The sequence below is a fragment of the Chiloscyllium punctatum genome, chromosome 1 (assembly GCF_047496795.1).
Source record: "Chiloscyllium punctatum isolate Juve2018m chromosome 1, sChiPun1.3, whole genome shotgun sequence".
Classification (NCBI taxonomy): Eukaryota; Metazoa; Chordata; class Chondrichthyes; order Orectolobiformes; family Hemiscylliidae; genus Chiloscyllium; species Chiloscyllium punctatum.
This window is the reverse complement of record NC_092739.1, coordinates 50,930,992-51,507,707: the sequence shown is the minus strand read 5'-3', so window position 1 is coordinate 51,507,707 and position 576,716 is coordinate 50,930,992. Positions and strand designations below refer to the sequence as shown.

The 576,716-nt window shown below is 41.0% G+C and overlaps 4 protein-coding genes across 37 annotated transcripts; 2 read left to right on the top strand and 2 right to left on the bottom strand.

Annotated features, from left to right (window-relative positions):
- The first annotated feature begins 47,391 nt into the window (after positions 1 to 47,391).
- On the top strand, positions 47,392 to 167,773 carry lcorl (ligand dependent nuclear receptor corepressor-like). 18 transcript variants are annotated; one of them, XM_072561587.1, is made up of 9 exons: positions 47,392 to 47,512; positions 69,669 to 69,734; positions 83,511 to 83,590; positions 90,622 to 90,754; positions 95,958 to 96,209; positions 108,718 to 108,811; positions 112,466 to 112,541; positions 118,876 to 118,929; positions 121,618 to 121,722. In XM_072561587.1, exons 1-8 carry the CDS (start codon positions 47,416 to 47,418, stop codon positions 118,897 to 118,899), a joined length of 822 nt encoding a protein of 273 aa, XP_072417688.1. In that variant the 5' UTR covers positions 47,392 to 47,415; the 3' UTR covers positions 118,900 to 118,929; positions 121,618 to 121,722. The 18 variants fall into 18 exon arrangements, with proteins under 18 accessions (XP_072417688.1, XP_072417595.1, XP_072417112.1 ...); XM_072561494.1 differs by having other exon boundaries at positions 108,715 to 108,811; XM_072561011.1 differs by lacking the exons at positions 112,466 to 112,541; positions 118,876 to 118,929; positions 121,618 to 121,722 and adding exons at positions 145,434 to 150,811; positions 161,545 to 167,773 and having other exon boundaries at positions 47,392 to 47,508; positions 108,715 to 108,811.
- A 39,682-nt stretch (positions 167,774 to 207,455) lies between these two features.
- Positions 207,456 to 271,276, bottom strand: ncapg (non-SMC condensin I complex, subunit G). Of its 2 annotated transcripts, XM_072560699.1 has the most exons (22): positions 271,102 to 271,276; positions 269,910 to 270,037; positions 254,632 to 254,835; positions 253,460 to 253,688; positions 252,114 to 252,259; positions 250,207 to 250,291; positions 247,386 to 247,578; positions 243,758 to 243,907; positions 242,416 to 242,556; positions 240,426 to 240,549; positions 237,060 to 237,149; positions 230,261 to 230,440; positions 228,838 to 228,948; positions 227,436 to 227,555; positions 224,336 to 224,575; positions 223,025 to 223,206; positions 221,510 to 221,684; positions 214,000 to 214,167; positions 213,088 to 213,214; positions 211,694 to 211,801; positions 211,469 to 211,550; positions 207,456 to 208,714 (listed from the first exon to the last, which is right to left on the bottom strand). In XM_072560699.1, the coding sequence occupies exons 2-22, from the start codon at positions 270,021 to 270,023 to the stop codon at positions 208,588 to 208,590; spliced, it is 3,096 nt and encodes a 1,031-aa protein (XP_072416800.1). In that variant the 5' UTR covers positions 270,024 to 270,037; positions 271,102 to 271,276; the 3' UTR covers positions 207,456 to 208,587. The 2 variants fall into 2 exon arrangements, with proteins under 2 accessions (XP_072416800.1, XP_072416894.1); XM_072560793.1 differs by lacking the exon at positions 254,632 to 254,835.
- A 31,155-nt stretch (positions 271,277 to 302,431) lies between these two features.
- LOC140464516 (protein FAM184B-like) lies at positions 302,432 to 501,761 on the top strand. Of its 12 annotated transcripts, none has more exons than XM_072560079.1 (17): positions 302,620 to 302,761; positions 343,013 to 343,099; positions 423,454 to 424,296; positions 426,289 to 426,424; positions 430,974 to 431,128; positions 435,340 to 435,546; positions 436,394 to 436,504; positions 436,589 to 436,729; positions 449,392 to 449,513; positions 458,345 to 458,495; positions 463,165 to 463,377; positions 469,538 to 469,722; positions 472,879 to 473,025; positions 473,683 to 473,800; positions 487,361 to 487,453; positions 490,260 to 490,465; positions 497,675 to 501,761. In XM_072560079.1, exons 3-17 carry the CDS (start codon positions 423,586 to 423,588, stop codon positions 497,760 to 497,762), a joined length of 2,784 nt encoding a protein of 927 aa, XP_072416180.1. In that variant the 5' UTR covers positions 302,620 to 302,761; positions 343,013 to 343,099; positions 423,454 to 423,585; the 3' UTR covers positions 497,763 to 501,761. The 12 variants fall into 12 exon arrangements, 10 of the variants coding, with proteins under 10 accessions (XP_072415823.1, XP_072416669.1, XP_072415916.1 ...); XM_072560169.1 differs by lacking the exon at positions 302,620 to 302,761 and adding an exon at positions 331,119 to 331,477; XM_072559722.1 differs by lacking the exon at positions 343,013 to 343,099 and having other exon boundaries at positions 302,432 to 302,761.
- A 25-nt stretch (positions 501,762 to 501,786) lies between these two features.
- On the bottom strand, positions 501,787 to 569,469 carry haspin (histone H3 associated protein kinase). Of its 5 annotated transcripts, none has more exons than XM_072559243.1 (15): positions 569,189 to 569,469; positions 558,600 to 558,824; positions 549,453 to 549,579; positions 540,954 to 542,372; positions 535,031 to 535,142; positions 533,588 to 533,766; positions 530,562 to 530,756; positions 521,296 to 521,381; positions 515,177 to 515,239; positions 512,107 to 512,198; positions 509,979 to 510,058; positions 509,811 to 509,899; positions 507,195 to 507,337; positions 505,817 to 505,919; positions 501,787 to 503,984 (listed from the first exon to the last, which is right to left on the bottom strand). In XM_072559243.1, the coding sequence occupies exons 1-15, from the start codon at positions 569,386 to 569,388 to the stop codon at positions 503,777 to 503,779; spliced, it is 3,321 nt and encodes a 1,106-aa protein (XP_072415344.1). In that variant the 5' UTR covers positions 569,389 to 569,469; the 3' UTR covers positions 501,787 to 503,776. The 5 variants fall into 5 exon arrangements, with proteins under 5 accessions (XP_072415344.1, XP_072415511.1, XP_072415690.1 ...); XM_072559410.1 differs by lacking the exon at positions 569,189 to 569,469 and adding an exon at positions 568,932 to 569,108; XM_072559589.1 differs by lacking the exon at positions 569,189 to 569,469 and adding an exon at positions 568,887 to 569,031.
- Between the last annotated feature and the right edge of the window lie 7,247 nt (positions 569,470 to 576,716).

Here is a 576,716-nt window from a genome sequence, read left to right as displayed (position 1 = left end):
TGGATGAACTTCGGATCAATCAGAAGGAGGAGGAGGGGCTATTGAGAGGAATTACAGGAAGGTAGTTACTCTACAGTCACATGAAGGAGGTAGATGGGTTACCGTTAGAGGGAACCGGCAGGCAGTGCAGGGATCTCCTATGGTGGTTCCCCTCAACAATTTTGGATACTTTTGGAGGTGGGGGGGGGGGAGGGGAAGAGGCGGAAAGAGACTTACCAGGGGTAAGCAATGGGGCACAGGTCTCTGGTGCAGAGTCTGTTCCTGCTGTTCAGAAAGGAAGGGGGAATAGGAGCAGAGCATTAGTCATTGGGGACTCCATTGTTAGGGAGACAGATAGGAGGTACTGTGGGAAGGAGAGAGACTCACGGCTGGTGTTTTGCGACCCAAGTGCCAGGGTTCATGATGTCTCTGATCATGCTTTTGGGATCCTTGAGGGGGAGGGGGAGGGGGAGCAGCCCCAAGTCGTGGTCCACATAGGTACCAATGACATAGGTAGGAAGGAAGGTGGGGATCTAAGGCAGAAATTCAAGGTGATAGGGTGGAAGCTTAGAGCTCGAATAAACAGAGTTGTTATCTCTGGTTTGTTGCCTATGCCACGTGCTAGTGAAGCGAGGAACAGGGAGAGAGTGGAGCTGAACACGTGGCTGCAGGGATGGTGCAGGAGGGATGGTTTTGGATTCTTGGATAATTAGAGCTCTTTCAGGGGAAGGTGAGATCTATACAAACAGGATGGTCTTCACCTGAACCAGAGGGGTACCAATATCCTGTGGGCGGGGGGGGGGGGGGATTTGCTAAGGCTCTTTGGGGGGTTTAAACTAATGCAGCAGAGGGGGGGTGGGAACCTGAATTGTAGTTCCAGTGTACAGGAGGTTGAGGGTAGTGAGGTCAGGGAGACGTTTACAAGGTTGTGAGAGCGCACTGGCAATCAGGATGTTGGTTTGAAATGTGTGTACTTCAATGCCAGGAAAAAGTAGGTGAACTTGCAACATGGGTTGGTACCTGGGATTTCAATGTTGTGGCCATTTCAGAGACATGGCTAGAGGAGGGACAGGAATGGTTGTTGCAGATTCCAGGGTTGAGATATTTCAGCAAGAACAGAGAAGATGTTAAAAGAGGAGGGCATGTGGCATTGTTAATCAAGGGTAGTACTACAGCACTGAGATTATGTTTGAGGACTAATCTACTGAGGTAGTTTGGGCTGAGGTTAGAAACAGGAAAGGAGAGGTCACCCTGTTGGGAGTTTTCTATAGGCCTCCAAATTGTTCCAGGGACATAGATGAAAGGATAGCAAAGATGAATCTTGATAGGAGCGAGAGTAACAGGGTAGTTGTTATGGGGGAACTTTAACTTCCCCATAATGACTGGGAATACTATAGTTCAAGTAATTTAGATGGATCAGATTTTGTCCAATATGTGCAGGAGGGTTTTCTGACACAGTATGTAGACAGGCCAACAAGGGCCGACACCATATTAGATATGGTACTGGGGAATGAACCCAGCCAGGTGTTAGATTTGGAGGTAGGTGAGCACTTTGGCGATAGTGACCACAATTCGGTTATGCTTACAATAGCAATGGGCAGGGATAGGTATATAGCACAGGGAAAGAGGTATAACTGAGGGAAAGGCAATTATTATGCGATTAGGCAAGATTTAGGATGCATAGGATGGGGAAGGAAACTGCAAGGGATTTCCACATTCCACTTGAAATGTGGAGCTTATTTACGGAACAGCTACTGCGGGTCCTTAATAAGTATGTACCTGTCATGCAGCGAGGTAGTTGTCGAGAGAGGGAGCCATGGTTTACTCAGGTATTTGAAACTCTTGTCAAGGGGAAGAAGAAGGCTTATGTGAGGATGAGGCATGAAGGCTCATATAGGGGGCTTGAGAGTTATATGTTAGCCAGAAAAGATCTAAAGAGAGGACTAAGAAGAACCAGAAGGGGACATGAGAAGTTTTTGGCAGATAGGATCAAGGAATACCCTAAGGCCTTCTATAGGTATATCAGGAATAAAAGAATGACTAGAGTAAGAGTAGGGCCAATTAAAGATAGTAGTAGAAAGTTGTGTGTGGAATCTGAGGATATGGGAGAGCACTTAATGAATACTTTTTGTCAGTATTCACATTGGAAAAGGACATTGTTAGTGAGAATACAGAGATAGAGGCAACTAGATTAGATGGGATTGCGGTTGACAACAAGGAGGTTTTAGCAATTTTGGAAAATCTGAAAATAGATCAGACCCCTGGGCCAGATGGGATTTCTCACAGATTCTCTGGAAAGCCAGGGAGGAGATTGCAGAACCTTTGGCTTCGATCTTTATGTCATCATTGTTGACAGGAATAGTGCCAGAAGAATGGAGAATTGCAAATGTTGTTCCCTTGTTTAAGAAGGGGAGTTGAGACAACCCTGGTAACTATAGGCCTGTGAGCCTTACTTCAGTTGTGGGTAAGGTATTGGAAAAGGTTATAAGAGATGGGATTTATCAACATCTGGAAAGAAATAATTTGATTCGGGACAGTCAACACGGTTTTTTGAAGGATAGGTCATGCCTAACTAACCTTTTCGAGTTTTTTTGAGAAGGTGACAAAACAGGGGGATGAAGGTAAAGTGGTTGATGTGGTGTATATGGACCTTAGCATGGCATAAGGTTTCACACGATAGGCTATTGCACAAAATACAGAGTTTCGGGATTGAAGATGATTTAACAGTTTGGATCAAAAAGTGACTAGCTGAAAGAAGAGGGTGGTAGTTGATGGGAAATGTTCATTCTAGAGCTCACTTACCAATGGTGTGCTGGAAAAATCTGTTTTGGGGCTACTGTTGTTTGTCATTTTTATAAATAATCTGGATGTGGACATAGAAGGATGGGTTAGTAAATTTGTGGATGACACTAAGGTAAGGCAGAGTTGTAGATAGTGCCAAAGAATGTTATGGGTTCCAGAGGGACAGATATAAGATGCAGAGCTGGATGGAAAAGTGGCAAATGGAGGTTAATGTGGAAAAATGTGAGGTAGTTCACTTCAGAATAAATAACAGGAATGCAGAGTACTGGGTTAATGGTAAAATTCTTGGCAATGCAGATGAACAGAGAGATCTTGGTATCCAGGTGCATAACTCCCTGAAAGTTGCCACCCAGGTTGATGGGGTTGTTAAGAAGGTGTGTTGGTGATTATTGGTAGGGGAATTGAGTTTCGGAGCCACGAGGTCATGCTTTAGCTGTACAAGACACTGATCAGGCCACACCTGGAATATTGCATACAGTTCTGTTTATTGCATTATAGGAAGGATATGGAAGCTTTGGAAAGGGTTCAGAGGAGATTTACTAGAATATTGCCTGGTATGGAAGGAAGGTCTTACAAGGAAAGGCTGAGGGAACTGAGGCTGTTTGCGTTGGAAAGAAGAAGGTTGAGAGGTGACTTAATTGAGATATGTAAGATAATCAGAGGGTTAGATAAGGTGGACAGTGAGAGCCTCTTTCCTTGGATGGTGAAGGCTAACGCGAGGGGACATTGATTTAGGACAGTATCAGGGGTAGTTTATTTTCACGGAGAGCAGTTGGGGTAGTAGACTTGCCAACATTAAGGGCATTTAAATGGGCATTGGACATACATACGGATAATATTGGAATGGTGTAGGTTAAATGGTCCTCAGATTAATTTCACAGGTTGGCGCAACATCAAGGGTCGAAGGGCCTGTACTGCGCTGTAAAGTTCTATGTTCTATGTTCTGTGAGGTGAGGAAGTTGCTGGCAATGAATACCTCTCTTCAGGTGTGTGTACTGATGGATTATTTCACTTTTCGATGGAATTTGAGGTAAAAAGTCATCTAGAGAGCTGTTCAAGTGAGGTATTGTAGGATTACCATGGGGTTTGTGGCCAAACCACCCTGCAGGCAGCAGATGACCACAATAAGAGACACCTTGGCTGGCTGTGCTGGAGGGCACCATTGACTGGTCAATAACAACAGGAGCACATCATTAAGGTGCCATTGATTTATTCAATGCAGATTTGTGCTATGAGAAGGCTCTATCGTTAAAGTCTCCCTGTATCTGTGTCTGTACCACATGGGTATCAGGAACCATCTCTCACCCTGACGTTGCCCTAAAGAGATGCTGCTGCTGCTGTTACTGTTGCTGCTGCTGTAAAGGATAGACTCACCACAACAACTGCCTGGGAACCAGGCTCAGACCTGCAGAATGTGATTCCTGAGGTAACAGACCAGCTGGATATTCAATATGTGGAAATCTTTTCTGTTCGTGAATTTGAATAGCTAGTCCATTTGTCTGAGCAATCAATGATTCCCTCGGCCTGAGGGAAACCATGAATGATGACCAACAGCAATGCCCACTTTGCCTACTGTGGCCCGACTGTCTCAAAATGTATGTTGCCTTCCATATTCCAGTTTATGGCATCCATGAGTGTCTGAATGTCTGGTGACCACTCAACTGCAAAATGCCACCCAAGTCCACAGTGGAACACTGGAATGGTCATATACAGAGAAATTCAAGCCAACCTTGATGAGAACTGTCATGTGAGCCAAGAGACCTTTTGACAATAAGGACCATAACTTGTTCACTAAGGTCCCTTAGGGAAAAATCTGCTTTCCTTACCTGGTCGGGCTTACATGTGACCCCATACCCATCACAATGTGGTTGACTCTTAATTACCCTCAGAGATAGTCTAGCAAGCCTCACAGTTGAGGGCAATTAGGAATGGGTAATCACTGCTGGCCCAATTACAAGTAAAAGACAACACAAACAGCTGTCAGACACCAGCTACCTGGAGATGTACAATCTTCTATGGCACCGACTATGTGTCATCTGCAGTTAGCTGATTTGAAGGCAGTCCCCAATATGTCTTAGATAATGCCTTTCTCCTCACACAGCCACTCACCGTGCTTTTCTGGTCAGGAGGATGTACCTTTTGAAGTGGCTCTTCATGATGTAGTCCATTCTCAGAATAGCCTGCTCCCATTCCAATTCCCTCAGCTGCCAACATCCATTCACAAGGATCGGTCTTCTGCCCAAGTGCACCACATTCCTCTCATGAGTCCAATTGCTCAATAATCACAAACATGAGTGTCTCATAGCCTGACATGTCACTAACACTGTTTATTCTCCATGCTTCCCAATTGAAAACTTAAAGTAGCTCCTCTGAGGCCTGTTAATGAGTTCATCAATGAGCTTAACAAGCAGTTAATTGGAGACTTGTGGGTTCCTGATTCCCATCCTCCCACTGAAAGTTATATTACAAACTGGAAGCTTCAGGATCAATGCCACCTTTGGAAAAGCAATTTTACAATTAACACCCAAAACTTGCACTCAACACCACAGGCATTTGAAAATCCAGCTGCAAGTGATTAACATTGATCCTACAGAAGAAACATTTAACATCTAATTACATGCATTAAGATTGTATTATCCTGGATATTATTCAACATTTTAGAAACAATTAAGTGCAAAGCAATGCATAGGATAGTGTTGCTGCAGTGATTGAAATGAGGTCAGCCAGGTGGACTTCAGAAAATATGAGTTCCCTGACTGGGGTTGTTAATCTGGTCCAATCAGGGAGCCCTGAGCTTCAGGGATTCGGCTCACTCTGACAGCTGGCTCTGTGGGAACTAGATCAGTGTCAAGGACTCTCCACGTGTAATTATAGGGTGTCTCGGTAACGGGATACCTGCCTCTGTGGAATAATTTAAGCTGCCTGCCTCCCAGTGCTGTATCACAAGCCATGGAGGGCTTTATGGTATTTTCTTGTTTTTACAACTGGGAAAAGTTAACAGTTCTGAACACGAAGGGTTGTATAAAGGAGCAATGTTTGTGACAGTCTTGGAGGGGTTTTAATTTTCAATTTTTTAAATTTTCATCATTATTCAACTTTAAGAACGCAATTTTCACTCAGTAAGTGAATATCTTTTAGTCAGTTAAAATCTCGCCAAACTATGTTTGTCATTCCTGATGAAGCGCTAACACTTGAAACGTCGACTCTCCTGCTCCTCGGATGCTGCTTGACCTGCTGTGTTTTTCTAGCACCACACTCTTCCACTCTGATCTCCAGCATCTGCAGTCCTCACTAATTACGTTTATTCCAAGATTAGAGAAAGACAAAAATGAGTCATCATTATAACTGAATTAATGATGCCATCACAGACCAACATTTTATCTCTTTAAAAAAAACTCTTTATCAAGCATTAAGCAAATGAAGCGTAAAATAAAATAATTACTTGTAATAAAATATTTAGTACTAAGTAAATATCTTAATTGTGTAAGGAATGAGGGATCTTCCTTGGATATTTCATTAAATGTTAACTTACATTATTTGGGAAAATAATTCCTCCTCTGCTCCTGATGTCGGTCGGAATACTCAGCGCATTTTTCAGCATGTATAGTTCAAGATGCACCAAAAAATTGACCAAGTGTCTGTGTGACTGATTTTTGTGGCAGTCTCAAAGTATCAGATTGCAATGAAACATTTGCGCCATTTCAAGAAACCAGGGGTCCGGAAACAAAATATAGAAAAGTGTCATTTTGCATCAGGGAAAAATATTGTAAACATAATCTTGTTTTTTTTTTCAAATTCAGTTATAAATTCAAAGCAATCTTCCTCATAATTATGATTGCTAGAAACATGGAGAGTGTAGGAATTCACCTCCATAGTTTTATCATAACTGTAATCTGGATTTAAATGAAAATTCAAAACACCATTTTTCTAAATGAATACCCATATCAGTTTGCATGTGATAGTTACAAAAAAAAATTATACCTTGCATAATAAAACCAGTAATGCATTGTTTTCTATTCAGTTGAAAAAAGAATATTGTATGTGTCATGTAAAATAATATATTTAAATAACTAACAATTAATGTGTCAAAAATATTTGAAGCTTGTACTTCAATGTCATTTTTTCTTCTACTGAGAGTTTGATGCATATTAAGACTGACATGCGTGAAGTTATATTGCCTCCATAAAGGTTACATCAATTTACTTCTGCCTGAATCTGAGTTACCTTTGAAAAATAAATTGTATAATATCTATCATTAATATTGCCAAGGAGCTGAAAAGGCTGGCAGTTAAATAATTCTAACTCACAATACAATAGGAGTAGATAATGGTCCACTACCTTTGATCATTGATCCAATACTCACATTTCTGATTGCTTGCAATGTCTGTGCACTGACAAAAAAAATGCAAGTTAAAGGATTTAAAAGGGATCGATCAGTGGTATTATGTTTAACTGAAGAAAGCGTGTAAAACTGGTAGAGCGGTGGTTTGAGATTGATTGAAGCTGACAAGTTTCCTTAGAGCTTCGACACAGCATGAAAAATCAAAAGAAAAGAAGACAAAGATGGTCAAACATGAATATGGATTATTACAATGTTTACAAGTGGATTTTCAAAATTTGAATATCAAAATACGTTGTTCATGTCATTTCCTGGTGCAAGACATTACAGTAAAAGTAAAACAGGAAATGCATTCTTCATTACATGTCATGAGTCTCATTCTAAAAATCAATTAATCCTCAAAAGACTAGTCTATCAGCTCAAACCCACAAGATGGCAAGTAAAGCACTTTTTAACATGATTTTGACTTGGAAGTGAGGCACTGAAAATCAATAAGATCCAAAAATGGATCCAGGGATAACAATTCTCTTGTGTCTATTGCTTCAAAAGCAGGCAGTAAGTAAACTTCCTGCTGCCTGCTTATTTGAATGATTGCAGCATTCAGCTCAGTGCAAATTATGTTGTTGTGTGACTGCATCCCTCAGCAAGGAGAGAAAAATAAAGTTTGGCATCGCTTAAAGGTAGCGTGCACTATTTGAAGTCAGATCACCTCTCTTATAGGGCAAGTGTATTCTGGTTGCAGCAGATTCTAAAACTAGCTGTTAGGGCAAGAACAAGAGGACCACTGAATTACAACACAACATGGGAGTCATAGAGATGTATAGCATGGAAACAGACCCTTCAGTCCAACTCATCCATGCTGACAAGATACCCTACATCAATCTAGTCCCTTTGCCAACATGTGGCCCATATCCTTCGAAACCCTTCCTATTCATGTATCCATCCAGATGCCTTTTAATTGCTGTAATTGTACCAGCCTCCACCATTTCCTCTGGCAGCTCATTCCATACACACATCACCCTCTACTTGAAAAAATTGCCCCTTAGATCCCTTTTATATCTTTCCCCTTTTACGCTAAATCTATGCCCTCTAGTTCAGGTATCCCTCACCCAGGGAAAATACCTTGTCTATTCATCTATCCAAGCCCCTCATTATTTTATAAACCTCTACAAGGTCACCCCTCAGCCTCTGACACTCCAGGGAGAACAGCCCCGGCCTAGTCAGCCTCTCCCTTAGCTCAATTCTCCAACCCTGGCAACATCCTTGTAAATCACTTCTGAACCCTTTCAAGTTTCACAACATGCTTTCAACAGGACGGAGACCAGAACTGCATGCAATATTCCAAAAGTGGACTAACCAATGTCTTGTACAGTCACAACATGACCTCCCAACTCTTATACTGAATACTCTGACCAATAAAGAAAAGCATACCTAGTGCCTTCTTCACTATCCTATCTACCTCCAACTCTACTTTCAAGGAGCTATGAACCCGCACTCCAAGGTTTCTTTGTTCAGCAACACTCCCCAGGACCTTACCATTAAGTGTATACGTTCTGCTCTGATTTGCTTTTCCAAAATGCAGCACCTCGCATTTGTCTAATATAAACTCCATCTGCCACTCCTCAGCCCATTGGCCCATCTGATCAAGATTCCATTGAAAGGAGATAACCTTCTTCGCTGTCCACAATACTTCCAATTTTGGTGTCATCAGCAAACTTATGAACTGTACCTCCTACATTCACATCCAAATGGAGTGGAAAGTCCAAGATATGCTGATGCTACACATGGTGACCTTGGTCAAAAGGTACAGGGACATCTATTTGCAAAAGGCCAGGAGGCTTTCCCAGACAAAATCTCAGAAGGCAGTGGCATCAGATAAGAGTGACAGCCAATTTACACCTCAAAGACTTGGATATAATTCTGCAAGAAGTTCAATGATCGCACGAGAGTGATCAAAGTCAGTGAATGCTACCTCAAAGGCCGTGCCCCATCAGCAGCACCATTACCCTCACAACCCATCACATGCTGACCAACAAGCTACTGATCATTCTTCACGTTCATATGTATCACTTCACCTCCACACCATTAACACTGCTGACAACCTTACCCTAACATGTCCCAGCTTTCACGCACTGCCAGATTGCACCACACACCACTCTCTTGCAGGTCAAGATGGCACAAACCTGGAGGCAACAAGAGCTAGCAAGCAATGGACAACTATGCCAACATGTCCTTACCTCATTGGATCAGCCATTATTGAGAGCATTTTTAAAATCTGTTTTTGCATAGCATATGAATGTTACTGGCTCGGCTAATATTTGTGGCCCATCCCTAAATGCTCTTAAGTAGGTGGTATTAAGCCAGCTTCTTGAACCTCTATTTGAGGTATAGGTACACCCACAGTATTGTTAGTAAGGGAATTTCAGGATCAGGTGATCGTGAAAGAATGGAGATACACTTTCAACTCAAGATGATCTGTGGCTTGGAGGGGAACTTGAACATGGCAGTGTTCCCAGACATTTGCTACCCTTGTCCTAAGTTATATAGCTCAAGGATTTGGAAGATGCTGTTAGAAGGAGTTTTGGCGAGTTACTGCAGTGCATCCTGTCGACAGTATGCACTGCTGACCTCACATATTGGTGATGCAAGGAATGAAGCTGAATGTGTTGAATACATGCAAATCAAGTGAGTTGTTCCGTACTGAATGCTATTGAATAGTTTGAGGATTGTTGGAGCTGAAGTCAACCAGACAAATGCAGCGTATTCCATCACACTCCTGATCACTGTGTTGCAGTTGGTGGACAAGCATTTGCAGTCACAGCATTTGCATGACTGATCCGGTTGAGTTTCAGGTCAATGTTACCCCAAGGATGTTGACAGTCAGGGATTCAATGATGGTAATGCCATTGAATGTCAAGGGAAGATGACTAGATTATTCTTTGTTGGGGATGGACATCTCCACTTTTGACCTTATGATGGGGAAAAGGTCATTGATGAAGCAGTTGATCATGGTTGGACTGAGGACACAACCTGAGTAAATCCTGCAGAGATGTCCAGGAGCTCCAATAAGCACAACCATCTTCCTTTGTGCTAAGTTTAACTTCAACCAATGGAGGGTTTTCCCTGTGATTCCCATTGATTTTGTTTTCTCTAGGTCTGTGTGATATCATGTTTGGTTGAAAGCTGGGCAGACATTCTCGTTTCCCTCAGGGTTCAGTTCTTTTGTAGATGTTTGGATCAAGGCTATGATGGGTTCAGGAGTTGTGTGTTTATGTTGAAGCACAAAGTGAACATCAGTGAACAGGTTATTTCTGAGTAAATGTGGCTCAATAGCACTGTCGATGATACTAGCACTTTGTTAATGATTGTGAGCTGAGTTTCTCCAGCATTCTCTGCATTTTGGTAGCAATTTCCAGAAGTCATTACCAGAACATCAGGCTTGCAGATTCTTGCTTGCAGTAATATGGATGCTCAAAATCTGAAACAAAAACAGCAAGAACTGGAGAAACTGAAAAGATGCGGCAGCATCTGTGGAGTGAGAAACAGAGTTAACATTTTGAGTCCCGCATGACTCTTCTTTAGAACTCCTTGAGTGCATTAGCATTCCTGCCAGATAGCTGTTCTTCAGATTTGATTTTATCTAAGGTGCAATGTTATACTGCAACAAGGCAACCAATTGTTCCTGAAGGTCTGTATTTCAAATTGGTGTAACATCCATTTGCTGGTGTATAGTCGATGTCCATAGTGTGGTAAGTTGGACTGATCACCATGCCACCCATGAGAGAATCTGCTGACCAAGAGAAAGTTGAGATCCACCCTTGCCAGGTAACTAATTAGTGACTATCCTTACAGAAGGTATAGGAGGAAGTCACTGTAGAATTAAATTAAATAGCATGTCAATATTCTGTAGCAAGCATAAATACCTGAGCCAGACAGACCCAGAGATTTATTTGTTGATAATTTGTACACTGGACATAGGCTTCAATGACAAAGGCAGAGTTTATTTCCTATATCTAATTGTCTGAGAGAGGATGGTGGTAAACTGCCTTCTTGGGCTGCTACATGTTCTGGTAAGCTTTGATCTGGAATAAAAAAAAGAAAATGCTGAAAGTACTCAGCTAGTCAAACAGCATCTGCGGAGAGAAACAGGAGTAACATTTTATGTCAATGAGCTTTCATTTCATCAGAACTTTACGCAATTAGTCTTGTTATACTTTGATTATGGGACTTGGTTAGTCAGTTGGCTAGGTGATTAGAGTGTGTTGTATTATCAAGCTAATAGCACAGGTTCAATCCTTGACCTTGCTGTGATTATGCATGGATACCAGCCTCCCTTACCTCACCCAAAGCTGGTGGAGTGATTATTCTCTCTGTGTGTATTGCCAATTATCTCTCCCTAATGAATAGAAAGGCCTGTGATCCTTTGTGGACCAAAGCTCTGTACTATGACATTAGTTCCGGGAATGCTTGGTTTTATGGCATATTGCTTCAGCTACCTAGCACTCACCAAGTTCTGCATTGTAACTTTACGCAGTTGCCACGTTCTTTTAGTTATATTCAGCATGCTATTTCAATTTCTTTACTGAGCCAGAATCTTATGCTGATTAGATGGCAACAGAGTAGCAGCATTGTGTTCGAGCTGCTGAACTTGGTCACTTCAATCTGCTTTTCCCTCTTTTATTCTCTTTTCACTTTTGCTTTTTCTTCGTGCTTTTCCTTTTGTTCGAAGTATTTTGCTTCGGTGAAGCATTGGTGACAGCCCTGTTTGAGCATGTTCCAGGATCTGGCAAGGATCTGGTGATTGAAGGCTGCAAGCAGGCCCTGTCCAAACATGTTCCAGGATCCAGCTGTGGCACTGGTCATGATAGAATCAGAGGTGACTTTGGCAGCAGGAGGAGGAGATCAGAGGCTGGAGCATCATCGACAGGAAGCACTCAGCTCCTCCCAAACTCCAGGCCATGGCTTGGCCCAGTGCTTGCATAGAGATAAGACTTTTTAAAAAAACTTCAATATCTGGGCATTTCTCATTCTTTTTGGCTTTGTTGCCTTTATTTCTTTTGTGTTTTTTTGTTCTAATTTTACAACAAAAATGGCACCGGTTATGTCAGTGAAGGTGAGATGGTGCCAAAAAATGGCAACTTTCATTCCAGTGGCAGTAGCACAGAGGCGGGGACTCATACCTGATCAATAGGACCATGGCCCATGACAGAGCACTTAAAAAGAAGGACTATAAAGTTGGACACTTTCTTTATTTCTTCATTTTTCTGCCTTTATATTCTATGTTTAGAGTCAAAGAGGGTGGTGCTGGAAAAGCACAGCCAGTCAGGCAGCATCTGAGGAGCAGGAGAATCAACGTTTTAAGCATGAGGTCTTCATCAGAAATGGGGAGTGGCCCAAGGGGGTTGAGAGATAAATGGGAGGGGAGGTGAGGCTGGAGGGAAGGTAACTGGGAATGCGATAGGTAGATGAAGGTGAGGGGTGATAGTGATAGGTCAGACTGGAGGGTGGAGCAGGCAGGTGAAAAGGAAGATGGACAGGTCGGATAGTTCAATAGAGCGATGCGGATTTGGAAGTTTGGATCCAGGATAAGGTGGGGGAGGGGAAATGAGGAAGCTGGTGAAATCGACATTGATTCCATATGGCTGAAGGGTCCCAAGGCGGAAGATGAGTCATTCTTCCTCCAGGTGTAGAGTGGGTAGCATTCTCAGCTACCTTCCCCCCAGCCACACTTCCCTCCCATTTATCTCTCAGCCCCCTTGGCCTCCAACCCGCCATTCCTGATTAAGAGCTTATACCCGAAACATCTATTCTCCTGCTCCTCATATGCTGCCTGGCCAGCTGTGTTTTTCCAGCACCACACTTTTCGACTCTGATCTCCAGCATCTGCAGTCCTCATTTTCTCCTATTCTATGTTTTGATTAATTTTGCTGTGTTTGAAGATGGTGTCAATGAGCGGTGATGCTAAACAGAACTTTTCACTGCATTTTTCATGTGACAATAAATAGATCAAATCAAATTTTAAACAGATAGTAATATTAGAGTGGGGAGAGTACCAGACCACAAGGTTACAGAAGTTGGTGGAGTGCAATTTTGCTGCTGTTGATGGCTCAGAGCTTGTTACATCTGTTCAATTGAAATGATGGTGGCTACTCTTTGTAACAATGTCATGGACAAATGTATCTGCATTGGTAGATTGATGACGACAAGGTTAAGTTGATTTCTTTCCCTCGTGGCAATCTAGTGGTTACATCACCACCACATCCACTGCTTTCTTATTTCAGCCAACTGATTTCCTCAATTGGCATGCTAGGGTTAGAACTCACAGCCCCTTTAGTAACATAACCATTTTGCAACCATACCAGAATACTGATAAACTAACTTTGTTCAGTGGCAGGATCTCACTCTGGAGGCAGCTGACTTCCCAGTCAGCTCAAAATAATCTTGCACACCTATTCCCTAAAAGGTAGTGGATTATCTGGACAAGCTGGGTGAAGAATTCCAGTATCTTGTGCTGGTCAGTTAAAACTTAGCAAATGTCTGATGTGTTGCCTCAAATGTCATAGAGTCATCATCATACAAGAGGGAACTAGACCTCTCGGCCCAACCAGTCCACACCAACCACGTTCCCAAGCTAAACTAGTACCCCTCCAAATCTTTCCTATTCATGTACTTATCCAAATGTTTTTTAAAATCTTGAAACTCTACCTATATCCACCACTTTCTCAGTCAGTTCATTCCACACACGAACCACTCTCTGTTTAAAAAATGTTGCCTTTCATGTTCTTTCTAAATCTTTCTCCTCTCACCTTAAAATTATGCCCCCTTGTTTGAACTACCCCACCCTCGGGAAAAGATTCTTGTCATTCACATTTTCTTGCCCTTCATGATTTTATAAACCTTAATAAAGTCACCTCTCAACCTCTTGCACTCCACTGAAAAAGTCCCAGCCTATTTTTATATCTCAAACCCTCCAATATCCTGGTAAATCTTTTCTGAAACCTCTCCTATTTAATAATATCCTTCCTATAATCGAGCGACCAGAACTGCAGACAGTACTCAAGAAGAGGCCTCACCGACGTCTCATACAATCTCTACATGATGTACCAACTCCAATACTGAAAGGTCTGGGCAAAGAAGGCAAGCATGCTAAATTCCTTCTTAACCACCCTGTGATGCAAATTTCAAAGAACAAATATGGTTATTGCATGTTTATGCCTAGGCTCCTAATGATAAATAAATTGTCTCCAACCTTAAAGAACAACAGTCCCCAGTACTTACTATTTAAATAGAAATACTACCTATGTTAGCTTTCTGGCCATTCAGTTTAGATGCCCTGAAGCAAGGTGATTGCACCTCAGATACTGAGTTGATCAAATGTTAGACTTCAAATCAGAAGTTAATTGCAATATTCAAAATTACAGCTTCAAACAGGGAGTAAAATTGTCTATATGTTAAATATTCACACTGTGTCTTCCAGCCAAAGAAACACTTTTGAAAGGTAATCATCCTTGTAACCTAGGAAACCCAATATCCCATGTGGGCACAGCAAGCTTCCACAAACAAATTTACTTAGCATTGCAGTGGCATATAAGTATAGATAAAATGCTCAGATTTTTAAAGTGCAAACTTTTGACAAGGAGGCCAATGTTGGTCAAGAATGACACAAATAAGAGGATACATCTCAGAATGTCAGATATCTGAGGTTCACAGAATACATCCACCATATTACTCTTTAACAGACGTGAATGGTGTAAGAATTATGACCTTGTTTTTAAAATTGTGGACTGCAATAAGAAAGAACAGTTTTTAAACCAGTGTTTAAAGTATTATGGTATTATTTAAAGATCAACATAGCAAGCATTGTGGTAACAATTGTTTGAATAAACAGTAAATAATGTTAAATAAGAGCCAAGGGGTCTATATTCAGATGAAGCTCTGGCTGGCAACAAAAAGTTAATTGGTCTATGGACTGGTGACTAATTACTGATGACAGTGCTCTTTTGTTTGCCAGCAACTGTTTAATTGGTTGTCAAGTAGCTGAACAACTTGAGGCTAGGAACAAGATACAGAGAAGAAACTTGATCTGCCCTAGCTCATGAACTTTGTTCTTTGTAGTCAAAACTCACTTCAACCTGAAGAAAATAAGCCAATCTTTCCTTCAGCAATTGCTGTAAGCTGTGACCTTTTAATTGATAAAGATATTTTACAAGTGAACTAGCCACCATTGCACCTTACAAACTAGTGCATGCATTCAGGAAAAGGGAAGTCAAGAAAACACTTTCATATCAGTAAGGACTAACTCAATAGAATTGATGGACAAAGATTCCTGAACTGTCTTTCCAGTTCTAAAGTGTGGTGCTAGAAAAACACAGCTGGTCAGGCAGCATCCGAGGAGCAGGACAGTTGATGTTTCGCGCACAGGCTCTTCATCGGGAATGAGGAGGTGGCCCAAGGAAGCTGAGAGATAAGTGGGAGGGGGTGGGGCTGGGGGATGGTGAAGGTAGCTGGGAATTCGATTGGTAGATAAAGGTTGGGGTGAAAGTCATAGGTCGGAGAGGAGGGTGGAGCGGAGAGGTGGGAAGGACAATACACAGATAGGAGAGTTCAAGAGGGCTGTGCCAAGGAGAAAGGTTGGGTCTGGGATAAAGGTGGGGGAGGAGAAATGGGGAAAATGTCTTTCCAATTCTGCCCCCCAGTCTATGCTTTATTTTTCGCCTGTTTCTGTGTGTGTGTGTGTGTGTGTGTGTGTGTGTGTGTGTAAGGGGGGATTTTATAAACAGATTAGAGTTCTAATTATCCATATTGTATGTCAGTGGTTTATAAATGGTTCCTGCAGCTTGAGTCTAATTACTTTTCATAAACAGCAGTTCTTCTGAAACACAGAAATCTGGTCCGTACTTTCCATTAGCTTGTGTCTGAAATTAAATTATGGAATTTCGTATCATTATTTTCAAATCTTTAACATTTATGATTAATCTGGGAATGGTGGAACTTGATTCCCAATATGCTACCCCAGTGAGTTGTGACAATAAAGCAAAACCATTCTCTGTATATGCATTCACAGGTTATTAAAATATGTGCACAGATCAAATTATCTCATTCCACCAATACGTTTAAAAGTATTGCTAATTATGGTTGAAGTAATGAACATGCAACAGAAGCATTAAAAGTTTTTAAACTACATAAAAACCTCTATTTCTAAATTTCTTCGTTGAATTTGAGTTACATAAATATACTTTCACATCTGCCTTCAACACCTTTTCAGTGCATTTCAATACTAAAAAAATTGTAGAACTATATATTTAAAGCTCACAGGTAGGCTGTTTTCTTCCAGCAATACTGCATCCAGGCTTTGGTAAAATACCTTTAGTGACAAGAGATTACTGTTTATCAAAAGTTTGAGTGGAGTGGAACCAATATTACAAATTAATCAAACTGAAGACATGTTGGCTATACTTCTACCATCATCTCAGTGCCTGCTGGAGGAGAGAGTACTTACAAAAGGTTTTATAACACTTACATCACTGAACAATCTGTAAACATTGGGCATGGTTCCTATGCATAATAGTTTGGGCAGAATAGACTAGATTAGCTATTTTGGTCAATAATTCACCAGTCTGGTGCAAATCTAGCAGCCTCCTTCATTTTTCTTCAAAATCTACTCAGATCTTTCATTAACCATTTGAATGCTTGTAGCTTTCTTGGCTAATATCTAGACCTCTGGTTATCTGAAGATTATCTGGCACAAAGTTCCACTTCTTTTCGGATCCTTTCAGTTTTATTTTCACCTCCATTTCAATAGCCAGGGCAACGTATATCTGTATCAAGAATACAATAGCATATTTAAGCATATAATTCATGTTAAAATATTAAAGAAGTTACTGCAATAGTCTCACTTCATTCTTTTAAAGTGCCATATGTTTATGAAATTAAAAGAATTATTGCGACATTTCACCCACAATCTTTTAATTCTTCACAATGTGTTATGTACTTCTTTATAGTTGAGCAGCTTAGATTGTAAAGAACATACCTACTAATATATGTATATTGTCTTACGGTCTCAAATATTATTTAGCTGTAATATTTTCCAATTTGTAACTGTCTATTTTTGTCTTTTTCCTATTTCTTTTATTATCTATTCATATCTAGATTGTATTCAGCATTTTGTCTAATCACCTTCTCTGTCATAAATAAGTGAAATTAAGTTCATGATAGGTTTCATTGTACAGTTTATAAATGTTTTAGTTTTTTTAAAAATTAGATTCCCTACAGTATGGAAACAGGCCCTTCAGCCCAACAAGTCCACACCAACCCTCCAAACCCACCCAGACCCATTCCCCAACTCTAATTTTACCCCTGACTAACGTACCTAACAGTATGGGCAATTTAGCATGCCCGATTCACCTGACCTGCGTGTCTTTGGATTGTGGGAGGACACCAGAGCACCCGGAGGAAACCCACGCAGACACGGGGAGAATGTGCAAACTCCACACAAACAGGTGCCCGAGCTGGGACTCAAACCCGGGTCCCTGGCACTGTGAGCCACTGTGCCACCCAAAAGTAAGCTTGATAGGCTAAAAATCATTCCCTGATTTTTAAAATGCTTTTATTATGTTATTAGAGTAGAAATATGAGGCATATTTTGACCTTTCCAAGTAATTATACATGAACATGCATGCTAATATCAGCAATATTATATGAGCCTAAAGTGTGGTATGAAGGAGGTTTCATTTACATAGTGAGATAGATACTAATACATGCAAAATTCATTAGTTCTGGTGCATGATGTATCCTCATCAATATTACACGAACAGTTACTCAAACCATCACAATTCAGATTAATTTTAAACTATTTATTTTTTTGATGTAGATTTAACATTTGGTCCATGTGTTTGGTCACAGCACACAATGTCACAATTTACCAGAGCCACCTTTTTCCAAAATGAACAGTAAAATAAACTGATTTCTGTAGCCTATTTGTGTAAAGAATTTGGGGTTAGATTTTCTTTCAGTTACTTCCCATTGTTGGCTAGTTTGGGGCCATGACCACTTCAGTTCCATTAATAAAGCAGCAATCAAATCAATCCTGCTCTTAAAAAAAAATGTTTTCTAAATTAACAGACAAAACCCAGACAGAGTATAGAATTACTATTGTTATTATTTGTTCTGTGCCATTCCCAAGGTGAATTGCCTTCGGTAATTGATTGAATTTCTTTCTGTTATTTCACTGGAGATAGAGCAGTCACTGTCATTTCATGCTGGTGAGTATTAACTTTTAAATAACATGAGATTAAGGACAGACAAAGCTGGGTGACTGCAGAACACCTCTGTACTGTCCACAAAAATCACCTTTTCTTTCAGTCACTTACATTTTGATAAACCATGTTCTTATCAATCTATCATTATTGGTCAAACTGCGGGAACAATATCTAATTTTCTGTTTAGGCTTTCAAGAATCAACATTTGATTTAACAACTTCAGAACATGAACACTATCCTCATTATGGATACCCCACCCATATTTGCATGTCTTTCCTCTCAGTAGAACTGATTCATTTCCTGCTATTAAAATCTACCATTAACACATTCTTGTCATTTATATCTCTTCTCTATTATCATTAGCATTGGCTTTTCTGTGGGGCACTTTTACCATCTATTCCACTTGCTTCTTCTCCTACTTTTTCTACAGAGTAAACCCATCATTTTTCCTGGTCCTTCAGTTCTGAAGACATCTTATTGAACATGAAACATTATCTCTGTTTGTCTATTGATGCTCCTGAGTTTCTCCAGCACTTTTTATAATTGTTATTATATATGAGTTTACAAGTCTAATTCTCCAGAAGAAATATTTTCAATCTAAAATCTGACTCTTTTCCTATAACAAAAAACTACATTAAAAATAATTGTCACTTCAAAAGTAAATATTCACTGCACTGTTATCAGAAGTGTCTGAATATATTAGATCAACATCCAGTATGATTATAGATGCAGATTCCTTCCACGACAATGGACTGAAGATAGATCCAGAGTATGCAACAGTTCAGATTTTCAAGTACAGACTCCACAACTTTCTTTCAGAAAAGAGATAGACATGTTACCCTCCTCAAAATGCACCAGTATAAAGCCAAAACAACAGGAATTGAAGTCTAGGTTGCAAAACATAAAGGTGTCTGTTTAATATGGGTATCCAGATTAGTTGTGGTGCAGTTAGTACACTACAGGTTATGATAAAGGTAAATGTATTTAAGTCATCTTATTACTATTTTCCATTTTCATCCAGACTAACATTCAGATTCTGATGCTGTCAAGCAGGAAGGAAGTTGGGAGTAGGGGTGGTAGAATCTAGAAGTCAGGAAACTCTTAATCTACGAGTTTCCTGAAGGGCCTGTTGAATTTCATTGCAGTACCTGATTTATTTTTTTCTCTCACTGTGGATACAAACAGCTAAATTCAGAAGCTAACCAGGCAGCAGGCCTCAGAAGGGCACAAACACTGGGAAGAAAGAGAGGAGGTCATTCAAAGAGGATTACAGTGAGTGAAGGGAGTGGACATAGAGGGGGACTGTTAACAGGATAAGAGCAAGCACTGATGGAAGAACGAAGATCAGAAATGAATAAAACACGAAGAGGGGAGTGGACATGAGAGACTGACTCTGTTTCAAGTACATGGATACCAGGGATGGTCTACACAGGCCCAATGTTAGATTTAAATTAGCTAAGTGACGCATATGGTTACATTGAAATGTTCTTTTCCGGACCTGCCTGTTGTGTTCATCACACCATGCACATTATTAAAAACAGAAGTGGGTGGGTTAGACTCAGGTTTCTAATTTTGTTACTTTTAAGGAAGGAGGCAAGGAATTCCAGATTGCACTAATCATATTCTGTACTGACCCACTGCCCCTCACACATCCTAATCTGCAGGCACAAGTTCACAGGATTCAATTTAGCAGCTGACTAATACCATTGGAGTTTCCTCTTCCTAGACAAATCTAAAGAATGTCCAAACAATCCTTAGTGTTGGATGCTTTTGCAAAAACACTTCTGTTACAATGTGCCATATTTGCAATGGCAATGTATGAACAGAGGTATGTTAGGGTAATAAAAAGGCAGTGAGAAGTAATCAACTGCACTTGCCAAGATGTTGTCAACTATTTGTATAGGTCCTGGGAAAAACACTGTGATGTCTTGGATATGGTTTTCAGAAATCTGAAATAATCACATTTTTGGCAGAGCATCAAGTTTATGTTTTTGGACTTCTGTGTGTGAAGCAACAATATAATACCTGTAGTAGTTCACTACACGCTGCAGTGGGATAGTGAGTGATATGGCATTTCTGGATATACGTATATTTATGATGGCAGTGTGTGATCTTCAGGCTCTGCTAAGTGCTTGAAGGTTTGGGAAAGTAGGTTATTTGGGGATTTGTAGTCTCCCTCCAATACCTTGACTTCATGTCAGCACATTCCTAATTAATACTGTCATTGTGTTCACATGCATCAGGAGCAGGAGTAGGCCATTCAGCCCCTTGAGCCTGTTCTGCCATTCAATAAAAATCACGGTTGATCTAATCACTCCGCATTCGCATCCCCCTCTAGTAAACTTACTGTGCCGGTTTAGAAGAATCAATTTAGATCTGTCTTAAAAATATTCATGAATTCTGTTTCCATTTTGAGAGAATAAAACCATTTATACAGATTTTAAAAGTTAAGGCTCCAGTACAGATCCCTTTGTCACACCACCCGTTACATCCTGCCAACCAGAAAAATATCTATCGTTTGCTTCGTGTTAGCTAGATAATTTTCTTTCCATGGCAATATCTTACCTCATATACCAGAAGATTTTCTACTCCATGATAGCCTTTGACGTGTCATGTTATCAAACACAAACTGGAAATCTAAGTACAGTTGATCCACCAACTCCCAACAGCCCATGTTTCAGCTTCAAAGAATGCCAATAAATTGGTTATGCATAATTCACTTTTCACGAAAATATGCTGTCTCTGCCTGAATACTTTGAACTTTTGAAAGTATCCTAATCAGAAGTTGCCTAATCAGGGAAAATAGGTGGAAAGGTAAATTGCAAGAAGGATACAATACATACAGAGAGATTTTAATAGATTAAGTTAGTGTCAAAAAGTTGGCAAATGGAGTATAATGTGGAAAAATTCAATGTTGTTCATTTTGGAAAGAACAAAATATTATTTAAATTGAGAAAACTGCAGAAAGTTGCAACACAAGGGGAATTGGCGATATTTGTGCATGAAACACAGAAAGCTAGAATACGGGTACAGAAGGTAATCATGAAGGCTAATAGAATATTGGCCTTTATTTCAAGGGAGTTAGAGTATAAGCATAGGGAAGTCTTACTTCAACTGTACAAAGTGCTGGTGGATCCACATCTGGAGTACTGTTTTTCCCCTTTTTTTAAGGAAAAGGTGTCATCTCATTGGAGGCAATTCAGAGAAGGTTCACTACCTTGATCCCCACTAGAGAGGAATTTTGTTATGAACAAAGGCTAAATGCATTGGGACTCTTCTCACAGGAGTAGAGAAGAATGTGAGGTGATCTCATTGAAATATACAGGATTCTTAATGAGCTTGACAGAGCAAATGCAGACAGAATGTTCCCCTTATAAGAGGGTCTAGGACCAGATGGCAGAATATCAAAATAAAGGAGCATCAATTTAAGACTAAGATGAGGAAGAATCTCTTCTCTCAGAGGGATAGAGTATTTGAAACTTCTTGCTCCAGAGAGCTGTGGGGGGAATGTCCTTTTTCACATAGTCACACACTTACACAGTCCAGTGTATATTTAAAGCTGAGGTAGATAGATTCGTGACCTTTGGAGAAATGAATGGTGATGGGGAAATGACAGGAAAATGGCCATGATGAACGTTGGATTAGCCATGATCCTATGGAATGGTGGAGCAGGCTTGAACAGCCTACTTCATATTTCTGTTTCTTATGGTCTTATGTTTTGCTGTGGGAGCTGATTCAATAAGGATCTTAGTTTTTTTATGTGATAAGTGAAAGGTCCAAGTTCTTATCTGTTTCCAAGAAGAAGTTGACAAAGAACTGGAGCTAAATGTCTGAGTGGCCCTGCACATGAGCATCATCTGTATACTGAAGCTGTCTGGATTGTGGATTAAACTGGCTCCTGTCTGTTCTGCAGATTATTTCTGTACTTTGAGTCTTGTTTTGAAAGTGAGGTGCAATGTTTTTGTGGTGACAATAGGGAAGAGAGTTGGTGCAATGACATAGCTACAGTTATTAGTTAGTTTTCACTGAGGCCAAGTTTGTGATAACCCTGTTGGTAACGTCTTCTTTAGGATGGCTGCTGTACAGGTAGCTCCTTATGAAGCTTCTTGTGATGCCTGTCTATTCAAGGCCATCTATTGTCATTTGTTTCTGCCTCTCCCCTCTAATTTTCCCCTCTGAATTTTCTCTTAAATCTAGATTTAAACCCCTTGACTTCACTTCTTTACCAAGGAAGTAGATGCTACCTGCCCATAATTATCCCACTTCTGTCAACAAAAGAGTTCAAAATTGATAAGGAAGGAACATTGACTAGGTTATTGATACCTAAGATTGACAAGCCACTGGGCCCAAATGAGACACATTTATGGATATTGAGGGAAGTAAGAGAAAAATTTGCAATAGTGCTGACAATAAACTTTCAGTCTTCACTAGAGTCGGGGTAGATGCCGCAGGACCAAAGAACTTTTTTTAGATTAGATTAGATTACTTACAGTGTGGAAACAGGCCCTTCGGCCCAACAAGTCCACACCGCCCCGCCGTAGCACAACCCACCCATAACCCTACATTTACCCCTTACCTAACACTATGGGCAATTTAGCATGGCCAATTCACCTGACCGGCACATCTTTGGACTGTGGGAGGAAACCAGAGCACCCGGAGGAAACCCACGCAGACACGGGGAGAACGTGCAAACTCCACACAGACAGTCACCTGAGGTGGGAATTGAACCCCGGTCTCTGGCGCTGTGAGGCAGAAGTGCTAACCACTGTGCCACCGTGCCGCCCTAAACTGTTGACAATTAGCTCTTGTTTCAAATGGTTTGTTAGGATAAGCTCAGACCAGTCAGTGGTGAGGAAGCTTGCAGAAGCAATTGTTTGGGATAGAGTCAGAAGTCACATGGAGATAGATGTGTTGATCAGAAAGAGTCAGCACAATTTCTAAAGGGGAAATCATGTTTAACTAATTTGGAGTTTTTTGAAGTGGTAACAGAAAGGCTCAATGACGGTAATGCTGTTGATGTTGTCTACATGCATTTTCAAAAGACATTTGATACAGTTTCACACAACAGATTTGTGAAAAAAAACATTGGAGCTCATTGAATAAAAGGGATTGTAGTGATATGGATACAAAATTGGCTGAGTAACAGGAAACACAGTGGTGATTAATAGATATGGAGGAATGTTTGTTGTAGACTTCGCCGGGGTTGGTACTGGTGTCCTACTTTCCTGATATATGTAAATATATATATAAATGATCTAGATTTTGTGTACAGGATATAATTTTGATGTTTATGGATGATACAAAGCACTGTAAACTGGAGGATATAGACAATTGGTGGAGTGGGTAGATAGGTGGCAAATGAAGATCAACGTGGAAAAATGTGCAATGATGAATTTTGATAGGAAGAACATGGAGAGACAATATAGAATAGAGAATGCAATACTTAAGGGGGTGCAGGAGCAAAGGGGCCTTTACTGCATAGATCATGAAGTTGGCAGACAGTTGGAGAGCAATTAATAAGGCATGCAGTATCCTGGGCTTATTTGTATTGGCACAGAGCACAAGAACAAGGAAGTAATGTTGAACTTGGACAAGACACTTGTCAGATTTCATGTAGAGTATTGTGTACAGTGCTATGTACCACAGCAATATCTTGGGCTTATTAATATGGGCATCGAATACAAGAGCAAAGGGATTATGTTGAGTTTATAGAAGACAGATGTTAAACTTCAGCTGAAATATTGTGTCCAATTCTATGCATGACAGGAAAGATGTGAATGCACTGGAGAGAGTCGAAGAGAATTACAAAAATGCTTCCAAGGATCAGAAACTACTTATGAGGATAGATTGGAGAGATAGGGACTGATCTCCTTGGAGCAAAGAAGGCTGGGAGGAGATCTGAATAAGTTTTCAATATGTTGTGAGGTCTGGATAGAGTAGATAGCAATATTGTAAGAATGTTAGGAATTGTAAGAAACTGTTTCCACTCATAACTATTCCAGCTCGCAAAAGGATCAAGAATGAGAAGATACAGGTTTGTGATGTGATTTGTGAAACAACGATTTGATTGTAGTCTATTATTATAAAATACCATTTTTGTTTCCAAATGGAAATGTCTACTCCAAAATAGACTGGATGATATTTTACCTGTTATCACTTACTCCTAGGAAAGGACTGTGGCATTTTGATCTCCAATTTACTTCAAGTGCAATGCTAAGTTAATTTCTTTGACAATATTATTCAGCGGTGACACATAAATACATAGATAGAGATGACATGGTATCAATTATTCTTTTCAAATTTCAATGAGCAGTCAAGAAAGAAGGAAATTAATAGATTATTTAGTTTCAGGCCAACAAATATCACTTTATAGAAGTGAAAGTGTTCTAACTACCTCATCCTGTGCCAACTAACTGACTAAAGGAATAATGTATGCATATTATATAATGACCATTTTGAAAAATAAAGAACTTGAGAGCCTGCAGGAGTAAGTGGGTTGTACAATTTGACCAATGGAACACACTCATCTGACCCAGAAGATATCATATCAAACAACAAAAATAAAATTAAAGTTAACAATAATCCGGGGAAATCTCTACTGGCTGGAGGTGTAGACAGTGCAGTAAAAGATGGTTTTGGGTGTTTGAAGCCAATTATCTTATCCTCAGAACTCTGCTTGAAAGAGTTTCTCAGGGCACTTCCTAGTCTCAACCATTTTCAGCTGCTTCAGCATTGACCTTTCCTCCATCATTTGGTCAGATGTGGGGATCCACACTCATGTTATCACAGTGTTCAGTTCCCCTCATAATTCCTCAGATTCTGAAGCAGTCCAAGACAATGTATTCATTTGTGTTGATAAGTGATAAGTACCATTCGTGTAAAGCAATAATTATTTCCAACAAAAGAGCATTTTACCAATCAATTTGAATCCTGTACTTAAATATCATAGTTTCAAAGATGCTCTTGGAAGTTGTAAGATCCAACTTTTCATTGCCACTGTGAGTGTTTGGTGTTTGATCCAGAGACTAAAAACTAGTTGATATGGCATTTGCCTTTGAAGGCCCCAAAATTCTTTTATGAAATCTAAAGCAAATATAATTTGATCATTGCAGCAGTATGAGCTGGATAAATTATACATATCACTAGTTACAGCATATATACTCAATATTTGCCCACGAGGGAATTATGGATGCATATTTCCTCAATTTAACTAATAGATACTGTGGACCTTGCTAGAACCTCAGTGCATTATCATTTGACAAATCTAATTATTTCCCAGCAAGTCTTTTTTCTGAAAGTCTTTTTCTGCATTTTGTATGTGCTTCACTTAAATTCAAGTGGGAGGGTTACCATAAAGTGTAGAATTGGAGAATGGTGCTAGCTGGCTTGTTGTAGTCATATAACATCTGCCTTTGTTATAAAAGCTATGATCCTTGCTTGTCGAAGCTGTTTAAAAACATGACTTGAAAAATGATATTCCAAGTGCCCAGCTGAAATTGAGTGAATCTTCATAGCTGTAAGAAAGCCAGCTGTTCTAAGAAATCAGTGGATGCGCCACCTTCCATTTAATTATTGATGTCACATTCAGCTTTGATGTTCAGAGCAGTAACTCTCAACTCACCTCTTGGGATCAGCTCTTCTCTCCATGTTTGGACCAAGGCTGTAATGAAGCCAGGAGCCTTGTGGCCCTCGTGGAACATGAACCCAACATCAGTGAGCAGGTTATTATTAAGCAAGTGCCACTTGATAGCACTATCAGTCTCATAATTGACCATTGTGTGACCTTACAATACTTTGCTGGTGTTGGTGAACAGACTGATGCAGTGATAATTGGCTGGATTGGAACTGTCATTTTTGTGGACAAGACATAATAAGCAAATTTCCACATTGGTGGGCACTTGCCGGTCTTGCAGCTGGAGTGGAAAAACTTGGCTGGGGCATGGTAAGTTCTGGAGTAGAAATATTCAGTCCTACTGTCAGATGTTGCAAGACCTCATAACTGTCACTGTCAAATGCTTTCAGTAATTTCTTAATATGATGTAAGGTGAATTGATTTCACTGAAAACTGGCATCTGTGTTACGGGAGACCTTACGCTGAGATGTCCCTTCCATTTGGTACTCCAGCTAAAGATGATTTTTAAAATTCGTTCATGAGATCTGAGTTTTACTGGGCCAGCATTTAATTCCCATTTCTAATTGACCTTGAAAATAGCAGTGAGCTGCTTTCTTGAACTGTTGCAGTCCCTTTGTTATAGGGACACCCACAATGTTGTTAGAAAGGGAATTTCAGGATTTTGACCCAACAACACTGAAAGAATGACAAGATAGTTCCAAGTCTGGTTGGTGTTTAGTGTGGAATATCACACTCCTGACTTATACCTTGTAGATAGTGGACAAGCTTTAGAGGAGTTAATGAGCTGCTATAATTGCTCGTCTCTGACCTGTTCTTTGTAGCCACAATATTTACACAGCTAGTCCAGTTAAATCTCTGGTCAATGCTAATCACCAGGGACGCTGATGGAGACTCAATCTTGTTAATGACATTGATCATCAGTAAGCAAAGGTTAGATTCTCTGTTGTTGAGGATGATCATTGCCAGGCACTTAGGCGATGACAATGTTATTTCCCACTTCTCAGCCCATGTTTGGATGTTGTCCAACTCTTGCTGCATATAAACATGAACTGCTTCAGTATCTGAGGAATCACGAATGGTGATGAACATTGTGCAATCATCAATGAACATCCCCACTTCTGACCTTATGATGGACAGAGCTAATGATGAAGCACTTGAAAATAGTTTGAGCCCCATTGATTCCAGAAAAACAGTGCATGTGGATACCCTTCTTGCTGGGCTGAGAGCCTGCAAACCATTTTTGAAGACTTGATCTGCAGCCATGCTGGCAGCAATTTCAGCGTGCATGACAGAAAGAATGAACTTCATGACTGCAGCACTGAGACTTCTCCATCTGTGCTGCAGTGAAACTAAAACAGCATCCCTCCACCTGCTTCCCATTTCGAAAAGTATAAGCTCCTGGCTGTGCATGGTGCCTCATCTGAACCAGACTCCTATGTGCATTTTGACAGTGCTAACAGGTTGTCTGGCAGGAATACCAATACACTCCAGTGTGCAAGCCACTCCATTAAAGCTTCCACATGAGTACCCTGAAACAAAAATTTGTCCATGACCTTGCTTCCGGGAATATGGGAACCAAATTATTGTATCCACCTGGCCTACCTGCAGCATTCGTGTACCAGATAATTCAACAGGAGGATCTCCCAACTTTATGTACGCTTTGGCTTACATGATGCACTACTATTTAAGCTAGTGGCTACACGTTTTAGTTCAAATGGGAGATCAATAGAACTCTCACAAATTTCAGCTACTCACTAATCATTGTTAAAATGGTTAAAAAAGTAATGCCACTTTTGTTTGCTAATGTTTACATCAGTCAGTTGCAAGGAAAATTATAAAATAAAAGGTAAAGGAGAAAGTAGATTGCAGGTTAGTGATGGGGGTGATTGTAACCAGAAAATAAAACGGAGGGATAAATATATGAATATTATATTTTACAAAGGTATTATAAAAGTGTAAGGATATTTAATAATAGAACAAACCTGCAGGCTTTGAATTTTAGTACATGAAGTATTCAGATTAAGGCAAGTGAATTGACAGTGCAAATTGAGGCAACTGAATATGATTTGGTAGCCATTATGGAAACTTGGGTATGAGGAGACCAAAACTGGGAATTTAACATTCTGGGATATCTGACTTTGCAGAGAGAGAAGAGGGATGGAACAGGTTGTGGTATAACACAGTTAATAAAATATGAAATGAGGAAATTTGTGAGAAATGATCTAGTCTCAGATAAGGTAAAGTCCATTTGATTGAAGATAAAATACAGCAAAGGAAAGAAGACATTGACAGGAGTCATTTGCAGACTCCCAAACAGTAGCTAATCCATTGGAATGATAATAAATTACTAAATAATAGAAGTATATACAAACAATATGGTTGCACTTTGGCTCAATGGTTAGCACAGCTGCCTCACAGTACCAAGGAACCTGGGTTCTATTGCACACTTGGATGACTGTCTGTGTTCCCCATGTCTGTGTAGGTTTCCTCTGGGTGCTCCAGTGTCCTCCCACAGTCCAAAAATGTGGATTGGCCATGCTAAATTACCAATAGTGTCCAGGATGTGCAGGCTGGGTGGAGTAGCCATAGGAAATGCAGGGTTACAGAGGTGGGTGGGTCTGGGTGGGATGCTCTTCAGAGGATTGATGGGCCAAAGGGCCTGCTTCCACTCTTTAGGGATTCTCTGAGTAGAGCAATAATTATGGGTGACATTTATCATCATCTTGATTAGGTTAATCAAATTGGAAAAGGTGGCTATGGCAATGAATTCATTAGGATAGTTTCATATAGTATTTTGTCATGGAGCCAGTCAGGGAACAGGCTATCTTGAATCCAGTAATGGACAACGAGGTAGGTTTAATACATGATCTCCAAGTAAAAGACCCCCTAAAAAGTAGTGATCATAACAAGATAGAATTTAATATTCAGTTCGACGGAGTGAAACTTGGGTTGGAAACAATTGTGTTTAACTTAAATTAAGGGAATTACAATGAAATCATTATAGAATTAACTAAATTGAACTGGACAGAAAGCAGAAAAGATTGTAAGTAAGCAGTGGCAGACTTTTAAGGAGGTAATCTGAGACTCTCAGCAAAAATACATCCCAATAACAAGAAAGGATTCTAAGAGAAGGACAAACCAATAATGGCCATCTAAGGAAGTTAAGGAAAGTATTAAGTTGAAACAAAAATTATAAAGTCAGTGATAACCCCAAAGACTGTGATAAATTCAGAGTCCAGCAAAGGTAGATTAAAAAAGATAATAAAGACAGAGTAAATAGACTATGAGGACAAACTAGCAAGGATTATAAAAACTTACAATATGATCTTATTAAAATGTATAAAAAGGAAGAGAGATGTCAAAGTGATCATGGGCTGATTAGGAAATAAATCTGGGAATACAGTTTTGGGGAACAAGGAAATGATAGAGTAGTTAAATAGATATTTTGCATCAGTCCATAGGGTGAAAGATACTTCCAACATTCCATTAATATTAAAGAATACAGAGGAGGAATTAAGTACCATTAATGTCATTGAAGAATTAGCATTTGACAAACTAATGGGGCTAAAGGCAGATAACTCTGCTGGCTCTGATGGCTCGCATCCTAGGATCCTAAAAGTGGTAGCTACAGAGACAGTGGATGCATAGTTGTAATTTTCCAAAATTTACTGCATTTTAGAGATGTACCAGAGGATTATAATTGCTAATGTGACATTCAAAAAGGGAGAGAGCCAAAAAGTGGCAGATATTCCAAACATCTATTGTTGGAAAAATATTGGAATTAATTATTAAGGAAATAATAGCAGAACATTTGGAAAATCATAATCTAATCAAGCAGAGTCAACATAACCTCATGAAAGGAAAATTATGTCTGACTAATTAGCATTTTTCAAGGAAGTCACAACCAGAGTGGAACCAGTAGAGGTATTGTATTTGGACTTCCAGAAGGCATTTGACAAGGCAGCTCACAAAAGCTTAAGTCACAAGTTAAGAGGGTGGTGGTGGACGGCTGTTTTTCGGACTGGAGACCTGTGACCAGCAGTGTTCCTGGTGTGGAGATATTGTCATATGAGCAAAGGCTAAACAGGTTGGAACTCTATTCACTGGAGTTTAGAAGAATGAGATGTGATCTAATTGAAACATGTAGGATTCTTAAGGATCTTGACAGGGCAATCACAGACAGGATGTTTCCCCTCATGGGAGAATCTGGGACCAGAGGGCATGGTCTCTTAACAAGGGGGGGGGGGCTAATTTAAGACTGAGATGATGAGAAATTTCTTCTCAGCGGGTTGTGAGTCTTTAGAACTCCTTGTCACAGAGAGCTGAGGGGGCAGAACCTTTATGCATTTTTAAAGTTGAGATAAGTAGTTTCTTGATCAGTCAGGGAAACAACTGTTATAGAAGATGTACAAAAGTGGATGTGAGGAATGTCAGATCAGCCAATACCCTATTTAATGGTGCAGCAGGCTGGAGGGGCTGGATAGCCTACTACTGTTCCTATTTTGTATGGCCTAATTCTCAGAAGCACTTAAAGGGCTGAACTGTTATTTACCAAAATTACTAAGATTTCCTGTTTTAACATGTTTCAATACTGAAATGAATTAATATATAAATGTTTGATGGATGAATGTGTGCATTTATGTGTATACACATGTGTATATAGGCGAAAGTGAGGCTTGCAGATGCTGGAGATTAGAGTCGAGAGAGTGGTGCTGGAAAAGCACAACAGGTCAGGCAGCATCCAAGGAGCAGCTGAATCGACATTTAGGGCAAAGCACTTCATCAGGAATGTGGGTATATGTGTATTTATCTGTGTTTGTATGTCCGTGTGTATATGTGTGTGTGTATGAATGAGTGTGTTTATACCTGAGTGTGTGTATGTATGTGTGCATGTATGTGTGGACATTTATGTGCATATATGTCTGTTTATATGAGTATGTTTGTATTTTTGTATGTGTGTATTTGTACGCATATATGCATATCTATGTGTGTTTGTAAGTGTGGGTGCACGAATGGATGCATGTTTGCATGTGTATGTGTGTGTTTATATGTATGTTTGTGTGTTCTATGAGTGCTTCTATGTGTTTGTGTTTGTATGTGTTTGTGTGTGTAATTGTGTTTCATGTATGCATGCACATGTGTACATGTGTATGTATGTGTGTGATTGTATGAGTGCATGTGTGCGTGTTTATATGTGTGCACATGTTTCTGCAGGTGCCTGCATGTCTGTGTCTACGTATCAATCTGTGTGTGTGCATGCCTGTGTAGGGGTGTGTGTGTGTGTGTGTGTGCGCGTGCGCGCATTTGTCTGTACAGATGGTGACAATGGTGTTGCTCTGCTGCAACAGCCTTCTGGCTACCGACTGCCCCCGGCTGGCCCTCACACTGTCTCTGCTCAATTGACCCCAACCTCTTCCAAAGTTTCTGGCTGTATGTTGCACTGCTCCCCTTACTGCTCGGCTCATCACTTTATTCATAGGTTGGACCAGCGAGTAAGGCCACAGATGAGGGCTCTTTCTGAATGCAACTGAGGATCAGTGATTTGCAAACTCATTTCAAAGGGGGTCAAGGCTGCTTATGAAATAAAATATGAAACCATTATGTAAGTCCTGTGTCACTGTTTGCAGTGATGTCAAAGGGCCTTGTGGCTGTGAGGGCGCCCCCTGCAGTTGCTGTGGCAACTAATGTAGCTACTGATTCATGAACTTATTACTTACCACCTAACCTTTAATTCTACTATTAACATGCTGTTCAGAGAAAATGCATTTGAAGGAGAACAGAGGCTATCATCAACTTAATCTTTCTGTATAATTTATTATTTTAAAAATAAATTCTTCACCTAACACAAAATAGTTTGCTGTTATAAGCAATTTTCTTTGAAATGACAGAATTATCTCTTTCAATTAAGGTAAAAGATACATGATTCTTTGAAATTATGTAGGCAGCTAGAATGGCAACATGAGTCAGTGGATGCCTTGCTGTCTCACAGTACTAGGGATCTGGGTTCAATTCCACCCTCGGTGACTGTGTGGAGTTTGCACATTCTCTTTGTCACTGCGTGGGTTTCCACCGGGTGCTCTAATTTCCTCCCACAGCCCAAAGATGTGGAGGTTACATGAATTGGCCATGATAAACTGCCTATGGTGTCCAGAGGAATGCAGGCTGGTTGGACTAGCCATAGAAAATGCAAGGTTACCGGGATGGGGTGGCTTTGGATGTGATGCTCTTTGGAGGGTTGGTTTGGGTATAATGGCTTGCTTTCACACTGTAGGAATTCTAGGAGATGGAGTATTTTACGAGATACATTGTTCTCAAACTTATTTTAAAATCTATGGAATAATTGTAAACATTAAGGAGATTAAAGAATTGCAATGCTTACCAATATGTTATAAAGATTTTGGTTGATCCTCACATGATGTATTGTATTTGCACCACATTTAAAAATATATAACATTAAAATAAAAATTAAGATATCACAAATGTGCGCAAGGAAAAATATCTCCATAGTTACCAATGCATTTGATAAAACAGTAAATGTAGTCATAGTGCAATTGGTTCTTGAAAATGCACTGTTGACCTCTTTGCTCAGCTATTAAAAGAAACAAATCACGAAATTCACTGTTAAGCATACAATCATGGATAACTATCATCTTTAATGAGGCCATATCTGAACCTGCCCCCCCCCCCCCCACAGGAAACGTTTTAAGGCAAGGAAATAGGAAGAAACTAAACGCAAGTATAAGCTTATGAGAACTGTTTGTAGCTTTGAATGAAAAGAAACATGCACACCCTGTTCAATTTATTAAGCTATTTTTCTAACACAATACAACCTATATTAGATTAAAAATCATACACCACCAGGTTATAGTCCAACAGGTTTAATTGGAAGCACTCTAGCTTTCGGAGCAATGCTCCTTCATCAGGAAGGAGCGTCGCTCCGAAAGCTAGTGTGCTTCCAATTAAACCTGTTGGACTATAACCTGGTGTTGTGTTATTTTTAACTTTGTACACCCCAGTCCAACACCGGCATCACCAAATCATATATATAGATTAGATTACCTACAGTGTGGAAACAGGCCCTTCGGCCCAACAAGTCCATACCGACCCTCCGAAGACGAAACTCACCCAGACCCATTTCCCTCTGACTAAAGCACCTAACACTACGGGAAATTTAGCATGGCCAATTCACCTGACCTGCACATCTTGTACGGTGGGAGGAAACCGGAGCACCCGGAGGAAACCCACGCAGACACGGGGAGAACATGCAAACTCCACACAGTCAGTCGCCCATGTTTGGAATCAAACCTGGGACCCTAGTGCTGTGAGGCAGCAGTGTTAACCACTGAGCCACTGTGCCGCCCCCTTTTTCACAAATTTCAAAAAGTATTTAAGATTTCGACTTCAAAGCTGACCTTATATCGTCACCCTGATATAATGTTAATAAAACGACCTTTAACAAAAAATATTTACTGTAGAAACGCAAACATTCTTTTCATAAGTAGTTAAAGTTTGCAATCCAAACCTGTATAATCATTAGTAAGCCTGCAATTGGAATATTAAGTGTTATCCTCAAACGGACATTAATGCTTTGGAGAAAGTTCAAAGCAAAATGCAGCATAAATGCTTCAGAGACTGATAGTACCAAGTAATGAGGAAAGGCTTACAGAATTGAACAAACGTTAGGTGGAAAAAGTAATTCTATTGAGAACATTTTTGGAATATTAGCGAGATTTTTAAAAGGCTCAGAGATATGGAAAATGATGTCAATGTAAGTGTATCAATTAAATATAATCACAAAACTCCAGCACAAATATAAAAATATCAAACTTCAAACAACTGAGAAGAAATTCCATCTCCAACAATAAAGTTGTAGGGCCAATGTATCTCAGTTAGTACTTTCACTTCTGAGCTGGAAGGTTAAGGGTTCAAATCTCGCTTTAAGACTGCGCACAAAAATCAAGCTGACACTATAATGCAGAAGTGAAGGATATCTGAGATGTTTACCAAGGTTCTATTTGCTCTGTCAATGAGTGTAAAAGATTCCATGGCATTACTTTGAGGAAGAGCAGGGGAGTTTTCAATGGCTAATGCTTATCCTTCAACCAACATCACAGAATCTGATTATCTATTCATTATCATTGTTATGGGGCCTTTCTGTCTGCAAATTGGCTGCCATATTTCCTTCAGGTGACAACACTTCATTGACTGAAGAGCCTTGGAACGCCTGGTGTTCATGAGATGCTCTATGCAAATAAATGAGTTTTGTTTTCTTTCTTTCATCAAAAGTGGTTAATTCAACATCCAACACATTTAAAAAGGAACACAGATTGTAATTTAAAATTAACTGTAGGTATAGATGGCTAAATAATCAGGGGTACGACAGTTCTAGGAGATTGAAACTATGGAGCATCATCTGCTGAACACACAAGACAATGTTTAAATAATATCATAAGCTAAAATATTGAACCAATTCTTGATGGTCAGGAAGAAATTTCAGAAATGTTACTTTCCTCCTTCAAGTTTTTATCTGCTCTTGCGTACCTCCCTGAGGAGCTAATAAATGTTGCCTTGAGCTTTCACCAGTGTGAGATTTTTTTCAAGGAGAGTGACTGTTCAAACAAGTGATCTTTTTATGTTTCATGCTTTCACTATAATTCAACTCTGTTTCTTAAACTGATGTAACAAATGTTAGCAAATATATAAGAGGGAAGAGCTTGGTGACATTGTAAGTAATTGAAAGAAACCACATAATTATTTTGTGGAAGTATTTAAGAAAATATGTTTTGCAAAAATCATCCAGTAGAAGAAAGAGCATATTTATAATTAATTAACAATTATCACAATCAGTTGAGGTCAACTGAAATTTGTAAACTGAAACTGGACTGATGAGTGCCGGAAGAATATCAGAACTGGCAATTGCATTTTCCTATCACGTGGAATTAGGTAGCCTCTTGGTGACCTTGCAAACCTCATCAGGGTCAATACTAGAACCACTGGCAGCCTCAACCCTGACATAAACACTACATTGGATTTTTAACTTCACACAACAATAGAAAATATTTTTCTTTCAGTATATTTTTCTCAACTCTCATCATAATTTCAACTATTCCATCCACAAATAGCAGATGATAAAGCAAACTGTACCTGCATTTAATGTGTGGTTCATGCATATGTAGGATAAGAAATGTACACAAAATTGGTGCATCCATTGCTTCCTGGAGTTTAGCAACTCAAGTGCACCCTTGATATTGCTTTAGGAGCAGCTGGTGTAACAGCCATACCAACTGGTATTTAGTAACATGATATTCTACAGAGAATTTGAAAAAAGCCAAAGTCTTGTTTATCCGCTTACTGATAATGAATGTTTATATCTTTGGTTTAAATAAGCATAAGGTTGTACTGACATTTTGTAAAGCATTTCTCACTGTGTTGAACTGGCCTTGTTCTGTTGGTGGCATTCTTAATCTCACATAGTTGCAATAGGAAACAGCAACTACAGTTTAAATGCAGTTGCTGTTAAGTTCTAATTATCTCACTTGGGGAGATTTCCTTTCTGTGAATGGATGATTTTAACCAAGAAGTAGACATCCACAAGTAACTAGCTTGGTTTGTCAGGTTGTATCTCTATTGCTCATAATTTTCATTTTCATTGTTCTCCACAATGAGACATAATGGAGTATATGCAAAAGTAGATTTCAACTATGTCAAATCTTTAGTTCCTACAGTGCATGGCATGTGGTTCCTGTTAGTGTTATATGTGGAGCAGAAAGTCCCTGCCATACCTTAATTTCAATGTTATGTTGAAGACAAGACATCCCAAAAATCTCCTGGAAGTAACCAATCACTAAATCATTATCAACAAATGCTTTTGTAAAACATGATTATAATTAAAGGCAAACTGTTGGAACTAGACGCTATGTTGACAGGGGCAGAGAAAGATAAACAATATCTTTGAAGGATGCTTTGTAAATACATTCTATTGTAAGTAATAGTCTGGTGATCATACCTTTTTTGCCCACTTAACTTTGTCACACCAGTTCTGACACTGCAATGTTTAGATCTTAGAACTTTGAACAATATTTTTCTTATATTATTTGGATGAAAATGAAAAGGAATAATAGTGCGAAGTTTGGCAAGTGAAATTATAATGACATGATGATGGTAATATTTAGCCAACTTTATCCTCTGATCTTTAGCTTGGATAGAAATGCAATTACCTGAATGTATTCAAGAATTCCTTTTTGTGTTGCTGTCAATTCACAGGATGGAATGAAAGACTTCTATCACATACTATTTTCTCATCTGTTGTGAAATATATGGTGCTGCCAGTGTCTTTATGGATTTGCCCTTTTAAGCTGAAGACAGAATGCTTCATTAGTATCTTTTGCAGTGGTTAGAATATCAAACAGGACAAAATTATTAATATTTACTTCATATATTATAGCATCCACTTCACAGCCAAGAAGCAATCCCTTGATACTAGGACTCCAATTTATGCTTCCATACAGAACTTCCTTTCACTTTTATAGAGGCAAAGTACTATGGATGCTGAAGATCTGAAATAAGGATGAAAGTGCTGGAAAAACCCAGTAGGACTGACAGCATCATGGAGAGGGAAACAAAGTTAATGTTTTGAGTCTGATATGACTTCTTCTGAACTGAGGGGGTGTTGGAAAATTATAGATTTTATGTCATTGGCAAAGAGGGTGGAGTAGTGAGAGGAATAGATGGCAAAGGTTCCCTGAGCAAAAGCTAAAGGGAGCCCTAACAATAGAAGAGATATTTTGTTTAACATTCTGTTTCCCCCACAGTCTCAGCAAAGACTGCCTATATTTGAAATACATGTTATACCCTTTCAAAAGCTCCGTGAATTTAATCTTCCTGAGCAGCCACATAGCTTGGAGCCTTTAAATTTCATTTAACTTGATTATCCAGCCCATATTCCCTCGTGTTAGACTAGTTTTCTATACAATGCAAAAGCTGCACAGGGAATTATGCAATTATTTACACCAACTGACCAAACCATTTCAACTTCCCATCACTGCATTTCTGGCCATTCTCTCAGTTGAATGTTGCCATCACTGGAATATTTATATGACTAAGATTTGCTCCCATCTTAAAGTAAGTTAATGAAAATTAGCAAATTAATTTTCAGTAAAAGTCAGAGTTTTGTTTCATAACTCAAAGAAAACGGAGGTAAAATTGCACAAACTTAGAAGACCTCCCATAGCTAGAGAAACAGGGCACACAATGCAAAGCTTGCATATATTTTCCACAGCTTGTTTTCCCTGGAATATGTCACTGGCCTGAAACCAAAAGCTCTGGATTGAGGGTGGCATTCTGCATCAAATATGGCTGGTTGGTCTCTCTCCAACTCTACCATTCACCAGAGGCATGTTGGAAAGATTTGCATGATCAATTTGTTTGGCCTTGTTATGAACTCCCTTTCCATTGCCTTCAAGTCTTGAATTTGAACCTGGAGCTGGTGGTTCAAAGGGTAAAGACTTAGTCCGCTCTGCCACAAGACCTCCAATTGCACATGCAGCAATATAAATGTAAATTAAGTTCTTAGCCTGAAGCTTTTGAAATCCATTCTGAAAAGTGGAGTGCAGCATGGCAGGTTTTCATCATGCTGGTTTTGTCAACTAGGAACGATGTCCTAAATCAGGGGTGGGGAATCTGCAGCCTTAAGGCTACATGTGGCCTTCTAGGCCATTGTGTGTGGCCTTTTGAATAAATCCAAATTTTGCAGAACAAATCTTTTATTTTTTATTAATGTTTTTTCGTCCTTTATTATTTTTATTTTTATTTTAAAATGAATGTATTTAAAATACCAGAGAGTAAAAGAAAATTCAACAAAATAATCCTCACAGACTGACAATCACAATTTAAAAATTGATAAGTCATAAGGGCTAAAACTGCAGACCTCCATGCTGCAACCAAATATTCAAACGTTTTCATACAAAAAGCAGTCACAACAAAGTCATTAAAAGGTTAGTTAACTTTAGAATTTTTTTTAGTTAGTACATAGTAGTTAGATTTTTCCAAAATAATGTGAATTTTGAAGAATATATAATTGAAGTTTCTTGGATGCGGCCTTATTAGATTACAACTAACATAATGCGGCCTTCCAACATGAAAAGGTTCCCCACCTCTGTCCTAAATTCTTTGGTATGGTCAGTCAAATATTTGTAGCTGACATCCTGCACCAATAAGGGAGCAACAAAGACTTTCAAGTGGCTGAGTGACAGGACATGGAGTAACTTTAGTGAACTGAGTATTAAAGGCTGTGATAACTTTACTTTATCAGGGACCATATCAGTAGCAGTCCTAATATGATTGTTCCCTTTAGATTTGGTTACCTTTATATTGGAAACTTCAGCTAGCCTCTTGGGGGTAAATTAGGTGGATTTCCCGAGCTAATTTGATCTTTGGGAAAAGTCTCAAAATGGTTTACCATGTTAGGACTGGGCCTAAGAAGCACCTACCATTCCTGCATCAGAACTTGCGCAGACTCCCACCCTTCACGTCCCCCTATTCAGCCGCCTTAATTAATGTACAATTCTGCCTCTTCCACAAATCAGATAGGAGTCAATGCAAGTTAATCACATCAATGTCAGAACTGTACAATAAAGCACTCAAGCTGAAGCATTGGTACAGCTGTTATAGGTTATGGTTGCATCCACTGGTGTTATCTGATATGTCTTGGGTATATTCACTGCCATCAATCCTTCTTATTGTCATTAGTTTAAGTTACAGATACCAAGTGGGAAAGGATGACTCTCTGGCAGAAGAGAGGCTTGGTTTTCATAAACGGAATATGTTTGTTGTATAACGATTAACAGCTAGTCACATGACATTTGATCTGCATGATACACTGTTATGAGGACACAGGCTAAGGAGTAAATACGTTACCTTTTAGATACATGGAACTTAACTGAGAAGTTGATACACACACACATTCATATTGATGTACACATGCATACACGGTAGAGTCATTAAGACATAGAGCTGTACAGCATAGAAGCAGACCCTTCGGTCCAACTTGTCCATGCTGACCGGATATCCGAAGTTAATCTAGTCCCATTGCCAGCATTTGGCCCATATCTCTGTAATCCCTTCCTATTCATATACCCATCCAGATGCCTTTTAATGCTGTAATTGTACCAGCCTCCACGACTTCCTCTGGCAGCACATTCCATACATGCACCATCCTCTGCGTGAAAAAGTTGCCCCTTAGTTCCCTTTCAAATCTTTCCCATCTCACCTTAAACCTATGCCCTCTATGTTTGGACTCCCCAACCCAAACTTAAATATACAGTATTCTGCGATACAAACTTAAGAAAGGTCAGCCCTCAGCCTCCAAGTTCCAGGGAAAATAGCTCCTGCCTATTCAGCATCTCCCTATAGCTCAAACTCTCCAACTCTGGCAACAGCCTTGTAAATCTTTTCTGAACCCTTTCAAATTTCACAACATCCTTCCCATAGCAGGGAGACCAGAACTGAATGCCATATTCCAAAGGTGGCCTAACCAACGTCCTGTACAACCGCAACATGACCTCACAACTCCTATACTCAATGCACTCACCAATAAAGGCATGCATACCAAACATCTACTTCACTGTCCAGTCTACCTGCGACTCTACGCTCAAGGAACTGTGAACCTGTACTCCAAGGTTGTATTGTTCAGTAACATTCGCCGGGACCTTACCATTAAGTGTATAAGTCCTTCACTGATTTGCCTTTCCAAAATGCCGCACCTCACATTTATCTAAATTAACCTCTATCTGCCGCTCCTCGGCCCCTTGGCCCATCTGATCAAGATCCCATTGTTCACTTAGGTAACCTTCTTCGCTGTCCATTACAACTCCAATTTTGGTGTCATCTGCAAATTTACTAATTATACCTCCTATGTTCACATCCAAATTATTTATATAAATGATGAAAAGCACTGGACCCAGCACTGATCTTTGTGGCACTCCACTGGTCACAGGTCTCCAATCTGAAAAGCAACCGTCTACCACCTGTCTCCTGCCTTCGAGCCAGTTCTGTATCCAAATGGCTAGTTCTCTCTGTATTCCACGTGATCTAACCTCTAACCTGTTAGGTCCTCCTTGGAACTGTCTTTAATGTTCTGATGGGAGGAACTTATCTCCTGAAGTCAGTTAACCCTTTCAGATATTAACTGTCTTATCCAACAGCAGCAGCCATTACTGATGTTCTGTTTTCATTACAGGGCCAGGAAGAAGACCTACAAGACGGTAGATCTAGGAAATATACAACCTTTGACTAATTTTAAAGCTGACATACCAGAGGAAATGCAGTGCAACGAAGAAGAAGATGTGTTGCTGAGGCACATTGATGCAATATCAGTAGGGACAAATATCTTTTTTAAAAGGCTGAAGTTTGAATTTGCTACATTCTCACCTACTCTGGAGAACTGATTAACTTGGAGTAACAAGTGATGTACCATCAGAGGCCGGAAGAAGTGGGAGGGGATGTTGGATGTCATTTCCCACCAGACTTGTTTCTGATATAACAATAAATAAGGATAGATCAAATGTCAGCTCCAGTTTGAACAGAATTTTAAAATCACAGAGGAAGAACCTGTAACCAATTGTAATTTGATCCTGACCCCAAGTTCTTTCCTGTTTAGATCACCAAGTATAGGAGCAGAATTACATCTCATTTAAAATTATCCAATGTCAAAAGTGAACTTTCAATTACCTCTTTTAAATAAACCATTTCAGGTATTTCCACAAATTTAAAACAAATCCATTTGCCACCACGCTCACGTTCTCCAAGTGATATTAAATATAAAGTATCTTTGTATCAAAAGTAAGTGACTCTTTGCCAGTCATTCTCATTAAATAAAATGAAGTATATGAAGCATAATGTTATTTTCATCCACCTTTTTGATTAAAAGGAAATAAAAACTGCAAAAAATACATTTTGCACTCTATAAAGATAATCCTATTTTTTATAATTGGTGAAAAATCTGTTGAACAAGACTTCCAGTTATCTAATGCTGCAAGTGTATCAATAATTCTATATCGTTAACTTTTAACTCAACAACATTCACATTGTACAAGTTGAAATCTTTCTATTGTTATCCACCATTAAATGTTGAACTGTTAATTGAGCTGTAATACTGTTAAAAACGTTTGCATTTTCTTCTCTAAATGTAAAATATTCCTATTTATTAAGTTATCTGCATTTACTTAGTTATCTGGACTTCCTTTGACTGAAGTATACTACTTCTCAGAAAATTGTGGAAAAGTGGAACACATTGCAAGCTGATTTATTAATAACTGATTTGAAGTATACTTATGAAAACCAATTCAGTTTTGACCTAATAGGTTCTTAGTAAGTGATGGATGCGAAAGAGTAAAGGAATTTTTTTTTGGAGCACCTACAGTGTGTAATTAGGCCATTCGTTCCAACAAGTCCACACCAACCCTCCAAAGCGTAACCCACCCGGACCCTTACCCTATTATTCCACATTTACCCCTGACTAATGCACCTACTCTACACACCCCTGAACACTATGGACAATTGAGCATTGCCAATTCAGCTAACCTGCACATCTTTGGACTGTGGGAGGAAACCAGTGCACCCGGACAAAACTCACACAGACACAAAGAACGTGCAATCTCCACACAGACAGATGCCTGAGGTTGGAATCAAACCCAGGTGCCTGGCACTGTGAGGCAGCAGTGTTAACCACTGAGCCACTGTGCCACCCGCGATCTGTTATACGACGAAACAGGAGAGATTAGTGCTTTCCCTCATTTCTTTCTTTGCATGTTGCATTTTTTCTATTTATGCATTCAAATAGCTCACACCTAATCTAGGCACATTTTTGTTTCTTTGGGTGGAGTCTGTTGGTGGAACCTTGCTTGATCTTTGAAGATGTGCCTGGAGTCTTGCACTGCCAGTTTTCCGGAAGGTCTGATGAACTATAAGCCAATTAGGCAGCAGTGAGGCCATTGGCAGGCTTCCCTAGGAATCAAGATCCTGAGGGCAAAAGATATTCCAAATGAGAGCTGTTAGCCAATCAGAAGCCGATAGCTCTTGGGCTCAACAACACAATCAAGGAAGGCTGGTGGTTACTGCTGGAGCTACAGGCACCAGTGTCCCAGAATTAGGGAGTGACACAGCTGGGTTGTGTCGAGGGTCCCCTTGTTTCTCTCATTCTGCTCCCTTCAGGATGAGAGAAACAAGGTGACCCTCAACCCAACCCAGCTGGGTCACTCCCCAATTCTGGGACACCAGTGCCTGTAGCACCAGCAGCAGCCACCAGCCTTCCTTGATGGTGTTGTTGAGCCCAAGAGCTATCGGCTTCTGATTGGCTAACAGCTCTCATTTGGAATATCTTTTGCCCTCAGGATCTTGATTCCTAGGGAAGCCTGCCAATGGCCTCACTGCTGCCTAATTGGCTTATGGTTCATCAGGCCTTCTGGGCAAGACTTTCATTGTATCACAGATCATGGGCAGCACAGTGGTCTAGTGGTTAGTACTGCTGCCTCACAGCATCAGGATGAGGCTGATAGTAGGTGGTTAGTAATTGTTCACTTAAAGGCCTCAAATGGCAGTGAGGTGGGAAAAGGGCCTTTCTTCCCAGAAATTAATTTTGTTGCAGGCAGAAGGCGTGGTTCAGGTATCCCACCATCCCACCTAACTATATGCTCCTACCACCTTCAAGCTCAGCACCGAGAGTAAAACAGTCCACCATTTCTTTACTTGTCCCATCTCCATTCCCTTTGGCCTTGTAAGACTAACTTTTTCATCATTTAGTCTCTATCTTCTACTCTTATCACAGACCACACGGCGCCCTTCTCGTCTGACACCTTGCTCAAAACTTATTACAGATCTAATTGTTCTCAGATCTGATAAAAGACCTGAAACAGTTAGTGCTTCTTCATCCACACTTGCTGCCTGACCTACTGAGTATTTCATAGGAACATACAAGCAGGAAACCTAATTTAAAGTTAGCAGTGATTTTTGCAACATCATGACTGGAGTATCAACACAGATTTGTATAAGGTTTATGAAGTATTTGAAGAAGTAACAAAGAGGATTGATGAGGGCAGAGCGTTAGATGTGATCTATATGGACTTCAGTAAGGCTTTTGACAAGGTTCCCCATGGGAGACTGGTGAGCAAGGTTAGATGTCATGCAATACAGGGAGAACTCGCCATTTGGATACAGAACTGGCTTAAAGGTAGAAGACAGAGGGTGGTGGTGAAGGGTTGTTTTTCAGACTGGAGGCCTGTGACTATTGGAGTGCCACAAGGATCGGTGCTGGGTCCACTACTTTTCATGATTTATATAAATGATTTGGATGTGAGCATAAAAGGTATAGTTAGTAAGTTTGCTGATGACACCAAAATTGGAGGTGTAGTGGACAGCAAAGAAGGTTACCTCAGATTATAATGGGATCTTGATCAGATGGGCCAATGGGCTACGAAGTGGCAGATGGAGTTTAACTTAGATAAATGTGAGATCCTGTATTTTGGGAAAGCAAATCTTAGCAGGACTTACACATTTAATAGTAAGGTTCTAGGGAGTGTTGCTGAACAAAGACAACTTGGAGTGCAGGTTCATTGTTCCTTGAAAGTGGAATCGCAGGTAGATAGGATAGTGAAGAAGGCATTTGGTATGCTTTTCTTTATTGGGCAGAGTATTGAGTACAGGAGTTGGGAGGTCATGTTGTGGCTGTACAGGATATCGGTTAGGCCACTGTTGGAATATTGCACGCAATTCTGGTCTCCTTCCCATTGGAAGGATGTTGTGAAACTTGAAAGGATTCGGAAAAGATTTACAAGGATGTAGCCAGGCTTGGAGGATTTGAGCTAAAGGAGAGGTTGAATAGGCTGGGGCTGTTTTCTCTGGAGTATAAGAGGCTGAGGGATGACCTTATAGAGGTTTATAAAATCATGAGGGACATGGATAGGATAAATAGACCAGGTCTTTTCCCTGGGATGGAAGAGTCCAGAACTAGAGGCCATAGGTTTGGGATGGGAGGGGAAAGATATAAAAAAGACCTAAGGGGCAACTTTTTCATGCAGAGGGTGGTACGTGTATGGAATGAGCTGCCAGAGGAAGTGGTGGAGGCTAGTACAATTACAACATTTAAAAGGCATCTGTTTGGGTACATAAATAGGAAGGGTTTGGAGGGATATGGACAGGTGCTGGCAGGTGGGATTAGATTGAGCTGAGATATCTGATCAACATGGACGAGTTGGACTGAAGGGTCTGTTTCCATGCTGTACATCTCAATGACTCTATGATTCTATATGATTGACCTCTACAGAGTGAAATCGTAGGAACACACAAAATATAATATATGTTTGCACATTTTGTTCAGTGTCACAATAATATGCACTAAACCAAAAAAAAGTTTCAAAGACAAATAAATATAATTTATTTCTGGAAAATTATGTTTTATTCTAAAACTTAAAGCATTATTCAACATAAGCAAAGGATAAATGCTGACTCTTCTTTCATAATTCAGAATTATGACAGTCTCGGGGACAAAGGACATTGGCTAAACCTACTAAAGTGGAGAAAAATATGACATACAGTATACAGCAAAGATATTCTTGAACGCAAGAAGGACTACCCACATATATTGCACAGCTCTAAAATAAACACACTGGAAATTAGACCCATCACATCAGGCATGCCTGCTGTGCCCTATTTAATAGGAAGGTGAAGAATAAAGATTAAGAGTAACTAGAAGCAGTTATAAACTGCAAATAGTTTTTCCAATATGTATAAACACTAATTATGTTCCTCGAAATTGTTAGTGAGCAATGTATATGTCAATATTTCTATAACTGCCTGTGTCATCTTCTTTTGCATTTTATTTATCATTCTTTCTCTCTCGTTCTCAGTTTCTATATTGTTTGACATGTTTTAATTGTCCTTTCATGTAAACCCATATTGAATGCAAGTCCGAAAATTTTCAATGCTCTGATTTCCTTAGTACAAAATCCTCTTCTTTGGTAACACTGAATGTAGATGTGAAATACTAACCTATTGACCCAGGACCACAAACATGACTGAATACATTGTTAAATGCATTCAGTTAACATCAATTCAACACCTGTAGCGGAAAAAGCTCAAGCCTGAAAACTGCAGTCAGTAATCTTGGGTAAAATCAATTTAAGAAATGGAATAGTTTGATGCAGGCAGAAGGGGTAGTTCAGGTATCCCACCATCCCACCTAACTGCGTGTTCCTACATCTTCAAACTCAACACCAACGAAAGCAAAAGAATCCACCATTTCTTTTCTTGTCCCATCTCCATTCCCTTTTGTTTTTTGCAGGAAGAAATACCATATTTTGTGCTATTCGTAGGTAATAGTTAAAATTGCTTTCTCACATTCAATTGTTTTCCAACAAATCATAATTGTGTTTGATTCCTAAGACCTTAGAAAAAGACATAGAAGAACATATTCAAAAATAAAGATGGGTTATCAAGTCAGAATTTAAATTTCAAGGTTGTAAATGCTTGTTATTTATTTTCCTTTCTCTTTCAACTGTTTTTTTTTCATGATAAGATATCATCTTTGAGTTTGCATCTGTGACAAACTCAGCAATAAGGCAAACATCTTGCTGTATTTTCTGGTAATGTTTTTCATCAAGATCATAACTAAAAACAAGAGCACTCTGTTTGATTTATTTTCAAAGATATTATTGTCCAACTGTTTCTTACTAGAGACATGAAAATGTTCCTTTGAAAACAAATCTTTTGATATACACAAATGTAAAACAAAACTAAGGGTGAGCATTTTCTTTCTGATGCTATGTTATTTTTTATCTACTTGATGGGGCACAAAAATTCAAGAAGAGGAATTGAAATGTTTGTGGCAAAGGTTTGATACTCATACAAACAGAAATGTAAACTGAAATGTATATGTAGTTTTAATATTTTTATGTATTTATATATTTTTAAAGTATATGCATTTTCTGGGACCATCATTTTACACAGGTGCAGTCAATTGTTTGCGTATGTGTCTTTGTTTGATGGTGGTCAAAATGGTCACCATTAAAGTATTAATCAAACCCACAATTAGATTCTTAAAAGTTCAATGAAGTCAATAAAACTGAAAGTTCAGTTGCTGGTGTTGCACTCTCCTGCTGTATTTACATATGTTTGTAAACAAAAAGTGAAAAATTGTAAACACTATAAATCGAAAACAAAAACAGAATGCATTGATAATAAACAATAGGTCAGTCAGCACCTGAGGAGAAAATACACTTCTTGAGGTTTTGGGTGAACATTATTCAGTCGACTGTGATCAATTTATCGCTAATGTAAATGCACTTTGCAGGCAGACACGCTGGTGTGAGGTGAAAAACGAAAGTGGGCAGTCATATTGTTTCAGGCGAATCTGCCTCTATTGTCGGGATTTGATATTCGAAATAGTCTTTTGTTACAAGTGTGGCCATTGACAACTGACAGTGTTTTCATAGCTGCTACGTCATTGTGAGATCTGAAAAGCGCCTGCTTTGTATTTTTCCCGTCCTTAATTATGTCATTTTGTTTTGTTGTCTCATAATGTTTAATTACGTTGAAGAAATATAGCGTTTTTTTTGCCTCCAGTAAAACACGATATTAGATTTCCAATCATGAGACTGATTACAACTTTATTAGCCTGGAATAATCCTGTGCCTCTCGTTCACGGCAATAAAATTATTTAATGCTGCTCAGATTATGATCTCGTAGAATTTATTTCATATCTGTAATAATGACACATTGCTTGACAACAAGACTAAGATAAATTTCTACGGCAATAGCGCGATGATGCTGTTTCAACAATTACTCGTTTATTTATGGTACAAAGTGCCCCATGCAACATTTACAAGGAAAGCTGTATTCGAACTTGGTGGATGGGTGGAACGGGCCAGTCTCTCTTTGCATCTTGTACCAGATTTAAAAGTAGAGATTAAGTCACCTAATCCATTTGTTCGACTTGTTAAACACTCTTCAAATGTAAAGGAGCGGAACTGAAATTGAGGTGAAAGGTTGGTGCTCATATTTCAGACAAGCGACCAAACTTCACGTAATGAGGGATTTAAAAAATAGTCTACGACGAACCACTTTGCCTTTTGCAAAAAAAAGTACATTAACGCGGCGATTAAATGCTTTGAAATGAGTACGAATGCAAAAGGATTGCAAAGTAGAGAGTGCAAGGCAGCTCCTTTGTCCGTGCCCCACAACCCCAACCTCCCCCTTTCTCCACTCCCCGGTGAGAGTGAGCGGACGCAGCAACAGCCCAGTGTGCAGCCTCGCGCCGCCCCAGGCAGTGACAGCCGTCAATCACGGCGCACGCACGACGTGCGATGTAAATAGGGCGCGGTGACGTCAGACGCACACACCCGGGCTAGGGCAGAATGGCGAGTCAGTGCGGTAGCCCTAGATGTACGGCGGAGAGAAGAGGTTTTCGGCGGGAACTGGATTCGTGGCGGTACAAACTCATACACTGTGTAGGTAAGGACGGCCTCTCCGCCCCCAGGAGCGGCCCGTAGCGCTCGTGCCGTGGCTCGGTGCCACTTGGGCGAGTCGGCGACTGCCAGCACCGTCCCCGCGAATTGGCCCTGAAGTTGCTCCTCCGGAGGTCCCTGGCTCCATTTTCTTTTGTCTTGACTCCGAGAACCTTCTCTCGCCGTTCCGGCGGCTGTCCCGCAGCACCCTCCCGTACGCCCCTCCGCTCCGCGGGACGGCGGCTGCTCAGCTTTCTTCAGTTAGGTCCGTCTCTCAAACGTTACGTGTCGTCTTATTTGTGTAATATAAACGCGCACACGAGGTGAAAAAGCGACTGGATTTTGATTTTGTTTGTTTGTTGTTGTTGTGGTGCAGTTTGGGCGCGAGCGGAGCGACTCGGTTTTTTTTTAAATCCGCTGGGGGGGGGGGGGGGGGGGGAAGAGGGAGGAAATTTGTGAAAAGTGACGGTTGGTGGCGTGGCGGTTACATGAGGAAGTTTGGGTTGTGAGTTGGCTGCCATGGTGATCCCGGTGGAGGGGCTTGGAGCCTCTGTCCATCTCCATCTCTGTGTGTGTGTGTGTGTGTGGGAGTGGCGGCGGCGGCGGCGGAGATTAACGGCCGCGGAGGAACAAACAAAAAGGCTCACGTGATTCTCTCCCCCCCCCCCCCCCCCCCCCCGCGCACGAGAGTGACCCAGCTCCGACTTCCGCTTCACAGCCCGCTGCCCCTGGGGTTCACTCCACAACATTGACAGGACCGTCCCCCTTGTCACCTCTTCTGCCCCCCACCCACAACGGGGGTGGGGAGGTTCTGCAGCATTGCCGCGTCTTCCCGGCCAACTAATTAAACTTTGTTTTTCCTTGGCAAACTTTTTCTTCTTCTCTTTTCCCCCCCCCCCCCCCCCCCCCCCAACTCCCTTTCTTACTGTTGTCCCTGTGTTTTACGCGAGTTTCCTCATTCGTGCAGACAGCTGTGTGTTTTTTTTCGATCTGAGGTGTGAGAGAGGTGTATCTCTCTCTGCACTCTGTGCCTGACGGTGTTTTCTCCACGAAGCAGCGACGGCCCTCAGCTCCCTGGAACGTAGAGAGGCCGCTGCATCTGCACAGCCATTTCGCTACGCACCTTTTTGGCTCTTGATTTTTATCACATCGAGTCGCGTCAGTAGGCTTCGCGGTGAGGGTTCTTTCTATTGAAACCTTTGTCACTTGAATCACTCTGGCATCCAGTGTCATCTCTTTGATTTCTATTAACTGCTTTTGTCCAAGGAAAGCTTGGCGCTTGATTGTGTATGCCAGATCCGTTATCACATTTTGTAACGTTTATTTCGGGATGATAATCCAAAATCCGCCCCTGTAATTGAATGCAAAATCTACACGTACCTAATGCTTGATGTCTAATTTTAAATGCCTCAGTTGAGTAACATCCCTCAAATTTAGCTTTTAGAATTGTACCCATGTGAGTAGGAATACTGTTGGAGGTAATCCAGCGAAAATGCACACCATCAGAGCCAGTCTGTTGGGCAGCTGGGATCATTACATTACTCATTTCTGATCTTTGACCAGCGGATTACTTTGAACTGGGTTGGAAGAATCTTAGCTCCACTGCAAAACCTATCAATTAATAAGATTTGCTGTTGAATGTAACCAGTACTGCAGATTTGTTCTGGCTCAGAATTGGATTTCTAAACCTGGTGTGGGAGTGGTGGATGGAGAGTAGGGAAGTAGATCATTTCCAGTGAAGGGATCTTAGTTTGTTTATCAGTAGTATTTTAGTTGCCTCTGTATCTTCCTGAAATTTTTTTTTCTCATTTTTAGAATACCTTATAGATGCTGGGAACTCCTAACATATGACACAACCAAGTGATATACTGTTAATGAGATGTGCCTTGATACCATTCTGCTAACCTTGGCATTGGCACAAATTTTGTGGATCTGGTTGACTTTTAACTTCCTCAGGGAAGCATGCTGGGCTTTAAGTGCACGTGCCTAGAGGACACATTCTGCAGCAGTCTGTTTATTTGTGATAACTTGCAGCCACTGTTAGCTCTACCTAATTGTCCTGAGTAACTCTTTGCTTCCTTTGACTTTGTGTGTTTAAGCTGTGTTAAGTGCTTATTGTTGTTTGCGTTCAGTCATCACTACTCGCCTGGGATGAATTTTTAAATTATCCACACCATCATTCCCCTGTTTTCTTGAATTTTTAGTAGTACCATAATTTACAATCCCATGTATATCATCTGTAATTATTCATTTTGTGCATGCTTCCCCTCATCTGTGATTGCTTCCCTTCTTAGTACCCTCCAGAAATGAAGCAACTTAAGTTGGCAAATCAACCTTTTTTTGAGGTTATCCCACCTGACACTACCTAAATTGCAATTCCTCCAGATCCTAACGTGATTTTGTCACCTATTTACTGTTAAAACACATTGTTCGGTCAATTTTTAAGTATTTTGTTGTAGCTTACTCATGACAGTACCTTACGGTTGAAGACTGTCAGATTATAAGCATTTGCCAAAGATAAGCTTTTACGCAGTGACTATCAATTCATTTATGGGGTGTCGGTATTGCTGGTTGGTCTGGTAGTTACTGCATAACCCTAAGGAGCTTAAGGGTCGTAAACCAGTCATATTGAATAAATGAAAATTTATTTTCACGTTAGAGTTGAACATCACCAGGGTTGGGGATCTTGCAGATGGTGGTGTTCTCTTATCTGCTGACTTGTACTTGATTTGGAGATGCCGGTGTTGGACTCCAACCACATAATGAAGGAGGAGTGCTCGAAAAGGTAGTGCTTCCAAATAAACCTGTTGGACTGTAACCTGGTGTTGTGCGATTTTAGACTTGTACTTGATTTTGGTAGTGGTCATGCATTTGGAAGGTGCTATCTTGAGAGCATAGATGAAGTTTTGCAGTGTGCCTTGTAGGTGGTTCACGTTGCTACTACTGAACATAATGTGGAGAAAGTGAATGATTGTGGACATTGTGCAGTTAAGCAGGTTGTTTTCCCTATTTGATTTCAAGCAACTTGTAGTGTTCTCCATTCAGCCATGGGGATTAGTTCTTCATACTGCTGACGTGTGTTGTAGATGGCTGATAGGCTTTAGGATTCAGAAGATGAGTTACCTGCTGCAAGATTTCTCGGGTCTGATCTGTTCTTGTAGCCTCAGGATTTATATGACTAGTTCAGTTTCTGATCAATGGCAATGTCTAGGATGTTGATAGTGGAGGATTTGGTGATGGTAATGCAGTTGAATGTTATGGGATGATTTAATTTGTTTAACACTTTTCTGGGAGAATAATACTTGTCAGTCCAGGTATTGCTGCAGTTTGACAAGTTCTTTTTCAGTTTTGAGATGTTTGCAAATGGTGCTGAACATTGTACAATTGTCAGTGACATCCAAATTTTAACCTTATGAAGTATGGAATGTCATTGAAGCACGTGAAGATGGTTGGGCCAAGGACAGTAATCTGGGGAACCCCTGCAAGGATGTCCTGGAACTGAGTTGTCCTCAAACAACCTCAGTTATTTTCCTTTGTCTCCGGCCAGCAAAGAATTTTCCCTGAATCTTTATTGGCTTGAATTTTGCTAGAGCATCATCCGAAGTCAAACACAGTTAATCCCAGCTCTGAAAATCGGAATTTTTTAGTACATGTTTGAGCAAGGCTGTAATGAGGACAGGAGCTGAAGGGGTCACCTGGAATGCAAAGTAACATCAGTGAGCAAGCTGTTACAAAGCAACTGTTGCATGATGATATTGGTGGTATCTTTCCTGTTGATTGGCAGTAGATATGATGGTTGGTAATTTGCTGGTTTAAATTTGTCATGCTTAATTGTGTACAGGAAGTAGCTGTCAATTTTCCATATTGTCAAGTAGATGCTGGTTTATAGCTGTATGCACGTAGTTTGGCTGGGGCACGTCTTCAGCACTATTGCAGGTTTCTTGTCAGGACCCATAGCCTTTGCAGTATTCAGTGCCCTATCCATTTCTTGAAATATGGTTGAGTGAATTGAAATTTTTGGGAGGCTGACATTTATAATCCTGGAATTAACAGTGTTACCTTTTGAATGTCATAGGAGGATAATTAAACTTTTTTTTGGGAGTGGTTATTGTTTGCCTGCATGATGTGCACTTGCCATCTATAAAGTCAAGTGAGAAATTGCAAATGGGAATGAGCACTTGTTAGGGCCCATAGCCTTCAGTATATTAATACTTTTCAATAATTTCTTGGTATTCAGTGAAAATAATCACATAGGCTGAAGACTTGTGGATGCAAGGACTTCAGGAAGGGACTGAGGTGTATCAGACTTGGCTGTTCTGGCTGAGGATTGCTGTGAATGTTTTTAGCCTTGTCTTGTACTCGCATGATGGCCTCTGCCATCACTCTGAGAATGGGGATGCCTTCTGTTTAATCACCCTCAACCTTTTCATGATTGCATGTAGTATGAATGCAAAACTTTGGTCTGTTAGTAGTAGGATTACCTAGCACAGGGGTGGGGAACCTGCGGCCTTCTAGGTCATTGTGTGTGGCCTTTGAATGAATCCAAATTTTATGGAACAAATCTTTTATTTTGATTTTTTTCATCCTTTTATTATTTTTATTTTAATCTTAAAATGTATATAAAATACCAGAGTTAGCTTTAGAACTAACATTTTTTTTGTTTTTAGTTAGTACATAGTAGTTAGATTTTTACAAAGTAATGGGAATTTTGAAGAATATATAATTGAAGTTTCTTGGATGTGGCCTTATTAGATTACAACTAACATAATGCGGCCTTCCAACATGAAAAGGTTCCCCACCTCTGACCTAGCATATGCTATAATGTGCTGTTTCCACTGTTTAGCTTCCATGAAGTTCTGTGCTATAACTTAATCAGATTTGGCACTTTAAACTATATCGGTGTTAATTCTGGTATGCTCTTCTGCATTGAAGCAGGACTAGTTGCCTGACGTTGGTGCTTAAGCAGGAATCTGCCAAACCATGAGGCTAGATCAGGGCTACCTACAAACCATAGGCCAGATATCACAATGGAGCTGTGACTGACTGCTGGTGACTGTTTTTCTTTTAAAAAGGAGCCTGTGAAAATGTATGTATTATGCCTTGTTTAAAAGAATGTTGCACTTTAAACAAATGTCACCATTCTGAACCCATGCCTCTTTTACGCAGGAGACGTTCCCTGCCCCCCTCACCACTGAAGCTACCTATTTGGGTTACACCAAATTTGAGGAATTCAGTGCATCACACCAGTAGAAGTTTAGAAAATGTTCGTTGTGGTAGAATGCAATCATGCCAGTGATGGTCCGTATCATCTCTCAATTGCCTGACTAAGTTAAAATTATATATATATTACAACTTGGTGATAACAACAGGCAAAAGTGAGGACTGCAGATGCTGGAGGCTAGAGTTGAAAAGTGTGGTGCTGGAAAAGCACAGCAAGTCAGCAGCATCCAAGGAGCAGGAGAATCATTCCTGATGAAGGGCTTATGCCTGAAATATCAATTCTCCTGCTCGGATGCTGTCTGACCAGCTGTGCTTTTGCAGCACCATACTTCTTGATGATTGTGATAACAACACAAATTACTGGACAGTATCCTCTATTTCAAAATGGGAATTTGTCCCCAAAAAGACTGTGGTTAATCTTTAACTTTCCATGGCTAATTGGTAGTCACGGAATCCTCAATCCTCCGGAATGTCTGTGGCGTTTGAGTTCTGGTTTCTTGATTCCTGATTTTTAATCTTTGGCCATTGGCAACCTTACATTCAACTGTCTCAGCCTGTACACTGGAATTCTCTCCTTAATCCCTACTCGTCTACATTTGACGGTTCTACTTCCTACGAAGGCTGTAGCTAAAGTGGTTGGTTGTGTGTTTATGTTTGCTTTATGGCATTGTTGTTAATTGGGAATGGTAATGGAATTTAGGATGTAGGTAACACTGTTAAGAGACTAATCCGGAAGCGTTCTCCCAACTATGTTATGTGTTGTTCTCAGCTGTTGGTCTGGAGGCTATTGAAGGATTGACTAAACTGGTTATGCCTTTCTTTTCTGAGGCTAGTGCATAGGTACAAACTAGGTGACTGGTTCGATATCAAACCATTACAAAGAATAAGAATAAATTCTCCAACTTGCTGGACTGTTTGGGAGTAGTTTAGAGTTACCAGAATGTTGGCCTGAAGCTACATATAGACCTCCTCAAAAGGATGTTTGCAACCAACTTGGGTTTTCACAGCAATCTGAGATTTTTAATTGTTGCTTACTGTGGCTATTCATAATAACAAACTCATGTAGTTTAGGTTAGCCTTTATACCCCCCAGATTACTAGTTCACCACATAACCCCTGTACTATCATACCGACTGTGAAGTGCAGCAATTGGGTAAAACCTGTAATGGTAGCTTTTTTGATAAACAAAGGTCTCGAGGACTATTCAACCAGTACATGTAAATTAAGATACCAATTAGCCAAGATTTAGTCTTTAATGATAGAACCACCTGAATAGGCTACTGTTGTTCTTCTATTGCTATAGATACAACATCCCTTGTTTTTGTAGCATCTTTTTAAAAAAACTATTATAATTTTGTGATTTGGAGGTGCCGGTGTTGGGCTGGGTTGTACAAAGTTAAAAATCTATCCACACCAGATTATAGTCCATCAGATGCTTCCAAATAAACCTGTTGGACTATGACCTGGTGTGATTGTTTTTTTAACGTTATAATTTTAAATTCTGAGCCATGTCTCCTGCATGAGACTGGAACAGGAGCTCATACCACTGACTTCCATCAACATGCACCTTTAATAGGAAGTTGGCCTGCATTTCGATATTAGGCATTTATAAAGTGCCACAGAGTTTGTTTTTATTGGAATGACCAGGGAGGTTGCAAATGGGGTGGCCAAGTGTTGGGAGTGGAGCATAGTGAAAATTGTGACCCCGAATTGATTCAGAATTATTGGTTCATTTAAAATGAGCCCTTTTAGTTTAATTGTTTAATGCAAGCAGTTACCTGCGGTGTCACTAGCACTAATGTTATAGACATTGCAATTCCAAGGTGAGTGCACCCTCTGCAGTTGCAGTTGCAGTGGCAAAGGTGACCATTACAAGATAGCTGATTTCAAGACCTTCCCACTTCGTTTACCCTGCCAAACCCTTGAAAAATTTGTATGTTTCAGTAGCATATCATTTTATTTAAATTTCCAGAGAATGTATTCCCAATTTATTTATCTCGTGTTATAGGGCATCTTTCACCTTATACCAGGTGAAAATTTTATATGTATCTCAAAGTCTATATTCATAATGTAGAAATCTATAGCTAAATCTTCAACACACTCAGCAGCAGAGCGTCCACAAGCCTTTGGGGCGGAGAAGTCCAAAGATTCACAACCCTGTTAAGTGAAGAAATTCTTTCTCATCTCAGTTTTAAAAGACCTGCCCCTTATTCTGAAACTCTGTTCCCTGGTTGAGGGCCCTGTAGCCAGGGGAAACATATTTTCTGCATCTATTGTGCTAAACCCTATGAATCGGATCACCTTTCGTTCTTCTGAATTCTAAAGAATATGAACATGGTCTATTGAATCCTTACTTGTATTTTCCTTGTTTTCTGTATTTCAAGAATTTGGTGAATTTTCAGTGCACACTTTGATAGTGATACCTTTTGATGGGTAGGGGAACTGCACACTTCTCTAGTTGTGGTTTCAACAAGGCTCTTCACAATTGTAATAAAACCTCTTTACTTCTATACTCAAATGCTTTTGTTTAAAAAAAAAGTCAGGAATGTATTTTAAGAATGCATCTAAGGTAACCCAAATCTGTATGTATCTAGTTTGACAAAAGGAAGGAAAAAAGCATTGCTTTTCTTTGCTAATTAAGAGGCAGATAACTGATTAACATGAAAATAATAGAAAAATGGGTGTATAAGATGCCAATCAAAGATTGATCAAAGAAAATGGCTGACTGCAAAGAGACCGCCTTCAGCATGAAAAGTTGAAATCCTGCTCAATTTAACTAGGCAAGGAAGTTGACTTATGCTTCACTTCAAACATGAAGTCCATTAAATAGAAATTTCTTAAATCGGTACATTAGTGCACCATTCTGTGGCTGTAGGTTAAAATTTAGAGTAAAAAGGAAGTGTGCAGTATCACAGAGTGGGATTTACCATGACGGCTGATATGGGAGTGATATAACATTCATAACTTCCCTACAGTGTGGAAGCAGGTGACTCAGCCCAAATAGTCCACATTGAGTCTCTGACCCAGCCTCACCCGACCTCTGTAATCCCACACCTACCATGGTGAATCCACCATTTTTAAGAAGAAAAATCATGGAGCAGAATCGTTCAGTTAGTATTACTCAATGGCCAAAAACAAAGAACGGTGGATGCTGCAAATCTAAAACAAAAACAAATTTCAGGAAACCTTAGCAAGTCTGGCAGCATCTGTGGAGAGAAAGCAGAATCAACATTTAGAGTCCACTAACCCTCAGATTTTCACATGACAACTCCCGACTAATGGCAATATGCCCTGTCTGTTTCCCGTGGTGTTTTAAGTAAAAATCCCCACTTAAACTTCCAGCAAGTGCAACTGGATTTTGTATGGCCTCTCCAGCCTTGACCCTTGGAGTTCAAGTATTGTTCTGTCAAACCACATTCTCCAAGGGCAGTTTACCCTTGTAAGGTGTGTGATCCAGAATTGTCCATAGTACATCAACAATAATTTGTTGTATGCTCTGTAGTTGAAACAACTTTTACTCTCAAGTATAAAGTGAAAAGTCATATGGCACCAGGTCATAATCCAGTAGATTTACTTGAAATCACAAGCTTTCAGGCGTTGTTCTTTCATCTGATGAAGTGAAGAGTGGCATGCAGGTACAGCATTTATAGAATCCCTAGAGTGCAAAAGCACGCAATTCAGCCCAACAAGTCCACACCGACCCTACGAAGGGTATCCCACCCAGACCCATTCCCTACCCAATTACTCTACATTTACCCTGACTAGTGCTCCTAATCTGTACATCCCTGAACACTATGGGCAATTTAGAATGGCCAATTCACCTGCACATCCTTGGATTGTGGGTGGAAACTGGAGTACCGAGAGGAAACCCAAGCAGACACAGGGAGAATGTGCAAACTCCACACAGTCACCCAAGGCTGGAATCAAACCTGGATCCCTGGCGCTGAGGCAGCACTGCTAACCACAGAGCCACCGTGCTGCCCTTTATAGGCAGAGAGATTAAAAAATCATGCAGTGGTGCGAGTGGAGTGTCAGTGGCCTAAATAAGAAGTCTCTACCGGTGATCAAGTGTCTGACTTCCAAGCATGTGTGGACACTGTGCAACAATTCACAAGACAGGAATATTTCCTCAGTCGGGAAGCACTTCAGCAGTCGATGACATTCAGCTTACGATCTTCAGGTAAGCGTCCTCAAGGCAGCCTTCAAGATACACAGCAACGCAGAATCACATCCACCGTTCTTCGTTTTTGGCCGATAAGTAATACTAACTGAAAGTCAAGTTCTGTACCCTTGAACACAGCATGCTACGTGTAACCCCACTATATTTTCTGTATCTGTAAAATCTTCCTGACTCCTGTTTTTAAAACCATTACCTTGATAACTTATGATCTTTCTACCTTAATTAGTTTGTACCGTTTTGGATTGCTTATTACTTTGGTTCGACCTTTGCCATGCAACTCTTACGTATTGTTGTTCTAGTCATTCTAGCACTACCTTATTTTTAATTTTTGTAATTGTCTCTCTACCTCAATTAATCAGATTATAGGTCATCCTTTCACTTACTACTCAACTGTTAACTCGACTCTCACCGTCTGACAATTTTGTTCACCTGCAGAGCCTTATTATTCAGCCTGTCCACACATTTTCTCTCTCCATTTATGCAATCTTTTGATCTCTCTGTCTGTAAATTGTGTGCCCATGTGCTTCTCTTCGCTTCACCTGACAAATGAGCTGTGCTTCAAAAAGCATCAGTTCAAATAAACCTATTGGACTACAACCTGGTGTCATGTGACCTTGTTCACCCCAGTCCAACACTGGCACTATCACATGTAACTTTAAAGGCCAACATTGAACAGATCGTTTCAAATGTAGCTGCCCATTGTATTAAAGAACTGTGATCTTATCCTCCATTTTTCATCATTTAGGGAACAGATTCAATTTTTTCTGGAGTAGATAACTTCACATTTTTGCGCTCTCTAATTCATTTGGTGTAGAATTGGCCTTTCCATTGTGGGAGGTGATGGCTCCATGGTATTATTGTTTCGCTATTAAAACCGACTCCAGTAATGTAAATGGGTCCAACGTGTGAATTGGGAAATTGTTTGTGGCATGCTTACTGATCAAATAGTTTTATCCCTTTGGCTATTCCCTTCAAAAATAGGTATACTTTGGCTATTCAGGGGCTAGCAGCAGCAATTTAGTCAGTTGCCCTGACGGGCTTTTACACTCAGGGAAAAGCCTAAAATACTGTCTATTGTGATGTGGGCATACAGGAGATTTTGTGGCTGCAGAAGAGACACCAGGATTCATGTATTTCCTCTTGGGTGCCAGGGTTGAGGATGTCTGAGTAGTTGCTGAACATTCTGAAGCAGAAGGATGAACAGCTGTAGATCACTTTGCACACCGATACAGATGACATAGGTATACAGAAGAATGGAGTAGTGTGAAATGGGTTTATGGCATTAGGTAAGAAGTTAAAAAGTAGGATCTCGAGGGTGATGAGCTCTGGATTACTCCCATTGTCACGTGTCCGTGAGAGTAGAATAGAAATAGATAGGACAATGAATGCATGGCTGAGGAGCTGGTGTAGGGGACAGGGTTTTCAGTTCTTGGATCAAAAGAAGATATGTTCTTCAAGGGTAGAGATGACTTGAACCACAGGGGGACCAATATCCTTGCAGGGAGATTTACTAGTGTTACCTGGAGGGTTTAAACTAGTTTGACAGGAGGGTGGGACTCTGAATAAGAGAGGGGCCATTGAGAAGTAAGGGGAAACTACACTGGCCTTCGAAAGCAAATTCACTATTCAGGATAGCCAGGGGGATGGTAAAGGAAGGAAAAAGACTTCTAGTTTGAAGTGCAAGTCATGAAGGTTAGGTCGCATGGGATCTGGGAGAGCTAGCTAATTGGATTCAAAATTGGTTCAATGGTGGAAAGCAGACGGTGATGGATGAAAGTTGTTTCTCAGATTGGAAGCCTGTGACTCCACAAGTCAGTGCTGGGCCCTTTGTGATTTATTTGCATAAACGATCTGGATGTGAATGTACAAGGCATGATTAGTAAATTTGTGGATGATTCAAAATTAGGAGATATTGTTGATTGCGAGGGAGGTTATCAAAAATTACAAAAGGATCTTGATCAGGTGGGGAAATAGGCTGAGGATTGGCAAATTCAATTCAATCCAGATATGTGAGGTGTTGCACTTTGGAAAGTCAAACCAGGGTAGGACTTAGACAGACAGTAAATGGCAAGGTCCTGAGGAGTATTGTAGAACAGAGGGACCTAAGCGTACAACTAAGTAGTTATTTGAAAGCAATGTTACAAGTAGACAGTGGTGAAGAAGACATTTAGCATGCTGACTCTCATCGGTAAAGGCATTGAGTATTGGCATTGGGATGTTATGTTGCAGTTATGTAAGTCTTTGGTGAGGCCATACTTGGAGTATTGTGTACATTTTTGGTCACCCTGTTATGGGAAAGACATAATTAAACTGGAAAACATGCAAAGGTGATTTATGAGAATGTTGTTAGGACTAGGAGGCCTGAGTTATAGATAGAGGTTGGGTAGGACTTTATTCCTTGGCATGTAGGAGAATGAGGGGTGACCTTATTGAGGTGTGTAAAATCATGAGGGACATAGATAGGAATGAATTCATTTTGTCTCTTTTCCATGGATGAGAAATTGAAACTAGAAGACATAGGTTTATGATGAGAGGGGAAAGATTTAAAATGGACCTAAGACACTCCATGCAGAGAATAGTGCATATATGGAATGGGCTCCCGGAGAAAGTAGTTGTTGCAGTTACAAATAGCAACATTTTATAAACATTTGGATAGGTACATGAATGGAATGGATAGAGGTGTATGGACCAAATGCAGGCAATTAGAATTAGCTGAATGCGCACCATGATCAAAATGGACCAGTTTGGGCTAAAGGGCCTATTTCTATTCTGTATTACTTTGACTCTATGAAGTCCTCAGATGAATGGCTACTTTGGTATTGTACTAAGTTTGTATCCACACATGTGCCTGCAAATAGGTACTTTGTGTGAGGAGCTAAAATAGCCAAGGTACTTAATGTGATCTATGTTGCTCAATAGCAGTCAGACAGCTCTATATAAGTGCAATGATTGAGCATTCCGAGCCAAAAAACAATCATGACTTGCTGCTAAAGTTCAAAGTTTGGCTGAGTCTTAAAATGTGTCGTAATCATTTAGTCAACTGACATATGGTACATGTAAACTACTTCATGTTGATGTGCACTGATGAGAATGAATTACTGGTGTTTGGAAGGTAAGAAAAAGACTCCAAGAACTGGAAGTGTCAGGATTTCTTTGGTAAATGCTCCAGAAGCATCTAATAAAGTTGATGTCTCCATTCCCTTCGCAGGATGTAAAACGGAATGTGTGTCATGGCATAGTTGGTACCTATAATAGATAACTGCTGAGTAAGCAATGTGAAAACAAATATTTGATTCTTATATAGCAAATAGCATTATTTTAGTATTAACAGCTAGACCTGTACATTTCAGGGCACCTTTACAGTTGGTCTTTTTCTGATCTAGCCTTCCTTCCACTTGCAGAGCTTGTGTCTTGCTATCTCATCAAACCCCTCACAGCTGTACTTGATCTGTAATTGTCTCCTGAACATATGTTCTGATGCTCCCTTTGAGTCAGTGGGCACTGTTGGATGTAGCCAGTCCCTGATGTCCATTGTTATCCCACTCCTAACCATCTTTGTTAACATGGATTGTGTAGAATTTTTTTTTTAATCCCCTGCTAGGCAGACCACAGCTCAAGTCTGTGCCAAAGAAACAGTTACCCAGCCTAAATTAATTTCCAACTCCTGGTCTCAAGTCTGTGCCAAAGAAACAGTTACCCAGCCTAAATTAATTTCCAACTCCTGGTCTGTAACACTAAGTTATAGCAGTTATGCATTTCCATTTCTTGACTGTTGATCAAAATAAAAATGCCCTGCCTGTTAGCACTGGGATATCCCTTTGTAGTATGTTGGCTCCACACCACTGAAAACATGAAAAGAATTTTATTTGAACAGTGTAAATGCCTGAACATATTGACCCATACTTTTGCAATTAAAATTGTTTCCTCTCCTTTTAATACTGTCCTCCTCTTTAAAATTTTTATCAATATTCTTTTAAAAATGTGCACCATCCGACCCTTCTTTAATAATCTGTGAACCTTCTCTGCATTCCCTTTCAACTCCACCTTCCCATAAGTCCTTGTTTGTCTGCAGTAAGCTTTTCCTGTTACTTAGTGAATGGCCTTAATCACATTTCATTAATACATTTATCAGTGTTCTTGCCTCCCTCTAGCTCCACAAGCCCTCTTTTTAGCTTCTGCTGCAGCAGAGTATGGCATTCCAACCTGACCTTTTCCTGTAAGCATCTTACTGCTTTACAGTTTTCTTAACTGGGGTATTTCTAGTAATGACTTCTCTTTCTGAGCCTTTGTTGCATCAAAAGTTTGTTTAGCTTCCTCATCTTCCTACACACTACCAATTCACAATATCATATAGAGACACAGGGCCAGCATTCTAATGTAGAGCTGATGCCCCCATGCTTTACCACTCCATTCTTTCATGACCTCTGCTTTTTGAGCATTTAATGACAAGTCGGTTTGGACAAGATATAGTTTCCTCCAGTTGTACGTTGGCATGAAAAAAGCACAGGTACTTCTGTCTCACATTCCGATCTACCTCTGTTCTATTCCATTCTAAGCTTCTCGCCTCATTTGATTTTTTTCACATGGTGGATGTTAATACGTTGAATAATGTTCTGAAAAGAACCAGGATTGATGTATATAAAGGAAACAAATAATTTGAAGTACTGATTTCATTTATTTTCCAGTAAGACCTATTTTGAGACTTGAAAATTAATTCCACTCCAGATGCTTACGAAAGCAGCTTGATTCATTGGTATGCAATTACTAATGTTTGTGATACAGTTTCTCACATAATACATCATAAAAGTGAGCACTTGTATCTCTGACATACTTTGTAAATTGTATTTTTGTTTATTTACCACTGCATTATTTCATCTGAGCAGCTCAAGCTTTTGGACCTTATGAGTAAAAGAGCCAAAATACAGATTGAGGGTCTTTGGATAGCTGATGTTGGAGCTGAGGAGCAGAGTTGGCCCAGGCAGGCTGTAGTTCAGGAGTGTATTTTTTTGAACAGACATCAGATATAACATTTGACAGCTACTGGTCACTGAGTTTTTAGTCAACCTTCTCTTATTCCCCAGTGACAAAAGGCTGCGAAGCAACCTTGAAAGAGACACTGAAGCATAAGCCTTCCATGGCCAGGTTTGGTGACTGACTGGGCCTCACTACTGGGCTCAGAACAGGGAGTTCCACCCTATTTAGCGTTTCTTCCCAAAAGTGGTGTGGAAAGTGGTTTTGGTGTTCGGCAGTTCTTTTCCCACAGAATTGAAGATTTCTTGATGCACTGGTTGACACTGATTGATTGCTGGTTTATTTGCTGTGGAACCTGAGAGCTGAAAAATTCCTAGCTCTGTGTGTACCTGTTCTATAAATAGTCTGTTCCAAATGATATGTGCCATCAGTATAACCCACGAACTAGATTTGTGCTTTTCCAGAGGGATTGGGGAGGACATGCCTGGATTTATCTTGCCCTGGTTATTTGCAGGCAGCTTGCTAACCAGAGGAGACTGATCTAAGATAATGAGCAAAAAAGAATTGGTAATATGCTAAGATTTAAAATGTATTATTTTAAAATATGTTAAAGCAGATTCCATATTAACTTTAAAAATAGCTGAACATTTACTTGAAAAGGAAACATGTACAGGTCTGTGGCAGAGGAGGTGTGTGACAAGTTGGCAGTCTTCCAAAAAATAATGATGGCCCAAAAATCCTCATGTTCCGAGATACTATAAGTTGGCCTTTTTGGTCATTCAAGTAGTTTTTTGCTTCCATGGGTGATTACTCAAGAATCCCTTTGTCCTGAGTATTAAACATGGGATTGTGAGAATTTACATATGTTGGTGCAACTTGGCTACTTCAACACTACCTACTTGTCATTCAAGCATCATCTGCCTCAGTGAAACTGTCCTTTATCACCTCCAGTTACATGGGTGATTTATTTTCTGTAATATTAACTGGCTTTCATATTGATCCAAATTATATCACTTTGAAATGGAGTATAGGCATCCCTCGATATCTGAAAGTAGAACATTTCCAGGGAACCTTTCATAAGCCAAAAATAGCGTAAAGCGAAGGTATATGATTTATATGGGAAAAAGTATTGTCATTTTTCGTAAAAGCGAACTTCCTCTTCAGATTCGCAAAAACAGGTACTAATGTAGGTACCCCTATACAATATTCTGATCAGAAGATCGCTACAAGTGGAAAATAAATAATTTTGTACCTTGTATGAGATAAACATCATAGCAGTTTATTCAAAATTTATAAAATTTGCTTTTAATAAAATTGTGCTGTTCTTTTTGTCATGTATGTTGTGGTCTAATGTTGGAAATACATTTTTAGCATTGAATTGGTGCACTTGATTTTAAAGCCAAGCTATTCAGTACAAGCAAAATGTAGTTTGTGATTAGTAGAAGGCTAATATTTGTGTAGAAAATAATTTTGCATTCATGGGATATTTGGAATGTTTTTAGCTAGCTAGTTTTAAGTTATCCTGAGAAATATGTACACAAGGTACTCCAAACTGCAACAAAAGAATGATAATTTTGTCTCGTTTTGATAGCTGAAGTAGCCAATAAATTAGTGGAAGCAGTCTGAACATGCAGATAACCAAACAAGTTTCTTAATTTTGGTGATGTCGGAATTTAAGCAACTTTGAATTGAGGATGATCTGTGGTCCAAGGGCTTTTTTATTTTTTGGATCCAACCTGCTTTCCTGCACTGTCCTACGTTTATTTGCTTACTTTGTCATAGTCAAGCTGCAAATAACTTTTTGAAAAACCAAAGAAAGTCATGGGAAGTCGTCCTTTTGTTTCCTGAAATAGGATAACACTTCAGATCTTCAATATCTTCAGATGTTATGAGACACTTATAGAACAGGTAGGAATTGAGACCTAGCCTTCTAAACTCAGTGGTAGGGACACTATCACTGTGTCACAAGAACCCTCCCTGAATTAAAATAGATATTTTTAATCAACCTATTTAGAGATATTATTGCACACCTGAGAAGTGGTTGGGACTTGATACTGGGCCTCCTCTCTCAGGTGGGGATACCACCTTTGTGCCATAAGAACCTTTTGAGTTCAGGCATTCTAAATGTGATTTATGATGAACACGTGTTTTGAGGCCGGACCTCGTTATGTTCCATTAGTATCCATAAAATAAAGTCACTGGTGAGTTATTAAAAGCAAGGCCTATTGCAATGTTCTCAGCAAGTGGGACTCCACAGTGAATGCGAGTGATAGCTGCATTTCCAAGAATGAATTAGAACACTGATAGGAGTCGACCATCTACTCCTTCAAGCCTACTGTGCCATTCATTGAGACCATAGTTAATCTTTTACATGAGTGCAGAAAAAAAATTGTACTGTCTCTAAATTCCTTAATGTTTTTATTATTGAGAAATCACATTAGTCTAAGTTTGAATGTACTCAATGACTTAACCTCTGGGCAGAATATCCCAAAGCTTCTGCAACCTCTAAAGAAATTTCTCATCTCTTTCCTAAATGATCTGCCCATTATGAGACTGTATACCCTGGTTCTAGATATCCTTGGCCCACCCAGGGGAGTAACTCTCCCTGCCTATATCTTGTCAAGCTACCTAAGAGCTTTATAAGGTTAAATAGATCACTACCCATTCTTTTTAACACCAAATAACATTCTATTTTCTCTGTCTTACCTTTTTCCTGCAAAGGAATACCAAGATAAAGTTAAAATCTTATCAATCCTCAAGCTTACTATTTTTCTTTTTTGGCTTCACACGTTATTTAGACAAGCAAAACTGAGAAATGCTTGTATTTATTATTTGAAAAACAATGAGGCACATTTGTGAAAGCAAACAGTGTTTGTTTGCTTATAAACTAGCTACACTTTGAGGTTGCATACCCATGTTTAGTGTGGAAGAAACTTCCAATCAAGAATCTTGGTTATCAATGTAATCAAAAATTAGTTTTTAGAAAGATCACCTTTTTAAATCCCCTCATTTGTCAAACTTGTGACTTCACAGTACAGAAAGTGGTTCTCTGTCAAAAACATTTCTGCAATTTACCCTTAAAAGCGCATCTGGTCTGCATTTTGTACACTTACGTTCAACATATTTTTCTTAAACATCAACCCTTTTGGTGACCATTTCAAATGGTAGACGTCTTATCCCAGTTTATCTAAAGTAAACATTCTTTTCATTGTCTCTTTGAAAAACCTATCTTGATTTTCTTTCTTTCAATGAAAATAATCCCATTATGGCATAGCTTTTCTCTTAGTTTCTAATTCCCGGCTTTGTTTTTCAATCTGTGCTAAAACATTGTATGGCTTTGCCCTTTGGAAACTGAATTGGAAATCCCTTGAACACTGACATAAACATTAGAACAGTACAGGTCCTTCATTCCTAGATGTTGTACACACCTTTTTATCTTACTGAGATCAAACTAACCAGTTTTGTGCCATAAGAACCCTGTGTACCTCTGAACCCTATGAACTTCCATGTACCTATCCAAGAGTCGCTTAAATGTCCCTAATCTGACTCTGCTACCACCACTGGCAGTGCATTCCACAATGCACCACTCTGTGTAAAGAACCAACCTCTGATATCTCCCCTTAACCTTCTTCGAGAAACCTTTAAAATTATGCCCCCTCATGATAGCCATTTCCATCATGGGAAAAAGTCTCTGACTATCCACTCTATCTATGCCTCTCATCATCTTATATACTTCTATCAAGTCACCTCTCGTCCTTCTTTGCTCCAATGCGAAAAGTCCTAACTTCCTCAACCTGTCTTCATAAGATATGCCCTAAACAGCAGGCAACATCCAGCTAAATCTCCTCTGCACCCTCTCTAAAGCTTCCACATTCTTCCTATAAGAGGCTACCAGAACTGAACGCAATACTCCAAGTGTCATCCAAACAGGCCTCTAAAGAGCTGCAGAATAACTTCCTGGCTCTTAAATTCAATCCCCTAATAATGAAAGCCTACATACTATATGTCGCCTTAACAACTGTCAACTTGGGTGGCAACCTCGAGGGGCCTATGGACATGGATCCCAAATCCCTCTGCTCCTCCACACTGCCAAGAATCTTGCCTTTAACCCTGTATTCTGCATTCAAATTCAACCTTCCAAAATTAATCACTTCACACTTCTAAGTTGAGCTCCATCTGCCACTTACCGGCCCAGTTCTGCACCCTGTCAATGTCCCATTGCAACCTACAACAGCCCTCCACACTATCCACCACTCCACCAACCCTCATGTTACAGGCAAACCTACTAACCAACGCTTCCACTTAATTTTCCTCATCATTTATAAGAATCATAAAGAGGAGAGGTCCCAGAACTGATGCCTGTGGAACATTACTGGTAACCAAGCTCCAGGCTGAATACTTTCCATCTACTACCACCACCTGTCTTCCGTGGGCCAGCCAGTTCTGTATGCAGGCAGCCAGATTTCCCTGTATCCCTTGCTTTCTGAATGAGTCTACCATGGGAAACCTTATCAACCCCTTGTTAAAATCCTATCCACTGCTCTACCTTCATTAATGAGTTTTGTCGCACCCTCTGAATTCAGTCAGGTTTGTGAGGCATGACCTGCCCCCTCAAAGCCATGCTATCTTTAATCAAATTATAGTTTTCCAAGTAGTCATATATCCTGTCTCAAATCCTCTTCAGCAATTTGCCCATTACAGGCATGCATGCTAACTTTGTGCCATCTGTTCATTGTAATGATTGCTGTGTGCAGCTAGCACTCACCGTGATGGTCTTTACCTACAAGCACCGGGCCACAAAATCATTGCAATTAGCTATTGCAAGTAAAATTTATTTTTGATCATTAGGAATTTTGCCTGGACGGAGGCTGTCCAAATAGTTCAGAATGGGTGTTATTCAGGGTGGAGTGTAAGGTGCTTTGTTCCATACATATTTTGATTCGTCCACCGCTAAGCTTTAATCAACACACTTTATTCTTACAACACAGTTAAAATACAACAAAAAGAAGAATTGACATAACTTTATTGAAATATGTAACAAGATAATGTATTATTTAACCACTAATCAACTGTTCTAGTATAGATAGCATCCCATAAACATGGTTTTCAGTCTCGCATGCTATCTCTCCTGTCTAGTAGAAAGAAAACCAAAAGAAACAATCTACCCTTCAGATTTTTTTAAGAAGAAGCCTGTGTGTCTAAAACTTCAGTTGAGCAGCAACGAAAACCATCGACTAGCTTTTAAAATTCCTTTGGGTTTGTGAGCCTGACCCCGACCTACTCATGATTCTCTTGTCTTGCTTTAAAAAGAAACATCCACAGATAACTCAGCTATTTACCAACTGCCTGTCTGAAGGAGATATGTTGCCACCACTGTGACAACACCCCCTTGCAAGAAAAACAGGACAGAATACATCTCTTAAAGGAAAAATATCCTCTCACATCCTACCAAGTAAAAATATGGCTCACAGTTGGTCTGTCTGTTCCCTGTTTTGTTTTCTTGCCAGTGAGGCTCAGCACTTCCCAGTCTGAATAATAGTTCATATTTAAGTGCTGCTCATTTCCATTCATTGTGAACAGGATGACTGTCACTTTCTTCACTCTTTTGATTTTCTAGTGGTCCAGTGTGCTCCAGTGCCTTTCTACTGTTGATCAGCTGGGTGCGACTGCGCACTTTGGCACTTATTTAATTGAAGTCAGAGCATAGCTTGGCTTCTCTTTCTGTTCCTATACAATTATTTCTAGTATCCTTAAAAATCTGTCCTTCACTCCATCCTACTTTGCATCTACATGTGGCTCTTTGGTGGATTCACCTGTAAACTTTCTTTTTCTGTCCCCTACCTGGTAAACTGTGGAAATTTCTGCTCATCCAATATTAGATATCAGACAAGCTGTTCTGATAATTTAGCATATGGAGGATTCAAAAAACTGGTAGAAGGTAGAACTGGACCTTGCAGGCACAATGTTGTCCAGGTTTTTGGAAGGTGTAATGCTACAGTCTATGAATTTATTTTCAGTTAGTTAACTGTATATTCAAATTTAATGTTTGATCATGCTCATGGCATAATTGACAATAACCAGATATGCATTGCTATCTTCTTGTGTAAATGTGAATAGTTGAGCTCAGTCCTAATCATAACACATCCAAATGCAACTTTGAATATAACTCTTTAGATAGCTGTGACTCTCTTCTAAAGTACAGTGTGTTGAAATCATTGGTAGCTTTTCCAATACTCTAGTTGTAATGGGCAGGATTGAAGAATTAAATCTTCTAAAGCTTTTTAAGAAAAATCTTGTTCAGTTAATGAGTGCAGTGTCAGTTTCTACCTTTGTTTAACTATACGTTAGTTTTAATATCTGTTGAAATAGACATTTTCCAAAAGAAATGTTGCTTTAGTGTTAGGTACTTCCCTATGCGAATACCCAAATTTGCAATAGAACAATTTGTTGTTAAACCATCATTATAAAAATCAAAACTTTTTTTTTGTCCTTTTTGGCTGCCTTCAAGTAACTCGGTCAATTAAATTGTAGATTAGTAAAAATGAGTCTACATGTGTTGAGTGACCACTAAAGTCAAGCAAGTCCCGTCACTACTTCCTTACCAATGGCAATCCCAACTATCTCATATTCCACTTCCACTTTGAACTCTGCTATCAATCATCTGTCTTTATCTCTCTCCAAAATATTGTCCTATGAAAGAAGCACTTCAGATTTCTGAAAACAGGCTATGAATGACAACATCTTCCCATGTAGCTATCTTTACCCTATTGTGGAGGTTTTATTACCCTGGTTTCTTCCACACTTCCAGTGCCCCATAGCACTTCCACCTATATGAATCTCAACCTCTTACATTGGCTTTGATTCCACAGGACTGGGAAGGTACTCTAGAGAGCACTGTTCGGTTTAGTGCTGGTTGCCAGCTTCAGATTCCCTTACAGAACCAACAGTTATTTTTGTGAAATGATCCTGTCTTCTGAAAGCTTCCAGCATGTATGTGTACAGTCAACTTTTTGGACTGAAGTGATTAAATTGTTTGACTTTGAAGAGCATATATACACAATTTTATTTACATTATCCTGAGCTTTATGTAACTCAAAGACCTCTCTTTAATGTGGTAAAATTGCATTTTAGCTGCAGCAGCTGTTATGGTTCAACTGTGGATATTAAGCTGGTGAATTACAAGTTTTAGAATTTTAGAACTTACCTCAGGAAGAGTTATTTGTAAAGACCTCCAAGCATTCCAGATCACTTCCTTGAACTGTAGTCACTTTTTTATAATTGGTAAATGTAGAGGCCACTTTATCTGCATCAAGGTATAGGCAAATGAGATTGCTTGAATGTTTCTCCTTTGGTCATCTTGAATAAAGGATAAATTTTGATAAATGTGAATATTGCCAATCAAATTTTGACATCCACCCTATAAGTCTCTTTCAAACACAGCAGATCTGACAATGCAGCTCTCTTCAGTGCTGGCCTTTATTATGTCGTCTAGAACCTTGAGTCTTTCGACTCTGTGCAAGCACAAATCAGCTGCTTGCACTACCCACACTGCATGAGTGCTTGAAGTTCGCTCCTGCACCTCACCTGTCAGTTGCTGGTACCACAAACGGCACTGTAAGAACAATACAGTTTTAGTTGAAGCACAAACTATACTTGCAGAAAAATGTTAAATTGTGTTTAGACATTATGTTGAGAGTATTGATAGAGTCTTGGTCATGATAAAGTTCATTTAATACTTTGTGTCAATGTATTCTATTGCTTTGTGAGCTAACATATTAACATTTTGATTACAGGTTTCGAAAGCATCTTGGAAGGGCTTTATGGACCAAGGTTACTCAGAGACCTCAGTTTATTTGATGGTAAAATGTTTTTTGAATATGACCATCGGAACAAATTTAGTTATTAAATGTAAATTTTAAATTGTGATTTATGCTGTAATTGAATTTTAGTTGTTTTCATGGGTTTGAGTGAAAACATAGTTGCAGGTTTCAGTTAATTTTGAAGAATTTAAAAATTTCAAGCTTCTTTCTCCTCACATCCCGACAACCCCGCCCTTGCTAATTTGGTTGTTTTAAGTGCCATCTGTAACTTTAGAGGGTTGAGCTTCAATTAACTAACTTACTCATTTTAATAGAACTATACCTTTTTGGAAAATGTGCAAACATCTAATTCTAGTTTGCATGCATCCAACTGATAGCATGTTTTACTTTCTCCATGTACTATTTCTTAACTATCCATAAAAAGGATAATATGCTAAGTCTATTTACTGTAATACCTCCTTTTTCAATGTACTGGCAGTTATAATATACAATTGAATATTAAGCATACAGTTGAATTAGTCTTTCTAAAACTAGATTCACATTTTGTGTAATTATTTCCATCTTGTTGCTATCAGTTTTGTTTTATTCACTCCTGGGATTTGAGCATCACTGGCTGGGCCAGCGTTTGTTGGCCATTGCTAGTGGCCTTTGGGGAGGTGGTGAACAGCTGCCACTTTGAGCCTCTGCTGTAAGTAAATCCACAAGACACTTAGGGAGACAATTCCAGGAGTTTGACCCAGTGACATTGAAGGAATGATGACACTGTATGCTTGCCTTTGTCGGTCGGAGCATTGAGTATAAAAGTTAACAAATCATGTAGCTACATAAAACTTGGTTAAGTCACATTTGGAGTATTGTCCGTAGAAGGATGTGTAGGCCTTGGAGAAGGTTCAAAGGGTTACCAGGATTGCCTGGATTGGACTTTATTAGTTATAAGAAGACATTAGACAAACTTTAGTTGTCTTCGCTAGAGTGTTAGAGGCCGAGGTGCAACCTGATATAAGTATGTAAAATTGAGGGGCATGGATAGGATGGCTAGTCAGTTTTTTTTTCAGGATAGAAATGTTAAATACTGTGTGGGCATGGATTTTAAAGTGAGAGGGGAAATGTTAAATAAAAATGTGTCTTGCACATCTTTTAAAGAGGGTGGTAGGTACCTGGAATGTGTTGTCATGAGAGGTGGTGGAAACATTTGATAGCAATGTTTAAGAGGCACTTAGACATATGAAAAAGAAGGGGTGAGATGGATATGGGCCATGTGCAGGCAGATAGTACTGATTTTAGAATGGAATAGTCAGTGCAGGTATAATGGGCTGAAGGCCTGTATTGTCCTACGTTCTGTGAGACTAGCTTGGAGGGAGCTTGCACCTACTAGTATATGTGCTATGTTGATCATTCCAGGTGGTAGTGGTCATGAGTTTTGGTGAATTTCTATAGAAACACACTGCTGCTCTTTGTGGAGAGAATGGATCCTTTAGTGCCAGTCAAGCCGTTTGCTTTGTCCTGAATGGTGACCAGCATTTTGGAGCTGCATCATACAAAAAAGTGGGGAGTATTCCATCACACTCCTGACTTGTACCTTGTCGGTGGTGGACAGGATCTGGGGAGTTGGGGGGCGGAAATTACTCACTGCAATGTTCTTAGCCTCTGACCTGATCTTGTTTCTATATTTATTTAGCTAGTTCAAGTTCAGTTTCTGATCAATATCGTCCTACTCTCTCCACACCCCACCCTTTTTAACACGAGTTTGTGATGGTATTGCTATTGAATGTCAAAGGTCAATTATGAGAGTGCCTCTTATTGATAGTGGTCATTGCGTAGCATTTGTGTGGCATAAATATTGCTACTTTTCAGCCTAGATGTGGATAATGTCCAAGTTTTGCTGCATTTGATAAGGACTGATTGCTTCAGTATTTAAACTTCCCATCTCCTTTTCTATGAAATTTAACTGATGCAATTGAATTTCTTGACACAAAACAATTTATATAATGGTGCATATTCCCACAAGTTCCCCAAAATGTGTACATTTGGGGTGTGTGTAATAATTTTCTGCTGTATATAGGAATTTTACATAACTCACCATAATTCTGCATCATTCGTTTAGAATTTTTTATTAAATTTTAAAAACAGTTAACCTTAGCATTTGGTATACTTAAATAAAAGTGCAATGTTGAGTGGTACTGAATTATAGCAGTCTGATCAATTAAGTCAGTTGACAACTGCTGAGATAGCAATGAGCTGCATTTGTATAGTTATTACTTAATGAAAGGAAGAAATAAAACTTGCAAATGCTAAGATTTCATGAGTAAGCCTCTGTAACCAATGACTATCCACTATTGCTACCAGTTTGGGGAGACTTCAGCAGTGAACACATATAACTCCAGAATATTTTGATTCTAGTGAATTGATAAGGTAATCCTACCCCATGACACTGGAGTGTTGCAGCAGTGAGTTGATTTGCTCCTGCATTACAAGATCCTTGGGGGGGAGAAAGAAATCTGGCTCTGGTTTGTAAACCCTTGTAGCAATTTAGAAATGAAGCTCCAGCTTCCCGCATTCATCCATGTAAATAGTGGCAAGCACCAGGACTGCACTGATGCAATATAATTTGAGAGATTTATGTTGATATTTGAGATATACCAGTTAGGCAAATTACTTCATATGCCTGAAAGCTTTTGTGTGGGTAGTTCTTGAGAGTTAGCCCTTCTTAACAGATGATAAATCATTTTGTTTTTGGAATGCGTTCTCATTCAGTTGCAAAAGCTGCCAGAAATCTCCTCCATCTTTTGAAGAAGGCATTTGGCATGCTTGCCTTCATTGGTCAGTGCATTGAGTATAAGAGTTGGGATGTCACGTTGTTTTTCAGGATATTAATGAGTCCACTTTTGGAATACTGTGTACAATTCGGGTTGCCCTTCTGTAGGGGTTTTTGTTAAACTTGAAACAGTGCAAAAAAGATTTACAAGGATGTTACTGGAACGGAGGCTTTGAACAGTAGGGAGAAGCTGAATCAGCTGGGTCTTATTTCCTTGCAGCCTGAGTAGTGACTTTCAAAGTTTATAAAATCATGGGATGGATAGGGTGAATATCCAAGGTCTTTTTCCTAGGGTGGGGGAATCTGAAACTAGAGGGCATAGGTTGAAGGTGAGAGGGGAAAAATTTAAAAGGACCTGAGGTGTAATGTTTTCTTGCAGAGAATGGTGTGTGTGTGTGGAACGAGCTGCCAGAGGAAGTGGTGGAAGTGGATTCCATTACAGTATTTAAAAGGCACCTGGATGGGTACATGAATTGAAAGTGTTCAGAGGGATATGGGCCAAATGCTGGCAAATGGGACTTAGTCAGATTGGAATGTCTGGTTGGCGTGGATGAGTTGGACGGAAGGATCTGTTTCTGTGCAGTGTGACTCTGACTTTTCACGACTCTGAGAGACTTAATAGGATTTGAAAGGTGGAGAGGTTTGTAAAACCTAGCTGACTACTTCATTAGAATAATAGAAGGCTGGGGGTGGGAAGGGAAAAGCCACAGAGTTGGAGTTGACATAACAGGGCATCTAGAGGAGACTCCATAGATAGGATGATGCAAGCTCACGGAAGGATTAAAGATTGGACTTTGGCTGTATCATATATTTGGAGTTGGAAGACATAGGTAATTAATGCCACCAAGTTCCAAAGATTTCTGTACATTTGTTGGTTCCTTAAGTGATTGCAAGAAAATTCTCTGAGGAAAAAGAAGTCTGTTCAGAGCAGTTAAGGGAATATGTTCCCTTAGTGGACAGGCTTCATAGAGACATGTAGCACAAAAACAGACCCTCTGATCCAACCAGTCTGCAGCAAACATAATTCCAAACTTAACTAACCCCACCTACTTGCTCCTGGTCAAGTTGTGATTTCTTCCAGACCAGCAGTGTTTGGCTAGAGATTGACGCAAGGTATGCAAAGCTGAGAGAGTCCAAAATCTGAATACAACTGATTGCCAGTTGAAGAAATGAAACGTTTTCTAAAACTCAGAAACCTACAACCTCAATACTTCATCTTCTTGTGGACACTTTGTGGTATTGTCCTACAGCAATTCTTCACTTCATCAAAAGTTTAAAATTACCATTGTCAGGCCATATCAGCAACTCCACTGCCCTTGGACTGTTTATTAAACCAGACGATATGGAATACATATGTGTAACATAGGGGTTCTGTTGGCCCTGTACTGAGTTTTAAAGTCTCATATATTCTGTCCTACCACCAAAACACCAGCTATTTTATTTTCTGTAGTGCCCAGGCTCTTCAATATATTTTTAAATACAGGAAAAGTTGAAAGTTCCTGAATTTTGGACTCTGCCTCTTATAAGCCTTGTATTTATTTCAGCAGTTTTCCCCTACTTGTCTTTTAACTTTGTGTGACAGCAGCTTTCCAGTTTGTTAAAAGGTTTCCAGATTTTCAAATGCTTCCAGATAAACTGACTGCGAGTCGGAGACTCATGACTAGGTTATGAAACAAAATAATTGCATCAATCTATTTTGGAATTGTCAAATCATTTCTACTTGTGTTGTGATCCCAGCTGACGTTACCACTGGAAAAGTCAGATTCCAGAATGACATCTGGCTTCATAGATTTTTTTTTTAAATGTAGCAGTCTTTTACTGACACATAAGCAACCAAGAACAAGGCTGCAAGTTTGGTTTCAACAATAAGGCAAGTTTATTCCGCAAAAGAAAGAAATTAAGCCATGTTCTGTGTATATAACAGTTTTTAACTGACTTTAATTACCTGGTAAACAAAATCCCATCTACTCACCAATACCACCAGTTCATAGTTAATAACGAGAAATTTTCCTTACCCATCGCATTTGTAGGTTAATTTGACTGCTTTTCACTTTCAATTCTGTGTGCTGCAAAGTGTTTTCTTTGACTCTTGCAACTGAGACTTTGGATTTTTCACCTTTCTATACCCAATGCAGATTTCTAGCTAAACACTTCAGGATGTTTTGCAAACTGGATGTTTTACGTTGAAGTAGCTCCTTCTGACTCTCCAGTGCGAGAACAAATGTTCAGCCAGGTGACATTAAACTTGGCCAGAAATGTAAGTTTTTAGTATCATAAAAATAAGGACAGGAGAAGGAGGTTTAATAAGGGAATTCCACAGCGCATGGCCTAGACAGCTGCAAAGTGACTGGGGATGTGCCAGAGGCCACAGTCTGAGGTCAGAGGGAGTTGAACTGGAGGAAGTTGGGAATGGCCCAAGTTAGACTTTTATAATTGAAGCATTGTTGGACTAGAAGCCTCTCCACATCAGAAAGTAAGAGGTCCTAGATATCTAGTTTAGAGACTGAATGGATTAAAAATCAGTTTTTATAATTTTGTTCATTACTCACATCTAGAAAAATATGGATTTAATAGCAATAGTCAATATGGCTTTGTGCTGGGGAGGTTGTGTTTTTCAAAAATTGATTTGAGGTTTTTTAAGAAGTAACGTGATGGTTGAAGGCAGGGTCATTGATGTCTACATGGACTTTAGCAAGACCTTTTGACATGGCAAGTTGACACAGAAGGTGAAGTCATATGTGATCAGTGGTGAACTAGTGAGGCGGATACCGGACTGGCGTGGCCATAGACTGTAGCAGTAGGAAGGGTGTTTTTCTGATAGGAGATCAGTGACCAGTGGTGTTCCATGAGAATTAGTACTGGGACCTCTGTTGTTTGTAATACATACAAATGACGTGGAGGCAAATATAGGTTTGATTAGTAAGTTTACGGATTATGCAAAAATTGGAGGGACTGTGGAGAGTGAGGAGGATTGTCAGGTGATGCAGCAGGAAGTAGGCCAGAGACTTGGGCAGAAAAATGGCAGATGGAGTTTAATCTGTACAGATAAGGTGATGCATTATGGAAGATTTAATGCAGGAGGGAAGCATACAGTAAATGGCAGAACCCTTAGGAGAGATCTAAGCATACAGGCCTACTGTTTCCTGACCGTGACCACCTTACCCACTCACTTAACCAAGGAGGACTATGGCATGTTTGCCTTTGTTGGTCAGGGCATGCAGTATAAAATTGGCAAGTCATGTTGAAGCTATGCAAACTTTAGTTTGGCCAAGTTTTGAATATTGCTCACCATTCTGGTCGCCACACTACCGAAAGGATTTGGAGACTTTGGAAAGGGTACAGAAAGGGTTTACCAGAATGCTGTCTGGTTTCGAGGGTATTAGCTATGAGGAAAGATGGGACATATTTGATTAGTTTTCAATAAAATGTCGGAGGCTAAGGGCCTGCCTGATTGAATGTTGTAAAACTTCTGAGGCATGGATCGATGGTGTCGTTTTTTTTTCCCAGGGTAGAAATGTCAAATACTAGGGAATATAGGCTTAAGGTAAAAGAGAGTTTAAAGGAGACAAGAGGCCAGCTTTCTTTAATACAGAAGTTAAGTGCCTGGAATGTCATGCCAGAGGAGTTGGAAACAGATAACCGTAGTAATATTGAAGAGGCAATATTTGACAGATGCATGAACAGACAGTGAATAGAGGAATATAGAATGCATAAAGGCAAAAGGTGTTTTAATTTAGAAAAGTGTCATGTGCTGGTGCGGACATAGTGGCTGTTCCTGTGCTGCACTGTTAATTCGTGGGGTGTGGTTGTTGCTGGCCAGACCAGTATATATCATCCATCCTTAATTGCCTGGGGGCAGTTAGAAGTATTACTGTTTATGTCAGTATGTCAGACAAAGTAAGGATGACAAATTTCCTTCCCTAAAAAAAATTAGTGAATCAGATAGGTCTTTTGAAGATTAAATGAATATGTTGTCATCATTAGGCTAGTTCCTTTATTACAGTTTTCTACTGAGTTCAGTATATACCATCTGCCATTGTGGGATTCAAGTCCATGTCCATTCTGGATTACTCACCCAATGGCATGAGCACTATGCCTTAAAAACTACGTTTTTAAAAGCAGGTTCCCTCAGGAGGAGGCTGAAGTGGACCACCAAATTTAGTAGTTTCTGACAGATAATTGCAAATGCTTTTTTTGTGTTGACATGCAGAGTCGTCGTCTTGTTGGCTAATTGCTGCCATCATTCATAACTGTAGAGTTTTGATCTTGTGGTTGTTGGATTGTTTTGCTTTGTCCATTGCATGTTCCTTTCATTACTAAGCATGCATATAGTCCTTTACTATAGCTTTGCTGGACTGATATAGTTAATTTCTAGGTAGAGTTGATGCTGTGGTCATATTGTCCTCATTGAAATTGATTTGGTAATTTGACTTGATGGTAATGGCAGAGTGAGGGATATGCTGGACCATGAAATTGCAGGTTGCGGTTTATGGTTGAATACAGTTTTTTGTTGCTGATATTGATGGCCAGAATGTATCATAGATGCTAGGTTTTACTTTGAGTCTAACACCATGTTGCAGACATGCATCAATCAAATTCAATGATTTTGTCTCCACAAAGGTAATCGCTTCCACTAGTCAGCTATCATGGGCAGGTGCATCTGTGACATTGTCAGGGTTTGGTTTGGTATGTTTTATATGTTTTCCTACCTGTTGTAGATCCTTAGGATTTGCCAATTTGATAAGTACAGGTGTGAAAGCACTGCTTATGGGTATCGTGAACTTTCTTATTTAGGTTAAATATTGTTTCAACAGGAAGGAACACTGATTCTTTAGCTGAGGGAGAGCCCCCTACCCCAAGTTTGCACTGAAGTCTTGTGTGATTTGGAGTCACTGAAGACTGTAAAGGACCATTCCCAGCACTGTGCTGCCACCTCTGGTCTGACCTGTTGATGGGATAGAACATACTGAAGATTGGTGTTTGAAGGTCTAGAACATGGGCTGCGATGCATAATTTATGTCAGTCTTCTGCTGGATAGTCTGGGACTGCTGTTCCAATTCTGACACCCCTCATGGTTTGAGAAGATATTTGAAGATTCAACTGGGCAGTATAGTCTTTTTTCCTTTCTGTATTCCAGATAGATGTGAGTGGCCTTTCTAGTCTCATATCTATTTTGATTCTTTTGGAGTTGTTTGATACAAATGAGTAGATTCATAGTCTACTTCAGACGATGATTTAAAATTCACCATATCGCTGTACGTCTGGAATCAGATATAAGAAGAATGACACATTTCTTTTCACAAGAGGCATGAATGAGCCACATGGGTTTTTATGATGTTTTGGTTGCTTATGGTGACCATTTACTGAGGCTCACTTTTTATTCCAGACATGTTAACTAATTGAGTTAAAATCCGAGCCTTTTGATTTCTTGGTACGGTGTACCACAATACTACTGTTACCTTTTGTATGTAACCTTCATAATCCCACGAGTCGTTCTAGTCAGTTGAAGATATTTCCTTCCTAAGACTAGTGCATCATTCCTGAGATGAATCACTCTGCACAATATTGCAAATACAGTTTAATTGAAGCTTTAAACACGTGTAGCATAACTTCCTCCAAATTCAGTTGGACTTCTTTTGTACCAGCAATGACGATCATCTTCTCCACTTGAAGCTTTTAATAGTGCATTGTCCATGAAATACATACTTGCTTTACCTATACTGTTTCCAGGCAGAAGTTTCACTTGCCAACCTAGTCTTCTCTTTTACTCAAATAGGACCTCTTTTATCCCATAATGGGTCAATATGTTCATCTTTGGTGCTTGTTGAAACTTTAGGTACGTTTGCACACACATGTCAATGGGTTGCTCATAAACAAAGATAATAATCGATAGTTCCAGCAGGTATGCATCCCGCTTTAGTTGGAGCTGATGCATGGTGTAACTTGTTTTTGAGGTCATCCATTGCTGCAGTATAGGTTTAATTGAATGTATTTTTAAAGTATGGATTAACATTTAGGGTGAAAAATTGTTTTGTTAAGACTAAATTTTCTTCTTGTACTTCCTATTGACTTTGGTTAGACAGTCTACTGTTTTGTATTTTTTTAAGACCAGTTCAATATTTGGAATACTGAAGGGGACAAATTCAGAACTAATATAGGGAAACACAGGCCCAACTCTTGTGATGGCAAGATAGCTGCAGACTGGACTCTCACATTGGGTTAATATGCAAGTCCAGACTTGACTTTCTCCTGGGCATTGCCCTGGGAATTCAAGTTTGAGGGCAATTACACAGCATCTGGGACCCCAAGTGCCTCCAACTGAGACTTAAAGTTGGTGTATTCTGAATGAGCTTAATAGTTACCCAGGAAACATTAGAGGCAAACTGGGCAATGGTTAAACTGAGCCCTGAGTGTCATTGACTCCCCACCTCTGGCTTGGTTTGAACACCACACAGATGTCTGAGCACCCTCCTGTTAGACCTGATCCGATTCCCAGACTCCTGATGCTTGTCAGCTGAACTCTGCCTGAACCCTTCTGACTCCCCATGGATTCACCCTCAAACCCCTTCCCCAGCTCGCCCCAACAAGTGGAATGTTTGGAAAAAACCTTTTTTTACAGAGGGTAGTGCATATATGGAATGAAGTGCCCAAGGAAGTGGTAGCGGCAACTACAATTAGAACACGTAAAAGACATTTGGGTAGGTATAGGATAGAGTTCAAAAGTGCAGTGCTGGAAAAGCACAGTCGGTCAGGCAGCATAAGAGAAGCAGGAGACTTGACGTTTTGAGCATAAGCTCTTATGCTCAAAACATCGACCCTCCTACTCCTCAGATGCTGCCTGACTAGCTGTGCTTTTCCAGCACCAGACGTTTTGACTCTGATCTCTAGCATCTGGAATCCTCACTTTCTCCCACATACATGGATAGGAAAGGTTTAGAGGGACATGAGTTAAATGCAGGTAAATGGAAGCAATTTAGTTTGGCAAACCTGGTTGGCATGGATGAATTGGATCAAAGGATCTGTTTCTGTGCTGTATGATGCTAAGACATTTAGTTTGGTCTGGGTTACCCACTCTGTCCCTGTGCCTGACAATCGCCTGAGACCTGATCAGCATTTTATAACCTTAAATTTCACACCTTATCTAAGTTTCTATTAATTTTAATATTTGGCATCATTCAGATTTCCTGTATCCATATCCATAGTGTTGCCTTACTTGACCCCTGACACTGCTTATCACAGAGACCTTCATCCATGCTTTTGTTACCATAACTTGATAATCCTTACAGAAGCACTCTTTGTCAAATAGCCTACATTCTACTCCTAATTTAAGATCACCAAAACCATGTCCATGTGTTTACTCGCACTAGACCTCATTCACCCATCATCCTGTGTTTCTGCATTCACTGTGTTAAACCATGCCTTGATTTTAAAATTCTCCTTGAAATCCCTCCCAATAGCTTACTACGTCCTATCTGCGCACATCTGATTATAGGTACTGGAGCTTTTGATTTTAATGCTGTACCGTTATTACTTTCATTTCGTAGCTATGGTTCGAAACGCTGTAATTCCTTCCTTAAATCTGGCTGCATCTCTACCTTTCCTTCCTCTTTTTGGGCGCACTTTAACCTATGTCTTTGGCCAAACACCCAGATATTTCATGGAGACATGATGTCAAATGTTTGTTTTTAATTCTCCTGTCCAACTGCCTTAGGAGTATTTATTACATTAAAGGTATTCTATAAACAAATCTTATACTCTTATTGACTAATCTTAAAAGCACCGACCAAGGTTGCCATTTAAAACCTTTTTTTGTGATATTAGAGTCATAGATGTACAGCATGGAAACAGACCCTTTGGTCCAACCTGTCCGTGCCGACCAGATATCCCAACCCAATCTAGTCCCACCTGCCAGCACCTGGCACATATCCCTCCAAACCCTTCCTATTCATATACCCATCTAAATGCCTCTTAAATGTTGCAGTTGTACCAGCCGCCTCCACTTCCTCTGGCAGCTCATTCCATACACGTACCACCCTCTGAAAAAGTTGCCCCTTAGATCTCTTTTTATATCTTTCCCCCCTCACCCTAAACCTATGCCCTCTAGTTCTGGGCTCCCCGACCCCAGGGAAAAGACTTTGTCTATTTATCCTATCCATGCCCCTCATAATATTGTAAACATCTGTAAGATCACCCCTCAGCCTTTGGCACTCCAGGGAAAACAGCCACAGCCTGTTCAGCCTCTCCCCTGTAGCTCAAATCCTCCAACCCTGGCAACATCCTTTAAATCTTTTCTGAACCCTTTCAAGTTTCACAACACCTTTCCGATAGGAAGGAGACCGGAATTGCACGCAATATTCCAACAGTGGCCTAACCAATGTCCTGTACAGCCGCAACATGACCTCCCAACTCCCGTACTCAGTACTCTGACCAATAAAGGAAAGCATACCAAACGTCGTCTTCACTATCCTATCTACCTGCGACTCCACTTTCAAGGAGCTATGAACCTGCACTCCAAGGTTTCTTTGTTCAGCACACTCCCTAGGGCCTTACCATTAAGTGTGTAAGTCCTGCTAAGATTTGCTTTCCCAAAATGCAGCACCTCTTGTTTATATCTGCCATTTCTCAGCCCATTGGCCCATCTGGTCCAGATCCTGTTGTAATCTGAGGTAACCCTCTTCACTGTCCACTGCACCTCCAATTTTGGTGTCATCTGCAAACTTACTAACTGTACCTCTTATGCTTGCATCCAAATCATTTATGTAAATGACACAAAGTGGAAGGTCCAGCACTGATCCTTGTGGCACTCCACTGATCACAGGCCTCCAGTCTGAAAAACAACCCTCCACCACCACCCTCTGTCGTCTTCCTTTGAGCCAATTCTGTATCCAAATGTATTCCAGTTCTGCTGAAATTGCCCGTATTTTCCATTTAGGCGCATATGAACATTTTAATGTGGCCTTTGGTTTATTGAATTGTCCACCAACAATTAGCCCCAGAGATCTATTCTTGGAAGGTGTTTTGTAAACAAATATATGGCAAGTGTTACTTCTGGAAATCAGTGATAATTTTTACATAATGCTTATGGAAAAGTGAATTTATTGGACATTTTTTAAAAAATCGTTAATTGTACACCTTGCCACTAGAAAACTGGCATTCTTAATCTAATTGTCATAGTCACTTAAAATCTAGCATGCCTAACAGCACTCCCAATGGCTTTGCTGACTAGAAGGTTATACCAAATATGTGGTGCAAAAGCCAAGAAAGCTTTATTCGGAAATATCATCTGCTTGTTCCTTTGTAGTCTGAGGATTACTTTGTCAAAGAAGTTGTTTGCAATCTCAATTTTTCAAAAGTTGAGTTCTATATGCCATTTTCTTTTAATATTCAGGATTTGCTCTGTCTATATTTAGACTTCAGTGCACATACAACTTGTACTGCCTGCTTGATGCATTGTACCTAGTTACAAGGAACCCAGTATTTAAAATGATATGTCCAATTGAGTTTGCCATTTAATGAGTGAATAACATGTTTTGGCTGAAAGGCAATTGATGAGTTTCACTCTTTGTATATGCAGTGACTTTTTACATGGGAAATCGTGTCTCACTAACTAGAATGAATTTTTTAAAGTGGTGACAAAGATTAAAAGCAGAGTAGTAGATGTCTATGTGGACTTCAGTAAGTGTTCAACACTCTGCTTAGTAGACTGGTTAGTAACGTTAGATCATGTTAGGGGAGCTAACCGATTGCGCGCACAGTTGGCTTGAAGGTAGGAGATAGGGTGGTGATAGAGAGGTGCTTTTCGGACTGGAGGCCTGTGTCTGGTGGTGTGCCACAAGGATTGGTTCTAGGTCCATTGTTTTTTGTCATTTTTATGTAAAAGATTTGGATATGAATATAGGAAACATGGTTAGTAAGAATGTATTTGACACCAAATAGGTGATGTAGCAGACAGTGAAAAGGAATATCTGAGTACGGTGGGACCATGAACAGATAGGCCAAAGACACTCAGATGAAGTTTAATTTAGTTAAATGTGAGGTGTTGCATTTTGGTAAGGCAAACCAGGGCAGGACTTTAATAGTAGGGCCCTGGGGAATCTTACCAAACAAAGACATAGGGTTTCAAGTGTATAGTTCCTTGAAAGTGAAGTTGCAAGTGAGCAGAGTGGTGAAAGTGTTTGACAAGTTTTCTCATTGGGCACATTATTGAGTGTACGAGTTAGGACGTCATGTGGCGGCTGTACAGGACATCGGTGAGGGCACGTTTAGAGTACTGTGCAATTCTGGTCCCCTTTAGAAAGGTTAAACTTGAGATGGTGTAGGAAATATTTACAAGAATGTTGGTAGGACTGGAGTGTTTTGAGTTATAGGGAGGCACTGTGAATAGGCGAGGGCTTTCTTCCCTTGGAGTGGCAGAGGATGAGTTTTATAAAATCCATGAGGGGCATTGATAGGGTGAATAGCCAAGGTCTTTTTCCAGATTGGGAGATTCTGAAAGTAGAAGATGTAGGTTTAAAGTGAGGGGAAAGATTAAAAAGGACCTGAGGGATAACCTTTTCATGCAGAGGTTAGTGCATTTACAGAACAAATTGCCAGAGGGAAGTGGTGGGGGCAAGTATGATTACAGTATTTTAAAAGGCATATGAATGGGTATATGAATAGGAATTATTTGGAGGGATATAGGTCAAATGCTGGCAAATGGGACTAGTTCAGATTGGGATGTCCGGTTGGCATGGATGAATTGGACCAAAGTGTCTGTCTCCATGCTGACTGACTGAGACTGTATATGACTCTGAGAGACCTAATAGGTTTTCAGAAACCTCTCCACCTTTCACATCCTAACAGATATTTAAGTGACATGCTTGAGTCCAGAATAATAATGCTGCAGGACTATTTTGTTTTTCTTGACTAAATGATTGTTTGTTAGTTTTTTGGTAATTACAGAAAATATATTTGCTTTCTGGTGAGTCAGTAAAATATTTTTGTACTTATTTTGTTTGAAGACTGTGAACCCGAAGAAGTGACTGACTGGTCTATGAATGAAAACTGTTCATTTTGCCACATAAGGAGAGAAAAAGTAAAGGTAAGTGCAACAGCTATGGCACAGAGTATCTACACAACTTGGTGGATAAACAAATGGACAAAAAACTCAAATTGGAAAATGTGAACCTGTCCATTTCAGCACAAAAATGAAAACATTAGATGATCTAAATAGATTGTAGAATTCACTAGTACAGAAAAAATTGGGTGTCTTGCTACGTGAATCACTGAAACTTTAGTAGGCAGATATAATGATAAGAGACAAATAGTCTGTTTATTTCAAGAGAAATTTAATATTAACGCAAGGATTGTTTTCTATAGATGTACAGGATTATGGTGTGACCAGGTCTAGTGTGCTTGAAAATAAAGGATATTATTGTACGACAAGTAGTTAAACTTCAGCATGAAGAAATTGTTAGGAAAAAGTTGAGCATGTTCTATGTAGGCTCTCTGATGTTCAGAAGAAACAATACATTGAAATATGATATTGAGGGTTATTGATAAGATGGATGCAGAGTGGTTGTTTCCTCTTGGAAAGAATAGAGCTAGAGGATACAGTTTAAGAGTAAGAGGTCTTTCCTCTCAGCTTGCTGAAGATTGTTGGTCTTTTGGAATTCTCTTCCTCCGATCATGTGAATAAACAACAGTAGGTCATTTCAGCTTCTCGAACCTATTCCACCATTTAATAAGGTCATAGCCAATCTGGTTATAACCACAAATCCACATTCCTGCCAACCCCTGGTAACCTTTCACCCTTTAGCTTTAAAGAATCTATCCACACCTCCCTTCAAAGAGTTGCATTGCCTCATGTCCCTGTGAGGAAACATTTCACCTCGTCACTTCGTTAAATGGCTGACCTTTTTTTAAAGTAGCAACCACTACTACTAGATCCTTGTAAGAGGTGGCGTCCTCTTTTAAGATCTAAATTTTTGATTGTCAGCTATGATTCTCCTAGCCTCGTGGGTATAAACCCCTTTCCGTCTTCCACTTCCTCATAAGACAGCCCATCCATTTCAATTATTAGTCTGGTAAGCCTTCTCTGAATTATTTCCATCATTTTACATCCTCTTAATCAAGATGACCAATTTTAAGTAATGTATTCCAGATGTGGTCTCACCAGTGTCTTGTATAACCAAAGCATAGCCTCCCTACTTCTGTATTCAAATTCCTTTGCAATAAGTGATAACATTCTGTTTCCTTTTCCTAATTATTTGTTGTACCTGCATGCTAGGCTTTTGTGATTCATGCACCAAGCAAACTGGATCCTCCTTAAATTAGAACTCTGTGATCTCCCACCATTTGAATAATGTGCTTTTTTTTTGTTCTTGGAATGAGTAATTGCACATTTTTCCACATTGTGCTCTGTACTGTTTGCTATACCACTTGCTTAACCTAATCTTTTATAGTCTCTTTAGATCCTCCCCTTTGGAGGTTGAGTTATTGTATTCACTTATGACCATGTTGAGTGGGTTTTTCGGGCAAGAGAGTTTAGGGCTATGTGATGGGCAGACAGGAAAGCAGAGTTGAGACCACAAACTGACATTGTCAAATGGTGGAGCAGGCCCGAAGGGGTGAATAACTCAATCCTAAATTATTCTGGGCTTTTATTTGGTGATCATTCCAAAACTGGTCCAGTTGATGGCATGCTGTATAAACATAGGCTAATATTCTTGAATTGTGAACCTCCAGAATTTGAAAATACTCCTAATTTTTGACTACTGCAATACTTTTAATACACACATAATGCTTTACCTTTTCTGACTTCTACTTGCTGATCTTAATAGTAACAGCATCCATCATTTCTTTGTTGATTACTACAAGCATCAGAACTCCATTTTGAATACTAAAAATTAATATGTTGCCTTAACCATAACCTGAATGGGATCTGGTGAAAATGTGTAATGTTAAAGGTTGTTGACAGCGGATTCTAATTTTAGATACAGATACTCATGAGCGAACTGGTTTCAACAATTGTGACTGTTATTTTTCAGTATTTGAGTTTAACTTGATCTCACTTCTTTTTGCCTTAAAGTTGCCTTCAGTCTTGCAGAAAGGTAAACTTGAAGTAACGTTTACACCCTTTTTTCCTGACATTTTGTGTAGGAGCATCATCAATCTAGCTGTATAATTGTGAATTTGAAACTTATTTCATAATGCACCTTAAAATTGAAGGAAGGGCAAGGAATGTTTGGGGAAGTTTACATTGTTTTGTGCATGGGAAATTGTGTTTCACGAACTTGCTTGAGTTTTTTGAAAAAGTGACAAAGGATTGATGGAGTTGTTGGACAAGTGTTCAACAGGGTTCCACGTGGTAGACTGGTTAACAAGGTTAGATCACATGCAGTTCAGGGAGAAGTAAGTATTTGGATACAAAATGAGCTAAAAGGTAGGAGATGGAGGTGCAGCGGAGGGTTGCTTTTCAGACTAGAGGCCTGTGACCAGTGGTGTCTCGCAGGGATGAGTGCTGAGTCTGATGCTTTTTGTCACTTATGTAAATGATTTGGATGTGAATATAAGAAGTATGGTTAGTAAATTTGCAGATGACATCAAAATTGGTGTTGTAGTGCACATTGAAGGGGGTTACCTCAGAATAAATCAGGACCTTGATCGAATGAGCCGATTGGCCAAGGAATGGCAAATGGAGAATAATCTAGATAAATGTGAGGTGCTACGTTTTGCTAGGGTGGGACATTTTGGGGCCCTGGGGAGTTTTGCAGAACAAAGCGAGCTTAGAGGGCAGGTTAAAAGTTCCTTTGAAAGTGGAGTTGCAGGTAGACAAGATAGTAAAAGTGGTGTTTAATATGCATGATTAATGTATTGAGTATAGGAGTTGGGAAGTCATGTTGTGGTTGTACAGTGCATTAGTGAGGTCACTTTTGCAATACTGTGTTCAATTCTGGCCTCCCTGCTATAGGAAGAATGTTGTGAAACTTGAAAGGGTTCAGAAGAGATTTATGAGCAAGTTGCCAGGGCTGGAGGGTTTGAGCTACAGGAGAGGCTAAATAGATAAGAGCTATTTTCTCTACAGTGTCAGAGGCTGTGGTATGGCCTTTTATAGAGGTTTATAAAATGAGGGGCATGGATAGGGTGAATAGCCAAGGTCTTTTCCCCAAGGTGGAGGAGACCAAAACTAGAGGCATAGGTTTAAAGTGAGAAGGGAAAGATTTAAAAGCAACCTTAAGGGGCAACTTTCTCATGCAGAGAGTGGTAGGTGTATGGAATGAACTGCCAGAGGTGGTGATGGAGGATGGTACAATTACAACATTTAAAAAGTTGAAAAATATATTGCTGGAAATGCGCAGCAGGTCAGGCAGCTGAAGGATTCCTGAAGAAGGGCTTATGCCCGAAACGTCAATTCTCCTGCTCCTCGGATGCTGCCTGACCTCCTGCGCTTTTCCAGCAATACATTTTTCAGCTCTGATCTCCAGCATCTGCAGTCCTCACTTTTTCCAACATTTAAAAAGTACCTGGATGGTTATGAATTATAAGGGTTTAGAAGGAAATGGGCCAAGTGCTGGCAAATGGGACTAGATTAATTTAGGATATCTGGTCGGCATGGGCAAGTTGGTCCAAAGGGTCTATTTCTGCGCTGTACAGTTCTATGACTCTATTTACGTAATGTGTGGTAAAGAAAGGGAAGAATTTGCATACTTATACAGCAAGTGCACTATTAGTCCACTCAAATAAGGAATGCTGAGGTAAAAACAATAACTGCAGATGCTGGAAACCAAATACTGGATTAGTGGTGCTGGAAGAGCCACAGCAGTTCAGGCAGCATCCAACGAGCAGCGAAATCGACGTTTCGGGCAAAAGCTGTTCGTAAGGAATGCTGAGCCTAGTCTGGGAAATGTAAGGACTGTGGGAAACATTTAAAATAATGACCACAAAATAACTATATCCAACTTAAAAGTTGAAAATGAGAGAACCCAGTTAATGACAGGTCATTTGACTGAAAAGCCCAATTGCAATGAGAAAGGAACTATCCTAAATGAAGCATAACTAAAATTAACAGAATGGGAAACTTTCAACAAGAACATAAATGTGTCGGCCATTCAGCCCCACAAGTTTGTTTGCTGTTCAACAAGATCACTGTTGATCTGCTCCAGCCTCAACTCTTCTTTCATGTCAGATTAACATAGCTGTCAGCTCATTGACATTTCAAACAAATCTATCTACCTCTTTAAGTACTTTGTGAACTAGCCTGGCTTGGAGAATTACAGACATTCAATAACTTTAAACACTCAGTTTTAAATGAGCTCCCCCATATTCTCTCCCCTAGTTTGATATTCCTCGGCTAATGGAAAGATCGTCGCAACATCTACCTTGCCAAACTGGCTCAATCTTGAATATCTCAATAAGATCACCCTTCATTCCCCTAAACTCTACTAAATAAAGGCCTAACCTGTGTTGTTATTCTTGATGATTCAAACCGGTCATCCTGGGAATCAGCCTAGTGAATCTATTTTGGATAACCTCCAATGCCAGTGTACCCTTTCTTAAATAAGGATGCGACAGTCAAGAAGGCACATCTTCCACAGCTGACTTAGAAAATTTGGCATGTCCGCAAGGACCCTCACCAACTTCTCCAGATGCACAATTGAAAACAAATTGCCCTGATGCATAATGACCTGGTATGGCAGCTGCTCTGCCCAGGTTCGTAGGAAACTATAGAGGATGGTGTGTACAGCTCAAGCATCATAGGAGCCAACCTTCCATCCTTGGATCCATTTACAAGACTTGCTGCTGCAAATTGGCTGCCATCATAGACCCTTCACACCTTGGTAATCTCCAGTCTCTTCGGTCAGGCAGAAGATACAGAAGCCTGAACATGCACTAATAGGTTCAGGGGCAGTTTCTTCCTGACCGTTATTAGTCAGCTCAGTGGGCACTCTAACCTCAATGTTGACCTTGCTAACGTCAATATCTTTCATACACCTTGTGCAATGTTACATATATGCCACTGTCTAAATCTTTTGTACACCCTTGTTTACTATAATCTGCCTGTACTGCTCGTAAGCAAAGCTTTTCAGTGTACTTCGGTACATGTGACAACAAATGAAATCAAATATGGGGGCCAAAACATTACACTGCACTCCAAGTCCAACCTCCCCACACCCTGTAAAGATTTAATAAGACTGCCCTATTGTTAAACTGCAAATTTCTGGCAAAGAAGGCTAAAATTTCATTTGCCACCTTAATTACTTGCTTGCACCTATATGTTAACATTTTTCCATGAGTATAAACACCCAGGCCCTTCTACACTGCACTTTTTTGGGACCTCTTTCCATATAAACGGTAGTCTGCCTTTTGAGTTTCTTTTCTACAAACGTGCACAACCTCACATTAAAATCCATTTGCCAGATTTTTGCCTGCATACTCCACTATATCCCCTTGAAGGTTCCCCATGTTCTCATCACAACATGAGCTCCCACCTATTTTTGTCTCAACAGCAAATTTGGATATGTTATGCTGTGCTGCCTCCTCCAAGTCATTAGTATAGATAATGAATAATTGAGATGCTAGGATTGATCCTGGTGGTATTGCACTGGTTGATTTCCAACGTTAAAGATGCAAATGTGAGTTAGAATAGATAGACCTTTTCATTAGCAAAGGTGCTTCAATAAAGATAATAGTGCTTTGGATAAGTAAAGAACTTTTAGCAAAAGATTTTTAAAAAGCTAAATATAAAAATTAGAAAATAAAGCCAGCTTTTAAATGAGGTATGATCAAACACCAAGTCCATATGAGGAACAAGAAAAACTTTTGTAGAATTATTTGGATGTGTGGAACCAGGAATATTGGTGATGTTAAGCATGCATCGACTATGGTCATGGGAATGTAGGCTGAAAAAGGGTAGGTGTGGAGCATTAAAATAGTTTTAGGTAAAGAAGTAGAATTGAAAGATTGAAGCTCAAAAGTAGAAAAAGCAAAACGCCATGATAGTGTGCATCGTAGAATGCACACCAAGTCAAAGAGGAAATACTGTGAGCTTTTGTTCGCAATCTTTCAAATATTCTTGCACTTCTAACGGCAAATCTTCAAAGGACTGGATGGTCATCAATCTAGTAACAAATATATGAACTAGAAAACTGACAGACCAATCAGTCTAGAATGAGAGGGGTGCCATAACATAAGGTGAAAAATATTTTTAGGTATGAATTTATAATTGTAAATTTGTCCTATTCTGAGAATTGGAGATCTTTTAAGTTTTGTAAGTAGTACTATAAAATGGCAAAAATTACATCAATTGCAGCAAAGTTTACTGTATTATTCAGGCCTATTATTATTTTTAATCTGCTTACCTCATTGTAAATATACATGCTAAATTGAATGGCCACGTGAAATATCAAGTTAATTCAATTTTGAGTTAATCTCTAATCAAATACTGGGATCTGCTATGATGCCAGAGTAGTCAGTTGAGGGTGCGAGTGAGAACATGCTCTGCTGGTAAGTTTTGTTTTATTTAAGGAAAAGTTGCATTATTTAAGTGATTTATGCTATAAATAAAACAGTAATGTGTATTCTCTCTCTCTCCCGCCCCCCCATATTCTGTATCTTTAACCTATTGTGTTTTTACATTGATTTTGTGGACCTCTTGATTAGTTGGAATCTTGGATCAACCAGCTTAGTCCTGGTGCCATAGGTGCCATTTAATAAAATGTTGATCATTAGCACCTGTTTTCAGTACAGCTAATGTCTCAAATCTAGTTGTGTAAATGTCAGGCATTTCTTAAAAAAATTTTCCACGTATCAATTTTAATTAAATGATACTTAAAAGTTAGTTGGGCAATTTGAACAGGCTGTGCACTTATGCAGTGTTTTTTTTCTGATTACCTGCTTTGGTGCTTTGTGTGCCATCATTTGGCACACGTAAAAGGTCATTTGAACTCGCCTGACTTGACTGAAATGCCCACCAATTTGCCAGCATAACATCTGGCATAGCTTTGGGGTCCTCATTTTGCTGGATTTGAGATATTGTACCTGTATTGTGAGCTCAATATTTTAAATATAAATTTTTTTGCTACTTTGGATTTTCTTCAAATATTTCTCTGTACAATTCATAACTATTTTTAGGACCATATCTCATCTGTGAGTGTGCCTACAACACTGATATCTACTGAGGAATCTTTATCTCAGGGGCAGTCCCACACTGAACAACTTGAATGCCAAGCAGACAAGTTTCTTAATGCTATCTTTCACAAAAAAGGTATAATGCTTTTCCTGATCTTTATATTAAGGCTTAATGAAGGTTCAGTTTTAATTTGAAATACTATGTTAAGCTAACTATGTGTCATGTATTTCAATCAATAATGAAATGTGTAAAGTTAATATGGGCTGAGTTATAATGATGGATGAAACAGAATTCCTAATTCACACAATGTTTTTTGCCCAAGAGATTATGCATCATAGTTTTGGACCCCCAGTTTATATATTCTATGATGTATCTTTGTTGTCTGATTTAAAAATTGTTAAATCTTTACATAAAGATGATCAGCTCCATCTAGTGGCTATATAAATTGTCATTTTAATGGCTTTGTAGGCCTGGAATTCTCTGGATTGGCATAAATGGCAATTTCAGCCAAAATTTATGCCAGTCTTTACACTGTTCACAATGCAGCAACTTGCAGTGCAATTTCCAGTGAATCTTATTGGCGCATGCGGCATATGAAGCAACAAACTTAGAGGCGTAAATAGCTGTGGGCCCTGGGAAGCATGGGCGGCACCATATCAGGATCTCTTCCGATCAAGACCAAAGGTGAGTCTTGGGAATTGTGGTAAGTGGAACAGGATTCCCTCTTTGTCTATTTCAGTTAAAAATTACTTGAAATGTTATTTCCCATGTCTTAACTATGTCTCTCTTTGCAGTGAAATCCACTAAGAAGAGGGCTAGCCGTTTACTTGCAAGAGATCTGCTAGGTGCCTTTGGAATAAATTAAGCTGGGGAGGGGCTGGCTGCCTTAGGCAGTCAAGTTGCTTCTCCCTGTAAATTTAGTCCAGGTGCCTGGATGAAGACCTTCTGAATTTCTGTGATCTACACATCTCACTGTCAGATTCCTGAATAATGTTAAACAATTCATCTGTGGTGATCAGGACTGGAGAGGTAAGACACTTATTATCTCCCTTTCAAAGATCAGACATGGGCATTGGTTTTCAAATGTTGATTGATAAGTAATCAAATGTTGTCTTTTCAGTATTGCCAGATGACCGATTTTTAAAATACAGATTCCAAACAATATCTGTAATGCTATCTGTCCATTCACTCTGGGGCAACGCCTGGAGTTGACCTGCCTCTTTAACTGAAATGTCTATTTTGAAGTACTGTACTGTTTTTTTTGTTGTTGCCTATCAAATAACAACCTGCAAAGGGAGGACTTGGTTATACATACGTGTTGAATTCCCCATTTACCTTGCAGCTGAGACAATACCTAAAATTTCTATCTCTTTTCTCTCGGCAAGTCAAAAGTGTACTGCTCATGTATATTCTTGTTGTCTTTGCAGGGTGATTTGGCACACTGCTTAGGAGGGAAAAAAAATCACTGGATAGGGAACTTTGTATCTGAGAACTATGCTATCCCATGTGGAAAGGGCCCTTCATCTCGTGAGTCGTCATCTGAGTTTCAAGCTATGACTGTTGACATGAAGCTATAATGAGGTGGGTTCAAACTTCAGGACTTGTCTTGTGGCTTCACTTTGTTTTAAACCAAAAATACAGTTTCATATATTTGGAATAGAGAAATATATTCCTTTAGGAGGGAGGTGCTTAATTATTCTAACTTTATTCTTTTTGTTTTCACAGGTCAGAAAAGCCAATCCAGGAAGAGGGAGTTGTATGAGGAAATGAAACAGAAGAAAGGGGAAGATGGGGTGGAGGAAAAAGAGCAGCTCTAGGGGGGAGTGGTGAAAAGGCTGTGCATCTTTATGTAGGTTTTGATTAGATCTTAGTGTGAGTGAGCATATACCTTCCTAACATTTAAATGCTGCTACTTTGCCATCCCTTACCCAAAACCATAACCTCAGCACCCCACTCTCCTGGTCCAGACAGCAGTACAGATTCAGGCACTTAAATAATCAACTAAGACCCAGCATCGTAAGCTATCTGACTGCCTCTTGACAATTTGGGAGACTAAGGAGTACTAGGTTTGGGGTGATGTATCCACTTTGGTGTGGAGTCATAGTTGCTAAGGAGTAAAGTGTCATGGAAACAAGGTTTAATAGGTTTGTCCCTTAACATAGATATTTTTGGATCACCACAAGTATGTGTGCTGTTTGTGCTCTGTTGCCAATCGTTTTCAGTAGTTCACACAATGACAGGACAAGATATTCGTATCCTTCTTGGCTATATTATGGTGGCTCCACTGGTATTTCTGACAACAGCGCTCCTTAAATTTAGACTGCAGCCATGGAACTTGTCAGTTCAATAATGTTTGCAGCTTTAAGTATATAGTGGAGGTGGGATGCCGGGCACTCAATTGCAACATGCCACCTCTACTTCAGACTCGTCCAACCTGGCATGAGGCAAATGAGAATGAGCTTCTAGGAAACTCCCTCCAAAGATGCAGCCAGCTGTGGCTCCACCCCAGGAGCAAGCTACTGTGTCAAGAGTTTGTTCAGCCCCCTGCCCCTTCACCCAGCATTAAGCAGTCAATCTCCCTATGGCAATGATCTCATCAGAATTTTCAAAAACAGTTTTTAAGGATGAAGAAATGCTAAAGCAGTGTATACAGGCATTTGTTTATGAGATTGGAATACTTACTTCAGTTTGATATTTAATTGCTTTTCTATTATAGCTACGTCTTTGAGATTCTCTTGCTAACATTCCATTGAGGGTACTTGATTATATGTTGGCCTAAATGCCAAAACTTTGAAGGGTCAATTGTTTTCATTGTTCAGCACTATAGATGATTCTGAAATATCACTTCTGTTGGAAGATTCGCATGTTTGAGCTTCAAGTTGCAATTTGTGTGACAATGGTAAATAAAGTTTCGTTTTTTTTTCATGGCTGGTCTTGACTCTTTGTGACCACTTTGCCAGTAGGGCCAGTCCACACTTTGAAGAGTTGCTGATGCCACTGGTGGGGATTCTCAAAGTGGGGAAATCAGTTGCTGAGCAACTCTCCTGAGAACTGTCATCTGATTTTCTTCACTTGTTTGGCTCTGAAGCATGGAGTTAATATCCTCTAAATTAAAGGACTCCTTTTCTGGCATATTCAGACTGAGCCCTTCTATTATCTCCAAAATGTGCTCTTCATAGACACTGCAGCCCACAATAATCCTTGCCTCTCTTGCAGACATGTAGCACAGCACATTTTCTTTATTTTTGGACCTTAAATTGCGCTGACTACCACCTGTTTTCTGCATATGCCCAGTTACCTTAATCCTGTGATGTGCAAGTTGGTTGCAGGTGATGTATGCTTGTCAGCATCGATGTATTTATTTGAATCATCAAGTTGGGGTGAAATTGGAAATGTTAATGACCATATCTTTTCATTTGTGACTTTAAACTCTGAACTGTAATGAGGAAAAATAATTTCACAAGCAAGTATTGAGATATTATTGTATGATGTACTCCTAGCATAGTTACCAGAGAAACCAACAAAATTATGAAAATTGCTGTGGAGATGATGTCATACTAGATGAAATTGGCTGCCAAATTGCAGACACTTGGAGTTCCTCTGATTTTTGCTAAGAGTGGAATGATCGGAGCAATCCAGAACCATGGTATTCTGCATACCCATTGATGACATAATGGGAAACCTCATTTGAGGCTTTTTGCAGAATTTCATACGTGACCAGACACGCTTCTCCAACAGGTCCTCCTATGACCTTCAGCATGGTACACTCTCTGGGAGATGATAACATGTGACTTCAGTTACCTATTATGATGCCTCACTGTACTATCTCCACATTCTTTTCATCCTCCATTTTCAAAAGCTGAACTGGTGAATGGTTAAGGAGGCATGCCATTGGAAATTGTTCTGCTTGACATGCAAAGAGGTAAATTTTCTTGTGATCTAAGAATGAGGTTTCAGGCTTGGAGAAATAAGATTGAAAAAATATTGCCTCAGAGCTAGAGGTTAGATGGCCTGTTTAAAAAAAAAAACAGGTTGTCATAAAGAATATTAGTAACCAATGTTCTCATTTCTCTGCAGCCATCAGAAAACTAATCAGAATCCAAGAAATAACCCACAAAAACTAACCTTTACATGAAAAAATGTTAGCTCAGTGACCATTAGAAGGTTAAGAGATGTGGTTTAGATGATAGCATTTAGTGTAACATAAGATCAACACACCTCTCCAAATGGGCTTTGACAAGTGCTTCATAGCAGGCTGGCAAATAAGATAAGGGCCCATGATGTTCGGGTGAAGCTGCAGAAGGATTTGGATAGGTTTAGGAGAGTGGGCAAAAAAGTGGCAGATGGAACGCAATATGGGTAAGTGTAAGGTTGTACACTTTAGGAGGAAGAATCGAAGTGTAGATTACTATAAATGAGGAAAAGTTTCAGAAGTCTAGAACACAGAAGGACTTGGGACTCCTAGTTCAGGATTCTGTTAACATGGAGATTCATTAGGCAGTTAGGAAGGCAACTGCAATGTTAGCATTCGTTTGGAGAGGACTAGAATACAAGAGCAGAGATGTGCTGGTGAGGCTGTATAAGGCTCTGGTCAGACCACATTTAGGATATTGTGAGCAGTTTTGTGACCCTTATCTAAGGAAAGATGTGCTGGTGTTGAAGGGGGTCCAGAGGAGGTTTACAAGAATGATCTTGGAGGTGAAGGACTTGTCTTATAAAGAGCAATTGAGGACTTTGGGTCTGTACTCTGCGGAATTTAGAAAGATGAGGAGAATGGTCAAAACTTACAGGATATGGAGAGGCCCAGATAGAGTGGATGTGGAGAAGATGTTTCTACCAGTAGGAGAGATTAGGATCTGAAAACACAGCCTCACAGTGAAGGGATGAGCCTTTAGAACTGAAATGAGGGATTTCTTTTCCTAGAGGCTGGTGAACCTGTGGAACTTGTTATCACAGGAGGCTTATGGAGGCAAAGTCATGGAGCGTATTTAGGGTGAGGTAGGTTCTAGGTTAGTAAGGGATCGAAGGTTCCTGGGCAAAGGCAGGAGAATGGAGTTGAGAAACGTCATCAGCTATGACTGAATTATGGAGCAGACCCAATGGGCCAAATGGCCTAAATCTATGTCCTTACAAATCAATTGTGCTTAAAATACCTTCATCTTTGTTGGAAATCTGTATTTGTGCCATTATTTTCAGCCAGTGTTTAGTAGAAATTTATTCGAGTTCAGCTAATGTATGGATCAAGGAAAATTTAATTCTGCATTATATGCCTCTATAATATACCAAAATGTTAATTTTCAATTATATTTCCATTAATATGTAAATGTAATTCTTTTAGATCTTCCTCAGAACTGTGATCGCAACATTCCTCTAGTTGCTCAGGAAATAATGAAAAGAATGATTCGTCAATTTGCAATTGAATATATATCCAGAAGTAATCACGCTCATGAAGCTCAGACTGGATCAACTGATGAATCTATTTCAGTCTCAAATGATCCACCTGCCAAGCAAACCCAGAGCTTTCACCAGGAGCAGGAAGGACCCCTCGACCTCACTGTGAATAAAAGTCATCAGAAAAGTTTTCAACAAGGTAATCGCATTCCTTTCCTGTTGAGAGTTCAGAATTCATTGTGTGTACATTTATGAAAGAAATCCTTGAGCTAAATGTTATTTGGGGGCAAAGGATAATTTAGCAGGTTACCCTAAATGTGTTCACCATTTTTTTTATGTAAGCCACCACCAAATCCTTAGTGTTCATTTTATGGCTAGATCTGAATTCATTGCATCTCAGAGTGATACTGTGTCACTGACTTGCATTGTATCAATTCTAAGTGCATGCCCACAATTTAGGTAGTCAAGGAACACTGAGAATTTAAACAATTTCCCTTCTCTGTACCCCCTCTGCCACCCTTTCCAAATACCAATTAACTGTCGCAATCTATAATCAATCAAACTATGAAAATAAACAAATGTTTTTTTTATATCCAATTTTCCTCACCATTGTGTTCGGACCAAGGTAGCTCAATTGGATGACTGTTCTTAATCCTAGGCATATTATTTCTGTTGAAATATTTTAGCACATTTTCATCATTCACTGAATCATAAGCATATTGTATAGAGGAACCATTGATAAATGGTGAAGTGGACACAGGAACTTGTCATTGGTTAAGGACTGCATGGGCTCTCAGTTGGTACCTTTTTTAAAACTTCTAATCCGTGGCCATAGATGTAACGGAATAGCTACAGAGATGAAATAATCAAGGGAGATGTCTAATGGAATTCTCTCTCAAAGAAATATTTTCACCTGAAGTATAAATAACCAATGTCTTTGTTTAACATTTCTCCCTGAAATTTGACCCTGTTCTAGTTCTTTTATTCCTTTGCAAGGAGGAGTACTGCACGAAGAGAACTATTTGTACATCCACATTAACGTCAACAGGATGTTCACTATAACCATCTCAGACCTGGAGCTTTGAGTGATAGGGAATTTGGTTTTGTTTACTGGAGGGAAGTTTTCCTTTTGGAATAATTGTTATAAATGTGTTATGAGATGCTTTTAAAACTCTATCTTCCAAAGTAACAGAGGCCTGTATTGACTATTACCTGTTTTTGTGCAGTGATAATTTATTTTATTCCCTAATATATAAATTGTATAAGTTTTCTAAATTTAGTTTGCTGCATCTGGCTCATCTATGAATGATGCACTGAAAGTCTAAAAGACTACTATAGACAGACAGACACATCATTTAAAATCCTTTCTCAAAAGCTCCATTGTGAATGCCAAAAGCTGAAGAGATTATGGAACTGAGACTTGAAATTATGTGAGATTGAATAGGAAATGTAACCTGTACTACAGGTTACGGCACAAGTGATAGCCATCTCGGAACATAAAATGCAGTTAGTTCTTATACGTCAAATTTGTATCATAGTATTACTGAAGAGCCAGCCTATTTTAGACCACAACTGAAGATGCAGATTCTAGTTTTAATTCTATACTATACAGATCAGCTGAACATTGATCCAACTTGAGTGTTAAAAAATGTTGAATTTTGTGTAGCCTTGATCTCTGTGAAATACCTCTGTGTAGGTTGTTTCGTATTAAGTTTTCTTATTGGCTGAATGATCCATTTTAGTGCATTACAACCAAAGACCTACAGAGAAAGTGACTTGAAAAGAACATGGCAACTAACATTTTCAGTTTTAATCTTATCCACTTGAACATTACTTTTTCAGTTGTTTAGGATTTGTTTGCCTGGGTTGTTAAGTGCAATACAGTTGTGGTGTTTTATAGACCTCAAAGATGTTCTGTATATCTCCTACAGCAGGGCAGTTTGTCACATGTGGTCAGAATTACTGAATAGTAAGCTGTTGTTAATTTCTGGTAAGCCATCACATGGAAAAAGGAATGGGGAAACCACAATCTCAGAATTAAGTGCAAAAGAGCATATGGCCCATCGTGACCATACTTGTTCTCCAAATGAGCATTGTGACTTATTGCCTTTTCTTGAGCCCTGCATGTTATTCGATTTTAGATAAACATCTGATGCCATCTTTAATGCTTGATTGAAACTGGCTCCATTATAGTTCCAGCCAAAGCATTGCAGAACCAAACCACTTGTGTGAATATGTTTCCCCTCTCATTTACTTTGTAAATCAATTCAAATCAGTGCCCTCTTTAGCAATTTGTGCAAATGGCAAAAGTTTATCCCTGCCTGCTGTCTCCAGATCAATCATGACATTGAAACTTCAATGAAGTTTGCCCTAAGCATTCTAGTCTCTGTGGAAATCCGTCCCAATTTCTCCCATTTGTATGGAGCTTTTCATGTAAACCTCTTCTGTGCTTGCTTGAATGCATTTGAGTCCTTTCTAAAGCGTAGGGTCCAAACACTACACAGTACTGCTGCTAATTAGTGTCTTATACAGATTCTGCCAAATCCACCTGGTGTTATATTCTCAGCCACTGTTTAATCCCTGGGATACTGAATGCTTTAACTACATTTTCCACTTGTCCTGCCACCTTGACTTATACACCAGACCCCCAGGTCTTTCCGCTACTGTATACCCTTTAGCGTAGCACCCTTTTTTAATACTGTTGAAATGTTCTTTGTGCCAGAATGTACGTCTCATTTCTCTGCATTGAACTTCATTTGCTACCTAATCACCCACTCCAGAAACTTGTCAGCCTACTTTTGAAGTTCTGCACTTCGCTCCTCAGTTTACGAAGCTATCAAGTTTGAATCATCCGATTTTTGAAATGGTTTCCTGCAGTCCAGGGTTGAGAACATTAATATAAATCAGGAAAAGCAAGGTTCCCAAGGCTAACCCTTGGGGGATGCCACTGTAAACATTGTTCCAGCCTGAAAAATATCCATTAACAATTATCTTTTCCTATCACTCAGCCAATTTTATACTGTGTTGCTTTATTCTCACAAGGCTGTTTTGTGGTATTGTATTGAATATCTTTCGGAAGTCCATCTACACTATATCAACAATGTAATGTTCGTCACCCAGTCTTGCTACATCCAAAGGAGTCCAACAAATCGATTCATCATGATTTCCCTTTCCGAAATCAATGCTGACTCTCTCTCATTAAGCCATGTTTGTCCACAGATTTTAAAGCACTAAGTTGGAAGTTATTTGAGAAGGTGTTTTCCTAATTTGGGGTCCAGTCATTGAATTCTCTATCTTGGCACATGTCCTTTTTTTTGAGACTTTTTTTTACCAGAATTGAGATGCAGTTGTTTGTTTGAAATGAGAAATAATGAGCCAGTGAGTGAGTGCACTGGAGTAGTTTCAATGTAGGTAATTAAGCCATTTTTGGCTTTGATAGTTTAACCCCTTTGCCCAGAAGAGCAGGAAGTGAGGGTAACTAGACCTGGCTCAAAGGTCGAAGACAGGGTGGGTTGCTTTTCAGACTGGATGTGTGATCAGTGGTGTGCCACAGGGGTCGGTACTGAGTGAGCTTTTTTTTTTGTCATTTATGTAAATGATTTGGATGTGAGCGTAAGAGAGATAGTTAGTACGTTTGCAGATGACACCAAAATTGGAGGTATAAAAGGCTACCTCAGATTACAACGGGATCTTGATCAGATTGGCTATTGGACTGAGAAGTGGCAGATGAAGTTTAATTTCAATAAATGCGGGGTGCTGCATTTTGGAAAAGCAAATCTTAGCAGGATTTATACACTTAATGGTAAGGTCCTAGGGAGTGTTGTTGAACGAAGAGACCTTGGAGCGCAGGTTCGTAGCTCCTTGAAAGTGGAGTCGCAGGTAGATAGGATAGTGAAGAAGGCGTTTGGTATGCTTTCCTATATTGGCCAGAGTGTTGAGTACAGGAGTTTGGAGGCCGTGATGCGGCTGTACAGGACGTTGGTTAGGCCACTGTTGGAATATTTTGTGCAGTTCTGGTCTCCTTTCTATCAGTAGGACGTTGTAAAACTTGAAAGAGTTTAGAAAATATTTACATAGATGTTGCCAGGGTTGCAGGTTTTGAGCTGTAAAGAGAGGCTGAATAGGCTGTGGCTGTTTTCTCTGGAGTATCAGTGGCTAGAGCTTTATAAAATTGAGGGCCTTGGATAGGGTAAATAGACAAGATCTTTTCCCTGAAGTGGGGGAGTCCAGAACTAGAGGGCATAGGTTTAGGGTGAGAGGGGAGAGACTTAAAAGGGACCTTAAGGGGTTAAGTTTTCACGCAAAGGGTGGTGCATGTGTGGAATGAGCTGTCAGGGGAAGTGGCCGAGGCTGGCGCAATTACAACATTTAAAAGGCAACTGGATGATTACATGAATCGGAAGGGTTTAGAGAGATTTGGGCCAACTGCTGCAAATGGGACTAGATTAGATTAGGATATGTGGTGGGCATGGAGGAGTTGGACCAAAGTTTCTGTGCTGTACATCTGACTTTTTTTTTCATTGAGAGTTTATATTAAGTTCTGGTAGCAGCACAAGTAAAGAAATTATGATTGTTTTCTCAAAGTGCTGTAAATGAAAATTGTAAACCTCAATCTGTGCCTTCCCTTCATTGTGCCTCTGGCAATGGATGGCATATATTGTACTACTGGGGTTTCATGGCCATACTTTTGGGGAACTGTCGAAGTCTTGTTGGGGATGAGGATTTAAAAACACAATTTTTAAATAGTTGCTGTTTATTTTGATGCTTCGTGCTAAGCCTTGAATGTTTACCAGAATAAACCACAGTGACTGTGACTGAACAGTTCTGTAGGTAAGTCTTACAAAGCTTAGGACATCTTCCGTGAATGTTTCTTTCTAAACTAAGATTATTGATTCCCCTGCATATTTCTTCATCCAGCTGCCTGTTCAATTGCATGTAAGCATGTTTGGTAATAGCAAAACCAAACTTGATGGGTAACAAATCTGCTATTGCCATTGTATTAAAGAAAGATTTATAGGGATGTTATCCCGTTCTTGCAAATGGGATATATGGCTCAAGGATAATTCAATCCAGCCAATCCATGACTGCATGTTGGCTGCATTTGAGAGTCTTTTCCTTTTCACCGTATGCTTCCTTATTTGTTTTCACCACTCCCCCTGTGGTAGAATTTCACATTCTTGCCTTTTGGATTTTCTTTTCTGAAGTCTCGATTGGATTTGTTGGTGAACCTCTTGTACTGATGGCCTTGAATTATACTCTTCCCAAGAGAATACATTCTCTGTATTTACTTTGTAATAAAACCTGTTAATTTTCTTGAATGATGAAACAAACAATATCATATCTACCTGTTTTAATTTTCCTGGCAAATACTAATGCAAAACAATTGTTTAATATCTCTGGATTCTCTATTTTTACTATGATATTGTTCTGTCCTTTAAGTCTTCCTATTCTTATCTTTTTAAACTAATATTTTGCCATTTCTTTTTGTTCCTTGACAATTTTAATTTCATAGTTCCTGTTTGCTGCTAATCTCTATTCTGTTTTATTACCCACCCCTTTGTTAACTCTGTACTCAATGTATGCTTTTTTTCTTCACTTTCATTTATTCAATTAAATCTTTATCTGTGGATTCTCATTTATTTAGTTCTTTAATGGAATATATTTTTCTTACACAATGAAGGCTATTTTAAATGCTCCCTGTTTGCTGATGCTGCTGTCAGTTTTTTCCCCTGTGTTCTATTCTCATAACCTTTCTCCAGGATTAATTGAATAGTTTTCTCATACTTGTTCTTTTCTATCATTATCTTAAAGCATTTTAGATTAGTCACTTTTGCCTGATGTTCCCAATGTTTACTTTTCGCATCTTCGTTCCCCATTACTAAGTCCTATCTTTAGTTTTCTTATAAATTGTCTTAGAAAATACTTGCGTAAATATTGTAGGAACCCCCATTTCCTTATTCCTTCTGTCCAATTTATAATAGTAGTTGAATGATTTGTTTTATTAATCCATTCTCTAATTCTTTTTATATGTTGCTTTTACATTGCCTTTTCAACTTTGGTGTATAAATCAATTAATATAATTCATCCTTCGGGATCATGTTTTTATCTTTCTGAAAGTTACTCTACTACCATTGTTACCAAAAGAAATATTTCAACAGCTGCCTCTTATTTTTGGTCCTTTTTTAATAAAAACATTATCCCCTGCCATGCTCAAGTCCAAACCTGGTTGAGGAGAGATTGATCCAAAGAAAATAATCTAAAGACCCATAGGGAGATGTAAATTTTTAACTGATTAGTGTTGAGGACGTAATGCTGGTAAATAGGCTTACAGCTAAGGAGTCAAACTCTGCTTAAACTAGTTAAGTGTGTAACCTACAAGAATGCAGATCAAATCCTGGGATTAGGCTGGTGGAGTCAGGTGATTGAATGGCCTTCTGGATCATGAATTTTCTATGATTTGCTCCTGTTTGGAATCATAAGACCATAATATATAGGAGTGCAGTGCAGAGTTGAGCCAATCAGCCAATCGTGGCTGGTAATGCTACTCAACTCCACCCTCTGTGCCAAAACCTCCGATCCCATAACCAGTCAAGAATCTATCTATCGCTGTCTTAAAAACGCTGAATAGTTGGGCCGCCACAACCATCTGCTGCAGTGAGTTCCACAGATTAGCCATCTCCTGGTGGAGTAATTCTTCCTCATCTGAGTTCTAAAGGGTTGTTCTTTCACTCCAGCTGTGTCCTTGGGTCCTACTGTTTCCTACTTGTCGCAACATCTTGTGTACATCCACCATATCCAGACCTTTTAGTATTCTCCAAGCTTCAATTAGATTTCCACCCTTCTCCTTCTGAATTCCAAGTACAGACCCAGAATCCTCAACCACTCAGGTGACAAGCTCTTCATCCCCAGAATCATTCTTGTAAGCTTTTTCTGGAAACACATGCCAGCACATCCATCCTAGATAAGAGAACCAAAACTGCTCTCAAAGTTCGAAAAGTGGCATTATACAGCCTCAAAAGTACACCTCAGTTCTTGTATTCTAACCTATTTGAAATGAATGCTAACATTGCATTTGACTTCGTAACTTCCTAATTTGAAGAACTTGCATGTTAAACTTGAGACACTCCTGAACTAAGAATCTAATGTCTTTTTGTGTTTTCATGAATAGTTGTGGTCCTGACATGGACTTTTATGGAACCCCTTCAGTCATTAGTTACCATCTTGATTAAGATTTTTTTACCCCTACTCACTGCTTTGTCAGTCACCTGATTTTCTGTCCATACTAGTACCTTGCCCCTAACACCATGGGCTCTTACTTATTTAGCAGTATCCAGTGTGCCACCTTGTCGCAAGACTCCTGGAAATGCAAATATCCAAAGCATCTACTGGCACTCCTCTTTCTAACTTGCCTCCTACCTCAAAGAATTTTAACAGATTTGTCAGGCATGACCTCCCCTTGATGAAGCCATGCTAACTCAGGTCTGTTTTACCATGCACTTCGAAATACTTTGCAATTTCATTGTTAACAATGGCCTCAAACTTTACAAGCCTAAGGTCAGGCTAAATGACCTAAAGCTTCCTGTCTTCTGCCTCCCTCCCTTGTTATGTTAGCCATTTTCGAGTCATCTGGGACACTCTCTGACTCAAGTGATTTGTCAAAGATCGCCACCAATGCCTCCACAATCTGCTTCAGAACTCTGGGGATCGTCCATGTGTTCCAAGTGGGTTTATCCACCTTAAGACTTTTCAGCTTCCCTAGTTCCTTCTCCTTAATGATGACCACTGTATTCATCTCTACTCCCTGACTCACTCAAAGTTCTGATATGCTGCTGGTGTCTTCACTGTGAAAACTGATGCAAAGTACCTATTCACTTCCTCCATCATTTCTTTGTTCTCCATTACAACTTGTCTGGTGGTGTTCTGCATTTTCTAGTTGTCCATTCTCCACTCCTGCCTTTCTCTTATCTTTGATATAAATATACATAAAATACTCTTAAAATCACCTTTTATGTTACAACCTACCTTACTTTCATATTTCATCTTTTTTCACCCCCCCCCCCCACAAATTTCTTTTGTATTTAGTTATCTGTTGGCTTTCCACTAATCATCTTCCCATTATATGCTTTCTCCTTTGCTTTTATGTTGTCCCTGACTTCCCTAGTCAGCCATGATTGGCTCATCCTCCCCTTGATATGCGTTGTCACGTTTGGCATGAACCTCTGCAATACCTCCGAATTACCCCAGAAACATCTACCATTGCGGCTCACTGTCTTCCCAGCTAGGCTCACCTTCAAATCAACACTGGCCAGCTCTTTCCTCATGTCTTTATAGTTGCCTTTACTCAATTATAATATTGTTACACCTGATTCTAGCTTCTTCCCCTCAAACTATAGGGTAAATTCCATATTATTGTCACTGCTTCTTAGGGATTCCTTCATCTTAAGATCCCCAAGTCTGCCACATTTCACATCACCAAATCCAGTATTATCTGTCCCTTAGTGGGTTCTACCACAAGCTGGTCCAAAACTCTCTCCCATGAATTCCTTTTCTTGAGATCTGCTACCAATCTGATTTTCTCAGTCTGCCTACAAATTGAAATTCCCCATGATTACTGTAATGGTGCCTTTCTTAAGTGCCTTTTCCATTTCCTGATTTATTTTCTTCTCCAAATCCTGGCAACTGCTAGGAAACCTGTCTACAATTCCCGTCAAGGTCTTTTAACCTTTTGCAGTTGCTCAACTGTACCCACACAGATTCTACCCTTTGACTTTATATCACTTATTGATTTAATTGCTTCCTAATCAGGCAATCCCAGCCCCCGTCAATATCTTTGGATATTTAGTTCCAAGCCCTGATCCCCTTACAACCATGTGTCTCTACCCACAGCATTGTATCTGCCAATTTCAATCTGTAAAATTGCAGTTTATCTGTATCTTTTTCGTGTTGGGCCTCTGATCCTGGGCTTCATTTTATTCTGTTTAATAAAACAATTATAAGTTACAAGCCGAAGAAAGCAAAAAACATCTCTTCCCCTCTGCGCCAACTTCCTATATTGCCTCCAAATTCCCAGGACTGTATACTCCGTCGGACTCTTGATGAAATCACTCCTTCCTGACTGCGCAAAGTTTACTGGTGTTTTCAACAGGCCTATCCATAAATAGGGAAGCCTGTGCCCCTCTTGGATCACTAGATTATTAATCTAGACACTCAGTTAATGTTCTGGTGATCCGGTTAGTATCCCACCAAGGTGGGAAGGTGAAATTTGAATTAAACTTTTAAAAATATCATGAATTAAGAAACTATTGATAACCATGAAACCATTGTCAATTGTTAGAAAAATCCATCTGGTTCACTAATGTCTTTAAGGAAAAGAAATCTACTATCTTCACCTGGTCTGGCCTACATGTGACACCAGACCCACAGCAATGTGATTGATTTATACCTGCCCTCTGAAATACCCCAGCGGTTTTATCAGTTGCTATGGAGCCTCAACAAAGAAATGAAACCTGATATTGACCTAGACACCAGAAAAGTCAGTGGCAGAAACATCCCTGTCCACCCTGCAAAGTCCTCCTTATGATTATCTGGGAATTAGTGCCAAAATTGAAAGTTGTCTCTCATGAGTCAAGCAACAGCCTGGCATAATTGTACCGACGTGTTCCAGACACCACCATCACCATCCATGGATATGTCATGTCCCATGACAAGGCAGGCTCGGCAGAGGTGGCAATACAGTGTGATACCTTCAGAAGGGAGTTGCTCTAGGGAGCCGTCAACGTTGATTCTAGAACCCATGAAGTCTCATGGCTTCAGGTTAAATAGGCAAACAAACCTGATTACCACATAGCATCCTCCCTTGCTGATGAGTCCCTATGCCTCCATGTTGAATACCTCTTAAAGAAAGTACTGAGGGTGGCAAAGATGCAAAATATACCCTGGGTTGGGGGATTTCAATGTCCACCAAGAATGGCTTGGCAGCAACGCTACAGATGGAGCTGGTCAGATCCTAAAGGACATTGCTGCTGGATTGGGTCTGCAGCAGGTGATAAGGGAACCAACAACAGGGAAAAACATGCTTGACCTCATTCTTACTGACCTGCCAGTTGCAAATGCATCTGTCCATGACAGTATCAGCAAGAGTGACCACCACGCAGTCCTTGTGGAGCTAAAGTCCCACCTTCACATTGACAATGCCCTCCATTGTGTTGGACAGACTTCGAACAGATATAGCAATTCAAAACTGGGCATTCATGAGGCATAGTGGACCATCAACAAAAGCAGAATTGTACTCCCAGACAATCTGGGACCTCATGGCCCAGCCTACCTCCCACACAACCATTACCATCAAGCCAGGAGATCAACTCCCTGGTTGAATGGAGAGTGCAGGAGGGTATGCCAGTGGTAATACCAGGCAAACCTAAGAATGTGTCAACCTGGTGGAGCTACCAAACACACAACTAGCATACCAAACAACCAGTGGATCCAGATCTAAGCTCTGCAGTGCTGCCACGTTCAGTTGTGACAATTAACCAACTCGCTGGGGGAGGAGGCTGACCATCCTCAATGATGGAAGAGCTCAACGATCAATGTAAAAGATCAGCCTGAAGAAATTGCAGCAGTCCTTGGCCAGAAGTATGAAGTTGATTATCCATCTCTGCTTCCTCCAGTGGTCACCAGTATCCAGGCAATTTGATTCATTCCATTTCATGTCCAGCAACAGTGGGAGACACTGGAGGCTGCAAAGGCTACGGGCCCTGAAGACATTCCATCAATAGTACTGAAGATTGTGCTTCAGGACTTGCTGCACTCCTAGCCAAGCAATAACACTATACTGGCATCTACTCAACAATGTGGAAAATTGCTCTAGGGTGCCCTGTGCGCGCACAGCGGAAGGAACGCAGCCAAATACCGTCCCAATTGTCTACTCCCAATTCTCAGTAAAATGGTCAAAGGTGTCATTGACAGAGCTGCTCAGCAGTGACCTTAGAACCAAAACTGGGTGTCACTGCTACTATGCCACCCCTGACCTTATTACTACCTTGGTTCAAACATGAGCAAAAGAGTTGAATACAAGAATGAGCCCGAGCAAAACTGGAAGCAAAAGGTATCAGGGCAAATTTTCTGCTGGTTAGTCACCTGGTACGTTGGAAGAAGGTTGTGGTTGTTTGACGTCGTCATGTGTTTGATATTTCAGCAGGAGTTCCTCCCAGGGTAGCTTCCTAGGCACAGCCATTTTCAGCTGCTTCATCAATGACTGTCACTCCATCACAAGGTCAAAAGTGGGGGCCCCCCCATAAATTTTCATGCAATGTTCAACGCCATTCACAACTCCTTAGATACTGAAGCATGTTCAAATGCAACATGTTCCTGATGAAGGGCTTTTGCCCGAAACATCGATTTTTCCTGCTCCTCAGATGCTGCCTGACCTGCTGTGCTTTTCCAGCACCACTCTGATCTAAACTCTGGTTTACAGCATCTGCAGTCCTCACTTCTGCCTCAAATGCAACAAGACCTAGATAAATATAGGTTTGGGCTGACAAGTGGTGAGTAATATTCACACCTCATACATGCCAGCCAATGATCATCTCTATAAGAGTCAATCTGACCACAACCCCTGGCATTCAATGGTGTTACCATCACTGAATTCCCCACTATCAACACCTTGGTGTTATCATTGATCAGAAATTCAACTGGATTCGCCAAAGCTAGTTCACAGTCTACAAGATGCAAGTGCAGAATATGATGGAATAATCCTCACTTGCCTGGATGGGGGCAGTTTCAACAACCTCTGGAAGCTTGACACTATCCAGGCAAAGCAGCCTGCCTAATTGGCATCCATAAGCATAAGAGTCCCTCTATCATCGCTGCTTAGTAGCAGTGGTGCGTGCCATCTACTAGATGCACTGGGAAATTCATCCAAAGGTCCTCAGACAGTACCTTCTCAACCTTATGACCATTTCATCTAGTAGGACGAGGGCAGCAGGTACATGGGAATACCACCACCTGCAAAAAACCCCTCCAAGCCACTCCCCATCCTGACATAAAAGTATATTGCTATTCCTTCAATATTACTGGGTTAAAATGCTGGAATTCCTGCCAAGCGTACTGCAGGTTGGCGTACAATATATGGACTGCAGTGGTTCAAGAAGGCAGCTCCCCACCACCTCAAAGGATAGTCGGTGATGCCCATTTCCCATAAATGATTTTTAAAAAAAGAGCTCTTGAGTAGAATCAAGAACAATTGTGTTGGTCTATTCTGTATTTGTTTAGACAGTTCCTTTTGACAGAAGGATTTGTTCACTTGTACTGGCAATATCCTCCCTTTCTGCATATTAGGATTTCTATGAACCTGTTGGATGTTTTGGCTGTAACAATTTAAGTGATTTCCTTACCTTTGTTTTAGTGAGCAGTCACTGGTATGGGATTAAAACTTGCCAGGTAAAAATTTAAAGCCAAGTGTCCAGCTCATTTTCATCTATGCTGGACAAAATAAAATGTGAGGTCCTTAGATTAGTTCTTGATATAAATATTGAAAAGTCAAGTTTAGAAATTTGAAATAAAAATGCCCAGTTCTTAATATCTCTGGACCAGAATTTCATGACTTTTGGCTTATTTAATGGAAAGCAAAATGTTACTTATTATTCAAGGTCAGTTGTCTGAAAAGGATTTTTTTTGAGGGAAACTTGAATGAAATTTTCTGTTAGTAGATGGAGTGCTCGATCTATCAACGAAGAAGAACAGCATAAATTCCACCATATCAACTGGATCTAGTCCTGCATCAACCACTATCAAATTATCAGGGTAAGTATTAGAGAAGAATTGCAATCCCAAAGGGTTTATGTTTGTCATAATAAAATTGTTGTTTTTAAATATTAAATGTAAACCTTTCTTGCCATAGCTGCACTATATGATTCTGCTTAGGATACTGTTGTCTGATTTTTATTTACAGTTCTAGTTTTTGAAAGGTAGTTCACTAATTTTTAAGTACCTTAAGCTTGTTAAAAGTTTTCAAATTTTAGATTGGTAAGCAACCCACAATAATCAATTTATTGACATGACTCATCAGTTGTGGGTTCTATTTATACTTGTCATTTGCACTTGAAATAAGATTGTGTTGGAAATGAAAATGCTGCAAATGTATGGAAACATTTCTGTCTGGTCAATGTGTGTTAGATAATCTACCTAAAATCTCTCCAATACAGAAGTAGGAAAAATATTCTTCTAATTGGGCAGTTGTAATTTTTTGCATGATCAGTTCTTGTCTGGTTACATTTAACCTTACCGTATCTGATTATTGGGGTTTAGGAAGATTTTCTGCATTGATCATTTCAATAAACGTGCAAAAATGCTATTGCACTACTGAAAACTTTCATTTTTTTGGAATGCCTCTTACTTGTCAAGTAGAAATTCAATGGAAGCTGAAAGTTTATCCAATCAGATTGATAGGTATGGGATTGTCGATTTTAGTCAAATCTTAGTTTGCACATCTAATATTTTGATTAAATATGGATTTGAATAGATTAAACACAGGCTTAATATCTACACCAGTTCTATTGAGCACACTTTTCTTGAATCTGCAAATATTTAATTTGCACTGCTAAAAGTTAGTTGAAGTTTTAACATTTGAGACATTCGATATCTCAAAAAATTAAAAGCTACCTGCAAGTATAAAGTGAGAAGTATGATCGCATGTTGCGCATTAATATGCTTCCTAACCTTGCTACCAAAGAAATAATTATTGAAAATAGTTCAAGTGATAGGTTTGACATTTTAACTTAAAAATTCTCAATGTTGTTTTAAAAAATTGTATTTCTAACAAATGTAAATGCTATTAAATCTTTTTTGTTTTGTATGTCCAAAGAAATGCAAAGTATAGTGTCAGTATATACAAGTGCCATGACTATTAAAAACTCATTGCTTTCTGTAGTAATCATATATTGCCCGGATTATCTATCATGGGTCAATGATTATACGGGTGCCTTTAACCAATCATTCTATAACTGGTAGTCTACTGCAGAGATTTTTCTTACTGAGAAAGAAATACACACTAAAAGCCATTTATGGGTCTTTCACACTAATGGAAGAATTGTAGCGATACATAACTGCGTAATCCTACAGCGTTCTTTTACAGTGCCAGAAGTGTCAAGCATTAAAGCTGAGTTATTTTTTATTACTTTGGAACAGTATGTACATATTTCTATCTTCTTAACTTCCATTACAATTAGATGGTTACCCTAAGAGTTATAATGCAACATAGGTAGATTTTCTATTAGTTTGTAATAGTTTTCTTTCCCTTGGTTTTTCTCTCCATTTATATATTGAGTTTTGTTTTTAAATTTTTTGCTATTTATTTTAAGTTGCTTGTTCCTTGAATTATCTGTCCTGACCACTGTATTTTTATAAACTATTATTAAACCTGACCACTGTCTTGCACTTAATCTATGAAGGTATGAAGGCTATCTTCAGTTTCCCGATGGCTGAATTTGCACGTGCTTTGTGCCAGTATAATTGTATTCATACCTATTGTATATCACAATGACCCGAATGGGCAGTATAAGAGGCAGAATTTCAAGACTTATAAATGCAACTGCATCAGACAAAGTTTTGACAGATTCATAGCGATATTTCCAGATTGCAGAAGGGAGAGCATTGGTGACAAAGTTGCTTCCAAGAGGGTGAAATAAAAGGAAACATTCAGGTCTAATAGGATCTGTGGACAGAGAATTAACTTATCAGATTGATTACCTTGCATCAGAGTTTAAATGGATGTTAGCAAACATGGGTACCAAGCAAAAGAGTTGTCAATTGATGAAACTGCTTCAGCATTCTTAAATAATAAGAAATGGGTGCAAATATTCATTAACAAAATTACATGCAACTAGAGCCATTGGAAAAGGCTTATCCTTCCTCTTGGATGGTTCCTCAAGGCAAAGATTTTGAGCATTTTACAAGGAAGTCTGCAATGTCATAAGTAGGAACTATGAGAAAGGTGTCTCCTGAGCAAAGTTATTATGGTGTGTACAAAAACATCAGAATACTCTGGTATTTTCTGAATTTCCAGGGTTGGTAATTACTGTATAAAAGACTTGCAATCATTTGCAAGCCCTCCTTTTGTTCAATATCTAAATCCCTGTAGCTGCTGCTCCCACATTCCTGACACGTCAATTGATTGTACAACAAGGGGCGGACGTGGATGTTTACACAAAATATAATTGTACCCAACTAAATTTCAAACTGAAATATCACATTGAGTTCAAATGACTAGTGTTCCTATAGCTATCTCTTGTAGTTTCTTTCTTTTAAGTTTGCTGTTGGAATGTGGTGGTTACTAGCTGGGTCAGTATTTATTGCGTGTCTCTAATTGTCTTAGAAACCATGAGCTTCATTCTGAAACTGCTGCAGCCCATGTGGTGCAGATCACTGTTATGAAGAGAGTTCCAGGATTTTCAAGGAATGGTGATTCAAGTTCCAATTCAGGAGGGGAATGTTCAGTTGTTGATGCTCCCAAGCACCTGCTCTTGTCCTTGTAGGTGATAGTGGTTATTGGTTTGCAAGGTGTTGTTAAAGGATTTGCTTCTGAACCATGTACAGGTAGATGGCATGCATTATTGTCTGTCTCTATGCTTTGGTGGTAGAAGCACCTGTGAATGTGATGGTTACGTTGATCATTAAAATGTCATGAACAGGTATAGAAAATAATCAAAATAACTAAGTATTGTGGCTTTTCAAACTAGAGAATTGGAATACAAGGGAGCAGAATCTTGCTTCAGCTATATGAACCTCTGGTTAAACTACAAATGGATACTTTAGGTAGTTCTAGGCCTTGCACAGATTATATTGAGGATACAGCTAGATTTACCAGAATGGTATCTGAATTCCTAATATTAAATTTGAGAGATTGCAAATGGAGGCTTGTAGACCCTGGAATTTATTAAGTTAAGGATTATTTGGGAGTTTTCATGATATTAAGCAAAACAGGTGGAATAGATGGAGGGAGAGAATTTCCTATGGTTGCAGGGGAAGCTTTCAGGAATCCAGAGTATAGTCTAAAACTTAGTGCCAGGTTTTCAGGAGTGGCATTAGAAAATACTGTGTACAAAAGGCAGTAAAGGTTTGGCTCACTTCTGTAAACAGTTGATGTCAGTGGGTTGATTGCTAATTTTAAATTTTAAGTTTGGCGTTATCTGTAATGAATAGAAATCTTAAGCAATCCAAGACAAAAGTGAGAATTTGGTGTTAGATTGTAGAATAAACAGTATTGCATTGAGTGACAAAATAGGCTTGACTCAATGTCCTGCTCCTGTTTCTATACCTTCATTTTAAAATGTTAAGCACATTTGGACTATTTACATACAAATGCAGTTTGATTTGCTCTTCAGAGCCATTATTCGTATCTGAACACACAAGCCTATTTACCCAAAGCTTAAATAATTCTTGAAGTTATCAATTTGTTAGATTGACTGTCTTCTACAAATCTCAAAGAACTGTGCTGCACGTCCTCAACTATAGACATCACTACCATACCTTATTGGTAAGTGTTTTTGTTGTATACTGTCTTTTCTTTGTTTAGAATAGGGACTAGCTGGCAATGGCCTAGCTTTTCAAAAAAGTGCTTTCACTGAGCCAGAGGGCTTCCTGTGTTCACAGGATTTTAAATTTAGGCCATTGGTCAAATGTAAAAAAAAGGTTAAAAACCATCGAGGAATCCCTTCATAGTTCTTTAATATGCCTTCTGAATAGGCTGGGTTTACCTATTTTGGACCCAGAATTCATTCTGGGTATAATAACTAGTGCTGAGATTTTGTTTTGTTTTGTTCAAGGTGTGAGAATCAGCTTTTGCCCATCCCAGTTGCCCTTGTTAATATGATGGTGAGCCGCCACTTTGACTATGCAGACATACATAGTGCATGTAGATCCATATTGTTGAGAAAGCAGTTCCAGGATTTTGACCTAGTCAGTGAAAGGAATGGTGATATATTTCAAAGTTGAATGGCTTTGACTGGAACTTGGTATTCCCATTAGTCCTTCTGGATGGTTGTGGTTGTGGATCGGAAGATGATCTTGAAGGAACATTGGTGAATTTCTGCAGTTTTAGTCTGTTTGTGTTTATCTTTGTACTTTGTTCATCTCTTTCCCTTTTTGATTTGAGAATTAGCTGATCATGGCATCCTTTCATTGCATTAGACTATGGTCAGCTGCAGCCTATATAATTTTGTTATCCTGTTCACTCTTCAAAGCAGTGAATTTAAATGTTTCAAATAAACCATAAACACTGTATACAACAGTCACAAGATGATGTGTGATCAGAATACTTCTGTACTTTGAGGTCTCAAACTATGATCCCTCGTACTGGAGAAAAATATACATAGAATAAGCTTGACTGTGATCCATGCAATTATGCCTATTTTGGTTTTGCATATTTAAAAATATTAAATGTGCTTTGGTACATTTAAAATAGAGGCTGGCATTGAATTATCACACTGTTCATTCCTCTGTGACTTCAAATCCAGCTGAGATGACTTGAAAAAATGTATTCCTGGGATGTGAGCATTTCTCACCTATCCCAAATAGCCCAGCATTTCTTACCTATCCCAAATTGTCTTTTTGAGCAGGTGATACTAAGCAGATGTCTGAACTGCCAGTCCATAGATTGATTCAGCTCTTTCTCTCTCTTGCCCCTTCTCCCCACTTGTCCTTCCCTTCCCTTCCCCAACCCCCTCCCCTCTTGCTTCCCTGCCCTGCCTCCACCTCCTTCCCATCTCATTTACAGAATTCAGTCTGTCTCAACCTAGTTCCCATGTAGTGCATGTCTGTTGTTTTTCTTTCACCTGGCTGAACTCAAATGGGGCACAGGTTGAAGAAAATCGTTCTATCTCAACTGTATTCCTTTCCACAGGAGCTCTCTTAGGAGCCAAATTCTTAATTCTCTCCTTTTTGTTTTCTGTCTTCCTCCACCAAACCCTTCAAAAGTTATGTCAACCTGCTTGTGCTGAATAACACTTAATTTGTGAAACGGAATTGTATAGAGACTAAAAGGACGGTATTTCTGAAGAAATAAGTTTATTAAACACTTGTGTTTCACAAAATCAAACATTCAGGTTGTGCAGCACGTGGCAAGAACATTTCATCAGCACTAGAAACTGTTTTAGATTGGCAATATTTATGCTAGTCCACAGCCAGAGAAAAGTGGGAGGGGGGAACAATGAGAAATAATAAAAAGATAGTCTTAAGACAGATTTGGCCCAACTGGACTATGCAGAAAAGCTGACCAGTAGGACAGTTGATGAATAGTGCACATGTCGTATAGCGATACTTAATTCTTCCCCTAAAACATAATCAAGATGATGAAAGCTTGTAAGAGGATGTAAAAAGCATCTAAGCAACAAAGTTAACGATGACACAATGGCAAAAAATTGCCATTTTGCAAAGATCATTGGCAGGCTGGAGACTTGAGAAATTTCAAAGATCAACAAAGAGTTTCTAATAAAGCAATAGAGCAAAGGTTAATTATGAAATAAACTAGTGCAAAATATAAAAACATAATAAAGACTTGTGTAAATATATAAAAGAATATAGCTGAAGTGAATGTTGTTCCCCTAAAGAATGAGATTAGAGAGTTAACAGAGCACAAATAGCAGAGACAGTAAATCAATAATTTTATTATAATCCATAATTCTGAATTCTTGCAAGGTTCCAGCCGATTAGAAAAATATAAGCGAAACATCCTTATTGAAAAATGCAGAGAGGCAGAATGTAGAAACTAGTATGTAGACCAGTTAGTTTAACACATATATTATTGGGAAATTATTGGAATCCATTATTACGAAAGTAGTAGTGGGATACTTGGGAAGTCATAATGCAGTCCATCAGAGTCGTCAGTGGTTTGAGGAAGGGTGAATCATGTTTGACTAATTTGCTAGAATTCTTTGATGTAACAAAGTCATGTATAGTTAGTAAGTTTGCAGATGTCACTAAAATTGGAGATGTAGTGGATAGCGAAGAAGATACCTCCGATTACTGGGATCTTGATCAGATGGGCCAGTGAACTGAGGAGTGGCAGATGAAGTTTAATTTAGATAAATGCGAGGTGCTGCATTTTGGGAAAGGACTTACACACTCAATGGTAAGTTCCTAGGGAGTGTTGCTGAACAAAGAGACCTGGAGTGCAGGTTCATAGCTCCTTGAGAGTGGAGTCGCAGGTAGATAGGATAGTGAAGGAGGTGTTTGGCATGCTTTCCTTTATTGGTCAGAGTATTGAGTACAGGAGTTGAAAGGGCATGTTACAGCTGTTCAGGACATTGGTTAGGCCACTTTTGGAATATTGCCTGCAATTCTGGTCTCCTTCCTATCAGAAAGATGTTGTGAAATTTGGAAGGGTTCAGAAAAGAATTAGGATGTTGCCAGGGTTGGAGGATTTGAGCTGTAAGGAGAGTTGAATAGGCTGGGCTGTTTTCCCTGGAGTGTCGGAAGCTGAGGGGTGACCTTTATAGAGGTTTATAAAATCATGAGGAGCATGGATAGGATAAGTAGACAAAGGCTTTTCCCTGGGGTGAGGGAGTCCAGAACTAGAAGGCATAGGTTTAGGGTGAGAGGTGAAAGATACAAAAGAGACCTAAGGGGCAACCTTTTCACCCAGAGAGTGGTACGTGTATGGAATAAGCTGCCAGAGGAAGTGGTGGAGTCTAGTTCAATTATAACACTTTTAAAGGCATCTGGATGGATATATGAATTGAAAAGGTTTGAAGGAATGTGGGCCAACTGCTGGCAAGTGGCACTAAATTAGGTTAGAATATGTGGTCGGCATGGATGAGTTGGACTAAGGGTCTGTGTCCGTGCTGTGCATCTCTGGCTCTATATGGATAATTTGGATTTTTGAGCCAGAGTTTGGCAGAGTCTTAACATGGTTAGATGTGTGGTTATCCATTTTGTGAGAATTACCTAAATGGAAAGAAAATTCAAATGGTTTGGTGCAGAGGGATCTGGGTGTCCTTGAGTGAGTATTGCAGAAAATGAATATCTGGGTACAACAGGTAATAAATGCAGCGAATAGAATTTTGGCATTTATTGCTATATTAGTGGAGTATAAAAGTAAGGAAGTGAGACCACGTCTGGATTACTGCATATGGTTTTGATTCCTGTCCTTGGATGAAATTTCATTGGCTTGAGTTCAGAAAAGATTTATTAGATTTATTCCAGAGATCAAAGGCTTGGTTTATGAGAAGAGATTAAGCAGATTATGCCTGTATTGTCTGTCTGGATTTTAGAAGGATGAAATAGAATTGAGGTAAATTATATGCTAAAGAGGATTGACAAACATAGATATTTCTCCTTGTGGGGAAATAGAGAGTGAGCGATTATATTTTTAGACTAAGGGATTGCAGGTTTAAAGAACAGATGAAGATAAATTACTTAAAGGGTAATGAATCTGTATAACTCACTACCCAACAATGCAGTGGGCATCTGAATAAATGAGAGTTTTTTTTAAATTAACAGGCAAGAAAGTGCTGAGGCAAAGGTGAGTTCAGTCAATGTTGTATTAAATGGCAGAACGCACATGAAATTCATCAGGATTCGCCAGAGGAGCAATTCAGCTACGAAGAGAAACTATATAGGTTGATGTTCTCTATTTGGAGCAGGCATGGCTGAGGAGGATCTGCTTGAATTAGAGTTTTATGGGAATTAGTCAAGAAGTTAATAACTAGATGACATAGTTTTAAGGGAAGGAGCAGGAGGTTTAAAAGGAATGTAAGAGTTTTTATTTTCACCCAGTTGAAACTGGGTATCTGGAACTCTGTGTAAATGGTAGTAGAAACAGGAGCTCTTTCAACATTTAAGAACTCTTTTGAACACGTGAAATGCCGTAAGACTATGGGCAAAGTGCTGGAAAATGGGATTAGAACAGATGGATGGTTGATGCCCAGTGTGGACATGATGAGCTGAAATGCTTTGTTCCATGCTACTAAAACTCTCTGGTCAAAAGCAGGAGTCATTAAATGAGACAAATTAGCTGCTAGTGCAAAGTAATATTTGTCTCGTGGGCACAATGTAGAAATATTTAAGGCATGATATCAATGGGAAAGGTCTTGCAAAATAAATAATGTTGGTATAGGCAGCAAATATGGAAGAAGCAAGCCAGATAACCTATTGGTCCAAACAGCCCTACCTATTGTGTTTAAGTGGGATCATCAGCACTACCTAATCTGAGTTTGGTGCAATCCTCATTTATAATTAAAACATTTTTGACAAGAACTTTAAGGTTGAGTTAAGGTTGGATCCTGTAAAGCAGCTAATTGAAAGAGGAGTTGCTGTTCATCAAGCTTGTGTTCACTTTCATTGGAAATGCATGCAAATGCAAGGACAGATGAGAGAGGGTGATGTGTAGAGAATTAAAAATACCAAGTGATCAGATTAACAGTGAATATAGTGTGCCAAGTTGGATGAAACATAAATAAAGAAATCATCTCTGTGAAAGGTAAGTTTAATGCCCTGGATGTTGACCAGAGAAAGAAAAAGATTTTTAATAGCATATTTCATGATCGCAGGGCAGTACAGTACAGCCAATGAAGTATTTTTAAAATGTAGTCACAGTTATAATGTTGGAATCTTTGACAACCAGTTTGTGCACAGCAAAGACCCACAAAAAGCAATATGATAAGGATTTGACTGTTTCCACTCCACAGGTGCTATCAGACCTTCTGAGTTTCTCCAGCAGTGTCAGTTTTCATTAGTTTCAGATCTCCAAGTCTGCAGTCCTTTGTTTTAATCTACTTTTGTAAAGTTAGTTGAGGAATAATGTTGGTCACTGCTTGGAGATAACTCCCCTAATCTTTCAAAATAGTGATTCTGAAAAGGAGGTATAGAATCATAGAAGTCTACAACCAGAATAGACATGGACAATAATCTTACCAACAGCAAAGGAGCATGCTCAGTTGAGAAGGATAGATATTTCAGAAGCACTGGAACAGAGGGGTCATTGGCTAAACAGATGCAATAGAGAAATTGGGTGAATGGAATTCACCCCTTGCAGGGAGTATATTCCTTAACCAACATCCTAAGAGTACAAATCAACTGGTGATATATTTCATTGCTGTTTGTAGAACTTTGATGTGGAGGTGCCGGTGTTGGACTAGGGTGGACCAAGTTTAAAAATCTTGCAACACCAGGTTATAATCCAACAGGTTTATTTGGAAGCACTAGCTTTTAGAACATTGCTCCTTCATTTGGTTGCTTGATCAGGGAGCAGTGCTTTGAAAGCTAATACTTCCAAGTAAACCTGTTGGACTATAACCTGATGTTTTAAGATTTTTAACTTTGTAGAACTTTGGTTCGTGCTGTATTTCTGATGTTACATCAGTGACAGTGTTTCAAAAAGTGCTTCATTAACTTAAAAACAAATTGTGATGCTGTAAGACTTTGCGAAGCATTTCAAGATGGCAAGTTAGTTTTGTTGCTTTTTGTCCAAGTTCCTTGACGTTGTGTATATTTTTCTTTCATTTATGATGCTTGAAGTCACTTGAATTATTTACAGTAATTCGTTCAATTGACAAATTTAAGGGCTCATGGAAGGAAGATTCTATAAATTTAGTTTTGTGTAATTTTTTTTGTCTCCCAGTGGCTTTTTCAGTTCTGATTGGTTTTCTAGTGACCACTTGTGTACTTCTCTCTGTATGTGAGCCAAAACAAATAGAATTGTAGGCTTTGAAAGCTAAAGTAACCCAACATGTTTCTATTTCGATCAGTGGTCCTTGGGAGCACTTACAGCAAAAGTGAGAACCCAGTATATTCCCTTCTAAACAACTGTCAGACCTGCACTTAATTCTCTGTCTAATTGCAAATTGTGTATCTGCCCTTCCTACACTGTACAGCTGTCTTTCAGTACATACACCTGACAAAGCCATGAGGAAATCTCCAGGTACCAGGTAATTATGGCTCATTGTCTTATGAGAATTTAATACTGATTTACACTAGTTGCAGCCCAGCAAATCCAGCTTAATTGGTGGTCCCTAAAATATATTATCCCATTTAAAATGATTAGATTAGATTACTTACAGTGTGGAAACAGGCCCTTCGGCCCAACAAGTCCACACCGCCCCGCCGAAGCGCAACCCACCCATACCCCTACATCTACCCCTTACCTAACACTAGAGGCAATTTAGCATGGCCAATTCACCTGACCTGCACATCTTTGGACTGTGGGAGGAAACCGGAGCACCCGGAGGAAACCCACGCAGACACGGGGAGAATGTGCAAACTCCACACAGTCAATCGCCCGAGGCTGGAATTGAACACTGGTTTCTGGCGCTGTGAGGCAGCAGTGCTAACCACTGTGCCACCGTGCCGCCCTAAAAAGTCCACACTGACCCACCTAGTCCCAACCCATGACCCAGCATTTCCCATGGCTATTGCACCTAAACAGCCCTGAACGCTACGGGCAATTTAGCATGGCCTATCCACTTAACCTGCACAAAAGCGGTCAAAGAAACAAAATTGGTAGTTTCTGTTTAAATTATTTTCCTTCCCTGAAGAAAAGAGGGAAAACCAAACTGTAGGTTTGTAACATTTTTGATCCACTAAATTGACACCTTCCAGGGACAGTTCATACAACTGACAATCCTGGAACAGTTCAAGAAGGGTCCTTTCTTGTGTAGCAATTTTTTGGTATTGAGGATGATACTTTTCAGGTCAGTGTGAGGAAGCAAGTTTAAATTCTATCACCTTCAAAATTGAATTAACATACAAGGTAACCATTTTGATTAGCCAGTATTTTACACATGCAAAAACAGAAATTGCTAGAAAAACTCTGCAGGTCTGGCAGTATCTGTGAAGAGACAAAGTGTAAATTCTGATTTCTCTGCACAGATGTTACCAGTCCTACTGAGCTTTTCCAGCATTCTGTTTTTGTTTTTAATTTACATCTGTAGTTCTTTCTGTTTTCATTTAGTATGGAAAATATTTTCCATTGTCCCTCATGAAATAGTTAGAAGGTGGGGTTGGATTAAAGCTCCCAAGTTTGATCTTTAAAAGAAATATGTATAATTTGTTATTAAAACTAGATTTAGATGCTAGCACTTGAAGGACAAATGGAATGTTTAGGAATATGAACAGAGTATGGAAACGCATCTTGGTATGTGTTAATTGCTTGTAAATATTATTGTGTAACTTAAAACTTTGAAAATTTAAGCTTTTTCTCTTCAGAATGCATTCTAAAAGGGTAAGGCTGTTGGGTTTGCAATAAACTAAATGTTAATTCACAAAAGTCACCTACATTTTACCAGATAACAGACATGTTAGAAATAGTCATTTGGTAGCAAATACTTTTGAGGATTGCTGAAAAAACACATTTCTTAGTTTTTGCTTGGAACAAAATAGAAAGTTTAAAAAATGTTTTGACTTGCTGATTTAAAATATAATCAGCTTCGCAGTTTTGTCAATCCTCTTAAGTGGTGCATTCCCTGTGGCAATGTCTGTATCAAATTTTGAGTCTATTTGTAAACCGATCAGATTACACTTTTCTCATACATTACAAATGTTTTTTCCCTTTTCCATTGGTATTTCCTGTGAGTTGTCTAGCACTCAGGACAAAATTTCAACAAAATTTATTTTCAGCAATGCTCAAACATAAAGTGATGAATATTAGTCTAATGTGCATGTAATCAATTCAGAATATTTCCGATTACACCATAAATAAAATTGGGTTTACATAGATGTGAATAGTATAGAATCTTGTCAAATTTTCTTGAATTGAGTAGTATTTATACGCAAGTAATTTTTAACTGAAATTGACACTTCTGGCACTTCAAGTCACTTTCAAAGAAACTATGAAAATTGTATTTCGAGGTCATTTGTGTTAAGGCAGGGACAGTTGTAAAGAGTTTTGTATACATTATTAAAATTGTAAAATGAATCATGCTCTTTATTCAGTGCCTGCTTTTTATTTAATTTATTTAAGTTGATTAATAAATAGTTCAAAAACAAATTTTGCACCTTTATCTGTTTAGCTTAGATGTGTTTAAAATTAATATTAGCACTAATATGTCACATTTGGATTGTCACTGTGAATTGTTACTGTGCGGTATTAATGTGGCCTGTGCTTTATGTTTTGTGCAATGTTTTGGAAAATGTTCTTAGCTTGTTGTGATTGCAGTACCCTGCCTGGAAAAAAAAGAGGGTTGACTCTTTTATTACTTGTTTAGCGGTAACGTCACGTTTCTACTAACACAAGCTTGAGGACTTAATGCCATTTTAATACCGTAAATTGGAAAGGAAAATAATTGAAGCTCAAACTGTGAAAGTTGTTCCTTTTTGTTTTGCAAGCAACTATCACGGGATAACAACTGCAAGAAACATTTAACACAAATATTGAACTGTAACATAAAGCTCTTGCCATGGCCGCTTTAAAAGTGCAATAAAACATTTACCCTGCCCTACCAGAACTGTAACCTTTTGCAACTTTAAGCAATAACAGCCAGCACTCAAAGACTTAAACAATGAGAAAAGCAGTGATGTTACCCAAGCAAGCCTGTAATAAAGGAGTGGACCCTTCCCTTCCATAGCTGTGTGCCAGTCTCTTGCGTCAGCTTACCATCGTTTCATTCCATCCATCCTAGGAGACTACAGATAAACACTGAGGAGCATGTGAAACGAAGTGCTGAATTTGCAGATGGTTTGCTTTCAAAGGCCTTGAAAGACATTCAGTCAGGGGCATTGGACATGAACAAAGCAGCCATACTTTATGGAATACCTCACCAGACTTTACTTCTCCATTTGGAAGCCTTATCAGGAGGAGCAGCTCCACTGAAAAGTAAAACCAGAGATACCAGAGAAAGCTGTGTCTCGAAGACCTTTGGGGAACCTAATGCTCTTCTACAGAAAGTTGCATTATGGGCTAGAGCTCAGGCAGAACGTAGTCCTGATCAATGCAGTGAGCACCGAAAACTTACTCATGTTGAATCCTCAGAGTTGAAATTCCCCACTGCTTCCAGTTACCTCCATCAATTAACCCTGCAAAGAATGGTTACACAGCTAAAAGAAAAAGATGGCAGTCTTCATAATGAAAGTGTCAGTAGTTCTTTTGTTCAGTTAAAAATCCCTCAGGTACGAGCAAGCTCTGTGCCCAAGTCCCAGCCTGACGGCTGCGGTCTCTTTGATGTTATGTACCAGGTATCAAAAACCTCCTCACTGCTGGAAGTATCAGCTCTTCAAAAACTCAAAACTATCCTGCCCAAGCAGAGTAAAATTGAATGTTCCTTACCATTGACTCATTCTAGTGTTGATTCCTACCTACTGCATGGAGATCTTCCTCCATTATGTCTTAATGTAAAGAATGGCACAGTTGATGTGACATCTGAAAATGATAGTCAGGATCATATTAGTCTGAAAGACAGTAAACAGCCAAGGAAGAAACGGGGTCGTTATCGGCAGTATGATCATGACATTTTGGAAGAAGCTATTACGATGGTAATGAGTGGGAAAATGAGTGTCTCTAAAGCACAAGGAATTTATGGAGTACCTCACAGCACTTTAGAATACAAAGTAAAAGAAAGATCTGGGACACTGAAGACACCTCCGAAGAAGAAGCTCAGATTAACAGACACTGGGTTGTTCAATATGACAAATTCAGGGACAAGCAGCTCCAAAAGTAGCAACAAATCTACATAAATCCTCTTAAAAAGGGATGCAACTCAGATGGATTTCACTATACAGTAAATGTTAATTCAAATAGTATTGTAAAACCACCCTTTGGCCTTCAGGCAAAGCATAGTTTCAAGCAGGGATTGGACTGTACGTAAAAAGGAATATGCTTAGTACAGTCGCATGTGCTAGTTCTCATCTTAATGCTCTTGTAGAATAAAACTAATTGTGATTAGATAAGTTGATGTCTAGTAAGGAAAATGCCACATAGGTGTTTTCAGTTATTCAGTTGTAAGACAAATAATAGTCACATGCAGCATTATTTTATAGGATTGGCTCCCTGAGCCTACGTCAGGAATTCAAATAAACTGACCAGTCTTACTACCTAAAGTAGGTGACAAAATTCAATTCTAAAGTATGAAATCAGCCTACTGATTTATTTAAAAGTACAGTGCAGAATGTGCTATGTTTAAGTCCTGGCTATTTTGTATGCGTTACACAATTCAGATGTACATGTCAAATTATTGAGTAATGCAGGCATTCATTTCACAAATTTAAAATGCAAATTTTAGAGGGTGTCAACAGGAGTTGACTGGTTAAAGCATATTGTGTTTTCAGAGCTGTGAAATTCTGTACTTAATCTGTCCTGGCAAAATATTTATTTATTTATTTATTTGCGTCTATTATTTTCCCAACCCAGTAATCTCCCCAATCCACTTGTAATATGATAATTAAGCAAATAGTGTCTACTGTTGAATCTCCTGCTTTCCACCGAGTGACTTCACAAATTACTATGAAGTCATTGGTTTCCCTCCTTCCTGTTCATTCTGCAGGAAATTCTGCCCTCACACACAGCAGATCCACATGCACGAGCACCCCCATTATTGATGCAAAAAACAGACAAAATCCCTAAAATGGGAGATGAAATGTAATCTCTCTGCACATGAAAAGTTTGAGCCGTTCCACGCCCCCCCGCAATAATTTTATTCTATAGATTTAATTCCCTGCCAATTTTTGGATACCTATAATTTGTGGACGGAAAAACTAAACTTTCATGCATCTCAAGCATGGGGGGGTTGGGAATGTAGCAAATTCCTAAACATTGCTCCAGTTTTGTGATATCTGAAAATTAAAAGTGCACACATTAATAATTGAGAAATAGACTAGTGCGAAAGGAATGACTAACAAATTGATAGAGCACTGTATAGAGCATGATGCATAAGATGCACTGAAGAAGCCTGAGAATAGTATGTTTTGTTGCTTTTAGTCTGTATTTAATAAAATAAATCATATAGTACATTGTCACAAATTTGCAATTTCTCACACTCCCAAGACCGAAATTTACTCACTGTAAACTTACCTGCTGCTAAGTGTTCATCAAAGGCTTGGTAATTCAAGTTTCACAAAGATATTCCAACCATTTCAGTTTTTCTATCCATATAGATTGAGTACCAAATTCAGCAGTTGCTTTTCTTCTACTTTATAAAGGTAATCCAATCATTTCAGTTTGTGTGTGCATATACATTTTCATTCTGAGCATGAAGTTCAGTTAATTTTCAAGTTTTACAAAGGTAATCCATCCATTTCAATGTTTGTATGCGTTATCATTTTGTAAGTACCAAATTCAGCAGTTGTATTATGAGGTGGGTTTAATAGAAAGTAGCTTTTGAATTCAGGATCTCAACATAATTTGGTAAGAAAGAAAAGCTTTGAACAGTTTTAGGATTTTCTTGTGTTACTGATCCAGTTTTCTAATTTTGTGACTTGAATAGGGCAGTTATTTTTAAACTTTGTGTGAATCTGTGTTGAAGGTCTTGCCTTTGTAGTTCATACTGAAGTTTTTAGAAACAAAGTTGAAAAATTTTGTTCAGAATTCTAAGGATCAGATGAAGTTACCTTTTCTCTTTAAAGTGTCATATAATATGAAAAAAATGATTGGGCTTGCTCTGCTGGCTACTAAATTTGCAGTATAAATGAATCAGCATTTTGCTAATCTGCCATAAAAAGAAAGTGGTGTAATTCAATTCAGTAATTTTTAGTATTTGCCCACAGTATGAGCTAAAGAAGTTAAAATGCTGAGCAAGCCCTGACATAGTACTAAGGGTGTCACGATATTATGATAGTCATGTAAAATATGGTCATCATTTCTGTTCATCTCTTGCTACTTTTACATTAGGACCAATAGTAAACTTGAAGTGTGCAACAGAAAAATAAATCTTTTTCTCTTAAGTCAAACATTGCAGTGGTTTTGCAGAACAAAAGATGACAAATTTAGAAAATATGTAGTGAGTAAATCAGTTTTGGGTTAATTAGATAGAATGTACCAACCAAAAATATGAAAAACAGGTTTTAGAGGATCACTAACTTAAATTGAAATAAGCTTCTAATTAGGAGAAAAATTTGCTTTGTGTTTTTAATTTTGTAGGAACTGAGTCTTTTGTAAATAACACAAGTTTTGCCTTTTTTAATGATAAGGCTGATTTGAGACATTATTGAACTGTCGTTCCACTATCCATTTTTAATTGGAATTTTTCTTCATATTTAATATCGTGACAACCAACTTTAGTACTTGAGAATGTTTCTGGAAAAATTTTGTATTACAAAACAGTGCCTCTGTTTTTAGAATTACTGCTCAGTAATGTTTAAACCATTTTCTGGTAAATAATGGGGAAATTTTATATTGTATATTATGTTTAGTAAAAATGATTTTTAGTTTACAGTAAGTACAGATTATCACTTCTGTTTTCAAATTGCAGTACAGTATTTCCATTATCACAGTAATCTAGCTAAACTCTGTGGCTGCCTTGATTTTAAAAATTGGTTAATGTAAAACTGATTTTAGATGATTAGTTATATTTATGCATAAATCAATTGCACTATATTCATGAATTATTTATTACAATATTTTCTAATGAAAGCAAATGTTATCCGGACAATGTGTCTTGTGGTGTTAAACATTTACTGTGATTCTGTTTTCTTATGATGTGTTGTTTAATCCTCAATCTGTACAGATTTCAGCTGTTTTAATTATTGTGTTTATAGGTTGTAATTTGTAGTAAAGCACTTTGATGCTTTTGCACATAAAATTGAAAACTAAAATATGAAGAAGTTGTCTTTTTTTTTGTGCATAGCAGATGGTAAAGTTAAATGGACTGGTACTCATTATTCTAAATCTTAGTAAATAGGTAGGAAGAAAGAAACAAGTAGTCGGAGCTAGTTTCCAATGATTAGAGCTTTACTAATAAAATACCCCTATATCAATATCTTTTCTGTGCTATGAATATGTTGCCAATGTGTGTGCACATGTTTTTATTAGTAATCTGTACATTTTTATTCCCCTTAGCATAGAAGCCTGTTAATTATTATTTTTGCAAAGGTTGTTTCTATTTCCTTTAGAGATAAGGGTTATAATTTCCAGAGATCCTCTTGTTATGCTACAGAAAATTTGGTGGAATTCCAGGAAAGAAGACTTGGGTAGTTTACAAGGATTTGTAGAAAAGTTATCAGATTGCAAAAAAAATTTCTGCAGAAAGTTTACTCTAAGTGAAAAGTAGACAAGCCATTTGAATCTGTGCGTCCTCTTTAAGACATTAGGAATTTCCACAATATAAATTCAGAGCTTTTCATTACACAGTAGCAGATAAGATGGAGGAGTCATTTTGGGTACGTCAGTACAAGGCAATTTTTTTTGGTTTTTGACAAAATTGCACACTCACCTATTGAGAAAATCTGTGCAGATATTCAACTTTAACTAGTCTTTCTCCTCTTGTCAACTCTAATATAATTAAATAATAGTTAAACATACCTCATGTAGATTTTGGTATATTTGTCTAAAAATAAGATATGTCATGGTAGCGGTCGGCTGGAGGGTAAGTTGAATTGTTAAACTTGTTTAAAAAGTATTCATGGAAATGGGTCAGATTTTCTGTGACTGTCCATAGTTTTTCTTCTCTATTCCATAATATTCCACTTTTTTTTTTTGCAAACGCCTACTCTTGTTTTACAGCCATTGATAGTATAGTATGTCAGCTGTGGCTACATTTGGTTGCACTGTCACCTTGGTCCAAGGTTATGTTCAAATCCCACTCCCTCAGGCTTGAGTAGAAAAATTAAGACTGCCACTCCAGTCAAGTAGTGTGGGAGTGAGGAACCATTCGAAGTGAAGCCTTTTGGATAAGATGTGAAATTGGGGTCTGCTCTTCACAATTCATGTAAAAGGTCCCAAAATAGTACTTTGGAAAATAATAGGAGAATATTTCCCCATTGTCCTGGCAATTACCTTTTGTTATTTTGGATGTAATGTTTGCAACATAATTTGTGAGAAGAGCATGTCTCAGTCAAGTACAGGTGCTAATTCAAACTCTGGATTAGTGTGATGTTGCTGAACCGTAACTAGTGGGATGCCACAGGGATCAGTGCTAGAGCCTCAACTATTTATGATATTTATTAATACCTCACTTGAAGAGATGGGCTGGCTCACCGTATTGTGTCTAAATGTGTTGGCAACACAACAATAGGTAGGAAAGCAATTTGAACAGGATGCCATATATCTGCCAGTGAGTATTTGATTTTGATTGGTGACTGAGTCTACAGATGAGGGGAGTAGGCAAGAAAGTGGAATTAATGATTAGCCATGTTTTTGTCTCAGAAAATGAGATTTAGAAGCAGTTGATTAGACCATGCCCACCAACTTTTTTTTTTAACAAGTCCAATCATTTAAAGCAGCCTTTCAGCCATCAGAAATCAATCCAAGCTTCACAGCTGTCATTTCTGCCTTGGAACTTACTGACCACAATTTAGGAAGCCCTTTACTCTTTTGTACTTTTAGAATATAAGACAGGAGTGAAAGTAAGGCCATTCAGCCCATCAAGTCCACTCCGCCATTTAATCATGACTGGGCATTTCAACTCCACTTACCTGCACTCTTCCCATAACTCTTAATTCCTTGTGAGATCAAGAATTTACCAATCTCTGCCTTGAAGACATTTTAACATCCCAGCCTCCACTGTGCTCTATGGCAATGAATTTCACAGGTCCACCACTCTCTGGCTGAAGAAATGTCTCCTCATTTACATTCTAAATTGACCCCCTCTAATTCTAAAGCTGTGCCCATGGTTCCCTGCTAACAGAAACAAATTCCCAACGTCCACCTTTTCAAAGCCATGCATTATCTTGTAAGTCTCTGAGATCTCCCCTCAACCGTCTAACCTCTATTGAATACAATCCCAAGATCCTCAGCTGTTCATCGTATGTTAGGCCTACCATTCCAGGGAATCATCCGTGTCAATGTCCGCTGGACACACTCCAGTGCCAGTATGTCTTTCCTGAGGTGCAGGGCCCAAAATTGGACACAGTATTCTAAATGGGACCTAACTAGAGCTTTATAAAGACTCAGAAGCACAATGCTTTTTCATTCCAACCCTCTTGAGATAAATAACAGCATTACATTTGTTTTCTTAATCACAGACTCAACCTGCAAGTCAACCTTTAGAGAATTCTGGACTAGCACTCCCAGATCCCTTTGTACTTTTGGCTTTATGAATTTTCTGACGTTTAGAAAATAGTCCATGCCTGTATTCTTTTTTTCCAAAGTGCAAGGCCTCCCATTTGCTCATGTTGAATTTCATCAGCCATTTCCTGACCACTCTCCTAAACTGTCTAAATCTTTCTGCAGCCTCCCCACCTCCACTATCTGCCTGTCCGGCTAACTTCGTATCATCGGCAAACTTGCCAGAATGCCCTCAGTCCCTTAATCCAGATCATTAATATATAAAGTGAACAGCTGCGGCCCCAATATAAAGCTATATTGGTGGCTTTGCAGAATGTGGTATCAAATAAGTGCATAGGCCTTTGAGGAAAATTGAAAAAGGCAGATGAGAAACAGTTTGCTGAATTAAGATCTTCCAGATGTTGACACAACCAAGACTTTAAGAAACAGTGGCCTGTCAAAGTAGTGGTGCATCTACTTGGAAGTTTGGTGCTGTCTTGCTAGATGTATTGAACAAGTGAACTGGGTAAACTAAATTATTTGTAAGGTTTTAATCCTGATCTGTGCAAAATTGATGAATGTCAGGGAAGTAGCAAGGACACAGCTGTATTTGACTGTCTACATCCCTCTACTACACTATTCTGTAGATTTAAATTATGACTTATGAGAAGGCGGGGAAGGTCTAGCATTTGTTCAATCAAATCAGTTTTTCAGAGAAGCAGAATAGGAAAGGCATTGAAGTTTAAAAATAATCTACAAGGCTTTCTCTAGTCTGCAGAGGGATACAGGTCAAGCAAGAGGACAGAAGTTTGTCAGCTGTAATATGTGGAACAATGTTAGATAGCCAATCCTCAATCCATCCCAGCAGCTCACCTCGAACACCATGGGCCCTCACCTTGCTCAGCAGTCTCCCGTGTGGCACCTTATCAAAGGCCTTTTGAAAGTCCAGATAGACCACATCCACTGGGTTCCCCTGGTCTAACCTACTTGTTACCTCTTCAAAAAATTCCAACAGGTTTGTCAGGCATGACCTCCCTTTACTAAATCCATGTTGACTTGTTCTAATCAGACTCTGCTCTTCCAAGAATTTAGAAACCTCATCCTTAATGATGGATTCTAGAATTTTACCAACAACCGAGGTTAAGCTGATTGGCCTATAATTTTGGCCTAACAGAAGGCAGAGAGTTGGGATAAAAGGTTCTTTTTCAGAATGGCAGCCGGTGACGAGCGGTGTCCCGCAGGGTTCGGTGCTGGGGCCACAGCTGTTCGCATTATATATTAATGATTTGGATGAGGGAACCGGGGGCATTCTAGCGAAGTTTGCCGATGATACAAAGTTAGGTAGACAGGCAGGTAGTACTGAGGAAGTGGGGAGGCTACAGAAGGATCTAGACAGGTTGGGAGAGTGGTCCAGGAAATGGCTGATGGAATTTAACGTGAGCAAGTGCGAGGTCTTGCACTTTGGCAAAAAGAATATAGGAATGGACTACTTTCTAAATGGTGAGAAACTTAATAAAGCCAAAGCACAAAGGGATCTGGGAGTGCTAGTCGAGGATTCTCTAAAGGTAAACATGCAGGTTGAGTCTGTGATTAAGAAAGCGAATGCAATGTTGTCTCTTATCTCAAGAGGGTTGGAATATAAAAGCAGAGATGTACTACTAAGACTTTATAAAGCTCTGGTTAGGCCCCATTTGGAGTACTGTGTCCAGTTTTGGTCCCCACACCTCAGGAAGGACATACTGGCACTGGAACGTGTCCAGCGGAGATTCACACGGATGATCCCTGGAATGACAGGTCTAGCATATGAGGAACGGCTGAGGATACTGGGGTTGTATTCGTTGGAGTTTAGAAGATTAAGGGGAGATCTAATAGAGACGTACAAAATAATACATGGCTTTGAAAAGGTGGATGCTAGAAAATTGTTTCTGTTAGGCGAGGAGACTAGGACCCGTGGACACAGCCTTAGAATTAGAGGGGGTCATTTCAGAACGGAAATGCGGAGACATTTCTTCAGCCAGAGAGTGGTGGGCCTGTGGAATTCATTGCCACGGAGTGCAGTGGAAGCCGGGACGCTAAATGTCTTCAAGGCCGAGATTGATAGGTTCTTGTTGTCTAGAGGAATTAAGGGCTACGGGGAGAACGCTGGCAAGTGGAGCTGAAATGCGCATCAGCCATGATTGAATGGCGGAGTGGACTCGATGGGCCGAATGGCCTTACTTCCACTCCTATGTCTTATGGTCTTATGGTCTAATGTGAGGTTAAGCACTTTGGCAGGATAAATAGAGGAGCAGTAAGTGGAGAAAGACTGCAGAAAGCTAAGGAGCAGAGGCATTTTGGAGTTTATGTTCCTGAATCTCAAAAAGCTGGCAATCAAGTTCAGCTGATAATAGGGAAGGCAAATGGAATGTTAGTCTTTATTGCAAAGGGAATGGGTGTATAAACGAGGGAGATCTTGCTAAAACTACTCACCACTAGTTGGATCATAGCTGGGATACTGTGTACAGTTTGAGCCCCTTCTCTAAGAAAAGATTATACTGACATTGGAGGCAGTCCAGAGAAGGTTCATTGAGTGGAATAAATATATGGGACCTACCTTTGAGATGTTGTGTAGGTTGGGCCTGTACTCATTGGAATTTAGAAGAATGAGAAGTAACTTTATTGAAGCATTTCTTGGGGTCTTAAGGGTAGGTATGTAAGGATTATTCCTTTTTGTGGAGAATCTCGGACAGAAAGTGTAATTACAGAATAATGGGTTGTATAGACTGAAATGGCAGGGGCAGGATTTCTTCTGAGGTAGCAAATCTGTGAAATTCATTTCTGCTTAGGGCTATTAAGGCTACATTGCTAAGTATATTGAAAACACAGATTTTTAATCTCTAAGAGAATAGAGAGTTACGTGGAAAGCCAATAAAGTGGAGTTGAGGTTCAGTCACGATGGATTGCACATCATCCTCCTTTTTTACGATTTACGGTTTTATAAATATCTGATCCCAGTCAAGTTGTGTTGTTCAAAACATTGATGCATTTTTTGAGATGTCATTTGGGGATTTTTTGATAAATATCAGCTGGTTAAAATCATTAGAAAGCCAAACTGAATACAAGCAGCACTGGGCAATGCCCCTTTTAACAAAAGATGTATTTGTGAGAATTGATTAGTAGATAACTTCAGATCTTTATTTTCCCTTTTAAATGTAAATAGCATAATGGTAAAATTAATTGTTGCAAGTATCCTGTACTTTGCATCTATCTTCTCTAAAGAGCAGGATGTTGTAAATATACCAGAAGAGGCGATGGCCTAGTGGTATTATCACTAGACTATTAATTTAGAAAGGTGAAAGTGAGGACTGCAGATGCTGGAGAGCAGAGTCGAGTGTGTGTTGCTGGAAAAGCGCAGCAGGCCAGGCAGCATCAGAGGAGCAGGAGAATTGGCGTTTCGGGCAAAGGCCCTTCATCAGGAACATCAATTCTCCTTCTCGATGCTGCCTGACCTGCTGTGCTTTTCCAGCACCACACTCTAGACTATTAATTCAGAGACCCAGGTAATTTTCTGGGGACCTGCGTTTGAATCCTGGCCATGGCAGATGGTGGAATTTGAATTCAATAACATTAAGAATCTAATGATGACCGTGAAATTGTTGATTGTAGAAAAATCCATCTGATCCACTTACGTGAACCAGAAACTCTGCTATCTGTACCCGATCTGGCCTACTTGTGACTCCGGACTCATAATGACATGGTTGAAATAAATACTGGCCTGGCCATTGTTGTCTACATCCCACGAATTAATTATTTTTTTTAATTAGCTAATTGGTCTGTTGGCTGGGTAGTTGATGTTGCCATGAAGGCTGTGCATTCTTCCCCCTTGCCCATGGCATAGTGACCCTCGAATAAAACCCACACCGTCATCTCTTGTCTAATGATAGAGGACTGCAGTGGTACTGTGTGGCTGTGGCAACTTGGATAATCAAATAGTGCAGGCTAATGCTCAATGGGTATAACCTCAAATCCCACATTGTAACTAGTGGAATATGATTTAAATCAAATAACTCTAATCACTGTGGCTACAAGTGGAATTTTTATGTTGATTTAATGAATAAATTTGATTTTTTAAAAACTGAAAGCAAGCCATCATTGGTTGTTGTAAAAAATCCATCTGGGTTACTAATGTTCTCCTAGAAGGAAAATTTGCTATAGGCTTATAGCCTAGTTCAGACTCCAGACCTATCATAATTTGGTTGACTCCTAAGTACCCTCTGAAATGTCCTACTTGTAATAGTTGGGAAAGGACAACAGATGTCTCAACAATACCCTAGTCCTATGCAAGAATTCTCAGAAAGGCAAATTTTATTTGACTAAGCTGATTAAGTTATTTGAGTTGACCTTTTATGTGGAGCTTCAAATATTATCTCATAAAGTTCTGCATAGTAGACCCATTTAAAGCCCTTGGGATTAAAGTGGCAGGAATTGCATGATTACAGAAATGGTGAGGGGCAGAAAGTGAAAGTTTGATGAATAGATGGCAGGTAAACTAGAAGAAATTGTGCTGTGATGTTAGTATTTGGACCAGTGCTTTTTGCCAGTATACTTCTAGGATTTTCTTCGAGGGTTTTCTTTTGCATCTGTAAACTTTGAAGCCGTGAAGATGAAAACTGAATCAGGTAGACATAAATGTATGGGGAATGTGAAGTGACCCATCTCGGTTGGAGGAATGCAGAAGTGCCATATAAACTAAATGGTACAATTATAAAGCAATGTTGAGAGTCTAGAAGTGTATGTACAAACATCCTTGAAGGTGCCAAGATAAGTTGAGAAAGCACAGGAAATGTGTATGTGATTCTTAACATTACAATTGAGGCATAGAAGTTACAAAACCACTAGTTATGTTTTTTTAAAAATGTAGTTAGATAGCTGGAGTATTGTGCTGGGGGCAATATCTCCATTATTGTCATCGGGAGATGATGCTTCTAAAAAATCTCTTACGGTTATACCAGGCATAAGGGGCTTAAATTACGTGGAGAGACTGGGAATTAAGGATCTCTGAGCAGAGAGGATCAATGGAAAATTGGAAAGTGATGTTCAGAGTCATGAAAGATTTTGACAACTAATGAGAAACTGATCTTTATGGCTGAAAGTTGGCAACCAGAGGACTCTGAAGATAATTAGCTAAAGAGTGAGAAGCAGCATGATTATAAAACAAATAGATAGCTACTTAAAATTTATATTCTTTTACACCTGAAAAGATGATAAACAGATTCAATGATCTTTAAAAGATTTAGAACTAGCCAGTGAATCTATATTTTTGTAATTTCCTTCCTTTGCAGATAATTTTCAAAGGGCCAACAGCTATATTGCTCCTGATCTGCCTTTCTAAGGTCTCATTGCAAACATTGATTTTATAAATGTATTTAAATCCGATCTGATGCCTTTAACTTGTGCTGATTTTATTTTATTTTAATTGATCAGTCATTTTTTGAGGACTTTAGTTTTTTTTCCCTTTTTTTTGTTTAAGCATAACCAAATTGCATAATTTCAGCATTAACTAAGGACTTCTCCTTACAGAGCATTGTGATTGGTTTCTGAAGTATTTATGCAAGTAGCTGACAGTTTAGAGACACAGCTTCTGATCAAGAGACCATCACTTAGCATGAGGTTGAGTAGTAAAACAAAGAACTTTTCGCATTCACCTCTGTTCCTGACATTCTTCTCTTCTCCCCGTTCTCTTTCTTACTCTTTCCTCGACATTTTCCCCCCCCCCCTTCCCCAAACCCTGCACTATTTCATTGCTTTCAGCAGCGTGGTGGCAAGGGAATTGCTGAGAAGATGCATCCCTGATTAGGAGGCAGCCACTATGCGGTAAGATTTAAAGATAGATTTGCTTTTGGATGCAATTTTATATTGATTTGGACAGGAGAATTTTTGCATGCATATGCAAGCTTTAATTCATTCTACAATGTTATTCTAATCAAGTAGTCATTGTGCACTTTATACATACCTGAAATAATACAGCATTCAATTTAATATTTTCTCTGTTTCATTCTTGTAATTTTTGTGCTGATAACATTTGTCATTGCAGAACTGAGTTCTTGATTTAAATATGTATGAAAAATTAAATGTTGGGAATATAGAGTAAGGAAGAATAATGGTGGGGTTGGGGGTGTGGAAGATACTGATTCAAACAGGAGTTAGTGTTTAAAAACTGGAAAGTAATGATAACTGGTTGATTTGCAGCGGTTATTTCAGTGAGATAGTAAAAAAGATATTAGACCAAAAGGCACTGGGAAGTCACTGTTTTTAGAGTTGATTTCTGCGAGAAAGGCTGCAAGAGAAAAATATGAAACTGGCTGAAACCTCAGTTTAGCCAGAACACTCTAGTAATCCAAAGGCACGGAAAAAGGAGTTGAATGAGGAATTGGGGTAGCACTCCAGATTTAATCTGCAGACTAAACAGTCACCAAATCTGCATTTGTTTTCCTTACTGCAAATGAGCTGTAAATGGAGGTACTAGGTTGGAGAAGCTACGTGAATTGGCTCATATAGAAGAAGGATTTGCTGTCGAGCATGACATTTGATATGGTGAATGGCAGTTAATGCTACATGGGGAAAGTGTCAGAGGCAGAACACGGTGGAAGATTGAAAATTATCCAAATGTGAATGACCTACAGTAAGTGGAGGAGGGAAGGAAGCAGTCTGTAGGGGGTCCAGGTAATGTAGTTTATTGAAAAATGATCTCATCAGTAGAGACGAGTAGGATGAAAGATAACCTCAAAGGTGACCAGAAAAGGGGAATATAAAGGCTATTAAAACTGCTAAGATTACTAAGTATTCTAACACTGACCAATAACATAAACAGGTGAGAACGAAGACCTGACTTGAACTTGTTATAACAGTGTTGGGAGCCTAATTAAAATTGTATCTGGCTTTAGTGGCAATTGATAAGTTTCTCCAGGTAGAACAATTTTTATAAAGCAAAATACTACAGAAACTGGAAGTCTGAAATGAGCACGTAGTTGGGTAAATTCAGCTGGCAGCATTTGTGTAGAGAGAAGTTCACATTTCAAGTGTGAATTAATGACTCTTCAAAAAAGAAAAGGGTTGGAAAATGCAGGTACCATGGTTGACAGAGGCAAAGGAACAGATGTAGGTGAAGACCTAGTGTAAAAGGTATGTAGTTAATTGGGGTGAAAGAAGTACAAATCTAAAATGTGTGTAAATTTAAATGTGCAAGTTTAAAAAGAGATTATTTGAAAAAGCTCAAAATTGTTGAACATAAAGTATCAGCTATATAGATGTAGTTGTTGGATGTGCCTTAAAGTGAAAAGTAGAGAAGTTGTATAGGAGAAATTGGTCAGTTGTTTTTGTAACTTAGGTAGTTGACTCTGTAGTTGGGATATATAAAACCAGGGAGGAAATTTCTTGATAATAGGAGTTTGTTGCAGAGGTGTCAGGTTTAGTATTTGGAACCATGATCTGAGAAAGAGAATTTGATGTAATTGTATAGTTGGTGGGAGGTCTTCTAGCTGCAAATGATGTAACCTTTGTTAGCAAATTGATACTAGAATTAAGTGAGCTATAAATCCATCGGATATTGGGAAAGAAGCCAAAATAGCTAATATTATAGAAATGGATTTCAGTTGAACGGTTGAGGTCCCTGAGAGTTGAGATTTGAAATCAGAAAACATCCTGATCAAAGTGAAAACAGTCAGACAAAGTTTTTTTTTCAAAAAATTGTTCACTAGTTTGAGCTTGGGATTTACTGATGTAGATATTATGAGCATTTGCTGACAAAAAAAAATTGCACATTTCCAGACAGGCTGAGATTAGGAGGGGGAAGTTTGCTTCATATTGGTGTTGCTTGAGGATCTTGAGGATTTTTTTAATTGGAGGATGGACAATATGGATCATTGAGCTGATGCTGCACAAGCAACTTGTTAAGAACTTGCCTGCAGTGCCATGTAGTAGATAGCATGAAATGGAATTATTGATTAGCGTGAAAATCCTAAGTAAAACTCGAGGGGATGAAACTCGATACAATGATTTGCAGTCAAAGACTAAAGCTAGTTTGACTAAAAAGGAATTCTTGGTAAATACAACTAGTATTTACTTTGCTTATTTGAGCAAAAATGTGAAGTCTGTATGCAAATATCCTGCATGTCTGAAAACTAATAAATGGGAAAACCCTGTGTATATGTGTAAAATGCATCTTCCTGCAACTTGCCTAATTCTGTGTTTTACATAACCATTTCAATGAATATCTGTCCACAAAACTAGCTTTATTCCCAACTTTTAAAAATGCTTTATATTCCATTTGGTGTGTCTCAATTTTGTAACTAAACTTTAGGCCCAGGTATGAAGATTGGACAATATTTTTAAAAAAGTCAAAATATTACTAGTGAGGAGAGAAAAGATAATACAAACTCGCTGGAAATATTAACAGATGGCAGGAGTTTCTATAGATTTTAAACTCATCAAAGAGTTGGTTCGACAAAAAGTGAAAAATAAAGTGATTATCATCAAGCTTCCAACCAACTTATCAGACTACTTTTAAAGAAGTGAATCGTGAATAATTGGGAACTGTAGATACATTGCCTTTAGATTTCCTGAACCTTATGATAAGGTGCCCCAGCAAAAATTATTGTGGAAAATAAAATCTCACGTTGTATGGTTATAATGCAATGGCATGGATAAAGGATTGGCTGCTACCAGTAAGCATTAGTCATTTTCTGGGTGGTAAGATATAATGTGTAACAAACCACCAGAATCTGTGCTGTAGCCTCAATGTTTTGTAATTTCATATGTGACTTGGTTTAGGGAACTGAGAATATGATTGATAACTAAGGAGTTGAGGGCATAAAGAGGCTGCAAAAGGTTTTTTATAGGTTTTTTGTGGGCAAAGATCTGGAAAATAGAGTATAGTGAAATTGTCCATTTTGTCAGGCTGAATAATATATTTAAAAAGTGAGTTTGCAGAACTCTGAAATGCAGTTGGATGAATTGCAAAAGGCTGCCATTCAGGTACCACAAATTATTAGCAAAGGTAATTGTATTATTGTTTCTTCAAGGGAATTGAATAAAAAAGTAAGGAGTTTATGCGTTATTTATATAAGGCACCAGTGAGACACGTTTGAGGTATCGTATATAATGTTGGTCTCTTAGTTTAAGGAAAGCTATACATGCATTCGAAGCAGGTCAGATGAGGTTTACCGGACTAATACATGGAATGTGTGGGTTGTCTGCTGAGGAAGGGTTGTTCAGAGTAGGCATGTATCTGCTGGCATTTTGAAGAGTACAAGATAGATAAATTGAGACATACAAGAGGATGCGGAAATGATTCCTCTTATGGAAAAATGAAGGGCTGGGATTAAATGTTTAAAAGTAAGTGCTTGGCCTTTTAAGACCTAATAACAGTTTATTTTGAGCATTGTGTGTTTGGAATTCTTTCTCCCAGAAGTTGGGGGAATAATCACTAGCTTTAAATATTTTTAAGTCAGAAGTGGATAGATTTTTGATATGCAAGTGGTTAAAAGGTCATTAGTGATGGGCAAGACTGTGAAGCCCTCAGATCAGTCATGAACAGGCTTAAGGTAATAAGATATTGGTGCAGCAGGAGCCATTCGGCTCCACAGCTTGTGCTGCCACTCGACAATATCATACTTACCTGCCCCAGGCCTCAACTCAAATATTTCCAAAAGTCTATCTTTTTTAAATGCTATAATATATCCTCCACAGCGCTCTCCAAAAGAGAATTCTAGGCATTCATTATCCTCTGGGAGAAATTCCTTTGCATCTCAGTAACCAAATAAGGAGACATTCACTTAATACTATGTCCTGGAGTTCAAAACTCTCCCACTCGTGAAAGCATCTTCTCAACGGCCATAATGAATAAAAGCCTAAGCTGTTGAGTTGTTCTTGTAAAGTCAACCCCTTCATCTCAGGGATCAGCTTAGTCAACCTGTTTTGAACAGCTTTATATTTCTTTAAATACAGGGACTAAAACTCCTGGTGTGACATCCCCAACACCCTCTGCATTTTAACAGATCTGCCTGTTATTAAAATCGAACCCCTGAGCAGTGAAGGGCAAAATTCCAATTTAGTTACTTGCTGTAGCCAAACACCAACTTGTGTTTCACGCATAAAACACTCATCCCTCTGCGCTGCACTTTCTAAAGCAATGCTTGCTATTTAAATAAGTCTGCCTTTTGATTCTTCCTATCAAAGTGTATGACTTCTCACATTTCTACATTAAACTCCGTCTGCTAAGTTTATGCACACACTCAACTTATCTAGATCCCCTTGCAGATTTCTGATGTTCTCGCTACATGTTCTCCTACCAATTTTTTTTTGTATCAAGTTTGGATAGCTCGCCATCTGGCTGTCCTCCAATTCATTAATATGGATATTAAATAATTGAGGCAGTAGGACTGATCCTTGTGGTATTCCACTAGTTACAGCTTTCCAACCTGAAAAAGATCCATTAATCCCAATTCTATCATCTTTGTGTTAATCAATCCTTAATCCATGGTAATAGATTCTATTCTTCCCCACCCCCAATACTATGAGCTCATATCTTCTGAAATACACTTTTCATGTGGCACTTTATTGAATGCCTTCTGGCAATCCAAATGCACTACATGTACCAGTTCCCTATTCTCAAAACCCATGTTGGCTCTGTTTTGATTGTGTTAAGCTTGTCTAAGTACCCTGCTGTTCCATTCTTAATAATGGGCACTGGCATTTTCTCTAGGACCTTACCTGTGAGTTCATATATAGAAAGCAGTTCAAGGCAAAGTTACCAGATGAAGAGGGCCACCACTTCAAATGTGATTTGCATTGTAGAGTAGTGGTAACAAATCAGTACAAATGAAATGAAGAATGTATGAACAGTGGAAGTACTATGTTTTTATTCCTAGTGGGAAGGAATGGTCTAATGCCTGAACTAGCCGCCTTTTCAGATTCAATGTAATTACTCATTTGTTTCTATTGCACCTTCTTAGGCTGGCTGTGGAACAAAAACGGTGTGAAAAAGTACAGTTGCAATATGCTAAGCCATCCTTGTTGAAAACACTGCTGTTAATTTACTTCAAGATGTTAACCAATCATAATCATTGCATCACACAAGGCAGCCAATGGGCCCAACTATGCTGACTGTGCATAGAATTTTCCATTCTATCATATTCCTCCATTCTATACCTCTAGCCCTGCAAGCTTATTTCCTTCAAGTACTCATGCAGTTTCCTTCTGAAATCATTCTCTGCCTTCACCACCCTGGTGTTGAGAAAGTTTTGTGATTTTTCTTTCATTATGCAAAGAGTTCTATCTCTTGCCCGGAACCTTAAATTTGTGACTCTGTCCTTGTGCCATGAGCTAGTGGGAACAGTCTTTTGCTTAACTATCTTGCCCACAAAAGTCGTCAGCTTGTACCTCCCTCCTTAATGTGTTGTATGTATTTGACCTTGAAGAATTCCCCTGACATGCTACATCTACAGCCCTTTCTTATTGTTTCATATTTTCCATCAACATTATGATCAAAGCCTGGCTTCACTAATCAGTAAATTAGTCCTTGAGATGAGGGAGCTGTCTAGTGATGCAAGGTTGAGTGAACTTGTTCTCTTCTCACGTTTGAAAAATGAGTGGCTTTCACAAGGCTGGGGTAGACACTTTTGCCTCATGGAATCAAAGGGTATGAATTATGGGCAGGAAAATGGAGTTGAAGCCCAAGATTATGTAAAATGGTGGAACAAGCTAAACTGGATATGTTGTCTACACCATTCCTATTTCCTGTGTTTTGCTTTCCTTACCTTTTTTTGTCCTTGTTCAAAAGTACCTAAATTATATTTGGGTTATCTGAATGCTCCAATATCACCACACTATACTCATGGTGTATCTTTACTTGCCATGCAGAATTATTCCTCTCTTTCTCTTGCTATAAGATGAACAGAATCCTTTTTATTTCTTAACTTTATGCAAATGGAATCTTCCTTGCCCCTCTAGGATATTCCCTCTTGTCAACACTTCAATATGTTCCCTAATCAGTATTGCCACCCCACACCTTTTCCTTCCTTATCTTTACTGAGCACTATATAGTCTAGTGTCCACTTCTCACCATATTTAAATCCCAGTTTTGTTGTTTTCATAATGGCTATTTTTGTTCATAGTTTATCAACCTTATCACATTTTGTGCACTTCGATGCATGCATTGTATTTCTGCCTTTGTATTCCTTGCAGTGTTTCTTAAACCACTTTCATTCTATACTAGTTTAGTTTAATCCCTCCATAAGTGCATTATTGAACCTTATTACAAAGACATTGATACCACCCCTTTTAAATTTGAACCCAATAAAAATCTGGAATTAAAAGTCTAATGGTGAGGATGAAACCATTGTCAATTGTCATTTTTTTAAAAATCCATCTGGTTCACTAGTGTCCTTTTGAGGAAGGAAATCCCCATTCTTACATAGTCTAGCTTATGTGCAACTCCTGACATACAGCAATATGATTATCTCTTAACTGCCCTCAAATGTCCTAACAAACCATTCAGTTGTATCAATATTAAGAAAGAAAAAAGGAATGAAACCAGACAGACCACCTGGCATCAAGTAAGACACCATTACCAACATTGACAAATACAGCCTTATTGGAGCTTCACGTTCTTCCTCCGTAACATCTGAGGGCTAGTGCCAAAATTGAGAGAACTGTCTCACAGACTGGGACAAGCAACAGCCTGATGTAATCATACTCATAATATCATACTTTATACATAATGTTCCAGACAACATTGTTGCTGTTTCTGGGTGTATTCTGACCTACTGTAATTATTAGACCCAGTAGAAATGGCAGCACAGTCAGGAGGGATGTCTGATGTCGAGCATGGGCAAGGGAATATGTAGAATATCATATACTGCCTCCCTTGACGATACATCAGTACTCCTCCATATTGAGCACCGTTTGGAGGAAGCACTGAGGATTGCACAGCACAGAATGTAGTTGAGGTGGCGCACTTCAGTATCTGTCATGAATGGCTTAGCTGAACCACTACAAGTTGAGTTAGCACCTTAAAGGGCAGAGCTGGATCTGTGGCAGATTATGAGGGAACAAGCAAAGGATACTTGTTGTCTTCCTCACTAATCTACAGCACCTACTTGTGATAGTATCAGCGAGTGTGACCACTGTATAGCCCTTGTGGAGAGGAAGTTCTCTCTTCGCACTGTGAGAACACTCATTGGTGTGTTGTGTGGCACTGTCGCCCTGCTAAATGGGATAAACTTCAAACACATGTAGCAACTCAAGATTGAGTGCCCAAGAAGCATGTGGGTCATTAGCAGTGATCAAATTGCATTCCTAACATGATCTGTAACCTCATGGCCCAGCATATCCCCATTCTGCCATTGCCATCAACCCAGGGTATTAACCTTGGACCAGTGAAAATTACAGGTGGGCATGTCAGGAACAACACTAGGCATACCTAAAAATGGGATGTCAATGTGGTGAAGCTGCAAATGAGGGCTACATCATGTCAAAAAGCATAAACAGTGATAGACATAGCTAAGCAGTTTCACAAACTACAGATCAGTCCTGCCATGTCCAGTTGTGAATAGTAGTGGACAATTGAACAACACGCTAGATGATTTCAGTCAAAAGACAAGGGCAAAGTATTTGTATCAATCTTCGGTCAAAAGTGGTCCTCTTCAGAGGTCTTCTATCACAGATGCCAGTCTCTAGCCAATATGATTTACTCCATGCAATATCAGGGCACAGGATACTGCAGAGTATAGGCCCTGACAACATTCTGGAAATAGTCCTCAAGACTTGTGCTCCATATCTTGCTGTGACCCTAGACAAGCTGTTCAAGTACAATTATGACTGTAACATATACTCAACAGTATGGAACATTGTTACATGGAGTACACGCAAAATAAGACCAATCCAAACCTGGCCGCTTGCCATCCCATCTATTTTTTATCACCAGTAAAATGGAGTGTGTCATCAACAGTACTTGCTGATAATATTTGATGTTCAGTTTGGGTTCCACCAGGGTCACTCGGTTCTTGACCTTTTTACAGCCTTGATTCAATCATGGACAAAAGAGCTGAACCTGAGGTGAGTGTGCGAGGCTGGCCTGAACATCGATGCCACACTTGACTGTGTGTGAGCCCTAGCAAGTGAAGAGAAATGGTTGTGGTTGTTGAAGCTCTGTCATTTCATTGTTTCAATTACCTTCTCTCCATCATAACAGCAGAAGTGTGGATGTTGATTGCTAAATATTGCACATTCACTAATTAGAAACTGAAACCGTCCATATCCAAATGCAGCAAGACCTGGACAGTATCCACCGTTGGGCTGACAAATGGCAAATGTCACAAAGGTACCAGGCAATGATCATCTCCAACAAGAGTCATTATCCAATGACATTCAATTGCTGTTACTATCACTGTACCCCCATGATTAATGTATTGGGGGCTACCACTGGGTAGAAATTGAACTGGACTATGCCTATAAGTAGTATGGCTACAAAAATAAGTCAAAGAATTCTGCAGCAAGTAACTCCTCTCCTGACTCTTTGTCATGTTACCATTTGTAAGGCCAGTGATGGAATGTTTCTCCCCTTCTCTTTTTCCCCCCCCCCCTTTTTTTTTACTTGGACAAGGACAGTTCCAATAACATTCTAGAAGTTTGACATTATTCAGGACAAACCAGCCTGCTTGATTATTTGTTTGTTTGTTGACAGAGTAGTAGCAATACGTACCATCTTCGAGATGCACTACCATCTAGAAGGACAAGGGCAGCAGATACATAGGAACAGCAACACCAATTGTGATTCTAACTTTTGAAATATATTTAATTTTGAGTAGCTTAATGGGAAGTATTTGTATAATGAGTTTTGTAAATCTGTGAAGTTGGTATGTTTCAGTGACGAGGGTGGCTTTTATATTGCTTTATTAATGTCTTAGCAATAAGTTTGAAAATTCCAAGTAGCATCAATGACTATATTTTGAATGGTTAATCACAGTAAGTTATTGAGCAGTGAATTAAACCAAATTTTTAAATCATTAAAACTTTGCTTCTCAAAATCAAAAAGTAATTTGGCGTAGCCCTCTGACTGCAGTTGGAATCTTCAAAGCCAAGTGGAAAAATAAGATGGTTAGATAATATATATCAAATTGAAAGATAAGATTCCATTTGCATTGCAACTTTTCCAACCAGAATTCTTAGGAGAAAGTCTGCATTTCAGAAGTATTCAGTTACGTTACAAACATTATAAACAGTAATAATTGTTTTACTGAGCAAATGTATCTTCTAATTTTCTTCTACTGTGAAATAATTATGAAAGTTGCTTGAAGCTATTGAATAAATGTCCACACAACTAGTGGTTCAGAACAATGAGAAGTTGTGTTTCTGATTAAACTTTCTTTGGGGTTTCCAATCATGTATTACAAACTCAAATAAAGTATGATTTTTATTCAGTACAACTTGCCAAAAGGTATCACTCTAGACCATTTTCCCCCATAATTTTGACCGGATTCTTGGAAGGGTATATTAATGTATTATAGTAATTGTTTTTAACAGGCAATGGTTCTGATTTATTGCCAATTAACTAACAATAATGATTTATCTCAGTGCACATGTTTCTATTTGCATGCAGGTAGATTAAACCATTCATAGAGATGCATTGTTGCTTAATGTCAGTGTGTTTGTGTAAAGTATTAAAGATATATTATGGAATTAGGTCACATTAGAATTGTGTAATACATAGCTTTGTCTTTCAAAATAGCACAAGACTTGAGGTACTTCTGTTGATCTCCTTCTGTCAAACTGCAAGGCTGCGAATTGAAAGTTTAACAGTTTTATTTAAAATGAACGAATTTTATAATTTTTGATACTTTTTTTAAACTCACTCATGAGAAGTGGGTCTCACTGGTAAGCCAGCATTTATTGCCCATCTCTAGTTGTCCTTGAGAAGGTGGTGGTGAGCTGCTGCCTTGAACTGCTACTGTCCGTCTGCTCATAGCTTGGATCTAAATTAGGAATGCAAGTTAAATGTGAAGAAATGGGATTGAGAACAGAAATGTCATATTTAATGGCCGGGTCAGAAGGCGACATGAATTTTTCTGAGGTTGATTAAGGTGTACTGGAAATTAAAGTTATAAGTTTATCCAGGTCATTGTTTCAGCTGCATTGATGTTAACTAGGAATTTCTTTTTTAAAATCTATTTCTCAGCATACGTTGAGTTAATTGTAGTTTAATACTACAGTTTTCAGAAGAATTATTATGTTGAACATCCTAGAAGACAGTTGTTTGAAAAGAAATTTTCTATTGCCTCGTGGTAACTCCATCAGCAATCAACAGTGAGATGAATTGGCTAATATAAACTGGTTACCAGTCAGATCATAGAAACAGAAGTTTGTTGGTTTCTCTGAGATATAAAACTTTTGTTTTTACTAATCTCAGGTACAGTTCAGTAAATTCTAACAGATTAAGTCCAAGAAAATTTTCACCAAAGATGCCGGTCACCTATGTTCATCATTGCTCTCAAGTATCTGTTTTATAAAGGCTAAATATTATTTTAAATAATGCTTTGTTTCAAGAAAGGATGTGATCTAATTTTGCCTGAAAATTGAGTACTACTTTAATCTACGTTGGTATTTGTCAGGCATTTTTCGAGTTTCATCTTTTTTTAATCTTTACTATGCTGCAGAATAACTTGGTTAACAATTTGCACGGATCACATCTTTGTACAAACATACGCAAAAATGGAAGCAGGTCTGGCAAATTATTATAACCTTGAAAATTAATGTAATATTGTAAGTTTGTTTAGAATGATCTAGTAACTTAATTTCATGTCCAGTAGTCATGCGTAATGCATGTCAGGTATCATATTGAGAAACGCTTACTCAATAATTCAGTAGTGTATTTTTGTTCGTTGAATAACTCAACCAATGAACTTATTCTGCAAATTTGTCCAGTTTGACCTTGTTCTTAAATCTAATTATGCATGACAACTTCATATAACTGGCAATAATGTCCCCTTTGTGCACAAATAACTAATATCTGTGAACAATGTTATAGTTGTGATATTTGTCTTTTTTGCAGGATGTGTATATCTGTATATATAAAAATTTTGGCATAGTATCATGTCAAATACGAACTCTCTTTTTACGAGTGAGCATGTCTACTTCAAGGAGCTGATTTTGAACATGAGGTTCCAGTGTAATGTTTTTAGTGATGTATTTAAACAGCTTAGTCATCATTATTAATTGTAACCTTTCTAGAAGAAATATTGTAATCATGTGTTTTATTTATTTTTGCAGTTTTAAGAAGGAAACTGATGCAGGAGTGGTGTCCAACTCTACTGAGAAAACTGGTTGCATAAGTCATGGAACATTAAATGAAATTTTATCTACTTTATGCCCTAATCATCGGAAACTTCTTACTACAATGCTTAAGTGTCTAATCCAAGAGAAAGACGCTTCCAATGTGCAATACAGAGATCAAAGAATTGCAGAGTTTAAAAATTCCTCATCTGAGTTCAATGAAAATAAAAGTAGTGAGGGATTATGTAATTGTAACAGATTCAGATGGTGTGAAAATTGCACCTTGAGAACTGTACAGCAAGTTCCTTTTCCATGGGTTTCTTGCTGCTTGAAAAACCTACATTGTTTATCATGCAAAAAAGATACTCATGGCTATCTCACAATAATAAGTAATGGAGTTTGCAAACAGTGTAACAGAAGCAATATCTACCAGATTTGTACTGGGTCTTATAAACAATTGTCTGGATGCACTTATGCTGAAGGAACTACCATTCAAGCTTGCAGTGAACCTCTAGATGGAGAGACTTGCAACATAGAAACAATAGAATCTTCAACCCTCCAAAGTAATGTCACGGATTATAGTAAACCACGAAGCCCATCCCCTCCACCTTTATCACCAGTAAGAACTGATGAGTTTGAAATTGATGAAATGAGCAAAACTGCTTCAGCTTTGGATGCTAACAATATTGAACTTACTATTACTCACCCTCCCTCTCTTTCTCCAGAAGAGGAAAATGATTGTGACTCAGCAGTCTCAAGGCAAACTCCAGTGAAGCTAAAATTTGCAGAAACAATCGAGGAAAGAAAGGATGACTTTGTGGCAGTTAGTGAAATTAGTAGATCACCAGACTCTGAGAATGATCTGGAAAAAGGTGGAAGTTCTGCTTCGTTTCAGGAGGTAATGGAACGAATAAATGAAAAATTGAAAATGATAGAAACAACCGATGATGGCCAGATTTTGGCCAATCTCTTCAACAATGACTCTTATCAAGGCAGTAATGGTAGTTTTAAGTTGCGAGAAATTGCCACCACTTTACTACACAAAGCAAAGGTCAGTGATTATAGCCTAATGGAGTTACTTAGACAGCATGAGGAAAACAGAATAATTCAAACCCGTTTTCGTAAACGTCAAGAAACATTAATTGCTCTGCATAACTCTCCAGATTCTGCATTATCTCGACGTCAAACAGTGCAAATAAAGAGAGACCTTGCAAATTTTGACCAACTTTTTTCAAGTAAGAAATCACCTGAAAAATTTGGAAAGCGGCTAGCAAGGAGCAGCATTAGAGATGCAAATTCACTAGCCAGAGAATATTCATCCATTAGTGAAGATTCCCAAAATGCGAACAACATAAATAAACATCCTAGTAGTTTGTCTGATCAGTACAAAACTGAAGTTAAGAACTTATCTGAAAATAGTGTTTTGGGTGAATCGAGAGAAGTGGTAGAATGCTTAAATTCATCAGAGAGTTCAGACTTAGATGTGTTTAACATTCTTGAGGTAACTGAAATGGATGTCGAGACTCCCAGGGATAGCACTGACAACTCAATGGTTGGACCTGGTTGTACAGATGTGCCTCTGGTCTCGCAAAATTCTGAGAAGATAGATTGTAGGTCAGATATTGGCAGGGCCAAACGAAATATTCTGCCTCCAGAAAGGTTTTCTATATACATTACTGAACCTAGAAAAATGTTTTATGCTGCTTGTTTTTCAGAAAATCCCCAGCGTAAACCTATTAAGACAAAAAAACCTGATCTGGACTGTGCGAGTAATCCTTGTAAAATGTCTAATGCTGACAGCCCCATGACGCAAGAGCTACTTAATGGGCAGGGCAATATAATTGTGTATGAAGTGACTGAAAGTTTAGAAGTATCAACTTCTAGTCAACCTGAACTTCTGAAAGGCATAAATAGCATAAGCAATGAAAATCATGGAAATGAACCTAATTTACCTGAGGTAGTACATCATGCATCACAACAACCAAATAAACTTGTGGATCAATGCAATAATGAAAAGCAAAAGACAACTACTGAGTTGAATGCTGACCCAGTGGAAGCAATTTGTGCAGGGCCATTACATTCCGTGGAACAATCTGATATTTGTATTAACTGTTGCACTAAGGATAATTCCAAGCATGGAATTTTGGAGAATGCAGTTAACAATTTACTGTCCAGTTCACCTGAATCTGGAGCCACAAATATACTAGAGTCTAAATCACTTGGCAGTGACTACCTGAGTGTAATTTCTCCATTGCAGCAAAAAGACTCTGCAGAGGAATTTGGCAAGCCTGATAATCTACAGCATGCAACATGTGAATGCTCAGTTCTTGAGAATACTGGTTCTGTGAACAAAACTGGCCATATTTGTCCAAGTAGCTACAGCAGCCCCATTAAACTAATGTTTCTCTCTAAGATAAGCAGTGAAAAAGGAATTAAATATACACTGACATCTGTAGACTCTTCTAAGCTTGATACAACCAGCTGTATTTCAAACCTTGATCTTGAGAATGTTTTCCTTAAGACACCAGAGGAAAGTAATTTGTCAGCTGCTGAAAGTAGTAATATGGCAGAATATTTTCAGAATCCTTGTCCGAGAAATGATAATACAGTGGAATGTTTCCCAAATTCAGCAGCTGAAAGTGGTAATGCAGCAGAATGTTTGCAGAGTTGTTCAGAAAGTTCTTCAGCCTGTGAGGAAGTAAATTGCAATCTTGAAATGGATACCTGTAGTTGTAATAGTTCTGCTTTTTATTCAAACAGTTATACAAGAAATGCTGAAGTTGAAATTACTGATCAAGTAATAGAAATGTCAGTGACTTCAAAGGAAATGGATGAATCTATTCTAAAACGTAAACCTGGTCGTCCCAAGAAACTAGGGCCACCTGTGGAAAAACAGATAAAAAGGCCAAAGGGCAGACCACCTAAACCTAAAGTAGAACTGTCGGAACCTATCGAATGTACAGCTGAAGCTCCAGATAGTGAAAAAGACAGTACAGTACATTTATCTTCCACAGACGATAACCGCAATATTAGAATTACCGTTGTCTATGGAAGATCAAGACGGTTCAAAAGATTTGTGTCCGAGAATGATAAAATTGTAGTTAATGCTACTGAAAGTGATTTAAAACAAACTTATGAGAAACAAATAGAAGAAATGGTGCAGGACCCTGCAGAGGGATTTGACGATAAACCTCATGGTTCTGCATCATCTTTGATCCAAGGTGAAAATCAGTTTGATTTAGTGAGACCCATTAAAGATAAAACTGTTTCGCTTCATACCAGTGGCAATGCTATTTGTCCAAGCAGTAAGCTGACTACTGTTAAAACTTTTAATAGTGGACAGCGAAAGCCTGGGCGCCCTGCAAAAGTGAAAATTTCAGGTATATCAGTAACTGTTGATGCAGTATCACCTCAGGAAAGAAAAGTTAGTATTAATAGTGTGTTACCTCCATTGGTCCAAGAGTCTTCACCTTCAAATAAATTATTTGTAGATGCATCAACCAAAGATGGTGAATCATCTGCAAGAATCCAAAATGATTGTGAAATGAGTTCAAAGGAAAGCCTTGGTGACAAGAAAGCAAAATCCATCCTACCCTTGAGGCAATCTGTGAGACTCCGAAAACCATCTCTACACTTCCTGCATTCCTTTGCGAGCTCCAGTTCGTTTTCTCAAAGTAGTGCTTTGGTACACAAATCTCGGAGACTGCTTTTAAATAAAGCAGGGAATGAACTTGCTAAAATCAGAAATTTAGATGTTACTATGGTATCTGAAAACACCACCTCAAATGTTACATTAGGGAATAATAAAGAGGAAACGACACATGAAGTAGCTGAATTTGGCTGTAGTTCAGAACTATCAGCAGATCCAATTTTTATACCGAACACTTCACTGAAATGGTGGCACACCTCCACTTCAAAACAAACTTTGCAGGAGGAACTTGACATGCAATTTGAACAGGTAAACCGTGGTTGGCTTCCTGTTGATCCTGCAGAATTGAATGCTTCTGACAAAAGAAAATATCCAATTCAGTTAGAAAGAACAACCAAATCTGTGGTGATTGTGGGTGATAATAAGCATGTTCAAGTTTCTCCAATCCAAATGTTGTTTCAAGAAAATTGTAATATGGATAAAATTTGTACATGGTTTATGCAAACAACAGAAACTCATTCCTTATCTATTGTAAGAAAAGAAAATGCACGTGATCCTATTGAAGTTCTGAATGCTCAAGGAATTTTAACAGCAGGAAGTCAAGTTGATACTTGTCCAAGTCCTCAGGCAGAGCATTTAAAAAAGCACCTTAAAAAATTTGCACTAGAGTCTCCTGTAAGACTAAGAACGCACTTCACTCCGTCAAGCAGAATGTCCAATTTAAAAGTCTGTAAAGCCAGAAGGAAGCTTTTACGACTTTGTAAACCACAACATTCAAGTCACAAAGAATTGTCACACCATCATAGAGTTCAGTATGAACAATGGAAATGTGTAAATGGAAATCCACAATACCAAAATCTAAAACCAAACTCTACAAAAACAGTCAGCAACAATAGCAAAAAAACTGAGCTTGAAATCAATAGCTTTCCACCTGAAGGAGAGCCAGTATTACTGTCTAGTGGAAAGGAAAACGAAAGCAAAGATAAACTTAAACCTAGAAATAGCATCGATGTTGGTTTATCTGACTCTGCCATCATACAGAACATAAATTCAACAAACTATTCCAAATGCAAACGAACTGAAAAATTTGAATCCATAGCAAAACATTCAGAACAAGAAGAATCTTTTCTGGAAGGGAAACAAAAAAACACTTGCCAAAATGTGAACTGGAAACTGGGGAATTTTAAAGAGTGTAGAGTGTTTCTAAGGAAGATAAACTCTCTGGAACACAGCCATTTAAGAAATTACAATGTCTGGCAGCAGTCCAAAAATAGATCATCTGATACTAAAGGCGCAAGTAACCTTCAGAGGTACACTGAAGAAAAAAATGACTCATTAAATGTTCATGAAGTTAATACATTTGAAACACAAAGCTTAAACTCTACAGGTCCTAATTTATGTGGACTGAAAGGAAAGAGAAAGTACAAAGAAAGGACATGTAATGAGAATGGATTAGACAGTTTGCCATCTAAAAAATTTCAGCACTTTTCTAGCAAGTGGTCAAAGCCCTGTCAAGTTGACAGCGATCACTTCCCTTCATTGAGTAGCAACAGTAATCTAGTCAATGAAAGTAATTCACAAAAGGAAAATGCAGACATCATGAAGAGTAATGCTGGAAAAAGGAAAAGATGCCAAGGTGTGAACACAACTGCCGCGACAGTGAAGAGGTTGAGACGGTCGTCTGTTAAACAAAGACTACCATATAATCAATTACCATTTCAAATAGGTAAGGTTAATCCATTTTTTTCAATAATTCAGTGTTGCAGAAAGATTAAAACCTCGGCCATTCTCCCTCTGCATTTTTGTTATTTATTGAAGTCTGAAGTTATGACTCTTCAGTGGAGTAAAATGAAAAGCTAGTTCAATAAAACTACTGTATCTAAAGATGTAATTTTTTATCCACTGGCACTTTGCCATTATTCTGTGCGCATGCGTTTTTCTGTATGGCCAGTGAGGCCAATGAAGCCATGTCTATTTATATTAAATAATCTCAGCAAACATTATTCACTTGTTTGAAATTCAGAGTAGATGGCTGAAGTTGTAAGTTTCTGTATAGTATGGGCTGGAGTGGGTTAGATATGACTTGACTTCTGGATTTTAAAATCCTGTTCAGGATGTGATGAAAATCTTCTGACTTCTAATTCAATAGCAACGAACAGTCTTAAGACAGTTGTTAGTGGACATAGAGCCAAAACTGGCAGTACTTTGTGATATCTATAAGACCATAGGTTGGCTGTCGTGGGAAACACAGAAACAAAAAAAATCGCCCTGGTCCTATGTAGATATTGCGCACACCTTTCTTGAACAAGCAAAGTCAAATTTACTCTGCATTTGGCTGTATTAAATTGTAACCTGCCCCTGCTATATCTCAGCACTTATTAAATCTGACCTGGAGATCGCAACAAGTACAGCACCACATCTTAGAAATATATTGATATGGGAATTGAATGTTACGGAATAATACCTGGATGCTAGGCATCATGCTGCAAAGTGAGATTCAACAAACTAAGGTTTTATTCAATTAATTAAAAATGTAAGGGTTGATTTGATCAAATTTTTCAAGCTATTATGAGCGACTAGTAGGGTAGATTGAAAGGAACTATTTCTTCCAAGTAGGAGAATCTAGACAGAGGAGTTGAGTTCTGAAAATTAAAGCAAGGCCTTGCAGGAGTGAAATTAGGACATAATACTTCATTCAGTATTAAATTTGTACTTTCCATGAATGGCAGTTATTGCTTAATTTTATAACTGAAATTGAGTACAGAAATCTGTCAAAGCTATTAGCAGATGTAGCTTTAAAAATCCCAAATGATATTGATTGGTGACCTTCTAGTGCTAAATGGCCTTTTATTGTTTTCTTCTTGTCCCAAGATGAACATCCCTTGATCAAAATTTATTAAAAGAAATGAAATAATAATGAACTTGTTGGAAAACCAATGGGGGTGGGGGTGCTAGAATTTACAGTCAATATTCCTCTACAGCATGATAATGTATTTGTGTAACTTCATTGGAGTCTCAAATGGTTACACTTAGTTAATTGGTGTGGTTTCCATCTACAGAAAATTATACTGAGACAAGATCATAAAATATAATTTGCAGTTCATGCAGCTTTTTTGAGTTGCAGCCAGTGACGAGAGGTTACTGCAGAGATAAATGCTTGGCTCCCAGCTACTCAATCATTGAGACACTTTTTTTTATGTAAAAGAGAGGTTTTGAATCAACTCTCAATTTCATGGAAAAGGTGTCTTGAAATGCATATTTGATGCAATTGACACTTCAAAATTAAGGGATTTTTTTTTGCCAACAATCAAACCAATCCAGTCCTCCTCTGTAAGTCAGTCCTGCCATCTCAGGAATTAGTCCCTCTGTAGCTAGAGCATCCCTACCCAGGGAAGGAGACCAAAACTGCACTCTGTGTGGGCACACCAAGGCCTATGAAATTCTGTAGCAAGTCAATCCTCCTGTACTGAAATCCTCTTTGCTACAAAGGCCAATATACCATGTGCCTTCTCTGCCTGCTGCATCTGTGTGCTTACTTTCAGCAACTAATGTACAAGGACACCCGGGTCTCATTGCACATTTCCCTCTCAGTTTATGGCTAATTGGATAATCTGTTGTCTTGTTTTTATTACCATGTGGATAAATATTTGTTCACGTTATACTTCACCTCCAATGCACTTACTCACCCAACTGGTCCCAATCACACGAAAGCATGTCTACATCCTTCTCACAGTTTACCCTTTCACTTAGTTTTGTCATCTGCAAACCTGGAGGTTTTACATTTAATTCCCTCATCTAAATCGTTAACCTACATCGTGAGTAGCTGGGGGCCAAGCACTGTTCTCTGCAGTATCCTCTACTCACTGACTACAACTCAGAAAATAACCCATTTATTCTTATTACCTGTCTGCCAACCAATTCTGTATCCATGTCAGTACACGATCACGATTCCCATATGCTAATCTCTTGTATGGGACCTCATCAAAGACTTCTGAAAGTCCAAGCAAACCATATTCACTCGCTCCCCTTTATCAACTTGACATCCTTGAAAATTTGCTGTAGATTGGTCAAGCATGATTTCCCTTTCCATAAATTAATGTCCTGTTCAATCCTGTTACTGTTTTCCATGTGCCCTGCTCATAAATATTTTATAATGGATTCTAGCACTACCCTGCTACCATTGTCAGGCTAATCAGTCTAAGAATTCTAGAATAGTGTTTTTAAACTTCTGAAATAGTGGGCTTACCTGCCAATCCATAGGAACTGTTAGAAAGTCTATAGCATCTTGAAGGATGACTACCATGTATCCACTATTTTGGAGTCCACTTCCTTAAGCTTTCTGGAATATAGATTATTGGGCCCTAGGGATTTAATTCATTCAATTTACCCAACATTTTTCCTACTGATACTGATCCAAATTGATTCCTCCCTGTCACTAGATCCTGCATTCACCAACATGTTTTTGTCTTGGAATCATAGAATCTCTAAAGTGCAGAAGCAGGCTGTTCAGCCCATCGAAGAGCATCCTACCCAAACCCCCCTCTGCTAACCCTATTCCCTAATCCTGCATTTCTCCTGGCTAATGCACCTAACTTCACATCCCTTGACACATCGGCAAAGTAGCATGACCGATCCACCTAACCTGCACATGTTTGGACTGTGGGAAGAAACTGGAGCACTGAGGAAACCCACACAGACACTGGGAAATTGTGCAAGCTCCACACAGACAGTTTCTCGAGGGTAGAATCAAACCCAAGTCCCTGGCAATATGACCAGTGTTAACCACTGAGCCACTGTGATGCTCTGCTTTGTGAAGACCGTACCAATATATGTATTCAATTCATCTGCATCTTTGTTTCCCCATTATATTCCTCTGCCTCTAAGGGACCTACATCCATCTTAACTAATATTTTTCTCTTCACATACTTACAAAATGATTGTAAAATCTTCTATATGTTCCCCAGAAGCTTATTCTTTACTCTATTTTCCCCATTTTAATCAATCCCTTTGAAATGTGAACTGCTCCCAATCCTCAGATCTCCTATTTTCTTTGGTCTAATCCTGTCTCTAATATCCCTTGTTAGCTGTAGTTGGGCCACCTTTCCCTTCTATTTTATGCCAAATAGGAATGAACAATTGTTGCAGTTCCTCCATGCACTGTTCAAATGTTTGCCATTGCCTAGCCACTGGTCCCCCCTTTCAGTGACGTTCCTAACTTATCATAGCTAGCTTGCACCTCAAACCATTGTAGTTTCCTTTTATTTAGATTCAGAAACCTAGTATCAGAATCCATCTTAATGAAGAATTCTTTCCTATTATAGTCATTGTTCCCCCAAGGGTCCCCTCTCCGATTCCCAACTATTCCTTTCACGCTACCCAATCCAAGATAACCATTGTCTAGTAAGTTCCTCAACATATCGATCCAGAAAGTCATCCTATATGTACTATAGGAATTCCTCCTGTGAGGCATTGTTACTGATTTTATTTGCTCAGTATAAATGCAGATTAAAGTCGTCCATTAGAGCTGTTAATTTCTTGCTTATATTTCAAAGTTCCTGTTTCATGCCTACCCCAACTGTGGGGTCTATAATGCATCTCTCACTATCATTTTCTGCCCCTTGCTGCTTCTAATTTCTCTCCATGTAAGTTCCACTTCACCAGTGCTAACATGCTTCCTCATTATTGCCTTAATGACATTCTTCACCAGCAATGCTGCCCTAGCACCACAACCTCTCTGTTGTCTTTCCTAAAAAAAAGTATTAACATCCTTGATTATTCTGTTTCCATCCCTGGTCTCCCTCAGCTATATCATACCTGTTTTTATTCATTTGTGCAACTTATTAATCCACTTTATTGCAAATGCACCAAAGTTAATCTTTTTAACATTCTGAGCCACATTATTTTGAACCATGGCCCTGTTTGATTGTTGTCCTTGAATTCTCTGCCCCTCACTACTTATTTCCCATTCTCATTGTCTTTTTTGCCTTTGATTCCCTCTCTTCTGTCTACCTGCTTAGTTTTCCAACCCCCTGTTATTTTCGGTTTTTTTTAAATGAAGGTAGTAGAGAATATGGAAAGCAAAATTACTGGGACAAATAGGGGCAGACCACTTGCGATCGTTCAAAAATCACCCAAAAACTGGACAGACTTTGGAGTATCAGGAGTTGTTACTCGCCACAGTACCTCTAGCCTCTGACCGGATCTTGTAGCCACTGTGTTTGTGGTGAGTCCAGTTGAGTTTCTGGTCAATAGCAACCCCAAGGATGTTGACAGTGGGGGTTTAATGGTGGTAATACTGTTGAATATCAAGGGGTGGTGATTAGAGTATCTCTTACTGGTGATGGTCATTATCTGGCATTTGTGGCACAAATGTTACTTGCCAGTTGTCAGCCCAAGCCTGGCCATTGTTCAGATCTTGTTGCATTTGAGCATGGACTGCTTCAGTATCTGAGGAGTCACGAATGATGCTGAACACTGCAGTCATCAGTGAACCTCCCCACTTCTAACCTTGTGACAAAGGGAAGGTCCTTGATGAAGCACCTGAAGATTGTTGGGCCTAGGACACTACCCCAAGGGACTCCTGTGGAGTGGTCCTGGAGCGGAGATGACTGACCTTCCACAACCATCTTCCTTTATGCTGAGATGGATTATCCACTCAGCATTTCTGACTGAAGATTGTTGCAAATGTATCAGTCTTATCTTTTGCACTGATGTGCTGGGCTCCTCCATCTTTGAGGATGGGGATATTTGTGGAGCTGTCTCCTCCCATGAGCTGTTTAATTGTCCTCTACCATTCACTACTGGATGTGGAAAGACCACCAAACTTGGATCTGATCGGTTGGTTGTGCTATCGCTTAGCTCTGTTTATCACTTGCTGTTTATGCCATTTGGCACACAAGTCATCATCCTGTTTGGTAGCTTCACTAGGTTGACATCTCATTTTTAGGTATGCCTGATGCTGCTCGTGGCTTGCCCTCCTGCACACTCCATTGAACCAAGGTTGATCCCCTGGCTTGATGGTAATGGTTGAATGGGGGATATGCCAGTCCATGAGGTTACAGATTGTGCTGGAGTACACTTCTGCTTTTGATGGCCCACAGCTCCTCATGGATGTCTTGAGCTGCTTCATTGGTTCGAGATCTGTCCATTTAGCACCGTGAAGGTGCCATACAACACAATGGAGGTTAGTCTAAATGTGATGGTGGGACTTCGTCTCCATAAGGACAGATGCTTCTGCAGCCAGCAGATCAGTAAGGATGAGGTAAAGTATGTTTTTTCCTCTTGGTTCCTTCACCACCTGCCGCAGACCCAGTTTAGCAGTTGGGACCTGACCAGCTTGATAGTAATGCTGCTCCCAAGCCACTCTTGGTGGTGGACATTGAAATCCCCCACACAGAGTACATTTTGCACCCTTGCCACATTCAGTGATTCCTCCAAGTGTTGCTCAACATGGAGGAGTACTGATTCATCAGCCGAAGGAGCACGGTACATGGTAACCATTAAGAGGTTTTCTTGCCCATGTTTAACCTGAAGCTGAGAGACTTTATGGGGACCAGAGTAGATATCAAAGACTTCTAGGGCAACTCCCTCCTGACTATATCACTGTCGCCACCTCTGCTGGGTCTGTCCTGCCAGTGGTTCAGGATATATCCAGGCATATTTGATGGTATCTGGGGCATTATCTGTAAGGTATGATTCTGTAAGAATGACTGTCAGGCTGTTGCTTGACTAGTCTGTGAGACAACTCTCCCAATTTTGGCACTAACGCCCAGATTTTGGTAAAGCGGACTTTGCATGGTTGACAGGGTTGTTTGTGCCATTGTCTTTTCCTGTTCCAAAGTCGATGCCAGGTATCCTGTCTGGTTTCATTTCTTTGTGACTTTTTAGTGATTTGATACAGCTGAGTGGCTTGCTAGGCCATTTCAGAGGGCTGTTGAGAGTCAACTATATTGCTGTAGCTCTGGAGTCGCATGTAGGCTAGACCAGGTAAGGATGCAGATTTCTTTCCCTGAAGGCCAGAAGTGAACCAGATGGGTTTTTCCAACAATGACAATGGTTTCATGGTCATCAGTTGACCTTTAATTCCAGGTTTTTTTTATTGAATTCAAATTTCAACATCTGCCGTGGCAGGGTTTGAACTCAGGCCCCCAGAACATTATTCTGGGTTTCTGGATTAATAGTTGTGATAATACTACTAGGCCATTGCCTCCCCTATGTTCATAGGATGCCAAATGATCATTTATTGAATGAACTGCTACCCTGCAGTGTTCTGCTTTTATAATCATTATCCTCTAAGAGCTGCAACTGCCTCTCAATTTCCCTCCGGATAGAAGACAAAAGAGAAGTGGAAAGCTCTTGTGGTGCTGCATCCTGGATTTCATCTTTTTCATCTCCAGTTTCCACTCCACCCCTGTCAGCAACAGTCTTCACAGTGGTACTCGAGCAGCTCTCCAATATCCTCCCTTTCCACTTCAAAGCCAACTTGCTTTGAAAGGGCAGTGCTTTGCTCTTTGATTTTTGGGAGCTCCTCTGACCGTTCACATCCTTTAAAATCTTGAAAAAAAATCCAGGAGAAGCTGCCTCCAAACTGCATGCTGGCGGTCCTTACTGGCTTCACTCCAAGCCTCCACAATAATGTCAGTTCTATCCTTAATGTTAAAGCTCGTCCAAAATTGAAGAACACTGACCATTTTATCACCATCAGCTGCAATCAGCCTCTTGAATGTGCGCCTTAAATAATAAACTTTAAAAGCTGATATTGCACCCTGGTCCAGTGTTTGGAGATAGAAATAGCACTTTGATGTTTTCAGAAAGCTCACCAGTAGTGGCAGGATGGCTTGGCACATTATCTAGGATGAGGAGAGCCTTGAAATCCAATTTTTTTTTTTGCCTGCAATACTGTCTAAAACCATCTTTGAAAACATCAACAGTATGGTCAGAAAAAATTTGCCTCCTCATCCAACTCTTTTTTTACTTGACCTGAAGTAGATGCCTAGAGTAGACTTAAGGTATCCCTTCGAGACTCACAGATTGGTACGCCACCACAGGCTTAACCTTCAATTTCTCGACTGACATTGGCACCCAGCAGCACAGTCATACGATCCTTTGCCACCTTGAAGCCTGGTGGATGTGCTTCATTGTTAGAAATGTAGGTTCTTGCTGGCATTTGCTTCCAGTATCAACCTGCCTCATCCAAATTGAAGATTGGGTCTAAGGTGTAGCCACCTTCAACAGTTTTGTTTTAACTATGAGAGGAAATGCCAGCGCATGCACCTTGTCTGCACAGGCAGGTTGACCAATTAATTTTACATATGGGATGCATCACAGTTCTTAAAACCAGCAAACCACCCACTGCTAGCACTAAAGGCAGGCGTATCTGCGTGATTTTGAGTGTTTTTCTTTAGATCTTCATAAAAGGGTAAGGCTTTCTCTTTTATGATAAGAAAGGTTGTCCCGGATCGCTTTTTTGTTTGATTTTCTATCCAGGTACTTAAAAACCTCTCCATCTCTAAGTTCCTTTGGTCGTGATCTCTCAAATTTGCTGGCACTCAGATTTGTTCCAGCAATGCAGCTTGTTTTAATCTTTTCAGCGTTGCCTCAAATGGTGCATAAGGAAGACTCCCTCATTCCTGTTAAGCAGCTATATCACATGTTCTCCTTATGCTCAAAACACGCTTATAACACTTAGCTTCTCTTTCAGTATTATAGCCTTTCTTTTGCATTCATCACCCACAATTTTATCACCAGGACACTTGCTAACATTCTTGTCACTGTGCCCCTCCATTTTTGCAAAACAAAGATAATCAAGGAATAGATTGTGAGATATAAAGGTTCAAGAACAAATTTGAGGCAAATGGTATGTATAAGTGTAATGTAGTCAGCCAGGGCTTATGAAAAAATATTCTTGTGTCGGGGGAGAGCAGTGAACATTCATTTAGCTTGCTTTTTGAGATGAAGCTGCTCAATGTATAGTACTGTACCCCTCTCGTGCGCTAATGGCAGCTGACATCGGCATGTGCAGAACGAAGCATACGAAACGATCAACGTTGGAAGCTCTCTATTGCAAATAGAGGCATTCTCGAATACCGTTCCCTAATTCTTCAACAACATTATAACCAAATCGCACTGCTGAAACATACTTTATATGAGAACTGTGTATACTAGTTGTATCAAAGTGAGCACAAAATCAAATAAGAGTTTAAATTAACCTTTTTTACCTCAGGAGTTTTAATGTGAACCCATCGTAGGGAGTGATTGTGAATAAGGAGCAACTAGCATTGTGACTCTGCCCCACAGCCTGTTTTCCTTACTATCTTTACATTGTTAGCAAACTTTGGCTGCAATATACTTGGTTGCTTTATTCAAGATATAAATTTAGATTGTATATAGTTGAAGTTCCAGGACTAATCCCTGTTGCACACCATTGTTTATGGTTTGTGAGCCTGAAAATTCCACAAACTAGTAGACTACCTGGAGAGAGCTTCTTATCTCTGACTTTAAAAGTAAGACTTCATTTCTTAAACTGTGTCCTAGTTTTAGTGTCCCTCACATGAGCAAACATTGTGCAGACATCCAAACGTCCCCTCAAGATTTTGTGCTTCAATAAGGTCATCTCTCATTCTTCTACACTCCAATGAATAAAGGCTCAACTAGGAATGAGTCCAGTGAATCTGAATATTTTTCTGTGTATTAGCCAATCCTCAGTTTATGCTCACATTATCCCCCCCAATGCCATGGGTTCTATCCTTGAGCAGTAAGCTTTTAAGTGGCACCTTATCAAATGCCTTTTGGAAATCCAAAGACATAACCTACTAATTTTCCTTTATTCACCCTGCTTGTTGCATCCTAAAAATGAAATTTGTCAAATCTGATTTCCTTTTGATATAACTAGGCAGAGTCCTTATGGTTTGATGTATTTCTCAGTGTTCTGCTACTAGTTCCTTAAATATTGGATTCCACCATTTTCCCAGTGTTAGATGTTAAACTAACTGGCCTATAGTTCCATGTTTTCTGTCCCAGCTTTCTGTGATAGTTTAGATTAAATTAGATTCCCTACAGTGTGGAAACAGGCTCTTCGGCCCAACAAGTCCACATCGACCCTCCAAAGAGTAACTCCCCCCCCCCCCCCCCCCCCCCCCCCCCCCTGACTAATGCTCCTAAACAACTATGGACAATTTAGCGTGACCAATTCACCTGACCTACACATCTTTGGAAGTGGTGTTACATTTTCAGTTTGCCAGTCCGTTGTAACCTTTCCAGATTTTAGGGAATTCTGGAAGATTGCAAAAGATGTAGCAACTTATATTAAGACCACAGGAAGCAGACCATCAAGTCCAGGTGCCTTTTCAGCCTTTATTCCTATTAGCTTTTCCTTATACTGGGGCCCAGAAATTAATGTTTAAATAGTACAAGTATTTTAATTGGTATAAAAACAGAGTTGGATACTACATACACAAGTCCTTAAAGGCAGCAGGCAGAACAATTTGTGAAGACTCTTTGCAAACAGATACGTGATTCTCAACTTTATAAATAGGTACCTATCAGGTCCTTATGCTTAGACCAGCTTAACAATGATAGTGTTTAATGGCTGATATCCATTTAGGTGACAAACATACACCCTGTCTGGAGTTTAATTGGAAACTAATTGAGAGTGTATAACAAAAGAAATCAATTGTCAGGTTCATTGAACAATATCACTAAGCGAGTTAACAAATCAAGCATTTGAAAACTTTTTTTAAAGAAAGTAATTTGTTGTCAGAGAAAATCTAATTCTTTGCATTTTGTCACATCTTTTTGGTTTTCTAGTCAAATTAAGCAAATGGATAATTATTTGTACTGAGTTGCTGAGTATGGTGAAATCTTGGTACAATTTATTATTTAAAAATCCTTATTTCCCATCTGAGGTTCTTGATTAACCATGTTAATGTCAACCCTGTTTAAAGAATAAAATTCCCTTTGTTAGGCTTGAAATGTTAAATAGCATAGGAAGGTTTATGTGCAGATATATTGAAAGTCAATTTTTTTCAATTTTTTCATATAGGAAACTCAAGTTGATGCAGGATTAGACCGTAACAATGGATGACTGAAATAAAACAATGCATCAGTTTCTACCAAGACTTGGCACATCTTATAAATTGAGAATTTTAAGAAGGCTTTCTTATCTCACTCAGCATCACATTAGTGCCTTAATATTCAGCCTATTGATTCAGGTTGAATGTATGTAGCAATAACATTTGTATTTGCTGCTTTGTAGCCAAAACCTGAAGCTGTGTGAACAATGTTGTAGATATCAGAGGTTGCACTAATACATTTTTAGAGAGAAAATTTCTTACTCTTATTTTGTTTTTATAAGAATCTGTTAAATCTACAATTTAACATTCCTCTTAGGTTGCTACTAGATCTCGATGTACTTTACAACAAAAGCATTAATTGTCTAAGTATTCATCTTTTTCTTAAGAGCTTCTCTGTTTGAAGTTTATTTGCACCAAGCACAGCACATTTGAAGGTCACAACGCAGTAAGGGTTTATATGACAGTTTTGGAAGAGAAATGGAGCATGATGTATTTTCACTGTCCATGCGTTTGAAAACCAAGGCACTTCAGTTATTGTACTCACTTTATACTTTATTCACTTTTGATGTATATTACGTTGTAATTTTTTTGTATCCTTAGTATGATTTGGTGAACTTTCAAACTTTTAAACCGTTTAAATTGTGCTTTAGTGGAAACAGCTATTGAAACAGGAGTAAAAACTACCTCAAACATTTAAGTGATGGTCAAGTCTAAACCTTTTTGGGAATGGAGGTGTCCATTCATAAAATAAGTGTAGACTTTGGTACCTGAACCATTCTGTTGCAAGTTGTCAGTAATTATTTGGTCATGGACCTGAGAAACTGGCAATTATAGTATCGTGATCCAAATACACCTTACAGCATATTTTTCCAAGCACTCTTCCTCAGTGACATTTAACTCAGGGAAAATAAAACGTGTGTTTTTGCTTCCAGATTACTAAGTCTGGATAGAAGTGCCCTGTGCTAATGTGTTACTATTTTGAATGTGATTACTTGGAGTGCAGCATGTCTAGTAGAATTTCTATTTTTACAGTCATGTGCATCTTGCTTATTTGCTGCCCTGTCAACTGTAATTATGTTTTGAAATCCTAAATTGTTGTACAGCATTATCTTAACTATAATGCATTTTTTGGGTTGTAAAATGAAAAAAAACTTGTTGCATTATCTTTTTCTGTTCACAACTTTCTATAATCCTGTATCTTTGTGAAATTAAATTATAGGTTTCTTGGTCTAATTTCTGATAAGATAAAGGAGCAGAATCAGCCTATTGTATCTGCCGTTTAATATGATCATAGCTGACTATCTCAATGCGATTCTGCCATCTCCCCATACCCCTCCTTGTGTCAAATATCTAGGAATCTACCTACTTCTTTCTTAAATATATTCGGTGACTTAGCCTCAATAGCTTGATGTGATGGAGAATGCCACAGGTTCAGCAGTTTCTGGGTAAACACATTTCTCCTCTTCTCAGTTTTAAATGGTCTATCCCATATCCTGAGGTAGTGACCCCTTGTTTTATATCCCACCATCAAAAAAAAACAAGGCAAACATTACTGTATTCAGCTTGTGCAGCCCTGACAGAATTTTATACATTTCAATGGGTCCCATCATATTCTTCTGAACCCTATCGAATATGGACCGAGTTAACTCAATCTCTCCTCAATCAACTAACCTGCCACCCAGGAATCAGTCTGAACCTTTGCACTCCCTCTTTGGCAAGTATATTTACTGTGATATATTTATGCACTCATATATTCTATATGCTTCATTTTTGTGAGCTACTGTACATTTTTATGACAGAGAATAAATCCTTTTTTAAAAAGGGCCAGCTGTATTGTACACCAAACAAAACTATCCAGAGTACAGTTGTTTAGGTCTATCCCGATGACCCAAGTAGCTTGCCTCCTTCCACAATGTGAAGCCAATTCTGCACTTTTAGTTAAGACTTTAGGTATTTCTTTTTGTAATTCTTAAATGTGTATATAAAATTTCCTTTCTCTCTGACTGCCCTCCTGTAGAGTTCCAGCTTCCATGTGTGATATCTTCCTGTTCGTGATTTATTTGATATAATTTTGGGAGGTTAAATCCTCCATTCCTACAATTGCACTTAGTTTCCTCTACACTTGCCTAAACATGCCACGTCCGTCCCAGATAAAAACAAATGGGGTTCATAAATGTTCTTATTTATTTAGACTTGGAGCTATCTTCTTTGTGGTTTCAGATCCTGAAAGCTACTCACAACGCACACACTATTGCATTTGTGCTTTATATAGAAGCCATAATAAATTTGTCTATCCAACGCAACAAATGATCTGACACCTAATCTGAAAAATGTCAGTGTTTAATATATCCAAATATTTTGGTCAAATATCAAAAATCTGCTAGTCACCCGCTTTGGTTTAACTGCAGTTTGTCATGCATTTGTTTAATTACTTGCTTTTGTAAAATTCTGAATGCTTTTCTGAATTGTCATTTTCTACAGGTCATTTTGATTTCTTATTCAGTTTAATGTTCCCAGAAAACTGGATATTCCACTTGCACACTCTTTTATTGATTATGAACATTCAGAATGCAAGAGTGTTTGATGACAAGCTTAACTGGTTAAGCTTCCCAAGTTCAACTCCCATTAATATTTAATCAATCTTTTTCTCCTACAAATTTCACTAGCATGAGCATCCTTAATGCCATCAATATTTTTCTTTTAAGAGGTCTTCTGAGCGATCTTATCCTCATTCCTCTTGATCATCTCTCCTCTTGAGGATATTGAAATCCCTGTAAGGATACAGTTCACGTTCTCTCAAGTGCCTTGTCTGTGTAAGTTTTGATTGAATGCTAAAGCATGATCGCGATCAAGATGTGGGTTGTGCAAAGCAATATGAATCTATTCCTTCACACCAAAGTCACTGAAGATAATCAGTTGATACTTACCCCTTCTCCCCAATCCCAGGATGATTTAAGTCAGTTGTAATAGTATTTAAACACACATGAAAATTGGGTTATTCTGACCTGTGTTACTATTATTGAGTTTAATGGCATACTCATGACTGTAGGTCCTTTGTATTTGTGACCAACCAACCAACCATCCTATTGGTCTGTAAATCCAAAATGAATGGTATCTTACAGATCAATTAATTAATGATGAACCTGCTTGTGTCAATAGGGACACTTGTTTAAGTGGTTTCTGAAAATATGGGATATATGAAATCACTTTATTACTTCCTAACAAGTTGTTGAAATCCTCAGTACTTTTATATATGGAGATAAGAGCAGGAAAGCCATTTGGTCCTTCAAGTTAGCACTGCAACTTAATATAATCATGACTGATCTTTTTGTCACTGTTCCTTGTTCCTGCTTTCTCCCCTTACCCTTTGATCCCTTTGGACTCAAGAACCACTTCTAACCCTTTGAAAACATTCAACATGTTGGCCTCAGCCGCTTTGTGTCTGATAAATCTATAGGCTTACCATTCTAGATAAAGAAACTTCTCATCTCAGTCTGAAATGGTCCCAAGATTATGACCTTTGGTTTTGGACTCTCTGATCATTGGGAAGATCCTTGTTGTGTTTATCCTGTCCAGACCTGTTAGCATTTCATTGGTTTTCATGAGATGGTCCCTCATTCTTCTAAATGCCAATAGATCTAGTCCTAATTGATTCAGTCTCTCTCCATACATCAATCCTGCCATCCCGGGAATCGAGCCTAATAAGGCCGAAAAACGTAGGAGCAGATATAGACCATTAAGCTCACCGGGTCTGCTGTGCTATTTGGTCATGGTTGATACGTTTTTCAGCCCATTCTTTTGCCTCCTCCCTGTATCCCTGATACTCCTTACTAATGAAGAATCCATCCATCTCTGCCTTAAAGGCACTCTGTTTTGGTCACTACAGCCTTCTATGGTAATGATTCCACAGATTCACCACCCTCATGAAATTCATCCTCATCTCAGTTTCCTTTTAAAAGCTATTTCCCATAATTACTTGTAGGACCAAGTTTCACTTTCTAACTATTGAATAAAGAAATGTCATCTTATTACTCTATATAACAGTTAGTTTTGTAATTGTGCCTTAGCTTTGGATTCTCCCACAGATAGAAATATTCCCTCCAGTCTACCTTGTCTAATCCAGTCAAAATTTTAAAGATGTCTGCCAGATCACCTCCGTATTTTCTAAAGCCGTAACCTGTTCAATTTTTCTCTAGGGCTGCCATTGCATTCTGGTGCCAACCTTATCATTTGTTTTTGCACTTTCTCTGGCACTCTAGTCATGGAGATCAGAATTCTGCATAGTACTTCAAGAAGGGCCTTACTTGGGTTCTATACATGTTTTAGCATATCTAAATTTAAAATTCAAAACAGCTGAAGCCAGTAGTGCTAGAGAAATCTTTTCCTCTTACTTTACCCATCTTGCTTTTAAGAATTCATTCATCAACACCCCTAGATTCCTTCATTGTTCAACCTTGTTCAAGGTGTGGTTGTTAATTCTACTTTTACCAGTGTGCATCTTGTATCTATCATTGTTAATGTTCATTTGCCACTTAACTGCCCATTCATAAATCTTCTGATGTCTTGGATTATATATGGAGAAAGAAAGTAATACCTGTTTGATACAATCTGTTAGTTTTGATATTTTAATGCCAATGTATTAATGTAAAATGTGAATTACAGTGGCTGCAGCACTGGCCTTTGGAATACTGCTTTCTACATCGGTCCAATGTAATTATTTTATAACCCTGCCCATTTTTTTTCTTAGCCATTTTTCTAGCTAAATTTCTATCAATTCAGCAATTTGTCACATGTAGGTGAGCTCAGATTTTTGCGTGCATTTTTTAAATCCATCCACAGGATGAGGGCATTGCTAGGCCAGCATCCATTGCTTGTCCCTAATTGCCCGAGGGCAGTTAAGAGTCAACCATGTTGCAGTAGGTTTGGAGTCACATGTAGACCAGACCAGGTAAGGCTGGCAGTTTCCTTTCCTAAATGACATAAGTGAACCAGATGCTTTTTCCCAACATTTGACAATGGACTCATGGTCACCATTAGACTCCATTCCAGATTCTCTTTCTTTAATTGAGTTCAGTGACTGGATTCAAACCCAGGTCCCCAGAACATTAAATTAACAGTCCAGTGATAATATCACTACGCCATTGCCACTCAGATACATGTACTTTGTAAATCATAAAGGTGAGGGAGATAAAGTTTTAAGGTGGCTAATAAAGCAAATTGATTATTTGGATTTATGGCTACAAGAATAAAATATGAAAGTCAAGGGAAAAGATTTATAAATCGCTGATGCATTCTTATTTGGAATACTGTGGACAATTCTGGGCATCAGGATTCAGGAAACATTTATAGGCCAAAGACAAAGAACTTCAGTTATGATGAGAAAATGGACAAGTTAGGATTGTTCTCCTCAGAACATAAAAGTTTTAAGATGACGTAATAACAGTTCTTGAGTGTGCATTTTGGTAAAATTGATAGAGAAAGAATTACTCCTTCTGAGAGTTTTTAAATTGTCGGGTGACAGAAATGAGTTTTTTTCTAGAGTTGTTCGGATCAAGAATTTCTTCCTGAAAAAGATTGCGTGCAAAGACAGCAGATTTTGAGAATTGGAATGGTGAGGCCATCAAGATAATGTGAATAAACCCATTATGGGTGTGATTTGTTACCTTTATTCTGATTAGATGGTGGTTACAAAATTTTAAAGTTAGAATTTCCCCACTAGTAAATGCCACGTTAACTGTCTTATCTCCCCAATGTCAAACATTGGATGTTTTAGTAACAATACTCAGTATTTCAACCCATATAGAATCATAATTTTAGCTTATTATTGTAATTTGTTAAAATTGCATCATATAGATGATTGTAGCATATATGATGTAAGATTATGTACCATAACCAGGAAAGCAAAATACTTTGGGTGCTGGAAATCCAAAATAAAAATAACATTGAAAATACACAAGTGGTTTGGCAGCATCTGTGGAGTGAGGTGGTGTGAACATTTAAAATCAATGACTTTATTTTTGGCTTTTACCAAGCATAGGTTATTATGTGAAAACTAATAATGGCAAATTTAAATTCTAAAGAGCTTCATCTGTATTTTAACAGACATTATTACCTTAATTTCATCAACTATCATTATTGGAACAGAGTTTCAGGAAAATATAAATTTACTCAAATGATGAAAATAGACTCAGTGAAGAAAGGTTGACTTTATCTTTCTTGTATCATTGTTTAATTTTCTTGTGCTTATGAAAGGAGTGTTAATTTTTCTAGGGCAAGAAAATAACAATCATTTTACTTGACATGGAATTTGTGCTGTGCTTTTTATGAACTGATTTTCTCTTTTTGGGCCACTTGGGTACATCTTTAAACTGTGAAAGCTTCTGAAGAAAATCTGCTATCTTGTTTTATCTTGGTGCTACTTTCAGTGTACTTAATACTTTTACCAAAAGAAATTCCTAAAGTGAAAGATTTGATGAATATGTGTGTGCACTGCAAAATATTTTTATATATTTTAGCAAGTATCTTATTTTAACTGTCATTTTCTAAGATGTTTGATTCTGTAAATAATATCTGATGAAATAAAACAAGCCTGAAACCTTTTTTTTTAATTGACTGCCTGATGTTTGAGGTGGAGCATTTTGTATAAACCACCTTCACTGTGGATAGTTTCACATTAGTTCTGACAGTTGGAATGATGTTTTTGTGGCTTACATTACTACCATTTAACATCCATCCACCCCTCAATGCCAAATTAGATTAGATTCCCTACATTCTGGAAACAGGCCCTTCAGCCCAACAAGTCCACACCAACCCTCCAAAGCATAAACCACCCAGACCTATTCTCTTACCCTCTATTTACCCCGACTTAATGCATCTAATACTATCGGTAATTTAGCATGGCTGATTCACCAGACCTGCACATCTTGGAAGGAAACCGGAGCACCTGGAGGAAACCCACAAAGACACAAGGAGAATGTGCAAGCACCACACAGATAGTCATCCAAGGTGGGAATCAAACGCAGGTCCCTGGTATGAGCAGCAGGGTTGCCCACTGTGCCGCACAAGTTTTGATCAGAACAATCCCACATGAAGTCAAATAAGTTACAGCTCTGTGATCTTAATTTTAGCTGCTTTTAATGATGGTTCATTTATTTGTCCTTTCCTAAGCTACTCCAGGGTAACTTTTGGTGCAGTTGTCAATCAGCAATTTTGCATGCACTTTTTCTTAATTTTTGCTAACCAAATAGTGCCAGTGCATCAGATTTTATTTATATGCTTATCTACAACTAATTTCTCTTTGTGAAATTAAACATACACAATACCACAAAATTAGGTTTGCACTTCCCTGATTTCCTGAAATATTAGGTCCTATTCATTCCTGGATTTTGGGGGGTAACCAGACTTTTATATAAAACTTCATGGATCCCTGCTTGAGAGTCCATGGATTAACACATTTTATTTCACTTTGATCCATTAAAATTCTGATGACCAGTTTTAGTTTGCTACACTCCCTTTTTGCTATTTCAAGTGCAATTAAGGCACAAGAGTATGAGCTTTTGAGACGGATGCCAGCATCTGTGATAGATGTGCAAAAACATTTTATTTTCAAGGTACTTTGCAAATGAAAGGTATTGAATAATCAAATGAACCAAATATGTGTATTTGAGACATTGGTTTCAATCTGCCTAAAACCAGAAGATCTATTTTATTGTCATTTGTGTTAAAGTACAGATATCAGTTTCTGTAGCATTCTCCAATCTCTCACTGTAACTTAAGCAAAACCCTCAAATAAACAAATAAACTTCCATTCTTTTCCCCCTCTTCCATCCCTCAGTTAATAGTTCACAGGTCATGTCAGTGGGCTAGTAATCCAAAGGCCCAGCTAATCACTGGTAATGTGGGTTCAACTTTCACCATGTCAGTGTTGGAATGAAAATCAATTAATAAATCTGGAATTAAAAACTAGTCTCAGTTATGGTCACCATGGGCACTATCGCCAAATGCTGTAAGAACCTACCCCTGGTTCATTAGCACCAGTTAGGGAAGCAAATTTCCTGTCCTTCCCTGGTCTTGCTAGTGTATAAACCAGAAACACAGCATTGTGGTTGACTCTTAACTGCTGTCTGAAATGGTCTAGTAAGCCACTCAATTGAAGAGCAGCTAGTGATTGATGATAAATGCTAGACTTAATAGTGAAGGGCATGGCCTGTGAAAGAATAAACAGAAGAAAAACAGCTGCTAAACCCGGACAAAAGCAGAGGAATATTCTGCATGAGATTTTAGTCCGTTTTTGCAAAACATCACACACAATTTAGTAACTAAACATCAACCTGGTTTTCTACCAACATGACATTAGTGCCAAATATAAGTGCTCAAATGTCTATTTACATAAAACATAAATGATGCAAACTGCAGCAAAAACTATGCCTGTATGAATACAGCTAATTTTCTTTAAAACTGCCATTCCATTCAGCCTTAGTTTATGAACGACTATTCCATAAATATGCTTCATTGAGTTTTGAAAGTCTTCAACAACTAATTAATATTTTTTTATTCATCAAGCTATATTCTAGCATAGCAAACCGTCTTTGAAAAACTTTGGTAAATGCAAGCACGCAACCTATGGTTTATATAGTCCCTTCAATGTAGTAAGACATTCCACAGTAATACTGAGCCAAAGGATCAGCTTACAGGATGTTAGGCAAGAGATGAGTTTCTGATGAGAAGAAATGAGAGTTGAGAATATGGAGCCTTGCTTTGGCTGATGTAATGGTGGATAAAATAGAAGGACTTGAGCAGGTCGGTGGTGAGGGAAGGTTCTTCAACTTTATAGATATTAACATTTTTTGCAACTATTGGGACTGTGGTGAAGCCATTTCTGCAAGCCAATTTAGATACAGGGAGCAAATTCCTAAATGGTATTTACAGAATCACAAAGTGCAAAAGAAGGTCATGTCTGTGTTGGCTGTTTAAGAGAACAATTCACCTCGTGCCATTCTGTTTTTCTCTGTTGCCCTGAATTTTCTTCCTTTTCAGATAATCCAATTTCCTCTCAAATGCCTCCTCCACACTTCCATTCATGATCTTAATCACTTGCTGCTAGGGAGTTTTCCTTGTCACATTGCTGCTTTTGCAATTAATTTAAATCTCTGTCTCTCTCTCGTTCACAATCCTATAAGCACTACAAACCTTTCTCTAGTCCAAAAAAAATTAACCATTATCCACAACTATCTTTGCTTTCTCCTGAACTTTGTCTATAAGCCTGTTGTGTAGCACTTCAACTGCCCATGTACATCACATTAACACTTGCTGTGTTGAATTTCTGCAAACAAAAAAAATCTCCAAGCAACTTAGTTCAACCCATTCTGCTCATAAGGAAAGTCTGCATGAATTTGTTATTTACCCAGGTACAGTACTATTGATTATGTGCTGAATGATCATTTTCAGAACTTCCCCCACTACCAAGGTTAAACTGACAGGACCACAGCTGGGCTTAGCTTTAAAGCCTTTTTTAAACAAGTGTGTAAATTTCCCAATCCTCTATCCCATGATTCCCTTTCATACATCTTGGTGTACTTTCTGTCTTGCCTGCATTGTATAATTGCTGGTTGATAAGGAATACCCAATCTTGATCACTTGGCCTTCAAGCTCATGTGACAAGCTTGATGGAACTACATGGAGTTTTCCTGATACGTCTTCATTTTTACTGATTTATGTTTCCTAGCACCTAGCATAACACAGTACACCTACTCTTGCTTCCAGAGCTAGAATGAATATTTGTACTGTGGGAGCCCTTTTTATCATTAGCAACTCTTGTTTTCCTGTTCAGTTGAGTTTTTCTGATTATTCCATTTGGACTGGGTTTCCTTCCACTATCTTTGCAGATAGTGATTTTTTTTTTGCTAAACTTTTAAACTTCAGGGAAGTCCTAAAGCAAAATGAAGGAAAGTGTCGATGCATGTTTTTTAAAGACTTTTGCATCTGGATCTTTAGATTATATTAGATTACTTAGGTGGATCGGTGTGGACTTGTTGGGCCGAAGGGCCTGTTTCCACACTAAGTGCACCCACCCAGACCCATTCCCCTACGTTTACCCCTGCACCTAACACTATGGGCAATTTAGCATGGCCAATTCATCTAACCTGCACATTTTTGGACTGTGGGAGGAAACCGGAGCACCCGGAGGAAACCCACGCGGACACGGGGAGAATGTGCAAACTCCACACAGTCGCCTGAGGTGGGAATTGAGCCCGTGTCTCTGGCACTATGAGGCAGCAGTGCTAACCACTGTGCCACCCAAAAGCTATTGACAGATGGGCAAGAGGATGTAATTACACAAAGGTAAACTTGCTCCATTGTGTATAATGCATCCTCATTAGAATATTCTAGAGCTGTCTGTTCATGCAACAAGCAAGACCAAAATACGTGCATATTAAGTTTGAGCAAAACTGTGAATGATAGACTGAACAGTCGATAGTAAAAACTGACCCAGGCAGCAACCCCCATGCCCCATGAATTGATGTTTAAAAATATAAATACTCAAATTACATTGCAAAGGTGTGTTCTACTTATTCATCAGCATTTTATTCCAGACAAGATTTTAAAAAGCAGAACAGTGGATGCTGGAGATCTGAAACAAACAAGAAATTGCTGCAGCCCAGCAGCTGCGGAGAGAAACAGAGTTAACGATTTGAGTTTAGTGACCCTTCAGAACGGATTCAAAAATGATAAAGCTGGTAAAAATTTATATGTATGATGGTGGGGTGGGGGAGTGAGTGAACAGGTGGAGTCAGAGCCCAGAGAAAGAGAAAAAGGTATACAGACAAAGAGATTGTTTATACTAAACCAGGGAAGAGGAGAATCTAGATGCTGATATTGGGGATAATGAGTAGGTGAAAATAGGGTTGTTGTCCTAATGGGCTTTCCAAGTAAATTAATTGAATCTCTACAGTGTGGAAATAGGCCATTCAGCCCAACGAGAGCACACCAACCCTCTGAAGTGTAACCCATCCAGACCCATTCCTCTATCCTTTTACTATACATTTACCTCTGACTAATGCACCTAAGCTACACATTCCCAAACACTATGGACAATTTAGCGTGGCCAGTTCACCTAACCTGCACAGCTTTGGACTTTAATCAGTTGTAAAACACAGGTGATTTACTGGTGGTGATTAGTAGATGAAAAAGAATATCTTGGCTGATTTGGTGATGAACACAAAATGTTCAGTTGTGTATAAGAGCATTTCTGGATATAAAAAACTGAGAGTTTACTGTGCTGAAAGCAACCCATGTCACGGCAGGACCAGGGAGTGAAAGTTGGTGATTGACACGAAAGGAGGTAGTCATGCTCTAAAATCCTTAAAAGTCCACGTTGACTCCTGAAGGCTGTAGTGTTTTGGAAGGTGAGATGTGGTTCTTTCAGTTTGTTGTGAATCTCACTGGAGCAAGCCTGAGACAAATGTTGGCCAGGAAACTGAAAGCTTGGAGCCATTTTTATAAATGTTGTTCCTCCAACACCTCATCTTCCACATGGATTCTGACAGCCTTCAGGTCCTGTTATCAAATTTAACAAATTCAGAGTCTGGAAATGTGCATTTACATGCCTCAGGACCTATCCTGAAATGGGTAGCTTTCAGTACAGCCAATCTATTTTCAGCTATTTGCAATTCCCATTCTCACCAATCTAGCTTCTCTGCATCAACAACAAAAACAAGTAGAAATTCAGCAAGTCTGGCAGTAACTGTGGAGAGAAAATATTTAACGTTTTAGATCCAGTGGCCTTTTGAAGGGTCACTGGACTGTAAGACATTGTTTTCTCTCTTCACAGATGCTCCCAGATATGATGTTTCTCAAGCAATTTCTGTTGCGAAAGACCTCACTGAATGAATCCAGAGGGAAAACTTTGGAATAAAATTCCCTTACTTGGCTTCTGATGTCATTGACAAGAGGCACAGCAAGCTGCTGATGGACCCCATATTCGCAAATCAAAGTGGGAGTCACAGCTCATGTACTGAAGGCACAGGAACTTGTGTGTGCACCTGGAGACCCCACAATATTCAGGTCTACGGCACACTTTGCAGAGCAAAGTCCTGATTGGGTCAACTGCTGCATGAATTCGCTGTGAGAGCACCTCCTCCTACAAATCCTTGATGTTGGATTCCCATCTCTTTGTCAATCCCTTTGCATACCGTTGATGGATCATGTGGATATGAGTCTTTCCCATGTCCCACCATGACTTCATCGAGAGGAAGTCTACGTCCTTCTCCACTTGGCTCAGAAGTAACAGAACAAGTCCAAGAACTGCTTGTTCTTCAACAGCAGGTTGTTCAAGGGCCAATAAGCTGGTCCCACCCAAGCACAGAACACAACAAGCTCCATCCACACATACCTTTGACCGGCTTCGTCAGGCTCCTGCTTCATGGAGGTTGTCAATATGAAGGGGATATGCCTTTGAAATGTCAATGTGGCCACCCTGGACACTCCCAACTCCAGGCCCCACAAAGCTAAAGTTGATGGAGTCAGGATAGGGACTCAATCTTGAAAATCAGGCCTCAGTTGTGAAGCCTCCTGGAGCTCCTCAATGGAAAGCAATATCATTACACATCAGGCTTATACCCACAGTGGTCATGACTGACGTGCTTCTCCTGCAGATCACTGCCTGCAGCCTTTGAGCCCTTCCCAAATGTTGAGTGTGGTAGTTGGTCTGGAAACACCTCACTCTTGATTCCACCCCAGGATTCACAATAGGGAGGTCTTCAGTGATCTCCAATGGCCTGATTTAATCACTTAGTGGCAGAAGCTTGGGACATAACACTACTCCCAGCACCGGACAGGGTAGAGTGTCTGGAATCGAGGTCTGATGAAGGGGAGGTGCCCAGCTCGAGTCCTGGTGGGAGCGAGAGGAGCTCCCCCGTGTGTCGCCACCTAGTGATATTGCCACCACAGTACCCTATAGAGGGGCCAGGTACTACCTCAGTAGACAAGCAGGAGGCCGGAAGAACCTAGCAAGCCAGGCAGCATCAGGAGTTGGAAAGGTTGGACATTTCAGGTATAACCCTTCTTCAGGACTGGGGGTGGATGTAGGGGGAGTTGCAGATTAAGGGGGGGAGCGTTATGGGTGGGGAGAGGAGCAGAGTGGTGAGGTAGTGATAGGTGAGTACAGGTTGTGGGTTGATAGGAGGAATGAATCCAGTTGGTAGCTGGAAGGAAGGGTTGGTTGGAGGGATGGAAGGGAAGGGAAGGGGAGGGGATGGGAAGGGAGGTTATTTTAAATTGGAGAACTCAGTCCTCCGGGCTGTAGGCTGCCCAGGTGAAGATGAGATGTTGCTCCTCCAATTTGTAGTCTGATTCACCATGGCAATGGAGGAAGAAAGGGATGGTCATGTCGGAGAGGGAGTGGGAAGGGGAATTGAAATGCATGGTGACAGAGGTCAGTCAACTAGGTTGGAGGAGAGTTAGGTGAACCTCTGTCTCACCTGGAAGGACTGGCTGAAGTGTTTGAGGAAAACATGCAAAACCTGCCGTACTCCACCCCCTCACCTCCACGTCGGACCCCAAACAGTCCTTCCAGGTGAGACAGAGGTTCATCTGCCTCGCTTCCATCCTAGCTTACTATATCTGGTGCTCCCGATGTGACCTTCTCTACATTAGTAAGACCAAATTTAAGCTAAGGGAACGTTCTGCTGAGCATCTCAGACAGGCATGTAACGGCAAGTCTGACTTCCCAGTCACCGCCTATTTCAATTCCCCTTCCCACTCCTTTTCTGACATGATCACCCTCGGCCTCCTCCATTGCCATAGTGAATCAGACCGCATATTGGAGGAACAGCACAGAAGCAGACCCTTCGATCCAACTCATCCATGCGTTCAGATATTTCAACTTAATCTAGTCCCATTTGCCAGTACTAGGTCCATATCCCTCCAAACCCTTCCTATTCATATAATCATCAGATGCCTTTTAAATGTTGTAATTGTACCAACCTCCACCACTTCTTCTGGCAGTTCATTCTATACACATACCATCCTCTATGTGAAAACGTTGCCCCTTAGGTCCCTTTTATTTCTTTACCTCTCACCCTAAACCTATGCCCTCTAGTTCTGGACTCCCTCCTCCCCCACGCCCCAGAGAAAAGACTTTGTCTATTTATCCTATCCATGCCCCTCATGATTTTAATAAACCTCTATGAGGTCACCCCTCAGCCTTCGACGCTCCTGGGAAAACAACCCCAGCCTGTTCAACCTCTCCCTTTAGCTCAAATCCTCCAACCCTGGCAACATCCTTGTAAATCTTTTCTGAACCCTTTCAAGTTTCACAACATCTTTCCAATAGGAAGGGGACCAGAATTGCACACCACATTCCAACACTGGCCTAACCAACGACCTGTACAGCCGCAACATGACCTTCCAATACCTGTACTCAATACTCTGACCAATAAAGAAAAGCATACTAAATGCCTTCTCCACTATGCTATCTACCTGCAACTATACTTTCAAGGAACTATGAACCTGCAGTCCAAGGTCTCTCTGTTCAGCAACACTCCTTTGGACCTTACCATTAAGTGTATCTTTCACCCAGGCAGCCAACAGCCCAGAGGACTCAACATTGAGTTCTCCATTTCCAAATAATCTCCCTTCCCAGCCCCTCCCCCTCCATTTCCATTCCTCTTCCAGCTACCAACTGGAGTCATTGCTCCCATCAACCAACCAGGTCGTACCCTCCACCTGTGTTGACCTACCACCACCCTTCCCACCCTAACCCCCTACTCCCCATCCCTATTGCTCCCCGCCCCCTCCACCCGCCTACATCTTTCTCACCCAAAACCCCCTCTCCACCACCATCACCTGATGCTAACTGGCTTGCTGTGCCCTTCCAGTCTACCACTTGCCTACTTTGGGAGGGCGGGGGGCTAGGGGCTTCCAGCATCTGCATTTTTTTTGTCTCTGCTACTACCTCTGGGCTCGCCAGTCGTTATGCAAGGACAACAACTTCAAGAGCTGCAGCCATCTGGCCTCCAACATACCCGACCCACTTGTGGGCAATGCTGACAGTGGGTTTGGGTGAAGGGTTTACAGGAGGTGCCGCTGCCATTTCCACTTGTGAAGACCAGCACCTGATGGACGAGGAGGAGGCAAGACTTCCATTTCTGAGAAAACCTCTCCCACACCCTGCTCTCTTTCCTGACGGGAGCATGACAAGGTCACAAAGGGTATGCCTGGCCCTGTTTAATGTGGGGTCGGGATAGGCTTGGGGCATTTGCCCAGGGTCGCAGATTACAGCATGGTGAGGTTGGGCTTCTGTTCGGTTGGCAGGCTCTCTCTCCCTTGCCCGACCTCACTGGCAATCAGTGCTGATGCTATAGAGCTCCCTGATAGGGCCTGAAGTGGTTTAATGCAGGAAGCTGCAGTGATGCCAGCTCTAGCCTGTGGCATTGGAGTTGGCTCAGCTCTTTATGGAAGCTCCACCCCCTTGTAGTCATGGCAACACAGGCTGACTACTGCCTGAAGGATGCAACAGGCAGCTCCATGGTGTCACACAGAAAGCCCCGTTGAACCCCTCCTTCCCAGGCCAGGTAGCTGTAGACTTCTGAACATCTGTCCTCTGGTTAGTGAAGGTAAGGGAGGAGAGTCTCAGCTGGAATGAAGGGTGGGATGTTCGACAATAGGGAATATCCTCTCCATAGTGAAGGCCTTTTCCAGGAGAAGGGGCACTGCCCACCTGACTGTCATCTTCAGCTGTTGCAAGTGGTCCCTTCAAGCAAAACTTTATTGCTTGCATCATCAAGGTAAGGAATGCTGGCTCCTTTTGACCTCAAAAATGGCTGATACATATTTTCAATCAAGTCATTTCAGTCAGCACTGGAAACATATGACAAAGGCCAACACTTCTTTGATTCAGAGTAAGAGAACTTATCAGTATTCCCTTAGTACACCCACTTTCAACCTTATCAGTGCAGTCAGGAATTGGTTCACAGTCTGCCCTGGTTGCAGTATTAACATGGACAAGCTCAGAACCATCAGCCATCTTAGCTGCTGAAACCTTTTTTGGTTCCCTCAATGGGTTCTTATTGATGCAGGGAGAAGATATTTAAATTCCTCCAACATTACTTCCAAGGTTTTCATTTTTGGCACCTACTTTAAGGTGCTCATATTCACCTCTCAAAGATTGGTTGTTTTAATTATTTTTAATTAACTATCATACACCTGCAGGGGGTAGGTGGACTTGAACCTGATTCTCTGGGTGGTGAAAGGGAGGCTAACTACAATTGCCTTACTAGAGCCCACAGATCAGCTATTTTACTCTCTCAAACTCCTTGCAGGTTTGTCCAAGTTGCTGCAAGCAATTTCAGAATTTCTGCCTGCAAGCCTCAGGGATCGGCTCAGAACTGTGTGATGTTTGTCTATCTCAATCTGCTGAGGCTTCCTTACAAAGCATGGTGTAAACTTCATGAACTTAACCAAGCAGTCTGCTTTAACGTCAGCAACAGCTACCTTTCAAAGGCCAACTGTTTTGACTTTTTTCAAACAAAATTAAAAATGCCTTTGTGTCCCTTCCTCCAAACCTTGCATGATTCTAAACAGCTCCAAACATCCTGCGTTGGAAAACAGATTGCTCCCCATCAGTGTTTCCACTGAATTCAATGTAATCTTATAGGAGAAAGTGAGGACTGCAGATACTGGAGATCAGAGCTGAAAATGTGTTGCAGGAAAAGCGCAGCAGGTCAGTCAGCATCCAAGGAGCAGGAGAATCGACGTTTCGGGCATAAGATATCTTAGCCTGCTTGGCAACCTTCCTCATTCCTGAAGAAGGGCTCATGCCCGAAACGTCGATTCTCCTACTCCTTGGATGCTGACTGACCTGCTGCACTTTTCCAGCGGGTTTGGGGGAAGGAACACGAAGGCATTTTTAAACCACCTCAATCCCTATCAGGGAGCTCTATAGCATCAGCACTGATTGCCAGTGAGGTCGGGCAAGGGAGAGAGAGCCTGCCAACTGAAAGGAAGCCCACCCTCACCATGCTGTAATCTGCGACCCTGGGCAAATGCCCCAAGCCTATCCTGACCCCACATCAAACAGGGCCAGGCATACCCTATGTGACCTTGTCATGCTCCCGTTTAACTCTGAGCTCATGTGACCCCCAAGCCCTTCATGACCCTGGCTGCCAGACATTGAGACAACATTCCACCATCCTGCATGGAAGGAAAGAGAGCAGGGTGTGGGAGAGGTTTTCTCAGAAATGGAAGTCTTGCCTCCTCCTCGTCCATCAGGTGCTGGTCTTCACAAGTGGAAATGGCAGCGGCACCTCCTGTAAACCCCTTCACCCAAACCCACTGTCAGCATTGCCCACAAGTGGGTCGGGTATGTTGGAGGCCAGATGGCTGCAGCTCTTGAAGTTGTTGTCCTTGCATAACGACTGGCGAGCCCAGAGGTAGTAGCAGAGACAAAAAAAATGCAGATGCTGGAAGCCCCTACCCCCCACCCTCCCAAAGTAGGCAAGTGGTAGACTGGAAGGGCACAGCAAGTCAGTTAGCATCAGGTGATGGTGGTGGAGAGGGGGTTTTGGGTGAGAAAGATGTAGGCGGTGGAGGGGGCGGGGAGCAATAGGGATGGGGAGTAGGGGGTTAGGGTGGGAAGGGTGGTGGTAGGTCAACACAGGTGGTGGGTACGACCTGGTTGGTTGATGGGAGCAATGACTCCAGTTGGTAGTTAGAAGAGGAATGGAAGTGGAGGGGGAGGGGCTGGGAAGGGAGATTATTTGGAAATGGAGAACTCAATGTTGAGTCCTCTGGGCTGTTGGCTGCCCGGGTGAAAGATACACTTAATGGTAAGGTCCAAAGGAGTGTTGCTGAACAGAGAGACCTTGGACTGCAGGTTCATAGTTCCTTGAAAGTATCCTCAATGTAATCTTACCCTCATAGTTCTAATCTTTTAAATATTATTTCCCGTCCTTCCCTCCTGTTTCATTTTTCCTTTTAAATGTCCTGCCTCACACCCATTCTCAAACGGTTTCCACTCTTTTTCTCTCTGAATGGCTTTCTCCTTTCTTCTGAATCTATGTCAGTGCCATCTTTTCTACTTTCAGCTCTATATTGCTTTTCCTCTCAACTATAATCCCATACCAAGATTGTTCGCCGCTTTATAGCATAATAAAAATGTACAGCAGACTAAAAACTGTCATTTTTATTTCAGAATTTGTATATTCCCCAGCAGTTTGCTTTGTGATGAGGTGTGTTATACTTTGTTTAAAAAAACCCTAGTATTACTTAAGTTTAAACATAAAGAATATTCATTACCCAACCCCAGCTTCCTTCCAGGCTATGCAAAAGTGAGGACTGCAGATGCTGGAAACCAGAGTTTAGATCAGAGTGGTGCTGGAAAAGTACAGCAGGTCAGGCAGCATCCGAGGAGCAGGACAATCGACGTTTCAGGCATCAGGAATGGAGGCCAGGCTGCCTGGTCATTCGATCTGGTTTTTGACCTCAGCCTATACTGTCATGGACCAGGAGCGAAATCGACATTTTGGGCTGCCTGAACTGCTGTGCTCTTCCAGCACCACTACTCCAGTATTTGGTTTTCAGCATCTGCAGTCATTGTTTTTACCCTGTCATGGACCAGGCCAGACCCCTTCAAAACATTTCAGGAAAGTAGCCCAGACCCTAACTTTTCTAATTGCTTTAAGCAGGTATAACACAGATATTCTGAGGAGGGATACAACTGGGCCAACCACTTAGTTTTAAACAAAACAATTTATTTACAAGATTACTGAATGAAACACAAACAAAAGAGTTCAAAATATAGAATAACTTACCCTATCCTAAAACCCAACCAACGGGCTATTAGGCTAGAAAGGATTAAGGTAAGTAAGGAGGAGGTGATAGCAATTCTAGAAAGTGTGAAAGTTGATAAGTCCCCTGAGCCCAGATGGGATTTATCCGAGGATTCTCTGGGAAGTGTGGAAGGAGATGGCGGAGCCTTTGGCCTTGATCTTTGAATCGTCATTGTCTACAGGTTTAGTACCAGAGGACTGGAGGATTGTAAATGTAGCCTTGTTCAAGAAGGACAGTAGAGATGACCCAGGTAATTATAGACCAGTGAGCCATACATCTGTTGTAGGAAAAGTTTTGGAAAGAATTATAAGAGATAGGATTTATAATCATCTAGCAAGCAACAAGTTGATTGGAGATAGTCAACATGGTTTCGTCAAGGGCAGGTCGTGTCTCATGAAACTCATTGAGGTTTTTGAGAAGGTGACTAAGCATGTGGATGAGGGTAGGGCAGTTGATGTGGTGTACATGGACTTCAGTAAAGCCTTTGGTAAGGTTCCACATGGTAGGCTTTTGGAGAAAATGCAGAGGCATGGGATTGAGGGTGATTTAGCAGTGCGGATGAGAAACAGGTTTAATTGGAAGCACTAACTTTCGGAGCATCACTCCTTCGACAGGTGGTTGTCCAAATCATGATTTCTGTAAGAAGGCAGCGAGTGGTGGTTGATGGAAAATATTCAGCCTGGAGTCCAGATACCAGTGGTGTGCCACACAGATCTATTTTGGGCCCACTACTGTTTGTCATTTTTTATAAATGACTTGGACGAAGGCACAGGTGGATGAGTTAGTTTGCAGATGATACTAAAGTCGGTAGAGTGGTGAACAATGTGGACGAATGTTGCATGTTGGAGGGGGACTTGGATAAACTGCAGAATTGGGCTGAGAGGTGGCAAATGGAGTTTGATGCAGATAAATGTGAGGTGATTCACTTTGGGAAGAATAACAGGAAGGCAGAGTACTGGATCAATGGAAAGATTCTTGGCAGTGTGAATGTGCAGAGAGATCTTAGTGTCCATGTATGTAGATCCCTGAAAATTGCCACCCAGGTTGATAGTGCTGTTCAGAAGGTATATGGTGTGTTAGCTTTTATTGGTAGACGGATTGAGTTCTGGAGCCGTGATGTTATACTGCAACTGTACAAAACGCCACTATGGTCTCATTTGGAATATTGTGTACAGTTTTGGTCACCCCATTACAGGAAGGATGTGGAAGCATTGAAAAAGGTGTAGAGGAGATTTACAAAGATGTTGCCTGGTCTGGAGGGAAGGTCTTATGAGGATAGTCTGATGGACTTAGGTCTGTTTTCATTGGAGAGAAGAAAGATAAGAGGGGATTTAATACAAGATGATCAGAGGATTAAGGTGGACAGTGAGAATCTTTTTTCCCAGGATGATGATGTCGGCTTGTATGTGGGGGTATAGCAGCAAATTGAGGAGTGATAGATTTAAGACAGATTTCAGAGGCAGGTTCTTCACTCAGAGAGTGATAAGGGCATGGAATGCCCTGCCTGTCAATGTAGTTAACTCAGCCACATTAGGGGCATTGAAACAGTACTTGGATAAGCACATGGATGATGATGGGATAGTGTAGGGGGATGGGCTTAGATTAGTTCACAGGCCAGTGCAACATCAAGAACCGAAGGGCTTGTTCTGTGCTATATTGTTCTATGTTCTATCCCAACTTAATGATGCTGTTCCAAATACTTGCAACAATTCTCATAAACATCCTTGGCAAAAAAAAGGTAAAATCACACACAGGGTCTTACAGGAGAGATATCAGAGAGTGAGATGGCAGAGAGATTCAGTATGGAACACCTTCTTCCATGTAGCTGTTTCTTTGACCAGCACCCTTAAGACCTGACTGATTGCTTTCTTTTGTTACAACACGGGGTAAACCTTCCTGCTTAATGTAAACCAGCAACACAGAAAAGATTTATCCCATGCAGTCATCTGTGAAAATTCCAGAGGCCAAGAGCTATTTAAAGAAAACATTAATAACTTTATTTCTTAAGGTCCAACAGAGAATAATTAACTAACAACTATTTACAACTCCTTCCTCTAAGCTATCTTTACTTTCCCCTCTACAATACTCATCCAATAAACCCCCTGATTAAGATTTACCAAAAATTCAAGTTTTCAAAAACTAGCCAGATAGTGAATCTTCTTCGGGATTTCTGTTTTGCAGGTCACTGATCGATAAAGGTACCTTTAAAAGAGCTATTCTCCAGGCAGTCTGCAGATCCTGATGGCTTGGCAGTTCTCTTCCCAACTGTTCAATGTTCCCTGGTCTTATACCCACAAAGCATTGGAGTGTGTCATTGGCTTTTAAGATTGTCAGTATATTAAATTCAAACTTGATTGGAGTTTGGTTTTTTTGGGGTATCATTTAAACTGCTTGGCCCAATTTGAATCAGTTTTGTCGTTTCCAGGCAACCAGCTACCCGAGCTTTCAACCAAGTGTTACATTGTTACCTTATTCAGAACACTTGGTGCTGTGTCAGGTAATTCTGCTAGCTTTTAACTCTCTTAAAGGTACAGTACACCCACATCTTCATTACACTTTGAGTAGCCAAACTGCTAAAACCAAACCAAACCAAACCAGAGTAAGCTGAGCTGGGAGAACTGGCCACTCCCCTTCCATTGTACAGTGTTTTTTTTAACTTGAAAGCCTTTTTCCCGAGGTAGTATCTGTTAGCTAGAATCAAGTTGACCCTAAAGCCCATAAAAACCAGACTTCCTGGAGTCTCTGCATTTACAACCCCTCTGAAAAAAAACAAGGACAATATAACCTTGTTAAAGGAGCAGCATCTGCACAGTATGCAACCAGTTTAACAGCCCCAATCAGGGAACTCAGATTCTATGAGGTCCACCTGGATGACTTCATTACAATCACTGCATCCCTCAAAGTCCAGAGACGTAGGCCAGTTCTTTTCTTTTCAGCCACTGCTGAGCCACTTTCACACTGGCTCCAATTGCTCTAACTCAGCCTTAGGTATAGATAGATGGCATTTACCAGACCATCGTCCGCTCCTTGTGCCTGTGATCTCTCGGAAGAAACTCATCCTCATCCTCAGGCGGTAAAAGCATTGAAGCTGTGCCATCCGTCGTTTCCATCTCAGACTCAGAGGTTTCCTAGATGTTAGATGGGAGCAGAGATCCCATGTGTTTCAACAATCTTTCTGAGGGGCTGGGAACACTTTGCTCTTGCCCCATTCAGAAGTTTGTGGCTTTATTGTGGTCCATGTGCTTGTGCAGGATCACCTCACTCATTCAAACTTTGCATGTCATGGGACTTGACTTCAAGCCCACCATGCCTGTTACCTATGCAGGGCTATTCCTATGGTTTCAGCATCATATATTGGTGCAAACCCTTGTGGGTATTAATTGTAGCATACTTCTGGGAATCCTCATCTGACCGCAATCGCAAGTACACAGCCTCCACATGCCCCTCCTACCTACACCACCACCAGTTTTCCATATAAACCCAGCTGTAAGAAGCAGTTTACCATTTATTTCCACACAAAAGGGAACCGACGTCAGGTTTCACAATCGGTACAACTGGTGCTGCCCATTCCACAACCTGTACCAGTTTGATGATTCCTTCACTTTCCCAGCCTCTTCATTTCTGCCTCCACTTTTGCCCATAAGGCAAATGGCACTGGGCAGGCCTTGCAGAATCATGGCATTGTTTCTGGTCAACATGCAAGGTGGTCTCGGCTCCTTAGAAAGTCCTTAGACCTTGCTGAAAAATTACCAGGTATTTAATTAGGACTAAAATCGAGCAGTCAGTTTCTAATCAAGAAACATTGAGCCAATCAAGGTGAATCATTCTCAACCAATTTCTTCCCAGCAAGTTTGGGTCTGAGCCCTTTACTATAAGCAATGGGAACTGAACCAGCTGCTTCTCATAAGAGATCTCACCTTAATCTGGAAAGATCCCTCAGTATAGATTCGCAGTCTAGCCGAGGTCTTACGTAAACTTCAGGTTTGGAGTCCAGAGTGAATTTTGTTCAAGACTGGTTCTGTAATCAATGATACGGCTGTGCTGCTATCAAACTCCATTAGAACCAGGTGCCCATTTAACCAAGCATTTGATTGGATTGGTTCTGATTTGGATATAGCTAAGCAATTTAATTGTTCCAAACCAGATGTTGGTGGGCTTTCCAAGGTGTGCAATCTCCTGGATACCAGCATATTCTCTTACTCGATTCAGACCCGGTAGGACTCTTTTGCTATTTCAAGGCTGCATTCCAGCAACAACTACGCTGACTTGCCATCCCTGTTCCTGAAGAAAATGTTAACAGTTTGGCCAAGGCTTAGATTTGTTTTGGGGTTTTGCTGTGGGCTGACTTAGAGTCCTTCTGATCAGAATATGTCCTGAGTGAGGCTATGTAATTGTCCTCACTCAAGTGATGTCACAGTCAGCCTGACAAGGGTATCCATTTCCATTGGAATACCCTGTAACTCCCATGCTCCACTTGCTGCGTTTTTCAGTGGTAAAGTCAGTTGTAGTGTCTGTTTGAAATCTACTTGGGCTTCAGCTAGTTGGTACTTTTTACACATAGATTAGATTAGATTACTTACAGTGTGGAAACAGGCCCTTCGGCCCAACAAGTCCACACCGCCCTGCCGAAGCGCAACCCACCCATACCCCTACATCTACCCCTTATCTAACACTACAGGCAATTTAGCATGGCCAATTCACCTGACCTGCACATCTTTGGACTGTGGGAGGAAACCGGAGCACCCGGAGGAAACCCACGCAGACATGGGGAGAATGTGCAAACTCCACACAGTCAGTCGCCTGAGGCGGGAATTGAACCCGGGTCTCTGGCGCTGTGAGGCAGCAGTGCTAACCACTGTGCCACCGTGCCACCATGCCGCCCATTACGAAACAGTCTCTCAGCATCTCATTACAGGTTAAACTAAAGTCACATGCCTCTGCCAGTCGTCTTAATCTAATCAAAGATTCTGCCAGATTCTGGGTTAGCCAAGATGGAGGATGGGAAAAATATTGTGGTTGTAGGAGCTGCTCCTTTTTTTGAAGTATTTTAGGTGTTGGAGGTGGTTTCCTCAAATTCCAGGAGCAGTAATTACTGTTTTATACGCTGTTGCGTTGTTTTGAAACTCTGGGGGGAGGGGGGGAAAGATGAAAAAAACAGCACTTTAAAAAAGAGAAAGAGTGACAAAAGCAGTTATCATATGGTCAGAGAAAGAAGCCTACACTGCTGTCTGACACAGCAGTGAATCTGCATTGCTACCACCTTTCCTGTTTGAGGTCAATTATCTCTGAACATCGGAATGCTTCATAGAAAAGTTAACAAACAGTAAAATTCACGGCAGACCTTGGGGGAACCTGTGTGGGAGAGCTCACAGCACAGGAACAGATAAGGACATAGTTTTTAAGTGTAACCTTGCTGTAATGGTGAGTAGAGTGGGAATTTTTTTGATTATATATTTTATTGAGATCTTTCTCTTGATTAAATTTTAAAAATACAAAAGTTAACCTGGCGCAGTGTTGTTTTAGAGCAGTAAGACTGTGCTATTTTCTGAGTCTGTAGATTGTTAAGGTGTAATGATGGGTTTTAGTAGAGTGATGTGCTCTTCCTGGTGGACTTAAGGAGAGTTTCCATGTTATTGATTATTATGTCTGTTGGAAGAATCTTTGGTTGCAAATCCTATCAGATCGCATGGATCAGTTAGAGCGGCAGTTAGAGGCAATAAGGAATTTACAGGAGCGAGGGTGATGAATGGCATTTATAGTAAGGGAGAAAAATCACAAATACAGTCAGATAGCTGGGTTAACTCCAGGAAAGGCTGGAGAGGGAGGTACGTAGGTCTCCTGTAGCTATTCCCATCTCAAACTAGAGTTATTGGAAAATGTAGGGGGTGAATGGACTCTCAGGGAAATGTAGCATAAACAGCCAAATCTCTTATACCAAGACAGGCTGTAATATAATGCAGGGTACACCTGGTTCTAAGTGATCGATTGTGATAGGGGACTCTCTAGTTAGAGGCACAGGCAGCTGTTTCTGCGGCCAGCAGTGAAAAATCAGAATGGTGTGTTGTCTCCCTGATGCCAGGATCAAGGATGGCTCAGAGAGGGTGCAGAATGTTCTCAAAGGGGAGAGGGGCCAGCAGGAGGTTATTGTATAAATTGGAACTAATGACATAGGAAGAGAAAAGGATGAGATTCTGAAGGGAGAATATAGAGAGTTAGACAGGAATTTAAAAAGGAGGTCCTCGAGAGTAGTAAAATCTGGATTACTCCCAGTGCAATGAGCTAGTGAGGCAAGCAATAGGATTGAGCAGATGAATACATTACTGAGGAGCTGGTGTATGGGAGAAGAGTTCACATTTTTGGATCATTGGAATCTCTTCTGGGGTAGAAGTGACATATACAAGAAGGACGGACTGCACCTGAATTAGAAGGGGACTAATATACTAGCAGGGAGATTTGCTAGAGCTGCTCGGGAGGATTTAAACTAGTAAGATGGAGTGCTGGGACCCTGGCAGATAGTGAGGAAAGAGATCACTTTGAGACTGTACAGTTGGGAAAAGGAGCGAGTCAAACAGTCAGGCCAGGCAGGAACACAGCAGAGAACAAGGTAGGACTGATAAATTAAACTGCATTTATTTCAATGCAAGAGGCCAAATAGGGAAGGCAGATAAACTCAGGATGTGGTTAGCAACATGAGACTGGGATACCATAGCAATTACAGAGACATGGCTCAGGGATGGGCAGGACTAGCAGCTTAATGTTCCAGGATACAAATGCTCTAGGAAGTATAGAAAGAGAGGCAAGAGAGGAGGCAGAGCAGCGTTTTGGTAAGGGATAACATTACAGCTGTACTGAGGGAGGATATTCCAGGGAATATGTCCAGGGAAGTTATTTCAATGGAACTGAGAAATACAAAAGAGATAATCACCTTATTGGGATTGTACTATAGACTCAACAGTCAGTGGGAAATTGAGAAGCAAATTTGTAAGGAGATAGTAGTGGTACTATCTAGTGGATTTTAACTTTCCAAACATAGACTGGGACAACTAGGGTGTTAAGGTTTTAGATGGAAAAGAATTTGTTAAGTGTATACAAGAAAATTTTCTGATTCAGTATGTGGATGTACCTACCAGAGAAGGTGCAAAACATTACCTACTCTTGGGAAATAAGGCAAGACAGGTGTCAATGCACTTTAGGGTCAGCGAACATAATTCTATTAGTTTTTAAAAAGTGATGGAAAGGATAGACCAGATCTAAAAGTTGAAGTTCTAAATTGGAGGAAGGTTAATTTTGACGGTACCAGGCAAGAACTTTCAAAAGCTGATTGGAGGCAGATGTTCGCAAGTAAAGGGACGGCTGGAAAATGGGAAGCCTTCAGAAATGAAACAGTTAGTGCCCAGAGACTGTATATTCCTGTTAGGGTGAAAGGCAAAGCTGATACGTGAAGGGATAGCTGGATGATTGAGAAATTGAGGTTTTGGTCAAGAAAAAGGAGGAAGCATATGCCAGGTATAGACAGCAGAGATTGACTGAATCCTTAGAAGAGTATGAAGGCAGTAGAAGTTTACTTAGAGGCAAATCAGGAGGGCAAAAAGGGGACGTGAGATAGGTTTGGCAAATACGGTTGAAGAGAATCCAAAGGGATTTTATAAATACATTAAGAACAAAAGGGTAACTAGGGAGCGAATTGGGCTCCTCAAAGATCAGCAAGGTAGCCTATGTATGGAACCGGAGAAAATGGGGAGACACTAAACAAGTATATTGCTTCAGTGTTTACTGTGGAGAAGGACAGGAAGATACTGGATGTGGGAAATAGATGGTGATGTCTTGAAAAATGTCCATATTACAGAAAAGGACGTGCTGGATGTCTTAAAACATAGATAAATACTCAGGACTAATCAGGTGTACCCTCGAACACTGGGAAGCTAGAGAAGTGATTGCTGGGCCCCTGGCTGAGATATTTGTATCATCAATAGTCACAGGTGAGGTGCATAAGACTGGAGGTTGGCTAACACGGTGCCACTCTTTAAGAAGGGTAGTAAAAGCCAGGGAACTATAGAGCAGTGAGCTTGACATTGGCAAGTTTGTTGGAAGGAATCCTGAGGGACAGGATGTACATGTATTTGGAAAGGCAAGGACGGAATCGGGATAATCAACAAGGCTTTGTGCTTGGGAGATCATGTCTCACAAACTTGATGGAGTTTTTTGAAAAAGTAACAAAAGAGGATTGATGAGGGCAGAGAGCAGAGGGCAGAGATGTGATCGATATGGACTTCATTAAGGCGTTCGGCAAGGTTCCTGTTGGTGGACTGCTTAGCAAGGTTAAATAACATGGAATACAGGATGAACTAGCCATTTGGATACAGAACTGGCTCAATGGTAGAAGACAGAAGGTGGTGATGGAGGGTTGTTTTTCAGACTAGAGGCCTGTAACCAGTGGTGTGCCACAAGAATCGTTGCTGGGTCCACTGCTTTTTGTCATTTATATAAATGATTTGGATATAGACTTAGTAGGTATGGTAAGTAAATTTGCAGATGACACCAAAATTGGAGGTGTAGTGGACAGTGAAGAAGGTTACCTTAGAGTACAACTGGATCTTGATCAGATGGGCCAATGGACTGCGGAGTGGCAGATGGAGTTTAATTTAGATAAATGTGAGGTGCTGCATTTTGGAAAGGCAAATCAGAGCAGAACTTATACAATTCGTGGTAAGGTCCTGGGGATTGTTGCTGAAGAGACCTTGGAGTGCAGGTTCAGTTCATTGAAAGTGGAGTCACAGGTAGATAGGATAGTGAAGGCATTTGGTATGCTTTCCTCTATTGGTCATTGCATTGAGTATAGGAGTTGGGAGGCTATGTTGCAGCTAGACAGGATATTGCCTAGGCCAGTTTTGGAATATAGCGTGCAATTCTGGATGTTGTGAAACTTGAAAGGGTTCAGAGACGATTTACAAGGATGTTGCCAGGGTTGGAGGATTTGAGCTTTTGGGACAGTCTGAACAGGCTGGGGCTGTTTTCCCTGGAGTGTCGGAGGCTGAGCGGTGACCTTATAGAGGTTTATAAAATCGTGAGGGGCATGGATAGGGTAAATAGACAAGTCTTTTCCCTGGGGTGAGGGAGTCCAGAACGAGAGGGCATAGCTTTAGGGTGAGGGGGGAAATATTTAAAAAGAACCTAAGGGGCAATACTTTCACACAGAGGGTGGTGTGTGTATGGAATGAGCTGCCAGATGAAGTGGTGGAGGCTGGTACAATTACATTTAAAAACATCTGGATATGGGCCAACTGCTGGCAAATGGGACTAGTGGGTGGCACGGTGGCACAGTGGTTAGCACTGCTGTCTCACAGCGCCAGAGACCCAGGTTCAATTCCCGCGTCAGGCGACTGACTGTGTGGAGTTTGCACATTTTCCCCGTGTCTGCGTGGGTGTGCTCTGATTTCCTCCCACAGTCCAAAGATGTGCAGGTCAGGTGAATTGGCCATGCTCAATTGCCTGTAGTGTTAGGTAAGGGGTAGATGTAGGGGTTTGGGTGGGTTGCTTCAGCGGGGCGGTGTGGACTTGTTGGGCCGAAGGGCCTGTTTCCACACTGTAAGTAACCTAATCTAGATTAGTTTGGAATTTCTGGTTAGCATGGACGAGTCAGACCAAAGGTTCTGTTTCCATGCTCTACATCTCTGATACAGATCCCCTGGTTTTCCAACTGCCTAGTAAAACCAACAGCATCTCAGAATTAGAAGAGGCTTGGGATCTTCATATTCCTTAACTAAAGTCCATCAACTCCTGAAAGGTTTTAGTGCCTCAGGAAGTGTTAGGCTCCTAATACCCAAAAAAGTTGCAGGTCCACAAGCTGTCCAGAGAATCACTTGTTGCTTTTCTTGGTCCAGCGTCATTCGCTGAGAAAAAGTAGCATATTCTTTCCACCTACTGGGACCAAACTTCCCAAATAATGACATAATGCCAGAAATCCTTATCCTAACTCAAAGGTGACCATTGCAGAAAACTTTCTTTGAGTCCAGAGGGCAGTAACTCCTGTCACCAAGTCACCCTTTATTTACATGTGGAAAGACTTCGACACTAACCCAGCTCCCTTAGAGTGAACAGAACCTTGGACAACACGGTTTATTTTTAAAAATTTTTTTTTAAACCCCCACACTCCCGCCTAACTGCGGTAGTGCTTATTTTTCCCCAGCACCCATGGTGTGTGTGTGCAGGTGTGAGACACAGTGAAAGACACAAAGTGCACGAATCTTTATTCAATTTCCACCACCAGGAAGATATGAAAAACGCCCGAGTGGCCAGTGACAAGCAGTGCCCTTCAAACCACAGGGCAATGCTGTGTGAGCAAAATAGTGAAGGGGAGGGTAGGGACTAAATCAAAATAGAGTTGGAAGGGGAAATAATACACTCCACTCCCTGCGGCGCCCACCTCTCCCTGAACAACTCCAGGGTGTTGGTGGACACCGCGTGCTCCTTCTCCAAGGACACCCGGGCTCTAACGTAACCCCGGAAGAGGGGCAGGCAGTCGGCCCTAACGACCCCCTCCACGGCCCGCTGCCCGCACCTGTTGATGGGCAGTTTGGCCAGGCCCAGGAGCAGACCCACGAGGAGGTCTTCAGACCTGCCCTCCCTCCTCCGTACTAGGTGCCCAAAGATCAGGAGCGTGGGACTGAAGTGCAACCAAAAGCAGAGGAGAAGGTTTTTGAGAAAATCAAAAAGGGAGTGCAAACGCCCACACCCAATATACACGTGGTCCACGGACTCCACAGCGCCACAGAACAAGCAGTTGGGCTGGGAGTCCGTGAACCACCGCAACCTGCGGTTGCAGGGGACTGCTGCGTGCAGCACCCTCCACCCCAGATCCCCGAGAGAAAGGGGGAGGACTCCCGCGTAGAGAGCCCTCCACTGGGGATCCCCACCGCCCGATGGCAAATGGGCACGCCAAGGCGTGTCCGGACGGTGGATGAGGGAGAAGAGGTGGACGGTGTGCAGCAGCAGTCGATACAGGGCCCTCCTTTTTATGTCCCTAAAAGCAACAAAATTAAAATTCCGGAGGCGGCTTAGGTTGTGGGGCACAGGGTCCCGTGGGAAGTATGGGACCTTGGGGCCAATGTGAAATTCCGTCCGGGCCGGGGTGAGCGCGGACGGGATCCCACCGCACACCTGAGCGTCCTCCAACCGGTGCACTACGTCGGGTCCGAGCACCGCCGTTTTAAGGCGTCGGATGGCGGTGGCCACGTACCGGACGTCTACCGCTGCCCTGCTCGCTATGTCCTGCGGCAGCGTCCAGCCCAGGCCCCTGGCACCCAGCATGTCCCCGACCCTGGTCGCCCTCGCCGCCACGGCCCTCCCCTCCGACAGCCACTCGAACCCGCGAGTACGGAGGTGCGGATTCCTGAGCAACGGCTCCCTGACGACAGCCGCTACTCCAGCCGGAGAGTAGGCACGACGCGATTCGACCGTGTTCCAGACAGTGATCAGGTCCTGGTAAAAGACAGGCAGCACCTTGAGGGCGATCTCCAAACCGTCACGGTCAACGAACAAGAGCTGCATGTCGTAGTTGAGGTTACGCACCTGGCAGAAAAAATACGTCACCAGGGCGCACCACCTAGGAGGAGGCTCGACGTAAAGGTATCGCCGCAAGGTCTGAAGGCGGAACGTCGCGACCTGGGTGCGGACGCACACCAGCGACTGACCGCCCTCCTCAATAGGGAGACTCAGGACCTGCGCGGCGACCCAGTGCATCTTTTTGTCCCAGAAGAAGTCGACCAACGTTCTCTGGATGTCAGCGACAAAGCCAGGAGGAGGGACCAAAGTGACCAGCCGGTACCACAACATGGCGGCCACCAGCTGGTTTATGACCAGCACTCGACTCCTGTAAGATAGCACTCGGAGCAGTCCTGTCCAGCGGCCTAGGCGAGCCGAGACTTTGGCCTCCAGCTCCTGCCAGTTGGCCGGCCAGGATTCCTCAGCCGGGCTGAGGTAGACCCCCAGGTAGAGGAGATGGGTGGTACTCCAGCTGAACCCCTGTAACTCCTCCGGCAGAGAGTCCACCCGCCACGGACCGACCAGTAGTCCGGAACATTTGGCCCAGTTGATCCTGGCGGAAGACGCCGCAGAGTACACGGCCTGGCACTCGCGCATCCTCCCCAGGTCAGCCGGGTCGGTGAAAGTGAGGAGCATGTCGTCGGCGTAGGCCGAGAGGACCACCCCCCTGCCCGCGCCACGCAGAACCAGCCCCGACAACCTCCTCTGCAAGAGGCGCAGGAAAGGCTCCACGCACAGGGAATACAGCTGGCCGGACAGGGGGCAGCCTTGACACACTCCTCTCCAAACCGAAGGGGCGCCGTCAGGGACCCGTTAACATTAACCAGACACTCTGCGGCGGCGTACAAGTCGGATCCGGGCGACGAACCTCGTCCCGAACCCGAATGCCTGCAGAGTCCCGAGCAGGTACTCGTGATCGACCCTGTCGAACGCCTTCTCCTGGTCGAGAGACAGGAAGGCGTTCGGCAGACCAGCCCGTCGACAGAAATGGATCAGGTCCCGGACCAGGTGGACGTTGTCGTGTATCCTCCGGCCTGGGACCGTGTCGGACTGGTCCGGGTGAATCATGTGGGCCAGCACGGAAGCCAGGCGAGAAGACAACACCCTGGCGAAGATTTTGTAGTCTGTGCTGAGGAGGGAGACCGGACGCCAGTTCTTCAAAGAACGAAGGTCCCCCTTCTTCGGCAGCAGGACAATGACCGCCCTGCGCCAAGAAAGGGGCAGCTGTCCGGCATTTAGACACTCCCCCAGGACCTGTGCGTAGTCGTTCCCCAGGACGTCCCAGAACGCCCTGAAGAACTCCACAGTCAGCCCGTCCAGCCCTGGGGTTTTGCCCCTCGAGAGCTGGTCGAGGGCGCCGGTCAGCTCCTCTAAAGTGACGGGAGCGTCGAGCCTTCCGGCGTCCTCAGGGCTGAGCTGCGGCAGGTCCTCCCACAGAACTCTGCGAGCATCCTCGCTGGACGGATCCGGAGAGAACAGAGCCGTGTAATAGTTTCGGACGTGGGCCCTGATGCCCTCCGGATCCGAGACGAGGGACCCGTCGTCGGCCAGCAGCACAAGGAGCTGCTGACGGGTGCCACGCCTTTTTTCCAGCGAGTAGAAGAAGGGGGAGCCGCGGTCCAGGTCCTGGAGGAGCTGGATCCGCGCCCTCACGTACGTGCCCCGAGCCCCGACGAGCTGCAGGTCGCGGAGCACGGCCTTCTTCTCTTTGTACACCCCGCGCAGGGCCGGGTCCGCGTCAGGCTGACCGAGGCGTGACTCCAGGTCGAGCATCTCCCTCTCCAACTCTCCGATCCTGGATTTCCGCCTCTTTGTCGACCCCCTCGCGTACTCCTGACAGAAGACGCGGATGTGAGCCTTGCCCACGTCCCACCATAGCCTCAGGGAGGGGAAGCATCCCCGCTTCCTTCTCCAGCCGGCCCAGAAACGACGAAACGAGTCCCGGAACCGCTCGTCCTCCAGCAGCAGGTTGTTAAAGTGCCAGTACGCGGAGCCGAGCCTGGCGCCGAACGGAAGGAGTTCCGCCCACACCAGGTGATGGTCCGTGCACGACACCTGCCGCGTGGAGGCCTTCGAAAAACAGGAGGCGTACGCCCGCGAAACGTACAGGCGGTCGATTCTGGACGCTCCGACCCCAGGCCTCACGAAGGTGAAGGCGATGGAGTCGGGATGGAGAGTCCGCCAGACGTCCACCAGGTCGAAGGACTTGACTAAGTCCCCCAACCTCTTCCCCGACGCGCAGCCAGTGCGGGTACCGCCGTGGTCCCTGCCCTCGAGGACACAGTTAAAATCTCCCCCGAGGACGACGCACTGGTTCTCGTCGATGGAAGCCAGATGAGCGGACAGTTCTTGAAAGAAGCTCGCTTGCCTCGGCCCGGCCAGGGGAGCGTATACGTTCACCAAGTGAAGCACCGCGCCCCCCAGCCGAACCGTCAGGTGAAGCAAACGGCCTGGCACCGGCTCCCTGACCCCCAAGATCTCCGGCTGAAAATGCGGGGCCAACAGGATAGCCACCCCGCCAGATCTGCGGGTGAGGTGACTCATGTAGACCCCCCCTCGCCACTCCAGGAGCCAGGTGGCTTCGTCTCCCGGGGTAGTGTGGGTTTCTTGCAGGAAGCACACCGCATACCTCCCGTCCCGAAGGACCGAGAGGGTCTGGAATCTGCGCTGTGACTCCCTGCTGCCGTTGATGTTGAGGCTGGCTATAGTAGTCTCCATGTCGGAAGCGTTGTGCTACCACCACCAGTACAGTTTAAAAAACAAATACAATTACTGGGAGGACGAGGGAGGGGCACAGGAGTCCCTCGCCCTCACCAGGAGTGCCCCCAGGTAGTCCCTGACTCGCTTTCGCTCGTTGACGTCGAGCCCAGGCGCCTGGCGAGCAGCGTGGGCCGACCAATAAACTTTTTCAAAAGAGCTCCAGCGGTCGAGCGCCAGTTGGGCTCTATCCCGGCGACCTCGAGTTTCCTCGACAAATTCCCGGAGTTCCTCGAGGGGGATGAGGGGGAGATCGGCAGGGGGCACCTGGGACTCAAAAACGTCACTGCAGACGGAGTCCGCGTCGTCCCCGGTGTCTGCCACCGATCCCGAACCCTCCTCCGGGAGGTCGCCCTCGGTCGCCGACCCCTCCCCCACCGAGAGGATGGGGGCTGGTCCGGCGCCGCCAACCGGCCTCGAACCCCCGGCGACCCCACCCCCAGGGTCACCGGCGGTACCTTCCTCGGCGCACCCCGTCCCAGAACGCCCCGAGTTCGGGTCGTCGGGCGGCGGAGGCTCGGGGCCCCGCTCTCCTCCCGACACCGGGACGCCTGGCTCCTCGGGGAAAAGGTCATCCCCCAGGGCCAAGGCCCCCGGAAAAACAGTCTGGGAGGGAGGAGCGGGGATAACACCTACCTCCCCTCCGCCGCTCGGCGACCCAGTAAAGGGTCCCTTGTCGACGCCCGCACCGCGGCCCTCGTTGTTGTTGTTGTTGTTGTTGTTGTTATTGGGCAGGTCAGGCCGCGGTGCGGGATCGTTGGGGGGTCCCGTGGGCCCTTCCCCTGGAGAGGGGCAGCGCCGCCGGCGCGCTGCAGGACTGTCTCTCCCCTCCAAGGGCCAGCCCCTCTTCCCCAGAGAGACAGGGGGGGATTTATGGGCCTTTCCCTCCCTGCCCGCCTTGGTGGTCATGGGGCCTGAGGCCCCTCCCCCCAGCCTTTCCCGGAATACGATTGGCTGGGGGAAGGCAGGGGGCGTGGCCAGGGTGGGGAGGGTCAGCCCTGTCACTTCCTGCCCCGCCCCTGGTTTATCAGGTGACGGCGGGCGGGGCAGGGGCCCAGTTCCCTCTCCGGGGCCCGGAGACACAGTGGCTGCGGGAGATTGGGCAGCAGTGGTCCCCCCCAGGTTAGTGCCAGGGTGTGGCTGGGCAGGGCTCGGGCTCGGGCTCGGGCTCGGGGTCCCCGGGGCCAGGTGTTGCAGGGCCTGGTGTAGGCGTCGCAGCCCCAGAGGTTTCTCCGTCGGGGTGGGGGTTGGATGTGGGGTCAGTGGGGTCAGGGTCGGGTACGGGTTCGGGGGTTTGGGGGTCAGGGTTCCCGCGCCGGGGCGACGATGGCACGGCCGCAAGGGCATTGTCGTGCCGGGGCGGGGCAGGTCGTGGGCTGGGTGTCGGGGATGGGGATAGGGTGGTCTCCCCGTGGGCGGGCCTGACGCGTCGCGCCTTCCTGAGCGCCTTCCGGCCGGCTGGACGCTCACCCCCCTCCCTGCCGGAGGCTGGAGGATCGGCAGCCTCTGGCTCAGGCTCCGGTGTCGGGGCCTGCGGTGTCGACTGTGGGGGAGGGGGAGTGGGTGCGGCGGCACCACTGTCAGCCGTTGGCGAGGGCTGGGCGGCCTTCTGGGTGGGGCAGTTTTTTCTGATGTGCCCCACCTCGCGGCACAGGTGGCACCGCACGCCGTCCGCCGTCCAGAAGGCACGGTAGGCCGCGCCCTCGTGGAGGAGGGTAAACGAGCCCCCCGTGACCTCCTCCCGGGCCAGGCAAATAAACACCTGGCGTCGGAAGGAGTAGATGTGCCGGAGGGCGGGGTCCTTCAGACCGAGCAGGAGCGGCTGGATCCCTGACCGGATCTCCCCCAAGGTGGTGAGGTGGGGGAGAAGGAGCTCGCTGGCAATAAAGGGCGGGACGTTGGAGATCACGACCCTCTGGGCCGTGACCTCCAGAGGGTCGACGGGCAAATGTGTCCCGCCCACAGCGAGCCCCCTCTCCACGGCCAGGTGGACCGCCTGCTCGGTCCTCAGGAAAAATACGGCCTTCCCGTACATCCGGGCCGCAGCGACGATGGCCAGTGGGCCGACCACACTAGCCATGGCCTTGCTGCAGGCCTCGATGCTCATATTCGGGTGGGGATAGGCCTTGACCCCCAGGCGTTTTGTGAGGTGCCTGAAGGGGGTGTGGTTTGCAGCCGGGGCTGGGCCAGCCGAGCCTAAGGCAGCGGCTACCCCGGCGTAGGTGCGGCTGGGCCCCGCGACCTTCGGGCTCGCCATCCTCTGCTGCCGGGTGTTCTGGGGACTTGCCCAAGGCCAGTCACCCGAGGCGAGTCCCAGGCAGTGACGGTGGAGACCTGCCCCAGGTGACAATGGTGGTGGAGGCAGGCAGGCCTCAGGCAAGTCCCAGGTAGGCCCTCAGTCGCTGTGGTGTGGGGCAGACCTGTTGGGGAGGGTCCCCAAGGCAAGTCCCAGGCAGCCCCAAAATTGAGTCCCAGGCAGCAGATTCAGAGGCAGGCCTCAGGCAACAGCAGTGGTGGAAAGTAGGCCTCCGGCAAGTCCTGGGCAGGCCCTCGGTCGCAGCAGTTGTGGGGGGCAGGCCTGTTGGGGAGGGTCCCCAAGGCAAGTCCCCGGCAGCGGTGGCGGAAGGCAGGCCTCTGGCAAGTCCCGGGCAGTTCCTCCAGTCACAGCAGTGGTGGGGGGGGCCGGCCTGTTGGGGAGGATCCCCAAGGAAAGTCCCAGACAGCCCCAAAATCGAGCCCAAGGCAGCATCACTGGTGGAGGTAGGCCTCAGGCAACAGCAACAGTGGTGGTGGAGGTCCTGGGGAGGGGCCCCAAGGCGAGTCCCAGGCAGCGCTGGTGGAGGCAGGCCTCGGGCAGCAGCAGCAGTGGAGGCAGGCCTCTTCTCAGGCCACAGCAGCAGCAGTGGTGGATGCCCTGGGGAGGGGCCCCAAGCAGCAACAGGGAGAGTCCCCTTCAAGGAGGAGGAGAGTCCTTGCACGTGTACACACAGATCCAACTTCCCAAGATAGGCAAAACACCCGAGTGGCCAGTGACAAGCACTGCCCTTCAAACCACAGGGCAATGCTGTGTGAGCAAAACAGTGAAGGGGAGGGTAGGGACTAAATCAAAATAGAGTTGGAGGGGGAACGGTTTATTTTTATTTTTTTTTCTTTTTTAAACCCCCACACTACCACCTAAGTGCGGTAGTGCTTATTTTTATCCCCTGCACACATGGTGTGTGTGCGCAGGTGTGAGACACAGTGAAAGGACACAAAGTGCACAAATCTTTATTCAATTTCCACCACCAGGAAGATATGAAAAACACCCGAGTGGCCAGTGACAAGCACTGCCCTTCAAACCACAGGGCAATGCTGTGTGAGCAAAATAGTGAAGGGGAGGGTAGGGACTAAATCAAAATAGAGTTGGAGGGAGAAATGATGCACTCCACTCCCTGCGGCGCCCACCTCTCCCTGAACGACTCCAGGGTGTCGGTGGACACCGCGTGCTCCTTCTCCAAGGACACCCGGGCTCTAACGTAACCCCGGAAGAGGGGCAGGCAGTCGGCCCTAACGACCCCCTCCACGGCCCGCTGCCTGGACCTGTTGATGGCCAGTTTGGCCAGGCCCAGGAGCAGACCCACGAGGAGGTCCTCGGACCTGCCCTCCCTCCTCTGTACCGGGTGCCCGAAGATCAGGAGCGTGGGACTGAAGTGCAGCCAGAAACAGAGGAGAAGGTTCTTAAGAAAATCAAAAAGGGAGTGCAAACGCCCACACCCAATGTATACATGGTCCACGGACTCCACAGCACCACAGAACAAGCAGTTGGGCTGGGAGTCCGTGAACCACCGCAATCTGCGGTTGCAGGGGACTGCTGCGTGCAGCACCCTCCACCCCAGATCCCCGAGAGAAAGGGGGAGGACTCCCGCGTAGAGAGCCCTCCACTGGGGATCTCCACCGCCCGGTGGCAAATGGGCACGCCAAGGCGTGTCCGGACGGTGGATGAGGGAGAAGAGGTGGACGGTGTGCAGCAGCAGTCGATACAGGGCCCTCCTTTTTATGTCCCTAAAAGCAACAAAATTAAAATTCCGGAGGCGGCTCAGGTTGTGGGGCACAGGCTCCCGCGGGAAGTACGGGACCTTGGGGCCAATGTGAAATTCCGTCCGGGCCGGGGTGAGCGCGGACGGGATCCCACCGCACACCTGAGCGTCCTCCAACCGGTGCACTACGTCGGGTCCGAGCACCGCCGTTTTAAGGCGTCGGATGGCGGTGGCCACGTACCGGACGTCTACCGCTGCCCTGCTAGCTATGTCCTGCGGCAGCGTCCAGCCCAGGCCCCCGGCACCCAGCACGTCCCCGACCCTGGTCGCCCTCGCCGCCACGGCCCTCCCCTCCGACAGCCACTCGAACCCGCGAGTACGGAGGTGCGGATTCCTGAGCAACGGCTCCCTGACGACAGCCGCTACTCCAGCCGGAGGGTAGGCGCGACGCGATTCGACCATGTTCCAGACAGTGATCAGGTCCTGGTAAAAGACAGGCAGCACCTTGAGGGCGATCTCCAAACCGTCACGGTCGACGAACAGGAGCTGCGTGTCGTAGTTGAGGTTACGCACCTGGCGGAAAAAATACGTCGCCAGGACGCACCACCTAGGAGGAGGCTCGACGTAAAGGTATCGCCGCAAGGTCTGAAGGCGGAACGTCGCGACCTGGGTGCGGACGCACACCAGCGACTGACCGCCCTCCTCGATAGGGAGACTCAGAACCTGCGCGGCGACCCAGTGCATCTTTTTGTCCCAGAAGAAGTCGACCAACGTTCTCTGGATGTCAGCGACAAAGCCAGGAGGAGGGACCAAAGTGACCAGCCGGTACCACAGCATGGCGGCCACCAGCTGGTTTATGACCAGCACTCGACTCCTGTAAGATAGCACTCGGAGCAGTCCTGTCCAGCGGCCTAGGCGAGCCGAGACTTTGGCCTCCAGCTCCTGCCAGTTGGCCGGCCAGGATTCCTCAGCCGGGCTGAGGTAGACCCCCAGGTAGAGGAGATGGGTGGTACTCCAGCTGAACCCCCGTAACTCCTCCGGCAGAGAGTCCACCCGCCACGGACCGACCAGTAGTCCGGAACACTTGGCCCAGTTGATCCTGGCGGAAGACGCCGCCGAGTACACGGCCTGGCACTCGCGCATCCTCCCCAGGTCAGCCGGGTCGGTGAAAGTGAGGAGCACGTCGTCGGCGTAGGCCGAGAGGACCACCCCCGTGCCCGTGCCGCGCAGAACCAGCCCCGACAACCTCCTCCGCAAGAGGCGCAGGAAAGGCTCCACGCACAGGGAATACAGCTGGCCGGACAGGGGGCAGCCTTGACGCACTCCTCTCCCGAAGCGAAGGGGCGCCGTCAGGGACCCGTTAACTTTAACCAGACACTCTGCGGCGGCGTACAAAAGTCGGATCCGGGCGACGAACCGCGTCCCGAACCCGAACGCCCGCAGAGTCCCGAGCAGGTACTCGTGATCGACCCTGTCGAACGCCTTCTCCTGGTCGAGAGACAGGAAGGCGTTCGGCAGACCAGCCCGTCGACAGAAATGGATCAGGTCCCGGACCAGGTGGACGTTGTCGTGTATCCTCCGGCCCGGGACCGTGTAGGACTGGTCCGGGTGAATCATGTGGGCCAGCACGGAAGCCAAACGAGAAGACAACACCCTGGCGAAGATTTTGTAGTCCGTGCTGAGGAGGGAGACCGGACGCCAGTTCTTCAAAGAACGAAGGTCCCCCTTCGGCAGCAGGACGATGACCGCCCTGCGCCAAGAAAGGGGCAGCTGTCCGGCATTTAGACACTCCCCCAGGACCTGTGCGTAGTCGTTCCCCAGGACGTCCCAGAACGCCCTGAAGAACTCCACAGTCAGCCCGTCCAGCCCCGGGGTTTTGCCCCTCGAGAGCCGGTCGAGGGCGCCGGTCAGCTCCTCTAAAGTGACGGGAGCGTCGAGCCTTCCGGCGTCCTCCGGGCCGAGCTGCGGCAGGTCCTCCCACAGAACTCTGCGAGCGTCCTCGCTGGACGGATCCGGAGAGAACAGAGCCGTGTAATAGTTTCGGACGTGGGCCCTGACGCCCTCCGGATCCGAGACGAGGGACCCGTCGTCGGCCAGCAGCACAAGGAGCTGCTGACGGGTTCCGCGCCTTTTTTCCAGCGAGTAGAAGAAGGGGGAGCCGCGGTCCAGGTCCTGGAGGAGCTGGATCCGCGACCTCACGTACGCGCCCCGAGCCCCGACGAGCTGCAGGTCCCGGAGCGCGGCCTTCTTCTCTTCGTACACCCCGCGCAGGGACGGGTCCGCGTCGGGCTGACCGAGGCGTGACTCCAGGTCGAGCATCTCCCTCTCCAACTCCACGATCCTGGATTTCCGCCTCTTGGTCGACCCCCTCGCGTACTCCTGACAGAAGACGCGGACGTGAGCCTTGCCCACGTCCCACCATAGCCTCAGGGAGGGGAAGCTTCCCCGCTTCCTTCTCCAGCCGGCCCACAAACGACGAAACGAGTCCCGGAACCGCTCGTCCTCCAGCAGCAGGTTGTTAAAGTGCCAGTACGCGGAGCCGAGCCTGGCGCCGAACGGAAGGAGTTCCGCCCACACCAGGTGATGGTCCGTGCACGACACCTGCCGCGTGGAGGCCTTCGGAAAACAGGAGGCGTACGCCCGCGAAACGTACAGGCGGTCGATTCTGGACGCTCCGACCCCAGGCCTCACGAAGGTGAAGGCGATGGAGTCGGGATGGAGAGTCCGCCAGACGTCCACCAGGTCGAAGGACTTGACCAAGTCCCCCAACCTCTTCCCCGACGCGCAGCCAGTGCGGGTACCGCCGTGGTCCCTGCCCTCGAGGACGCAGTTAAAATCTCCCCCGAGGACGACGCACTGGTTCTCGTCGATGGAAGCCAGATGAGCGGACAGTTCTTGAAAGAAGCTCGCTTGCCTCGGCCCGGCCAGGGGAGCGTATACGTTCACCAAGTGAAGCACCGCGCCCCCCCAGCCGAACCGTCAGGTGAAGCAAACGGCCTGGCACCGGCTCCCTGACCCCCAAGATCTCCGGCTGAAAATGCGGGGCCAACAGGATAGCCACCCCGCCAGATCTGCGGGTGAGGTGACTCATGTAGACCCCCCCTCGCCACTCCAGGAGCCAGGTGGCTTCGTCTCCCGGGGTAGTGTGGGTTTCTTGCAGGAAGCACACCGCATACCTCCCGTCCCGAAGGACCGAGAGGGTCTGGAATCTGCGCTGTGACTCCCTGCTGCCGTTGATGTTGAGGCTGGCTATAGTAGTCTCCATGTCGGAAGCGTTGTGCTACCACCACCAGTACAGTTTAAAAAACAAATACAATTACTGGGAGGACGAGGGAGGGGCACAGGAGTCCCTCGCCCTCACCAGGAGTGCCCCCAGGAAGTTCCTGACTCGCTTTCGCTCGTTGACGTCGAGCCCAGGCGCCTGGCGAGCAGCGTGGGCCGACCAATAAACTTTTTCAAAAGAGCTCCAGCGGTCGAGCGCCAGTTGGGCTCTATCCCGGCGACCTCGAGTTTCCTCGACAAATTCCCGGAGTTCCTCGAGGGGGATGAGGGGGAGATCGGCAGGGGGCACCTGGGACTCAAAAACGTCACTGCAGACGGAGTCCGCGTCGTCCCCGGTGTCCGCCACCGATCCCGAACCCTCCTCCGGGAGGTCGCCCTCGGTCGCCGACCCCTCCCCCACCGAGAGGATGGGGGCTGGTCCGGCGCCGCCAACCGGCCTCGAACCCCCGGCGACCCCACCCCCAGGGTCACCGGCGGTACCTTCCTCGGCGCACCCCGTCCCGGAACGCCCCGAGTTCGGGTCGTCGGGCGGCGGAGGCTCGGGGCCCCGCTCTCCTCCCGACACCGGGACGCCTGGCTCCTCGGGGAAAAGGTCATCCCCCAGGAAAAGGTCATCCCCCAGGGCCAAGGCCCCCGGAAAAACAGTCTGGGAGGGAGGAGCGGGGATAACACCTACCTCCCCTCCGCCGCTTGGCGACCCAGTAAAGGGTCCCTTGTCGACGCCCGCACCGCGGCCCTCGTTGTTGTTGTTGTTGTTGTTGTTATTCGGCAGGTCAGGCCGCGGTGCGGGATCGTTGGAGGGTCCCGTGGGCCCGTCCCCTGGAGAGGGGCAGCGCCGCCGGTGCGCTGCAGGACTGTCTCTCCCCTCCAAGGGCCAGCCCCTCTTCCCCAGAGAGACAGGGGGGGGATTTATGGGCCTTTCCCTCCCCGCCCGCCTTGGTGGTCATGGGGCCTGAGGCCCCTCCCCCCAGCCTTTCCCGGAATACGATTGGCTGGGGGAAGGCAGGGGGCGTGGCCAGGGTGGGGAGGGTCAGCCGTGTCAGTTCCTGCCCCGCCCCTGGTTTATCAGGTGACGGCGGGCGGGGCAGGGGCCCAGTTCCCTCTCCGGGGCCCGGAGACACGGTCGCTGCGGGAGATCGGGCAGCGATGGTCCCCCCGAGGTTAGTGCCAGGGTGTGGCTGGGCGGGGCAGGGCTCGGGCTCGGGCTCAGGGTCCCCCGGGCCAGGTGTTGCAGTGCCCGGGGCGGGCGTCGCAGCCCCAGGGGTTTCTCCATCGGGGCGGGGGGTAGATGTGGGGTCGGGGTCGGGTACGGGTTCGGGGGTTTGGGGGTCAGGGTTCCCGCGCCGGGGCGACGCTGGCACGGCCGCAAGGGCATCGTCGTGCCGGGGCGGGGCAGGTCGCGGGCTGGGTGTCGGGGATGGGGATAGGGTGGTCTCCCCGTGGGCGGGCCTGACGCGTCGCGCCTTCCTGAGCGCCTTCCGGCCGGCTGGACGCTCACCCCCCTCCCTGCCGGAGGCTGGAGGATCGGATGCCTCCGGCTCAGGCTCCGTTGCCGGGGCCTGTGGTGTCGACTCTGGGGGAGGGGGAGTGGGTGCGGCGGCACCACCGTCAGCCGTTGGTGAGGGCTGGGCGGCCTTTTGGGTGGGGCAGTTTCTCCTGATGTGTCCCACCTCGCGGCACAGGTGGCACCGCACGCCGTCTGCCGTCCAGAAGGCGCGGTAGGCCACGCCCTCGTGGAGGAGGGTAAACGAGCCCTCCGTGACCTCCTCCCGGGCCAGGCAAATGAACACCTGGCGTCGGAAGGAGTAGATGTGCCGGAGGGCGGGGTCCTTGAGACCGAGCAGGAGCGGTTGGATCCCTGACCGGATCTCCCCCAAGGTGGTGAGGTGGGGGAGAAGGAGCTCGCTGGCAATAAAGGGCGGGACGTTGGAGATTACGACCCTCTGGGCCGTAACCTCCAGAGGTTCGACGGGCAAATGTGTCCCGCCCACAGTGAGCCCCCTCTCCACGGCCAGGTGGACCGCCTGCTCGGTCCCAAGGAAAAATACGGCCTTCCCGTACATCCAGGCCGCAGCGACTATGGCCAGTGGGCCGACCACACTAGCCATGGCCTTGCTGCAGGCCTCGATGCTCATATTGGGGTGGGGATAGGCCTTGACCCCCAGGCGTTTTGTGAGGTGCCTGAAGGGGGTGTGGTTTGCAGCCGGGGCTGGGCCAGCCGAGCCTAAGGCAGCGGCTACCCCGGCGTAGGTGCGGCTGGGCCCCGCGACCTTCGGGCTCGCCATTCTCTGCCGCTGGTGGTGGTGTCGGGCCTCTGGCAGCAGCAGTGGTGGAAGTTGCTGGGAGAGTCCCAAGCAGCGAAGGTGGAGACCTGCCTCAGGTGACAACAGCGGTGGAGGCAGGCCTCAGGCGAGTCCCAGGTAGGCCCTCGGTCGCTGTGGTGTGGGGCAGACCTGTTGGGGAGGGTCCCCTAGGCAAGTCCCAGGCAGCCCCAAAATCGAGTCCCAGGCAGTGGATGTGGAAGGCAGGCCTCAGGCAGCAGTGGAGGCAGGCCTCTAGCAGTTCCTGGGCAGTCCCTCGGTCATAGTGGTGGGGGGCAGGCCTGTTGGGGAAGGCCCCCAAGGCAAGTCCCAGGCAGCCCCCAAAATCGAGTCCCAGGCAGCGGTGGTGGAAGGCAGGCCTCAGACAACAGCAGCAGCAGAGGTGGAGGTCTTGGGGAGGGGCCCCAAGGCGAGTCCCAGGCAGCGCTGGTGGAGGCAGGCCTCGGGCAGCAGCAGCAGTGGAGGCAGGCCTCTCCTCAGGTAACAGCAGTAACAGTAGTGGTGGAAGTCCTGGGGAGGGGCCCCAAGGCAAGTCCCAGGCACCAGCAGGGAGGCAGGCCCCAAGCAGCAACAGGAACAGTCCTTGCACGTGTGCACACACAGAGAGTCACAGCCCCACACTGATCCAATTCTCCACACAATGGGGGAGAAAAACACCCGAGTGACCAGTGACAAGCACTGCCCTGCAAACCACAGGGCAATGCTGTGTGAGCAAAACAGTGAAGGGGAGGGTAGGGACTAAATCAAAATAGAGTTGGAGGGGGAACGGTTTATTTTTTTTTTCTCTTTTTTTTTTCCTTTTCTTTTTTTATTTTTGCACTCCACTCCCTGCGGCGCCCACCTCTCCCTGAACAACTCCAGGGTGTTGGTGAACACCGTGTGCTCCTTCTCCAGAGACACCCGGGCTCTAACGTAAAATCCCCTGTTTATTGATATTTCACCACAAAATCCCGTTTATATATTTTTTTTTCTTTACACCCCAACTCTACCGCCTAAGTGCGGTAGTGCTTATTTTTATTCCCCAGCACCCATAGTGTGTGTGTGTGCAGGTGTGAGACACAGTGAAAAGACACAAAGTGCACGAATCTTTATTCAATTTCCACCACCAGGAAGATAGGAAAAACACCCGAGTGGCCAGTGACAAGCACTGCCCTTCAAACCACAGGGCAATGCTGTGTGAGCAAAACAGTGAAGGGGAGGGTAGGGACTAAATCAAAATAGAGTTGGAGGGGGAACGGTTTATTTTTTTTCTTTTTTTTTATTTAACCCCCACACTACCGCCTAAGTGCGGTAGTGCTTATTATTTCCCCAGCACCCATGGTGTGTGTGCGCAGGTGTGAGACACAGTGAAAGGACACAAAGTGTGCAAATCTTTATTCAATTTCCACCACCAGGAAGATATGAAAAACACCCGAGTGGCCAGTGACAAGCACTGCCCTTCAAACCACAGGGCAATGCTGTGTGAGCAAAACAGTGAAGGGGAGGGTAGGGACTAAATCAAAATAGAGTTGGAGGGGGAACGGTTTATTATTATTATATTATTTTTTTTTTCCTTTTTAACCCCCACACTACCGCCTAAGTGCGGTAGTGCTTATTTTTTCCCCAGCACCCATGGTGTGTGTGTGCAGGTGTGAGACACAGTGAAAGACACAAAGTGTACGAATCTTTATTCAATTTCCACCACCAGGAAGATAGGAAAAACACCCGAGTGGCCAGTGACAAGCACTGCCCTTCAAACCACAGGGCAATGCTGTGTGAGCAAAACAGTGAAGGGGAGGGTAGGGACTAAATCAAAATAGAGTTGGAGGGGGAACGGTTTATTATTATTATATTATTTTTTTTTTCCTTTTTAACCCCCACACTACCGCCTAAGTGCGGTAGTGCTTATTTTTTCCCCAGCACCCATGGTGTGTGTGTGCAGGTGTGAGACACAGTGAAAGACACAAAGTGTACGAATCTTTATTCAATTTCCACCACCAGGAAGATAGGAAAAACACCCGAGTGGCCAGTGACAAGCACTGCCCTTCAAACCACAGGGCAATGCTGTGTGAGCAAAACAGTGAAGGGGAGGGTAGGGACTAAATCAAAATAGAGTTGGAGGGGGAACGGTTTAATCTGTCAGCCAAGGCTCCCTGATTGGACCAGATTAATACCCCTAATCAGCGAGCTCATATTTTATGAGGTCCACATGGCTGACCGCATTATAATTGCTATAGATTTCTGGTAGTTCAATTTCTGGGTTTGTTCTCAAGTAAATTTGACAGTAGAACAGATTGGGGCAAAGACCTCTCTCTGGGGATCCCCTCAACCCCCTTACAAGGTGTTCTTGGTATTTACCTTGACTGTTTACTTTCAGCTAGTGTGTTTTCTGGTGAAATTTTCTGCAGTTTTCTAACCAATGTTGGAAGAAGTCAACATAGTTCTCTTATCAATGTACCATTTATAAGTTCAAAGTTTTATGAAGTAAAGGGGGTACTGCTAATGTTTATGCCAGCATTATGTGTTGTTAATCACTTGAAGCTTGAGACAAATAGTGTCTTTGTTCTTGAATAACTAATTCAATTTGACAATACTCCTTTGGACTAGTTTCGGGAAAGGGCAGCCTGGAACATTCTTGTGTGTTGGCCTAACTTTAAAGAATTCTCTGTATAGCTGCAATTTCCATGATAGTACCACATCCCAAGTTAATATCAGTCGATAACTCAAATTCCAAAGGTCAAATAATTTGCAGCAGTTATTTTATTAGCTTGTGTCCAATTTTCAACTTTTGAGTGAAAGTTAATAATTATACCATGTATGGCATTTCTTTCCCTAAAATCAATTTCAAATCCAGTGACTCCTAAAACACAAATTTATGTGAAACAATAACTGTGCTTTCTCTCCACAGGTGATGTCAGACCTGCTGAGTTTTTATAGCAATTTCCAGTGTCCATACTTCTTTGGGGTTTTTTTGTTGTTTAAAGAATTACATATGCTGGAGATCTGAAACAAAACCACAAGTGCTGAGAAACTCAGCATATCTAGCAAATTGCATTTTCTCAGTTACAAATTAAACTTTGTCATTGTTGTAACAGAGGAAAGTTCCAGGTAGAGATAATATCAAGTCCCAGTCAGTCGCTCACTTTCTTTGCTCTTCTGTAGGTTTGTGATAAAGAATTGATTTTAAATTATGTTTTTCACTTCGTGATATTTTAGTAATCTTATGCTTGAATAGCAAATGCTGCAAGCGAAGAGAAATATCTATGATAAATGGATGAATTTGTGGGTGTCTGAGGTGTGTTTTGTGTAGCCTTACTGGAGCTTTCTGATGTGTGATGTCATACAGCAAAATGATTGTTATGACCTCTCGAGTTCATTACGCTAATTACAATTTAACTACCACAACCTCCTAATAAAGGGACAGCAAAAACTGTTTCGGTACAGGAGTAAAGGCTGCACTAGGACGATCTGAAGGACAGTGCAATACACCAACTGATTAGCATGAGGCTGAGATGATTAGGATAAAATGAAATTCAGTTACTATAACCCTCCAAATAAAAGCAGTGCAAAAACTATTTTGTTGTAGATGTACAAGGCTTTAGTGGTGATTTCCAGGGGGCAGCGAGGTACACCATGATTACCATGCACTCCTACATTGGAAAGGCACAATTTAGACAAAAATACACAAGTGTAGTCTGACTGACTAAAATGCGAATATCTTGCATTATTTTTGAGAGGCATCTTGCCAGGGAGAACCGAAAGACAACACTTCATGCAGAGGTAAGAGACCAAATATCATATCGAAAGGGCATTGACGCATTTCCTGCACAAATACGTAGCCAGCAGGGACATGCACCAGAGGATGAACCTGGCCCAAGCATCTCTAGTCTTGGTGATAGGCAAGCTAATGCTCCAGCAGTACATCAGGCAGCTATGCTACAAAACCTACAATAAGCGATATCAAACACGCATGCACCGTGGTGTGCTTTTATAGTAGGTCATCACTGGATACTGATCCCCAGTCAATGTCAATCCCACAAAGCGAACACTGGTATCCATCTAATCAAAGGTTCAAAAGCTCTCATTCAAAATAAAAATTCAGACCACAACTTTGGTCAAATGGACTAATGGGCCAACTAATTAGCATTAAAAGACAAGCCCTGACTGGCTTAATATCAGAGTATGATCTCAAAGGACAGTACACCTGTAGCATTCCCACAGTATTAAGAATTTTTAATTATGTTACAAATAAAACTCAGATTAATAATAGACATTTATTGTCTAAACAAGTGTCCTATGGAAATAAAAATACACATTAGAAAGCACTAATATCCACAAACTAAACATTAACAGTCATATCCAAAATCATTCTTAGCTTTTTGTTGCAAGATCAGTTAAAGCACACACTTTGCAAGTACAACATTGCTACCGGATATACTGCACTCAGTATTTTAAACACCACTAAAGGTCACATCTTCAGGATACACATTTGCATCAGTATATAAAACAACTTTCCAAGAATTACTGGCAGATTAAATAAAGAAGCTAAAGAAGATTTCTAAGCAATGGAGCATCTCACTTTAACACTCTCCAAAAACAATAATCTCTCAGGATCAGTACTGTATGTGATTTACGGGACATGAAATTAAAGCACAAAATATTGCCTCTTGGAAACAATGTCAGGGCATGTGAAATAAGATTTTTGGATTAATCTTCTCCTTTGTTCAATAATCGAGAGAGATTCATCTTTGTTTTCGCCAGTGCTGCTGTCTTTGCCCGCCTTGAAGGTCTTGTCGGTACTGAAGGTGCTGAGCTTGCAAAGTCTTGGCTGTCACTAACATAAAATCATGCCATTAATTAAATAAAATTTAACAGGCAAAAAACTTCGAATTTCAGCACACATGTATCTTACATTCTCATTTGACAAAAGGAGGTAATGCCCAAAACTCAGGATTTTCAGTTTTTTTTCAAAGATTTGTACAACTCTCGATTAACTTTGCAAAATCCTAATGAATCGCCCACATTGCTGATAAATACTTACTGAAAGATAACCGAATACACAAATGGATTAATGGGTTTAGTCTCAGCCTCAATTAAACTAAAGTTGTTTACTGGGAAGAAGGGGAAAGGGTGGGTACAGAAGTGCAGGGAATGGAGAAATCTGTTAAGCACAGTGGAGTCCCTTAGTTGAGGAATAATTAAGGCATTTTGACAGAACAGATACAACAGACAGAAACCAAACAAATGAAATAAGGCCCTCACAGGTCTTTGTATGAGAAATATAATCAAGACTGCAGTGGGAGTCAGTGAGCTCAGAATGGATATGAGTCAATATCTTTTTCCAGAAATGGAGAGAGAAAACTCGAGGAAGGAAGTAGTTAGTGATAGATAATTCAAGAACTTGGAAAGTAGACTCAAATGATATTTGAGTTAAGGGGCTTAGCTTATGATAAAAAGTTAGACAGACTGGGTTTTTATCTGTTGGGAGTTTAGAAAATAAAGATTGATCTTATCAATACATACAAGATCCTGAAAGGACCTGACAAGGTGGGTGCTAAGTATGTTTCTCCTGTGGGAGAGATGTGAACTAGGGGAGAGTTTAAAAGACAGTGTCCATTTAAAACGGAGACAAAGAGATATTTCTCCACGAGCATTTGGAACTCTGTTCACTAGAGAGCAGATTAATTAAATATTTTTAAGGCTGAGACCAAAAAGGGGCACAGGTTTTCATAGCTGGATATGATACGGAATTGAGTTTACAATCAGATTGACCGAGTTAGGAGGATCAAATGGCTACTCCTGCTGCTAATCTGTAGGTTTATAAGATTTTGTGAAGGCAAGAGAAGGTGGACATTTCTTCCAATCCTCAATTTCTACCCCACAAATCTGCACATGTGAATAGATAATTTACAATTAGTTCAGCCACCACCAACATTGAGCCACAAGCATCACATTTTCCCCTCTCACCATTTCAAAAGGACGATTTTCTCCATAACCACTCCCCAATGTCCATTCCCCATTCCAGGCAACATATTTTCCCCCTCTCACCATTTCAAAGGGACTGTTCCCTCCATAACTACCCCCAATGTCCATTTCCCACTCCAGTCAAACACAGAAATGACACTTGCTTTTTCACCTCCTCCCTCCTCACTGTCCAATGCCCCAGACAGGTCAAACAGCAATTTGATTCAATTTAATGAAATGTACTCCTTGTGAACAATGGGGCACGTCAACAAATTGTTTCCTGTATTGAGATCAAACAGAGATTGGGTAAGTGATTTCTGCAAAGCATAACGCAATCGATTAGTGAGAGCCTAAGCTTCCAGCCAACCTGCTGTTGTACGTCACTTTCCCATCTGACCTCTCCTTGCATGGCATCAACAAGGTTTCTGTGAAGCTCAACATGAGCTCAAGGAGTGTCACCTCATCCTTCATTGAGGTACTTTACATCCAGATTGAAGTCCAAATTCAACATAATTTCCAATCATAACCTCTACTCCCTACTTTGTTCAGGACACAGACATAGGAACAATAATAGGTCATTTAATCCCAAACCTCTTTCAATTCAATGTAAGCACGCTGAGGTGAGGTCCAACTCTTATACCCTCATTTTCTCCATATTTCTTGAACATCTTTGGACAACAGAGGTCTACCAATCACAGATTTAAAATTTATCACGGATTCACAATTGTCATTTGCAGAACAATGCTCCAAACTTCCACTTTTCGGTGTACAGAAATGCAGTGTATAATTTATAGCTCATCCAGATCCAATACTTGTCCCACTGCAATCTTATTTTGCTTTGTGCCATCACCACTTATCACTGAATCTCTTCTGCTTCTATCCTATCAGAACATAAACTGCTCTTACCCTGCTTAAAACTTCCTTGCTCGAAACTTGTTACTTTTCCCAATTCTGATGAAAGGTCATAAGGCCGAAACGTTAACTTTATTTCCCGATTCACAGATGCTGCCCAGCCTGAATATTTCCAGCACATTGTACTTTTATTTTAGTTTTCCAGCATTTGCAATATTTTCTTTTGCATTAGAATTCTCCCTATATCTTGGCCAATTTTACTGGTCAGTTACAGTCTAGTTCAGAATGTTGGATGTTTTTAACCATTCATGCTAATCACAAAGACAGTGCAATTTCCTTCACACTTCATCTCTGATAGATGAAGTCATCAAAGTTTGAGATTTTCAGATGAGTTTTTTAAAGAAAAAATTGCAAGTCAATGCTAATATTTGAAGTTTTTTTTCCCTATTGCCTGACAATGCACAAAAAAATTTGAAAAACACAAGTGGTAAAAAACAACTTGCCAATGCTTTCTGGGTTGCCCTTACAAAGTAGCTTCAGTCTACATTTGAAAGAATGATTGTTCATTATTTCAGTTTGCTGCCTAATAAATCGTACATGTAATACTTACAGGACTGAGTTTCCTTAGCTAGTGGGATAAGAGCTTGAAACACCAACTGAGAAACAGATGTCATTTCCATTTCTGGTTGCAATATTTTAATAACATTCAGTATGATTATGAATGATAAGTAAAACCACTTCTGATGACAGAATCCACTGATACTTTACTTGCCTTTCATCTGAAGATTGCACTGCTCTCCTAGTCCTTCTGCTTCTAGTTACAGACTTCGCCGTTGACAAACATTTCCCTTGTTCTAAAAAGCACAGTATACATTAGTCTCACTTAAGATGTTTAAAAGGTAACACCGGGTCAAATAAAATCCATTCCAACATAAAAGTCCAATGCAAAATTCCAATAATATAGAATTCCCATTGAACATTACAGAAAAAAAGTTACCCTTTTTGTTGGACTTGGTCATTTCTTTTCCTCCTTTACCATTTATTGTTTCATTATTTGGTTGTTTAGAAATTTCGACACTTCCAGTGATTTGGGATAGATCTTCATCTGAAAAAAAAAGGATAAAGGCACAATGTTTGCAGAACTATGTTGATTCAATGCTGTAAACCATTCTTGTTTTCCAGTTAAAAGTTTGTGAGCTAGTTCTTAAATTTTATTGTAGTTCCTAACAGGATTTGGAATTTTGCAAGATATCAAAGTGGTGACATATTAACATTTTCCAATTTGCAACAAATTGAATTTTCTTTTTAAACTGATAAATATTGATGATACTTCCCGTGTGAATATTCATCTCGGCTCATCTATCTTTCCAGTCTATGTCTTTTAGCACTGTCAACACCAAATTCCAGTCAACCTAATCAATTTTGTTTTTGGAAATCCACAAACATACAGTTTCTATCCAAACTCTGAACTGTATTCACTTATTAACATTTAATGTCCATTGCTTCTCTTGTCCCGTTTCCTCCCAGGAATCCAAATTAGTAATTTTGAATGTATTCTGAACCACCTCCCTCTTCTCAATTTTCTCAACTGCTTATCAGGAGAATAACCAGAGGACTTTATGTAGACGGCAATGATCACCATTAAATACCCTTGCAAAACATTCTCATTTTTAAGATCAAATCTGCAAGTATTAAATCTATTCTGGCCGCTTTTCTAGATTTTTTTCTCATTAAGTGCTGTTTTTCAGTCATTCTCTTGTATTTCTGGTTCAATGAAGTTGTTAACGTTACTCTCTTCTCCTAACCCATTTCAAACTTATTACTGTGTGTGATTCTTCAATAAGCTTCTTACATTCTTTCTTACTTCACCAGAGTTTCTTATTAAAACACCTTTCTTATTCTTCCTGCTGTTTTCATTCCCTTATGCTGTGTGTTACAATCCTTTGTTTTGGCAAAATCTAACTTGTGTAGCATATGACACTATTCTTTTAAATCATTATTCTGCTTCTCTTTCTGTTTTACATCATGAATCAAATTTCTGTATTTTGGTTTGCTTTCTTCTAAATTTACTTTCTTCAATTTTCTCCACTTATCTTTATTTTATAACATGATGGGTTTCTTGATCTTTTTCCCTCTTAAAACCGCCATGCTATTTGCCCCTCCTTCCTTGACAGATTCTTCAATTTGTTTCAGCTACCCATTAGTATTGATGATAATCTTAACCCAAGTGACTTGGAAACAATATTTGTTGTCTTAATGTAATTCATAATTTTAAAATGCCCAATAGTATTATGATATCTGAGAGGTGCAAATGAAGCAAAGGTGGAGGCTAGAAATGACATATTTACCGAGTAATAAGTTAAAGAGAGTTTATTTGTAAAGTGGACATACCTTTATCATTTTTATTTGTGATCTCTGTTGTGGTGTTGTTTTTATTCTTCTCATTGTCTCCTGATCCTCCATGTAAGTGAAGCATAATTTTTTCAATGATTCGCTGATTTACTTTGTTTTTCAATTCCTATGAAGATCAATTAAATCATCATATAAATATTCAAGATACAAATTCAGAATTTCAAATGTAATTGCCATCCTTTCATATTCTTCCAAGATCCTAATTATGTATAATTCTAGCACATCAAAAAAAATGCTTATTGATCAAATGTCAGCACATCCACACCGCATGAAGGCTAACAGTTTTATTTTTAAAATTAAATATTTCAATTTAGATGCAGCGTTTTGGGATAGATACCACTACTTAATTTTTTTTTAATTAATTAAGAAAAAATGTTTTTCTTCCCCTAAAACTACCTGGGTGGCAATAGCAGTGAAAGAGAAAAGGGCCAAGTCATCTTTTTCACAAATGAAATTATCTTTCTAGTTGAGACATTTCCAACAGAAGCAGGTAATAAAACAGCCTCAGGGTACATCTGATCTCATTCCTTTCGAGGACTGTAACAAACAAATGCTATGTGTTCCAAAAGAGGAGAGAAACAAGGTAAGTTTCTAAAAATGAGGTTATGAACATCAGTAGAGCTTGTTACCAAATGTTAAGTGTGAAACTCAAAGGTGCAACGCCCTCAAATGATTTCTTCTAATTGGATAAAGAAAATTTCTGTTTGATCTGAATAATTATTTGACTAAGAATGAAACACTTGTGGACTAATTCTTAAACCAAGAGAATTTGCAATTTTCCATACTTCACTCATTTAGAGTCACATTCCTCAGACTCTAAAACAATGCCAATTCTGATAAAGACAATATTATGCAGTTGTCTGGTTATATGGAAAAGGTCACAAACATAACCTTAATGTTTTCGAGGAGAACACACAACTGCTCTGTGCAAGGCGACACTCCAGTAGACAGGTCAAGCAATCCCAGAGTTTTTACCAAAATACGAATATCTGGGGAATCTGGATCCTTCAATATTTCATTGCAGATCTTCACAGCCAGATTTTCATGCACTGAAAACACCTATGGAAATAAGGTGACACTTTGGGTACAAGAGAAAAACAGAGTATAAATGTTTTTACTCGTATATGGAACATTGGCATCATTGGCAAGGCAGTATTTACTGTCTAACCCTGATTTCCCTCAGTAAGAAGAGTGCAAATTTAGGCTCCAATATTGAACACAATTGACTAACCCCAGGTTAAGAGATAATTTTCTGTATTAGAATTAATTGCCGATAGAACATACACAATACAAAATGGTTCAACTTTCTTCCATTTTACTTGTGCAATGAACAGTATTTCTACTTTTATTCCATCCATCATTAGCCCATCTCGATTTAACCTATCACCATCCTGCTTCCAGAATATGTATTCGCTCGTACATGTGGCATTATCTCTCAGTCTGCAGACCGCAGTGCTTTTGAGCATACCATCCTCTTCCGTCTATTATCCAGCTCATTGGGATTTTCATCCTAAAATCCATTCTAATCTCTCCAATTATAATTAGCAATGGCCCTTCTTTCCTAAGCTCTCAGCATTACTTTCAGTATCCTCGCCTCTACACTATCTCCAAGCTGCCTATTTAGTAGCACCAAGCATCTCAGGAAGTAGAAGCAGCTGTCTCACACCACCACCAAAGAAATGTGGCAGCCACTTTCAGGCTTACTGGAGACAGTGGGATTTCAAGATCACCTCCAAGCTCTCAACTTTTAAAACTGGGCCATCCAGGCCACAGCAGCATTTGAAAAGTCAGTCCCCAAAGAAAGCCTGGTGAAAGGCAATGCCCACTATTAATGAACTGCAGGATCCAAAGGGGCCTTGCAGCTGTTAACATTTCATCAGGAGCTCCACAGCAGCTACTGTTGCATCGAAGCTCAGGACCATAAAACCCAAACTGCCTATCCCACTGGGGATCACCGCACACATTTGGGAAGCCTTGATGTAGATACTACACACCCCATTCTAATTCATCTCATAGAAACAGCTTCACAGCCAATTCAAGATTCAATCCCAATTCAGTAGCCAAGAAAGTCTTCAAATATCACATTTAAAAGAATGAAATATTTTCAAATGCTTTAGTGAAAGAAAACAAAAGGCAAGGAAGGAGCAAAAAAATGTGGAAGTGGAACTTGTGGTGTCTCTGCATATACAGCAATAGCTTTTGAGGTTTTTGAAAAGAAGCTCAAGGTGTACAGGAGAGGCTCAATAGGTTTGAGAGACATCAACAACTTCCCATAAATGGCATAGTGACTCACTCCATCCAGATGCTCACTAATATCTTTCCTAGCTCAGGTGTTGGGATCATTGGCCTGCCATGCCCAGCATGACCTTCAAATTTAGCTTAGAATTTAGTGTTCCCTTTGTTGTTCCTACACCTAGGGCAATAGTCTTGTTTCCAAGGAACATCTAAAAGTGTCCATGAAAAGGAACTGTTTCAATAAATGGACGAAAGAAAGGTTACAGAATTTTGACAGCTGCGTATGGTTCTTCACTCCCTGAAATAACTGTGTAACTTGATAAATAACATTTTCTCTATATCTTCATACAGCTTAAACAAGTTCATCTATCGCTTGTTCTTTGCCAAGAAGTTTAAAGAATCAATCCTCTGTCACTTTGACTTCGAACAGAACATGCTCAATTATTTAATTTAAATAAGCACATTGCCACATACATATTGTCAAATCTTGAAACAATGCAGCAAACAGAACAAGGGTCACTGGATTCAAAATATTAACTGTTTTCTATCCAGAGATGCTGCCAAGCCTGCTGAGTTTCTCCAGCACTTCTGTCGTTGTGCCATTTTTAAGGGTTGGGTTTATGGAGCTGGGAAGCCTCCTACCTCTGTACACTTGACCATAAACAAAAATCAACCAGAGGATTGCAAAAGACATAGCATAAGCACCTCAAACATTAACTACTATTAAAGGAGGAAAGGAAACAAAATCCCCATTAAAAATAGATTATTAATAATAAATGTTACTTTCCAAAATCTACAATCATAAAGCCAAAACACTGAAATATAGAAAGTGAGGGAAAATTAAAACAAAGACTCAGACCATCATTGAATTACATCTTGTGGCCAAAGGCATGATCCAAGTCAAATCTTGACAGTAAACCAAATTACTGAAACTATCACAAACTGCAGTCTACACATTACTGAGGAGAGATCACCGCTTAAGCTTGCAAAAGCAAAATTCCAATTGAAAAATAATAATCTCGTCACTCAACAGAATAAATGAATTGTAATTGGCCTCAAAGATAGTAAAATGTTTGGAGCAGATGAAAAAGTAGCAAGCTATTTCGGATCGAGTTGGAAGCAGTGTGATCTCCAACTAGGACATTTGGCAATCTCATAATTGTTTGTTTTATAAAATGGGCTGTCTAAACTTTTAATACCAATAAGAACAATGTCTTTATGGCTGTTGTAACTCAGTTGAAATTCCATCATTGGAAGCTTTGCATCAATGACTTCAATAAGTCAATAAGTGTGTATAAAACTGCTAGATTCTCATTAAAAGCCCCAATGTTTCACTAACTTCATTCATGTCTATAAATGTGTCATTCCAAAATGCAACCAGCACATTGATTCCTCTTAACTGGCTTCTTAAAATGTAAGCCATACGGCTCCATAAACAATTGCTTTGGCCAATAAGATAAGGCAATTAACACAATCTTCTCTGTACTGCCCACACCCTAAGAACAAAAATTACAGGCTAAAATATTGAGAAGAATTCATAACAAGTCAGTTTTGCACAAATCCAAAATTTTCAAACTTAAATATCTGTTTTTAATTTCCAATTTACAGGAATTACTGATTCCTCAACACACAAACTTGCTAATAGCATTAAAGAGTCATTTTGACCCGATGTACAAAACAAATGCATGCAACAAGGTAAACAAGTTACCACCCACTGCTGTTATATAAATCAGGCATTAAATTATCTTTGTGAAAGACAAAACATTCCACTTGCAAACCTGGAACTTAATTCTCAAATTCAAGACACACTAAATTATAAAGACACAAATAAATCAGATAGAACAGCAACATTCAAATTAAGTACTTTGTTCTGATACTTTAAGCTATTTTGAGACCAAAATAATAAAACAATTCATAATTCTTGCCCTATTACTGTTTCACTTTTTACCACTCCACAGTGCTTTAATTGAGATTTAGATTAATATAACAGAGTTTGGTTGACATGTTAATGGGTAAGAGGCAGGGTAGCACCTATACTAATCAAGAGACTGAGTCTACTTAAAAAGAGTCACTACAAATGAGAACACAATCCTGATAAAAACCAGACAATTCCCCGACAAAAATGGGCAAAATGTAGATGTTACATAATGTAAATCAGCACAAAAATCAGTGCAACCTCCAGGCATGACTGACAGGAATATTGTCAAATTACTTCCAATCTAGCCACAAATTGTCATAGTATTGTATGCAACCTTAATCAGGAGCGTCAAGTTCCTGGGAGTGATGATAACCAATAATCTGTCCGGTGTCTCCCAAGTAGATGCGAAGATCATGAATGCACAAAACCCCTTCTTCCTCAGGATGCTTAGGAAATTTGACACATCCATAAGGGCCCTCACCAATTTTTACAGGCGCACCATAGAAAACATTCTATCTGGGTGCATGATGGCTTGGTATGGCAAGTGCTCTGCTCAGGACCGGAAGGAACAACAGAAAGTTGTGTATACAGCCCAGACCTTCACGAAAGCCAACCTCTCGTCCATGGACTCCATCTACACTTCTTGTTGCCACGGAAAGGCTGCCATCATCATCAAGACCTCTCCCACTCTAGTAATACTCTGTCAGGCAGAAGATTCAGAAGCTTGAACACACGTACCAACAGATTCATGAACAGTCTCTTCACTGCTGTTATGACTGCTCACATTTCAAATCTAACATTGAACTTGCTTTTATGCATCTCCTGTGCAGCCGTAACCCAGTATGCCTCGCTCTGTCTAAACACCCTATGCCCCTTGTATGTTATGATTTTCCAGTACAGCTCATAAAACAAAACTTTTCACTGTGCTCAGGTACAAGTGACAACAGTAAATCAAGAAACACTGAATAAATACTCTTATCAGGATCACTAAGTCCTATCAAATTCTGTCATAATGACATGGTTGGTTGATTCATGTGACTAGAACAAACAGCTTCAGATCTTAACAACAAAAGTTGCCTTTCATAGAATTAATGCAAATTGAGATAAACCCCTTAATTCCTGACAGAATTGCCAGAGCAGCTAATATCATTGTAACAAAAACTGTTCAGTTAATTCATCAAGCCATGAAAGAGACAAAGTTAACAACAATTGAAAAGAAAACCCTCTCTCAGATTTACCAACAAATTTTGTAAGCTCACAGAAAAGTTTAACAGAATCAGTGGTTCATAGCTTTCATTTAAAAATACACAGCACTTTGGACTTAAACGTTTATATGAATAGGAAATCATAAATAATAACAAAACCCCACTGACCATAAATACAGAAATGTTTCTAATAAATTCATGTTAAATTTGAGCTGATGTGGCAAAACAAATACTATGGTGTTTGGAGTTTAAACGCAAAAAAATGCATTACCACTCAAACTCTGGTTGGACAAACATTTGCCTACAACATAAATACCCAGACTGAGTGCAGCTGCAAATTGTTCAGGAGTGCTGCAGCAAGATTGCATCCAATACCTTATTTTACCTAATGTAACATCAGAAACTGGGAATGAATATTGTAGTATTGAAGAATCCAACAGACATTATTACAGCGAGTTATGTGCATACATTACATTCACAGGCACATCAGGGCCCATCTGGGCTAATATGAAATTACTGTATGATAGCATGCTTCTTTTAGCATGATGTGCTTCAAGTGATCCCAGTTATTAGAGAACGAGACCTTGATACCCTCAAGTCACAAGCTATGAAGCAGTGATGGTACCGTAAGCATGTCCCTTTAAGATATACAGGTAGTCCCCAACTTACAAATAGGTTACATTCCTGGGAACGTCCAGAGGTCGAACTGTATGTAAGTCGGAACACACATGCCAAACTGACGTATTTGTACTTTTGTAGATACATATGCAAAATATAATGTACAGTGGTACCTAAAGTCAGAATACAGGCACAGATAAGAAAACAGCTTTATTTACACTCACTTTAAATATTTAGGGTGACTCGCACGCTGGAAGGGTCATTGCTAAGAGTTAGGGGCTTGTTCAGCAAAGGATGGTGGAGGAGGATGCTAATGGATATATTGCTGAAGTTGATAGGACCAATTCTGGCTACCTTTTAACCTTCTTGAAAATAGTTCAAGGGAAGATTGAACTGAGGCACTTTTCTTTTCACACATCTCCTTATAGCACTGCAGACACTCACGACAGCTCTACAAACCTTGATTCCAAAACGCCTTTGCTGCTTGGTAGTTACTTAAAAATGTGTTGCTGGAAAAGCGCAGCAGGTCAGGCAGCATCAAAGGAGAAGGAGAATCGACGTTTCGGGCATAAGCCCTTCTTCAGGAATGAGGAGGGTGTGCCAAGCAGGCCAAGATAAAAGGTAGGGAGGAGGGACTTGGGGGAGGGGTGTTGGGAATGCGATAGGTGGAAGGAGGTAAAGGTGAGGGTGATAGGCCGGGGAGGGGGTGGGGGCGGAGAGGTCGGGAAGAAGATTTCAGGTCAAGAAGGCGGTGCTGAGTCTGAGGGCTGGGACTGAGAAAAGTTAGGGGGAGAGGAAGTGAGGAAGCGGGAGAAATCCACATTCATCCCCTGTGGCTGGAGGGTTCCTAGGCGGAAGATGAGTCGCTCTTCCTCCAGGTGTCATGTTGCCATGGTCTGGTGATGGAGGAGGCCAAGGACCTGCATGTCCTTGGTGGAGTGGGAGGGGGAGTTAAAGTGTTCAGCCATGGGGCAGAACGTTTCAGAGAACACCTCTGGGACACCCGCACCAACCAACCCAACCGCCCCATGGCTGCTTGGTAGTTATTATAGGATTTCAAAAATTCCTTTAAGATTTTTACCTCCTTTTCCATTTGTTGTCTTACGAACCTGAAAAAAATGTCCTATGGCTGTAATAGGCTTTAAAGAAAACAATCACAACCTGATCCATATGTTGAAGCTCAGAGGTTGTGTTGGATGGCAGACACTCAACCTTAATGTTGGGATGAATATCAACCCAAGTATGCAGGTCATCCAAGAGCATTAGCAAGGATTAATAAAATCGAGAAGGTCAGATCTTTGGGGGTACAGCATCTCTCCAATTCAGTCACAAAATGATGCCCGAACAAGTCCTCAAAAAGTCTCAATGTCACCAAAGCCTTTTTACTGGATTTCCATATGACTGGACGTGATGCCGTCCAGATTGCCTTGGAAGCCCTAGGGTTTTCAGCATGATATACAAGCATAGGCTTACGTTTGCAATAATCTGCAGCATTACCACCAAGCCACAATGTCAACTTATTTTTAGCAGATTTAGGTCCTAGTGCAGACTTCTCCTTAGCAACGTACATTAGTTGGGGTATGTTCTTTCAAAACTGTCCTGTTTCGATATTGAACACCTGCTCAGCACCATACCCCTCCCAGACAACAAATCAGGAACTCATTCGTTGCATCAACATTAGCAGCTTCACCTTGTACTTTAATGTGCAAGTTTCCCTTTCCTTTAAGTTAATTAAATCAATCTCAACAAGCAACAAAATCTTCATCATCACTTTCACCACCACAGTTAAACTTTACATCTGGCTACGGACTTACAGCTTTTCCTTGAATAAGCTTTAGACTAACTGGCGTATAATGCAGATCTTCAAGTCAAACAATTTACAGTTTGTTCCATTTCTATAATTAATCCACTCGTTTGCTTTGTAATTACTGCAGCCTTCATCAGTGCTGAGCCCTTGACACATCCCAGAATATACAGTTTGTCTTTTAAAATAGTTCTAACTATGGATCAACTAAGGCATAATACTTTTTCAATGTTTGCTTTTTTCAGATCACTTGTCAACTTTCACCTCTGTTGTGACGGCTTTGTGTTTCTTTGGTGTACTATTGGCACTGATATCAGATGTGCGTTTCGGTAGCATGGTAACTAGTGCATGTAATAAAAATGATGCTGTATGGGTTGCTGGTATTGTCCATCTCTAGAGTTGCATCGCTTCTCTATTCTTAAGTATGAATGGACATTTGCCCATCAGATCCTGCATCTTATGGGATCCCATACGTAAATCAAGGACAGCCTGTATTGACGTACTGACCAAGAAACATAATACAGCAAATAAAGTACAGTTTATTGACTTAACTTAAACCAGATATTATTTTGTTTGGAAGCATTGCCAAACCGACATTATATAAAATTAGTTGTGGTGTACCTGATAATCCTGTATCTGCTTGTTTTGGACATTTACTGCATTGGCTCTTGTCAAATCCACAAAGAGTTCTGCTACATTATGTTGATTAACTTCTGCTAAAGGAGAAGAAGCTGGTGCATAGAACAGGGTCTTCAAAGTAGGTAGGAAAGCTTCCTGAAAACATTCTTGATTTTTCCTAAGAAACACAAATTTTCCACAATATTAAGCATCAGTTCTATTTCATTTTGGTGAGCAGCATTGGCCTTCTAAATCTTTATACCCACTAAATAAAAAAGTAATTGAAAGTTATAAGAGCAGGGAAGCAGCTGGGACACAAAGAAGGGAAAGAGCAAAGGAATTTGTGATCAGCAAAAGAAAGAAATGAATAGCACCTGCTTAAAAAATTGGAGTCATGAATATCACCTTGTAATTAGTGAACGAATGTCGAGTCCAGAAAACTGCAAGTGCCTAATGGAAAGATGAGCTTCAGTGCAACAATGTAGAAGGGGTGGAATAGAGCGGGAGTGGACAGAAAATTACACAAGCAGCCAGAATCTCAGGATGACAAGTCAGATGGAAAAAACAGATGTCCAACAAAATGATCATCCAATCTGCATTTGGCCTGCCCTCATCATGAACAGTGAATATAGTTCATTACATGTAAAGAATGTACAGTCATTCTTCAGTGTGCGCAAGGATTCCATTCCAGAGAATCCCCGCGAATGATGAAATTTGCAAGTGTGGAGCATGTTAAAATTCCAGGTTTAAAATAGGTTGAAAATCATGTATATGAAATTTTGCCCACAAATGATGGAATTCTTTTGAAGACAGGCAAATTCGCAAGTCGTATATCTTGCAAATACAGAGGATTCATTGGACTTGCAAATTGATGTTTTTACCTGGAAAGATTATTTGGAACCTTAGTTAGTGGAAAGGAAGGTAGGGAATAAGCAGGTTTTTTTGTGCTTGTATGAGCAACTACGGTAAGCAGGTATTAGTGATGACCAGTTTAGGCTGGGGTGTCACAAAGAAAATGGTGCCTTCAGAGTACAGACAGGAGAGAAGAGGGTTGGGTAGTGCTCGGGGTGGTAGTTATGTAACAAGATGGAATGTTGAAAATAGAGGTACTGGTGTAAAGGAAAGACATTGGGAAATTCTGCAAATTAAGTCATGGGGTGAGAACAGATGTGCATGAAGTAGATGGGCACTTGCAATCATATCAAAATAAAAAGCCCTGGTAAGCTTTCAGAAAGGAGGCAATGTTGCAGAATAAGAGTCAAATTTCAAAAACTTCTGCATTTTTAAATATCTAATTCAAAAGCACAATGACTTTTGTCTATAATTCATTTAAGATCCTCAAATCAATGCTGTGATTCAATTCAGTAATTTGATACTGTTCATTATGTGACTAACCCACACCTCTGATGTTATCTCTCCATCAATGTTTTACATTTTACCTCCCCTTTAACAGAATCTCAGCTTTCAGTTTTATTGCGCTACTAAAAATTTATTTAAAAAAAAAGATAAAGTACAAACCTGTTCATGAATGCATAGAGTGGAAAGAAAACCCCTAAGCAATGACGAAGGAAGGTGTCCTCTTCAGTCACAGGATTGTACCATAACAAAATAAGTCGAGAAAGAATTTTAGGACTAGAAAGTCTTCCAGAGAAAAACAGTTTGGCAAGGCCTTCAGCAGCCACAGTCCTAAGGTCTATTACCTAGAAATAAAAGCAAGTTTTATATGCACTTACAAAATTAAATGCACTGGGAAGAGGGGATGAGGAGCAAACAAGAAAAAAAATGGTCAAAGAGGGCACTGAAGGGGAGGGAAAGAGAGGTGCAAAGAGTCAAGAGAACAGGAAAAGGGAAAGAAAAGGGCAGGATGAGATGCAAAGATGAGTTGGGAAGGTAAAATAGGGGAAATGGATACGAGTTGGGAAAGGGAGAGAACACAAATGCTTGAGGAGCTGGATGCAAACAGCAGAGAATGACATTTATTTGTAATCCACATGGAAAATGCAGCCAGTGCTATCTCCTTATCCATACAGAGCACAACAGCCCACTTGAAAGCAAAGAAAATAATAAAGAATGCTGAGTTTCCATTTCCACAACTTCCTCTTCACATACCTGTCCAATTCAATTTACACAAATGTGTCTCTATCCTTAACTCAGTTCATCTGCATCTGAAACACTCACCAAAATTGATGACCAGTATCACTTCTACATTCAAAGAGAAACAACATCCTGCATATAAAGGGGATTTATCCAATTCTAACTCTGGATGGCTTTAAAAAAAGCTTTGCAAGTTATGATCGACATATTGTTGGATTTCTTGGGCTTTCTCTTTCCTCTGCACATGCTTTATCTCCCAGATGTGTATATGGAAATAAGTTTTAAGCTGATAAAATGCTGCCCTCTTGAGCTGTGAACTTGATTTGTTGCATCAGGCAAAGCAAACTGCCAATTTTCATTCCAGGTGGTCACATATTTGAGAATATTTTCTATAAAATCTATCTTGGTGATGACTCTGCTCAAACCTAATGGCTTGGGCACAGATATCTTGTACAGCTGACTTTATCCCCCTGCTCTGAAACTCAGTTCAATGTGTGAAAGCACACATATCTCTTCAACCCTACCCAGTCAACCAAATAAAACAATACCTTGAAAGTGGGAAGTTCCAAGAAGAAAAACCTTGACCCCTCGAAACTGAGATCACCCAAGAACCAAGCTCTTGGAAATGTGACTCTAAGAAATAAGACAGCTTACTAAAAATCCTTTACCTTACCAGCTATTCACTTTAACTTTAAAGCATCAATCTAATTTAAGAATGCACTTCAAAAAGCATACCTCATTGTCCAAGTATCCCAAAAGGAGGGTAAGGATACTATTGACAGTGTCAGTTTCCACCATAGACTCATCGCATTCTTCAGGTTTTGATTTTTCAATTTCACTCCCAATTTCTTCATTTTGCAGTTCATGGGATTTAGGAGGATTAGATTTGAAAGCCTCAATCCCAAATACCTGCAGAATGTCAAATACTGCTCGCAGTGCACTGATTTTCACATTAATCATGTCGAGTTGAGCAATCTAGAATTTAAAAAAAATGTGATTTCTTTCGAGTGTGAGCTTAGATTTTTGCTTCCTGACATGATACCCCCACAATGAGCAGGCAGAAGAGTAATGAGCAGGCAGTAATGGATTCTGGGATTCTTACATCCATTCCCATCACTGTCAACTTTTAGCAGTGTAGGAAACAAGATGGCCTGTGAGCCTCACGTGCACCACTTCAATCTTACTGGTTCCATAGCAGAGATGGGGATTTTATACTCCCAGCATCTTTGATGGAGTTAGCCAAATTCAAAAGGTGACAATGGCTCATACAACCTCAGAACAGTTCTGATTCACAGGAGAGCCCTAGTTTGAAGCCAGGAACCTTTTAAAATTTGAGTTCACAAGACGTTGACAACTTCATGTTATAATGTAATGCTGTACAATAGGTTAAATGTGTTTTAAATGGAGTGATTATGATTATGAACCTAACAATATAAATTGCCTCATGGTTTAACCCTTTTATGTCAAATGACAGTTCAGACATAGTTCCCTTGTTCTGAAGTTTGAACAATGGTTGAGCTATTTGATCTGCAACGGTTTCCTTGCAATAAAGCTGGATCAGAAAGCTAAGCTTTTTCAATAGTTTCAAAGTGTTTAAACATTCAGTTGTAGAGGTTTGTTTTATACAGCTATGCAATATAATGCCATTATGAATGCCTGGCTAAGCTCCAAACCCCATTAATAATTTCAGCCCAGGTGTTGTTAACACATGTTTCAAAGGTACTCCGGGTTTATTCATCTTGAAAATTTCAGACCACGTAAAGGTTAATGCTTTTAAAAATGGTTATTGAATGGATATTTGTTTGCTTATCTTGATAATTTTATGGGGCATCTCAAAGCTTTCCCAATGTTACTGGAGGCTCAAGAGTTCTGTACAAAGTGGATAGTGGGTGAATAGACACAGTGGAGGGCAGGTAGGAAGGACAGACATCGAGGCAGAATAGAGGGGTAAGAGTTAGGAGTGCTCACTGCAGAACAGAGTCCCAGCAAACACAGGTGGACCTTCTAATCGGTCCACTTCATCCGCAAGCATCCATTTCAGGTCAGCCTTGCCTGAGGAAGCAATAGTCCTGACTTCAGCCTGCATCAGACTTTGAGGGATGAAAACATGATGGGCAGTTTCAGCCATTCAGAAGGCTGGACTGCAATTTCAGGAAATGGCCAAACTCCCAAACTCACCTCAAAAATCACCATCATCTTGATTGGCTAGGTGAGAATTTTTACTTTGGATACAGCAATTGCAGTAATTTTGAAAGTTGCTCTATTCAATCAGTTTGTGCTGAAACATTGAAAACCCCCCAGCACGGGTCCCTAATCTCCAGTGGCGTGCCATCAGGACCAATATTTTCTTTCCTCTCAGTATAGGCAAACACAGAGGACTGCATTTTCAGGCTTTAAGGGCAGAAATCTAGCCAGAAGGAGTCTGCAAATACAGGCACTGGCTGGCATTCTGGGTTGCCAATGTTTGCCTTTTTAGGAGAGGTGGGATCGGGCTCACATGGTTATCTATTCCAGGCAATGTCTATCTGATTAGGTTAATCAAGGCTAAAATGTTAAGTGCAATTAAATGAAACCGACGGAAGGAACTATTTTCTATTGAAGTTTTAGTAGAGTTGGTGAGAAGGTGCTTGCATGTTCAAACACCCTCTCCATTATTTGCTTGTCATCACAGCCTGCCGCTGCTCTCCAAATAGAAGACATCTGATTAACCTTGCAATTTTGATAGACCATCAGCCAGATATCAACTCTGTCTCAATGCCAATTAACAGGGCACCTCACAAAAACTCCAATTAATGACACTTCCCTGAGCAGATTCAAAACATTAAAATCAGTACTGACTTTGTTTCCTGTCTCCACTGAAAAAAAAAATGTAATCCCAAGAATCCACCAGAGAGGTAAACTTCATATTCATCTCAGTTCTACCAATATGTGCTTCCAAATCCAAACAAGCACTATTAAAATATTATACAGCATGATAAATTCAAGACTGTTATGGAAAAGGACAAGAATGGGCCCAGAAGCAAAGTTTTAAACTGCATAAAAAGTTTGTTATGGTCACAGCTAGAGTTTTGTATGCAGTTTTGAAACCCATAATATAGGATGGATGCGATTGCACTGGAGAGGGGGTAGAGGAAATTTATCAGGATGTTGCCTGGGCAGGAGAGTTTTAGTTATTAAGAGAACTTGGATAGACTGGAGTTGTTTTCCTTAGAGTAGAGAAGAGGGAAGGGGAACATGATTAAGATGTACAAAATTTTGAGGACAAGGAAGCATCTTTTCTCCTTGGTGGAGGAATCGATCATCAGGGGCATAGATTATAGTTAAGGGGCAGGAGGTTCAGAGGAGATGTGAGATAAGATCTTTGTCATTCAAACATGTTTGGAATCTGGAACTCACTGCCTGTAAGGGTGGTAGAGGCAGAAACCCTCATAACATTTCAGAAGCAATTAGAAGTGCACTTGCTGGAAAATGGGATTAGAATAGTTGGGTGGCTGTTTTTACCAGGAGGGTTGAAGGGCCTTTTTCAGTTGTGTAGACATTTTTGATTCTATGACTCTAACAACAAATGGCAAAAGTCACTGAACCAAAAACTTCCACGATACATCTTCCATAACCCACCAACTCCCAGAGCCTCTTTTCCCTACCTAGTCTCCTGAAAAACCATTCAAACAAAATAACGTGTTTTTGGTAATTGCATTGCTGTACATTTTAGTTCTGAAGGAAATGCACCTGATCCCCATAGCAATGTTAAATGAACAGTCCTGGAATTCTATTTACAAATGCCGTGCACCTGTAAGAATTGTAGTGAAGGACTTTCAATTGGCCTACTAATTACCTGTAATAGCAGTGGCAGGTGCTGAATTGCAAAATCTTTGTTGTGCAATGCAGATGAGCCCAGACACAAGACCGCCATGTTTCTTACCGCAGGATTGACATTTGCAATGCTTGGCAGTATCTAAAATTACAGAAATAGAGTACATACATTGGAAAGAGAAAAATGTTTACTGTGAGGTGCAATGTTACATAATAACTTACATAATGTAAAGTATTTACAATTACTTCATAAAGAAATATACTCCTGGGACTCAGTTACATTGCAACATTAGATATTAATAAAATTTGCATCACCATGTACCTAAAACAAAAAAACTTTAATATACTTCTTCCTACCAAGCAGAATCTTACACCTCTCATTGTACCTAGCTCTTCTAGTTATTCAATTGTGCCTTCTACTCAGATAGTAGTGACTCGAACTCAACTCAGAACAAATTCCCAAGCACACGGTTATGTGAGCAAATTTGGTGCAGTGAGGGAAGTGATGCTAATCTGACCTGTTACATATGGGAGCCAGAGACAAGCAGTGGGATAACAGCACTGTAGCATTACAGTAAGTGAATAGTTGCTCAGCTTAAAGTTTTCTCCTCTCTCTAAACAAGCAATAATGCAGAGATAAAAATTCTATTAAATTTACAGCTTAAGCAATTAAACTATAAAACTAACTAATAATCCCTGTGGACCTTGCTTTTGTGCACCTCCTGCAGGTGTATATCTCGGTCTGTCTAAGCACCCTATGATCTGTAAGTCCTTGTATCTTGTGATCTGCCTGTACTGCATGAAAAACAAAACTCTTCACTGTACTTAAGAACATGTGATAATAATAAATCAAATAAATCAGTCTTAAAATTTCTTTATACTCTTACTGTAAAAGAACAAATACCACTGATGGAGGTTCACAAAAAAAGGAATGAAATAAGGGCCTCTGAGGAGGAGAGACAGATAAAGCTAAAACACTTCTCAAAGACGTCACCTTGCTGGCAATGTCACCTTTGATTCCAGGCAGCGAAGTAATAGTGATTGAGATTTTCTGTTTAAACTTTCAGATTTGGAAACTACTGTATTTAGCACTGCTGAATAAATTTCAAATCAGAATGAAAATTGCTGGTGAGAAAGAATTTTGAAGATATATAAATGAATGGAAGATGGATGTAAAGTTGTGTGTTAGGCTCCCCGCTTCCATCTCTAACGTAGCCCCCAACTTCATTCCCAATGACCACTCCAGTTCCCCATGTAGTACACAATGTGGCTGACCAGGGTATAAAAGGTTGGCTATCCTAACAGGAGGATCAAAATGTGCTTCCTGTAATAAAAAATTAAATTGTAGCTATTTCATTTACATAGACATAGGTTTATAAACTAATTACAATAAATAAACCAAATAATAAATGTGTCAGCCATACCAAAGCCTCTGTTATTCCATTCAGAGTTGGACCTATTCCTTTTGTGACAGCCATCTGTTTGAGAAGCTCATAGCACATGATCAGACATTTTAACATAGTTTCAGGATCATCCTGTTACATTGAAAGAAAAGTTAAAATATATCAGTCAAAAGTCAAAAGATAAAACACCCTTTTAAATTTGGCATGGAAAGGTCATCATACTGCAAACATTAACAAACTTTTTGCCACTACTTTGACTAAGTCAAGAAAAGATCATAATATAATAGTAACATCACTGCACTAGCAATTCAGACGCTCAGGCTAAAGCTTGGAAGATAGGTTGAATTTAAAATCCAATTGGTAATGCAATCTGAAATTGGAAAATAGTCCCAGTGATGATGGCCATGATGCTGTAATCAATGGTTGTAAAAACCCAGCCAGTTTACTAAAGTCCTTCAGGGGATATCTACTGGTCCATAACTGGGCTGTCTGCAACTACAAGAGACTCCAGACCAACATCAATATGGTTGATTTCTGAATGATCTCTGAAATGGCCTGATAATAACCTGACTTGTCCCAAACCACCAAAGAAAATTCATACCAGATGGATTGCAGCAGTTCAAAGCATCTCATAATCACCTTCAAGAAAGGGATGGTCGACTAATGCTGGCCTTGCCAGCAATACCGACATCCCAGAACAGAACAGTCAAAATTATCATGTGAATGGCTTAGCTGGTTAAACACGGTTTTGGTTTATAAGCTATTTATTATTCTACAAAACTGTTTTCAGATTTTATTTGGATAAATAATGTCTTTTTCTTTGAAAATAACATAGCAAAACTTTACCAAAGTTGATAATGTAATGAATCACAAGAGGTTCACCATGAAATTCAGCTTTGAAATTAGCTCAGTGAGGGAATAAAATCTCTTAAGGTTCACAAGCGTGAAAAATATTTAGGTTTGATGCTACAAAACAAGAATTGCACAGTGCTCCATTAGTTAGCAGCTCCTTTTATAACAGCTAATAAAAATATCTGATGTAGAAACTACAAAATTCATGTTATTGCAGTGAGGGCAGGGAATATTAATAAAGGGTGGTTTCAAAAGACAAAGCCTCCACCTGACCTGGAAAGTTTTAATAGTCTAAAAATTAACATGATCACAGAGTTGAGTGATTTTCTTAACATTGATAAACTCTCAAACATTTGGGGAAGTTATAACAATTCATTCTTAACTAAAAGGACATCTGTACTTGTAGGGTAGGACAGGGAGATGCACTGTGAAAGGAGAGAAATATGGTATAATTCACTAATATAATTAAACAGTAATTTATGAGATTATAATGCCAACAACTACACTGCATACAGATATTTACACCTACTTTACAAGCTACATGATGACTATAGTTTATTATTAAAACTTACTTCATCTTACAAAGAATTACCTTTTCAATGTAAACCTCTTTGCATTCAGGTTGTTCGATTGCTTTTATCATCTCAATTTTGCAATTTTCTAATTCTTCAATTTTCTGCTTCAGCACCGAAGCATGAATGAAGTCCTGCCGAGTTATACTATCCTCCAGTGCTTGCTTGGCTTCTACAAGCTGAACTTTGATATTAGCAAGCTACAAAATAGTAGAAAAAGGAAAATAATTGTATGTGACTTAACATTGCCCCAGCATTCACATTAATGTAGTGATAGCTATTAAGTATTTGCAAAACAAAGTTATTTCAATTAAACTGCCTTGTAAGTACATAGAACATAGAACAATACAGCACAGAACAGGCCCTTCGGCCCACGATGTTGTGCCGAACTTCTATCCTAGATTAAGCACCCATCCATGTACCTATCCAAATGCCGCTTAAAGGTCGCCAATGAATCTGACTCTACCACTCCCACAGGCAGCGCATTCCATGCCCCCACCACTCTCTGGGTAAAGAACCCACCCCTGACATCTCCCCTATACCTTCCACCCTTCACCTTAAATTTATGTCCCCTTGTAACACTCTGTTGTACCCGGGGAAAAAGTTTCTGACTGTCTACTCTATCTATTCCTCTGATCATCTTATAAACCTCTATCAAGTCACCCCTCATCCTTCGCCGTTCCAACGAGAAAAGGCCGAGAACTCTCAACCTATCCTCGTACGACCTACTCTCCATTCCAGGCAACATCCTGGTAAATCTTCTCTGCACCCTCTCCAAAGCTTCCACATCTTTCCTAAAGTGAGGCGACCAGAACTGCACACAGTACTCCAACTGTGGCCTAACCAAAGTCCTGTACAGCTGCAACATCACTTCACGACTCTTGAATTCAATCCCTCTGCTAATGAACGATAATACTCCATAGGCCTTCTTACAAACTCTATCCACCTGAGTGGCAACCTTCAAAGATCTATGTACATAGACCCCAAGATCCCTCTGTTCCTCCACCTGACCAAGAACCCTACCATTAACCCTGTATTCCGCATTCTTATTTGTTCTTCCAAAATGGACAACCTCACACTTGGCAGGGTTGAACTCCATCTGCCACTCCTCAGCCCAGCTCTGCATCATATCTAAGTCCCTCTGCAGCCGACAACAGCCCTCCTCACTGTCCACGACTCCACCTATCTTCGTATCATCTGCAAATTTACTGACCCACCCTTCCACTCCCTCATCTAAGTCATTAATAAAAATTACAAACAGCAGAGGACCCAGAACTGATCCCTGCGGAACTCCACTTGTAACTGGGCTCCAAGCTGAATATTTACCATCTACCACCACTCTCTGACTTCGACCGGTTAGCCAGTTTTCTATCCAATTGGCCAAATTTCCCTCTATCCCATGCCTCCTGACTTTCCGCATAAGCCTACCATGGGGAACCTTATCAAATGCCTTACTAAAATCCATGTACACTACATCCACTGCTCTACCCTCATCCACATGCTTGGTCACCTCCTCGAAGAATTCAATAAGACTTGTAAGGCAAGACCTACCCTTCACAAATCCGTGCTGGCTGTCCCTAATCAAGCAGTGTCTTTCCAGATACTCGTAAATCCTATCCCTCAGTACCCTTTCCATTACTTTGCCTACCACAGAAGTAAGACTAACTGGCCTGTAATTCCCGGGGTTATCCCTATTCCCTTTTTTGAACAGGGGCACAACATTTGCTACTCTCCAGTCCCCTGGTACCACCCCAGTTGCCAGTGAAGACGAGAAGATCATTGCCAACGGTACTGCAATTTCCTCTCTTGCTTCCCACATAATCCTAGGATATATCCCGTCAGGCCCGGGGGACTTGTCTATCCTCAAGTTGTTCAAAATGTCCAACACATCTGCCTTCCTAACAGGTATCTCTTCTAGCTTATCAGTCCGTTTCACACTCTCCTCTTCAACAATACGGTCCCTCTCGTTCGTAAATACTGAAGAGAAGTACTTGTTCAAGACCTCTCCTATCTCTTCCGACTCAATACACAGTCTCCCACCACTGTCCTTGATCGGACCTACCCTCGTTCTCGTCATTCTCAGGTTTCTCACATACGCATAGAATGCCTTGGGGTTATCCTTGATCCTATCCGCCAGGGATTTTTCATGCCCTCTCTTAGCTCTCCTAATCCCTTTCTTCAGGTCCCTTCTGGCTATCCTGTATCCCTCCACTGCTCTGTCTGAACCTTGTTTCCTCAACCTTATGTAAGCCTCCTTCTTCCTCTTTACTAGACATTCAACCTCCCTCGTCAACCAAGGCTCCCTCACACGACCATTTCTTTCCTGCCTGATCGGTACATACATATCAAGGACACGTCGTATCTGCTCCTTGAAAAAGTTCCACATTTCCACCACATCCTTCCCTGACAGCCTATGCTCCCAACGTATGCTCCTCAAATCCTGTCTTACAGCATCGTAATTTCCCTTCCCCCAATTGTAAAAACTTCCTTGTTGTGCGCACCTATCTCTCTCCATAACCAAGGTGAAAGTCACAGAATTGTGGTCACCATCACCAAAATGTTCACCCACTAACAAGCCCACCACTTGTCCCGGTTCATTACCGAGTACCAAATCCAATATGGCCTCCCCTCTGGTTGGACACTCTACATACTGCGTTAGAAAAGCTTCCTGGACACACTGCACAAACACCGCCCCATCCAATCTACTTGATCTAAAGAGCTTCCAATCAATATTTGGGAAGTTGAAGTCGCCCATGACTACGACCCTGTGGCTTCTGCACCTTTCCAAAATCTGTTTCCCAATCTGTTTCTCCACATCTCTGCTGCTATTGGGGGGCCTATAATAAACACCCAACAAGGTGACTGCACCTTTCCTATTTCTGACTTCAGCCCATACTACCTCCGGAGGCAGATCCCCCTCAAACTTCCTTTCTGCAGCCGTTATACCATTTCTAATTAGCAATGCCACCCCCCCCTCCTTTTTTACCACCCTCCCTAATCTTACTGAAACATCTGTAACCAGGAACCTCCAACAGCCATTCCTGTCCCTCATCTATCCATGTTTCCGTGATGGCCACAACATCGTAGTCCCAGGTACCGATCCACGCCTTAAGTTCACCCACCTTATTTCTGATACTCCTTGCATTGAAGTATACGCACTTGAGCCCATCTCTGTGTCCGCAAGTAGTCCCTGTCAGTGCTACCTTCTCCACAGCCTCCCTACAGTCTTGGACATCCTGACACACAGCTAGCTTACTTGCTGGACTACAAGTCCGGATCCCATCCCCCTGCCAAATTAGTTTAAACCCCCCCGAAGAGTGCTAGCAAACATACCCCCCAGGATATTGGTGCCCTTCTGGTTCAGGTGCAACCCGTCCTGTTTATACAGGTCCCACCTTCCCCAGAATGCAGTCCAATTGTCCAAATATCTGAAGCCCTCCCTCCTACACCATCCTTGCAGCCACGTGTTCAACTGCACTCTCTCCCTATTCTTTGCCTCTCTGTCACGTGGCACCGGCAACAACCCCGAGATGACGACTCTGTCTGTCCTAGCTTTTAGCTTCCAGCCTAACTCCTTGAGCTCTTGAATGACCTCCCCACCCCTCTTCCTACCTATGTCGTTGGTGCCAATGTGTACCACGACTTCTGGCTGCACACCCTCCCCCTTAAGGATTCTGAAGACACGGTCCGAGACGTCTCGGACCCTAGCACCCGGGAGGCAACAAACCATCCGAGAGTCTCGCCGATGTCCACAGAACCGCCTGTCCGTCCCTCTAACTAGAGAGTCCCCTATAACTAGCGCTCTCCTCTTCTCCCCCTTTCCCTTCTGAATCTCAGAGCCACAGACCCCTTCACTGCAGCTTACACCTGCAAGGCTGTCCCCCCCAACAGTTTCCAAAGCTGCATACTTATTTTTTAGGGGAACGACCACAGGGGAACCCTGCACTGCCTGCTTCTTCCCCTTCCCACCTCTAACTGTTACCCAGCTACCTCTGTTCTCCGGCGTAACTATGTCCCTGTAGCTTCTATCGATCACCCTCTCAGCCTCTCGAATAATCCTCAGCTCATCTCAGTACTTCTGTATTCCTTAATTGCAATATGTTGAAGTTGCAATGGTGTTCAGAAAGGCCCCAATAATGACTACATTGTCTTCAAGTGCTTTTTACATTACAAACTTAAAGTTAAAATATTTCATGAGACACAAGAGAAATACATTTATAAGCAAATTTGATTACACAGAATTTAATCAGGATAAACGGGACAGCTACTGTATACAAGATACACCACAATAACATGCAACCTTACAACCAATGACTTCTACCATCCAAAAGTAGAAGGGCAGCTGATGAATGGGAACAATACAATTAGATGACTCCCTCCAAAGGGCACACCACCATAACATGGACTCACTTGCCATTACTGAATGAAGATGTTGAATGTTCCTTTCTAACAGCACAATGTGTTTTTCTGCACAAGCTGGACTGCAGCAGTTCAAGGCAGCTGCTCACCATCATCTTCCCTGGTTTTTCTTTTTTTCCTACTCCAAACTGAGCAACCTTCTCATCCCCAAAATTACTGTGACTTCTTTGCTTTTTTTTTGAATTAATAACCACCATCAGTAAAAACACGGTGCAGCCAATTGAATGTTTACAAGCACAGCCCAATATGGGTAATGCAAGGGGCGTCCATGGTGCCCACTTCTCACTAAAGGCATCACCAGTATTGACAGACACCGCATGCTCTCTCTCCAATGTCTCCTGGGCACAAACATAACCACAGAAGATAGTCAGCAGATATAATTCCCCCCACAACCCACTGCCTGGACCTGTTTACAGCCAGCCTGGCCAGGCCTCAGAGCAGACCCACAATGAGGTCCTCCAAGATGCCTTACATCACCTTCTCACATGCAATTAGGGAAAAGACTTGCCAGCAATATCCACATACCATGAAAGAAGAAAGAAAACATGTAACTCCTCATATTGGTCATGGCTCCTTGCTGGAACCAACCAAAAGTAACTTGACTGTTATACGGTCTACTCCAAGTTGTATTTTCTCAGCTTCATATCCTAATTTTCCTCCCTTAAAAGACATAATACTCACTGCCTCAATTCCTTCTTGGAGCTAGGTGTCTAATTTTGTGGAAACCCAAATAAAAACATTTCTCCCAATCCCTTCACAAGAATTTTAAATTGATGACACTATTTTACTCTTATTATGATCCCAGCTGATGTTAATACTAGATCCCAAAATGAAACCTGGCCTAAATAAAAACCAAAAGAATTGTGGATGCTGTAAATCAGAAACAAACGCAGAAGTTGCTGGAAAAGATCAGCAGGTCTGGCAGCATCTGTGAAGAGAAATCAGAGATAACATTTTGGGTCCGGTGACCCTTCCTCAGAACAGGTTCCTCTGAAACCTGGCTTTATTGTTCTTATGTTTAATTTTAGAAGTTGGTTACCATGGTGGTTAATCAGTGAGACACATTCATGAGGCTGTAGATATTTCTTAAGAACATAACCACGACACAAACAAAAAGAGAAAAAAAACCTCAAAAAGCCTAAGACAGTTAGAAACATCTTAACAGAAACAACAAAACAAAGTTTCACCTGTTCATTACACTATCCTTTTGCTGATACCCAATACCAGAGAAGTTTCATTTCTATCATGATTCGAAGTTTTTAACTTAACTGATTCATCCCAGTTTATTTTCTTTGAATGGCAGGAACAGTGTGTGATTCCTTTGCGTTTGCTCGCATTAAATGCTTGCATTTCTATTGACCTAAATTTATTCATTTTTGAACAACTTGAATATTTCTTACCAAGCTCTCCAGACTTAGAAGCTCCACACAACTAAAAGCTGGATGCTGCTGGGAGAAACAGTTCTCCCTTCTGATCAGAGACCTTGAATGGTTGTTCTAAAGTCAAAACTAAACCAACAGCTTTCGAGTCTGTTGTAAAATGTAGTCGTCTAAATGGTCCATCCATTAACACTACACTTCTGTCAGGTACTTGACTACAGTCACATGCTTTCTTCAAATTGAGGCACTTGAGTCACTGTTCCAAATTATTTTGACCTGGTTAAAAAAAATTATCTTCACAGAACTGACCCACATCCACCTGCCTGTATTTTAAATTCCAAATCCTAAAATTACATAAATTAAGTATACCTTTCATCACATACTACAAACAAGTAAAAACTTTTTCCTAATTATCATACCAAAATCATTATGATTTTACAAATTTATCTTCATTGTCTGTTCTGCTAATTTGAAATAATCCACCATCTCAAGTATTTTCACAAATAATTTCAACAAGCTTGTAAAGTTCATCCACAGGATGTGTGGGTTGTTGTGACTAAGGTGACAATGATTAATAACATTCTCAGATGGCTAGTGCCACACAGAATAGTGTCTGAAGGAACTGCAATTAGTTCCAGGAAAATTGAAGACTCTACCAAATAGATAGCACTTAGCAGGAATGGAATTACACCAGTCTCCTTTCAAACAGGCTATATAATCCAGCGATTAAGTTAAATTAGCAATACTCTGATAGGAATATGGCTAGGTTTATGACAGGTGAGAAAAAGCCATAATTTTCAAAGCCATAATTAAATCAATTCTACAAAAGCTGTGGCCAGTAAATAAATTAAACAATTTCTAAATATTGCACATCATTGTTTAACTTATAATTCAGATGTGTCATAAAACAAAACCTTCAAGGATCTTTAAAAAGGCCAAAATGTCTCATTGGTTTTTAAATAGTACTTTGTATTTACAAACCATGCATAGCCATAACAATTGCTATCCTAAACATTGATACCTCAACTTGTCTTTTCCTTTGTTCATCAGCATTCTCCAATGCTTCAGTATGAACAATTGGTTCCCGAACATCTGATATTATCTCTGCAACCTGTGGTAACAAATCAAATAATTAAAACTGAACAGTTGTTCAACAGTCAAATTCAATTTTGAATATATATGCTTTCTACATTTCTGTAATTGACAAGGCAGTCCTTTATCAGTGACAATTGCTAAAACGATGACTTGCAAGTTCACAAATAAAGCTTGGCATCACGCTCTCCGAATGTCTATCTTTCCCAAAATGCTAATTTATTTCATGCAAGGTATTATTCATGTATTTCCTGTTAAATTATTATTTTCATCTTGTCTGTTTATTAAAGTCTACATTAGTGAGCCATTAAATTCTCAATTCCACTCCCAAGAGGTGATTTGGTCTTCTACTTATCTGCTCTATTGGAAAATGTTCAGTTTCTGTTGTAACTTTGCCTGGCATCCTATACAAGATGTTTTCTAATGTATTCCTATAATGATGTCATCACAATTGATAGCAGGAAGCTGGAGCTGAGACGTTCATGCAAGCATTGAGCATCCACTATCATTTAGATGCCTGGGATACGAACCTCAGAAGCTATTTTACAAAGGAGCAATGGAATGTAAACTGCTGTTATGTCACAGACATAAGAAAAGACAGCATTCCACTGCGCATAAGCTACCACTTTTTGTCTCACTTTAAAACCTGCCAAAATCATTGCAACATTTATTGGCAAATAAAGCAACTCTTACGAATAAACCTATTCTAAATGTATTTTTCACTGATTAAATCTGGTTCTACTTTCCAGTGATTACAAAATAAATTTTTGATTGTTTTTTAAAAAATTGTACAATCCTTAAATTGTTTCCTTGGTGTAGTTGCTATACTGCAATCTCACAATATCTGCAAATAAATACAGTGATAATGATGATGTTTTAGTAGGTTACAGCAATAATAGATCAGTTTGGAGATCTGAAGGGGCCCTAAAACCACTGTTCTTTTTTTCCCCCCCTGAGATTCAGGCATACATTACACATTAAATTATCAAAAAGCAGTTGTCCTACAAAAGGGTGGACACCAACTTTTTTGACATCATAGCTGCATTGTCACTGGTCAATGCACCTTCTAGTGGTCAAAAAGAGGTTAATTGAGCTTAGATGTATAAGGCATTCCTTGTCCACACAATATTGATGGCTTAGATAATTAGCTAAGCTTATAACTCCTCCAATGGCCTCCAGCATCCTTGACAAATGAAGGGTTGGGCAATATCAGAAAATATGCAACAATGTATCCTTGGTCATGGTTGTGCCAATATTGACCTGCTATGATTGGGTAAAATGTTCTAATTTTTTTGTATACAACATCCTATACATTGTAGAATTCTGAACTGAACATCAGGTGAAATCAGTGAACCAAGGTTTTAACTTAAAGTATAAGATCAGGAACCACATATATGGAGATAGACAGTATGCAGCAGAGGTATTGGCAATGGGATACATCTAACATGGCTGCCTTCAATTGATCCCTCCAGGTTGAGAGACGTATAAAGAGGCAACATGACTATAACTGATGCAGGCACTGACTGAGATCTGAAATTTGTTGCTTAATGCCACAATCCACAATCCTGTGATGTCCCTATCAAATGGTAGATTAGAACAAATCTAGACTGACTCTTGTGAGCATATTTCTTGCAGTACTCATCAACTAAGTCGAATGATCTTCAAGTAAACTAATGCCATGATGTGAAGATGGCAGAAAGACTTTTTGCAATCTAAACATACAAATTAGGAGCAGGTAGAGGCTACTTGAGCGAGCTCCATCATTTAATAAGATCATGCCTGATCTGATTGAAACCTCAACTCCACATTCTTGACTACATCAAATAAGCTTTCACTTTCTTGTTTATCAAGAACCGATCTATCTCTGCCTTAAAAATTCATACTCTGTTCCTCAAAAAGCAGAGTGTCAAAAGACTCATTAGGTTCAAGAAAAATATTTTGTTATCTTTAAAACAGTGGCCCCAGGTCTAGAATTTCCAACAAAAGGAAACATCCTTTCCACATTTACCCTGGAAAGACAGCCAAGGATCTTGTACGCTTCAAACAAGTTGACTCTTATTCTTCTAAACTCCAGCAGGCCCAAGCCTAGCCTGTCCAACCTTTTGGTATCAAACACACCCATTCCAGATATTAGTCTGATAAACCCCTGAGCTGCTTCCAAAATATTTATGTCCTCCCTTAAATAAGGAAATCAATACTGCACACAGTACTCCAGATGATGTTTCAACAATGCAGAAGGGAAACAATCACCATCCCTTTTTTAATTTCCCTTGCAAAAAATAATAACATTCTATTAACTTTCCTAATTAACCTTTTGCGCCTGAATACTAATATTTGGGTTTCATAACAAGGTCACCCAGATGCCTCATTTCAACATCAAATCTCTCACCATTTACAAAATACACTTTTATTTTTCCATTCTATCTGCCAACTGTACAATTTCACACTTTCCCACATTACACCCCATTTACCAGATCTTTCTGACTCAGTTAAGTATTATATCCTTTTGACCCTCCTTATTACAACTAAACAAATTTCTTCCCTACTTTTATTTCACCAGCGGACATTGCAACCATGTCTTCGATTCTTTCACCAGAGTCATTTAAAGAAATCGTAAAATGCTGAGGCTGCAGTTCTGATTCCCATGGTACACCTTTAGTTACAGCTTGCCAACCAGAAAGTAATCCATTTAAGCTTACTCACTGTTTCCTGTTGGCTAGCCACTCTTCGATCCATGTCAATATGTTATTGCCTACAACATGACCTTTGATTTTCCAAATAACCATTCACATGGCAATTTGTCAAATGCCTTCTGAAAATCTAAGTATAGCTCATCTATTGGACCCCCTTCATCCAAAGCACATGTTCTTTGTTCAAAGAGCTCCAAAAAACTGGTTAAACATGACTTTCCTTTCACAAACCACGTTGACTGTCTAATTAATTTGAACTTTTCTAAGTACGTTTCAATAACTGATGTTAAATTACTGTCACCATCCTTTTTGGTGAAAGGAGTTAAATTTGCACCTTCTGGTGCTACCCACATTTTCTTGACAAAATAAATGTCATCTGAGACATCTGATTTTAGTCTTCATCCATGTTTGAAATTACATGATGATGTTAAATGGTCTCACAACAAGCAAAATATCCAAGGCAAAGCAAACTGAATTGTCTAGGTTCAAAAGTATAGGAGAATTTTGTTTTAAATTAACTGATGCAAATATATTATAAACCTTGCTGTGTTAAAGGAGGCAGTCATTTTGACACATTTAAAAACACAGAAGAAGCACAGTCCTACCAGTCGAATCCTCCGGTCATCATCCTTCTGGACAGACAGCAATTGTTCCATTAGCAACGCAATAAGGGAACTTGGTGTGTTGGGCAAGATCAGAATTTCTTGCAACACTGACAGCAGACATTTCCTAATAAATTAGACAATAGAATTAGAATAGGAAAGTTTTGAGATGGAGACCACCTCCCCAATATTGGTTTTCATCTCCATTTTTTTCCCCACCATTGAGTCCTGAGCAATAAAAGAAAGATTCCCAAAACAGCTCAACAGGTAAAAACTTCAGACTGTTTATGGTTGATGAAGTATCACTTAGCTGACATGTTAGCAAAATTGAAGATTGTGGGATTAAAGGGGCAGTATCTATATGGATTTGACATTGGCCAAGAGTCAGAAAACTTTGATGAATAAGGGATTATCACATTAGAGGAAAATTATTTTGCTGCCAACCAGGCAAGTATCTGAACCATTGCTCTCATTTATAGGCGTATATTAATGATCTGGACACTGGTGTACTGGGTATAATTTCAAAGATTGTAAATGATAGCAAGTTCTGAAATGTTGCAAACAATGAAAAGAATAGTAAGATTTCTGAAGAATATGTATAGACAGACTGGTGAAATATATACGTGAACATAACAGGTTAAATTTAATTGAGAACATGGAGCAATACATCTTGGTTCAAAGGATAGGCAAAATGAGCTAAATGGCTCAATTTTAAAGAAGATGCAGGAACAGAGACAGGGATGTATGAATGCTAACCTTTGATGGAGGCAGATAAAGTTCAGAAGATTATTGGAAATGCAAAAGGGAAATCTTATGTATAGAGGAATAGAATAGAAAAGCAAGGAGGCTATGCCAAACCTATATAAAGCACTATTTGGTTCACAATTGGAACAATGTGGTTAATTCTAGGCACAAGACTTTAGGAAACCTCTGCTTAGTTTGGTGGGGGGGGCTAGAAAAAAAACTAGTATTCTTCAAGCACACAAGGATAATGAGAGAGAGATGTAATTAGAAGATACAGAAATACATTAAGATAAAAGAATCAGAAACAACTTGACACTTGTGATCTACAAAACACTGCGTGAAAAGGATAGTCAAAGACAGATGAGATTAGATTAGATTCCCTACAGTGTGGAAACAGGTCCTTCAGTCCAACAAGTCCACACTGACCCTCCAAACGGTAACCCACCCAGACCCATTTCCCTCTTGACTAATACACCCAACACTGTGGGCAATTTAGCATGGCCAATTTACCTGACTTGCACATCTTTGGATTCAACAATAACTTTCAAAAGGGATGGGATAAGCATTTAAAAGAAAAAATAGTCACATGACTCTGGGGAAAGAGCAAAGTAGTGGGACTAATTGAATAGCTCTACCAAACACTGGCATAGACATGATGGGCAAATAACCTTCGTCCATGCTGTGACTAGTTAATCCATAGCTCGCAGCTTTATACCCCACCCCATACAGAAAATTGTTTCATGTCTTGACACTAAGTTTAATTATTAGCATTTGATGTTACCATTAGATAATTTTACAATGTGTGTGCTGTTAAGAATACTTAAACACATATGCTTTTAGTTCTTGCTCCATTCTATTTCCAATGCTGAAGCAGAATTAATAAAACACAAACTGTTATACAGTACATAAAAATGGTTCAGAGACTCACATCCAGCTTCGATTAACTCAACAGTAGTTACGGGAGTTATATGAATTTATTTCTGAGGCTAATGCATCTTTAACGTAGCAAGATTTTCAACTTAAATACAAAGGAACCTTGATTATATGAAGGCATGGGCAGGGAGTATTTAGTTCGGTTGACCGAATTCCAGACAATTGAATGCCAGATAACATAGTTTAGCCAAGCATCAGGACCTTGAGACCTTGCTGGATAATCCGATATTCGGACAATTGAATGCTGGATCATTGAGATTCCTCTGTAATACCTGATATGTGCAGCTAAATTAGAAGAAATGACAACAAAAATTACCTGCCACCTTCTTCTGATGTATCCAGGCAACCAACAAGAATGATCAGCTGCTGGCTAATGAATTCTTTCTTCATTACTTCTTCAATTTTCACGAAGTCAGCTCTTTGTGATTCATTCAGTATTGGAAGGTTTTTCAGGTAGCTAATTGCAAAACGAAGAACATTGCAAATGTAACTGCAAAGTTTAGATGGATGTTCCCTAAAGATTGTATGCAGATATGAATTGTTAGACAAAGAGGATGAAGGTTAATGTAAATCACCATCATTCCTGGAAGTCACATGACATAACAATAGTGTCACTGCCTAATCAAGATGGTCAATCTCCATCAATTACTCCACAACAGAGCCAAACATGAGGAAAGCTGCATTTCCCAGTGCTGGAAAGCTTAGCGAACTACATATTTCAGTCGTCTGCTCCTCAGGAGATTGCTACACCATTAATTTTTCAAATTACTTGTTCGCACTGTATGCCAAAATATTATTAGTTTCAACAAAAGTATAACTTGCATCTGACAAATCAGCTCTATCTTGTCCCATTGTCTGCTGCAGTGAGCTACTCAGATTAACCACTCACTGAAATAACTAGTTTTTAATTTATCCCCTTTTAAATCCAGGTTGTGGCTTCAGGTTCTGCTGTACTGAACAGCTGAAATAACTATTAGTCTACCTTATTTGGCCCTTTTGGAATCATAGGCAGCCATGACTTTTTAATCTCTATTACAATAAGCTTATTTATACTTTTCTCATTATCCAATTCCTTCATCCTCTCATTATTGCTTTTCATCAGTTACCCTTTCAATAGCTGCAATGACCACGAGACATAACAGAAATTAGGCCATTCAGGCTATAGAGTCTGCTCTGCCATTCAATCATGGCCAATAGGTTTTTCAACCCCACTTTTCCCCATAACCTTTGATCCCCTTATCCTTTCATAATGTGGCAACCGTACAGTACTCATGTTCCATCAGACAAAAATTAATTATAAACCAGCACTATTGCTTCTTTATTTCAAGATCAATTCAAACTTTCAATTCATCAGCAACAGACTTACTTTAATTGTTGCCACCAACTATTGTTGCAATAATTTCAATTTATGATCAAGCACATGCAAATCTCTTTTATATTCCACATACATTATTTTCTATATGCACCAAGCAAAATACTTCAATGTCAACAACTGTAATTATACAAGAGCTATATAGTGAGGAAACTGGCAGTGTAAAACAGATCAGACGTGGGAAATGGCTGAAAATTAAATGAGAAACATTTTCATAAGCCAAAATAGGTTTGGAAAGACTGACAACATCATATTTTAAATTCATAAGAAATTTCAAGAGGTGTACCTCAAGAGATATGCAGCATAAATGGCTGCTTCAGGTAAAAGTTTCTCTAAGGCTTCCTCCCTTTCATCTCCCATTGACTTTATGTATTTGCAGAGGCATCTCCAATATAGAGCATTCTCACAAGTAAGACTTTCTGCTGATATCACCTTTCTGAAAGATAAGACAACATTTTCACAAGGCAGGTTGAAATATCATCAAAGAAGTTACAAATCATTGCTTTATGCTGAAGAAGTAATCATAATTTCTAAAACATCCAGAGAGTTAGGACATCACATGTAAATGCAATTTACAACTTATTCTTTTGGGAACATAGTCACTGTTTTAAGAAAATTTAGCAACTAATGTATTATAATTTTTAAAAATCTATTCTAGGGATGTGGGTCTCAATGACAGGTTGGCATTTATTGCCCATTGAACTGTTCAAAACTGTGTCACAATGCTGATCTTTTTATAAGGTTACTATTCCTTTGAGGTTTTTTTTCCCCAGAGAGGGGATTATTTGCCAGGCTCCAACTAGGCTAGGTTTGAAAAGCTTTTTGGGGCCCTTTTTGTTTACCCCTAACAGAGAATGCCTCCGGCCTTAGGCTTTCATGTCTTATATGTAGCTAGCCTTTGTTTAGATTAGAGTTTTTAATTCAGTACAGTAACTGTGTCTCTATCTTCCAAGCCTGTAAACCCTGGTTTGCTTCATTTTTACTCTTTGTATTAAGGGATGCATCTATTAGGACTGCATCATTACGTCAGGATCGTCTGTTGGGTTTGTGGATCGGATAAGCTTTCCAGTATTCTACTTTGTGCTTTGCGTTTCATTTCATAATTTTGTAAATAAATTTGGTTTGTTTAAAACCTGGCAGTTGAATCAGCTAATTCACTCTGGGAATATCCACTATTCACTTACCTAAAACAAATAGCAAAGTTATGGTCTGGGCTACTAGCTTAAAAATGGTTTGAGGGGTAACAGGTGACAAGCTATTTCTTGAATCACCTCAGTCCATTTAGTGTAGGAAAGCCCACAGTGCTACCATTGAGTCCTAGGATTTTGATCAAATAACTGTGAAGCAACAATAATATACTTCCAAATCAGGATGATGAGCAATGTGGAGGGAAACTTGCAGGTGACAGAGTTTCCATATATCTGTTGCCCTTGTTCTTCTAGATGACAGGGATGTGGGTTGGGAAAATGCTATGGAGAGGTCTTGGTAAATTACCAAGAAATGAATTTATAAATTTGGTTGTGGTGTTGGTTGAGGGCACAATGTGGCCAAGATACTGAGAAATTTGGATTGTATAATGTGATCTTTCGCATTCACTTGAACATTGGATAGGCAATTTAAACTGAATCCTTATCTAAAAGACATTAACAATGCCTCTCATCAACTCTGCACTTAAGTGTCAGTTTTAATCGTGTGCTGAAAGCGAGGACTGGAATTTGAACTCAAGAGATGAAATCGCTATCAACCCTTCATCAGATAATCTTACTTTGTCTTGCTGCCTAAATTATATGGAGGATGCATAGCGAACATTTTGGATGAATAGATATAAGCATGGCAGTTGACGTAGAGAACCCAAAAACATCAACAGTCGGACAAATGCTCTGTGCTATTGTTTTTCCAGGGGTAACAGCTCTAACTAACCATCCACATGATACAACTCATGTTACTGAATATAATTAATCACTTGGCTTTATTTATGAATTTACAATAATAAGTAATAAAGTATCTTAACTGTCAACGTAGGCAAACAAGAGTCATTTTGCATACCATGCATCATAATATTTAATTCAGTTCTAGCTGTGGCAGGGGTACAGCACAGATTCACAAAATTATATGGGGGTTTAACAGATTAAATTGAGAGGATTGGTTGCACAAATGTAAATTTGGAAATGCAAGCTACATCGTTGAAGGATGATCTGGTAACATTTAGCTTGATACAATAGCTGCAGAATATCGAGCTTCTCTTTTGGGGAATCAAAGCACAAATTTAAAATGAGCAAAATTAGGGTGAAATCAGGAAATACTTTTTCACGTAAGGAGGAATGGAAAGGTGGAATTATTTCCCAAAAAGAAAATGAGGATACAGATCAATTTGAAATTTCGACACAAAATTTAACATGTGAGGCTACTGAGAGATGTGGATCAAAGGCAAGCCAAGTAAGGGTGAGCCACATATCCTCCATGATCTAACCACAAGGTAGAACAGTCCACGGATTTAATGGCCTGCTTGGCTTCCCAAATACACCAAGGTTTCAGAGTAGAGAGAAAGATTATCTCAAAATATTTTTGATGGAGGTTGGTTAAAGAGCAGTCTATCACTACTTTAGTTTCGAGATATTTAACATTTAAACAACTGGGCCAACAGGACCTCAGATTAATCTCTCTTTCAAAGGCCAGCTCCATCAGCAACAAAGGACCTCTTAAGTGTTAGCGTGAAAAAGTGGCAGCAGGTAATGCATGCTGACATTTTCTATCATCATTCTAAAATCATTAATAAAGTTCTTTGATAAGAGAAGTATGAAAACATTTTTACACTGCTATTGGCTTCACATATTAATTACATCTAGTTTTAAAAATGTTGGGGTCAGTTAGTTCAGTTAATTGGACAGCTAATTTGTGATGCAGATTGACAACAACTGTGCACATTCAATTCCCACACTGGCTGACATCACCACAAAGACTCCACGTTCCCAATCTCACCTGAGAAACATTGACCCTCAGGTTAAGCTCATTGCCAGTTGCCTCTCTCTAATGAGAACAGTCTATGGTCCTCTGCAACTATGACAATATTCATTTTCATTTCACATTTACAAATTAACTCATTATGCAAGACAGAACTTAGATCTTGTTTAAGAAACAAATGCCCTGTTCAAGTAAAATTGCAATGTGTGTGAAGAATTGCTTAATGTGGTAACAAGGTAGCACTAAAGGACAGATAGGAAATGCCATAGATTTTCAAGAAATCTTGAAACAAGTACAGCAGTCCTGGACAAATTATACTTGTTTCTACATAGAGTATACCGAACAGATTCAAGTCACGCAGCTTAACTCATCTATTCATACAAGTATACATCTATTCTTTCTTATAAATGAATGCCCTATTCCCTCATCCCCCGTATGGTGATCTTATTTCCCCTCAATATATCTATGGAATAAACATCAACTAGATCTTGTTTTAACGAAATCCACATTTTCCCCACATTTTGTTCTCTGGACAAAGTAGCTTCTACTAAATTCACGATGTTTTCCAGTTGTGCTTTTCTCCTATTAACAGTCTTTAATTTTGTTCCACTCTGCACCAAACTTTATCACTATTTCAAAAATCTGTAGATTTGAATCTTCTCAAGGGCCTCCACAGCCTTTTGTTTTAGAAACTAAATGTGGCAACCACAACAGAGGACATTAACCATGGACCAGTCAAGGTTCAATACAAACTTAAGAAAATTTCTAAATTCTATTCTCGAAGAAATAAAACCTACTGGTTGATTGCTGCTGTTATTGACATGATTTCAATACTTTGTAGTCTGTGAATTTGTATTTCCAAATCAAATTGTTCCTCAACAGACATCAGGCAACTAACATTAAATAAGCATGTACAAAATAATTCTTTTTTCCATACAAAAAGGCTGCCCCACCCATGATTTAGACTCTGACACTTTTCAACCAAATCTTCAAGAGGGGTTTGGGCAAACAAGGCATTAAGTGCAGATTCAGCCACAGTAACACAATTTTCCACATCCAGACGGTGGAGCAAGTCTAAAATGTTGCCCTCCATTGTGCGAAGCCAAGCTGGCAACAACTTTTTCTGTACCACTTCTTTCACAGCATCTGTAATATTAAAAATATAAAGAATAAACAATCACATTACTTGAACAGATAAATATACATTCAGGAACATAGAATACCTACAGTGTGGAAGTAGGCCATTCAGCCTATTGAGTCCAAACTAACTCTCCTTCCTAGCATCCCACCCAGACCCCCCTACCCTAACTCAGATTTCCCATGGCGAAACCATCTAGCCTGCACACCCCTGGACACTATGGGCAATTTAGGATGGCCAATCCACCTAACCTACACATCTTCGCACGAGGGGAGGAAAGCGGAGCACCCAGAGAAACACACACAGACACTGGGAGAGTTAGTTGCCCAGGCTGGAATTGAACTCTGGTCCCTGGCACTGAGGCACATCGGTGCTAACCACTGAGCCATCGTGAAGCTTTTATACAGCACTCTGCTCAAGAAGTGCAAAAGCCAACCTGCTACCAAAAATCAACCTTATCAACAATGGCTAAAAAAATGCTTCTTTCCAAAGATACAAAATAACAGACCTGCATTTATATCGAACTTCTATAAGCATAAAATATCCAAAGGCACTTCAAGACTGTTGAATGCGATACCAAGCTACACAAAGGGATATTAGGACCAGAAAAGAAAATTTTAAGAAAAGTCTTAATCCAGAGATTAGAACTCAGTTGACTGGAAATGGTGGAACAATTGAAAATTAGCGGGATAAAAACAGCAGATTGAACAATCACAATCACAGATTTCAGAGGATTGTAAGGATAGAGCCAACAAAGGAATTGACAAAACAACAACGGGATTGTAAAACACTTATGATAATTTCAAACTGGAAATCCCAAATCTTCTGGTTAGTGGCATTACATCGTAACAATACCCATTTTCAGACACATATTCTGATCCCAGCAAAAGCAGAAATGGACCAAACAGGCAGTTTAGGATAAATGCAGGAAATCTACCAAAGTTGGCTCAAGGAAAGGAGGAAACATGATACCACTTGTCATATTCAGTTACTTTTTACAAGGGCAAGTCTTTAATTGAGTAGGCGAGATAGAGGGTGTATAGGCAATGGGCAATTGAGTAGTTGAGTCAAACAGTTTTAGACAATGTTAGACTTTTTTTGGCTAAGCATCCAGACAGGTCAATCATATCTGGCCTAGCTCTTCACTAAGGTTCAGAGCTGGGGACAATCATGAAGTGTTCTAAGCATCACTGAATCAGCCAATTGGAGGCTTAAATTCTAAAGCAATTTTCACTTATATCTGTTCATCAAGACTTCTGGTTGCCCCAGGATCCTTCCATGTACATTCCAACTCCATCAACACAGAGACAAGCCATTTTAACATAACGTATTGCCGGAGAGGGAGCTAACATAGGTCAGCAAGGACAGGTGAATGAATGGACCTACACAAGTTATGATGGAGGCAGCCCAGTCTCAAATTCAAGCTTTGCAAGGATAGGAGGCTGGCCACAAAGAATAGTGGAAGTGCCCAATCCAAAAATTAACAATAGTACCATCTAAAAGGCTTGATTCCACAAACCAAAAACAAACTTACACAGAATGGTAAGATAACTTCAAATTTGAATTGGTCAACATTTCCTGATCTATACTGAATCCTGGTCCCCTACAACCTCCAATTCAAAATGTTCCTTATTGTATTGAAATACTTTTAGGGCTTTATGCCACCCTTTCTTTGTAACTCCCTCCTAGCCTCGAACCCTCTCAAATTTCCCTTTACAAACTCTGGCTACTTGTCCCCTTTAACTCATCGCTAGCATCCACACCCTCGTCTTGAGTTTTTTCCCCCAAATAGCTCTAGCACTGAATGCTCCTCAGTGAAATATATTTCTTTATACTCCAAGTAGTGGAACACCTTTGTGAATGACATTTTATAAAAGGTAACCTGCTTATAAAAATATACAAGAGTCCTATTTTCATCTACAGGTTGAAAGATGATGTCAATTTTCTGCTGTTCTGGGAAAGGTCCATTTCTTTAAATGCTTCAGAGAAGGAGCCAGCAACGAGTTGGAGATCCTTTAGAATGAGTTTATTAGCTGTATTCTATTCCTCAATGACTGAGGTTGGAGTGGGTTAGGTTTTGTATTGAAGTTGGCATAGGTTTAACAGTTTCCGACCTGTTCTCTGAACTGTTGCCACGTCAAATTTGCTGGAAGTGATGTGCAGCAGTGTAGCAAATAAAAATGGAGTAGAGCATATAGTGCATTGACCATACTTGCGTTTCACCCATTTCACAAGATGGTGTTACCAATTCTATTGATAAGGATTATTGATTGCATCTTATCCAGAACTGCATGCTGGTTAAGGAAAACAATTTTTCTTCTCACTACAAAATATTTGCTGAAATATATGAAGGTTCACCAACTTGAACTGCACCATTTTCCTGATGTAGGATATTAGATACTATAAACTAAAAAAAAATGGGGCTGAAGAAAAAATAGATTGCCAGCTTAATGTGAATATTTTCAAACTGGAGACACTTCTATTGGGATACTATAAACTTTGGCTTACAATTTTTGTTTAGAAAATCTTAAAATACAATGAATGTTGATTCAAAGTCTGCACAGCTACACAATTCAAAATTTGGGAGGCTTTGAAATTAACTCTGTTATTAGCTATGTTACATGTATATAACTTACCTGAACGATCAGTCAAGCCTTGTGTAAGAAGTTTTACCCTCTGTGCAATGGAAAATGCTTTTATATGGATCTTTTCTGCTAAAACCTAAATGGACAGATAATTGATAAATTTGCTGAACCACATGCCAAGTTTGTGCCACATGCCAACATATTTGTGATAGAAATTGTATCATGTAAATTTTAAAAATATAAACATCATTGCTAAAAGAGATAAAAATCTATTTTCTATTCATTTTAATTAACAACCAAAATTGCCCTTTAAACAGTCCAAAACTTTCAGATATAAATTTTTAAAAATCAACAATGAGTTAAAAGGACTTATCAGGAAGACTAGTCAAACAAATTATTTTCAAGAAAGGTCTTAAACGGTGAGAGAGAGATGAAAGGGCAGAGACATTTAGAATTAGAACTTCAGAGTTTGTGGCCTAGGCATCTTAAATTGCAGCTGTCAATAGTGGGGTAAGAGAAGATGCAATGCACATTTAAAATATTATATTTTAATGCAAAAAAATTGCAGCTTTTCATCCTTCGGCATTATTTACAAATCAATAGGAATACTGTATCATTCAAATAAGTGAAGATTAATTTGATAACAAACTGGATGTGCAGAAATGTCTGTGTTATGTCCAACTTGAAGGTAACCACTCCACAAGCAGGGGGGGTAAGGTAGGAAGGCTTCCACAATTTACCATGTTTCTGATTTTTGTGTATCGATCTCGCCATATAAGCTAACCAACATTCAGTTACTGAGAGCTAAATTAGAGAACAACATTGCCTCTCGGTTATCATACACTTATTTGTGGAATGTGGGTATCGTTGCAAGGTTAGAAGTTATTGCCGATCCTCCAGTTGTCTGAGAGAACAAACCTCTTTCAACAGTACCTTCAAGCCTGTGACCTCTATCGCTTCGGAGAACAAAGGTAACAGAAATATGGGGACACTACCACCACCAATAGACTTCCCATCAAGCTTCAGGTTATCCTGACTAGGAATTATATCACCACTCCTTCACTGACTGTGTTAAAGTTCTGGAATTCCCCTCCTAATAGCATTGCGGGTACACATCTACCACATGGACTGCAGCAGTGAAAGCAACCAGCTTAACACTACCTTCTTGAAAGCAATTAGGGATGCTCGCCAGCAATGAACACATTCCATGAAATAATTTTTATTGAGAAAGATGGTGGTGAAATGCCCTGTTGAGCTTCCATAATCCGTATGTTTAAGATTCAAGTATGCTGCTTTCAGGAGAAAGTTACAATATTTTGAAGTGAAAGTGCAGCAATATACTTTCAAACTGAGATAGTGAGAGACTTGGACAATAACTTTCAGGTGATCATGTCCTCCATGCCTGGCATCTTTGTTTTTCTAAATGTTAAAATTTGCCTTTCTTTTGAAGTAACTAAGTACTTTGAAGGGAAGTTGAAGCTGCTTATATTGAAGGTTTCTCTTAAAACCGTATCAAGTTAATCTGTTTGTTAAAAAACACCAGTGAAACTTTGTGCATATTAAAATAGAAAGAACATGCAAGGTTAAGGCCTAACGATCAACTAATAATTTATAAAGGCTGTAGTTAAAAAAAAGGAATGGCTCGAGAATGAAATTACAAAAATAAACAAACAAAAAAGCAAAAAGGTGCCATGTTTTAATTTTCCTCACAAGTCTAATATCTGTATCATTTAAGCTGTCATAAAGTGTATCAAACCCATACTTTTAAAGGTCGCTACCTATTGGAGTTTATAATGGAACCCGCGACAATTAATGTAATGATCAAATGTTTTCTGCAGATTTATAAAAAGTATGAACTTTCATTATTAAATTTGCTTGGAGAGTGAAAAGGAACTGAGTAGAATTCAACACAAGGGCCAGGCAGCACAAATATTCTCACACACACTTTTAACACCCACCTCATAGGCTAATTTTCTGACATTCTCTTTAATATCCATTGTACGTCCAATTATCTTGGTTAGAGTTTTTGCTGATGGCCCTATACAGGATAATACTGCCCGTCTCACCTCTGGATTGGTGTCGCATTCAATTAAGTGCAAGTATGCTAAAATAAATGGTTTACTATTAGTGCACTTTAACTATTTAATATCACCAGGCACTATTAATATAGCAAGTTCTTTACTACATAAGATAAAAAAGATAAATTGAATATTTGCACTTTGTCACCAGCGATGGCCAAATTTTGCTGTGGGAATTACATCAAAATGTCAGTTTTCGGAAATCTCACCACTCCACTAAAATGACAGCAACTTGGTGAGTTTGGACATGTGTATAATAACATAGTAACCCAGAAACAATTGCCAGTAAATCTACAATTTTTCATAGGATGCACTGTAGAAATTTCCAGAGACTGCTTTCACACTTGAGATCTGAGTTGACAAGAAGGTCCTTACCAAAAAACTGAGGAAATTATCCCTTGGTAAATTAGATGAAAATGGGCTTTGCCAACATTATAGTTCCTACCAAATACCCTAAGTAGTGCTAAGAAGCTAATGTTATATCCATGGTGTGTCAAATTTCGCCATAATAGTCAAAAATTAATATTTTTAAAACAACTTATTTTTAATGTCTGCTCAGCTTTGTTGTTACTTTCCATCTCATTACACTCATACACAATGTGTTGAGCAAAATTTTAAATTAAAAGTTAAGTGGTTAGCTACTTTTAACTTCCCTACGTCACTAATGCTAAATCTCAGGACACCAAATTATAAACTGCTGCTGGGAAATTGGAAATGTCAGCCAGAGATTATTACTCCTTTGTGAACAAGTTTCTTAGAGATCAGCAGTAAGTGCCCGTACTTTGCCAATGACCGCAAAATTCAAGCCAATATATTTTATAAAAGTTGCACATTTTGCAGAAGAAACGTTTTGTAACTGCACCTCCACACAGATAAAGATAACAATTTTAAGTGATTGCTAAGCTGTACAAACTTCCCACTTCCACCCAAAACTGCAGAAACGATCTCCCAATTATGACTATATCCCTTTATTATGCCAAACCAACTGTGGGACCTTGTTCTCACTATCTCCATGTAGTCTAGGTTAAGAGCCAAACCACGCAAAAAAAAAACAAGACTTGCATCATGGGTATTTTAAAAACTCTTTAAAACATTGTTTAACTTCATTTCACAAATAAAAAAACTGAATATTCAACTGATATGATGGCATAGAAATTTAAAAATTTCAAATGTCAGCATTCACAGTAAACAAATAGACTGAATACACTGTATATACCAATACTTACCATCAATTACTGGACAATTTTCATCAGTGGGGTCTTGAAGTCTGGACACAGCAAATACAGCCTGTATTCTCACATTTGGAAATTTGTCCTTTAATCTCACTAGCATGGCTTCATAGATACTGTCATACAGCTCATCATCAATCTGTGCATTTTCTGACATACTACCAAGAAGTTTGTTGATAAGTTGGCAGGCACGGAATCGAACAGCGTGGCTACATGCACTGTGAGACTATCAGCAGAAGGTTAAAAACAAAAATCAATGGTCCCAACCAAAATAGTTACATTCAAATTGAACACATTACATTTCTTTCATTAAGTTTCAAGATTAGTTATGTCAATTTATCAAGCATTCAAAAGTTTGGATTAAAGTTATCTGTATACTTTAAGAATTAGTTTTGTCACAATTGCACAAGTTTACTCAGCATCTGTGAGAACTTCACCCAACACAAATTTAGACATTAATCTTGCACTGGATAAATCCTTGAAGAAAAAGCTCAAAACGTGACTTATTTTTTTAAAAAATTCCATTATGGTGGGTGAAAAGTTTAAAATAAACACACCATTGCTTGTATCAGAGTATCTAAAAGCACATCATTTTGAACAGCAGTTACATCTATGCAGGTAAATGCAGCAATTAATTTAGAAAAGAAATGCCCAGAAACAGCAAACATTCATATTTTAATGGCAATTGAGTGCAATCATATAATAAAGATAAAATTGAACAGAGTTAAAATAATTCAACAGGAATAATTGCGTGTGTGTGTGTGTGTGTGTGTGTGTGTGTGTGTGTGTGTGCGCGTGTTGTGGGGGAGGGGCCAGGGGAGGACAATACAAGAATAACCCTATCTTAAAGGCAGCACTTTTTCAAAGAAAAACAGAATAAATTTGCAAAACACCATGAAAAGCTGGTCGCTTCAAGGTTAGTTTTTAGCATCGTAGTGTTGAAAAAAAACTTTCCTGGACAACAAATCAAAGTTCATATCAAAAATACAAAAAGGGCCAATGCTGATATTGCACTAGATATTTTCTTACAATTTAAAAGCATTTTCATATTGAAAAATGACATAGGGAGGAAAGCCATTATCAATCAGATTTTAGTAAGTAAAATGAAATAGCAGTAAAATCCATGCTGTCTGTTTTCGTATGCAAGAACTTCAGAAATAACACTGCACCTTGAGCAAAAAATGAAATAGGAATGACATGAAAGAATTTTCTTCATCAATTTCTTCATCTCCAGGCTCTTCAAATGCAGTAACAAACCTTGCAACAAATTCAATTATTCGTTCTACTGCTGGCTCTCGCTTGTAAATGGTCATGGGATACTTCAACAAATTGATAAATTCTTCATGAAATGTATTTTTATCTTTATCCTGCAACTGAAGTAAAATTTGCCATATTAATGTAGAGTTTAGCACCATAGAAGTGATACAACACAGAAGGGGGCCATTTGGCCCATCTTAAACATGCTAAAAGATACCAAGAGACCCTTTGTAACCCAATCTTCCTGCACATAGTCCATAGCCATGCAGCTTACAGCACTTAAGGGATAGATCCAGGTACTTTTAACAAGAGTTTAGGGTCTCTGCTTCCACCACCAACTCAAGCAGCAAACTACAGACACCCACCACCCTCTTGTAAAAAAAACGGTTTTCCTCTTGCTCCCTCTAATCCATTCATCTTGAATCTATGACCCCTGGTTTTCTAACTTTCTGCCAAGGGATACAGGGTCCCCTTGTCTACTCTCTCGAACACTCAAAATTTTGCAGGCCTCAATAATGTCACTTCACAGACTACTATTCCACGAAACACAAACCCAACCTCTCCTCGTAGCTACAACTCTCCAGCCCTGACAACTGTCTAGTAGATCTTCTCTGCACTCTCTCCAGAGCAATTGCATCCTTCCTGTAATGTGGGGACCAGAACTGCACACAATACACCAGTTGTGGTCTCACCTGTGTCTTTTATTGTTTCATATACCCCTTCTTTTGTATTCTATATATCTGCCAATGAAGAAAAACATTTCATATGAACATAAAAACATAAGAAATAGGAGCAAGGGTAGGCACCTGCTCCACCATTCAAAAAGATCATGGCCGAACTCTTCGTGGACTCAGCTCCACTTATCTGCCCAATCACCATAATCCTTAATTCCTTTACTGTTCAAAAATCCATCTTTGCCTGAAAAACGTTCAACAAGGTAGCCTCAACTGCTTCACTGGGCAGGAAATTCCACAGAGTCACAATGCTCTGGGTGAAGACATTCTTCCTCAACACAAGTCATTTTGAGGCCATGTTCCCTTGTTCTAGTTTCACCCAGCAGTGGAAACAACCTCCCTACTTCTATCTTATGTATTCCCCTCGTAACTTAATATGTTTCTCGAAGATTCCTCCCCCCTCCTAAATACAAATGAGTATAGTTCCAGTCTACTCAATATTTCCTCATAAACCAATCCTCTCATTCTCGCAATCAACCTAGAGAACCTCCTTTGCACCCCCACCCATGCCAGTACATCCCTTCAAGTAAAGAGACCAAAACTATACACAGTACTTCAGGTATGACATCACCAGTACCCTATACAGCTGCAGCACAACTCAGTTTTTAAACTCCATTCCTCTAGCAATGAAGGACAAGATTCCATTCACCTTTTTAATTACCTGCTGTACCTGCAAACCAACTTTTTGTGATGCATGCACAAGGACACTCAGGTCCCTCTGTACAGCAGCATGCTGCAAATCTTTTCCCCCATTTAAATAATAGTTAATTTTTCTGTTATTCCTACCAAAATGGATAACCTCACATTTACCAACATTGTACTCCATCTGCTAGATCCTTGCTCACTCACTTAACCTATCTATATCCCTCTGCAAACTTTGCTTTATCATTCATTTCAGTGTCATCTACAAACTTTGATACACTACACTCAGTCCCCAACTCTAAAAATCTATGCAAATTGTAAACAATTGTGGTCCCAACACAGATCTCTGAGGCAAACCACTTGCCACTGATCGCCAACTAGAAAAACACTCATTTCTCCCAACTCTTTGCTTTCTGTTAATTAACCAATCTTCTATCCATGCTAATACATTGCCTGTAACACTGGTGCACCATTATCTTATGCAGCAGCCTTTTGCACGTGATGATGTCAAATGCCTTTTGGAAATCCAGATACACCACATCCACCGGTCCACCGTCCTCAAAGAATTCCAGTAAATAAATTAAATATTACCTGTCTTTCATGAATCCATGCTGCATCTGCCCAGTGTGACAATTTCTATCCGGATGTCTCGCTATTTCTTCCTTGATGATAGATTTGAATATTTTCCCCACGACAGAAGTTAAGCTAAACAGGCCTGTAGTTACTCGTCTTTTGTCTACCTCCTTTTTTAAACAGTGGCATCATATTTCCAGTTTTCCAATCTGTCGGAACCACCCCAGAACCCACCAAATTTTGGTAAATTACCACAACCACAATTGCAATTGCCCCTGCCATCTCTTTTAGTACCCTGGGTTGCATTCAATCAGGCCAGGAGTCTAGTTTACCTTTAACCCCATTAGCTTGCCCAACGCTACCTCTTCAGTGATAATGATCATTTCTTGATCCTCACCTGCCATAGCTTCCTTGTCATTAATTATTGGCATGTTGTTTGTGTCTTCCACTATGAAGGTGAACACAAAATACCTGTTCAATACCTTGGCTATTTCCTCATTTCCCATTATTTAGTCCCCCTCCTCATCCTCAAAAGGCCCAAAGTTTACCTTAGCTATTCTTCTTTCTTTTATATATTTGTAGAAACTTTTGCTTTCTGTTTTTATATTCTGAGCTAGTTTACTCTCACAATTCTTCTTACTTTTCTTTATAGCTTTTTTCATGGATTCCTGTTGGCCTTTAAAGATTTCCCAATCCCCATGCTTCTCACTAATCTTTGCCACTTTGTATGCATTTGTATACACTATACTTTGAGACACTACACCTGGTCCTCAACTCAAAATCATCTATGTAAATTGTAAACAATTGTGGTCCCAACACTGATCCCTGAGGCACACTACTTGCCATTGATCGTCAACTAGAAAAACCACTCATTCATTCCAACTCTTCCCTTTGTTAGGTAACCAATCTTCTAAGCATGCTAATACATTGCCTGTAACGCTGTGCACTGTTATCTTATGCAGCAGCCTTTTGCCCAGCATGTATGCATTTGATACCCTCCTTTATCCTATGCCTTCTTTATCTACCTTTACTGGTTTATTGAGGAACCTGTGCACTTGCATGCCAAGATATCTCATTTCATCTACCCCTCTCAGTAAATTCCTGTTTATTCCCATTTCACTTTTTGACCTTCCTAAATGCATTACCTCACACTTAGAGTTGAACTCCATTTGCCACGCCCCTACCCACTCCACCAAACCATCTTTTCATTTCGGAGCTTCAAGCTATCCTCTACATGACCAATTTTTTTGTCCTGTCTACAAATTTCCCAATTGTGCTCCCCTACTCTGGCATGTTCAGATCGAAGTCATTAGTGTATAAAACAAGCAGCAGGGATTCCAATGTCACAGTCTGTGGAACACCACTTAAACAACATTCCATTCACAAGGGCAACCATGAACTTTACCTTTGGTTTCTTGTTACGAGGCCAACCTTCAATCCAATTTGACACATTACCCTGTAACCCATGCACTCTTACTTTTTAACCAGGTAAAAACAATGACTGCAGATGCTGGAAACCAGATTCTGGATTAGTGGTGCTGGAAGAGCACAGCAGTTCAGGCAGCATCCAAGGAGCTTCCTATTACTATTCCTATTACTTTTTAACCAGTCTGCCATGTGGGACCTTATTAAATGCCTTACTAAAATCCACATCGACAACATCCACTGCACTACCATCATCAATCATCCTTGTCGTTTTTTCAAAGAGGGTGTTAGAAATATGGAAGGTGGTACCCGAGTGAGTGGTGGAGGCAAGTATTCTTGCAACATTAAGGAAGCATCTGGAAGAGCACTTAAAATTTTGGCGTAGTAAACTATGGACCGATTGCAGGTAAATGGGATTAGTGCAGTTTGGTGTTACTTGGTCAGCATAGACACAGTGAATGAGGGGCTGTTTCTGTGGATTAACACCATTTTGCTGCAATTTCATCACAATCTTGCATATTTTCCACTTTTCAAGTTTTTATTCAAATCTTTGTTGTATGTTACAATTGAATGTGTTTCTACAACCCTTCCAGGCAGCAAACCGCCACCATCACAACACATCATTGCATAAAATAAAAAGGTTCCCTCATGATCTTTGGTCCTTTTACCAATCACAAAAACCTGCACCCCTGGTTTACAAACCTTTTGCCATTGTGAACTACAGTAGCACCTCGACATATGAACGACCCCGTTCAAGAACAAATTGGTTTACGAACAGGATTGTATGTAAATTTTGCTTCAACGTACGTACGAAATTCAAGGTACAAACTAAAGTAAGAACGTAAAAAGACCGTATGCGACCACGCGGTTTCATTGTTCTGCTTAGCTACACGTTTGTTGAACGCAAAAGCTCTTGGGCCCCGCATGATCTCATTCATTGTCTTTGGCGCGTGCGCTGTGAACAGCCATCCAAGCATTCTTACGCTATCCGAACAATGGGAAATATTGACTCAGTTCGCGAACTTTTCGGTTCACGAACCAGGTCCCAGAACGGATTAAGTTCGTAAGTCGAGGCGCTACTGTATTTCTCATTCAATCCACCAAAATCTTTCAAAATGGTGCATTACTTTTTAAAATCTGCTCACCTTTTGTGTTTTGAAGACAATGACCTCAACCACTCTACATAACTGCAGCATATTATAGCAAAATCTCTTCTGAACATGACCAAACCCTTGACATTCTCCCTACAAGAGTGACACACAGCACTGAACACAAAACACTTACTGCAGCTGAACCAGTGTTTTAAAATTAAAACAGACAGATATTGCTAACAAAACTTTGCAGGTCTGGCCGCATCTGTGGGAAAACAGCAGATGAGCATTTTGACTCCATTGACTCTTAATCAGAATATTCTTTGTTTTGTGTTATTTTGTTTCGTTATTTAAAAAGGTTCAGTCTAACTTCATCGTTCTTACACTAAGTAAAACCAAGGATTCATTCTTTTGCTTTTTACTTTTTAAAAAAGATCTATTCAACTTGTCCTACTGCCTTCAAACGTTTATGTATACAGTCCCACCTACCATTGCCTCATCCCTTTGTTCCTGCATGCCCTTTAAAACTGTTCTGGGGTTTGTATTTCCTCCCCGATTCCTTATACCAGAAAAGGTATCAGAACATCCTTCCGTGTCGCATCTATCCATTTCACCATTCCTCTTGAAGTGCTGTTATCCCGTTTCCTAAACCTCTCAGTCTAACCCTCTTTCCACCTTTAAGATGCTCCTTTAATGTGGCACAGAACCAAATAATTTTATAATTCCCTGTTAATTATTTTAAGATGTTTTATGTTAAAAATAACTTATTAAATACAAATTGCAGCACATTTACATGCTTCATATCACCTGCAAACTTTGAAATTATATCCTGTATTTCTAAGTTCGGGGCACTAATATCAAAAGCATATACCCATAGCAAAGAATTGTATTCTCTGTCCTCCAGCATGAAACAATTGCTTGCCACTACTTCTTAGTCTTTCTGCTTCTTTAAGCCAACAAGTTTTAATTTTGTTAATACAGCTATGCTGATGTACTCTGTTAAATGTCTTTTAAAAAGGTCATTTAGAAAACATCAACACTTTCTTCTGGTTAGGCATTTATATTTTTGCTAGTACCTTGTCCCTTTCCATAACATTTTAAACTGGTGATAATGTCACTGCTGTTCTCCATATGCTTTCCCACTGAAAACTAAACTCCGATTGGCCTACGTCATTCTACATAATAAGAGCAAGCACCATTTCCTTCAGTTTCCTTCATTCAGTAAGATCATAGCTGATCGGATTTTAACCTCAACTGTACGTTCTTTCACATCTCAGGTAATCTTTCATCACATTGGTAACCAAGAATTTATCTACTACTGCCTTTAAAATATTTTAAAATTCTTATCCACTGCCTTTTGAGGAAGGGAATTCCAAACAAAACGCGCAGAGAAAGAAATATTTCCCCATCTGTCTTAAATGGGCGACCCCTTATTTTTAATCTAAGACCCCTAGTTCTAGATTCTCCCCCAAGAGGAAACATCCTTTCAACATGCACCCAGTCTAGCCTCCTCACGATCTTAATGTTTCAACTAAGTCACTCCAGACTCTTCTAAACTCCAGAAGGCACAGGCCTAGCTGGTGTAGCCTTTCCTCATAAAACAATTTGCTCATTCCAGGTATTCGTCCAGTAAACCTTCTCTCAACTGTTTCCAATATACTAATATACTTCTGTAAGCACAATGATCAGTACTGTACACAGTACTCCACATGCAGTCTCACCAATGCCCTCTATAACAGAAGCATAACTGCATCAATTTCCCTCGCAATAAACCATAATATCCCATAAGCTTCCCTGATTACTTGCTGTACCGGCATACTAACGTTCTTCATGCACTCAGCTAAACAGATCTTTGGGCATCTCAGAGAACAGCAAACTTTCATTTAAAAATTTTATTATTTCTGCCAAAATAAATTATTTCACATTTTCCCATATTGTACTCCATTTTCCAGATCTTTGCCCACTCATTTAACCTATCTATCTCCTTTTGTCCTTTTCACAACTCACTTTTCTATCAACCTTTGTGTCATCAGCAAATTTAGCTACTATACCTTTGGTCTCTTCACCTGATCAAATATATAAGTTAGATTCATACAGTATGGAAATAGACCCTTCAATTTGTGAATGTTTCGCAACCTAAATTAGTCCCACATGCCTGCACTTGGCCCACACCCCTCCAAACCTTTCCTATTCCTGTACCTGTCCAAATGTCTTTTAAATGTTATAACTGTAACTGAACCTGCATCTACCACTTCCTCTGGCAGTTCATTCCACACGCAAATCACCCTGGGTGCGAAAAACTTGCTCCTCAGGTCCCTTTTAAATCTTTCTCCTCAACTTAAAAATATCCTCGCTAGTTTTGAACTCCCCCACCCTAGGGAAAAGACCTTTGTTACTCACCTTATCTATGCACTTCCTCCTTTTATAAAACATCTAAAAGGTCACCCCTCAACTTCTTACGCTCCAGTGAGAAATGTCCCAGCCTACTCAGCCTCTCCCTCTAACTCAAACCCTCCAGTCCCAGAAAATCCTGATAAATGTTTTCTGAACCCTCTCCAATTTAAAAGTATCTTTCCTACAGCAGAGTGATCAGAACTACACAGTACTCCACAGGCTGCATCAACATCCTGTACAGCCGCAACAATGTCCCAATTCCTAACTTCAGTGGCCGTGTAATGAAGGCAAGCTTGTTATATTTCTTCTTAACCACCCTGTTGACTTGTGATGCAACTTCCGAAGAACTACATACCTGAACCCTTACGTGTTTCTGTCCAACAACACTACCCAGGGCCCGGAGTCCTGTTCTTGTTCGCTAAAATGCAAAACCTTGTGTTTATCCAAAATTAACTCCATCTGCCACTCCTCAGTCCATTGGCCCAGTTGATCTCGATTGCTTTGTAATGTTAGATAACCTTCTTCACTGTCAACTGGATCCCAAATTCTGGTGTCAACTGCAAACTTTTTAACCATGCCTCCTAAATTCTCATTCAAATTGTTTATATAAATGACAAACAATAGTTGAATCCTCAGCACACACCCCTATAACACAACACTTGGAAAATATTATCAAGCTGTAAAAGGTCCATTTATTCTTACTCTCTGCTTCCCGTCAGCCAGCCAATCTTCTACTCATGCCAATAGATTGCACCCCTATACTTTATTTTCTGCAATAACCTTTAATGTGGCTCCTTATCAAATGCCTTCTGGAAATCCATGTACAATATATCCACTCTTACCTAAAACACAGTTTATGCTACTTCTTCAAAGTTAAAGATGATTTCCCTCTGACAAAACCAAGCTGGCTCTACCTTCTTTCCTCAAATTTAGCGAAGAGCCCTTGATAATACTGCCTCCCTCCTTCTTTGCATCAATTTGTTCCATTATCCATTTTCCAACCTAAAGGAATATTCCCCAAACTCAATGAGTTTTGGAAAATTAAAATCGGCACATAAATTATCTGACTAGCTTCTTCCTTTAAGATTAGTGTGCATTAGGTCTTTCACTGAATTTTTTGACTTTTTTAAAAATTAATTTTAGAACAATTTGACTCAGGGAGAGCATTATGTCTGACCAGATAGCTGATATCTGGCCATTAATAAGCTCAGTACCTGGGAATTACAGCCAGCAAGTCTGGGAAAGAACATGATGGTCAAAGAAAGGGAGGGTCTGGAGAGTTTGAACCTTTTTTTGGACCGCATTTCTGAGGAGGAGAAGCTTGGCTGTTGATGCTACAGCATGACGTTGTGAAAATTCTCTGCCTAAACTCCCATTAACAGTTTAATATATGACCCCTAGAAAAGGGACATTTCAGATATTAAACTGCTAAGAACAGAACCTAAACATGTCTTGAACCGAAAGGCACGTGTTCTCAAGCATACCCCCCCGAAATGTTTCTCACTGCATCTCAACTGACTTATTCCTTAACCTAAATTGCAAATTTACTTTCATTTGTTCTGCTTTATTGCCCTCATAATTGCCCTTGTTTAACTTCACAGTAGTCTTTGCACACTTCACGTTAAAAGCATGTAAAATTGAATCATGTTATCGTATGCCTTCACTTTGAGGTCATTAATCAATTCTATCTCATTCGTCAAAACTGGGTCTAGTATAGCCTGCTTTCTGGTTGGTGCCATAGCATAGTGCAAAAAGGAAATCCCAAAAACATTCAACATTATATTTTTCATCTGATTTTCCCCATCTATAATAGGTTAAAATTTTCCCCATGATAATTGCTGAACCCTTTTGACAAGCTCCCATTATTTTTTTCTTGATACCCTATACTACCAAGTGGTTACTGTTAGGGGGCCTGTACATTACTTTCATAAGGGACCTTTATCAATCCTCATCTTTACCCTCACTGTTTCAATATGCTGTTAATTAAGGTCCCCCCTTTCTATTATGCTAATAGCCACTTGATCATACTTATTTATCTCAATCTGTGCTACTTGTTCATCTGTTTCGTTGGTGTCTCTAATCATTCTAATAATAATACATCATTCCTTAAACAAGGAGATCAGAAGAACACACAGTATCCTCTGTATAACTGAAGCATAACATTGTTACTTCTACATTCAATTCCTTTCATATGAAAGAATAGCATCCCATTAGCCTCTCTGATTACATGCAGTACCTGCATACTAACATATCGTGACTCACTCCCTGGAACATCCAAATCCCTCTGTACCTCTGATTTTCACAGTAGTTCTCCATTTAAGTTATACTCTGCTTTTTCACCCATCCTGCCAAAAGTGACCAAACTTCACATTTTCCCACATTATATTCCATCTGCAGGATTTTTGCTTACCAACAAGCTGTATCTACACATCCTTGTACCAATTCACAAAACATACATTCCTACCTATCTTCAAAACATACATTCCTACCTATCTTCAAGCCGCCTGTGAATTTAGCTGTTATCCCTTCACTCCCCTCATTTGACCTACTGATGCAAATTGACAAACAAACATTGAGTCCCAAGGACAGATTCCTGCAGGATCTCACGCCTCATATCCTGACAATCAAAGATCCATTTATGCAAACCCTGTACTCTCTGCCAGCCAGCAGCTCAATTTTTTTATCCACGTTAATGTATTAAAACACAAGATTTTATTTTCCACTACATGTATAGCCTTTTGTGGTACGTTATCAAATACCTTCTGATAATCCAAGTAGAGGATGTTTACCAGCTTGCCTTTATCCATAACACATTATTCCTTCAAAAGAACTCTAATAAATTGGTGAAACGGGATTTCCCCTTCACAAAACCATGCTTCCTCTTCCCAATTACCTTGAGTTTTACCTAAGTTCGCAGCTATCACTCGCTTAATGATCAACTCTAATACTTACACCATGACAGACGTCAAGCTAATTTGCCTATTAGCTTTCCACTTTCTATTTACCTCCCTTCTTGAATAAAGTGGTTATACTTATTACTTTCCAATTTAATGGAGCCTTTCTTAAACTTAGGGGAATTTTGAAAAATTCACACAAACACATTTACTATCTCATTTGTCACTTGTAGGATGAAATCCAACTTAACTGATCTGCAGCTCCATTGATTTGCCCAGTACCACTTTCTTGCTGATTGCAATGTTGCCAAATTCCTCTCCCCTTTCTACCTCCTGACTGACAGTAATTACTAAAATGGGTCTCATATTGTCTAAAGTGAAGACTGAGGCAAAACATTTTTTTTCATTTCACCTGCCATTTCCTTGTCATTTACAATTACCTGTAATTTAATTCCTTTTACAATAAATGACTACATTCTAGGAGCTTTCCTCATTACTCACTGTATCTGCATACTAGCCTTTTGCAATTAATGCACAGGAATACCCAAATCCTCCTGCATCTCAGAGCTCTGCAATCTCACCATTTAGAGAAGAACATTTTTATTCTGTCTGATAAAATGGACAGTTTCACAGTTTACATCATTGCTCACTTGATTATATCTTCTTGCAGTCTCTTTATGTCCTTTTCACAGCTTATTTTCCTTCCCATCTTGGTGTCATCAGCAGATTTTTTCAATCATACCTTTGATCTCTTCATCCATGTCATTTATATAAATTGTAAACAGTTGCAGTCCCAGCAACAGTCCAGGAGACACCTCACTCATTACATCTGCCTAACTGACAAAGAACCATTTGTTCCTACTTCCTGCTTTCTGTTAGCCAGTCAATTTTCTCTCCATATCAGCATGCTAGCCTTTACACCATGAGAATTTACTTTCCCCAATAACCTGAGATGAGACACTTTATCAACTGCCATCCAAAAATCCATGTACAGTACACCCAATGATTCCCCCTTATTCATAGCATGTGCCCCCCAAATAACAGATTGTTTAAGTACAATTTCCCTTTTAGAAATTCCCTCCCTTAATGGCCTTCTGGATCTATACACTGCAGGAGAACTGCAACAAGACAACTCACCACTATCTTCTGAAGAGCAACGAGTAACGGGCAACAAATGCTGGAGAGTCAGCAACACCCACGTCCCACACATGAATACATTTTTAAAAAATACATGTTGACCTCATCCTAATTATTCTGAATTTACCAAGGTGCCATACTGCAACGTTTTTCTTTATGAAAGATATTAAGCTAACTGGCTTGTAGTTTCCTGTTTCCCTTGTTTTTGAATGAGAGTTAAATTTTCTATTTTCCAATGAATACATAGCTACTTTACCAGCCACTTCTTCTAAGAGCCTAGAATGAAGTCCATCAGGATCCAGACAAAAGATCTCCTCCTGCTTGTAGAGCAAACTTTCTTCAATCACTGCCTTCTCCAACGCTTAGAAGTCTCCTTCATCAACATTGCAACTCTTCTATCTTCCACAGCTACACTGGCACCACCCCCCACCTTTTCCTCCGTTACATCGATGACTGTATTGGCGCTACCTCATGCTCCCATGAGGAGGTTGAACAGTTCATCCACTTTACTCACACCTTCCACCCCGACCTCAAATTTACCTGGACCATCTCAGACTCCTCCCAGCCCTTCCTAGATCTCTCCATTTCTATCTTGGGCGACCGACTCCCACAGCTACCTAGATTACACCTCCTCCCATTCTGCCCCCTGTAAAAACGCCATCCCATATTCCCAATTCCTTAGCCTCCGCCAGATCTGCTCCCAGGAGGACCAATTCCAATACCGAACAACCCAGATGGCCTCCTTCTTCAAAGACCGCAATTTCCCCTCAGACGTGGTTGACGATGCTCTCCACCGCATCTCCTCCACTTCCCGCTCCTCTGCCCTTGAACCCCACCCCTCCAATCGCCACCAGGACAGAACCCCACTGGTCCTCACCTACCATCCCACCAACCTTCAGATACATAGTATCATCCTTCGTCATTTCTGCCACCTCCAAACAGACCCCACCACCAAGGATATATTTCCCTCCCCTCCCCTATCAGCATTCCGGAAAGACCAATCCCACCACGACTCCCTCGTCACGTCCATACCCCCCACCAACCCAACCTCCATTCCCGGCACCTTCCCCTGCAACCGCAAGAAATGCAAAACTTGCGCCCACACCTCCCCCCTCACTTCTCTCCAAGGCCCCAAGGGATCCTTCCATATCCATCACAAATTCACCAGCACCTCCACACACATCATTTACTGCATCCGCTGCACCCGATGTGGCCTCCTCTACATTGGGGAAGACAGGCCGCTTACTTGCCGAACGTTTCAGAGAATACCTCTGGGACACCTGCACCAACCAACCCAACCGCCCTGTGGCTGAACACTTTAACTCCCCCTCCCAATCCGCCAAGGACATGCAGGTCCTTGGCCTCCTCCATCACCAGACCATGCCAACACGACGCCTGGAGGAAAAGCGCCTCATCTTCCTCCTAGGAACCCTCCAATCACAAGGGATGAATGCAGATTTCTCCAGCTTCCTGATTTTCCCTCCCGCCACCATATCTCAATCCCAACGCTCGGACTCAGTACCACCTTCTTGACATGCAATCTTTTTCCCGACCTCTCCACCCCCACCCCCTCTCCGGCCTATCACCCTCACCTTAACTTCCTTCCACCTATCGCATTCCCAACGCCCCTCCCCCCTACCTTTTATCTTAGCCTACTTGGCACACCTTCCTCATTCCTGAAGAAGGGCTTATGCCCAAAACATCAATTCTCCTGCTCCTTGGATGCTGCCTGACCTGCTGCGCTTTTCCAGCAACACATTGTTCAATTCTATCTTTCCAGACTATGTTGTAGTAATGTATTAAATTGCCAATTCTCCCTTCTTTAACCTAGATCTCCCATTACCGTTACTATATCAAACTTTCATGAGGCAACTTAAACTTAATGTTCCCAAATGAGTTTACCTTGCTTCATACTTTACAAATATTTACTCCAAACTCATCTCAAGACTTCACATTTGTCCTCCTGCTGATTCCTCCTATATCTGATTCCTCCTATTATTTATTCTTTTCGATTTGTCTTTCCCAGTCCTTTCAGGATCTTGCTTCTCCTCTAATATTTCATCCTAGTGCCCATGCTTCACCAAATATGTTTACGCCTCCCCGCTTGATGAACAACAGTCTCAGCTCTGTTGAGGTGCAATTCATTCACCTTGAATTGCCCCCAGAGCCCTAGGAATTCAAAAACGTCTATTCTGACAATTTCTCAAGCAAATGTGAACCTGTGTTTTCTAACAACTCTTATATACACCAGCATATGGCACTGAGTGTATTTCAAAGATTATCTTTGCAGTCTTGTCTTTTAAAGTTCCTCTCTCACTCATGAACCTGATGCAGGAACTCAACCTTTTCAATAACCACATCAATGACTCCACGCGAGGCATAAATTCTGGCAGTTTTCCTTCTCCCAAAACATTCTGCACCCTCTCTGTGAGGTCATTCACCCTGGTACCAGGGAGGCAAAACACTATGCAAAAGTTAGAAGTCACTGTGTGCACAGGAATCCAAGTAACAGTTCTCAGTTGTCCAATTATTCTATTTAAGAAGCCTCAGAGCTTATGGTACTTATTCTAAACATTGAGAGATGTGGTGAATGGTGGTTGATGATTATTATAAGCAAGTCCAGAACTAATGCAAGATTTCCACTAAACAAAGTAATTTCAGGAACTATTTTCAAAAGGCAGCAGCAAAACTGGCCACTAGATAAAATGACATTCAAAAACATTCAACAATATTCACAATTATCAACTTTCAATTAAATTGCATCTTATTGTATCCTTGGAGTGTCACAACAGACACAAACAAGAACTCATTTCTGTAACATGACTGGCATTCACAACCTTCTGACTTGGACCATAATGCTGCCTATTAAGGCAAGTTGAAACTGTGGCAAGAACGTTGAATCACAGTCAATTTGAATTCCAAAACAGAAAAGTCTGACAATTCAGTATGACCTTTCTTTTAAAGTGATCATGGTAAGTATTGTGCGAAAGATCTCCTAATTAAACTCCAAATAAAAGGCTACTACTTCAACACAAAGTGTTAGCAATTGGAGGCAAAATCAGAGAATGGCTTCACATTAAATACAGCTAAGGTGTCAGAATAAAGGAAAACATTGAGTTCAGTTTAGAATCATAGATATGTACAGCACAGAAAGAGACCCTTCGGTCCAACTAATCCACGCCGACCAGATATCGCAACTTAATTGAGTACCATTTGTCAGCACTTGGCCCATATCCCTTTAAACCCTTCCTATTCATATACCCATCAAGATGCCTTTTAAGTGCTGCAATCGTACCAGCCTCCACCACTTCATCTGGGCTCATTCCATCTATGCACCACCCTCTGCATGAAAACGTTGTCCCTTCGGTCCCTTTTATATCTTTGCCCTCACCTGAAACCTACACCCTCTAGTTCTGGACTCTCCTACCTCAAATAAAATATTTTGTCTATTTACTCTATCCAAGCCCCTCATGATTTTATAAACCTCTATGAGGTCACCCCTCAGCCTCCGAAGCTCCAGGCAAAACAGCCCCAGCTTATTCGACCTCTCCCTATAGCTCAAATCCTCCAACCCTGGCAACATCCTTGTAAATCTTTTCTGAACCCTTTCAAGTTTCATAACTTTCTTCCGATAGGAAGGAAGAGTTGAAAAATGTGGTGCTGGAAAAACACAGGCCAGGCAGCATCCGAGGAGCAGGAGAATCGACGTTTCAGGCATAAGCCCTTCTTCAGGAATGCTTAGGAAGGAGACCAGAACTGCAATATTCCAAAACTGGCCTAACCAACGTACTGTACAGCCGCAACATGACCTTCCAACTCTTATACTCTATGTTCTGACCAATAAAGCAAAGCATACAAAACACCTTCTCCACTATCCTATCTACCTGCTCTGATTTGCCTTTCCAAAATGCAGCACCTCGCATTTATCTAAATTAAACTCCGTCTGCCACTCCTCAGCCCATTGGCCCACCTGATCAAGATCGTGTTGTAATCTGAGGTAACTTTCTTCGTTGTCCACTACACCTCCAATTTTAGTGTCATCTGCAAACTTACTAACTATACCTCATATGTTCATATCAAAATCATTTATATAAATGATGAAACGCAGTGGACCCAGCACCGATCCTTGTGACACACCGTTTCCTAGATATTGTTTCTGATTTACACTAGCATTCCAATGCAAATTGTTTAAATTCACTTTGAAGTGATCAATCCAGACTTAATATACAACAAATACAATTTCTGGTACACAGATTTGATATACTGCAACATTGTCTAGATACTATGCAATTCATTGTACCTGGTTGTACGTATGTTTAAGACCTGCCACCAACTTTGCAAGATTTTGATGTCCTTTCTGGGCCTTCTCAAAGGCTTGTCGAATTTGGAGAAAATTATCTTTTTGCATCCCCATTTATACGAAAAAATCTGAAATAGACAATATAGTTTACAAATCATAACTTATTACTGTTCAACAGAATTTTTCAAAGCAGTAATAATTCCACTTGCTTAAAAGGCTTTGTTCAACTTTGAAAATGATGAATCATAGATTACTGTCAGTATGAGAGGTGGTTATTTGGCCCATCAAGTCCACATTGACCCTGTGAACAGCACCCCACCCAGACGCAGCCCTGTAACCCTGCACTTCATATGGTTCATCCAGTTAACCTACAAATACCCCTGGACACTAAAGGCAATTTAGCGTGACCATCTAACCTGCACATCTTTGGACTGTGGGAGGAAACCAAAGGAAACCCACACAATCACAGGGAAAATATGCAAACTCCACACAAAATCTGGGGCCCTGGAGCTGTGAGGCAGCAGTGCTAATCACTGAGCAACCATGCTGTCCCACATGACAAATGACCCCACCAGCCTCATTAGTGACAACCAATCTAAGGATTCATGCAATCAAGAAAAAGTTTGAGCTAGGAAAAACATTGAATGAAACTGCAGACCTTCCATCTGAAAGTGAGGTGATGATGTATGGGAACAGATTAGTAAGGACGCCTCAACCAGTTAATGGTCCAACAATTGGAGATGTCCTGGGCAGTATATGGATACTCAGAAGGTAGGTTTGCTCCAAATTTTCAAACCCTCACTGTGACAAGTCACTAGGTTAAAAATCACACCATACCAGGTTATGGTCCAATAGGTTTATTTGGAAGTACAAGCTTTCGGAGAGCTGCTCTTCCAAATAAACCTGATGGACTATAACCTGGTGTTAGGAGAAAGTGAGGGCTGCAGATGCTGGAGATCAGAGTGCAGAGTGTGGTGCTGGAAAAGCACAGCAGGTCAGGCAGCATCCGAGGAGCGGGAGAATCGACGTTTCGGACATGAGCTAATCAACCAGGATGTACCTGACCTGCTGTGCTTTTCCAGTGCCATTCACAACGATAATCTGGTGTTGTGTGATTGTTAACTTTGTCGCTCTTCCCACCCATCGCACTGTCGCCCTCCGTTCCCCTTCTCCCCCCTCCGCTTGGTCTCACCTCTCCAACCGTCTATGACCTTTCTCCGCCAAAAGAAAACCGCCCTTTTGTTTTGGTATGAAATTCACTCGATCTCGGCGCCAGCTTCGAACAACAACCGCCCGAAATTTCAAACTGCCTCTCGCGAGACGATGATGTTGATGACGCACGTCCCCGACACCGTGGTGGGGGCGGGGCCTCCTCGCGGAGGGAAGGGCTCTGGGAGGCGCCCCAGAGAGGCGGGGCTCTGAGTGGGCGGGGCTGTGTGTGCACGGCTCGTGGTGACGTTCGTCCTTCCACCTTGATCCATTATTCAGTAAGGTGGTGGCCCTATCAATGACCTAATTCCATATTATCATAGAATTATACTGTATAGCATTCCTACAATGTGGAAACACTCCATTTCGCCCAACAAGTCCATACCAACCCTCCGGAGTAATCTACACAGACCCATTCCCCTCCTCTATTACTCTATGTTTCTGACTAATGCACTCAGCCTGCACAACCTTGAACACTATGGACAATTTAGCTTGGCCAATTCATCGAACCTGCACATCTTTGGACTGTGAGAGGAAACTGAAGCACGCAGAGGAAACCCCAGATACACAGGGAGAATGTGCAAACTCAACACAGATAGTTGTCTGAGGCTGGAAACAAATCTGGGTCCTTGGCGCTGTCAGGCAGCAGTGCTAACCACTGAGCCACCATGCCAACACACATCCTAGGACAGGTGAAAGAAGGACACGCACAAGAATTCTTAGAGGCATGGCATTCTAACCAGATCTCCATCAATAAACACATTAACTTAGATCCCATCTACCTTCCCTTGGAAAAAAGAACCAGAAATGACATCATGCACCTTAAAAAACCAAGACCTATAAATAGAGAGGTGGGACATACCACCAGCGCTTCACCAGAGACTCTCACTGATAATGTTACCTCGTCATGGTGATGAAACATCTGAAAATAAACCTTCCAGCTCAGCTAGCTAACTTCCATACTTATCATCAACCTGAACTACAAATCTTCTCAAAAGTTGCTCGCCCATTATCTGTTGTCTTATATTTGGAGACACTTGCAAATGAAGACAGCTCCTAGCCAGTTCACACACAGCAGAACCTCGATTATCCGGACAAGATAGGCAGGCACTATTTCGTTTGGATAATCGATTATTTGGTTAACCGATTAAATGCCTTTATTCTAGGGCTCGGAGCTTTTTTAAGTCTGCTCCCCGTTCAGAAGACACTCCCAACCAACACCGCCACCCCCCGCCCCTCCTCAGCCCCATCCAACACCACCTCCGCCTCGTCCAACACTGCCCCCCTCCGTGCACTCCCCTCCCCCTATCCGCTCCCGTCCCCTCTCCGGGGCAGCCGGACTGGACATCAACAGCAAGACTGCTGCTACTGCTACTTTTTGGGGTGGGGGGAGGGGGAGGGGGAGGGGCGAGTCTCCAAATAGTACACACACAAACACACACAACTTTTTGACAGGTTCCATCTTTGCCCTCTACAGGACAATGTTGGACAGATTATTTGGGGAAGGGGGGGTTTTAGGGCACATCCCTGTGTAGAACTCCAGGGAATGTGTGGGGAGAGAGGGAGAGGGCAGTCAGTTGGAGCCTGTTTAATCACTGTAAACAAAAGACAGGACCAGTGTTGGAAACATTCCTTTGATGTAATGTTTCTACTGGGACCTGAAGATCTCCTTCAGATAATCCAATTTTATGATCATTAATATTTGAATAATCGAGTTTCCTCTGTATTTGGATCACAATGAAGACACTGCTGCCCTGAATTAGAAAATATTAAAACCATTTTGTTTGATGAAATTTTGAACTAAGTTTAACAAAATTCATAATTTACCTGAGGCAAGTTCCTCATTGATAAGGAACAAATGGAGCTCAACACTATTTATTCATCACTGACTCTGGGTGGTTTTTAATGTGAACGAAGAAACGTTACTTTTTATTTTTACAAGTGCTGACACAAATTCTTTTAAATGGATGTATCAGCCATGTATATGAAAAAAAGGAATTTTTAGTGGATTATCGTTGCTTACCATTTGCTTACCATTGAATCAATACCCAGACCACATTAAAATCACATCTCCTACTGTGGATTTCATACTGATCATACCTGTATGTTCCCATTACTTAAAAATGTGTTGATGGAAAAGCGCAGCACGTCAGGCAGCATTAAAGGAGAAGGAGAATCGACGTTTCAGGCATAAGCCCTTCGTCAGGAATTCCTGAAGAAGAGCTTATGCCCGAAACGTCGATTCTCCTTCTCCTTTGATGCAGCCTGATCTGCTGCACTTTTCCAGCAACACATTTTTAAGCTCTGATCCCCAGCATCTGTAGTCCTCACTTTCTCCTAGTTGATTTGTTCCCATTACTGTCTTCATTTGTTTTTATGTGTCAGCCATGGATCAGCTGGTACCACTCTAACCACAGGGTTCTGTCTTCAAGTTCCACTCCAGAACCTAGCATAAAAATTAAGGTTCACACTCCAATGCAGCACTGAAGAAGCATTGCACTGTTGGACGTGTCATCTTTCAGATAAAATCTTAAGTCAAGGTTCTATCTTCCTGCACATTCAGTAAAAGTTCCCATAGCACGATTTCAAAGAAAAGCATGAGAGTTATCCATGGTGTTCTGGACCACATTTAATTCTCAATCAACATTATAAAGAGAGGTTCTGCGCAAGCTGGAGGAACAGCATCTAATTTTCCACTCAGGGACACTGCAGCCTTCTGCACTCAATAGCGAATTCAATAATTTTAGGTCCTGATCACCTACTCCCATGTTCTTCTTCCAACCCCCACACACCAGGCGTTGTCATCACATGGACTGTTACCACAATCAACTTATTGTCAGCTTCTAATGGTCCCCATTAGCAGCTATTGATTCTCCCAGGCTGGTTGTTTACCTATTCCTTTGTCTGCCCAATTGCTGTTCCCTCTTTCTCTGGGCTCCATCTCTCCCTGTCATTTATCCCTACCTTCACCCCATCTTCCACATATATGCCAAACTTTCCCTAGCTACAATTTGTTCTGAAGCAAGGTTCCTGGACCCAAAACATTAATTCTGCTTTCTCCCCACAGATGTTGCCAGGTCTGCTGAGTTTCTCCAGCAATTTCATTTTTTTTCACAAAAGGATTAGCTGGTTTGTTATCACATTACTGTTAGTGAGAGTTCATATTTCATATTTCATACATTACAATAGAGACGATAATTCAAAATAATTCAAATTTTGACATGTCAGTGGTTATGAAAGTGCTCTATAAATGCAAGTTTTTTTTATGAAACGCAGCCAATCTTTCCATATCCCTTGCAAGCACTTATGTGCTCTTCACTGCTTATCTCTCAGCTAAATGCTGTTGCATTGTTTTGGAACTTTGGAGGAAACAATGTCAAAACAACAGCAGCTTAAAAAGGGAGAAGAACAGACAAGGAAGCACATGGTGAGATCAGTGCAGGAGAAAGAGAGAGAAAGAGAGAGAGAGAGAAAGAAACCCACATTGCTAACTGACAGAATTACTGCCTCTGCTGTTGAATTAGTGTATCGCTGGACTCCGGAGTGCATTTAGGAAAATTTAAAAAACAGTGAAATTCACAACTAATCTTGGAGGAACCTGTTGGGAGAGGTCACAGAACAGAAACAGACAAGTAGATGTTTTAAGCATAGCCTTAAAGTAAATCTGCAGTAGTGAGTAGAGTGGGTTCTTTATTGATTATATGTTTTATTGAGCTATGTCTCTTGATTAAACTTAAAATATAAGTCATAAGTATTAATTTAACCTGGAACAGTGTTTTGTAGAGGAATAAGACAGTGCTACTTTCTGGGTCTGTAGATTGAAAGAAGCAAAAATGGCCTTTAGTAGAGTGATATGGTCTTCTTGTCGGATGTAGGAATTTAGGGAGAGTTTATGGGTTACTGAGGATTATATCTGCAATAAATGCCTTTGGTTGCGAATCCTATCAGATCGAATGGATCAGTTGGAGAGGCAGTTAGAGGCAATGAGGAATTTACAATGGCAAGGGGATGTGATGGATGGCAGTTATAAGAAGGGGGGAAAGTCTCAGATACAGTCACATAGATGGGTTAACTCCAGGAAAGGTAAGAGAAGTCGGCAGTTAGTGCAGGAGTCTTTAGCTACTTGTTTGAAATCCCCATTTCAAACAAGTAGGCTGTTTTGGAAAATGTCGGGGGTGATGGATTCTCAGGGGAATGTAGCACAAACAGCCAAGTTTCTGGTACTGAGACTGGCTCTAAAGTAATGAGAGTTACGTCAGGTTCAAAATGATCGGTTGTCTTAGGGGATTCTCTAGTCCAAGGTACAAACAAACATTTCTGTTGCCAGCAGCGAAAAATCAGAATGGTGTGTTACTTCCCTCGTGCCAGGATGAAGGATGTCTCTGAGAAGTTGCAGAATGCTCTCAAGGAGGAGAGGGGCCAGCAGGAGGCCATTGTACACATTGGAACCAAAGACATAGGAAGGGAAATGATTGAGATTCTGAAGGGAGAATATAGAGAGTCAGGCAGGAATTTAGAAAAGAGGTCCTCGAGAGTGGTAATATCTGGATTACACTCGGTGCTATGAGCTAATGAGGGCAGGAATAGGAGGATAGAGCAGATGTATGCATGGCTGAGGAGCTGGTGTATGGGAGAAGGATTCACATTTTCAGACCATTGGAACCTCTTTTGGGGTAGAGGTGACCCGTACAAGAAGGACAACTTGCACCTAAATTGGAAGGGGACTAATGTACTGGCAGGGAGATTTACTGGAGCTGCTCAGGTGGATTTAAACTAGTGAGGAGGGGTGGGGCGGGGTGGGGTAGGACCCAGGGAGGTAGTGAGGAAAGAGATCATTCTGAAACTGGTACAGCTGAGAACAAAGGCGAGTCAAACAGTCAGGGCAGGCAGGGACAAAGCAGAGAACAAGGTAGGACTAATAAATTAAACTGCATTTATTTCAATGCAAGAGGCCTAACAGGGAAGGCAGATGACCTCAGGGCATGGTTAAGAACATGGGACTGGGATATCATAGCAATTACAGAAACATGGCTCAGGGATAGACAGGACTGGCAATTTAATGTTCCAGGATACAAATGCTACAGGGAGGATAGAAAGGGAGGCAAGAGAGGAGGGGGAGTGGCATTTTATATAAGGGATAGCATTACAGCTGTACTGAGGGAGGATATTCCTGGGAATACATCCAGCGAAGTTATTCGGGTAGAACTGAGAAATAAGAAAGGAATGATCACCTTATTGGAATTGTGTTATAGACCTCTAATAGTCAGAGGGAAATTGAGAAACAAATTTGTAAGGAGATCCCAGTTATCTGTAAGAATAGCAGGGTGGTTATGATTGGGGATTTTAACTTTCCAAACATAGACTGGGACTGCCATAGTGTTAAGGGTTTGGATGGAAAGGAATTTTTAAAGTGTGTACAAGAAAAGTTTCTGATTCAGTATGCGAATGTACCTACTAGAGAAGGTGCAAATAAGGCAGGGTGACTAAAGTGTCAATGGGGGAGCACTCTGGGGCCAGCAACCATAATTCTATTAGTTTTAAAATAGTGATGGAAACGGTTAGACCAGATCTAAAAGTTGAAGTTCTAAATTGGAGGAAGGTTAATTTTGACAGCATTAGGCAAGAACTTTCTAAAGCTGACTGGGGACAGATGTTCGCAGTTAAAGGGACGGCTGGAAAATGGGAAGCCTTCAGAAATGAGATAGTGAGAGTCCAGAGAAAGTATATTCCTGCTAGGGTGAAAGGGAAGGCTGGTAGGTAAAGGGAATGCTAGATGACTAAAGAAATTGAGGGTTTGGTTAAGAAAAGGAAGGAAGCATATATCAGATATGGACAGGATCGATCAAGTGAATCCTTAGAAGAGTATAAAGGCAGTAGGAGTATACTTAAGAGAGAAATCAGGAGGGCAAAAAGGGGACATGAGATAACTTTGGCAAATAGAGTTAAGGAGAATCCAAAGGGTTTTTACAAATACATTAAGAACAGAAGGGGAACTAGGGAGAGAATAGGGCCCCTCAAAGATCAGCAAGATGGCCTTTGTGTGGAGCTGCAGGAAATGGGCGAGATACTAAACGAACATTTTGCATCGGTATTTACTGTGGAGAAGGACATGGAAGATACAGAAAGAAGGGAAATAGATGGTGACATCTTGAAAAATGTCCATATTACAGAGGAGGAAGTGCTGGATGTCTTGAAACATGTGAAGGAGGATAAATCCCCAGGACCTGATCAGGTGTACCCTAGAACTCTGTGGGAAGCTAGGGAAGTGATTGCTGGGCCTCTTGCTGAGATATTTGTATCATCGATAGTCACAGGTGAGGTGCCGGAAGAGTGGAGTTTGGCTAACATGGTGCCACTGTTTAAGAAGGGTGGTAAGGACAAGCCAGGGAACTATAGACCAGTGAGCCTGACATCGGTGGTGGGTAAATTGTTGGAGGTAATCCTGAGGTTCAGGATGTACATATATTTGGAAAGGCAAGGACTGATTAGGGATAGTCAACATGGCTTTGTGTGTGCGGAATCATATCTCACAAACTTGATTGAATTTAGAAGAAGGAACAAAGAGGATTGATGAGGGCAGAATGGTGGACGTGATCTATATGGAGGAAAAAACATTCGACAAGGTTCCCCATGGAAGACTGGTTAGCAAGATTAGATCTCATGGAATACAGGGAGAACTAGCCATTTGGATACAGAACTGGCTTAAAGGTAGAAGACAGAGGATGGGTGAAGGGTTGCTTTTTAGACTGGAGGCCTGTGACCAGTGGAGTGCCACAAGGATCATTACTGGGTCCACTACTTTTCATCATTTATATAAATGATTTGGATGTGAGCAGAAGAGGAATAGTTCGTAAGTTTGCAAATAACACCAAAATTGGAGGAGTCGTGGACAGCGAAGAAGGTTATCTCAGATTACAATGGGATCTTGATCAGATGGGCCAATGGGCTGATGGAGTTTAATTTAGATAAATGTGAGGTGCTACATTTTGGGAAAGCAAATCTTAACAGGATTTATACACTTAACATAAGGTCCTAGGGAGTGTTGCTGAACAAAGAGACTTTGGATTGCAGGTTCATGACTCCATGAAAGTGGAGTCACACATAGATAGGATAGTGAAGAAGGCGTTTGGTATGCTTTCCTTTATTGGTCAGAATGTTGAATACAGGAATTGGGAGGTCATGTTGCGACTGTACAGGACATTGGTTAGGCCACTGTTGGAATATTCCATGTAATTCTGGTCTCCTTCATATTGGAAGGACGTTGTGAAACTTGAAAGGGTTCAAAAAAGATTTACCAGGATGTTGCCAGGGTTGGATGATTTATGCTATAGGGAGTAGTTGAATAGGCTGGGGCTGTTTTCTCTGGATCGCGGAGGCTGAGGGGTGACCTTATAAAAAATTTACAAAATCATGAGGGGCATGGATAGGATAAATAGGCAAAGTCTTTTCTCTGGGGTGAGGGAGTCCAGAACTAGAATGCATAGGTTTAGGCTGAGGGGAGAAAGATATAAAAGAGACCTAAGGGGTAACATTTTCACACAGAGGGTGGAACGTGTATGGAATGAGCTGCCAGAGGAAGTGGTGGAGGCTGGTAGAATTGCAACGTTTCATAGGCATCTGGATGGGTATATGAATAGGAAGGGTTTGGAGGGATATGGGCCAGGTGCTGGCAGGTGGGACCAGATTGGGTTGGGATATCTGGTGGGCATGGATGGGTTGGACTGAAGGGTCTGTTTCCGTGCTGTACATCTCTATGACTCTAAGTTATATAGATTGTAAACAGCTAAGGTCCAAGTCAAGATCCTTGTACTTCACTGCTGATTATAGTCTGTCAGCTCAAAAATATCCTGTTTGCTCCTAATATCTGCTTTGAGTTCATTAGCCAATCCTCAATTCTGTAAGTCCTAATTTTGTTTAATACACTCTTGTGTGATATCTTATTGTAGTGATTGAAATAATGTCAGCCAGGTCAATCTTATAGAGTATGAGTTCCTTTCATTGGGGCTTTTAAACTGGACCAATCAGGGAGCATTGGCTGACAGATAAAAAAACAGGGGTCTGCCCTTCCCTTCACTGTTTTGATCACGCAGCATTGCCCTTTGATGTGAAGGGCAGTGCTTGTCACCGGCCACTCGGGTGTTTTCCTATCTCCCTGGTGGTGGAAATTGAATAAAGATTCGTGCACCTTGTGTCTTTCACTGTGTTGCACATCTACACACACACACACACACCATGGGTGCTGGGGAAAAAATAAGCACTACCGCAGTTAGGCGATAGTGTGGGGGTTTAAAAAAAAGAAAAAGAAAAGAGAAAAAAAAATTAACAGAGGAGCTTCACATAGCATTGCCCTTTGGTTTGAAGGGCAGTGCTTGTCACTGGTCACTCAGGTGTTTTCCCCCCTTCTGGAGAAATTGGATCAGTGTGTGACTGTGACTCTGTGTGTGCACACATGCAAGGACTCTCCCTGTTGCTGCTTGGGGCCTGCCTCACTGCTGCTGCCTGGGACTTGCCTTGGGGACCCTCCCCAGGACCTCCACCACCACTGCTCTAAAAAAAAGAAAAAAAAAACAGGGGTCTGCCCTTCCCTTCACTGTTTTGATCACGCAGCATTGCTCTATGATGTGAAGGGCACTGCTTGTCACTGGCCACTCGGGTGTTTTCCTATCTCCCTGGTGGTGGAAATTGAATAAAGATTCGTGCACCTTGTGTTTTTCACTGTGTCTCACACCTACACACACACACCATAGGTGCTGGGGAAAAAATAAGCACTACCGCAGTTAGGCGGTAGTGTGGGGGTTAAATTTAAAAAAAGAAAAAGATAAAAAAAATTTTAAAAATAAACAGGAGATACAAAAAAAAGAAAAGAGAAAAAAGAAAAAAATAAAACAGGGGTGTCATGGGTTCTGCTCACTCTGAGAGCTGGCACTGTGCTAGCTGGGTCAATGTCATGTGTAAATAAAAGGTGACTTGGTGATGGGATTCAGCCTTTGTAGAGTTCTTGCATGCTTTTCACTTATCCATCCTAATAGTTGCATCCGATAACAAAAACAGATTTGTCAAACACAACTTCTCTTCCTTAAATCTGTGTGGATTTTCTTTAATTCTATTACGATTTTCTAAATGTCTTGCTACAATATTCCTAGAAATATTTCCCAATGTTTTTACTATGAGTAATGTTTAGGTAACTGGTCTGTAACACCATGTCATTTTTTCTTCCTCCCTATGACGGAGCTATGTTGGATTTTGGATTTCAGATGAGCCGCTTTGGGCAATGAGGGGGTTTTGAGCCAATCTGGACTGGTTGGGGTCAAGGATTGCTTGGAGAACAGGAATAGTTTGTGGCACAAGCAAGACAGAATGGAAGTTTGGCACCATTGGCCAAGTAAGTTAATTTTAATTGAGAATTTTCTTTGTATAAGTGTATGGTGTATTCTGAAATTATCCAGTTTTTAGACAATTCCAAGTTTGAGAAAGCATATTTTTGTTTCCAATTGTTTTGTGTATTGTCCCATGAATCAGTATAAAGCATTTATTTATCTTCCATTTCTATTCCTTATTATTCACTTGTCTTTACTGCTAAAGGACTTTTGCTAAACTCTTTTCAATGTTTTCAATTTGTTTTGAGGCCTCTTTCTAGTTTAGTCTCAAGTTCACGGTCTTCCTGTGGGCCACAAAGCCTTTTTCTGTGCTGTCATATTTTTGTGATTCTAAAATCCTGCAAATCCTTGGGTTTGGCCTCTTTTTATCAACTTTATCTTCCTTTTATCTAATCGTGTCAATTACTTAGGGCAGCATGGTGGCTGTGGTTAGCACTACTACCTCACAATACCAGGGACCCAGGTTCAATTCCAGTCCTAGGTGGCTGTTTGTACATTCTCCCTGTGTCAACATCAGTTTCCTCCTACAGTTCAAAGATATGCAGGTTAGGTGAATTGGTCATGCTAATAATTGCCCATTGTGTTCATGGATGTGTAGGTTAAGTGCATTATTCAGGGGAATGGGATATACTTTGGAGAGTCTGTTCCCACACTCTAGGGATTCAATTTTAAAAATTCTATCCTTGACACCTCTTGTTTGTCATGAGCAAATCTTTGTGCCTTTTAAATGAATGTATATTTCTTGCAAACTATTTATTTTGATGTAGCCTTGGTTTGTCTACATTCATATCTTATATCATTTCAAATCTGCTTTAAACAATATAGCCCTCATACCTGTGTAAGTTATTCCACTTAGATGCAAGACTTTACATTTGGGCTCAATTAAACCATTTTAAACGCACTACAAAATTCTGCAATATCACAATTATAAACTTTCTCCAAGGCCGCTTTATTACAAGACCATAAATCAACTTTTTCTTATAGCACTCCACTAGGGGTCTCTGTTTCCCATGGGCAGCAGAATGGAACGACATTACATATCCATACCCAATAAGGGAAACAAAGTGGACGGAACACAAGAGCAGCTCACACATGTAGAAGTGCATGGAGACGACTTCAGAGAGATGATTGACATTAGAAGCATAGAAACTAGGAGCAGGACTAAGCCATTTGACAATTTGAGCTTGCTCTGCCATTCAATATTATTGTGGTTGATCCTATATTTCAATGTCACGTTCCTAGTTTCCCTCAATTCCCTTTGATGCATTTAATAACTAAAAACGTATCAAAGTAATTTGAATTCACCAGACTGGGAGGAGTGTACACAAGGGCACAGAATTCAGGGAGAATGAGTGAACGGACCAAAGCACCAACGCCCAGAGTGCCACTCAAGTGAGAGGGGATATGAGAAATGCAGTTGAATTAGAGGATAGCACAGTTACGGGAATGGGTACTGTTCTCTGCAGCAAAAACAGTTTTGAAGATTGTCCATTGTCAAGGTTACGATAATATCTTCTGGATTGGAGTGGACTTTATAGTGGGCGGGAAAGAATCCACTTGTCTATGTCCACACAAGTTCCAATGACATGGGACAAGAAAAGAGATTCTGCTGAGTGATTACAAGCAGCTTTGAGCTAAATTAGAAAGCAGATCCAATTTCAAGATTGCTACCTGAGCCATTTGCAAATTAGTCTAGGGTAAATACGGTTTGAGAAGTAAATCCATGATTGAAAGATTGATGTTGATGAATCGGGTTCTGATTCGTTGGACATCGGCACCAGTACTGGAGAAAGAGAGTGCCTTTTCTTTGGAATGGGCTTTATTTGAACCAAGCTGGGGCCAGTGACCTGGGGAAGGTATAATTAAGGTTGCAGATAGGGCTTAAATTAATTTTAGTTGGGGGAGAGTTCAATTGAAGAGGAGTTCAGAAAAATTCAAAAAGAAATAAGAGGAGAGAAACAGGGTAGTGAAGAGGCAATGATGATAAAAGTGTGACAAAAAGGAGCAGAAAATATAGTTAGAAGAGTGTAGCAGAATAAGTTATGTTGATAAAGGTGAAAGCCTAGGATTCTTTATCTGGATGTATGCAGCATTTGCGACTCAATTGAGATGTGAAGGAATTTTTTCCCTCAGAGTGAAGTAAATGTCTGGAATTGTTTATGCTAGAGGGTTGTGGAGGCTAAATCGCTGAAAATATTTAAAGAGGCGATAAATAATTTTTTTAACTACTGAGGACATGAGATGATGAGGATCTGGCATGAAAGAGGATTTGAGGCCTGGGACAAATCGGCCATGATCTAAAATGGTAGGGCAGACTTGAGGGACTGAATGGCCTACTCCTGCTTCTTCCCATGTTCTCACATGTTTATCACTGAATGTTGTCTTGGACAGTGAGACATAACTAACCTATTCTTGCTGTCCTTCCAAATGTGGTTACATGCTGCTTGCTCTTTGACGTGGCATGTCCTGTTGGAGATGTTCACAATTGCTGGGCCTCCTCTCCTGGTACGGGGATTTTGATTATAGCCTCGTTCATGACAACAGCTCTCTCCTTCATACAGTACTGTGGTGTATCCAAGGCGATGCATTGTTTTAAATAACAACGAAGTAAAGCACACAGCACAAACAAAGTGTACTTGTATATGGCACTTAATTAGTTCTTTTATATGCATAATGACAGCACCTATTACTCAATTTTATTTACTAATCAAAATCCAATTAACTGAGGCTTGTGGGCAATTGTATTTGACAAACTGGCCTGAACTCACTCCTGTTCAGTCTCCAAAAGCTTTTAAAATTTATTGCTTTCAAGCTATAATTTAACATGCATTATTTTCAACTAATTTATGAGTTCCATGTCAGCAACAGTTGGTGTCAACAAAATTTACAACCCCTCATTTCATCCTCTTCACAGGCTTTTCACATTTCCTCAACTCATCCTGCTAATGTCAAACTCATTACAATCAAATTTTCTTTCATGTACAATAGTACATCTCCTTCCTGACTTTTTTTCTCCACCAATGAATCTTTAGCAGTGCAAATTTACTGAAATCATGTGATACCGATTTCACGTTTGTCTTATGTCTTTCCTTGGGTTAGAGTCACCAGTTTCTCCCTTCAGATGACTCATGTTCCTCATAATCAAAGTCATATGTTTCTTCCTAACATCGAAAGGTATAGTTGTGTGGCCTGGATTAATAAGAATTGGATATTGAATTTGGCACCCATGCTTTTCCAATAGTGAGAAAAGTGATTCATGAACATTTCACTGAGGAGCACAATTGTGAATTGTTATGCTATTTTGTTTACAGTCTGTGAATTACAAAGCTGCACTTATACCAGACTTCATATTACTTTAACTTTCCTGATGTAAAGAAAATAACAAACTAGTGTTGGTGGATTCAGTGAATTTTTTTGTTTTCCTTGCTGGTCAGTCCCTGATAAGCTTTTGACTGGCCCTATTGTTAATTAGCTGGGTAGGCCCTAGCTTCTCACAACCACCCTTATCATCTGATGGAAGGGATTAGTTGTTTCACATGTGGTCTTCTGAGGGATAAGAAGTTGAACATTCGGCATATGACTCCTGTTCGTGAGTAAACAAGTGGCATTGCCAATTAACCTCGTTCCAATGTTCCTTCTTGAAAATGAGATGCTGAGAACATTGATGTGTCTATGCCATGACACGGACTTGCAGGTACTTAGGTGCCTTTGAGAAAAGGGTGGCAGCCATCTTGAACACCCAGGTCCAGCAGAAACTACAGTGCACTGCATTTGGACCTGTACTACATCTCTGTCGCCGTGGATACATTGAAATCATGGCAAGATAAGGTACTTCAGCCTCCCTCTACATTCCCCTTCTCCTCACCTTAATTCCAGCAAGTTGGCCTTTTTATGTGGTGCAAATCATATTCCCGACTTCAGGAAGGTTGACCTATCTTTGAAGGTTGGAGAACACAATTGCAAACGTTTGTCTCACATTGGGATTCTGACGTATAGACTTTCAGTCAAGTAAGTTCCCCTGCTACCTCCAGTTGACTGGAAGATTCAACCCTAAGAATGGATAGCTAAAACCTGATCATTTGCATATAATCCTGTTTTGTTTTATGTATTTCTGCACATAGAGAACCACCTTACTTTGGTTTTATATCAGCTTACTCCAGGCACGTTAGCTCATCTGCTGCTGAAACCCTCATTCATGCTCCTGACACCCCAGAAAGGAGTTGGGATATCATGTTGAGGTTTTACAGGACATTGTTGGGGCCTCTTCTGTGTCCAGTTCTGGTCACCCTGCTAGAAGGATATTATTAAACTGGAGAGAGTTCATAAAAGATTTACCAGGATGTTGCCGAGAATGGAGGGTTTGAGATATAAAAATAGATTGGAAAGGCTGGGCTTTTTTCACTGGAGCATAGGAGGTTGTGGAATGACCTTATTAAGGTTTATAAAATCATGAGGGGCATAGACAAGGGGAATGACATGTTTTTTTTTCCCTAAGTTGGGGTAGTTCACAACTTGGGGGCATATTTTTAAGGTGAGAAGAGAGATTTAAAAAGGACATGAGGGGCAACTTTTACACAGTGATTCGTGTATGTAATAAACTGCCAGAGAAAGTGGTGGATACAGATACAGTTACAATGTTTAAAATACATTTTGAATAAGCATATGAAGTAGGAGAGTTTTGGAGGGATATGAGCCAAGCACAGGCAGCTGGGACTAGTTTAGTTTGGGAACATGGTTGGTGTGGACTGATTGGACCGAAGGGTCTATTTCCATGCTGTATGACTGACTATAAAAGACTATCCTCATCATCTCCTGGTTGACCTCTTACTTTGAAGAATTTTCTAAACCTAAATTCATTAAAAATCCTGCTATATCCTAACTGGAACAGAGTGCCGTTCACCTACCACCTTTGTACTTGTGTAAGAGGTCACAGATTTATCAGAGGTGAGTTTAAATAGAAAATAAAGTTGTAAGGGTAGAATTTGGAGTAGTTAGCAATCAGGCAACGTAAGGACCATGTTTATTTTTGTTTTGGAATATAAACTGAAAAAGGGAATTCTGGACAGATTTATTGAATGATGCAGTTTTTATTGCAACAAATAGAAAAGTGGAATGGCATGGTCACTTATTGGTTAGAGGGCATGTAAATACCTAATTAAACGCTGGATTTGATACTTTATTAAGACATGCTGGTATCTGTTGCTTTTGAGTTGAAACAAAAGAAACTGCACAGCAAAAGCCTGTAGATTGATTAACAGTAGCAGTGTGACACAGATTACTGTCTCTCCCTCTTAAGGGGAAAGAGTTAGCTCTCAGACCTCCTGCTAGCAAGTCAGCTGACTCTTTCTCCTTCTGTGACTGGAAGAGAAATTACACGGAAAGACTCAGCAAAGCACAAATTTCCAATTCAAGCCAAGACCGATGTCCAACTGACTGACTGCTGACTTGAGGTTTGCCATGGTCACAAACAACAAAATAACATCACCAAAAACCTAATGAAACCATGAGAAAGGCATCTCATTTTGCTTTGTGGATTGCACTTGATCTACACACTTTATCCCTTCTTGTTGTCTACATTCCTAATAAGACTGTTGCATCAGCTGTCCTGTTCATCCTATTTATGAATGAACATGCGAATGTTTGACTTTAAAGGGATATGGATTAAGTTTGTATACTAGTTATTAATAATCCAGTTTTTCACATTAGAAGGTAGGTTTGTTAAAACAAATAAGTTATTGTACTGTTGTCCATTGATGAAACCTGGTGTGAGTTTTCTTTTTCTTTGTTAGTGATCACAGACAGGCATTAAACATTCCAGAGATTAAATTGGTCATACTTCACAGTTGTGCTGACTTTTACAATACTGGGGTCTTACTTTCAATGCACACCTCCCACCACGATTGTGACAACAGTAAAAGGTGGATTTGCCTATGGATGGATGATGGAATTCAGAGTTGCAGAAAAAGACAGAACCGGAGAAATGTTCAATGTGCAGCTCAGTATTAAATCTTGCCCACTAAAAGTCCGGTCAAACATCTTGGGATATTTTGCTATATTATATGCGCCAAATAAATTCAAGTTGTTGATGCTTTGATGTTCAAGTGGCATAAACACAGAAGAATTAGAACAACTTGGCTTGAATTACCATCATGGCCTTTGGCCTTCCAACTTTCAGTTTCAGCATCTTTAACACAAAAATAATCCTGTGTTAATCAAGCTTCCTAATAAATACAAGGTCTGATTCTGCACTTAAATTGTTTTTAAGCTTGTAATCATCACAAAACCATCTTTCAGAAATGCATAAATATTCCACTAGAGGGTATCAGGAGACAGTGCGATAGAAAACGAACCAATAGAATTGTACATTGTACAATGAGTTAAACTAACTTATGAAAACACAGTATATTGTGTGAAACTTTTTAATATGTTTTAATTATGTAAATAAATATGTCCATTTACATGTGTGCTTGAGTTGTTTTGAGTGTGGTTTTATCTTCTCAGATTATTCAAGTAATTTTCCCACCCCCCTTTCATTCACTGGAGCATGCATAAATTGCAGTCAAGAGAGCACAAAATGAATCTTCTTACGTGGAGTCTGTATGTAGTTCTGATCTGGTCACTCACAAGTGACTGACAGTGGAGTAGGAGAAAGTGAGGACTGCAGATGCTGGAGATCAGAGTCAAAATGTGTGGCACTGGAAAAGCACAGCCGGTCAGGCATCCGAGAAGCAGGAGAGTCGACATTTCAGGCATAAGCCTTTGATCAGTAATGTGGTGGGGGCGGGGGGGGGGGGGGCAGCTGAGAGATAAATGGGAGGGGTGGGGCTGGAAGGAAGGTAGCTGGGGAGGTGATAAGCAGATGCAGGTAGGGGTTAATAGTGATAGGTCAGAGTGGAGGGTGGAGCAGATAGATGGGAAGGAAGATGGGCAGGTGGGACAGTTCAAGAGGGCGATGCTGAATTGGAGGGTTGAGGTGGGGGGAGGGGAGATGAGGAAACTGGTGACAGTGGACTGACCTTCTCTCATGGCTAGACTTTGGCTGCAAAATTTCGCACTGCAGTCAATGAAGCTAGGAGATGAAAATGTGGCAGGTTTTTGCTCCCAAAAACTGTGGCATGGCCAAACCATTCACCATGTTTAGAAGGTCAATAGTGTCAACAACCCATGAATGTGCTGGTAACCTAAAGAGTGGGAAAATAGTGATGTAGCATCGAACAGTGATCTGGTACTTCACCTGCCACTTTAGATCTCCCAGTCCTGTTAACGTTCTTTCAAATAGGCACAAGAGACCCCAGTCACTATTGTTTAAAAGTAGCAGCACCCAATTATAAGGTGAGGTGTTTCTGCCTTTCCTTTTGCTGCAGAGAGTTAGTGCAAGTACTGTGTTGTTGGAAGAGGTGATGGTTTGTTCAGTCAGAATGGAGTGGTGCAGAACCTGTGGAAGGACCAGTATCATTTTTTCATTCTTAATTGACAATAAATACTAGACTTGCCAGTGATATCCACATCCCATGAGTACATTTATTTTGCAAATATTTAAGTCAGGATGATATGCAACTTTGAGGTGGTGGTGTTCTTTGCACAGACTGCCTACGTCCTTCTACATGGCGGAAGTCATGGAGGATTTGGAGTTGCATCGGAAGAAGGTTTAGTAAATTGCTGTCATGTATCTTGTACATGGTGCACACTGTTGTCACTGTGCATTGTTTGTGGAGGGAGTTAATGTTTAGAATGGTTAATGTGATGCCAATAAATGGTACTGCTTTGTCCTGGATAGTGTCAAACTTGGCGGTGTTGTTTAACCTGCATACATCAAGGCAAGTTCCACCATACTCCTGACTTATGCCTTGTGGATGATGGTCTGCCTTTGGGGAGTTAGGAGGTGAATTACACAATGCAGAATTCCTAGCCTCTGACCTAGCCTCTTGTGGCACAATATTTGAGAGACTTGTTCAGTTAATTTTCTGGTCAATAGATCGCTCATCCCCACACAGCAGGCCTTGTCATCACATGGACTGCTACCACACATGACCCATTGTCAGTCATTATTCGCCCCCATTAGCAGCTGTTCATTCCCCCAGACTGACCGTTAGCCACCCTTTGTTTGTCTAATTGTTTTCTTCCTCTCTCTCATTGGGTTCTATCTCCGCCTAATATTTACTCTCTCCCCTCCTCCCACCCCACCTTCTGTATGAAAAAAATTCTTTTCGTAACTACCATCAGTTCTGAGAAAGGGTCATTGGTCCCGAAACATGAACCCTGATTTCTCTTCACTGATATTGCTAGATCTGCTGAGTTGTTCCAGCAGTTTCTGTTTGTGTTTCAGATTTCCGTCATCTGCAGTTCTTTCGGTTTGTACCAAAGTGGCGCAGTAGCCCAAGCCTGAATATGATCGACATTGTATTGTATCCGACCATGGATGATTCAGCATCTGAGAAGGAGTGGATAGTGCTGAACGCTGCAATCATCATTGGGCATCCCCACTTTAAGACAGGGATATTCGGTGGTGAAGCAGATGAAGGGCACTTTTCTGAGGACTCGCTGCAATGATGTCCTGCATCTGAGAGGACTGAATTCCAACAACCACAATCATCTTCCTTTGTGCTGCTTACAATTCCAGCTATGGAGAGTTTTCTCTCAATTTACACTGACATCAATTTTACAAAAAACTACTTTATGCTTCACCTGGTCAAATGCTGCCTTAATGTCAAGGTCAGTGACTCTCAACTCTTGAATTCAGCTCATCTGTCCATATTCAGACCATGGTTGTCTGGAACTGTTTGTTGCTTCTTGGTCAGTTGTGTTCCCCTCAGACAAGATTGAATAAACTTTTCCCCTCAGCCACTCTGCAACAGTTATATCCTTTGACAAAGGCCATCTTAATTGCTATGTTACTTCTCATCAGGGATAAAGAAGGCATTTACCTCTTTATCAAAGTTAGGGATTACATGAAGGCATTTTGGGATTTCCTCTTCTCAACTCAAACTGTTCCAGTTTTAAAATACTTTCTCTTTCCTATATTCCCTTGGTTTTATTCATTTTGTCATTCCTGTCACACTCATTCTTTTCCCGTGCCTATCTCCCTCTCTTTTTCTCCATTCCCCAACTCTCTCCTATTCCTGTTCTCAAAATCCTAATTCCATTGTTCCAACTTTAATTTATCTGTTTCACTATCCTCAATTTCCACATTTAGACCTTTTGCGACCCATTTTACAGTTGCTGCTTTGTTGGCTTTTAGACAAAATTCCACCTCAAGATACCTTATGCCTAAAGATACCTATTAATTTTTCCAAGGAAAGTGCCCTCAAATAACTCCACAGAGGCAGGTATGCCATCACCAAGTCACCCTTTATTTACCTGTGTATAGTACTTGAATTTGGGCCAGCTCTCAGAGTGAGCAGAATCCATGACACTCCTGCTTGTAGGGGCTCCCTGATTGGATCAGATTAACAGCCACAATCAAGGAACTCATATTCTATGAGGTCCTCCTGGCTGACTTTGTCATAATCACTACACCTTCAAGTTTTCACAAGTTTCCTTATCCTGAAAACACTGACATCAAATGAATACATCCTTTTGAGCACTTTCATTTCACAGACACAAGAAAACCTTTTATGCAGTTTTTTTTAACCACTTCTCAGCTCCAAACCTTTTGTTTGTCTGTAGGACCATGCCAGACACAAACTCCCTAATTGCGTTACCACCAGGTGAAAAGGGGTGAAATCACTCTACTCTTTCAATTTATCCAGTCGGTCACAACAAAGATTTATGTTGCTTTTCGCACAAGGCTACACCTCGCTCCAGTTCAAATGCAGTTAACTAACTTGTACAAGAATTAGATTAGTGCCTTCTAAGCAGGAGAAAAATAAAGATGTGATATCAGGCATATGGCCTTGAAGTAAAAGGTTTTGATTGGAGATCACAGTTGTTTAATCAGGAGTAGAAGTTACTGCAGTTATTCTTCACACGTTTAGTGCCCTGACATTTCTTTTTAAATCTGTATTGTAACCTGGTACTTTTACTTTTGGACAGGCAGAGAGGCCTCCCACCTTTTAGATCTGTTTCCTTGCTTTTGTCGCTCCCTCTGCCACTTAATGAATTACAAGTTTGTCCTTATGTATTTCTGTGTCTGAGCTCATGGTTTGCATGGTCTTGATAATTGCAGATGTTGTCAATGATTTAAGCAAAAATATAAGACAAGGGCATTTCAAACCTCCCAATGGGGACGGGGTGGGAGGTCGGTGGAGGCGGGGGGGGGGGAGGTTAGCATGCATGGGAAGAGATATCTGTTTGTTGATTACTGTGCCCTTGGATAAAATGTTAATTTCGGCTTGGGTGTCTGGTGTCTATCCGTGTTGAAATTTAGTCACTTGGTCATGTGCTGCTTGTGGCTATTTTAAACTAGTTCCTTTTGAAAAACTATTTCAGTCCACAAAGTTCCCAGTTATTAAATTAAATAATGGAATTCAAAAATCTATAGTCCATATCTTACATCATTGTGAAAACATGTACCCAAGTCCCTCTGCTCCTGCACTCCCCTAAGATTGTATCTTTATTTGATTTTGTCTCTCCCTGAGCTTGTCTGAACAAAACAAATCATTTCACACTCCTTGGCATTAAATTTGCTCTGTCAATTCCACCAATGTGCCAATGTCCTATTGAAGTTACACTGTCCTCCACATGGTTTACAAAACTTCCAAATTTTGAAGTACCCACAGGTTTTGAAATGGTTCCCTATACACTAAGACCTGGGTCATTCATGACTATCAAGAAGAGCAAGGATCTCAATACCAATCGCATAGAAATCCAGTACAAATCTATCTCCGGTCTCAAAAGAAACCTTTCATTATGACACTTTGATTTTTGTATCCATGTTGCTACTATTCTGATTTTTCATGAGCTATAACTTTGCTCATAGTTCTGTTGTGAAACACTTTATCAAGTGCCATTTGTGAGTCCTTGTACACCACATCAATGGCAATACCTTAATCAACCCTTTGTTACCTCATTAAAAATTTCAACAAGCTAGTTAAACATTCTCCTAAAATATATCGACTCAATTTCCTCCAGTAACTCACATTTGCTCAAGTGAATTCATTGAATGCAAGAATACACTGATTGGACTGGATTTGCTGCTGTTACCTTATTGTAATCATATTATATTCTCTACTTTTCCTGCCAAAGTGGAGAATCTAAGGTAATATATTGTAAATTGATGAAAATTACACAACATTTCTCTTATGTTCCAGTATGACCAACTTTCTCTAAGTAAATCTTTCCAACCACCAATTATCTTCAAAGGGGATCTTCCAAGAGTTCCCATTTGAACAAAACACTCCTTGAAATCTGTTAGTGAGGACATCCTGGATTTTGCATAGACATTTTCAGGTTCAAAAAGCACAGCCAATCAACTACATGCTGATTGAATGCTAAAGCCCTACTCAGAAACATAGGGAAAGGGGCAACCATTTGCCACTTCATGTCTGTACCATCATTTAATGAAATGATGGCTGATCTTTATCTCCACTTCATTTATCAGCAATGTTGACTGTAATGTTTTTGCTACTGTGCAGGCCTTTGAGGTCCATAAACAGCAGCAGCTTCTAGAATGATGTGCACAGTTTCCAATGGCCACATAGCTTGGAGGGAACATTGTTTGTCAGCCTGAACTGATCACTACTCTAGGATTCTTCTGGAATGCAAGGATAATCCTGATTTCTTTTAACCAGCAAATATCTTGCCTGTTCTCTCTTTCTCACCTCCTTCAGTAATGTAATGAAATTGTGGATTTCTACATCATAAAAATCGAGGCCATTCATTCATGTGCCTTTGTCAAATTTATTCTTACCCCTTCACTATGAAGCCAAGCATTTTCCAAGGTTCTCGTGCACCTTAGCCCTTATCTCCTTTCTCTCTCTCTATCTACATGCCTACTTGGAGCTCCAGTGCCCACCTCATGTTCTCTTGACTGTAATCTCAAAAAGCTCCCAACCATCATTCCTGGTCCCATCACAGGTGTTGCTGTTATCAGTTCCCTCTCCTCAGATATCACATCCTTCCCATTCAAATGTGCCATTAAAACCTTAAAAGCCAAGTCTTGAATCTCCTATTTCTTGCAATGCAGCACTGATCGTATGTGATTAAGTTTCACGTGCACACTAACAATACCCCAGCTCAACTTCAAAATTACTGATTCCAACAGTTGCAGTGTCTCTAAATTGTCCGACATTGCCTGGCATCTGATATTGCAGTTCTCTCCAAATAAACATTGGGAAGACAAAATACAGTATTTTCAGCCCCAGCTGCTTCCCCTTCCATTGTCCTCCCCACCAACTCTGAACTTGACTGGTCACATGTTCATGATCATATTGAACCTGAACCGAGCTTCTGACACTTTTCCTCTTTCTCACAAACAGTACCTACTTCTATCTCCATGTTACATTCTTCTCTTGGATGTACAAGTACCAATCACACACAAGAGTTGTGGGTTCGTTAACTGAAGATAGGATTATTTACATGTCATGGTCACTATGAGTATATAGGTACATAATACATCATATTCCTTTCACTGCTGATTCAGAATGCCCAACAAGTCATGGGATGAACACATTACATCTTGTTGAGGTAAATAATGATCAACAACATTGTTGATTTGTGTTCCCCTTAAAGGAGCAAACCTATTTTATTACAAGTCTCGATAATGTGACCCAGTTTTGCCTTTGCAGCAGCTTAACTACTGTTTAAACTCTTATCCAAACTCTTTTTACTCCCTGACTTGATTATTCTAATGCTATATTGGCTGGCCCAGCATCATTCTCCCTCCATAAACCTGAGCAGATCGAAAATTCTACTGCCTATAACCAAGGTCTGTTAAATCATTAATTCTGTGCTTATTGTAAACTGGCACCTAGTTCTCCTATATTTTCATTCTAAAATTCCATGTTTTCAAATCCTCATATGGCCCAGCTCCATCCTATTCCCACAGTCTCCTCCATCCCCACAATTATCTCAAATCTTTATGTTAAGCCAACAGTAGTGCCTTGTGCAACCTCCACTACTTTCACCCCACCATTATCTACAATGCCATCAGATGCTTAGATTCAAAGCGCAGGAATTCTCATTCTATTGACTAGAAACTAAAATGAACCTGCCATTTAAATACTGGAGCTACAAGAGCAGATCAGAGGCAGATAGACCTTTAGTGACAATTCACCTCCTGACTCCTCAAGCCTGTCCACAATCCACAAAGAACAACACAGGAGTGTGATAGAATCCTCTCCACTTGCCTGGAAGAGTGCAATTCAACAACATCCAAGAAACTTGACACCATCCAGGACAACGCTGCCAACGTGTATCATATCACTTCTAACACTAACACTCACTGCCTCCACAACTAATGCACAGTGGCAGCAATGTGTATCATCTACAAGTTCTGCAACATCTAATTGAGGCTCCTTAGACAGCACCTTCAAAACTCATGTCCTTTACCACCTAGAGAGACACAGATGTATGGGAGCACCACTGCCTCCATGTTTGAAGTTGCTCACCATCCTGGATTGGAAATATATCACCATTCTTTCAGTATTGCTGAGTCAGAATTTTGGAACTACATCCCAAAACAATTATGTGAGTGTGCTGACATCACGTGGATTGCAGCAGTTCAAGAAGGCAGCTCACCACGACTTCTCAATGGAAATGCTAGTCCAGCCAGTAATAGCCAGATCCCATGAATGGTTCCAAAGAATTCTCTCCTGAAACCGCTCTGCTTCACTTTCTCTTTCATTAAAACCATCCTTGGTGCAGAAGGTGGTCATATGGAAATATATGCTCTTCTATTCAGGAGGTAGAAGGCCCTTCAGACAGATGCTATGAAAGCAGTGTGAGCAGACAACTATTACAGTCAATCAGTCCAGCTCTGAGGATCTGGATGCAGTCCTGCTGAAAGTTCAATGACCTCACATTGTGTGGTCAATGTCAGAGAACAAATCTTCACATGCCATATATTTATAAACAAATCACCGGCCTCTCAATGTTCAAATCCATCTAGAATGGTAGAATTCCTACAGTGTGGAAATAGGCCCTTCAGTCCAACAAGTCAACACTGACCCGCCAAAGAGTATCCCATCTAGACCCATTCCCCTATCCTATCACTCTACATTTACCCCAGACTAATGCACCTAACCTACACATCCCTGAACACTATGGGCAATTTAGCATCACCTGACCTGCAAATCTTTGGATTGTGGGAGGAAACCGGAGCACCTGGAGGAAACCCACGCTGACACACAGAATGTGAAAACTCCACACAGACAGCCACCTAAGGTTGGAATCGAACCCGCGTCCCTGGTGCTGTGAGGCAGCAGAGCTATTGAGCCGCCTTGCCATCATGCATTGCCTCAACTCACCCCCACACATTTCTGTCTGCTGCAAGCCTCAGACCTATGTTTCTCAGCTTACATTCATTGCCAGTTATTTATTTATGGCCGGGTCAAGATCAGAAATCCTGACAGAAAAACTGCAAAAGGTCTGGGTTGCTGAAACCTTTGGTGAGCCGTGTCAATGAACACAGATTCAACAATTAGCGTAAGATTTGTATCTGTGATGATAGATAGTCCCCAAAAATTGTTACAAACACATTTATACAATGCACTTTGGACACTAAGCGCAGTGACATAAATCCAGTGAGCTCTCCAACAATCCTATAGAATAACAACAAATATCACTGACAACCAATTGCTCACTCCTTCCTCTTTGCAAAATTCTGAACTCCCACATGATGACAGGGGCTTTTGTTAGCAGTCAGTATATGGTTGAATCTGGCAATTTTGCTGAGATTAAAATCCTGAAACTGTTGAACAGACAGTTAGACTGTGACAGGAGCCAATGGAAGGTGACTGGAATTTGGTACAAGCAATGTTGTCATATTTCCAATGACTTCCCATTTCAATCAATCATGAACTGTTACAAGTTGGTCACTAACACTTTATTGTACAGAGAAACTGCCGCCCAATAAACAGTTAGCGGTCTTGTTCAGTCTGAGATGATAGGTTAGGACTAAATGGCTGGGTAATTAAAAAGTGAAAAGTTGCATAAAGCACCTGAAATAACCAACTTATTTAATACAGTTTAAGCAACACCATTGCAATTGATGCTAGTATCATGATCAATTAATTAGAGTATTAGATAATTATATAAAGAAATCTAACCTGACCCTTAAATAGTGGACACAGAACTGAAAAAAAGATGGCTGCCATGTGTCTTGTGACTGCCTTTGTTTGATTCATTCCAAAAAGACAGACAGCTAATATGTAACTTCAACGTCAAGTTCAAAAGGAACTTTTTAGAATTTAGTTAGACTTTGAGCAACACAATGTGTCCTTAAAGATTAAAAAAAAACTGAAAGGAACTGCAGATGCTGAAAATCCAAAACAACACCAGAAATTGCTGGAAAATCTCAGCAGGTCTGGCAGCGAATGTGGAGAGAAATCAGAGTTAACGTTTTGGCTTCAGTGACCCTTCTTCAGCACTTCAGTCATTAAAAAGTGTGTGAATTCAAAGTTTTGAGGACTGAAACTGCAAGGAACCCCACAGAGATTTCCTACATAATTGACTTTGGTTGTGGGACAATGATTCATCAAGAAAAAGTAAAGCAGCCATCCTATCACTGGGTTTCTCACATACTGGGTTAGAAACATTGCACCCTCAGTCTCACTGTGGCAAGTGCGGGCTGATGCCAAACCACGTGGTCCTGACATTGGGTTACTAAAGTGGGAAAATGTAATCCTTAGCGTTGCTAATATTAGCTTGAAAAGATGAGGTCAAAGGAAGTCTTTCATTATTTTAAAAAAATTACCTGATGGAAAGTTCAATTCTTCACTCCAGCTAGAATTTGGATGATTTGCATTGGTGGTTTGATAGACTCTATGTTTCAGTGAAGTTTCCAAAAAGACTCCCAATGTTAGGTGATTTGTCCTTTACATCCGTTATTTATTTAAACACAACATATTTCTCATAGAAACAAAAAGCTACCATCCCAGAGAGGGGAAACTGAGAATAATGTCAGTTTAAGATATTTCAACTTTTCATCAACTAATTGAGTTAAATACATTGGTCAGTTGATTAAACATCACTGTGTTTTTGTGGCATATCTCTTTGACCTAAATAGCAGCACACACTTTACAAGCAAAGCAACAAGTTGAATTTGTATAGTGTCAATAATATTGTAAAAATCCCAAAATACCTCACAATAGAATAGTGAAGAAGGTATTTGGTCTCTTTATTGGTCAGAGTACTGAGTACAGGAGTTGAGAGGTCATGTTGCGGCTGTACAGGACATTGGTTAGGCCACTTTTGGAATGCAATTCTGGTCTCCCTCCTATCAGAAAGATGTTGTGAAATTTGAAAAGGTTCAGAATAGATTTACAAGGATGTTGCCAGGGTTGGAGGATTCGAGTGATAGGGAGAGGCTGAATAGGCTAATTCTGTTTTCCCTGGAGCGTCGGAGGCTGAGGGGTGACCTTATAGAGGGTTATAAAATCATGAGGGGCATGGATAGGATAAATAGACAAAGGGGAGTAGGGGAGTCCAAAACTAGAGTGCATAGGTTTAGGATGAGGGGGGGAAGATATAAAAGGGACCTAAGGAGCAATTATTTTCACATAAAGGGCGGTGTGTGTATGGAATGAGCTGCCAGAGGAAGTGGTGGACGCTGGTAAAGTTACAGTATTTAAAAGGCATCTGGATGGCTAGTTGAATAGGAAGGGTTTGGACCAAGTGCTGGCAAACGAGTCTAGATTAGGTTAGGATATCTAGTCGGCATGGACAAGTTGGACTGAAGGGTCTGTTTCCATGCTGTACATCTCTATGACTCTATGAGCATTAATAAGTAATACTTAAGGACATATTCAGCTGAATGCTATGGTACAAAATGGCCCTACCCTCCCCATCCTAGTTAAAATATCAATTTTGAATGCCCTGTAAGAAAAGGCTATTGCACAGCAATAACGTAGCTGGCAATTTACATAAACAGAGAAGGGTCTTTCACCTCTCAATGTGATTAGCTGGCAGCTCTACTTGCAGTGTGTACTGATGGGACTACCAGGAATCCCCAGGATCAAGAGGCCATTGGCCATCAGGGAGAGAGGTAAGAGTGGGGTTTTAGATGGGGAGGGATTGGGGACCATTAGGGTATGGGGAAGGTTGGTGGTTGTGGGATTTGGAGACCAGCTGTGGAAGCACCAAGTGTAGTGTAACATCTTCAAATGTGCATGGGGCCCACTGTCCTGATTGATATGACCTCCACTCCCCATCAAAGTTGTTTAAACTGCCATTCCTCTCTAGCTGGCCTGTTCAAATGATCTGAATTCTGGCCCTGACAGCATCATACCTGTGCAAATTGGCTTGTTAACAAACTCAGTTCATGACTCATTAAAAACTGATAGGTGGGCTACTGATTTCGGTGTTTGGAGTGGGACTTGCAGGTGGTGGTGTTCCCAGGTATCTGCTGCCCTTGTTCTTCTGACTGGAAGCGTTTATAGGTTTGGGAGGTACTGTATAAAGATTTGGTGAATTTCTCCAGCGCAGCTTGTGACTGTGATGGCAATCAATCAAGCTGCTTTGTCCCATTGGTGTCAAGTTTCTTGATTGTTGTTGGAGCTATCCTCAGCCACGCATGGAGAATATTCCATTACACTCTTGAATTGTGCCTTGTAGATGGTGAGCAAGCTATGGAGATGCGTTACTTACTGCAGGATTCCCAGCCTCTGACCTGCTCTGGTCACCATTGTGTTTATGTGCTGAACCCAGCTGAGCTTATGGGAGAAAGTGAGGACTGCAGATGCTGGAGATCAGCGCTGAAAATGTGTTGCTGGAAAAGCGCAGCAGGTCAGGCAGCATCCAAGGAGCAGGAGAATTGATGTTTCGGGCATGAGCCCTTTTCCTGAAGAAGGGCTAATGCCCGAAACGTCGATTCTCCTGCTGCTTGGATGCTGCCTGACCTGCTGCGCTTTTCCAGCAACACATTTTCACCAGCTGAGCTTACGGCTATTTGTGCTGTTGTCATTTCCAGTGCCTTTGTCAATGCCAGGTGGCTCATCCAGTTTTATTTCTCTTCTGAGACACTGTAGCAATGGATAATTGCGTGGCTTGTTCGGCTTTTTCAGAGGACGTTTTCAGAGTTAACCACATTGCTGTGGCTCTGGAGTGACAATTAGGCCAGACCAGCGGATGATGACAGATTTCCTTCCCTGAAGGACACTAGTGAACCAAATAGATTTTTCTGACAATTGACAGCTGTTTCATTGACATCAGTAGATTCCTAATTCCAGGTCTATTGAATTAAACTTCCACCATCTGTGGCAGAATTCAAACTCAGGTGTCCAGAATATTAAGTGCTAGAAACATTCAGCAAGTCTGACAGCACCTGAAATCAGAGTTAACATTTGAGGTCCAGTGACTGCTCTTCTGAAGAGCACTCATTGTACTGAATATTACCTCTATTTTCTCTTCTTAGATGCTGCCAGAGGTGCTGGGTTTCTCCAGCAAATTCTGTTTCCGTTACAGATTTTAAGCATTTTCAGCTGAGTTTCTGCATTAATAGTCTAGTGATAACACCACTGGGCCATCACCTCACCACAATTAATAAAATCATGAAAAGCAAGAGTCCCTATACTGATCCCTGGATAACTCACCAACAAATCTTTCTCCAGCTGAAAAATATCCATTGACCACTACTCTGTTTCCAACAGAATACCAACTTGCAGAACGTTTCAGAGAACATTTCTGGGACACATGCATCAATAAATCCCACCGCCCTGTGGCCAACCACTTAACTCCCACTCCCACTCTGCTAAGGACATGCAAGTCCTGGGCCTCCACCACTGCCAAATCCTAGCCACTGATACCTGGAGAAAGAATGTCTCATCTTCCGCCTCGGGAGCCTCCAACCATATGGCATCCACATTGATTTCACTAGTTTCCTCATCTACCACCCCTCACCCCCCCCCACCTCATCCCAGATCCAATCCTCCAATTCAGCACAGCCCTCTTGAACTGTCCCACCTGTTCACCTTCCTTCCCACCTATCTGCTCCTCCCTCCAGTTTGACCTATCACTATCACCCCCCCACCTATACCTACCCAGCTACCAGCTACCTTTGCCCCTGCCCCACCCTCCTATTTATCTCTCTGCCTCCTTTCTCTGCACCCCAACAACATTCCTTATGCCCAAAATGTTGATTCTCCTGCTCCTCGGATGCTCCTGAACTGCTGTGCTTTTCCAGCACCACACTTATTGACTTTGATCTCCAGCATCTGCAAGGTCCTCACTTTCTCCCAGTCCTCTGTTTCCTATCACTCAGCCAATTTTATATTATTTTACTACTGTCAGTTTTCTTCAATATCCTGTAACTTTCTTCACAAGTTTGTTGTGTGACAGTGTCCAGAATCCAGAAGACACATGTCTTCTGGAGGTCTATGTACACCGCATCAGTAGTATTACCCTCACTGAGCCTTTCCATTACTCAAAAAAAATCCAAGTTAGTTCAGCACAACTTTATGCAGCATCCGAGGATGCATCTCATCCAGCCCCGGTACCTTGTCAATCTTATCCAACACTTCCTCCTTATCAATTTTGAACCCTGTCAGTGATAGATTTTTCACCTCTGTCACCATGGCACAATCTTCCCCTTTGAAGACAAATGAAATGTATTCATTCAACATCTCTGCCATGCAACTGCCTCCATGTATAAATCCCCTTTTTGGTGTCTAATTGGTTGCACTGTTTTGCTACTCTTGTACTATTCCTATGTCTATAGCAGACATTGGAACACCACTTTCTGTTGTCTGTCAGTATTATTCTCAAATTCTATTTGCTTCTCTATTTACTTTTTTAAACTCCCGTTGAACATTCTGTATTCTTGATTTTAAACTTAATTATCTCCATCACCCGTAATAAGCACACTTTCTTCTTTATCTTAGCATCTATCTCCCTTTTCATCCAGCTAGCTCAGATTTAGTTTGTCCTACTTTTCTCTTTTGAGGGAATATACCAAGACTGGATCTGACCCATCTCCTCATTGAAGGTAGCCCATTGTTCAGTTACTAGTTTTCCCACCAACCTCTTGTTGTAGTTTATCCTACTTAGCTCCATTCTTGCCCCCAAATTAAATTGTCCACATCACACCATTTGCAACTAGTTATGGCAGAACTGCAGAGCTGAGATCTGGTCCAACTGTCCAGTTCTGAAGAAGTCATATCAAAATCAAAATGTTAATTCTCCTTCTCTCTCCACAGATGCTACCAGACCTGCTAAGTTTCTCTAGCATTATGTTTATTTCAGATTTTCCACATCTGCTGTATTTTGCTTTTACCAGATCTGATCCCTTGGTTATGGGATTGTTTAGCCCTGTTCAATGCATGAGGCTTCTGCTATTTGGAATGCAAGTAGTCCTGTATTGCAGCACCTCTAGGTTGACACCTCATTTTTAGGTATACCTGGTGCTGCTCCTGCGCTATTCATTGCATCTTGTCTCCTTCTTGATGGTAATGGTAGAGTGAGGGATATGTGGTGCCATGATGTTACAGATTGTAGTTGAATACAGTTCTGCTGCTGTTGATCACCCACAGTGTCTCATGGATGCAAAGTTGTTTTTAAGTTACTAGATTCAAATTCTATCCAACTTAGCACACCTGTGGTGCTACAGACAGGGAGATAATGACCTTGTGGCATTGCCACTGGACTGTTAATCTAGAGAGACCCAGGAATAATCTGGGCACTCTACTCCAAATCCCACATGACAGATGGTGGAATTTGAATTTATTTTTCTTTTAAATCTGAAGTATAAAGATGTACATGAATTCATTATCAGGAAAAACCTATTTGGTTCACTAATGTCCTTCAGGGAAGGGAACTGCCATCCTTACCTGGTCTGGCCTACATGTGACTCCAGACCCACAACGATGTGGCTGACTCATAACTGCACTCTGGGCAATTAATCCTTTAGTCCGGTTTTTTTGACCATCCAGATACTTCATCTGCAAGTGATCATCCATAAGTCAGTTCTGTTTACAATGCCGTTGGAGACTGGAATCAAAATAGCGACAGTTTTGTCTTTCTATGACGTTTTCCAATTAGTGCACCAGCGTATTGAAGGCAATTCGGGGAGATCGCAAAGTCACTGGGGTCAGTGGAATAGTATAAAATACACATAGAGTCTGATTACCAATAAGAACATTTATTTACGATTTAATACAAAATATGTTAACCAAATTGCAAAAGCACCAAGAAAGGTATCATTGTAAAAGACACACAGTTAAAAGTTACTGGTATAAGAGATGCAACAATTACACTATAAACAATTCAGGAATTGTCAATAAAGCAAACAACTATAGGAATGACGGGCGAGTAACAAAGTATTATCTTCTTCTCCACCACCACCACCACCACCACCACACCACCCCACCCCCCCCCCCCCCCAAAAAATTCTTCCATCTATGTATTCTCTCACGATTCTGGAGCCATAGGAAGTTCAGTTTCCCTTTAATCAGTCTTTACATCTGAAAGGTTGGTCGTAGTAAATCTTAGGGACCTTTGTTGCTGCAGTAGACCCACCAGATCCCTCCCTGATATCTAGACATGGGAAGGAATCTCGCTCTTTGGTAACTAATAGTTACTGAGGCATAAAATACGGGGGGGGAAATCGGGTAGAGTTTAAAAAGGTGTGAATCGCCTTTAATTCTGCAATGATTTGGCTGTGTGTGTTTCAGCAAATTGATCTAACAATTAGACCGAGTCATGATAATTCGGATCATTGAACTAATCTAATCTCCTCCTTTCGGGGCGTTGCCGTTTTGTGTTTGTCACATGGTGGGTTAGGGACTGGTTTCCTGAAAACTTTACAGATACACACAGACATAGTGCCTATTTTGGATTGTACACCATCCACCCACTGATCGCGCCTCCGGCACAGAGTGGTTTTGGTGCTGTATGTGCTCCCGTTCCCCCCACCCCCTCAAGGAGGCAGCGGACTGGATAAGGACCCCCCTGCCCGCTATCTCTCTCACACCGACCCCCTGTTGCCTGAGCCCGGTGTGAAGTGCAGGAGCTGTCGCCCCACTAGGAGCGATGGCGACTGGAGGGAGCAGCACTGAGCTGGGGAGCTACGGTGCCAAATGCAATGGTTCAAAAACAACTCTGCCTGACCCGGTCCATCACTACAACTACGACCTGCACGTGAAAATGAGCAAGAAGATCGCCCAGTTAACAAAGGTAATGGTCAGCGAAGGCTGCACGAACAGACCGTAAAACGAACACAAACGTGAGAACGGCATGGAGATTAAATAAGCGGTTCTTTTGGTTATTTTAAATAGTGGAAACTTTTAGGTTCAAAGCAATTGCAATGGAATGCAGCTTATTCTGAATGACGCTCGAGATTGGTTTGGTTTGAAGTGCTTAAGGCTCGTTTATGTACATTCAAAGGAACAGGCTAATTTACTGCATTACCCAGCCAGGAGTGAAATGTTTTCGGTCGATTCAATTACCTTTTTCAGGAGGTGCGCTCTCACTCTCTCTCTCACACACACACACACACCGTTCAAAACTGCACTAGCTCTTACACAGGTTACCGCAACTGACACCTAAAGCAAACCTCGGAATTTTTAGTTCTTTCTAGGTGTTTCGGTTTGTTAAGGTGGTTTGAGCGGAATGTGCAACTTCACCGTTTCCACCTCGGTAAATAGAATGGACATGATTCACGCTCTCCTGGCTTTTCAAATACTTAATGGAAGATAACAAAAAGACAGCACTGCCACTCAAAGCTCTTTTTTTTAAAATTGCCGTGTTTGATTTTTCTTTCACATGCTGATGAAAGTGATGAGAGCACTCCGTATCAACCCCGTGCAAAATTGTTAGATATCATAGTACTTGAACTGATCACGCAGTTGTGGTTTTGGTATGCCTGGCTGAATACATATACGTAAACTGAGCTTATTAAATCATATGAAAATAATCATAGGACGCGGTCCTTTTAGAGATCGGCCACTATTTGCATTTGTGTGTATTGTGCAGTTTCAGTTTGCGTGTCAACTTATGGGGAAATATCTGCTGTGTTTTGTTTCATTTATTGGATTTGAGAGTTGCTGTGAAGGCAACATTTTTACCCTTGAAAGTAGTGGTGGGCCACCTTCTGAAATCACAGAAGATTGTCTGGATCATATACATCTGTGGTGCTGTTTGCAATTGCAACATCTGATCCCAGTGATCTCAAAGGAATGGAGATAAAGTTTCAAACTGGGTCACTGTGTAATTTGGAAGGGAGCTTGCAGGTATTGGTGTTCCCATGCACCTGCTGCCTGTCCTTTTGAGGTGGTAGAGACTCTGACTTTGGAAAATATTGTTGAGAGACTTAGAGGTTTGTGTCAAACCTGTTGCTAAAGTAACTAGTTGGACCTTGGACAATGTCTTGACGAGCTCAGGTCACCAATGTTCTGGTTCAGAAAATTGGCCTCCGACAATCACACTTTGTACAAAGTGAGGCTTCACCGAGTGGAAAGTGTTTCTCCACGATTCCCATTGACCACAGTTGGACAGGGGCTTCTTGTGATTGAGGCAGGATGTCTGAGCGCAATGTCAAAGGCAATTGCTTTCACTTCATCTCTAGAATTTGGCTCTTCTGCCTATGTTTAGAGCAACACCAACAGCATTTGTTTTTCTATAGCACCTTTTTAAAATTCTTCATAATGTGATTATGTTTAAAGTATTGACTCCAAGTCACTTGAGAATTTTTAAATGTTGGTGTAGTGTTCAGGCTATAGAGTGAGTGCAACAAAAGTTTGCCAGTCTGATTGCTGAGGTAGTAGGACTGATGTATGAAGACAGACTGGATCGGTCAGGACTATGGATTAGAGTGGTGCTGGAAAAGCACAGCAGGTCAGGCAGCATCTGAGGAGCGGAAAATCGACATTTCAGGCAAAAGCCCTTCATTTCTGATAAAGGGCTTTTGCCCGAAACATCGGTTTTCCTGCTCCTCTGCTGCCTGACCTGCTGTGCTTTTCCAGCACCACTCTAATCTAGATTGAGTTCCAGCATCTACAGTCCTCACTTTTGCCTCGGTCAGGACTATATTCGCATGAGCTTAGAAACCCAGAAAGCTCTAACGAGACTAGACATGGTAAACATGGAGGATATTCCAGATGACTGGAGGGTACAGAACGAGGGACTGCAGTCTAAGCATTAGGGGTAGGTCATTTAGGTCTGAGATAAGAAACTTCTTCAAAGTGGTGAGCTGTGGCATTCTTTGCCACAGGCAGCTGAAGCCAAAACATTGAAATGTTTTGAAGGAGTTAGATATAGTTCTTGGGTTGAAGGGATCAAAGGGTAAAAGGGGGAAAGCAGGAATAGGTCATTGATCATGTTTGATTGTCTAACTTGTAGAATGAGAGAGTAGGCTCAGAGGGTCAAATGGCTCACCCATATTATCAATGTTTTTAAAAATATAATCAAGATATGCAATAAATATTTTTTGATCAATAGGATTTTCGGAAGTACCGCCAATTCCGTTATAACACGTTTTCATGCAGTCCTGTGTTATAGGAAAATCGTGAGTCAGCAGCGCCAATTAACCTATTGGGGCCGGAATAGGGTTATATGCAAAACACACTTTATAATTTTGCACTTTGACAATTTGGGAACTTTTTTTTTCTAATCGTGTTATAGTGAATTAGTGTTAATAAAATGTGCGTTATAGCAGAGTGACCTGTACATGGAATCTTCTGGTGCACAGCAGCAATAGAGTGTAACAGCAACTGACTCCAAACCTCTGGTTTTTTTTGGGGGGGGAAAAAAGTAACCTGAACAGATTTTTTAAAATGTTTAGTAGTTGATATGATACACTACTTAAAATTGATTACTGATAGTGAACATAGGCTGAAGCAACTGTGACTGTTAAATACTTTAGTTAAATCATTTGGTTCTAGACAATATTTCAAATTAAATAATTGCTGTTCCTATCTCTCCAATGCCCATTGATGCATGTATTATCAAGAGGCAGAGTGAAGGGGGTTGATTTCCAGGGAGATGTTCCCCCAAATAATATTTCACTTTTATTTCTTAATGTGTATTTACACTTTTTGAAAATCTACTTTAAGATTTTTTAAAATCTGAAACTGTATTCAAAAATTTCATGATTTTGTGTGTCATTGTTTTGTCATTGTTTTAACAGTTTTTGGATAGTTTGCATATTCTATCACATCCTCTGAAGAAGAAAGGAAATAGTGTCCTGTCAAAACTCCCAGTGTACAGAGGCTGTCTTCCTTTGAGTCTCACAGTTCCAAGAGATTTTTACCCCAGTATTAAATATCTTCCAGTTTAAATGCATTTATTTCAATATCCTGGATTGGAGAAGCTTGCTCTCTCCATTTCCATTTCCATTTCCACTATGAAGAGAAACTCTATGTATTTAATTTAACTCTCTCCTTCGTGATGAGACTTGCCAGCTCTCGCCTGATGTTGTGTTTTGAGAACAGTTTCAATGCTGTTTAAAGTGGGAAATACCCATGGGCATGTCCATGCAGAGACTGGACCCAGCAAAGTCTTGCATTAACCAGAGTTGACAATCCAAAGGCAGAAGTTTCCTAATCAGTTCCCTGATATCAACAAATCTGTGGATGCATACAGAACTCATTTACTATCCCGATAAAAAGATTTTAGATTTGTTCAGGTACATGCAGCTATTGTAGGAGTTTTACAATGAAACTGGAGAATTCATGACACCAAAGACAGCAGTTCTGTGGAGTTGCTGATGATTATGAAGTGATTTGAATTCCAAGTAAGTGAAAGATTTAACTTTTTCACATGTATAGATTTTCAATTTTATAAAAAGCATGGCCGTGTTGTATGTATTCATTAATGCCTAAATTTCAATCATCCAAATTAAAATATTAAAGTCTAATTGCAGAAGAATCCAAATGATAGAATTAAAAAATAATCTATTTCACCGAATCAACTTCAGGTACAGATCACCTTATGAAAAAAGGTAACTGATTATAGTCAGTATCGGAAAAATGTGAGATCAAACCTTTTGTGACACATTAATTCAATCTCTGAGGACTGGTCCTGCACATTGCCTCCCTGAGTTCTTAAAAGTTAATGAGATAAACCTGCAGATTGTTTGTATGTGAATAGATACTATTAATAAAACATGTTTTTTTCAATATTGGCACTATCATTTATTTAACTATTTCGGTCTGTTCTTATTCTGTCTTCAGTGTAGGTATATACTAACTGGCATCTTTATAAAGTTTTAAATGCTTTTGGTGTAATCAGTTTCATTGGAATGCAGTCCAGTCTAATTTCAAGGTTACTGGTTTTGTAATCATGCAGTAAATATTATTTGCATACATGTGCATTTGTTCCAGTTTCCCATCAATTTGTGATGGATTCACAGCATATCATTTAATTGCCACTAGTTACTGAACACTTCTTTCACAGTGATAAAAGTGAAAATAGTTAACTCAGTTAGGTTGGCAAATTTTGGATTATTTAGATGCAAAGCTGTTAAGCAAATAGCTAAGGTAGTAAAAGACAAACTTGCCAATTTATATAGCCAATCTGCAAGTTTAATTTATTTTGTAACCTTTTGTGGGTCATGTCCAGTATTCGCTGTTTAGTCCCACCTCATTATTTGCTGCCATTTGCAAACTTAAATCTTTGTGCTTTAGATTTCAACATCTAAATAATTAAAATAAATTGACACTAGCCTCAGCACTGATGCCTTCAAATCTGTCTTCTCATCTTGTGCAGCTATAGTTGTTAAACCCTGGCAACCAGCTAACCCATTCTGTTATTCATTCTCAAAGATGGCATTTTTTCATCTTGTCTGTTAGTCTATTAAGAGGTACCTTTTTTCAAAGGCCTTTTGGAATCTAGATGTTTTAAATCTACTATATCATAGTTTTCTTTCTAATACTGCTTCAAAGAAATCAGCGAGGCTTGTCGAGCAAAATGTTACTTTTTTGAGATCCATTCGGACTGTTCATTACTATCTTTTTTTTTGGTTGATGGATAATTTTCTCCTTAGTAGGGATTCTGTTATTGCTGGTACCACCAATGTTAAGATGATTTGAATATGTTGTACCTCTGTTCTTGAATATAAGTATAATAGTTATCTGCCAATTCTCTGGCATTGCCTTTCCCTTGTAATGTTATGATTCCAGCCAATGCTTTTATTGGCCAAGTCAAACTCTTGACTGAAGCCTTAAAAGAAAATCTGGAATGTCTGATCTGAAGAGCTAAACGTGCCACACTGCTTATGTTTTTGATTGTCTATAAACTCTCCAATGTAAACAAATAACAATTACCCTTCAGGAAATCTTTTGTTTTACTATTTTAAATTACCTTTGTATGGCGACAGAAGTACTTTAACTGTTAATCAAGAAACCCTTTCAGACGCACAGACAACCCATATAACTAGTTCATATTCAAAAATCCAAATGCAAATGGCTTTTAAAATAGGTATAAAAATCTTTATTTGCATCATAGGCACAATATGTTAAGCATGTGATAGTGCCTTCTCTCTATCATCTTGAGATATTTTAATGTGTGGATGCAATCTCTACAGACCAGGAGTTGTTCTGCTGTAATGCTTTGCCTTGTGTTATTACTAACTACAAGCAAGGAAGGGGAGTAAGACACTTGGCCCTTCAAGCCTGCACTGCCATTCAATACAATTGTGGCTCATCTGATTTTTAACCTCAACTCTACATTCTTGAATATCCTCCATTATCTTTCATGCCCTTGGTAATCCAAAGTGTATCTCTGCCTTAAAAATATTTGAAGGTTCTGTCTCCATTGCCTTTTCGAGGGCGGGAGTTTGAAAGGCACTCAATCCTCTGGAGGAAATTTATTTTCTGCCTTTTATTTTGTTTTAAATGGTGCCCCCTTTTTTTAAAATAAAATAAAATAGAACTGCTCCCTCGCTCTAGATTCTTCCACAAGAGGAATCATCCCTTTGACATTCACTCTGTCAAATCCCCTCAGGATCTTGTGTTTCAATTAAGTCATCTCTGACTTCTAAATGCCAAAGGATACAAGCCTAGCTAATCCATGTACTTGGTGCTTGACTTCCTTCTTCCTCCTCAGTTTTCCCTATGTCTTTAATTGATCATAGTTTCTCATCAACGTTTAGTTGGCTCTTGTTTCTTTTTCAGGGAAATACGTTTCCTATACTCTGAATGTTATTTTAACTGTTTCCCATGAATGTTCAGAGTAATTATTTGCCAGATGACTGAGAAGATAAAAATGGACAATTCCCCACTTAAGCCTTCAAATTTATTGCTCTGGTATTTCTTTTACTTGTCTCCCCTCATTTCTTTCTTTAATTCTGCAGTATAATACAGTCACTATTTATTTAATAAATGTTTTTTATCTTCTGTCTGATTCATGTCCCATTATTAGATCAAACAACAAATCCTTCCTTTGTGTTTCTTGACATACTGGACTAGGAAGGTGGGTATTCAATACACAGAGATCCTTATCCACTTTATCACCTTCTGGCTAATTAATTTTGCAGTAACTGAGATTCAACCCCACCTTTATTTTCTTTTTAAAGTAATATCATTAATTTGTTTGCATATTTCTTCCCCCATTTTCCTTCCACATTTATTGGTTGACTTTTTCAAAGAAATTCATTCATGGCGTATGGGTATCCAACTGCCTCTCAACAGTTGTCTTACATCGTGCCATTGTTTGAGAAGCTTGACTCATTCCATCTTGACATCAAGAACTGGGCCCAATGTATGGAAAGAATGTGTTTTTTTTTCTGGACAGACGGAAAGCAACGATTAATTCTCCTGACAGCCTGTGGAGTTGCAGCTTTTTCTGCTATTAGGAGCCTAACTTTCCCTGTGGCAGCAGATATTAAAACTTTTCAAGAATTGATGGGCATAGTTAAGGAATATTACAATTTCAAGCTTCCTAGATTCTCAGAATTACATGGTTTTTGAATTGCCAGGATAAAAACTAGGAAATTGGTTTTGAGATTTTGATAAGGTTAAGATGACTGGCAGAGGCATATAACTTTGGTTTAACTCTTAATGAGATGTTTAGGGATTGGTTTGGTATGTGGGGTTAATAATGTAATTATGCAAAAAATGTCTGACTGGAATTTAAATAGGTACTATAACTGACTTTATCGTTGGAAAATGTGTCAAATGGAGCATATGAGTTGCAGGTTATGCCGTTGGAATTGGACAGCCTCAGCACCCCAACTGAGCTTGGGGGTATACCACTTGAGGGAAAGCTATTGCTTAACCTCACTCAGAACATATTCTGACCAGAGGGATTCTAGGCTTAGCCACCGCAAAACCCCAAAACGAAGCCAAACATCAGCCAAATGGTTAATGTTTTCTTCAGGATTCAGGCTGACAGGCTGTTGTAGATGCTGCTGGTATGTGGGCTCAAGACAGCAAAAGAGTCCCACTCTGCCTAACTGTGTAAGAGAACTCCTAGGCTGGTATACAGGAGAATTCGTACTATGGAAAGTCCTCCCTCATCTGGTTTGGAACAGCTAAATTGGTTCTGATTTTAATATTGCTATGCAATCAAAATTTAAAAAAAACCAAAACAACTTGGATGCTGAGAAATGAAAATTGGTGGAAAAACTCAGGTCAGGCAGCATCTTTGCAGAGAAATCAGTTAACAAATTGGTTCAAGTGACCCTTCTTCAGAACTGACTTTTTCCCAGCAATTTCTGTTTTTGTTTCTGATCAAAATACACGCCTGGTTAAATGGTCACCTGGTTCTAAATGGAACTTGATATTGGTACGGCCACATCAGTGATTGCCGAACCAATCTTTTACACTCTTCGCTCTGAACTCCACCCCTAAGTTTGCACAAGAACACTGCTAGACTGAGAACCTGGGTACCCTTTACAGATTGAAGAGTACAACTTCAGTTCTGGTCTGTTCTATGAAAGGTTCAGTTGCTGCCGAATTAAAGTCTTAATTAAATGCCCGGACATTTTTCAGGAAGGTCTAAGGATTATCAAAGGAGCCAAGGCCACCCTGCAAGTTGACCAGGAAGCAATCCCACCATTCTGCAAGGCCCACGCAGTACCATTTGCCCTGTGGGCAAAGGTAGAGGCAGAAATCAATCATCAAACCAGTCCAGTTTCTGGAATTGGGCAGCACCGGTCATACTGGTTGTGAAGTCTGATGAGTTGGTTTATCTTTGTGGGATCCTAAACAAATATTAAACCTCTCTTCATGGCAGGGGAAATATCCAATCCCTCACATGGAGGATTAATATGCAAAGCTGGCGGGGGGGGGGGGTGTTCTTCAGAGTTGGACATCAGCCATGCTTACTTGCAATTATGTTTAGATGTGGATTCCTAGAAATATGCTACAATTAATACCCACAGGGTCTTTACAAATATGAGACTGCCGTTTGGGGTATTAACAGCCTGTGCCATTTTCTTTCGGCAGATGATGGAGAATATTTTGCAAGAGCTACCCAAGTTGCCATTTAACTGGATGATGTGCCATTAATGGGGAAATCTAATAAAGAGAACTTGGACATAGTTCTAAGGCATTTTTCCAAGGTTGGTGTTGAAGGATTAGTAAATAGTCAAAAGGATATAAATGGGCTGGTGAGATTGACTTCCATCCAGGTAAGTGTGGGGTGATGTACTTGGACAGTGTAAACAAGGCAAAGGGATACACAATGAATACTAGTACCCTGGGAAGCATTGAGGATCAGAGGGGTGCATGTGCACTGGTCCCTTTTAAGGTACAGAACAAGTATACAAGGTGGTTAAGACACATGGGATATAGGCTTTTATTAGCTGAGGCATGGAGTTTAAGATCTGTGGGTGATGGTGGAACTGTGTAAGATGTGTTATGTGCAGTTCTGGAATCCACATTTATGGAAGGGATGTCATAGAGATGTACAGCATGGAACTTCAGTCCAACCCGTCCTGCTGAGCAGATATCCCAACCCAATCTCGCCCCACCTGCCAGTACGTGGCTCATATCCCTCCAAGCCCTTCCCATTCACATGTCCATCCAAATGCTGCAATTGTACCAGCCTCCACCACATCCTCCGGTAGCCCATTCCATACATGTACCACCCTCTGCGCGAAAAAGTTGCCCCTTGGGTCTCTCTTATATCTTTCCCCTCTCACCCGAAACCGATGCCCTCCAGTTCTGGACTCCCAGACCCCAGGGAAAAGACTTTGCCTATTTATCCTATCCATGCCCCTCATAATATTGTAAACATCTGAAGATCACCCCTCAGCCTTCGGCGCTCCAGGGAAAACAGCCCCAGCCTGTTCAGCCTCTCCCTGTAGCTCAGATCCTCCAACCCTGGCAACATCTTTGAAAGGGTTCAGAAAAGATTTACAAGTTTCACAACAACTTTCCGATAGGAAGGAGACCAGAACTGCATGCAATATTCCAACAGCAGCCCAACCAATGTCCTGTACAATTGTAACACGACCTCCCAACTCCTGTACTCCATTCTCTGACCAATAAAGGAAAGCTTACCAAGCGCCGCCCCCACTATCGCATCCCACCTGCGATTCCACCCCCAAGGGGCTACGAACCTCCACTCCAAGGTCTCCTTGTTCAGCAACACTCCCTAGGACCTTATCATTAAATATATAAGTCCTGCTCAGATTTGCTTTCCCAAAATGCAGCACCTCGCACCTATTTGAATTAAACTCCATCTGCCACTCCTCAGCCCATTGGCCCATCCAATCCAGATCCCGCTGTAATCTGAGGTAACCTTCCTCGCCGTCCACTACACCCCCAATCCTGGTGCCATCCGCAAACTCATCAACCGTACCTCTTATTCTCGCATCCAAATCATTTATGTAAATGACAAAAAGTAGAGGGCCCAGCACCGATCCTTGTGGCACTCCACTGGTCACAGGCCTCCAGTCTGAAAAACAACCCTCCACCACCACCCTCTGTCTTCTACCTTTGAGCCAGTTCTGCATCCAAATGGCTAGTTCTCCCTGTATGCTGAGATCTAACCTTGCTAATCAGTCTCCCATGGGGAACCTTGTCAAATGCCTTACTGAAGTCCATATAGATCACATCTACTGCTCTGCCCTCATTCATCTCTTTGTTACTTCAAAAAACTCAATCAAGTTTGTGAGACATAATTTCCCGTGCACAAAGCCATGTTGACTATCCCTAATCAGTCCTTGCCTTCCCAAATACATGTGCATCTTGTCCCTCAGGATTCCCTGCAACAACTTGCCCACCACCGAGGGCAGGCTCACAAGTCTATAGTTGCCTGGCTTGTCTTTACTGCCCTTCTTAAGCAGTGGCACCACGTTTGCCAACCTCCAGTCTTCTGGCACCTCACCTGTCACTATCAATGATACGAATATCTCAGCAAGAGGCCCAGCAATCACCTTCCTAGCTTCCCACAGAGTTCTCGGGTACACCTGATCAGGTCCTGGGGATTTATTCACCTTTAACCATTTCAAGACATCCAGCACTTCCTCCTCTGTAATCTGGACATTTTGCAAGATGTCACTATGATGTGATTGCATTGGAGATTTGCCAGGATGTTGCTTGAGCTGGAGAGCTTTAGTTCTGAGAGAGATTGGAAACTGGAATTTTATTTTCCTTGGAGCAGAGAAGACTTGATTGAGATGTATAAAATTGAGGAGCATCGATGGGGTAGATGGGAAGAAACGTACTCCCCATGGAGGAGGAAGCGATGACTGAGGTCAATGATTTAAGGGAAGGGACAGAAGGTTTAGAGAGAGGTTTCAACAACATTTTATTTTGGATTAGCCTGTGTGAAATGAATTACAACCATGAACGGTTGTATGCTGAAAGTCTTACTCTTCTAGACCACAATTATTTGATTAATTTTTCTAATATCAAAAGTATGACTTATCAAACTTTGACCAGGTTCCAGATTAACTTTGGAAAAGTTATTTTGTGTGATTTGTGGTGCTTCTGAGCAATTTTTCAGTTGTAGACTTGGTTCTTCTGTGATAGTGATGGTATCACCTTTAGAATGTCTCATGCTGTGTCCTGACTTTATAATTTTTAACGAGGTAAAAACAATGACTGCAGATGCTGGAAACCAGATTCTGGATTAGTGGTGCTGGAAGAGCACAGCAGTTCAGGCAGCATCCAAGTAGCTTCGAAATCTTTTTATTTTAATTCTTTTTTAAAGCACTCTTTTTATATTCCTGTTTGACACTAGATGAATATACAATTGATTCAGATGACATTTCTCATTGTTGTAGTCATAAACTTAAAACAGTGAATTTGTTTAATAAATATCTAGACCATTAATAGGAGGTGTTTATAATCTGATCTGGAGCCTCTGGATCAGTAGAAATGGTACCAACTCTTAATAGTGTTGAGATAGTATTGTTTTGGTTGATGAACTGGAACTTGAATAGTGGATAATGCTTATCATTTATTCATTGGATGAAAAGACAGGCAAATGGTATGGACTTTATTGGACTTTAGTCAGGGATGAGCACTGTCAAATGCCGAAAATCTTCGTCAGTCACTGTGGTCAAAACAATTGAATAGATTCAGTGCTCCAATGATCTGGGATGTGTTAGAGTACTATGTGACGATATCTACTTACCTGATTATTTTACGTCTTTGGATTGATTGATCATCATTGATGTATGTTGAGGCTTTATTTCATTAAATGCAATAGTTTTTATGAATATACTGATGAATAAGTAGAATAAGGAAATTCCGTTATTGGCAGCAACTCTTGCCTCCCCACTGCAGTGCTGCCAGCCCTTGATTGTGATCAATCTCTGTTCTTGGGGTCCTTAATTCTAGTCCCACTACTGTCCTATTAAGTGCCCGATTAGCAGCCGACCCTCCTGAAAAGAGGCAATGTAGAACTACCTCTGCCTCTCCAGCCAGCAGGCATGACCACACAATCTATATTAACTTTTGCCCACAGTGCCTCTGTGGTAACTTGTAAATGATGATGATTTCTGCCTTGTTAGCGTTGCTTTCATCTGAGAGGAAGCAACAGTGGGCTGGCTGAGAGAGGGCGGGCTACCTTTCTTTTTTACTCTAGCTAATGGCACTTACTATTCTATTGCTTTTGAATGTCACAGTGCAAAGATAGAATGATGTTTTTGCACCTACCGCAATAGGCATTCTGAAACAGCGGTTTGACTGCCTGGAAAACTCAAGAGCACCTCATATCAACCTGTCATGGGTCTCCATAATCATTGTGGCAGATGGTGGTTAGGTTCTGCCTGGGAGAAGCACCTGGCTGAATCTTGTTACTGCTTCAAGCATTCAGAAAATCCATCCTCCTCATCTGTCCTTTTTCAGTAAAACCATTTAGAATCCCTGAATAGTCCCCAGCACTGCTGCCAGCTCCAGTAACCCAATCTGCTTGTGACTTACAAAGGACTTTGCTCAAAGCATCAACTGCAGCCAACACGTGTCTCTCAATTTTCCAAGATTTACTGTCAAACACACTCTTCTCACTAATGCCTTGCATTTCTAACATTTGGGTGACCTTGTGCACTGCAAAACAGACTTTTTTTTTCCCCCATTTGTATAAAGTACCACTGCGGATGTTAGAAATCGAACACAGAGCTGCAGAAGTTCGGGACTAACAGCATCAGAGTTGAGAAAACAGAGCTAATGTTTTTCAGTCCAGTGACCCTTCTTTCAAACCAATAGCATCTAGGGGGAGAAAGTGGTATTTATCTGGATGAGTGTTTTAATTTGGTTGGGATGGGGAGAGAGGAGTGAGCAGATAGAAGGAGCCCAAAGAGAGAGAAAAATGGTAACACAAAGGGACTGCTGACAGCAAGCCAGAGAAGAGGAAAAGCTAGATAGGTAATGATAGAGACAATGGATGAGAAGAGGTTGGCTGTGCTGAAAGCAGTGATGTCCTGATGGCCGGGCTGTTGGGGGTGGGTGACGAACATGGAAGAAGGTGCTCGGGCTTTAAAATTATTGAACTGGATATTGAAAATGAGGTGCTGTCCTTCCGGCTTGCACTGAGCTGGGCTGGAACACTGCAGCAAACCTGCGACCGATGGCCAGGGAACACCGTGGCAGGCAACCGGAAGCTCGGTCATTTTTATAGACGGAACATGTGTTCGGCAAATTTCTCACCAAGTTTGTATTTTGTCACCCCATTATAAAGAAGACCGCACTGTGAAAAGTGTACTGTTTCACCTGGAAGGTGTGGCTTGAAGAGTGAGGAAGGAAGAGATAAATGAGCAAGTATCACACTTTCTGCGATGGCATAGGAAGGTGCTGAGGGAATGTAGGGAGGTATTGAAGGTGGAGCAGGAGTGAACCACAGTGTCCCAAAGAGAATGGTCCCTGTGGAATGCTGACCAGGAAACTCAAGGGCATGTGTGTCTGGTTGTGGCATCCTACTTGAGGTGGCAGAAATGACAGATAATGATCCTTTGGTTGTGGAGGCTAGTAGGGTGATAAATCAAGACCGAAGGATCCTTTTTAGTGGTGTTGAAAGGAAAGGGTGAGGGCAGAAGTGTGTGAATTGGTCAAGTAGGGTTAATGGCCCTGTCAAGTATGGTAATGGGGAATCCTCATTTGGGGGGGTTAAAGGTGAACATTTGAGGGCCCCTCTTGAAGGTGGCATCATAAGATGTTTTAATTTAATTGGGATCCAAGCAGGACCTAGAGAGAGGGAGTTCTCAGAGCGTTTATCAGCCAATCAAATGACTGGTAGTGCTTACCAGGAGCAGTAACCACTGCTAAGACTGTGTGGCTTGTCCCCAAGGAACAATTCATGTTGCCAGAAACCCAAGTACATCCAGAGTTTGACTGGCCAAGCTGATAAGAAGAGAGGGGTGTAGTTCAGGAGGGCAAGGGAGCCAAATTGTTGTCACATTAATGTCCTCCATTGACACAAAGTTAGAAGGCTACCCTTTACCATTTGGCAACTTGTTAGTGGCTGAGGGTGATGTATACATCCCTCACTGCAAACAAAATACCTGGAAGAAACAACATTTCCTCCCTCTGTAATCTGGCTTCAGTTATAGCTCATAAATTGGTAGTTTGGAAGAATTAAAGACCTAACAATCTCTCCTTGTTAATACTGAACTTTTTGCCAGTCAATTTTTTTTTTACAGGTCAAAAACACTCCAGGATTTGAGAGTTGGAGGGTTTCATAAATTGTGTTGGGTTCCTTGATGCACTTTGACCCAGATGTTTAAAGCATGCAGAACCTCCCCATTTGCTTTCTCTTGCGACTGCATCTCAGTAATGTCCATGACGTGCTGACTAATTCCCACAGGGAGTCGGAGCACTGCCAGTAGTGTGACATCCAAGGCCACTTTTTTGAAGCACTCTCTTGCTTACTTTAATATCATAACATCCTGCTTTGCTTTTGAATCTTTCTGATAGGCTGTCCAGCTTTGTGAATTGTGCAATACCTAATAGGACCCTATAACAATCAATTGCTGGTATAGTGAAAATCACCTTTTGAGTGACTGTGTTTTCAGCATAGGGTTCTGACTTCCATTTGAACTTGAGAATGGGAATTAGAAGCTCTAAAGGAAATTCCTGCCAAAAGCTGAAATGCTGTATCTGTCAGATTTAAGATATGAATATTAGTAACTGAAAATGATATTCCATGAGATTTGACTAGTGAACTAATGCCCCACAATATTCACCCTTGTATGTTAATGTGACTTAGCAGAAATTTGACCAGGCTTTGTAAGATGGAATCACTGCCCCAGATGCTTAGCTATCTATGGATAACCTCCTTAGATGAAACTCACCTGTGTGAATGTGCAAAGTGAGCTCAGTGGTTTTGGAACTATTGAAGCATCGTTGGTGTCACAGCAAGGGAAAAATGAAATATTGAGCTGGTTTTCAGTCTTGTCTTGTTATGACTATTGCTTGAATTCATTTATGTTATATAAACACTCAGTAGAAAAGTAATTGCTATCCACCAAATGGAGTTTGTCACTGTTTTGACACCAGGCATTCTCTGTGGAATATTTTGTCTGAAAAGCATGTTGGTAACATCTGTAAGTCTTTTAAAATTCATATAATTAATACCCTGCTTCGTCATTTAACTGCATGAGTTTCAAGGAATTACAGATGCTTAACACCTGGTCTGTATTTTAATTGTAATTATGAAAAAGAAGCCCCAGCACCGTAATTGAAAGATCTGACAGACGTGCCTGAAAATTAGTGATTAAAAACAAGACCTTTTAAGAACAATGCTGTGTTTGTCCATTGACGTCTGTTAAATGTTTAAGACAAATTTCACAAAAAATGCTTTAGGAGGTTATGCAGAGTCACAATGGTGTCATTGTCTAAATCCACATTACTTTGGTGCTTGCACTGCATATTAATTGGTGCCTCTGTCTTTCTCTCCTGATTTTTGAAATGTTCTGTTGTTCACTTTAGTCAGTGTTCACCATCGAGTTCCTAATCTAGTTTCAACATAATTAATTCCAAAATAAAATTTATGAATATGCAGGTAGTTGTAAATTTCTATTAGTTCATCTATAACAAAGAACCACTGAGTTTAGAAAACAGGCAACAATATTTACATTGTAGGAATCCATATATCTCAAAAACATGAAGATTACTTGTTTGTCGTGTATCTCATCAATTGAACTTATTGTGCTGATAGGTGTGTAGTGAACTTGAATGGAGCTGTAGTATTGGGACTTATGGAAATAGAATTGTTTACCAGTTGCCATTTTGACTACTGCAGGTCAGAATACTAGTCAAACATGACTTGTCACCTACTGAAGCAGTCCATGTCCAAATGCAGCAAAACTTTGACAATAGTCAGATTTGGGCTGACAAGTGGCAAGTAAGTAAGAACTAAGAACATGAGTAAGCAATTCAGTCAATCAAGCATGCCTCACCATTTGATATGGTCATGGCTGATCTCCTCTCTGCCTCAATTTGAGTTTTCCAAGCCTCAACCTATTACAAATTTAAAGTTCGGTCTATCTTCTTAAATTTACTCAATGTTTTGGCATCCTCCTCATTCTAGTTTAGTGAGCTTCACAGATTCTCAACCCTTGGAGGGGAGAAGAAATTTCTTCTGTGTGTTTTAAATCTGCTACCCCTTTATCCTGAAGCTATGACCTCTTAGCGAGTTTTGAGAAGTTTTGTAGCTCAGGTTGAGGTTCTGGATGTAGGTTTGCTTGCTGAGCTAGAAGGTTCACTTCCAGACACTTCATTACCCTACTAGGTAACGTAGAGTCATAGAAATGTACAGCATGGAAACAGACCCTTCAGTCCAACCCGTCCATGCTGACCAGATATCCCAACCCAATTTAGTCCTACCTGCCAGCACCCGGCCCATATCCCTCCAAACCCTTCCTATTCATATACCCATCCAAATGCCTCTTAAATGTTGCAATTGTACCAGACTCCTCCACTTCGTCTGGCAGCTCATTCCATACACGTACCACTCTGTGTGAAATGGTTGCCCTTGGGTCTGTTTTCTATCTTTCCCCCTCACCCTAAGCCTATGCCCTCTAGTTCTGGACTCCCCAACCCAAGAGAAAAGACATTACCTATTTATCCTATCCATGTCCCTCATAATTTTGTAAACCTCTATAAGGTCACCCCTTAGCCTCTGCTGCAGCGAAAACAGCCCCAGCCTGTATAGCCTCTTCCTATAGCTCAAATCCTCCAACCCTGGCAACATGCTTGTAAATCTTTTCTGAACCCTTTGAGGTTTCACAACATCTTTCCGATAGGAAGGAGACCAGATTTGCACGCAACAGAACCAATGTCTTGTACAACCGCAACATGACCTCTCAATACTCTGACCAATAAAGGAAAGCATACCAAACGTCACCTTCACTATCCTATCTACCTGTGATTCCACTTTCAAGGAGCAATGAACCTGCACTCCAAGGTCTCTTTATTCAGCAACACTCCCTAGGACCTTACCATTAAGTGTAATCGTCCTGCTAAGATTTGCTTTCCCAAAATGCAGCACCTCACATTTATCTGAATTAAATTCCATTTGCCATTTCTCAGCCCATTGGCCTATCTGGTCAAGGTCCTATTGTAATCTGAGGTAACCCTCTTCGCTGTCCACTACACCTCCAATTTTGGTGTCATCTGCAAACTTACTAACTGTACCTCTTATGCTCGCATCCAAATCATTTATATAAATGATGATAAGTAGTGGACCCAACACCGATCCTTGTGGCACTCGACTGGTCACAGGCCTCCCGTCTGAAAAACGATGCTCCACCACCACCCTCTGTCTTCTACCTTGAAGCCAGTTCTGTATCCAAATAGCGAGTTCTCCCTGTATTCCAAGAGATCTAACCTTGTTAATCAGCCTCCCATGAGAAGTCCACATACATCACATCTACCACTCTGCCCTCATCAGTCCTCTTTGTTATTTCCTCAAAAAACTCAATCAAGTTTGTGAGCCATGATCTCCCACGCACAAAGCCATGTTGACTATCCCTAATCAGTCCTTGCCTTTCCAAGTACATGTACATCCTGTCCCTCAGGGTTCCCTCCAATAACATATCTTCGTTGTGCTCGGGCAAAGTAATGCTGAAAATTCCTGCTTTCTAGAGACCCAAACATAGAAAGCAGGAATTATCAGCATTGCTTCACCTGAGGCTCACTGAAGATGTTACCTAGTAGGATAATGAAACATCTGGAAATGAATCTTCCAGCTCAGTGAGCAAATCTACATGCAAAAGCTATGACCTCTTGTTCTAGATTGACCATGTGAGGACACGAACTTTCATGTCTGCTCTAGCATCTTGTGTAACTCCATTAAATTTACTTTTGTACTTATGAACTCTTCGGAGTTCATAAGAACAAAGCCTAAACTGCCCAATCTTTCTTCATAAGGCAAGTTCCATATCTATCCAGAAGAATCCCTATAGCGTGGAAACAAGCCCTTTTTTTTTTTTGGCCCAACAATTCCATCCACACTAACCCTCAAGAGTAACCCAGCCAGACCCATTCCCCTACCCTATTACTTCACACTTCTGCTGACTAATACACCAAACACTCCTGATCACTATGGGCAATTTAGCATGATCAATTCGCCTAATGTGCACATCTTTGGACTGTGGGAGGAAACCGGAGGCAACCCATGTTGATGCAGGGAGCATGTACAAACTCCTCCCAGACAGTCAGCAGAGGCTGGAATCGAACCTGGGTCCCTGGTGCTGTGAGGCAGCAGTGCTAACCACTGAACTGCCATGCTGCCCCAAATTCTAGCCCTCCCTGGAATCAATCTACTGAACCTTCTCTGACATGCCTGCAATTCAACCACTCCCTTCTCATGGGACCATGTACTACAGGTGTAAGCTTGTACAGTTGCAGCAACCCTACTTCTGTATTTCTTTACTGTATACTTTTTGTAATAAATGCCAAAATTCTATTTGTGAGTAAAGTTTGAATACACAAATCATAACCAGCTCCAATGAGATTGACAAGAAAAGATTTATATAGGAACATTAATAGTGTTACTATCATTGAACTATCCATTGTCAACTTCCTTAGTTGCCATGGTTGAGGGTGTATAACCATTTTTAGAGGCATTGTTGATAACCCAGGAGTACAGAAAGTACTTCTGTCAAATAACAGTCCATATGTGTAAAGCTGTCAAGCTCCCAGCAAAGCATAGACCTCCTATCATCCCGCACCACAAGTGGTGAAGGCAGAATGCAGATCTTATGGGAGCATGAATTGATCACTTAGGGAACTTTTTTTAAGCAGGGAGGTGGACTACCTGTAATTTTACTCTTCACCTGGAATATTTCAGGTAGGTGGCAGGGTGGCTATTCAATGGGTTTTGTGTAAAGTCCACCCCTCAATCCTTGAAAACAATGGAATCTCTTTTTTGCTCAAATCTATGAAATTAAATTAACTAAGTTCACAGCATGTGACTGTGATCAGTGAATTTCGGTAACTGTGTTCGTAGACTCATAGGGATGCACAGCATGGAAACAGCTGCTTCAGTCCAACTTGTCCATGCCAAATAGAGATCCTAACCCAATCTAGTCCCATCTGCCAGCACCTGAGCTACATCACTCGCAACGCTTCCAATTCATAGACCCATCCAGATGCCTCTTAAATGTTGCATTTCTACCCACCTCCACCACTTCCTCTGGCAACTCGTTCCATACACACTCCACCCTCTGCTTGAAAAAGTTGCCCCTTGGGTCCCTTTTTGAATCTTTTCCCCTCTCCCCTTAAATCTATGCCCTCTAGTCCTGGACTCCCCACCCCAGGGAAAAGACTTTGTCTTCATGCTTCTATCTATGCCCCTCATGACGTTATAAACCTCTATAAGGTCACCCCTCAGCCTCTGATACTCTGGAAAAACAGCCCCAGCCTATTCAGCCTCTCCCTATAGCTCAAATCCTCCAACCCTGGCAACATCCTTGTAAATCTTTTTGGAACCCGTTCAAGTTTCACAACATCCTTCTGATAGGAAGGAGACCAGAATTGCATGCAATATTCCAACAGTGGCCTAACCAATGTCCTGTACAGCCGCAGCATGACCTCCCAACTCCTATACTCAATGCTCTGAACAATAAAGGAAAGCTTACCAAATACCACCTTCACTATCCTATCTATCTACAACTCCACTTTCAAGGAGCTATGAACCTGCACTCCAAGATCTTTGTTCAGCAACACTCCCTAGAACCTTACCCATTAAGCGTATAAGTCCTGCTAAGATTTGCTTTCCCAAAATGCAGCACCTCGCATTTATCTAAATTAAACTCTGTTACTCCTCAGCCTATTGGCCCATCTGATCAAGATCATTTGGCACTCTGAGGTAACCTTCACTGTCCACTACACCTCCAATTTTGGTGTCTTCTGCCAACTTATTAACCATATCTCCTATGTTCACATCCAAATCATTTGTATAAATGATGAAATGTAGTGGAGCCAGCACTGATCCTTGTGGCATACCACTGGTCACAGGCCTCCAGTCTGAAAAGCAACCCTCCACCACTACCCTGTCTTCTGCCTTCGAGCCAGTTCTGTATCCAAATGGCTCGTTCTTGCTGTATTCCATGAGATCTAACCTTGCTAACCAGTCTCCCATGGGGAACCTTGTCGAATGCCTTACTGAAGTTGCATTGTCACATTTCATAGTGTGGTTTCTGAGAGGAGTATAGTTCCTCTGTGACTGCACACTGAGCATTGTTTAAATGCAACAAAAATAAAGCTTTCAACAGATTAGACCACATCTGTGGAGAAAAATCTGGTCAATAATCCTTCATAGTTTCAGAGCAGCCTTCTGCTCAGCCACAGGCTGTTCCACAAGGTATAGAAATGGATCAACATGTGCATGCCCTAAGTGTGAACCCAAAACAGGGCAATCAGACAGAAAATTGGCTCTCCTGACATGATTGAGCCCTAGTGTTTCAGGAAGCTAAGGTTTTCATAGCAATTGTTTGGTTAGTGCTGTCTCCTGGAATAAGACCTTTTTTTAATTAGCCAAGTGAAGAGAATTGCCAGTAACTGCCAATATGACTGTCAGTGAAGGACCAACAAACACCCTACCTGTGCCTGTTCCCATCCATTACCCATCACAGTATCTTGTTTCTTAGTCCTCTTCCTCCCTGTAAGGAGAGCAAGCAAAGTTCTTGATGTTCATAATGTCTTGTCTAGGTAGAAGGGAATAATGACACTTTTTTTTTTTGAGGACAGTGTTTGGGAGTTCTGGATGAGGTAGAGCCAATGGAATGGATGGTGAAGTTGCCAGACTGGAAGATGAGTGCTGATGGTAGAAGCACAATGTAAGTGCTCACGAAGGTAATGTGCTGGAAATTGAACCTGATATTCCTGGTTTTGTCACAAAAGTTGAAAATGTTAAAGTGAGTGTACACAATACCCCAATTCACTGAATTTCCAGAGGTAGGTTGATAGAAAGCAGGGGCCATGTTTTCATGACTTAGCAAGAATTATATTTGTTGCAAGTAATCAGTGTCTAGCTACAGATAAATCATTGTGATATATCATGTTAAAAATGTCAACACCAGGTGATAGTCCAACAGGTTAAATTGGAAGCACTAGCTTTCGGAGCACTGCTCCTTCATCTTTGCACACCCCAGTCTGACACTGGCATCTTCAAATTGTGAGATATCATGAGTAATTAAAACTCCAAATCCTTCCCACACCGATCTGCAGGCAGGAATAAAACTAAACAGGTCAAACCAGATCAAAAGACAGGTCTGTGTTCCACAGTTGTTGTAAGCTGTGACTTTTAATTGATAAATTGGAGGCTGAACCTGCCACCCTGTGCATCTTGCAAATTAGTGAAAACATTCAGGAAAGGAAAGCCAGCATGAAGCCAACTCAACAGAACTAGCTCCCTGCCCCAAGCTGTTCAATTACCAATCAGTCCCACATTTGTTGGCAGATAAAAGGCCTTTATCATTGGTCAATGAGCTAGTAACCAGTTAACAAACAACTTTTACCAACCAGAGCTGGATCTGAAAACAGTTCCTCATCTCCACTTTGTCTGCAAGCACTTCAATTCTTTCTTGTTCAAACAGCTATTTCCAGTGCTTGCTTTTGAGTGTCCCTTTACTTGCTTTCAAACCATGCAGCCGTCCTTTCAGAACATATACACACAGTACTGGGGAAGCTCATCCAGTCTGGCAGAATCTCTGGATGACTCTGGCAGAGTCTCTGATTCCAAAGTTAGTAGTTGAGGCAGAGACTGTGACAATATGGTTTTAAGTTTAAAGTATAGATTAAGGAACTATTTTGCATTTGTTCCATAAGATAACATGTTAGCTTGTATTTTTTGACCTGTGGCGCATGAGTTTTATTCTGACATCAAATTAGACCTGATGTTAATAACCGTAGAATAGAGCTCACTGCACTCAAGCAGAGGGAGTTTTAAATGTTTTTGGTCTGCTTTTCAGCTGTTTCATTGCCAGTGTTTGAACTAATGCAGTTGCAACACTTCGTTATGCTATAGTGTATTCCCTAGAATCTCTCCTAGACTGCTGACAGGGAGAGCTGTCAACTAACTCTTCCAAATGCACAAGCAACCATTTTTTCACATTTGTGGAGAACAATCATTTGTGATGGCTTTCAGCTGTTATGAATCTTTCTTCTTTTCCTCAGCAGCTAGTTTCTGTGGTTCTGTGTTTGATAGTTTCTTCAACATGACTGCATTAGTTTCAGCGGTCGTGTAGCAGGGAGACAGTATTTTGAAGAAACTTACATGAATAATACCCTGTGGTGTTTCAGATGATTTGGGTATTGACAGGCTGGCATGGTACAATGGTTGTCAATTGAGAACCCTGTGCATAACAAACCAAATCATAAGCAACTCCATTTTGATGCATGACACATCATCTAGCTATCAAGAGAGTCTCAAATTTATATGAAACCTATTCCTGGATACTTATGCATATTTACATTGCTTTAAAGATCCATTTGTCTGCTGCTTGCATTTTGTTTTACATGTATTTTGGGAAGGATGGTGATCACTTGCATTGAAATGTTATTTTTTCAATATTTTTCTTTTTTTCATGAAAAAGAGGCAGGTGCTGGACCGAAGTGGAGCTGAGCTGATGGTGTCCTCCATTAGCGCCACAAAGTTCAGATTCTCATGTTAGGTCAGAGAATATGACCTTTTTAAATATAGGTAAGGTCTGAAGGAATGAGTACACAATCATGTAACATATGTCCCTTTTGCTCAGGCCTGCTGCTCATCAGTGGTACCTGTACTTTGTTCCTTCCTTGACTTAACCACATGGCCCAACAGTTTCTTTCCAAATTCTACATATAATACAACTGGGTCAGTTTCTTTTTGAGGGTTGTTCTTGGAATATTTTTTTCTTGAGCATTACTTATGATGTTTGGGGCTATGTTTTGATTTTTCAGGAGCTCTTTTCTCATTAACTCATTTCCTAGGCAGTGTAGTAATGCAACAATATGTTGTTTTGAGTTGACCTGCAGGGGGTGGGGCTTTGCAAGATTTAGGGAAGATGGGAAGAACTTAAGGGAAGTAGGAGAGACAGACACTGTTAGCATGGAGCAGCAATCAACTTAAAATCAAACCCTTTTTCTTGTGGTGTTATACAAGGCACACTCACATGCTGTGGTGCCACCTTTCGACAACGTGTTGCCTCTTTTCCCTTGAAGCACACGAGCTTTCCTTCTGCTCTTTGCACCACTTAGAGCTGGCATTCTTAGGATACTCAGCTATTCACTGCATTTTGGATCTGCAGTGTTCGTTACGTTATAAAGGTTTCCCATATAGTAGTTCCTGAGTTTATGCAGTCTTAAACTAGACATTCCATATTCAAAGAATTAATTAACTCAGTGATTTGAATGCTTTCTTCTTGGCTCCTAGTTAGTCCAGTATTCTTTAACCGGTTTAATGAGTGCTCTCTCGTGTGCACTCCTTTCCTTTTTTGTTTGGAAGTCCTTTCATCTCCATCCACAAAGCTGCCTCCTTCCATTCCTGTCCTTGTAGCCTTTTTGTTCTTCCTCCACTTTGCAGCTGCTACCACTCTTCTTTACTTCTACCATCTTTCACCTCCTTTTCCTCTTTTTTCCCCCCCCCCCCCAAAAAAAAAGCCAATCTCTGATTTCACTCACATGTTCACTGCAAGTATTTAGCTGCTCCTCCAATCAAAGGAATGTTCTTCTCTGCTGGTAGGCTCTTGTATGTTGCAGGATCTCCGATCAGAGGAGCAGCACATCACCGATTCCGTGAGAGTCACATGAAGGGGGCATGGCTCTGGTTAGGCTTTTGCCCAAAACATCACTCTTTTTCCTGCTCCTCCGATGCTGCCTGACCTGTGCTTTTCCAGCACCACTCTAATCTTGGCTATGGTTATCCACACTCTAGCTGATGTTTCACCATGGGTTTGGGCCTTTTTCAAGGATGAGTTTGTTCATCGTTCCTTGGTATGTTAAGTGCTTACTGCAGCATCTCAGCACAGCAAAAGTTGCCAAGTTTATTATGGGAGAAGAGATATAACTTGTAAAATATGTTCCTTTTTCTTTAAATATCCCCAAGGAGCCAGTAAGGTGAGCCCTAAAATCATCTCTGCCCCTTTCCCACCTGGCAATGTCCCTTAGCTTACTTGTTGAGCACCTAGCACATGCATTTTCATTCTGCAATACAGAGGAACCTCGATTATCCAAATACCAATTATCCAAAAATCAGATTGTCCGAAGGAGATCTCGAGGTCCCAATTAGAAACACTATGTCAAAAATGTGTTTCCAACAGTGATTTAAACAGGCACCGTCTCCAAATGACTGAGGCCTGTACCCTAAGCACCCCCCCCCCCCCTCAGATAATCTCTCCAACGTTGTCCTGCACAGGGCAATCGTGGAACCTGTCAAAAAGGTGGGGCTGTGGCTGTGTGAATGCTATTTGGAGACTTACCCACAAAGGCAGGAGCAGTCTTGTTGTTGGTGTACAGTCTGGCTGCCCCAGAGAGAGGGTGTGGGTGGACAGTGGGGGTGGGGTTCTGGTGGAAGTGCTAGGGGTGGGGGCTCACACGCTTTGTGCTGCTGCTAGCCTCCTGAACAGGGAGCAGACTTAAAAACTTTGAGTCCTGGAGGAAAGGCATTTAATCAATTAACCGAATAATCTATTATCTGAACGAAATACTGCCTGCCCATCTTGTTTGGATAATCGAGGTTCCCCTGTATTTAGCTTTAAGTTCAGCAAGTGGCACCTGGGAAAATGCATAAGCTGAAAGATGAATCAACCGGGTGGAATCTTCCCAGCCCCTAAATGGTGTGGACTGTGGCAAGAAATTTGGGGAAAATCAGGTGAAATCTCCAGTGACCCCCACACCCCCTAACCAAGTGTAGGATGTCAAGACTACTCCTGCTTGTGAGCAGCAAGAGACTTATTAACATGGACTGTCACTCCTTATCACCCATGTTATTACGTAATGTAACCTCTATTAATATGCAGTTTCCAATTCTCCTACCCACTCAATGTTGAGACTTTCTGATATGAGCGTCAGTGAATAGGTGGTCATGCCAGCTTGCTGCTTGCTCCTCTAGACCTCCAGCTTCTAATCCTCAACTCCATCTCAACACCAATATCTTGGGACACACTCCATGCAGCCCATGTCCATAGGACATTGGCTTCCAACATTTCCGCATCATCATGGTGCATCTTCAATCCATTTACAATACAGTCTGTATTTTAATGCTGTACTCCTGCACCTGAATCTATCATTTATAATGCTGCTGCCTGGACACTTAAGAGCTAACTTAAAACCAGAAGATATAGGAGCAGAAGTAGGCCGTTCAGCCCAATGAATCTGCTCTGCTGTTGAATAAAAATCATGACTGCTCTGATAATCCTCAACTCCATCCTCCCACCTTTCCCCATAACCCTCTATTCCCTTACTGACTAAAGTATGCCTATCTCAGCTGGAAACATGCTTTAATGGCTCTGCCTTGATTAACCCTCTTTGTGGTGAAGATTGAGTGACTACTCTCTGATTATGCCCTTCAGTCCGATACTCTCCCATAAGGGAAGCACCCTTTTTCACATCTAACCAAGAGGAATCTTCTATGTTTCAGTAAGGTTGCTCTCATTCTTCTAAACTCCAAGGAACACGGACCCAATCTACTCAACTCTCCTTCTTAAGACTAACCTTCCAGACCTAGTGAACCTGCTGTATTCTGTTTCCGTTGGCACTAGTCTTTCTTTTTTAGCTCTGAGGAACAAAACTGCTCCATATTCCAAGAGGCCTGATTTCATGCCTTTTGCAGTTTTAGTAAAACCTCCTAATTTTTATATACTGTTATCCTTGAAATAAGTACTAACATTTCATGGGCCTTTTTAATCCTTTGAATTTAGATTTTGTGATTCATGGACAGGACTCCCAAATTTCTCTGTAGTTTATTGGAGTCTATTCTACCTAGCAAAGTTCTTGACCTCCCATTTTCCTACGTTATATTTCATCTAACATGTTTTTGCCCATTTACTTGTATCCCTCTGCAGACTGTCTCATCCTTACCACTTGCTTTCCACCATATTTTTGTGTGATTCTCAAACTTGGCAATAGTACATTCACTTCCTTGATCTTTGTACAGCGATAGGCACTCCTCTCACAGATGAGACTAGGCTACCTCTCTGGGTTGTTCGCTTGTTCTGGTAGCACTGACTCACTTGGTCCCTACCTGGGGACACTCAGCATCTCTGTCTTGCCTGATTTGCACTTTGTCTCCTCAGCCAGAGCTTGAAGGCTCACAACATAGTGCCAGTAGAAAGCCGGGTAGTTTGCCTGCAGTTGTTATTCGATGGAGTGAACATGATGCTGGATGGTATTGTGCAACATCAGTGTTACACCTGCACCATGGGCTGGCCATGTGTGTGCCAAAGACTTTGCATGTGCTTTGAGCAAATGGCATTGTCTGAATGTGTTTAAGGGGAGTAGTCCACTATCAAATCCAGGAAAATAACATTCCGCAGGAGTCCTGTCACACAGTCCAGAGTATCCTCCAGTATCACTCCAGAAATACATATGTGGGCTGTCAGCTGCTGAGGGCGATCAGGATCCTTATTTCCTTGGATTCAGGGAGTAGGTCACAGTCGCTGGTAAAATGAGGTTCAGGGCTGTTTGGCGAAGTTGCTGAAGATTTGATCACAGTTAGTCCTGAGGTTGGTTGTCCACTAAAATCAAAAAGTATTTTTAGAAGCCTCTGGTGTGGGATGGAGGCTGTTTTACCAATGGTGGGAATTGGAGTGAGAATGCTGGGATACCAATGACCTTACAACAGTGAAGTGGGGGAGTTGCTCGGTGTATGTGTAAATAACCATGTCACCTTTTTGTATGCTTTCTTTCACTCTCGCTCAGTCAATGCAATCTCTGATTCTGCAGCCAGGCTGGAGGTGGAGGTCACTGGCTTTGTTAGGTGATGCTGGAGTGTTTGTGTCTAGAGGGCCCAGGCATGCTGAGTATGCCTCGTCCAGAGACGAGTACACCCTCCTCAGTCTGAACTCCCTCAGGACTGAGTGGGAGGCTTACCTCTATGCTCCCCATGAATCCTGTACATTCCCTCTGATCATCACAGCCACCTCCATCTTTCACACATCTGGCACAGACAACATGAATGCATGGTGTAGATTCCTCTGTATCTATGCAGAATGGAGGGAAGGTATGTTTGACATCAAATAAAACCTGAGTCACAAGATGTGATGCTGGAAAAGCGCAGCCAGTCAGGCAGCATCCGAGGAGTGGGAGAGTTGATGTTTTGAGCACAAGTAAGCCTGCCTGTCAGTGTGTGGGGGAGGGGGAGAGGAGGTGGGGGAAAGTGGGTAGAATGCATTCTGCAATGCATTAGAAATGTAATACTTGTAATATTTGTCAACAAATCTGAAATAAAATTAAAACCACAAAACAAAGGGATAATCTTAAATTGATCATTCTCGGGTGAATGGAATACCTTCTGTGCTGAAACTCACCTGCTGCTCCTATGTTTGTTTGTGCATTTGTATGCAGATTTATTGACACTGTGGGATTGAAATGCCCAGGTAGAATGTTAAATATTTGTCCCCTTTTGTTTGTCAGAGTTGGGGTGGAGTACTCACTTTAATGTTTTCCGTTGGTCTCCAGACTTCTTTCCCTAGTTATGGAGTCCTTTTTTTTTGAGGCCTGAAAAGAACAGTGTATCATTGGGTCTTTTTGTAAACCTCCACTTTCAGAAAAGAGCAGTGTTAAATTTGTGCAAAAATACTTAACTGCTCTCACTACTCTGTTTAGATATCTTACATTTCTGCACACGTTGCAGGAAAGGCAGTGCCAGTATTCAGCCCACAGTCATTGTGTTGGGAAGAGTGATGCATCAACTATCTTAGTGATTTAGTAATGATTTCTTTTAAGCTATAGCTTACCCTAACACTCCTAGTATTTCAAGGGACACTAGAATGCTCCTTACCAAATACAATAAGTATAGTGCTGGGCTCTTGTGAAATTATTCAGAGTGGCACTTGTGGTTATTTAGGGCTCAGTTGTTGACAAGTATGTCCTGGCTCCCCTCTCTCTGTGTTGAAGAATTAGTTGGACAGGGTTTTTTTCTTTGCTCCTCTCTGTCGCTTGGAGGTTTCTTCTCATGTGGATGGAATGTTTCTTCTCATTTGGCAGGGATGCTGCCAAAGTACAAACAAGAAACAAGTGGTACAAATGAGTGAGCTGTCTCTTAGAATGATGTCAGTTTGTAATTTTCTGCTCTGCCCTCTGTAGAAGTCAAAAAGTAGGTTGGTCAAGCATTGGCTTTTCCCCCAGTCTGTCTTTTTGTTAGTGTTTTGCGGAATGGAAAATAAACTCACTAATATCTGAAGGGCTGTCCATTGAGATCTAACATAGAAAAACCACAGCCCTGTGTTATACAGAACAGTTCACTTTACAACAGTCCAGCACGAAGTGTTGTACAACTAATTAATTCTGGTCACTGTCATAATGTAGGAAAACAAGAAGTCATTTCTTCCACCTCCTGCTGGAGAAGGTGCTTTGTGTTCAACCATAATTGACAGAAATTATACAACAAGGGGAAAAACTTCTTTTTGCTACTGTTTCTCAGCAATTACATCAATTCCAGAGGATTCTGGGTAATCCAAGATGGAGGACGGGAAAAATTTCTAGTCGTTAGAGCTGCTCCTTTTACACTTTGAGGTATTTTAGGTGCTGGAGGTGATTTCCTTTCATTCCAGGCGCAGCAATTACTGTTTTATATGCTGTTGCATTATTTTGGAACTTTGGAAAAAAAAAGTCAAAAACAACAGCAGTTTTCAAAGGGAGAAGAACAGACAAAGGAAGCACATGGTGAGGTCAGTGCAGGAGAGAGAGACAGAGAGAAAGAAACTGACACAGCAGTGAGCCTGCATAGTTACTGCCTTTGCTGTTTGAATTCATGTATCGCTGAACATCGGAGTGCTTCTGGGAAAATTAACAAACAATGAAATTCACAACTGATCTCTGAGGAAATGTTGGGGTGAAGTTCACATCACAGAAACAGGTAAGTAAGTTTTTAGGTTTGGCCTATGGAGAGTCTACAGTAGTGAGTAGAGTGGGTTTGTTCTTATGTTTTTGGAGATATGTCTTTTGATTAAACTTAAAACGTAAGCCACAACTATTAATTTAACCTGGGGCAGTGTTTGTCGAGGAACAACAGGTGTTTTCTGGGTCTGTGGATTGTGAAAGGAGCAAAAATGGCTTTAGTAGAGTGATATGTGCTTGTCAGATGTGGGAGTTAAGAGTTTTTAAGGGTTACTGCAGACTATATCCGCAATAAATGCCTTTGGTTGCGAATCTTATCAGATCGAATGAATTGGTTAGAGGGACAGTTAGAAGCAATGAGGAATTTGCAACAGCAACAGTATGTGATGGATGGCAGTTATAGGAAGGGTGGGGTGGTGGGGGGGGGTGGGGTGCAGAAGTCTCAGATATAATCACATAGATGGGTTAACTCCAGGAAGGTAAGAGAGGTAGGCAGGTAGTGCAGGAGTCTTCTGTGGCTATTCCCATTTCAAACAAGTATGTTGTTTTGGAAAATGTAGGGGGTGATGGATTCTCAGGGGAATGTAGCACAAACAGCCAAGTTTCTGGTACTCAGACTGGCTCTAATGTAATGAGAGGTACATCGGGTTCCAAGGGATCAATTGTGTTAGGGGACGCTCTAGTCTGAGGTACAAACAGACATTTCTGTGGCCAGCAGCGAAAAATCAGAATGGTGTGTTACTTCCCTGGTGCCAGGATCAAGGATGCCTCAGAGGGTGCAGAATGTTCTCAAAGGGGAGAAGGGTCAGAAAGAGGTCATTTTCCCTTCCTATGTCATTGGTTCCAATATGGACAAGGTTGAAATTCTAAAGGGAGATTACAGAGTTAGGCAGGAATATTTTTAAAAAAAAGGTCCTCGAGAGTAGTAATATCTGGATTACTCCGGGTGCTACAAGCTAGTGAGGACAGGAATAGGAGGATAGAGCAGATGAATGCATGGCTGAGGAGCTGGTGTATGGGAGAAGGATTTGCATTTTTTTGGATCATTGGAATCTCTTGGGGTAGAAGTGACCTGTACAAGAAGGAAAGAATTGCACCTAAACTGTAAGGGGACTAATGTACTGTCAGGGTGATTTGCTAGAGCTGCTCGGGAGAATTTAAACTAGTAAGGTGGGGGGGTGGGACCCAGGGAGACAGTGAGGAAAGAGATAAATCTGAGACTGGTACAGTTGAGAACAAAAGGTGAGTCAAACAGTCAGGGCAGACAGGGACAAATTAGAGAACAAGGTAGGACTGATAAATTAAACTGCATTTATTTCAATGCAAGGGGCCTGACAGGGACAGCAGATGAACTCAGGGCATGGTTCGGAACATGGGACTGGGATATCATAGCAATTATAGAAACATGGCTCAGGGATGGGCAGGACTGGCAGCTTAATGCTCCAGGATACAAATGCTACAAGAAGGATAGAAAGGGTGGCAAGAGATAAGGGATAGCATTACAGCTGTGTTGAAGGAGCATATTCCTGGGAATACATCCAGGGAGGTTATTTTGGTGGAACTGAGAAATAAGAAAGAGATGATCGCCTAATTGGGATTGTATTATTGACCCCTAATAGTCAGAGGGAAATTGAGAAACAAACTTGTAAGGAGATCTCAGCTATCTGTAAGAATAATAGGGTGGTTATGGTAGGGGACTTTAACTTTCCAAACATAGACTGAGACTGCCATATTGTTATGGGTTTAGATGGAGAGGAATTTGTGTGTACAAGGAAATTTTCTGATTCAGTATGTGGATGTACCTACTCGAGAAGGTGCAAAACTTGACCTACTCTTGAGAAATAAGGCAGGCCAGGTGATTGAGGTGTCAGTGGGGGAGCACTTTGGGGCCAGTGACCATAATTCTATTAGATTTTAAATAATGATGGAAAAGGATAGACCAGATCTAAAAGTTGAAGTTCTAAATTGGAGAAAGGCTAATTTTGACGGAATTAGGTAAGAACTTTCAAAAGCTGATTGGGGGCAGATGTTCGAAGGTAAAGGTACAGCTGGAAAATGCGAAGCGTTCAGAAAGGAGAGAGTGAGAATCCAGAGAAAGTATATTCCTGTTAGGATGAAAGGGAAGGCTGGAAGGTAAACGGAATGCTGGATGACTAAAGAAATGGAGGTTTTGGTTAAGAAAAGGAAGGAAGCATATGTAAGGTATAGATAGAGTGAATCCTTAGAGTATAAAGGCAGTAGGAGTATACTTAAGAGGGAAATCAGGAGGGCAGAAAGGGGACATAGCTTTGGCAATTAGAATTAAGGAGAATCCAAGGGGTTATTACAAATACATTAAGGACAGAAGGGGAACTAGGGAGAGAATAGGGCCCCTCAAAGATCAGCAAGGTGGCCTTTGTGTGGAGCCACAGAAAATGGGGGAGATACTAAATGAGTATTTTGCATCAGTATTTACTGTGGAAAAGGGTATGGAAGATATATATACTGTAGGGAAATAGATGGTGGCACCTTGCAAAGTGTCCATATTACAGAGGAGGAATTGCTGGATGTCTTGAAACATATAAAGATGGATAAATCCCCAGGACCTGATCAGGTGTACCCTAGAACTCTGTGGGAAGCTAGAGAAGTGATTGCTGAGCCTCTTGCTGAGATATTTGTATCATCGATAGTCACAGGTGAGGTGCTGGAAGAATGGAGGTTGGCTAACATGGTGCCACTGTTTAAGAAGGGTGGTAAGGACAAGCCAGGGAACTGTAGACCAGTGAGCCTGATGTCGGTGGTGGGAAAGTTGTTAGGGAAGTCCTGAGGGACGGGATGTACATGTATTTGAAAAGGCAAGGAGTGATTAGGGATAGTCAACATGGCTTTGTGTGGGAAATCATATCTCTCAAACTTGATTGAGATTTTTGATGAAGTAACAAAGAGGATGAGGGCAGAGCGGTAGATGTGATCTATATGGACTTCAGTAAGGCATTTGACAAGGTTCCCCATGGGAGACTGGTTAGCAACGTTAGATCTCACGCTAAACAGGGCGAACTAACCATTTGGATACAGAACTGGCTCAAAGGTAGAAGACAGACAGTGGTGGAGGGTTGTTTTTCAGACTGGAGGCCTGTGACCAGTGGAGTGCCACAAGGATTGGTGCTGGGCCCTATACTTTTTGTCATTTATATAAATGATTTGGATGCGAGCATAAGAGATACAGTTAGTAAGTTTGCAGATGACACCAAAATTGGAGGTATAGTGGACAACGAAGTGGGTTACCTCAGGTTACAACAGGATCTTGATCAGATGGGCCAATGGGCTGAAAAGTGGCAGATGGAGTTTAATTCAGATAAATGCAAGGTGCTGCATTTTGGGAAAGCAAATCTTAGCAGGACTTATACCTTTAATGGTAAGGTCCTAAGGAGTGTTGCTGAACAAAGAGACCTTGGAGTGCAGGTTCATAGCTCCTTGAAAGTGGAGTCGCAGGTAGATAGGATAGTGAAGAAGGCGTTTGGTATGCCTTCCTTTATTGGTCAGAGTATTGCATACAAGAATTGGGAGATCATGTTGCGGCTGTACAGGACACTGGTTAGGCCACTGTTGGAATATTGTGTGTAATTCTGGTCTCCTTCCTATTTGAAAGATGTTGTGAAACTTGAAAGGGTTCAGAAAAGATTTACAAGGATTTTGCCAGGGTTGGAGGATTCGAGCTCTAGGGAGAGGCTGAACAGGCTGGGGCTGTTTTCCCTGAAGCGTCTAAGGCTGAGGGGTGACCTTTTAATAAAGATTTACAATATCATGAGGGGCATAGATAGGATAAATAGGCAAAGTCTTTTCCCTGGGACTGGGGAGTCTGGAACTAGAGGGCATAGGTTTAGGGTGAGAGGAGCAAGATATAAAAAGAGACCTAAGGGGCAACTTTTTCACTCGGTGGTATGTGTATGGAATGAGCTGCCAGAGGATGTGTTGGAGGCTGGCACAATTGCAACATTTAAGAGGCATTTGGATGGATATGAGTAGGAAGGATTTGGAGGGATATGGGCCAGGTGCTGGCAGTGGGACTAGATTGAGTTGGGGCATCTGGTTGGCATGGATGGGCTGGACCAAAGGGTCTCTCTCTTTATGCTGCACACCTCTGACTCTGTGGAGGCACTGGTGTTGGACAGGGGTGGACAAAGTTAAAAAATCTCTCAATGCCAGGTTATAGTCCAACAGGTTTATTTGGAACTGTGGTACTGGAAAAGCACTGCAGGTCAGGCAGCATTCAAGAAGCAGAAAAATCGCCCTTCATCAGAAATGAGCCCTGATGAAGGGCTTGTGCCTGAAATGTTGATTCTCCTGCTCCTTGGATGCTGCCTGACCTGCTGCGCTTTTCCAGCATCACACTCTTGGCTCTGATCTCCAGCATCTGCAGTCCTCACTTTCTACAGGTTTATTTGGAAGCACTAACTTTTGGAGCACTGCTCCTTCTTCAGTTAGCTCAGGAGCAGGATCATAAGACAAAATTTAAAGCAAAAGATTACCGTATCATACAGATGAAATGATATATTGTTCAATGTCATTTCAGCTGTATGATACGGTAATCTTTTGCTTTAAATTTTGTCTTATGATCCTGCTCCTGAGCTAACTGAAGAAGGAGCAATCGTCCGAAAGCTGGTGCTTCCAGACTATAACCTGGTGTGATTGTCAATTTCAGTGATGTGAAGGATTTTGAAAACTGGTGATGACCACTTTTGCAAATGGATAAACCATAGGTTGAAACTTTCTCTTGGCTTTGGAGAAAATTACCTGCTTGCTTTCATGCCTCTCGAACCCCACACCCAACCTAACATGACTTTGCTCCCCTTTTGTCTCTTCATGCTGGATTGGTTTCACAATGCGCTTGATGACCTATACTGGGATGTGTGAGGAGTGAAGGTGGAATATGAGCCAGTTAAAAGGGCCACCCCTCATTTTGCAACAGAGTACTCCAGTTCCTAGCAGCGTTTAGAGCCCTCCCTCATTCCCTGCACACCATGGAACGTCTGTCACCTCTTTGCCACCACGTAACCTCTAGGTGTTCTCAGATCATCTGTGTCACCTCCATCTTGTGTACACATCCTGAATACACAATACACAGTCCTCATTCTATGCAGAAATGGAGGGAAAAGGGGGGGAACAAGAAAATATTTTGCCATCTAATAAAGCCTGGATATCATTGGTGTGGAGGGTGGTGTTAAAGTACATTGTGCAATGCAAAAGAAAACATATTTGTGGTCCTGTTGGCAAATATCAACAAATCAAATTAAAACTACAAATCAAAGGGATAAACCTAAATTGACTCCATTCTCCGATGAATGGAACACCTTCTGTGCTGAACCCCATTAGCACCTAATACTCTGTCAAGCATTGATAATGGCCACAGCTATCCAATATTCTTCCCACTTGACGTGAGCTTCTTTTGCAAAGGCTAACAACTGCACAAGCTTAATGTATTCCCTAATGTGACACATTTAATTTTTAGCCTTTGGTATTTACATTCTGGTAAAATCTTAGTAAAAAAGTGCTGGAGAAACACTGGTCAGGCAGCATCTGTGGAGAGAGAAAGAGGTTTAACATTTTGAGTCCAATATAATTTTCTCTGCAATGTTGAGTTTCTCTAGCATTTCTGGTTCTTATTTCCCAATATTAATATAATTGTAAAAATCCTGATCAAGGGATATTTTAATCCCCTTAACCTAAATAGCAAATCTTGTGCAAATGTTAGTCTCTGCAGCAGAAGCCCCTGTCAAGTGGGAAGAATATGAAAGTTTGCCAGTCAGCCATGTGATGGAAAGAAAGATCTAACTGCCATTGTAGCTTCAGACAACAACATACATGCAAGAAACACGTGACGCCACAGCAGCCTGTACTAAGTGTGAACTGTAACATACCACTATACCTATTCATAGTCATAGAGAGATATAGTACAGAAACGGACCCTTCGGTTCACCTTGTCCATGCCAATGAGAAATTCTAACCTAATCTAGACCCTTTGCCAGTATTTGGCCCATACCCCTCTGAAACCTTTCCAATTCATCAAGATGCCTTTTAAATGTTGTAATTGTATCAGCCTCCACCACTTCCTCAGACAGCTCATTCCATACAGGCATGATCCTCTGTGTGGAAAAAGTTGCCCTTCCATCCCTTTTCAATCTTTCCCCTCTCACCCTAACTTTATGCTGTCTAGTTGTAGACTCCCCCACCCCATGGAAAAGAACTTGTCTATTTGCCCTGTCCATGCATCTCACGATTTAATAAATCTCTCTCTGGTCACAGCTCAGCCTCAGACATTCCAGGGAAAACAGCCCCAGTCTATTCAGTCTCTCCCAATAGCCCAAACCCTCCAAACCTGGCAACGTCCTTGTAAATCTTTGCTGAACCCTTTCAAGTTTCACAACATCCTTCAGATAGGAGGGAGACAGTCTTGCATGCAGTATTGTGTATGGATCACATCCACCACTCTGTTCTCATCAATCCTCTTCAGTGGTACTTCAAAAAAACTCAATCAAGTTTGTGAGACATAATTTCTCACGCACAAAGCCATGTTGACTATCCCTAATCATTCCTTGCCTTTCCAAATACATGTACATCCTGTCCCTCGGGATTCCTTCCAACAATGTGCCCACAACTGATGTCAGGCTTACCCCTCTATATAGTTCCCTGGCTTTTCCTTACCACATTTCTTAAGTAGTGGCTCCACGTTAGCCAACCTCCAGTCTTCCAGCATCTCTCCTGTGACTATCGGTGATGCAAATATCTCAGCAAGGGGCCCAGCAATTACCATTTCCCTAATTTCCCACGTAGTTCTAGGGTACACCTGGGGATTTATCCACCTTTTTTATAAGTTTTCAGACATCCAGCACCACCACCTCAGTAATATGGACATTTTTCAAGATGTTGCTATTTATTTTGCTATGTACTCTATCTCTTATCCTTCTCCACAGTAATTGCTGATGCACAATACTCGCTTAGTATCTTCCCTCATCTCCTCAGATTCCACATGTAGGCTGCCTTGCTGATCTTTAAGGGACCCGATTCTCTCTCAATTACCCTTTGTCCTTTAATGTGTTTGGAGAATCCCTTAGAATTCTCCTTAACCCTATTTGCCAAAGCTATCTCCTGTCCCCTTTTTGCCCTCCTGATTTCCCTTTCAGTATACTCCTACTGCCTTTATACTGTTCCAAGGATTCACTCGATCTCTGCTGTCTATACCTGACACATTCTTAACCAAAACTTCAATTTCTCTAGTCAGCCAGCTTTCCCTAAACCTACCAGCCTTTTTTCTTTCACCCTAACAGTAATATACTGTCTTTAGACTCTGGTTATCTCATCTCATTTTTTGAAGGCTACCCATTTTCCTGCTGTCCCTTTTACCTGTGAACATCTGCCCCCAATCAGCTTTCAAAAGTTCTTGCCTAATACTGTCAAAATTAGCCTTTGTCCAATTTAGAACTTCAACTTTTAGAGCTGGTCATTCCTTTTCCATCACTATTTTAAAACTAATAGAATTATGGTTGCTGGCCCCAAAGTGCTACCCTACTGACACCTCAGTCACCTGCCCTGCCTCATTTCCCAAGAGTAGGTCAAGTTTTGCACGTTCTCGAGTAAGTACATCGACATTCTGCATCAGAAAATTTTCTGGTGCACACTTTACAAATTCTTTTCTATCAAACCCTCTCACTATGGCAGTCCCAGTCATGTTTGGAAAGTTAAAATCTCCTACCATTATCACCCTATTATTCTTACAGATAACTGATATTTCCTTCCAAGTTTGTTTCTCAATTTCCTGCTGACTATTGTAATACAATTCTGATAAGGTGGTCGTCTCTTTCTTATTTCTCAGTTCCACCCAAATAACATCCCTGGAGGTATTCCCTGGAATATCCTCCTGTAAGCATAGGAGTGGGAAGTTGTGCGTGAAGTCCGAGGAGATAGGGGAAGTGTTAAATGAATACTTTTTGTCAGAATTGAGACTAGAAAAAGTCAATGTGGTCGAGGAGAATATTGAGATAAGGTCTCCTGGACTAGATGGGATTGAGATGCACAAAGAGGGGGTGTTAGCAATTCTGGAAAGCATAAAAATAGATAAGTCCCCTGGGCTAATGCGATTTATCCTAGGATTCCCTGGGAAGCCAATGAGGAGATTGCCAAGCCTTTGAATTTGATCTTTGTCATTATTGTTTACAGGGGTAATGCCAGAAGACTGGAGGATAGCAAATGTTCTCTTGTTCAAGAAGGGGAGTAAAGACAACTCTGGACATCATAGACCTGTGAGCCTTACTATGGTTGTGGATAAAGTGTTGGAAAGGGTTTTAAGAGAGAGGATTTATAATCATCTAGAGAGGAATAAGTTGATGAGGGATTGTGAAGGTAGAGGTAAAAACAATAACTGCAGATGCTGGAAACCAAATTCTGGATTAGTGGTGCTGGAAGAGCACAGCAGTTCAGGCAGCATCCAACGAGCAGCAAAATCGACGTTTCGGGCAAAAGCCCTTCATCAGGAACTGCCTTTATTCCTGATGAAAGGCTTTTGCCCGAAACGTTGATTTCATTGACCATTGGATGCTGCATGAACTGCTGTGCTCTTCCAGCACCTCTAATCCAGAAATTGTGAAGGGTAGGTCATGCCTCAAATCTTATTGAATTCTTTGAGAAGGTGACCAAACAGGTGGATGAGGGTAAAGCAGTTGATATGGATTTCAGTAAGGCATTCATTAAGGTTCTACACGTTAGGCTATTGCACAAAATAGAGGCATCAGATTAAGGGTTGATTTAGCGGTTTGGATCAGAAATTGGCTAGCTGAAAGAAGACAGAAGGTGGTTGATGGGAAATGTTCATCCTGGAGCTCAGTTACTAGTGGTGTACCGCAAAGATCTGTTTTGAGTCCACGGTTGTTTGTCATTTATATAAATGACCTGTATGATGGCATAGAAGGAGGGGTAAGTAAATTTTGCGGATCACACTAAGGTCTGTAAAGTTTTGGAGAGTGACAAGGGACATAGATAAGCTGCAGAGTTGGGTTGAGAGGTGGTGAATGGAGTTTTAATGCAGAAAAGTGAGAGGTGATTCACTTTGAAAGGAGTAACCGGAACAAAGTACTGGGCTAATGATAAGATTCTTGGAGGTGTCGACGAGCAGAGAGATTTCTATGTCCAAGTACATAGATCCTTGCAAGCTGCCACCAAGTTGATAGAGTTGTTAAGAAGGCATATGGTGTGTTAGCTTTTATTGGTAGAGGGATTGAGTTTCAGAGCCATGAGATCATGCTGCAGCTGTACAAAACTTTGGCGTGGCCACATTTGGAGTATTATTTACAGTTCTGGTCACCGCATTATAGGAAGAATGTGGAAGCTTTAGAAAGGATTCAGAGGAGATTACTAGGGTGTTGCCTGGTTTGGAGGGAAGGTTTTACGAAGAAAGGCTGAGGGACTTGAGGCTGTTTTCATTAGAGAAGAACATTGAGAGGTGACTTAATTGAGACATAAGATAATCAGCGGGCTAGGTAGGTTGGACAGTGAGAGCCTTTTTTCCCTGGATGGTGATGGTTAGTATGAGGAAACGTAGCTTAAAATTGAGGGGGATAGATAGTTTCTATACTCGATAGTAGGGATGTGGACCACACTGCCTGCAACAGTAGTAGACTCACCAACTTTAAGGGCATTTAAATGGTCATTGAATAGACATATGAAAGAGAATAGAATAGTGTAGGTTAGATGGGCTTCAGATTGGTTCCATAGGTCGGTGCAATATAGAGGGACAAGTGGCCTGTACTTGTGCTGTTCTAAGAACAGCCGTAATGTTATCCCTAATCAAAAATGCTACTCCCTCTCCTCTCTTGCCCCCCTTTCTGTCCTTCCTACAGCAACTATACCCTGGAACATTAAGCTACCAGTCTTGTCCATCCCCGAGCCACATCTCTCTAATTACTATGATATTCCAATTCCACGTTCTCAACCATGCCCTGAGTTCATCTGCCTTCTGTTAGGCCTCTTCCATGGAAATAAATGCAGTTTAATTAATCAGTCCTATGTCATTCTTTGTTCCTGTCTGTCTGTCTCAACTGTACCAGAATTGGTCTGATCTCTTTCCTCACTAGTTTTACAAGTTTAAATCCTCCAGACCAGCTCTAGCAAATCTCCCCACCAATATCTTAGTCCCCTACCAATTTAGGTGCATGCCATCCTTCTTCTACAGGTCACTGTACAATCAGAGTAGCCCTGAAAATTTTAAAGGGTTACCATCTAAAACTGTACTCAAATGGAAGGACAAATACAACAGAATAGGGTTTTGCCTAATGAGGTGACTTTTGTCATATTGTGACACTAAAATTGTTCATCGTATTACCAATGCCAATAGGAACATATCTTGTTCTAAGTGCATAACGTGAATTGGGAGTTTTGGTTAGCTCTGGCTAGGTAATTGGTTATGATGCAGTGTCATGCCAACAGGGTGGGTTTAACTCCTGCACTGGCTGAGGCCACCCTGAATATCTGTTGAACTTGACCTTGCCTTCCCCGAGGTGCTTCCACCCTTGGGTGACTGTTTAACCCAATGAGAGAGTAGCCCTGAACATGCATAGTAATGCAACATACTAATTGTCATTCATTTGTAAACTACTATTTCTGGAATAATAATATCCATTATTTATAGCAATTGGGAAACGATGTACAAGAGGTTTTATAGTACTGAAACCCTTTGTAGAATTATTTACCATTCTGTCTTCATTTAGTCAATCCAGTCCCGAACAGCTCCTTGTGGACTAATCTAGTTCCAGTGCCTTACTGGATCTCGCTTAGTCCTGCAAGTTTATTTACTTCAAGTGTCCATCCAATTTCATTTGTGAAACTATTAATTGTCTCACCATGCAGCACGCTGATGGATTGAGAGTTAGAGGTAACTACTGGATTAGTGGTGCTGGAAGAGCACAGCAGTTCAGGCAGCATCCAACGAGCAGCGAAATCGACGTTTCGGGCAAAAGCCCTTCATCAGGAATAAAGGCAGTGAGCCTGAAACGTGGAGAGATAAGCTAGAGGAGGGTGGGGATGGGGAGAAAGTAGCATAGAGTACAATGGGTGAGTGGGGGAGGAGATGAAGGTGATAGGTCAAGGAGGAGAGGGTGGAGTGGATAGGTGGAAAAGAAGATAGGCAGGTCGGACAAGTCAAGGAGACAGTGCTGAGCTGGAAGTTTTTGAAACTAGGATGAGGTGGGGGAAGGGGAAATGAGGAAGCTGTTGAAGTCCATATTGATGCCCTGGGGTTGAAGTGTTCCAAGGCGGAAGATGAGGCGTTCTTCCTCCAGGCGTCTGGTGGTGAGGGAGCGGCGGTGAAGGAGGCCCAGGACCAGACTATACTCTCAGTTAGAGGTAACTACCACTTGCTGTGCTAAAGGAAGTTCTTACTCCTATCTCTTGACACAAATCTTAAATCTTTGTCCCCTCGTCTTTGTACCATCACCTGTCAGAAAGAATGTTTTTGTCTATCCTGTACAAATCTGTCAGACTCTGGTATACCCTGTATCAAATCTCCTCTATCTCCTTTGACCTGCAGTCAACAAGCTTGGAAAGACTGAGCGGGATCTCTGTGAGGAGGAGTGAAGAGTCAAGGGCCTGACATCCTTCGTGTGGTGGAGGAAAGGTGCAAGATTTTCAGATGACCATTCCTGCTTTTTCATGTTTGCCACCTCTTAAATATATGGTGTTGAGTAATGGCTGTTTTGAGAACTTGCCACGAATCCTCTTTTGGTGCTTTGTCGTGGGCCTATCTAGTAATAAGATTATACCTCTGTAGAATATCTACAGAGGAGGCACTTTTCTTTGTGCGTATTCCTTTTGCCGTCATGCAATAAATCAATCACGAGTGCTGCTGCAGATCAGTTTCCCTGCAAAAACTTGAAACAAACTTTGTTTCCATCCATAGAATGGGTTGAAGACTAGTATTTTAAACTTGAGTAAGGGCAGTTATGAAAGAATGAAAACAGGGCCAACTCAAATATGCTTGCAAGCAAACTTAAGGAATAGGTCAATGGTGTTGCAGTTGCAGACATTTTAGGGGATATTTCTGAATACAGATAACAGATATATATCAAAGGGAAGTCCCACCATCCATGTCAATTAAATTTTAAAGGTAGTATCTGAGCTAAAGAAAGAGCATGTACTGCACACAGTAGATTGCTTTTCCTGCCCAAGGAATGAATGAATGAATTATTAAACAGGACAGGAAAATTGGAGTTCAAGGGAATGTTATCTGGAATGAAAAAAAATATCATTGACATTTTTATTGGATTTTGTTTTGAAAAGGAAAAGTTAGGGAAAGTGAATTTGGGGAATTAATGGTAAATGAATTAAACACATCAATCTTTACTATAGATACAAGTAACATCCCAGAAATGGGAATTAAACACCAAGGTAAGAATGCAGTAGGCAAAACTCCAACCGCTGTCCAATAAAATATAATGTACAACAACAATGTGCTTTCCACAAATCCATTCCATCTTTTGAGGCTAGATTCTGTTCGTGGCTGAATCAAGAAACTGTTGCAGCAGAGAGATACCTCAGTTTGTACGTGTAACTATTATTTTCTATCCTATCAAGAAGGAATGTAGAGAAGCATAACCTAATGATACTATCGTTTTTAAATTTTGGTTTGTTTTGCTTAATGTTGACATAAAACAAAGGTGAGCAACACCGGAGAAATACAATTAACGTCAACGTCTTCTTGAACCAAGAAAACATCATGCTTAATTGTACACTGGTTTAAGGGCTGTACGTGGTCATATTGGCTGTGTTGGTGATCTAACTCCATGCAGCTTGTATTCTTGTTTATACTGGATGGTGGCCTACAATTCAAATAGGGGTCCCAGAGATTTTTTGTCAATAAGACAAGGTTTTCTGATCTCCTTTCCTGAATGCTGGATAAGCAGAAAAACACTGCACCAGGTTTGCAAATTTTGTTAACTTTATTCAATGCACTCCATTTAGCAGAAAGATCAACAGCCCAAGAAGGATTTTGAAGAGGGATAACTTCAGAAAAACAAATATTTTAATTATCCAACTCTTTGTGGAATTCAATGAACATGGTATGGAAAAAAAAATCTTCACGTCTCTTTAAATAGATTTTTAAAGATTAATGGAAGTGGTCAAAAAGAGATGCAATTAAATTCGCAACAATACTTTGTAACTATTTCATAGTTTCTAAACACTTTTATGGTGTAATGTCCAACTTGAGTGGAGGATAAGAATTGAGTTTTTAAAAATCGTGCTGGTCAAAAGTCAGTAGATTACACTGTCCAGAGCAATTACCAAATCCTAAATTAATAATAAAAATTAGAAAATGTTGGAACTAGTGAATTAGTATATCCTCACTTACCATTCCAAGTTGCTTCTCCAACATTTATCTTACCATTTCTGATTAAAGATTGCAAGTCAAGTATTAGCATGTTTTCCTTATTCAAATACAGTTTGACCTGGGACCAAATCCAAAATATTTCTTTTTACACAAACTTTTTTTACCAAAATAGACAGGAGACCTCTAATCTCATGGGAACATTGTGTAACCAGATTTCACACTGCATGCATTATCAAACCTGGAGAGTGACAACACTTGCTGCAAGAAGACTCACTTACTTTCTGTAAGGGATGATCAGCTTGAGTTTCGATTTCTACTGCAATTTGCACTTCACTGTGAAGTAATATTGAAGTTGTAGTATAAAGATACTACAAGAGAAGGAAGATCAAGAAGCAACATTCTGATCAGCAAAAGGATAATCTCTGCAAACCCTGTGGACAGGGACCACTGAAATGCCTTCAGTCTTTCCCTCTGTCATAACGCCTATTTTCATGTATCTGTGTGTGTATATGGGAAGATTTATAAGTGGGTTAGCGTTTAACTATAAGAGTTAAATGTCACTGGTTCATAATTATTTGCCTGAAGTTGAAATCTCTATTTGTAATAATGAGTAATTTTTGTTAAATACAGAAACCTGGTCCTTTTTTTGTCAACCTAGATTTGAAAGACAATCAATTGGGGATTCTGTGCATTTTTAAAAACATTTTAACTTTGGTTGTGGGAATAGGGTGCTTGATTTCTAGTGGGTTACCCCAGCGAGTTATACCGACACCTTCTAATAGTGTGCAGTCTGCTCCTTTTTAAGAAAGGATGTAAATAAATTGGAGGTGCTCCAGAGGTTACCAGATTGACCCCTGGAATGGACAAGTTGTCTTTACGAGGAAAGGTCAGCTGTACCAGGCTTGCATCTGCTGGATTTTAGAAGCGAGAGGGGTAACTTGATTGAAGCAGGCGTGCTCCTGAAAGGTTTTGGTAAGATGTTTGTAGACAAGATGTTGCCTCTTCTGAGTCTAGTGCTAGGGGCACTGTTTAAATATCAGGGATGCTGTTTTGTGATAGAAATGAAGAAAACATTTTGTTTTGAGGGTTGTGCTATTTTAGAACTCTCCGCAGGAGAGGGTAGAGGTGAGGAATTCAATATGTTTAAGTTGGAACAAACAAAATGTTTGAGAGAGAAACTCTGGTCTGGTAGCAGATCTGTGGAGAGAGGAATCAAGTTTAATGTTTCTAGCCTGTGACCGTCCTCAGAACTGAGGGCAGCTAGGAAAAGGGTGGTATGTATGTTGACGAGGTGGGGGGGAGTAAAGGAAAGGATGAGTGGATAAGGAGAAACCAAGCCAAGAGAAAAGAGATCGATGGCAATCTTTTTCTATCTATCCTTTTTTTTTTCCCGTTCCCCTTTTTTCCCCCCTTCCGCTCCCTCAGGAGAGGAGTAAACCATTCAGTTCTTTGACCCTGTTTCACCATTCAGTGAGACCGTGGCTGATCTGTGGCCTAACTCTCTTTGCCTGCCTTTTGCCCATATCTCTCAATGTTCTGTTAAGCAAATATCTGTCTCTCTAATTTAAAATTAATAACTTGTGACATTAGAAACTTCAGAACTTTAATAACTGTTCATGGGTTGAGGGAATCAACAAGATAATTTATTACACACAGGAGCAACAATAACTTTATCTGGAATGAGCCATCAAGGGACAAGGACAAACTTTTATACACAAATTGAAAGAATTAACAACCTCCTGGGAAAAGAGTTGAGGCTACGTGAACAGAACTGCTTTATTATCCGCTTGATAACTGGCTGCTTTCTGCTACAAGGATGACCGATTGACCGACCCACCCGAAAAAGAATGGTACGAGGTAACTGCAGGAGACCTCTGTTTGCAAATGCAGGTAAGTCAAATGTAACACTCAAAGAAGCTACCTCTGATAAAGGAGCAAGCTACAGACGCTAGCATTCCAGAGGAATAATTAATATTTTGGGTGAAAGGGCTCTGGTAGAATCATCATTTTCAAATCCAAGACCTGAAGAACAAAAATCTGTAAGAGAATCCAATTCCAGAACAAATCTGTTGCAGAACTTCAAAGACGAACACTGCACAAGAATCAAACTGTGGACACTTCCAGATGGATACTCGTAGAATTTAACCATAATTCCACCAACAAAAAGCCAAGTTGGGTTGTGAGGCCTAACTAACTTGAGAATCTTTTATTTTTGGTTGCTACATGCAATCACATCTAAATGATTGCTTCATGCTTGATTCTGTGAGATTTCTTCGTAAGGAGCTGAATTAAAGGTCATTTGTGATTTACTCAACAAACTGATCCAGCACCCATTGCATTCGTGGAAGACCGTTCTCAACATCTACCCTTTGTGTGTCCAAGTCTTCCTAACCTCTCTCTTGAGTGGTCTGGCCCTAACTCTGAGACTGTTTCCCCATTCTAGAATTCCCAACCAGTGGAAATGGGTTATCTTTATCTATCCTGTCTTTCCTTGTTAATGTCTTTAAGACTTTTTTTTGTTAAAAATTTTAAGATTTTTTACAAAATTACAGAAGTAGTACAAGCATGTATAAACACCAATATAAGATTAAGTAAAAAATAAATAAAAACCGAAACAACAAACCAAAAAAAAGTGAGAAACTGAACTAACCGCTGATCTATCCTACAAACAACCAAAACATAAAATAGGATATTATACATTACAAGCGATAAACAAAAAAGTTAAATAAATAAGTACATGCTCAAAATAGATTTACATCAGCCAGCACCACTACCACAGCCAGATAAAAGCCCTGGACAATATAGCTGAAATATTTGCCATGTTTTATAGAATAATTCAGTTTTTTGGTGCACCATATTTGTGAGGAAGTCAAAGGGCATATATTCCATGATTAACCTGTGCCAGTTTGGAACTCCTGGAGGGCCTTCAGCTGCCCAATTCACTAAAATATCTTTCCTTGCACAAAAGGAGAGAATGGAAAATAGTTTCCTCCTGTGCACATCCAGGAAGGAAAAATCCGAAAAGCCCAAGAGTAGAGACACTGGATCCAGTCTAATCTCTACCGAAGATCTCTGTCAAGGCATTCGCTACTCTGTCCCAATATCTACAGATCTTTTGGCATGTCCGTAGTACGTGAGAGTGCCAACTTCTATTTTGAATTTAGGACACCTTGGGGATGCTCCTACCTTTTAAATTTTGCGAGTCATTCAGGTGCTATATGAGCCTTATGGAGTATCTTTTAATTGAATAGGTTGAGCTCTATTATAAATAGAGCTCTTTCTGGCATTTTCTCAGATATCCTCCCACATTTCTGAAGAGGTTTCTAACCCCAGTTCTTCCATGTTTTAATAATCGTTCCATGTCTTTCGATACATCCTTATGCAATGAGTGATAAAGAGTACTGACAGAGGGTGGGACCATCAGCCATAGCACTCATCTTTCCCTATCCGATTTGTAAGGATTGACTATCAGTGTAGTGTCCTTCTGTATATAATCTCGAATTTGGAAATACCGAGAAAGGTCCCTGTTAGGCAGTCCAAACTTCTGGTGCAACTGCTCAAGAGACATCATAACCTCCCCATTGAACAGGTCCCCCAGGCAAGAGATACCCTAGACCTCCAAGTTTTAAATGTAGCATCTGTCAGTCCTGGCTGAAATCCCGATGCTCCCACGAAAGGGGTATAAGGGGAGGTTTTTTTGCAGGTTACCCTCATCTTGTCGCATTATCTTCCCGGCTTTAATTGTGTTAAGTACGTTAGGATTTTTGCAATCGTCCATGAGCTCTCATCTTATCCATAAATAAAAGATTGATGAGGGGACACTTTACTTGGAAGGTCTCTATATATCTAACCAAATTGATTGTGGGTCACGAGAGACCCAATCAGCCATGTAAGCAAATAAAGAGCACAACTGATATGTCTTGAAGTCTGGAAAGTCCATCCCAGCCCTTGCCTGTGGGAGCTGCAGCTTTTCTAATTTGATAAGGGGTCACCTATGATTCCAGATAAAGGAGACAAGCCAGCCGTGGAGCTTACACAGTGCCAGTCTTGGCAACATCAGAGGGAGTATTCTCATAGGATATAGAAGATCAGGTAGAATATTCACTTTAACTAGGGCTACTCTGCCTAACCAGGATATTGGAAAATCTCCCCAGCGTTGAAGGTCCTGCCTTATTTCCTCTAATAAGTGTATGTAATTGGCTTTATACAGCTGACCAAATACTGGAGTGATAAAAGTACCTAAGTATGGAAAACCTTCCAGTGACTACCGAAAGGGAAAGCAAGATCCATCCGGTAAATTGGATATACTGGCAAGACCTCCCAACAGCATGGCCTCTGTTTTCATAAAATTGATTTTGTAACCTGAGAATATACTAAATAGATTGACCACTTTAATTAAGCGGGGCACGGATATCAAAGGATCACTTAAGAAAAGGAGGACATCATCTGCAGAGAGAGTAATTTTATGTTTACCCAAACCGTTTGCTAGGGCTGTTTTGCGAGGGTCAGTTCGTATAGCTTCTGCGTGAATAATAATGGTAAAAGAGGATACCCCTGATGACAGCCCTACCAACACTGAAGCTATCCAAACCTAGACCATTGGTGATCACAGCAGCTTTGGGGTCACTGTATAATACTGAGACCCATTTAGAAAATACCTCTCCGACACCGAACCTTTCCAGTGCATAAAAAAGATTATGGCCATTCTGCCCGATCAAATGCCTTCTCCGCATCCAAGGAAACAACCAACCCCGGTATTCTTCCCTGTTGACAGGCTTGTATCATGTTTAAGACTCTTCTAATTTTATCTGCAGCCCTTCATAAACCCTGTCTGGTCCTCTTTTTTTATGATGTGTGGTAAGACCCTCCAATCTTAACGCTAACATTTTAGAGAATTTTGAAATCCACGTTTAACAAAGATATTGGTCTATGTGATGAGCAATCTTCTGGGGCCTTTCCTTTTTTAAGAATGACAGATACTTCTCTCAAAGAAGGTGGGAGGTGGCCCTGACTGTGTGAATAATCACTCATATTTATGAGTGGCCCAGTCAGTTCCCCTATAAATTCTTTATAAAACTCAACCTGGAATCTGTGTGGTCCAGGTGCATTGCCACTCTAGAGCTCTCTAGTTGCATCGAGAGCTTCCTGGGTAGTCAGGGGGGCATTAAAGATCGATACCTGCTGAGGTTAGACCTGGAAAGGCCAAGTTTTTAAAGAAGGATTCCATCTTCTCCATTCTATCCTCACAGTCCTGCGATTTGTACAGTTCAAAATAGAATTTTCTAAAGGCTGTATTAATCTTTTTATGATCACAAGTCAAGGGACCAGCACTTTCTCTAATCAACATAATAGCTTGAGGAGCCTTTTTTCTTCCAGTAAGGTATGCTAGGTATCTACCAAGCTTGTCGCCATATTCCTATAATATCTGCGTCGCAAATAATATTTCCCTCTTTGCTCTTTGGGTAAGGGCTGTGATCCTTTGTAACAAAGGGCCTATCAACATATACTGTCTCAGCTGTCTTCAAGCGAGCCTCAAGCAGGCGCTATTGTTCTCCCTTTTGTCTTTTCTGGGTCGCAGAATAGGAGATGATCAAACCTCTCGCATAAGCCTTAATGGTCTCCCACATCAGGTTACTGGCCGTACCTGAATTAATTTCCAAAAAGGTTTTGAATTCCTGCGAGAAGTATTTTATTAATCTGCTATCCTTCAATAAGGAAGGATCCATACGCCAATGCCGGGGGCCTATCCCAACGTCCCTAGTCTTGACTTCCATGTAAACTGCGGCATGATCAGAAATAACTATTTTACCTATTTTACAGGACACTATGGAATCCAGAAGGGTCAAGGGGGCAAAAAACATATCAACTCTGGCATGGCAGTTGTGTGGGATAGAGTTGAAAGTATATTCTCTACCCTTAGAGGGAAGACACCTCCACACATCAACTAGCCCTAGCTCCTTATTCAGATCTGCCAGTTGTCTAGACCCAATAGATATAGCCGTAGTGCTCTTGGTATCCTATCTATCTCTGCATCCATAATACAGTTTAAAATCTCCTCCTATAATTGGATGGTGGGCCCTGAAAGCCATCAACTTAGAAAAGGCTTCCATTACAAATTTCAAGAGGTGTGCTGGGGGGCAAAAAAGATTCAAAATTCCAGATTCTTCTCCATATATTAGGGCTTTGATCAGTATGTACTGTCCAAACTCATCTTTTATCTGGCTTAACATTTGGAAAGGAAGATTCTTTTGAGTGAGAATAACTACTCCCCTACCTTTTGAACTGAAGGATGAGAAAAAAGCCCAATCAAGTCCTCCCTGTTGTAGCTTTAAGTGCTCTTTATTGAGTAAATGTGTCTTCTGTAAGAGAGCTATGTCAACCCTTTCTTTGAGAATTGATAATATCTTTTTCCTTTTAGTGAATTACTCCCTTTGACAGTCTAGATGGACCACCTAAGCGAATGGTTAGCCATGATCATCCAGGCCAGCTTGAGACCCCCCAGGAGAAAGAACCCCACTCAAGATAACTTGAATGGAAACCATAGAAAATTCACAAATGAAAGAATTCTTTAAAACATTTACACCAACACAATTAAAAACTATTCCTAAGTTTTTAAAAAAAAAAACCAACACAAAACATATTTGAAGGGAGACTTTCCCCCTTGTTCCCGAGGGTGTGACTACCTGTCAATAACTCCACCATAACCTCTCCTAACTAGGGCTCTGCCCTTGGCCCGGGGGTTATAGAATGGAGTAGACAAATTAAAGTGTTCTATAAAACCAAAGTTAAAAGTGAGTGACCCATCCCCACCCCCACACCAACACCTAGGTGCATTTAACAAGCGTAATACAAAATATAACTCTATAAAACGACAAAGTATTAGGTGACTGCGTAAAGTGACAAAAGAAGAAAACCCCGTCCTAAAGACGGGTAAAACAGAACCCCCCCCGCTTATGTGATAAATAAATGAGAGTAAAGAACATGCCCACCCCCAGGGAAGAAAAGAAAGGAAAAAAGATAAAGGAGGAAAGAAGGGTAGACTAGGGAGGCGAAATAAAATCGTTATCCATGTGGTTTAAGTCCCGCAGTCTATTTGAGAGTCCAAGAGTTCTTTAGCTTTGTCCAGTGATCCAAAGTTATATACGGATCCTTCATGGCTGAAGCAGCATGACCGAGAGAGTCCCACCTGGTCCTGGACTCTTCAATGAAGGCATCTATTTTTTTTTATTTTTTTTATTTTTTTTTCCTCTTTGAAGTTTGATGATCTGAGATCAGGCTTGCCTCCGCAGGTAAGTCCCCCGAGGTGGCCGTAGATGTCCCTGCTGGTGGGGGAGGGGTCCCTGCCTGGTTCGAACTGCAGCAAATTTTGCCCTTCGTCATTTTAAAAACAGCACAAAACTGTCCAAGTTTGATGTAAAATGACTAACTATGCTGGGCAAGAACTATCTAAAATGATTTAAAGGGTGTGGCGGAGACGGGTACCCCACTTTCCCTGAGTCTTAGGCAGAGCACTACAGACTCAGACTTGCTGGGTCGCCGCCATCTTGAATCCCTTGTCTTAAAGACTTTGACCAAATTATGCCTTAATTAAATTTGGGAGAAAAGAGGACTAATTTCTGTACTCTCTCTTCATTAACTCCTAATTTGTGTATTTGTTAGTGTGGTTGTGTTTTTTACATAGCATTTTGCAAAGCCACCGGATATCAGGGCATTTTACAATCAATTACTTTGGAAATGCAGTCATTTGTATAATTTAGAAAACATGGCAGCCAATTTTCACACAGCAAACTCCCAAAACCTGCAGTATATTAGTTACCAATAATCTATTTTTTTGATTAAAATGATTTGAGAGATTTTGTATTGGACCAGACACTGGGAAAACACTCATTGTTTTTGAAATAATGTCACAAGGTCTTCTATGTCAAGCTAAATAAGTAGATGGACATCAGTTTAATGCCTTGTCTATATTTCCTGTAGCACATACAGAGCAATACTCCCCTCAATGCTACACTCTGGCGTGTTATCTTTTGAGTTTTGTGATGAAGTCTTGGAGTGTGGTTTGACCTAGAATCTTAGAAAAAGTGAGTGCTACTAACTCAGTTATTTTGAAAGCTAGAATGTGAGTTTCACAACAATGCATGCTCCACTGATCAAAGTGAAGATCAATGACTTAGGCTTATGAATCCAAAGCACATATTTTAAAATAACAAAATTGTCATGAATTGGTGGGTGAGTGCATGGGAGATAATGATTGGATTGGCTGCAAAAACACATTGAACTTGCAGCACATGCACTTAATTTCAACCCACGTGAGAGATCTTTTATTCTGGTTTTTAAAAATGTTACCTATTAATTTAAAACTAAGGATGTAAGTGGAGTTGGAGAAGCAAAGAGACCTGTGAATACAAATACAGAAATTACTAAAATCATTTAAATGGAAAAAAACTCTAGGATTTATTTAGAGGGATAGCATCGACTATTGGAGATATGCTAAATATATTTGAAATTTGCACAAATTGCCCCCAAATACTCTGCACAATTCCAGTTGCTGTATTGAAAAAATAATTACTGAAAATGATACATAAAAGTTGACAAGGGTGTTATCAAAACTGAGAGTTTATAGCTAAGCAAAGCTAAATGTCAAGGATTTCGGGTTTTTGTTTTGAAATGGGAAGGCTGAGTTATTACCAAATAACTAACATTATTGATGAAATGTTTGGTGGTGGACATGGAAAGTCAGTGAATTTGAGGGAAAAGCAGAATTCCCTTCCTCAAAAGGCAGTGGATGCAGAATCTTTTAATACTTTTAATGTGGAGGTAGATTCTTGGTTTACCATGGGGATGAAGGATTATCAGTTATGCAGGAATAGGAGTTGATATTGAAATCAGATCAGCCATAACTTTATTTGATTTCCTGCTGGTTATTTATATACTCAACCCTGCTCAGCCATTCAATAAAGTATTATTTAAAAAATGATGTGCCTGTTGAGTGGTTGGAAAACCGTTCCATTGCATTTAAGTGAGGCTAACTAAGCATATGAGGGTATAGAGACTCGTACTGATCAAATTAGATATGGAAGGATAGGAGGAGATTTAATTGGAGAACAAACTCTAGCATGGACCACTTGAACTGAATAGACTATTTCTGTTCTGAATATTGCCAGCAGTTCTACCTCAAATGGCTCTCACTTGAATGTTCAGGTTTAGCATTGCTCATTGGATGTAAACAAATATCTAATGTTGTTTCTGTACTATTTTTACATATGTTTAAATGCATACTGTAGGAAACTTATTCCACAAATTTTTAATTTGTATTATAGTACGAGGTTGTACGGGGAATCTTGAGCAGTCACCATTTGATGTCCGTGTCAACGTTACTTGTTTTTAATGCCTGTAATAATGAAGTAAAACTACTTCCTTGGGGCTGACTGCTCAAACATAATTGACTGGAGAAGTCATGAGACTGTATAGATTGAAAACAGACACATCTGCTTAGTTCATGCCGTTCCTGAATGGGTAGGATAGGCAGACAGTAATATTTTCAAAGCTTGTAGAACACAATTTAGGGATGTTAGGTAGTTCAAATTGTTTTGTTTTTGATTCAATGATGCATTTAAAATTTTGCTTCAGTGCAAGCTAAATAGTTAGTTTTTTGTGCTCCTGATGATCAAATTGTGTAACGAGGTGAGCCAGAACTCCCCTTATCCCCTTGGCCTTTGACATTCTCATTCACCACAGCCACCTCATTCCTCTGATTTTCCCCAAGACCAGACATCCGTTTTAATCACCTCCCACACCCATGGTCTTTTAGCCCTCCCACACTTTGAATCGCCTCCAAGTCCTCTGAGCCGAGTTCATTTGCAGGCCTAAAATCTGGGAGCTGGGAATCTGTTCCCTAGGTAGCAACCTAAGCGCTTTATCCCTTCCTACACCTGCAAAACCTTTGAGTTCTACAACATTCCAAGATATTTACACTCCTCTCTTGAGTGTCCCTGATCTTAACTGCTGTACCATTAATTGACCTCTAACCTCAGCTTGTAAGGGCCTATTCATTATTATTTATCTGTTGTATAATATAAAGTTAGAGGTAGATAGTGAGATTTTGTTTGTGTATGAAAAGTGTCATTTACTGACACTGTGGTGTGGTTGAGCTACACATTTGTTTATAATGTTTCACTCTGTATATAAATGTAGAACTGACTCTCGTGTAGTCCTTCACCAGCTGGCTTTCCAAGTTATGTCACTAACCTCTGGAATTTCCTGACTGAAGCTTTCTACATCTTTACGTGGCTTTCTCCTTTTTTAAAGGCACTCCTTCACAACCTATTAGTTTAATCAAGCTTTTGGTAATCTGCACTAATGTCATATGTGGCTCAGTTCCCTGAAACGCCTTGGGATGTTTTTCCTACATTAAAGGTGCTACCTAATTACAAATCATCACTGTTGTCAGGATTGGTGGTTGGAACTTGTGCAGGTGAAAGTTGATTGCATCCAGAGTATTCCACTTTTGTAGAAGCCTTAAACATTTATCAAGGCCTCTAATTAAATGAAGGCCTTTAATGCTGGTTTTACATATTGGCCCAGAAGTGCACTTTTTTTTTCTTCTTGCTGCTTTCAATGTGGTGCGAGCACACCGCTTGTAAGTAATGAGCACATGTTCTGCTCACCATATTGAATGGATGAGTGCCATTTGAATTACAAGGCCTTAGCATGGGATTAGTTTTTCTCATCCTTCTTGCAGAAAACACCAACTCTCAGGTGGAAGTCTTAAATAGACTGTAACATTATTGTTCTATATCTGCCTACCAATCTATCTCCATCTCCTTAAGACTCCTTTTTTAGCCTACCAGTGTTTTGATCATTTGGACAATAACTTCTTAAGTGGCTCAGTAATCCGCAACATTCCTGAGAGATGACCTGCATTTTTATAATTACTTTAAAGGAACCAAATAAATGCAAGAAGTTTTTGTCTGCAACCTTCTGGGAAAGGAAGGACCACCTGACCTCTGACGTGGCAATAATCCTTGCAATGGGTTGTTCATAGATCCCTAGTTTTTTCCAATCTATCCATTTAAAATAATCCTTTAGAAATTAGAAATAATTCTTATTAGAAATGCAATATACTACTTTGTCAAATCACCCTAACGGCTATATACCTTTTTAAAATGAATACAGCATAGCTCCTCTTAGACAAACCTTCAACTTAGCAATTAGTACTAGAAAATACTATTTCTTTATGGAGTAAGAAGTGTTTATAAAGCTACAGCTCCTCCCAAGTAGGTCAACAGAGCTTGTTTCTTTAACATTCTTATTTTTAAAGATTGACAGAAACGTTCACTGTTGGGAGTCCGTTAGAAGATCCAGGAAGTATTGATCCTCGACAAGTAATGCAGTGAAAATCTGACTTGCAATGTGAGCAGTATTTATTGTCTTCAGTACTTATTGTCTCCAGGTAAATATATCATTGTGTCATATTCCTGTCTGATGGGCTCCACGTTAGATGGAGATGATCCATGCAGGTTTTCATATGGAAATGGTGCAAGTCTTAGTTAAGTGATGGGAAAGCTGACATGTAAAGTATAACTTGAACCCCACTAAAACTTAAGTCCTTAAATAGATGGCTTCAGTTACTTATGCTGGAATGCTTTTTGAATTATCAAACAGATGTTCAGGCTAAATCTTTGGCTGCATTCCAATTCCAACTCCCTTTCTAGCTTTCTCCTTGCATTTCATATGCTGTATATTTACTAGATTCCAACCTCCTTGTTACTTTTGATGCTGATGTATGAGCATAAATCAGCTAAGCATTATAAGTTGAATAGTATTGCTGCAATACCTGAGACTTTGTGTTAACATGAACTGTACTTGACTTTGTGCCAGCAGCTGTGAAGTTTTGGTGGAGGATAGCTTGACTTTTCACAACAGCTGGTCCAATGATTTCAATTTTTTAAACAAAAGCTGGTTTGAGAAACATCATGTCTTTTTCCTTTTAATCTGCCAGCTCCAAACACTTGCTCATACCAATTTCTTTCTCAAAGTTCCTTAGTTTTTGTGCATCTCTCCCCTTACCAGTGAAAAAGCAACAGTACATCTTTTTAAGAGAAGACGCCAAATGAACAAAGGAGAATGAAGAGGGCTCGACAGACTTGCTTTTAGGGATGAAATTAGGATTTGAAAACAGCGTTTAGACTGCAATTTGTTACTTGCATCTTCACATACAATGCTGCAGCCTTTGTTTTCACTTCTGTGCTCTTTATTTCTGACTTCACTTTGTTTTTTTTTCCCATTACCATTTATGAATATCACTGACTTGTGTTTCATGTGAGACGATTTCTCTCCTCTAAGTTTCAGTCAACCCTCAGCCCTCTTTTGTGCCTTGGCTACATATTACTTGCGATACATGGAAACAAACTGAGTACAGTACATGTTCCAAATGTGGACTCACTAGAGACAAGTGCAACTGTAAAATCGTCTTAGAATTAGTAAATCACGAGCTTGGCTTTTAATTTCAAAATCCTTTTTCGGCTACTTGATGCCTATTGCGTGTGAATGGCCAGTCGCCATAAAGTATCCAGTAAAAGCATTCAATCCATTTCTTACACTCTAAGCTAATTAATATACAATCCCCATTGTTTACTTGGTGTAATAGGTTTATTGTTTATGTTGGATTCTATCTTCCATTCCTCTGCAGATGGACTAAGATCTAGATCCTTTTTAGATCGTCACCGATTGACATAATTGGTCATTTATATCTGATTAGTGCTTTCTGAAAATTGTCCTTGGATAATATTTATTTATATAGATTTATAAGCAATCCTAACCCTAGCATGCATTCCTGTTGAAATTTCTTGGTAACTAGGTTCTCCCTTTCCCACATGTACTCTTAGCTAAATTCTTCAGTGAAACACCAACCCAAGTTAATACCTGGCCATTTATAACATGAGAATATTTGTTTTATGTGATGCTACAAATTACTTCCTGAAACCCACAATGAAACCTCTGATTTTCCAGGTCTGTAAACTCCTCAAAGAATTCCAGCAGATTAGCCAGATATTATCTCTTGTTTTGGTTATTACTCTCATCTGGAGGGACAGAAGCTGATTAGCCATGTTTCACCATAGGAACAGGAGTAGTTGGACCTTCAAGCCTGCTCCTCCATTCAAAATGATCATGGCTAATCATCTGACTCGGTACCTTGTTCTTGCTTTCTCCCCTATCGTGCCTCTAGCCCTAAGAACGATGACTAACCGCTTCTTGAAAAGTTTCAATGTTTTGGCCTCAACTGCTTCCTGTGGCAGAGCATTTCATAGGATTCCTCCGGGTGCTCCGGTTTCCTCCCACAATCCAAAGATGTGCTGGTCAGGTGAATCGGCCATGTTAAATTGCACATAGTGTTTGCATTAGTCAGGGGTAAGTATGAGGTAGTGGGGTGGGTTGCTTCACAGAGGATCGGTGTGGGCTTGTTGAGCCCAAGGGCCTGTTTCCATAATGTACGGAATGTAATCTGAAAAGGCTGACCACTTGGTGAAGAAATTTTTCCTCCCCTCCATTTTGTACAGTGGAAACTTGATTATCCGAACATGATGGGTGGGCATTATTTGGAAAATTGATTTAAATGTCTTTCCTCTGGGACTCCGGAGTTTTAAAGTCTGCTCCCTATTCAGGAGACTGCAGCAGCACACAGTGCGCAAGACCCCGCCCCTCTCTCTCGTCTCCCCCGTCCAACACCGCCCCTGCACCCAACCCGGTCCAACCAAGCCTCCAACCCCTGCTCCCCAACTCGGTCTAACGATGGCCCTGCTCCCAACCAGGTCCAATCCCACCCCGCTTCCCCCAATCCTGTACAGTCCAACCCCACCCCCCCACCCCCCCACCCCCCAACCAGTTCCAAACCCGCCCACCAACCCACTCCAACCCCGATCCCCAGCACCAAAGCACGTGAGCTCCGGTCTCTCTCCGGGGCATCTGGACTGTACACCAACAAGACTGCTGCTGCTGCCTTTGTTGGGCAAGTCTCCCAATAGCGCATGCACGCGCACACAACTTTTTTTAGAGCAAATGTTTGACAGGTTCCATGTCTGCCCTGTACAGGACAATGTTGGAGAGATTTCGGGTTTTGGGGGAGCGGGGCTGTAGGGAGGTTAGGGTACACCCCTCTGTAGAACTCCAGGGAAAATGTGTGGAGAGAGAGAGAGGGCGGGAGGTCAGTCATTTGGAGACTGTGCCTATTTAATCGCTGTAAACAAAAGACGTGCTCACTGCTGGAAACACCTCTTTGGTGTAATGTTTCTATCGGGACCTCGAGATCTCCTTCGGGTAATCCGATTTTCAATTAATTGGAATTTGGATAATTGAGTTTCCTCTAACGGCCTACTTCATTCTTTAGTCTATGATAACAAAAACAGAAGTTACTGGATAAACTCAGTTGGTCTGACAGCAGCTGTGAAGAGAAATCAGTTAACATTTCAGACCCAGTGACCCTCCCTCAGAAAACTGTGATCCTGAGTTGTGGACTTTTCAATCACCTAGAACATCCTTCCTGCATTTCCCCTGTCTCTTCCTGTTAGAATTTTGTAAGTTTCTATAAAATCCCTTCATTTTTTTTTCCTTCCTCAGAGAAGGAGACCAAAACTGTGCACAATACTCCAGGTGTGGTCTCACAAAGGCCCTTTACAATTGCAGCAAGACATCCCTGTTGCTGTACTGGTCTTCTCACTATGAAAGCCAACATACCACCTGCTGTACCAACACGTTTACTTTCAACAATTAATGTACATTGACATCCAGGTCTAGTTGCATCTCCCCCTTTTCCAATCTATTGACATTCAAGTGATAATCTTCCTTTCTGATTTTGCAAACAATGTGGATAAGTTCACAACTCTGCCATGTGATGAGCTGAATAGTCTGCTTCCACATTGTATAGATTCTATGCATTTTGCCCGCCCACTCACTCAACAGTCCAAATCACACTGAAGCATCCCTGCATCCTCCCCACAGGTCCTCTCCCACCCAACGTTGTCATCTGGAGATATTGCACTTAGTACCGCAAGGCTATTGCCTTCCGTTGATGCAGAAACTATCTGTTAATCCAGAGACCCAGGTAATGTTCTGGGGATCTAGGTTTGAATCCAGCCATAGCAGATGGTGGAATTTAGATTCAATAAATATATGGAATTAAGAGTCTTATGATGACCGTGAATGCATTGTCGATTGTGGAGAAAATTCGATCTGGTTCACTAATGCCTTTTAGAAGGAAACTGTCATCCTTACCTGGTCTGACCTACATATGACTCCATACTCCTAGCAATGTGGTTGACTTTTAACTGCCCTCTGGATAGTTAGAGGTCAGGGATAAATGCTATCCCAGCCACCAACACATTTGTTCCATGAATGAATTTTAAAAAAATCATTAATGTATATTGTGAATAGCTGGGGTCCAAGCACCGAACCCTGCGGTAGTCACTGCCTGCCACTGGGAAAATGACTGTTACTTTTACCCTTTTTTTTTCTGCTAACCAGTTCTCTATTTTTGTCAGTAGGCTACCCCCAGTTCCGTTTTACATGTTAATCTCCCAAGTCCTATGGCACAGAGACAGGCCCTTTAGCCAAACTGGTTCATGCCGACCAAAATATCCATTCATGCTAAACCCATTTCTCTGCACTTGGCCCATATCTTTCTAAACCTTTCCTATCCATGTATTTGTCCAAATGCCTTTTTTTTGGTAAATATATTTATTAGCAAATTTTTTAAACTTAAAATTTTTGAAAAATACCATCAATAACAAATATCGGTATAATTTTAAAAAACACCAATTACAATACAACTACTGTCTACTAACCTACCCTATAATACAAAACAGACCCTAACACTGCAAAGCAACACCAATAAATAAGTAAATAACTAATAGATCAAAAAAAGGAGAAAAAAAGTTTTAAAAAAAAACAGAATACTGAACAGCTATGGTTGGCGCAAAGCTCCCCAACAAAGGGACGGGAGCATTGTATATATACCCGTATTAACTTGGGAGACTCCCTCCAGGGCCCAGGGCTTAACAAATCTAACCACCCAAGTTAAACCAATGCCTTAGTTAGGATAACTGACAAATCTATATCCAATAACTCAAGAAGGGCTGCTATGTCTTATAAAAATGGTCTGTTGTGTGGTGCACCATTGTTACAAAATAAAAGTCCAAAGGGATGTGCTCCATAATTAATTTCTGCCACCCCAGCAAACTGGGCGGGCTCTCAGACACCCAGTTCATCAGAATATTCTTCCATGCACAGTGTGCCAGAATGTTAAATAGTTTCTTCCCACGTCCATCTAAAGATGGTAAGTTTGGTCGATCGAAGAGGAGAGATATCGAGTCGACTTTAACTTCACTCCTTAATACCCTCCCTATCTCTCCCACCATGGCCTTCCAATAAACACTGAGCCTGTGGCATGTCCAGAAGCAATGGGTAAGAGTACCTACACTTATTTTATATTTGGGGCACACTGAAGATGCCCCTTTCTTTAACTTCGCCAGATGGTCTGGTGCCAGAGGAGCCCTGTGCAGAAGTTTTAACTGCATAGTGCATGTCCTATTACAGATAGGAGAATACTCAAAAGATCTCTATATGTTCTCCCATGTTTCAGAAGAGAACATATAGCTCCTAGCTTTTGCTCCCAGACTCCTCATAACCGGTTAATATCCTGCCAGGCCCAGGAGGGCACTAACCAAAAGGGTTTTTGTGAAACATAGCAATAGCCTCTCTGTATCTGGCTTAGTGAGAAGTGTAGTCTTCTTCTGGATGAAATCCCTAACCTGAAAAAAACGGAAAAGGTCTCTGCTGGGTAACCTGTATTTGCGGCTCAGTTGCTCAAAAGACATCATAACCTCCCCCTCAAACAAGTCTCCCAAACTAGAAACTCCTCTTGCTGCCCATAGTTTGAACCCTGAGTCCATCATCCCTGGTTGGAACCCTGGCATGCCAACTATAGGTGTAAGTGGCGAAGCCTTGGATAAGCAACCCTCACTCTGACGCATCGCCCTCCATGCCTTGACTGTGCTAATGACCATGGGGAACCAGTGATGGTCCATAACTGTCCTCATCTTATCCATGAACAATAGGTTAATAAGAGGGCACTTTGCCTGGGAGGCCTCAATATCCATCCATGTTGAGTTTGGATCGTTACCTACCCAATCGCAGACAAAGGACAGCAGGGAACTGAATTGATACCTCCTGATGTCTGGGAAATCAACTCCTCCCCCTCCTTGAAACAACTGCAATTTAGTAAGTTTGATGAGGGGCCGCCCACGATGCCAGACAAAGGAACCAAACCACCCCATAAGCTTCCGCAGCATTGACCTGGGAAACATTATAGGGAGCATACACATGGGGTAAAGCAAACGAGGATAAACGTTCATCTTAATGAGAGATGTTCAGCCCAGCCATTAGGTTAGAAGAGCCTCCCATCTCTGGAGCTCTTGCCTAATATTGTCGAGCAAGTGAGCAAAGTTAGTCTGAAATAACAGATCAAACTTGGAGGTAATAAAAATGCCTAGGTACCAGAACCCTGCCCGTGACCACTTAAGAGGGAACTTAGGGCCATCTTCAACTTCTGGCACATCCTCCAGTTTCCTCAGAGGCATAACATCCGATTTTGCAAAGTTAATCTTCTATCCTGAAATAGCCCCAAATGAACTGATACATTGTATCAAATGGGGTACGGGGGTGATCGGGTTTGATTAAAAACAGAAGGACATTATTTGCGTACAATGTAATCTTGTGTGCCCTCGATCCTACTTCCGGAGCGGTTATGTGGACATTCTGATGAATGGCCTCTGCCAGCGGCTCTATCACCAACGTAAACAACAACGGTGAGAGGGGGCAGCCTTGCCGATTACCCCTACCAATCCGAAAATTCCCAGACTTCACCCCGTTGGTGATGACCGCATCCAGAGGGTGGCGATATAAAACCTTCACCCACCTAGCAAAGACCCCACCCAACCCAAACTGTTCTAAGATATGAAAAAGTTATGGCCATTCCATCCAGTCAAATGCTTTCTCTGCATCTAAGGACATTGCCAACTCCCGAATCGATTGTTGCTTGACAAACTTGGACTATATTCAGCAACATTCTAATATTATTAGAGACATACAGCCCCTTACAAAGCCTGTCTGGTCCTCATTAACAATATGGGGCAACATCTTTTCCAATCTGTGCCAGACTCTTGAAATCTGAATTTAATAGAGAGATGGGCCTGTATGAGGCACAATCCTCAGGAACCTTCCTGCTCTTAAGAATTAAGGAAATATTAGCTTCTCTCAAAGATGGTGGTAGGCATTCATGCATATAGGAGTGATTGTACATCTCCAACATCGGCCCTGACAGAATCCCTATAAACTCCTTTATAAAACTCACCCGGAAGACCATCAGGGCCAGGCGCTTTCCCACACTGAAGTTGCCTAGCTGCTTCCTGTATTTCCTGAACTGTCTACTGTCCTCTGGAAAGCCTCATTAATCTTTTTAGCATCGTGTGTAAGGACCCTAGCGCTATCTCTAATTGAAGTAATGGATTGGGGAGCACGCTTTTTCCTAGTTAGGTACACTAACTACTTTTTCTGGCCAATCCCCATATTCGAACAGCCTTTGTCTAGCAAAAGCAAGTTCTTTCTTGGTTTTTTGTGTCAGTATTGAATTCAAGACAGCCCGAAGGACTGTGATCCACTGTAACTTAGTCACCAAAGGCCACGCAAAATGTGCGGCCTCAGCGGCTTTCAACCGCGTCTCAAGGAGACGCTGCTGTTCCTCCTTCTGTCATTTCCAGCTAGCCGAATAGGAACTAGCTAATCCCCTAGCAAAGGCCTTAGTGGTCTGCCAAAGCATAGATGGACTACTAGCCGTGCCTGAGTTGATAGTCAAGAATTCCTGAAACTCCTTCAAAAAATATTCCACAAACTTGGAATCCTTAAGGAGAAAAGGGTCCAAATGCCAGTGCCACAAACCTAGCCCCTCACTCTTGGCCTTAACCTCCAAATACACTGCTGCATGATCAGACATAGCTATATTCCCGATTTTACAACCCATAATCGAATCCAGAAGGGCCGAGGGAGCCGGAAAGAGGTCAAACTTTGTGTGACATTTATGTGGGTTTGAAAAGAAAAGGTGAAGCCCATGCCAGTAGGGTGAAGACATCTCCAAATATCCACCAGCCCCACTTGCTTGGCCTGCGAAGAAATAGTTGGGAGCCCACAAGGCATCCTATCCAATGTCAGATCCAAAAGACAATTAAAATCCCTCTCTTTCTTCCCCCCCCCCCCCCCGAATGTAATAATGTGCAGTGTTCCAAAAACACTCAGCTTAGAAAGCACTAATCAAAAATTTGAGGGGATGTGCCGGAGGACAGTAGACGTTTAAAATGCCATATTCCTCCCCATGTATCAGGGCTTTAAGTATCACAACCCGTCCCTGCTTCTCTTTCACCTGCTCTAATAATGTGAACAGAAGATTTTTCTGGATAAGTACTGCCACTCCCCTACTTTTAGTAGTAAAGGATGAAAAGAATACCCAGTCATAACCCCCCTGTTGTAATTTCAGGTGTTCCCCATCATCAAGATGGGTTTCCTGCAACAAAGTAATATCAACCCTTTTCCTCCTAAGGCTAGAATGCACTTTTTTCCTTTTTAATAGGCGAATGACTTCCCTTGATGTTCCAGGTGCCCCATTTAATAAGACACTTAGTCATATCCCACTTCAGACACCCTTGAACCCCTCGGAGGGAGAACCCTGCTTACAAAGCACTGAGCATAAGTAAATAACTACTCATAGAATTGAAGAGTACTTTTTGTATATATAGTTCTATCATAACTATAAACAACTATTACTACCAAAAAAAATTATAAAACTTTGAATGGAAGACTCTTCCCCCTGCCCATTCCCTCCTTCACAGCTCCTTCAAACCCGGACTGGGCCCCAGCCTTAGGCCAGAAAAGAAACAAGGAGATTATCCTTAAATCAACAGAAAAAAGACCAAGTCAGGATGAGCCATCCCTGGGTTCATGTCACCCCTACTTGTGACTAAAAGAGAAACAGAACAAACAAAAAAGAGGAGACAACAAAGAACATACACACAATTTCCCATCAGAAAATCCAGTTATTTTAAAAAAAGGACCAACTTATTCCAAGTTTTATCTCACCAGCCACCCCCCAATAAAGGAAATTATTAGGGAGAAAGAAAGGAATTTAAAAAAGGATAAATATGGGGAAAGAAGGAAAAGACAACAAACATTAACGGTATTCGTCAGGCCAATCCATCTATTTTAAACTGTCTACGAAGTATTTAGCTTTATCTGCCGAGTCAACTGTATAAACTGAGTCCTTGTGGCTGAAACGGAGCGCTGTGGGATATCTCGTGGAGAACTGGATGCCCAGGTTCCTCAGTCCCTTTATAACTTCATCAAAGGGCTTCCTCTTTCAAATTAAAGCTGCTGAGAAATCCTGGAAAAACATGATTTTTGACCCCATGAACAGCCATGCCTGCGGATCAATTCCCAGTAATCTAGAAGCTTCTATCACTTTTTTTTGCCTGTCCTTATATGAATGGAAATGCACTAGGACTGGGTGGGTGCCCTAACCTGTGTACTGTAACCCGATAAGCCCTTTCAATCTGCAGCTACTAGACTCTATGCGAAGGCCCAAAAACCTCGGCAACAGTTTTCAAAGAAGTTGACTGGCTGCTCGCCTTCAGGGAGCCCAATAATTTGGAGATTTATCCTCTGACTTCAATTTTTGAGGTCGTCGATATGGTCTCGCAAGACCTGCACCTGTCGCTCCAGCACCTGGATCCATTGCAGCTTCCAAGGCCTTAGTTCGACCCTCCAACATCTCCAGCTGCTCCCCAAGGCCCTAGATCTCCTGCTTGTGTTTCTGCAGCATGGACACGATAGGTTGGACCTGGGTACAAATCTCTCTCGGGATCTCCTCAATCGCAGCCCTAACCTTCAAGGTAAGTCTCTCCATCGCCGCAGCCAATTCCAGGGAGTCTGTCAGGTCCCCGGAGGGGCTGTTGCTGCAATCTCTGGTGTGGAAGGTGCTGCAGAGGGGTGTCCTCCCTGCTGCTGTTTGCTCAATCCTTTTCCCTTTGGCATCCTTCCCACTCCCAAATATTAACAAATGTGTTCTCTAAGGTTTTAAACTAATAATTCCACCACATAAATTGGCCAGGGATGGCAAAAAAAATCAGTATGTTTTGGCTATTAGGCAGAGCCCTCCACAGCAGTTTGACAGAATCGCTGCCATCTTGCCGAGTACCCCCCCCTCCCCCCCCCAAACGCTTTTTTAAATGTTGTTAATGTACCTGTCTCAACTACTTCTGCTGGCAGCTCATTCCATATATCTACCACCCTCTTTTTAGAAAAAAAGGCCCTCCGGTTCCCCTTTATTCTTGCCCCTCTAACCTTAAACTAATGCCCCCTAGTCTTCAATTTCCCAGCTCTGGGGAAAAAGACTGAGTGCATTCTCCCTATCCATGCCTTTCATGATCTCTTATACTTCTATAAGATCCCCCTCAGTCTCCTACACTGTAAGGGAAAAGTCCTAGTTAGAGTTTCTTCTGTAGGTCCTTGTCAAGAACATTCTGAAAGTCCAAATAAACCACATCCACTGCCTCCTCCTTATCAAGTTTGCTAGTTACACCTTCAAAATACCAGTAGATTTGTCAAGCATCAAAAGTATAAAAGCGAAATGATACTATTTTAGAATGTGTTCTACATAAATGGACATTCCTGACTATGTTTCTAAAATGTAAAATGTGGTGCCTGGAATTTCAGCATTGGTATCAAATTAGTATCTATGCTGTTGTGCACACATCCATTGCATCCTCCCCAATGCCATTTTGGTGAAGGAGCTAATGGGGGTGATCGTGACAGAAGCAGGAAGTTTGCAGGATAGGCTCATTATGACATCCAGCCAGCTGGTTACGCTAGTTCGCAGAATATTGTTTTTATCGTCTCGCTGCTCCAGTCAACATTCCCCTTTTAAAATGTACTGAGTTGAACATATGTTAAGTAGCAGTAAGAAATCATTTAATGGCGGCGTGGGCAGGGTTGGTTTACCTCTTCTTTGATGTTCTTTGTGATTAATTTCTGCTGTCTCTCCTTGAATTAGTGGTGACATTTCTACTGCTGTTTATATTTTGTGAACTGTACTGGATTGGTACTCTGTGTGCTGAAAGCTTTAGTTTAACTCTTAAGTTTTGTTCAGACCACACTGTGCCAGTAATGTGAGATGTAATTACCAACATTCTTGACCTGAGCAGGAAAGGACAATTCAGCAAACCCATGCTGAAGATGACAATGCTCATATCGAGCAAAAAGTCAACTTTCAGCAAGAAGCTGTATCCTAAGCAGGGTCTACAGAAAATATTTCTCTTCATATAAACCAGAAACAGTGGATGCAATTTAATCCAAAGAGCTTGGCCCTGACAGTCAAGAAGTAGCCACCAGTTATGCTTAAAACAAAAGCAGGCATTGCTGGAGAAACTCAGCAGGTCTCTTGGAATCTTTGGACTCTACACTGACTCTTTCTGTCCACAAGTGCTGCCAAACCTAAATTCCTCAGCAAAGATGGTTTTTGTTTCAGAGCTATAGCATCCACAGTTCTTTGTTTCACCATTTATGCTTGTGTTGGGAGTAGCAATGCACATGGTCACATTGCAAATAGTAAGTGTTCACAGTCGTCACATGCCACATTTGCAACCATGAGGTGGAAGCAGACAGGAGGTGACCTGACTCAGTTTAAGTTTTGGGGCCTACAAAATTCCTGCCTCTGCCAACATCCCATTTTTGCTGGCAAGTAGAATTGGTAGCAAGTTGAGAACCTCTACTTGCAGGAATATTTTAAGCTTTTTATTTGGCGATTCACAACCTCTTCCTTTGATACTTTCTGAAAATGATCTCCATCTCTTTCCCCCATCTCATCAGCCAGATCATTATCTTGAATCCCCCGTCCCCCTCACCTCAATCAGTTCCTACCTTTCCTCCATCCAGCTCTATCTGGATACTGACCGAGTTACCCAGTGATTCAGTAATGCCTCTCTGCAAGGTTTCCTCCAGGCTGTGTTCAGGAAGGCTTGGTGTGCTCTTTCCCAGACACTGTGTATAGAAAATGTTACTGCTTGTTACATTCTTATCTTCAACGTTAAAAGTACCAATCATATACATGGACTAGTGAAACAATAGTGTGGCTTCTCTGCTTGCTGATAAGACTCGATTTGAGCAATCGTTAACTCAGACTATTTCATACATGGGTGACCCTGGACAATGCTGCTTGTAGATTGAATGTAAGTTATGGGACTAATCCATTACATCTTATCAAGGTGGTAGTATTTAGCAGTTGTAGTTCAAGATAGCTTTACAAGCCCACCATATCACAACACTGCTAGACAAAGGCAGCCTGGTTGGAGAGAGGCTTCTGATATGAGCATGCATATCTTCCTCTGGCAAATCCTGTTCTCCACTGCTGAAAGTTACATAAATTAGATGTGTGAGGCCCACTGCGAGTCCACAGTGAACTGGAAGAAGGCAAGCAATAAGATGAGCAGCTGAGTTGCATCAGAAATGCTGACCCTGCCATTGCCACTGTCAGCTCCTCCCGTTCCATAATAGGGCAGCCTGACAACAACTTAATTTCTGACACTTCTGATTTTTTTCTTTATCTACTAAACTTTTATCATTTGTATTAAAAGAACATTGACAGCTTTGTGTGAGTATGTTCAGTTACTAACCTCTACAGTAACCAATTGCAAAAATAAAACTTGTGATCTATGAAGCCAGGTTTCATTCTGGGATTCGATCCATCCAGAATTAGTCATAGAGATGTACAGCGTGGAGACAGACCCTTCAGTCCAACCTGTCCATGCCGACGAGATATCCCAACGCAATCTAGCCCCACCTGCCAACACCCGGCCCATATCCCTCCAAACCCTTCCTATTCATATACCCATCCAAATGCCTCTTAAATGTTGCAATTGTACCAGCCTCCACCACATCCTCTGGCAGCTCATTCCATACACGTACCACTCTCTGCGTGAAAAAGTTGCCCCTTAGATCTTTTTTTATATCTTTCCCCTCTCCCCCTAAACCTGTGCCCTCTAGTTCTGGATTCCCCAACCCCAGGGAAAAGACTTTGTCTATTTACCCTATCCATGCCCCTCATCATTTTGTAAACCTTTATAAGGTCACCCCTCAGCCTCCGACGCTCCAGGGAAAACAGCCCCAGCCTGTTCAGCCTCTCCCTGTAGCTCAGATCCTCCAACCCTGGCAACATCCTTGTAAATCTTTTCTGCACCCTTTCAAGTTTCATGACATCTTTCCGATAGGAAGGAGACCAGAATTGCATGCAATATTCCAACAGTGGCCTAACCAATGTCCTGTACAGCTGCAACATGACCTCCCAACTCCTGTACTCTCGCCAATAAAGGAAAGCATACCAAACGCCGCCTTCACTATCCTATCTACTTGCGACTCCACTTTCAAGAAGAATTACTAAAGCTGGGATCATATCATTGTTTTGAAGGGCCTCCTGAATGCTGTCTTTCATCCCTCCGTCTCTCTCCCATCTGTCTGTCCCTCCCTCCCTCTCTCCCATCTCTCTCTCTCTCTCTCTCTCTCTCTTTCTCTCTCTCTCTCTCTCTCTCTCTCTCTCTCTCTCTCTCTCTCCCTCCCCCCCCATTTGTCTTGTGATAGCCCTAACATCCTGATTCATAAAAACAGAATTAACATAAGGTTATGCCATATTAACACTGTCTTCAACCCTCACTCCAGTTCAATACTGTCTTTCAATAGAACAGTGCAATAGTGATTTTTTTTTCTAAAAATGGCTGTTTTATAGATTTTGCTGTGAAGTTTCATCTGGGCCAAGAGACTGAGAATTTAAAATGAACTTCAAGCAATATCTCAAGGGAAAGTTTATTGCATCTATAGCTTAAAGAATTCGATCAAGCTGTCTGGCCTTTGAACTCTTCCCATTTAAATTATTGATCTTTTGAAGGACATCGTTTAATTTGAAAATTTTCATTAGTCAAGTCTAAGAGTGATTGTCGTTAGTGTTCTCAGGTAATATGAGCTGAAATCAGGATCCTGATCTCAAATGGCTGGATTATCAAAAGGAGTTTTAAGAATTAAAATGTGCATGCAGTATTTCAAGCAGCACAACAGACCAGATAAAAGACTGTGTGTTTTATCAGCTACTTATCAACATGGAATGTTGCAAAGCCAAATGTCAACCCTTGAGCTTCACTTGATTGTTTTCTATTTGGAGTTGTACCGTTGGGAAGTTTTTATACGCATGCATGTGGCTGCATTTTATGGAGAAAGTGAGGACTGCAGATGCTGGAGATCAGAGCTGAAGATGTATTGCTGGAAAAGCGCAGCAGGTCAAGCAGCATCCAAGGAGCAGGAGAATCAACGTTTCGGGCATGAGCCCTTCTGGGACAACATCGTCCCTATGCTGACCATCACCAATCCTCTCCCTGGCCATACGTTGGTGGTGTGAGAAACAAAGCCCACTCGCTTCAATAATTTCAGTCCGAGACAAGATCTGAATCAGTAGTGTCATTTATTTTACACTTGCAAGTGGGTGTGATGTCCAGTGTCTATAAGGCAGAGGTCATACACACACCAAATTCAATTCATACACAATATTTATATGATTTGATTTCTTTTTTTTCATTGCTCCTCCCCTGTTTTCATCTTCCACTTCCCTAAGACAGGCCCCCATTACTCCTGTTTATCTCTTGCCTTATCTGGCCTTGTCTGTGACAAAATGCTTATTTCTGGCCTCTCAAGGCCGTTTGACCTCATCCAGCTATAGGTCATTGGGCATATTCTTTCTTCATCATTATCTACCCCCTCCATCTGTGCCTTTCCCGAGGCCGTTCTGATCCCTATGACCCTTTTAATTGGGGTTTGTTCCTCTGTCTCTGTAAAAGTGGGAAACAGATGTTTATACCTACTGTTTGACAGGCGTATCTAGCTTAACTTCATCCCCTCACAACATCTTATCTACTTGCCTGTAATGTCTACCATTGTTTTGCAGTCACATTTCATTCTGACATACAATTTTAGCTAATACAAAAACAATTATATATTTCCTCCACATCGTTTCCATTCTTGTTGACTCAGCTCTTGGCTAAAACAATTACACACTGGTGTGAGTTCATTTTACTTTGTAAAATGGGATTGCAGAATTGCAGAAGTAACATTAATTTACCTATATCCCACAGTGGCAAGCTGTTATCCAACACTAGCCAGTTCACATAAAGGTGCTGATCTTCCCACATAACCTGAAGCTTCCTCAGGTATCTAACCAGAGGAGGTGGGGTGGCTGTGGGAGGAGACCCTTAAGTGGTCTCTTCTCAGACCCCCTCCACCGAAGTTCTGAAATGAAGTTGTTTGTTAAAAAGAGCATCATAAAGAGCTCATCATTTTACATCTCCGCCACTAATTTTATCTTGTACTAATTGCAAGATGAAGTGGATACAAAGCAAAATGTTATGAGTTTCCATTTCCAAACAATAAATTCCGTTATTCAAAATTAGTCCCTGGAAGATTACATTTCAATGTTGAAAAAGTGGGGCGACACAGTGGCTCAGTGGTTAGCACTGCTGCCTCACAGCACCAGGGACCTGGGTTCAATTCCCACCTTGGACAACTGCCTATGTGGAATTTGCACATTCTCCCCGTGTCTGCAGGGTTTCCTCTGGGTGCTCCAGTTTCCTCCCACACTCCAAAGATGTGCAGGTTGGGTGAATTGGCCATGCTAAATTGCCCGTAGTGTTAGTTGCATTAGTTAGGGGAATGGGTCTGGGTGGGTTGCTCTTCAGAGGGTCGGTGTGGACTTGTTGGGCTGAAGGGCCTGTTTCCACACTGTAGCGAATCTAATCGAAGGTGGTATTTGACTGCATAACCACGGTACTTATGATCGAACTGAAACTAGAAGTAAAGTTGCAAACCAATCTATCATCTTGTTGCAATTTGAGCCATGTTTAATAAGTTTATAAACTGTTTCGTGCTCCTCCTGTCATCTGAAAGACCAATGAGTCCTATCTCTAGCTATCCCTGTCTCCCTCTTCAGCATGTCTGTTTACCAGTGAACTAACCCACATAGTTATTGTTGATGATTGCAAGTTATTTTGAAGGATGATGACATCTTCCCTCTAAATGAAGCCTCCCCCTACTCTATGTACCACCCAGTGATATCTTCTATCAAATTGCCCTACCCTTATTATCACAGGGTTGATGTGATTCTTATCACTGAATCAGACCTTGATTTGAATTCCCAATCAATTAGTTTTTTCTCCCCTTTTGAGCATCTAACCATGTTCCAATCTTCTCATTTGAAATCCTCATTCTCCACGGTAGGCATTTTCCTTCTGAGATGTCTCACTTCTCTCTTAGCCTCTGTGCAGAACAACTCTGGTTTTTTAAAACTTTGCTGCTCTGATTTTTTTTAAAAACTCCAAGCTCAATTCAGCACTGTCTTACCTCCTGAGCATTCAGCCTTTCCATTCTCTTATCCTTTCTTCCACATCTGGAGGAACTCCCTAAACAGGCTGACCAAGAAAATAAGGGGTGTTTTGCGATGGGAGACAATAAGAAACAGTTGTGCATGTGTGCTGAATGGACTGTCGGAACAGGGTATGAGGGGATGGTGTTTATGCTACTGGAATAAAGGTAATTATGAAGGCATGAGAGAGGAACTGACTAAAATAGACTGGAAGCAGAGGCTAACCGGGAAGACAGTAGAGCAAAAATGGCAGGAGTTTGTAGGTATAATTGAGGACACTGTACAGAGGTTCATTCCCAAGAAAAGAAAGATTATCTGGGGAGGGATTAGACAGCCATGGCTGACAAAGGAAGTCAGGAAATGTATTAAAGAAAAAGAGAGATCCTATAAAGTGGCTAAGAACAGTGGGAAATCAGAAGATTGGGAAGGATACAAAAGCAAACAGAGGATAACAAAGAGTGCAATAAGAAATGAGAGGATCAAATATGAAGGTAGGCTAGCCAGTAATATTAGAAATGATAGTAAAAGTTTCTTTCAGTACATAAGAAACAAACGACAGGCAAAAGTAGACATTGGGCCACTTCAAACTGATGCAGGGAGCCTAGTGATGGGAGATAAGGAAATAGCAGGAGAACTTAACAAGTACTTTGCGTCAATTTTCACAGTGGAAGACATGAGTAATATCCCAAAAATTAAAGGGTGTCACGGGGCTGAGTTGAGTATGGTTGCCATTACGAAAGAGATAGTGCTAGAAAAGTTAAAAAGTCTTAAAATTGATAAATCTCCTGGCCCCGATGGGATACACCCTAGAGTTCTGAGAGAGGTGGCTGAGGAAATAGCAGAGGCATTGGTTGAGATCTTTCAAGAGTCACTGGAGTCAGGAAAGGTCCCGGATGATTGGAAGATGGCTGTTGTAACCCCCTTATTCAAGAAAGGATCAAGGCAAAAGATGGAAAATTATAGGCCAATCAGCTTAACCTCGGTTGTTGGTAAAATTCTAGAATCCATCATCAAGGATGAGGTTTCTAAATTCTTGGAAGAGCAGAGTCTGATTAGAACAAGTCATCATGGATTTAGTAAAGGGAGGTCATGCCTGACAAACCTGTTGGAATTTTTTGAAGAGGTAACAAGTAGGTTAGACCAGGGAAACCCAGTGGATGTGGTCAATCTAGACTTTTAAAAGGCCTTTGATAAGGTGCCACACGGGAGGCTGCTGAGCAAGGTGAGGGCCCATGGTGTTCGAGGTGAGCTGCTGGGATGGATTGAGGATTGGCTGTCTAACAGAAGGCAGAGAGTTGGGATAAAAGGTTCTTTTTCAGAATGGCAGCCGGTGACGAGCGGTGTCCCGCAGGGTTCGGTGCTGGGGCCACAGCTGTTCGCATTATATATTAATGATTTGGATGAGGGAACCGGGGGCATTCTAGCGAAGTTTGCCGATGATACGAAGTTAGGTGGACAGGCAGGTAGTACTGAGGAAGTGGGGAGGCTACAGAAGGATCTAGACAGTTTGGGAGAGTGGTCCAGGAAATGGCTGATGGAATTTAACGTGAGCAAGTGCGAGGTCTTGCACTTTGGCAAAAAGAATAAAAGCATGGACTACTTTCTAAATGGTGAGAAAATTAATAAAGCCAAAGCACAAAGGGATCTGGGAGTGCTAGTCGAGGATTCTCTAAAGGTAAACATGCAGGTTGAGTCTGTGATTAAGAAAGCGAATGCAATGTTGTCTCTTATCTCAAGAGGGTTGGAATATAAAAGCAGAGATGTACTACTAAGACTTTATAAAGCTCTGGTTAGGCCCCATTTGGAGTACTGTGTCCAGTTTTGGTCCCCGCACCTCAGGAAGGACATACTGGTACTGGAACGTGTCCAGCGGAGATTCACACGGATGATCCCTGGAATGACAGGTCTAGCATATGAGGAACGGCTGAGGATACTGGGATTGTATTCGTTGGAGTTTAGAAGATTAAGGGGAGACTTAATAGAGACGTACAAAATAATACATGGCTTTGAAAAGGTGGATGCTAGGAAATTGTTTCCGTTAGACGAGGAGACTAGGACCTGTGGACACAGCCTTAGAATTAGAGGGGGTCATTTCAGAACAGAAATGCGGAGACATTTCTTCAGCCAGAGAGTGGTGGGCCTGTGGAATTCATTGCCACGGAGTGCAGTGGAAGCCGGGACGCTAAACGTCTTCAAGACCGAGATTGATAGATTCTTGTTGTCTCGGGGAATTAAGGGCTACGGGGAGAACGCTGGTAAGTGGAGTTGAAGTGCCCAGCAGCCATGATCGAATGGCGGAGTGGACTCGATGGGCCGAATGGCCTTACTTCCACTCCTATGTCTTATGGTCTTATGGAAGTACTGTAGGTGTGGGATATTGCAAGCTGATATTTTAGGGCTGCATTATTGAAGCAATGTCTTTTGAATGAGACTTTAAATTGAGCTGCTGCCTGACCAGTCAGCATAAAGAGAGTCTCTGGGAATATTGCAAAGAAGAGAGAGATCCCTGGTGTCATGGCAATATTCATCCGTAAGAGACAGGAACAGAAGTTGGTCACTCAGTCTGCTCCACATTGAATGAGACCATGGCTGATCTGGTAATATTAAACTGCACTTTGCTGCCTTTTCCCCATAACCCTTGATTCCCTTACTAATTTAAAAATCTGTCTACCTCATCCTTGAGTATATCTAATAGCAGTGTCCATTGCCGTTTGCAGTGAGAATTCCATAGGCTCAACTCTCAGAACCAATTCCTCCTTGTCTCTGTTTTAAATGGATGACCTTTATTCTGAGTTTATGCCCTGTTATCCTGGACATTCTACAAGGAGAAATAACCTCTCAGTATCTACCCGGTTAACCCTCCTATGAGGGTTACATAGGTTTCCATAAGGTCGCCTGTCATTCTTCTGGATTCCCATGAGCACAGGTTCAACTTCCTCAATGTCTCGTTCTCAGAAAACCCCTCCCTCTGATCAACCAAGTGAACCTTTTCCGGACTGCCTCCAATTTTCATAAACTGCCTTTTCTACTGAAACCCTTATTTACTCCAGTGTACTTTGCCCTTTTTTTTTCTTTATAATTACCCTTATTTAAGTTTTTAGTTGTTGATGACCCAAGTTGCTCACTGTTAAACTGAATGCTAAATTCTACAAAGTTATGGTCAGTACTTCCCAGGGGATCTTTTACCCCGAGATTGTGTATTAACAATGACTCATTACCCTATTCCACATCCAAAACCGCTTGATCCCTTGTCCAATTTGATCCAAATATATTATTTTCATTAGAGTATTGGTACAACATGGCTGAAATTGGTATAATTTTGTAGTTTGTTCACTGATAGAATATTCATTCTTGGGATTAAGAGTTACCTATTTCAAATGCATAACACTCCTGTATTAGTTATCCGGTTTCGTTGAATACTAAATATCAGAATTTAGTCGGGCATAAAGTGCATGAAATCTGCTAAAAACCAGGACATCACTGCCACTAACCGAGTCAAATAGGCTGTCATCTAAATGATCCTGTGGGAGGAAGGTTTGTCTCTAAGTCATCAGAAAAAAAAACATGTGGGGAATAGAAACATCCAAAATGCTAAATTGCAATTACTTGCTAAATGAAGCAAATAAATGTTCACAATAAATTGCCCTAATCCTTCGTGTTTAGCTTATTTTGAATGGGGATGGTTGTTCTCCAGTGCAATATAGAATCAACTGACTGTGTTTGACCTCTACACATGTTCTCCGTGAATGACTTGTTCCTGTGCAGGAAGTACTGGAAGCAAAAAATTTGCATGCAAGTGAAATTGAAAGACAAGCAGGTAATCAGAGGAGTGTCAGACTGGTGGGATTAAAATTCTGAATACACTTGGGATACTTCAGAAGGCATTACAACCGGTAATCTGTCTAGACAGAGTTTTGTAGCTGCCATTACTGTCATTGAAAGTGCCAAACTGTCCTACCATAGCTGAAAGTGTCATCAGATTTTCTGCTCCACAAAGCTTTTTGCAAATATTTTGCAGCCCAGACCTACATTTAGGATTAATGCCATTTTGGAATATACTTCCAATCCAATATGCAGGCAGCTGATTACCCTTCATGCAGTAACAGTGTATTTCCCAGGCAACAACTGACATTTCCGTTGAAGTATTCGTATAAATCAGTTGTGAATGGATCTACTAACTAAGTTTCCTACTTGCAAGAGAGGCTTCTATGTATACTGACTCTATGTCAATATGAAATCTCGTGATCTCTACAAACACCATATGTGATTTTGTGGACCTATGTTGCTGAAGTTTTCTCACAACTGAACTGATGGTTGAATTGATTTGATTTATAAAGAATAAATCCAATAAATACATGAGTCTGTAAAGAAATAGCTCTCTATCACATTAGGCTAGGATTTCAATAAAGCAGAATAGTAATTTATCCAATGATCTATTCTGAAGCATTTGAAGATTTTTCCCCCATTTTAACAATTTTATTCTTTCACCAGTTGTCAGAAGAATAACCTAAAAACCATTTTATTAATCACTTGCACTAATGACAATCTGGGGCAATGGCTACTTTGGAAGTCGTGTCCTTAACTTGTGTTTGGGCTATGGCCAGCCTTTGGTTGGTGGTGATTTGTAGTGGTGAACAAAAAGAACCCAATTGAGGATAATCATATACTGAGTGCTTCACATTTTATCGCCTCCATCCTGTGTGCTTATATTGCCAGGCTGCTTGCTGCCTCCTTGTCCCTAGCTGGGTCAGGCTTGCCATCTGCCAGTCATCGTGTTCACTGCTCATTGCTAACAATCTCCAACACTTTCTCCCTAACTGTTGTGAAGGATCTGAAGACAGTACTATCTCCTCCTGCCAGACTAGTATGTTTGCTTCACGCGCATGACTAAATTCTCGAGAAAGCAGACCTAATTTGTCCAATCTGGCCTCCAAATGTAACCCCTGTAATCCAGGTATCATTGTTGTAAAACTCTGTTAAACTCCCTCCAAGGTTAATATATCTTTCTGACAGTCTGGTCCTCCGATCTGCTTTCAGTACTCCAAGTATGGCCTAACGTGCGTTTTGTGTAACTTTTTAAAAAAATTACTTCTGCTTCCTTGTGCTCTTGTTCTCTAGATATAAAGACCAGCATTCCACTGGCTTTCTGGGTTATTTTCTTCACCTTTTTGTGATGTTTTAAAGATATATGCACCTGAACCCCTCCCCCGAGTCTCTTTGGCCATTTGCTGGATTTAACTTCATGCCATTTAGAAAGTATCTTGATCTATCCTTTTTCAGTCCAGATTGGATAATCCTTTCTTTTACCTTGAACTCCATCTGTTGCAGTTCTGCTTATTTACCTAGTCCATCAATATCCATTTGTAATTTAATGCTGTCACTTACAACTTGTAGAATGTCACCTAACTTTGTGTCATCAGAAATTTTGACTTTCTATCCTATTATACAAGTCAGTAATAAATTGACTGTTGAGTATGTAACCAGTATCTTTACTTGCTGTCACCTGTCACTCAACCAGTTTCCCAGGCATGTCGGTAATTTGTACTCACTTCCACCTTGTTAGTAATCTCTTATGTGGGACATTCAATTAAATGCTTTCAGGGAGTTCATATAAACAACATCCATGGATCTTCCTCTATCTGCTATCTTGGTCACCTCTTCAAAAATTTCAATTAACTTTGTCGGGCATCAATTCGTGCTGGCTCTCCCTAATTAAAAAGCTGATTTTTCAAGGTGTTCAGTTACACCATTCTTGAATATAGTCTACAGTTATTTCCCCACCGTAAATGTTAATTAGCAAACTGGGCTATAATTCCCTACTTTTACTCTTTTGCCCTTCCTTAAAGTGTTCTTTTATAAAATGAATCAGCTTCTCCCTCTCTACTGTCTAGCCCATTCTCAAATCTCTATCCGCAGGGATCAGTGCTGGGACCGCAGCTTTTTACAATATATGTTAATGGTATAGAAAATGGTATTAGTAATAACATTAGCAAATTTGCTGATGATACTAAGCTGGGTGGCAGGATGACGTGAGGAGGATGTTAGGAGATTACAAGGTGACCTGGACAGGTTAGGTTAATGCAGTTTAATGTGGATAAATGTATGGTTATCCACTTTGGTGGCAAGAACAAGAAGGCAGATCACTACCTAAATGGAATCAGTTTAGGTAAAGGGGCAGTACAAAGAGATCTGGGTGTTCTTGTACACCAGTCAATGAAGGTAAGCATGCAGGTACAACAGGTAGTGAAGAACGCTAATAGCATGCTGGCCTTCATAACAAGAGGGATTGAGTATAGAAGCAAAGAGGTTCTTCTGCAGCTGTACAGGGCCCTGGTGAGACTACACCTGGAGTACTGTGTGCAGTTCTGGTCTCCAAATTTGAGGAAAGACATTCTGGCTATTGAGGGAGTGCAGCGTAAGTTCACGAGGTCAATTCCTGGAATGGCAGGATACCTTACACTGAAAGACTGGAGCGACTGGGCTTGTATACGCTTGATTTTAGTAGACTGAGGGGGGATCTGATTGAGACATATAAGATTATTAAAGGAGTGGACATTCTGGCAGCAGGAAACATGTTTCCGCTGATGGATGAGTGCCGAACCAGCGGACTCAGCTTAAAAATATGGGGTAGACCATTTAGGACAGAGATGAGGAGAAATTTCTTCACCCAGAGAGTGGTGGCTGTGTGGAATGCTCTGCCCCAGAGGGCAGTGGAGGCCCAGTCTCTGGGTTCATTTAAGAAAGAGTTGGATAGAGCTCTCAAGGATTGTGGAATCAAGGGTTATGGAGATAAGGCAGGAACAGGATACTGATTAAGGATGATCAGCCATGATCCTATTAAATGGTGGTGCAGGCTCAAAGGGCAGAATGGCCTACTCCTGCACCTATTGTCTCCTCAGCCACCTTAGCCAAGGAAGGGCAGTCCTAATCTTTATCCTTTTAACAGGTTCCAGAAGTGAGAAACTTAATTCTAGTAATTTGCTTCTGCGCTCTCTCCAAAACATTCTGCTCCATCCCATCCTCTTATAATTTTAAGCACCTCCATCACATCACACCCTAATGTCCTCTATCCTAAATCTCTCTCCCCACATCAGCACGCTGCCTGTGAAAATTTGTGGAAATTGTGCAACAAATTTTGTTTCTTTTTACCGTTGCCTAATTTGTGCTGCAATACCTGAATAATAATGGCAAATCCAACACAGTGGGTGATGGATGAATTGCCCAAACCTGTGGTGAAAATTTAATACCCTGGCATAGCATCAGTCAGTTGGGCACTGGGATGCCAGGATGCACTGACTTGTGATGTGTCCTGGGGATGGGAGGAATTTACTTCTGGATCTCCCTTTTCCTGATTGAATGTGTATAGACAGTGCAGTAAGGGTCTACTGGCACATTATGCTTTACAAAAATGGTGCTCAAGCCCCCCAATATCTGCTGCTTGTCGATACATAGTTCAGTGGCAAGGAAGGCTGTGAGGAGGGGACAAAAAGGCTGAAATTTTCCCACCTCCATGTTGGCAGCTTTTAAGGTTTAGCAGGTACAAATAGTTTCTGAAAGACGACAGTTGGGCTTACTCCCTGACATTTTACCTGGAGGAATAATTACCCAACAGCACTAGGAGGAAACCAATTAAGCCTCTTCAATGTACAATTACTTTTATTTTGCCAACTATGTGAAAGCTTCAGAACATCGTAACACAATACAAGGAGCTCATCGAAGCAGGGGAGTCAAAATCACAGCATGGAGTGATTGTTAACTTAAGAGAAGCTTTCATGTCAACAAAGGAAGAAAACAGCAAAGTTCAAAGTTGGGCTGAACAAACCAAACAATACCAAGTAATAGCTAAGACCAGCATTAAACCCTGTTGGGAGAAAGACAGGAGAAAAACAGAATAAACTAATACAACCAGGGTAAATGGAATGGAGGTTGAGGAAGGGGACAATAAAAGGCTTGGACAATCAATACTGAGATAAATAACTATGTGGACTTGAAGGAAATTGAGGATAATGTTGGATGGGAAAATGGAGTTAAAGTTGAGAATCAGCCAGCTGTAGTTTCATAAATAGTGAAACAGAATTGACCTGGTCCTGCTTGTAATGTTTTTTTGTTCTTATTTAAAAGATATGCTTTTGCCATATTTGCTGTTGGAAATGAAATCTTGATTTTATGTTTATATCTTGTCCTACAGCCAGGGGTTGCTCATGATGCCTTTGGTGAGGAGTGGTCCTGTCCACCCCATTGGCATGAATTCTGGGAACATAGCAGCAACCTTTAGTCCGGTGATAGTTCAACCTTTGTATCAGCATTCAAACAATATTCTAACAATATTATGAATGGTAACTTTTTCAGGAGAATGCCTGAAGTGATCATTCCCTTGCCAAATCTGTTTATTCAAATTTAGAATGCAGCAAATTAACTTTACATAAGAGAACCATAAATCCTTGTTAGAGAAAACAGGCCAGTCACATCAGTCAAAGGTGCAATAAGCCACACCCAAAGATGGATGCAATCAAAAATACGGCAACAAAACAGCAAATGACGGGAGATAAGATGATAAACACAAAAGTATTTAATTTTCAGTTTGTTGAAGCTGGAAATTAGATGGCTGTAGGCTGCTTGCCAACTGGAATTTTTCAGCCTACGGGAAGGTGGAAAAACTCTGACAGCAGATAAAATTATTTGTTCTGACCTTCTCTAATCTTGGAATTTACAATGGATCAACAGTGCAGATTGTATTCTTTATTCAATGCTGAACTGAGAATCCAGTGGACGTTTGGATAGGAATAGATCTAAATGGGATATCCTTAGGCTGGCGTTTCATTGTGAGATGGTAACGGACGCATCCTCATACTTGTATCAATGTTGTTACTTCTTTAAACATAGAGAATGTCATACAAATGTATTTGACTCAAAATAAATTCAATGCACCAGACTGGATTGATCACATACTGACAATTTAATATCCATTGTTCAAGTCCCTATAATTTAAGATCCTCCTCATGTAATAATCGCTGTTTGGTATATAATTTTATCTGAATGTGATTAGAAATTATATTTTCAAAATAGCTTGGTGGCAATTTCATACCCCAACTATGTGATAATTAACCTCAATGAAAATAAAAGTGTAGTTAATTAGTACTTAAAAGCTTATGTAGAGTTTCATATCAAACTCGGAATAAATGGAATAAAATGTTAAACCACTGCAGTTGCAGTGCAAACTTGTTTCTCAATTAAATAATGATATCTCTGTCTGCTCAATATGTGACTCCACTGGCATTTTTGTCTTGTAACTGTCCTCTGAAGTGGCTGAGCAAGTCACTGGATTGTTTAAGAAAAACTGCTATAGTTTGCAGGAGCCACTTGCACATTCTCACAACAGTCAGGGGTGGCAATAAATGGCATTACTGAGTATAGATAGGTTCAGTGTCAGATAAAAAGGTATCTTTCCAACTGGTTTATAGTAAATGTTTTGCATTCTGTATTTGCCCATGAACTTGTGTGTGTACACAGTGCTAACATTCTTGCTACTGAGTCAAACAGTCGTCAGTTCAAGTTAAAGAGACTTCATTAGTGTAAGAAGGAGTTTTACACTCAGAGGTGGCATCTTTCAGATGAATCATTGAACCAGGCTTATATCTGCCTTTTCAGAGAGAAATAAAGGATCCCAACACACTTTTTCAAAGAAAAGGAGGTTCACTTTGTCTGAGTCACAACTTATCCCTCTACCAGCTTCACTAAAATAGTTACCTGGTCAGTAACCTATTGTTGACTATGGATCTTTGCTGTGCACAAAATTGGTTACACTTAAAAAAAAGTAATTTATTGATTTGAAATATCCTAAGTTTGTGAAAGGCATGATATAAACTCCCATGTTTGTTTTTCAAACTGTTTTTCCCAATAATTTCTATACTGGCTATTTCTGTTTTGGGAAAGTGGCATTAGTACTGATGGAGAAAGCACACACTAATTTGTGAGGCTTACCTTTTCTGGATGTGTGAGAACTATTTCTGTGCCTCTTGTTGATGTGTAAACACTGTGTTGGGCAATAGATATTACTCTCAATGCTGGATGGTGACAGCATGTCTCTTGATGTTAATGTGATAAAATTATAGCTGATGATCTTCAGCCATCATGATGTGAAAATGTTGTTACCTTCCATAATACAGATATGAATAACATATGGGTCTCACAGTACTGAAGGAGTCACAAAACTTTTTTGACAGCTCCTGGTTTTTATATAAGTACATTTTGGATGCAGTTTCGCTTGCTGAGCTGAGAGGTTCATTTCCAGACATTTCGTCACCCTACTAGGTAACATCTTCAGTGGGCCTCAGGCGAAGCACTGTACATGATTCCTGCTTTCTATTTATATGTTTGGGTTTCTTTGGGTTGGTGATGTAATTTCCTGTTCTTTTCCTCAGGGGGTGGTAAACGGGGTCTAACTCAATGTGTTTATTGATGGAGTTCCGGTTGGAATGCCATGCTTCTAGGAATTCTCGTGCGTGTCTCTGTTTGGCTTGTCCTGAGATGAATGTGTTGACCCAGTTGACAAGACTTAAAGTGAAACAATAGTTGTGTGATAGGATGCTTTGTCGCTCCTGTGACTGTGTTGAAGGGGGTATGTGTGCGCCATATGGGTACAACATGTTGGTTCCCAACTGATGCAACATTAAGTTGTGCCATTATGGGAGCATCAAGGCAGCAAGGCAAGCTATGGCTTCATGTTTGTGAGGGCCTCACCATGTCATCGTTCATTAATCTGATCTCACTACATGACATGAGGTCGACTATAGTCTGCTTCCTGGTTGGATCCAAAACACACTTTCTAAGAAACTATTATCAAAACATTAAGTATTCCTTTTCGTAGGCTAACTTTGCCTAAATTATTTGGATTAAAATCCTCAGGATTATTGCAATCCCTTTCGAACAGGCTCCCAATATTTGTTTCTTTTTATATTCTACCCTACCATATGATGACTGTTAGGGGAAGTAGACCACTCTCACAAGTGACTTTCTGCCTTTATTATTTTTTATCTCTGCTTATACTGTTTCTACATAATTGTTTCCTGAATTTACATCATCCTGTTTGATTGTGCTAATCACTAAGTAACTGAGCTACCTTCCATTTTTCCTAACTTCCTGTCTTTCCTGAGCATTCTGTATCCTTTAATATTCAGATTCTAATCCATGTTATCCTGCAGCCATGTCTCTGTAGTGGCTGTCAGGTCACATTTATTTCTACTTGCCCAATCAGTGCATCTATGTTTAATGCTATGTGATTCAGATACGCAGCCTTGATTTTACTCTATATTTTTGCTCTTTATTGCCTCCTGTTATTTCTTTCCATAATTTCCCATGTTAATATCTCTATTGTTTCACCTCTAACCTCATTTACTCAACTTCCCAAATTTGTCCCCTTTTGGTTTAAAATCCCTTTTATTTCTACTTCCTTAGTTCTATAGCTCACTAGGACACAGGTACCAATATGGTTCAAGTCTAAACTGTCCAAACAGTACAGCCCCCAATTTCACCAATACAGGAGAGCTGTGAGAGCAGAGAAGTTGTGTATATTTAAAGTGGAGATAGAGAGATTCTTTTATAATTAGGGGAATCCAGGCTAATGGGGAAAGGGGACATAAGGAGTATTGGACCAGCCATGATCCTCTTGAATAGCAGAACAGGTTTGAGGGGCTGAATAGTCCACTCCTGTTCATTTATTTCTTATAGTCTGGTATTGTGTTCCATGAACCAGAATGCTCTGCTCTTCTCCCACAGTAGCCTTTGAGCCTCATTTCATTTCTCTTGTCTTATTTACCCTATGCCAGTTTGCGCATGGCTCAGGTAATAATCTTCACATTATTACCAATACATGCTTCTTAATTTGGTGCCTACCTCCTAATATGTAGAACTGCACTTGCCATCTTGTCGGTCATTGGTACTTATGTGAATCACAAAAATTCGATCCATGCCCTCCCTCCAAGTTTCTCTGCAGCCCTGAGCAGATATCCCTAGCCCTACGGCAAGCAACACAGATTCCTGGACTCTTGATGCAGAGAGCAGCGTCAATCCCCCTCGCCAGACTATCCACCATTACAATTATGTTTCTTTTTGTCCACCCTACCCAACATGAATTGCTTCTTGTATCATGATGAGAAAGACAGCTGGGTCATCTACCCTGCAGTCATTGTTCTCATCCAAACCAGCTGAAAGAACCTCAGGCCTGTCGGATAGCTGCAAAGGTTGAGGTTCTTGTGTTTCTGCTGTCTGTGTCACTTGCAGTTGCACTGGCCTTTCCTTGACCACCAGCAAAATCAGAAGCCAGTGCCCTAAGGGGTATGAATGCCTCCTGGTGCAAAGCATTCAGGTAACCCTGATATTTGTGTCTGCAGCTGGGTCTCCAGTTCATAAACAGTGTCAAAGCTCCTAAAGCCCTGGATCACTGACTTGGTAAGAATTCCCACATGCAGCAGCTGTAACACATGACCTGTTCTGCCATCTTTTGTGTTTTAGTTAACAACTTAATTAATGTTTTTTTTAAACTTGCCACTGGTTTTTATGCTATTTATACCTTATGAATAAATGAGCCTTAACCACTTAGCACATATTCGCCAAACAGCTAGATTCTTCTATCGTCTTCCTATCAATGCTACTAGTTCCCCTGCTGTTGCTGTGCATCTTGAGATTCAAAGAAAACAACAGAATTTTATAAAATCATGAGGGGTATAGTTAGGGTTAATGATAGGTGCCTTTCCCTGAGGACAGGGGATGTCAAGACTAGGGGATACTTCTAAGGTGAGAGGAGAGAAATTTTAAAGAAGGAATTAGGGGCAAATATTTTAGAGGGTGGTTGGTGATGGATATGGGTACAATTTATATTAAAAGACATTTGGATAAATACATGACTAGGAAAGGTTTGAAGGGATATGAACCAGGAGCAGGTAGGTTAGTCTAGTTTTGGATTATGTTCAGTATGGACTGGTTGGACCAAAGAGTCTGTTTCTGTGCTGTATGACTGTCTCTAAGTTGGCAGCCATGTTTCTGATAGCACAGGGAGAAAGCAGAAAACATAGACCCAAAATGCACAATGCAAGCAAATTCAATAGCTCAAAGATCAGATTTCCAACAAAGTGGAAATCTCCTTGAGACTAACAAAAGCACTGTCCTGTTAGCAAAAAACTTACACTGATGTATCTGAGAGTAGACTTTTTGTTTTTATAATCTTTTATTTTGAGAATTCATTGTGCTGCTTTTTAGACTCCTGAGCAACACCATTTAACTTTCAATGCCAGAGAGAGAATTTTAATGAGTGGTGGGGTTGATGTTAGGCACAGTCAGCAGGGAATGCATTCGAACTAGTTTTGGCTATCCCTCAGCCATTGAACACCCAAAAAAGTGTTAATTGGCTTGGTGGATTTACTGCCACTTTGGTAAGCTCCCCAGACAATCTCACTGGGGTTGGTGGCCAGGACTGGAACTAAGGATAGTCACTGGAGTGCATCCTGGAGTCAGGATGGAGGCAAGGTTAGTGAGTTTCACAGTGAGCTCAGGAGAAGAGACTCCGGAAGGTGGGGGGGGGGGGGGGGGATTGGGGTGAGGAATCACAGGAGGGTGCGTGTGGAGAGAGCTGGGAGGAAAAGACAACAAGGGCACATTGGGAAGGAAAATCAGGAATGGATTATGTCCCTCCTAATGTCCAAGTTGGGTAAACTGGTGGGTTTTTCCCTCCTCTGACCACTTCTTGCCATCCTCCAAGAGGAGACTGGGAGTCTATTGCTCCCAGTGAGCTGACTGTCCGCTGAGGAGCCCACAGAGGGTGCCTTTGGAGCAACACAGCTGAAAGGCTCAGCCTTAAACCGTACCCTCTGTACCTGGATGCCAGGAGTTTATAGCAGCTGGCTCATGGGCCAGACTGAGGGTATTGAGAGATGTGAAACCAGGAATGCTGTAGTCCTGTGTAGCAAACAGGTGAAGGGGAAAACTCTGCTCCTTTCTGCTATTTAAACTTTCCCTTGGTTTGTCGCAACAATTATTCTTAATTTTTAGAATGCAGCTGTTACACTTCAATTAAAATGTAGCTTGCTAGAAAAAAACTAAGGAGTCAATTATCAAAATATCCTTGTGAAAGGAAGTTGAACTTAATTATCTTTTAACCTTGAGAAAAATAATAATAATATGACATCTAACACGTGGATGAACACAAGTAACAAATTAAAAATGGTGTGTCTGGTACGTGATGGAATAAAATGCGGTTCAACAGTGCTTAAAGTCTTTTGAAGTTTTAGATTTTAAACAAGTGACCACAGCAATTAATTGTTGACTTGTCATTAAATACCTTTTTTGAGCTTTTAATTAATGATTCTTTTTCCAAATTGCTTTTTCACGGCCATCTTCCAAGGTGAGAAGGAACAGAGAGATAGAACAAGCCTTCCGGGTTTTGCAGTTCAGAATCCATGTACTTCTCTCCATTCTGCACTGCTGCCTAAAAGCAACTGTTGAAATATAGTTATGTGCATATTCTAGAGTCTAGCTTCATTATCTTTCTTTAATTGGTAGGGGAGGCTTTCATCTCCAAATATGTGAAATTGTCACACGGTTTAATAGAAGATTCATTTCTTGGTGCTCACTCAGTTGCCTGATCTTGATGTCTTTTGATAAAAATGGTAATTTCAGTATGTATGGCTTTGTTTATTCCATGTGGATTTCAAGGATTCCACGTGGCTCTCCATCTGTGATCCAATAACTGCTACAGCTATTTTAGGTCCATGGCTCTTCCTTTTAGAAAATCATTTTAGTTCATGAAAGGTCTTTGTTAATACAATCAGATGATGGAGTTAAAATCTGATTGTCCAAAGTTAGCAGCATTGTAATACCCGAGTAGGGGTGGTAGGTTTCTGTTTCAGGAAGCTTGTTTTTTGGTGGTGGTTCAACAATCATGCTGGCAAACACTTTATAAAGTGGTCGTCAGGATGGTAGCATTTGAGTTTCTACTGCAGCAAGCAGTGCTTTGATGGAAATTGTGTTGGAAACTGTTAAGGCCTCAGATATGACATCATGCACGGTCCCACAAGTGTGCTAATGGAGATGATCACTTTTTCAACGTTGAAAAGAATAAACCACAAGTTTTGATCAGAGCTTCATTCCTGTTTCATTCCATGCTGCAGTATCCTAGGAAGCTGTCTTGATCACATTCCATCAACTCCATCCTCCTACTTTGATCTTTCTCAGGTTATACAAAGATTTTGTTTCCCATTTTTATTGCATTACTTTCTGTTAAAATTATCCTAACTTCTTGATTTAATAGCTGTTGTTAGGGTTCTGAAAACTCCTCCTTCCTGTGAGTTTTGCTGCTTGCTGTTTTTATCTCCATCCATGCTAATTGAACTCTGCCTTTTCTAAGCTAAGGTCCTTCTGCACTAATACATTTTCGTGAACTTGTATTAACAGGGTTACATCATTTATCCCTTCCATTTTACTTGGTGATAGTATATTCACTCTCCTCATCCAAGTCATTTAATGTATATTGTAAATAATTATAGCACAGCATTGATTCCTGTGGCACTCATCTGGTTGCAGGTTGCCATCCTGAAGATGCCACTCTCCACCCCACCTCCCCCCATCCCAGCTCTCTGTTTTCTATTATATAGCCAATCCTCTGTCCATGTTAATTTACCACCTCCAAAACTATGGCCTCTTAATTTAAGTAGCCTTAAGGAACACCCTTTGGAAATCCAAATGTATTACATTTCATGTTTTTCCTTTACTTCTATCTACTCATTCTCCTGCTTGTTGTCACCTCAAAAAAGAGTTCTAATAAATTTATTTGGCATGATTTCTCCTTCATATAGCCTGCTGACTTGGATTATATTTTGTGTTTTGAAATGCTCTGCTGTTAAATTCTTTAAAGTAGGCTCTAAACTTGGAGCAGGGAAGGTTCAAGGAGGTTTGATGGAAGTCCTCAATATTCTAAATATTTTCAGCAGAGCTTTTTTTAAAAAAAAAACTGTCTCCAGTAACAGAGAGGTTGGTAACCAAAGAACGCTGATTTAACGTGGTTGGGAAAAGTACCAGTGGAATCAAGGAAACCTGTTGTGATCTGGATTGCTTTGTCTAAAGGGGTACTGGAAACCAATTTAGTAGCAATTTTCAAAAGGGAATTAGATGATAATATGAAGGAAAAGATTGACAGAGCTGTGGGAAATGAGCAGAGAAGAGCGACTAATTGGCGTTCATCACTTAAGAGATGGCTTAGATTAGATTACATTACATTACATTACAGTGTGGAAACAGGCCCCTCGGCCCAACAAGTCCACACCGCCCCGCCGAAGCGCAACCCACCCATTCCCCTACATTTACCCCTTACCTAACACTACGGGCAATTTAGCATGGCCAATTCACCCTGACCTGCACATCTTTGGACTGATATGTTGGGCTGAATGATATCCTTCTAATGTTGTATCAGTCTATGATTTTAATCTGTGATATTACAAAACTCTAAAATGGCACACTTCAGTGTGGAATTGATTTTACTTTGGCAAGTTTTGTGTGATTATTCACTTTAATAATTTACATTGATCTGATGTTCTAAATGAATAATTCTGAGTGGTTCTGAGAACATTGCTTTGTGATAGTGACTGAGCAATCTGTTGTAAGTTTTCCTCCCATCTGTCTTCATTACCTGCACAGTACTGTATTGATTAGAAAGCAAGTCCAGTTTAAAATAGAAATTGCATCAAGTGCTCTTGTCTGATACTAAGCAGAAATGACTAATTGAAATCATAGCAGGTTGTCATATTGCCTCAGCCTCACCTGCAGTCCTATACTTCTCCTCTGCATCTGTGCCTCCACGACTCTACTTCCCTGTCCGAGTTGACTCTGTTTTCCCCTCTCATTACAATACCAATTTTGGTATATGGACTAATTGGTGGTAAATTGGCAGGATGTAGACAATAGCAACAAAAGAACCAAACCTGAAGCATAATTGGCAATAGCAGTTGCATATCTAGGTGTCTTAATGTGTAGAACTAAGGGTCTATTCCATCTTTGTGAGTGTTAGCTGGTCAAAAAAGCAACCTAGCGCAATGGATATGATTTATGCTGTTGAGTCAACAGTAATAAATTTTATTGGGCCGATCTATAAACATAGGTTGGTGTAAGGGAGCATCTTGTATGGAGTCTGACAGACCCAGGCTCTAGTTCCATGCGGTTTCGCTTTGACCTAGTTCCTTTTGCTTCAGTCGGTCTGTGGTGAGAGAAAGAATCCTGTCAATGGCTGCCGTTGAAGTGCTTTCCCAGGTTTTTTATTTGTTTATTCGGCCTATTATACCAGTGGTTTTCTTTCTCCTCTGTAGATCATAGTCCTGCAGCATGGAGACAGGCCATTCAGCCCAAACTGGTCCAAGGTGACCAAAATGTCCATCCACACTAACCCCATTTACTTGCATTTGGCCCATATCCTTATACTGTGAACCTTTTTTTAAATTCATGTATTTGTCCAAATGCCTTTTTAAATGTTGTTAATGCACCCACCTCAACCACTTCCACTGGCAGCTCATTCCATATGCATACCAACCTCTGTGTTTAAAAAAGAAAAGCCCCTCAGTTCCCTTTTATTCTTTCCCCTCTAACCTCAAACTGATGCCCTGCAGTCCTCGATTTCCCAACCCTTGGAAAAAGACTGAGTGCATTCACCCCATCCATGCTTTTCATTGTTTTTATACACCTCTATAAAATCCTCCCTCAGTCTCCTATGCTCTAAAGAAAAAAGTCCTAGCTTGTCCAACCTCTCCCTATAACTCACACTATTGAGTCCTGGAAACATCCTTGTAAATTTCTTCTACACTCTTTCTCGTTTAATAATATCCTTCCTATAGCAAAGTAACCAAAACTGAACACAGTATTCCAAGTGTGGCTCACCAAGGTCCTGTACAACTGCAACATAACGTGACAATGCCCTGACTGATGAAGGCCAGTGTGCCAAAAGCCACCTTCACTGTCTGGTCTACCTGTGACTCCACTTTCAGAGAACCATGCACCTGAACTCCAAGGTCCCTCTGTTCCACTACACTCCTTAAGGTGTGTGTCAGGGATTTTAGATGGGGTAAAAGTTTAAAATATTAGTTATACATTAACAGTTCGTAACAGATTACCTTTACCAGAGAAACAATCTATAATAATTCTTGTTAAGTACTGAAACCAAAGTCTATCAGAAAATCAAACTGGGGGATTTTGCATGCTTTATAAAATCTTTAACTTTTTTTGTGATGACAACAGAAATAGGGATTGATTTTTATTTTCCCAATTGCCTGTCCCAATGAGGCATGACAATATCTATTGAGAATGCAATACAGACTAGCTATACCAAATAACTGCCAATTTGTTGTGGCTTTCTGGTGATCAAGCAGACTGACCACTCACTACATGTACCAAAACTGAATGCATGGTTTTAGTGTCAGCAATGGAAGATTAAACTATATTGAGCGGTTTAGTCATTGCAATATAACGCATGCTGTGTGAAATATTGAAGTTTGCACCTATGATTCTCTCACTTGGCAAATTCCCAGCTTTTGTCAGGTTTTGATGAAATGCACAACAGAGAACTCAATGAGAAATGTAAAATGAGGACAGGTAATCCACATCACTTGCAGTACACAGGTTGCAGTGTGTAGCCAAGGGAAAGACACCCAAGAAGAAATAAATGCACTATTTTATCTAAAATATACATGATTTAGTTTTCTGCTTTCTCAATTATTTGTTAATAATTTAATTGTGGTTATGTACAAAATTACTCCTCAAATGGTTTTAAAAAACTAAATGTGGTACATGAATTCTTCACCTGTTTCTCCTGGCATAGAATAAGAAAAGTACTTTCAAGGCTAGCAGGGTGCAAGAAACACACTAATAAAAATTAGTGTCATTAAACATTTTTTCCTGCTCATGTTTTAGAGAGAATGGCAACAGCCCTAGGATCAAGGAAGAAGTGGAGAGATGTGATGCTTATGATGAAGACTAGCCTCTGAAAAGCTGAATGTAAGAAAAATAATACACCCCAATACAGGCACACGTTTGTCTTGGTGACCCCACAACAAAAAAGAAGTCTCCTCATCTGAGGTTTAGAGACATCTTTCTGGCATCTACCCCTGTCAAGTCCCCTCAGAATCTTGTTTCAATAAGATCACCCCTCATTCTTTTAAACTTCAATGAGTAGAGGTCCAATCAGTTCACATTTTCTCTCTATTTTACACCCTTCATCTTAGCAAAGAGTCGTATGAAACTTCTCTGAACCACTTCCAACACAATATATCTTTATTCAAATGAGGAGATCCAAACCATACAAAATACTCTCGATGTGGTGACTCAAAGGGCATATGCTGCTCCAGGAAAACCACCTGCTTTTTAATGTTCAGTCCACCTTCACTTGCTGTACTGTGTACTAACCTTTTGTGGTCTATGAACTAGGACACCCAGATCCCCCTGTGTCATTAAATTTTGCAATCTCTCTCACCGTTTAAAGAATATGCTAATTTGCTACTCCACGCCAAAGTGAACAAGTTCATATGTTCCACATTTTGTTAAATCTTTGCCCATTTACTGAACCCATCCATAGTTCTCTGTAAACTTATTATCTTCTGTTGAAACTTGCATTCCTATCTATTTTGGTGTCAATCAAAAAATTAGCCACATGCTTTTCATCTTTCATCCAAGTCTTTGTGGCTTTATAAATAGTTCAGGCCCTGGAATACACTCTCACTCCAGAGTTGTAGTTTACTAACTCAGAAAAGACCCATTGATCCCTACTTGCTGCTTCCGGTAAGCAAATTAGTTCTTTATCAATGCTAATATGTCACCCTTGACCTATGAGCTCTTTTTTGATGTGACATCGTTTTAAAAGCCTTTTAGAAGATAATACATAACATTTACAGACTTGCTTGTTGGTCCCTCAAAGAATAGTAATAAATTAGTTAAACCTGATTTCAACTTTACAAAACCATGTTAACTTTACCTGATCCCAGTGTGACATTCTAAGTACATTGCTATATCATAGAATCCCTACAGTGTGGGAGTAGCCATTTGGCCCACTTATGTCTACACTGATCCTCTGAAGAGCATCCCATCCAGATCCACCTCATCCCTGTAACCTGCATTTCCTATGGCTAACCACCTAACCCGCACATCTTTGGACTGTGGGAGGAAACTGGAGGACCTAGAGGAAACGCATGCAGAATGTGCAAACTCCACATAGATACCGGAGGGTGGAATTGAACATGGGTCCCTGGCACGAGTCAGTAGTGCTATCCGCTGAACCACTACTGCCCATCCTTAATGGATCCTAGAAATGATCCTATGCCAGATGATAGTCTAACTAGCATACAGATTGTTGCTTTCTGTCTCTCCTTTCTTGAATAAATGTATTACATTTGCTGCTTTCCAGTCTGCTGGGATCCTCCAGAACCTAAAGAAATTTTTAAAGATTATAGCTAATGCCTCTGAAATCTCTGCCACTTCTTTTTAAGACCTGAGTACGTAAATCATTTGGTCTTCTGGACTGGTCAGCCTTTTAAGTCCAATAGTATTGTCAATCCATTTTTGCCTGACTTGTTTTTATTTCTTCCCTCTGTTTTGCTCCTTAATTTTCAAGGATCAACACTTCCATTAATTACTTTGTCTATAACATCTGAAAAGGTATACTTAATAAGTTTCTTTTATATTTATAGTTAGCTTTCTGTCATACTCTAACTTCTCTTCTCTTTTTTGTTTCTAAAGTCTGTCTTTGGTTCTTAACATCTGGCTGATCTTCCAACCTGCCCCTATGACCACAATCATTCTGGTCATCCTAGTTGGTGAACAAAGCAATGCAACCTGATCTCTCCAGGCATTTGAACCACACCTTTAGCTACCCCAATAGTTTTCTCACTCGCTGCACTTGTGTTCATGTGACTTGTGTTGTACCTCTCCTGTGTATCCATGGTAGGGTGTATCCAAGTGTATCTATACATTCCTGTGTATCCAAGGATAATATACTCTTCATCTTTGAAGAGTAATGCTTGTTTCCAAGGAGCCATCTGCTCCTCTTTCTAATTGTGGAGATCTATGGGAAAGTTAACTCTGCAGAATGAAAACACCATGACAACTTCCTCAGTAGAAACTTGCACAGGGGCCTGTATGGCAGCTAAAAAAAAATGTAATGAAATCAGTTGACAAGGGATGAATACTTCTGGCTGATGCGATGCTGCATATGAGCAGTTGATGAGTCCCCGCCCCTTTTGGGGATCAAACCTGAAGATGAAGCAAACTTACTGCAGATGTTAGAAAATCTGAAATGAAAACTGAAAATGCTGGAAAAATTCTGCAGGTCAGGCAACACCCGTAACAAGCGAAACAGTTCATGTTTCAATTTTCAGACCTTTCATTGGAACTAGGATAAATGATAGAGCTGCAAGGTGTTTTCTATTGTGTTACAGTTTTGTAGTGTGTCAAGCACTAGTGGAGTGCTTTATTTCAGATTGGCAGAAACACACGTTCACAATATCAGCAATGTTAAAGTGAAGACGTCAGTTAATTTGGCTACTGTAATAACAGTATAATGCAATGAAACAAAGGTGGCCATGCCCATGAGATAATCCCCTTTTCCTGGTAAAATCCTCACAAGCAGGTGTTCTTGGAGGGGTTGGCATGTGTGTGTGTGTGAGAGACAGCAACTCACTGCATCCTCTGCTGCCCCGGCACACTGCCAGTCTGATATTTGCAAGAAGCTGCACCACTGGCAGTTTACGCCATTGTGGGGTAGTCCTCACCATCACACTGGACACCAGTTTCCAGCTTCCTGCACTGCTCACCAGTCTGCGGTCACTGTCAGCTTGTTCTGCCCATCTCTATTCCACCAGGCTTTGGGTGGAACAGAGATGGGCAGAAGCACTCAGTTGAGGTAAATTGGGGCAGGACTTATACACCTAATGGTTAGCTCCTGGGGAACGGTGCTGAACAGTGACCCTGGAGTGCAGGTTCATAGTTTCTTGAAAGTGCATCCCAGGATAATGAAGAAGGCATTTGGTATGCTTGCCTTTATTGCTCAGCGCGATGAGTATAGGAGTTGGGAGATCATGTTGATCGTACAGGACATTGGGAAGGCTACTTTTGACTCTGACTTGTGCTATTTTTATGCTCAGAGGGTCGAATACACATCTGATGTGGTTCTCTGCCCTTTCATTAATGACTATCAGGGAGTCCTTTTTATCAGTCAGCCAATTGTGTTCACCGTTAACTCTATCTAACCGACATGACTCACTTTTCACTTCGAGGAACTGTGCTTCAGTGAATGTGTTTTGAGGACCAGCTGCAAGAAATACTGCTATTGCTTTTGAAAGTGCCTTGTGCACTCCATTCCATGCTCCCCACCACCCCCACCCCCCACAACCAACTCCCTCCATAAACCCTTGTTAGCACTGCTGCCTCTCAGCACCAGAGACCTGGATTCAATTCCTGTCTCAGGCGACTGACTGTGTGGAGTTTGCACATTCTCCCCTTGTCTGCGTGGGTTTCCTCTGGGTGCTCTGATTTCCTCCCACAGTCCAAAGATGTGCAGGTCAGGTGAATTGGCCATGCTAGATTGCCCGTAGTGTTAGGTAAAGGGTAAATGTAGGGGAATGGGTGGGTTACGCTTCGGCGGGTCAGTGTGGACTTGTTGGGCCGAAGGGCCAGTTTCCACACTGTAAAGTAATCTAAATAATGATTCCTATCCCCTCCATGTTTCAGATCTTCTTCCCAGTTACATTTAATTGAATAACTGTAGAAGGAGGCCATTCAGCCCACTGTGCCTGTGCCAGTCTATTCCCTAGTGTCAATCTCCCTTTTCTCCCCACATCCCTGCACGTTATTTTTATCAAAGTAATCGTCCAATACCCTTTTTGAATATCTGACTTCACCCGATAATCACCACCCTTGATATGCCAACTTCCCTCTTTGAGCTGACTCCTAAACAGTCCCTGTCTCCATTCAGACTCCCCTCCTCACCCTCTGCTTTAGTCCTGCCACCTGAGGTTTTACCTGCACATCCACCAATATCACTGATTGTATCCGTTGCCCCCGATGCGGTCTCCTGTACACTGGGGAGACTGGACGCCTCCTAGCGGAGCACTTTAAGGAACATCTCTGGGACAACCGCACCAATCAACCACGCTGCCCTGTGGCCCAACATTTCAACTCCCCCCTCCCTCTTTGCCGAGGACATACAGGTCTTGGGCCTCCTTCGCCGCTCCGTCACCACCCGATGCCTGGAGGAAGAACGCCTTATCTTCTGCCTTGGAACACTTCAACCCCATGGCATCAATGTGGATTTCACCAGTTTCCTCATTTTCCCCTTCCCCCAATTCACCCCAGCTCCAACCTTCCAGCTCAGCACTGCCCTCATGACCTGTCCTACCTGCCTATCTTCCTTTCCACCTATCCACTCCGCCCTCCTCTCTGACCTATCACCTCCATCCCCACCCCCATTCACCTATTGTACTCTACGCTACTTTTCCCCTCTCATTTATCTCTCCACTCTGCAGGCACCCTGACTCTATTCCTGATGAAGAGCTTTTACCCGAAACATCAATTTTCCTTCTCCTCGGATGCTGCCTGACCTGCTGTGCTTTTCCAGCACCACTCTAATCTAGACCCCACCTGTATCATACAGCTCTCTGATCTGTTACCCTCCAGAGGCATCCATGCCTCCCACTAACCTGAGACTCTTCTTTCTGCTCAGTACCCTTAGTTTAAGCCCCTAGGGTGCCCTTGTAGACAGAACTGACCCCATCTTGTTGGACTGTCTCTGTCATCGTCCCTGCTCTCTCACATGATAAAACACACTTTCCAAATCTGCATATATCTACATCCTTGCCTTCCCTCCAACAGCTTCCCTTCAGCTAGCCCTACATCATGATCCATCAAATGAAACTTCCCTGCGATGGCCTCTCCTACAACAATGCTTTCCAAAGAAGACAAAGCTGCACTATTCATGTCACACTCTAGCAAGTACACTACCTGACTTGCTGCATGTCATTTCTACACCGAATCTGAAGACCTAGATTTGTTACTTATTTGGAAAGATGCACTTCTTTCCAGTAAGATTACCTTTTACCTGGAGGCAGGAAACGTGTTTCCACTGATGGGTGAGTCCTGAACCAGATGACACAGCTTAGAAATAAGGGGTAGGTCATCTAGGACAGATGAGAAATTTCTTCACCCAGAGAGTGGTGGGTGTGTGGCATGCTCTGGCCCCGAAGGCAGTGGAGGCCCAGTCTCTGGATACTTTCAAGAAAGAGTTGGATAGAGCTCTCAAGGATAGTGGAATCAAGAGTTATGGAGATAAGGCAGGAACAGGATACTGATTGAGGATGATCAGCCATGATCATAATGAATGGTGGTGCAGGCTCGAAGGGCAGAATGGCCTACTCCAGCACCTGTTGTCTATTGTCTTTTAGTGAGCTCACAAATATATGCAAAAGATTTCCAACTTTTGCTGACCCACCTTCAAGTTTCTAACAACTTAATCCCTTAATTGTATCCTACTATCAGGAAGCTGATTTTGATTTCCCCAACAATCAAGCTCCCCCACCTACCAAGATTCCCAAGTTCTGGAGCAGCACAAAATTTCACCCCATCAATCTATCATTTGAAAATTCCTGGAGCTTGCTTTCGGTTACTTTGTTTCAGATCTTAACAACTCTGTATAATGCACTTAGAGCAGACAGGATACAGTCAAGTTCATGTTTCCCCATCTGTCCGAAAATAGAGCGTTCCTACAAAACCTTACGTCACCTGAAATGGCGTAGAGTGAAGAAGCATTCATTTATATGGGAAAAATTCCACTTTTTTTTTGTAAAAGCGAAAATCTTCTTAGGATTTCTTTTTGGTTAGTGAAACGAGTACTAAAGTAGGTCTTTCGAAGTGGTGTAAAGCGAACTTTTGAAAAACAGGGGATACCTCACTTTTTCGGCAGGATTGATGGTCAGGCGATACAACATGAAAGTTAATGATTCATGTTTCTTTTGTTCATGCTGCACACTACTGAATTCTCCAAGTGTCGTCCTTTTATGCACAGATTTCTTTTCTTTACACCTGAACTGATACTTAATCAAAAAAATCTTTAACTCTGATCTTACTTCTGAGATCTTTCCTGAATTATGATTACATCAGTTGTTTATTTGAAAGCATCTATTCTGTGGACTATAGTTTTATTATTCAGTCAGTTTTAGCCAGCACTCTTTTGCATTCTTGTTGATAATCAGGCATTTTGAAGAGAAACAAAATCGCTTTGTTCATAGTCGATTTTTTTTTCCTCTTTCTTTGCGTTTCCCAGGCAACTTGCTTGGCCATTGAAAACTCTAACTATAGGTCATTTTGGTTACTGCAGTTAATTATGACCTTTCAGTTTTCCACTCTCCATGTCCAGTTTACATCAGAGGTGAACCTGTACAAACAAGAGTAGCCATTAAAGATGAGCTATTGCTAAAATTGTAAGACACCACTCATACCTAAAAGCATAAGAAACAGCAGCAGGAATTGACCATACAGTCCCTGAAGGTATCCTTAAAAATACTCCCTGATGGAGCATTTTTCAACTCTATAGATTGGAGCATTGTAAAGATGCACAAACCTTTGAAGTGAAGAAACCCCTCTTCATCCTAGACCTGAATGACCATCCTTTTGTCCGAGACTGTGCGCATGTGAGGTAGGTTCCCAAGTCCAAAAAAGTCTCCTTTTTATTTCTTGTAAGCATCATTTAGGATACCAGTTGTTGTCCATATCTAATTGCCCTTGAACTGAATGAATGGTTCACTAGGCCATTTCTGAGGGCAGTTAAGAATCGACCACACTGCTGAGAGTCTAGAGCCACATATAGGCCAAACCCAGGTAAGGATGGTAGATTTGCTTCCTGAAAGAATATTAGTGAACTAGATCAGTATTTACAGAATTCAATGACATTAAAGTCAGTGTTACTGGGACCAGCATTGAGTTCCAAATTTGAATTAATTGAATTAAAATTCCCCCAGCAGCCGTGGTTGACTTGTGCCCATGCCCTGACCATAAGCATGAACTTCTGTGTTACTCATCCTGTGATTGTACAACTACACCACCATTACACCTCACTGCTTTCTGTACTTGTTGCTAACTTTGAGTTCCAATGTGAGTATACCCAAGTCCCTCTGAATGTCCATCAGTTTCACATCTGACACCCAGTGGGCAGATCAGAGAACTGGGCACAGACATCAGCATCCTAATTTGTAGCATCTTATCTTTTAGAATCGTAGAATCCCTACAGTGTTGAAACAGGCAATTTGGCCCAACAAGTTCTTGACCATCCAGACCTACTCCCCTACTCTATTATTCTACTTTTCCCCTGCTGTGAGCAATTTGGCATGGCCAGTTCATCTCGCCTGTACATCTCCAGGAGGAGCCTGGAGGAACCCCACACAGACACTGAGAGAATGTGCAAAATCCGCACAGTCACCCAAGGGTGGAATCGAACCTGGATCCCTGGTGCTGAGAGGCAGCAGTGCTAACCACTGAGTCACCGTGCTGTCCATAAAGACCCATTTAAAAACTTGGAATGTTCAAAATGTGTGCAGACCACCATATTCAGTTCTGATTGCATAGGAATTCATAAAATGTACAGTGTAATGATTTATCACAACCAGCCCATGTGTGTTAATGATCCAAAACACCATCTTTTCTTGTTTCAGTCTGTCATTGTAACTCTTTATTCCCTTCTCCCTCATCTGCTTATGTAGTGTCCCCTTAAATGCATCGATATTATTAAATTCAACCCTTGTGTGTGGTAACAAGTGACACATTCTGTCTGGGTAAAAACATTTCTTGGTGATAATCTTATATTGGCAGCCTCTAAGTTATGCCCCTCTGCATAAGAGAAAACGTTTCCCCTGCATCCCCTTTACAAATAACTTTTTTAAAATATAATTTTCAATAACTTGATTACATCACCCCTCAGTTGTCATTTTTCTAGAGAAAAGCATTTGAACCCATCAGTTATATCCTCCCACGTACTTCTGATTATTATCCTTGTAAATCTTTCAAACCTTGATTGAAATAAATAAGATCCTGAAGTATCTTAACATGTTGTGGAAAGAATGTTTCCTTTAATGGGACAATCTGGAAATAAGGGTCACTCTTTAAGTATCAGGGGTTGCCCACTTAAAAATGAGGTTAGACAAACTTTTTCTCTAAACATAGTGTGTCTTTTTGGAGCCATTTATTTCCAGAAGAAATGGTAGAGGCAGAGACATTTTGAATATTTTTAAACCGAGGTAAGTTAAGTAAGAGGGTAAAGGTTATCAGGAGTATGTAGGGATATGGATTTAAGATTATAGTCAGATTGGCTATGATCTTGATGAATGATATGAGCAGGATCAAGGGATTGAATAGGGCAAAAATGAGTACTGCACTTGCTGGAAACCAGAGTTTAGATCAGAGTGGTGCTGGAAAAGTACAGCAGGTCAAGCAGCATCCGAGGAGCAGGAGAATCAACATTTCAGGCAAAAGCCTTTCATCAGGAATCATTGATTCCTGATGAAAGGCTTTTGCCTGAAACGTCTATTTTCCTGCTCCTCCAATGCTGCCTGACCTGTGCTTTTCCAGCACCACTCTGATCTAAACCCAAGGGATTGAATAGCCTATTCTTTCTTTCTTGTACGTTATGGTTCAGAAATCTCTTCAGCACTACCTATGTTTCTATAATCTTTTATAACATAGTGGGCAGAAAACTACAGTACTGCAAGTGTAGCCTTCGCAAGGGTTGATACAAGTGTAACGTAACTCTTAGTTTTAAATTACAACCTTCTAGAAATAAAGCCTAGTGGCTGGTCTGTATTTGTTTTTTGATAAACTATGGATGTGTTCTTGAGCAGCCTTGCATTATAGAAATAGCGAACCATAGAAACCGTAATCGTGTTGCAGCCAACATGCTGCTTAAAAGTTCACGCTTCAGAAACAGTATCCCCAATTTATCAGTCGCGTTATAGCAAATTTGCATTAACAACACGTCTGTTATAGCAGAATGACTTGTCATGCAAATTTTAATGACTGATGTACTCTGAGACCCCTCCTTGAATCCTGCTGAGTTGCACTTTCCCAATAATGACTGACTTTCCTTTCTTCCTAGCAAAGTGTACAATCTCATTTATCAGTGTTGAGACACTGAGAAAATAGTTTTTTTAAAACACAGCAAGGTACTATAATCTGGAATGAACTGACAGAAAGAGTAGTGAGACAGATACAAGAGTATCAAAGGTGAATTGGATAAACCCTTTTGAAAGGAAAGAAATACCAGGGGAGATGTGTGAAAAGATCAATTTATTGGAGATTATTTGGATAGCTGTACTAAGGGGAGTTGAACCAAATAGCTTCCTCTTGTGCTTTATTATTCTATGATTGTATGACAACTGTGACTGTACTTTAAAAGGATTCTGTTAGCTGTAAAGTAAATTGAAATTGTGATACTATTGAAATACAAATTCTTTCTCTTTTTCTCTTGTCCCATCTTTCTTCAAAGAAAGAAAGAAAGAAAAAGAAGTCCAGCTAGGTAGGCAATTAGCATTCCAGTTACTTTCATTTACACTGCACCAATAGGTTTGCCCAAGGCTTTGATTTTGCAAGCTAATGTGCAAATTATTCATTTAAAGGTGAGTAGTCACAAGCAATGTGTTCATGAGGCAAGTTGAGATCATTCACACAGATGAAGAGCTGCAGCTTCTTTTCACCAAAACACTTATTGATGCTGCTGTCCTGTATAAAATTACACTCTTCTGCACTGGAGATGCTAATCTATGATGTCTGTGAATATTAAGTAAATTAATAAAGGGCATTTATTTATTTAAAAATCCTACATTTTTAAAGGACTGTTTGATTTGAAGGACTGTTTGATTTGAAGTCAAAGTGCACATTCTATCACCAATTTAATATGTTTCCTTTCACCTGTTTTTCCCATGAATGAATTTGAAATAACATAAATTAGTGCTGAGAAATTGCAGCATTTGGGAGCTAGGTTGTACCATATTTTTAATGAGAAGTTGTAATTAACAGCAGAATGTTGATATCTCCTATCTGTCAGTTTCAACAGAGAAGCTCACTCCAGGTGCTGCTGCTGCCTATCTATGTCATGTCGGGTCATGGCTGAAGCATATTTTCTGGGTTTCCCAGGAAATTTCACCAAAAGCATGTAGTTACAGTTCAAGTGTAAGCCCTGTTCTGTGGTCTCGTAATTAGTGCACACCATTTAAAAAAAAAATCAGCTGCTTGTCAATCCCAGGGAGATTCAATTATTACTGTACCTCAAGGGAAAAGGTCAACATTCTTGGAATTCTTTTTCTCTTCAAGCCTCAGCACCACCTTAGGGCAGGGATGCTGTTACAAGATCCAGTTGCCAGCATCAGTTATTGGAAACAGTGCAGCTTCAGTAGTTGATGCAGGGTTAGTGAAGTGCAAAGCAACAGGCTGCAGACCTGCTAAACTGCACATCTGTCACCTCAAATGGCTCTGCAGAATTTCTATCTTACAATTAGCGAGTTAGTTGAATTTGTTCATAACTTTTTGGAAAGCTTTATATCAAAGTTAACTTGTGGCTTTCAAGAGTTAAAGTAGGCTCAGCTTATTTATGTTTTGAAGATAATGCCTACTAAAATATTCTGGTTTCTATGGATACACTGCGCCACTGGCAGGAATAATTTGCAATGAATAATTCCGGTCTATGTGAGAAGTATAGGTACAAATACACACAGTCACATCATTACACTTGCATCATTAATTCAGGCTGTGCATATCTAATCCAATAGGATTTATTGATTGAATTTCATTTTCTATTTGTATTATGGACCTTACTTATTATTTAAAAGGCCACTGATCTAAAAATAAGTGCATACTTTGCTTTAGCTTGCATCTCAAAATTATCTGCGATATTAACAACATATTGCACATGCAGCTAAACCAAAGCTAATAAGTTAGATGGTGTGATTTGTAGTGTGCTCATTCAACAGATGTGACAGTGTTTATACCACCTGGTTATTGCATTTAGCTTAGTAGGTGACTAATCTTCACGGTGCAGCAATATCTCCACGTGCAATGACGTAGGCCATTCACCCTCTCAAGCCTGTTCTGTAATTTAATAAGATCCTGAAGGATATGTACACCAACACCATTTACAAGCCTTTGTGAAGGTTGTGGCTGCTTGTTATGGATTTCTGAAGGCAAAGGAAATTGTTTCACTAAGTATCCTGCCAATCCATCTTTCATGTTGCTAACCCCACATCCAATTTAATGAGGAAGAAAGTGTGGCACATCCCTGCCTCTGAAGCAGAGTCCCTGGATTCAAGACCATCTCTGAAACATACTGGCAGAAGGAAGTTGCACTCATAATGTGGCTGTACAGATGGAATGTCAACATTCGCCTGGTGGTAGGGGCTGGGAGGGATTTGTGGTCAGCCATGTCCTGGAAAGAAATCTGAGCCTGTACCATCACTATCCACAATTACTGACTCCAATGCCTTTATTGCCTCAGCAGCTTGGACCGATTCTGGGGTGTTCTGGTTATTTCAGATGGCTGAATTACGAATCTGTATCAGATTAGTGTCAATAATGTGAGGGTTTAATTCCTATTCGGGCTGAGGTGAATTTAGAACCTGCTTCCTTGTTCCACCGACATTGGGGACAGATCCACCTTAAAACAGAGACCTGGAGAAGAGGATCCAATGAACTCTTAGCTGATTAAATTTAATTTTAGAACATCGAACACAGAACTGTCCAACACAGGAATGGACCCTTTGGCCCACAATGTTGTGCTGAACATGATGCCAAATGATTTTAATCCCTTCTGCCGCCCTTGGTCCATGTATTCCTTGCATATTCACGTGCTTATCTAAAAGTCCCTTAAATCCCCTTCTCAAATCTGCCTCAGCCCCCACCCCTTGCATGGTGTTCTAAACTCCTACCACTTTGTGTTTTAAAAAAAAACTTGCCCCTTACATCTCCTTTGAACTTTCTCCTCTCACCTTAATTGCATGTCCCCTAATAATAGACATTTTAGCTCGGGCTGGGGAAAAGATGCTGACCACCAATCCTATCTATGCATCTCATAATTTTATAGACTTCTATCAAGTCTCCCCTCCGCTTTCGCTGCTCCAGAGAAAACAACCCATGTTTTTCCTAGCTCATACCTTCTAACCCAGGCAGCATCTGGTAAACCTCTTCTGCACCATCTCCAAAGCCTCCACATCCTTCCTGGAATGTGGTGCCCAGAATGGAATGCAATACTGTGTGGCCTAACCAAAGTCTGATAAAGCTGAAGCATGACATCTTGGCTCTTAAACTCAATAAAAGCAAGTATGTCATCAGCTTTCTTTACCACCCTATCTACTTGTGTGCCCACTTTCAGTGAGCTATGGACTTGAACCCCAAGATCCCTCTGTTCAGAGTTCTGACATTAACTGTATACTTTTCCTTAACATCTGATCTCCTGAAGTGCAGTACCTCACACTTACCTGGATTAATATGCATCTGCCATTTCTCCACCCATGTCTTCAACTGATCCATATCCCACTGTATCCTTTGACAATCTTCTCTACTATCCACAACTCCACTGATATTTGTATTGTTGCAAACTTACTAACCCACCCATCTACCTTTTCATCCAAGCCATTTAAGTATATATCACAAACAGAGGTCCCAGTATGGATCCCTGTGGAACACAACAAGTGATGGACCTCCAGCCTGAAAGAAAGCAGAAGGTTATGGTGGAAGGGTGTTTATGAGCAAACCAGTTCTGAATCCATGCAGCCAAGTCACTGTGGAGCCTATGCATTTTAATCTTCTGGATGAGTCTACAATGAGGGACCCTGTTGAAAGCCTTACTGAAATCTATATAAACAAAATCCACTGCTGTACCCTCATCTATCATCTTTGTCACCTCTTTTGAAAAACTCAAACAAGTTAGTAAGACATGACCTGCCCTGCACAAAGCCATGCTGACTGTCCTTAATTATGCCAATGCTTTTCCAAATGTGTATAAGTCTATCCCTGTGAATTATCTCCAATAGCTTCCCACCCACTAACGTGAGACTCAGCCATCTATAGTTTGCTGGATTGTCCCTATTTCCTCTTTTGAACAGGAAAAACAACATTCGCTACTTGTATAAATTTATACAATTTATTTTCATTATAATCTGTTTCACCAGAATTATACCAGAGTGTATCTGTGCAGTAACAGTTTCAGAGCCAAGATAACTTTCCTGAGTGTAAAAGGCTATGGTACAGATTTATGCTGAATACATTTTATGTTTATCTAACTGCATTCTTATGGCAGCTTTTGTGTAATTATCAGAAAGGAGCGTGTTCCTTCTGTGAAGCACCAAACACAAACACAGGAGGAATGGCAGTGCCTGGTCCCATGATGATCGAAGGATTCTGGAACTGTTTTCCTGGTTTGGCCAGGAGGATGGAGAATTGCCAGAATGAGCCTCTGTTCTGGTATCTGGTTAAGGATTTGTCCAAAGCTAAAAGATGCAACTTTTCATGGTCAATCAATATTAAACCTGCTGAAGAGAAGTCGTTTAGAAGCTGGAGTGATATTGGACTTGTCTGTATGAAAAATGCAGTTCTTTGAGTGGGCAATGAGTGGTTTTGCATAAAGCTAAAAAGTTAAAGGATGTAACTTTTCTAAAGTTTGAAAATTCATTGTTTACTTCTTATTTCTCAAGAGTCTGCAAGTGTACTTTAACACAAAATAAAAAAATTATTGGAAGTGAATAAGAGAACGAATATTACACTCGACAAAAAGTTGGAAAGATTTCAGTGCAAACACTAGCAAAAAGCTTCATGCTCTCACTATTCCTCATCCTAAAGAGATCTTTACAAACAGCAAGCCCTATCGAAGATTTACCACTATCTCTGCCCTAAGTATTCTTGCTGGATATGATGCAACCAGTTTTCTCCTGATGAATTTCTGAGCATTCGCAAGTTGCTTTTCTTCAGCTGGCATCTCTTCCTGAGACATGTAACCCAGACTGCAAACTAAATTCACTATTATTTAAACTTCAGAGCAATATGAGAGTTCTATAAATTCTTCTCAGCAGTATTGCAGTATTTGTTATTTGAATTTAACTGTCCTGACTCTGAATAAAATACACCCCCTCCCCACGAACTCACTTTCTACATTTTTCAGTCACCCTCTGTGCTCTATGTATACATTACTAGGTAAAAGGACAGTTGTTTTTTTTCCTGTAAAGTGCATTAAACAAATTCCCCATGTCTTCAAATGTCACAAAATTTCTTTACAAATACTTGTATGCAAATGGAGCCCCCACACCTCCTGCACCAAGCCTGCAAAACGACTGTAAATTGAAAACCTCTCTCCTCCTCCTCAAAGCCCTGTGAAGTTGCTAACAAGCTTTTTAGGAACTTAACAGTTCTCTGCTAATTTCAAAGCCCTAGTTTGGCATGTGTGCATGTTAACTTATTGAGATGTAGCTATTTCTGCTACAGTTCAGTATGTATTATCCCAGGCCAGTATCAGTGACCTGGGATCTCATGGCATTCATCTACTGGTGATTGCAGGAATACAGCTCTATATTTGGCAAACCGACATATGTGTAGAATCGCAAGTCCAACAGCTGCTTTACTATTTGAGTCTACATTTTCTTATTTTGTTCTTTCTGCTCAGCATGCAGGAAGTAAAAATATCATACAACATAATTACAAAAATAATCTACGGAATGTCATCAATAATTCAGGATGTAATTGATGTTTTTGTGTATAACTGGCATTTGTGAATTGTTCTCCAACCTAAATTTATGCTATCTTCAATTGAAAGTCTAGGAATGCAGCACACACATCTCATCCATGTATTTTTATTGCCTTTAGCTTGTAGTGTCCTTGAGGCTGTGACAGATTGTAGGAGCTGTGCTTCATTATTAGTTTCCAGACTGGCCTTTAGATGGAATGCTACTTGAATCTCACCTGTCAGATGACTATAGCACAGCCTTGACAAGTGATTAAAATGTCTCCTGCCCAACCATCTGTCAGGAGTCAAGATCCAGATGGAGTCAACCAGTCTACAAGAGGAGAAGCATATTTAGCAATTGAAAATATTCTGTATGTATGACTCCCTACTGGAATTTTAACATATTCTAAAAATACCTTCCATGAGGAAACTTAACCAAGTATATAGATTTGAGGATGTGATACCAAAACCAAGTTCTAGAAGTTGGATCAAGGAGAAGTGGGAGTAAACAAGCTACACCCAAAAAAAACACATTATCTTCATATAGTCACGCCTATTCTTTTATGACTTATTACATGTGAATCTTATGAAATTTTACTGTAGTAGATATTTCATATTTCGAGGAGGGTTTTGAATAGTTCTGAGAGAATTGAATCATTTCAGGACGTGTGGAGATACCTGGACTTGTTTCTTTGAGATGGCAATGAAAGATCACTAAAGATAAGGGAGACTTTTTTAAAACAAGCCTCCCTCAAAAATCATGGACCACAACTGGAGCTAGTTGAACAGTGTCTATATAGAGTATGCCTTAGAATCTGAAATTAGGTGGAGGATAAGAAGCCTGTGAGGAAGGTCTGCCCAGCGGGGGGGTCTCCAATATATTTACATTTTTTTAAAAACCTTCTTGTTGAGTTTAGGGTGAAATAGATATGCTCTTTTCATAGAATCGTTGAAGGAACTTCTCATACAGTCAGATGTACAGCACAGAAAATAGACCATTCGGTCCAACTTGTCCATGCCAATCAGATATCCCAAACTAATCTAGTCCCATTTCCCAGCACTTGGCCCATATCTCTCTAAACTCTTCCTATTCATATATCCATCTAGATCCTTTTTAAATATTGTAATTGTACCAGCCTCCACCACTTCCTCTGGCAGCTCATTCCTCCACGTGCACCACCCTCTGTGAAAAAGTTCCCCTTAGGTCCCTTTTTACATCTTTCCCCTCTCACCATAAACCTATTCCCCGAGTTCTGGACTCTGACCCAAAGGAAAATACCTTGCCTATTTATCTTACCCATGGCCCCTCTTGATTTTATAAACCTCTATAAGGTCACCCCTCAACCTCTGACGCTCCAGGGAAAACAGCCCCAGCTTATTCAGCCTCCCCCTATAGCTCAAGCCCTCCAACCATCCTTGTAAATCTTTTCTGAACCCTTTCAAGTTTCACAACATCTTCTGAAAGGAGGGACACCAGAATTTCACACAGTATTCCAACAGTGGCTTAACCAATGTCCTGTACAGCTGCAGCATTACCTCCCAACTCCTATACGCAACGCTCTGACCAATAAAGGAAAACATACCAAACGCCGCCTTCACTATCCTATCTACCTGCAATTCGACTTTCAAGGAGCATGAACCTGCACTCTAAGGTCTATGTTCAGCAACGCTCCCCAAAACCTTACTATTAGAAGTGTACAAGTTAGAAGTGTACAAGTCCTGCTTTGATTTGCCTTTCTAAAATGCAGCATCTCACATTTATCCACATTAAACTCCATCTGCCACTCAGCCCATTGGCCCATCTGATTAAGATCCCGTTATAATCTGAGGTAACCTCCTTCACTGTCCACTACACCTCCAATTTTGGTGTCATCTGCAAACTTACTAACCATACCCCCTATGTTCACATCAAAATCCTTTTATATAAATGAAAAACAGTGGACCCAGCACTGATCCTTGTGGCACACCATTGGTCACAGGCCTCCAGTCTGAAAGGCAACCCTCCACCACCACCCTCTCTCTTCTACCTTCAAGCCAGTCCTGTATTCAAATGGATAGTGCTCCTATATTCCATGAGATCTAACTAGTCTACCATGAGGAACCTTGTTGAACGCCTTACAGAAGTACCTATAGACCATAACCGCTGCTCTTAAATCCTCAATCCTCTTTGTTACTGTGGAAAAATCTTAATTATCTGAATGAAATGGGCGGGTACTATTTCATTCAGATAATTGATTATTCAGATAATTGATTTTTAACTTAAACGGGGAAAGCCGTTCTGATCTAACGCTGTGCTCTACTGGGGAATTTGTTTAAATCAATAATTTTAATGAGTCTGCCATTTAAACAAACTAATCTTTGCAGTCGGCAAATTACAGGTTAAAATGAGAAGAACTAAACCCTTACCATGAAATCCCAGCATTAAACAAGGTCCCAAACAGCTTATACAATCGCCAGACCATTGACACTGTTTCTGGGAGTTCTGTCTCGCGATACAAAGACGGAAGCCCCGCTTTGTGCATGTGTTTACATTCTCGCCTTTTTTAAAATGAACGGCTCGATAAAGTGCCGGGAATGCCCTGTAAGACATTTACTTTTGCAAAGGGCTGTGTAACAACCCTTACCTTAAAAAAAATCCAGTCACTGATGCTTGAGCTTCTTTGTTTTTGCCAGCATTTTCACATGTTCTTCAGTACAGGTAAATCAAATACACTTACCTCTTTGATGTAATGTTTTTGCAGACCTTGAAATCATCTTCAGATAATCGAGGTTCCTCTGTGCTTCAAAAAATTCAATCAAGTTAGTAAGACATGATTTCCCAAGAACAAAGCCATGTTGACTAACCCTAATCAGTCCTTGCCTTTCCAAAAACATGTAAATCCTGTCTCTCAATTCCATCTAATAACTTGCCCACCACCTATAATTCTGTATTTCCTGAGAAAATCTGCCAAGACTGTAGAGACAATTGTATAGATTAGTGATTTGACAAAACATTCCAGAACACTTGTGGACAGTCTTTGGAACATACTACATTGTCACCTTTTTGCTTCTGAGAATAAACCAAATGGCTAGAAGGTGTTTTATTTTCTTCGAAGTGCACCTCTGCAGGAAGAACTTTTTTTTTTCCAAAACTACTTTTCCAGAAGAATGGTTGTATATTAGGTTGTTTAAAGGAATAAATGTTAGACAATTATGCATTGTTGAATGAATTCTTTTGATAAATCAATAGTTGCACTTCTTCTAGAAACCTGATTGCTGGACCCTTTTTTATATATGGTATTTAATAAGTTGCTCTAGTAACTGAGAAATATGCCTTTATTTTAAGTTGTTACATATGGAGTAATGGGGCCAGAGCAACAGTGCTATCCTCCAGTCTTGCTTGCAACAGTACAAAAATGGAATGATTTCAGAATCCGTTAAAGAAAGAATAAACTTGTGTTTAATTGTAACACCATCCAGACTCTTAGAATATTTCAAAAACATTTCATTCAACACAGAATAAACTTGTCACTGTTATTGGATTGACAAAATGGCAGCTCTTTGGCTTTGTGCTTGCTGTGCTCAAAGATTAATGCTATAAATGACCAAATAACCTGTTCTGGTATTGTCAGTTAGAGAGATTTTTGGTGCTTTTCATGACTGCTGAATGACTCAGAGTGTATGAAGTAATTTTCAAAAATATTGACCTTGTAAGATAGAAGCCTTTGAGGCCAGTGTTACACACAGCAACAGATTCTATTTTTGCAAGTTGATTAGAGGATAAATATTGACTGGGACACTGGGGCTGACTCCTGTGCTCTTTTTCAGAATGCTAGCATGGGATCTTTTCCATCCAGGACAGGCCTAAATAGAGGCTCAATGTAATATCTTGTGTAAAAGACAGCATCTGTAACATTGCAGTCCACCTGCAATCCTGAACAGGAGTAACATCCCTGGTTGTTTTGTTTTGTGCTCAATCCTGGAATGGAGTTGGAACTGGAACCTTATTTATCGATGACCGTACAACCAATGAGCCACAACTGACAAATCTTGAGAGAAAATATTGACGAGAACACTTTTTTAAAATAAACTATGGAGCAATTTACTTTCACTTGAGAGGACAGACAGATTAAAACCTACCACTTCAAAGGAATCTGGCATCAGTGGAGGAAGGCACATAACTCTGAGCTGCAAGTATGAGCACAAATCAAAATATTAAGACCTTTTACATTTGAGATACCGGCATCAGTAGGTTGTTGGCAACATGAAGGAACATAGCTGTGCTGGGAATTCCTTCTTCTATAGGATCCACCTAGAACAGCAGAAGCAAGTTTTAAGGAATCCATAATCCCCGTAGTCAATATCTTTGCATCAATAGAACTCATTTTAAAATATTAACTATGCTTTCAGTATAGGTACAAAAGTGATATCAGAATCAAATATCACAAAAGTAACATTATCAACCATTTATGAATCCAGTTTGACAGCTTATTTCTCAGTCTCAGCATTTACCCACCCCTGGGCAGCAGGAATGGCTCAGTGGTTAGCACTGCTGCCTCACAGCACTAGGGACCCAGGTTTAATTCCACCCTCAGGCAGCTGTCTGCGTGGAGTTTGCACCCTCTCCCTGTGTGTGTGTGTGTGTGTGTGGTGGAAAGGGGGGGGGGGGGGGAGAGGGGAGTTTACTTCTGCTACTGTTTCCTCCCACAGTCCAAAGATCTACAGGCTAGGTGGATTAGCCATAGGAACTGCAGGATTACAGGGGTGGGGTAGGGAGGGGGTTAAGTCTGGTGGAGTACTTTTCAGAGGGTGGGTATAGATGGGTCGAATGGCCTGCTTCAATGATTCTCAGCCAGACCTGGTCGTTTGGCTGGGACTTGGAGCTACAACGCAGCATTAAGACCCTGTTATTTAAAAGTGATGAGTCCCGTGCCCTGGCCTTGGCTTTTTCTTCAGTCTATTTAGGTCAGTTGCACACCTTTCCTGACTCTCCAGCAAAAACAAGAAACTAATATCCACTCTCTCTTCATCTCCATCACATGTAAAGGTCACCCACAATGACAAAGTTGTAATAGTAATAACTGCTCTGTTCCAGGTCCTGTTTTAGGTCCCTAAAACTATTCTGGTACAACTTATTATAACCCTATAGTTACAGACAAACCAGCAGAACTGAATTTATTTTTCTTCTTATGATCATTTTAGTAATGAACACAATTTCACTTTTTAGAACTTTGTACTTTGCTCAAATCCAAATCAATAAATTAAACATGAATTAGCAAGCAACTGGCTATTAATTAATTAATAAATGACACAAATAGCAGATCCCGATATAGCTCACTGATTTACTGAGCAATCTATTTATGTGTATGGCCCTAATTTCAGAGCACAATCTTTTGAAGCCTTGAACCTTCTCTAAGAGAATTCCAATTCTTTTTTTCCATATCAAGACTTTGTCTCTGATCCTCCGCTGTAAGCAGTTCCCAACAAGCTCCACAGGCAAGGTATTTACCAAAATGATCATTGCCTGCAGAATCTTCATAACTGTGCTCACTGTTGTCTTAATGGCATCAAACTACCAGAAACACCTTTTATCCTAAATGAGATTGCTGCTTTGTAGGGCCAATCCATTCCATTTTTAAAAAAAATTTGTGGCATTCACAATAAATTTACCTTTGTCTTCCTGTTCATCTGTTTTCACTTGCGTTCCTGAAAGATCACTGGGTGAATTCCTCCATGCCTCTTCCTAGTCTCAACAAGTTTTAGTTTCTCGAGAACCCTGAAGTTTTTGTTGAGACTTTGGTCATGAAGTTCAGTTTGCTTTGGAGCCTGAAGTTTGTTTCCTTTTCAGGTAGAGTCTGACTCAAAAGAGCCGTTGTAACCATCAGTCACAAGTAATATTTTTGCCATGTTCCCAATTATACATATTGTATCTTACAAAATTATAAGGATTAATCAACAGCACATGTATGCAAGTGTGAGCATTATGATTTAGGTTTGCATGAGCCACAACATCTTAAGGACGAATATGACTGAACAATAAAGGTCATACAAAAAGGAAAGGAGACTCTAGTGAAAGAAGACTGAAAGAAAATAAATCAACAGCAATCATGAGGTGATCAAAGGTCTTCCAATTTTTTCTGGTTAAACCTGTCGAGAACAATATTACTGGCAATCTATCCAACTTCTAGGTCCTGGTTGTTAGTCAGTTTGCTCAGTTGTCTGGATGGCTGGCTTATGATAGAATTATGCCAACAACATTGGTTCAATTCCTGTTTCAGCTGAAGTTACCAGAAGACTCCATTTTCTTCACCTCTCATGAGATATGCTGACCCCTCCATTAAACTCACCAATAAGCATCCCTCTCTAATGAGAATAGCTAATGGTCCTATGGTAACATTTAATGTGATGATATGGAACTTGAGAAATTCACAGTCATATCACTTTTTTTTTTGCCCCTCCGGATTCAACAATTTCTGCTTTGAAATTAGAGAGCAGACTGACACGAGCACTTTCTTTAGTGCTTTTGTCAGTTGTTTCAATTGCAAAAACAGGTGCTGAGTCTATTCAGGTTTCAGCTCCTGATCTCCATTTTGTTACATGTTCATATGCTTTCTAACATGCATTTCATTATTAGGAGAGTATGGTGCTGTTACAGACATACTATTTCATATTAAACCTAGGTCTTATTTGCTGTTTTCAATAATACTACTTTAAGCCTGCCTGCAAAGTTTAGACTGTTCGTTCCACCAGACCATTGGACAATGGATGGTATAGAGCTGTCATTAGATGTCAAACGTAACTTTAGGAAATACTCTAATTCCTTGCTGGTAAATGATGGTCCATTATCTGTGACCAACACATCTGGGAGTCCATGCGCTGCAAAGATGTCCACAGTTTTCCAATTGTCGTCCTCGTGTTTGACGAATGAACTCTATGCATGTCTAATCACTCTGAGTGGACATCCATAATGACTAAAAACAAAGACCCCATGAAAGGACCTACGTAGTTAATGTGTAACTGAGTCCACAGTTTACCTGGGCATTCCCATGAATGGGAGAGAGCTGGACCTCTCTTATCCTTGTTTGCACTCAACAGCATGGCTATGTCTGCAGCCAATCCTGGCCACCAGACGTAACTTCTTACCAACATTATCTTCAATTTGGAAATGCTTGGGTGACCTTAATGGAGTTCAGCCAGTATTTGGCAGCAACCTTTACTTGGGACAATCACTCTTGCTCCCCATTAGTAATATGCTATGCTTTATGCTAACCTGGTTTTTCCAGGTCCAGAAAGGTTTCACTTCTGATTGTGGTGTGCCTTTTATTTCTTCCCTGCCACCACCCCCCTCCCCCACCCCCCAATCACCATCAGCAATTTCAGGTATGAAAGTACTGTATCCTATTGTGTTCACAGTCTGATATTGTCAGTGAGTTGTAGAGTCTCAATGTCTTGGCCATTATTTATGGCTCATAACTGGCTATCTTGTCAAGATCACATTGTCTGTGGGAACTTGCTGTGTACAATTTAGTAAATGCCTCACTGATTGCCGAGTGATGTTCTGTGTGGTGTCTGTGAAAGGTGGTGTAGAAATGCAAAAATGGCTTTCTTTAGTCTTCAGAAATGCTCAGGATCACCGAGTGGCCAGAACCCCCAGCTACAGCATGACTATTCACAATTCAAAATTAGGTGGAAAAAATGATTTAGTGAAAGCAAAAGATAAATGTTGTGAACAGAATGTGTGTGGTATGTGCAAAATTTTCAATAATATGTAAAGTCTGAACATCCTCAGGGAGAATGGAGAGAAGAGCACTGCTACTGACCTCAGTGTATCTGAGAAAGTGGTAAAATAAGTTAAGGTTTTAGTATTGATTACATTCAGGAACCTCTTCTGGAAAGTTTGCATGTGGGAATTAGATGACGATAAGATCAGAATTGGCTAAGATATGCCAGCAACAATGCAGTTGTATGACTCTTGTCTTGGTTCATATGAAGAACAGCAATTTGGTTAAGATATTGTACTGGGACTGGCGTTCATGTTGTCAATTGTACAAGTCAGTCAAGAAAACAAGCTCTGTCAAAAAAAATTACACAATCATCAAAAATTACAAATGTGGATTAAGTGAAGGTTTTTGCAAATTACATCCAAGAATATTCCAGAAAAGATTTTTAACTTTTCCATATGCACCTGTCTGATATCAGTCTGATGGTTTGAATGTTAAAGACGACGTGATTGCATGCTGAAAGTTTACATAGCATCTAATTTCAATTTGTTTGTGGAAACTAGCTAAACATAGCCAGAAATGTGACAGGCTCTACAGAATAATTAAAATTAGACCACTGGAGACTGGGTATGTTCTCAGTCTGGTCACTGCCCTGTTGAATGAGCAGACTTAACTTTAAGAAAAGTTAAAGTTCAAATAGACCGCAAAGTCTTATCTAAGAACATGTTAGGTTTATGAGGAATGGTTTATATATGTGCCTGTTAGACAGTAGTTTATCAAAAGAGCATAAGAAAACAAAATAACAAAAAAAGCTTCCCCACTCTGCAGGTTCATGCTCTCGGTTAAGGCAGAAAACCGTCTTGCTCGCTGCTCATTTGTTCAGATTCTTCTTAATTGACCTAAATCACTTAATTTGTTTTTAAAATGCTTCAGTGATTTAAGTAGACTATTCCTTGATGATCTTTCTTTATATCAAAAGACAAGAGCTCAAATCAACAGGTACAAAACTGGAAAAATGCCTTGAAGTCTGGTAGCATTTATTGAGAACAGAAGTTAGTCAATGTGTTAGACGCAATGTGTCAGGGTTCCAACACCTAAAATATGAAGCACTATCTATAATAGTTACTGCCAAACTTTTTTTGTTTCAGATTTCCAACATCTGCAGTTTGTTGTTTTGTATTCAGCAATATTTGAATGATTTGTTTTCAGCTTGGAGTAAAGCACTGATTATATTACAGAACAAACTTTACACTTAAATTACTAAATACTAAAGTCTCATCTCCCAAATCGCTCATGTGACACTCACTTGACAATTGTGGAATGAAAGCTTTAGGTCAGTGTTTCCACCGTAGAAGGCTAAGAATTAAAACAAAAAACTTCTTACCTGCATTGTGAATGTTACTGACAAGGCCAGCATTTCTTACCCATACTTAATTGCTTGTGAGAAGGTGACCGTGAACTGTGGTTGAACCCCTGCACTCCATGTGGCGTAGATACATCTCCAGTGCTGTTTGGAAGATAATTGCAAGTGGCTGGAGTTACCAACCATCTGTTCCCGTCACCTTTTTGAGGTGTAAGACGTTTCTGATTTGCAATGTACTGTCAAAGGAATCTTAGTGATTTGCTGGAGTGCATCTTGTAGATAGTACACCCTGCTGCTTCTGGACCTAAGTGGTGGAGGGAGTTAGTATTTAAGGTGATAATACTGTGCCCTTGCCATCCTTGGTGCTTCCTCCAAATTCCGTTCCAGCTTGTCCTTTCACAGGGTTGAAGTTTAAATGCAATTAGCCAGGAATGAGGCATCTCCCTCATAAGATAGATGGGAAGTATATATTTCTAACACCGTGTATCAGCCACAAAGATCTCCTCCCAATACTGGGGAAGTGGCTCAGCTACGAATTTGCCCAGGGATGAGTTCTCAAATCTTGTCATCAGTCAAGGGAAAGGAATGTTGTAAGCAGCCTTCAAGTGTCTGATATTCATCCCAGGGTCTGAGGTTGGTGTCCTTTTTGGAGACAATTTTTTTTTCATGGGGAAAACAAATAGTTCATGAAAACCGAAAGACTTTTTGGACATAACACAAGCCCTGATCCTTGGGTGGCCATGGAAAGGGACGTGTCAATGGGATACAGAGCCAGATTAGTGTTTGTTTGTGGTGAGTTGGAGTTGTTGTTTTGCATGTAGTTATTGTAATGTTACCAATTGTTGGGTGTTATTATTCATAACTAATTAAAGTGCTCAACCTATTGAACTATGAGCTAAACGCAGAATCTCTGAAGTCTAAGTACTATCTAATCTGGCTAACTTATTGGTGTAGTCCTTTCTCCAGATTGAATCTCCATGATGAACAATACCCATTATCATCATTTACCACTTCTCATAACATTGAGGGCTGGTAGCAGGCCTGGGGTAGTCCTATCAATCTACGCTGGGTGTCCTTCCACTGTCAATGAGCAATGTAAAAACTTTGGAAAATGCATTCATGCAATGTTTCAAAACTAGCCAGAGACTGTGGTCTCTTACATGCTCCTGCTGTTGTAATATTGCTGTGTCTTTCTTTCTTCCCTTTAACTCTGATTTTGTTTCAGATAGAGATGAAGAATGTGTGGTTGAAATAAAGTAGCCTTCAGTAACTTTCTGTCCATTCATTCTTGCACTCATTATGCTTTACTTACCACCCTGTGGCCCCTACCCAGTTGTCTACTTACCTCTGCATGCCTATTGTTGCACCTTTCCTCACTTAACCACATTGCAATGATGTTCCCCTTGTTCACCCTTATCACTTCATTCAATTTCAGCTGTTCTGCTCAAATTCCCTAAAGTAGTTGGTAAGAGACAAGAAACCACACTTGTATTCAGCTTGCTTCTGCTTTTCCCTGCCCCATTCACACGTCTTCATATCTGCTTTGCTTAAAGAAGCCCTGTTTACATTTAGATAATTTTAAAAAAAAATTAAATCAAATTACAATGTGCAAAGGAAGGGACGTTCTCTCTATCACTGTTCAGTTCCTATGTCACACTATCTCATTATCTACTTGGCTTCATGGCTTTAAACCTCTATTGCAAACAAACAAACACAAACTAGCTATACTCTTGGTAAAAGGACAGGATATTCACAGGAGATGTGATAGTATCTAGAAGTCACTGTCTGAGAGGGTGATCGAGGTGGGAACCATTACAACATTTAAGAAATATTTATATGAACACTTGAAATGTCATAGTACACAAGGCAATGAGCCTCATACTAGAAAATGGGACTAGAAAAAAATGGATGTATGATGACTGGCATTTGACACTTATGGACCAGGCCAGACCCCCTCAATGTATTCCAAGAAGGTTGCTGAGTCCCTAACTAATTATTTTAAAGGCAAATGTGAAGCTGGTCAAACCACTTGGCTTTGAGCAAAACAGAATTTATTTAAACACTACAGTTTAAACACGAACAAAAGGAAAGTAAATTTAGAGTAACTTAACTATTTGAAAACCAAACCAACTCAATACCGCAACTTAACTAAGGAGCTGTTCCGATTCCTGTAACATCTGTAAACACATCCCTTGACAAAAGGTAAATTCTAAATCTGGTTCTTACAGGCCAGAGAGATTTCAGAGAGAAGTCAGTCAGGGATTACCTGCTGAAGCTTGGAACCTTTCTCTGGACTACAGCAGCTTCTGACTGTTAGAAGTCAAAAAAAAATCTAGAAAAAACGTGAACTGGGAGAACTGTCCACTCCCCTACCATTGTTAATCTGGGCTCTTTCCCAGGCATTTTGGCAGCTCTGCCTTTACGACCTCTTTAAAAAAAACGAAGACAAAATAACTTTGTTAAAGGGGCAACATCGTCACAACAAAATGGGTTGAAATGTTTCATGCCATACTGTAATATCCCTGACTCTGACTGCATTTCCCCTTGTACTTTGAGACATGACCACTCGGTTGACGCACGCATGCGCGCACGCACACAGTTTTCTGAGAACGATATACGACTGTTTTTCAGAAAAATGTCCATCCTATTAACTGATTTAAGACTGCCTGGCCCTGTGTATGCTCTATACTTCAGGGGAAGGCAGGCCTATGGGCAGTATTTAAGGTGTGGCTTAAAGAGCCATGCAAAACCAAGAAGGCGTGCTGGGAGCATGTGTGTCGACGCAAAGTGAGTGCTAAAAAGGCAAGCAAGCAGTCTGGTCTAGTCTATGAGTGGAGTACCTGTCCTGCATGCGATGTATCTTTGCAACAGTTTTCTGATGAGAGGTGCCAGTGTAATGCGAAGTACAACAATACAGTGCAGAAGTATGCTGTGGATCCAAGTTGTGCCATGATGATGTGGAAATGTTGGCATATGCCAGGTACCAGTATCCATGTTCATGGAGGTACATGTGGCATTGCCAATGGAATATGCCCTCATGTGTTCGTGCCAGATATCCAAGATGATGGTCTGAAGCAGCAGGGGTTGAGATGAGTCATCAGGTGTCTGCTCTGACTTTCATAGCAGGAAATCTCAGCTTCTAATTTCTGTGTGGTGGGTGATGGAATTGGGAATTCATATTAATGAGGCAATGTTGATAAATGTGGGTGATAATAGGTGATAATCTGAATTAGTGGATATCTTCCCTCGCACTAACCAGAATCTCATCTCCACACCTGGGACTTATTTGGAAATTTGACTTTTTGGTCTTTACACTGAGAAAGACTTTGCTTAATATCGTGTGCACCCCTCTCTTGTCATAGTCCACGTCATTTAGCACCAGCAAGGATTCTGCCCATGGATCCTTTTTGAAACCGAGCAGCTATGTCTCAAGTTGTGCACCTATTGAAGCAATGCTTTTGAGTTCTAAAACTTTAGAAAACTTGGTAAAGGTTGGGGGTGCGGGGAAGTGCATGAGAGAGAGCGTACGCAAGTGAGAGTGTGCAATAGTAGTGGGAGGGAAAGATGGACACAGCTGAAGACAGAAAAGGGAGATGAAGATTTTCTACATTCATGGTCAGTTAGTGGTAGGACAACTGGAGTAATGTTGAATAAAAGAGAGATATACTGTCAGTGTTTCATTTTGCATTCATCAGGACAGAATCGGAAACCCATTGTTAGAGACATAAAAATTAGAGCAGGAATAGGCCATTCAGCACATTGATCTTACTGCACCATCCATTATGATGATGGCTAATCATTGAGCTCAACATCCAATTCTCACTTTCTTAAGAAAGGCTATAAGCAGCAGCCTGGGAACTATGGACCTATGAGTCTGACCTCATTGGTGGATAAGTTGTTGGAGGTGATTTGGAATGATGACACTTACTTACATTTATAGAAGCAAAGAATGATTAGGGAGAGTCAGCATGGTTTTGTGTGAGGGAAGTCATACCTCACGAGCTTCATTAAGTTTTTTGAGGGAGTAACCAAAAGGATTGATGATGACCGAGCAGTCGATGTGTTTACTTGGACTTTAGTAAAGACTTTGATAAGATTTCACATAGTAGACTAATTAATGAAGTTAGATCATACAGGATTAGGGTGAGCTTGCCAATTGGATACAAAATTGGGTTGCTATTACAGTATGTGTCCCTCATCTAAAGGGAAAAGCTTTTTCCTGTTGATAGGATTAATATTAATAATAATGCATACCAACTTATCTATGACCCTCAATTTTGAGTAGTGTTCAGTCAAGTCCAGGGAAACTCCTTTCACTCTGGTGGTCTCACTGGAGTAAGTCAAAGACAGCCATCAATGTCAGCCTTGGAGCTTGGACATGGTCAGGGGGACCAGTACCTCTGCAGACAAAGAAGTAGACCATGGTCAGCCTCAATATTAGTGCACCCAGCCTAGGAAGACAGTCAGGAAGCTTCACAGAAATGGTTGTACAATCATGTGTCTGGTTTCTCATCATTCAGTAAAGTCATTCATGGGGATGGTAGATCAATTCCAATGGCAATTCCTCTGCTCACCAGGTCCTTTTTTTTTCCTTGTTTTTTCCTTTGCAGCAGGTTTTCTATCACACCCCAACTTTTAACTACTTAATCTACCGTGCCATACCTGGAGAATGAAGGTAACACAAAGGGAGACATGTCGTGGCCAGGGAACGGGGTGCAGCAGGCCAAGTCATGGGGGCTGAGGCCCACGTGTGTAAGCAGAGTGGCTTCATATTCTGAAGCCCAGAGGACATGGACTCACATTAGAAAAGGACTAGAACTGGTATACTTAGACAATTTATATTCTCATTCTGAACTTTTAAACTCTGTATTCCCACACAAATCTATTTTCTTTTTACTACTTCAATTCTGTGACCACACTTGAAGTATCTGTGCCTAGGTACCCTGTACCTAAGATGGCGTCGAGAGGTGATATTACAAACTTTTACAGCACTCATTCAAGTGAACTTGACAATAAAGGCTATTCCATTCTATTCTGTGCTACGGTGAGACCTGGAGGTCCATAAAAGGGTCATTAAAACATCAAGGGGGGGTAGGTTCATTGGGGGCCACTGTTATGAGAGGGCAGCTGGGGATCTCCATTTTGGGGGTTTGATTCTGAATGCTGGGATGTAAAAGGAATTACAATACTGAATGGGGGCATTCCATAAAGAAGTGGGGAGATATGATATAGTATGGGACAAAGGGATCATGAGGAGGTGGGGGTTATCAACTATTAGCAGCACCCTGGCTTCCATGGTGAGGTATTTATTTAATATGCCTGGGGTTTAGTGGGGGACTGTGGCAATTTGGCCAAATAAAGACATAGACTGACAGATTTGGTGGGGACATGGGAAGTTCAAACTCAATGATGTTGACTGTGAGGACAATCAGGATGTGAATGTGAGGGAGGATCTTCAATTTTGAGCAATGTGAGGTCAGGAGCTGCTTACTTCACACCTTAAAACATCATGGAGTACTAAGTGAAAAGTGGGTATGTGTTTCCACACGGGGAAACATGTTTAGATAGACGTCTCATCCATTCTTCAGAATGTCGTCTGTCTTTTTCTCTCACTATGTCATTGTATTTCAGGCTTCTGCAGCCTATTCTACAGAAGAGTGGTTGGCCTTCATGCTTTAGTCAGGTGAACCCAAGGGCATTTGTGCCCAGAGAGTCTAGCTATGTTGAGTGTGCCCTGCCCAGAGGCACCTCTGATTCACACAGGACTGAGGGTGTCCGGAAGGGTGAAGATGGAAGGTTTGGCCACCTACATCCCAGATTATCCTGAGAGGAGACTTATGGAGGGGGGATGGCCTCTGTGTGGTTCCTCCTTCATCTGGTGCCTACTGGCCTCATCCTGTCACCTTGAGGACAGGGCACCTGGCGTGAGGTTAAGATCTCTCACTCTGCTGCTATGTGGTTGATGTTCAACACCAATGGCTAGGATGTGAAGGTGCCGATGTTAGACTGAGGTGGACAAAGTTTAAAAATCACACCATACCAGGCTTTAGTCCAACAGGTTTATTCAGAAGTCCTAGCTTTCAGAGTGCTGCTTCATCAGGTAACTGTGGACCTATGATTCTGCTCCCCAGTTACTGATGAAGGAGCAAATTTCTAAAAGCTAGTCCTTTTAGATAAACCTGTCAGACTGTAGCCTGGTGTTGTGTGATTTTAAAACCATGGCTAGGGATTTGCGCATATCCAGCAGACTGAGGATGCTGGACTTGGCTCTGGGCTCTCCATTGTACTTCACAGCCAATCAATGGAGACAGACAGGCAATCACATGCTTGAGGGCAGCAGGGTCCTAGCCAGGTTGTTGCAGTCCTGCAATATTTGTCAGATTTCACAGGACACATGACAAACATGCCTTCTATTCCTGTGTCATGCATTTGTATAAAGTCCCAATTTGTCAACACCATGGGGTTCTCTCCTGCATGCGGCTGACCAAGTGCAGAGACTTAGCACCCCACCAGTCAGGCTCTGATTGAGTTGAAAGTGTGTGGCACACAAATGTTAATGTTGGTACAAGTGGAGCATAGTTAGGTGTCCTGAGTGAGTGAGGGTAGGTAAGAGATTCGTTTGGACAATTGTGTGAGAAAATTCACTTGGCCTAATGGTGAGAAGCCCTCAATGGATCTTGATGAAAATGGCACTTAGCCAAACTATGGGAAGATTCAGTACTCAGTATAAACTTTACATCCACAGGTATTTGAACGTTTTCTGTGTTGTGTTCCAAGCTGATTAGAAGTTATGGGAAAGTTTGCTATTAATGATAGAATAGTACTTGGAATCCCTACAGTGTGGAAACAGGCCATTGGCCCAACTTGTCCACAAGGACCCTCAGAGTATTCCACCCAGACTCATTCCCCTACCCTGCTGCATTTTTATATTTTCTCTGACTAATGCTCCTAACCTAGAGGTCCCTGAACACCATGGTCAATTTAGCATGGCCAATTCACCTGACCTGCCATCTTTGGACTGTGGGAGGAAACCAGAGCACCCAGAGGAAACCCATGCAGACACTGGGAGAATGTGCAAACACAACACAGACAGTTGCCTGAGGATAGAATCTAACCTGGGTCCCTGACACCGTGAGGCAGCAGTACTAACCACTGAGCCACCTCACTGCCAAACTGATAAATAGCCCCATACTGAGAAATGCTGGAACATTTAGGTGTGCTGCACATGCTCAGATCGAACAATGTCAACCTAAGCAACTGATACTGCTACAGGCAAGACTAAGGCAAGGTTTTGTGAGAGGCTGTGACTTTTTAAGTGTCAGACAAAAGATATTACAGTGGATAACTTCAGCTTCTTGCAAACTGAGTCATTTTTCAGATGAAATGTTAATCTGAGGTCAGCTTCATATTTAACTGTAGAAGAACCTTTCAGTTTTTCCTCTGAAAAGAAAAGTAGAAATTTATCGTGGTCGACTTTCCTCCTCCAACTAACATCACCAAAAAACATAGGTTGCTTGGTCATTTTTTTTTGTGTGAGACCTTGCTTTGTATAAATTTGTCATTGCAATTTTCTACACAAAAACAATAGTTTGTTTGTGACGTGCTCTGCATTATTCTCAAGCCATAACAAGGTGCCCCCTGAATGTATGCTCCTCCACCTAGTATAATGGAAGCTTATTGTGTACTCATACATTTCTTGAAGAGAACTGTCAAAGCCCTACACCATCTGAAACAAATGTGTTTTGCTTTTACTAGGGCTTGCTTCTGTAATTGAACACTTGGGGTTAAAATTGCAGACAGTGCGAGTTGAGATATTGCTGGTCGACATTATGGTGTTTTCCACTCCAGTGGACAGATAATTTAAGGCTACAGGCCTGCAGCTTTATCACCTGTACTCCCTTTGAGCTGACAGTGCCCAGACACACAATCAGCTCTGTAAACTACATCATGTCGTACTGGAGTGAAGTCAAACGTGAGATGTGATTTGTGCTCGAGGAAACTTTTTATTTCAAACTGTCAGAGTTACACGGCTAAATTGGAGTTCACTCAGGATTCACAGTTATGGATTTTCCTTAACCGTCTGTTATCATTCAACAACAACAGAATTCCAAGCAGCCAACACTTTGGATCATTTCAAGCAACCCAAGGTTCTGATGCTGGATTCCACTTTTCAGCTTTTGACAGTAGCACATGAGCAACATAATTTCAGATCGCTGCTGCCGTGTTATTTTGAACCACTAAACATATTTTCTTCTATGTTCTTCATAGGTCATCTATGCACTAAATGCCAAAAGTGATGAGCATGAAGTTTCCCTACAAGCTGTTAAGGAAACTCACCAGGAGGAGATCCAGCACATCATCGCTGAAACACGAGGGAAGATCTTGCAGTACAAAAGCAGAATGGGAGAAGAGATGGACTTGCGGCATCAAATTCAAACCCTTGAAGACAGCCTGCAGAAGCACAAGAAATGCAAGGAAGAAGTGTTGGCAGACTTTGAGATGTACAAGCAGCAGGTGGTCGAGCGGGAAAAGAATATGGAGAGAGAAAATACAGAAAAAATAATGGCATTGTCCAAGGAGATGCTTGACATTAAGAAGGAATTTGAGAGCAATCTCCAACACTTCATGGATGTTCAACACCGATTAGAGCAAGATAAACAGTCAGCAATAACTGAGATGGTGAAAGTAAACCAAGAGTCTGAAAACCTTCAAGAAAAATGCAAAACATTAAAGGGCTGTTTTGATGAACAAATAAAATTAGAAGAAAAGCACAAAGTGGAAATTCAAAATTTGAATCAAGAGTTAGAAATCCTAAAACTTGAGAAAAAGAGGTTAACTACAGACTTTGAGAAAAAGGTGAATAAGCTGCAAGCCTCACATCAAAAGGAACTGGAAACTTTGAAAAAAGCATTACAGCTCTCAGTGACCGAGACACTGAAACAATGGCAAATAGAACAAAAAAAGAATCTTCAAGCTCAAGAAGCAGCCTTACAACTAAAGTTGAAAAAATTGGAGAGTGACATGGAAGTCAAGTGTCAAATGATGAATGAGTTCAAAAACCAAAGTCACAAATTGCAGGAATTGCTGAACAATGCACAGGTCAGAATTCAGGTAAGAATGTCAGATGAAGTGTTTCAGCTGTGTACAACATCTATAACAGTATTCATTTGGCCAATGGTAAATGATAATACATTTTATATTGTGAAGATTGATACCTGTGTCATGGAATGAGATTATTGCCACACCATCAATGTATTAAAACATATTCTGTGGATGTTTTTGGGCCAGTTTCTTTATGACCATTTGAGCAGTCCATCTCTTTGTGATCAGGAAGATTCTGATGGTCATCACATTACTGTGTAGGTGGCATGAAGAGAAAATCTGAAAGGGGTTTTCCAAAAACAGTTGATACGGTTCCACATAAAAGATGACAAGACAAAATAAGAGCATATGGTTTGGTGGGTAACATAATAATATGGAGAGGGTATTGGTTAGTGAACAAGAAGCAGTGAGTCCAGATAGTAGTTGTAGCTGGTAGTTGTAACTATTGAAGACACAGGGGAATCTGTGCAAGTGCTGTTATATATTCACAACTCATATTTGATCCCTGCATCAAGTCATTCATATATGTCGCTAAGTTTGATGACACTACACTCTGAGCATAACTTGTGAAGAGGTCAAAAGGATTTTTGTAAAGGGATATGGATAGGTTAAGGAAGTGGACGCAAATTTAGTTGGTGGAAGATAGTGTTGGAAAACATAGACTTGTCCATTTTATCTGCGTGAATAGAAAAGCAGTATAATATTTAAATGGTGAGAGACTATAGAACTCTGCTACAGAGGGTTCTGGGTGTCCTGGTGTATGAACCACAAAATGTTAGCGTGCTGGTACAGCAAGTGATTAGAAAGACAAATGGAACCTTGTCATTTATTGCAAGGGGAACGGAGTACGGTGTTTGTGAAGTGGGAGGAATGCTTTGCACCTGGGTATTGGTGAGACCATATCCAGTGTATGGTATACAAAACTGTTTAAGAAAGGATATAATAACATTAAAAGTAGTTAAAAGAGGATTCACTGAACTGAGTCCCAGGAAGAATGGGTTGTCTTATTCAAAAAGATTGGACAGATGAGCCTGTATTCATTAGAGTTTCGAAGAATGGGAAGTGATCTTTTTGAAACATAACACACTTGGAAGGTGCTGACAGGATGTTTCACAACGTGGGAGGGATTTGACCTAGCAGACAAAGTTTAAAAATAAGTGCTGTCCCATTTGAGATGGAGATGTAGCGAATACAGTAGTGCCTCGACATACGAAAGAACCTGTTCACGAACGAATCTGTTTACGAACAGGATTGTACGTAAAATTTTGCTTCGATTTACGTACGAAATTCAAGGTACGAACGAAGGTACCAACACAAAAAGTCCGTGTGTGACCATGTGGTTTCATTGTTCTGCTTTGCTACGCGCTTGTTGAACGCAAAAGTTCTCTGGCCCTGCGTGATCTCATTCAGTTCGTCTTTGGTGCGTGCGCTGTAAACAGCATTCGTTGCTACGTCCAAGCATTCTTATGCTATCCGAGCAATGGGAAAAATTGATTCAGTTTGCGAACTTTTCGAACCGGATCCCGGAATGGATTAAGTTCGTAAGTCGAGGGGCTACTGTATATTTTCTTTCAGAGGGTATTAATCTATGGTGTTCTCTTCAAAGGAGTGCATGGAGGATCCTTAGAAGTTTTTTGGTAATCAAGAATCCAGCTCCGCCATGGAAGTCAAATGGAGTAGATGATGAAACAGAAAAAGAGTTGAGGTCACCATCAGATCAGCTTTGGACTCTAGGAACTGAGGGCTCATATCTTGTTCCTAATTTACATGTTGCATGTATAAATGGTGTTTGAAAGATGAGTACAGTCACTTAATCTCCAAAATACCTCAGCTTAACATTGTGTAAACCTTCATAATATATCGCCAAGTAAATATTTAAATATATAGGGAAGGAAAAATGCATAGACTCAAAAACAACTAATTATGGTAATTATACTAGGGCTGGTCAATTTCCAGCATGTTGGTATTCTTCCAATAACCAGACCTTTCTCTACATTTTAGGATTTGGAAAAACAGCTTCAAAAGGCAGAGAAGAAATTGACGGCATCAAATCTAAAACTACAAAAGATGGAAGATGAAGCTGAGCTCTTGAGGGAGAGACTATTAGTGCAGGAAGCTGAAATACTGCATAAAACCGGTAGGATTACGTTGTCAGTTACACTCCGAGCACATCAAGAAGTTGGTGGCGTGACACCATGGACTTTAAGCCATTCCCCCACCAAGAGTTTTGAAAGCAGGAAGGCATATTAAATCCAAGGGCTGGCCTAGCCGTCATGTACTTGCCTACTCCTGCCCTCGCCATTACTTTTACCAACAGCAAAGGTAACATCAAATGGCCTGCCTTTTAATGGGCCAGCTGACCACTTTAAGGCCCAGGTCTAGCCACCACTGGTATTTAACTAGTGGTGAGAAAGGCCCATCCCAAGTCTGGCAGTTCTCCCAGTTCAGGAGGTTCATGGGCAGGGAGCAGTGGCCACCATGGGTACTGCACTTGGGGTGGTGATGGGTCACAATTAAGTGTTTGCAGTTCAGCCTGGGAGCACGGGGGAGGTCAATGAAGGGGTTTACAAACTGGGGGAGGGGATATTCCTGGGTGGGGGAGACTGGCAAGTAGGATTAATAATGAGGCTAGTGCCCAGTTAAGCAATGAACTGGTCACTGGGCTCATTGTCATCCACAAGGTGTAACCCCCTCCTCAATTTGTAAATCCTCCCACTGAGCCTCAAATAGATCCAGATGTATCAGCAGACTGAGAAACGATTTTCGATTAGATTCCCTACAGTGCGGAAATGGGTCCTTCAGCCCAACAAGTCCACACCGACCCTCTGAAGAATAACCCATCCAGACCCATTCCCCTACTCCCTACTAATGCACCTAACACTATGGGCAATTTAGCATGGCCAATTCACCTAACCTGCACATTTTTGGACTGTGGGAAGAAACTGGAGTTGACACTGGGAGAATGTGCAAACTCCACACACAGTCACCTGAGGCTGGATTCGAACCCAGGTCCCTGGCGCTGTGAGGCAGCAGTGCTAACCACTGAGCCACTGTGCCACCTTTACTTTTACAAAGTGAAGATGAGCTGCATATGCATCCACAAGAGCCCGACCAATGTACACAGATTCAGAGCATGGTCACCCAGAAGAAGTTGTCTCATCTGAATATCCAGATTACTGCAAGAACAGAGAATTTCTTGAGAATGGAGCAAGCAAGGTGGATAAAAGGGAACTATAGATTTTGTCTATTGGATTTCCAAAACAACATTCAATTGGTGCAACAAAGGGGTTACTTCCTAAAATTAAAAGCTCATGATGTTTGGGATAATATTAAAAATTGACTTTAAAAAAAATTAGCTAACAGGAAACAGAAAATCTGGGTGATTGGGTCATTTTCACATTGGCAAGCTGTAATTAGACGGATAGGACAGCGTTCAGGTCTAAGACTTCAGCAATTTACAATCTATGTTTGATTTGGATGAAGGAACAGGAATTGGAGCCAAACATGCTAATTAAATCCAGAAAGGTCGGAAAGTAAGTTGTAAGGCGATAACAAAGTATGCAAGTAGATTAGGAGAGTGCTCAAACATTTAATATGTAGGAAAGTGGAAGGTTGGTGACTTTGGTAAGAAGAATAGAAAACCCCATATTTCTATATGGACAGGTGTATAAATAAAGAGAACAAGTAAGCTGTTCCACTTGTTGACCCTGCCCTGCCATTCAATATGATCATGGCTGAACTGTTTGTGTTTTGAATTCCACATTCCCATCTATTCCCAATAATGTTTGATTTCCATTGACTTAGCAAAACTCTACCTGCTTTAAAAATATTCAACAACCTGGGCTGCAATGTCCTAAAACTGGCAAAGAAACAATTTATCCTCCACTCTCACCTATAATGGTGATGAATAATTTTAAAACCATGCACTTTTCTAAACTCCATTGCAAAAGAGCACAGCTTGTCGAACCTTTCCCTGTAAGGCAACCTGCTGATTTTATACGTCAATGTAGTAGATCTCCTCCTGAAGTGGAGAGACCAAAACTGCGCACGTTGCTCGACACGTGCTATCATCACTGCTCTGAAACTGAAACATAACATCCTTTTGTGTTCAATTCCTCATGAATTGAAGGATAGCATTCCATTAGCTGCCTTCATTTAAAGCAAATACTGCATATTCTGGAAATCCAAAATAAAATCAGAAAATGCTGGAGAAACCAGCAGGTCTGGCAGCGTCTATGGAAAAAGAAACAGAGTTAATGTTTGCCTGATATGACTTCTTCAGAACGGAGTTTTCTCCTTTTAGATAATCATCTGCTTTTTGTTCTTTCTGCTAGACTGAACAATTTCACACTTTTTCCACAATAAACTCTATCTGCCAGATTTCATTCACTTAAGCTACCTCCATCTGTCTGCAACCTTATGTCATCTTCACAATATACCTCCCTGCCTATCTTAGTATCATCAACAAATGTAACTACCATGCCTCCACTCCTCCCAACTAAACTGTTGGTGGAACTTACAAAATAAAAGTTGAACACCAGCACAGACCCCAATGGGGGTCCCAGTTGTCTCATCCTGCCAATCAGAAAAAGACTGATTTATTCTTGTTTTCCGCAGCTCCATCTGTTTGCTTCATACGGCCTCCTAGTTGATTATAATCTCACCAAGTTCTTCTCACCGTTCCACCTCTTGATTTATTGCTATTGCTGGAATGTTTTTATATCCTCTATAGTGATTTCAGCAGCAAACTATTTGTGCATTTCGGCCATTATCCCTATTAACTCCACATTCTCACACCTGTAAAGAGCCAACACTCAGTTTACTTAACCTTTTCCTTTTTAAATACTTACAAGCTGTTGTAATCCATTTTTACATTCATAGCTAGCTTTCTCTCCTATTCCAATTACTTCATCCTGTTTAACCTTTTAGTCATTCCCTGTCATTCTTTATATTTTGACTAATCACCTGAGCCTGCCTTTCATCTTGATGCAAATATGTGCTTTTCCCATAAGTTTGATGGCTTCCTGAGCTACTTTAGTTAACCACAAATTATTGATCCTCACCTTAGAAAATTTCATTATATAGGAAGATACTTATTCTGAAATACATTTTAAAATTTTTGCTTCTGCTCTATTGATGATCTTTTAGCCTGGGATCCAAGTTCTCTTCAGTGGCTCCGCTATCATACTGACATAGTCATCCCTATTTAAGTTTAGACCCAGTCTTCTCTCTCTCAATGACCTGATGCAAATTTTTTTGGTCACTGCTATCTCAAGGTGCTTTTAATCTGAGGTCATTAATCTTATTTCAGGTGACAAACTGAGAAGGTTTTGAACAAAGCCCTTTCAGCTGTACAGGAGAAAGTGAGGACTGCAGATGCTGGAGATCAGAGTTCAACATTAGAGTGGTGCTGGAAAAGCACAGCAGGTCAGGCAGCATCCAACAAGCGGGAGAATCGATGTTTCAGGCAAAAGCCCTTGATCAGGATATTATCAAGCCATTCCTGATGAAGGGCATATGTCCGACACGTCGATTCTCCTGCTCCTCGGATGCTGCCTGACCTGCTGTACTTTCCCAGCAACACACACATGGCTCCTTTCAGCTATATGTCAACTATTCCAGTATAGAGCATGTTTGCTCTTGTATTTAGCATTTTGTAATTTCACCATGCTTATTTGGTAAAAAATTCGCCATTGAACCAGATCATAAGCTATTAGAAAGGATTTGCCACAAACTGCTAACCGGCACACTGCCCCGGAGTGTGACAGCGGCAGGAGCAGTTTCTTTGGCAGTGGTGGGTTCCTTTGCTGAAAAGGCGGTCCTAGGAGGTGGCAGCGGCAGCAATGTAAGCCAGAATGAGGCATTGGCTGCTTCAACATTCTAGGCCCAATGTCGCATTTGAGCCCAGTTCAGGACCCAGCAGTTTTGGTGATGGCTGTGTTGCCGAGATCGGCCCAGCACAAACTCATGGTGGCGGCAACATGGCACCGAAGAATGACAACACGAATCCAATGCCAGCAGCATGGCTCTGGGATATAACTGGGCTCAGGATGCCTGACAGCGAAGGCCGCTGTGTTCTAACTGCAGCGGCGTGTGGAGACTTTGGGTAAACTGAGGGATGGATTTTGGGGCTTTTTATTCTGGTGGCAAGGATTCATAGCGGAAATGGGAGAGTGATCTGAATATTCCTCTTTCTTTTGGCTGTTTCTTTTTATTTCTGCTTCTGTTCTTTTTTTAATCCTGCATTTCAGGATGGCACCGGAGAATGGTGCCTTGTACGCTTTTCACTGTACTCCTGTATTCCTGTGACAATAACATTCAACAAATAAATCTAATAAATAAATAGAACCGAGTGAAAATCTTGTGCTGTTACTAACTGGAATAAATATGCTGCTAAATAGGATTAGGTCTACTTTCATGGTACTGATGTTGATATTATGATATTGTGTATTTATAAGAATACTAATGCAGGGCAATATAAATTTAAATTGATATTTTAAATAGATGACCAGATTTTTGGGTCATGTCCTTAAAGTCATAGCCTTCTAAATAAGTACATGATAAAGCAGTGCACACCTGTAAGACATTATTATAGGGGAATCAAATGTAACATTTGAACTGTTCATTTAAACCACTAACTTTCTCCCTCCTCCAATTCTTTTGTTATCTGTCATTTTCGTCTCCAGACGAGAACAAGGCGCTGTCCCTATCTGAACACAATGCTCAGGCAGAGGTGGATGGCCTAAAGACCCATCTGTCAGAGCTAAAGCACAAGTTAACCGAGGGCCAACTCCAGCAACAACAGAACACTGAGGCTGAACACAGTCAACAGTTGACACAGGTATGACTCTGATCATTTTTCTGTGTAACGTATTTGTACATAATTTAACCCTGATGTCATCTAGCTGTTTTGAATCTCTAAACGTTGCAGCTTTTTAAGAATGTATCTCTTGTGGTGATGAAGCATTCAATGGCTGGTGACGATTTCAAGTTATTTAATTAAATAAGGAGAGTGTCCAAACTAGCACTTCAGAAAAGCGGTGTGAGGCTTGGTAGAAGATGGGGGTCTCATTTTAAGCTGGATTACACGGGGTCATTCCATACCATATCAGCTGATTTGAATTTTAAATTTAACTAATAAAATCTGGAACTGAAAGCTGGTCACAGGAATGAGAACCATATCTTGAAACTATCATTGACAGGGAAGGAAATTGAGTCCTGGTTAGGCTGATATTTGACTCCAGATCCACAGGAGTATATTTGGCTCTTAATTTCCCTCTGAATTGGCCTGCAAAGAGCAACAAATGCTGGCCTTGTCAATGTTGTGCATGTCCCAAAAAACCAAAACTCTTTAAAAGATATCATTTGCCAATACTGCAGCCTTGTTGCTCTAACTCTCCCTGTTTATCTCATCCAACAAGTAAATGAAAGGATATTGCCTTTGGGAAATCCATTCAAAGTATATCACAAAATCAAAAAAAAAGGCAGTGTTTGAAGACATGGCAAGCAGTCTCTTTACATCATAAACAGAAATCGAAGAGAAAAGCAAGAACAGCACAAAAGCTATCTGCTACAAATGTAACTTGATAGTGTTTTTTTAAAGTTAATTCCCCAAAGAAAATACAGAATCTATGAAATATAGGCACTTAACATCCTCCATCTTTCCCCTATCAAATGATGCATCAATGAAAGCTAATATATTCGATTGATATTATGCTCTTTCAAGAACCTAATGCCCCAAGATAGGTCGGTCTGTCATGTATAATGTCAACACAAATTGCTGAATTGTAGAGGAGTTACAGATCAATAATTTGACGCGTCATTCCTTTTGAAGATGGATATCACATTTTCTATTTTTCAAACCTGTGTGCTTTAATCTGGGTCTGTGTACTGTGGGGACAACAAAAAGGATTCACAATTATTTGAACAAATTCCTTCAGCAGGTAAAAGTTGCTAGAGTAGTCTGACTTCAGATTCAACAATCACCCTAATGTTGTGTAATCATTTATATTTTTAGTGTATATTCACCTGTACCCCTGATTCTGGAAATGTTCTCTCTCTTTCTTCATGAACCTGGTTGAAAAATATCAGTTCAATATTTCTTCAAACAACTTCTCCCCTCCAATCCTTTCAGTGAGTGAACTTCTTGTTGCACAGGCTCTCTCTAGTCCTGATAAAGTTGAAGGATGCTTTAAATTTCTGCTTTTTTTCCAATAGTGTTTCCCTCATGGTCCTTATTTGTAGTCTTTCAGTTCCTTGCCTTTCCTCAGATTATCTTCACAGGTTTCCTCATGTCATTTCTGCCTTGAAGGCGTGACCATTTTGTACACTTTGCCTTTGTCTCCAGTGAAGGAGGTTGAGGGGTGACCTTTATAGAGGTTTATAAAATCATGAGGGGCATAGATAAGGTGAATAGCAAAGGTCTTTTTGCTAGAGTGGGGGAAAGGTTAGTGTGTGGGATGAACTGCCAGAGGAAGTAGTGGATGCATGTGAAGTTACAACAGATAAAAGACATTTGGATTAGTACAAAAATGGGAAAGACTTGGAGAAATATGGACCAAACACAGGCAGGTGGCACAAGTTTAGTTTGGGAACACGGTTGGCATGGACTAGTTGGACCGAAGGGTCTACTGTTGTGCTACATAATTCTAATTGTCAGTTAGCCAAACACACTTACCCTGTAAGGAAAGGTAAAATACTGCAGATGCTGCAAATCTGAAACAAAAACCGAGAATGTTGGAGAAACTCGGCAGTTCTGGCAGCATCTGTGGAGAGAGAAACCGTTTACACTTCGAGTTTGATATGATTTGTTTGGTATGAAAGATATTGAAAAATAGGCTTATTTTATACTTTTTGACAGAGGCAGAGAAGGACCAAGAAGGCAGATAGTGTCAAGACCCAGATCACAAACCAAAGGAGGAGTTAATGGTGGTACTTTATGTTCACCTCCGCCTTCAATATCAAGGATTTTTTTTAAAGTAGTGTCTTTTGTGATGACAAAAACAGAAATTACTAGAAAAGATCAGCAGGTCTGGCAGCATTTATGGAGAAAAATCAGAGTTAATGTTTCAGATCCAGTGACCCTTACTCAGAACTTAGTCACACAAGGATCACTCAACACAAAACGTTAACTGTGATTTCTCTCCACAGATGCTGCCAGATTTGCTGAGCTTTTCCAGCAATTTCTGTTTTTGTTTCTGATTTAAAGCATTCACAGTTCTTTTGGTTTTTTTTAGTTAGATTTTATGAGTATCTAGCAATTAATGGAAATAGGCCTTTGAAGTAGTGCAAATGGATTTTAGTAATTTTTTTTCTGAAAGTACTGCTTGACAGGTCAAAAAAGCAGAATCCAAAATTTGTTCAGCGGAAGAAAGATAATAATGGATGTGACTGGATGATTGGGTTCAATACTACATCCATTGCTTTATATGGAAAGCATCAATGATTTAGATCTAAATGTAGGGGCATGTTTAAGAAGTCTGTACACTTATTGCTTGTGCTCTTTAGAATGAGGAGAAAAGCTGGAAGCTACACAAAGGTATCAACGAGTTAGTCATAAAAGTTGAGCAGAAATATAGCAAATGGAATTTAATTCAAAGCAAAGTAATGTAATTGGGAAGACAGTCGAGGCAAAGGAATCCACAATGCGCTGAATCTTACTTTAGCTTTGGCTGTCAGTTTTGAGTTACATAAAGGATTTCTCTCTGCGAGGCCTAATGAGCTTTCTCACTGCTTCTTACCAAACTTGCTTCAATAACAACTCGCCCTGCCCCGTAGGGCCCTTCCCACCTAATTCCAGCCCCATTCTATCAAATGCCATTCCCAAAAGAATTCGCCACTTACTAGATACCTGCTGAAAGAAAGGGCAGCCATGCCATCTTTAAATGCCACTCAGCAATGCAACATCACCCATCACCTCTGTCGTGGCACAGCAGCCACAAAGCCATGCTGTCATGGTACACTGACAATTCTTCACACGTACAACCTCATTCTGTCACCCTTTATCGTGGTTTAACCACCAGGCCACTCAGTTTACCTGTCCTCAGCCAAATCCCATCTAACCATCCTGTCCAAGACACTGCTACTCTGTAGACTAGACTCGAGACCCAGACCTTTGTATTTTCCACTCAGGCAACACCTTGAACAGGCAAGCAATTGGACAATTCCAAGCAGGAGCTTTTAGTTACAAACAACAGAAGTGAACACAAGCAAATTGTGCAGGCATTCTGCTGCCTTTGTTCAATGTCAATCTTTACCACCTAGAAGGGCAAGAACAGTAGATACTGGGAAATGCCACTGCCTGCAAGTTCCCCTCCAATTCTCAACCATTTTGATTTGGAATTATATCACACTGCCATCACTGTCAGTGTCAAAATCTGAGAGTTAATTTCAATAACCGCACAGTCGGGGACACTTCACATGGAAATGTAGTTCAAGAAAGCAAATCGTCCATACTTCCTCAACTTTAGTTCAGTATGGACAACAAATAAAATGACTCCACAGAGGCCGGTATCCTGTCTCCAAGTCATCTCTTCTGAACAGTCCTTGGCTTTCACACTGCCTCTTTCGAGACCGCTTTCAGAGAGTGCCAAAGTCTCTTGCATGCCTCTCTTTCTCTATCAGCCAGGCCTGCCTGATTAAGACTGTTAATCTGGTCCAGTCAGGGAACCCGTATGCAATGAGGTCCACCCAGCTGACCACATTACACTCACTACACCCTGCATTCAATTCTTTGGCTCTTCTGTCTAGTTCTCCAGTAATTTTTAAAAACAAAAAATCTTTTTAACATTTTTATTGAAAATTGAGGTTGTGGCTGATGTTGTAACATGTTTTAATATCTCACTATTATTTGGCATCATGTCAATTTTTAAGTTTCGTTGATGTGTAAATTCTTTGGATGTTTTACTAAGTTAAATGCACTCCATGGATGCAAAATGCTGTTGTTTATTTAAGAAGGTTTCATTGGTATTTTATTTGAATATGTTTCTCCATCTTGAAGCATTATTTATGCCATTGAAACAAAAGGACGTTTTTTTTTTCTTTGCTTTGTAGGTTATTGAAATTCTCTCTCGTGAGAAAGAAGAGCACCACAAGAGGCATGAGGAGGAGCTGAAGAAACTGAAGCGAGTGGCTGAAGAGGAGAAGCTTCGCCTCAAGGAGCAGCTGATGAAAGGATTGGAAGAGCTGGTAAAGAAACACACCACTGAAATCAAGGCAGTCCAGACCTCAATGGAACTAGAAAGAAAGCAACTGCAAAAGGTGCATGCTCTGAGTTATCGGCTGTTGGTATTTGTCTTGAATGTGCCTTAGTAGCACTTTGATAGTATAGCATACAATATTTATATGAAAGGTGCCAAGGTTTAAAACACCATGGGGCCTAGTTTGAATTTCCATTCTCCTCCACACTGTTGGGAAAGAGTGTCTGGACAAATCCTAAATGAACTCCAATTATTTCCACAAGGTAAGGATGCCTATAAATTAGCAGTGAATGACAAACTGCTTGGAGACCACCACTGGGCAGATGGACTACAGTGATCTTTCTCAGCCCCACGCATTCCTCTGTTCCTAGGCTTGTATAATGTGGAAAATGAAAATGTTGCAATGTGAAATGATGGTTGAAACTTAGAATTATCTGTTTTGTAACAGGGTAGGTGAGCCTGTATTAGTTTTTCCTTCCTTAAACATTTTCTGACAATTTGCTATTTTGTGCTACTTCATCTCGCAGCCTTTTGAAAAACTGACAAAACTAAACCATTAGAGTGAATCAGGCAAGAAGCACTGGGCATCAAAATCATGAATTCCATTGGGTGTGACCACTTTCTTAAAAAAAAAACTAGGTCACTGTACGTCAACTCATTTTCTGGTAAATATTGATATGAGGCTATGTGAATTCCAGCAACAATGGACGCAATACTTATTGAAGAAAGCATCTCTGCCTGGGAGCTTAATACAGCAACATATTTAGGGAGCGTTAACATAGCTGTGGGTAATGCATCAGCTTCAGTTATTACAATGAAACATTACTTTTAAGCAGCACTTTCAGAAATTTTATTCTGTGAAATTATGGTGTAAGGTCTTTCAGTAATAATTAACATCTCTATTGCAGGAACTACAGAATCAATTAGATGCAATTAACGTCAAAGTCAAAAATGAAAGAAAGCAGTTAGAAAATGAAAAGGAGGAGCTTTATAATAAACTTCAGGAGTCTCTGCAGCAGGTCAGCGCTGATGCAGCTCTGTATTATTGTAGCTGAGGACTAACTCCCATTAAGTGCTCACTCGGAATTTGATTGGCTTTTTAGATTTCCAGGATGGACAGCTTAATGAAGCAAAACAAAAACGACACAGAACAAGCTGACTCCTATTCAACAAACATGAAAGAGAGCCATGAGAGGTTACTGCAGGATCAAGAACAGGCACTTAACCAGATATCAGAACTGCAGGTGGGAAATGCAAGAGAAAGTGATCCGGAGATATGGTAATTTAGGTAAAATTGGTTGTTTATTGGAATGTGGAGGGAGAAACAGTTAAATGATTGGGGCTCCATGACAAATATGAAATGTTATTTTGTAAGCCAGCTAATATTTACATTAATTCATTTGAACAAAACCTGCCTTTTGGGGGAAAAAAGTCATAAGTCACATGACTCTAGGTTATATATAGTCCAAAGGTTTATTTGAAGAGATGTCCCCTGATGAAGGAGCAGCCCTGCGAAAGCATGTGATTTCAGATCAACCTAGTTGGACCATAACTTGGTGTTGTGTGACATCTGACTTTGTCCACCCCAGTCCAACACCAGCATGCCCACATCATGCCTTTTGAAAATAAAGATCCTTATTAGGCTGATCTTAAAACTAGAATTTGGAATAAAGACAGACATACACCCTAATTTCCATATCAAATTACAAGCCGCCAGCAGATTTACAGAAAAAGTAAATGGAAAACAGAAAAGGTAAACTTAATTAGTTGGACTGGGAGCAGTCTTCAAGTACGGATTGAATATTTCTGATAATGAAAATCTGAAATATAAACAGAATGACAAAACACTAAGTAGGTCAAGCATCTGTGGGGGCGGGGGGGGGGAAACAAAAACAGGACTTAATGTCTAGGAGTCTGTCAGAGTGGGCTGGGGAGAACCACATAATTACAGAGGGTTGTATGGTATTTTCCTTCCAGCAGCAGGAATATTAATCCCCAGGGCTCAGTGGTAGGAATTGGACAGTGCAGGGACACCACCCATTTGTTACTTGAGGTCATTATCCCTCAGACAACCATGATAGTGATGTTCAGAGAATACCTCCAACCCTGTAGAGTTTGCAAGTGGCCTGTCAAAAGAGCCCTCCTTTCAAAGGTGCACAGGGCCTGATCATAGGACCCAGATTTGGGAAGCAACTTGGCTTCCTGATAGTCACCCTTGAATCCAGCCCCTTCTCCAAGCCCCAGACAGAGAAACATAAAAACATAGAAGATAGGAGCTGCAAGAGGCCATTCAGCCCTTCAAGCCTCCTCCGCCATTTATCACAATCATGGCTGATTGTCCAACTCAATAGCTTAATCCTGCTTTCTCCTTAACTTTTGATCCCATTCCCCCCAAGCGCTATTTCTAACTGGCTCTTGAATACCTTCAATATTTTAGAATCAACTACTTCCTGGGGTAATGAATTCCACAGGCTGACCACTCTTTGGGTAAAGAAATGTCTCCTCATCTCCGCCCTAAATGGTCTACCCCGAATCGTCATACTTCGACCCCTGGTTCTGGACACACCCACCTTTGGGAACATCCTCCCTGCATCTAACCTGTCTAGTCCTGTCCGAATTTTCGAAGTCTCTTTGAGATCCCCCATCATTTGTCTGAACTCAAGCGAAAACGATCCTAACATAGACAATCTCTCCTCGTACATCAGTCCCACTATCCCCAGAGTCAGCCTAGTAAACTGAAGAACTCATAGGCCGGCAGATTTTGGAAAAGTGCAGATGTAGCAGAGCTGTTGTTATGGGTGACTCCAACTTTCCCAATATTGACTGGAACCTCCTTAGTGCAGATGGTTTGGATGGAGCCGTTTTTGTCAGGTGTGATCAGGAGGGTTTCCTTACTCAGTATGTGGACAGGCCGATGAGGGGAGATTTGGTGCTCGGCAATGAACCAGGACAAGTGTCAGATCTCGCGGTGGGAGAACACTTTGGTGACAGTGACCACAACTGCCTCCCATTTACCATAGCCTTGGAGAGGGAAATAAGCACTTACCATGGAAAAATATTTAGTTGGGGAACAGGAAATTATGACACTATCAGACAGGAGTTGAGAAGTATAGATTGGGAGCAATTGTTCCACAGAAAGGGCACAATAGACATGTGGAGACTGTTTAAGGAGCAAGTGTTGTTCCTCTGAGACAGGCAAGTAGGGGTAAGATTAAGGAGCCTTGGATGACTTGAACAGAGAAGCTTCTCATCAAAAAGAAGGCGGCAGCTTATGTAAGGTGGAGGAACCAAGGGTCTAGCACAGCTTAGAGGATTACAGGCTTGCTAAGAAGGATCTCAAAAATGGACTGAGAGCCAGGAGGAGCACTAAAAAGATTTGGCAGGAAAGATTAGGGAGAACCCAAAGGCATCTTATTCATAAATGAGGAATAAGAGAATGATCAGGGAAAAGGTAGGGCCGATCAGGGATAACACAGGGAACTTGTGCATGGCATCTGAGTAGATAGGGGCAGCCCTAACTGAGTTTTTAACTTTGGTTTTCACTAAGGAAAAGGACCTTGTTGTGAATGAGAACTTTGAGGAGCTGGGAAACAGGTTTGAACAAATCAAGATTGATGAAGTTGATGTACAGGAGATTTTGGCAAACATTAAGATTGATAAATCCCCAGGGCCAGACCAGGTTTATTCGAGGTTGCTAATCCACTGGTGAAGATCTTTGCTACCTCACCCTCCACAGGAGTCATACCAGAGGATTGGAGGGAGGCGAGTGTTGTTCCTCTTTTCACGGGGAATAGGGAAATCCCTGGCAATTACAGACCAGTCAGTATTATGTCTGTGATCAGCAAGGTTTTTGAAAGAATTCTGAAGGATAGGATTTATGACTGTTTGGAAGAGCATAGCATGATTAAAGGCAGTCAGCATGGCTTTGCGAGGGGCAAATCTTATTGAGTTCTTTGAGGAGGTGACAAGACAGGTCGACGAAGGTTGAGCAGTGAATGTGGTGTACCTGGACTTCAAGGCATTTGATAAAGTTTCCCATAGTAGACTCATTCATAAAGTCAGAAAGTATGGGATACAGGGAGATTTGGCTCTCTGGATTTAGAATTGGTTAGCTGATAGAAGGTGGAGTGTGGTTGTAGATGGAAAATATTCTGCCTGCAGGTCAGTGATGAGTGGTGTCCTGCAGGGTTCTGTTCTTGGGCCTCTGCTCTTTGTAGTTTTTATAAATAACTTGGATGAGGAGGTTGAGGGGTGGATTAGTAAGTTTGCCGATACATAAAGGTTGGAGGCGCCATTGAGGGTGATTGCATGCTGCAGCGCAACATTGACAGTACGCAGAGATGGGCTGAGAAATGGCAGATGGCGTTCAACCTGGATAAGTGTGAAGTGATGCGTTTTGGAAGGTTGAACTTGAATGCTAAACATAAGGTCAAAGATAGGATTCTTGGCAGTGTGGAGGAACAGAAGGATCTTTGTGTTCAAGAACATCAGTCCCTTAAAGTTGTCACCCAAGTGGATAAAGTTGTTAAGAAGTTAACAGGTGGATCGAGTTTAAGAGCCACGAGGTTTTGCTGCAGCTCTACAATTTCCTGGTGAGACCATACTTAAAATATTGTGTCCAGTTCTGGTCGCCCTACTATAGGAAACATACAGAGGCTTTGGAGAGTGTGCAGAGGAGGTTTACCAGGATGCTGCCTGGACTGGAGGGCTTGTCTTATGAGGAGGGGTTGGCTGAGCTCAGACTTTTCTCTCTGGAGAGAAAGAGGAAGAGAGGTGACCTGATTGAGGTATACAAGGTCATGAGAGGCTTGGATAGAGTTGATAGCCAGAGACTTTTCCCCAGGGCAGGATTGACTGGTACGAGGGGTCGTAGTTTTAAGGTGTTAGAAGGAAGGTATAGAGGAGACATCAGAGGTAGGTTCTTTACACAGAGTTGTGAACGCATGGAATGTGTTGCCAACGGTGATGGTGAAAGCAGAGTCATTGGGGACATTTAAGTGACTGCTGTCCATGCACATGGACAGCAATGAATTGAGGGGAGTATAGGTTGGGTTATTTTCTTCTAGATTAGGATTAATCCTCGGCACAACATTTGTGGGTTGAAGGGCCTGTGCTGTGCTGTACTTTTTAAAGTTCTATGTTCTAAACCTTTTGAAACCTGGTAAACACGTGTCACTCATCCAATTCCAACAGGTCAGAAATGGTTCCTGGTGAAGACCTGGGAGCATTACCTATACCATACACAGCTCCTTGTAGTGGTGTCTAGAATGTACAAATACTAATTTTTGAATGAGTTAAAAATCTCACAACACCAGGTTAAAGTCCAACAGTTTAGTTGGAAGCACTAGCTTTCAGAGTGCTGCTCCTTCATCAGGTAGCTGTGGAGCAGGATCATAAGACACAGAATTTATAGCAAAAGATTACAGTGTCTCGCAACTGAAATGATATATTGAATAAACCTAGATTGCTGCTAAGTCTTTCACTTTTTAGAATAGATTACAGGTTTCAATTCATTAATATGTAAATCCCAGAACTACTTTAAGTCACATTCTTGAGATAACTTAAGGTTTTATATAAAAGTGACATCTCAGCTCAGACAATGCATTAAAGGTGTGAGGTCAGAGTCTGTCTGTATCACAATCTTGAGTCAAACTGGTTCTACTTCCAAAGTAGGAAGTTATAAAATATTACGTGGACTGACTGCCTGCAGATTGTGTGCGCTTTGAGCAAAATAGAATGCATCTAAGAATATAATTCTGCAAATGCACATTCACGCCATAGACTTGTGTGCGCGTGCGCGCGTCCGTGTTTGTGTGTGTGTGTGTGTGTGTGTGTGTGTGTGTGTGAGTGTGTGTGTGAGTGAGAGAGAGAGAGAGATCGCGTATAAGCCTGTGTGTACGTGGTTGACTCTGTGAGGTGTATGTGTGAGAGAGGGGGTCTGCGTGAATATGAGAGTATGTAAGTGTGTGTGTGTGAGAGAGTGTGTATAGTGTAGTGGGGTCACTTGTAGTATGACATGAACCCAAGGTCCTGGTTGAGGCCATCCTCATTGATACTGAACTTGGCTATTAGCCTTTGCTCAGCCCCTCTGCATTGTTGAGTATCCCAAAGTCTACCTTGGCAGATAGTCGCCCGAAGATCTGAGAGTGAATATCCCAGACCACTGAATTGCTCTCAACCGGGAGGGAACACTGCTGTCTGGTGATTGTTGTGCGGTGTCTGTTCATCTATTGTCGTAGAGTCTGCTTGGTCTAGCCAATGTACCATACCTTGGGGCATCCTTGCATGTGGCGTTTGACTTTTGATTGGACGGCAACTCTATTAAGAATGTGCTTAACAATGTAATAAGGACCAGGTTATTTTTGTGTGCATGATGTTGACTGAAGGATAGATATTGGTCAGGGTATCATTATCAGCTCTCCTGATCCTCTTTGTGATGGTGCCATGGGATTTTTGACGCAGGTGGGTTTTCTGTTTCTCTTCAGAAAGTTAGCATCTCTCAGCACTGCCTTGGTTATTATACACTCAAGCCTTGGAGTGGGACTTGAACTTAGAACTTTTGGCTCAGAGCAGAGAGGACGACCAACTGAGCCCCAGATGACCGTGTTATGTACACTAAATTCCTGCCCGGTGTTTCACGTAATTGGTGGCCTCTGATATTTTGCAAAGTTGCTGCCTGACCAATAGTTCAACTTTTTTATTGGCCATTTCTGATATATTTTGACACATTTTAGTTTTCTTCTTTCTTACACCAGTAATCAAATTGATGGGCATTTTGTTTGTTGGTACTTCGTGGCAGACCAGCAATGTGTAAGTACCATTTAACAATTTTAACCTTTTGAAGTTCAACTGTAACTGTAGCTGGTCATCTTTAGATAATTAAAAAGGATGATACACAAAGAAATGACAACATTACATTTGCTTGGTTGCTTGCCTTACAGTCCTTTTATAATTGGAAAGAAACTGATGCTTGGTGAGGGATGGCAGATTAGGTTTTTTGGGGTATGTAGAAAGTTCTGGAACAAGTAAAGACTACAGCAAACTGCCTGCCTTCATATAAGCTGAAGAAGCACCAATATACTTGCTGGAAGGGTGAAGAGAGTTTGGGAAAGGTTTTAACTAACAGACTAACTAAAATACCAGATTTGAGAGCAGAATAGAAGAGTGGGATTAGTTAAGCAGAAAGTTTAGCTAAAATAAATTATTTAAAAATATTGCCACATGTGAAAAGAATACAAAGAGGGAAAACCATGTGGTAGATATTGAAAAGTTTACCGTAAATAAGCAATCACTAGTAAAAAGAATAGGGTTAACATTTTACATATTAACGTCCAGATTGAATGGTGTTTCAGTGAACACTCAAAGCATTCAAGACAAAACTCAAAATTAAAAATGTGAAAATAATAGTGATTTAACATCCCAAATCTTCCAATCAGTGTTGGAAGCCGTGTCTGATGATGACGACGAGACAGAATAACTGCTCACTTTACCTTCCTCTGATTTTTCTGGCCAAAACTTCTAATGGAGGATCCTGCAAAAGCCCTTCTGTGCAGGACATCTAGGAGATATCAGCAAAGGCAATCTGCTCAGAAGCCAAGCCCTCCCCCTAATGCACTAGCTGCCATATTCTAGTAAGTTAAATGTCCCAGACCTTCTCAGTGTGTTACTAAAGGAATTTATGAATGAATGTGTAAGAGATGTTAAGTAGGAATGGGCTGGGTAAGGATTGTTGGTTCTATAGTCATCAGGAGTCAAATTAAGATTGCTCAGGCTAACGTTTAGTTTCATGTAATGCATTTTAATGGCTAGTATTTCTAAGGTGAGGGCACAATACAGCAGAAATCATATAACTATTACAAGCCACATGTACAAAATGCACCACTTCAGATATCCCCATTTGCAGGGAAAAAGAGGTTTGCATGCATTATCATTTGCAGTTACAAATGATCTAATTTTCAGTCAACTGAGATAATTATCATTCATTAACAAAAGTTGTTTTGTTAGTTCTTGTCAGTTCAGTATAGTCAGTCTCTATAGAATATGTTTAATCTAAATCTTTAAATCAGTCAGGTCTTTTAGTGGCACATGGACAAGTTAGTGTTAGCAGTCTGTCTTGTATTTAGTCTTTCCCAAGGTGTCCTTTTTACAAATGTTTGATTAGTTCAAGACATGCCTCTCAGAATCAGCATCTCTGTTGAATTGATGACCTTCCAGAGCATATCAAGCTCTTGTTGTTAGTTATTTGACTTGAATCTGTTCCTTGTTCTGTGCTGTAATATCATTGCACATGCTCAGTAGTCAGGTTGTATGGAGGTTCACATTCTGGTGACACATTAGAAAGAACTTTGCTAATTGGTTGCACTGCTTTCACATCTGTTGGTCATTGTTACATCTCTTAAATTTGTAGAATCCAAGCATAGTCTGTTTGTCATCAGTACCTGACCCAGGTACTTGAGTTTAAGATTTTCAATTGCACCTCTCTCTTCTCACTTCATTCTTTTCAAATTGCACATTCTCTTCTGTCATGCTATGATAACTGCCTCTTCTGCTGCCAGCACCTCAAATAACAATTTCTTGGCCTTCTCTTTCTTTATTTTCTTCAGGATTTTGTTAAGGTGGGGCTTTTTGAGGTTGCAGTTGAGGGCATCTACAACTCTCCTCAGTAGATACTGACAAGGTCTCTCAGTCTTATATACTTTAAGATGATATTCATCAGAAAGACATCAAGACCTGCGAAAACATCTTTGTAATATTCTCGGATCTGTTCAGCAGTCCGTGGCTTGCCAAACATTTCAAATCTCTTTTGGAAAGTACGGGGTTATCAGCTGCAGCTTTAAATTTATTTCAGCTGAGATGGGTGTATTTAGATTAATATCTGGTTTCTGAAGTACCAAATCTTTGTTTGCACCATTGAATTGAAACCTGCATTTATTTGTTCCCTTGCGGTGAATATTGTTATATCATATTGCTTCAACTTTACCATGTAGGGCTTCAGTTTAGGCTCACCATTGTAAACTCATAATCTTACATGAACTGTTGATGTCTGCCTGGCTCTCCTTCTGTAATCATCATGTTAACAGTCACAAGCCATCTATCGCTTTTTTAGATCTAATGATGCTAACTCATTGGTATACAGAGGAACCTCAATTATCTAAACGTGATGGGTGGGCAGTATTTCATTCAGATAATCGATTATTTGGTTAATTGATTAATTGCCTTTCCTCTGGGGCTCAAGACTTTTAAAGTCTGTTCCCCGTTCAGGAGACTGCAGCAGCACGCCACCCCCCCCCCCCCCCCCCCCCGCCTGCCCCCACCCCCAGAACCCCGTCCAATACCACCCCCCACCCCATCTAACCCCAGTCCCCCCAACCCCATCCAATACTGCCCCCCAACCCCGTCCAATACCTCCCCACCCCAACCCCGTTCAATACCGCCCCATCCAACCCAGCCCTCCCACGTAACCCCGCCCCCAACCCGTTCAATACTGCCCCCCAATCCCTGTCCAACCCTGCCCTCCATCCCGCCCCCTCTCTGGAGCAGCTGACTGTACAAAAACAAGACTGTGACTGCTGCTGCCGCCTTTGTGGGATAAGTCTCCAAATAGCGCGTGCACAGCCACAGCCATGCACAACTTTTTACTGCACTTTTTTGACAGGTTTCATGTTTACCCTGTACAGGACAATGTTGGAGAGATTATCTGGGGAGGGTTTAGGGTTCACCCCTGTGTAGAACTCTAGGGAAAGTGTGGGGAGAGAGAGAGATAGAGGGCAGGAAGTCAGTCATTTGGAGATGGTACCTGTTTAATTACTGTAAACAAAAGATGCAATAACTGTTGGAAACATGTCGTTGATGTAATGTGTCTCTCGGGACCTCGAGATCTCCTATGGATAATCCAATTTTTAGGTAATCCAGGTTCCTCTGTATAATGAAACCTAAGAGTTAGCTACTGAAATCTCTCCAGCCATCTTTATAAGCTTGCTTTACTATATTATCCCTAAATAAAATGGGTACGAACTCAATTAACTCTTTGTAGTTTATAGCATTACTTTCTCCACTCCAGGATATACTTGCTGCTTCTTTTTGTGGGGTGGTCCCCACAATACTTATGTTTTGCACTCTAGCTTTTATCTTCTGTTGACCCTTCTGCAAATATGTTTTCCATTTTTCTAACATGCTATTGTTTCGCCTGGAATGTGTCTCTGTATCATAGAAAGACTCTTCTATTCTTCCATTAATACTGTATAAATATTGGTTGACAACTGTCAAGTTAGTATGCATGCCAATGGCATTCTTGAGAGCAGGCATCTCCTCTCTCAGAAGATTTGCTTTCATAGCAGGATTGACTATGCCTAAAATAAGGAAAAAGAGAGGACTGCGGATGCTGGAGATCTGAGTCACGAGTGTGGTGCTGGAAAAGCACAGCAGGTCAGGTAGCATCCGAGGAGCAGGAGAATTGACGTTTCAGGCATAAGCCCTTCATCAGGAATGATTCTCTTGCTCCTCGGATGCTGCCTGACCTGTTGTGCTTTTCCAGTACCACACTCCAGACTGTGCCTAAAATAATCCTGACTTTCGTGAGGTTGCCTTTCAGTTCTTTCATCTGATATATCTTTCTTCATTCACTTTTTTTTTAATTTCTTACCTCCACCCATATGTATTCTGTCTCTTCTAATCCAAGATCATTTCATCATGCATTAACAGTGTTACCCCACCACCCGTACCTTCCTGCCTGTCCTTTTGAAAGGTCACATACTCCTGAATACTTACTTCCCAGCTTTGATCTCATTCTGACTGTGTCTTACTAGTGAATGTAATGTCATACCCTGTATTTATGCCACTAATTTATTTATTTTGTTCTGAGTATTACCACATCAAAATTAATGGTTCTTCATTTTACCTTTTTACTATTTTAACCATATGGAGTGAACAAATTGCCTGAGGACTAGCATGTGTAATTCTGGGACATCAAAATGGATGCATTTGAACTTCCTGACCCCTGAAAGAGGCTTTTGATACTTCAGCCCTGCTTCTTGCACAGATATGTGAGGATCCAACATTATTCATGGTGCTCTTCCTCCATTTTGTAATTTAATTGTACACCACGACTACATATGATAACACTGCAGAATGTAGCTCTGAACCATTGTTTGCAGAATTGTTTATCTCCTATCCATCACAGCTTTGATTTGGGTAGGTCTGAGCACTTTATTTCCAATTATAACATTTTCAGAAGAAATGGGAGGGATGGGTATGTTAGTAAAGCATTACATCACAGCCACAGAAATCCCTGGATAAAAATCAAATGGATCAAATTAAAACATGGGAAACAAGCTACCATAGTGGGGAGTTGATGTGGAGGCCACAATTTCAGGTACTTACCAGCCATAAGCATATACAATAGTGTAATAACAGTGGGTGGTTTTAACAATCTCCACTTGTACCCGTTATGATCAATATATTACTTTTACATGTTTGAGGCTCCATCCAGAACAGGGATAGATGACTGACATCAGTGTACAATTGGGAAATCATGATCACATCATTAGGTTTTAAATGTAAAAATTGGTAAGGAGACTGAATAGCAAGGTACTGCACTTGGAAACAGATCATAATTACCAATATAAGAAGGTATCTGGATCAATTTAACTGTATGGAAAGTTTGTTAAACAAGTCTGCAAATCAGCAATGGAGAACGTTCAGCTATGCAAGACACAGAATACAAGCATAAGGTCCTTAACTTTATTAATAGAAGTGTAGAGCACAAAGACAAGGGACTGTTGTTAAGACCTTACATCATAGCATTCCAGCTTAGGCAGAAATACTAAACCACACTTTAGGAAAGATGTCAAAAACTTAGAAAAGGTGCAGAAGAGATCTATCAGAATAGACCAGAGATAAGAAACGTCAGTTGTATGGAGAGACTGGAATGACTAGGTTATTCTCAAAGCCAAAAACATTAAGTGCAGATTTAAGAGGTGTCAAAGTCAAGTCAATAAGAAAAACCCATTTCTTCAGGCAGAAGTGTCAGTAACCAGAGAAAACAGATCAAAGGTGGAAAACCCCACAGCAATGTGGGGAAAAAGAATTATGCAGCAAGTTGGTTTGAGCTGAATCAGTGTCTGAAAAGATAGTCGAAGCAGATTCAGCAGCAACTTTCAAAAAGGAATATGATAAATTCTTCAAAAGAAAATGTTATGGAGCCACAAGCAAAGAGCAAGGGAACGGAATTACTTGGATAACTCCACCAATGATACCTGAATGGCCACAGTCAGTGCAATAATATTGATTCTGAGCTGATGACATGAGAATGTTGGTGCAGTAAAGGCTAATGTGGATGATTGGTTCGTTCGATATTTCAAGGTAACATTTTTGACTATTTAGAAATTGATGTATTAATCGATTTGTTAAAGGTACACTTTAATAATGGAATAAACTTAAATGAGTAGAAAAAGGAATAAGTTAGATAGTGAATGTAATTGTCTTTTGAAGATGTACAAAATCACCTCACAATGAAGCTTGGCAGAAAAGATCAGACATCAGGACTAAGAGTAAATGTAGTTTCAGTAAGAGATAGCAAACAAAGTGCTGATTAAATGCTGTTCAGATTGAAGCAAGGTTGCAGTGGTACGTTCAAGGCCCTGATGTTAAAGATGACTTTGTTCTCAGCACATGTTGATGATTTTAACAGAGATCTTGAAGTTCCCTGACAACTACAAAGCAGATTGTTTGGAAAACGATGCAATTACCCATAAAATGCTTCAGAAAAACATTAGCGGATGTAATAATGTGTGAAGTGTGAATAATACACTTGCAAGAATAATGAAAGAGTATAAAGAAGATGCAGCTGTATCAGGCAACCTGAAGTTAATCCTTGCGTGTGAATATACAAATGCAGGTTGCTAAACTCATTAGAAAGCATCATTTTGTCAGAATCAACCAAAACTCTGATATGTTTCGGGTAAAAGGATTGATCCACGTCCCAGCTTTGCATGGGAATTTTCTCCACCAGAAGTGAACAAGACAGCTGATAAAGATAGAACCGAGTAAGAGGGAGGAATTTCCTACTCAGCAAGATTGTGTGTTCACTGATTCACAGGAACTCAGCATTTGTGGACAGTGTAACACCAAGGGAGAAGAGGTGGACTAACCTCCTAAAAGAGCAAAGTAGATCCTATGGAAAAGTAGGAAGTGGAGGGCATGGGACAGTGGGTTTTATTTTTGTTTGCGCTAGCAAAGAACTGGAACAGACGAAATAGGCCGAAATGGCCTCCTCCTTCTGTGTGGACATAACAGTTCAAAGTCAGAGTGAAATATCTGTGAATGCCTGATTTTTCCTATTGAATATTGGCCCGTTAATAAAATTGCATTGTCTGAATTTAGCAGTCTGAAATCTCATAAACCCCGGGATTTGTTAGTGGACCCTTATTAATAGAAAAAAACACTGAAGAGGTGGATGACTATAGAAATCACTGATTCAACTATGGGATTTTCTGAAGCCATGAATGCAAGTAAATAACACCATTTAAGGTGTTCCACCATAACGCTGATAAGAGTGGAGGAAAGGAGGCCATTAGGTACTAGGAGGTTTGCTGACTGAGGAATTAAAGACTCCATTATCTTCCAATATCTATAATTCTGTGTAAATATGAACAGAAGAAGACAAATGGACAAAATAGCTGGCTATCAGAGGAGTGTTTTTTAAAATCCATTATCAGAAGTCAAGTTCCATCACTCCTTTCACCATAAATACCCAGAAATATTCAGCAATTAAACTGTAGAATTATCTTTCAACACTGACACAGTTCTAAAAGATACTCGTTAACTGGTTGCAATCAATAAGAAATAATCCCTTAAATGGTAATGGAAAAATCACATGATCATTTCACTCTTTATATTGTCATGTCAGGAGAAACTGAGAAAGCAGAAGGAACAGCATGAAGCGTTGGTTTCATCCTTACAAAAAGAACAGCATAAAATGAGGGATCAACTATCACAGCAGATAGAGACAAAATGGAAAGAAAAAGTACGGTATGTTACACTCTACAAAAAGTGGCACTTTTCTTTCCCTGAAATTTTTTTTATATTCAGCTATGAAGTCTGTATCATCACTTCAGAAGCTTAACTGCACAGTATAATTGCTTTTACAATCAATTCAGATTTGTAATCAGTTCTGAATATATTTTTGGGTTAAAGTGTTAATATCATTTTGCAAGTATATGGGGAAATAAAACTTTTTGAAGTTTATTTTCTTGACTGTAGATAAAAAAAAGAATCCATGATGCAGTTGAGGATCAGGAGTTCTGGAGCAAATATGACTGCAGTGCTAAGCTACGATACTTGGTTTGGTAATGTAGAGATTGATTCAGAATATTGTTGACACTATTAGGAAGGTATTAGTTAAAGTGAAAACAAATGCTGCAGTAAAAACCTCTTTGATATTTTTGTCCTCACAGACAGACACCGAACAAAGAAATTTAACTTTACAAAATGAGTAGCAAAAAGTCTGTACCACACTGCTATCAAATTTTATATTTTGGAAATAATTAAGAAATAGCTTTTCAAAGCACAACTACTGGAAGCCACTTGTAGCTTGAGTTGGGAAGTAAAAACTAATGAAACACATTTGAGTGACTCAGATTCTTTTCAATTTTCACTTTGATAGGATACCATTCACTGGTTGGTCAATAACTCTTATTGCAAATGCATCAAGAACCTTCAACCATAGACATGCCACTGTATTTCACAACGATATTGCTTTTAAATTCACTGCTTCTAGTGGTTACATAGCTTCATTTTCACTCGTCTTTTTTACATGGTTGTTGACCGTTTTATATTTAAAAAATTACAATCTTTCTCCTTGATCTTTTTGATTGAAATCAGTTAACAAGGGAAATAGAGCAAGTGTAAGTTACACGTCCTGAGCGTGAAATAAACAACCAGCATTGAATTTTTTTTAGAAAATACACTTGCATTCACTTAACAGCTTTCATAATCTGTGACTCTCCTGAAGCTGAAGAAGTACTTTTAAAATTTGTTGTTGTTGTAATGCAGAAGTAAGTTGGAAAACTAAAAGTTTTAGGACATAATTAAATAATATTAGAATTAAAGAGCTTGCCATGTGAAAAATAGAGGAACAAAATGGGAGGCTTAAAAATTCAGCTATTAGTTGCAAGAAAATGAACGTAGTAAGTGCAGAGAGTCCTTAACTAATTCTTATTCAAGGCTATAATCTGCTGTAAATGGAGATACAAGCTGTAGCCTTCCCTCATTTATAACAGATTTTTAACTAACTCCCAACTAGTTCATTATTAACCATTTGCAGTTCACCAATGAATAAAACCACTTCTCCAACCAGATAGGGCATGAGCACCAAGTTTTAATTACTAACCTTACGTCAGATGCATACTTAAAATTATAAAACCTTGGGCATTGATTTGAATGATTAATATGCTGCCTGAAATGTTAAAATATTGCTACAATTTTCTTAATGATGCATAATTTATTACTAATCTTTGAACTAAACAATTTAATCAAGCATAAGATGGCACGACCAACTTAGTAATCATGCAAGACTGCATATTTCCAGCACAAACTGAAATGATATGCTTTATGAGAAAATATCAATTGAAAAGGCGAAGTACTAACTGAGGACAGAATGTCTCACATTGAGACGGGATAAATGTACAAAGGTCCATTGTTATTAGGAAATAGTTATGGTTCTCCCTTTTTATAAAAAAGCCATTTTAAGTTTACATCTAGTAATGTCTCTTAATCTTCCAAACTTTAGTCCAATGTACCATACTGCCAAATTACTGATCATAGGTAGATTTGAGTAAATATTTTCTATGACACTCCTTCCTGACGACATTTGTGAAATTGAGCAGTAAGTAGAACAAATGGTGATGTCAGTGAATATCCAAATTAAAAAGCTGGAGAACATATTTAGAGGAAGTGGAAGGTCCTCAACACAATTTAGGAGCAATTTTGAGAGTTTGGACTACATAAAGTCTTTGATTTGAAGAATTTGTTTCTTAATTCTCTGGAGGTTCTCTTTCCTCCAGTTTTTAATCATGTTACTGTTCCAGAATGTGTAACAAGTAGAAAATGGTTTATGTTTCTGTTATGCCATCTTGTTCTTAATGGTAATGCTTGTGATAACAACACATACTCATCCAGAAATGTAGAGATAGACAGCAAGGGAACAGACCCTTCAGTTCAAGTCATCCATGCTGATCAGATATCCTAAATTAATCTAGTCCTATTTGCCAATACTTGACCAGTATCCTTCTAAACCCTTCCTAGTCATATACCAATCTAAATACCTTTTAAATGTTGTAATTGTTCCAGCCTCCTCTACTTCCTTGAGCAGCTTATGCCATACACACACCACCCTCTGGATGGAAAGGTTGCACGTTGGGTCCCTTTTAAATTTTTCCCTTCACCTTAAACCTATGCCCTCTAGTTTTGGATTCTCCCACCCTGGGGAAAAGACCTAATTGATTCACCATACCTGCGCCTCTCATTACTTTACTTTATAAATCTCTATAAGATCACCCTTCAGCCTCTAACACTCCAGGGAAAATAGCCCCAGTCTATTCAGCCTTTCCCAATAGCTCAAACCTTCTAACCCTGGCAACATCCTTTTAAAAAAAAATCTTTTCTGAACCCTTTCAAGTTTGACAACAACCATCCTGTGGTATGGAGACCAGAACTACAAACAGCCTTCCAAATTTGATCTAACCAACGTCCTGAACAAGCCTCAACATGACTTCCCAACTCCGATATTCGATGCTCTGACTGATAAAGCATACCAAACACTGCCTTCACTATCCTATCTACCTGCGACTCCACTTTCAAGCTACAAAACGACACTCCAAGGTCATTTTGTTCAGTAACACTCCCCAGCACCTTACCATTAAGTGTATAAGTCCTGCTCTGATTTGCCTTTCCAAAATGCAGTTTATCTAAATTAAACTCAATTTGCCACTCCTCAGCCCATTGGCCCACTTGATTAAGACCCCATTGTACTCTGAGGTAAACTTCTTCGCTGTCCACTACACCTCCAATTTTGGTGTCATCTGCAAACATACTAAATGTACCTCCCTATGTTCACATCCAAATCATTTATATAAAATGATGAAAAGCAATGGACCCTTGTGGCATACCACTGGTCACAGGCCTCCAGTCTGAAAAGCAATTCTCCACCACCACCCTCTGTCTTCCACATTTGAGCCAGTTCTGTATCCAAATGGCAAGTTCTCCCTGTATTTCATGAGATTTAACTTTGCTAACCAGTCTCCCATGAGGAACCTTGTCGAATGCCTTACTGAAGTCCATATAGATCGCATCCACTGCTCTGCCCTCATCAATCCTCTTTGTTACTTCAAAAAACTCAATCAAGTTTGTGAGACATGACTTCCCACACACCAAAGCCATGTTGACTATCCCTAATCAGTCCTTGCCTTTTCAAATGCATGTAAATCCTGTTTCTTAGGATTCCTTCCAACACCTTGCCCACCACCAACATCAGGCTCACCAGTCTATAGTTCCTTGGCTTTTCCTTAACACCTTTCTTAAATAGTGGCACCACGTTAACCAACCTCCAGTCTTCCGGCACCTCATCTGTGACTATCGATGGTACAAATATCTCAGCAAAGGGCCCAGTAATCACTTCCCTCACTTCCTACAGAGTTTTAGGGTATACCTGACCAGCTCCTGGCTATTTATTCACTTTGGGGTGTTAAGACATCCAGCAGCACCTCCTCTATAATATGGACATTTTTAAAGATGTCACCATCTATTTCCTCACATTCTAGATCTTCCATGTTATTTTCCACAGTAAACACGGATGCAGCATACTTGTTTAATATGTCCCCATCTTCTGTAGTTGCACACATTGGCTGCCATGCTGATCTTTCTGTACACACTTAACAAATTCCTCTCTACCTAAACCCTTAACACTAAGGCAGTCCCAGTCTATATTTGGAAAGTTAAAATCCTCTACCGTAACCACCCCAATATTCTTACAGATAACTGGGATCTTCTGACAAATATGTTTCTCAATTTCCTGCTGACTATTGGAGGATCTATAGTACAATCCCAATAAGGTGATTATTCCTTTCTTCTTTCTCAGTTCCACCCAAATGTATTCTCAGGAATGGCCTCCCTAAGGTTCACAAGGAGGAGATGTTAGCAATTCTGGAAAGTGGAAAATAGGTAAGATGCCTGGGCTGGATGGGATTTATCCTAGGATTCTCTGGGAAGGTAGGGAGGAGATTGCTGAGCCCCTTGGCTTTGATCTTTGTCATCATTGCTACAGGAATAGTGCCAGAAGACTGGAGGATAGCAAATGTTGTCCCCTTGTTCAAGAAGGGGAGGAGAGACAACCCTGATAATTATAGACCAAAGTGTTGGAAAAGGTTACAAGAGATAAGATTTGTAATCATCTAGAAAGGAGTAATTATATTAGGGATAGTCAACACGGTTTGTAAAGATTAGGCCGTGCTTCACAAACCTTAGAGTTCTTTGAGAAAGTGATCAGACAGGTGGATGAGGGTAAAGAGGTTGATGTGGTGTATATGGATTTCAGTAAGGTGTTTGATGCGGTTCCCCATAGTAGGCTATTGCAGAAAATATGGAGGCATGGGATTGAGAGTGATTTAGTGGTTTGGATCTGAAATTGGCTAGCTAAAAGAAGACAGAGGGTGGTAGTTGATGGGGGATGTTCATCCTGGAGTTCAGTTACTAGTGGTGTACCACAAGGATCTGTTTCGGGGCCACTGCTGTTTGTCATTTTCATAAATGACCAGGATGAGGGCATAGAAGAATGGGTTAGTAAATTTGCAGATGATACTAAGGTTGAAGTTGTGGTTTGTGCCGAAGGATGTTGCAGGTTAGAGAGGGACATAGATAAGCTGCAGAGCTGGGCTGAGAGGTGGTAAATGGAGTTTAATGTGGAAAAGTGTGAGATGATTCACTTTGGAAGGAGGAACAGGAAAACTATGTTCTGGCCTAATGGTAAGATACTTGGTAGTGTAGATGAGCAGGAGGATCTCCATGTCCATGTACATAGATCCCTGAAAGTTTCCACCCAAGTTGATAAGGTTTTAAGAAGGCATAAGATGTGTAAGCTATTATTGGTAGAGGGATTGAGTTTTGGAGCCACGAGGTAATGTTGCAGCTGAACAAAACAGTGGTGCAGCCGCACTTGGAGTATTGCAGACATTTCTGGTCACTGCATTACAGGAAGGATGTGGAAGCTTTGGAAAGGGTTCAGAGGAGATCTACTAACGTGTTGCCTGGTATAGAGAGAAGGTATTATGAGGAAAGGCTGAAGGACTTGAGGCTATTTTCGTTCGAGAGAGGAAGGTCGAGAGGTGACTTAATTTAGATGAAGATAATCAGAGGGCTGGGTAGGGTGGACAGTGAGAAACATTTTCCTCTGATAGTGATGGATAGCTTTAAATTGAGGGATGATAGATATAGGACAGATGTCAGAGGCAGGCTCTTTACTCAGTACTAGGGGCATGGAATTCCCTGCCTGCAACAGTAGTAGACTTGCCAAATTTAAAGGCATTTAAATGATCATTGGATAAACACGTGGATAAAAATGTAGGTTAGATCGGCTTCAGATTAGTTTCACAGGTCAATGCAACATCGAGGGCCGAAGAGCCTGTACTGCACTGTAATGTTCTAAATTCCATGTTCTAAGTGCAGCTGTAATGCTATCCCTTACCAAAAACATCACTCCCCCATCTCTCTTGCCACCCTTTCTATCCTTCCTATAGCATTTGTATCCTGGGATATTAAGCTGCCAGTCCTGCCCCTCCCTGAGCCATGTCTCTCTAATTGCTATGATATCCCAGTCCCATGTCCCTAACCGTGTCCTGAGTTCATCTGCCTTCCCTGTTTGGCCTCTTGCATTAAAATAAATGCAGTTTAATTTATCAGTCCTACCTTGTTCTCTGCTTTGTTCGTGCCTGGCTTGACTGTTTGACTTGCTCCTTTTCCCAACTGTACCAGTCTCCGATTGATCTATATTTCCTCACTATTTCCCTGGGTCCCATTTCCACACACGCCCCCCCACCCCCCCAAACCTCCCAAATCAACCTTACTAGTTTGAATCCTCCCAAGCGGTTTGAGCATGTTTTCCTGCCAGTATATTAGCCCCCTTCCAATTCAGGTTCAATCCATTCTTCTTGTGCACGTCACTTCTATCCCAGAAGAGATTCCAATGATTCAAAAATGTGAATCCTTCTCCCATACAACAGCTCTTCAACCATGCATTCATCTGTTCTATCCTGCTATCCCTGCCCTCACTAGTTTGCAGCACCAGGAGTAACCCAGATATTAGTACTCTCGAGGATCTCCTTTATAAATTGCTGCCTAACTCTCTCTAATTTCCCCTCAGAATCTCATCCTTTTCCTTTCCTGTGTCATTGGTTTCACTGTGTACAATGACCTCCTGCTGGTCCCCCTCTCCTTTGAGAACATTCTGCATCCTCTCTGAGATATCCTTGATCCTGGCACCAGGGAGGCAACACCGATTTTTTTTTTGCTGCTGGCCACAGAAACATCCTCTCTGACTAGAGAGTCCCCTATTACAATCGATCGCTTAGAATCTGATGTACCCCCTCGTTACATTAGAGCCATTCTTGGTAACAGAAATTTGGCTGCTCATGCTGCATTTCCCTGAGTGTCCATCACCCCCTACATTTTCCAATACAGCATATTTGTTTGAAATGGGGATGGCCACAGAAGTTGATGTACAACTTGTACTACTACCTATGTTTCCTGGAGTTAACCCATCTACCTGATTTGTATCTGCGGCTTTTCTCCCTTCCTATTACTGCCATCTATTACACTTCCTAGCTCTTGTAAATTTCTCAATGCCTCTAACTGCCACTCCAACTGATCCATGCGATCTGATAGGATTCACAACCTCAGATACTTCTTACAGACATAATTATCAGTAACGTGGAAACTCTATCCTCAATCCAACAGGAGGAGTGCATCACTCTACTAAAGGCCATCTTTGTTCCTTCACAGTCTACAGATCCTGAAAATAGCACTGTCTTATTGCTCTTAAAAAAAAGTACTCCAGGCTAAGTTAACACTTATGATTTATTTTTTAAATTTAATAAAGAGACAGAGCTCCATAAAACATATAGTCAAAAAAGAACCCATTCCACTCACTATTGTAGATTTACAGCAAGGTTACACTTAAAACTATGCACTTATCTGTTCCTAGCTCTTCCACACAGGTTCCTCCAAGGTCTGCTGTGAATTTTGCTGATGCTAATTTTTCTTAGATGCACTCCAATGTCCAGAGATACTTGAACTCAAACAGCAAAGACAGGAACTGTGCAGATTCACTGCTGGATCAGACAGCAGTATAGGTTTCGTTCTCTGACCATGTGGTCACTACCTTTGTTGATCTTCCTTTTTAAAGTGCTGTTGTTTTGATCTTTTTTCCCCCCAAAAGTTCCAAAACAATACAACACCGTATAAAACAGTAATTGCTGTTCCTGGAATTCAAGGAAATCACCTTAAACACCTAAAATACCACAAAAACGGAGCAGGTCTTACAGCAACATATTTTCCTATCCTCCATCTTGGATTACTCAGAATCCACTTAATGTGAAAGTTTTGCACTTATAAAATGGTTTATATTGTAACAGATATAAAGGACAACCTGAAACCACAGACAAACTCAAACTGCAAACTATGGACAATGTACCAGGTTTGTTTGCAGTTTCACACACCAGACATGCAGGTAAGTTAGATGCTGCAATGAGTTGGGAACAACATCTGTGCATTGGAAATCACTTTGCTAGTAATGCATCACAGAAGCCATCTTGCTGTCAGATTGAATACGTGAACCCAGCCCTATTGCAGGAATAGAAAGATGTCTTTGCTAAATTGTAAAAACAAAATCTCCAATGCGTTAAAACCTGGGAGCCACCAGTTCTTATTTGTGAAGTGGGACCCTGAAGTCAGTGGTGGCTATGTCCTGAGTTCTTGGGGCAGGGATGGTGGGGAGTAACATTTCAGGGGTTTGGGTAAGAATTGCCTGAAATCTCAGGGAGAGCTATACCCTACTCTGCTTTCCTCTCATTACTTGCATTGGATGACCACCTATTCTTTGGAAATTCTCACATGATGACAACACAGGCAAAACCATAAATAAAGCCCATCAGCATGGGACCTGTCTGTAGAAATCCTGTGATCTGATGTCACGTGATCTGGTCCTCCAGGAATGCTTCCAGAAGAGTTGGCTAATTCATTCTACAAGTATGTCAGATGCTAATGAGCAATTAATGGCCCTACCAGCTCTTCAGAAATTAAAGCACATAATGGAAAAAATTTCCTGGACAAGGTTCTCCATTATTCCAGCCTAATTTTGCTGGGATCTGCCAAGCACTCTGATCTATTACAGTCACCTTACCTTGTTCAGGCTGCCACTAGCAGATCCCTGGACTCTGAGATTTTCCTTCCATGGAACAGCACTTTGATTTGGGAAATCCACTGAAAATGAATCGAAATCACATTCCTTTGGCAGACCTTAATAATCCCAGTAGAAGCAATTTTTTTTAAAAAATGGAGCCCTGCAGGAGATAGTCGATCTGGGAATTGGATAAACTGGTTTACTGAATATGCACTTTAAAAATGAGGATTTCTACAAACTAAAGATACCTGATGCAAGTCTCTTTTGAACTTGTGTTACCAGATACGCGATATGTTTTTGGGAGTGTTTCAGTTCTCCAGTGATCTCCAATTTGTTACCAGAAGAGGTGAAGTTTTTCCAAAGACTGGTTCAGAATCAAAAACTGAAAGCCGTCTTTTACTGTCCCTCTTAGATTTGAGAATGACAAACTACGGGAGCAGTTGAAACAAGAATATGCAAATGACAAGCAGTCTGCTCTAGCTCACTTACAGCAGGAAAAAGAGAATGAAATGAAAATCTTACAGGAAAAGTGGCAAAATGTAAAAGTGGCACTTGAAATTGAGGTAATTGGATGAAAGGGTGTATAAATGTAAATAGTGTGGTTTACAAAATTGCATTTCTTGTGGAGATTTTCTCACCAAGGGCTACAATCAGATATCATTTGTTTTCTCTAGTTTAAATTAAATTGTTCTTGACAAGCTGGAGTGAAATAGCTGCTGGGTGAATTTCACCTGGATGTTGATTTCAGGTGAGTCAGACCAAATCCTCCCAGTTAGTATCAGTTTAAGTCTGAATTACTTTAACTCTCGGGCCTCTGTTGCCTGGATCAAATGGCTGCAAGGAGAGCCAACTGATGTTCGACAGACAAAGATTGGGAGACCCTGCAACTACACCCACATATAAAACACATACCACAGACTCACTGGTGCTGATGTTCTCTATTGGTTTAGGGCAAATGTTCAGTACTGCAGTGACTGTGTATGAGGAACAATGCAACGGCAGTGCGTGACAGGTCTTCTTTAGGAGGCAACTTAGCTCTAAGCTATCCCTCCAGAACAGTACAACTTCCTCATGCTTTGTACTTCAGAGGAATGCAATTATATTGTCCTGAGGCTGAAAGTCATTGGAAGGGTCAGAATTTCACTTTTTCTCTGCAGTGATAACTCTGTGTGTGTGTGTGTGTGTGTGTGTTTAGTGTCAATTCTCTCCCACCCCACCCCAGCAACTGCTGTTGCTGCTTCTGCTCACCTATTACAGTGTAGTTGCTGCAGGAGATCCTCAAAAGACTTCACTACAGCACTTTGGGTAGACCAAAATAACACAAGTATTGCAGGGGGAAAAAAGACATTTTTGTCAAAGCTTTTCATTTTGCACTCACCAGGACAATTGGCAAGAATCCCAATCCAAGTGGAAAACTACTATCATTTAGATTGCGTGAGAGTGCTGAATAGCTGGATAATCAAAGCTACCCTTTCTTCATTAGAGACAGAAAAACTGCAGATGCTGGAATCCAAAATAAATAGGCAGGAGGCTGAAAGAACACAGCGAGCCAGACAGCATCAAGAGGTGGAAAAGTCAACATTTCAGGTGTAACCCTTCTTCAGGATTGGGAGTGGGTGTAAGGGGAGCTGCAGATAGAGGTAGTGGTGGGGACAGGGTGGTAAAGTGGGGATCAGTGAACACAGGTAGAGGACATGACCTGGTTGGTCAATGGGAGGAATGAATTCAATTGCTGGCAGGGAGCAGTGGAACGGAGGGAGGAGGGGCTGGGAAGTGAGTGGGGGGAATGAGAAGGGAGGTTATCTGAAATTAGAGAACTCGGTGTTGAGTCCTCCAGGCTATAGGCTGCCCAGATGGAAGATGAGGTGGTGTTCCTCCAATTTGTGGTGTGGTTCGTTGTGGTAATGGAGGTCTAGTTGGAGTTGGAGTTGGCGGAAGTGTTTTAAGGATGATGTGTTGGATGTGGAGACTGGTGGGGTAGTAGGTGAGGACAAGGGGCACTATGTTCTAAAAACCCCCCCCCCCCCCAAAATGCAATAAAGACAGTGGAACAGGGAATGGAGTAGATGCGGAGGAGGGCTGTCTAGATGACAGAGGGAGGAAAAGCATGTTGTTCAAAAATTGGCAGATTCCTGAGATGCTCGCAAGTGGAATATCTCCTTGTCCGAGCAGATGACGTGGAGGCGGAGGAATTGGGAGAATGGGATGGAGTTCTTGCAGGATACTGGGTGGGAGGAAGTGTAGTCCAGGTAGTTATGGGAGTCTGTGCGTTTGTAGTAAATGTCCGTCCGGAGACTGTTGCCAGAGATAGAAATGGAGAGGTCCAGAAAGGGGAGGGAGGTGTCTGAGATGGACCAAGTGAATGTGAGTGCGGGGTGGAAGTTGTGGGCAAAGTCAATGAACTGCTCCAGTTCATCCTGGTTGCAGGATGTTTCACCAATGCAGTCATCAATATAACGGCAGAAGAGTTGGGGCACAGTGCCTGTGCAGGTACTGAAGAGGGACTGTTCGATGTAGCCACCACCAATAATATCTTCACCTCCGCATCCCTCTCTGCCTTCCGCAACAACTATTCCCTTCAACAGTCCTTGGTTTGCACTACTCTCTCCACCAACCCTGCAACCCCCCACCCCCGGGTACCTTCCCCTGCAACCAGAAAAGGTGAAAAACCTGCCAGTACACCACCTCCTTCACCTCCACGCCGGGCCCCAAACAGTCCTTCCAGGTGAGACAGAGGTTCACCTGTCTCTCTTCCAACCTACTTTACTGCATCAGGTGCTCCCAGTGTGGTCTTCTCTATATTGGGGAGACCGAATGTAAACCTAGGGAACAGTTTGCTGAGCATCTTAACTGGGTCCGCAGGAACCGACCGGATCTCCAGTCATCGCCCATTTTAAGTCCCCCAACCACTCCCTTTCTGACGTGACCATCCTTGGCCTCCTCCATTGCCACAACCAAACCACAACACAAATTGGAGGAACAACATCTAGTCTTCCGCCTGGGCAACCTACAGCCCGGAGGATTCAACATTGAGTTCTCCAATTTCAAATAACCTCCCTCCCCATCCCCTGACTCTCTTTGCAGCCCCTCCCCCTTCTTCCACCAACCCGATTCATTCCTCCCATTGACCAACCAGATTGTATCCTCTGTCTGTTTTTACCTATTCCCACTTCACCACCCTGTTCCCTCCCCCATCCCCTTGATCTGCAGCTCCCCCTGCATCCAACACCCAGTCCCAAAGAAGGGTTGCACCCAAAACGTCAACTTCTCCACTACCTGATGCTGCCTGGCTTGCTGTGTTCTCCCAGCCTCCTGCCTGTCCACTTTCTTCTTCATAGAGTTACTACAGTGGTAACAGGCCCTATGGCCCAACAAGTCCGCACTGACCCTCCGAAGAGTAACCCACCCAGACCCATTCCCATACCCTATTGTTTTATATTTACCTCTGCCGTCTGCACCTAATCTACACATCCCTGAACACTATGGGCAATTTCCCAAGGCCGATTCACCTAACCTGCACATCTTTGGATGGTGGGAAAATACCAGAGCACCCAGAGAAACCCCACCAGACATGGTGAGAACGTGCAGCAGTGTTAACCATTGAGCCACCGTGCTGCCCAAAAAAACTTGTGTTCCTTTTCATTATCCCAATTTAATCCATAACTGAATAGAATTTAGGCTCTTATTTTTATTTTGACTTTAATGTGATGTTGATTATTTGCGAATCTCCCAGCCATTGCCATTCTGCCTGTCTCTCAGAAATATTGTATCCCCTGGAATATTTATTTCCCATCCTTAATTGCCTTCTAACCTTTGACAATCAGATTTGGATCACTTACCTCTTTTTTTGATTCACTCACTCATCTGTGTTGTTGATGTTTTGGGCAATAGAATGAAGAACCTTTAATTTATTTTCCTTTTTTTGACAACGACCTTTATTCCCTGATTTACAGTTTCTGTTAAACTTTTTTTCTTCCTTCCTGTCCCAACCTGTTTCTCTTTACCCACACTGTTACTGTTCCAATGCTTTAATATGTCGCTTTGGATTTTTAAGCTTCCCCTTCCACTTTCTATCTGTTACTTTAAAGACCTGTTAGACAAATGATAGATTACATTTATGGAGAGAATTGGGACGTGGTTTACTTTTGTAGAACATGGAGAGGCAATAACAGGTACAGGAGCTGAGAGACCGGAGGGAATGTGTTTGTAAATCATTGAAGGTTACAGGACAGGTTGTGAGAACATGTAATAAATTAAGTTAATTTAATTTTATAATGGACCAAACTTTATTAATAGGGGAATGGAACACAAAAGCAAGGAAGTCATGTTTAATTTGTACCAAATGCTGGTATGTTCTATGGCCAAAATGACTATTCTAAGCAAATATTTAACTACTGTTTCAATGTGCCACTAAGTAACATATAGACAGTATTTACAAAATTGATGTGAAGCTAAAAATCAGTGCAATTCTTGTGTCTGCCAGCTACATTGAGCTAGCCTTCCATTGGATTCCTAGTGAGAAGGAGGTGGAGAGGGTTTCCTATCAGAGGCCAAATGGCTCACTGAGGGCCTGCTGAACAGCAATAGCCATCCCATGACCCCACAGTCACCACAAGAATTCCCTTGATTCACTTACTGGCAGTTTCAAGGTACTTCAACATAAAGTCTCCATCTCCTTGCTGCCTCAGCATCAGCCACCTCTGTCAGTGGCACTGCTAAAGCTGCAGCATTTCTGTTCCACTGAGTGGGCCAGTAACTCCTCTGATAGATGCTTTAAATTGATGGCCGCTGGTGAAATTGTCCCACCATCCGGCCATTCACTGCTGCACGCTCAAGAACTGCATTTGGTTCCGGTGTCAAAAGATTCCAGCCTCTGCTGCTTTCAGGAAGTCCCTAATAAGCAAAAGTGGATTTTAGCTCAATTTAACTGTTTTAATTATAATTTGAGAGCATTAGTGCATGCAATTGATTTCCATAAATGCCAGGGGTCTCTTTTGAAATTTCTCCAAGCTCTTAATTCTTGAGGTATTTTAGAAACCTTTCTGTTATTTTCAGGAGTGAATTATGTAATCCTGTAGAAAATGTATTTTGAAAATTACAACAAACTTTGATTTCTACATGGGATTAAACAGTCAGTAATCCTGAAAATAAGGGATTTTTTTTCCCGTGATGGCTCAAGTATGGATTAAAGTGAAGTTAGTGTTTTGAATTTGACTTCTGCCTTTCTTTCAGCTCACAAACATAAAGAAGAACTCACAACAACAAATGGACACTTCCCAATATGCTCTCCAGTTGCTTCAGTCCCAGTTTGGTAAAGAAAAGGAAATGCTCCTGGAAAAACTTCAGTGCGTCACTGCATTAAATCAGGATCTGAAATCCCAGCTTCAGACCCTAAAGGAACAGACGCTAAAAACTGAGGAAAAATGTCAACAGCATGAAATAGCGGTAAGGTGTTTGTTGTGCTGCTGCCTTAAAAAGAGGTAAATATTATGGACCTAAAATGCTGCATTTTTCCCGTACATTTCCAATGTGAGTCCGTGACAGTGAGGTAAAAGACCAGAAAACCAGATCAGAATTGTCCTCCCCAGACATGGCCCCCATTGCCAGAGGAGTCATGTTCTGGAATCCATGGCTAAGAGCTTTGTTGACCCTTGACTGAATTCTGCTGTTACCTGACACCAGGGGGAAATGGCTGTGTGGATCTCCCAGGCAATGAATGAAGGTCTGGGCTTGCAAGCCTGACTGCAAGATGTTCAAAGACTTAAATCTATCTTGTAAACTTCTGATTCCCTTCAGAAGGACAACGACAAACCCACATCAAATGGGTGCACATGGAGGTTTCTGCAAGCTGAACGGTGGGATGTAACTGCTGCTTCCTTTATCTGATCACACCACTCACTTTGGATAACATTTTTAAGTGTAGTTTGTAGTACAGATTCTTGTCAGTAGTGAGGCCTTCCCACCCATTGGGTTCAGAAAAAGAGGTGGCAGGTTATGAATCATTTACTCAAACCACCTGTGAAGCTTCAAGATTCACACCTCCCTGTCAAGTACTGTAAATTGTCAACCTTGAACCAAACAGATTCCTCTTTTGTGCCTCTTCAAGCTGTTTCATTACAAGAAAAAGTCTAAGATTTCTCTCCCCTCTTTCTGCTCCTCACCCCTGCCAAATGGCCCACTACGGAATAATTAGAACAGTCTTGCCCACCAGTCAGGAATCAGGCCTGAATGTGGCTCACTGAGGGACCAATCTGGCCTATGACCTATGATCCAAATAACACCGCTTCAAATCGAAGGTTGTTTCTTCCCCACCCAGCTCCCCCCCAATGTTTGCTGCTGGTTGGAAGAGCAGTGAGGCTGTATGGATGTCTGGATCTCCAGATGTATCCTGAGGTCTACATGCAGAGAATGATTGCAAGTTTGCAAGAAGGAGACTGCAAGGGATCAGGGGAAGGCTGCGCATTAAGTTGAAGATTCAATCAGGGTAAAGTGAGACTCTTCTTTGCGGAAAGGAGCCTGAAGGACTACAGTCGAGATGCAGAATGGGATCCCTGAGATAGCACACTGAGATTTTTGGAGGGGGTGTGAATGGGAGGGAGAGGATATGTATATGGGAAGGTGTGTGTGGGATGTGGCGTGGAGGAGGGGTGGCGGCATGGTGGCTCAGTGATTAGCAATGCAGCCTCACAGCACCATGGACCCAGGTTTGATTCCAGCCTCAGGTGTCTGCACATTCTCCCCGTCTCTGGTTTCCTCCCACAGTCCAAACATGTGCAGGTCAGGTGAATTGGCTATGCTGAATTGCCCCTAGTGTTGGGTGCATTAGTCAGAGGGAAATGGGTCTGGATGGGTTACTCTTCAGACAGTTGGTGTGGATTTGTCGGGCCAAAGGAGCTATTTCCACACTGTAGGGAATCTAATTTAATCTTTCAAAAAAAATCCTGAAACAGGACATTGGGAGAAAGTGAGGACTGCAGATGCTGGAGATCAGGGTCTAGTGTGTTGCTGGAAAAGCACAGCCTGTCAGGCGGCATCCAAGGAGCAGGAGAGTCAATGTTTCGAGCATAAGCTCTTCATTGGAAACATTCTTAATGAAGAGCTTATGTTTGAAACATCGACTCTCAAGCTCCTTGCATGCTGCCTGACCAGCTGTGCTTTACCAGTGCCACACTCTTGACTCTGAAACAGAACATTGGCAACAGGGAAGAAGGAACAGAAACATCTAAAATTGCACCTTGTATTTCTGCAATCTTACTAAAGAATCTGTAGTTATAGCAAAAAATACTTTATTTTTTATCAAAAGAGAAATTTCATATCTAGATTTAAGGTGGATCATATATATATTTTTATGTGAAATGTGATGCAAATGAATTTTGTTTCTCTTCAAAAGTAAGCCTGTTGTTATTGAAATTTCATCGCACAGTAATCCTCCCCAGTATACCCTGCAGCATAACTGAAGGTGATAAACATTGTGTCTCTTGTGACATTAAACTACAATTCTGAGAAATTGTTTGTAGATAATGCTCCCTCCTTCACTTTGCGGATGGATGGTTTCCTGGTGGGTTAAATGTATGTATATTGAAGAACCTGACAATGATCTCAGAAAAGCATTAAAATTGAAAAATAAAGCATTAGTCTCAGCTGTGGATTAGATTGAGGCTGTCAAGCTATCCAAAGTGCTTGTAATGTATTATGTTTTTATAAATGTGCATAAAATTATATGTATTAATATTTTGAAGATGTTCTTAATGTGTATGGTTATAAGTTATTTTTAATTCCACATTAATTGCTTGCAAAGTCAAGCTTAGAATATCAATATTGTCAACCTCTCATTGGCAAATAGAAGTGAGATTTTCACAAGGTATGTTTGTAGATATCATGTGATGTTTTTATAATCTAGCAGCAAGACAAACTGCAGTCCCCAGAATACATTGCATGGACATGATGTGTAGCTGTGCTGACATTATATTTATTTAGCTTGGGGTCACTCAGTGGTTCGGTGAATATGTGATTGATTTAGATTATGAAGGTCACAGTTTTGAGGTTTCCTCTGTGCTGAGTTAGCTCAGTTCAAAGTGTCCTATAGTGTCCCTCATTGACTCTGAGGTAGGGAGAGGAAAATCATCCTACTCCTAATTTCTAAGCAATAACTGTTGTTATGAGGCCATAGGTGTGTCAGGTATGAACAACATCAGGCCTTTCTGTGATGGTCCTTGCATTTGAATAGTCCACTGATGCACATCCATTTGGGTGTTAAACTACATCTCAGTGTAAAATCGGTTTCTTCAGGAGAAGCTAGAAAGGAAGGGGGGGGGGGGGGAAATCAACAGGACTGGAAGATACTTAGTGTGAGAGTCAAAAATGCATCGTACCCCTGGCACATTCACTGCATTTGCGGCTGAAGCAGGGTCTATCTTATGCTTCGATAATTATGCTGGAGTGGGGGATGCACCAGGCCATGAGGTTCCAGATTGTGGTTGAATACGGTTCTGCTGCTGCTGTTAGCAATGGTTTTGACAAAAAGGCTCCAGAGATGCCTAGCATTGAGCTACGAGATCTGTTCCTACACTATCTAATTTAGCACCGTGGGTTTTTTTGTTTTCATTTTCAATTCAGGAACTAGGAGTCCATCCATTTCAAAGACACATGGAATTATTATGATACAGAAGGAGCATTCCCTATTGTCTGTCCTGGCTCTCCAAGCATTAAGACTTGGTACCATTCCACTGCCTTTTTCCCTTGTGCATTGGTTCTATTTATATAATTATTCAGTGCCCTTTCGAATGCCTCAACTGAATCTGTCTTCACTTCTACTCAGTGCATGCCAGAACCACTCGCCGTGAAACGATTTTTTTATCTACAGCACAACACCCAGAGACCAAAACCTTGCTACTTTTGCAAATCACTTTAAAGTATTGAGGATGAGACAGGATGTATTTAAGGAGCTGGAACAGTATCTATTTGATCCAGACCCCTCATGATGTTGAAAACTTATCAGATTTCCTCTCAGCCCTCCTCTGTCCAGGGAAAACAGTTCCAATTCTCCAAGTTACCCGCGTGACCGAAGTCTCTCAAACCTGGAAACATTTTTGTAAAGCAGTTCTGCACTCTCTCATCAATATGTTTGCAGCCTTCCTATCGTGTGGTACACAGAACTGGATGCAGTAGTCTGGTTGAGGTTGAATAGTATCTTCAGCAGAACCTCCTTGGTCTTTGCTCAATGTTAATAAAACTCAGGACTCTGCATTCTCCACTTGCCTTGCCAGCTTCAATGATTGATACACAAACCCAGCTCTTGTTGCACCACTCCCCTCCTCCCCAAATATTTGACCTTATTTTATGTTGGTTATCCAGGGTTTTTGTTTTGCATCAAAATGCACCAGCTCAGATTTCTTTTACATTGAACTTCATCTGCCATCTATTTGTTCATTTCACCAACTTGCCCGGGACCTTCTGGAGTTCTACACTGTGTTCATAGTTTATAATTTCTCAATGTTGCAGCTCCAATTTCTAAATGTTAGCCTGCTCACCCAGGGTTTTGGTCTGCAGGTGTTGGATATAGATTGGAACTGGGGCACTGCCTCCCAGTGCAGCAGTGGAGGTGGATCTATGGTAAGGATGAGTGATTTTAAAAAGCCCTCTTCCATTTACCGGGGCATCAGCCCTGTGTAATTCATTTTAGTAGACCTTCTAGCTTCCCTCCTCCAACCCAACTTCCCATCTTCCCTCTATTTCCATTTTATCTCCCATGCATCTTCCATGCACACTCACTCATTATCCTCTAGCTACTGAACTCATCTGTCGGATAGTAAATCCTTCAAATGCTTATGAACCAAAAAAAAGGCATTCACCATTCTCTCTTTTACATTAATGTCTCTTTAAGTTTCTTTTAAAACTGTCAATCGAACATCGCCAAAGTCCCATTGACGCAATGTTTACTGCTATGAACACCCCTTAGTCATGTCCAGAGAAACAGTCAAAAACTACTTCAGTTAAAGTCATTACAAGTCTATTAAGCTGCCAATTAAACAAAGCTAGCAGTCCTCTGTGCACTTTATATATTTTCTAATCAATCTGTTCAGAGATGTTATAACACACCACTGTGCAGGTGGGACTTGAACCTAGGACTCCTGGCTCAGGGAGGAACATAAACAACTGCACCATAAGAGCCCTACTTTACAAACAAACTCTTGCAGGGCATTAGCCAGTCTTAGATCTTGTCAGAATCTGTATAATGAAGCAGGCTGAACTGGTGGCAATGGTGCACACTAAAGTCTCCCACCCAAAGTTTTCCAAACTCAATGCTTCTTCCAAGTAATGCTCAATGTTGAGGCAGACTGAGTTATCAACTGAAAGAGGAAGTAATTAGCAGGAGATTTGCTTGTCCCTGTTGCTGAGAGGTTTCATGCAGTCTGGTGTCAACATGGTGGCATTCTGAAGAAGGGGCCTGGAATTGAAACATTGACTCTGCTTTCTTTCTGTGGATGCTACTAGATCTGCTGAGTTTTTCCAGCAATTTCTACTTTTGTTGGAGCCACTTCATGAACTCTGTGCTGAGTGCATCAGAAACTTGAAAGGGTTCAGGGAACGTTTACAAGGATGTTCCAGGGTTGGAGGATTTGAGCTATAGAGAGAGGCTGAATAGGCTGGAGTGTCGGAGGCTGAGGAGTGACCCTGTAGGGGTTTATAAAATCATGAGGGACATGGATAGAGTAAATAGACAAGGTCTTTTCCCTGGGTGGGGGAGTCCAGAACTAGAGGGCATAGGTTTAGGGTGAGAGGGGAAAGACATAAGAGTGACCTAAGGGGCAACTTTTTCACAGAGGGCGGAATGAACTGCCAGAGGAAGTGGTGGAGACTTGTAAGTTTACAACATTTAAAAGGCATCTGGATGGGTATATGAATAGGAAGGGTTTAGAGGGATATGGGCCAAGTGCTGGCAAATGGGACTAGATTGGGTTGGGATATCTGGATGGCATGGACAAATTGGATCGAAGGGTCTGTTTCTGTGCTGTACATCTGACTCTATGCAGCTAGTGGATCAGGACATTCCCAGGAACAATGACCAACATGTCTGGGCCACTAACTATCGCACATGACTCCCTGAGAGTGAATTGCTTGTCTATTTCTTCACAAATGTCACTGAGGAAAAGGTTGTAGGTTTGACTAGGCTCCCTGTGTATTTGTCAACATCTGTTTTCATTCTTAATAGGCTTTTTATGGTGGTTTTAACACAACTGAGTGGATTACCATTTTATGTCGGGGAGGCAGGTAAGATTGTTGTGCGACTATAAAGCTGGCAGATTTTCTAAGCAAATTGGTTCAAACAGCAATCCAATTAGTTTCCAATATCATTTATTGTAGATACTAGTTGATAAATCCTGATACTTTTACTTAACACTTAAAAGCCCCAACTCCTACGGTGGGATTTGAGTTAGTACCTTCAGATGATTAGTCCAGAGCACTGGATTACTAGTTCAGTCACATAACCTTTACACTACCTGTGTCAAAATGATGCCTATAGAAGTTGCAATTTGTGTTAATAAGTAACTGTGATATTTAAGGAAACAGCAAATTGTTAAAAATACGAATCTATTTTCTAAAGGAGGGTAATTACCAGAACCAGCTGAAAGCACTCGAAGAGGATCTGTCAAAGTCCCAAAGTGAGACCTCCAAGCTGCAGAGAGAGAAGTTGCTACTTCAGGAAGCACTTTCACGACTCAAGAAGGAGATTGAATCAAGCAATCAGAAAACTGTCCAGCACAGAAGTGAAGAGGCGCAACATCAGAAGTTGGTAGCTCAATTACCAAACAATTTAAACTGAATTTTAAATGTTCTTTGGTTTGTCTGGTGGATAAAGTGGTTATAGTTGATGTTAAGCTGAACAATCTATTAAATGGCTTTAACTAGTGCCATTTGATGCCACCAAGGCTGAATCTCTCAGGGCAGTTTATTATGTTGGTGTAGGTCTGACGTAAATGGTCACAGTTCCAATTTGAGTTGTTCCTGTGATTCATTCATGGAGTAATGGCCATATCTCCTCAGACACGTTCACAAGGTGACTGCAGGTCACCCACATTTTACATAAGATGTTAAAACCTGGGGCTCCATCACTCGAGTTGGTGACCAGGTTTTTGAATAATTGAATTCTCATGTCAACGAGAATGCTGTGTTCATTGTCAGACAGTGATATAATATGAGGAGGATGCCTACAATGGCTGCTAGCATTGGAAGCCACTCCAGCTGTGTTATTTTTAAATTTCTTTCAGTGGTCTGGGCATCACTAACAAGGCCAGCATTTGTTGCTAGTTCCTAATTGTCCTGGAGAAGCTTGAGGTGAGCTTCCTCCTTGAACCACTGCAGTCCATGTGTCATAGATGTGCCTACAGTGCTGTTGGTGAAAGACTTCCAGCATTTTGACCCAACGTGAAGTTTCTGTTGATCTCAACTGCCCAGAAATAATCCTTGCGACTTTGTGGAGATGGACGTCTCCCACAGTTTTCTGCTGGCTCTTATGCCAGGTTGAGTAGTACCATTGTGCGAATGGGTTGTACAGTCTAGTATGTTGTGGTCCTGCTGCATAGAGTGGTACCATTGATAGACTAAATAAATGTGCTTTAATCCATAGCCTTTCTACTGTTGAATAGAGGGCATCATTCTGATTTGTTCCACATGATCTTTTTTCAAGCCACTCTTTTAGTCATAGAGTCATAGAACTGTACAACGCAGAAATAGACCCTTTGGTCCAACTTGCCCATGCCGACCAGATATCCTAAATTAATCTAGTCCCGTTTGCCAGCACTTGGCCCATTTCCCTCTAAATTCTTATAATTCATAACCATCCAGGTACTTTTTAAATGTTGGAAAAAGTGAGGACTGCAGATGCTGGAGATCAGAGCTGGAGATCACAGCATCCGAGGAGCAGGAGAATCGACGTTTCAGGCATAAGCCCTTTTTCAGGAATCCTTCAGCAATCCTCCTTGGATGCTGCCTGACCTGCTGCGCTTTTCCAGCAACACATTTTTCAACTTTTTAAATGTTGTAATTGTACCATCCTCCATCACCACCTCTGGCAGTTCATTCCATACACCTACCACTCTCTGCATGAGAAAGTTGCCCCTTAAGGTCGCTTTTAAATCTTTCCCTTCTCACTTTAAACCTATGCCTTTAGTTTTGGTCTCCTCCACCTTGGGGAAAAGACCTTGGCTATTCACCCTATCCATGCCCCTCATGATTTTATAAACCTCTATAAAAGGCCATACCACAGCCTCTGACACTGTAGAGAAAATAGCTCTTATCTATTTAGCCTCTCCTGTAGCTCAAACCCTCCAGCCCTGGCAACTTGCTCATAAATCTCTTCTGAACCCTTTCAAGTTTCACAACATTCTTCCTATAGCAGGGAGGCCAGAATTGAACACAGTATTGCAAAAGTGACCTCACTAATGCACTGTACAACCACAACATGACTTCCCAACTCCTATACTCAATACATTAATCATGCATATTAAACACCACTTTTACTATCTTGTCTACCTGCAACTCCACTTTCAAAGGAATTTTTAACCTGCCCTCTAAGCTCGCTTTGTTCTGCAAAACTCCCCAGGGCCCCAAATGTCCTGCCCTAGTAAAATGTAGCACCTCACATTTATCTACTGTTACTTCTAATATAGATGATTAGAACTTAAGATTTGAAAGAAAATGTCTGCCATCTCTGGCCCCGGCTGCAATTTCTGCCTCCCTGATCACTGGGTAGGTTCATACCACACTGCCTGAATCCTCGCTGTCTGCTTTTATCTGGGGCTGATTCTCCTACAACTACCCTTTCCATCACAAAAACTCCCTATCCTCTATAATGTTGCACACTCTAACCCTCTGCCAGAATGTAAAGGATAGAATTTAATGGCAAAATCATTAAGAATATTCAAGATTGTGTTGATATCAAATGGGAGAGCTAAAAAGTTAGAAATTGATCTTGGGTGGTATTGCATCAAGTGCCTGATTCTTGTTCTGCTGAATATTGGGCAGGGTTTATGATGGATAGTGATCCTGTAGCAGCCATTTTGTGCTACTTTCCAAGATGAATGGATACCCCAGTACTATACATGAATTTTGACACGTCACATGGGCTTTTCCTTACATTCTTACAATTTTTAACTCGGGCAGTGGTGAGGACCATTATGCTTTACATTCCAGGTAAGGAAGGAAGAAAGTTCTGCTAATTTCATATTGATTTCTACTGACCCCTTTGTTTTGTGAGAATACTAAAAATATGTTTCTTTTAAACCTCAGTTTGATGATTGGTCTACGTAAAGATGATCACTTGACAAGTGATCCTCTCTTGAAATGATCTATGAACCATATTTCCCTCCCAGCCACGAAGGAACAGTTTTGTTTGTTCAGCTCATGCACAGATGCCTGGAGCTTATGTGCGCCTGTCAGTAGCAATTTCTATTCATCCTACATCTAATCCAGTGTAGTTCACTAGACACAGGACCCTTTGGCAACTGTAAGCAGGATAAGTGGCAAACAGACTCTTCAGCCAAACAATTTTAAGAATCTTTACTGTCAACTGCAAACTATTAAAAAATAAGCTGAATATAAATTATATTTAAATCATTGAGCAGAAAGTGAAATAAAGATATAATATTCAAGTAGAAATAAACTATGCAGTTAAAGGAAGAAAATAGATTTTAAGAAAAATATATTTAATCTATTTAAGATTACTCATTTGTAAAATTACATTTTTATGGTGAGGGAGGTGGTTCATCAGGAAAATTGCACTTTTTGCATCAGTGGAAACACACTTACTCTAAAATGTGTGAGCCCTGACCTTTCCCACCAATCTTATTGTGTGATTGATAGGTTATTACCATAGGTTTATGCCATTGATTTTTCTTGTTTATTGTTGTCACAATATTGCCTCATTTCTTTTCCTCAATGCCAAAGGTCAGTGCAAGAAGAATTTAAGGCTCAGCATGAAAAAGAAATCAACTTTCTGAAGCAAAACCACCTGAAAGAAATTCAAGGCATTGTGTCTGATTTCAGCAGCTCCCAAACCCGTCTCCAGGCAAAGATAGTTTCCTTGGAAACTGAGTAAGTGCTGCATTACTGTTTAAATACATCTCTACCTGAAACAAAAATAATTAACATTTGGTTTAAACGTTAATATTGATGATTGGTCAACATCAAGATAATCATCTGACAATTGATCTCTCGTAAAGATCCATGGCTAAGGGCCTGAGGCCGTAGCACAGACTTATTGCACGCCAAAATTTGGAGTGCAAACCAGTCCCATAAACTTTATACTGGTGTCCAGGATTTCTCGCCAATTTACGGGTCAGCCCCTGCAGAAGTTCTGTGCCTCCTTCATATAGATAAAATTATGCAAAACAAATTAGAGTTTGCCAAGATTTTATTAACAGAATAACATCACAATTGGAATCAAATTTGTCTTTTTTTCAGTTTGCATCTTCATCTTACATTTGTTTCACTTTGACTTGTATTGTTAATAATATTGCCTTGGATTTGGATGTGGCATCCTTTTCTTTATTATTGTGTACAAGACATACAATTGCAGACATTTTCACCCACCATGGGGTTGAATAAGCTGTACGCTATTATTTCTTGTCTCAGTCTTAACTCTCTTTGAGGGTTATTATATTGTCAAGCTGCAGTATAATGTGTTATTACAATTTGTTGATAAGTGACTCAACTCATAACAGACTCTTGCAAACCTGCAATCATTTGCAGAGTGAAAGAGATGGAAGAAAAATCAAAGAAACATGAATCCAAACCAGAGGATTTGCATCGCATTAGCACACTTCAAGATAAGTTATCTGAACGTGACCAGATTATCAAAAAACTTCTGGTAAGCACATGTTATTTGAGGCTGCTAGATAGAATCCAACAAATTAAGACGTAGACCTGATGTTCTGAGAGAGCCAATCCATCCTCATTCAGTCAGTTTATTTATGATTTTTGTTTTGTCCGTCCTTAATTCCCAGTGGTAGTTGGTGATGAGGTAGACTCTTGAGAAGCTACTCTCATGTGATGTAGATACACCTCAGTGCTGTTAAGAATTGAGTTCCCAGATTGTGATCCTGTGACAGAACGATTGGTGGTAAAATTGAAGAGGAACTTGTATTTGGTGCTGCTTCCATGCACCTGCTGCTGCCCTTATCCTTCTAAGTAGTAAATGTTACAGGCTTGGAAAATGCCATTGAAATAGCCTCAGTGAATTATTGCAGTGCATCTTGGAGATGGTAGGAGTAAATATTTAAGATGGTGGATGTGCCAATCAAGTGGATCACTTTGTCTTGGATAATGTTGAGCTCCTTGAGTGTTGTCGGAGTGAGTGGGGAGTATTCTATCATACTCCTGACTTGTACCTTGTAGTTTATGGACTGACTTTAGGGAATCCAGAGATGAGTTACTTACAGCAGAATTATTAGACTTCACCCTGCTCTTGTAATCATAGTACTTATATCTGTCTGATCTAGTCACATTCTGGTTGATTTTAACCTCAAGGATTTTGATGATGGGAGATTCTGGGGATGTGATGCAATTGAATGTCAGGGGAACATGGTTAGATTTTCTTTTGTCAGAGTTGGTCATCTCCTAGCAATTTTTGTGGCATTCTTTTACTACTTTGTTATTTATGGAGGGTGTTCAGATCTTGCTGAATGTGGACACAGACTGCTTCAGTATCTTGGAGTTGCGAATGGTGCTGAACACTGTGCAATCATCCCCCACTTCTGACCTTTATGATGAAGGGAAGGCGATCAGAGCAGCTGAAGATGGTTGGGCCAAGGGTTCTACCTGAGGAATTCCTGATGGTATGTTCTGGGATTGACCTACAATAACGACAACCGACTTCCTTTGTGCAAAATGTAAAATGTTAATCTTTCATTTATTTATGTCTACTATAAATATTATAGTTATAACAGTCTCCATCATTTTTAGAAATTGAAAACAGATTTGCTTTCAGCTGTATCATAAGTTTTTTAAGTGAGTGGGTTAAGTTCTTCACTAGCTATTAAAGGGAAAAATTGACCTATATGTAAATCCAGGGGCATCTGTCAAGATTTTTTCAGAAGAATATTACTACTTCAATTTCGCATCTGAAAATTGAAAAACAAAGGTTTTGTTTTTACATATGACATTCCTGTGGCAATCCTTTAAGGTGAAATACAGGTTCAAATGCAGTTCAGGAGACAGAAGATGATTGTCTTCCACAGTGACAACTGTCATGCTTCAGTAGGAAATCTTTATCATAATGCTATTCACTTCAACAGAACAGTTATTTCTGCCAAGGACAAATATTCAAGGCTGTGCAATTAACTGCATTCTAACAGTCTCCGTTTTCTTCTTTGCTCAAATGTGACAGGGATAAAAAGGAGCCATGAATTTCTGTCAGGCTTTTCAGTGCCTGTGTTATTTTGCAAACTGGCCAACATGAAATTTCAATGCATGAAACAAAATCAGAGGTGTGACTTTACAATGGAGGTGTACAAGCCTCCTGAGATAGCAGCCTCAACGATACAGCTCTTACTCCCATGATGCTTAATAGCCCTAAGGCATTGCAGTAAATGTGACTTTGACTATAGATTGTAATGCCCTGGATAGTTTCTGATTTAGCAATACTGCTTGCTGAATGTTAATGTTTGCCGCTTGTAAATGTATTTAAAATATTTCTCCTTTAACTTGATAAAAGTGTGAGATGCCAGTGCCAGGGAACAGGATACATTTCCATCTTGTGCTGCCTAACATGGTATCATCAGTCAATTTGGTTAACTCATTATAAATATATCTCGGACAATGAAATAAAATGGTGAAAAACTGAGACCCCCACCCCCCCCAATAAAGATACTTGGAGCCACCAATATTCACATTCTTCTAATTGTAGTAGATATACATACATACGCTGTGTTTTCAAACTCCAACCTAATTCCCTACCCTTGTCAATTTTATTGATAGGCTTCTGGAAGTCCACATAAATTAATATCCTTAGGAATTCCTTTAACTGGCATATCTGCAAACTTCTCCAAAAAGAAAAGTGCTAAGATTTGTAGAAGGCTATCTGGCAGATTCACAGAAATGTCCCTAAGCACCCTGTTTGGCATGCTGCATAAACATTCACCCCTTCGCCCATTAAAGATTTCTGTGATGCTGAGTAAGAATCGAAACCTGTATGACCAGAGTTTATGATTAAATTGCCTACAGTATGGAAACAGGCCCTTCGACCCAGTAAGTCCACAGTGACCCTCTGAAGAGTAACCCATCAAGACCCATTCCCCTAGACTATATTTACCTCTGACTAATGCACCTAACACTATGAGCAATTTAGCATGGCCAATTCACCTGACCTGCACATCTTTGGATTGTGGGAGGAAACCGGAGCACCCGGAGGAAACCCATGCAGACATGGGGCAAATGTGCAGACTCCACACAGATGGTCGCCTGAGGCTGGAATCGAACCCAGGTCCCTAGTGCTGTGAGGCAGCAGAGTTAAGCCAGAATTCTGTGCCAGGAAAATGCAGTATTTCTGGGCTTTATTCTTACCATCAAATTCTGCTCATTCAAGTCTCTCAGAGCTAAATGCAGAGCGATTAGCTGATGATTGTAGGTTAGATAATCTGATCTAGATCTGCACAAAGATGCAGAATTGTGCTGCATCTAAATTGGGGCTTCTAATATATTAGGATCATCATTCAAAACGACAGTATTATTTTCATAGAACTAGTAATCCAGAACTAGTATTCCTGATAAAGGGCTTTCACCCAAAATGTTGATTTTCCTGCTCCTCTGATGCTGCCTGACCTGTGTTTTTTCAGCACCACACTCTTGACTCTAATCTCCAGCATCTTCAGTACTCACTTTCGCCTAGTATCCAGAATCCCATGCTAATGTTCTGAGGACGTAGGTTCAAATCCCACCGTGGGAGGTGAATTAAATTTTTTTGGTTAAATCTAGAAAATCTAGTCTAATGGTGACGATGTAACCACTGTTGATGGTTATAAAAATCCATTTCATTCATTAATTTCCTTTAGGGATGAGAATCTGCATTCCTTATCTTTCTGGATCTGGAGTTGCATGTAGGCCAATGTGAATGACTAGGATTAGGGGATAATTACTGTCCTGGCCTGTGGTATCCACTCCCCATGAATGAATGAATGAATACAAAACATGTTTCATACTATGCAAGAGAACAGATGAAAGATGAATAATGAATGCAAGGTTAGTTCAGTACTGTATTCTAGAGTTTGCTTCATATCAGTTTAGGAGAAGAAGAAAAAGTTTTAATTTTGAGAGGGAGACACACCCGAAAGATAGGTGAGCATGGGCCGTGCGAAGCATTTGGAGCACAGGCTGAGTATTATGAAAGGGTCTGCAGGGAAGAATGTAAGTGCATCCAAAACACAGTGGATTTCAGAGAAATTACATGAACAATCTCAAAACAATAAAAACCTGGCATTTGAATTGTGAAGGGAGAACACATGCACAAGAAGTTAGAATCCAAAAATAACGTTGAGACGAATTAGAGACTCAACACTAAAACCATAAAGAGATTTAAATGCAAGGATGAGAATATTAAGTTTGGAACCTTTTGGGATTAGGAGCTAATGGAGGCCAGTGACAAAAGGTGGTGATTAAAAGTAGGACTGAGTTTGAGATGGAATACAAGTAGCAGAACGTTAGCTAACTTGTGATTTAGCCAGGGAACATTGCAATATTGTATCTGGCAATACATGGAGGAGGATAGAAATGGTGGATGCGTTGATTTGGAATGATGTGGTCAATGATACATAGATCTAAGGAAAAACTAAGGGTTGAGAATTTGAGACATGACTGAAAATGAGATTTGAGAGATTATATATACCAGAGAAAAATGAGGGAATAGAAATTCATGGACTGGTGAAAGAGGAATCTGAAGCAAACTTTCAGAAGACTGAAGGTAAGAGTCATGGGGCCAAAATTTCAGAAGCCAAGATATCGGCAAACCTAGAATTTTCCACCACAGCTGATGTGCCATTATGGTTCTACTCCAAGACATTTTAAAAGTGGCTGAATGGCTCCTGACTCTCAAAGTAGACAGATACGTTAATTAACTATGTTAACTGTCTACTACTGCCTCTTACTCTGCCATGCTGATTGGCAGTCAAGATGCCTTTTAAGTGGTTAAAATCCAGCTTGTGAAAGGAGGAATAGGCCTCCTGCTAGCAGATGGAGGATGAGCATTGGCTTTACAAACCAATCACCGAAGACACTGGACTGCAATGACCAGGGTGATAACATTACAGCTGTTGTCTCCTCCTTCTATTTTCATAATTTGGAAACCAATTCAGAGGGCATTTCCATCTTGAGTCATCCTTTCTCACTCGCTCTTATTCCCATTCTCACATGCCCTCTCTCCCACCCCCACATACTTCAATGATTCTGATTTGTCAATTATCGGAGCCCTCGATTGATCTTGCAGCTCTGGGAGCTGACCTGCCATTTTAAATTGGACAGTGAGCAGGCATCCTTCCTCCTTCCCATTAATTTGTCTTATAGGGTCAACAATGCAGGGTCAATACAGAGATGTTCTCCTAACATAGGGTTCCCAAACCCAGAAGAAAAGGTTGTGAGAAAATATTGACCCAGTGTTTTCTTTTATCTTTTCCCAATAAATTGAACACACAGCATTCTGTTATGTGTCACGTAGGTATTATTAAGTGCTGCATTGCACAATTTAAACAAATAGCACAATGCGCTATCTGGCAATGCTTTAGTGATTTTTATTGTTCTGAAATCTGTAAGTAATTTATAAAATTGCCTATTCACAGTACACTTTATTGTGAATGATTTTGCTCTGCTTTTTTGTTAGGTCTAAAACATCACAATTTTAAAGCATTGAAAAGGTTTCCAACATTTCTAGCGAAGTTTTCTTTTTAAGTTGTCACTTGAATTCAATACAGGTTCAAGTCTTAGTATGTAAACGCACATGCTAACTCATTATCACTGATTTTTACCATAATCATACACATGAATTTCATCTCTCCAGAATCTGACACAATGCTGCAAGGTTTGATCAATTTTCTTGAGGGAAAGTTAGATTTACTTTGACCATGAACTAACTTCCTCTGAATAGATCAAGCAGTTTGCAGTGATGAATGTTATTATTAGGATGATAACATCACCATCACCAATGCTGCAATTGCTAGTTCTGTTTCAGCCCTGTAAAAATGAATATCTGGTTCTATTGTGCAGGATTATCTCAGTTGAATATTCAGCTGCATCAGACATAAGGGTAAGAGGGCTGTGGGAGTGAGAGAGTGAATTGGTAGGGGCATATTTGTAAAAGGCTGCTGTTTGCCACAGTGCACAGTCTATATTTCCTTCCATAGAAGAGAACATAGCCATTTGGCAGAAATGCTGTAGTTCAAGGTTGACCGACATGAAACATGATGAGGTGGTTATCGAGCCAAGAGATTTTGTAATCAGTCTGACTTTTTAACTTTTTCTTCAAATGGATACTGTACAGGTAAGAAATTGCTAAAGTATTCCAGTTATATTATGGAGAGGCTCCTGAAGTAAGTTTTCTCGAGCAGCTTTAATGAACCATGTACACCAGTTTGCATGCAGATTTCCAGTGCTGTTAGTGCCTGCTGGTAATATAGAGACTGAGTGTCCACTGCGAGATCACGTTTTTGTTGTATAATTGTCCCCAATTTCAACATAATTAAACATTATGCTAAGTCAGATTTAGTCAGAGTATACTCAAATGCATTTGAAAGGGTGATTAAAGTAGCTTCTGGGACTGTCAGTGGATGTTATTTATCAGGACTTCCTTAAAGTATTGGTTCAAGTACCTAAAGTGACATTTAGCTAATAGTGAAGCTCGTGGAATTGAAAAATAATTATTAACCTGGTTCAGAAGTTGGATGAATTTTGACACAATAGAGCTGACTGTGGTGAGACTAGTGATGACATAAAAATCTGTGGGACCTGAAATAGTCAGCTTTTTTCTAAGTGATTTTAATGGTATAGTTTAAAATTGAATATCCATAGTAGCCATTGACACTAAAATAAGCGATAGGACCCTGATGGGAAGAATCCACTGGAAATCAAACACTACGATTGCAATGACTGCCACAAATGTACAAATGACTAATTGAATCATATAGAGCTTTTTTACAACTCTGACTATCCAGGATAAAAGAAATCCACACCAAGTTTTAACAGTAATCAAGAAAACAAAATTCATTTTTTATCAACAAACTTATCATTTAACAAGTGGATACTACTAGTCCGTCTCAACAGTATAAACAACACATCAGAGAGATCATGGATGGAAACATTTAGAAAAAGGATCAAACTTTGTAGACTGAGTCCAAATCACAAGGGTGAAATGAGGTGACTTTAGTCAGTTTCTGTTGTTTTTGGTGATGTCACATTGTTGACTCAGAGTGATGGTAGATCCTCAAATCGGTCAGTCAGTTGGACCTAGGTCCTTTTGTAATTTTAGAAGTTCTTTGCTTCAGATTCTGAGTCTGTCTCTATCTAATGTCAGTTGGGTGAGAAAAAGACTTATCTTTGATTGCAGGCTTTTTATATGTATGAGTGCAATTGCTCAGGACTATGATAAACTGCAACTTTAAAACTAATGCAAACCCAAAGGCACCTCATGCCAACATATATCTCAACATGAGAGGCAGCATGGTGGCTCAGTGGTTAGCACTGCTGCCTCTCAGTGCCAGGGACACAGGTTCGATTCCACCCTTGAGTGACTGCGTGGAGTTTGTTCATATTCTCCCCATGACTGCATAGGTTTCCTCCGGATGCTCCAGTTTCCTCCCGCAATCTAAAGATGTGTAGGTTAGGTGAATTGATTGTGCTAAATTGTCCAGTGTTCAGTAATGTGTAGGTTGGGTGCATTAGTCAGGAGTAAGATATAGGGGAATGTGTCTGGGTGAGTTACTCTTCAGAGGGTCGATGTGGACTAGAGGGGGTGTAGGGCCTGTTTCCACACTGAAGGGACTCTCTGATTCTAAAAGTACCAAATCCAGTTTCTAGTGTAGTTGGAAGCATGAAATTAAAATGATAGATTACATCATTGAGCAAAACTGTAGCAAATGGGTTTCAGTGGAGGAAAATGTGTTATCAGCTTGAAGCTCTAAGAAATTAAATTAAACTGTTAGAGAAAATGATCAAAAGGAGGTATTGTAATGCTATTTTTTATATCCAGTGAATCAAATATAAGCCATGACTCAGCAATCCCTTTACAACCTTACTGAATTTTGGACTTGACCATTTGAACTCCTCTTCTGTTGTCATCATGGCAAATTCTCTGGGGAGATGTCCTCTTCCTGCTGCTTGGCCCCTTTTATCTGATTCCAATACACTTCTTCAGTAAGGACCTGTCCCTCTTGCAGTTTACCTGCACATCACCTCTTCATTTGGAACTGTCGGTATGACATTGCCTGCCCCAGGTTTTTCTGCTCCCTCACTCACTCTGGCCTGTGTCCCTCTGACCTCGTTACATTTCATTCCATGGCTTTTATTTTTAAAAATCCAAGCTGCTGATGAGGATCATACTATTATCGCCAGGCATACTAAATTCTACCTTTTTGAGGTTGAGCACCAACTCTCAAACAAGCTTTCCAGTCTCCTGTGACCATGACCCTGAAGGTAACATTGAACAGATGGGACAGTGAAACCAGGAGAATGGGATGGAGTCCTTACAGGAAGCACAGTGCACTGATGTGCAGTCAAGACCATGGAGAGTCCGTGGCTTTATGGTCAGTGGGCGTTGGTGAAGGCCTGTCCCGGCAACGGTCACATATGGATCACGTGACTGTCAGGGAAGGATGCAAATTAGAAGCAAAATGGATTAATTTTTCAGTTTCAGATGAGAGCAGGAAGCAGCACTGATGATGATGATTTCCATGTACTAGAGAAGAACTGTGGGAAGACTCCTTGAGTAGTACCTGAACAAGGAATGATTGACGTATTCCACAAAGAAACCAATGCTTGGGACCATGTGGGTACTCATAACCACACCTTTTAAATTGGAGAAATTGGGATGAGGTAAAGGAGAGAGAGAGAGAATAAAGCAAGAGCCAGGTGGGGGATAATCAGGCCTTACATGGGCATCAGAGAGCCTTCTGGCCATCCTGCCAGGGAAACAAGGGATTTCACATCCACCTGGGGCCAGGAAACTGCACGTCATTGGGCTAGAATAAAGCATCAGACAAATCACGAATCTAACTGAGAAGAGACTGGAGGAGGGGAGAAAGAAACAGGAAGAAATAAGATTTTGGTGGGGCAGGAACAGACTATGGGTGCATCAGGTTCTAAGAAGGAAGCCACTCAGCCCAGCACATCTGCTGTATCATTGATTAATAACATGGCTGATCTGATCATCCTCAACTTCACTTTCCTGCCTTTTCCCCACAACTCTCAATTCCCTTTCTGATTAAAAATCTGCCTACCTCTGCCTTGAATATATTTAACTACCCAGCCTCAACTGTCATTTTGCAGTAAAGAATTCCACAGATTTACAACGTTGGAGAAATGAAAATCCTCATCTGTCTTCAATGTGTGACCCCTTTATTCTAAAGTAATGCTGTCCAGACTTAAAATTGTAGATTTAAACAAATTCTCCGCTAGAGCACAGCGTTAGAGCAGTATGGCTTCCCTGTTTAATCTCCCGTGACCAAGACCCTGAAGGTAACATTGAACAGATGGGACAGTGAAACCAGGAGAATGGAATAGAGTCCTTACAGGAAGCACAGTGCGCTGAAGTGCAGTCAAGACCATGGAGAGTCCGTGGCTTTATGGTCAGTGGGCGTTGGTGAAGGTCTGTCCTGGCAACGGTCACATATGGATCATGTGAATGTGCAGGAAGGATGGAAATTAGAAGCAAAATAGATTAATCAATTATCAGAATAATCAACTATCTGAACAAAATAGTGCCTGCCCCTCTCGTTTGGATAATCAAAATTCCTCTGTATTTAACAAAGGATGTATTGGCATTGAAATCTGTACAATAGAAATTCAAGTGCTGATTAGCTGTTCTTGGTAAGTCAACACAAATAGATTAGGCCGTTATTCAATAAAGCTCAGAAGAATGAAGGGTAATCTTATTGAAACATACAAGATTTGGAGGGTGCTTCAGATACAGTAGATGTTGAGAAGATGTTTCCATTAGTGGGGCAATCTCAAACTTTGGGATGTAGTTGCAGAATAATGGAACACTAATTTATACGAAGATGTGAAGGAATTTCTTAGAGTGGTGAAAGTTTGGAATTCTCTATCTCCAGGGAGTTGTGGAAGCTGGACCCCTGAAAGTATTTAAAGAGGAGGTATAGAATTTTGAAATATGGAAGGGTTGAGGGCTCTGATGAGCTGGCATGAAAGAGGAGTCTGGATTGGAACAGATTTGCTACCATCTTTTTAGATTCTGGATTAGTGGTGCTGGAAGAGCACAGCAGTTCAGGCAGCATCCAAGTAGCCTCGAAATAGACGTTTCGGGCAAAAGCCCTTCATCAGGAATAAAGGCAGTGAGCCTGAAGCGTGGAGAGATAAGCTAGAGGAGGGTGGGGGTGGGGAGAAAGTAGCATAGAATACAATGGGTGAGTGGGGGAGGGGATGAAGGTGATAGGTCAAGGAGGAGAGGGTGGAGTGGATGGGTGGAAAAGGAGATAGGCAGGTAGGACAAGTCATGGGGACAGTTACTGAGCTGGAAGTTTAGAACTAGGGTGAGGTGGGGGAAGGGGAAATGAGGAAACTGTTGAAGTCCACATTGATGCCCTGGGGTTGAAGTGTTCCGAGGCGGAAGATGAGGCGTTCTTCCTCCAGGGGTCTGGTGGTGAGGGAGCGGCGGTGAAGGAGGCCCAGGACCTCCATGTCCTTGGCAGAGTGGGAGGGGGAGTTGAAATGTTGGGCCAAGGGGCGGTGTGGTTGATTGGTGCGGGTGTCCCGGAGATGTTCCCTAAAGCGCTCTGCTAGGAGGCGCCCAGTCTCCCCAGTGTAGAGGAGACCGCATCGGGAGCAACGGATACAATAAATGATATTTGTGGATGTGCAAGTAAAACTTTGATGGATGTGGAAGGCTCCTTTCGGGTCTTGGATAGAGGTGAGGGAGGAGGTGTGGGCACAGGTTTTACAGTTCCTGCGGTGGCAGTGGAAAGTGCCAGGATTGGAGGGTGGGTTGTTTGGGGGCGTGGACCTGACCAGGTAGTCGCGGAGGGAACGGTCTTTGCGGAAGGCGGAAAGGGGTGGGGCGGGAAATATATCCCTGGTAGTGGGGTCTATTTGGAGGTGGCGGAAATGTCGGCGGATGTCACTTCCGCCCCCATCATGGCCACTCCCACAACCACTTCCACCCCTCACAATTCCTCATGCATCACACCTGACATCACTTCTGTCCTTCACATCATCGCTGATGCCACACACTCAGTCACTTCCGCCACCCCTACTGCTGTGGTCACCACCACTTCCGCCCCCACCAGCGCCACTCACCTGCATTCTGCTGACATGCCCCCCACGGACCCCACTGTCACTATCCCCACCCCCCCAGAACCCCGAGGGGAACACTACCCCTGCTCATGGCTCCAAACCATTCCCCCCACCATCACACCCACTCCAGTTACAGGTTCCGCCCCCACTCCCAGCTCTCCACCCACACCAGATCCCAGCTCCCAGCCCTGCCGAGTTTTCACCATCCCCTCCCAGACCTCCCCCTCACTGAGGACGAACGATCAGTCCTCAGCAAAGGACTCACCTTCATCCCCCTCCGTCCACACATCAATGAATTTAATACACGCCGTGATGTCGAACAATTCTTCCGTCGCCTCCGCCTCTGAGCTTACTTTCACAATCAGGACTCCCGCCCACCTTCCAAGGATCCCTTCGCCCACCTCCAACACACTGCATCCACCTGGACACCCCACGCTGGCCTATTACCTGCCCTCGACCTCTTCATTTCCAACTGCCGCCGGGACATTAACCGCCTCAACCTGTCGACCCCCCTCCCCCACTCCAACCTCTCACCCGCACAACGCACAGCCCTCCAATCCCTCTGCTCCAATCCCAACCTCACCATCAAGCCAGTGGATAAAGGGGGCGCAGTGGTAGTCTGGCGCACTCACCTCTACACCGCTGAAGCCAAACGCCAACTCGAGGACGCCTCTTCCTACTGCCCCCTCGACCATGACCCCACCCCCCCATCACCAAACCATCATCTCCCGGACCATACAGAACCTCATCACCTCAGGAGATCTCCCACCCACAGCTTCCAACCTCATAGTCCGGGAACCCCGCACTGCCCGGTTCTACCTCCTTCCCAAGATCCACAAGCCTGACCACCCTGGCCGACCCATTATCTCAGCATGCTCCTGCCCCACTGAACTCATCTCTACCTACCTCGACACTGTCCTATCCCCCCTAGTCCAGGAACTCCCCACGTACGTTTGAGGCACCACCCATGTCCTCCACCTCCTCCAAGACTTCCGTTTCCCTGGCCCCCAACGCCTCATCTTCACCATGGATATCCAATCTCTCTACACCTCCATCTGCCATGACCAGGGCCTCCAAGCCCTCCGTTTTTCCTCTCCAGACGTCCCCAACAGTACCCTTCCACCGACACTCTCATTCGTTTGGCCGAACTGTCCTCACCCTTAACAATTTCTCCTTTGAATCCTCCCACTTCCTCCAGCCCAAAGGGATAGCCATGGGCACACGTATGGGCCCCAGCTATGCTTGTCTCTTTGTTGGCTACGTAGAGCAGTTGATCTTCCGTAATTACACTGGCACCACTCCCCACCTCTTCCTCCGCTACATTGATGACTGCATTGGCGCCACCTTGTGCTCCCGTGAGGAGGTTGAGCAATTCATCAACTTCACCAACACATTCCACCCTGACCTTAAATTTACCTGGACCATCTCTGACACCTCGCTCTCCTTCCTGGACCTCTCCATCTCCATTAATGACAACCGACTTGACACTGACATTTTTTACAAACCCACCGACTCCCACAGCTACCTGGATTACACTTCTTCCCACCCTATCTCTTGCAAAAATGCCATCCCGTATTTCCAATTCCTCCGCCTCCGCCGGATCTGCTCCCAGGAGGACCAGTCCCACCACAGAACACACCAGATGGCCTCCTTCTTTAGAGACCGCAATTTCCCTTCCCACGTGGTTAAAGATGCCCTCCAACGCATCTCATCTACATCCCGCACCTCCGCCCTCAGACCACACCCCTCCAACCATAACAAGGACAGAACACCGCTGGTGCTCACCTTCCACCCTACCAACCTTCACATAAACCAAATCATCCGCCAACATTTCTGCCACCTCCAAACAGACCCCACTACCAGGGATATATTTCCGTCCCCATCCCTTTCCGCCTTCCGCAAAGACCGTTCCCTCCGTAACTACCTGGTCAGGTCCACGCCCCCAAACAACCCACCCTCCAATCCTGGCACTTTCCCCTGCCACCGCAGGAACTGTAAAACCTGCGCCCACACCTCCTCCCTCACCTCTATCCAAGGCCTGAAAGGAGCCTTCCACATCCATCAAAGTTTTACTTGCACATCCACAAATATCATTTATTGTATCCGTTGCTCCCGATGTGGTCTCCTCTACATTGGGGAGACTGGGCGCCTCCTAGCAAAGCGCTTTAGGGAACATCTCCGGGACACCCGCACCAATCAACCACACCACCCCGTGGCCCAACATTTCAACTCCCCCTCCCACTCTGCCAAGGACATGGAGGTCCTGGGCCTCCTTCACCGCCGCTCCCTCACCACCAGACCCCTGGAGGAAGAACGCCTCATCTTCCGCCTCGGAACACTTCAACCCCAGGGCATCAATGTGGACTTCAACAGTTTCCTCATTTCCCCTTCCCCCACCTCACCCTAGTTCTAAACTTCCAGCTCAGTAACTGTCCCCATGACTTGTCCTACCTGCCTATCTCCTTTTCCACCTATCCACTCCACCCTCTCCTCCTTGACCTATCACCTTCATCTCCTCCCCCACTCACCCATTGTATTCTATGCTACTTTCTCCCCACCCCCACCCTCCTCTAGCTTATCTCTCCACGCTTCAGGCTCTCTGCCTTTATTCCTGATGAAGGGCTTTTGCCCGAAACGTCGATTTCGAAGCTCCTTGGATGCTGCCTGAACTGCTGTGCTCTTCCAGCACCACTAATCCAGAATCTGGTTTTCAGCATCTGCAGTCATTGTTTTTACCTCGTATCATCTTTTTAGGCTGGTTGGGCAGGATTAACGGGTAAAATGGTCTACTCATGATCCAAGTCTGTAGTTACCAATACGATCAAAAGTCAAAACTTTATTATAATATTTTGGAATGTTTTTCTGGCTTAAATTCGTTTAAATAAATTCATGTTTGATAAAATTCTTTATTGTCTTAAATTGACAGGATGAAAGAAGATTTCACCAATTAGCTATGGCAAACAGTGAAAGTAGCATCAATAGATGTCTGTCTGCTGGAACCTTCACACCGACCTTGAAGGTAAGATTGTCTGTGTTTAGACCAGCTGAAAGTTATGACTTTTCTGAGTGTTACGATCCCAGTTGATACCATTACCGGACAAGTCAGATCCCAGAATGAAATCTGGCTTGATGAATCACTTTTTAAAAATTAACATGGCTGTCTTTCACCTAAATATAGGAATTCGGAGCAGGAGTACTCCATTTGGCCCTTCAAGCCTGCTCCTTCGCTGATCACAGCTGGTTCTTCATCTCCGTGCCATGTTCCCACTTTCACTCCATGCCCCTTGATGGCTTTAGTTTCTGAAAATATTATCAATCTCTTTCTTGAACATGCTCAGTGACCAGGCCTCCACTACCTGCTATGGTAGTGAATTCTACAAGTTAGCTACCCTCTGAGTGAAGAAATGTTTCCCCTCGTGATAGTCCTGCCTCCTCATCTATTAGCCTACTGAACGTTCACTGCATTTCCTCCATGGCAAGTAAATCTTTGCTTAGGTAGGGACACCAGAACTGCACACCATACTCCAGGTGTGGCCTTAACAAGGCCCAGTATAATTGCAGCAAGACATCTTAATTTAATTTCTCCTGTAATGAAGACTAATATACCATTTGCCTTCCTAATTGCTTGCTGCACCTGCCTATTTACTTTCATTGACGTACAAGTAAAGCCAGATCCCTTTGTACATTCACATTTCCATATATATATCACCATTTAAGTAATAGCCGCCTTTATTTTTCACTCGTGTATAACTTCACATTCATCCACATTATACTGCACCTGCCATGTGTTTGTCCAGACACTTAGCTTGTCTAGATTACCTTGCATTCTCCTTTCAACTCTTGATCACACCCTGTTTTGTATTTTCAGCAAACTTGTAAAGTTACTCTGTAGCAAATATGTACATAAACCAGCTTTGAGATGTTGGAAATATTCCCTCTGGTAGCTCCTCTAGTCTGTTGCAGAATTTTAAATCCTGCAGAAATATGGTTTTCTTCCCCCTGCCAGTCTCTGTCACTCTGGGATAACGTTCGAGTGTGTAAATGACCAGACCTCAGACAAGAACTTAGTGATTTACATATCAAATGGGGGAAGCAATGTCTGTTTTTGTTTCAGATCTCCAGCATCCACAGTTCTTTGTTTTATTTTTGTTGTATTATGTTCCTAATTATTTGGTTTAACTTTTAGTGCCATGCTTAACTGGCTATTACAGCTATCCCTCATGTAATATTCTGAATGTGTTCCTGAAACACAATGTACTAAATGAAAATGTGCTAGAAATTACTTTTTTGTAAGAAAACATATAATAAAGGTGGGTTAGATTCATGACAGATAACTTGTACATTAAAACTTATGGGCTAACCTTGAACTTTATTTTCCCCCAAAAATCTTTTTCCACTTAATGCTGTTAGATCCACCAATTATTTCTGTCTCTTGTTCCCATTTCCCACATCTGACCTTCACATCCCTGCTTGCTCCCCCTCTTCAATCACCTTGTGACATCTCTACCCCATCTAGGCTGGGAGAGGGGCAGTGAGTAAGTGGGAAGCAGAAAGGAGTTTGTCAGATTTAAGGAAATGGTGAACAGGAGGGTGAAGACAGGGAGAGGTTGGGAGGTGTTTAAAAGAAACTGTGTATTTATAGTTACAGCACGATTCTTGGCAAATACACAGGGGAATAAAGATGCTGAACAGAAAATGAATGCCAAGGTCAGCATCATTAATTTGGATAAGTTCTCCAAATCATGCCAAGACAAAAGAATGCACTTTTTTGAGGGGGGTGGGGGGGGGGGGGGGGGGGGTGGGGGGGGGGGGGGGGGGGGTGGGGGGGGTTGTAACACACAAAGGCTGCGTCTTGCTGAAGAATGTTCAGCATGAGACTGCATTTCCGCAATTCATGGAGTGTCAATCCATTGCCACAAATTACTGTACATAGATCATAGATTCATAGAGATGTACAGAATGGAAACAGACCCTTCAGTCCAACCCGTCCATGCCGACCAGATATCCCAACCCAATCTAGTCCCACCTGGCAGCATCCAGCCCATATCCCTCCAAACCCTTCCTATTCATATACCCATCCAAATGCCTCTTAAATGTTGCAATTGTACCAGCCTCCACCACATCCTCTGGCAGCTCATTCCATACACGTACCACCCTCTGTGTGAAAAAGTTGCCCCTTAGGTCTCTTTTATATCTTTCCCCTCTCACCCTAAACCTATGCCCTCTAGTTCTGGACTCCCCGATCCCAGGGAAAAGACTTTGCCTATTTAACCTATCCATGTCCCTCCTAATTTTGTAAACCTCTATAAGGTCACCCCTCAGCCTCAAACACTCCAGGGAAAACAGCCTCAGCCTGTTCAGACTCTCCCTATAGCTCAGATCCTCCAACCCTGGCAACATTCTTGTTAATCTTTTCTGAACCCTTTCAAGTTTCACAAGATCTTTCCGATAGGAAGGGGACCAGAATTGCACGCAATATTCCAACAGTGGCCTAACCGATGCAGCCGCAACATGACCTCCCAACTCCTGTACTCAATACTCTGACCAATAAAGGAAAGCATACCAAACGCCGCCTTCACTATCCTATCTACCTGCGGCTCCACTTTCAAGGAGCTATGAACCTGCACTCTAAGGTCTCTTTGTTCAGCAACACTCCCTAGGACCTTACCATTAAGTGTATAAGTCCTGTTGATTCACCGATTCATAGCAGCTTTCAGACAATCAAATTTTCAACAAAAGATCTGGGCCATGATAGTACTTCCCTGTAAGGAGTGACTAATACAATTTAATGTATTCTCTTTTTATTTTCTGATTGTAAACTTCAGAAGAAGAGAACAGAAGACTTGCCAGTCCGGGTGGTCAGTGTTCCCAACCTGAGTTCATATGAGAAAAGTTTTCTAAGCTCAGAATCAACTCCAATCATTAGGTTTCCTCTAATGACTAAATCTCCGAGCCTGGACCAAAGCCTCAGCAGCACGTCTAGGTTATTGAATCAGCCTTCACAAGTCCAGCCATCGAAACAAGCCTCAAGGTATTACTCTACTCTTAAATTGAAGCTTTTATTTTAAATCTTAAATCCCATTGATAGCTTCCACTAATTTATTTTTTGGAATTGAGTATAATAGTATGTCAAGTTTTAAATTGACGTGTTTGTCCTTGAATAGGGCAGAGTCATGGAGTCGTAGAGATGTACAGCATGGAAACAGACCCTTCGGTCCAACACATCCATGCCAACCAGCTATCTCAATCCAATCTTGTCCCACCTGCCAGCACCCAGCCCATATCCCTCTAAACCCTTCTAAGCCCATCCAGATGCCTTTTAAATACTGCAATTGTACCAGCCTCCACCACTTTCTCTGGCAGCCCATTTCCCACACACAACACCCTTTGCGTGAAAAAGTTGCCCCTTAGGTCTCTTTAAATCTTTTCCCCCCTCACCCTTAACCTATGCACCCTAGTTCTGGACTCCCCTCACCCAAGGGAAAAGACCGTGGCTATTTACCCTATCCATGACCCCTCATGATTTTGTAAACCTCTATAAGGTCACCCCTCAGCCTCTGACACTCCAGGGAAAACAGCCCTAGCTTATTTAACATCTCCCCATAGCACAAATCCTCCAACCCTGACAACATCCTTGTAAATCTTTTCTGAACCTTTTCAAGTTTGACAACATCCTTCCAAAAGGAAGGAGACCAGAAACGCACGCAATATTCCAACAGTGGCCTGACCAATGTCCTGTACAGCCGTAACATGGCCTCCTAACTCCTATACTCAGTACTCTGACCAATAAAGGAAAGCATTCCAAACGCCACCTTCACTATTCTATCTACCTACGACTCTACTTTCAAGGAGCTGTGAACCTATACTCCAAGATCTGTTTGTTCAGCAATACTCCTGAGGACCTTACCATTAAGTGTATAAGTCCTGCTAAGATTTGTTTTCCCAAAATGCACCACCTTGCATTTATCTAAATTAAACTCCGTCTGCCACTTCTCAGCCCAGGATTGGGAATAAAGTCAGGGGAGTTAGAGGTACTAGTCAGTGGTTATGATTCTGTGGAATTTGACATTAACAGTGACATAGGTGAAGTGTTTTTAAATTGATGGTTAGGCTTAAGCAGACTTTTGCTGCCAATCAAGCAAAGGTTACTGCCGGTTCAGTTTGATGCTTGGAGCCATAGCAGTATACTGTAATTACTTCCTGGATCTCTCAGCTGAACTTGGATGTCATGCATTTCTACTGATCCTTAGTCACTTGATCAGACAGATAGAAAATGTCTTGCAGACATTTTGAACATAGATTTATAGTTATGTTTAAACATCTATTGTTAAATTTCTTTCATTTTGCTTATCTTCAGAAGTGATTCCTCAACTTTTGAAAACAAATAGCTTGTAATTATTTTAGTAGCTGCCTCTTTGCTTCTTGCGCTTAGTGTTTGGAATTGACTATGTTTGATTGAAAGACATATTAACTTTTCTGTTTGCGATTTGTCTATACATGCAACAAAAGTTTAATTCCAATTTGTAACTACTACACCAACACAAAATATTTAGCCAATTGATAAAGTGCTCTCTTGTATTGACATTCTGCTTTCCACAGCAAGCTGAAATTTAGAGTAAACGATAAAGAGAAGACCGACTTCAGGGAAAAGCTTCAGAGTAGCTACTCATCTAGCAGAAATGACATTGCATCGAATCAAGAATGTGAAAAATTGCCCAGTCTGTCCTAACTACAAAAGCAGGTTAAATTTAAACTAGCCAGTTACCTCTGATCAGCAGTAAAATGATGGAGAGAGTAAATCAGCAGTGGAATTAAATGGCAGCTATTCAATGATTCATTGAACCACACAGTTGCTGACCTCAACACAGCCTTGGGGCCTGTTTTTCTGGAGTGGGAATGGGGGAGGAATGTACTGTTCACCTTCCTGGAAGAAAATGTCAGATCCAACTGATCTACTTTTGAAAGGCCTGTTTCAGTAATGACCTGCTCACGAAATGTTAAACAAACTGAGGGTCAGACCTCCTCTCAGTGCACAGGGGAAAAAGGCAATGTACTTTCAAATAAACCTATTGGACTACAACCTGGTGTTGTGATTTTTAACTTTGAACCTGTATAAGTTACTGCTTGGATCTCAGTTGAAGGATTGTATTGAGCACATACTATAGTGAGGATAAAAATATATTGGACACAATACAGAAGAGATTTACAAGAATGGTTCCAAGGATGAGAAACTTCAGCTATGAGAATAGACAGAAGTTGAAAAGGAGAAGGCTAAGAGAATATTTAATTGAAAGAGTGAATGGGGAGAAACTATTCCGCCTACAACTAGATCAAGAATGAGAAGGCATAAATCAGAGCAATTTGAAAAAGTAAATGTGATGCAAAAAGTAGCAGTTTCATGCAACAAGTGGTTTGAGTCTCAAGTGCTCTACCTGGAAGCGTGGTGGATGCCAGTTGAATTGTAGAATTCAAGATCACATCAGATTTTTTTACTTAAATAGTAATAAAATGTAGGATTATGGGGAAAGGGCAGGAGAACAGCTTAGCCGTTAAGCTTCTTCAGAGAGCCAGTACAGACACAGTGGCTTCCAAATGGCGCAGGGACAATTTTGTAATCCTCTGAATTCCCACCCTCCATCTAATTGGCACAGGTGCTGCCAGCACTATAAAGAAGACTGTAGAAATCATTGGCATCTACACCCTGAAAAGGTCCTAGGCTTTTAGCCTGGGAAGTGATCAGACATCTTTGGGAGAGGCTGTGTTGGAGTTGGTTTTAGAGGAGGAACAATGTGGTATAATATCTTGGGCTAGGGCACTGATGGATAAGGGTGCATGGGTCTGAATGGGTTAATACTGAGGAGTGTCTTTAGCAGCTTCACCTATTATGTTGTCAGGTGGACCTGGTGGGAGATTAGCTCTGGACCCTTTGCAGAAAAAGATCATCCTCCACAGTCTGTAACATGGGAGGAGTTTTCAAAGGATCTGAGCAACATGGGCGATGGTGAGATTTGTGGCAGAATCAGATGAGGCTTACCTCGAAGCCAAGGGCATTTTTCTCCATCTTTTACGTTTTTGCCAAGTAGAAAGGTAGGTTTTTTACCAGACAGCAGCAAACTACTAATTAAGGACCATTATTGTTGTTCATGGCCCAACTCACCTGATTAATATTCAGTTTCCTATCTTACCAAATATGCAAAACAAGCTAGCTGAGAGAAATCTCATAATGAAAGTCAATGAAGACATCTGCTTGTCCTTGTTGTGACTACCCTCCTTGTTACACAGCAATAAGCAGCATGTCATATCCACTGACAGTGGCATCTGACATTTGCCAACCCCCATGACCATCTTGCCACCCATTGATCTTCTGGCAGGCCAATTAGGAAGCGAAAATCTGCATTGCAAACACACCAGCAATTAACATTAAAAGGTTCATGGACTAGACCAGGCTGCATCTCAGGGCTGTTCAAAGGCTTTCTTAATGCTAACCCACTTAGCACTCTGCCTTATCATGTTAATTCGGGCAGTGGCATAACCAGGCAGTCTGCTTTGTTGATCAGAAATCTCAGTCAATTGGCTGGATGTTTTGCTGTGTGGTAGTGATCTGCTTCAAACTCACACCGACACTATATGTCAACAGTTTATGCAATAACCATACTCTGTATGCAGCAATCAGGTAGCCTTCTCTTAAGGTAGTAATTGTCCTTGAAGTCCACAGAGGCACTCATTGGTCAGGTGTTCCCAGAACATTAATACAAAAGCAGCCTACAATTTAAGGCCAGGAGATTGACAATGGTCAGGCAACCAGTCAAGGTGATCTCAATCAGGAGGTCTGTGCTTAAGCAGGCCAGAGTATGGGTTATGGGCCAATCCTGTGGCTCCATAGCAACCAGTAAGACAAAAGAGAGAGAGAGTCAGTTTTGTGGCCAGTGGTTAGAAGTGGCATATGTTGAATGACCCTGACAGACAGCAGGGTTAATGTGAGAGCTGTAGATGGAATGAAGAGTGTTATTTACTCGGTTGGCAGGATATTGATGCTTTAGTATTCCTCCTCCTCCTCCCCACCAGGAGTGGTCCCAGCCTTCTCCCACAAGGGCCACAATTCTCATATTTTAGAGTGAGGAGTTTGATGCAAGGCACCCTGCGACCATAAGGGCCTTTCAGCCTTATTGTGGGACTGTCAAAAGTAAGAGAAACTGATTAACGCAAAAGTGGGTGGCATGGCAGTTTAATCTGGTAAGGTGCCCTGAGTGAGTGAGTGAGTAGGCAGCACAGAGGCTATGAACGGTTGATGGTGTGGGAGGTTATGAATGAAAAAGAGCAATTTGGGGAGGGGGGGGGGGGGGTGGTAGAATATTGTAAGCAAATAGTGGGAAAGTGTGAGCCTTGGTAGGAGTTGGTACAGTAGCAGGAATAAAATGTGTATGAGATACTGGAGTGGACCACTTCCCTTGGTGGAACGGAGAAGATTGTTTTCTTACAGCACTGCTGGCTGTTCCTCCAGACAGTGGAGACTTCCCTACCTGAGTGGCAACTTCAGACCAACTGCCAGGAGCAGATGTTGAGACCCTCCTCTTCGAGTCCTTAAGGCAAGGATTTCACCTCTTTGCATCACCTCATCGACCAGGAGCTCCAGGTCTCTATCAGAGAATCATGTGCAATTTTGCCCTTGTACAACATCCTCATTTCAACTGTCCTCTGCTGAGCAAGACAGCTTTGGAATGCTTGTGTTTATTCAAGTGGACACAGCAACCTTTTAAAGATGGTGCACATGGCAGGGATGCCATTCTTTTGGCTGATGTCCAGTGAGTGGTGAGTTGTTTTGGTGCGTAATAAGGTGGAGCTAGAATTGGATAAGAGGACACGATTGGAGCAGAGTAGGCAGTTAATGTGGTGGGTTTGGCAAGATGCAGCAAGAAATCGCACTGAACCACATGGTGAGAACCCCTCCCCAAAAGGAAACTCAACACACTTAGCCAAACAAAATGCAAGATTCAGTCCAAAGTTTATCATACCTAATTGCATGCTTATATGGAATAAATTACAATAAAACAACGACCTGTTGGAAATCTGAAACAAAAGCAGAAATAACTGGAGAAGCTCAGCAGTTTTAGCAAGATCTGTGGTGAGAAAACAGAGTTAACATTTAGAGTCCAGTGAACCTTCTTTAGCACAGATCAGTCTAAACTAGAGTCTTGATAACATCAGGCCTGGGCTAACAGCTAGGAGATAGTAAGGACTGCAGAGTCAGTCAACAAAGTGAGATGCTGGAAAAGGCACAACAGGTCAGGCAGCACTTGAGGACTGTTTTGGGCATGACCCTTCATCAGGACTGATAAAAGGTTATGCCTGAAATGTCAACTCTCTGGCTCCATAGGTGCTACCTGACTTGCTGTGGGCTAACAGGTGTCAGGTAACATTATTTGTGCCTGATAATAGACACCTAATGAAAAAGGGAAAAATCCAGCCATCTTCCTATGATTTTTACATTTGAGGTTCCTAGCATCAAAACCTAATAATTTCTTTGGGGGGGGGGGGCGGCGCAGTTCACTGTTGTCCAGAAATAGAACTGGACCAGCCATATGAACACTGGTTATGAAGACAAAGAAACTAGGTACTCAGATGGATGGCTCACATCCTGAACCCCTTAAAACTTCAGTCACCTTCAAGACTCAAGTTAGCAATGACTTAAGATACTCACTATTAATTTAGATGGATGCAACCTCAACATTTTAAAAGCTCAATACCAAAGAGGACAGAAAAAAAAATCCTGATATTAACATTGTACTTTGGCTGTGGTATGTAAATCCTAAGGATACAATGCTGCAACTGATCAAGGTTACTTTTGCAAAAGTCTTTTAACTTATAAATAATAATGCAAAACCTTTGTAGGAGCATTAGCAAGGACCATAAAAATTCTGCAAGATGTCCATTCTATCACCACCTCCAAGATCATTAAGGATGAACAATAACTATACACAGTCTTTTCAGTACTTTTATCCAGAGAATTTTTAAAGGTGTAATGGAGAAATTAACATGAATTACTGTGATTTCAAAGTGTGGATATTCAAAACATTCCAGATGCAATATCTGTAGATAAGGGAACAATTACAAGAAACTATAGAGAGACTTATACCACTTGTAATGTTTTTAAAAATTGATTCATGGGAATGTTGGTTTGCTGGCTAGGCCAGTATGTATTGCCCATCCCTAATTGCCCAGAGATCAGTTAAGAATCAACCACATTGCTGTGGTTTGGAGTCACATATAGGCCAGACCAGCTAAGGATGGCACTTTCTTTCTCTAAGCAACATTAGTGACCCTAATGTGTTGTCTACAATGATTTCTTGGACGTCGTTCAGCTCTTAATTCCATATTTTTATTGAATTCAAAATCTAACATCTGCCAGGATAGGTTTCAAACAGAGGTCCCCAGAATATTAGACCATAAGACAGAGGAGCAGAAATTAGGCCATTCAGCCCATCAAGTCTGCTTTGTCATTCAATCATGGCTGATGAGTTTCTCAATCCCATTCTCCTGCCTTCTCCCCATAATCCTTGATCCCCTTCATACTCGAATCTATCTATCTCAGTCTTAAATGTACTCAATGACCTGGCCTCCATAGCTTTCTGTGCCACTGCAGTCCATAGATTCGCTCTCTGGCTGAAGAAGTTTCTCATTACCTATATTCTACATGGTCTTCCCTTTACTCTAAGGCTTTGCCCTCCGGTCCCTGAGTCTCTGGATTAGTAGTCTAGTGATGAAACTACTAGACCATAACCTCCCTTTCAGGAGCTCCAAGAATCTAAACCAAAACCTTAATATTTTTTTAAAATGAGAGCAAAGTACTTTTCTTTGCTGTAAATTGGATTTATTGTTAGTAATAAGTTAATAAGGTTTTGCTGACTAGCAATTTATATCTAAGGGAAATGTCAGATTAAATTTAGAATATCATTATTGGAATATAGTAGCCTTTAATGAATTTATTGCAATCTTAAATAGAGAATACTGTTAAATGGTCTGTGCTTGCACCTATTTTTCTAATTCCATCTTTTAAGAGAATACATACCAGAAAAAAAATCGATAGATTCCATACTGTTAGAACTTCAAAAGCCTTGTAAGGTGTTAAGTCCTCAAAAGTATATTAAATATAACATTATAAAATAAATATAAAGATTAAATATGTAGCATCAGATCTAATCTTTCAACAATGCAAATTAACTTTTTTCTGTTCCCATTACAGCATTTCAAATGAGAAAGGAAAGAATAAAGAAACTAAAGGAAAAGATCCTCAGCGACAAGAATGGTTCACAAAATATTTTTCATTCTAGGAATGAGCTCCATGTCTATTTATTCCCATTTTGCAAATTATTTTCCTTTTTTTAATGTTCTTCTCAACTAGCATTTGCCAGATTCTATCAGAGATTGTAAAGGCATAATGCTTGTAAGGACGTACCAGTGATGTTCAGAACAATTTAAAGAAACTACATGGTGAGGATTAACTAACCTTTACTCCTCCCCCTATGTGTCTCTGCTCAGTACATCCCCAGATTAACTGACTGAGGAAAGGAAATGTGTCTTCTGGCACTTGTATGGAAAGTACCATGTTTCAAAACTCTGGTGCAAACATTAGCATGCTGTCCCACTAGAGCTATTTATATTAAAAGAAATGTTGTTTTATATGCTGTTTTGCCATTCATTTAAAAGTAATTTTGGGAGACTTACTACTGTTGTCATTAACTTCCCAATGATACAAGGTCATCTATTCAGGGTGCTGGAGTTTCTGCCATTAGTCTCAATGTGACTAAATAAGTAGATTCTCAGCTCATCAATCTTTGGATATTGGGAAGGCAGTGGGGTGCAGAATGCAGAGTTTGCTTCCTTTTCTTGCCTATTCTGTGAATTACCTGCTTTATCATTAGGAGATCATGACTCAAATCTTCATTTAGCAAGATAGAGGAGTTGCCACCAATCTGAATGATTGCTAATAGGTTCTTCCCAGACATTAATATCAATATTCAAGGTTTCTGCCCTCCAGTGTCAGAATGGCAGACCACTATCATCTTCTCTATGTCAAATGGCCAATATTCAATGAGAGATCAAAGAAATGCTTCACAGCTTCTCAAAAATTGATTTGTAGAATACTAGTCGTTAAGCATATAGTAATGTATAGTTCCAGTAACTTTTGGAGGAGTTTATATTATGAAACAAAATGGATTCATGAATTGCCAATTCAAATCCTAAAGAAGAACATGCAAGAGGTATAATGTCTTTTCCGCTAAAGGGGTGTTTAGATCGAAAATGGAAGAATACCTCTAAAGTAAGTGAAGATATAGCTACAAAAATTAAAACATTGTTGAGTGCTGAAACAGAAATGTTAACCATATGATGATTAAAGGTATTCAGCATTGTATATCTCAAAATTATAAGAGAATACATTAGTTCTAAAAATAAGGACATGTATTTGTTGTGGATACAATAAGCCAAAGGGTCAAGGAATTAAAGTAACACACAACTCTGTGAGCAAATAGTTTTACCAACAGAAATCACTAATGGGCAGATTACAGCTATTTGACAGGATATATTCATTTGGACATTAACATTCACTGTATTGAACAAATAACATGCAAAACCATGCTGTTAAGATCAGTATCAAGATCTTTCCTTTCATTATAAGATAACACCAATTGTAAGAACAGAATATGATTGAAAAATTTACCTGTACGAGGAGGTAACAACTATGTATACTCCCAGGAAACAGAAATAATAATTAAGGTCAATCCCAATGGAGACTTCACCTTTTGTCTTAATTTTCTGGGCATTCAGGACCAGTGTTGACTGTTTCCGAGGTACAGTGCATGCCACCCACATTTTTATGCTGGTTGATAACTGCTCATCATCCACAGGTAATGATGTATTTATCCCAACTGGAAGCACAATGATAGGTCTCCTCCTAATAATTTTCTGTGTTTGCGCAATATTGCTGTGTTGGCACCCAGAGAACCTGGTGCTATTTTTACAGTTTGTAAATGTGCTTTATTCACTGTAAATATTAAAATAACCATTTTCTTTTGGGCAGAGTCAACTAAAAATTAAGACAGGACAGCACAAATACCAGAAATGAACTGGATATATACAGATCAATACCAATCACATCCCTAAACCATTTATGTAATTATTTTGATGATTCCATATCAAGAATGTGTACCAAGTATAATCTTAAGAAAATATAATTTATTCCTTGAAATTGCAGCATAAACTCTCAACATGATTAATATGAAATAATGATTTAACTAATAACAAATTCCAGACATGGTCTATGTAAATGGTTTGTGAATCAGAAGGTTCTTGTTTTGAGCTCTCAATGTAAATTTGTACAACAGTGCAATTGCAATTGAGAACTGAGAGCAGAGCAGAGTGTCCATGTAGCAGAATCAGGGATAGAACACTATGTAGAATTGAGAATAGTGTTAATTACGATTTTATTTTTAAAAAAAGTACAATTATTCATTTTAAATCAAAATCTATAAAGGCATAGTTCAATATTCAATGATCAGCTTCTGGCCATGACCATTTGCTTATTCCAATGCCCAGTCCAGCAAAATTTCAACCTTTATAGTTAACAGCATCAGCAGAAGACCAAGTAAAACTTCAATGGAAAAATTGGAAAGAAAACTCTCCAGTGGCTGAGAGTCATAACCACCATATAAAGATGTTAGTTGTGGTTATTTAAAGCCAGTTACTTCAGCCCCAAGCTATCATTTCTAGTTTTCAGATCTTAACCACATGTTTGAATGTAACAATTGACAGTGTGTTCATTACAATGGTATCAACTGTACCTTTTCTCATATGGTTCCTGAACAAATGCAGCCTTAAGTAGAGATATTATGTTCATTTGTAAAGTAATTCATCGCCAGTACTTTCACCATTAGATTTACCAAGGTTCAGGAGCTGGGAATGTATCAGCAGCAAGCATTGGAAAAAATTAGCCTGTGATCGGAAGAGTGGCTCTTTACCTCTTCCTTTTCAACTTATGGGGATGATTGGTTACCCCCCACCTCAATGGCAATCCCCATGAGTGAATTTGAGCATCTGCTCACCACAGCCATGGTTTTTTGATTGTTGTCCATTTTCAACGGCTTCATAGAAACAGAAGCAGGAGAACACATGCAATCCCTCAAATCTAATGTGCTTTTCAACGTGATTATGACTTATTATTGAACTCAATGCCCTCATCCTGACCCCCCGCCCCCAACCCATATATTCCTTGATCCCTTTAGTCACAAGAACTTTATCGACCACCTCCTTGAAAACAATGTATTGCCACAACTACTTCCCATGGTAGTGAATTCCACAGGCTCAGCACTGTCCGACTGAAGAAATTTCTTACCTCCGTTTACCCCTTTTGCTTAAAGCAAGACTTCTGATTCTGGACGTTTCCAAAAATCCAGAACATCCTTCTTACGTCTAACCTGTCCAATCGTGTTTGAATTTTACACATTTCTATAAGGTTCCCCCTCATTCTTCTAAACTCTAGTAAGTACAATCCTAAGTAACTCGATTTCTACTCAAGTGTCAGTCCTGTCATCCCAAGAATCAACTTGGTAAACCTTTGCTGCAGCAAGAACATCCTTCCTCAGATAAGCTGACAAAAACTACATAAGATACAACAAATGTGGCCTCACCAATGTCCTGTTTAATTGCATCAAGACAGCCAAGGTCCTGTAGTCAAATCCTCTCAGTATGAAGGCCAACATACAGTTCCCTTTCTTTACTGCCTGCTGCACCTGCATACTTAGTTTCAGTGGCTTGTGCAGAAAGGCACCAGGTTTGTTTGAACATTTCTCTTCTTTCCCCCCCCCCCCCCACCTCTTAATTTATAGCTGTTCAAATAATCTGCCTTGCTATTTTTGTCACAAAGTGAGGGCGATGGCAGGGGGGGTGGTTGGAAATAAGTTCACATTTTTCTATATTATATAGCATCTGTCGTGCATTTAGCCAATCACAGCCTGTCCAAATCACACAAACATCTTTGCATCTTCCTCCTACCTCACCCTTCCACTAAGTTGTCATTTGCAAATTGAGATATTACATTTAATTCCCTATTCTAAATCATTATTGTTGGGGTACTAGTAGTAATCTCAGCTAGAGATGGACCCCACCACCAGGGACATATTTCCCTCCCCTCCCCTATCAGCGTTCCGAAAAGACCACCCCCTCCGTGACTCCCTCGTCAGGTCCACACACCCCCACTAACCCAACCTCCACTGCCGGCACCTTCCACTGCAACTCCAAGAAATACAAAACTTGCGCCCATACCTCCCCTGCACCCCCCCCCCCCCCACTTCCCTCCAAGGCCCCAAGGGACACTTCTATATCCGCCACAAATTCACCTGCGCCTCCACACACATCATCTATTGCATCCGCTGCACCCGATGTGGTCTCCTCTATATTGGGGAGACAGGCCGCCTACTTGCGGAACGTTTCAGAGAACACCTCTCGGACACCCGGACCAACCAACCCAACCACCCCGTAGCCCAACACTTCAACTCCCCCTCCCATTCCACTAAGGACATGCAGATCCTTGGACTCCTCCAGCGCCAGACCATAGCAACATGACGGTTGGAGGAAGAGCGCCTCAACTTCCACCTAGGAACCCCCCAACTACAAGGGATGAACTCCGATTTCTCCAGTTTCCTCATTTCCCCTCCCCCCACTTTGTCTCAGTCAAATCCCTCGAACTCAGCACCGCCTTCCTAACCTGCAATCTTCTTCCTGACCTCTCCGCCCCCCCCCACCCCACTACAGCCTATCACCATCACCTTGACCTCCCTTGACCTATCACATTTCCAACACCCCTCCCCCAAGTCCCTCCTCCCTACCTTTTATCTTAGCCTGCTGGACACACTTTCCTCATTCCTGAAGAAGGGCTTATGCCCGAAACGTCGATTCTCCTGTTCCTTGGATGCTGCCTGACCTGCTGTGCTTTTCCAGCAACACATTTTCAGCTCTAATCTCAGCAGTACCCCATTAATCACTGCCTGTCATTCAGAAAAAGACCCATTTATTCCAACTATTTCCTGTCTACAAACCATTTTTTAAGTTCATCAAAATACACTACACCCAATCCCATGTTTTATTTTACAAATTAATATCTCATATGGGACTTTGTCAAAAGCTTTCTGAAAGTCTAAATTAATCACACCCATTAGCTCCCCTTATCAACTCTACTAGTTACATCCTCTAAGTATTTCAGTAGATTTGTCATGGCTGATTTCCCTTTTGTAAATTCATGCTGGCATTCAATTGACTTTTTCCACAAGGTGAGAATTCATGCTATCTATTGATGATTGCATTTTTCAGTTCCATATCACATAAGATGATCTAATATTAAAACATTCCAAAGGAATGGTATGTGATGATGAGAGGACCCAACTCCCAACCAAAGGCCTCTCCAAAAGGAGTAGGATGGATATTGCCCACTTTCCTGAATGGATGCAGCTGCAAGATTTAAGAAGCTCAATACTCCCCACAGCAATGTAGTCTGTTTGATTAGCAAGCCATTCATCAACTCTCTGCACCCACAGTAACATATCAAGGCTTCTTTGGCAGACTCTTGCAAACCCATAAGCTCAACCAACTAGAATAACAAGAGCAGCAGGTATTTGGTAAGCAATTTAAAAAGTTAATATCTTCCAAGTGTTTCACGAGAAATTAATTCCTCTGAACCTAAAAGAGGGTTATTTGGAACACAAATCATACTGCATGCCAGAGCCCAAAAGTGAACTGAATGACTAATGACAAATACTGGGAAAATTTCCTCAGAGACTTAAATATCCACCAAAACTAAAGCGTAACATCTAACCTAAAGACCAACAGTCCCAAACAATGGAATTCTTTTGAAGTCTTGTACTTGAGCATCAACTTGGGTATGAGCTCAGGTTTCTGGTGTGAATATTGAACCCACAATTTTTGGCTCAGGGTGAAGAAATGACTGACTCAGGCTAATAAATAATAGAAATGGCTCAAAGCATTTTTGTCTTATCTCATGTTCTACTGGCATACAGATTGTTTCCAATGCTATTAATAGTACTCCGCTTTTTATATGTGCCAAAAAGGAAAATAATTGAAAATCAATTGCAAGCTGTTTGAAAGGTCATATTTAGTAGAATGAAATTTTGCTTTGGAAATAAACATTAATACCAGATTTTATCTATAGATAGAAGCCATCATTTTACACAATTTTATTTAAACAATACATTACATGATATTTTACAATATTTATAAAATCACTGCTTTAAAGGTCATGGAAATTTATTTACAAGTCTGAGAAAGACAGAATATTTTAGCTATTTTGAAACAATTGAGCTGATGTTAATACATCTGCAGCACACTGATACTCTAGACATTCTTGCATGAACTCCTTAAAGGTTTCTTTAAGTATCCTGTGTGCTTTGGTGTTTCTTTTCTTGTACTGCATGCTTAACATTTTGTCAGCCAAGTAATGCAACCATAACACATTTGTGTGTGGATTATATTCTGCCCAGTTGTTACTGAGAAACAAAAGAGAAATAAATATTCAGTTTTATTTTAAAAAACCACAAAAGAGAAATATGTCTTTTAAAAATAGCAACATTGTGAATCTTCAAGATTTGTATTCCTTTCGACAACTTAAAAGATCAATAATGATAGCAAGTGTACTTTAATTATTCCATAAAATATTTTGGCTATTTCACCATGGCAATGTCAATTGCAACATTAATTTGATATCCATTTATGAAAAACAGAAAAGACACATTTTTCTGTGAAGTTCACATTTCAATACTTCAAATCCTTGTACAGCATCCCTTTAAGATCTATGCTCAAGCAGGGGTTTAAAAATCTATTAACCTCTATACGTATATTATATAACAAGTGTAACATGCTCACACATGGATTTAAATTATTAGAAATTATATTGTAAAAATGGGACTTCTGGTAACATCATGGCCCAAAGCAATATTTCAGACTGAAACAAATTCTTAATAAAAATTAAGAATTTCTTTTGTGTATGTAAGTTTCAATTACAAACAGACTCACAAGGAAACTAAAAAGGCATTACAAACTAACAGGCAAAAGTGAGGACTGCAGATGCTGGAGCTTAGAGTCTAGATTAGAGTAGTACTGGAAAAGCACAGCAGGGTCAGGCAGCACCCAAGGAGCAGGAAAATCAACATTTCTGGCAAAAGGCTTTCATTAGAAAGGTGGCTGGGAGCCTCGGGGGTAGAGACATAAATGGGAGGGGAGTGGGGCTGAGGGAAAGGTAGCTGAGAATGCAATAAGTGGATGGAGGTGGGAGTGAAGGTGATAGGTCAGAGAGGAGGCTGAAGCAGATCGGTAGGAAGGAAGATTAACAGGTGGGACAGGTCCTGAGGACAGTGCTGAGCTGGAAGGTTGGAACTGGGGTAAAGTGGAGGGAGGGAAAATGAGGAAACTGGTGAAGTCCACATTGATACCATGGGGTTGAAGGTTCTGAGGCAGAAGATGAAATGTTCTTCCTCAAGGCGTCGGGTGGTGAGGGAGTGGCAGTGGAGGAGGCCCAGGACCTGCATGTCCTCAGCAGAGTGGGAGAGGGATTTGAAATGCTCGGCCACTAGACGGTGGGGTTGATCTGTGCAGGTGTCCCAGAGATGTTCTCTGAAGCGCTCTGCGAGTAGGGGGCCAGTCTCCCCAATGTAGAGGAGACCACATCAGGAGCAACGGATACGGTAAGTGACGTGTGGAAGTGCAGGTGAAGCTTTGATGGATGTGGAAGGCTCCTTTGGGGCCTTGGATGGAGGGGAGGTGGTGGTGTGGACACAGGTTTTGCAATTCCCGAGGTGGCAGGGGAAGATGCTAGGAGGTGAGGGTGGGCTGCTAGGGGGCGTGGACATAACCAGATGGTCGCAGAGGGAATGGTCTTTACAGAAAGCAGATAGAGGTGAAGAGGGAAATATATCTACCTTCCCCCCAGCTCCACCCCATTCCCATTTATCTCTCCACTCCAGAGGCTCCCAGCTTCATTCCTGAGGAAGGGTTTTTGCTCAAAACATCGATTTTCCTGCTCCTCGGACGCTGCCTGACCTGTGATTTTCCAGCACCATTCTAATGTTGAGTCTAATCACAAACTAACAACCTGTGCCAGCTGCTGACAAAGGAACAGATATTTTTAATATCCAACAATGCTCACCAAACCCTATTGAAATTACCCCAAAGAGTGCATACATTAGTTATCAAAATATGCATCACCATTTGGTAGCCTCAAGTGCCTCAATGCTCCCTCTGCAAGTGCTATTATGTTATATGACATTTCATAATGTGGATGTACTCTATGAAAAAAAATTGTTAAAAACTTGCAATTACTCACAAATTTTCCTTCTTCATTTTTCTGTATATGTCAAATTGGTAATCTCCTTGTCCGCAAAAGAAACTATCCTCAGAGAAAAGATCACAAAAGTGTACAATATCATCTGGAGAGAGCAAATTATATTAGTGCATTAAATGTAGTGAGTAATAGATATGTGGATGTCATTGCAGTGCAATGATTGAGATAAAATATTTGGATAAATCACAAACAAAAGCTTGGGGTGATGTTTCAAACTTGACAATACCATTACAGCTTTCAAGTTACTCTTAATACACCAGAGATGGCATCTTTCATATAGGATAGTAAACAATTAGGCCATCTGTTCCACCTGGAGGATGTAAAAGATGCATGGCACTATTTAAAATGTTTCAGTGGAGTTCCCCCAATTATACTGGGTAACATTTATTAGTTGTTAAACACTAAAACATTATTGTCAATTATTTCACTGCTGGCTAGAGAGTTTGCTGAATGCGGATTTATAGCCGATTTTACTACAGGACAAATGGCTACACTTCAAAAAGTACTTAACTGGCTGTAAATCCCTCTGTATCTACCTGCAAAATGCTGTTTCAATCCAAGCCTCTTAAAGTGGCTCTGTTCACAATCTTCAAGTGGTGCTAAAGCATTAGAGATCTGAGGATGTTATAGTGGTATTTAAAAAGTAGAGAGGTAACTGAGGCAACCATTTGTCAGATAGCCAAAAGGTTAGTGGTGTGGATACTTTATTTTTGTGACAATAATCTGGGACAAAATTAATTAGGAATTGGAAAAGTGTGGGCTAATAAAAGAAAGTTAAAGTGGATATGTAAAAAGGAAAATTGTGTTTGACTAACTTTTTTAAATGCTTTGATAAACAGTGTTGATGAGGTAGTGTGGCAGTCCATTTGATTAGCACCACAGCCACAAACATCTATTCTCTCCTCCCACTGATGCTCAGTTGCAGTGTGGTTGATGATAAATGGATTTTTCACAAGTGTCACAGAATAGACATACTATCAAAATTATTACACCCAGTATAAAAGACACGTGGAACAATTTTTCACAGTAATTGATGCTGGTTGAATTGATTATTTTAAGCATTGGACGTTGAAAGATTTCTGTTAATTGAAGTATAGAAGATGATTTTGACAAAGGCAGGTATGCGGAGCTTGGTCACAGGTCAACCCGTAATCTCTGAGTGACAAAAAAGGTTGATGAGGGCATTTGACCTACTGCTATTCTTGTTATATGAAGAATTCTCTTTTTTCTTACATGAGTATTAGATCCAGCACTGCACCACAATGTGTATGCAGATTTTTTTTAAAAATGCAGATCTTTTGATGAGGCAAATGGTTTAAAACAATTAACTTTATTAAAATGTATGGATGATATTACTAACCTGTTCCCATTCTTGACAGTGTATAATCAATAATATTAGTCACAAATCCATGAGTGTCAATGTTGAATGTCTTCCCACACAATTTGTATTCAATTTGTTTGATGGCAGTTTTCTTGACAAGAACATTTCCCCAGTGCAAGTCTCTGAAAATGAATTTGAACAAAATCCCAGATAAAGACTTTTTTTTCAAAAAAACAGCAGATTCTAAACGGAAAAATGCACAGCAAACAGCATTTCTGGGCAGAAGAGGATCGATTTCAATGTCATTATTTCTGGGAATAATTTGAGGCAGAGACCAGATGTGAGAGGTTTCCAGTTATACAGCTTCAACAAATTGTAATCCAAAATGTTGGGTATTTGTCCAACCACCTGACTTGTTGGCAAAATTAAAAAAAACTTCTCTTTTATTAGGCACCAAATTTCTACCTCATGAGGCATTGCTTCCACAGTTGGGGTCCATCGGATTCAAATATTCTAAGCATTGTCACAGGATTTTAAACTTGAATGGCTGGGAAAAGTGTCAGGTGGAAGTCCTGTGCCATTGTATTTCCCCCTCAAAATTATCCAATTTTATTTTCTGCTTATAAAATGAACAAAGTTCCAGCAATTTCAATATTAACATCAGTTACAGAATTAAATACCTATTTTCAGTTTGATTCATTCTCTTCATTTGAGAATGGTTTACGTAAGCAATCATCCAAAGGGTAATTTTTAAAAAAATCAGTAGAAAATTAGCCCTTCAATAGTTTTATACCACATTCATTACACCAATTCTCAAAATCTTCAATTGAAGGCCAGCTAAGCTACAGAGAACAATGTCAATAATATCAAAAACGAGCAACAGCATTTCCCCAATATCTCAAGTGATCAGGTAACAGAGGCACTAAAACATATGATTTTGCAACAATGATCTAACAAGGCCAATTTCTTTTAAAGTATAGTTCCCAATAATTATGTTCAAGAGATACAAGCAACATCTCATGTTTTAGTGTAAGATATGATACTGGCCTATGAGATGATCATAACTTGTAGTAGTATGAATTTCCATTTGATCTGCTGTTTTATCAGTAAATGAAACATACTCTAACATTTTCAGACATACACTGTTTTGTGTTGATGTTTTATGCATAATGAACTATATGACTACCCATTACTTCACAACTATCTGTTTCCTTACCTTTCCCCTGAAAGGTGGGGGGAGAGGCTCAAGCACAAATACACACAGGCCTTCAGCACATTCCAAAAGAATTGAAGGAATTTATACCAGCTAAATAAAATCATGCTCTCATCTAGGGAAAAAAAAAGAGTAGACTATATAGCTTATTGAGCCTGCTCTGCTATTCAGTACAATCTCAGCTGATCTTTGGCTTCATCACACTAACCAATTGTCCATTTCCCTTGATTCATTTGGGGTGACTCAGTGGTTAGCACTGCAGCTTCACAGCACCAGGGACCCAGGTTCGATTCCCACCTTGGGTGACCGCGCGTGGAGTTTGCACATTCGCCCAGTGTCTGCGTAGATTTCCTCCGGGTTCTCCCACAATCCAAAGATGTGCAGGTCAGGTGAATTGGCCATGCTCAATTGCCTATAGTGTTAGGTGCATTAGGCATGGTAAATGCACCTTAGTGTTAAGTGCATTAGTCGAGATAAATATAGGTTAGCGGAAAGGGTCCGGGTATGTTATTCTTCGGAGGGTTGGGCTGTTTTCATACTGTAGGGGATCTAATCAAGATCTGTCAATCTCAGTCTTAAATGTATTCAACAGTGGAGTATCTCGAATTCTGAGGTAGACAATTCAAAGATTCACAACCCTCTATGTGATGCCATCCAAGACAAAACAGTCCACTTGATTAGCACCACATCCACAAATATCTATTCCTCCATCCACTGATACTCAGTAGCAACAGTGTGTACAATCTACAAGATATACTTGCATTGCAGAAATTTGCCAGGACACTCTAAACCAGTACCTTCCAAACCTGCAACTACTGCCATCTAGTAGGACAAGGGTAGCAGATAAATGGGACCAACACTCCCCTCCAAGACACTTACCATCCTGGATTTGGAAATATATCACCACTGGTTCAGAGCTATTGAATCTAACCCTGGAATTCCCTCCCTAATACTACTGTGGAACTACCTACAGTACATAGACTGCAGTCATTCGAGAAGGCAACTCACCACAGTACCTTCTCAACGGCAACTCGGAACTATCAATAAATGCTGGCCCTACCAGCACTGTCTGTATCCTATTAGTGAATGAAAATAAAATCCTAGGACCAATTCACTTAGTTTACTTTTGGTTGGTCCACAATGGTCTTACTGTGAAAATCCAGGCACATCATACTGCTCAATCTATACATTCAACTGGGTCACAAATCTGAAGCATGCCCCTTCTGAACAAACAGATCTTTAAATATTAAAGGAGTCCCTGAAACTGGCAAGCATAGAATTTATTATTAAGTAATTAATTATGTTTGACTACACTTCAAGTAGTACTACCTCAGATAGAAAATGAAATGGTTTGACAGATCCAGTGGTATTGAAAAGCCCTATATAGAACAAAGCCTTTCTTTATGAAAAGGAAATTGAAAAATTCTGCTTTCCTTCCTTACCTGTGTTCAAAATTTAAAGCTTTTTCAGCAACAGCCAAGGATGCAGTTACTTGTTGCAGTATACTTCTTGCTGATTCAAGAGAAGGTATCTGCAGGAACAGTTTGATGGTTCAATAAATTTGATAGAAAGGGGAGTTGTGTAATTGTGAAAATAATTTAAAAAGTTACCTTTGTATGCATACTTTCGAGATCATTACCGCCATTTTCAAATTCAAAAATGATGTAAAGTTGCTCTTTGAATGATGCATCTAGTAAGGAGAAAATATGCTTTATTTATTGATTAGAGATTTCAAAAATCTGGAGATTTTACAAAACAACTAAACTTTTGAGCTATATTTCAACCAGAGTCAATCACAAGTTTTTGATTTTAAGTACAGTCAAATGTAGACTATTTTATTGAATAATGAGAAAAGAATACTCAAAGTAACTGCAGCACAATTCTGGTAGCAAGTGAAGAGAAGAGACTTTGATTGTTGTCTATATCTCCCATTATCATTAATTCATATTACTTTGTTTCTTTAACAATGGATTTTCTCAATGCAACTAAAATTTCTCAGTATCTCTAGTATCTGATTTCAGAACATTGAGAAAGAAGCAACACCATTGAGAATATATCCATGGAGAGGCTGGTTGATGAATCACTAACCTCGAATCACATTTTTCTTTTAAAAAAAAAACCATGTTTATTTGTCACCTGTCCAGTTTAACAAGGCGGCCAAAAAGAGAGGGACACCCATCCCTTAAAAAGAAACATTGATGATGCAGCACATTTATATTTCCACATCAATAAAATGGAAACAATTAAATGCAAGGTAGAACCCTGAAAGAGACTTTTTTTAAAAAAAGAAATTTCAAGAATTATCCCTGCACTTACTGAAAGTAACTAGAAATTAATAATAGAAAAGCCAATTACACTAAACGGTGTAAAGGCCTTGAGAGAAATTCGTGGCGGATATTCAAAATAGTGGCATGCCATTCCAAATAAATTTTAGAAAGAAGGTCAATCAATTTCTGTTAATTTCGGGGATTACATGTTAACTGATTTTCATTGCAAAAACAGTAGTGCACTTAAAGCACTATCCTAGCCAAAAAGCTTAATCTTCACCTAAATTAGGCCTCAGTTTTTTTTTTATTAATTTAAGTAAGATGTTCAGTCTGTTACACATTGAAACCCATTTCATCCATTGTCAGGGTCCAATACAAGGTGTTTGTTTCAATGGTAACACACGTCATCTAATATCCCAGGTGATCCTGAGCCAGTAATAGGTGTCGGGATCACTGAGGACCACACTATATATCTTTCTTTTGAATCACAATTTAAAAGTTAGCTCATAGCTAAAACCACATGAAAAGCCTTAGCAGAACCTAGTGCCTGCTCTTTTCAGGATATCTTAATTTCTCAGAGGAGCTCTAAAGCATTTGTTAGCTCCTTTAGTAAAACAGAGCCTAGTGCCCATTATAGAGAATCAATGTTCCAGAGGCCTCTGGAGTACAGAAGACCATGAAATTGGGGCATTTAACGCCTACTTTGCACCCAATACAGCCAGGACCAATATCATCCCAATCTTTCCGATCAAACATTTGTTCTCTGGCAATGGTACGGAAGGAAATTAGAATTTTTTAAAGCAGGGTATCAACAGATAGTGTGGAAGAAGAGTAACTGTAGAACAGATTCCCCTCCCACATTTGTCGATCTCTTTATTTGAAAAATGGACATGACTGTCTGATTGATATTTTTAAACTTCATTCATAGGATGTGGACTAAATAAGACAGTAGTTCTGCCCATTCCTAATTGCCCAGAGGTAAGTTAAGACTCAACCACATTGCTGGATTTGGAGTCACATGTAAGCCAGATCAGGTAAAGATGGCAGATTTCCTTCTCTGAAAGACAATCAGCAATAGTTTCATGGTTATCATTAGACACCTATTTCCAGGTTATTAACAAATACAAATTCCACTATCTGCCATGATAGGATTCAAACCCTGGTCCTCAGAACATTCCCTGGGTCTTTGGAATAATAGTTTGGTGGCATTACCACTAGGCCATCATCTATTGTATTCTTGTTCTGTATTTTATCTTTAAGAATTCTTATGCAAGTGACCAAAACAATCCCAATACAACTTGGTTCTCACTTTCTTGCTGCATGCAAATTTTAAACATCAAAACATTAGCTATATGTATCTGACCCAAACTTGGGAAAAGTGCATCTCAATTATCCCAATTGTGCTGAAAAAAATTATTTTTTGTGAATAATAGACAGTCATATTCTCAAAGTGTGCTGTTAAAATTCTCACCTGGACGGTCATTTTCTGAAGACTTGGTTTGATTATACTTGTCCCAAGCTTTAAGTAACTCCAGAGGATAAGAGTCTTTTACACAATGCACACTACAAAACAATAATTTAAAAACTACTTAACATGAGGCAAATTAATAAACCCAGATACATACAGTGAGTTTTTTTTTGTCTAATCCACAACATGAAGACACAAAGGTATTTCCAAAATACGTGCAATGACTGGGATTACAACACAAACTTTAGCCTCTCTGTCCAAGATCAGGATGTTCTTGTTCCTGATTGTCCTAGAATGACAGGATCAATTCCAAAGCTGCTGCTTCCCAAAATGTGGAAATCTTTGGGATTCAGATTAATCATGTATTCTGAATCCCCATGATGGTTGCCATTTAGTTCCAAGAACAAAATAGTAGCATATTTAGGGAAGATGACAATCTAGTGGTATTACTGTTGGACTCTTCATCCAGAGACCCAGGTAATGTTTTGGGGATCTGGGTTCGAATCCTGTCATAGCAGATGGTGGAATTTAAATTCAATAAAAATCTGGAATTAAGAGCTGAATGATGACTATATACCTGTTGTCAATTGTCAGAAAAACCCATTTGGCTCACCCTTTAGGGAAGGAAATCTGCCAACCTTACGTGGTCTGGCCTACATGGTTGACTCTTAACTGCTTTCTGGGCAATTAGAGATAGGCAATAAATGCTGGCCCAATCAGTAACACCCTAATCCCTTGAATGAATAAAAAAGCCTCTCTGCCCACTGAGCTCTACACATCCACATCCTCATATATGGGTCCCATCATTCTGCCAAAGGGGAGCTTGGCTGGGAAGTAGCAAGACAGCTGTGGAATTTTAGGCCCAAGATTTTTAAAATGCATTTATCAAGTCAATTTGTTCATAGCCTCGACTATTACCATATATACCCGATTAATGGTTGATCTCATAAATGTCGACCCCCTATTTTTGGTCAAATAACCTGGAATTTTCCATGTATCCCATGTAAAAGGTGACTCTAGTTCTTCACAGATAACAGATCAATGCTTATGAGTCAGTGTGCACGTCACACTCCAGCTTTCCAGTCTGCTGGTTGTTCTGTTTCGCTCCCAGTCTTCCAGTCAGTGAGCTGTTGGGTTCTGCTCCGGGTTTTCATAATTACCATAATTATTTTTTGTCATTCGTTTACAGATCATTTGGGCTTCTGCTAATGATACTGTATGAATCTTGACAGGCATGAATTTCAGCCCCTCAAAAGTAGTATCCATGTAGTAGTCCACCCCATAAATCTAACTGTAAAAAGTAGTCAAAAAACTCGAGTTTTACTACAAAACAGTAATTGCTGCTCCTAGAATTAGAGGAAATCAACTCTAATATCTAAAATACTTTATCCCATCCTTCATCTTGGATTATCCTGTGACCAGTGGGGTACCACAAGAATCTGTGCTAGGTCCACTACTTTTCATCATTTATATAAATTATTTGGATGTAATAAGTTTGCAGGCGACACCAAAATTAGAGGTGTAGTGGACAGCAAAGGTTACCTCAGATTACAACGGGATCTTGATCAGATGGGCCAATGGGCTGAAGAGTGGCAGATAGAATTTAATTTAGATAAATGCGAGGGGCTGCATTTTGGGAAAGCAAATCTTAGCAGAATTTCTACACTTAATGGCAAGGTCCGAGGGAGTGTTGCTGAACAAAGAGACCTTGGAGTGCAGGTTCATAGCTCCATGAAAGTGGAGTCGCAGGTCAATAGGATAGTGAAGACAGCATTTAGTATGTTTTCCTTTTTTGGTCAGAATATTGATTATAGAGTTGGGAGGTCACGTCGTGGCTGTACAGGACATCGGTTAGGCCACTTTTGGAATATCGTGTGCAATTCCGGTCTCCTTCCTATCGGAAGGATATTATGAAACTTGAAAGGGTTCAGAAAAGATTTACAAGCATGATGCCAGGGTTGGACGATTTGAGCTATAGGGAGGGGCTGTACAGGCTGGGGCTGTTTTCCTTGGAGCATCGGAGGTGGAGGGGTGACCTTATAGAGGTTTATAAAATCATGAGGGGCATGGATAGGATAAATAGAGTAAGTCTTTTCCCTGGGGTGGGGAGTCCAGAACTAGAGGACATGGGTTTCGGGTGAGAGGGGAAAGATATAAGAGAGACCTAAGAGGCAACACTTTCTCACAGAGAGTGGTATGTATATGGAATGAGCTGTCAGAGGAAGTGGTGGAGGCTAGTACAATTGCAACATTTAAAAGGATCTGGATGGCTATATGAATAGGAAGGATTTGGAGGGATACAGGCCAGGTGCTGGCAGGTAGGACTAGATTGGGTTGGGATATCTGGTCAGCATGGACGAGTTGGACCGAAGGGTCTGTTTCCGTGTTGTACATCACTATGACCCTACTCGAGTATATACGGTAAACATTTTGAAATGAGTGAATATGTGCTGTGGAAAATACAAGTAAACCAGACTTGCAAAAGTTAGAAACTTTTAATTTAGAGATAGAATTTCAACTGGATAACTTTCAATTAATCAAAAGCATGATAGGCTGAACGGCCCTCTCTGTCATACGATTTCATGAGTTAATCAACTTTACAGAAATATACATTTCATTTTTGTTGGTATTTATGCTAAAATTTTGGGAAAATCAGGAGGAGTTTTATTTTTCTCAGTTGCCAAAGTGGACACAGTACTCTCTGGCAGTTAAGTATTCATTAACATGCAACCATAATCATAATTACTAAACCTTTGACATAGAAATCAATTATTAACTAGATGCAAAAGTCTGACATCAAACTCCTAAAAGTAAGGCCCATCTCTGACAAATGACAAATGGTGATGCTCAGATTCTTACTCAGAACATTTTCCATATAGTAGCTTTATCAGAGATAATCCAAGAGGGAGGTCTTGTAAATCAGCTTAAAGTGAGCTAAAAGGCCAATGCTATCATTTTGACGTGACCATGTGAAAGAAACACCTATAGCATTAACAGATACTAATGCTATTGTAGCCAGTAACAATATACTCAAAATTCAGAAGAAAACTCAAATCTAAATAAGTCCACTTACGAATACAAGGAAATAAATCCAGTTGTGCAGTTTTCACTTTCTTCACTCAGCTGACTTAATTGTCTAGAGGATGGTAAATATTTTTCAAATTAGAATTATTGTTGGTGAAAATATCAAAACAACAATTCTATTGACACTAAATGACATGGCTTCTAAACTGTTGTCCAGCAATGCAGTGTGTCATGAATCCAGGCTACCTTTTATAAAAAATTCACTTGTGGGACATGGGCATCGCTGGCTGAGTCAACATTTGTTGCCCGTCCCTAATTGTCCTTGGGGTGGTGGTAGCTGCAGACTGTGTTCTGTATGTACTCCCACACTACCGTTAGGAGGTATTTCCAGGATTTTGACTCAGTGACAGTGAAGGAATGGCAAGATATTTCTAAATCAGAGTGGTGAGTGGCTTGAAAGGAAACTTGGAGGTGGTAGCATTGCCATGTATCTGGTGCCCTTACCCTTCTAGATGAAAATGGATTTGGATGGTGAATTTCAACAGTGCATCTGAAGGTAGTACACAATGCTGCTCAGTGTCAATGGTGGAGGAATTGGATGCTTGTGGATGTGGTGCCAATCACACAGACTGTTTGATCCTGGATGTTGTCAAGCTTCGAATGTTATTAGAGCTGCACCCATCCAGATAAGTCTTTCTACTCTCTGACCTGCTTTTGCAGCCACTGTTTTTCCGTGGCATGTCCAGTTGAATTAATAGTCAATGGTAATCCCCAAGACTTTTATAGTGGAGGAATTCAATGATGTTAACATAATTGAATATTGAGTAGCGGTGGATAGATTGTCTCCACTAGAGACGGACATTGCTTGGCATGTGCGGTATAAATATTATTTGACACTTTTCAACCCAAGCTGGATATATACCAGGATTTGTTGCAGTAGAACAAGGTTGTTTTAGTATCAGAGTCATTGTGAATGGCACTGAATATTGGGCAAACATTAGCGATCATCCCCATTTCTGACCTTACGATGGAGGGAAAGTCTTTGATTGAGTAACTGTAGACGCTTGGGTCCAAGACAATACTCTGAGGAACTCCTGCAGAAATGTCTTGGAGCTGAGATGACTGACTTCCAACAATCACAACAATTTTCCCATGATCGGTTAGTTGTGCCAGGTATGACTCAAACCAGAGGAGACTTTGTCCCTTGATTCTAGTTTTGCTAGGGCTCTCTTGATGCCACACTCTGTCAAATGCAGCCTTGAAGTTAAAGATTATCACTCACATCTCACCTCTGGAATTCAGCTCTTTCGTCCATACTTGAACCAAGGCTGTAATTAGGTCAGGAGCTGAGTGGTCCTGGCAGAACCCAAACTGGATATCAGTGAACAGGTTATTGCTATTGCTGTTGCTGCTTGATAACAATGTTGATGACTCCTTCCATCACTTTATTGATGACTGAGTGTAGACTGATAGGGCAGCAACTGACCAGATTAGACTTGTCAGAAGTTTGGAGACATTGGATACTGCAAAGCTACGGGCCCTGACGATATTCTGGCAATAGTACTAAAGACTTACCGTGTCCCTTGTGAAACTCTTCCAGTACAGTTACAACCTGAATGTTGGAAATTGCACAGTTATGTCCTGCTTTTTTTGCACAGGACAAGTCTAACCTGGTCAGTTACTGCTCCATTAGTCTACTCGCAGTCATCAATAAAGTGAAGGAGTCATCAACATTATTATCAAGCAGCAACAGCAATTTCAACCCTGCAAAATCCTCCTAACATCTGGTGACTAGTGCCAAAATTAGGAGATGTGTATCACAGACTAGTCAAGCAACATAGTCATATTCACAGAATAAACCTTACGATGTCCCAGAAACTAATATCACCATCCCTAGACATATCCTGTCCCATGAACAGGACAAACCCTGCAGAGATGGCTGCACAGCTGTTTACAGTGGGAGAGAGCTGATCAATTGGTCCTCCATTTGGAGAAAACACAGAGTGGCAAGGGCACAAAATGTACTCTAGGTAGGGGATTTCAGTGTTCACCAAGAGTGGCTCGGCAGCAAACATTACTCATCAAGCTGGTTGGGTCCGAAAGGACATAGTTGCTAGACTGGGCCTACAGTAGGTTTTGAGGAACCAACAAGAGGGAAAAAAACATACTTGACCTATCCTTACCAAATTGCCAGCTGCAGATGCATCTGTACATTAAGAATGACCACCACACAATCCTTGTGGAGAGGAGGTCCTGCCTTCACATTGAAAATAACCTCCTTCATGTTGTGTGGCACTATCACCATGCTAAATGGGTCAGACTTCAAACAGTAACTCAAGATTGGGCATTTCGGAGGGGCTATGGGCCATCAACAACAGAATTGTATTCCAGGACTGTCTTCAACCTCATGGCCTAGCATATTCACCATATACCATAAGTCCAGGGGATCAACCTGGTTGAATGAGTATATGTTAGACACAGCACCAGGCAGACCTGAAAATGAGGTTATAACCTGCTGAAGCTGCCAAACAGAACTACTTGCACACCAAACAGCATAAATAGCAAGTAACTGATAAAATTAAACAATCCTACAACCAACAGATCAGATATAAGCTGTTTAGTTCTCCACATCCAGTTCTAAAAAGTGGTAGACAATTAACCAACTCACTGGATGAGGTGGCTCCACAAACATCCCCTTCCTCAATAATGCAAGGGTCCAGTGCATCAGCGCAAAAGCTACGGTTGAATCATTCACAGCAATCTTCAGCCCGAGGTGCCAAGTGGATGATTCATCTTGGCCTTCTCGTGTGGTCCCCAGCATTCCAGATAACAGTCTTCAGCCACTTTGATTCAGTCCACATGGTATCAAGAAACAGTTGGAGACACTGGATACTGCAAAGGCTATGGGCTCTGTCAACATTCCAGCAATAATGCTGAAGATTTGTACTCCAGAACTTGCTACTTCCTTAATCATACCATTCCAGTACAGTTACAACACAGACATCTACCTGACAATGTGGAAAATTGCCCTGTAACAAGAAGCAGGACAAATCCAAACCTGATCAGTTATCGCCCCATCAGTCTACTCTCGATCATCAGTAAAATGATGGAAAGTGTCATCAACAGTGCTTTCAAGCAGCACCAACAATAACTTGCTCACTGAAGCTCATTTTGGGTTCTGCCAGGACCACTCAGCTCCTGACCTCATTACAACCTTGGTTCAAACATGGACAAAAGAGTGAATTCCAAAAGTGAGGTGAGAGTTGCAATCCTGGACATCAAAGCTGCATTCAATCAAGTGTTGCTTCAAGAAGCCCTAGTAAAACTGGAATCAATGGGTATCGGGGCAAACCTTCTGCTGGTTGGAGTCATACCTAGTACACAGGAAGATGGTTGCGGTTGTTGGAGGTCAGTCATCTCAGTTCCAGGCCATCTCTGTCGGAGTTCCTCAAGAAGGTGTCCTAGGCCCAACCACCTACAGGTGTTTTCTCAATGACCTTCCCTCCATCATAAGGGCAGAAATGCAATGTTCACGAATGATTGCACACAATTTTCAGCACTATTTGTGACTCCTCAGATACTAAAGCAGTCCATGTTCAAATGCAACAAGATTTCAACAATATCCAGGCTTGGGCTGACAAGTGGCAAGTAACATTCACGTCACTCAAATGCCAGGGTATGATGTTCATCAATAATAGACAATCTAACCACCGTCCCTTGATATTCAATGGTGCTACTATCACTGAATCCCCCAGTATCACTGTGGGGTTTACCATTGACCAGTAACTCGACTAAACCTACCACATAAACACAGTGGCTACAAGAGCGGGTCAGAGGCTAGGAATACTGCAGTGAGTAACGTACTTCTTGACTCCCCACAGCCTGTCCATTACCTACAAGCCAATCTTACCTGCTAATCTTCCTTCCCACCTATCCACTCCACCCTCCTCTCCGACATATCACCTTCATCCCCACCTCCATCCACCTATTACACTCTTAGCTACCTTTCTCCAGCCCCACCTCCATCCCATTTATCTCTCCATCCCAGAGGCTTCCAGTGTCATTCCTGATGAAGGGCTTTTGCCCGAAACATCGATTTTCCTGCACCTCGGATGCTGCCTGACCAGCTGTGCTTTTCCAGCACTACTCTAATCTTGACTCTGATCTCCAGCATCTGCAGTCCTCACTTTCATCCATCATCTACAAGGCATGAGTCAGGAGTGTGATGTATTACTCCCCATCTGCCTGGCTGGGTGGAGCTCCAACAACACTCAAGCTTGACACCATCTGGGACACTACTTGATTTGACAGTGCAGGCTGTTCTGCTATAATGTGTGTTTCGTCACGCTGTAATACAATTGATGAATTGGGGATGCTGTTTCTAAAGTGCAAATTTTTAAAACTTATATTGGCAGTAACGTTTTAAGCGCTATTTCTAAAGCGCAATTTTTCTATAACATGGGGTTGCACAAGAACGCAACCATTGTGTCATAGAAGAACAGACTGTTCGTCCGCAAGCATCCATTCCCTCTATCCCCAATGTTCAGTAGCAACAGTGTGTGCTATCTACAAGATTTGCTGTAAACATTCACCATGTTCCTTAGACAGTACCTTCCAACCTGATGACCACTTCCACCAAGAAGGACAAGGGCAAGAGAAACCTGGGAACACCATCACCTGCAAGTTGCCCTCCAAGCTACTCACCATCCTGACTTGGAAATATATCGCTGTTCCTTCACTGTCACTCAGTCAAAATCCTAGAATTCCCTCCCTAAGAATACTGTGGGTCAATCTATAAGAACTGCAGCAAATCAAGGCAGCAATTCAACATGACATTCTCAAAAGCAACAAGTGATGGCAATAAATGGTGAGCAGCCAGCAACACCTATATCCAACAGTGAATAAAAAACACAAAAATTTAATGTTCACTCAGGTGCCATTTTGGCTATATGTCCTCAAAATGTTCAGTAATATTCATGATATACAACTGCACTATAGGACTGTCTACACAGAAGCTAAGCAGATGTCCATCCATTGTCAAACTCAACAAGTCCATTTTATAAACATGTGGGCATTTAACTAAAACATGCCTTGGGATTTATTTGATGAGCCTGAAGTATTTCATGAACTGTTCACCTCAAATGTGAAAAGGCTCCCTCTGCTTAAGATTTTTTGGCACTTGGTTTCCAACCAAAAATAAAGCTTCAAATTTTCTTTAAAAATACATGTTCCATGTGAAGCCATGAAAGAAAAAAAAAGTTCTGGATCTTCCTGACTCAAATATGGTCACAATCACATCAACCACTTGTGCTTCCCAATCCCATTCTCTAAACTTGTCGGAGAGCCACATCAAATGTGGCAGTGATCTGAAATTGGTTTCACCTATAAGGCAAGCTACACATTGACAGTTCATGTCAAGCAAATAGCTGAAGCTCAAGAACAAATTTCTATCAAACCTTCAGGTTTTAGTATAAGGCACCTAAAATTCAACTATTCTAAACACCACATAAATGACCCAATTACTGCTATTTATAAAATATTTCTTGTATATTCTTTTGAACAGTTCAAAGAAGTGTGTGTGTGGTTTTTGGTCTGTGAGTTTCTACTTATGTCAAAATGGATACAATATTCATTAAAACAAAACCAGATTTCAGCACCCATGGAGTGGTCTATCTGCTTACCAAGTGGAATAAACCCTCTAAACAAGCAGAGTAAAGCAAATCTAATATGTAATGAACAGCTCTTGCAAGACACATAGCAATCACCCACATTCTAGATGGTCAGCAGGAAGTGTGTCTAGCTAACCTCAATGTGCAGAACAATATTCATAGTAAGACTACAGAGGAAGAATATTGCTTCTAATTACTGGGTAAAACATTGAAAGATGCACTGAATCTGAAGTTCAAAGTCAAGGTGAAAGATATCAAGTAAAAATCCACTTGATATACATTGATCTGTATTCAATGGAAGGCACTTTAAAATTAAAATTATTATATGTAACTAAATGCTATCACTATTTATAATCGAATAATACTAAAGATAAACCTGCATTACAACTAACCTGTGAAATGTGCCAAAAGCACTATTACCCAGCAATGATATTTGCTCATTAATAAAAATCAATTCGAACCAAATATTAAAACCAATTCTAAAATATAAAACACATACTTTGAAATTATTATTTCAGGAAGGACTTCTCCAAATTTCTTTTGAGGTTCACCATTCACAGGTTTCTCCCCTTCAATAGGGATTATCTGCAAATCAAGAGCAAAGAAAATATAACTTCCAGATTTTCACTGGAATGCTGATGAAAATACATGTTAAGTAGCTTTAGAATCTTTCTGGGATTTGTTGGTATCTTAGCATGTGACATGTGCCAGCAGCTATGGAAAGCAAACAAACATGCATATTCATTAAATCTTGATCACTGAATTAAAAACATGATTTTAAAATAGCCATTCATTCAAAGTCTTGACAACTCTTGCATCAGGAAAAAGTCATCCAGATTGCTGCTGCAGTATAAAATTAAGTATTCTGCTCCACTTTAACGATTTATAAAGAGCTAATACTCAGACCTTGCCCAACACTAGTCCTTCTGCATCTCAAAAAGGATTACAGACAAAGGCAAGAAGAGATAGTTGATTTTTCTGGTTACAAATGTGTGTGTTAATGAGCAGCTAATTAAATGAAAAATTTAATTGGGGTTCATAATTTGGGGGGTATTTTCATTTACATTATTGATTATAATTGGAAAACACTGGAACTAGCTTTAGCTGAAGGAAGGGATAATGCACAAAGAATGACAACTGATCTAAAGAATGGAGTATCCTTTTGCAATGAAGTATGAAGCTACATTGTGGGCATTATTGGCATTACAATCAAGCTAATTGAGTAATGTGTTTATGTATCATCTTCATATGCAGTTACAATTATATAAACACTAGATGACTTATACAATTTATTGTCTATTGATGAACAACTGGTTAATGTACGGTCTAGATTTTGCTGTCAAGGAGAATCAACAACGCACACTGCTGGCATCAAAAAAAGCTGCCCACAAAGATCTGGCAACTTCTGAAACGTGGACTTTCTTTTTCCCTCTTCATTACCAACATTAATTTGAATTTGGTGACAAGTCAATGATATCTTCAGCATTTAACATCTTCAAGCAATGTACACAGCCAATCACATTGAAATGTTTCCTAGGCATTAAATAAGGAAGTAAAATGCTCCTAGTATCCTTTGCTTATTAATATACGGAGGAACCAATATTATCTGAACGTCGATTATTCGAATTTTGGATCATCCGAACAATATTGCAGGATTCCGATGCTTGGCTAAACTGTGTTAACCGAACATTTGATTATCTGAACAAAGTACTCCCGGCCCATGTTGTTCTGATAATCGAGATTCCTCTGTAATTGTACAGATGGTGAAATAAATGATTGAGATATATACCTGGAATTAAGATGCAAACTGAAACATTACAAACAAACCTTTACAATTAAAAAAAAAACAAAATTGACATTCTGCAAATATAAAATTATGTTTTAAGGTTCAGACATGTTGTAGAATAATAATTATACACTTGGTGTGCATTTAAAAACCCCAATTCAACAATTTTTTTGGGGGGGGGGGGGGGGGGGGGAAGACTGTAAATTCAGCAATTTCTCATTGATTGCGAGTCTGGGTTCTCCAACAGCATACCCGATGCACAATCATAGAATCACTCACAACTTGTAGTTTTCAGAGTTTAACTGTGCATACACAGAATCCAGATGCTGCTCACAGACTTAGAGTAAGGAAGGGTAACGAAGAGTTTCAATATCATTTCAGACGTATATTTTAGAATGGCATTGGTTGGTTGAGGTTTTGCAAGAAGTTACTTCTTCAGATAACATGAGGATATTTAAACAGCAAACTAAGCATCAGAGAGAGGGAGGCAGCAACAGGATAAATTGAGGCCCACGATCAGGGGCCCAGCTGTAACAGGGAAGAGATAGTTCAACAGCTGCAGCTTCAGGGGAGTGCAGATTGGAAAACAAATAAAATCACAGGAAAGCAGTGGGTTGAAAGGTTTGTAATTTTAAAAACCGTATTTTTTTGGAAGAAGAGTTTAAATGATAAACAACAGGAATAAGTGAAATTCAGCGCCAATGAAGTAATACAGGTAAGCAAAGTAGGTAAGGGTAGTGAAGTTAGCACAAAGCAAGTATATACTATTCTTATATAAACATTATAGTTGTGCGCTTGGGAAATCATGTCTCACAAACTTAACTGAGTTTTTTGATGTAACAAAGAGGATTGATGAGGGCAGGACGGTAGATGTGATCTATATGGATTTTAATAAGGCATTCGACCAGGTTCCCCATGGGAGTCTGATTAGCAAGGTTAGATCTCACGGAATACAGGGAGAACTAGCCATTTGGATACAGAACTGGCTCAAAGGTAGAAGTCAGAGGGTGGTGGTGGTGGAGGGTTGTTTTTCAGACTGGAGGCCTATGACCAGTGGAGTGCCACATGGATCGGTGCTGGGTCATCTACTTTTTGTCATTTACATACATGACTTGAATGCGAGCATAAGGGGTACAGTTAGTAAGTTTGTAGATGACACCAAAATTGGAGGTATAATGGACAGCGAAGAGGGTTACCTCAGATTACAACAGGATCGTGACCAGATGGGCCAATGGACTAAGAAGTGGCAAATGGAGTTTAATTCAGATAAATGCGAGGTGCTGCATTTTCGAAAAGCAATTCTTAGCAGGACTTATACACTTAATGGTAAGGTCCTAGGGAGTGTTGCTGAACAAAGGGACCATGGAGCCCAGGTTCATAGCTCCTTGAAAGTAAAGTCGCAGGTAGATAGGATAGTGAAGAAGGCATTTGATATGCTTTCTTTTATTGGTCAGAGTATTGAGTACAGGAGTTGGGAGGTCATGTTGCGGCTGTATAGGACGTCGGTTAGGCCACTGTTGGAATATTGTGTGTAATTCTGGTCTCCTTCCTTTTGGAAAGATGTTTTGAAACTTGAAAGGGTTCAGAAAAGATTTACAAGGATGTTGCCAGGGTTGAAGGATTTGAGCTATAGGGAGAGGCTGTACAGTCTGGGGCTGTTTTCCTTGGAGCAGCAGAGGCTGAGGGGTGACCTTATAGAGGTTTACAAAATTATGAGGGGCATGGATAGAGTAAATAGACAAAGCATTTTCCCTGGTGTCAGGGAGTCCAGAACTAGGGGGCATAGATTTAGGGTGAGAGGGGAAAGATATAAAAGAGACCTAAGGGGCAAAGTTTTTACTCAGAGGGTGATACGTGTATGGAATGAGCTGCCAGAGGAAGTGGTGGAGACTGGTACAATTGCAACATTTAAAAGGCATTTGGATGGATATATGAATAGGAAAGGTTTGGAGGGATATGGGCCGGGTGCTGGCAGGTGGGACAAGATTTGGCTGGGGTATCTGGTCGACATGGACGGGTTGGACCGAAGGATCTGTTTGCATGCTGTACATCTCTATGACTCTATATAATAAAAAGGGAGAAACTAAGGGATTTAAGGGCAGTGATGACACACCAAGTACATACCCGTAATACACTCATCCTGTGCTACGTGGCAAATTATGGAAGCTTTAGTTGCCCCTGGTGGCCACATGTGCAGGAAGTGTGTCCAGCTGCAGCGCCTGGCTAACTGCATTTCAAAGAATCATCATAGAATCCCTAGATTGCAGAACCAGGCCATGTCCACACCGACCCTTCAAACAGCATTCCAACCATATCCACCCCCTTACCCTATTCTGTTCTACCCTGCACTCCCCATGGTTAACCCACTTAACCAGTACATTCCTGGACACTATGGACAATTTAGCATGGCCAATCCGCCTTACCTGCACATCTTTGGACTATGGGAGGAAGCTGGAGCATGAGGAGGAAACCCACACAGGCAAGGTGAGAATGGCTGAGTGGTGCGTACACAGTCACCTGAGACTGGAATCGAACCCAGTTCCCTGGTGCCATGAGACAGCAATGCTAACCACAGAGCCACTATGTTACTGGAGCCGCAGATGAACTTACTATCAAGCATCTGCGATGCTGCTTATATTGGCGATAGCACATTCAGTGAGGTTCTGATGAACTACAGGTGAAGACTGAACAGGCAGAAAAGTCCTGGATGACCTGTAGGCAGATTAGAGGATGGTGGGTAGTGCAGGAGTCCCTTGTGGTAATCCCTACTTCTAACTGATATACCATTTTGGATACTGCTGGGAAAAGATGACTGTGCAGGGAAAGCATGGATGTCAACTTTATGGCACCACAGGTGGGTCTACCACACAAGAGGGGAGCAAGAAAAATAGCAGAGCTATGGTAATTGGAAACTCAAATTGTAAGGGGTACAGATTCCTCTTTCTATGGCTGCAAAAGACATTCCAGAATGGTATGTTGACTCCCTGGTGCCAGGTCAAGAATGTTGCTGAACAACTGCAGGACAAACTGAAGAGGGAGGGCAAGCAGACAGAGACTGCATAACATATTGGTACCGGCCACAAAATTTGATAAAAGGAATGAGGTCCCATAAGTAAAATCTAGGGAGCTATGAAATAGATAAAGGAAAACTGGACCCAAAAGTAGTAATCTCAGGATTACATCTGGTGCCACAGGAGAGGATCTCTGCAGGATGCTTTCAAGGAGGAAGCAAGTAGAATCTAGAACAGGCATGTTACAATAAACATAAGGAATGGGACCAACAAACCACTGAACCTTGGATATTGAGTAACATACAGGATTGGATGAAAAGGAAAAAAAAAGGGAGGTTTATGGCAAATACCAAGCAGAAGCCCTGGAGTGCAGAATGTGCAAGGGGGAACTTAAAATGTCCATGCAGGAGCATGAAAGAATAGTGGCAGATAAAATAAAAAGAAACTCCTATGTAGTCTGACAATTACATTAAGGATAACGGATAATTAGGGAATGAGGAGTGGTAATTTGTGCGTGAAGTAGGAGGTAGCAGGTAGGGTTTTAAATGAATACCATGTCCTAAATGACTACTTTGTGTCCGTGTTCACCAATGAGAGGAACAATGTGGGTAAAGAAATCAGGAAGAAAGTCTATGACATAATTTTAAAAATTAGCTTAGTCAGACGAGGTTCTGATTGGTCTGGCAGGCATAAAAGTGGATACGTCTCCTGGCTAGATGAAATGTGTTGCTGGAAAAGCGCAGGAGGTCAGGCAGCATCCAAGGAGCAGGAGAATCGACGTTTCGGGCATGAACCCTGCATGAGCCCTTCATACTTTCTCCTAGAAGATTTTAACCTACTGCGAATCCTCTTGCAAGGATGCCTTCCTTGAAGAAGTTCCTTTCTCCTAGATGAAATGTATCCCAGACTGTTGAGTGAGGAAGGGAGGAAATGGCAGGGGCATTGGCAATAGTTTTTGATTTCTCTCTGGAAGCAGGAGAGGTGCCAGAGGAATAGATAGACAGCAAGTGTGGTACCATTATACTAAAAGGGAACAGAGATAAACCAGGAAACTACAGAATACTCAGTCTAACCTCAGTGGTGAGATAACTATTGGAAACAGTTCTGAGGAATAGAATCAAACTACACTTCGAGAGGTAGAAATTAATCAAGAAAAGTCAGCATGGATTTGTTGAAATGAAGTAATGTCTGACCAATTTGATTGAATTTTCCCACAAGGTGATTAAGTGCATAGAGCAGGGCAATGCATTTGACATATCAAAAGCCTTGCTGAAGTCTAAGTTGGCTAAGGTCATGTATGGCAAAGGCATAGGAAAGGCAAGAGCCCATGGAATCCAAGGAAATTTGGCAAATTAGATCCAGAATTGGCTGAGTGACAGGAAGCAGAGGGTGATAGTTGGAGGGTGCTTTTGTGACTGCAAGTCCCTGTCCAATGCAGGGATCTGCAGGGATCAGTGTTGGGATTCTTGTTGCTTGTGGTGTACCTAAACTTGAATTCAGGGAAGGTCAATCAATAAGTTCATGGCTGAAATGAAAATTGGAGGTAAAAACGATGACTGCAGATGCTGGAAACCAGATTCTGGATTAGTGGTGCTGGAAGAGCACAGCAGTTCAGGCAGCATCCAAGTAGCTTCGAAATCGACGTTTTGGGCAAAAGCCCTTCCTGATGAAGGGCTTTTGCCCGAAACGTCGATTTCGAAGATACTTGGATGCTGCCTGAACTGCTGTGCTCTTCCAGCACCACTAATCCTGAAATGAAAATTGGTAGATGGTAAATAGTAAAGAAGGTAGCCTTAGATTTTAGGAGGATATATGGATATATATGATTGAATTCCATATGCCACTGATCAGACAATCTAGATCAGCATGAGGTGTTGCACTTGGGCAGGACAAACCAGGCCAGGGAATAACAAAGGAAAAACAGGAAATGATAGATGATCAGAGAGACTTTGGTGTTCATGTCTACCAGTCTCTCAAAGTAGTGGGACACGTAGATAAAGTAGTTAAGGAGGCATATGGAATGCTTGCCTTTATTAGCAGAGGCATAGAGTTTAAGAGCAGGAAGGTCATGCTGGAACTGTATAAAACATTGTTTCAGCCACAGCTTAGTTTAGTGTGTGCAGCTCTGGGATCCAAATTATAGGAAAGATGAGACTGCACTGAAGGTAGTACAGAAGATTTACCAGGGTGTTGCCTGGGATGAGTGTTTTATTTGTAAAGAGAAATTGGATAGACTTAAGAGATTTAGGGGTACATGACTGAGATGCATAAAATTATGATAGGATAGACAGGAAGGAACGTTTCCCCTTGGTGGAGGGATCAGTGACCAGGAAGCATAGATTTAAAGGTAAGGGGCATGAGGTGTAGGAGATCGAGAGGAGGATATTACTTTTCACTTAGAAGGTGGTGACAATCTGGGACTCACTGCCTGTAGGGTGGTAGAGGCAGAAATGCTCATAACATTCAAGTAGTATTTAATTGTGCACTTTTCATGCTAAAGCATTCAAGGCTATTGACCAAGTGCTGGAACATGGAATTAGAGTAGTCTAGAGTAGATTAAAGTTTTTGACAAGTGCAGATTTGATGGGCCAGAGGGCAACTTTCTGTGATGCAGATCTCTATGAATTTAAAAGGTAGAGGAGTTCAAAACCTCATTCAATGGAAGACAGTTCCAACAATGTACCTTTCAGAATTGCACTGAAGGAGCAACTCAAATGCGCTCAAATCCCAGAACCACAAACTTCAGATTCAAATGACCTACACTTGGACCAGGAGGCCAATTGCTCTAATAAGTCCCAATTGCCCCAGAGGTGCGTAATGACATCTCTGACAGGTTGATTAGAAAAATGGGTTAAATAGTTGCAAGAAACATAGCTGAAACAAATCAGGGTAACAAAGAAAATGACCGACACTAAATAACTAATAGCTGGGTCAAGATTTAGTTTAGTCTACTTCCAGGAAATAGAATATTATAATACAATGATTAAAGGAGGATTTCCTATCTAAGCTACTTTTATTTATCAACGCTATCTGGCCTGACCGTTTTTCTTTATAGCTTAGATAATTACACAAGAAGAAAAAAAGCTTACATCATCGCTCACTGCAGCAGTTGCAAATAAGTACCATCTTGTACTAAATCATGAACTTGTATGGCATTATTTAATTTCCTAAGGTGTTTCACCATTATAAACAAAACAGGATTTGAAGATTTAGCTGAAAAGGTGGAAATTTACTTCAAAAGAAAAGTAAGGATAACAAAAATCTATGGATAGAGGGGTTCAGGAAAGAAATTAAAGAGAACAAAAGGGACCAAACAACTGAAATAACAAGTTATCAGTAATGGGTCAAAAGGAGGGACTAATGCCCAAGCGGTGTGCACAACAGAACAAAAAAGAAGGGCAAATCAGCTCGGAAAGATTGTACAGACATAGCAGAACAGGAAGCTAACATGAGTCGATGAAGGTCTGGGCAATGGATACATTGATAGGATATGTAGAGTTTGAAAAAACTGGAGCTTGTGAAAGATGGACAACCCAAGAGACTTACAGTAGCTAGGTCTGGAGATACTGGCAGTGAATACAGCAATGTTGCATTAGTGAGAGTTGACATTGTGATGAAGAGGACAATAACCAGTCACAAGGATACAAACAGTCACGTTCTCCGTAATGTAGAAAGATTTCAGAATGAGGAAAAAGGTGTGATTCTTCCAAAAATAAGCATTGAGTGAGAAGCCCGAATCCACCAAAACAGTCCATGGGTCTTGTGATGTAGAGATGATTCTCATCAGCATACATGTAGGAGCAGATTCCATGCCTTCACATGATATCAACAAGTTGTAAAAGTGGATAGGGATACAAAAGATCTTGAGGATAGATTTTAGAGGATTATTGAGATTATTATGCAAATGAGATGCCAAGTTATTGTTGGAGATGCATCAGTAACAGTTTGGGATTCCAATTCAGATTTTCGGGTCTTCCCAACTAATTATCTGCTGTGCAACTCCCATTTATTTAAAAGTCAGGCTTTCAAAGCCATTGAGTTATTGGGAGCAGAGGCTCACAACAAGCTGAGTGGCAGCTGGATTTACTGGGGCTAGTTAGGTGGACCCTCAAAAGCAGGTTGAGATTGGTTTGAGCTGGAAAGCTATTGTAGTGGTGGTTATTACTGCTGGAGGGCCCCAGCAAAGGCCACAGAATGTCCAGACCCATCCCCACCCCATTCTCACATGGAGGCTGCAAGAATGTTTTTTTTTGCATACAGACCATCAGAAACCTCTCAAATGTAACTGCAGGTTGCCAACTTGAAATGTTGCAAATATAACCAATTTCAGCTGGAAGGAGCACCATGTGTAAAGAATCATGATCAGAGTCATCTGCACAACTACCCAATGCTGTCCCAGTGTGGCCTGGAGTCTGCAATACTCTCTTTAATATCTGGCAGATTACAGTGAAAACTTTAGTGAAACAATTCTCTTTGTAGTGCAAGGCAGAAAGTTCTGATTGATTGAATGTGAAAGGTTAATAGAGGACAGAAGCTGGAATGTTGAAGTCAAAAATGGCACTGCTAGCATCAAATCAGCACGCATGCTAACTAACGTCCTGGCTTGCCTACTTAACATATGTCTGAATGTACGTTTCCAGCATCTATTCCAATGACTTATCCAAGACAACACCCAGCAGTTTCTGAACCAAAAGTGAGAGTATTGAAAACACCAGTGTTACACAAACAAATGCTGGGGCCTTGTAGTTTGTTTTATATGTAAATGTTTACTTGGTAAGATATAAATTGCCCTATTAAACCAATGCTGTATTCAGAATATGGAAAAAATCTTTAAAAGTAAAATTTAATAAGCGTTTTTGAAAAGGACTATCATTACAACATGAGTAAGGTCAAATTACATTTTTGGTGCTGTAAAATTCAACTGTAAGTATTCTAGGATATTAGCTCTTGATATAGCGTTTGACATACCTTGAAAACCACGCATTTTCCATTATTTATCATCTGAAACACTTCCCCAAAGATTCCTTCTCCGATTTTCTCACACTTCTCTAGCATGGTGTACGGTATGCATTCTTTAAAAGAAACTGGACCATTTTGCTGACATTCACAATACACCTTCTCTTCATCTGTAAGAAACACTGGCTGCAGAATTGACCATTTTTCCTAAAAACATAATTAATACAATAAATAATTAGAACATATACTGTCCACATATTTAGTGTTTAAAATCTGTAATCAATTAAATATGTCTTATTGTTCTGAAATTAAGAATACACTCAAATGAACCTTAGAAAATATTAAATATTTTATTTTTTACCAGATATATTTGATTGGCAAAATAATACACATTGTGGCATCTTAGAAACACAGTAAATCCAAAACAAAAAAAAAAGGTTTTAGAGCCTATCAAGTCGGTTCCAGTCATCAAATACCTGTTTTCCCGAATTTCATTTTCTAGCACTTGATTTATAGCCTTGTATGTATAGCATTTCAAGTACTACTCTAAACACTTTTTGAATGTTGTGAACATTCCTATTACCACCACCAGTCTTTCAGACATTGAATTTCAGAAATCGCACATCCTCTGGGTGAACATTGGTTTTCCTCAAATCTCTCTAAACCTCTTGCCTCATACATAAATTTATGGCCCCAGCCATTGAAAATTCTACAAAGGGGAAGAGCTTTTCCCCCACATATGCTACTCAATTTTGTACCCCTCAAATCAGGTCACTCCACAGGCTTTTACGTCCTATTTATTCTCTTTTAATAGTTGAAACACTTCAGCCCAGGGAACATCCTGGTTTATTATCTGTGCAACCACTCACATCCTTTCTATAGTACGACAACCAGAACTGTACACAGTACTCTGCCTGTAGCCTAACACTTTGTACAGCTGCATCATGACCTCATTGCTCTTGCCTTCAATACCTCGACTAATAAAAGTAAGTATCCTTTATGCCTTCTTAACCACCTGCATACTTGTCCTGCTGGCTATGGATATACACTTCAGAGGATCCCTTATACGTCCCAGAGTCCTACTATTCATGATGTATTCCCTTATCTTGTTAGTTCTCCCAAAATGTGTCACTTCATTCCTTTCATGATTAAATTTCACTTGCCACTGCTCTGCCCATCTGACCATAAATATAATGTATCTCCTTGCTATTTACCACATCATCAGTTTTCATATCATTTGCAACATTACTGATCATACCTCCTACATTCATGTCAAGATCATCAATGTACTCTACAAACAGCAACAGACCCAGCACCAAACCGTACGGTAAGCCACTGGACAGATTTACAGCCAAATAAAAAATATCATTCAACCATCAATCTCTGCCTTCCATCAATAAGCCAATTTTGGATCCAATTTTCCAAATTACTGAAGATGCCATGGGCTCTTACCTTCTATCCCATTCGACATCTTATCCAAAACCTACTGAAGTCCATGTAGAATGCACTACTCACATCTACACATCTAGTCACTCTTCAAAAAAAAATCAAACTTGTTAGCCATGATCTTCCCAACAAAGCCACGCTGACTATCCTTGATTAATCCTTGCCTCTCCATGTGGAGATTAATTTTGCCCCTTAGAACATTTTCTGTACTTGTCTGTGCATAATCCCTCTCTAAATGCTCACTCTGTATATCACCCTCCTGTCGAATTTGTTTACAGCCTCACGATCAGCACTAGCAAACACTCGCCCTTCACCTCCCATTAAAAGGATGTTGGGCCTGTTCTTAAATCAGATGCAACCCATTAGACTTGTACAGGTCCCACATTCCCTAGAAACAGACTCATGATTTAGAAATCTAAAGTCCTTGCTTCTGCATCAATCCTTCTTGTCTGTACAGAAACACTTGTCTGTAGCCCTCACTATCGAGACACTCACGATTTCAGCTTTTCTCTTTATCCTCATCCCTTGATGCAGCAGACCCTGGTTGACTGACTGCCCCAGAAGATCTGTAATTCCCACCATTTTTCAAACAAACAGTCAGATGGACTCTAAGCCTTTGCTGATCACCTGGCTGCCTACTTTCCTCCTTCTTACTGATGATCACCCATTCATTCTCTTGCTGAATTTTGTCAAGTTGTGGGATGACCACATCAAAAAACACACTACGCACATAACTCTCAGCCTTGCAAATGCACTGCTGTGTCTCCAGCTCATAGTCAAGATCTAAAATCCAGCACTCAAGCTGGTCAAATCAACAGCACTTCCTGCATATGCGAGCATCCAGACTGCAAAGAGTTTAAGATTTCTCATACATTTCAGACCATGCAAGACACAAGAGTTTAGGCCAAGTATTGTAATTCACTGATTCCCACTAGATGAATCTCAAATAATCATTGTATGGCATTTTGGAAATGTTCACTAAATCTTTCTACGCAGCACCATTTTGTAAAAATTCATGGTATCTATTCCAAGCATTGAAAAATTGTGGTACATTAAAATTATTATCCAGAGAGACCATTAATCAATGCCATCACCTTTTCTAGCCTACTTCTCTTTTACCCATCTCAAAAAAAATCTGCCTTGTCTGAATTATGTGCCAATAAACATTCAATGATGATAAAATATGCACACACTCTTTAAAAAAACATATGATAAGCAGATTAAATCCAGAGAGAACAGAAGTTTAATTTGTTCATGTTTTCCCTCCAATACAGAGCAATTGAAATGTATTAATTAATTTTGGTTTCTCACTGTTTTATTGACCCATAATTTTCTTTGCTTTTAATTAATATTATAGATGAATTCTCTCTCAATATCAAAATATAAAATTAAAACATTATATAATATTACGTAATATTATGACTGCTCAAGTGATTTATATTTCATTTATAAGTAGACGGCAATCATTTTCATTCCAATGACAAGATGAAAAATGTAATAGAATCAAGTTTGCATGTCAGGTTTTAAAGTTTCTTGCATTTTGCAAGTGCAAAATTATCTAATCAAGTATAACGCTCTGTTGATAGGCCTACCATAATGCGACTTCTGGATCCTTTCATTCTATTGCTAAGTGGAGTTGCAGAAAAATTTGCCATTGAAATCAACTTATTCAAACTTTGATTATTACAATTTTCTGTTCCCGAAAGACATGATGATTCTGGAGAGCTTTGAAGTGACATGGTACAACCAGATCTCAAAGGCGTAACAATGACTGCAAAAGAGAGAAATAAATTTAAAAACTAATTATATATATATACACTCATAAAACACGAGAGTTTCATAATACAGGTACACAATCCTTTATCCGAAATTCCAAAATCCAAAATTTTTTTGTGAAGTTTTTTTCTATATAACAAAGTTGTTTGGCGTGCGAACAGGTAACCCAACTCCACACCCACTCGACCCAAGTAACTCAGATGTGACATGGCAATGCAGCCCAGCACTGGCAGGCGTCAATTGTGTCTCAGTGTTTGTGCTAGTCACACGTGGGTCTGCTGTTCAGCAAATTCTTTTATTTTGCTGTGAAAATGTCATTTATTCTGAAATTCGAAAAATTCAGAAATCTGAAAAACAACCAGCTCCCAGGATTTCAGATAAAGGATTGCGTACTTGTATTACAATGCAAGTCATAAAATGTGATTAGGCATTCAATTCCTATACTTGATCTCAATTCTATATAAAATAAGGATCAACAGTAGAGCTCAAGTGAAAAAATAACTGAAAGGACTGTAGCCAACCTTAGTAACGTTGTTGCAGTGAACCACCAGGAGAAAGTGAGGACTGCAGATGATGGAGAGTTAAGAAGTAAAAAGGATGATGCTGGAAAAGCACAGCAGGTCAAGCAGCATCCGAGGAACAGGAGAGTCGACGCTTCAGACATAAGCCCTTCCTGACATTCAACTCTCATGCTCCTCACTTGCTGCCTGACTTGCTCTGCTTTTCCAGTGTCACACTTTTTGACAGTGAACCACCAGCTCCAACAAGTTAAATTATGACTGCAGCATGTGAAATTACAGATGGAATTTAAAAGTAGAATTAAAATAAATGCAAAGTTTAGTCACAGAAATTTTAGGAACAAGTCCGAATTAAATTAATTGCAGAGTTATGTTGATATTTCAATATGAGAGAAAATACAATGAAAGAAGCCATGTCAACATTACAACGCTTTTGGATGGGATGACTGACATCAACATCCATTGAAGGCTTCATTAAAAGAGAGCACAAATCACTCAGCTCCACTTCCAACAGTTCATAGTTCCACAAAAAGAAGAGAAGCCAAGAGGATATTAACAACCAGAATAGCAAGATAGAACATATGGAGCTCTTAAGAATTCTAGGTAAAGAAGTCACAGGTCACAAATGAACTATTTACCTGTATTACAAGTAAACTGTTTGGTTACTTCTGTTTTCAAAATACTCTCATTGTATTATTTGGATATTTTACAGCAGAACCAAAGTTAAAGTTAACTAATTACCTTTCTTTCTTTTGTGAATCGAATGAGTTGCTTTGAACCTTGACCAATTACGTGAGCCTAAGGGAGTAGAAACTGACGAAGAACTTATAAGTGTTGACTTCAAATTTTTTATCTAAAAAAACAAAAAAAAAATTGTCATACACAATGGATCATGGACTTGGTGTAAAGATAAAACCTGAAACAGAAACCAGGTGGTGGTCAATTGGCCTTTCAATCAGCACTAGCATTCACTATGTTCATGACTGGTCCACTTTCTCAACGCCACATTCCTGTTTTCTCTCCATACACCTTGATGTCTTTAACATCTCTTGAATAGGCTCAGTGACCTGACCTCCACTGCCTTTTCTGGTAGCAAATTTCTCAGTATGGCCACCTTCTGAGTGAAGAAATATTTCCCTGTCTCCATCCCATATTCTGAGACTGTGATACCTAGTTACAGACTCAACAAAAGGGAACATCCATCCTTCATTTAGTCTGTATAGCTCTATTAGAATCATATAAATTTCAATCACATTCCTGCCATTTTTCTAAACTTTAGTGAATAAAAGCCCAGTCAAACCAATCTGTCCTCATACAACAGTCCTACCATCCTTGGTAACAGCATTGTGAACCTGCACTGCACTCCCTTTATAGCACGTGTATCCTCTCTTCAGCAGGGAGACCAAAACTGCACGCAATACTGCAATTTTCATTGACTGGAGTACTTTGTGTATCCACATTTGCCAATATGTGCCATTATTTAAGTTATACTCTGCCTTTCAGTTTTCCAGTACAAAATATATAACTTAAAATTTAATCGATGTTATATAGCATCTGCCATGTGTGCGCTCAAGCACTCAACTTGCTGAGTCACACGTGGGTCTGCTGTTCAGCAAATTCTTTTGCATTCTCCTCACAATTTAGAATCCCACCTAGTTTTGAGTCATCACCAAAAGTGTATCCCATGAGGCTCTGTCTGCCAACTAGAAGACGACCCATATATTGCTATTCTCAATCTATGCCAGTATATTTCTCCCAATCCCTTGTGCTTTGAGTTTGCCACAAGCCTCTTATGAGAGACCTTGATAGTAAAGGACGAATACCCAAAGCTTCACAGTTTGCATCCTAATCCTGATGTTTACCAGGGAGTGATATGTCTCAGTCAGCATTGTAGTAGTTGTGAGAATTGAAAAAGCTACTGAGAATCATGTCTAGTGTGATTAGCTAATGCCAATGTCTTGATCTTAGCTGTTTCCAGGTTGTCTTGCAGCATAGTTTGTATTGAAACAAGGACAGTCACATAAAACTTATCGCAGCAACAAAGATTAAAAGTCTTTGTCTGTTTCAATTTCTCCTTCCCAAATTATGATGTCCAAGTCAGAAAGGTCATGTTGCATAGAAATCCACCAATAGATAAAAATGTTGTGAATTGGGGATTCAACAGTGTCAACCTCTGCATAGAATTGTCTTTTGCCTTTGTAGTGAAGCAAAGTTTTGAAGCATATATGCTCATGAAATTAATAGATCCTGCAGAAGTTGAGAGGGGGATAGAGAAAACACATTCTGACCAAGTTGTGTGGGGGTCTCTCATTGGGAACATAAAATTCCATACAGTGAAGCCACATGAACCACTAGTGTAAAGAAAATTACAGGAAGGATGCACAAAGACTTGATTGAAATAAAATCCAGACTGATAAGTGCTGCCCCAAATTAATACTAGTTACAAATGATTACAACTTTGCCAGAAGGTCCAGAACTTATTCCATACATGGAATGCTCAGGGCAAGAATGATGGGATCAAAAAGGCAACATATCCATCAAATGATAGACTGGCTTCACTGATTTAAAAAAAAGAACAGGATGTTCATGACTGATGACAACAAAAAGATAGCTTTCCACTCATCTCCTATCTTGAATTGTACTATAGGGAGGACATGGTCATAGAGGAAGCACAGAACACCATACAGAGCCTGTCCGTCATGGAAGAACTGGATGTTCAACACAAAGTGCAGAAAATTAGCAACACTTTAGTTTGGTTACAATTGTCTAAACTCCCAGCGATAACACTACACTGTCTGAATTCATCTAATACAGGAAACCTGCACTCCTGTAAGAATCTACACAAACCTCTTTCTGCTGCATTACCCCACAATACACGACTGTGACCCCAAACCAGAACAAGTGACTGCAATATCTGCCCACACATACCCCTGCTGAGCAAAACCATGAAAAGTGTTTCCCTTATCAAATTACAGCTTTTGGTTGAAGGCTTCTTTCCTAAATCCCAGTGTGGTTTCAAAATCAGAAAATCTAGATTTTCATGGATACAAAACTTCCAATCTGAATAAGGAACCTCAGAAATAAAAGGCCAGGGAATCTTTATAGAAGCCACCTTCCCTTTCTACATCACTAGCTGCCATATTCAAGCAAGCAAACAAAGTTTCAAGACCCAAAGGCCACATTTAATGCAAGTGTGAAAAGAAAGTGTTGCAGCAGGTGAGAAGAGAGGTTTGGGTGCGGAGGTGGGGTCATTCAGGGATCAATGTGAGCAAGTGGTTGGGGGCGGGGCGGGAACGGTTTCAGTGTTAGGATCACTAATATATAGCTGTTAGAGCAATTTGAATCCTCTAGCATTGCATAATTAACTATCCAGGTTTGGAGTTCGATCTGTTTTTTAACGGTTCCAGATGCTGGGTAATTGCCCATCATAAGTTTACATTTCCAATGGGAATTATCTTGTAATCAGTGTACCAGAACAACTGAGAAGCTCAGATGTGCACCTTTCAGAATACACCTTGTTAAAGATTACCTGGAGACCAGAAAATGCGAGCTATGATCGTCTGAGATCAGCAACTGAGAGCACAATATCTGTGAACAAAAAACTACTAAATATTGCTATCATTGATCTCATTAAGGCATTCGACCATATGAACAAAGGCAGCTTACTTAAGCCAAAAAATCTGTTGAGTGTGATCTCATCTTTTAAGGATATGATGATGAATGGATAAAGTCATCTATGACCCTTTTCAGATTCCTCAGGGGAGTCCAACCAAATTTGCATTTAGCTCTCGACATTGGCACTTTATTTGTTAAGCCACCATCACATGCCCTTATTTCATAGAAAAGTGCCTACTTACAGTCAAAGATTTGACAGCTTTTCAGCCTTATCTACCTGCAGTCCAAGACAAAAGTGTGCTAAGTTCTCAGCTCTTCACTGATAATAGTGCACTAATAATCCATATCTAGGAACACCTTCTCTCGGATCAGACTCTCTTTTACCTGTAAAGTTTTTGGTTTGACCATCAGCATTAAGATGACCAATATCATTCTAATTGCAACAAAATCCTAGACTATCAGAATTCACAATGTGCCCCTGAAGGTTGTAGCCTCATCTACCTTAGCTCCTCAATCACCAATATTTGGTCACTGGATGCTGAAATCGACAGACACATTGTAAAACCTTCTGCTGTCCAAACTGAATTTAGAGAGTGCAGTCCAGCTAACAACAAGCTGAAAGAGATCATATCTTGAGTCTACCAAGCCCCATGTCCTTGATGCACACCTTTACTGCAGCAAGATCTAGACAGCATATCTTATAGACCTTCCAACTTTACAGTGGCAGATGACTCTTCAGCATCTCTTGGGAAAACAAGGCAACCAACTCAAGAGGTCCTGGAGGATGCTATTTCCATTCTTACTCATTTTTAGGCCAACAAAATCTGCAATGTCCATATGGATTATTACCAGAGGATTACAAGAGGTTCTCCACAGTGAACCGAATGAGGAGTCACACAACCTCCTGGACATCCATATCTCAACTAACCGAATATCTGGAAATAAGATACTGGCACAGACACTAAGAGACAATGATCAACATGCATGCCCTCTGGAGGTCATCTGTTTAGAAAGCATTGGAAAGGAAGAGGAGAAAGTTCAGCTAGTCTAGAAGAGAACCCAGAGAAAACAGAGGCCAGTAAATTGCGGACCATCTCAGCCACTGTCTTCCTCTGCAGCAACCAATGCTGCGTTTGATTAGATTAGATTACTTACAGTGTGGAAACAGGCCCTTCGGCCCACCAAGTCCACACCGCCCCGCCGAAGCGCAACCCACCCATACCCCTACATTTACCCCTTACCTAACACTATGGGCAATTTAGCCTGGCCAATTCACCTGACCTGCACATCTTTGGAATGTGGGAGGAAACCGGAGCACCCAGAGGAAACCCACGCAGACACGGGGAGAATGTGCAAACTCCACACAGAGAGTCGCCTGAGGCGGGAATTGAACCCGGGTCTCTGGCGCTGTGAGGCAGCAGTGCTAACCACTGTGCCACCGTGCCGCCCACTGCAGAGTTTGCCGCAGAGTGTGTTACTGAAACACAGATTGTGGTGTTCCTGCTGCCCTTGTCCTAGATAGTAGTGGCTAGGCGCTTTAAAGAGTCTTGGTGAATTACTGCACGGGATCTTGGTATATCCTGTTGCTGGTTAAGGAAGTGAATGTTTGTGGATGTGGTGCCAATCAAGCATATTCTGTCCTAGTGTCATACCTGGTCTTGTAAGCATTGTATTCATTTGGCTAGTTTCTGGTCAATAGGAACCCCCAGGATGTTGATAATAGGGAATTTAGTGATGGTAATGCCATTGAAAATCAAGGGTGGTGGTTGGTTTCTCTGTTGCCAGAGATGGTAATCACCTGGCATATGTGGTGGGAATCTTTCTTGTCACTTGTCAGCCCAAGTCTGAACATTGTCTCTACCTTGCTGTATTTGGCCCGAATCTGCTTCAGTACCGGAGGAATCGCAAATGGAGCTGATCATCATAAAACCATCAGCGAATACCCTCACTTCCAACCTTAAGGTGGAGAGCACGTCATTGATGAAGCAGCTGAAGATGGTTGGATATAGGACACTACATTTCAGAATTAGCTAGGATCCATGGATTTAAATCCTATGTGCTCCAGAGATGTCCAATTACATATTTGATAATTAGAAAATCTACATTGAGGAATTCCTGTAGACCTGTGCTGGAAACATGGTAGTATAGTTAGCTGGTAATAGTACCAAAGTCTTATTATCGCAGATAGCATATTAGCCTTTATTGCAAGAGCATGTTGTGGTATAAGAGTTACAAAGTAATGTTGAATTCTGGAATCTTGATGCAAGTGTTTTACACAGTTTTATGCAGGTCTCCTTACTCAAGGAAGAATATATTTGCATTTCTGAGGGTGCAAAATGGTTCATTAGATTCATAAATTGGTTAAGAGAATAGTTTTAGGAGGAGAAAATAGCCCCATGTGCTCTGAAGTTTAGAAACTAAGAGGTTTTTGTGACACGTAGCATACCTTCATAGGGCTGCCTGATAAGATAAATTCTGTCTTCCCTAGTTGGAGACAGAGAGCTGGAAGTTATGGTATGAGGATAAAAAGTCAGCCATTTGAAATGTAGTAACGTCTTCACTTAGGGATTGTGAATCTTTGAAACTCTACACCAGCCAGTTTAGATTCCCAAGGTTTAGAGTATATTCAAGAATTAAATCAATACTGCTGAGCAAAATATATAGAGATCCATCAGGGAAATGACATCAATATAGAGCAACTGTGATCTTATTGAATGAAAAAGGAACGGTATTATTTTCTCCTGATCCTATTTCTTGTGTTTTTCAGGCAAGCAGTTTCATTATATTTCATTGGCAAACCTATCTCCAAAATGCAGGTGAGTCAATCATTCCATAATTGTAGATAGGAGAGATGGAGCAGAGTAGGGTCAGGTTTTACAATTTCTTTATTGATTTGAAGTTGACATCCCATTCTGGAGGTTGAAATGCACAACCCCTCCCTGCATCAATCTTACCTCACCAGGGTATCGGACTTCTGACATGGAGAATGTGGCATTGAGTCAAGTTGACACAAAGACATCATTGCTACATTTAAATGTATAATCCTTACCTTAGTTGTTTGAGATTCTGGATGCCTGTATAAATCCACTGTGGATTTTTTCACACTTTTTACAGCAATTGAAGCAAGATCCATATTTTTTTGAAATGCTGAACCAGAGAGGCTGCTCTGTTTGCCAAACATACTGGAATCATTGTCACTGATTCGGTTCCTTCGTCCAGAAAGGCATTTTGTTTTTAAGGAGTAGCCATTTTTCATTAAAATAGTTTTTCTATTTTGTTGGTTTTCGAAGTAGTCTGGTTCAACTGTACACCCTTTACCAGACTTGCATTCTTGGGAATTTGAGTACATTGATGACAAAGATGATTTTAAAGTCATGCAATCTGTTTGTCTGCACTTTTTTCCTAGCAGATGAAAATTGTCTTCACATTCGTTGTTAAAAGAGCCATCAGATAGACTTCTTTTTACTGGATTTTTCACACATTTGTTCGTTGGTAATTGCCACTTTAGTTTAAGAGGACTAAGCGCCACATCAGGCTGAAGAGCCATCCAATTCAAAACTTTCCTCCCACTTTTTTGAGATGTTAATTTTTCATGTAAATGATTAGTAACTTGCTGATTTTTTGATGAACTCACCTTGGAAGAGTCATCGTCAACAGAGGACACTGACCTTCTTTTGTGGAAATACCTAAAAACTGAAAAGTGATCTAAGTGTACCACAGGTTGCAAGCCCAAATTTGAAGCAATATTACTCTCTGCCGTATGTTCCTGTTTAGTTAACAAGTCATGATTTGATGTACAGTTAAGCAACTCTGACTTCACTGAAGAATTTTTGACAAATGCTGTCGTATCATCCACTCCATTAATTAAACCAGTCAGAGGAGACCCAGCTGATTCTTCAATAACATGAGAAAACAACTCTGCACTATTATTGAAGGTACTGTGCAAGGTATGACTGAAATTATCTTTCTGGGTTTGAAATAAATGTGATGTTACTGAATCAAAATGCTCAAGATTTTCTTCCAAAGATGTAGAGGCTACAGGTTTACAACCAACTTCAAGATTACAAATTCCATCTAATTTCTTTGCAGACAATCCAACAAACTCTGAATGATGTGTGTGTTCTGTAGAGGAACATGTCTTGCACGAGGTGTTGCTACTCTGGGTGCAACAAATTCCCACTGTACTGGGGTGGTCAATACATCCCTCAATGTAAGGTTCAACACTGTTCTTCCATATGCCATTCTCAATTTCACTGTTGAACGAAATGACACATCTCGATAGTTCCTTGATTTTAGATTTCCTTGTACAAGAAGGTGTGCTAGTCTGCAGTGGGGATCTATCCAGTTTCTTTACCACTCTGGAATTACAACGAAACTTCTTAGCTTTGCAAGAACTTCTGCCTGCCTTCTTTGGTTTATTAAAAGAGATCGACGATTCTGAAGATTCTATTAGGGATCCGAGTAATTCCTGAAGGAGAAGTGGAAGGACACAATTAGAACTATGCTGATTTATATACACATGCATATATATCTAAATGTCTACAAGTTAGAATAGAATCTCAAGTTGCAGTCATTATCCAATAAATCTATGCACTATCCACAAAACAAAAATAACTTTTGTTCAAACTACATTTTAAATCCAAATGTTTGTTGTCAATAAAAAGGTTAAAGCAAAACATGAAATTTCAAGATCTCATACTTTGGGTTTTGAAAAAAATTTTACTCAAGCACGAGATATGGATGTGGCTGGCTGGCCAGCATTTATTGCCCATCCCTAGTTGTCTTTGAGGTTGTGGTGGTGAGTTGCTTTCTGGAACTGCTGCAGTCCGTGTGCTATATATAGATCTGCAATGCTGAGTGACTTGGAATGAAACTTGAAGGTGGTGGCTATGTTCCCACTAATCTGCAGACTTCATCCTTCTGGAAATGTTCATGGGTTTGGAAAGTGCTGTCTAAGGATCTTTCGTAAATTTCTGAAATGTATCGTGTTGATTGTACATACTGCTGCAACTGAGCATCAATGGTGGAAAGAGTGAATGTTTACGGATGTGGTGTCAATCAAGCAGCCTCCTTTGTTCTGGATGATTTCAAGCTTCTTCAGCATTGTTGGAACTGGAACAGGTGAAGACTATTCCATCACACTCCTGGCTTGTGACTTGTGGACAGGCTTTGGAGCCATCTCAATTATACGCTGTGGTATCTTTAGCCTCTTATGTCATCTTCTAGCCATTGCATTTGTTTGGCCAGTCCATTTGACTTTCTGGTAACTCCCATGTAGTTAATATTGGGAGATGGTAATGTCATGAATATCATGGGGCAGTGATTATATGGTCTTTCTTTTGAAAGTGGTCATTACCCGGTATTTACTTACCACTTTTCAGTCCAGGTCTTGGTGCATTTGGCCATGGACTATTTCAGTATCTGAGGCATCGCAAGTGGTACTAAATATCGTGTAATCATCAGTGAACATCTCTAATTTTGACTTCAATGATGGATAAAGCAGCTATAGATGGTTGGACCTAGGGCATGATCTTGAGGAATTCATAGATATATCCTGAAGCCAAGATTACTGAACTCCAACAGCCACAACCATCTTTCTATGCACCAGGTATGACACCAAACAACAGAGATTCTTCCCGGATTGCAATTTTACAGGCGTTCCATATTTGGTCAAACGCAGCCTTGATGTCAAGAGCCGTCACTTGACTCACCTCTGGAATTCAGCTCATCTGTTTGAACCAAGGCTGTAAGAGGGGAGAAGCAAAGTAGTCCTGGCAGAACCCAAATTTGGCATCATACAAGGTTAATTCAAATAATAATGCAGCTTAAAAGTTGAGCTGATTTTACCCTCCATGAGTCAAATGTGGAGTCAATAAAATAATGTGCATTGATTCAGTTTTAAACTGCCTTTCTCTTTACAAGAGAAAACTATGTCCACATTTGAAAATCGATAATGATTTATACTCCAAACAACTCTCAAACTTATGTTTGTTTTGTGATTATTTAATAAAAGCAACCAAAAAAATTGCATTCCCTTTAATATCAGCATTCAAGGTTACATCAATGTAACCTTGCTGGCACCTGACCAGGTCGGTTGACTGAGCGAATTCATTTCCGCACTTGAAGCAGATCAACTGCTGATGCCTAGCATGCCTTTTAACAGAGGTTGGTGTGTGTCTACAACCAGAGAAAGTGGGGGAGGCTGACCCAATTACAAAATTTAAAAGGAATCTGTATGGTTACATGAATAGGAATGAGTTAGAGGGATATGGGCCAAATGCTGGCAAATTGGACTAGATTAATTTCGGATATCAGGTCGGCATGGACTATGTGAATTGAAAATGTTAAATTGTAAGCATGTGAACATGCTCAACAGATAATTTCTCCACATGGTGTCATAGTATGCCATTAAGAGTTGTACTTTCTTCTTTTGTTTCGATAGTTTCTTAAAGCTTTACACTGTAAGCGCAACAAAAAATAAAAATGTAGGAAGAGCAGAATGTTGTGATTATGAGAGCAAGTTGCAAAGGAATACCAACTGTCACATATAGAAGGTAGTGGCATTGCGATATTGGCTCACTGGACCAGCATGTCACAGAAATGGTCTGTGACATGAGTTTGAATGCCTCCAGGGCAGATAGTGAAAATTCTGAATTAAAAACAAGTTGAGTTTTCTTTTTTTTCAAAATTCATTAATGGGACAACAACATCGTTAGCTAGGCCAACATTTATTACTCATTCATAATTGCCAAAAGGGCAGTTAAGAGTCAAAAACATTGCTATGGGCCTGGATTCACATATAGACCAGATCAGGTAAGGATGGCAATTTTCTTCCCTGAAGGATATCAGGGAACCAGATGGGTTTTTTCCTGACAATCTACAATGGATCAATGGTCATTATTACACTCTTAATTCCAGATTTTTATTTAATTCAAATTTGACCATCTGCCATTGTAGGATTTGAAACTGGGTCCCCAGAACATTACCTGGGTCTCAGAATTAACAGTCCAATAAGAATACCACCAGGCCATCACCTCTCCCTACAGGGAGGGTCAACTCAAAAATCAATCTGATTCACCAATATTCTTTAGGGAAGGAAAAGCTACTCTCACCTGGTCTGACCTACATATTGCTGACAAATGTCTACCAAGGCATCTAACTGCTATAATGTATAATAAAAGGAATTCAACTAGACATATAATCTGAAATTCACTGTCACACTAAATCATAATGGGATAAATAGCTAATCCAGAGTCCTTCCAGAGGAGTGGAACAGCAGTTTACAGGAGGGGGTTATATTGTGAATTCTCAACATTGACTCAAAAGGTCTAAAGTCAAATAAGAGCAAGGAATGCTGCTGATTACCATCTGAATCAGCCAACATCCTCCTACCCTTCAGACATTCTAAGACTGGGTGTACACTAAAAGGAGCATGTCAGGACACCTTGGAAGTCTCAGTATATTGACTATGAGGTAATTGCCAACAGAAGTTTAAGTTTCTGATGGGCAATTATCCAGCATCTGGAAACCTCCGAACAAATTTGAGTTAGGAAGTTGGAGACTTCAAAAGATTCTTACTCATTTATTTGGATCATATCCTAGAAAAGTGTAATGCATTAAAGCCTGCTTTGTAGGTGGCAAGGGACCAAAATGTATACAGAGGAACCTTGATTATTCGGCAATCAATTAACCAAATTTCGGATGATCCAAACAAGATCACAAGGTCCCAATGTGTGGCTAACTATGTTATCTGGCATCCATTATCCAGCATTCGATTAACCGAACAAAATATTCCCCGCCCCTGTTCTTCAGATAATAGAGGCTCCTATGTACTGGGTGGGGACCACTACTGACCAAGATGGCGAAGTCCTAAAATCCATAGCTGTCGAATGGGCCCGTGACAACTGATGAGGAAACCAAGAGGGAAATCCATGCTTTACCTCATTTACATTTATCTACATGTACCAGATGTATCTGTTCACAACAGTATCAGTTGGAGTAACCACCGCATAGTTCTTGCAGAGGTGAAGTCACATGAGGATATTCTCCATTTATTGTCTAGCTCTGAAATGGTTTTGAAAAGGGATTGATTTTGAGCTAATCCTGAAATTCAAGACTGGTCCACTATGAGGCATTGTGAACAAACAATAGCTAAATTGCATTTAACCAAAATCTGTAACCATATGGGCTGGCTTTCAGGCACTCCACTATACCGCCAAGCTAGGACCATGACAAAGAGCTTAGAAGAGCAGACCAAAACAGCAGCAGACATAACCAAGAAAGAAATTAAGCAGCAGCCTGAAGTTACAACACAGGACTATTTCTATGCCAAGCAATAGAGGCAGCATGTGATAAACGGCTGACCTACAAACAGAGGAGCAGATCTAAGCTCTGTAGGCTACATCTAGCTCCATAGGCCACATCAGTCATAATGGTAGTGGATAATTGAACAATTAACTACAGGAGGACATTTCACAAATAAACCATCCTCAATGAGGATGTGCCAAGTACATTAGTATAAATGGGTAAAAACAAGGACTGCAGATGCTGGAAACCAGAGTCTAGATTAGAGTGGTGCTGGAAAAGCACAGCAGGTCAGGCATCATCGAGGAGCAGGAAAATCGATGTTTTGGGCAAAAGCCCTTCCTCAGGTCCTCGGATGCTGCCTGACCTGCTGTGCTTTTCCAGCACCACTCTAATCTAGACATTAGTATAAATGACAAGGCCAAAGCATTCGTAAGCAACTTCAACCAGAAAAGCCCAGTGGCCAATCATAGCTTCCTCTGGAGGTTGCCAGCATCATAAAATATCCCGGTCTTCAATCAATTTAGTTCACTCCACGTGATTAAAATAAAAGGCTAAATGGACTGGATATCGCAAATGGTAATTACCCTGACAACATTCCAGCAACAGTACTAAAGACTTGTGCTCCAGAACTAGCCATGTTACTAATCAAGCTGCTTCAGTACACTTCTTTGGTTGTCCCTCAGGACTGAGGATGATTTGCTCCCACTCTAAAGGTTGGATTCTGCAGTGGCCAAATAGTCCAATCCTGGAGCTGCAGACTGCCAAAAGGAGGACTAGATAGTGTTTGATGAGGTGGGCGGGTAGGATACTCTGGATTCGGCATGCTCTTTCTGCTGCTTGTGCTTGGCCTTGACATGTTTCACTCGGTAACATTCTAAGTAGTTAGCACTTTCACGGATGCTTGTTATTCTCTAGCTTGGGCATTCTAGGGCAAGGAACTCCCATATGTCATTGGAACAGCTGCATTTGTTTAGGGAGACTTTCAGGTGGTCCTTGTAGTGCTTCCTCTGTCCTCCTGGTGCAAGTTTACCACTACAAAGCTCAGAGTAATGCACTGATTTAGGGAGTCTTGTATCAGAACACAAACATGGAGCCCTCCAAATTCCTGGATAGCATTGATTATTCCCCTTACTTTGGGAGTCTCCGCTTGGTGTGAGGAGGCATTGACAATGAAATCCAACATGACTCCAATGCGCTAATGCAGACTTTGGAATCCTGAAGAACAGGGTTTTAGAAGTCTGAGATCCCAAACCCAACAGTGCAGCCTTGGTTCCCACCCTCCTGTATGCATTAGAAACATGGACCATGTACAGCAGATACTTCAAATCCCTGGAGACTTATCACCAGGCACTGCCTTTAAAAAATCTTATAAATCCACTGGCAGGATAGGTTTACCAATATGACCATCCTGTCCCAGGCACTGTGGAAAATTGAATCAATAAGTGTGGTGCTAGAAAAGCACAGCAGGTCAGGCAGCAACCAAGGAGCAGGAGAGTCGACGTTTTGGGTATAAGCCCTTCATTAGGAATGCCCAAAGCATCGACTCTCTTGCTCCTCGGATGCTGCCTGACCTGCTGTACTTTTCCAGCGCCACCTTTTTTGACTTTGACTCTCCAGTACCTGCAGTCCTCACTTTCTTCCAATGTGGAAAATAGTCCACAAATTGAACTTGGTCAATAATCACCCTATCAGTCTACTCTTAATTGCCAGCAGAGATAGAAAGTTTCAACAGTAGTATCAAACAGCACTTAAACTTAAAACAACAAATGCTGCATCAAGGAACCCTGGCAAAACTCTCCACTCATTCAAAAGCAAGATGGTTGTGATTGTTGGAGATCAAGCATCTTATCCACAATACATCACGGCAGGAATTTTTCATAGTAGATATTTTCTAATCAACCTGTTCAGAGATATTGTTATAACATACAGCTGGAGCAGGTGGGAATTGAACTTGGCCTCCTAGCCCAGAGGTACGGACACCACCACTGCACCACACAGTCTCTTAAGGTAGTGTCCTTGCTCAATGATAGGGTCAAAGCTGAGGATGATGATGGATGATTGCACAATGTTCAGCACCATTCACAACTCTCAATCAACAAACTGAAAAAGATCACATGAAGTAGCAATACTACAACAGATGGAGGATCATGTGGACAAGCACAAAACAGAATCCAAGAACGACAAATCTGAATATTAACCAAATGGTGAGAAGCTAGAGACTGTCAAGAGCCAAAGGTCTTGGGTATCCAAATCCCTAAATCATTTAAAAATCAGCAGATACAAAATAAACTCAAACAAGGCCAACATAATGTTAACCTTAAAGAGGCCCAATTACAAGGGGGTAGGTGTTGTATTTTAATTGCATGGATTACAGCATTTTTATCTGCACCACTATATGTTTCTATTGATATATTGGTTTTGGAGGGACTAACTCAGATATTTATGAGATTACAAGATAACAAACTTCCCTTTTATTTCTTTTCATGCACAAAATTCAGGGTCTATATTAGATTAGATTCCCTACAGTGTGGAAACAGGCCCTTCAACCCAACCAGTCCACACCGAAACTCCGAAGAGTAACCCACACCCCCTCTGACTACTGCATCTAACACTATGGGCAATTTAACATGGCCAATTCACCTAACCTGCACATCTTTGGACAGTGGGAGGAAACCAGAGCGCCCAGAGGAAACCCACACAGACACAGGGAGAATGTGCAAACTCCACACAGACAGTCACCAAAGGCTGGAATCGAACCTTGAACCCTGGTGCTGTGAGGCAGTAGTGCTAACCACTGAGCCACCGTGCCACCCTATGATCAAGGCGATTAAAATCCAAAAAAGACTCCCAGAAATACCCTGTTTTCAAAGAACATTTTATTTGATAGCTAAACAAAATTCAGAGTATTGGCCAAAACCAGGACAATTCAGCTTTGAGCTTCCTCTTCGTGATGTGCAAACTGTCTTCTGCAGTGTTCAAGTTAGAATTGCACCAATTGATGTCTTTAACTAATAGTCAGTGGAGAAGACAGTGACAAATTTTATAAAATTATCATCTTGCCAAATTGTGGATTACAGATTATCATAGCAACATTGTTAATCAGTTGAGAAGCTGAAAGTGAAAATGTTTCTGTTCCAGAATTTAGTAATATTTATCTAACTGCAACTCAGGTGCAGTGTCCTTCAATTCAATAGGTCAATTTGATATTGGTTACTAAAATTAGTTTTAAAAGTAATCTTACCTTTTTTCTCACTTGAAGCTGGGTATTTACATCTTGATTTGACACATTCTTGCAATTCCGCAGTTTCCGCCGGTAAGTGACATATTTTAGATTTGGAGATACTTTTACGATTTCTTCCATTCCATTTCTGGTTTATTTGTATTTGTTTTTATTCACACAACAAATATGCAGAAGGAAGGAAAGGAAAGGAAAGGAGAGATTTTAATAGGCATCAAAATGTTAAGATGCAGCAGCAAAATATTATCAGAAGTATCATTTGTTCCGTTAAAAAAATCAAAAATTTGCTATGAAGTCTCTTTTGAACTTTTAGCTATCTGTACTTGAAAACATTACAGAATCATGGAATAAGACATCACAGGAACTCAATCAACCTGAATACTGTGTTTCAGGAGGCAGTCACACTTCGTAAATTACATCAAATTCTATGGTCAGACACAGGCAATGTGACTAAGAGTGAGCCAGGTATAGGGATCAGAATTATCTTGCAAAAAGCTGACAACAGCACCCTAGTCTAGAGTAATATGTAGGGATGGTGAAGGTGGTGTTTGGGTTATGGAAGAGAAATGTAGCAGTAATGGGGACAGCAGAGCTAAAGGAATAAATATTATTCTCTGCAACAAAAATAGAGCCCTGAAGGCACCAAGATTCAGGACCTCGCTTGGCTACATAGGAACCTCGAGTGTATATGGTTGTTTGGTTGGTTTCCTCCACCTGAGAATAATGACATAAGTAGGACTAGGAAAAACTAGGAACGATAAGTAGTTTGTGGGTAAATTAAAAAGTGGAGCTACAAAAAAAAGATCAGGCTCTGTACTGTTAAGTTTTATTTAAGGCAAAATTGCATTATGATTTAGGAAATTTATGCTGTAAATAAAGTACAACAGTAGCGTGTGTACCCCTGCATTACGTTTCTATTATTTAGCATGTGTTCTTAGATTAATCATGTGGACCTCTTGAATCAACTGGAATATTTGATCAACCGGCACACTCCTAGTCCCATAGGTGCCAGATAATTAAACATTTTGCTGTGCATTGATAACTTGAAGAGGAATTGGTGTGCAATGTATCCAAACTTGCTGACAGTACAAAATTTGGGGAGTGCACATTTTGTGATGAAGATGAAAGAAACATGCAAGGGCTATAGTTAGCTTGAGCAAATGAGCAAGAACTTGACAGATGTTGTTTGGTGCAGGAAAGTGCAGGTTTGTGCTTTTTGGTAGTAAGAAACAAAAAGGAGACTATTATTAATATAGAGAGAGATTCCAAAAATGCTGCAGCACAAAGGGATCTAGGTGTCCTTGTACATAACATATAATGTTAGCAGGCAGATGCAGAAAGTAAATAAGAAATCAAATGGAGATTTGGCCTTCATTGGTCAGGGATTGGATTTTAAAAAAGGGAAGTCTTGATATAACAATACAGGGTGTGGGTGAAGCTATAGCTGGAATATTGCATACAGTTTTGATGCCCATGTTTAATAACGGCTATACTGACACAGGAAGCAGTTCAAAAGAGATTCACTGGGCTGATTCTTGGGGTGAAGGGGGTAACTTATCAACAAAGATTGAACAGGTCAGGCCTTTATTCACTGAGAGCTTAGAAAAATGACCTTATTGAAGCATTCTGGGTAATCCAAGATGGAGGATGGGAAAAATTTCTGGCTGTAACAGATGCGCCTTTTTTTGAGGTACTTTAGGTGCTGGAGGTGATTTCCTCAAATTCCAGGAGCAGCAATTACTGTTTTATATGCTGTTGCAATTCTTTTGGAACTTTGGAAAAAAAAGTCAAAACAACAGCAGTTTAAAAAAAGAAGTACAGACAAAGGAAGCACATGGTGAAGTCATTGCAGGAGGGAGATAGAACCTGCACAGTTTAAACTTTACTGTTTGAACCCATGTATCACTGGACATCGAAGTGCATCTGGGAAAATTAACAAACAGTGAAATTCACAACTGATCTTGGAGGAACTGTTAGGCGAAGTTCACAGCACAGAATCCGATAAGTTAATTGTTGTTTTAAGTGTGGCCTACAGAGAATCTGCAGTAGTGAGCAGAGTGGGTTCTTTCTTGATTATACGTTTTTGGAGATATGTCTCTTGATTAAACTTAAAATATAAGCCATAACTATTAATTTAACCCGGGGCAGTGGTTGTAAAGGAATAAGATGGTGCTATTCTCTGGATCTGTAGATTGTGAAGGAGCAAAAAATGGCCTTTAATAGAGTGATATGTACTTCTGGTCAGATGTGGGAGTTTAAAGAGAGTTAAGGGTTACTGCAGATTATGTCTGCCATAAATGCTGTTGGCTGTGAATTTTATCAGATCGACTGGATCGGTTGGAGAGACAGTTAGAAGCAATGAGGAATTCGCAACAGCAACAGTATGTGATGGATGGCAGTTATAGGAAGGGGGGAAAGTCTCAGATACAGTCACATAGATGGGTTAACTCCAGGAAAGGTAAAGAGAGGTAGGCAGCTAGTGCAGGACCTTGTGGATATACACATTTCAAACAGGTATGCTATTTTGGAAAATGTGGTGAGGGGGTGGTGGGGGGGGGGGAGGTGTGGAAAGTGTGGGGGAGTGGTGATGGATTCTCAGGGGAACATAGCACGAACAACCAAGTTTCTGGTTCAAAGTCTGTGAGAAGATGTGTCTCGGGTGCTCATTGTTGTGGTTCTGTTCGCCGAGCTAGGAATTTGTGTTGCAGACGTTTCGTCCCCTGTCTAGGGGACATCCTCAGTGCTTGGGAGCCTCCTGTGAAGCGCTTCTGTGATCTTTCCTCTGGCATTTGTAGTGGTTTGAATCTGCCGCTTCCGATTGTCAGTTCCAGCTGTCCACTGCAGTGGTCGGTATATTGGATCCAGGTCGATGTGCTTATTGATTGAATCTATGGATGAGTGCCGTGCCTCTAGGAATTCCCTGGCTGTTCTCGGTTTGGCTTGTCCTATAATAGTAGTATTGTCCCAGTCGAATTCATGTTGCTTGTCATCTGAGTGTGTGGCTACTAAGGATAGCTGGTCGTTTTCGTTTCGTGGCTAGTTGGTGTTGATGGATGTGGATCATTAGCTGTCTTCCTGTTTGTCCTATGTAGGGTTTTGTGCAGTCCTTGCATGTGATTTTGTACACTACATTGGTTTTGCTCATGCTGGGTATTGGGTCCTTCGTTTTGGGGAGTTGTTGTCTGAGAGTGGCTGTTGGTTTGTGTGCTGTAATGAGTCCTAGTGGTCGCAGTAGTCTGGCTGTCAGTTCGGAAATGCTCTTGATGTATGGTAGTGTGGCTAGTCCTTTGGGTTGGGGTATGTCCTCATTCCGTTGTCTTTCCCTTAGGCATCTGTTGATGAAATTGTGCGTGTATCCGTTTTTGGCGAATACATTGTATAGGTGTTCTTCTTCCTCTTTTTGCAGTTCTGGTGTACTGCAGTGTGTTGTGGCCCTTTTGAATAGTGTCTTGATGCAACTTCTTTTGTATGTTTTGGGGTGGTTGCTTTCGTAGTTTAGGACTTGGTCTGTGTGTGTAGCTTTCCTGTAAACCTTTGTGGTGAATTCTCCGTTCGGTGTTCTCTGTACCATCACGTCTAGGAATGGGAGTTGGTTGTCCTTTTCTTCCTCTCTAGTGAATCGGATTCCTGGGAGTGTGGCATTGATGATCCGGTGTGTGTTCTCTATTTCTGTGTTTTTAATGATTACAAAGGTGTCATCCCTATATCTGACCCAGAGTTTGGGTTAAATTTGTGGTAAGTCTGTTTGTTCTAATCTTTGCATTACCGCTTCTGCTATGAGTCCAGAGATGGGTGAGCCCATGGGTGTGCCATTGATTTGTTCATATATTTGGCTGTTGAATGTGAAGTGTGTTGTGAGGCACAGGTCCAGTAGTTTGAGTATGCCATCTTTGTTGATAGGTTCAATGTCCTGTTGTCTGTCCTGTATGTCCAGCAGGTTGGCTATTGTTTCTCTGGCTAGGGTTTTGTTGATAAGAGGTGAACAGTGCCGTTACATCAAATGTGACGATGGTTTCTTCCTTGTCTATGTGTGTATTTCTGATGATGTCCAAGAATTCCTGTGTTGATTGTATCGAGTGTCTGGATCCGTTGATCAGGTGTTTCAGTTTCTGCTGTAGTTCTTTAGCCAGTTTGTGTGATGGTGTCCCTGGTAGTGATACTATGAGTCTGAGTGGGATGTCTGGTTTGTGCACTTTAGGTAGTCCATAGAATCTGGGGGTGTTGTTGCTTTCAGGTTTCATTCTTTGTAGGTCAAACCTGGTTATCTGTCCGTTTTTTTGTAGGTTGCTCAGTGTGTTGTTTATCCTATTGGTGAGCTGTGGGGTGGGGTCAAACTCCCTCTTTTGGTAGGTGTTGGTATCTGCAAGTAGTTGTTGCGCTTTTTGGGTGTAGTCTGCTTTGTCCAGGATGACTGTCATTCTGCCTTTGTCTGCTGGTAGTATGATTATGTTCTTATCGTTTCTTAGTGATTTTAGTGCTTCCCTCTCCTTGGTGTTGAGGTTATGTGTTTGTCTTTTCCTTGTTATCAAAGGTACGATACTTTGTCTCACTGTTTGTTGTGTCTCTTCTGTCAGTCCATTGTTCCTGAATGTGCATTCTAGTGCTGCTAGGAAGTCTGCTGTCTTGGCGTCCCTGTGGTTGTAGTTGAGTCCCTTGGCCAGTATTGTTCTTTCCGTGTCTGTGGGAGAGGTTTCTAACCCAGATGTGTGTTGTGGTGTCCTCTCTGTTGTGTGTTAGTTTGGCCATTTTTTTCTTTTAGTGCAGTTTCTTTGCAGTGTGTAGTCCTGTTCTGTCCTATCCTATGGTGACGGCCTGTTCTATGGTCCGGGTCCATTCCTGATTGGTGGTTTTTGAAATTAAATGATTTTTGGCACGCAATTTCTTGTCTGTATTTGTGAAGTCTGTGGTGAGCGTCTGTAATCATTACCTGGATCATCCGGAATCCGTTCAGTCTGGCTGTGTCCCTGGCTTGTGGGTTGTTGACTGGTGGTCTGTATCTGACACATGGTGGAAGGATTCGATTCTTTCGGCATTCATGCAGGAACCGGAGTTGTTCGTATGTGGCGCTTAGGCGGTTGGCACAGGATTCCCATTTCCCGGCTTGTCTTAGCGTCTCTCGCCCGTAGGTGTTCAAAGTTTCAAAGTCTGTGAGAAGATTTGTATCTCGGATGCTTGTTGTGATTCTGTTCGCCAAGCTGGGAATTTGTGTTGCAGACGTTTCGTCCCCTGTCTAGGTGACATCCTCAGTGCTTGGGAGCCTCCTGTGAAGCGCTTCTTGATCTTTCCTCTGGCATTTGTAGTGGTTTGAATCTGCCGCTTCCGGTTGTCAGTTCCAGCTGTCCACTGCAGTGGTCGGTATATTGGATCCAGGTCGATGTGCTTATTGATTGAATCTATGGATGAGTGCCATGCCTCTAGGAATTCCCTGGCTGTTCTCTGTTTGGCTTGTCCTATAATAGTAGTATTGTCCCAGTCGAATTCATGTTGCTTGTCATCTGAGTGTGTGGCTACTAAGGATAGCTGGTCGTGTCATTTCGTGGCTAGTTGGTGTTCATGGATGCGGATCGTTAGCTGTCTTCCTGTTTGTCCTATGTAGTGTTTTGTGCAGTTCTTGCATGTGATTTTGTACACTACATTGGTTTTGCTCATGCTGGGTATTGGGTCCTTCGTTTTGGTGAGTTGTTGTCTGAGAGTGGCTGTTGGTTTGTGTGTTGTTATGAGTCCTAGTGGTCACAGTAGTCTGGCTGTCATGGTTTAGATGGAGAGGAATTTGTTAAGTGTGTACAAGACAATTTTCTGATTCAATATGTGGGTTGTACCTACTAGAGAAGGGACAAAACTTGACCTACTCTTGGGAAATAAGGCAGGGCAGGTGACTGAGGTGTCAGTGGGGGAGCACTTTGGGGCCAGTGACCATAATTCTATTAGTTTTAAAATAGTAAATGGAAAAGGATAGACCAGATCTAAAAGTTGAAGTTCTAAATTGGAGAAAGGCCAATTTTGACAGTATTAGGCAAGAACTTTTGAAAGCTGATTGGGGGCAGATGATCGCAGGTAAAGGGACAGCTGGAAAATGGGAAACCTTCAGAAATGAGATAACGAGAATCTAGAGAAATTATATTCCTGATATGGTGAAAGGAAAGGCTGGTAGGTATAGGGAATGTTGGATGACTAAAGAAATTGAGGGTTTCGTTAAGAAAATGAAGGAAGCTATGTAAGGCATAGACAGGATGGATAGAGTGAATCCTTAGAAGAGTATAAAGGAAGTAAGAGTATACTTAAGAGAGAAATCAGGAGGGCAAAAAGGGGACACAAGGGTCAGTGCTGGGTCCTCTACTTTGTCATTTGCAAAAATGATTTGGATGTGAGCATAAGAGGTACAGTTTGCAGATGACACCAAAATTGGAGGTGTAGTGGACAATGAAGAGGGTTACCTCAGATTACAACAGGATCTTGACCAGATGGGCCAATGGGCTGAGAAGTGGCAGATGGAGTTTAATTCATTGCGAGGTGCTACATTTTGGGAAAGCAAATCTTAGCAGGACTTATACACTTAATGGTAAGGTCCTAGGGAGTGTTGCTGAACAAAGAGACCTTGGAGTGCAGGTTCATAGCTCCTTGAAAGTAAAGTCGCAGGTAGATAGTGAAGACAGCGTTTGGTATGCTTTCCTTTATTAGTCAGAGTATTGAGTACAGGAGTTGGGAGGTCATGTTGCGGTTGTACAGGACATCGGTTAGGCCACTGTTGGAATATTGCATACAATTCTGGTCTCCTTCCTATCAGAAGAATGTTGTGAAACTTGAAAGGGTTCAGAAAAGGTTTACAAGGATGTTACCAGGGTTGGAGGATTTGTGCTACAGGGAGAGGCTGAACAGGCTGGGGCTGTTTTCCCTGGAGCGCAGGAGGCTGAGGGGTGACCTTATAGAGGTTTACAAAATTATGAAGGGCATGGATAGAGTAAATAGGCAAAGTCTTTTCCCTGGGGTGGGGGAGTCCAGAACTAGAGGGCATAGGTTTAGGGTGAGAGGGGAAAGATATATATATATAAAAAAAAAAAGAGTCCTACAGGGCAACCTTTTCACAGAGAGGGTGGTACGTGTATGGAATGAGCTGCCAGAGGAAGTGGTGGAGGCTGGTACAATTGCAACATTTAAAAGGCATTTGGATGGGTATATGAATAGGAAGGGTTTGGAGAAATATGGGCCGGGTGCTGGCAGGTAGGACTAGATTAGGTTGGGATATCTGGATGGCATGCACGGGTTGGACCGAAGGGTCTGTTTCCATGCTGTACATCTCTATGACTCTATGACATTCAAGAATGTGACTGGACTTGACAGGATAGATATTAAGATGTTTCCACTAATGGGGCAATCTCAAACTAGGCCATATAGCTACAGGATAAAGAGACATTCATTTAAAACCAAGGCGCTGAATTTCCTCTCTAAAGGTAGTGAGCATCCAAAATTCTCTACTCCAGAACGCTGTGGAGGTTAGATCACTAAATGTATTTCAAGGTGGTAGATAGCTTTCAGGGAGTTGAGGACTATGATGAGCATGATAAAGGAGTTCAGGCCTATAGCAGACCAGCCATGATCATGTCTGCCCTGTCAGTCAACATGAGGGGCCAAATGGCCTTCTCCAGTTCCTATTTCTTCTGATCTTGATAAGTCTGGGCTGGCTGGATTGAAGAATAATCTAGTTAGTATTGAACCTTGCTCTTGCCCACATCCTGCAACCTTTACCTCCAATGTGTTCATTCAATTTCCGAATGCTACTATTGAATTGATTTTCACTACCCAAACAGATAATGCAATCCAAATTCAAACCACCTAAAATCATACAAGAAATAATTTAAAGACCATAATATCCATCATACCTCCAATCCAACCCAAGTAATTAAGAAGGAAAAATCATTTTTCCAGCAATATTTTGTTGAATTCAGACATGTAATAGGATACCCAAGAGCTATTCAGTCTAGATTTAGTAAACAGCAACATTCCCATAAACCTTTTATCATAAAATGTAAAGGTGAAGCTATGAAGAAGTTTTATTAAAGCCACAGAAGCAAAATATATTCCTTTTTTGTCCTCAATGTCCAGGTATTTTTTCCATTCTTTTGAAAGAGTTTTGCCCCCTGCCCCACTCAATGGATATTCATGGATGTTAGCCCTGCTTTCTCGTACCGGAATGAAAAATAAAACTGGAAAAATATTCTTTGCACCAAGTTATCAAACATAAAATTTTAGAGTTGTGAAAAGTACCCTGGTGCACAAAAAGGTCTTCTTCTATTTGGCTATCATTGCTCGTAGCTAGACGTGCAATGTTCTGTCACTATTATGACTTCTGCGGAAATTAGATTCTGAATTAACAGATACTAACGTGCAATCAGGATGAAATTTTAAATATTTTCTAATCATTCCAAATTATTTAGTAAGCCTTGGCAGCATTGTGAGGAATTCAAAAATTTATTTGAATCCAGGAGATGAAGATTTCAAATTCAAGCCATTACCTGAATTGTACATGTTCTAATTCTACACCAGCAGTTATTCACAGGTTTTTTTTTATATCATCTATAATTTTTAGTCATGCAAAAGAACTAAACCAACTTCAGTTGTATGGTAATCTTTCTCAATAGCCGACTGCAATGAATTTATGAAGATAAAAGTTTGCCTGATATTTTTCGTGTGGATGCTATCCTCTGCTGTGATAATCACGTTAGAGATTGCCCTCTTTTGGCAGAGCTGGCATACAATTGCGTCCACCAGTGGTACCCAACTGAAAGTTGTTTAAAATAGATGGATAAGTCACAGTCAAAATGCAAATTTCCTAAAACCTGTTATTGAATGGCATACTACAGTACACTCTTGAGTGAACCCAAGCTGGATATCTCCCCTCACATGTACATGCTGCCATACTGTTTTCATGTTCTGGTAGCAATATTTTTTGACACAACAACAGATAAATGTGTGAAAAATTGGTCTGAGATTTCTTGATCTATGTATATGCCAAAAGATCATATCAGAAATTGTTCGAAATACATAATATGCATGCTTAGTTACCTACACTCCCATTGAAATTCTGTCAAACATCCCAAACAAACATTGGCATTTTTGCACTGGAGAACAAACAAACAAGCTGACAATATGTACCTAGTTACAGGAACAAAACGATTTTCTTTGTCTTGCATAAACATGCGGTTTTCTTGATTTTCATCTTCTGTGGAAGAAGAGCTTTGGTTTTTATCATGTGAAATTCCTCGGCTTCTGAATGCATAAGGATGTTTTCTCTCGACACTTTTGCTCTTAGGTTGTTTTCCAATCTTTTTCTTTGCTGTCAACTTCGCATTTGAAACATTCAGTGATGCTTTCTGTTGCCTGAAACAAATCAGAATATAAGATTTGAAACGATGTATTATAATTGAAAAATCAATATTTCTTGAGAAAGTACAGTAGCGCCTCAACTTACGAACTTAATCCATTCCAGGACCCGGTTCGCGAACCGAAAAGTTCACGAACTGAATCAATTTTTCCCATTGTTCGGATAGCGTAAGAATGCTTGGACGTTGCAATGAACGCTGTTTACAGCACACGCGCCAAAGATGAACTGAATGAGATCACATAGGGCCTGACAGCTTTTGCGTTCAACAAGTGTGTAGCAAAATAGAACGATGAAACCACGTGGTCGCACACGGGCTTTTTGCGTTCATACCTTGAATTTCGTATGTACATTAAAGCAAAATTTTACATACAATCCTGCTCGTAAACCATTTTGTTCGTGAACGGGGTCGTTCGTATGTCGAGGCGCTACTGTATACATAACATGCTGAGAGAAAAGGAATTGTCAGCATTTTCATGTTTGAAAAAGAACATTTGCGCCAGCCCTTGAAATTTCACAAAATAACTCCATACACAAAAATATTTTAAAACCTGATCTAAATGTCTGCTTTGTAACTTCTCCAATACTTCACTGGCTGTGGTCAAACTGCCTAACAAAGTATGCCTAAACTAAAACATGACACTTAAAGGTTTAAAAGTTACTAAAACAAAAGTTACTGGAGAAGCTCAGCAGGTCTGGCAGCACTTGCGAAGAGAAATCAGAGTTAATATTTTGGGACAGATGAACTTAACTCTGAGCTTCTGAGGAAGGCTCACTGGAGCCAAAACGTTGACTCTGATTTCTCTTCACAAATTATGTCAGACATCCCGAGCTTTTCCAGCAACTTTTGTTTTTGTTTCTGATTTACAGCATCCATAGTTCTTTCGGTTTTTTTATTTAGCTCTGCACGTTGGCCTCTTTCTGTGCCAAAAATTTCAATTTATTAAGTGGGTATTCTGAACAACATAATCTACCATAATATCCTAAATGTGAAGCTACAGCTAAAGTTAAATTCTAATATTATTACTGTCAATTAAACAGTGTGTCCCCATCATAGTTGTAGAAACATTATGCTCTCAGTTTGTTTCTTACAATTCCTAATTTTACACAAAATATTCTACTTGAGTTCAGCATCACTGACTAGTCTTAAGAGTATGGTGGCAGCTGAAAATTTCAAATCAAAACTAAAATCAAAACCATAATAAGGCAACTAGTGACTGCAGCACCAGTGAAGAACTAGAACACAAGTAATGAAGTCACTTTATGGTATGAAGCTAGAGATCTGATTTCAAGCAACCGTTATGCAGTAGGGTCAACCAACTGCACTTGCGTTGAAGGGGTAAACACAGGTTGAAGGGCACTACACAGGTCGAGAAAGACTGCTTGACAACCGTATTTGCTTGTGAACATTTTCATCAACACTTACTCGAAAAAGTTAACCTGACTGTTGAATTCAACTACAAGCACTACTAAAAGCTTTATGATGATTCATGGTTTTATTGTCAATTGTTTTTAAAAACCCATCTGATTCACTAGTGTCTGTTAGGAAAGGAAATCTGTCATCCTTAACTGGTCTGGCTATATGCGACTGTCAACCCAAAGCGATGTCGTTGACTATTAACTGCCCTCTGAAAGGGCCTAGCAAGGCTGCCACACATTCATATCAAACCACTAAAAAGTCGAAAGAAAAACATTGAAACTGGATGGACAACATGGCATCAACCTAGGAACTAGCAACAACAATGGCAAATTCAACCCTATCATCAGTGCAAAGTTTTCCTTCCTAAGATGTGCAGGCTAGTGCCAAAATTGGGAAGACTGTCTTGTTATTCAGCCTGACCCAATCATACCTTACACACAAAATCCAAGACAAGACCATCACTGGATATGTTATGTTCTGTCCCATGGCAAGACAGACCCAGCAGAGGTAGTGACAGTGTGAAACAGTCCAGAGGGAGTTGCCCTGAGAGACTTCACCATTGACTCCAGACCTCAACTAGTCTCATGGGATCAGGTCAAAGAAATGTCCTATTGATTACTACCTACATCTTGCCTCACCAATGAAAATTTCTTCATATTAAGTATCATTTAGAAGCAGCACTGAGGATGGCAAAGCCACAAAATGTACACTGGATTAAGAACTTGAATCACCAAGAAAGGCTCAGTAATACCACAACTAACTGACCTGGTTGAGTCCTAAAGGGTTTGGTTGTGGTTGCTGGACTGGATCGGTGTCAGGTAATAAACAGAAATTAGAGGGAAAAGCATACTTTACCTCATCCTCCCTAAATTGCCTGGCAGATAGAAATGTTGATATTGTCCTTGTGGAGTTTTGTCTTCACACCAAGGAAACTCACTGTCATATTGTGTGTTTTGTTCAATGGAATGGATTTCAAACAGATGAACCAGCTCAGAAAGAGCATCCATATGCCACTGGGTGCCATCGGCAGCAACCACCACATGCTCTGGCATATGTCCAAATCTACCATTACTGTCAAGCAAGAGGATCAACCCTGATTCAGTGTGAAGCACAGGTGGGCTGGCCAAGCATAGCCAAGATTAGCGTGGTGCAGGAAAAGCACAGGTCAGGCAGCATCAAGCATAGCACCAGGCCTACCAAAAAAATGAAGTTCCAACCTGGTGAAGCAAGCGGCTGACTAGTTGCAAGCCAAACAGCATAAGCAACAAGTGATAGAACAAAGTAATTCCACAACAAACAGGCAAGATCAAAGTTTGGGAGATGATTTGTAGCTCGGGTGCTCGTTGTTGTGGTTCTGTTCGCCGAGCTGGGAATTGGTGTGGCAACCATTTCATCCCCTGTCTAGGTGACATCCTCAGTGCTTGGGAGCCTTCTGTGAAGTGCTTCTGTGATGTTTCCTCCATCATTTATAATGATTTGTACCTGCCGCTTCCGGTTGTCAGTTCCAGCTGTCCGCTGCAGTGGCCGGTATCTTTTGAAAGGTGGCGCAAAAATGGAACAAGCTGCCATAGGAAGTGGTGGAGGAATACAATTACAACATTGAAAAGGCATCTGCATAGGTACACGAATAGGAAAGGTTGCGCCGAATATGGGCCAAATGCTGGCAAATGGGACTTCATCAGATTAGGATACTTGATCAGCATGGACGAGTTGGACTGAAGGGTCTATTTCCATGCTATATGATTCAATTGTTCGAAATGCCAATTTTCCTACTCCTCGGACGCTGCCTGATCTGCTGTGCTTTTCCAACACCACACTCTCGACTCTGATATGCAGCATCTGCAGTCCTCACTGTCTCATCTATGACTCTATTCCACCATATCATAGTACCAGTCTTCAGTCAATGTGATTCATTCTATGTTGTATCATAAACAGCTGAAGTCATAAAATACTGCAAAGGTAGGTGACCTGACAACATCCCAACAGTACTGTGAAGTCTTATGCACAAGACTGTCCCACACCCTAGTCAAGTTGTTCCACCAAAGCTACAACATTGTCAAAGTGGTAAATTGACCAGTTATGTCCTGTACAAAAAGCAAAACAAACCAAACTGGTAAATTATCACCTTATCAGTCTACTCTCCATCATCAGTAATGTGACAAAAGTTGTCGCCAGCACTTTCTGACACTCAGTTTAGGTTCTGCCAGGCCATCAATTCACAAGTGAAGAATTCAGCCACTTCATAAAGGACTAGAAAACAGAACAATACATAATATCACTACACTATTCAAGTATCTCTGGACATTGGTAACTTTTTCTAGATGAACTCCAAACAGCGAAATTCCCGGCTGATCTTGGAGGAACTTGTGTGGGAGAGCTCACAGCACAGGAACATAGTTTTTAAGAGTAGCCTTTCTGTAAATCTACAATAATGAGTAGAGTGGGTTCTTTCTTGATTAAATATTTTATTGACATCTGTTTCTTGATTAAATTTTAAAAATGTTAGCCTTAAATTAGCCTGGAGCTGTGTTTTTTTTAAAGAGCAATAAGACGGTGCTATTTTCTGGGTTTGCAGATTGTTAAGATGCAGTGATGGCCTTTAGTAGAGTGATGTGCTCGTCCTATCATATATGGGTGTTTTGGGAGAGTTTCCACGTTACTGATGATTATGATATGGAGGTGCCAGTGTTGGACTGGGGTGGACAAAATTAAAAATTATAACACCAGGTTATAGTTCATCAGGTAGCTGTGGAGGAGGATCATAATACAGAGTATTATCATGAGAACGTGACTGGAAAGAAGTTCTTGGATTTACATATTAATGAACTGAAACCTGCAACCCGTTTTAAAATATGGAAGACTTAACAGCAATCTAGGTTGGTTCAACATATAGTTTCAGTTGCATGACACTGAGAACTTTTGCTATAAATTCTATGCCTTATGATCATGCTCCATAGCTACATGATAAAGGAGCAGCATCCTGAAAGCTAGTACTTCCAAATAAATGTGTTGGACTATAACCTGGTGTTGTGCGATTTTTAACTTTTAACTGATGAGTATGTCTGCAGGAAATGTCTTTGATTGTGAATCCTATCTGATTGTACGGATCAGTTGGAGCAGCAGTTAGAGACAATAAGGAATTTACAGGAACTAGGGGGTGTGATCGATGGCAGTTATAGGACAAGAGAAAAGCCGCAGATACAATCACGTAGATGGGTTAATTCCAAGAAAGGTAAGAGAGCCAAGCAGGGAATGCAGGAGTCTTCTGTCATTACCCCCATCTCAAACACCTATGCTGTATTGGAAAATATAGGGGTGATGGACTGTCAGGGGAACGTAGAATGAACAGAGCTGAAAATGTGTTGCTGGAAAAGCGCAGCAGGTCAGGCAGCATCCAAGGTACAGGAGAATCGACGTTTCAGGCATAAGCCCTTCTTCAGGAATGAGGAAAGTGTGTCCAGCAGGCTAAAATAAAAGGTAGGGAGGAAGGACTTGGGGGAGGGGCGTTGGGAATGCGATAGGTGGAGGGAGGTCAAGGTGAGGGTGATAGGCCAGAGTGGGGTGGGGGCGGAGAGGTCAGGAAGAAGATTGCAGGTTAGGAAGGCGGTGCTGAGTTCGAAGGATTTGACGGAGACAAGGTGGGGGGAGGGGAAATGAGGAAACTGGAGAAATCTGAGTTCATCCCTTATGGTTGGAGGGTTCCTAGGCGGAAGATGAGGCGCTCTTCCTCCAACCGTGGAAGAATGAACAGCCAAGTTACTGGGACCGAGAATGGTTCGAACATAGTGGGCGGCACGGTGGCACAGTGGTTAGCACTGCTGCCTCACAGCGCCAGAGACCCGGGTTCAATTCCCACCTCAGGCGACTGACTGTGTGGAGTTTGCACGTTCTCCCCGTGTCTGCGTGGGTTTCCTCCGGGTGCTCCGGTTTCCTCCCACAGTCCAAAGATGTGCAGGTCAGGTGAATTGGCCATGCTAAATTGCCCGTAGTGTTAGGTAAGGGGTAGATGTAGGGGTATGGGTGGGTTGCGCTTCGGCAGGGCGGTGTGGACTTGTTGGGCCGAAGGGCCTGTTTCCACACTGTAAGTAATCTAATCTAATCTAATAATGAGGGGTATGTTGGGTTCCAAATGATCAATTATGATAGGGGACTCTATAGTCAGAGGCACAGGCAGACGCTTCTTTGGCTGGCAGCGAAAAATCAGAATGGTGTGTTGTCTCCCTGGTTCCAGATTTAAGGATATCTTGGAGAAAGTGCAAAATGTTCTCCAAGGAGAGAGGGACCAGCAGGAGTTCATTGTACACATTGGAAATAACAACATAGGAAGGGAATAAAGATGAGAATCTAAAGGGAGAATAGAGAAAGTTGGGCAGAAATCTAAAAAGGAGGTCCTTAAAGATAGTAACATCTGGATTACTCCCGATGCTATGAGAGTGAGAGTAAGAATATGAGGTTAGAGCAGCTGAATGCGAGGCTGAGGAGCTGGTGCGGGGAGAAGGGTTCACATATTTGGATCACTGAAATCTCTTATGTGGCAGAAGTGACCTGTACAAGAAGAACAGAATGCACCAGAATTACAAGGGAAATAATATAACAGCAGGGAGATGTGGTAGAGAGAGAGAGAGAAAGGGGAAAAGGGGGAGGGTGCAGCAGGGAGATAGTGAGGAAAGAGATCAATCTGAGACAGGTAGAGTTGGGAAAAATAGTAAGTCAAACAATCATTGCAGGCAGAACAAAGCAAAGAACAAGGTAGGACTGATAAATTAAACTGCATTTATTTCAGAGGCCTAACAGGTAAGGCAGGTTAGGGGACGGACAGAACTGGCAGTTTAATGTTCCAGGATACAAATGCTATACAAAGGATAGAAAGGGGAGCAAGAGTGGAAGGGTTGTAGCGTTGCTGATAAGGGATAACATTATAGCTGTACTTAGGGAGGTTATTCCTGGGAATACATCCAAGGAAGTTATTGGGTAGGACTGAGAAATAGGAAAGGGATGATCACTTCATTGGGATTGTATTATACATCCCCTAATAGTCAGCAGGAAATTAAGATCACTTCATTCATTTGTTTCTCAATTATCTCTAAGAATACTATGGTGGTTATGATAGGGAATTTTAACTTTCCAAACATAGACTGGGACTGCCATAATGTTAAGGGCTTGGATGAAGAGGAAATTGTTAAGTGTGTACATAAAAATTTTCTGATTCAGTATGTGGATGTACCTACTAGAGAAGGTACAAAAGCTGACCTACTGTTGAGAAATAAGGTAGGACAGGTGATTGAGGTGTCAGTGTGGGAGTACTTTGGGGCCAGCGACCATAATTTTATTAATTTTAAAATAGTGGTGGGAAAGGATAGATCAGATCTAAAAGTTAAAGTTCTGAATTGGAGGAAGGCCAATTTGGATGGTATTAGGCAAGAACTTTCAAAATATATTTGGGGGATGATGTTCCCAAGTAAAGGGACAGCTGGAAAATGGGAAGTTCTTCAAATATCAGATAAAGAGAATCCAGAGATAGGATATTCCTGTTAGGGTGAAAGGCAAGGCTGGTAGTTGTAGGGAATTCTGGATGACTAGAGATATGGAGGTTTTGGTTAAGAAAAAGCAAGTACAGACAGCAGAAATCAAGTGAATCCTTTGAAGAGTATCAGGGCAATAGAAGTATACACAAGATGGAAATCAGGAGAGCAAAAAGGAGGCATCAGATAGCTTTGGCAAATAGTGTTAAGGGAGAGAACTCAAAGGGATTTTATAAATATACAGTATTAAGAACAAAAGGGTAACAATAAGGCCCCTCAAAGATCAGCAAGGCAGCCTACGAGTTGAACCACAGGAGATATGGGAGATACTGAACATGTATCTTGCATCAGTGTTTACTGTGGAGGAGGACATGGAAGATATTGAACGTGGGGAAATAAATGGTGACATCTTGAAAAATGCCCATAATACAGAAGTGGTGGTGTGGATGCCTCAAAATGCATAAACATGGATAAATCCCCAGGACATGATCATGTGTACTCGAGAACTCTTTGGAAAGCTAGGGAAATGATCATTGCTGGGCCCCTTGCTGAGATATTTGTACCAACGATAGTCACAGGTGAGGTGCTGGAAGACTGAGGTTGGCTAACATGGTGCCACTGTTTAAGAAAGGTGGTAAGGAAAAGCCAGGGAACTCTGGACCAGTGAACCTGATATCGGTGGTGAGCAGGTTGCTGGAGGGAATCATGAGGAACAGAATTTACATGTATTTGGAAAGGCAAGGACTAATTAGGGATAGTCAACATGGCTTTGTGCGTGTCTCACGAACTTGATTGAGTTTTTTGAAAAAGTAACAAAGAGGATTGATGAGGCAGAGCGGTAGATGTGATCTATGTAGACTTCAGTAAGGCATTCAATGAGGTCCCTCATGGTAGACTGGTTAGCAAGGTTGGATCTCATGGATTACAGGAGAACTAGCCATTTGGACACAGAATTGGCTTGAAGGTAGAAGACAGGGGGTGGTGGCGGAGGATTGCTTTTCAAACTGGAGGCCTGTGACCAGTGGTGTGCTACAAGGATCAGTTTTGAGTCCACTGCTTTTCATAATTTATATAAGTGATTTGGATGTGAACAAAGGAGGTATAGTTAGTAAGTTTGCAGATGACAAACACACCAAAATTGGAGGTGTAGTGGACAGTGAAGGAGGTTATCTCAGAATACAATGGGATCTTGATCAGATGGGCCAATGGGCTGAGGAGTGGCAGATGGAGTTGAATTTAGGTAAATGTGAAGTGCTGCATTTTGGAATGACAAGTCAGAGCAGGACGTATACAATTAATGGTAAGGACCTGGGGAGTGTTGCTGAATGAAGAGACAGTGGATTGCAGATTCATAGTTGTTTGAAAGTGGAATCACAGGTATATAGGATAGTGAAGGCGGTGTTTGGTATGCTTTCCTTCATTGGGCAGAGCATCAAGTGTAGGAATTTGGAGATAATGTTGCAGCTATTCAGGACATTGTTTAGGCCACTTTTGGAATAGCGTGTGCAATTCTGGTCTCCTTCCTATCAGAAGGATGTTATGAAATTTGAATGGGCTCAGAAAAGATTTACAAGGATGCTTCCAGGGTTGGAGGGTTTGAGCCGAAAGGAAGAGGCTGAATAGGCTGGGGCTGTTTTCCTGTAGCATCGGAGGCCGAGGGATGACCTTATAGAGGGTTATAACATCATGACGGGAATGAAAAGGGTAAATAGACAAGGTCTTTTACCTGGGGTGGGGGAGTTCAGAACTAAAAGGTATAGGTTTAGGGTGAGAGGGGGAAAAAATTAAAAAGGGACCTAATAGGCAACTTTTTCATACAGAGGGTGGTGCATGTATGGAGTGAGCTGCCAGAGAAAGTGGTGGAAGCTGGTACAATTACAACATTTAAAAGGCATCTGGTTGGGTATATGAATAGGAAGGGTTTAGAGGGATATGGGCCAAGTGCTGGCAAATGGGACTGGATTAGGTTGGGATATCTGGAGGGCATGGAAGAGTTGGAACGAAGGGTCTGTTTCTGTGTTGTACATCTCTATGACTCTACAATCAAACAACAAGGCTTAGGCAGTAGTGAAAATCGAAGAAATGAAACAGAAATAAAGTCTATCCAACTTAGATGCATAAAAGTCAATCCTCAAGTAGAGAAATGCACCTATTGAAACAGTGGAAAATTGTTCAGTAAAAATAGGAATAAAGCATTGAATTGGGAAATGATAACAGACATGAGTAACAAATTCTAAGTGAAATGGTAGAAAACCATATTTCTCTTTGATAAAACTGACAAATCATTATACTGGAGAGAAAATCAGCATACAAGCCTTCAACACTCGAGCCAATACAAGTTAACAACTCAGGACACAGCAAATCAAGGCTCTGACCCCACAGCTCTGTGGCAAAAAGTTCAAAAAAGTGACAACCCTTTGAGAGAAAAAAATCCTCCTCAACTTAGTCTTAAATTGACCTAAATTAGTCTTATTCTGAATTGATGCTCTTTGGTCCTAGATTCTCTCATCCTCTCAGCATTTACCATGTCAAGTCCCTTCAGGATACTCTTCTAAAATACAGTGAGTAGAGTCCTAATCTGTTTAACCTTTGCTCATAAGACAATCCCTCCATACAGGGATCATCCTACTGACCCTTCTCTGAACTGCCTCAAATGAAAGGAAATCTTTTCTTAAATAAGGGGACCAAAACTGCTCACAGTTTTCTGTAAAGCTTGCTATTTTGTTGCGATATTACCCCCTGGTTCCCACATCCTGGACAATGGAATTAGCAAACAACTAAAGTCCAGGCTCCATTTAAGTGTAACCCAACAGGCTGGATTAGAGGCTTCGTCTATGCCAGGATGATCCCAATGCCCCAGGCATCTAAAGGCCTCTGTCCGTATTTCCCCCCAGCCATGTTTACAATCTTCTTTCTCCTGTTGCTTCTACAATGATACTGCACTGTAGCTTTCCCCAACAACCTGAAGAGTGCAGCGAGAATCATGGACTTAAGTGATTGAGCTCATGATTTTAAACTGGCAACAGAGTGCAGTGAATTATCCACTCACTTTAATTCACTTAGCACATCGCGCAATCCAAAAATAGCTACTTCTGAGGTCTTGATTGCTTATTCCCTACCTAGCTGCCTGAACGCTGATTGCAGGACTACATCCTCCCACCTACAGCGTATGTGATGTTGATACAGATGTGGACCACATCCACTGGCTGTTCGTCTCCCCCTTCCTCCGCGTGGTTCTGCAACTATTTAGTGACAGCCTCGACCGGGGCAGACCCGGGGATTTCACACACATTGCTAGATTCAGGCAGTGGCAGCACAGAAACGCCGGCCTAGCCAAACTCCTATCACGATTCCGTGGACCTCCGTGAGGATTACGACTCTCCCGCTCTTCCCGGTGAAAAGCAAATGACAGCTCGTGCACCTTTTTTTGGTTTTGAAGGACGGGTTCCTGCTGCCGCCGCTGCTGCAATGGCTGCTGTTATCGATGGAGTCTGACGACGAGAAAAGGTGGTCTCTGCCGGTGTCGGGGCTCAACCACTTGGAAGCCTTCACGGTCCGCTGTCTGTATTTTCCGTAAGTCCGTACCAGAGCCGAGCGGCCACCGGCCTGAGCCTTCATCATCCCGAGCGAGTAGCCGGGAACCTGGAGGCTTCGGCCGCCGCGAGAAGGGCCGCTCGAGCGATCAATCGACTAACCGCCTCGCCGTTTGAATTTCCTCTCTCCTGATTGGACAGCCCGGAGGCAACGCTGCGCACTCATTGGCTCTCACCTCTGATAGTGCGTCACAGACGGACAGTTGGTGTTTTCTGTCCTGAGGACCCGAAACGTTAATTCTAATTTCTCTGACCTGAGCTTTTCCGGCAATTTCTATCTTTCAGTGCCACAGTCCGGAAGTTGGGGAAACTTAAATATTTCGTGTTGGAGTTTGTCTAAGTATCTGTTTCGTATTTGGAATACGATATTTCCTGTTCCAGCATTTTATCGGAAGTTTCTGTTTATGTACAGCGACGCACACAAAACTGGTGGGATGTTTTCTCGGGAAACGCAACACCTGGTTAGTTACGTGTCGGAAGTTGCAGTCTTGTTTCGCAAGGGGCTTGGTAAACTTGTTAATAAGTCATAGAAAGCAGATTTGGGCCATTCGATCATGCCTGATATAGAATCAATGAATCCCCACAATGTGAAAAGCAGGCCATTCGGCCCGCTGAGTCCACACTGAAGAACATCCCATCGTCCCACCCTATCCCTGTAACCCTGCATTTTCCATGGCAAATCAACTGAGTCTGTACCTCCCTGGACACTATGGGTAATTTATCAAACCTAATCTCTATCTTTGAATATATGTTTCTCAACCCCATTCTCCCTAGTAGCACGTGATTCCCCTAAGTAATCATGAAATCTATCTACCTCTGTCTTAATTACAATGAATGAGTTGGCCTCCAGAGGCTTTTGCAGCGCAGCGTTCTGAGCTGTACAAATTAACTACCTTTTGCCTGAAGAAATTCCTCCTCAGCTGAGTTATTAAGTGTCCTTTCAATGAGGTTGTGTGCTGGGGGCACTATTGTCTCGAAATAGTTGAAACATTTTCTCTACAACCACTCTATCCAGACTTCTCAATATTCTGTAAGATTTGTTCGGATCCCCTTCATCATTCTGAACTTCAAGTACAAACCCAGAGTCCTCAAACACTCCTCATGACAAGCCTGTCATCCCCGAAATCATTATATCTTCTGGATCTCCTCCAATACCAGCACACTTTCGCTTAGGTATGGCTCAAAACTGTTCAGCATTCCAAATGCAGTCAGACCAGAACCTGATACAGCTGCTGCAGCAGTACAACTCTTATATTTAGCCCTCTTGAAATGAATGTTAACATTGCATTTGCCTTCCTAATTACCAGCTGAATCGACATGTTGACCTTAAGAGAATCTTTAACTAGTATCTGTGCTAGATTTGTCTCTTTTTACTTAAGATTTCTGAAGCCTATTTCTTTTTAGAAAATAGCCAATGTCTCAATTCCTACCAAATTACATAACTTCACACTTTCCCACTTCATTGCACACTTGCTTAGCATGTCCAAGTACTTCTGCAATGTTCCCTTTTCCTCAACCTATCTATGCCCTTATGACCCCCTTAGCTTTCTCTGCTGGAAAGAAAACAACACTAGCCTAGATAGTCTCTCCTCTTGTCTCCCTGCAGTCCAGGCAACATCCGGGTAAATTTCTTCTTCACCTTCCAATAATGTGGTGACCAAAACTACATACAGTACTCTAGTTGTAGCATATTAACATACATTATGACCACCTTGCTATTAAAGTCAGTGCATTGACTCAAAATTGGAAAGTGTGGTGCTGGAAAAGCATAACACATCATGCAGCATCCAAGGAACAGGACAGTAAATGTTTCAGACATAAGCCCTTCCTGATGAAGGACTTTTGCCTGAAATGTTGACTCTCCTGCTCCTCGGATGCTGCCTGACCTGCTGGGCTTTTCCAGTGCCACAACTTTTGACTCTGACTCTCCAGCATCTGCAGTCCTCACTTTCTCTCAGTCCTTGACTAAGAAAGGCAAGTATCCCATGTCACTTCTTAACCACCTTATCTATGTGTCCTGTTGCCTTCAAGGATCTCAAGACATGCATTCCAAGGGCCCTCTGATCCTTTGTAATCTCTGGGGTCCTACTATTCAACATGCACTCCCTTGCTTTGGTTCTTCCAAAATGTATCACCCCACACTTTTCAGGATTAGGTTCAGTTTGGCACTGCTTTGCCCATCTGACCAATCCATTTATACCGTGTTGTAGTCTCAGGCTTTGCTACCTACTACGCTGTCCATTTTAATGTCAACTGCAAACTTACTTGACCATTCATGTCTAGATCATTAATGTACACCACAAACAGTAAGGGACCCAGCAATTACCCGTCTAATTTTCTTTTTGACTGTGTGAGTTGCCAAGGTTCAGAAACCAGGAGTTAATGGTGTAGAGGACCTTGCAGTGCAGCCACATAGCTTAGAGGGGACATTGGATGCAGCATCAAACTCTGTGGTATGCCACTGGATGCAGGCTTCCAGTCACCAAAACACCCTTTAACCATCACCCCGTTTCCTTCCTCTAAGCCAGTTTTGGATTCAGTTTGTCAATTTGTGTGGGATCTTATGAGCTCTTAGCTTCTTAACAAGTCTGCTATGTCACAATGAAGGAAATGCCCTTAAAATGTCCTTCAGCTACAAAATTCTAAGACAGGACTTGACAGAGTGGATGCGGTAAAGGTCGGAAAGATGTTTGTGATGGCAGAGGTGTCCAGAACCAAAAGTCACAGGATACAGGACAAGCTGTTTAAGACTGAGGTGAAGAGAAATTTCTTTACCCAGTCTTTAATGAGGCTGTGGAAGTTGCTATGACAGAAAACAGTCAAGGCCAAGACACTGATTTCAAGAAGTTAGATATAGTACTTTGGCCGAAAGGGATCAAAGGGTATGGGGGAAAGGCCGGAACAGGCTATTGAATTAGATATTCATCCATGATCATAATGAGTGGCAGAGCAGTATCGAAGGACCAAATGGCCTACTCTTGCTCCTATTTTCTATATTTTAATTTCATATAACAATTTAGCTTTTATTATAAATACTGCTTTTAATTTTTTTATTATTGTGGACCAAAATAGTAACAAAGACTTTTTAATAATTAAGAATTGTGAAAAGGATTAGTGGGTTAATGAGAAATTACTGCACTTTTAAAAAGCAAGTTACCTGACACTCCTTGTAAGTGATGCTTACACTCTGGTTATTTAAGGTTGAGGGGAAACTACTACACCTAAAACCTGTAGAGACTATATAAGTGTGAACCAGTGGTCTTGTGCCTCTTGCAAGCAAAAGTACCTGGAGAAGGAAAATCAAGGAGCAGCAAGACCTGAGAAGCCAAAGGATCATCTCCACAAATGCTGTGGACAGGGACCATTGAACTGCTTTCCCATATTTTTCCTCTGTTCGTGACACCCATGTTTATTTGTATTTGGGTGTGTGTGTTTGTACATAGAATTTTATAAGAAGGGGGGTGGGGGGCAGAATTAGTGTTTAAGCCAATAGAGTTATATGTCAACAGTTCATAATTATTTATCTGTAAGCAGAATCTCCTTATTTGTAATAAATCGTAATTATTTTTAAATACAAAAGCTGGTCCATGCTTTGTCAACCTGGGTCTAAAAGACAGGTAAATTAGGGACATTTTGCATATTTTTATGAAGAATGTTTATTTTCATGACAACTTCAGGAACAGCAGGGCTTGATTTCCAGAGTGCTACCCCACTGAAGTACCAGTTACCCACCACTATTGAGCAATCACACCTCTACTGATCTCTGTCCAATCATTAGATTGAAAATTGTCCTGCTTCTGTTTCAATATCTTCATGGCCTATCCCTTACAAACTTCTATAATCCACTATCCAACTCTCATTCTCTTCCTTCAGCATTTTCATTGCCTTTTCACTGTACTTATGTGAGTACGTGTGACAATAATCCTACTTCAATTTAATTCATGCATAATTGATTGTCTCTTCACATAAAAAGAGAAGTTCCACAGTCAGAGCAGAACATCAGCTGCTATCTTTATTAGAGGAGAAAGTGAGGACTGCAGATGCTGGAGATCAGAGCTGAAAATGTGTTGCTGGAAAAGCGCAGCAGGTCAGGCAGCATCCAAGGAACAGGAGAATCGACGTTTCGGGCCTAAGCCTGAAGAAGGGCTTATGCCCGAAACGTCGATTCTCCTGTTCCTTGGATGCTGCCTGACCTGCTGCGCTTTTCCAGCAACACATTTTCAGCTCTGCTATCTTATTAGAGAGAGATGATTGGTGGTGGTTTAACCTGAGGGTCACCACACCTTGAAAATTCTTATTGTTGGCGTCAATGCATCACAAACTGGCTGTCTATCCAACTGGGCTAACTGACCCACTTCTTACCTTCAAATATCTAGATCCTGTACATAAGAATTCCTTTCTTAAGTTCTTTTGCGCTATCCCATTTCAAGGCCTTGCTTAAATTCTATGCCTTTCACAAACTTTTGATTTATTCCAGCTTATACTTGTTCCTTTGTCCAGAACATTTTTGCCTAATTACATCTGAAGTTCTATTTTTCAACAAGCAATCTGTTGTATAAATGTAAGCTATTGAAAGAAAAAAATGTCAGTACTGTTCAGAGCTCTGAATGCCCAAAGCATTTATTGCCAATGAATACTTCCTTTAAAATATAGGGAAATGCCATAGGCCTTTACTTTTTAAAAACACAGGTCCCACAAATCTTAACAACATATTTCAACATTTAATGCTGCTTTGATTCCCAACCTAAATCATTGTGTGAACACCATTACCACAATTCAAGGAAATGGTCCCACTGTTAGTGACATAAGGTAATTAGGGATTGACAATAAAGCCAGACTTCCATTGCATTCATATGCCATGTACAGTAAGTCATTACTTATAGTTATTCCTTAAAATCATGATCATAAGTGAAACTACTTAAACTGCAGTAAGGTTCTTCAGGGTCGTGGAAGCTACCAAGCTCCGTCATTCCTGACGCCTTGCCAGCCAGCAGGACAAAGAGGAAAGCAAAAGCCAAGGAGCAGCTCCATTGCATTTGCACAGAGCCAACAAAAAAAAGGGCCCTTCAACCTCATACCGGTGGCTGCAAAATAGATGTTAGGCAGCAACTGTGACATGGCCTAGAACAAGTGTTGACTGAAGCAGAAGGTTTGGTGCCTGGTTGACCGCCTCCCTGCTGCAGGACAGAAATAGAAACACCTTAGGCTCCACTTTCAGGGCGAGACCATCAGAGGGTGGAATTACTCCAAAATATTGCTGCCAATCACATGGTCGTAGTTTTGCTTTTTATTTGTGAAAAATTTTGTAACAGAACTTGATAACCTCAATTGCAAATCTAGAATGAATACCTCAGTTATTACTGACTCTTCAGTTGCCTTTCTTCTAAAATCCAAACAGCTTAACAAAGTCAACACTAAAGGACATTTCCTCATGTGCCACTATTCCATTACGTGGTAAATGCACACCAGGACTTTGAAAACTTGTTTTCAACATTTTACTTTGGGAACAAAAGCAAATAAGCACAAAAATCACATCCAGCAAGTAATGCAGGTCTTGAATTGCTGTGAAATATCTATGGTATCTCAGAAGCTTTGTGAATTTTGTTCACTGATTCCAAACATGGTAAATGGTTATAAAAGTGTTGTTCAACAAAAGACTGGAAATTGCTAGTTTATCAACAGAATCCCTCTAATTTGCATTCTTTCGAAGTCTTCTCACATAAAAACTAAATGGAGGCAAAAACACAAAGAGAAGTACTTTCAATGTTGCGTACTTCCAGTTAATGTTAAAAGTTCCAAAGTTGGAGGAAATCATCATAATTCAGATTTTTTCTTTTATATTAAAATAACTACACAGAGACCAGTATCCTGTCACCAAAACACCCTTCATTTACACATGAACAGTCCTTGACTCCTGTACTCCCTCATACAGGCAGGTAGAGTGGCAGTATTTCTGACACACAACCTTTTTATGTTAGCCAGAGCTCCCTGATTGGTACAGGTCTCAATCATGACCTGCAACGCTAATGGGCAAACTCCCTGCCATTATACAAATCTCTCAATTTATTGTTGAATTAATAATTTCTTTCCTGAGAGATAATCCTCAATTCCACTGTCCTGCCTTTTCCCCACAACCCTTGATTCCCTAGTCAGATCAGTCATGATCTCATTGAATGGTAAAGACTCAATGGACTGAATAGCCTACTTCTTCTTATAGTCTTATGGAGTCTTGTGCTGGGTATATCCCAGTTTAAAAAATACATTAACAATAACATGGCAAAAACTAGGAAAAAATCAGGACAAGAACTTGCATACATGCACGTTGGTAGTGAACACCAAATTATGTTTGTGAAATTTAAATCATCCTCATATGTTCCACTGCTAAGGAACTGAGGACAAGGGGATTTAGTTACTAGTTGCTGGTGAATAGTTGAACACTCAAAATTAATCTCTGAAGTAGAAACTTTGCAAACTGAATCTGTTTTTGGAATGAATAGTGAAGCTTGAACACTGATTGCTACCTAATAGCAAGATTGTTTTCCCAAATCCTATGATATCTTATATGGCTTGGTTCTTAGCTATTTATCCATAATATGTGGACGTCATATATTATGTGCTCATCCTTAATTGCCCTTGAGAAAGTAGTTGTGCTTTTCCTTCTTTATCCACTGCAGTCCATGTGGTGTAGATACACTTAAAGAGTGCTTGTGGGGAGGAGTTCCAAGATTTTGACTCAGCGATATTAAAATAGTAGCGATATATTTACAAATCAGGAATGTGTGGCTTGGATGGTACCTTGAAGGTGATTGTACAACCATGCAGTTGCTGCCCACATCCTTCTAAGTGTTGAAAAGTGTTATTGATGAAACCTTGGTTAATTCTTGCAATGCATCTTCAAAATGCATTCACTGTTGCCACTGTGCATCAGTGGTAGAGGGAATAAATGTTGAGCAAATTGAAGATGAGGTGCCAATCAAGTGGGCTCCATTGTCCTGGACAGTGTTAAGCTTCTTGAGTGTTATGGAGCTGCACTCATCCAGGTAAGTGGAGAGTATTCCATTACAACAACTGATTTGTGCCCTGAAGATGGCTTTGAGGAATTGAAAATAAGTTATTCATCACTGAATTCTAAGTCTTGCATTTATTTTGTATCAACAGTATTCATTTAGCTGGTCCAGCTCAGTTTCTGCTCAATTGTAACCCCAAGATGTTGATAATGGAGGATTCAATAATGGTAATACCATTGGATGTCAAAAGATGATGGTTGGATTCTCTGTGGTTGGAGATGGTCATTGCCTGGTATTTACATGGCATGAATGGTACTTGCCATGTACAGGTCATTATGCTATAACACAC

Coding starts and splice junctions, on each gene's coding strand:
- lcorl (XM_072560907.1), top strand. CDS start 47,416: ATGGCGAGTCAGTGCGGTAGCCCTAGATGTACGGCGGAGAGAAGAGGT. Junction 47,513..69,668: donor CAAACTCATACACTGTGTAG/GTAAGGACGGCC, acceptor TTTTGATTACAG/GTTTCGAAAGCATCTTGGAA. Junction 150,812..161,544: donor TCAATTACCATTTCAAATAG/GTAAGGTTAATC, acceptor TTTTCTTAAGAG/CTTCTCTGTTTGAAGTTTAT.
- ncapg (XM_072560699.1), bottom strand. CDS start 270,023: ATGGGGATGCAAAAAGATAATTTTCTCCAAATTCGACAAGCCTTTGAG. Junction 247,579..250,206: donor AGGCTTGACTGATCGTTCAG/GTAAGTTATATA, acceptor TTAATATTACAG/ATGCTGTGAAAGAAGTGGTA. Junction 214,168..221,509: donor AGCAGATACAGGATTATCAG/GTACACCACAAC, acceptor TTATTTCCATAG/GTGTTTTCAGTGCATGAAAA.
- LOC140464516 (XM_072559722.1), top strand. CDS start 302,618: ATGGCGACTGGAGGGAGCAGCACTGAGCTGGGGAGCTACGGTGCCAAA. Junction 436,730..449,391: donor ACCAGATATCAGAACTGCAG/GTGGGAAATGCA, acceptor TTGTCATGTCAG/GAGAAACTGAGAAAGCAGAA. Junction 463,378..469,537: donor GTCAACAGCATGAAATAGCG/GTAAGGTGTTTG, acceptor TATTTTCTAAAG/GAGGGTAATTACCAGAACCA.
- haspin (XM_072559243.1), bottom strand. CDS start 569,388: ATGATGAAGGCTCAGGCCGGTGGCCGCTCGGCTCTGGTACGGACTTAC. Junction 521,382..530,561: donor GAAAATGCGTGGTTTTCAAG/GTATGTCAAACG, acceptor CTTGATTTGCAG/ATAATCCCTATTGAAGGGGA. Junction 509,900..509,978: donor TCGAAAGTATGCATACAAAG/GTAACTTTTTAA, acceptor CTGTTCCTGCAG/ATACCTTCTCTTGAATCAGC.